The sequence below is a fragment of the Dermacentor albipictus genome, chromosome 2 (genome assembly GCF_038994185.2).
Source record: "Dermacentor albipictus isolate Rhodes 1998 colony chromosome 2, USDA_Dalb.pri_finalv2, whole genome shotgun sequence".
NCBI lineage: Eukaryota > Metazoa > Arthropoda > Arachnida > Ixodida > Ixodidae > Dermacentor > Dermacentor albipictus.
Window position 1 is genome coordinate 173117293 of NC_091822.1, and position 576716 is coordinate 173694008.

At 45.8% G+C, this 576716-nt stretch overlaps 14 protein-coding genes and 2 long non-coding RNA genes across 31 annotated transcripts in view; 8 read left to right on the forward strand and 8 right to left on the reverse strand.

Annotated features, from left to right (window-relative positions):
* The window catches only part of Camta (Calmodulin-binding transcription activator), a 560381-nt gene extending 531698 nt beyond the window's left edge, over positions 1-28683 (forward strand). For all 3 annotated transcript variants that reach the window (XM_065430476.1, XM_065430477.1, XM_065430478.2), the window contains 14 exons: positions 446-577; positions 1882-1985; positions 2754-3026; positions 7976-8169; positions 8562-8818; positions 9730-9819; positions 10388-10748; positions 11530-11711; positions 12429-12574; positions 13340-13545; positions 14566-14640; positions 15969-15999; positions 20386-20506; positions 21985-28683. In XM_065430476.1, the coding sequence (XP_065286548.1) occupies positions 446-577; positions 1882-1985; positions 2754-3026; positions 7976-8169; positions 8562-8818; positions 9730-9819; positions 10388-10748; positions 11530-11711; positions 12429-12574; positions 13340-13545; positions 14566-14640; positions 15969-15999; positions 20386-20487 (2153 nt within the window). In that variant the 3' untranslated portion in view covers positions 20488-20506; positions 21985-28683. The remainder of the gene's footprint in view (positions 1-445; positions 578-1881; positions 1986-2753; positions 3027-7975; positions 8170-8561; positions 8819-9729; positions 9820-10387; positions 10749-11529; positions 11712-12428; positions 12575-13339; positions 13546-14565; positions 14641-15968; positions 16000-20385; positions 20507-21984) is intronic.
* An 8622-nt stretch (positions 28684-37305) lies between these two features.
* LOC135900885 (uncharacterized) lies at positions 37306-38668 on the reverse strand. Its single transcript, XM_065430481.1, has 3 exons — positions 38507-38668; positions 38239-38343; positions 37306-37986 (listed from the first exon to the last, which is right to left on the reverse strand). Exons 2-3 carry the CDS (start codon positions 38321-38323, stop codon positions 37364-37366), a joined length of 708 nt encoding a protein of 235 aa, XP_065286553.1. The 5' UTR covers positions 38324-38343; positions 38507-38668; the 3' UTR covers positions 37306-37363.
* A 260-nt stretch (positions 38669-38928) lies between these two features.
* LOC135900887 (type-1 angiotensin II receptor-associated protein-like) lies at positions 38929-49434 on the forward strand. Of its 2 annotated transcripts, XM_065430485.1 has the most exons (7): positions 38929-38995; positions 39080-39169; positions 39474-39508; positions 39584-39695; positions 42842-42927; positions 43318-43430; positions 45605-49434. In XM_065430485.1, the coding sequence occupies exons 2-7, from the start codon at positions 39140-39142 to the stop codon at positions 45748-45750; spliced, it is 522 nt and encodes a 173-aa protein (XP_065286557.1). In that variant the 5' UTR covers positions 38929-38995; positions 39080-39139; the 3' UTR covers positions 45751-49434. The 2 variants fall into 2 exon arrangements, with proteins under 2 accessions (XP_065286557.1, XP_065286556.1); XM_065430484.1 differs by having other exon boundaries at positions 38933-39169.
* Positions 49435-52928: 3494 nt separating this feature from the next.
* Pex5 (peroxin 5) lies at positions 52929-80767 on the reverse strand. 2 transcript variants are annotated; one of them, XM_065430482.1, is made up of 16 exons: positions 80587-80767; positions 80140-80393; positions 79969-80010; positions 79488-79505; positions 79074-79197; positions 77380-77584; positions 72857-72953; positions 71566-71688; positions 67125-67249; positions 63757-63817; positions 63503-63646; positions 62824-62894; positions 60571-60768; positions 57224-57389; positions 55645-55802; positions 52929-53449 (listed from the first exon to the last, which is right to left on the reverse strand). In XM_065430482.1, exons 2-16 carry the CDS (start codon positions 80233-80235, stop codon positions 53239-53241), a joined length of 1839 nt encoding a protein of 612 aa, XP_065286554.1. In that variant the 5' UTR covers positions 80236-80393; positions 80587-80767; the 3' UTR covers positions 52929-53238. The 2 variants fall into 2 exon arrangements, with proteins under 2 accessions (XP_065286554.1, XP_065286555.1); XM_065430483.1 differs by lacking the exon at positions 71566-71688.
* A 152-nt stretch (positions 80768-80919) lies between these two features.
* On the forward strand, positions 80920-88956 carry PrBP (Prenyl-binding protein). The gene is made up of 6 exons (XM_065430486.1): positions 80920-81084; positions 81304-81366; positions 81451-81476; positions 81627-81752; positions 84039-84144; positions 84624-88956. Exons 1-6 carry the CDS (start codon positions 81044-81046, stop codon positions 84703-84705), a joined length of 444 nt encoding a protein of 147 aa, XP_065286558.1. The 5' UTR covers positions 80920-81043; the 3' UTR covers positions 84706-88956.
* A 5143-nt stretch (positions 88957-94099) lies between these two features.
* ND-SGDH (NADH dehydrogenase (ubiquinone) SGDH subunit) lies at positions 94100-101485 on the reverse strand. Its single transcript, XM_065430488.1, has 4 exons — positions 101326-101485; positions 99012-99211; positions 96702-96808; positions 94100-94344 (listed from the first exon to the last, which is right to left on the reverse strand). The coding sequence occupies exons 1-4, from the start codon at positions 101411-101413 to the stop codon at positions 94203-94205; spliced, it is 537 nt and encodes a 178-aa protein (XP_065286560.1). The 5' UTR covers positions 101414-101485; the 3' UTR covers positions 94100-94202.
* A 129-nt stretch (positions 101486-101614) lies between these two features.
* On the forward strand, positions 101615-107678 carry LOC135900889 (sperm-associated antigen 7 homolog). The gene is made up of 7 exons (XM_065430487.1): positions 101615-101765; positions 101847-101914; positions 102269-102357; positions 102633-102717; positions 102880-102969; positions 103546-103702; positions 106175-107678. The coding sequence occupies exons 1-7, from the start codon at positions 101684-101686 to the stop codon at positions 106288-106290; spliced, it is 687 nt and encodes a 228-aa protein (XP_065286559.1). The 5' UTR covers positions 101615-101683; the 3' UTR covers positions 106291-107678.
* Positions 107679-110118: 2440 nt separating this feature from the next.
* On the forward strand, positions 110119-133059 carry LOC135900892 (protein brambleberry-like). Its single transcript, XM_065430489.1, has 12 exons — positions 110119-110492; positions 111668-111796; positions 113918-114079; positions 115140-115386; positions 117248-117364; positions 117966-118145; positions 119607-119813; positions 121083-121203; positions 123169-123263; positions 123857-124092; positions 127656-127741; positions 132225-133059. The coding sequence occupies exons 1-12, from the start codon at positions 110253-110255 to the stop codon at positions 132349-132351; spliced, it is 1947 nt and encodes a 648-aa protein (XP_065286561.1). The 5' UTR covers positions 110119-110252; the 3' UTR covers positions 132352-133059.
* A 3291-nt stretch (positions 133060-136350) lies between these two features.
* LOC135900828 (protein gooseberry-like) lies at positions 136351-188102 on the reverse strand. 3 transcript variants are annotated; one of them, XM_070533152.1, is made up of 10 exons: positions 188002-188102; positions 171398-171570; positions 170396-170542; positions 169504-169666; positions 150705-150910; positions 148455-148650; positions 144616-144734; positions 142672-142904; positions 138115-138236; positions 136351-136981 (listed from the first exon to the last, which is right to left on the reverse strand). In XM_070533152.1, the coding sequence occupies exons 1-10, from the start codon at positions 188048-188050 to the stop codon at positions 136875-136877; spliced, it is 1515 nt and encodes a 504-aa protein (XP_070389253.1). In that variant the 5' UTR covers positions 188051-188102; the 3' UTR covers positions 136351-136874. The 3 variants fall into 3 exon arrangements, with proteins under 3 accessions (XP_070389253.1, XP_070389252.1, XP_070389251.1); XM_070533151.1 differs by lacking the exon at positions 188002-188102 and adding an exon at positions 180844-181215 and having other exon boundaries at positions 170402-170542; XM_070533150.1 differs by lacking the exon at positions 188002-188102 and adding an exon at positions 180844-181215.
* Positions 188103-224592: 36490 nt separating this feature from the next.
* On the reverse strand, positions 224593-226546 carry LOC135900896 (Parkinson disease protein 7 homolog). The gene is made up of 5 exons (XM_065430495.1): positions 226365-226546; positions 226082-226243; positions 225649-225718; positions 224999-225082; positions 224593-224885 (listed from the first exon to the last, which is right to left on the reverse strand). The coding sequence occupies exons 1-5, from the start codon at positions 226509-226511 to the stop codon at positions 224725-224727; spliced, it is 624 nt and encodes a 207-aa protein (XP_065286567.1). The 5' UTR covers positions 226512-226546; the 3' UTR covers positions 224593-224724.
* A 181-nt stretch (positions 226547-226727) lies between these two features.
* On the forward strand, positions 226728-252294 carry LOC135900893 (DDB1- and CUL4-associated factor 17-like). Its single transcript, XM_065430490.1, has 13 exons — positions 226728-227032; positions 227305-227366; positions 227457-227498; positions 227587-227683; positions 228837-229061; positions 230107-230199; positions 230302-230418; positions 232789-232891; positions 240107-240216; positions 240305-240441; positions 243857-244025; positions 246473-246631; positions 250960-252294. The coding sequence occupies exons 1-13, from the start codon at positions 226919-226921 to the stop codon at positions 251242-251244; spliced, it is 1713 nt and encodes a 570-aa protein (XP_065286562.1). The 5' UTR covers positions 226728-226918; the 3' UTR covers positions 251245-252294.
* A 1738-nt stretch (positions 252295-254032) lies between these two features.
* Positions 254033-259091, reverse strand: LOC135900895 (uncharacterized). Its single transcript, XM_065430494.1, has one exon. It carries the CDS (start codon positions 258637-258639, stop codon positions 257431-257433), a length of 1209 nt encoding a protein of 402 aa, XP_065286566.1. The 5' UTR covers positions 258640-259091; the 3' UTR covers positions 254033-257430.
* Positions 259092-259189: 98 nt separating this feature from the next.
* On the forward strand, positions 259190-301773 carry LOC135900894 (zinc finger protein 385D-like). Of its 2 annotated transcripts, XM_065430491.1 has the most exons (7): positions 259190-259345; positions 263783-264217; positions 275271-275647; positions 279510-279694; positions 286847-287160; positions 289262-289314; positions 291402-301773. In XM_065430491.1, exons 1-7 carry the CDS (start codon positions 259327-259329, stop codon positions 291639-291641), a joined length of 1623 nt encoding a protein of 540 aa, XP_065286563.1. In that variant the 5' UTR covers positions 259190-259326; the 3' UTR covers positions 291642-301773. The 2 variants fall into 2 exon arrangements, with proteins under 2 accessions (XP_065286563.1, XP_065286565.1); XM_065430493.1 differs by lacking the exon at positions 289262-289314 and having other exon boundaries at positions 291402-291545.
* Positions 301774-354252: 52479 nt separating this feature from the next.
* The window catches only part of Eph (Eph receptor tyrosine kinase), a 785142-nt gene continuing 562678 nt past the window's right edge, over positions 354253-576716 (forward strand). For 6 of the 9 annotated variants that reach the window (XM_065430498.2, XM_065430502.2, XM_065430497.1 and 3 more), the window contains exon 1: positions 354254-354629. In XM_065430498.2, coding sequence (XP_065286570.1) covers positions 354536-354629 — 94 coding nt within the window. In that variant the 5' untranslated portion in view covers positions 354254-354535. Of the gene's footprint in view, positions 354630-576716 lie in introns of all 9 variants that reach the window. The other 3 variants (XM_065430496.1, XM_065430500.1, XM_065430505.1) reach the window with 2 other exon arrangements.
* Positions 396027-397173, reverse strand: LOC135900919 (uncharacterized). The gene is made up of 2 exons (XR_010563978.1): positions 397104-397173; positions 396027-397026 (listed from the first exon to the last, which is right to left on the reverse strand). It is a non-coding gene; the product is annotated as an uncharacterized lncRNA (long non-coding RNA).
* Positions 483231-485328, reverse strand: LOC135900920 (uncharacterized). The gene is made up of 2 exons (XR_010563979.1): positions 485005-485328; positions 483231-483423 (listed from the first exon to the last, which is right to left on the reverse strand). It is a non-coding gene; the product is annotated as an uncharacterized lncRNA (long non-coding RNA).

Sequence of the window (576716 nt, forward strand, 5' to 3'; positions counted from 1 at the left end):
ACCAAACCTGTCACAATAGTTTTCACGTTCCCATGCTTATTGCAGTATTTCTTTAAGTTTATCATTGTCTTCCCACTGATTACCTACATACTCGCTATAAATGCTTGATAGACCATTTTATCCAAAGGTATAATACAATCAATCGGCTTTCGCTTCTCATTCTTGAGAAAGTACATTGTATTTATGTTACTAATCTTAGGCTATACATGTACACTTGTCAAGGTCATAAAAATTTCAAAATTACAACAGTGGGCCGCTAATATAGTGAATTATGCGTGTGGTTCATTATCTAAACTGTGCCATAAGGCGATATATATATTTTACTGTTGTCTAGCTTGTCATTGTCTTTCCATTGACATGGATCCTCGTTATGATCGGAATCACGACAGAGCAGAATTCAAGTGCATGTTATCGAACTTTTAATTGCATTGTTTTATTTTTCCAGCTCATGAAGCCGGATTAGTAACACTCCAGGTAGCCTGTGAAGGCTTTGTCATATCCAATTCAGTCATCTTTGAGTACCGTGAGCAGCCTCTCGTCAGCACTCAAAAGGCCAAAGATTGGTTTGGTGTAGACGGTAAGTACCAGTCTCAGTATACATCCTTATGCATTCGATATTCACAATAAAGCACTTAGTATGCATCACCAGCAATCGCATTTTGCCGAGATCGCACCTTGCTGTGCAGGCGAGTTGTAGTACTTAGCATTATTATATATGGAATCTCAGTTCTTGAATATGTATTAATACCTCGAGCCATGGTCCAAGTTCTACGTAGCAAGGGACACTTTTTAACGTATGTAGTAGAAAAGCGTGCCTTTCAGTCTCCTTCGAATTTGCGGTATTTTCTCACTCCGTAATCTGCACCAACTTCCAAGAAAAAAAAAAACAAATTTTGGGATTATGAGGAACGCGTAGTGGGTGACTCCTAAATAACTTTCACCGCAGGCGTTTTCGCAATTCGCCCCCATCGATATGCGATCGCCGCGGCTTGAGTCGGAAAGGCAATATTTTGACAAATTTACGTATGAATTTAGAATGTGGATTACATTCAAGGATCAGCACTATTGATTTAAACCGAAAAAAAAAACCAAAGTTCGTCAATATTTTTCCAGAATACAATTTTAACCGAAAAGTATCTGTGACTGCAAACTTACGAGAGGGCTAAGACGGCAAATGGCGCGCAGCTGCGAGCGTATAATGTTGAAAAAAGAAAGGCTCGTAAGCTTGACGTAAAAAAGGGCCACGGAGAAAAGCCGTTGATATTTCATCTGAAAAAAATATATTTATCAAGAAAAAGTAAATATTTGGTGAAAATAAAAATCGAAAAAAAGTACGCCGATTATTGGCAAAGTAACCGAAAACTTGAAATCCGATTATATGATATGCGAACCTTACTGTCACGTGCGGCTTCACCGCAATAAGACCAATATTGCCGTGAAGCCACATTTAAAGGCAAGATTTGCGTTTACAAATGCGCTCCGTATTGAGGCCAGATTGCACGATAATTCAACAGATAGCAAAAATAAAATAACTTATGACTAAACTAACGTAACCAAATTGTTTCCTGATTGTACCGGAAATTGTGCCTGCTTTCTTTCGTGGAATTTACACATATTTCTCTGCGAATATTTTCGCATGGTTTATACATTCGGACTCCTTAATTCTCGTTCCCTGTATCTCTCTCTTTCTTTCTTTTTTTGTCTTTCTCGAGAGTTGTAATTGAGGCGCTTGTTATGAGCGGGTGCGAGTTATAGGCACAATAGTTCGGCATGATCAAGTGGAGCCTTATGGGTAAAATGAAATGTGCTGGCTTTCTTTCGAAACATTGTGAAGACACAAGCTTGTTGCAAATATTTAGTGTTTTGTACTTTACCTTGCAGAGGGCACTCTCAAATTCTCATTGCTGGAGCGGCTGGAAATGGTCGAAGCCAGGCTCTCCTTGGGAAACAAAGGTGGCACCCTCTTCCCTGGCGTTTTGGCTCAGGCAAGTGTTCTAACTTTATTTTATTTTTCTGCAAGCCTATGTTTCCGGTAATAGCAGTTATATGCTAGGTTGAATATGCACTCGCGAAAAGTCTGACACATTGAATTATGTTTAAAGTTGTCTAAGCCACAAACTTGATGCAATACCAGAGCGCTGAGTCACGGAGGCATGTCACACGAGACGGAGGTGACGCAACATGGTTCTTCAGTTAAGGACATGGTACTGCAATAAAGGTCAACCCAATTGCAGGACTCTGCTTAATTAGTATCTCTGACCAAATTTATTCTTTTTTTGTGTGTGTGCATTCATCCTACTCCACCATAGGCTCAAACCTTTCTCTACCTCGCATCGTTACTTGTGGAAACGGTGCACCATTTTTGCGACCTCAGTCAAGCAGCGCAATCTCACTTCGATCACTTCTCCACCGGCTTATCCAAGTCGCAGTGAGTGTGTTAACTGCTCCACCAAGTTTCGCGGCTACAGTTGGATGACCACAGGTCGCGCGAATGTGGTGTTGCGCTGCTGATCACGAGGTCGCGGGATCGAATCCCGGCCACGGCGGCCGCATTTCGATGGGGGCGAAATGCAAAAACACCCGTGTGATTAGATTTGGGTGCACGTTAAAGAACCCCAGGTGGTCGAAATTTCCGGAGTCGCCCACTATGGCGTGCTTCATAATCAGAAAGTGGTTTTGGCACGTAAAACCCCATATTTCTTTTTTAGGCCGCCCTAAGGGAAAGCTGACTCTCTCCCGTCGCGTGCGTGCAGGGCTTCGCGGACCGGCAGCGTCCGTTTGAGGAGCGGCTTGTGTCGCTGTGCCAGGAGCTGCGCTGGGGCGCGTGGCTGCCGCGGGGCGGTGGCGATTCGTCGCCCGTGCGCGCCCTGACCCGGCCCGACCTCAGCCTGCTGCACCTGGCCGCGGCGCTGGGCTTCTCGCGGCTGGCGCGTTGCCTGTTGCGCTGGCGCCTCCAGAGCCCGTCGCCCACGCTCGACGCCGAGGTGGACGCGCTCGCCAGGGACGCCGCCCAGTGCACGCCGCTGGTACGTACGTGCGCGCGCACCGCGTGCAGAATCTGAAGTGAAGGGGGCGACAACGACGGTGGATGAAGAAAGAACACACACGCACACAGGGCGCCCTGTGTGTGTTTGTGTGTGTGTGTGTGTGTGTGTGTGTGTGTGTGTGTGTGTGTGCGCGCGTGTGCGTGTGTGCGTGTGTGCGTGTGTGTGTGTGTGTGTGTGTGTGTGTGTGTGTGTGTGTGTGTGTGTGTGTGTGTGTGTGTGTGTGTGTGTGTGTATTCCTTCTTGGTGCACCGTCATTGTCGCGCCTTCATTCAGATCATGCTTAACCGACATGCCCAACTATCCGTCCCAATTGCGTGCAGAGCTCGGGATCACGTAGCAAGTCTTTAGGACACGCTAAAAAAATAATCACTAGACCAATTTTGACTAGCAGATTACATTTTTCTACGCAGTTTTCTCCTTTTATTTCTTTGCTGCTTTTAAAGCAAAGCTTTCTTCGTAGAGTCAGGCATGTTTTGATGCTCTGGTCAATGGTTGGACTGTGCGGAAGTTACGTGCGAGGAGGGGAAGAGAACCAGCGCTGAGAGGCTAAAGAGGTGGACACGGTATGAAGGAACGGGTCAAGAAAGTTGGCGACCAAGCGCAGGCTAATTGAAAGTGCAAATACACAACCAGGAGTCATAAAAAAGGAAGTGAAAGAAATAGAGAAGAGTAAATTGGATGCAAAGGATGGAAACGAGAAAGACCATGGAGATTTACAAAAACGGCAAGAAAGAACTCAGGAGGGAAAATCTGTATGATAACGCATAGGGCAGTGCCCTGCTATTTGAGTCCCGAGCTGGCTGCTTGAGGACAAGAAACATACCGGAGCAAATATGCACCACAGGATGAAGCAGCTGCAGCGTGTGTGTGCTGCAAAAAGAAAAAAAGTGACAGTCACTTTAGCATACGCCAACGAGGGTGAAGGCGGAAGCCTGCGTGCTCAGCGGACATCCATTAAATTACTTGACATTCTCATTCGAATGAGAATGTCAAGTAAGTTTTCTTCCACTAAAGGTCGTGGGTTCGACTCCCACCAAAGGTCAAGGGTTAACTTCCACCAAATGTCGTGTGTTCGAGTGCCCTCATTAACCCTATATTAATTAACTGTGCCTGTTTTGGCATGATTAGCGGCGTCGATGTGGAAGACGACGAACGAGCGGCCCGATTAACTGTGCCATTTTTTTTTCGTGCGTGATCGGCGGCATCGATGTAGAAGAAGACAATGACGAACAGGCGCGCAGTTGCACCAGCGCTCCGATTTTCTGTACTTCACAACGCAACCATGAAAAATAGAGACCTAAGGCTTTCGACTTACGAAAAAAAAAACATCCTCAAGCGACAGAGCATATCGTGACCCATAGGAAGTGTTCGCCTTACAGAAGCATTGAGAGTCAAAGAAGATGGAAGGGTTAACTGGTCAGCAGTCGAGATAAGTTAAAGACGTTTATAGTACTGGTGGAAAGAAAGCAGGGAAGAGATTAGTCACTGCAAGTGTAGGTAACGGCACAATATAGTGATAGAAGCTTTAAATATGAAAGTTAAGATCTACATTAGATAGACAAAAAGCTAGGTGGCAGTAATATAAACCTGAGTAAATCAAGCAAGGTAGGTGACTATTTGTCTTCACCTCGTTTCAAAAGGCATTCCACTGAACATCATCACCATCCTCATGAAGAGAGGTAGTAACGCACGCCGGTTGGTCAGCGCGAATGATGACGTCATCAGGCGCTTGGTCGGCCGCTTCGGCAGAGTGACGCAAAAGTTTCGTTTACACCAATTCCTGATGTGTTTGAGACGTGTGCGATTCTTCTTTAGTTCTTTTTCTTTCTTTTTTCTCTTTTTTTCTTGGGGGGGGGGGGGGGTGCATGGCTTTATATTAGGGAACAAAGTGAGGTACAAACTTGTCCTTCAGAATTATGGCAACCATGGTAGCTTATGCACAAACGAAGAAAAATTGCCAGATTGATTTTTGCTTTACTTTGAAGTGCACTGGTATTTTTTTTTTTTTAAGATACCCAGAAACAATTTTGACGATTTTGTACAAACGTACTGAGCCGTTAGGGTAGGACCTTCTGACCATTAATTGACGCATCTAAGCGCTCCGCGTAAAGCATGTAAGTTATCATAAGGTTTTAAAAATGTGCATCGCTATCGCGATCGCAGCGCTTGACTCCTCTGAGTTTTCATTCGCCCCTGACCAAGTGACGCGAGGTGACCATATGACGCCAGTAGGGTGAGCTATCCGATTGGCTGCCCAGGGCGTCATCGATAATTTTTCCAACTTTATGCTGAACAAACCTTGTTTGTAATAGATGTAATGTTAATTTGTTTCTATGAACAAGAAAATAACAGAAGGACTATGCGCAAGGACAATTTATCACTACACTTAAACACTTCTGGCACACAGCCAGGGTCGTCTGCTTGTGTTACAAAGTGCGCCGTGTTGACGGGAGCTGCGTGGTCTATGTTAGTCTCGATATGCCTTTTTGCGAGCACCATGTTTCGCCCTTGTGTCGTGGGCTGCAAACATAGCGGTCGGTGACATGTCAAGCTGGGACAACATGTCCCTCTGCAAGACAAGCATGCGAGCAGAGTGGCTGCCGCGCTGGTTGTCGGCATCCGATCGGCATCAGCATCTACGCATTTGCGGCCGTCACTTCACGCCGAAGGATTACTACCACAATAGTGTTTCGCATGTCCCGTATTCGGGTAAACACAAGCGCAAGTGGACTCGGCCTGGGCGTTTTGCGGCATAAGCGGAAGCGCAAACGTGAATAGCAATGACAAAGCATATTCTACTTTGCTGCTGGTGTAAATGTTTGGCAGGAGCATAATCGTAAACATGTTTTTTCTAAATGTTTAAAATGGTTTACGATTGGTTACAGCAATATTAGCTCTTTGTTTGGCTGGTTAAGCTCTGCGCCACCAGGTGGCTGGACCGTGCAGACCGATGAGGTTTCCCAGCTCGCCTGTGGTTATGAGAATACCGGACATGCTCGGTGCGGTGACAAAATGCTCAGAACGCACGCTGCTTCGATGACTCTTGCTTTGAATCGACTGCCAGGCGGCTGGCAGATAGGTTGGAGAGGCTTTGCGTGCTGGCTCCAAGACAACCGAAAGTAAACGACACGACTTACCATCATATGACGCAGAGCCAGTGAAGGCGGAGCTAAGCCCTGATTACTGGGCGAACGAGTTGAGGGAAAAATGCACAGCTATGGAGGAAGGTAACTTGTAATTGTCCGTAGCTCTCTTAATATGAGATGCTTCACACAAATTGTGGTTCATATGTTTTACTTAGCTGTACCCTACGTGTTTACAAATTTTGTCCGAACTTTTCGAGGGACCCTTTAAAAAGCCCCTCACCAGGTTTGGTCATTCTTACCAGACCTGGTGACAAGCACAGAGCATACAATGCGCGATAGCGATCGCGTCTGCAAAGTATTACATCGCTACGTGCCGCGGGAAGATCTGAAATTTCAAGCCAACACCATTCTCCCTTCTCCTCGTGGCCGCCCTGCTCCAAGCCGGAGGATGACGTACATGTGCTAGTGCACCTACCTACATACGCGTGTTTTTGCTGTGACATCACTCCTGGTGACGAGTGATTTCAAGAATTATTCAAGGCAGGTGGTGGTAACAACTTTATTGAAATTCTGCTCAGTGATGTTCTGGCAGGCCCGAGCAACATCCGTTATTTGCGTAATATGTTGCTTGAATAGACGAAATAAAGGTTACATAAATAGTAAAACACACAAACCAAATTTCTGCGTGTTTTTGTTTTACTTTGCACCGCAGCAAGAGAGAGGTACTTCCTTTTGGTCCGCTTGTTCCCATGTCGTGCAGTCTCACGCGCAGACACCGAAACTATGTAATTTTCTAACATGTTCCAGCGGGGGATCATGCTCTGTGATCCGCTTGTGCTTGCCTCAGTATTTGTGTAGCACTGACTTATACCGCTAGTCAGGTGTCCTCGTGCGCAGCGCGCAAAATCGTTCGTTGTGCGAAACGAAACAGTGACAACAGCGCTCGCGATGCCCCCAGCGGAAATGCGCCGCACCGCATAAAAGTGAAGAGAGAAAAAAAAGTGAAGGTGGGGCCTGTGACGTATGCGCTACGCGATCCTCGAGGTCCGGTATGGGAGAATGCAGAGAAAGAATTTCCCTTGCGGAGGCTAGACGGGGCAAGTGGAGAGAGTGTCTCGCTTTGGCAGTGGAGCTCACCTCCTGAAGTCATGGGTTGGGTAGAACTTGTTACTGGGCGAGTTGATTGGGATCTAATGAATACACTGTTGCGCCAAAAAAGGAAAAATAAAGACTCGGGAAGGTGAGTACTCAATCTGTAGTTCAATCTGTAGCTCAATCTGTCATTTCGTACTCCCCCTCCCAAGTCTTTATTTTTTCCTTTTTATGGCGCAATAATGTATTCATTAAGTCAGGGGTTGGCGGCACTGAAATATTTCCATCTCGGCTATTAAAGAGCTGATTTGAAAAATTGTTGCAGCACAACGCTCCCTAGAGGACACGTAACAACTTCCAGTGTATAACCGTAGTTTGCTGTGTGGCCTGGTGAGGGGCCCTTTAATAGAAGGTTTGCTAGCTTCAGTCAGTAGAAGCTATAGGGGTACTGTCCTCAATCTTTCGATTTCGCATTTTGTGGTCTACCAGACCTTCTCTACTGGCAAAAGTGACCTATTTGCAATTACAGAAGTGTAATGTACTGGCACGACCTAGGTTCTTCTTTTTTTTATTGTCCCTATAAATCTGCAGAGTGTAATGCCCCTCTCATTATGCAAGCATGCTTTCGTTACTCAGTTCACTCAACTAATTATTTATTTCTTAATTCTTCCTACTGCTGAATAGAAATATGTCCCTTTATACAGTGCTTCTGAAAGCATTTCTATTCATTGCCTTTTTTCACCCCTTCAGCACTGGGCATGTGCTCGAGGTCAACGAGAGGTGGCCTTGCTGTTGCTTCAGTGGAATATCTCGGCTGCCGCTGCCTGCAATGCGGACGGCCAAACAGCTACCGCACTTGCTCGTGACAGTGGGCATGCCAGCCTTGCTGAAGAGCTGGAGCAAGCAGCCACCAAACAGCAGCATTCACAGGATTCCACCAGCAGGTACAGTCGGACCAAGATCTAATGAAATTCCGCAGCTGTTGCAGGAAGTGAACCTCATGCCCACTGTATTCATTTCACCCTCTGTTTTGTACATTTGTATGCACAATAAAATACAGAGGGACACAGTCCAAGAATATGAAGAAATGGCAGAATTCACTAGCATTGCAATGCAGGCTTGCTGATATGGCATCTTCGAGGACTAATGTAGCACATACAAACAAGGACACAAGAAGGCACATGAGCACGAGTGCCACTTCCATGAGTTCATGTGTGTCCTTGTGTCCCCGTCTGTATGCGCCACATTAGTGCCGCAGGAAAGAATTAAGCATGAGGATATCTGTTATCATCCTAGTATTGAAGCTTTACTACCTGCCATTTTTTTTTTTTTTCAGTGCACACTGCCAGTTGCTACAGCAGCAGCATGTGCGGAGCTCAAAGGGCTCTTCAACATCTATGCACAGTCGGCTGACCAAGCGAGCATCAGCCGACGGCAACATGAGTGGCAGCTCGTCTGCTGAAGCTGAATCCTCCAAGCGCTCCTCCATAGACAGTGGCATGTGTGAGGGCTCCTCGTCTCTCCCTTCGTCAATGCTGCTCTCCTCAAGGCTCGTCTCCAAGCTGGAACTTGGCAGTGTTGTTCTCGAACCAGGTATGTTTCAATCGACATATATTGTATGCAGTACAGCCCACTTTCAAAGGAGCTTTCAACAGCCAGATTGTATTTGGCTGCCGAGTACAGCTCTATTATGGTGTGGAGGCTGGCAGACTATATTCAGATCCATAGATGTCGTCCTAGCGCCTCCTGTCAGTCATTTCATTTCTCTTAATAAAGTAGAAGGTGTATAAGTTTTGTTGACATCAGCTAGGTGTTCCCTTTAGGAATGGACAATACTTTACGCTGCTTCTTGGGATTGTCTGTCTTCTTAATAATTTACCAACAAAAAATTGCTTTAGCATAGTGTACAGAAATGGTAATACGTGTTTTCTACTTAGTTAAGCATATGTTTGTATAGTAATGAAGCCCATGTTAACAGTTCATTAGGTTTTCTGCTTTAATGGGAGCACAATAATTTGTTTTGTGCTGTATACAGTGCAGTCCACTTACAAAGATGCTCATAACATCCAAGTGTCCAATAATTAACCTTGTATAATTGTATCCACACAAATTCTTGCTATCTTAATATACATTGTGGCACAATAAACTCATTGGTACAACTATATATGCACATATATTATAAAGTGATATCGTTTTAAGGTGACTGCAAGGCACAAACTGTTGTGAAATTACCGTTTATGCCAAACTCTTTGAAATTGTATTTTTCAGAAAATTACAATAATTATAAGGCCTGGCACGACAATGGCAACGAGTTTGCAAGTGTTTGCTGTAGCAGCGTATCAAGTATAATGCCAACCTTGGTCATGCCACAGCCCGATAGAAAACTGAAAATTAATATGACTGTGTTTGCACTGTACGTGAGCAAGCATTTGTCATTTAAAATGCTTTTAAGTGATTAAATGCGCGTAGGAAGCCTCCCTTTGTTTTTCTTCTTCTTTCTTTAGATGCGCAGGGAAGCAGTGAAAGTCCATTTATTGATGTTGTTGGAGTCTCGGATGAGGAATTAGAAATGCAGAATCCTGTCCGATCTTCAGGTGAGCCCTTTTCCTTAACTTCCAGCTTTCGGTTCAGGTATCCTGAGAAGATTGCTCATACCATCTCAACTCACTGTCACTTACCTGAATCACTTCAAATCAGTCAGATGCTAACGGTAGCCAATCAATAGTGTTGGATGGGCAACATAAAAATGCTTGTGTTACAAAGTCTTGATGCTTTAATGCGGTGCACCAAGCTTTCATTACCAACCTTTCCCCTTTTTAGTGAACAAAAATGTGAGGAAGAATTGAATGACTTCTACATTTTCCTTGTTTCTCTCTCATTTTTGTTTCTTTGTTTTGATTAAAGTGCTCTAGGAAAGTGATTGCCTTCAGTGCTTACTAGTCTCTTACCAAACGCGATTTGGGCAATGCCACTGTTCATCATTTCTTACTGGCATGGCAACAGCGATTGAATTGTTTTCGAGTGTGAAGCATGCATATAGTGTGGTATGCACGGCACATTCCCTTAGCACTGACCGTACACTGCTTTCTCTTATCTGTAGTACACTAAACACTTCATTGGTCAACATCAAAACTGTAATGTATGCCACTCAACTTTTTGTAGGGACGAGTCCGTTGGGTAGGAGGCGAGAGAGCCACGGCAATGCGGGCTGCGACCTGGGCACTTCGTCCTCGGCCACGGCTGATGCCGCAGCTCATGTTCCGGGAGACAGCCGTGTTCTCACGCTCGCTGAGCAGATAATTGCAGCGCTGCCAGAGCGCATCAAGGCAGCACCACGTGCACTCGACGATGATGAGGACGACTCAATGGAGGCTGAGGGCCTGTTCCTGCTGCTGTCGTCACCCGACATGGCTGGTGGACCCCACAGCCCTGGCCTGGCGGCCACCATGTGCCCTGTCGATGATCCGCCACCACCACTTCTCAGCGACGACTTCAATTTTGAGTTTAGCGACTACAACTACAGGTAATAATAGCAACGAATGAGGTTAGTTGGGGTTATGGTGTTGATATACAGTGATACACATACTATCTTTTTATCTTTATCCAGTTGCCGCATTTCACTGGATAACAAATGTTGAAAGTTATAAATCAGCATAAGACACGCCTTTCTGTATCGAAATTTTCTTGAATGTTATCACTGGTTCTATCTGTTGTTTATGTTTTCATCAAGCCCTCTGTAACCAGATTGCATTTGCGACGCGAACAATGTAGTACAATCTGGAAGGCATGCGAGCACCAGCAGTTATGCTGAAATCTTCTATAAGTCATGCATAAATAGGCGATGTGCTTGACCCAGAGGCCAGATTCTCGATGATCGCTGACTTTGTTTTCGACTATCATTGTGAGTGTTACTTATTTTACCTATTTTTTATTTTTTATTGGGTTGCACAAGTTCACCCAATAAAGAGCTAAATTTGTAACTCACAGTTTTGATGCCATGTCATTCTTCACTGTCACTACAATCTGACAATAGCGAAAAATTGTGTGTGCTTTACTTAAGTATTAAGCTTGTGCTGTGGGAGTACAAATTATAATAGGTGATATTAACAAAAATTAACAGCTTTTTATTTTCACACCTGATTCTTAGCTACACACATCAAATATAAAGTTATTCAATTTATCAGTGAAGGCTGCACAGTCAATCTCATTAACTTCGTTTCATTCTGCTATCTTTACTTCCATAAGAAGACTCAAGTAGTTGGTTGTCTACCAAAATATTTGTTTCCCAAATTTATTTTGTCTAGGTACTGCGAAGCAGGAACTCCGTCATCATCCCTGAGCCCAGCGTCATCATCATGTCTGCAGAGTCCTGGAAGTTTTACCTTAGAATCCCCCTCGCCTCCACCAACCACTGCTGATTTCTGCGAGTTCTTCAAAGCGTCTGGGAAGATCATGGAGAGAGATTTCTCCAATCTTACCCTTTCAGGTAGGAAGAAGGTTGGAGTGGTGCACAACACTAGCGAGTTAATTGTCTACTACAAATGAATATACTATTATCTGTAGTCTCATGCAGTGTGATACCTTCTGACTCTCGGCTTCTGCCGCTACCAGTTTATGACTCTGAGCTTCACATTATGACGAACTGACGGGACAGGTTGTTATACATGTCTGCTTGAACACAGTGCACAATAGATTGACAGGGACTGACAGAGTAATGACACTACAGAGCTTTGTGGTTTTCACGGTGTCATTACTCTATCAGTCCCTGTTGATTTATTGTGTGCTGTTTCAAGTAGTTATTTATGACTCTGAGTTTCACAAAGCTTCACATTTGACTATTCTGCTTTTCTCTGTCAGCAGTATAAGTGATAGGATAAGTATTTGAATGTAGTCTTATATAATGCTGTATCACGTACATGTGAAGCATAAATGTATAAAGTAGGCCATCTCTGATGTTTAATGAATCTCAAGAGTGATTTTTTGTACTGAAAGATATCCAGTTACCAAGTATGGTGTAGGCCAAGCCCCAAACTAAGCATGCAAGCTGAAATTAGGCTGATGTCACATGGAAAAACGAAAGCAAAAGTAAAAATAATGTGTTGTAGACAGCTCTAACTCACTCAAGTTTTCATTTGTCCACAATAGTGCACTACATGTTACAATTAGGGTGGGCCTTTCAGTTACAAACTTCTGTTTTCAACAGACAAGGAGCAACGGGAACTGTACGAGGCAGCCAAGATCATCCAGAAGGCGTACCGCTCCTACAAGGGTCGCAAGCGCCAGGAAGAGCAAGAGAAAGAGAGAGCTGCCGCTGTGCTCATTCAGAGCTATTACCGGAGGTACAAGCAGGTAGGTGCTTCTCTGAAATATCTTGTGTCCTGCTTTTTTTTTTGCATGCCACTATAGCTCCACATTCACAAACGGGCTCCGATTCAAGCCACTCGGATATTTCTGCGGCGAGGATCAGCTTAACCTACACACCTTAAATCGAGTGTGTTTGAGTAGACACAACATTTTCACACGAGAATCACCATGTAACATAATTGAAGTGCAGTGATCACTTCAGTTGAAGGGCAACACTGGGTGCCATACACTTTCCTGAGACAAGGTGGAGTAGAGGAACATTCTAGAATATGATCACTAAGTGTACCAACTTGGCTGCTTTCTGCACAGAAAAATGAAGCATCGTATTTTCCTAACAGTTACCAGTACTGTTCTTTAAGTGAGAGTACTGTGTTTAGTTACTAGATATTTGTATTTTTCACGTCTTTTGTTGTTCACCTATTCCTTCACTAGCTTCTTTGAAATCATCTTCACTGCTGTCTTTTACACCTTCCTCTTGTCTCCATCTCAGATTTCTTGTGCCTTCTTGTTGCTGCTGTTATTTTCCTCTTAGTTACATGGTCAAACTGTTTTATTTTGTACCTTTCAACATTGGTCTCATTGTCATTCTGACAGTGAGATTTGTACATTCCGACTTTGTTTCTTTAACTTCAATTTTACGTATGTCTTTTATCCTTGATCTTTACTTTTCTTATGCAAGAAAGCTGTGTGAAGCACACACTCGCAATGCTGACCCACATCTTATTGTCATTCTCTGCTTGTTTCGTACAGTACATGTACTACAAGCAGATGACCAAGGCAGCCGTTGAGAGCTTCCACGGTTGGTGTGAGCAGCACAAGAGGTTCAAGAAGAGCCCCGACGGAGAGGCGGCCACAGGCAGCCCTGGACAAGGCTTTTTCCACAGGGGTTACTCGGACGACAGGCGGCCATCGTCCCTCTCCAGCCGGGAGGGAACTCCCACCGCCTCGGCTTTCAGGTCTTTCTCTGTCTCTTACAAGCTTCTGTTCTTACAACTTTCACATTATCTAGCACATAAAGTAACTTCACATTCCGGAAATTAGGCATGGTTGATAGCCTTAAGCCATAGTCTTCAATCACAAATATGTTGGGGATTCCTTTGCATCACTGAAAGTGATTGCGGTGCCTTGAAAAAAGTTGGAAGGTGACCACTTTAAAAGCAGGCTTAGGCTTGCCACTTTTGGACATTCACTTGCCATGATCTTTGGGCTTATTAGCGTTTGCACTTTCTTTATGAAGAGAAATCATAACCTGATGTATATTTCTGCAATTATATGCCATTGCAGCTGGTCAGATTTACAGGTCACCCAGAGAGAGGCATTCAGTACAATCTTCAATGTTGGACGCTAGAATAGCAACCCAGAAATCGCTCATTGCTGAGTTGCTCACTGCTTAACCCATCGTTGCTTAATGAAAAATTGGTCAACATGTGCAAAGTATTATTTTTTCCTGGATGTTTTCAACGAGTACAATCTCCCTAACATGTGAATGAAAACCTAACACGTATCTATATTTTTACATTCTAAAAGGCTGCATTTTTTTAAAGAACCTGATTGTGAATTCATCTGGTTATCATGGAGAGGGAAGTGAAGTTATGATGCTTACGTGGAGATATATCTGGTGCAGCTAACTGTGAGCTTTGTATTGTTTGTTTATTAGCAAAATAATCTTTCCAAAAAACTGTACGCCTTGCCCTACTGCTGGAACTTAGCAATGTTGCATGACTACATTCCTGGTCAGTAGGCAAGTACACTCAATGCCGCACATCCAGTGCTGGCTTTCTTCTTTACATTAAACGCAGCTAAGTAAAACAATAGAACATGGTAAAACATAGTTAAAATATTTGTGTCGGTTTCAAACAGTTTTACGCTGAAAATTGCAGGGGTAAAATTTGCATTGTGTTTATGCAAATACAGTTTGTACTCGCAGCTGAGGAGAGTGTGGTTTAGAGTCCTTAAGTATCAAGTTTCCATTGCAGGCGAACATATTCCCAGCGGCGTCAGCACCAGGCCGCTAGGAAGATTCAGCAGTTCATGAGACAGTCGAAAAACAAGTGAGTATACTCATAGGAGCACTTTTTTTTTTCCTATCACCTTCAAAAGCACGAGTATTATGAGGGACCTGAATGAAATGCCGCGCGTTATTCTTAGCTGCCAAGGCAAAAATAGCTGGCAAGTTGAACTGGTTTATCGTGCAATTCTAAGGACATACAGGTTGTTTATTGCTCTGAAAGTGTTAAGTGGTCAGAAATGAAAATTGGGCAGTAAAATAGTTACTATACCGTTGGGTTATAGACCTGTCGGTAGTGACGTCTGTCACTGCAGGTTTCACATCAGCCAGATGTGCTCTGTAGACAACCAGACTCAAACTAGTTGCAGTGCCTTGAAGGTTTACTTGTCATTTAACAGATTTAAAACTGGTGCTGCAAGCAATTCAGAATATTAACATCTTGGCTTTATAGTGCTGCTCAAAAATGTCACATCCATAAATTTGTTTCTGGATAGATACATACGAAGGCCTCCTTTTGTATGAATTAGTGAAGGCAAGGCGCAGAAGACCAGGACCAGGACCGGTCCTGTAGTTTGTGTTCTTCTTCTTGAGTCCTGGTCTTCTATGCCTTGTCTTTACTAATTCAAGCATGAACCAACTAGCCCAAGCAAGAGTTTTACCTCCTTTTGTATCAAGGAGCCAACAGGTGTCATCTCACCATAGAAGGACATGCTTGGGATACACATTCCCACTTCTTTCTTACACTATACATTTTATTGCCCTTCACCTATTCTCCAGCATTCTCTCACTCATCTGTATTATTTTTGAATATGAATCACCCCTTTGGCTGATTTTTAATCTCAATATTTTCTGGGCCTCTGCTCTTGCCTCATATATTTACTGCTGAAGAGCATTACACTTCGTACAATGCATGTATACATGCATATGGAACACTGTTTTGTCTGAGGACAGTAGGGGGTGGATACTAATCAACCCCCTAAACAGTGGCATACGCAGTGACGAGGCATGGGTTGATCCTAATCACTACTCCTCCCCCCCCCCCCTTCTTAATTAATTATGTGCCTAAACCGCTATCGCTCTTACTCTGCCCTTTAATCAACATACTTGAATGCATTTAAACAAAGTGTTGATGCTGCAGCTATGGCCACTAATTGCAAAGATTGCTGTCCGAATCGGAATCAGCCTTGAAGATAACGCACTACTCGCTACACTTTGCTTATGCATCTATACATAGCATGATTAAATCATTTTAGGTACCACCAGTGTGCATGCAACAGCAGTTCTGTCATTATCCTTCCCTCTGTTTTATTCCTAAGCTCACATAGTATGCTGACAGGCTTTCTCTTTCTCTCTCGTACTTTCACACAAAAGCAGCATGTGGGAGTTTTTACATGGGAAAGTGGTGAGTCGTCTCTTCCTGCTCTCAATCGCTCATTCTTACTCTCTTTATTTCCCTGCACCTTCTTATTCTCACTCACACATTTGGTTACTGCTTTCTTTCTGTGACATTTTCTTGAATGCAGCACATATATTTCTGCAAGAATGCAACACGCACAAAATGTTTTCAAAGTGTGAAAGGTGAGGTGGATCCATGGCAGAGTGGAGTGTAATTAATAAAGGAGCAGGGAAAGCAGCGATGAAGGAAGCTAATTGGTTGCTGTTTGTCTTTCGGCGTGCACAAACTACTGTATGCAGACACAAGTTGTATGTGAGCATATGTGATTGGAGTGCAACATTTATGTGTTCCATTTCAATGGTCACGTGTTCCTTGCCTCTGTGAAAGTGAGACAAAGGACTCGCAGGATAATGACTACTTCATTCGATCAGCAGTGGGACAAGGGGAGTTGTTCACAGCATCAAGTTGTTGCTCCGAATAACCAAGTCCTCTTGTCGAAACGTTGGCCCCTGGCTTAGGCGTTTCTTGCTCACTCCCTATTGATCATTTCTATGTAATATCTTTACAATGAAAACAGTTGCATTAACGTTTGAAATTATGATTTTTTAAATGACACTGCTCTTTTTACACTAGCTTATTTGCTAACTCAAATAAGAATCAAATGTGCGGGACTGCCATGGGTCTAAGATTTGTACCACTTTGCCTTCATACATACTGAAGATCACATTGGAGCAGATCACATTGGAACTTTTGCATTGTTCATACGCTAACGGAATCCATGTTTACACGGATGGTTCCATCTCGGAAAATTCCATGGGCGCCATTGTTCTACCATCTCAATCGGTCGTCATCAAGTTTAAGACTTCACACGTAACGACATCTACAGGTTCCGAACTGGCTGCTCTTCGCGCTGCTGTCGAATACATTGAAAAAGAACCGCCCAACAAATGGGCAATATTTTTTATTCGAAAGCAGCCCTCCAGAGCTTGCGAAGTTTACGACGTGGCAATTACGAACAGCTGGCGTCACAAATCAACAAAACCTGCCATTGCGCTTCTTAACGAGGGCATGATAGCATATTTCAGTGGCTGCCAGGGCATTGTGGCGTCGTTGGTAATCACCTGGCTGATGACGCTGCCCGACGTGCCCAGGCTGGCGCACCGACACTCCTTATACCTTTATCGAGAGTCGGCGCTGCAAGAGAGCTTCACAGTCTCGCTCGTACGATCATCTTAAGTTACTGGCATACACCACAGAACTCTAAGTATCGTTTATACAGCCTCGACCCGTCACTGAAACTTAAATTATTAGCGAACCTTCCATGAAGTGACGCAACACTGCTGTGTCGGCTGTGGGTAGGAGTAGCATTCACCAACTCCTACAGCTATCGTTTTGGAATGGCGGATTCACCAATGTGCGCTAAGTGCAAGTGTGAAGAGACCATCAGTCATCTTCTGTACCGCTGTTCTCGCTTCGATAATCAACGTGAGACTCTCCAGTGTGCCTTGAATAGACTTGATGACAGGCCATTTACGGAAGCAAAGATCTTGGGAGCCTGGCCTCACAGTTCATTAGCCCAGAAAGCAGTTCGAGCTCTTTTTCACTGCCTGAAGGCAACAGATTTGAGTGCCCGACTATAGACATCCTACACTTAAGTTTTCCCTCTCTCTCTTTCACTCCCCATTCCCCTCCCCACGTGTAGGGTAGCAAACTGGACTCAGTCTGGTTAACCTCCCTGCCTTCCCTTCTCCTCTCTCTCTCCTCTTCTCTTCTCTTTCAGAGAAGCATAGAATATATCAACTTTGCCCCCTAAGATGCTCTAATAAATGCAGTTTACAGAATTGTGATATTTTATATTGCTGTTACACACTTGTAAACATTATGCTTCATTTTCTCCCCCCCTCAATTTCTGGCAATGTTTGCATTAAAGAATTGACAGCCTTTTTGTTAATTTGCATATATAAATAAATTGATGACCTTAGTCAAAAATCTGCTCCAAACATTCAGTAGATCGTAACTTTCTCCTTGAAATGAAGTGAACCTAATCAATATTGGTTCAATAAATGCCAAATATATATTCTTGTGGGGGGCTCTTTAGGTAGAGCTTTTGCTTACACTACTGGAAATTGTTCATTGTCTGTGATGGTTTTTTAATTTCTTTCCTTGTTTTTTTGTCTGTAGTCCTTATAGCCCTTGCAGGCGTCTCAGACTAGGGCTGGGCAAAGATACTTTGCAATATTATCATGATACGATACAACATACTCGAGCAACAAGTATTTGAGATACAGATACAAGATACTACCCCAATTATTGTATCCACTACAATAATTTTATATTATATTTAATTATATATCTATATATATAAAATGTAGCAGTAAACACATATGCCCAAAAATGCTTGCTTGGAAATTTCTTAACTCCGACCAACCTTGTTTCATTTGGATGAAATGTCTGTTAGTATCTAAACATTTTTGTCTTTCTTGCTCAAAGTATAATAGTATCATTCTGAAGCAATTTATTAGGGCTGCTTTAGCAGCTTAACATGAATGCTCTTTATATGCTGTGCTGTCAGAAGCTTTTGCTTGTCGCTTTTGTAATTGAAGAGAGTTGTTATTCTTGCTTGCTGTCCAGCTAGCGGGTCACCACCATGCTGAAGCACGTCAATAAGAAGCCTCTACACGTAAACGTATTACCATTTGTGCATGTAACATAGTCCAAAAAATTCACTGTCGACTACGATACTCTCTGATGTGAAATTTCAGTGAAGCTCTATACATGTTTTCATTTCGAGATATATTGACACGAAGAATTGATATAGTCGGTGATTGTCGAAACCTTGATCTGCGGGTCAAGTGCGCTGGCTTTTATACATGACTCGTTGAAGGTTCCAGTATAATCGCTAGTGCCATGTGGCTTCCAGAAAGTACTACACGATTCACATCGTGCATACAATCAGATTACGAAACAATCACAAACCATGACAATCAAAACAAGCGCAAATAAGACCAAACTAAATAAACCAAACAAGCACGAGGAAGTGGTGATGCGAGCAGACGATAGTATGAAGCGAGTGGTCTGGCTCAGACCAGTTACGTGTATGCATCGAGCGGTGACAGGTCTGCATAATACCAGTTTCCCGCGTGCTGGTCACTCAAGGGGCCGCTCTCATTGGTCTCCGCCGTTTGCACCTTGCGACTTTCATAATTCACTCCACCTTTGCTCTTTCATCTTTCTCTGTGCTTGTTCATTCGGTTACGCCGCCAACGTCGTCAACGCAGACGCTGACACTTGCCGCAGGAGCGGGCGCCTAAGATCTGCGCTATGAATATTGCTTTTTGTGCTTGCGAGAAACAATCACGTACACAAAATAGCTGCCTTATGCACATGTCTTTGGGAAGCAGCGCCATCCATGCTTTGGTTCACAACACACAAACTTACATCCATGAGATCCTTCAAATCGCTGAGGTGATAAAAACCACTAGATGCGAGGCAATCCCATTCTTGCATTATTCAGACATCGTACCAAAGCACCACGCAATATAAACTTCGATGACAACACTATAGCGGCATCAAAGTTTTGCACGAAACACGCCGTATGCATTGGCATTCACAGAACAGTACGGTGCCTACCAGCAAGTGTCATGGCACCGACGAAACTAAAAACAGAAGATCAAGACACCAAAAGGTTGGCTGCGCACAGACGTTTGCGTGCTTGTCTTTGTAGAGATGGCACGAGTGCCAACACGTGACTCTGCTCCACTAATAAGGACGTGCAGACCTCATTACCTGCCCTCACTCAAGGGCTCTGGCAGAAAGAAAAAAGGATATCACTGCCTATAGTTTTATTGGGGTGGCTTAGTGGCAGCAGCATCAGCACGAGAAGTGGAGTTCAGCCGACATTTGTATAGTTTCTCACAGTGATGTTGCAATAGCAGTATTTTGTATCTTAAGATGCACGATACATTATTTCATGTATTGGAAATACAAATACCGATGCACGTCTTGCCAGATGTATCATGATACAGGTACAAGATACCCGAAAAATATCCAAGATTGTATCTAAGATACATGTGTCTAGATACATGTATCTACATGTATACATGTATACATGTCTAGATACATGATACATCCACGCACTGTCTCGGGCACATCTCAGTCACATCATAGTGGATGAGGGACGCTCGGCAGTGGAGTACGTATTTGATTTGACACAACTTAATGTTGTGCCTAGAATTCTGAAAAACTCAGTTCAAGTAAATACTTACTAACTATGCTTCGTGTCACATGTCTATTTAATTTCTGATCATTTAAGTTTTTTGTAACTTTACCACACACAACCTTAAGCTGCGTGGATAGCCCAGGCAATTGAACTTGCTGTTGCTGCCCTTTCAGATTGCAGAGAGAGCGTGCCTTAGCTGCCGAAAGAGAGAGGCCAGCAGTGGTCGTTCCAGCGCCGCCACGGCTGCCCACAAAATCCCAGGAACTGCCTTCTAGCTTCAAGGAGGCTTGAAAGGTCAGACTACTGCTCACCTGGCGTGGATTTCTTTGGTTTAAATTCTGTCAAAAGCACCTAGAATGAGAAAAAAGGCAATTCAAGAAAAAAAGACAGCCCATGTGACAGCATAACCAAGGGAAATCGCTGAGGCCTGTCACATCCAACAAGCAGGCACCCTCTGCATCAGCTGTGCTTCTGCAGCTCTTTATCAAAAAGAATTTAAGCTGTTAGTCATGCGTTGGTTCAACTAATTATAGTCACAATTATTTTCCTTTATGATCCTTAATTAGTTTATAATAAAGAGGGATTGAGGGGCAACATCCAGGCGTGGCATTTGCATAAGGTGCTTGTATATTACTGTTTTACCCCTTTCGGTATTTCAGTATAAATGCTCAGTTGTGCTCGGCGCATGTGTCCTATCTTCCTCATTTAACTTGGCCCTTGTTCAATGCATTTGTTCTAAAATAAACCAATATCAACTCACACAACTCGCAGCCATGCATTCTTTCTTTTAAAGAGACACTCAAAAGAGGTATAATGTCAAGCCACTTCACTACATTCCACTTGTGGAGTTGCAAACAGCTCAATCTCACCACGAGTGAGAGCTTGGTGTGCCAGCTAGAAAGAGTGTAAATATTAAGATGAGTGATGAGATCATTTTGAATTGCTCACATGAGCTCCTCGTGACTTCATCAATTCTTTACAGTGTCTGCTGGGTGCTAAGTAAATTGTTTACTGCTAAGTAGCATAACACTGGCAGCTAGTGTGGATTTTTACTGTGAAGATACTGTGAAATCTGTGATGTCAAACTAATGTCAGCTAATGGTGTTGGTGTGAGATTCTAAAACGCAAGTTCGGCCTCATTTGTCAACTGACAATCACTGCTACTTTCACTGGAGAATTGCAAGCCATATTTTGAAAAGATGATCTGCACTTCTAAATAGATTTAACATTTCCCCTTTAATGTGCTTTCACATGCGAAAGTAACAGACCACCCGGCATTTTTTTTCAAACCGTGGTTGAGAGTCACTTGACGGAACAGTATCTGTTCTTTCTTGTGTAAGGCTCAGTCGGACACCTGAAAGGCATCAAGTAGAAACAACATCTTTGCTAGATAACACAAAATTAAAATCAGCACAGGAGCGGAGGGTCTGTTACTCTTGCTCAGAAAAACACCTTTGAGGATTGAAGCCATTGCAGCAGAAATAAACATGGACAAAGAAGAGGACAGTACACCATGGTAACACAGACAAAAAGAGGACAAGACACCATGGACGCTTGTTCCCATTGTGTACTGTCTTCTGTGTTCCATGTTTCTTTGCACTACACTGGCTTCAATACATGTTGACCAATGTGCCCAAGAAGTATTACTGCATTACCTTTGAGGATATAAGTGGGTAAAAAAGGTTACCCTATTCTTAGAAAAATAAATTCTGAGTTTTTGGTTGCTGTGTTAACCACTCTCGGATGTCCTCTTTGTCCTTATCATGTTTCAGCAGTGTGAGCTCAAGCGACAAGTGCATGAGGGAGAAGGAAACGTCTGGAGGAGAGGTGATGGTGGAAAGCTGCAGCAGCTTTGCTGATGCGAGAATTTTGGTTTCCACGCAGCGCTTGGAAGCCACAGCTTCAATTACTTTCTGCATACATATGTATAACGCAGTCCCTGCCATTTGGGTTATATTGAACATGTACTTTTATGTCCTTCACTTTTGCTGTTGCGAGAAAATGCGTTTGTACAAGGTTGTTGCTTTTCTTGCCCAGAGTTGTGCATTCAGTACAGAGCGCACTTTCAATTTGCGTTGTTTACGTGGCATCGCTTGTTCAGGTTGCTAATCCAGCACATTACTTGGCAGTGTGACCTCAGAATAGAGGGATCCTTTTTGTGAACTTGGAAATTAATTTCATGTACTGAAAACATTTTGGGCATCTTTTTCTTCTTTTGCACTTTCTTTTTACACTTCTTCTTTTCTTTCTCTTTTCTTTTTTTCAACGTATAAATTCTCATAAACCTTGTTTTACACATTACTTCCCATGCTTTATAGCCTTCTTTTCTTCTGTGTTCATGACATAAACATACACACAAAAGAATACGCAGTATGGTACAAATGTTTGTAAAACCATAAAAGCCTCCTTCCTCCATTAGACACAAATCTTTTTCTCTGCTGCACCTTTCATCTTCACCACAAGACACGCACACAAACACACTCTAAAAAAAATTTAAATGAAGGGAGAGAGAGGTATGGAGAGTATTGTTTGTAATGACTGTTCGCGTTTTCATCAGTAATTTATCTTCAGTGTGACTTTTTAAATGTTGTCTGTAAAAAAAAAAACACAAAAGCTCAGTGTTGCCTTTCGACACAGGTTCTTATTTTTATGTTTTCTGCGAAACTGTCAATCACTCCATATTTTGCACTTACCAGTATATGATAACTGCTGTGTAAACATAGGACAGGACGCGAGTTCTGCAGTGGATGTCTCTCAGTTTCTTTGTTGTTGCTGTGTCATCTCACTGATATATATTTATATATACACATATTCCTGTTGCCAGAAACGCTTGCTTGACAATACGTTAATAACCATTTCCGCTGCTGCATGGAAGAATTATTTTTGTCCACCGTGAAGGTGGCGGTGTTGTGCGCACAGAAACACTCTGCCTGCAAGCTCCCAAGAAAAATACAAGTAAAAAAACAAAGCCGAAGTGGGACGATGTTGGTCTCGAGAGGTCAGTCCCGGTACAAACAATGTTCTGGCATGAATAGTCAAGGTGTCGGATGTCATTACTGAAGGCAAGAGATAAACACGAGGCCAGAGTGAATGCCCGTAAAGCGAATTTACTTACACGGCGCAACTGCTGATATCTATTATGCTCGCAAATAGAAAGGTAGTAGAAACCACAGGTAGGCATTCTGTTTATTGAAAAAAAATGAATACATTGAGTGATGTTTGCACAGGAGTAGCCAAAGTAGCAGCTTCTTTCTCATTCCAAAATCCAGATAAAGTTTTGCAGCTTCACTTACATGCACAGAGAAATTATCAGCTGTTTATTTCCCAGCTTCATGTGCATGATTTTCCCAGTTCTCTGAATCGAACTCGAATTTTGCTGGGAAAATAGACTGTGCAGCTGTCGAGGATTCACGAAATTTAATCGTCTAGTGCTACAGTAGTGAACCAGGTACAGAAACATTCGGCGCACAGTCAGTGTCAAAACTCTGCAGGGCGTGATTTCTGCAAAACATCTTTATTTCCTAGCAGTTCATGCCCACAGCCAGTGAAAGCAAACAACACCATATTGTTTACATATACACCAGTACAGGCTAGGATTCCTACTGCTATGCTGTGGAAACATACAGTTTTGTTTCAGATTCCACAGCTTTTGATGCCAACTGGACGCACACGCTTTAGCACATTGGTAGACCGGAGCACCTGCGTCTCGCGGTATTGACGCATACGAGGGAGTGTTATGAAATACATCTTTGTTGCTGACTGTTTTTGCTCGTGCCGTGCATTGGTGTAACATTCCCGCCAACGCCTTGTCTGTTCTTTCCTGTTGTCACATGTCCGTGCCATAGGTACAAACTATGTAGTAAGGTGAAGAGAAGGTTGTAAAGGAATTGTTGCTTCTTTAACAGGGCGCTGTTGATGGATGCCACATACTTTTGATTTATGGTAAGGCCAGCCAGTCTGTTTGCCAAGCACATGCTCATCAGAGGCATGTTTCATGTGCTCAGCTTCTGTGTTGCTATGTATTCTTAGGGATAAGGCTGCCATGGCCACTAGTCCCTCAGGTTTTAAGTGCTAATCTATTTGAGGCACCACCTGAACTTTCGGGAGTGAAGGGTGTTTTGTTTGATGTTTAGCATTGTGCTCAGAGATTCCTGTGGTAAGGACCCACCTAAGAAATGCACCTCTATATCAGGACGTCCAAATGAGCCTGCTGAAGCATAGCACCACTAAACCTTTTGATGAAAAAAATTTGAATTGCACTTAGGTGTGAAGTTACAATGAGCAAAGGTTTAGAGTTGTGAGGTCAGAAAGTTCAAAATTAGTTTCATGCCATTTCGTACCCCAGCATAAAACTTGTTACGAATAACTGTAACAAGTGTCTAAACCATACATATTGCTTTTATATTTGCACATTTTATCACTGCATGTCCTTTGACTTGCAAGGTGAACTATCTCACACCTTATGAATGTTATCACAGCTGTTATTGAAGAGATGACAGCTGCAATTTGTGCACCTATATGAATGCTACTGTGCAAGTTATTCTGCTGCCTCCACTCTCATTGGAAATGCTGCCCGTGTGGCATTGTTTTCCAACTGAGAGACAGTGACGTGCCAACATGTCTTTGTCGGACGATGACATGTGACATCACAGTACAGCTATCTCTCATTTAAGCATCCCATTCAGACACAAAGCTCAAAACCAGTATCACAACAAAATTACGACAAGCAGCTGAAAGAGGCAAAGTTGAGTCACAGGGCTGCCTTCAGCTCCTGAGATCAAAAGTGGTGCGTCAATTGGAGAAGCATTCGAGAATATGGGGGTAATGAAAAACAAAAAGCATGCCTGCAATTTACTGGCAAGTAGTGTGGAGTGTTAATTTTTTGCTTGATTGCTCTTTGGAGCATTCATGCCACTCTCAACAAGCTACAAGCCATGTGCTACCGCCGCTGCTCCTGGAACAGAGCTAATGCAGCATTATTTCAGTCTGTTAGGAATCTACGGCAGAGCAGCTGCTCACCTGTGCTTACCTAATGGCGAACAGTTAATGGGCTCACAGCTCACACTAATATATTTGAAGTAAACAATGTGCTGGACATTGTTGGTAAGCAGTAGCATTTCCAGGTCCTTCATGTACTTGTACGAGGAATGACTTCAGAAAAATAAATACTACGGTATACTCAGTGTCCCCCTTGCCAAATCTACAACTAACAGCAAACATTGCTAGTATTTTATGAAGCATTGCAGGGCATATTATTCAGGCAAAGGCGAAGATGTTCTGGGAGCTTGGTTGAATCAGCTTCTTGAAGCTTTTGTATTACTTGTCAAACATACGTAGCCTGGCTTATATTACATGCCCTTCCCAAGGTACATGGATTTTATATGTGCCAGTATATTTGAACTCCCGGGATTAGTACTGTCCTTCTAGGTAACTAGTGCTTACACAACCAAGAGCAGCGGCCTTTCTTTTTCTATATATAGTACGCGGAACTCGGGCAACTAGGGTTGCACATGTAGTTAGAGTAGCTTTAAGTTAAGTATTAGCAACCAAGCATCTCAGAGCACCTGATTAGCAATCTAATCCAAGGGACCTGCTAGATTCATAGACGTGTTGGGCATGATTTCTCACTCACACAAATCCAAACTCTTAAGGAGCAATGTGAAGCAGCACAGGGATTCAAACTAAAAAGAAGCCAGAGGAGGCAACAGGTATCTGCAGGAATGGCCAGAGAGAAAGGATCTCTCGAAGTGTTAAATGGGGTGACGGGGAAGAATGCATTATCTGCGCGCGTATGTCGGTGATTCTTGTTGACTGTCTTCGATGCCAGAAACTGTCCACATCCCAGAGGCTGCTTGTCGCATATACCCACGGCCCTCCTGCATCTGTGTGCGTACCTGTGTTGATATTCTGGTCATGTCTCGATGCAGTCATGTGACGCCAGCGCGCGTCTGCGCGCAGAGTTGGCCGCATGTACATACTATACGTGTAGTCACACTGTATACCCAGCAATGCAGTCCCAATGTACTGAGGAGAGGTTACGGAAAAAAAAAGCAACATACAAGACATGGTAGTGTGCTGTCTTTTTCTTAAAAAAAAAAAAGCTTTCACTTGTAAGCGCTACCTAACTATAACTACTCTCTAGTTTCTTCTCTCACCGTCTCTACTTCAAGTGAAGTATACCAGTACAAATACCACCCCCAAGTCCAAGTGTGATGGGCGTTAGTGAGCGCCGTTAGATGTGGAGGAACCCAGGATCGTTGTTGCCGTCACTCTTGCTTTTGCAGAGGGGGAGAGAGAAATGATTTGGTCTCTGTGCAAGGTGTGCCCTTACATCTGCATTACAGCACAAGCTTGAGCACCATTTGTATCTGACATGAATTTAATTTCAATTTGTTTGGCTTTGAATTGAGGCGAGTCATATAATTTGCCACTGTGTCGTGCAGTGCACACCGATATTGTCACACACACTGCCCAAGTCAAGGCTGTTTCTGTGTGGCCAATCACTCCGAGTGAAGTCTGGCAGAATTTGCTTAGCATTTGTTACCGAGTAATTTTGATTAAGCTTGCATCTTAAAACGCACAGTATGACTGTGTACGTGTGATCGATTATATCTGTAATCATACACATGACTGCACCTGATTTTTCTTTTATTTGGCAAAAGGAAGACGATATGTGCAGTTTCAAATGACACACCTCTGTATTGCCTGTACACACGCTGTCTCCTGGACAGAGGCAACATAGTGATGGGTTAACAATGTTTTCATACGAACACTGATGTATTTGTGTAAATTGCAGAGCAGAGGTGCGTCTGCTTCAAATGCCAACCATGAGCCCCATGTAAAACCCATCATATTTGTTTGAAATTGTACATGAAAAACATTGCAAATTGCAACATTTATGATTCCTCTATCTGAATACCTTTTTATTAACAAACATTGTAACTACTCCTATAAACCTTTTACATCTTTCTTGGGGAGCCTGGTATCCAAGTGCCAGGATAAACCGTATTCCTTAATTGCTATGCACTTCAGAGCAGCCTGGATGACAACGCTGCCAATCTCAGAAGCATTTGTCTTTCGGTATATTTTTTTTCTCTCTGTGTAGTTTTGCTTTGCTATTCATCCATGCACTGAACATTAACATGCATCTTTGTAGGTGTTTTGGTAAGCTACATGATCAGTACAATGTGCAAGCCTGTTGCAACTAGTCTTTGAAATCTCATAACGAATCTCATCGCGAAGACATGCACGCCATTTCAATGGAGAGACACCAGGATGTTGGATGCAGAAGCTTTAAGCTTTGCCGCTCACACGCCAGTGTAAACACGCTGATGCTGCATAAGCAGCAGGAAAAGAACAAGGCGAGAGAACATGTCTGGAAAGCCCATTTAGCCTGGAAAGTGTGCTGCGAGAGGAGCAAACCAGCATAGATACACTTCTCTCTCTCTCTCGCCATCTTTCTGTCACTCTCTCTAGTACCACACCTATATACACACATATATAACTATATTTGTGCTCAGAAACCTTCATCGCGAGATGTGAATAATCGTGATAGCACAAGGTGTCGCTGTTCTTGAGTTGTTTTGTTATTTTTGTTTCTCAGTGCTGTTCGTTTGTGCAAAAGCTGGGTCGCCCAGCGCCAATACAGGGCCGTCGGTGCAGACTCGAATGTCGACGCGGCCGTTACCTGATGCCCCCAGAAGGGAAAAATTCGAAGATTTCTTATTTTTCATGTTGAAACCATTTTTCTACTGTTGCCCCCATGTCCTTTCCCTTGTCTCCTTTCCTCTTCCCTTTGCTCGATACATTTGTGGTGTCCATAGCTGTTTTGTAATTTCTACCTAGGAGTCACTTGTAGAGTTTGTTAAGAGCCTCGTGTTAACGATTTTTTACATATATATAATATATAAATATATATATAATATATATATTTACTGCCAGTTCCTTGGTATTTTTGACGACTGAATATTTTTGCAAAAGTTGCAATTTTTTGTTTTTTCTTGTTTTTCGGTTCATGTTCACCAGTCTAGCTGAGACATCTTGATAGCGAGTGAAGAAAAAGCTGCTGCATGATTGATTGCTGCCGAAAGGAAGTTACGTGGTCGGGGTGTTGAGAAGAATAGTGTTGAAGGGGAGAGACATGTTAAACGTCTGTTGAGAGCATGAACGTGCTGGCTCGGAGGCAGAGCTAGTAAAGTCGTTGTAAGTTCTGTGAACGTTTATTTTCCCCCACCCACCCCCCTCCTTTTTTTCAAACTGCGGGGCAGAGAAAAGTGTGATAGTTAAAAAGATGCTTTCATCAAGCCACACCATGTGGGCATGGACACTCTTCAAGCTGCTGTTCTTGTTTCCTGTATCGCGATTTTTTCTTGATCTCATCTGTTACCCCAGCGCCATGTTATCACTAATTTCTCATGCGTGTTTCACTGTGTAAAAACCACAAAAACAAATAAAAACTATTCTTCCTTTCACCATTCTCGGTTCCTTTGTGCTGTTACACTACAGCAGCACGATTACAGTTAAACCTGTACATAACAAAGTCATAGTCTGGACAAAATATTTAACTAATATATTCATTATAAAAAGCACACAGTTGTGCTGGCAACTGTTTACACCTGTAGCTAGTGCAGAACCATACCCATTTGCTGGCACCTTACTTTGTAACACAAAGGGGCAAGCCTTTGCTCAGTATTAACTCTGTTTACTATTTGTACTTGGTGCAAGCAGTCAAAACATGTACGTTTTCCATCATTACCCAAATTAGGATTGCACATCTGGCTTGCTTTTGCAAATGTTTAAACTTTTTCCTACTAGCTTACATTTTCTACTTCTTTTTTGCATGCATACAGACATCTACTTTACCCATGCTGCACCTGGCTCTCTTCTTTTTTTTTTTTGTGACAGCGAGCCTTCTGGCATAACAAAATATTTAAATGTCTAGATACACGCTGGATTCTCGGCGTATATTTGCTTTATCAATATGTTCGTTCTATTAAACATTGAGCACATGGCAGAGATACTTGCAAAGGATGACATACCTTTATTTATGCCCTTTAGGCTTCATTTAATTGTGGCATTTCAATAACAAATTGCGCTGAACTTACTGTAGTGTCGGCATCATCAAAAGCAATCACTAGCACAACAGGGAAATTTTTTAAATAATTTTTATTGCATCCATGAATGTGACCACTACACTTCCACAAAAAGAAATGGTGCATGAATATTAATAAACTAGTTTGCATGAAGTGTACCTGAAACACACCCAACAGTTTTACAAGCCTCCACCGTTTTAGATAAATAATACCAAGTCACACTTATGCTATATGCATACGCTATGTGGATGACTATGCTGTGAAACCACATTGTACTTTTTTTATGACAATGTTTCTTGTACTTGGTACTGTGCTACTGAAAGATGTCAACAGCTCTCTCTTTTAGAATTTCCTTTATTAAGGCAAAAGCCTTAGATCTCTATGAGCCAAGGAAAGCCAGAAGCAAACCAAAGCATTTACAGCCATCTATAAAAGATGATTAATGATTAGCAAAGTTAATTATTGATAGGATTAAAATGGATTAAGGTTGGATTAAGGTCGATTAAGATGTCCTAAGGAGGACTGAGGTGGATTATCATGGATTAAGATAGATTACAGTATGCTTTACAACGCTTTTGCCTTCGCATCTCTTAGTCGCTAGGTAAGGACACTTGGGAATTTTCGCTCCCAGCAGCAAAGAATTCTGTGAAGTATTCCTGTGAAGATGAAATCGCAAAGGGCCATCATGAGACAGCTGTTGAATACTTCAACATTTGCTTTAGTAATGTTAACTATCCTAATGAACAAGCGTGACTGGAATTTCTTGTGCCAGATACTATTTATTTACTGCACACTATGCTGTCTATTGCACTGATGTAGGAACCAAACACGTATACATCAGATTTCACTCCTCGTGCAAGAAATCGTCTGTTTCTGTTCGTGGTGTTGAAAGCTTGGCGGTACTACTACCATGGACAAGTGAAATACGAGCAGGTTAGGGCTAACTGGAATGCCCTCTTGTAACTAATACGCTCCCTGTTACCTGTAGGAGGTGTTCTACTTTACATTTGCATGCTTACATTTCCTTCATCCATAACAGCAACTCCCCCCACCCTCCTCCTTATTGTGCAGTATGAGTGTTTTTGCAGACACTTTTACTTGACAATGCGCTGCCCACCATTGCTCCCCTGCATCTTCTATGGAGCATTTACAAAACAACAACAGTTAAGTTTGTTCACAAAGGAAGCAGTTGTCTCATCATCACTTCCTGATTTCGATCAACAGTTGACTCTGGCAGATCACCAGCACGTTACTAGAATTTCCATTGAACCATTCAGTAATATTTACCACAATTTAATGTGCCATCATAAAAAAAAAAGATTGCACCCTAACTGCTGCAATATCACAGGAACATGGGACCAAGTCATGTTCACACATGCTGCAGTGGCCAGAATGCAATCCCTGCTGTGCAGGCACTCGTGAGACTCGTGAGTAATCTTCATGAACAGCAGAAGAAAACAAAGCTTCAATCACTATGAACCACATTAAGCCACTTTGCAACGCAATCGCGAACAGAAATAAAGAAACCACTATTTTGCACCATGTGGCCAGAAATGGTACAAGCCATACAGAGCTTTAGTGCCCCCGCAGCAGGCACTCGTATTGCTAACAGCCCTGCACCCTTTGCAGACAATGTACTGCTCCCTACCCCACCAATTCAAGAAGAAATAGTGAAAAGATCCTTCACAAATGTATGCCAGTCTGAGAAACTGATACATCAAAGACAGCAAGGCTGTATTAGCAAGTTTTCACACCCTTCAGAAGTATAATAAGGATCTGTACGCCGGCTGTTCTTAGTAACGACTCCGATGCTGGCTGTGTTTCAGTACCACACCATAAGCTTTCAGTGCCGCAGCCATACAAACTCCTAGCTGACATCTAACGCGGAGCCGGTAAAAGGCAATGTGAAAAACAAAAATAACAAATTAGTTGTCTACTCAAATAAGGTATACGCAAGGCAACTTTTGTTTTATATTCATTGAATAATTAGACTTCAAAGCAAGAATTTGGAACTCTACCTCTTTTATTAACATTTGATATTGAGCATGCCAACCTTCACCATCGCACGAAAACGGCTGCGAAACACTTTAACAGCATCGCTGTTTTTTTTTGTTTTTTTTTTAATCTGTGCCTCCAGCTCACAATAGCAAGGAAACAGCATGGCAACCCTCTGCACAGCCTTCCTTATTTCCACTGATGCACAGCTTTGAACCTAAGCTGGAAAAGTGGTAGTGCAGGACATCAGCATCACATACTCAAAAGATGTATGGTGGTCTAACATCTAAAGGCAACGCACCGGCTATGGGCGGCGCCATAGTGGAGGGGACTCAATTGATTTTGACTACATGGGATTCTTCACCTAATCCAAGTCCACAGGAGCTATCGCCTTTGTCCCCGTCTGAGAGCTGCTGCCACAGCTTTCATACCCAGGAATCGAACACAGGACCTTGCTCTGAGCCACAGAATGCCATTATCATTAAGATGCCGTAGCAGATAGGTCATTGAAATTAGGACCATGCTTAAGATAATGAAAACTGTCTGAAAGCAGCCACCTGCTAGAATAAACACATCTGCAACAAAAATATCTGCTCAAATACGAACTTCATGGAAGCACTATGTAGAATTAGCCAAGTCTACTGTCAAATGTGAAGCACAGAAAAGTGTGTGCAGGGTTCAAGCACGCACATTACAAGTTCGCGGAGCTTCAGGGCTGCTACTGTACAGCCTTTAAAGTATAGCCATGGTATAGCTACCTAAGTGACATAGCCTGCTCCACTATGCAAGTTCTCATGTTTTATTCCTATTGTATGCCTGCAAGGGTGAAAATGTACCATTCTTTTGCTCCGATTTTATGTTTGTTTGCGAACAGTTAATGTTTTGAAATATGTGAAAAGTATTCTAAAATTATTTGCATATACAAAGTGACAACGCAATTTGAAGACCAAATCGAATAGGAGACTATTCAACTCATTATTTGAGAGTTTCGAAAATTCGCAGACCGCTAGTGACTAGTGTGCTAGCTATATACGAGGGCGAATCAGAAAGTCTTTGCCCAAATTTTTTAACCAAATTACGACTGTAAGTGCGAAGTCAACATATCCATTCCCAGCGGTGGACCTTTCTTGGGCCGGCCCGGCCTTATCTGCCGCTAGCTCCGCAGCAGGGCTCTGCTATCAGCTGTTGATGATGGCGGTTGTGCTTCACACGTCCATGGCGTACGAGCAACGAATTGTGATTCATTTTCTATGGAGCAAGGCATGGACACCCATCGAAATCCACAAGGAAATGCAGCCCACGTATGGGGAAAGGTGTCTCGCTTTGAGAAGTGTGAGGTGGTGGTGTTGTGAGTTTGCAAAAGGCCATGAGGACTCGCATGACAATGAGCGTTCGGGGAGGCCATGTGCACCGCTGACTTACGATAGAGGCATCTCAGGTTTAGTGCTGCGATGGGACAAATGTGCCTGAACTGGTGTGGGACTATGTGCAAAAATAGTGTAAGGTGCATAGAATAGTATGTATATTTGTATTTACCTGTATGTACCTTATTTTGGCTAATAAACAAAGGGGGAAAAGACTTTCTGATTCACCCTTATATATAGAAGGTCCTTCATTTTCGGGCAAAACTTGATAACTCCTCATTTTTGCACTACGAACAAAATTTATGAAAATTGGATTAAACCTAATTTCTCTCCAAAGTTTTCCCTTTTGTAAATGATAAAAATAAATGCAGGTGTCATAAAACTCATCAACACTGCCCACAGGGTGTCTACCAAGTTGACATTTCCAAGTTCCCCGAGTTTTCCCCGAGTGCCTTTGCAAAATTCGCTGAGTGATGCACAACTATGTGTTATGTCAAGACGGGCTGAAACCACGTCGTCTGATGCTGTCACTCTCTAGTAAGTGTAGTAGTGGCAGTGAAACGTGGTCGCCCTATAAAAAAATACACGTGTCAATATGAAAAAATTTTAATAAAAACGACTTAATCCAGTTTGAATACTAAGGAGTAGTGTTTATATTATTCAAAAAAAGAATAGAAAGCAGGGGTTAGTAAAATGCACAGCAAATTAGATGTCTTCCAAAAAAATTGCAAATCGAGTCAGACATCCTCAAATACGAATAAAAGGGAGATGTATACAGAAGAAAATATTTTCGAATGTGAGCTATTTTTATCAACTGATAGCAAGCTCAGTGGTATGAGGCCCGAGCTTTGTCACAATCGAGATTCTCACTCAACAGCTCGCAAGTCCTGACATACTCTCAGCCCGCGCATGACGCCTCAATGTTGTGTTTCATTGCTTTAAAGAGTTTATTTTGGTTTGGATGATGGACATCTACATCTCGGCATCAGCCAAAACTTTTTTCTTTTTTTGAGCTCAAGCTCCATCAAAACGGAGGCAGCACGCTTCCTTTTCTGTTTATTCCTCAATGCGTAGGTTCTTTCTGTTCTTGTCCTCCTTCCGCCACTCGTTCGCCCCACGGACCATTTGAAGCATCTTGGTCAGTTGCACAGTCCACGTCCGATTTTTCGAACTCCCTAGGGGCCGCGATAACGTCCGAAAAATTGGCCAGTTGGAAAAAATAAATGCATGTCATTTACTCCCCTAAGGGCTCAAACCTCCGCAGGCACATTCAAAAACACTCTGAAGGCCTGTCGGTACACGTATTAGGCATATCCGTGCTCGTACTATAACAGGAGATACCGTATGCACGGGTGTATAATTAAGGAATGCATACTGTGTCCCGTGGCAATAGCCCCTTCCCACGCATGTTATGCTTCACTGCAATACTTTTGCGTATGCTTCACCGAGTAACATTTCTGTAAAGAGGCGAAGCTGACTTTCGGGAACCGGCGTTATGCAACGCACCGTGCTTTCCAAGCTTCTTTCCAAGCCAATCGCGAGGACCACAAAGGCGCAGTCGGTGCCATTGCGGACAGCAGCTAATTCTTTCAATGAAAAACGCGGCACCCAACGGCAAGAAGCTCAATAGCGATCGTCGAAGCAGCTAGGCGTTGCCGCAGTGGTGGCTACGGCTGTCAGCGGATCTGCGTGCGAGAGCGCCAGTTCGAGGCGGCGAGGTAATCGAAACGGCAGCGGTGGTGGCTTTGATTAATGCCGTTTCGAACCCTGCGGTCACGGCGAAAAGTCTGGAAAATCGGACGGCGAATTGTTCTTGCGTCCGAAATTTCAGACGTCCCGATACATTGACTCTATGGGGTGCGTGGTGGTGCCGCGAATTCGCCCAAATTATCGGGAATCCGGAAAGTCGGTCATTGACTGTACACTGGAAACTCCTCCAGCCGACACCAGGGCGTCAAAGAGCTCCTATTACGATTCCCGTCTGTTACTCGAGCCAGCATTACCGCTACTTTCGACCATTTAAACAATATTACCGCTAATTTTCCCGAACAGAGGCACGAATTCCCTGAGTTTTCCCCGAGTTTTTCCAGACTACTCAAAATCCCTGAGAATTCCCAGTTTTCCCAGTTGGTAGACGCCCTGTGCCCACCCTTTGTCAGCATGTGGTCACATTTATGATATGAATATTATTAATAATGTATATTTCATGTTTTCATTTAACACTCGAGCGAAAATCTGTATGTATAAATAAAAATATAATATATTCAGCGCCTGCCGATTCTGAGTCAAGGAAAGCCTGTTGCTTTTCTTAGTAGCAATGTCAAGATGAATACAACAATGGTGCATTGCGTTGCATTTCCCATAGGTCGCATATATGTATATATGTAAACGGCAGCAATGCACTACAAAGCGAATTAACGCGGCATTTACGTTCTGCAGTGCGAACGGTAGCTGTGATGTTGAGAGGATGCTGCTATGTTATGTTCAAAGAAGGATGGCCAATTTGTCTGGTTCGTATTTTATTATCGTTGTGGAAAGAACATATGTTGAACCAGTAAACCAGAGCAACAGACAAAAACGAAAGGTCCAACAAGTTTAGGATGGAGATAAATGCTCCCAATACATATGATAACATATTGCTATGGAACAGTTATCTCATTTACCAAGAGCAGACCTATCATGACTGAAGAGATGATGAGGACGACAACGTTATTAGCTAGCACAAACTGTTCATTCTCAGCAGGGCTACATGCCTTTAAGACCTTTTAAATCCTTTAAGTTTCTTCGATGCTGGGTGGAATCGAACACATGTCACAAGGGTTCCTCAAGGTCAGCAACCTAACACTCTAGCAGGCTGCACCACAAACGCACTGGGTATGTGCTGCTTTAGAATGAACATCTTCCAAGCCAACATTTTAGCGAGCCGCGTCGTGAATGCACTTGGTGATGTGCGACTCTTCAATGAACCACTCGCTAACTTAGGTCACTGAGTATGTTCCACTGGGTGTGCGTTTCATTCATTCAGCTATATGTCACATACTCCGATATCATCCCACTTTTCTAAAGCACTTGCTTGCCAAGGTCACCCATAAGTGTGACTATGATAGAATGATGAACAAGGAACCACATCGATGCATCGACGAATGTGGTATGATGACAGCGGCATGACGACAATGGGAAGCCAATACTGACGTGATGACGATAGTGAAACGACAGTGCGACAACAATGGTATGACAATGGTATGCCAGTGAATGTATGACGACGATGGCAAGACAATCGCATGAGAACAATCGGATGACGGTAAGTGTATGATTACAATGGCGTGACGAAGACTGTATCATGAAACCTGTATGACAACAATGGTGTGACGACAACGACATGACAAGAGTCAGACGACATAGCCGGAGTGGCAATGATGGCACAACCATGACAGCATCATGACGACGGTCTGACAATGGAGGCGTAATTGCTATGGACGACAATGGCAAGACAAGGGTGCCATAATCACGATGAAATGACGACAGTACAACTACAAGACTATAACAAAAGAAAGATCGATGTCGATGTAACAATGAAGCATAATGACGGCATAATGACGGCATAATGACGACGGCATGACGAGAGTCTTGTAAGAAAGCTGGAATGACCATGATGAAATGACCACGACGGCATCATGACCCCAAACACATATCCAGTGACCCAAGCTATTTGGACCACAGCATGTGAGCAGAAAGGGCGATGAAAACAGCATGACGTAAGTCAGATCACGCGGCTGGAATGACAACAGTGGAACGACGATGGCAGCTCGACCAGGAGCACACACCTAGCGGCCCAAGCAGCTAGACAAATTGGAGCAGTGGGCTGGCTAAGAGGCTAGATAGATGGATAGGCTCAAACTGGACTAAGTAGGCAAGAAACATCATTTGCATTAAAATATGAGCTGAAATGTGCGAATGTTGTAGTTTCCACATCAGTAAAATGCCACTTAAGAATGTCATACTGGCAATACTGTAGAACCAGGACATATCGAACCCACACATAACAAATTATTGCGTACACAAACAGCAGTAAAATCCCCTTGAACATTTTTGCATAAATTTTTATTTTATATATCAAATTACCTATATATCAAACTTTTTTGTGGTCCCCTTCAGATTAAATATATCCGGATTCAACTGTACACTGGAAAAGAAGCACATCACCGACCATAACAAAAACAGAATGGCATTTCCAGATCCAAACAGATACCTTGTTCACAATATCACTGCATTTGACTCTTTAGTAATGAGAAAAGAAATAGCCAACTATAGAAATAATCACTAAAGAAATATCAAACCCCTCCAACAAAAATAACTGTCAAGTGACCACACTATAATGAACAGTGAACAAAAGATGAGCACAGAGTGCTCAATTCCAGCAACATTTAAGATCTTGCTGAAATTCAGTGCCTCTTGTCTCGTCTGTCTTAATTTTATGTTCACACTGTTTATTCAGTATGGATCATCAACAGGCCCATTTGTAATTCAACCACACTATGCTTACTACACTGGCACTAAAAAGTTAAACAATGCTTCAATGACCATATATATACCTCTAGTACAGCCAACAGTACCACACATGGGTACAAGAAAGTAGAGCAGCTAAAGCACAGTTCTAGTTTTATTCATACTAAATATAAACATTTCTGAATTATTAACAGTCAATCAAGCTTTGGCTTGACGTACTGGACATTGCTCCTGTGTTTACGCATCAGCTCTAGCATCTTTTCCTTTTTCTCTTCAAGTGACTCTGGCCTTGGTCTGTTGCGCAACTTCTCCAGCACTCCCACCACAAACTTTTCTGCATCGAACTCCCGTGCTTCTTGAATTTGAGCAAGAAGTTCTGCCCTGAAAGCTTGCTCTTTGCTTTTCTCAATTCGATACCTCCGCTTTGACCACAGAAAGTACATCCGCTTGCGCAGTTTCCGGAGCTTGTGTTTCTTCATTTTTTTACGTCGAATAATCAACATGTTTACAGCACGCTTCGCAATAACGATTGTTGTCGGTTTCGGATCTGTCTTCTCGAGGCCAATGGAATTGGTGTCCGTCGACGGGACTATGACCTTACTGTCTCCAATGACGGTGGTGGGTTTCACAAGGGATGGAAGATTGTAATCCCATGGCCTCCGCAGAGTTGGGAGCCTAACGGGACTTTTGATGCCTGGAGGAACGTATGCTACACTTCGATCTACAGTAGTGGATCCCGGCGAACGCTCCGCTGCGACTCTGCGGAGACAGGTAGCAGACACACGCGATTCCTGATGAGCGATTTGATGCAATCCTCCTGGAAACAGAACATTAACAATAATAAAACACACATATCGTTGCAAGAAAGATTACAACCACTCTATACGCATTTGGCCTTTCAGCTTCGCTGCATGTTGCAAGTCACATTACAGATTTGCTAAAGTACCAGCGGATAAGTCTAGCAGCCGAAAGGAAGACAGCCTTATACAGAAACGGTGCTTTTCTGAATACTACATAGTACCCTACTATATTGTGTGCCCAATGTGCTCCGTCTGACCACGCAACTTACTCTGTAGTGGCGGGATTAAACGAGCAGCCCTCGCAATGCGACCAGCTTCTGAGGCAGCTCGCGCCAAAGCACACACGAAAGTCATGGCAGGAAGCACACTCGACGCTGAAAGAGGAAAACAGTTAATGAAATTTAGCAAAATTTTGTGGTGAACATTTGTCATTACACATCATGGATCGTGTGCATCAAACTTGCTACCACTGGGCGACGTTCGTTGACTATCTGAGAATTACTTGTGTCTTACTAGGAGGAAAGCAAGGTCGTTTACCTTTAGCACGCGGATAGGGACAATAAACTGCAGCCTACACGCAACATTTGTTGTAGTACAACTGTTCTAACCACGCAAACAGGGGCTCAGTAGGCAGCCTGAAGGGCCTGAACTCCTAAACACGCGAACACACATGCGACGATCCGAACTTTATACGGCTCATGCTTTGTCTAGTTTTGGAAGCGTAGAGCAAATAATGGATTCGACTAGATAGGTACCGTAGTACTGCAGTACTAGGAGTACATCATAAAAATAATGACATTATAAAGTTAGTTATCTCTTTGAGAAAATAATAAATACAAGTATGTAACGCTTGTTACAAAGAGCGATGTACAAAGTTAACAGGCACAAACTTTGCTAACTTTGGCTATTAGTACGGCTTTGCAGGAAACATTGAAAAACGAAACAAGCGCCGTCTGTTTCGTAGCGTTTTTTATCTACGTAAACCAACGGCAAAGCAAAGCGACGCTGGGCAACAGGCTGTGTTGTGTGTGTTGTATTTTTCAGTGTGGAAACAAATAATTCGTCATGCGATAGCACTATCTTATCTCATCGGTCTTTTCTCTCGCACAGAGCCCAGTGCGCTACGCGCGTTCGTCTTGAGGTTTATTCCTGTTAGGCTGCATTGGAACGATGATCTCCATCCAGAATCCACAGCTCAAGGTAAGCACCCGCCTACCTTTTGCCGTAACGCGCTTAGTGCGCAGCTGTGAAATTCTTTCAAGATTTTGTAATACAAGCTTACGCGCAGAGCACTGTTGATGGAGTAACGCTGGAGCACTGAAACATAAGCTTTGCGGCCACTGGAATTAAGAATTCGGTATTAAAATCGCCGATTTCACCTGTGTCCTAGCCCGTGTAGACGATCTTTTGGGGGTGTGCTTATTTACGCGCGTAAGATAGTGTTCGAACTGGTTTTGTGCAAGATCACCTTTTCTAAGCTATCTTTCACGTATTGTCATTTCAGGCCATATTTCTCATTCACCTGCTCCTCACAGTATGGTGAGCACCTTTTCTGGATACAAGGCGCTGATCCTACAACTCTGAGTGCTATCCTAACGACGTATCTTTCTTTAGGCCGTTGCAGGAAGCATGGGCACCCCAAGCGTATCTCTACTACAACCTCATTTATCTGCTGATGTTAGCTTGGGCGATCCATCACAAGGATTCCGAGGAGCCCGTATTTATGGCAAGTATCCGCATCGTCTTGTCTTGTAGCTTTGCGGCGGTTTAAGCTTCTGTCCGAATGTGGTACTTGCGATGGTAGACGTCAGTGAATGCTGGTTGTTCAAGTTTTAATGCGAATATTAAGTGAATAACGTGTGGTTCTGACTTCGCTGCCCGAGATACTCCCGCTCCCATGTCTGAGGACGAAACATTTTGGCGCCTTGATACCCCGCTGACTGCACTCTCGATCATTATTTCCTTTTCTTTTTTTTTTTCACATGCCAGAAGTGCATGCAGTTCTTCCCAACTCGTACTGGTTCATCTGTTCTACAGGATGAGAAGAGACATGTTTTAGCTGTTTTGAGAGAGATAATTATCTGCACCTGGATGTCGGTACTGTGCTTGTAAGCCGTTTTCTCTCTCTTTCTTTTTTTTCTTCTTTGTAAAGATTTTACATAAAAGCATAGCCAAGGCAACATGTTACATTTTGGAAACATTTTATATCAGTAAAACTGTAACCTCTACAGCACTCGGTTTAAGCTGTTTTAAAGGAAACCTAAGATAAGCAACCACACATTTGCTGATGCCTGTTGTACTTGGCACATGTGAGCACTATTATATGCAAGTACACAGGCCCATGCACGTTCTGGAAACCCAAAACTTGCAAAAGGACTGAATCCTCACAAAGTTAAGGTTGTTCAGTCCAGAATTACAAGAGGCATAGCATGGATCACACGTCTGTATACACTCTGTTGACTACTGAAAGTTCCAAAAATATCCTCATTGTTTGTGAAAAATGCCAGCAGTATTTGGTTGGTTAGGAATTGTAGAGTAATTTCACTGTAACCTGCAACCAGTCTTTTTTTTTTTTCAGATCAACAAATCATGATTATTAAGATTATTATTGTAACGAAAACACAGGAATTGCACAGGAAAGATGTTTTGGTAAAACAAATATTTTGCGTGTAGAAACATGTCCCTCATAAACAGTGCAGTGTACGAAGTCTTTCTTTTTCTTGGCAAGATTGGGCAACAGAAAGCTTCAACTGGAACTTTTATGGACAGGCAACACTGTTCTAAGCATCTGTAACGATAGTCTCGACTTTTGCAAGTATGGTTAGACAGGCGGCAAAAAAAGTTTATGCATGCTAACCGTTTTCGAAAAACTTTTGTAGCAAGCGCGTTGCATAGTAAAGTCTGGTACACTAAAGGCCGCTGTATTAATTTGTACCTTTATGGTTGCTGTGCGAGTTATCTTTTGGCCTTAATTAGCAGCAAACTGATTCCTCAGTTGAGAAAATTGTGATTAAAGGCCAAGTTTATTATCTTCAGTTCTTGTCTTTTCATATGTTCATGTCACTTCTTTTGCATGGTTTACTGGAGTAGCTAGGTTGACTCAAAGTATTTTTTATATGAAGTAGGGCATTTCTTTTTTTTTTTTATTGAAAAAGGAACGAGGTTCCCTGAAGAGCTCCTCAGTGAAACAGTTAATGGCCAATTGTTACCACAATGTTTTAGGTAGCTCCTTCGGTAGTTTAGTTGTTGCTTTCAATTTGCCACCCACACCAGTGGCTCACAACTGTGCTCAGTCGATCAATCAGTCCTTTTTCATTGTTCAGTCATTTTAGAAGAAAAAACAAATTGGGGACAGGAGTAAAAAAAAAAAGAACTCCTGTTTCTGTAGCTGGATGGGTCCCTACTCTGTTCCAACTTGACAGCAGAGTGAGTATGTCAGGTGCAACTATTACTTGTGTTATGATGAAACAATTTTTTCATGTCCCAGCAATATCTGCTTATTGGCTTGCTGCTGTTGAGCATGATGTTTGGGTCATTGACTGCATTCTGATGAAGGCAAAATGCCAAATCCTTTATGCACTTAGCTTTGAATGCATTTCAGAATTAAGGCAACTGTGAAGTTTTTATAGATATTTGCTAAAATATTCAAATGTGCTTTCTATATGCCTTGATTATGCAATACCTCTATGACTGCTGGTATCTCTACTGAATCAAATGCCTTTTCATAATATATGAAAGACATAGGGAGGTTGGTTGTACTTTGCAAATTTCTCAGTTACCTGGTTGTTGACGTAAATGTGATCCATGGTAGTAGAACACCCCATGCTGAAACCAGCTTGGTTTCGTTAACCTCATTAGCCTCTTGGTTCATTAAAGTCAAGTGTTGGCCTGATTCTACTGAAAAAATATTGGTGATAGAATCGGGGCTACACCTAATAAAATAGAAGTTCATTTACCACATAAGTGGTGAGCTGGCAGGATAAAAGCTGCATAATGGCAGCTTGACTGGCCCCACCTCCCCATGAACAACACTTCAGTCAACCAAAAGAACAGGCTGGCTTCAGGTGAGGGTACTATATAATACAGTTGAGCCTTGATTTAAAGAAGTCATTGAAATCTGCACTTTGTTATAATGAAATTTCATTATATTAAAATTTGACCTTTTATGCAAATGACTACAGTTGCTGACAGATTTTTCTTACACGAAAGGGGCCATATAATTTTCTGAATTATGGGGCATTCAGAAAAAAACATAGTTTGTAGATTTGAGAGCAGGCTACCAAGAGATGCAGTTTCATGCTGCGTGGGCACTATCTTCACATCAGCAGTGCGAAGTAAAGCTTAGATAGCTTTTGCGTCCGCTCCATAGTGGCTGGTATTGTTTCCCGCAGTGGGACAATGCTATCATGAAGAGCACAGATGGAAGAGAGCAAACACCTCGGCCGCCACCCGCCGTAGTTGCTCAGTGGCTATGGTGTTGGGCTGCTGAGCACGAGGTTGCGGGATCGAATCCCGGCCACGGCGGCTGCATTTCGATGGGGGCGAAATGCGAAAACACTCGTGTATTTAGATTTAGGTGCACGTTAAAGAACCCCAGGTGGTCGAAATTTCCGGAGTCCTCCACTACGGCGTGCCTCATAATCAGAAAGTGGTTTTGGCACGTAAAACCCCATAATTTAATTTTTTTTAACTCGGTCGCCTCCCAAGACATATGAGAGGAACGAACATTTCTTGTGCTCTCTCTAACCTTCAAGTAATGTTTTTGTTTTCCCTGTGCTGGTAATATTATTTGCCCTGAGAACTATTAAGCAATGTGTTTCAAGTAGTACTTGTGCCTAATTTAACCATTATTTGCATTCTGTCTCTTTGCAGGCATTAGCCATAAACCTTGGTACAATCCTAATGGACATTGTCACTCTGGGAATGCACTTCCCACACCAATTCACCTTCTGTGCTGGGTATCCTTTTCCTTGGCTTTGTGGTTGTCATTGTTGCAGCGTTGATTAGTTAATCGCAAAATAACTGTATTATTTACGTGAAAGCTGGTGTCAAGGCATATGAAGCGTCTCATCACTGTCACATTTTTGCTCGAAGCTTGCATGCAAAAGGGAGGGAGGTAGACTGCCCTGACTGAATACTGTGCACACTCAGCAGAAAATCGGCAACCTTCACAAGATGTTCTTTATATATCTTTGACAGCTATCATTTTTTTTATTCTTTGAGTTGTCGTTTACATGACTGTTGTAGGCAGAGCATCATATTTACTTTTTAAAGGAATAAATGGTGATACTATTATAGCTTGCATAATGTTATGTGTTGCATTTTCCTTAATTTAATGATATCATCAGCATTGCCATTGTTAATCTTTTGTTTCGGCCGGTGTCGTCGGTGTTTCTGCTGCGCATCTTCAATGAGCGGGGAGGCAGGTATGCAGACCTGGGCATCCCGAACTTCAATGGCGGTATGTTGAGTCAAGTTTTCTTTTTTGGATATATAATAGCAACTACTTAGCGAAAGTAATTGTTACATTATCGAGGTATGGACACGTGCAAAAATGGCTAACATGACTGCTGTGCAGAAATAGTAGTAGGTGTAATACTTTTAGTAAAGCAAGTTGGCACATATTTTACGTGGTTTGTCCCGTTCATCTGGCATCTCTTTGTGTTGTGATCATTTGCTTTATGCTAAGCTTCATGTAAAAAAATTAGCATGTGTGTATGACTATTCACAGTTTCAACTGCAAATGAAATGCTTCTCTTTGAACCTACTGTATTCAATTTGAGAATTCTAGGATCAGTATTTTTTTTCTTTTACAACATTCACCTATAGTCGAATGTAATGCAAAGTTACAATTATTGAGCCCCATCCACCTTGAAAAGGGGACATGTATCTTCGCATGTAGCCACTTTAATTACTCATTGTTATTGACCACCAACCAAGAAGTACTGTGCTTTCCAGCAACATATTTTTTCCCCTTTATGAACGAGCATTATTTACTGTAGGAGGCAGCATTGCCACACAGGGGGAGCACTTACTGAGTGATATTGTGCAGAAATAATTTTCCTCGTGATAACTTGCAAATGCCAAAACTCTTCTTTTTTTTTTTTTTGTCGATCATCAGACTTGCATTGATTTATGCAATATTTTGTTCTCTTGGCAGAACCCGTTACATTTGCATTTTAGCATGACTCACGGTCTCAAAATTATATTTAGTTCTTTTGTTTAACGATATGAATGGTCAGTTTTAATCTTGCAGCAGCATGCAAGCAGCCAAGCTATGTGTGTGTTTTTAGTTGCTCAATGTTCCTTTTTTTTTGTAGTTGTTGGCCTGTCAGATTTTGCCTGATTGCAAGCTGTGCAGTTGAACAAACTGGCAAATAGCATTGTGCGTGTTGAAATACACAAATATTTCATTTTTCTTAACCTTTTTTTACTCCATGTGGCAATGAGCGCATGCAGAAATGTAGGCAGCTGCTCCAAAGTGACCTTTTTGCCTTTTGCAGAATTTGCCCCAGAACAGTTTAGTCTATGTCCACCACTACATTTTTTATGTGCCTTATCTTTTTTTGTTGAGTGCCTTGATTCCTCCACCACTCCCACCAACTATATAAACATGCATTTTGTGATGTAACATGCAATGAGATCCACACATATCATGCAACTGGACTGTCATTGCTTGATCCAGCGCAGGTGCTACAAATGTTGCGCAGTTGAACTGTGTCTCAGCGCTATCACACGGTGCAAACTAAACCTTTTCAGGTGTCACTCAGGCCATTTTGCCCAGTATTTCATTCCATGAACTACATCAGAGTGGAGTTACCTGCCATCAGACATGGTCATTTAAACACACCCTGATCAGTTCCACACCCTCTTGCTCAGTACCTATAAACCATAACACTATGTGTCTTTTGTGGTTATCTGCAGGAAGTTGCCATTTGTATTGTTCCTTGACGCTGCAGCAGTTTTTGATCGTGACTGTTGAAATTGTTCTTGTTGAATTATTTTTTTATTGCTTTTATTCGTTCACCTGTAAATAAGCGGGGGGGGGGGGGACTACTGCTTGTGTTTGACGATGTTGCTATGTGTTTCACCTTTTTCTTTCACCTTTCTATTAAATTGTCGTGCTTTGCCTGTGTTGATTTAACTGTGTGTACCTTATTTACTACCCCTCCTTCTCTTAAGAGGGTCCACTACTGCTTCTACCTGCTTAAGCCCAGCCTTGTTGCCTGTAGCTATTAGCTGTATGTGTCATGAGAATGAAGGTGATGCGTATGATGCTTGTTGAGGCAAGACTGTTGATCAAATGTGTATGCACAGAGAGGTGCAACTCGTATCTGAATACATTTGAGGCCCCTTGTGTCACATCCATTCTGGGGGATTGGCCTAGTATGGGCACATATCTATTTGCACATGCCCACTTACCCAAGTTGTCTGTATAGAGTTACAAATGTATCCTCCAAGGAAACAATAAGAAATTCCAAGCCCTGGGTAAGAGGCAAAGAAAGCTTTACCCTAATAAATAAATGAACCAGCAAACAAACAAGCAAATACATACATAAATAAATAAATAAATAACAGAATTGTACATTTAATGTTGGCTTATTTGACTGACCTGTTTGCTTGCACTGTTAACAGGCGTGGGCAGCACTGGCCGAGGTCAGTATGATGACATTGACCAGACCACTACCCAGAGCGTGCCGAAGACTGGATTAGACACTGGAAGCCCAAGCCATGTCTACTCCTCGGGAGGCGATGGGCTGCCACCTTACTCGCAGCCATAATTGCAGCTTCCCCGCTCATTTTGTTGGAACAGTGCCGTCTTCAGTGGCCAGAACTGACATGACCTTGATTGCACACCCGCTCCTCAGTTCAGCATCAACTTTTTTTTTTTTCTCTGTCTCTCTTCTTCTTCAGTTAATTGTCCAAAGTTTGAATGTCATTGCTTAGTATGGTACCTGAACCTTGCGAGGAAGCCTTGATGGCCAAGTATGAGCTTGCTTCACCAGTCTTGTGTGGTGCAATGTAACATGTTAAGACTGATTTAGCTCATTCTTATACATGCCGGCCGTGTTAAAGTGCCAGCATGAGCAGTTTTCCCCCAGTCATGGTAACAAACATGTCAAGGCTTTGGAAATCTACAATTCCTTGTAGCTCTCAAATCTAAATGAGTGCTTAAACAGATAAAGCTTTTAAGTCTATGTGATGTTTGTTCTTGAATCTTTATTTACCACTGTCATGAAATGGCTTTCTAAACCAGACTGCAAAGCCACAAGCGTTTATTCAAGCTGTTGGTGGCACTGTTCATGAAAATTTACCTGTCTTACCGTTTGTAACCCCTAAATGTTTACAAGTTAATTTTTTTATGCTTGCTAATGCAGCCAAGTGTGGCATGTTTTTGTGCACATGTTGGCTGAATAGAATAAATAGCACTGCAATCTTTTCTTTCTTATTTTTTAGATTCGATCATGGACAAAAAGCTGAAGTATAGCATTTAGATTACCATTTGTTCACACTGTTTTTGCCTCGTACAACTTTCTTCGCACACAGGTTGCTCATTTTTGGCCATTGAAGACAGTGTGCCACTATTTCTCTTGCAAACGAGCAATGCGTTGCAAGAATGAGGGCTTGAAAATTTTTTTGAATGTGTGAAGTGTGTTCTGAGCAATTAAGCATTGTTTCTGTGCATTAAGCTATGTGTACTAAAGGGCAAACTGCAGCAGCTTAGACAGAAATTCTACAATATCTTCCGCAGTGGCATTTGGAGACTCTACTGTTCCAACTTTTTATAACACTAAATTTTATATATATATATATATATATATATTTTTTATTTTTACCCCGAGATGTGTGAACCAAACGCCCCTCCTTATTTAACCAAGGGCACCAGTTCTGACCCCCCAGGAAACCTGTAAGAATGGTTTGCTGTGATTGTACCCGGCACTTCCTCACTCTGGGGTCTTCATTCCGTGTTATTTGTGGCTGCCTGTATGGAAGCAAAAAGAGATTAGTACAGCTTCTCCCTTTCATTTGTTCTGCAGCTGGCTGCTGCTTATACATGCTTTAGTTTGGATATGCTTTCTTTTTCTAGTCATTGTTGAGAGTGCCACTGATTGCTTGTTGCGCAGACTGGCTTGACCCTTGCAGCTGTTTCAAAGCAGTACTTTTTTTTTTGCGTGTGTTCCAAAGCTGTACTATTTTTTATCGTGTTTTTGATCATGTTTTTTTGATCATGTGATTGAGAAGTTTCCGAAATAGGGGACTCAAAGTCAAGGAATGCTATCAGACACCATGCAGACAGAGCATTGCGTGGCTAGGTACCGCTGATACAACTTGCTGTGCGTTCCTGTTGTCCCTTTAGTTCACGAAAGCCACTTGCATCCTCTATTCCTAAAGCTGTCTATTGTGCCAGCCAACTCGAAGCTGTAGAGAGCATCTCGTGATATTCACATCCATGGCACTTAATGTACTACCGATGTGGAAATTTTAGACATGTAATTTTTTGCATTGCATAACGGTCCAGGACCTCAAAACTACAGAGAGTACTGACAATCCTCAGAGTGTCCTAAATAATTTACAGTAATAGCTTTTCTTCATAACAGTTCCTGTTTTGTCTCTCAGGAGGTGTATGTCATGTGGGAGCTGAACATCATGATGTTTTGGCACTCACTCTGACTTGCTCAGTCATCTGCTATGCCAATACTAACGACCACAAAAGGAGGAAGGCCATCTTCGTGAACAAGAAGAAGGACAGGGCAGAGAAAAAGATGGAAGTATCAATCTCTACGACTGTTGGAGATGGCAGAATAAACGGAATATTATTCTGCATTGGACCACACAACAAGTAGCAGCACAGCAGATGACCGAATGAGCCAAAGGGAGTGCCAAAACATGATGACGGTCTGTGCCCACGTGACCACCTTCTGCGTCATGGAACATACATACACATGACACATACAGCTCCTGGGAAATGGTACCAAAACTGGTTCATTGGCGAAAAAAAAAAAAAAAACATGCACTCGCCAATAATAAAATAAAAATAAAGAACAGACGTTTCGGGCCCCATACGGATCCCTTGATGACAATGAAGATGTAAGCATGGGCACACGGCTATTTATAACGTCTGTTCTTTATTTTTATTTTATTTTTGGCGAGTGCACGTTTTTTGACACCAATATGTTACCTCGTCAGATGAGTTTTCGTCAAACACTTGACCAAAACTGGTTCATAGGAAACCTATTATTGTAAGTTACTTTGAACAGTCCGAGGCTTGGTTTTGAAGTCCGGTACCTTTGGTTTTGAAGTCGAGGGCCCTTAACGCAAGAAATAAAAAGTCAAGAATGTCATGTCAACATGCCTTTAATAGTGAGCAGGGACTAATTTGTCTATGTGCAGCTTCATGCTTTACAATTCCAAAGCCATTTAGTGCAGCTACGCACGCTTCAATGTCATAGGACATTTGGTGGATTGTTGACTGGTTCTTTACTTTATAGTTACCAATTTCTAGTTTTAGGACCTCTGCAATGAGCTTCAGCACTTTTATTTGTCCGTGTGAATGAACTTGTCACCGAATTAGCAAATACCCATTGCATTCTGAGCACTATCACTGTTTGGTGCCAGTGTTTTTACACCATTCCTACTGTATTCTTGTTCTTGATACTAGTGAAAGTTGCTTGAAACCAAGGTACTTACTTTTGATGTGTCCATATTTATGTGTGTTTCCACAATATTTTAAAGCACTTGTTCCATATAGCTTCTTCACAGCAACTTTTCACACTTGTCTGGAGCAGAAAACATTTTGAATTGTCTTTGCTTCATTGGTATGGTTGTTGAAAGAGGCAACAGAACATGCGGCTGAAAGTGGTTTAAAGTGTGCTGCCACAGTTTGCTTCAAAGCACTGCAACAAATACATGAAATAGCTAGTTATTTAACTTCTTGGGATGTCTTCACATCCATGAGACAGATGCTCCAGACTAGTGCAATTGTAACAGTTATACGAAAGACCATCCATTTATTTTCAGCACATTGGTATTGTAGAGTCACTGTAAATGAGATTTCCTGGGAGATGTTCATTTTCTATAATTTAACTTTCTTTTCTTTTGCCATTTGTCACTTATTCTTTCCTCACACTTTTAAGGTGCTCGTGATGTGAACATTCCTTATTGTCTCTGCCTTTATTATAAACCTGTTATCTTCTCATAGGCTCTGTCATTCTTGGTGGGCACGACCACATTTGTGAGACAAGCTTGGAGATTTCATTAACATAAACATGCTGTGCAAGTTCGGATGTTGTTTGCTTGTGTAAGTAATGTGTGTGCGAGTGTGCTTCGGAACATGGAATGCACAGGTATATTCCAGAAAAGACTGAGAGTAGTAGTACTTGGAAAGTTTGCTTTCACTGTGAGCAGTTATCCAAATCGGTGGACATTATCTTGCATGTGTTTAAATAAAAATATGAAAACTAGCAGTTACTGACAATTTCACTTTTTAAGCACTTTAAATTGTTCACCTGCCATCACTGTGATCTGTTCAGTAGTATATGAGCGATATTTTTGGGACGGCTTACATTTGTAACTTTATGCAGCAGTCAGGCTCCACGATAGTTTTCTGCAACTGGTTCAGTCGGCACACGCTTGTGCAGTTTCCTGGGCATTCGTGCAGCTTTATAAGGGAACATATTGCATGAAACTGTTCATTTATTCTAGCTGGTGATGCATGGTGTTTGTTAGACTTGTGCACCTAAACCAACCGTAGAAATTTATTGTCATCTTAAAGGGGACACTGAAATCAGTCAAGCTAAAGAGACTGACTACACTCCTCTCTGCTCCGTTTGCATTTCTACACCATCGGGTCATTGTGAAAAGTGCCATTCAAGACAGTACATTGCTTCGCAAGTTTAAAGAGAAACGTGCAGGGTGTGTAATGTCACTTGTGGCCTCCGAGATTGTTGGCTCCCTATACTCCAAAGGTCAAAGTCTGGAGTCTTTGACCTTTGGCGATCTCCGAGGTCACGCACTGCTTCCTCATTGAGCTGGACATTGGCATCTAGAGGGTGATGCACACACAAACAGTGCAAACAGAGCACTGCGTTATACAATGCAGGTGGCAAAGTAGCCGTTTTTCTTCCTCCGCATCGCACATTAGCGCAGTTATTTCCATTCACAGACAGCTGTTGATAATCCAGAACAACTCTTGATCCTTCATTCCAAAATTGATAAGACGACTTTTTTCCTCACATTTAATTCTCCTACAAGAACTGTGTGGTTGGAATAGCATGATTCTAACTCGCTTTATCACCTTGCCATCATTTAATTTTCGCCTTTAGTTTCTCAATTTCGAGTGCCTGGCAGCAACTCGTTCACACTGAAATGTATAGGATGTGGTTTCCAGCCTCGCACAAAGTTGGAGTAGCCAACCTTTAGAAGTGCTTAGCCAGAAGAAAGTTTAATATTACGGCTGCCTTAGTTCTTCAATTAGTTGCTGCAGCTGCCAAGTGGTCACTGTTAATTGCAAACATTGCATGGAAAGAATATGTCTTATGGTAAGCAAGCATCCATGCAACTGTAGACAATTTTGCTCACTGCAACCTATGGGCAAAACACTACCTTCCGTACGCACACCGAGAACATACGTTTGTCATCCTCATCACTTCCGTTTTTTTTGCCTGGATTATTTTATTATATGGTTATAACATTGAGGGCATTACACTGTACCAGCATGTTGACCATTTTGTCTGTTGCACTCGCCTGTGTACGTTTCGGGAAAGCATGCTGTCCCACACTGCCTACCAGTTGCAGGTCATTTCTGCTGAAGCAACTGTGTCATCATCATCAGCCTATATCCACTGCAGGATGAAGGCCTCTCCCTACAATCTCCAGTTATGTACCCCTGTCCTGCACCATTTGTCCTAGCACATATTTAGTTGGAAGTTTGGGATATGTAATCACTTAAGCAAGTCCGGAAAAAAAGCCAATAATTGCCCAATAAACCTTTTATTCTCTTATGAAGTGATCTTTTTTCCCACTTGCAAAATTTCTACATTGCAAATGCATTGCAAACATAACTCAAATCGACAAATCCTGAGCTCTCTAGCTGCTCTATAAGGAATTTGCTGAAATTTGAGTTATTTGTGGAAAGGTCGATTGGCAGCTTCCTGGCTATGGCGTGAGTGAAACTTTATTACGCAAGTGTTAAAAGTACATCACTCAAGACACGAACATGTTGCACACGGCAGAAACCACATTTGCCTGGCATTATGCTAATTACCTCTGCTCTATGCAACATCATACTTTTCATACAGGGGGTTGAAGCTGTGCCGTTTCATTGTAGACCTAATTTTAATCTTGTTCTCGATTACTGCACTCTGCCATATGGCACAGCTCCCTGAAAAGTGTTGATAAATTCTTTGTCCACTTCAGTTTTGTCCTGAAAGTGGGTGCATGTAAAAATCGAACACAGTTCGACTTCTATGTAACGAAGTGGTAAAATTCGCAATTTACTTTGTTGTATCAACGTAAAGTTTTATTGAAAATTGACCTTTTATGCAAATAAGCAAAGTTGCCAATGGATTCTTTTTACATGGAAGGGGCAGCAAGATTTTCCTAATTATTGGGCAATCGAAGAAACTTAAAACATTTTTTTTATTTTGTTAATCGGAGTTAGTGACCAAAGATAGTTTCATGCTGTGTCAACAGTATCTATAAATCAACAGTACAAAGCGAGACCTGCAATGCTTTCGCACCCACTCTGCCCCAGCGGCTGATAGTGTCACCCACAGTGGAGCCGCAATAATAATCAACATAGAATGCCGCAATGCGATTCATTGCTGCAATGTGCACCCACGCTGACAGAGGGGAGGGAACACCATGTCTACCTCTCACCTCACTGTGTCTCCAAACACTTGAGATCACACGACCTCCAGCACTGAACGAGTGGGAAAACGGCGCACATGAAGCCACAGCCATCTCGGCTCACCCGACGTTTGCACTCACCGCAGGTTAGCTCCAAGATAAGCAAGATGGGCCACGTATGCCGACAGTCCTGTGCAAACACAGCTGGGCTAGAGGGAGAAACACACTCACCTGCCCCTCCTCCTCCCCTTAGACAACCCCCACCACTAGTGCATGCCTAGTGCATGCATGAGTGATCACATTACTGCACCTCGAGCCCCACCCCCTTTCCCCCATACTCGCACACGGGTAGAAGACAGCACATATCAAGCCACCATACTTCTCGGCACACTCTCACACGCACAGCATACGACCCATAATAGGATCTTGTCACACTTAGACTTTATACGGAAGTCTTGATGCTATGCTCCTCTGCTTCAGCATCCGCTCTCTTACACATAGCACACTGCATGTACGTAATTCAACCATTTGACCATCTACGGTCCATGGCAGTTTCCATTTATTGCCTCGGTGTTCCTTTGCGGTGGCTGTGGAATTCCATTATATATTGAAATCGTGTGTGAACACACCTCCCGATATTGAGGTTCAAAATACACGTACTATAGACAAGAAGTTATAAAAAGTTAAATACATCGTTATATGGAGAATTTCACTGTATACAGGTTTAGCTGTTGCCAAATAAAGTAACAGTGTGTTTGTTGGTAATTTTTCATGCCTCTTCTTTTGGTTCAACCCATCGGATGTCAATGAATTTTGCCAGTCCTTCAAGGTCAAATTAACAGAAGTTGACTGAAGTCTCTTGTTTTCGCAGCCTGCAACTGCATTGTTCCTCAATGATAATCACAGAAAGAAAAGGAGCCGCAATAATAATCAACAGAGAATGCCACAGTGCAATTCATTGCTGCTATGGGCACCCACGCAGGTCAGGCGCATATACAAGTGGTCACACATGGGTGTAAGTATACCTCCGCAGCACTTGTGGCTTTACACTATGCTAAAACATTCAAAAATTCACAGCTATGATTGCGCTATGCGTTCCAAGTTCCCAATGTAATCATCAGAACCATTTTATTTTCCGGATCAGTCAAAAGTCGCCATTCCATAATATCACTGCCTCGTTAGATTCGTGTACGTATGGGCCATGTCATTATGACCCGATTCCAAGCTTTGAAGATCTGGAGAAATTGCCGACTCCCGGAACTGCACGATGGAAAGAATGCAAATCGTGACACTATCGGAAGCTAAACCGACAGCTGGAATTTGTTACGCTTGATTGGTCACGAAGGTGATTTCGAGTTCAGGCACGACTCCAGAAGTTCACTGTGGTAACAGCACTCGCACAGCACTTCGTGAGGGCGCAGTCAAGAGTCCACACCAAACTCCCTGTTGAGGTATGGCAAGTCTCTCCTGTCGGCCACCTTGTAGAGGTCGGGCCGATTGAGAAGGGTGAGCACCATGCGCAGGGTTGACCAGATGTTCTCCGAGACTGCGCTGTTCACAGACTGCATACCTGCTGGGCCCCTTCCAGCAGACTGCATGTTTAGTGCTGTCAAGAAGTGTTCTGCAGCTTCCCTGCAAAATACAAGCACACAATCTGGTAATTAAAGGCTCAAAGTTTCTGCCAAAATTTGCACACTGGTAAAAACACAGTACAGTCGAATCCACTTATAACGATACTGGTTTTAACAACATATCGGTTATAACAATGAAAAGCTGCTGCACCATCAACTTTTGTATGTTTTCTATGGGAAAATAACCCGCTTACTACAATGTCCCCATGCCGCATTATCGGTTACAACAATGAAGTCTGGCTGCTGGGTGTCTGTGCCGAAAGGTAATGGAACGCGAAATCCTTGAAAAGAAAAAAGAAAAAGTGAAATACGAGCAGCTGCACGATTGCCCGCCATACATACTTCGTGCGTATCCCTCCCGTCACCCTTCCACCCCTCGGAACATGAATGGGCTGCGCCCATAGCTATGCACTGCACCGCACCAACCTCCAAAACACGAATGCACCGTGCCAGCTGCGCTGACAGAGTGCTAGCTCAGCCCACTCGGCCCTCACAGTTGGGTTTATTCTCTAGCTCTCAATCTGCGCATTTCTGCTAACGGATTAAATCGCTCATGCTTGTCTTGGTTCATTGCGTCTAAGTCATTCTTGACCACGTTGTTTCGCAGCTTTGTTTGATTTGCCGCCAAACTGGAAGTTGCTGATCCGCCCGCTGATCATCGACAATGCACGACGATGCCAGTGAAAAGAAAGCGCACTGCTATACATTTGGGAACGAAGTGCTTCTAACCGATGAGGCGATCGTCGGGAACATGCTAGCATCAGATAGCGGTGGCCACGATGGCAGCGCTGACACTGTAGGGCAGGCTGCCTCAACATTGTCGCCGCGGGAGGTTCTGTAGGTGATTCAGTCCCTTGCATGCTTGTTTTCGCGAGAGACCTTCCACTTCACTACGTGGAGCACCTGTACGCCTTGGAGAAGGATGTCGGCAAGCTTCGCGTAAAGCAAGCAAGGCTGACGGACATGTAGTTCTCTCATGCAAGCCAGTGGAAAGTACGTGGCAAGATGCTTGGGGCGGTCTCGCTAAACTTTTTCTCTGTATTTCTCAAGCTGAGATGTTGCCACGGCAACCTTCCCGCATTTCTTAAAGGGCGCCTTTTGGAGCCACCAAAGCAATGCCACGGCGGAGCTCGTATGTCACTTGCCGCCCGTGACCCTTTTTCGCAGTTATAGCAGTGCCATTTTTGAACGCCGACAGCTGCGGCTTGTTAACAACACGCGATCGGAGCGCGCAGGAAGCAGAGTTAAACAGTTAAACGGGTCAGCACTATCAGAAGCCGTATGAAGGAAGGTGGTGGGGAGAACTGACATCCCTGTCATTATAGTTTTCTCGGAACAGCTAGGCCATCCCCTATATTAATTTTTTTTTCATGCAACCCGGTTATAACAATTATCAGTTATAACAATGGAATTTTCGTGGCATTTGAATATCGTTATAAGGGGGTTCAACTATAATTAAAGCCAACAGATGCCGAAGCGAAGAAAGTGATAGGAACATGAACTTCTAAGAAAACACAGCTTAACTTACCTATAGAGCATCGACTGCATTTTTTCCATGAGTGGATTTCATTTAGCCCCGACAGATTGCCAAAGGGCAAAACATGAGAACCGCGATCCCTAGTATACTTATTTAGCGATGTGTTAGGATGCGAACTAAAGGAGAAAAAATTACAGGAACAAAGAAGAGCGTCAACAACATTCTTTTCCTGTGTTTGTGTCCTAAACACCGCTAAAAGCATGAATCAACTAGCCCAGCAAAACGCAGTGATCACTGGTACAGTTCTTTGGCTCAGTGAAGTAACTTACAATACAAAATAGCTGTATCTAACCCACCTGCAATACTTTGCTGGTGTGCCCCCATATCACAGTTGCATCCCCTTTTCATATGAATTTTCTGCTTTTGATGAGTTTCTTCTATGACAACCATTGCAACAATATCTGCAAAAATGTATCTCTATCTTCTCCTTGTAAACAATTCAGCAGCCAACATTTTTAGAACGAACTCGTAAAAAGATCTTTGTTTATCAATATGTTCACTATTTCACACTTTCCACTAGGCCTGTAGCGGTATTTGCTCCGAATGCAAAGAGGTGGCGGCAAGCAAGCATTTCACATGCTGCAAGACACCAAATGATGACACCGCAGTCACAGAATACCTGGCTGTGTGATGCAGCACAATATAGAGCAGGCATGTACCTGTATGATCCTAAGTTGATACAGCTGATGCCGAGGTTGAATCTAGATCGAATAAAACCAGGCGAAAGCTGCAGTGCCTGGCGGTAAGCGTCAACAGCCTCCTCAGACCTGCTGCCATTGGCAAGTGTGGCACCAAGCTTGTTCCACAACAGGCTGTCCTGCAAGCACAAAACAACAAGGTTAAGCTAACAGCTTCAGAATTGCTTCGTTTAGTTCACTAGGCATCCTCAGTTTTCTAGTGTTGCGTTAAATCTTACGTTAAATCTTACGTTAAGTTGACCCGTTGAAGTGAGAGGCAGACGACGCATTTGCTCCCCGGTGCCAGCTCTTTTCCTGATGTCATCCCAGTGCGGGCGACGCTGTCAGCCGTAGGGGCGGAATGCACGTGAAAGCGTGCCTGGCTTCACTTAATTCGTACTGCCAATGTAAGGATATCATTGATGTATGTGGCGTGAAACTGATTATTCACCGCCGACTCCTTAATTTAACAAAACGAACTGTTTTCTCATTCAAATTTGCTTTTTTTTCTATTGCCCGATAATTCGGAAAATTCCGCAGCCCCATTCTGTGTAAGAAACATTGATGGTTATTTCCTTAAAATGTTGAATTTCAATACAACAAAACTTCGATATAACAAAGCAAATTGCCAATTTTACAGACTTCATTATATCGAGGTTTAACTGTAGAAGGAATTCAAAGCCGTTGAAAATGAGGCACTATTTTAAAAGGTCTCGGCGCTTTAGAGATACCTATAAGCCAACATTATATGTACAAGTTTTACATCATGACATATTGCTTGTTTGTTGCAGAACAGAGCTGTGCTGACTGCCACTTACTTATGTCAGTCAACACTCAGTGCTATATAAACCGATTTATCATCATTGTCATCAGCCTATTTTATGCCCATTACAGTACAAAGGCCTCTCCCAGCAATCTCTAAATACCCGTGTCTTACTTTAGCCAATTCCAAGTTATGCCTGCAAATTTCCTAATTTCATCAAACCACTCAATTCTCTGCTGCTTTATATACACTCACAAAATTATCCAGCAAAACACTGATGAACCGGTTCATCAGCAAAAAACGTGAAATCATGGTGGGCTATGCAAAGAAAGCTTCACTTTAATAATTGTGACCCAGTGACACAATGACACATCTTATGGACTGTCTGGAACTACCCGGACTGAAATACACCAGCATTCTTGAACTGCAAAGTTCAGTCATAACTAGGGATGACTGAATTCCGCAAAAAGGGACCTTGTCCACCAAGAGCCTTCTACTATGACAGGCTGTTCTCTACCATCAATGAGCAATGCATTCGATTAGGTTGACGCTGTCCACCGAAAATTTCAGGGGTCTTGCCTTTTCTTTCGCCAACTAAACATTTTGTCATCCCTCTCTCACTAAAAAGAACAAACAGACAGGTAACAACACACGTCATTTACTCAATATCTTCTAAGCGCATGTGAGTAACACAGCAAATGCAAACATTGTGCTTTCCCGAGAAGAGGGCTGAAGCGCACAAGCATGAAATAAAGCATGCCCATAGCACCCCCATGACATGCTTGGAGAACTACTTGCATTTGGCCGCACAGTAAGTGCTGCTCGGAAGCAGTCGGCTGCTTTGTCGTACTCGCCAACCAGGTTGAACAGCACACCCAAGGCACACTGGACATCTGGGTCAGGGTCACTGGGGGACATCCTGGCTGCCTCAATGAATAGATCTCGTGTCTTGCTATGCTGTTCACTGCAACAACAACAAAGTACGTGTGTGTGTGTGTGTGTATGCACATATATATATATATATATGTATATATATATATATATATATATATATATATATATATATATATATATATATATATATATGTGCATACACACACACACACACACACGTACATATATATATATATATATATATATATATATATATATATATATATATATATATATATATATATATATATATATATATGCAAAGAAAAGTAACAAACAACAGTGGCTCTACGAGGGAGACCTCAGCCTAGAGTCACTTGTGTTCGCAGGGGTGCACCCTCCTGTATTGTTTGTTTTTTTTTTTTTTTTTCAATGCCAGCTTAGTGATGCCAAAACTTGGAGTCACATATAAGGTGCCTCTTCCCAGCGGTTGGTCTCGATTTACGGGGCATGGTTACGATCATGTCCAGTGCAGGATGAAGGCCTCTCCCAGCAATCTCCAATTACCCGTCTTCCACCAGCTGACCCCCCATCTCATGCCTGCAAATTTCCTAATTTCATCACACCACCTAACTATCTGTCATCCTCGACTGTGCTTTACTTCTCTTAGCACCTACTCTAAAACTCTATTAGACCACTGGTTCACTGTTCATCATGCGGAGACAAAGGAGAGGGCATGGAGCACTGGTAGCAACCCGGCTAATATTTTCCATCCTCCAACAACAACATGCTTAAAAATGACTGGGAATGTAATGCTACTGCAGTGGACCAGCGGCTCCCATACATTGTGGTGTAGCAGGCTATGGTTGGGTTGACAAGACAACTCTCCTAGTCAAAACATGGGCTTCTGTCTGAGGCTTCCCTCGTTTAGTCATTGTTAGTCACTATTGACCGGTGTAACTACTGCCACCAGTCAGCATCGACACCAGTCAGCAGATGATGAAGCTTGTCACTAGAAGATGACAAAGACATCTGTAGTGTAACCTACGACAGAAAGCCAAATACCTCAGGGAAGAGTGCAATGCAAACGTTAGCACTCATTTGTCTGGAATAAAGGCCACTCAGAATTCCATAAGACGTGCATATTTCTGCCAGCAGCTTGCTGCCAACATGAAGTGATGGCCACATCGCTCTAACAGTCAGTGCACTGAGCTATCCCAAGCAGATTGGCAGAGTGCAAACAGCGGTCTTTGAGACCGGTTCATTGCACTACTTAATCTTGAAGGTCATAATGTCAGTGCAGTGGTCAGAGCAAATTAAACAAGCCTTGCAACACTTATCGAATATGGTAAATAAACCATGAACGAGATTGCAAAACATCCCAGATCACCACCAGATTCATCACCAGATGGCACCGCCTTCTTATGCTTCATAAGATTTCATTTTAGTCTTGCCATAGCCGATGCCTAATCATGACTTATATAAAGAAATCCAGTCAATAGCTACATATTGTGCTTGTTCTCGCATCACAGAAAACACAGAAACTGGCGCAAGTATTTCTGGAAGTTGACGGGCACATGGTATTTTAAGCAAAACTTCGAGTTGCCTGTTGTGTTAAAGGAATTATATTTGACTCAAGTGTTAACGAGAGCATTGCCTAGCAACTGGACTGGGGTGAGATTACGCCAGCACCTTGCTTTCCAAACATTCGCCTACTCTCTCGCAATTCACCGGGCAGCACGCTTTCATCTGCAAATGTCAGCGAGGCAGGAGCATGGCACCTCGCGAATCACGAGAGGGCAAGTGAACGTTCGAAAAATGGGATGCTTCGCAATCTCGTTCGTGGTTTATTTACCATATTCGATAAGTGTTGCAAGGCTTGTTTATTTTGCTCAAGACTAAACTTGGCATTTTCCTCATTTCAAACGCAAGTTTCACAACTATTCAGACACACAAGAAGCAAGTGAGTAATGTGGCGAATTGAGCGTGTTGGTACACATTTGAAAAGGTGGCAGCACAACAAAAGACACGGACGGAGACGTGATTACAACAACAAGCACTCGTCATTATCGTCCCGTCCGTGTCCTTTTTTGCACTGCCGCCTTTTCAAGTAAGTGAGCCATCATCACTGCAGGATAGACAGCGACGAACATTATAAAACCCAACAAAAAAAATAATCTTGTCCAGTGCCACACTGCATTCTCAAAATAATTTCTTTGCCTTTGTGTTTCCTAGACGAAACATATAAACGAATAATCAACTTTACACCCTTTCACTGTACCCGCAGTCAGTCTCATCCAAGTTACGAATTTAGAAATGCAAGAACAGAGCATACACTCGTGAGTGAATGTGTTTCACCTGATATTGCCCTGATATTGCTGGCTACGAAGGTTCAAACAACCTTTCTTCTTTCACTTTTGTTTTTGCACAACCTACACGTAAAGAGCTTTGGTTCAACTTCACAGGTGTTTCATATAGGTGTATCAAACTAGAGTGCATATCAATTAAATCTTGCCCCCCACTGCTGTACTGCTTCAGCAAACTTTAGTGGCCAAGTCCAGCATCCTTCCTGTCTGTTCGCTTTCATCCATGAAGCTTTTTACCACTGGAAATAATGGTTTCATTACTCATGGTGCATTCGACTGGTCATTTTTAAGTGCTCTAGAGTGCTCCGACGGTGCACGTTACACTCAGCTGATCAAAAGCGAGCGCACTGGGCGCATTTGACCAATTCTTTCAGAGTGCTGTACTACAGCTCAAGAGATCTCAACTTTGACCCGGAAGCGCAGCCAAGATTTGGCACAGTTCTGGCAACATGGCTGCTGCAGCGGCAAGTCTGCGCTGTTAGCCTGTCAATGCTTGTTTATAACAAAGGAAGCGCTGACATGTTTCTACCTCTGGCCTCCAGTATGTGGTGTTCAAATCCACACCTCAGCAACATCTTTTAATGAGCGACAAAAGCAGATCTCAAAGGCCATGCTTTTGCTAACTGGAAGCACTGGAAGTGATTGCGGAGCCAGACACATGTGATAGAAGCCGTATTTTGGACATCACCTAATGCTATGGCAAGCAGCTGGGCTGTGCTTGGGCATGCAGTCTATGGCTCCAATCTACAGTGGGCTCAGCTTCGCTGCAATCAGAGTCGAAGCACGGTAGGCCCACCTTTCTTCAATTAAACTTTGGCACATGCTACAGTTTGTTACAAGTGAGTTTTATGGCTGTAAAGCTCTGTTTACATTTCACTCCAATACACTGAGCAAGTGGCTACATACGTGGTCATTATGGTAAACGCAGGGTGAGACGTCTTCCGATACGTTATGTTGGTTGACGAATGCAGAGCCTCGTATCGGGGATTGCACTTGAGCCATTCCAGCAGGGATTCGCATGCCTGCATCTGCAGGGCCTCATTGGTATAGCTCACAGCCAAGGCCATGTGAGCAGTCAGGTTCTGCGGGCTCAGCTGCAGGCATCTGCAGAGGGGATCAAGCACTGCTGAAGCGATGAAGGCTAGTGAGACCGCTATTAGAAAGGCAGCGGCCAGAGAGACAAACTCTAGAGTCGGTGACAACCTCAGATTGCAGAGGCAAGTACAGCCACCATATTATATTTCACAGAGATGTGACCACAAAACAAATGTTGACAAGTTTTCTTTTAAGAGTGACCTCTACAGCTATCTTTTTTTCCTATATCATTTGCCGATCTAGGGGAGAATAAATGATCTTTCGCCTGACCTCTTATTGCTACTGAAAGTAATACAGTAAAAGCTCATAATTCGAACCGCAAGGGGAAGCCGCTTCAGTTCGAATTAACGAAAGTTTGAACTAACGAAAGTGAAGGAGAGCAACAGTACACTGCGATTAGGAAGCAGTAGGGAATGTCAGAAATTTGGCGTTAAGATGACGTGTGCCGCGGGCACACGCCATCTTCAAGTCGAAGCTCTGGGTCCGACTGTGCCACACCACTGATGTTCACCGAAACGAACGTTAGCCGAGGCTTAACACTATCACAATGATTCGCGACGGCCGATACCTCCTAAGCTGAAAACAGAGGTACACAACCGATGAAGACTGCCGAGACAAAGACGCTGAACATGTGAAGGTGGCGAAGGCCCTGATTCGTTGGTTCTTGATTGCAAGCGCAGCTGCGACGTACTTGATTCGCTGTGTTTTGGCGCTTGCCGTGCCATCTCCGCACAACATTAGCAGCTGTACAAGATTTGCAAAGCCTCCGAGATTCGCAACGGGCAAGAAGTCTTGGAGGTTACGTAGAACGGAGAGGCGGCAGCCGCCACTGCCTTCTGGCTGACCCTGCGTGGGTTCGGTTTTTTTCCGATTTTGCCTTCTCTCGCCGTTCTCTCCGTTTCGGAGGCAATACAGCCTTGCGTGTAGGCAGTAGGCGCTTTTCTCTGGCCGTGTGCCAGGTCAGCGTAGTTCGAATTATCTGTGAGGGAACCTTCTCGCGTTCGAATTAACGAACTTTTTTATACATAGACTTCTGTGGAGCTTGGCCGGACCAAATCGTACAGTTCGAATTATCCATAAATTCGAATTATTGAAGTTCGAATTAACGAGCTTTCACTGTAACGGTTTTTACTGCTCTATGGTTTTTGATTGCTGTTGAGTATTCACAGCATGTAGCCCCTGCTGTAATGCCAGAAAGGTGAAGCAGGTAACTAATAAATAAATAAATAGATGCAGTCTAACCTCATCATAACTAGTATGTCTCGCCCAACGTGAACACCCTTCCTATATTCAATATATGTTATAAGCCTACACGCCGATTTTGGCAAAAAACAAAACAAAATTGGGATCATGCCTATTCGAATGAAAGTAGAGCTTTTGATGGGCCAGCAAGGGTCTCCTGTTAGCTTTGATGGCCCATTGGTGGCTTGCCATTCTGGTATGCATTCGTGTGGTCTGTTTAATCGCACAGGATCGGTGCATTCAGCTTGGTGGCTATGAGACAGCCAAGCCAAGTGGCTGGACCAAATAAGCATGCATGTCCAGAATGTGCAATTTCAATTTACTCTTGCTGAGTATGTGGCATTTTCACCACCAGAATAGATACTTCAAGCTGCAAGTGAACAGATATCCACTTGTGTAACCAATATTGTTTTGGATTTTCGAATTCAAAAGCGTCAAACACAACCCTAGGCTTCACCCTTCAGTGGACTTGAAGAAGGCTCGATCAACTGAATCTCATTTCAATCTTAAATTGACATTTCAGCCCCAACACTGAAGCCTTTTTCACAATCTGATGGGTTGGTCATATGCCTTGCGAACATTGATGAAGTCAAAAGTCTAGTGAAATCTCATCCATGGAAAGAATCATAAAAAATCATTAAAATAGTGAAAAAAGTAAGTTCTCATGTATGGATCGAAACAGCAAGTTAAATAATTTTTTCATCTTGGTCTGCGTCTGTGTTGTTAGTTTGCTTTCCTTTTTGAAGAAGGCATATGATTGTGATAATTGCAATCACAACGAATAAAGCCTCGTAACCAGCATACAGAGCAAAATAAGCTTACTTTCTCAGGGCTGCAATAGCTGCTGTGTCCTGCTCATTTTCAGCTTGCGTTGTCCCCAAGTATTGCCATGCCTGCACCAACAAAGAGTCACAAGAAAGGCGAAGGTGTCAGTAAATTTCTCCAATGACCCCTTGTCAAGTGTCACATTGAAGAAAGACTATGTGATTGCAGCAAATGAGTGGCTTGCCATCACCACAGTTACGTTAAATTGCTACATTCATCAAACAAAAATACCTTTAAAGTAAACTTTCTTTTTAAACTAAATTAAACTAAAATTTTTGTGTTGCCCAGAACTTGCCCACAACTTTCCAAAGTATTTTACCCTGTGTGTCATCAATAATGGCACAACTATTGGTAACCATCCACTACGGCACCCAAAGTTGAAAAATCGACTTTATTATTAAATAATGACATAAAATAGATGCCAAGTTCACAAAAGTTCTGTAAAAGCCCCAGTTACAAATACTGGCACATTTTAAAGCAATTGTAGTACATATATTTTGTCTATTTCGGGTGCTCAAACAGGTGCAGTTTATTCTTCAATTCAGTCAAGATAGGGCCAGGTGAAAGCAGTTCTGCATTTCATGAGCGTATGAATTGGGAAGACCAAACTTGAAGCTTTCGCTAGCTCGAACGGCACTCGCACATACTTCAAGCCAAGCAGTGCAAGTTTATTTACCTCAACGTGCTGTGGATTTTTCTGGACTGCTGCTTCAAAGAGCAGAACTGCGCTGGGAATGTCGTTTTCTTGAAGCTTCTTAAGGCCTTCTTCAAAGGGATTCTCAACGTTTTCCAATGGATTCACGTCAGCGAACTTGTACTCCTAATTTAGAAAAACATCAAAACATAATGGCTCCATAAGAACGAGAGATTCCTCAAAGCTGCAAGGCTGGGTATCAAATAGAAGCAGTTCAGTAATGATTGTGAACTTACACGATATGGCTCGGGAAGACTTTCAAACTCCGAAAGCCATGGATGAGAATTAGGCGCCTCCCTGTAGGAGTTACAGTAAATAAAAATGTTTAAGAATCACAAAAAAGACATGGCCATAAATATCATGCTTCAAATTAAATAAATAAGCATATAAAAGTGACCATAAAAATACCAGGTGGGTCAGGAAATATTTTAAGCGATTAGGAAACACAGCACAGCATACATCATTCCTCATTGCAGATGTCAAACGTTATGTCATAATCACTAAAGAACTGATTATGTATCTGAATTCAATTGTTTTATTGGCACATTTAAAAGTGCATGTTGCAAAAGCAAAACCGAAGCCAGCCTGTACATAAGGAAAGTACATATTCTAGAAATCCTGTGCCTTGCAACACACTGCTACCATTACCACCGCAAACACATTGCTTCGCTTTAATGTCAAGAAACACGGATTTGACTCAAAATGTGAACTGCACGGGTGTTCCAGTTAACAATTTTCTGCATTGTATCAAAGTTGTTTGGCTGCATGCAGAAGGCATCTTACATGGTGTACCACTTAAGCACAGCAACCCAGCACAATCAATGTTATAATGAAGGACGCATCGGACACAAAAATGCCTTCACTGCATCCTGTATGCGTTATATGTGTACACCCTAAAATACTCACGCTATCGTATCTATGTGAAAGAAATTCCATTGACGGGTTAGTTTTGATGGCCAATCTGCAACCTGCCATATCGACGCATGGCGTGTAAGCGATGCTAAATTACAAATGAAGCCTTTGGACAAACTTTGATACGCAAGCATGTAATTGGAATGATTACACAAGATAGGTATGTTGCCTTGCTGAGTGCGAGCCAGTCGAGCCAAGGTCAAGCCAAGCCACAGCCCAAGAATCCACCCACCTCCAGAATGTGCCATTTGAAGATTATCTTGTTGCATATTTCACATTTTCTGCAGCCATATTACCATATTTACTGGACTATAGTCCACACCCGGTGTATAGTCTCCAGGGGCCAATCTCGGCCTAACGTGAAAAGTCTTCTTTAGATAGTTTGCAACCACTGCATAGTCTGCAAAGACAGACTTACTAAAAATAGTTTCTCTAGCTTGTCTGCAACCAGTATACAGTAGGTAAGCATATGTTTTATATTCAAGCAGTAAAAGTTTGGGTACTTTATTAGACTGTATGTAGGAGTCAATTTCAAAACCTGTAAAAATCACTCTCATCGGGCCTATCAGAAGAAAACAGGCCAAGCATGTTGAATTTGGCAAATGGTGTTACGATCCCAACTGTCCTTGTGTCTTGCACATATATGAAACTACGTATAAATGCGTTGAGCATTTTGTAACTATGTTTTGCGCATGTGCTCACAAATCCAAATGCTGAAAAACAGCCACTTTAAAGGGACACTAAAGTGAAAAATGATTTCTTCTGCATCAGTAAATTACCGTTCTACAACACCAAAAACACCACTCTTACAACGATAAGACGTTTGGTAAGCCAGAAAAAGCGCAAGAACAAAATACGAGTCACAGCCCCACACCTGGGGGCTGTGACGTCTCGGATTTTGATGGCATCTTCTAGGGCCTGCTAAATATATATAGCGGTACAGATTGACTACATTGTGTTCTAAAGGAACCGAATATTAAACATGGCAAGTTTCGGGAACCTTTATTCAGCCAATGCATCCCAAATGCGAAAACATACTTTGGAATCCCTGACATCGCACTGACGTACCAGCGCTGAGGCTTCGGCGTGAAATTCAAATACTGATACTTGGACCTTCATTTTCTCATCCAATATTCAAACTATTTTTTTTAAATGACTGCCTGCAGGGTTTTCAAACAATGCTTAATTAGTCTAAACTGATTTATTGCTTCGCTTTAGTGTCCCTTTAAGTATCACGAGAAGCATTCGCTTGCATATGACAAGCTGCTAGTATGAGCTATAAATACTGCTAAAGCACCACAACAGTTATTGCAGCAATGGTTTTACAATGTGATTTAAGGCAGGCAAAAATTTCAGGAGCAGTCTGGCCTCATTTTCTTCAAGCATGCTTCAGGTCTTGAAAATAATATTATGTATGGCCTGCACCCATCGATAGCTCATACCCTATGAAATTTCAACTTTTAAACTAGGGTAGTCCACGGACTATAGACTGGAAAATACAGTAAATATTTTGAGCTGCATGAGAACAAAAATCTTAGGCGTAACCGATACTGTCTAAGACCTGTATTTTCAATTTTGTGATAGCAGTAGAATAATCACTGAAATAAAGCTTGGCCCACAAAATTTTAGATTTTCTTATATGTATATGGTACTGCTTCGAATCCATGTTGATTGTATTGAGGCTCAGCTATAATCGATAAATGTTAACCCACATACGGAAAAAAATATGGCTATGATGGTTGTATTTTCTGGTTTCATGATTAAACGGCTTTAGTTTAATGTTAGCGTAATAGTGGGGTTAAGGGAAATAGCATCACCATTTCACAAACAAACTTAGCGGAAAAGCGTAGTTTAAGTGTGCGATGCTATTCCATTACACTTTGAATTTCACATACATAGTGCGCCTAAGTGATTCTATCTATTCGCCAAGCTTTGTGTGTGCATCCAAAAAGTGTGAAAGACAGCGCAATGAAAGCCAGGGGTGCCTAGTATTGTACTTTCTACGTCTGCTGATCAGCAGCGAAATCAGTACAAGCAGTAAATGCTGCCAACCACAGCCACTGAAATCTTCCTATCTCAGAGGCCATATACCGTTGCACCTACCTCCCGACTTTACCGATAGGTGGCTCTGTCATCTCGAAAGTTTCTCTCATTAGGCCTTGATGCGTTTGAAACAAGAAGCAATGTCATAATACTCCGTCGTCAAAGCGACTTGAGACTAAGCAAAAGCCGTGTACACAGTCATCTGCTACAGACGAAGTGAATACTACAAAAGCAATGCTAAATTCAGTTGGAAGCGGGCGGCTGGGACCGCTGTCATGTCTTACGTAAACAACATAAACCATGCAAAGACGGCAATGTTTAATCTGAGAAAAGCGTGCGTACGCTAAATGCTATGGGTTGTTTAGCATTCTGCGCATGTGCATTTCAAACCAGCTATTCCACTAAGCCCGCTATTACGCTAAGCTAGAGTTGTCTATTATAGTACAAATAGACTACACTGTCTCAACATTTTTTTTTCCTTTTTTTTTTAATGCACACCGCTTCCCAAGCTTCCTGCAGCCCTTGTCTCGGATATAGTACAACAACAATATTTTGCACCAATAAGTTTCGTCTGTACAACAAGCAGTACCCTCATGCTTTCACAATGTTACAAAGGAAAAAAGGGTGCACTAGACTGGAAATTTCCAACCTCGTCACTTGGTCCCACTCTTTCTGCAAGTTTTCCCAGAAGTCGGTGTCGTTTCCCTTTTCTCTGCCCTCTGCAGCAAATGCTTTCGCCCACTCAGTTGCCATTGCTTCAGGGGAAGTAGGGTCCTAGCAAAACAATAATTGCACTTGTAATGCATTAGATACCATAGACAATTCAAGGGCACAAAATTGTTATTATTTTTTAAAACTTGGCAACACCTTCAAAAAGAAAACAATGTGACAATCTGCATAATTCACTTTACGCTCAACCGTACAGCCCCCAACGCTTATGTCTAAATATCGGCGTGCTAGGGTTAAAGAAATCGATGTTTAGGGCAAAATAGTGGGTTTCAGGCAAAGTGCTTTCACTCTGTAAAAGTATTAGAGCACAGAACGTGCAGAAAAAGATAAATAAATTTGTCATGATGATGCATCCCTCAGAGAAATAAAAAGTTTGGTGTCCTCATGTAACCATTACACGGCACCTCTGAATTCACTTCAGTGGCAAATACACTGAAAAATTCTGCGCTCTGAAAATGTTAACAGTCGGCTGTACATTTTTCAAGTTTTTGCATAGAATAGCTGCATAATGTGCTAAATTTGTTCAGCTTAAACTTATAAGCTACAGTGAAATTTTGCTTTCTTTGCATCGCAGCAACACAGCATCTGAGCTCCGACCAGTGTGCTGGGGGTCATACAGGCCAGAGCAATGTGAAAGAGAAAGCCTGAGGCCGTATCTTATAACATTTCATTTACCTCCCTTATTACCATCCACCATGCTTAATGGCAGATCCTGGTGATGACAGCCACACTGCTTCATTCGAGCCAATCGTGAAAAGTGAGGAAGATGAAAAACGAAATGAATTGTTTGAAAATAGAACCCGTAATTAGCATTCCAGTGCATCAAATGTCCTCGCTTTCTGCTTTGACATTTTCTTGAATGCAAGGACAACTTAGCAAGCACAAGCAGGAGATGTTGTGAATTGTACATCTCCAATAATGATTTCCTTTTAATATTTTAAACCCCCTGTACAGCTTACCTTGGGGGTCATTGGTATCAACATATACAGTTGACATTCTGGATGTTGACAGAGAAACTTAATTTGGACAAATCTCAAGGTACCTTGAGAAACTGTTTGTTTAAATGAAAGTTTATTTTAGTGAAATGTCAGCACCTGGGTTTGATACCAATGTGGGGATGTTGCAATGATTCATTTGTAACAGAATGGACTAATAGGCTACTTGGTTTAGTTGCATCTTAAAACTGTAAAAGCGTGCAAGAACGAGAATGAATAGAGAAGACAGGATGAGACGCTTACCCACAATTGAAAAATTTTATTGAAAGGAAACTATATATATGCACGCAATTATATGCACGCAAAAGACGCCTTCGAAAGCTTTAACCCATGATCTTTTATGTGCATGTGCAACCCACCTACTCTGTTTTTTGCTTGCACATATTTGTTTCCTTTCAATAGAATGTTTCAGTTGTAAGTAAGCGCCTCGTCCTGTTTTCTCTCTTCGTTCTTATCTTTGTGTCCTTTCAGTTTCAGAACAGGTCATTCCACAGTGCTCGATCAAGTGATTTTTGAACAAATACAATTTGCATTTGGTTGTGGCACAGGGTACCAAAAACAGCTCTCTTTCTCTTCAAACCCTTGCATAGTGAACAAGATAAGCAGGGTGTCAATAAGCATATTTATTTGTCTAAGCACTCCTTCTTTTTGGCACTGTGATATTTTCATTACACAAGTGAACGAAATGCAAATTATTCACTTTGGTTGCAAACTGAATTAAAACAAAAATAAAGCATCATGCGGCCAAAGAGAAACTCAAGCAATGTGAAGTCTGAACATAGTGGAGCACACCTCCTTTAGTTGTCACTATTTCAACTCAAATGATTGATTAAGAGCAAGCTTTAGCTTGAGGCCAATCTCTACTTGCCCTTCCAAATATGTGTGAAATGCAAGAATGTTCTCATTAAGGACACCCACTGAACCAATTTGAATGAAATTTGTTGCATTTGAAAGAAAATGTTGTGTACTAGTGACTGTCAAGAGCAGATATATTACTTAGTACCCTTAATGTTTTTACAATAAACTGCTGAAAACCGTCAAACTGCAACAAGTTCCAAGTTTACAATGCCATAACTCCACACCAAAAGCACATATGTATTGCACGTCTGTAAATGGCACCTATTAGAGCATCCCAAACAAACACAAAACAAAACAAAAAAACATATGACACAATAATTTCCAATTTATGCAACATTGCTTACAAGAATTTTGTAAAAGTCCTATACACAAAGTATTGGTACATTTCGTAGCAATGAACAGTAAATCAATCTTTCTGTCTACATGAGATACAGTTTAGAAACTGAGGTACATATGTCTTTAGTGCCCGATTACATAACCGTGAACTTCGTGCTTCTTTTTTCTCTTCTTTTCATACTGCTCAATATTGATAGTTTCAGCAAGACATATGAAATTCCAAGTCGGCAATTTCCTTCCAGAAGTCATTAGAACATAACTTTTTTCTTTTGAACACAACAAATTTAATTAACTCAGTTCAGTAGCTGCTAAGGGAGAGCACTTTTCCATTTTTCACGAACCAGAGTTTAAGCTTCCTCTAAAAAGACAAACTCTAACTCTGTTTAAGCTGACAAAATATTTTTTCAGAATTTTATTTTCATTATTTTGCTGTGATAGGTTGACTATTGAAAACATAAAACTTTGACAAAATAAATGTCAGTTTTATTTCTTTATTTTGGGGGGGAAACCCCTACGCCAATGCTCCAGTGTGATAGCACAAATTTCGAAGTAGTATTTTTTCGTATTTTGGCAGATGTGCTTTAGCCAGAGTTCCTGGAACTTTATAAGTTAATGTTTGGCTCTCTTGTAATACAATATAGTCCATCTTTGCCAACAAAAATTTAGCAAGGCTCAAGCAGGTACCATCAAAATGTGACGTTGGTACAGAAACTTCCAGGGCAGCATCACCACCCACATTTAGTTTCTGCACCTTCTTCGGCTTACGAAGCCACTTAGCATGGTAAGAGTGGATTTCTTGGTACACCGGAAGTGTAATTAACTAATATAACTCAAGTTTAGTCTCTATTTAAGAGGAAGCTTCAGCTCAAGACCAACTCCAATTTCCTTATTTAGATACGTGTGAAGTGCACACGTTTTCATTAAACAGCCCATAAACCAATTTGAACAAAATCTATTGTAATTAAGAGGGAGGGTGAGCTGTATTGTACTGACTGTAGCGAGCAAAATTTTTATGCAGGGCCTCAACTTCTTTTTAACAAAAATTGCCAAAAGCGGTAAATTCTTTAAAGAACAAAGCACAAGCTAAACAAGTCCTATCAACTCTGTTCACCTCTGATGTCTCATTAGGCACAATTTACAGACATGCGATATCATTCTCATTGCTGAATTATATACAGTTGCCAACTTGATGCTTTAGTTGCTGTTGTTGTTTTCTTGCAATTTTCAATGACTTTTGGAAGAAAATTGATCTCCTAGATAAAAGGCCTGCTGCCTGTAGACAGTAGATTCTGACCTTACCTTTTAAATGCAACAAACCACGTAAATTCAGTGCAGTGGACATCGAGCAAAACAACTTCTCGGCTCCCATGCATTTAGATGGGAGCTCCGAAGACAAAGCTTCCTCTTAAGAGGAAGCTTTAGTTCGGGTGCTCCTATCTAAATACATGTAAAAGGAGAATTCGTTTTTCTTGGCAATCACTGCACCAAATTTGACAAGGTTTGTTGCATTTAAAAGAAAAACTTAAAATTTAGTGACCGTTGGTTTCGAATTTTTGAGTTAGGTCGTCAATTTTTATTAAAAATTAGTAAAAATCGAAAATTTTCAAAAAACGAAACTATCAAGTTTACAACTTTATAACTCAACAACGAAAAATGATAATACAATTCTGTGAATTGCATGTAATAGTACATCTAAAGCAGACAAAATTGATATGCTACACGTGAATGTAAAAAAATTTATTAATAGGGAAATACAACTTTTGCAGAACCCTTGTAACCAACGTAACAAATTCACGTAAGATGTAAAATTACATATTGAATTTGTCCGCTTTGAATGATCCAATGGATGCCGTTCACATAACTGCGATATCAGTTCTTGATGCAGAGCTATTAGTTTGTGAACTTCGTGCTTCTATTTTTTTCAAACGGATACATATTTCAAAATCGTTTTAAGAAAATTCAAGCCCTAAATCGAAATTCCACTTCCAACAGTCACTAGAATTTAACTTTCTCTTTCAAATGCAACAAATTTCACTAAGATCGGTCCAGGGGTTATCTCATAAAAACGTTTTTGCGTTTTACATGTATTTGAATAGGCCGCGTCGAAGTTGGGCTCGAGCTAAAGCTTCTTCTTAAGGTCCCAGTGCTTCAACATGGCTCTGCGTCAATTACCTTCGGCCACGACTCCTGCTGCTGCTGCCGACCGTATTGTCGAGCAAAGTCTTCAGCCCAGCTCGCAGCCCGATCCCCTAAGTCTGCGTGGTCGTCTCTTAGCCTCTTCACAAACTGCATAAACTAGCGCGTGGAGCAGGCGCCAGGGACAGCTCCATATACATGACTGCAGAAAAGCTTAGCTCCTTATTTACTATTCTTTACTGAACCAAACTATTAATGGAGCCAGAAACCTTAACCTTAAATAGTTAGAAAGTGGAAAGAGAGATAGAGTGCAGCTTCTATGAGGACAATGTCTTTGAGCCACGCCTGGGTTCAAATCAATTAAAACTTTGGTGTCTCTCAGAGCATGCTAATCTCATGCAGTAGTGTTTCTCAAAACTTTAGCGATCATGTACCTCGCGGCTGGCTTATAGGTCACTGACAGACTTTCTTGCACTTAGGAGTGTCTACTCCTTTTTAACTACAAAGCATGCAGAGAAAACAGACATCACATTAAAGCCACAATAACTGCACTCAGTTTCACCCATAGCAGGCAACGCTACGAAGACTTGAAAGATTTCTCTCACTGCTCACATAAATTCATGACCCAAAGACTATGCATCACGTGTCAAAGAATGATACTATGGGTATACCTCACGTATTTCAGCGTAACATTAATTTCATACTTCTGTGTCGCAAAATGCAACATATTTGTCATATGACAGGCATTGCAAATTTGAACCTTTTTTCCAACGAACAAGTGGAGCAGTAGGCAGCAGCCGCACAGCATCACTTGCGCTCATCCCAAAAAAGCATAATACATTTAATACTTCAAGCACAAGTGTGCGCAAATGAAACACAATTTGACATGACCTGACATCAACAAGCTGTAGCTGTAGAATATGAAATACAGCAGGTACTCCATACAAGGCATCAAAGATAAAAAACAACTGCACTGAAAAACACACACAGTGAGACTTCTATGAACACTTCAATTGCATAGCTTCCACAGGATTGCCTGCTAACTATAAAACAAAGTATAAAAGGATACTATCTTTACTATCTCCTAAAATTAGTATGTCCTCGGCATTCTTGACTATATAACGCAGAAGGCAGTGCAGAGTGCGCTGGCTTTAAACTCATGTTTTGTTGTTTATTCTTGCAGCATTTTCACATAGAATACCAAAAAGCAAAACAAGATAAGCATAAGCATAAGCAAAATAATCCCATAACTGCATCAATAAAAGGAGAGAAATGTACCAAATAAGAAAGAAGAGTAACAAATAATAGGGAGAAGAAAGTGCAGTACCTCTGTTTCCATCAATGCATCATCGTTGACACTCTTCAGGAGATCGTCAGCCACCTGAGCCATGCCTTGACTGCCTTCTGTCGCTGGACCTTGCGCACTGCATAGATTTTGCGCCAATCAGTTGTGTCTCGCTGGGTGAGCAGTCTTTTAAAACCTAACAGAGCCTGCCACAATTCACAGAAGGACCACAGCGATGACTGAAGAATCTTGTGCTACTTCTTGGGAAATGTTTAGAGTATGCACCACTAATTTCCAGAGTACAGCCCAGTAGCACACATCCTCAGGCAACTCTCTGTACATTATAATATTAATGACCTTCAATCCTTTTCAAAGTTAGGTTGGAAGCGATTACGTAAAATATTCGACTAAGATATAAATTCTAATGCACGTGGAACTATACAGAAGTGGTTTAAGCATATTGTTGCTGTTAGCTATAGTGAAAATTGACACCAATTTGCTTTGGACCACTGTGTTGTCACAGATGATAAAAAGCCTAAAGGAAAAGTGTTTTTAATACTGCAAATTGAGAGGAAAATCCAGGATACAGCATCAACATGTCAACCCACCATTAGGGGTGTGCGAATAACATTCAAAAATTTCAAATATTATAAAATATTAGATTCTTCACATTCGTATTCGATTCGGAAACTATGTATTCAAAAATTTTTAAATGTGCGATAGGATATGAATATTGATATGAATATGAATACACCATCAGTGGAAGTGCGCTGCGCAGCAAAAAAGCAAGGAAAAAAAATGAAGGCTGAGCCTGAAACGTATGCGTCACGCAATCCTCGAGCTCCGGTGTGGGAGAACACAGGGAAGGAATTTCACTTGTGGAGACTATACGGGGCAAGTGGAGAGAGCATCTATGTTGGTGGTAAAGCTCGCCTCCTGATATGCACTGAAATATTTCTATCTCGGCTAATATCGAACCAATTTGAAAAATTCTTGCAACAGAACGCTCCCTAGAGGGCACATAACAACTTCCAGTGTATAACCGAAATTTTCTAAGTGGCTTGGTGAGGGTTCCTTTAATGACAAGAAACATGAGGAGATGGTTACTTGGATGGATGGAGTAACTTTATAGAAAGGTCCTGCGAGCTACGGGGCGCAAGGTCCCATAGAGCGGGCTACTCCCACGTTGGGACCGGGAGTTGTAACTCCCTGGCCGCATCGTGGGCTCGCTGGAAAGCCCAGAGCTGCTCCGCCAGGTCCGTGCTGCGTAACGCTTCTTGTAGCCTGGCGGAGTCTTGATCCTTGTTTGCGTGGGTCCGACCACACGGCCAGAGCAAGTGATGTAAGTCTAGTGTGCTATGGCAATTTTCGCAATATGATGTTTTGTATAGGTCAGGCATCTAGTGATGTAGTCTGTTCTGCGTGGGGTACGTGTTTGTTTGAAGCATTCTCAACGTCAGGGCTTGAGGCCTGGTGAGCTTATTGTGAGGTGTGCTGTATATTCTGCGGTCTAGACAAAAGTGCTTTATGATCTCGTTATATGTGGAGGGAGGGTCCCGATTCTCGCTGGGATGGTCACGACCAGAATAGGTGGCGTCGCGGAAGGTTAGGTCTCGCGCGCTCCTGTGAGCCATCTCATAGAGATTGCGAGGGGCGTCCACGATCTCTCCGAGGTGTGCCGGGAACCAGCAGATGGTGTGATGCTGCAGCGGTGCGGATCTATTGATTATTTGTAGTGCTTGTCTTGCAACTGCTCCTTTCTGAAAGGCTTTGACGGCCGAGCGTGAATCACTGTAGACGTGGGTGGTGGTCGGGTCTGTGAGCGCGAGTGCGATGGCAACCTGTTCTGCTATCTCGGACTTGTGGGTCTTGACTTGGTTACTTTCTCCACATACAATGACATGATGCCTTCAGCACATAACTATGATACTTAAGCAAAAAATCTTTTTTTCATGTTCATTTCATGTCCCTGAGCTGTCTTTTGTGTCCGACATGAATACTACAAGTGTCTGCAAGGCTCATTCCAGCTAAAAACTAAAGTTTTCTTTTAATTTGTACACATATAGCTCACAACTGGTTTTGGTCCACGTGGTTCTAACCTTGTATGCAAGGAAAATTGGCACAACATTCGAAAACGAAAAAAAAAAAAGTTGTTATTTGAGCTTGTCCGAAACTCTGCTAAGGTTCCACGCTGTCATTAAAAACAAAAACTGTCTGGTCCTACTGTTCTTTCTTCACACCAAAGACGAACAGTAGCAATCACAAAATAACTAGAAATTGCAAAAATAAAGGAAGCAATCACAAGAATAGCTTCTTTCTGCTATTCTTGTGGTTATTATTATGATTTGATTTGAAAACATATACATGTATACACTTGACAGGAAAGGAAAAGCAAGGAGCAGGCTGGCAACTGCCATGTAGTATACCATGCACAACTCTTCTAAATAAAGATTTCCTGGGCATAAGTAGTGGGTGCGTTCATTTTGTTGTTCTATCCATGTCTTTCTGGGCAGTTCAAATATGAGAGAGAAAAAAAGAAATCTTCAGGCTCATGCACAAGTATTCAGCACATTAACCTTATTACTCTGATAAACATTCCAAAGCACAATCTTAAAGGGGAACTAATAAGTATTTTCAAAGCTACAAAAATCCTACCACGTGCTTCTCACATCTAAAAAAATTAACACTTATCAATTATGAAGTATGGAAAACAGAACATAGCATACTTGTTGCAGTACGAGAAGATGCAGACATAGATGACGCACACCGGATTAGCACTGACTCACAAGTGAAGCTTTTATTGGAGAAGATATACATATATGTGCAGTTGACTCTCATTATAATGGACCCTGATAATTCAGCAAAAAACATCCAGTTTACCCAAAGTTCGTAATATCCGAAACGCCTCACTGCCGAAACTTTGGTCGCGATGTCTAACAATAATACTGCAAAGAATGAGTGACGAACATCCAAAATAAATTTTAAAAAAAATCACAGCCTCGCTCAAAAGGTGAAGCATTGATTGCAACAGCAAATTAGTAGACAGCTACACGAAGTAAGGATAAGTACTGGTTTTATCGGCGGTATAAACTTGCAAACATTCACTTACGAACTAAACAAGCACGGTTTCATGTGCGCGGAGGTAAACATGGACGCATCTCGCTCAATGACAACGGAAAGGCGCTGTCAAAATGTTGTAGTGAGAAAGCACGGGAGCAGCAACAAGCGAATTGACTTTCGTGCTATCTCTCGCCTCAACATGAACTAAACGTCGAAAGCACAGCACATACAAAGCTACCGGCACTGGGTGCACTTTGTCCACATCGCAAACTACTTTCAAGGTACAGCAGCTGCGCGCTAAGCAGCAGCAGCCAGGAACCCCCCCTCACCCTGGCCTCATCCACCCTCCTCGTGCCTCATGTGCAAAAGAAGACAGTTTCTGCCCTGCCTTCCTCCCTCACACGCGCTATATTGAGCCACGATCATCGGCTAACCCTCGCAAGTCAGTTGTCAGCCCGTGTCAACACAGCAAAAGTATGTTTTATACACCCAATTCTGAAAAAATTGCCTCTAATTTCATCTGCTGTAGCCGATAGTCCATTGTAGCGTGGTCCTTTAAAAGCGAACTTCGTTGCATTAATAAAATAGGTAGAACAAACTAAGGTTGAAATATGGCCAGTTATATTCGAAAGTCTGCTGTACACGGGTCCATTGCAACGAGCATAGACTGTATATATATAAGTGATTGGTAACACAAAATAGAACTCGAGGAACCCTCCCTCTTCTCCTCTGTATGTTCATCTACGTCTGTGTCTTTTCGTGCTACAAGTATGTTGCCTTACCAACTCACCCAACTATCGATCGTGCTGTTTATATATTAATTTGATACTAAAGTCGGTCTCGAAATGCCTGTATCACGATGTCGCGACACAGGCCTAAATTTTCTGATATTCTGCAGCAAAAAGACAGGTACGAAGATGATCAGAAAGATGTAAACAAGACTGCCACATATTTTTTTCGGCTGCGCTCGTGTACAGTAGCTGCAGCAGTCACAGGAACAGAGAGAGCCAGTAGATCATGACATCATGAGGCATCCACCTCCCGGGTACCAATATCGAAACTGGTTCAAAGGTACAACCATTATAGTGGATTATTTCAGGCGCTCTGATGTTTGCCACTATTTCTGCATGTCCGATAGTTTTGGGTCTCGACTTGCCCCCAGAAAATTTGAGAAGTAAAAAATCCGAAGTCTAGACTACTTTAAAAATTGAAAAGTATAATCCTGGTTATACAAGCATACTAAGTTGGGCGGACAGGTAGAGAGACATTCCAAGAAAAACGGTGCTGGTAACAGGACCAACGAAAGACAAAACAACAGAGGCTCTGACCACCAACTACAGGTTTATTCATAGGAACGACTTGTATATGTACATGGTGGAAAGACATTAAAAGATAGCCAATGTCACATCTGTGTGACCACAAAAAAAAGAAAATAAAGAATGAAAGAAGGGCTGACCGGCAACAGTGGTCAAGTGAAGTTCTACTCAAACGCTTCTACAACTCACCTCGCACGCTGTTCACCTTCCAAAAGGTATTCTTCAGCCCACTTGATGGGGGCTTCCTGTGGCAGCATGGCCGCAGAAGTTCCTGCAAACTCCCGGGACCAAACGGCTGCGACTAGGCCGGGCTCTTCCTTCACCTCTGGCATGGAGGGAACAAACTCGTCGGCCCAAGCCTTGGAGACACCTGCATCAGCGATGCCCGGTCGCACTAGAACAAACAAGACAAAGAGCTTAAACACGTCTTCCGACACATTACACGCATTTCTCGAGCAGCAGTAGCCTCATCCAAGCAGAAACATTTTCGAACTTACATTTTCCACAATTGCTCACGATAATACTCAATAAAGTTTCATTTGGCAATTTCTTCATTCCTCTTACCTACAATATATGTACGGCAAAAGTTGCTATGGCTCTTTGCCAATGTGTACTAGAGGCTCCAAATGTAAGCTGCAAGCTCAGCGCTTCTTATCTTTCTTAAGCAGAAATGGAAGAATGGAAGTAGATACAAATGTACAAATTCTTGTGGTTTCAGGAAATAAATTCCTATGATTTTGCTTCTATACATTTCCGCAAGCAGCTTGGATAGTTGACGTAGTACCCTGTTAATTGCTCATTACAATGTGTAGTTATGCCTCTATGTGAAGAAAGCCTGTACTGTTTGGCTTTGACCACGAGTACAGGCTCGCACTACAATTTTTTTCTACTTTATTTCAGTTTTTTTTTTTTCACTTACTGTGTCTGGTAAAAGCATGCGTCAGCTTTTTCCTGTTTGTTTGTGCACAGATCTGTTACTGCCCACAGGCTAAAGATATAGACATTACTGTCTGTATAATGAGTAAACTAAAAAGAAAATAAAGGCAATTATGAATCCTAAGCCACTTTAGGTTCTGCATATAAAATCATATACCCTACCACAAAAAAAAAAAAGGCAAGCTGCCCATTGCTGACTGGCTTTAACTTTTTTTTGTGATAAGCTGTACACGCCAATATAATGGCTTAGAATCGCAAGTATCCGTAAGAATAACAATGTTTAAAACAAGTTAACGTTGTGTACATCTTTGGACACTTCTGATCAGATCTGTGCTGTAATAAAGGTGAAATATTTCAATTTTGTTAGAAAAATTAATTCCATACAATGCCTGGGTGGCTTGGTGTCATTGCCAGTTTGTAGTAGATAGATTGGATTCTTTCAATGTAATGAGAGCAATAATTGACATTAGACAAATTTATTAAAGGGCTCAGTGTTTTTTGAATACTACACTGCACAACTGAAATAACCAATGTTATACCTGCCCCTGGCATATTCCTAGTAATCAAGGCAGAGGGTCCACATTTGTCGATGCACAAAGGCTCACTAAATATTTTAAATCTTCAAGACAAATTTAATAGATACATAAAGGGGCCATGCTGGCACCAATAGCATCATAAATGGTTAGCAGAGTGTTAGCCACATAACCTAGGAGTCCTGGGCTTGATTCGTGGCTAAACCAGTAGTGAAGAACTTTTTCTGCTTTGTTACCTTATGACAACTGACGATGGTATTGGTGTGACTATACAAAGTCAGTGGAATTCAGACGCTAATGACGCTAATGAGGCTCTACACTAAATACATCACTTTGTGTAGCCTCATTTTATGAAGGCGCGCTGGTTGAAGTCATGGACAAGCTTTTCGGGCTTGAAATGATAAACATGGTTACCTGACACTGGTGGCTGGTACATCTTCTCAATATCGTGCATTTCCCGGAGTAGGCCAGCCATGTGGAAAGTCTGTGGGGCCATCCTTTCTGGTCCATGCCTCTCGGCCAGAAATTCATCAACAAGCTGTTTTGGGCAGAAAGGTGTAGTCACAACAAAGGATCACTGTAGTCCTATTAGGTCTGATGTACATCTTAACCACAAACTGCAGCAGTGAACAAGTCTTTTAGTATTTTTTTTGTGTTCTAGAAGCTTTCGCGAATGGCTGAACATCTCTGCCATCCTCCTGTACACCAAGCACACTGAATGGCAAGTTAACAGTCACTATTCATTTTTGTCAGGCACATATCAAAGCATTAGCTTGGTAGTTAGGCTAGCAACACAAATTTGCTTTCAAATATTTTTGTCATACTCACCCCTGCAGAAGTTCCAGCCTGAAAGTAAAATGGAAAGGCACTGTTATTGGGGGTACAAATTCATTGCTAAATAGCACGTAGATAGGATTACACATTTCTGAACTCATGTATTGAGGGCTTGGTAATCAAGCAACGAGCTGTTCATGGATACTCAAAAAGTTACATCAGTATAGCAAAAAGTCAAGCGTACAGACGATGATCGTAATGTGTGATGATTGCATGAAACATACAATCTGTCACACTGTGAAATCATTGCACTACCATTTGCTCTAAAAGCAAGAAAACTGGGCAAAAGCAAAGGGGGAAAACAACACAATTAAGGTCGTCAGACCATCAAAAAAACGTAAATGGTACATTTGTATACAATCTCGAGCTCAACAGAATGAACAACAGAAAGTCTGAAAGTTTTTCAGATCCATCGGACGAGGAGAGTTCCATGAGGATGTCCTAAACACAATTATGAAACTAAGTTTGGTCTTACTGCTCCGAGCTGTCCATGGTGTCTTTGCCTCAGAAGCCCTTCCTGTAAAAAAGAAATGTATAATAATAATAAATAAATAATAAAACCAGAAAGAAACGCACGGATATGAGATTTACTGTAGATGATGCTAACCAAGACTTTAAACAGAAAACTGGACTCGGGGAAACTTACTTGCTGTCGCGCTGCGTCCTGGATCGCATGACTCGAAAGTTTGACGAGAGGATTTGGCGCGCCGCACTCGGCTTCTACTAGGTTCCGGATAGACATATTGCGTACAGAAGTACACGAATGACTGAGCTACTGCTGGGCGAATTTGAGTTTCGATTTTGTAAGGTGCTAAAGTATTAGCCTGTTGGTCGATGAACCATGTCACGAGCACCACCTTCGTTCGAAAACGACGTCTTCATCTTCACTTATAAATCAAGCTGCGGAAGAAAGAAAAAAATAAGAAACGGAGAAGTTCTTGGAGACAGAAAGCCTATCTGGCAGCAGCTACAGTTGCTCAAACATATTAATCACTCAGTTACAAAGACCCGCATATGTAGAAGGAAATCGGCCAACAAAAGATCAGCAGATGCGAGCGACGTTGTGCAGAATCGTGATCAAACGACTACCAACCGTGTCGAGTCGGGTCAACGTGTCCGAACGAATTAGACGTTTATTTGTAAACAACGACGCTCTCCTTTTTGCTAGACTCGTGCGATCGAATCCAATAATTTTTTTTTATGGTGCATTGACTTCTTCAGCATGCCTCAGCTGATTCGCTTCGCATGGTGGACTGCTTATAACCTCAAACCAGACACTTGTGTCTTTATTTAAAATGATAGACTTATGTACAAGCGTAACGTGCTTAAAACCTGTTGACTGTATACAAAACCTAAAATACTTGCGCAAAGTATACGTTATGCGACAAAAAAGTTGTATACAACGTTTACAATCACTGCGTTCGTAGCTAAGATTGTAAACATTGGCCGAAGCCAGAAGTTTCTCTGGCGCCGGTGGTGCTGTGAGGGTTTCGCTCGTCCGTGGCGTTAATTGTGAGGTGATTGGTTTCTGTGCGAAACGGTGCTCTTAAATGCCTTCGAAAGGCGAAGATATACTAAATGGATTTAAGCTGTATCCTTCTTTTTCACAGCCTGCAGCGCATGTTAGGTGCACGCACGCAGCGTGCGTATGATTATGATTTCATTGATTGTTTCCATTTATGTGGTCTTGCAGTGCATTCTCTGGGCATAATGCCTTGATCATTGCTTTTTCTACTCGGATACTACTACCACTGCGTATCGCTCGTGCATTGTAGTTGTTTCATTTTCCTTAACCAGTCCGCTTCCTTAGGAATTGGATGAATTTGAGAGATGCTGACACCGGCAAAATGCTTTGGCAAGGGACCGACGATCTGTAAGCGCACGCGCTAGAAGCAGTTTACTTAAGTCTCATTGTATTTTTAGTGCGTTATTATAAAAAATTCTCTTTTGGTTACAGGTCTAAACCGGACGTTGAACACGAAGGTAAAACCACACTAATTCGATCCGTTCAGTCATTTATTTATTTTTTTTCCCCATTGCTAATGTCCTAGGTTTGGGACGCTCGGCGGTCAGATTACGATCTTTTTTTTGTGTGATAACCTTTTGTACACTTTTCTTTCCCTATTTCTGCAGCTAGAGTTCCTAAGAAGATATTAAAATGCCGTGCCGTGTCCCGAGAGATCAATTTCTCATCTGTCGAGTCGATGGAAAAATTTCGACTCGAGCAAAAGGTTCTTTTCAAAGGGCGGTGCCTGGAAGGTAGGCCGATGTCCATACTCTATTACATGTTTTTCACATTTTTTCCTAAGTTATGTTCCGGCACGATTTGTGCACTTCGTTGCTGAATCACAAATACACATGAATGGCTTATTTATGACTTAAGCATGACACTTCTAGCTCAACTGACCTTCGTTTGAAAAATCGTGTTCTCGCCACGAGGTTTTAAATATACGCGGAGCACAGAAGTAATTCAACATCCGGCCGATTTGCTTGTACCAGGCGCTACGGTCTTTAATAAAATATTGCATTTTCGAAGCCATTCATTGGGGGTGCCTTATTGCTCTGTGTTTCCACACACCATGCAAAACTTAGATTTCACTTTTGTAGCCATAACGGTTTCCTTATACGGAGCAGATACAGGGACAAGGATTTGCAAGAAAGATCTATTTCTATCGTATGGGAAAACTTCCAAAAATTAAACAGTTAGGATTGAGCAGTTCTGTATGTGAACAATGGCTGTTGTGCAAAATGGTGCAGACTGATGAAAGTACTGAAAGGACAGTAAAATGAAGGCATGTGGCATCTTCTTTTCGAATAATTCAAACAGCGTTTTCTGTAAGGGGGGACTGAAAGACCGTTGGTGTAGCAAAAAAAAGGACATTTAGAAAATTGAAATGATGTAACATATCTCATTATAACACTTTCATTTCACTAACATTTAATTGACATTAACATTTCATTTCACAAAACACTTTTGCTATAACAATTGATGTTATAATATATTCATTATTTAGTTTTATTGTTAACGTAGTATTCATGTGTCTGTATTCTTTAACATTATTTTTTGTAGGCCCTTCGAAGTCTTCTGTATCAGCTGAAAATCAAGAAATAGAATAGTTGAGCTGTGATTACATTACTTCATCTGAAAGAAAGATAACCACCCAAAACCATGAATCAATGCTCAGTAGAAGCTAGTAACATCGAGCTTTGCCTTTCACCAGTTTCTGTTCACTGAATTCAACGTGCTCTCACTTCTAAGAAGTTCACACGGTGTCACTCAACAAAAATCTGCTTTTTAAGGATGATGTCTTGCTCAATTTCTTACTGTGGATGGGTGCCAGCTCCACTGCAATTAAGCTTCAAATGAAAACAGCGAGAGCAGAATAAGCACCAATAATCTTCCACCTCACATAAGTGGTCTTGCCTTTACGCAGGAGGGTGATAACATAACGTTACCATAGCAACAGTTCACAGTGACTAGCCATAGAAACAATTAAGGCTCTCCAAAACCGTAGCGAATGAACGACTACTGCTCATAACAATGACACAAAGGTTTCAGTGGGTGGGGGGAAATGGTATCATAGGTTTCTTTTGTGTCTGGCTGCCTTGAAGGAGGGCATACAATGAGCGAATGGCTTTACTCTTACTATCCGAGGGGTCGCAGAGAGAAAGTTCAAAAGAAGAGTTGAGGCATGTTCACCATATAGGAGGCTCCTGCTACCTAAATGATGATGCAGCTCACACATAAATGGTTCCCATGACAACAGTCCATACCAGCAGCTTTCAACATTGTTCTTTGGCCAGCCTATTTGCCATAGACCTCTTAGATAAGTTTTTCTTTAGAAGCTAAGTAGTGGCAGCCCTTGAAGCACTGCACTCAGCCCTATTATTCCTTGAATGTTCAGATATGTGGATATAGTCAGATATGGAATTCGATCAAGTGAATCCAAGGTTTTTTAGTAGCTAGCACTTGTCACATTGAACTTTCACCTCCTTACCCATTTGAAGAGGGCTGTTGCCAGCAAATGTTTTTTGGATGGTGGTTATGTTACAGTGCCATAGAGGCACTGTTAGATTAACAGTCCAAGGAGATCTCCACCAATGAGATAAGACAGCGTCAGCATTGCTGTAGTAATTTCGTTCTCTTTGTCAAGTTTATGTATAAAAATAAAAGCATACAAGTTTTGTGTACTCGACACACTTTACGAAACCAAGTTGAAATATGAGTGGACTGAAAAATATGAATATGACTCAATATTTCTTTTATACATCCTGCATACTGAGCAAATTTTTAATAGTTATCTAATACTGTTTGTTAGAGGCTTCTGAACTGGCTCTTGGAACACCTTTAGGATCATGGCCTCTTGTCTGAAGCCTGTGCGTGTTTAGGGTGCACTTAACTGAAATATTTTAAGAGTTGGTGCGCAAAGATGCCAGTAAGTCATTCTGTATGACAGATATTTGTATGAAAGATGACAGACATATTTCAATAACTTCACCGAATCAATCCGTTTTTATTAATAACTTTGTGCATTCCTATTGCAGAGTGGTTTTTTGAGTTTGGCTTCGTCATCCCCAATTCCACCAATACGTGGCAGTCATTAATAGAGGCAGCGCCCGAATCTCAGATGATGCCTGCCAACGTATTGAAGTAAGTACCACATCTAGTATGTGTCGTCACAATGTTATGAATATGCTAGTAATTGTTGAAGCCTAAAAAGTAAGAGCACATTCCCAGCATTCATATACAGGATGTTAAGTGAGATGTCTTTGCATAACACTTCTCTCAAATCACTCCTGATAATCACAGCAGTGATAATCAGTGATAATCACTACAGATATATTTTCATAAATATTATTTTCCAGAGCAAATATTATGCAGTACTTTGCAAGAACATCTCACACGTGAGGCTGATTCATAGGGGTGAGGGCTCTGTATTGTAGTGGACATAAAATACAATCTTATGACGGGTGATCCCAATACTGCTGGATGGTAGCATAAGACAGCTGTTACCATATTTAAAAATATGTAATGAGTGGACTGCTTTCAATGTTCACTTGCATTATTGATCTTCTATGTGCCATGATATTGATTTTACACCCTTTATTGCGCTCTTATGTTTTTTGCAGTGGGAATGTTGTAATAGAGACGAAGTTTTTCGATGACAACCTTCTTGTGAGCACGTCCAAGGTTCGCCTGTATTACATCTGAGCCCCAGGCATGATGTTTGGCATGGCACTTGGGAATCCTGCAGCGACACCTTCATCACCGCTGCCTCTCCCTGAGCTCACATCTGTGGCGTCTCGAACAAACAATAGTTTCTCCATTGCTTGCATTTTTATTCCCAGATTGCCAAACAGCTTCCGCTTTTTACGCATTATTTTTTCCTCCACCTTTTATCATTTTTTTCTGACCATTTCTGGAACCAGTGATGAAAGTCATTTTTTATACTAAGCTTTGTTGCATTGGTGACCAATTTGCTACATTTTTCCCCCCATCATTTGTACATAGTATTTTGTTGATGAGCCACGAGTTGTGTGGCTGATGAGTATTTAAGATTTTGTCTGTTTCGTTTCTTCGGTTCTTGTTGTCCGAGTGTTGTTTGTTGTTGATTGCGCTGAAAGCCCATGCCAGTGCAGAGTGAGAGATAGAAATGAGCAGCTGCAACGGGCATGTTATGTTCACCTTGTGCTATTCCAATTTATGTAGCTGCCGTTATGGAAACTTGTAGTGTCCACTTATTTTGGGTTCCTCCAAACCCTCATGTTGTGGTTTCGCAGCTGCACTAGTCCAGACGAGTGTAAACAAGGCAGGATGATCGTGATGCAAAAAAAAAAAAATGTTGCCTCCTGTAGCTTTCTCGCACATTTGTGATGCTTATTATGCTGCTGCTTGTTTCTGCAATGCAGGAAGTAAAATGCGAGAGGTATCGTGTGCTGCTCTGGCTTCAGGGAGCAGCAACCAGTGCAGAGTGCATTTCATGTGAAGTTTTACCAGTTCAACCTTCAAATTTTAAAATGTTCTTTCTAACCCTGTAACTCCCAGCATCGTTGAAGAAGTGCGCAAACAAAATGCCTAAAGATTATTGTTTTTTATGTTCTGCCAATTCTTTTTTTATTTTTATACCCGAGATTCACAAGGTACCATACACATACTTCAAAAAAGAAGCTTTGCCATCAGCACTTGTGATGCTTCAAATACATTAATCTGAACAGATGATAAGAAAATCTATTATGTGACGCACCAGATATATTTCACAAGTACTGGGACTCGAGTGCAGACCCGAAACAATTTTTATACAGCTAGGTTGGTCATTGGCAAGCAAAACAAAGGACCAAGGTGAAAAGCTGCAGCCTGATTCAGTAGGACTTGCAGTGGTATTGCTACAAACTTCTAGGAAAAGTACACTTCAGGCTTGGGAGTTCAAAGGTTTCAAAACACTTCAGTGAGTATGCTGGGTCCAAAACAGTGGTTGGCACACCAGTGTTGATGCTTTTTACCCGTAAATGTGTGGTTAGGCATCTTTCCTTCGAAGCCTCATTGCCTGAGACATGGTGCCTCATGCGTCGTTGAAATTCTGGATTATGCATGCTGCTCAAGCATTTTCCCTCATTCTGTGTGTGTGTGGCACTTGAAATAGACCTGTATGCACTTGGCTTGTTGTTAGAAGGACGCTGAAGCTGAAACGAGATTGGTCAAGTGCATTGTATAGGATAACAAATTAGTCCATCTTTGTGGAAGCAGAGGCTCAGCAAGCTGTAAAGGTTGCAAAAATGATATGACCTGTGGCAACATCTCCTTCCGGTTCCTGAACCTTAGCTGCCCGGTGTGATGATTTTTGACAGATCATCTTGTGGCTATGTGGTTGTTTGTACCAGTGAATATTGCATAAATTAAGCAAAGGAAAGCTTTTCTGACACTCCTCCTTCCTCATTATATATATATATATATATAGGCTCCGATATGTGCAAATTCCACGGCATCCTTGATGTCGTCTATGGTTTGGATGTGAAGTGCGAAGTGAAATTTGACCTTCTGCGTTCTGCACTGCTAAATTACTTTTTTTTTCTTTCTTCTCCCTCGCCAGGAAAATGCACAGTTACAGCATAGGCTCGTGTAAGGGCCGCACGTCCAACTTGGCAGCCCAAAATTTCGAGAAAAATATTGCAGTGAAGAAGTAATTGCATTCGTTAACCTGATGCCGCGTGCGCACATCCGCGAATTTTTGCTTGCTGCATACTTCCGCATGCCGCTAATAGATGGTGAGAGCTGCGCGTTGACCTCTCATGCTATTGGGTACATCTGGGCATCCGGGATGTGCACAAGCCAAGGCTGTGCTGGCACCATTTTGACGAAAAGGTTCGGTCCCATGTAAGGAGGTGCATCTCACCAAAAGTGTGAAAAAAAAAGTGCAGCCCTTACGCGAGTCTATACAGTAGTTCTGAAAAAACTGCCGCACTATATTAAAGTGAGCTGGTGTTTGCCTTCAGCGTCCCTTTAACACTTGCCGCTCACTTCATTGATGAGCATTGTCATCACTGTTTGAGGAGTGCATCAAAGCCATAGAGACAATGTTTCGGAAAGGGCCCTGCCTGCTGCAAACCATGTGTGAAGTTTTGTCAACCAGTTTTGAGAAGGCTTCAATCCTGTGATAACCTAAGTTTACCATGCTGATCCAGCGGCTAACAAACAGTGCCAGCTCCACGCATCGCTTGCCACCTTCACAAAATAATTAAATCTGCGTGTATAACTGGTCATTGAAAGCAAGAGGCATCATGTACATAGATATTGTTCTTTGTGTTGAGCCCACTGTGTGTTCTGTAGCAGTTGTAACACAGGCTGTCACTACTTTTAACGTGGTATCCGTAACCATGTTACGACTCCACAGAAGAAAAAAAAATGTATTTTCATGTTTGCAAGCAGATTGTGGTGTACTGAGATCCACCATCTACTTAGAAGAGCACATTCCAGTTAGACTGCACTTAGGCTTGTCTGTTTGTACTGCTCTCATCGTGTCACGAGCCTCACAGCTTTTTTTGTACCATGTGCTGTCCATAGGGTTTGTTATAGTTACATAGAGGGAAAACTAGCGCTGATGTGCCATTGTATGCATGGGAACACTGGAACGCAGAGGCCTCAGATTGCCGCCTTTCTTGGAAAGCCAGGACAATTTAAGGACATGTAGACACTGTTTCATAGACTCAATGGCCCATTCTTTGCTAAACCAGCATGTAATATGTTCATTTTTCCTTATCTACATAAAAAAATCATGCTTTGTTCTAATTAAATCGTGGGAACTCATGCTTATTGGAGCTAATGTATTGAATGCGAACAGTGCCAGCGGCTGCTAAATTTGTGTAATAATTACAATCTGTTTGTGTTTCCTAATGAATAACGAAAAGTGCATTATGGTGAAACAGACACTGTTGATTATTTGAAAAAAGCATTATTTCTGTGGAAATGACCATGCTTTAAGCCAAGCCACATTCAAGATGAGTATCACACACCCACATCTGAACATTTCCATGGTGGCACACTGGAAACTCACACAAATGGTAGTGCCAGATTTTCCTCTAGGTAATATATGAAACTCTAAGGTGCTTGCTGTCTACACCTCAACATGCCACATTTAGGACGGCCTAACAGTCTTTTCCACGTTTGATGGCCCCAGCTGTTGTGAGAATATACATAGTTGCTTCTTTCTCTCGCCCCCCCTTTTTATTAGTTATCGTAGTACAAATTTCTGGTGTATTTTTGGCACAGCATCATGTCTCTGCTTTTAATGCTGTGTAGTGACTGCAGCCAAAGATTCCTTTCATGGAACCACCCATTTATGCAGGCATCTCATGACACAATTTTTCGGCCATGATGATGGCATGGTTTGCTCGTGGCATGAAATAGGCACACAGATGCCATGGTGAGACGTGTTCTGTTCAGTTGCCACGTGATGTTTGATCTGTAGATTCCAGTCATAAATCATGTTTCGAACAGGCTGGCTACATCTGTATTAGTAAGACTAAATTTGTTCTTTCCATTCAAAAATTTAAATGAGAGTTAACCAGCTGTCAAGCAACAGCAGTTTGCTGCTGCTTCTTTTTTCCCCTCCGTTTTCTTTAACTTTGATAAAGCATGCAGGCATTTAGGTGCCAGGTTTTTTTTAGGAAATTTCACTACAGAACGCTCTTAAGAATTTTGGCTGCTGCTTAATGTCTGGCCAGTTTGTTTTAAGTGGGTTATATTAGCTGGTATTGCAAAAAAAAAAAAAATGTCATCAGACAAGCTGCAAATGCTGCAAAGAAAATATACAGTGGGAACATTCATTACTGTGCAGGAAAAGCCATCCCATTGGCATATTTGAGGCGATCATCAGGTTTTTGTTGCAGGTTTATATACAAGGCTTGAAAGTGCGGACCGTGACAATTGTTGCACAAAAGAGAGCAATAAATTTGGTTTTCAACAATACTGCCTTGATTTGTTTCACTGCCACACTGTACGTGTGAAGAATTTCTGATGTGGTCAGGCAATGAATATAGCACAGCTTTTATGGTCAAAACTGCACAACTAACACTGACGTGACGAGGTCAATATAAAATTTGGTTGGTCATGCTTTATTTGAATGAGTATTCTGTAGCTAAAACAAAAAATGCAAATGCGAGACAGTTAAGAATACGTCTCTTGGTATCAAAAATGTTAACTACAGTAGACACATTAATTCATCTCCGGTTAATTCGATCCCAGTCGGCGCCCATGCATTTTTATGGGTACTTTTGCTATTTTGATGCTAAAATTAGCCTTCGCCGGATACACATGTGCCTGATCCCCGTGGTGACCCCAATAGCGACCCTTTTAGTGGCAGCAATCTGTCTAGGCAGAAATTGGGGGACAGTGTATGCATTGAGCATATACTGTCGGGTATGAAAGTGCTTTGCACATTGTGCGCCATCTTGTGCCAAATCATCGAGCTGCGCCAACCTGCACCGATACACTAATTTCTAAATAAGTTATCAAATTCAGCAAAATGTGCTTGTTTAGTGGCAGCCATACAGACATGCGTTGGTTAGCACTTAGCCCTGCAATCCAAGCCTAAGCAGTCTGTTTCAGTGTCGGCGTCCTTGGAGTGTGGGTGTATTTGGTGGCACAATTGTAAGTAGGCTACAATAACATTAAAAACTGTTTTGTGCTATAGAATGTACTACGAATGTTTTATAAAAGTAGTGCATGTTTACATATATGCGGACCAGCTGAAGATGACGAGCTAGTGCATACCTCACGGGGGCCATCGGGAAGAGAAGCCACACTGAATGAATGAGGTCGTACAGCCTGCTCGGCGTGTAGCTCATCAGTTTCCTTAATACATTTTAGCACTTGATTTTGCACCATATTGGTACATCTGAGTCAATTAATCAGCAAACACCATGCACATAAAATTATAAATCTATTTTGCCCATGTACAATGTGCAGTTACCGGGTTGATGGTGCGGCACACCTACAAACGACCTGCCTGCTTTCACGAAACTTCTTTGTCACAAACATTCAATGGCAACCACAATCTTCACTCAAATTTTCACTCGGGCTACACTATCTTCTGCAGGGCCATGTCACACAAGATCAAGCTTTTGCCACCACAGAAGGGAAGCCAAGTTTCATATTTAGTGAACCTTGCCAGCCAAATGGTGTTCTTTATTAAAAGTTCTGCGAAAATGCAAGCCTCCTAAATTGCATTCGTGGCAACGATGCATCCTACACTGACCGAGTTCAAAAATTTTAATATACCATCATTCGGTGTATGAAATATCGGTTGCCGTTTTACACTGGCGCCTGTGGCTCAACCGCCAATAAACCCAAATAACCGATCTTATTCAAAATATTGGTCGACAACACAGACTGGAAAGCCAGTGAACATTTTTATCCATTTATTGTTTTCAAAAATACCTTGGAGCTTTTTCTCCGCAAGCGATGTTGAATACTGCCAAACATGCATTGACCACTACGTCACTTTATATTTGTTCTGCTACCCTAACTGCAGGTCGCCAAAAATTACAAATTACCAAAGGGCACCACTCGAACAGCGTTCACTGTACTTTGATCGGTGTTGTTCATGGTCACTACTGCAAATATTTCTCGTTCGTTGTGCACGGGTACATTTAATTAGTTAAATTTGTAGATTTACCTAATTGGGATGGCAATCAAAATGTTTTGTAAGATGATGACAATTAAATGACCAATAACGGCATTTAAAGCAACGTAGGATTTGTGAATACATTTTTTTAAGGGGAAAGAAAGCACATGAAATAAATAGGTAAAAATAAAGCGCTTTGACCGCGTCAATGTTTCTACGCACCAAATATTATATCAATCCTTAGGGAAACTGTAAAATAGGTGCACTAGGAACAAGCGAGCGCGTTTTTTTTTTTTTTCGACGTGTCAGCAGTTCTTGGCACGCGTCTTTGGTCGCTACCAAACGCGAAGTAGCGTGATCTTGCAGCTGTTCAGAAAGCGAACAGTTACAAGACAGCGCCCCAGGTTTGCGTGTTCGTGATATACACAGAACACCGATGGCGACGTTTACATCTGAGACCACTTATATTGTCGCGAGCATTAAAAAATTTTGCACACATTTTTTTTTTTTCAGTAAACAGGACCACACATGACTAAGTCTCTATAGGTGCTGTTATCAGTCATTTCTCAACGTATTAAATATTAGTTGCTTATTCACACCGAAACAATTGGCTACGACTTAGCAAATTCTTCTTGTATACATTTATTTACATAGGCGCACCTGAGCTAAAGCCACAGAACACCTATATCTAAAGCTTCCTCTTAAGCCAGGTTGTGCTTAGATAGGTGGCTAGACATGACTGATTAGGCTTGGGTAGACACGCATCGTTCGACGGTGCGATGCCTGTTGTGCCGCAGTTAAAGCGCAAGTGCTAGACATGCAAAGACGCAGCGTCGAAACACAAACGGACAGGACGCGAACGTGGTCACTGTATTTCGACGGTGCGAGCTAAACTAAACTAAACTAAACGAGCTTGGCCATGGCGCCTGACCACGCGGTGAGTCACGTGGTCAGGCGGCAACCCAGCTGCGGAGAGCGCATGCGCCAAGTCGGCGGCGAAGCTCGGCCCGGCGAGTCACGGGAGCACGACCTACTGCACGGGAGGCATTACCAAGACTACGGCACAGCTGCGGTCAAATGATGGTCAAATTGCTGCAGGCGACGGCGAAACTCGGCTCGGCGCGGTTAGACAAGCTCGCTTTAAGAGAACTAGACTAGCATTAACATAAGCCTAGCTATCAACAGGGCGCTGCTCACAGAAAGCCCTCGTTTATTTCTTTCTTAGCCACAGCTAGTATAGGCACATGCGATATGTAATTTAATGGTGGTTTCTGAGAAACCTGTAAGGGTTTTCATTGTAGCTTCATGCTACAGTCGGTTGGATGACAATTAATCCCCATCATGAATTTTACTCGCCATCTTTTTTTCATATGCCTGTATTTCATTCATATTGACCTTTACCAAGCTGCTCAAAAACGGACAATTCATGCGCTAAACCTGCTCAAATGTGTCAAATTCACGGCTCCCAAACTTCATTCACCGCTTCTATCCCTGATACATCTCTCGTCGAAAACGCCTATTTTCGGCCCGCCCTTGGGAATATTTACCAGATATTATATATTTACCAGATTCTAGCACGCGCTTTTTTTTAGAAAGAAATGTGGGCCGAAAACTGCCTGTTTGCTTGGTGCACCGGACACAAAACCAAAACCGCCTTCGCCACGTTTGCATGCTTTGCCGCATAACTCAGGTGTATTGCGGTGAAGCAAACTATAAATGAACCGTGTGGCAAAACTGATGGGAAACCGGCCGCCAGTGTGCCATTTTTCTTGCTAAACAATCGGGTGCGCGTAAGATTTCTACATTGTTCGGGAGCTTTGATGCAATTTCTATGCTAGTTAACTAGTTTGCACACATAGAAAGTGGGCGCGCGTTTTATTCGGAGGCGTGTTAGAATCTGGTAACTACAGCCAAATTAATTGGTGTAATTTGACGCTTTTCCCACATCTTAATTCGATCCACCGGATAATTCGATCTATTTCGTCGGTTCCGTCAGGGCAAGCATATTTGTAATTAAGTGTTCTTCACATGCCACGTATCAACACGGCAAGTCACCACTAGCCCTATTGGAGGCACCATGTTATTTTTCGTTTCTTTTTAAGCGCAAAAGCACTGGATTTTACCTGTCTGTGTGAAGCCTCTTCATACGTGTTTTGGTGGCCCAGCCTCTCCTTTCACACATACATGCGTATGTGCGAAATAAATATGAAAAATGAATCGGGATTGTTGTTGGAAATGTCAAAAGAAGAGATTCATCGCGCGAAGCGCAGTGAACAACGAGCCCGGTGACAGGCAGTGGGAGTTGACTGAGGAAGATGATGTGGCCAAGCGATTGTGACTTTAGCAACAAAGACGACAATTGCATTGAAATATGCCAGCGAAACATTTTAATTTCTTGTTGCAGTTTATTAGCTTAAATAAACAAACCTTATAAACACCACTCCACCTTATTGGATTAGATTTAACAGTCCAAAATGCACGACCTTTGGGTGCCCCTACAGTTGGGTATAGCAACGGGAAAGTTAGCGCTGCCATCCACGATTTTCTGTTAGGATCAATGAGATTTAAACTCTTAATACAAAACTTTAAGCCTGATTTTCTTTTATCCAAATTTAATTTGAATTGTCTTATTTTTTATGGTAATGGTAGAATTTTGATTTGCATAATATCATTCAAGCTCTACACTCTCAATCTTCCTATTCTAACTTGCCTATTATAAAACTCTAACCTTTTATTTTGCACTTTGACCTACCCGATTCTTGGCCAATCCCCCCGAGTGGGTATGTACCAGTATGTCAGAAGGATTTACACCCATGAACTGCCGAAGAACAACAGAAGTAATTGGAGAATGACAGATTGCACAACCGTGCCACGCGCGCTGCCGAAACGGATGAATCGTGACAAGCTAGACTAGTTGCAGACGTTCCATACCAGCATCGTTGAATGACAATTTGTGCTTCTGTCACTTACATAACAAGAACATTCCGCACGTTTTGCACAAAAATATTGCACCGGAGGGCAATATACTATCAGTTAATACCAGTCAGCAGGTTTTATTAGCACACAATTGCTGAAGTCACCAGTAGCAAAGTGCCTCTGTGTACATTTTGATGTGTGTTGCCGATTGCCTATCCATACTAATACGATGATGGTGCTACCACCTGTTGCTCAATCTTGCAGCAAATACAGACGCTTCACAAAGGCACATAGTCATTACATCTTGCATAAGTTCACCATGCCTTTTCAATCTACACCTTTGTGTAGAAATTTGCAACTTAAGGGGCTTTCTTACAACCTTAGAAGCAAGAGCCATCATTCACCACGTGCACACCAGATGGTGCCACAGCATAGCACAGCAGCAAACAGAGAGGCTTTGCCAAGGTGTGTAGTACCTGCCCCTTGCTAACAAGTGCTTTACTGTGGCAAGCGAGAATACGTACGTCAGCGACACTGTGTGAAAACGAAACCTGAACGTGCTATTGCAAATTCTTTGAATTGCAATTTTATGTGAAGTTTTATTTTTATTTTTCTCTACTGTACAAGCCATGTTTTTCTCTCGGGGAGTGCAAATGACAAAAAATGTTGGCAACTAAATCGTCTTGCAGTAGAAGTCCTGCTCCTGAGTTTGCTTCTGGTACTTCTTCGTGTACTTGCTGTCGTATGGCACATAGTACCATGCCTGGAAATCTCCACGCTCCCTTATCAACTTCTCGACTTTCCACTCAATTTCTCTGCAGAAAGGAGAGACGTCCAACATTATTACTGTATCCTTAACCTGGTGCTAAAAGGTGGGCTGAAAGAAACTGCTTTTTTGGACTGAGTGGAAGGAAATTAAACAAGAATAAATTATTTAGATGACCCATGTTTCAAACTAATAATTGCAGAGTACAAGAATATCTAAACAGAATAAAATGTGACTGCTAGGAAGAAAAAAAATGCTTCAAATGTGAAGTACACACAGTGTATAAAATAACCCTTTCCATACTGCAAGAAATGAAAAATAATTTTGTCATGTTTCCCAGAAATGTGGCGTGCTGGTAAGCCATACTACCAGCGAAAGCATTCAAGCACCTGAATATGGAAAGTAAAAACAACAGAAGGCCATCCACTGTCAAAAACAACAACTAGAAGCAAGTTGACAGATGTAACCATCATTTGTTCACAGTAAAGGTACTTCTGCTTATGACTGTACTGGCTATGCTTGTTTGTGGTACTGAAAAAGTTAAGTTTGAAGTCGTACTGACAGAACAATTATCTTCTTCTTTTTAAGTTCAAGTTTAAACTGTCAAACGACCCGAAAAACTACTGGCCAGCATCAGAGCACACTAAATATTTTACTAAAATACTTCTTTCTTTGAACCAGTTACAGTCTTGGTAAACGCGAAGTGGGTGCTTCATGACATTGTACACTGACTCACAGCATTCCTGTAACAGCTGCAGCTGGATGCCACAAACACGCAAGTGCAACCAGAAGAAATGCATGCAGCACTCTTATTTTCTGGGCAGCATCATCATACCTAGTCTTATCACTATCCAACTTCGTCAAATCTTCATTTGTGTCATGATGCCATGATAATTGCGATGACACCAGGTGATGCATTTCGAGACTGACTTTGCTTCCCAGCTTACACTTCCTAAGCTTAATCCCTTTACGTGCTAGTTAAGCGATTATTAACAAGGAAGCATTAGAAAATGGCAAAATGACTTGACCTCTCAAATTTTCATGTTTTCTTGCACAATGCAGATGGAAAAAAGGAGAGAAAGTGGTGGCACCAACACTGCTGCCACTAAAGTAAAAAAATTAGGAAGGGAACGTTGGTCTTTGCTTTTTCTGGTAAAATAACTTCTCCCTCATTTAAGGAATTAAATAACAGTACTCTATCACTCTAATCCAAGTTTTTTTTTCCTCATGCCCCCTTAAAGGGAGACTAAAGAACAACAATAAATTAACTTAGTCTGGTGATGTATTTCATCGAGATTCAACCTGAATGTTATTTGGCTGGAAAGGTTACTAGTGTACAAATCATGAGCCAACATTTCCCTTATTGACCTCTGCACCTCAGCTACATAGCATTCGAACATTAGTATGGTGTCACGGACTTCAAACTATTTTTGCATGCTGGGTTGTTATTGTTTAGAAAATGTTCTTCGAACTTGCAAGGCTCAACCATTGGTTCCTACAGAATGCAATGTAGAAGACCTCCTTTACCGATAAAATGCCACAATTAGTCCCAAACAGATGCTGTCCAAATCTGATGACACCACAAGGAGCTAGTGTGGGTCGCCTGCCTTTCATTTTTGCATCTTTCCTGGCATACCTAAATTTCACTCTTGGCAAGGTTGACTTTTCTGGAATTGAGGAAGTTTAATTTGATAATCCCCATTTCACCATTTCTCCCCATCACAGCAAAGACTCTAGGGGTAGTTCTGCTACAGTTTTCATGTGGCAGTGGAGGTCTGCATGCAATGCAACCTATGTCATAGCGCTGAATCTGCTCTGACACGTAATGACGAAACCTAATTACAAAATAAAAGTTACCTTGCATATATTTCACTGGAATAGACAGCAACTTAAGCATATGTGCGGTGTTTTTAATGAGTAATACATAACTTTTGTTTCCCACATCGCATTATACTGACTCCACGTTGGAGGTCAGCTTGGAGTTTGTACAGCTGTGTACAGCTGTGCTGCAGTGCAGCCTGAATGGAAGTGAATGGAAGGCTAAGTCCCAGTGCACCACAAGTGCACTGGGACTTAGCCGGCAACTGCTGCTGCATTCGAGCAAGGCCTTGAGCAAGCAAACAGACCACTAGTACTTCTGAAGGATGTGAGAACTCACTTATTCAGCTTCACTGTATCAGTTGTCAGATTGGCATACATCTGTGAAGGACTTTTTTGTTTTTCTCTCTCTCTAACAGCACTTTCTTCACACCAAGCCTGAGTCAAATGCACGAACGGGGTCACTCCAAGCACATCAACGCCGATATGTAGCAGACACATGCACCCGCACATGACACGTGTAAAGCCACAGTTATAATGAAAAACTGGGCAAACAAAGCCTGCAGAAAGACACATCTGCTCATTTACCTCAGCTGAACCTTCTCATACTCTTGCTGCAGTATTTCCATCTTCTTCTCATACTTCATCTGAGGATTATCCATAAACCATTTAGCAAGGAACTGCTTGATAGGGTGCTGTTCAATAAAATGAAAACAAGAAAGCACAAATTAGCAGTGCAATGCTAGCAAAGGTGATCACAGGAAAGAAAATATCAATATGTGTTGTTTCACTTGTGGTACAGACAACAGCTTGGAACAAAGGCAATGTTAGTATACATACACTATCAATGCGAGTAAGATGCAGGCGCTATTTTCAACAAACTTTGGCAACTCTGCTTTGTTCATTTATCAATTCGTCAGCACTTCGGCTTTGAGCTTGTTTCATTGGTGTCTTACTAGCCTTCTTCAGCATTTCATTTTCTTTTTGTTGTGCTTGGAATGACAAAAATGTGAGAAAAAAAAAGGAAGAAATCGGTGGATCCCACGCACATGTGGAAATTGGAGATGAGCAGAGCTTTCCTTGATGTCTACTAAAATGCCGTCACTTCACTTCTTATTCACTTCTGTCAATGCACGCTCTGGTCTTATTCTGTTCATTATACTTATTTCTCCACACTCGGCTGCTTGTGATACCAACTTCTTCACTTTTTGCCTCGTGTTCTGCTTGTCTATTTGGGCACTCACCCAGCGCAACATGCCCACTTACACATACCCATTGTGCCCAGTATACACAGTGCCCGACCTGTCATATATTCAGCAACAAGCAACACAGTAGCAGTCAGATCGGCAAAGTGGGGAGCAGAGGCAATAAAGGCTTTGCTTTAAATCAAGGCAAACACTGAAAGAGATGAAGAAATTATAAAGTAAGAACTTTGTGTTTTGGCCCTTACGTAGGAGCTTTGTCCACAATATTTTATCAATAAGACTCCTGTATGAGGGTCGAAATGTCAAGTTTTTAAGAATTTCTTCCATCTCGGTCTACGTCTGTTTTGTTTTTCTTCACTATTCTTCCCAACCAGATGAGATTTTGTCAGATTCTCGATTTCATTTAAAAAATGTTGCTGCTACTAATCATGCTGCAGAGAGTGAACATCTATGAACATACAGAAGACCTTTTTTCAATATTTAGAAGACATTTCTACCATGCATAAACACAGACAACCAGAAACACACATGCATGCACACGTTATAATAAAAAGAAGGAAAGGAAATTAAGGTGGTGCAACGACCAAAACAATAGAGCGAGACACCATAGGCATCAAACACTAAGAGGTAGGAAGGCTGCAGTACGTGTTACAGAGGAAAATTGTCGGTATGGCTATTATACTAGTTGAGATTTTAAAAAAAGGAGGAAGTTCAATTGGGAAAGCCATGTAATGCATGGAACCGGTAACCAGTGTTCTATAAAAATAACAGAATGGGTGCAAAGAGAAAGGAAACACAGTCGATGCATATAGCACGATGGTATTGGGAAATTTTCAGGTCATGTAGCTGGAAATCACTGTAAGAAGTCTTCATGCTGCCATGGACTTGGAAAAACTTCCAGGGACACTAAAAAGAGAAAGGCGCAACAACAAAATATGAGTGGCGACAACGCCTTGAAGTTTTTACACCAGCTTGCTGTGACGTCAGATTTTGACAGCATCTGCTGGAGCCTAGTTAATTCTTTTTATCTGTAAAGGAGGACTACATTGTGCTATTAAGGAGCCAAGGACTGAACCTGGAGAATTTAGAGAAGTCTCATTGTGCCTCAATGGCCCATATACAAGAAGATAATTTGGAATCCATGGTGTCACAGTAGTGTATTGGCACTGGAGTTTTGGATGAAACTCTATAGAAAGAAATGTAAATGTCGCCTTTCTTTTTCTAGTAATTAACATATTGGGGTGAAATTAACAAAAAAAGGTTTTTAACACATTCGCTGCAACGTGGGTATCCGTTAAGTCATTGCAGTTTTTTCACCTATGCATGGCTTTCTAGCAGTGTGCAAGCCATCCGAGAAATTAACGGAAAGAAAAAGATACTTGTTTCTGATCTGGTGGTGCCATCTTACTGCATACTGAGGATGTTTCAAAGGAGAACAACTCCCTGGTGACTCACAGGGTTCACAGGCAGGTCACAACACACAAGCGCAATGTGACGAGTGACCCACCAGTGAATCACACCACACAGGAATTGAAATCACAAAAAATGCTGCCACAGCAAGCAGGTTAAAGAATACTTTATCTCAACTGTTTTAATGTTTTGTTTTAGTGTTTCTTTAATTATGATGATGAAAGAAAAAATACAACTTCCTTTTGCTCTGGTTCAATGTAAGAAATCTCATTAAATCACTCACGTCATAGTACTCCCAGTACTCTGGTTCATAGCCTTCTGGTATTTCTGCAAGTTTCGGCGGCCCAATGAAGACGTTGATGTACGTGACAAGGAGGCCCAAGGGAATAGCACCCAGGAGGATATAGAAGTGCACATTATCCTTGAACTTGTTCCAGGCAAACCTTGAAGGTGTAATCACCATGTGATTGGAGGACTGCCTCACTAGAAACACAGAGCAAACATGGCAATGTTCAACTCGGGCAACGCACCTGTGCCGCACAAAGCAATGTCACTATGCTAAGGTTACTCTTATAGTATACACTGTGCACGTCATGCACCCAGAAGCATAACTTTGTGGGAACACTGACACATATTTTTGAAGTTGTAGAAACACTACCACAAGCATACATAAAAGGATGACACTTAGCAAATATGAAGGATGGAAAACACCTGTGATACTGTAGATAAAACGGACGAGGCCGAGACGAGAACCGAGAATTGGCGTTAAACATTTATTTTTTACTATGCCTTTGCTACCTTGCTTGTGTGTGTGTTCTGTACCACCACACTTTTCATTTTAAGCCACTACATACTCCACCCCCCCTCTCCCCTAATGCCAGTTAGTAGATCAAATGCTATTAAGGGAACTATGAATATTATGCTTGGTGCGGGCTGCACTTGTAGGTTTGTCATCTTTGTCCAAGCCTCAAAGGAACCAACTTTTGCATTCTCACTGAACACACCCGGGCCACCGCTGCAGCTACGATGGGGTGAGGCAGTGACGAGAACATACAATCAATAAGTATCTCTCTTTACTGAACCTTTGCTATTTTGCCGTGCATGCCATTCTGCACCACCACACTTCTTCCTCTTCGTCTACCGCCTAGCAGTGACCACTAAAATACTGTAACTTGATACTAAAAGTTGTCTCTAAATGCCAAACTCGGCATTACTGACTTTATCAAGATGTCATGACGCACGGCAAAAGTGCTGACGAAGGGCAGCTCAAAGGCAAAGTACGACGACGTTGCAAATGAGTGTGTGCCAGGCATTACTTCTGGCAGCTGCAGCAATCACTGAGACGAAGCAAGACAGTGTATTGTCATGGTGCACTTAGCCTCTGGGTACTGAAAACCGGAAATGGTGTGTAGAAACAAGTATTATAGTAAATTATTCAGAGCAATCTGGTGCATGTAGGATTTGTAGGGTTTACAGTGTTTGGATCTTTGTCCAACACAAAAAATTACAAGTAGAAAACGTCACGTCAGAAGTCCTTTCAGAGAGCATATGAATCTTGCACTTTCTACTCAATTTCAATTTTGCTTTTGTAGCTTCAATTTCAGCGTCATCTGCCCAATTTTTCTGTTTAGTGATACCGAGTCTCCACCCCGACATGGGAAGGAGCTTTGCCGTCCTCGTGAGTTATTCGTCGGCATAGCCCTTTCAGGATACAGCCAGATCTGTAGGTCATGTCCTCAAAGAATCACCAGTTATCTACTGCCGACTAAACATAAATTTTACGTCGTTGCGAACGCAGAGGTTTTTATAATGTGTCTCAAGTACAAAATATGAAAGTGGAGATTAATTTCTAATGGATCATTTGTATTTACGTTACCGTTTCAAGGAGCACACAAGTGCATCTACAGAATGCGCAGTTTCGCTTTGAAACAAATGAGCAGCCTCGTTGCCGACCAAGAAGCCTATTTCAATGCTGTTTCGGAGTATGTGCCCCCGACCGCGAGCTTTACAGCGTCGTCAGTTGTACAGCTCAGCCACACAGGGCATTTTCGATCGCGATTGAACACAATCGGAACCGAATTTCTAGGTCTCGACTGGGCCCTTTCGCAAACTGCAGAAGGTGAATTTGATCCCGATAGCGCTCCATCGCGATGTGCGACTTGGGTATTGAGCTAACTGCAGTGTCCCGGGTAATGACACTCGCGTAGATTACGGAATATAAGAAAGAAAATCAGTATTAACTTCGCGAATACAAGTGAAAGGTCAGACAAAAGACGCTTCCGAAAGTTTGAGCAGTGCGGCTGCCAAGCGAGGCGATATTGAAAGCCTACAAGCTCGGCAGCCGCCTAAATACGGCCTTTTTTGTCATCACGCCTTTCACTCTTTACGAAAAGTGCTGCGCCTCAGACACATCGCAATATACTGAGCACTACGGCTAGCGCGAAGCGCCAAAGCCATTCATATTCTCAGCCGTGCATCATCACGCGCAGCGAAAGTTGCCGGCACTGCAACATTCAGCGACGTGGCAACCTTCCGGCATGCTCGAATCACTGCAAGTTACTGAAGACATTTTCACACGTTTGCAAAAGCATAATTGCCTGAGCATAGCTGTCCTGGTTGCGGTGGCCTTCTTGCTAAAATCGGAGCAACACTTCTCGCAGCTCGTAAAATGCTCAACACTGCCATTTTTCCCAAAGGGCAAACAGAACGCACAGAGTTCCTTGCTTACTTGACTTTTGCGGACAAATTCAGAAAAACTAATACACGCCATTTCAAGCCAGAACCAGGCTAAATAATTAGCAAAAATTATTAAAGCAAAAAAACTTTTTTAGTTCGAGCAGTGTTTGTGTAAGTGTGTAGGACTGTGTAAAACATTCTGTTTTCGTTTTCTTCGAGTTTACCCAGTTTACCTTTATGTGACTTCAGACGGCGCTGTTGTGCGAAAGAGAAATAATAATGGCGGATCTTCTAGGTTCGATTTTAAACTCTATGGACAAACCACCAACTGTTGGTGACAAACAGAAGAAATTACTACAAAGTAAGTAGCCGGGCAGTGACCGTGACATTGTCAGCGCAACTGTTTACGCGTTTTTATAGAAGCATTCCCCTTGTCACGCAGAGCAACGTGACGAACACCAGAAGCGCGAAGCGGAGGAGAAAGAGAAGTTGAGAAAGTTCAGAGATCAGGTGAGTCGTTGTGTGATGCAAACTGTGTGTCACCTTTACTGACGATGGCGTCAGAATGAAACCGCCTTGATCATATGTTTTTTTTTCTTGTTAAATTCACCGTGAATGTCGATGGCTGGCTTATTGCGCTGCGGCGCAGTACCTGTGCCATCTCCTGGCGCAAGGAGATTTTTTTTGTTTGGACTCATCTAGTTCCGTATTGTTCTCACCTGTTGACCGTGTAATCAGTGCAATTTGTTCCTGTCGCTCCACTTGTGCCAACTGATCATTTGCGTGTGTCTGTGTGACTAAGAAGAAGTAGGCCATCTTTATCACCGTAACGCTAGCTGCTGTTTCCGTCGTTATCTCTTCCAGGTTGAGGACAAAATCAACAAGTTTATCCAAGACCCCGAAAAGCAAAAATACAAGTTCGCGCCCATGGCAAAGGTCCACCGCACGATTATGTAAGTACAGCACGTGCGGGCGATAAGCACACGCGAGGGAAAACGAAAAGAAAGAGAGAGAGAGATGGTGTTGTACAAACTCAGAGATCTAAGTGTTTTCTTGGGCTTGCCACTAATTGGTGAGAAAATTCTTTGTTTAAGATTATCAACAAAATTAAAACGTGTTTGCTTTCGTTCTTGCAGACAGAAAAAAGAAAGTTTGAAAGCTATAACCCCAGTCATGCAAAATTATTAACAGCAAACACCATGTGTTACATTTCTTATCTCATTTTCAGCCATGATGTTGCAGACATTGCTGGCCTCACTGCTTTTTCCTTTGGAGAGGAGGAAGTAGATCGCTATGTCATGATCTTCAAAAAGGTAATAAATACAAAGTAATGTATGGAGCTTAACATGCTGAAATCTACACCTGGGCTGTCGATTAACTTCAATGTGCATGATCAAATAGGTGACATACCATGCGATGACAGTGGATCGATTCTCTTCATAACTATTGTTTATATCTTCACCTGCCTCTTGAAGGAGTTTGCACCATCAGATGATGAACTGGCTGCCTACCGGAAAGGAGAGGAGTGGGATCCTGAGAAAGCCAAGGCTGCTGCCCGAGAAAGGGTAAAGCTTTTTTATTGTTTATTCATAAACATGCTGTTGCTACCTTTTCCTGTATTTAGAATTTATTACTGAAAAGCTCCTCTTGAAGAACAAACAAAGCAAACCAACTTAGTGGTGTTAAAAAGTTTTACCAAGAAACAGCAGTACGGCTCTGTCAAAAAGCAGCAAAGGTGATGCAAGATTGATGTGTTGAGATGACAAGCCTTGCCCAGCTTTCACTGCGTAAATTCAGCCCTAGCTCTTTATATGTGATGGTAATTTCGCATTATCTTTCATTGAGATTACTTGTTCGACACGGTGCCTTTGCTAGCTGCTTGTAGGAAGGAAGGGTGAGTGACAGATGAGCACTTCTCTTGAAAGCGTTGTGTAAGTTGCGCACATAAGCATTTAATCATTAGTCGAGGCCTAAGAATTGCAGTTGCAGGGAGAGGTGCATGTTCATTGTTATATTTATTTCTGCTGCATTGGCATGCTCAACTATACAAATTACTTGTTGAGGTCTCTCCTTGACATCATAGAATGAAGGGATCAAGAAAACAGTTGCCCTGTTGGTACAATCTTCCGGCTTGCTTGCAGGAACTTGCTGCTGCAGCACTGGCGGAACAGGCAAAGCAGTCGAGCCAAGATAGTGCGCCACAGACCGACTACCACGAGAAATACGAGAAACTGCTGGGTCGGGAAAGTGGGAAGGATGCAGCCAAGATCACCACACCCAACAAACAGTTTGGCTTTGGTACTGCACTTCAACAAATTGTTATTGCTTTGTACTATGTCTGTGCAGTGTTGTGTCAAAGAATCAAGTTAAGAACTCTTGTCTTTCACAGAACAAACATAGAGCTCGTTGCCAATAGTACACTCCATCTAAAACTGGGAAGTGCAGATGCTTTCCCCACTAGTCGTAGGGCAAATCACAAGACTGCAGCTGCTAATTCCAGGCTGTGTAGCAAAGCTTGGGATTTTGTTTCGGGAATTTTCTTTTCCAAAAGATTTTTATCTCATGTCCGTCTTTATTGCTTTCCTCTATTATCATTCTTGGGGTTCCATGTTGGAGCTATTTTCAGCCTTCTCATAATCTGTCTCTCTTTTAGAAAAAAGTGTTGCTGACAGTATTACTAAATGGACACTAAATGGAAAATTAAGGGGCCCTGAAACACTTTTTGAGCATAAAAGAAAATGTTGCCAATCTGTAGACAAGGCTCTTGTGAACATGTGAGCCAAATATTATTCGACTGCATGTAGCAGGAAATTTACAATTTTGTATCAAGAACAGTAAAAAATTGCTTAATCTCTCCTTTGCAATGTTGTCAGAAGCTATGTTGCAAGCAGTCAGCCAACCGGTATTGGCAGATTTCGTGATCGCGAGAACATTCTCAGTGATGCTATTATTGCTCATTTTGAGTTAAATAAATGAAAAATATACATTTCGGTGGTCTCAAAAAAAAAAAAAGTCTGTCATTTTAGCACTTCCATTCTACACACGACAGTTGTGCATTGCATGTTGATGCCCCCTTGAAGTTCCCACGCCAGCTTGCCGTGACTTTATTGAATTTGATGGCATCTGCCCAGGGCTAGTTTTTCTTCTTAATTGATGACAATGGACTGCATTGTGTTTTATTAAGAGAGCCAAAGACTGAAGCAAGCAAACTTTTCAAGAACTTTTACTATGCCACAATGACACAAATGCAAGAAAATACTTTGAAATCCTTGACATCTCACTGTTGTATTGGCACTGGAATTTGGTGCAAAAATTTTCTTAAACGAAAGTTTAGCCTTCGCGTTCTTTCCTAGTAAGCAACCTCTTGCCGTGAAATTAACAAAAGCAAAGTTTTGAAAGATACATTATCACTTGTGTTTTGTTATTTGCTGTTTCTCTCTAGTGTCTATTTAATATTTTTGGTGTATCCCAGTATCCAGGCACATGGCTATGCATGCTCTTGTCGTGATGCATTGTGATGGAGGGTTGTGAAATATTCAGCTAGTTTAAGCAGTGCTTAAGTCGAAAAAGCCGTGAACGGGAAGAAAATATTCTACCTGCTCAAGTGTTTCCTGTGTTCTAACACTTGGTATAACTGTAGGTTGTTTGAATGTTTGTAGGGGTGTGAATTTTAATGCTAATAACATTCTTTGCCTACATCTAGCGTTTTGAGCTTCTCTATCCATCTATTTAACCTCTTACACGGGCATAGTGGCCCAAGTTGTCTACCACCTTGGGTCACTAGATTTGTGCTCATGGTTGCATCATTGTCATTACAGCTTTCTCATCCGACTCTTCATGTCATCATGTTCATGCCATCGTTATCATACAGTCATTCGTTGTCACACCATTGCCAGGATGTCGTCATGATCATTTCATTGTCGTCACTCCAGCTTTGTCATTCAGCTCTTGTCACGCCATCATCGCTGTACAGGCTTCATGATGCAGTCTTCATCATGCCATTGTCCATGCCAGTCATGCCATTGTTGTCATTCTGTCGTCGTCATGCATTCATTTTTCATACCGTTGTTGTGCGATGCCATAGCAGTCGTTCCATCACAGTGATTCTAGCTTTGTCATGCCACTCTCGTGGTCCTGTTGTCACACCATCATCGCCATACCGTTATCACAGTGATACCATTATCTATACCGTTACCATCACTGTTGTACTACCTCCTTTGTTTCTGACGTCAATCCTTTTTCACCGTTCTATCATGATCAAGCTGTCCGTCATTTAATCATGATTATGCTGCTGTTGTCGCCCAATCATTGTCATTGCGTCGTGAGACAGTCGGTATTATGCACCTGTTGTCATACTCTCATCATGCCGTCATGGTTGTGCCATCATCATGCGCTCATCGTCATCGCATTGCCCACATGTGGGTGTCAAGCTGTCGTCGTTATACAATCGTCATCTCATTGTCGTCATGTCGCCGTCATATCGCCTTTGTCGTTCCATCGACGTCATTCCTTCTTCATCATCCCCTCATGCTTGTGGGTAACCTTGACAAGAAAGTACCATAGCAAAGTGGAAAGATACTGGAGTATGTCGCATATAGCTGAAGCAATGATAGTGCCAGAATGACCACTACAGATGTCAAATAAACATGACTTCAGAAATATGGTATGTCATTACATAGCTTGTATGCCAATTGCACTCCCATTGACAGTCATCTTGAGATGAGTGCTGCCATAATTTTTTGTTCATGTCTTGTTCGTCTCTTGTTTCAGTACCCAGTCAGAACAAAAAGGACGTCCGGACGATCGAACAAGCACTTGCCGACATTCGTGCCAAGAAGAAGCAGAAAACTGACGGCCCTAGTTCAGAAAAATCGGAGCAAGACTGACATTTTGTGAACAAAAACAAAACAATGCATGCTTGTAAATCTAGGCTAGATAAGTTTGAACATCCCTGCTGTCATCGCACTGCTGCGCTCCCATGGCACACTACGTGTCCATCTAAAGGCTGTGTTTTGCACTTGCCACTACTGCAAAGAGGTGGATTGTTAAGTTTGTTCATCACATTTTCTTTTTAATAGCTGGAATTAAATGAGCTGCATGCTATTTGTAGTGTAGTCTCTCTCTAGCGGAGGGACAGTGTTATAAAAGTGCTCAAGACTACATTGACCCCTAATTACTAATATATGGAAAATTAGGGATCCACCCGCATTTCTGTTTTTTTTTTTTTTTTCACTCGCTGTAAAATCAGTTTGCCTTTTTCAGCCACTAGCATACATTTTGCAGAAAATATTTCATTTCAGATTGATAGCCTAACACTTCAGGCTTCAGCCAGTTGGGTACATGTTGCAGAACATGTCTTATTTCATATTGTTGGCTGCATACACGCAGATCTTCTCGTTATTCGTACCATGTTGTGCTAGTCCTGCCTTATAGCTTGGTAACTGTACGAGCTTAAATGAAGGTAAAGAAACGCAGGAAAAGTGGATGTCAAGTGTACCCACTGGATGTACAAAGACCTGTTGCCTATGACTGTGAGCCGAGTTTGTACTAAATTTTCAGTTAAGTTATGAGGACCTTGTATGGGTACCATCACCATCTGTGTGTGTGCCATCGCCATAAATTGAAATGCAAACCAAGTGGAAATCAGCTAAAAACATGCCTCTCTATATTTAGTTTGACGATGGCATTCATGGGATTCGTTGCATCTAGCTTTGGGACTACACATGAAATGAAACCGAGTATTGCGATTTGGGCTTGTTGGTTGTTCATGGCATAAAGCGAGACACAGCAATGTGTCATTGTGCCTCCGCTTATCTTTGTCGTATTCATGCACTGTTTTCGCATAGGGTTGGGGCTACACTATAGTATAGAGACTGATCGCTCATTCATTACGCATTGCATTCGGGAGTATAATCATGTGCAAGTGGCATTCCAATTTCAAGTTTTAGTTTTTGCACATGATGCATACAGCTCACTGTAAAAGTAATGCTGCTTTTACAAACTCTACTTTTGACACACTGATAAAAACAACGCTAATTTGTTGAAATCTTTTTAAACCTCTGTGTAGTCTGCGATGATGGAGTTCACCAAGAACTGTAAATATTCATGATCAACTGGGACATTTTCATTGGTGTTTACTTGCGTCTGTAATTTTGGCAAGCATTGCAAGTGTAGACTAAATTGTGTGATGTGCTTTTTATGGCACATTTTCGCGAAGCCAGCTGCGGAAAAGTGCTTCCAAAAATGTCACAATAAAATTATTCCTTTTGTTTGACTTTCCCTTTTTTGCCATGCTGATTGGCCGTTCACGGTGGCATCGTTTCATGGACAATGAGAAATGGAATAAGAACATTGGACCCAGAGAACTATGTTTCAGATGGTGGTCCAAGACAATGTGCTGTGTTCAGCTCAAGTTGCAAGTGTAGATCATGGAACATGTCATTTACTCCAATGTCGCGACATTTGTAACATCCGTCAACTACTTTCATCCTGACCAGCATGAATTTCGGAAAGGCCACTTGTGTGAAACAGAATTAGCTTTGTACCTGCATGACATTTATTACAATCATGACTGCAATATCCCAACCGTTGCACTGTTCCTAGACTACGAGAAAGCATTCAACAAAGTACCCCATTTCCACCTTTTACTCAAGCTGTCTCTTTTAAACCTTCATTCGCATGTCCTTAACTAGATTCAAAACTTTTCAACTGACAGCATGCAATTTGTTTCCACTAATAATTTTTCGTCTCCTTACTCATGTTTTTTCAAGAGTACCCCAAGGCACAGTTCTTGGCCCTTTGCTCTTTCTATTATACATCAACCTGCCTCCCATGATAACATCTACAATCCGTCTTTTCGCTGATCACTGCATAATCTACCGCCCTGTAACTAACACTGATGATTCTTCTGGCCTCCAAAATGACCTGAACAACATACAGAAATGGTGCACTAGTTGGCTAATGCTCCTGAATACTGCAAAAGCTTCTTTTCACCGCCGCCGAAATTATACTCTACCTACATAAAAAATCAAGAATACCACCATTATTTCCACTAGTTATGTTAGATGCCTTGGCATTTACATCACTAGTGATTTATCATCGTCTTACCACATTAACCACATAAATTCATTTAACCGAACAATTGGGTACCTTTGCCGTGACCTGCACATGGCACCTTCTTCCTTAATATTACTAACTTGCAAAACACCTAAACTTGAATACGCTAGCGCAGCCTTTGATCCACATCAGCCTAACCTTATTTCAGCTCTCGAATCAGTTCAGAATCGTGCTACACGTTTCATTCTTTCAAACTACTTGCGATACTCTAGTATATCTGCTCTAAAGATTCAGTTACAACTGCCTTCTCTCGGTTCCTGTCGCCGTATTTCACGCCTCTGCCTTTATTAGGTTTTTCCATTCACCCCGAGACAGCCACCTCATCCAACCAGTACGTCGAACACCACGCACAGGCCATCCTAACTGCGTCATCACACATCGTGCCCGCACTACCACATTGCAGAAGGCATTTTATGTGCACACAGCTCACGACTGGAATTATCTTCCCGGCAGCCAAAGCTCTTATCCCTGATCCCGCTGATTTCAAGAATGCCATCGAAGAAGCTATGTACTATGTCGAAGAAGCTATCCCCCATTCTTGCGCCCACCCGTCAGTAAAGTCCCATCTGAAGACCCTTGAAGTTCAAAAAAAAAAAAAAAAAGAAGAGAAAAGTTGAAAATACTTTTTGAAAACTTCTTCGCTAAAAAGTACCATAAGTGTGCATGAGGAAAGACCAGCTCGAAGAATAAAGACCATTTAGGGTGGTGCTAACTGGTGGCATGACGAAGACGAGCTTGTGTAGTGCTCGAGCTGTGTCGTGGCGTGCATGCAAAGCTTGTGCATGTCTACGTGAAAACGAGTGTTTTTATTGGAAGAGTTTGAAAGCGAGAAAGTTTATATTCAGCGATGCACTGCAACTGCCACAAACTCATCCACGTTGACATGTGTTGCGTGACCAACTCCTGCTGCGAGTTGTACAAAACACTGATCATGTCGTCTCACAAAATACAGAAACGTGCATATTTCGCTCAAAAAAAAAAAAAAACCTTGCAAAGTATTTTGCGCTTACTGCTGTATGTATCCATATGACATTGCATACATCAAAAGGTACAGATGAAGGTGAATTCGAACTTTTTTTTTTCTTGACAAACCAGACAAGTAACAGTGCCAAGTGCTACACTGAACAATCTGTATCACAAAACGCGACCTTTTTGTGAAATTTTCCATGCTGTAAGCAAAAGCATGGCCTCGAGCTTGGATGTTGTTACTCGGAGGTTGGTGGGGGGGAGCCGTCGCTAGGCGTATTTTTGCTTGCAACTACATCTTACCGCACAATCAAGAGTTTCTTGGCAACGATATTTTCAGGCAGTTTAAGTTTTGCGATGCATGATGCGGACGAAGCAAAAGCGGGCCACGGAAGCGTGCGCTCCTAAGGGCGCCCCGAAACAAGAACCATGCACGAGCTTACAATTTAGATCGGTAAAATGTCCTTAAAAACGTGCACTTAAATTAAAGCACTAGTTTTCAATTTTAATGCGAGCGTAAATTAATTGACCAATAACAAGTTGGATAAAATTTATTTTTAAATGTCTTTATGAAGCACATATCATCATCAAGAAGTCTTAACCAATCATCTTCTTCCGGGACCTTTAAAAGCTTTAAAAGCTGCTTGAAGTTCTGTTCTGATTAGACTGCTTGCTGGTACTTGACAGGAAACCCCTGACGTAGACACTGACACGTTAAGACCTGCAAAGCGGCGTTTCATTACCAACAAGGGCCAATTCGTACACCATGCGCCCATCTGCGGTATTGTTTTTTTTAACGGTCTTGGCTCCTGCCAACTGCTTCTTTGGTTGGTTTGCGACCAAGCCTGTGCCTGTGACTAACTCGGAAGCCGACGCGAAGGACTTTACCAAGGACGGGACGGTCGCCGTTGTTCCTTTTGAAATGAAAACGGCTGATGAAGAATTCCTTAAGGAAGGAAAAAAGTATGGCCTTCAACTGTCGACATTGGACGTATGCCACCACAAGGTGAGTCACGTTTACAATATGTCTAAGTCGTAGTTTTCCATGCCGTATAACCTTTACAGCAGTATTGTGATGCGTTGCTTTTAAATTTCGTGTCCTTATCAAAGTCATTCGGTGTGTACTTGTAAGAAAACATCATAAACGGTTAGCGGTAACCGGTCGGATTCCTCCTAAGCAGCCAGTGAAGGATATATTCTGGTATATTGCGGTGTACTTTCAGCATAGTTATGCTACCCTCTTGCGACTGTCTAGTTTGCCTCAATTTTCTTCATGTCGGATAAAAGTGATGCGACGAAGAGATCAGGAAGTTTCGCTGTGAGCAGCCAGCACTGAGACTTTGTGTGCCAGCAGCAGTGCCGAAACAAAGGTTAGCATGTGAAGGGACTAGTTTTCACAACCCCAAGTTCCCATTTCGTGTCGCCAAATTGACCGCTCATTTCGAGGCACATTTGTCCAGCTTCTCAACTGACTGGGCACTGGTGTGCTAAAATTTAGGAGTGCATGCGCTTCTCGCAACACGTATGGCCATGGATATAGAGCTTATTGGTTGGCACAAGTATGGTCCTATCGCCAAGATCACGTGGTTGTTGGCATTATCGCGTATCTGGTTATGATGTAGTATTGACAGTAGTTTATTTGTGGACAGGGGCTCAGGGAGATATGAACAACAACTCATGTGTGTGTTCAAGACTGGACATTCAGAAACTTAAGCAGCACATTGAAAAGCTGATTGTGGGAAATTTCAGTGAGTAAATGGAGGAAATTGGTGGGATGACTGATGCCAATAGGTATTTTTTTTGCGCATGTTTTTTTTTTCTTTGTGTGTGCATGTGTGTGTTGTGGCTATGCTGTGCTCTCCACACTTGGTGACCTGATCGAAAGAGGAAAGCCTAATAATCATTGTTATATTTAACAAATTTACCAGTGCCAGGAACTGACTAATGAAAACAAGCGTTATATATTTTGGTATATCAGTTCGCTAACCAAGACATATTACGTCCAGCACATTAACATGTACTAAGTTCTGTCTGCTTCTAGTCTGATAGGTCTATTTGTATTGGACAAGAAAAGGTAAGGCTGATACTAAATTGCACTGTACTTATAGAAAGGTGTATTGAACAAGCAAGGATAATTGTTATTGGATCAGTACACATTTGTTTCAATCTTGTTCATTACAGGTGCTGCTTGGTTTGACATCATCATGCTCGCAGCTCAACGAGGAGGACCTTGGGAAGCTGAGTGTAAAGCTGCTAAACTGTCAGTCAGCTGTTGAAGGGCGGCCTACATTTCCTTGTACGGACGAAATGGTAAGAGTATTTCCGTTGGCGCAATCAAATGCTTTAAATAACATTGCTCTATTAGCATATAATTTCCAACTTATAAATATAGCTGGTTGTCTATGAATTAGCCAACTCTCCGGTGTTAGAGAATATGAAGATTTCTTGCAGCAATGAAACTTATAATGACAGAGCCGCACTTTGTCAGTGTCGGGCAAATTGAAACTGGAAATTTCGTAGCTTGTGCTTTGAATAGTCCCTTGACAGGTTAAATGGAGCTGACTGCTTTTGTTGTATTGTCTACTTCCTAGCTGACAAGAGATTTTTGAAAACAATGCATTATGGTTCTTAGTGAGTTGCGGCTATTTTTCCGTATCATGTATGTCGCTTTTTAACCTTTTTCATGGGCCTATCCTGGAGATGGTGAAGCGTAAAGCCGTTCTCATGGGCACATGCAGTTAAAAAAATGTGGGTCAATCCCAGAGATAAAAAGTTTAAGCAGTCTCGTACTCTTCCTACTCCCTTCAAACGAGGAGTGACTTGATAGTGCCATGTGCTGCGACTCCACCCCATTCTCACCCATCACTCGCCCAGTTGTCCATCGTCGACTACAACTAGAGGTTGAATCGCCTTCCTTTTTTTTTATCCTTGTTTCTCTAATGATGGTCCAATTTTACAAAATATAGGCTTGTGATAGCATTTGGTCTGTCACAAAACATTGTTTTGACATTGCACCCATTCTCCGTAATTTTAAAATGTTTTGTATCAGGCTGACGGTACTATTTGAGGTTGTCTAACTTGCACATCTGAAAGAATGCACTGTTCCCTGGGAAAACTTCCAATTGAGAAAATTTATTGATGTAATCCTGTTGGATTACGAAACGATAGACCTGGTACACTGATAAAACAAATAGCCAGTATTGGTCTATGAAACAGTAGACCTGATAGACTGACAGCCTGTATTGTTCTATTAGCCTACGAGTGTATTTGTGTAGGTGCTGTGTACCAAAGCGATCTATTCAACAAAGATGCATTAATTGTTCATTTTACTTTGCTGACTGTTTTCTGCTGCTGTCCTGCAAGATAGCTCACGTACAGGATGGCACTCTTATAATAGACTGTTCGGTTCTCTACGAAATGACGCAGTCAAACAACGAACTGTACCTAAGTATCCTCAGTGCAAGAAATATACAGCTTAGAATGCATACTTAAAGAAGGGAATTGCGCTTAAAAAAGACACGGACGAGTAAGGACATGGACGGGCGTGTCCGTGTCTTTTTGTTTAGCGCAATTCCCTTCTTTAAGTATGTACAACTGACTCGCCCAACAACGTGCTCTCCTGAATTAGAATGCATAATTCCTTAATTAAAGTGAAGCCTTCTGTGCCTTCATTCTCAATGTTTTGGTGCATCTGCTCAGCTGGCCTTTTGCCGAGTAATAGAAGTTTATGTCATGATCACTACTTTATTGCATCTATTGGCACCTATAAAGCATTTTATTTGTCTTGTAGAACATTGTATTTCCATGTATCGGAAGCTACAGGACTGGCAGAAATCTGAGACCTGTACGTCTTGCTGTTGGACCTATAATTCTTGTATATTTACAATAGAAACTTCTGTTGGAATTTTCCCTAGAGTTGCACTACTAAAGCACTATTAAACTGCTGAAAGCATAATCTAGAATTTATTCAATGCTCTTCCGCAGTCTTTCTTGTGTGTACAATTTATTAATTATAACGTGCTCCACCGGTCCATGTCACCTTTTCACTTTTGCTTCTTTTGTAAAGAAGCCATAAAGCTGACCTCCCACATTTAGCCTCCTTTCCCTCTTTTCTAGGCTTGTGATAGTTGTGAAAATGAGGGAGAAAACACTAGCTCAGTTCTACACTGCAGTTCAAGATAGTATGGGTTAAAATTTCAATAAAATAGGGCAGGGACAGCTGTGGTAATCGGGCTGTGTTCACCTGAGCTTTACGGTAGGTTTCAACTCTTCGAACGTGACAGCTGTACATTTCATTCTTTGGGTACCCATCTTGCAAAAGCGACTGTTAGGGCACACCATCTATGCGCCTGCTTAGTTCCATAATCTGTTAAAACTGCAATACGCTATCAACAAAAGTGGTTTTGCAGGAGCAATGCATTCTTTTTTCAGTCTTTACGGCAATGCACACAAGGCATGGATCAGCACACTTGGAACACCTACCACCTGATCAGCAACCGTGCCAGGGCAGTCTGCTACAGCACCCGGCAGCAGCAGTTTTACGCCAAGACTGAAATGACTGTCAACAAGTTGATTTGGACCACTGACCAACAGGTATGACCTGTCGTCATTTCATTAGATGGATGCTGCCATGTTGATGACTCTGGGCTGCAAGTGAAAACACTTGTAAAGCTGTTTGTGCATGCTTCTGCAAAACTGTGACACCCTGGTGCAGGGTCAAACGATTTAATTTACTGTGTAAATGTGTCCAGGGTGAGTTTTTACACTGTCCTAATGATAACTGACTCTAATGATAACACAAGGTCAGGTAACAACTAACATTGTGATCAGTAGTCTTCAACCCAAGGTTGCAGTGATTGACATTTTACTCAGGAAAGAATGTGTTTTTGGTAGTGATGCCTTATTTTGATAACGGTGCACTTGCGAAAAAAAAAAAAAAAGTTTTGTAGGGGTGCACAAAATATTTGAATAGCTTGAGTATGAATGTGATACTCGTATAATAATTTAAAGTATTCACAGTTTGAAGTTTCTGTTCCTGTCAGAATATAGGTGACAACAATATTTGTTGGAGTCCACATGGAGGGAGACTAATGCAAGAGGGGAGCTGCAGAGTCTCTAACTTCTGCTCCATAATTCCCTGTCATGCAATAAAAATATGGCCCTGCTTTAGGCAGCTTATGAATGTGTTTTCTAAATTCAAGTGAATACTTTTACTTGGACCTCCTCAACACGTTTGGATCCCTTTAAACTGATCTGCACATCTGTAGCATATGGCACTTTCCTTCAACAACTAGAGCACTCTAAGTGCATTTTGGTGTATGCAGCTCCAAGTGTTTCATTGTAATGGTATGCTGGACACAATCGCATTTCAATTGTAACTTATAATTTCCTCAGCTGACCAAATGTCAAGATGTATCAAATGATGTAGGCCTTGTACTAAACAAACGCCACACAATTTCTATATTTCACTTTGCTTAGAAAATAGATAATGATATTCAATATTTCATTCAATATTTGAAGCTCGCTTTTCTCAAATGTTCAATTTGTTTGGGAAGTTTCTTTATTCGAACACATCAAGAGTTTGGCCACAGCGAGCGGAATGAAGGGACCTACTGTTTTTTTTTTTCTCGGCACTTTTGTCCTTTTTGAAAAGGTGAAAGCAATGGATCAGCTGGAGCAGGAGCAGAAGAAAGTGAGTGCATTGACGAGTCAGACGCTGGAGACCATGTCCTCGGGCCAGAAAGCTCTGATGCAGCAACAGGAGAAGCTGAAGAGCTCGCAGCAGAGTGTGCAGCACTTTGTGGCAGAAAACCTGAAGGAACTGATGCTTGAGAAAGCTCTCATTGCTGCTGGCCAAAGGGAGCTTGCCCAAATGACCAACACCATTCGCAAGAAGCTCGGTGAGACAGTTTTTAACGTGACAGCGTTAAGGGCTCCGTGTCTCCGAAAATTCGATGTCGGCATCCCGCGTCGACCATCATTTCGGCAAAAATCGGTGTACCAAGCAAACCCGCCCATGCATACCCAACCACGTAGGCCATTCATGTAGCACAAGGAAGTTACTGAACTAATAGAATTTCTCAAAGTAAAATACATACGAAAAATCGTAAAGTACCACTTACAAACAACCTACAGACATGATAGCGTCGGATTGTAATTTGAATATGCGAGAAAACTTAATTCTGTTACACAGAAACTCAAACCCCTTTCCAGCGTTTATACCATGCATAGACCGGCCACAATGTTCGCGATTTGTGTGCGCCAGATCTTCGAGGCCACGGAGCAGCATGCCCAGTTCTTTGCAAAACCTCCGGATAATACTCACCTCCGCCACATTGCAGCCCACAGAACAGGCTGCATTTCTACGAGAAAGCTCTCCTCCGAGCATAGTGTTTGGTGCCATCGTTTCCCGGTAAACATTACAGTTACATGAGCTGCAGTTGGCAGGAAGCATGGGAAACACTTGGGGATCTTAGTATGCTATCGAGTTCCACTCTTAAAGGTGAAGCTTAAGCATCCTCCAAATTTTCTTTCTAATATTATTGTCATAGCACTGTGCTTGCTAGCCATGAGTTTATATATACTGCATCCCTAGTGTTGAACCAAAACCTTCACCGTTTTGGTACAGCAAGAATGGTTCAACTTTGAGGCAAAAAATACAATTTGAACCAGTTTGTTTTGAGAACTTATAATTACAAGAAAACAGCACAAATTTATTCTAAAAAGACTTGATGGTGCTCCTGAGCTGCATGGAAAGACAAAATTAATGCTTGCTGTTCTTCATGCCTCAAGCTCTTGGGAAAAAAATGAAGTGATTGTGTAACCGCATGTCAGAAAAAATATATTAAAAAGCAATTTCAGTTTTCCTTAATGAATTTCATTTTTATCGCTACTACTTCAGTTGTTGTGACTGTGTGACCAAATGTAACTGCTTAGCTAGGAAGCACTTATTCATCTCGTCCATTATATAGACCTCCCACTACTGAAGAACTATTTGACGTTCATTCATTTCAAAGACTCGCTAGTGTATTATACCACTAACAATCCTGGCTCCCAGAGGTCCTCGTTGGAAACTGCAAGTGCTGCTACTTGTAAAATGACAGTATGCCTACATGTATATTCGCAAATTAGGTAGCCTTGTTGAGTAGTGCATAGATGAAATATTCTAGAGAAGATGGCCAACCTAAAATGGAAAACTATTTTGCTTTTTGCTTTCATTTCCAAATGAAAAATTCTTGTGTTCCAGTCCATGCAAAGTAATGTTTTAGTTCAGTTTTGGTTTGACATCTTGCTACACATGTTCGACCTTAACTCCGCATCACACTGCATTTATCAACTACAAGCAGAACAAACATCGCTCAGTTATTTTTGGTCTGAACAACTATTGCAGCACGTCAAGTGTAACAGAAATGAACTTCTTAAACTTAATGTCTCACCCACCTTGCTCAAAACATTCCTGTCTGAACCTGTTTCACAAGATATCGCCGTAATCCTGCACTACACTTGTCAAGGATTCGTGCTACCACCTTTCATGTCCCCTATTCTCTACCATTATCATAAAGCTAGCATTTCACTCTGTAACATTTCTTCGTGCATTCATATTTCTCTCAAGCAATCTACTATTGTCCTGTGCTTAATTTTGTATCGTTAAAATATTATATTTTCACTTTTCAACTTTAGATACAAAATAAAGCCTACACCAGATGCTTCTTTACTTTTCATATTTCTGACATGCCTTTCTTACATTGATTTTTGAAATAGACGTTGCTAGCACTATGATGCTCTCCAATGAACAACAGCGGCAAGTGAATCATCGAGAACTGCTGAAAGACTTATCAGCTGTCCAGAATTATGCCAAGTTCTTGCAAGAAAGACTAGGTATGTATTACTTTACTACCGCTAGTATATTTTTGTGTGCCAAATCCAGGGATGCATGCAACAATCTAACCTTATGAAATTGCTTCGTTTTCGTGGATGGTGATCTTCGTTTGGTGTTACTTGCTCTGTCATGGTACAGCATGTCCTGTAAAAGATGTCAACAAGTATTGCCAGCACAATAGTGTGCATTGAAGAGGGCCATGCCTGCTTATTTAAATTTTCTGTGGCGACCCCATGGATATGGCATTGTGCAATTGAGCACAAGGTCATGGGGGCTATTTCCAGCTGTGGCATTCGCATTTCATAAGGTGCCAAATGCAAATATGCTCAGTTATTCTTCCTGTTATTCTGCAGACCTCCACTGCAAGATTGCTTTGAAATGTTTGAAATGTTAAGCCACATGAATCAATCTTTTTTTTCTTCTGAATTTAGGGCTTAAAGAAGAGCATGGTGTTAGCTTCAGACTCCTAATGCTAGCATGTTTGTGCAGCTCACGTCAGCAATTTGTGGAACATATTGTTGCATTTTTGCTAGTGCAATACATTTACATTCTGCTGGTATTGTACCAGCGTCATGTAGCCAGCTTTCTTGTACATTTCAGAACAAACAGCTCAAGTGGTCCTTAGTCGACAAGAAACTGCTGCCGTGCGCTTTGAGGAGACTCTGAGCAATCTCGGCAAGATCAACGCCAGCATTGGTTATGTCCAGGAAGTGATAGACACGATGCGAAAAGACGTCGACAGCAAGTTTGGTTGGTTGGTGCGGCTCCTGCACAGCACAGGTTGGCATTTTTATTTGCTTCCCATTGTTCTTTACTGTTGGATACGGATTGAGTCTAGGTGCTCTGATGATAAAACAAGTTTGTTGTACTTAATATTTGGAGCACACTGGAGGACCACATATCGTTAAAATTGAGAGCCTTCCACGACAGTGTCCCTCATAATCCACTGGGCAGTTTTGGGACATCAAAAACCCAAAAGTTCAATCGTAGATAAGTTCGCATATTTTTTTAGCAATAAAGCAGTTTAATGCATTTGCTCAGCCGGTCTTGTACTGACCAGTTTGATGCCGTTCTCCTGAAGTTTTCTGGTGATGTTGGTGGAGATGCTTTGGACTGTGCGGACCTGAGATCTGATAACCTTGAACAAAAGAGATGTCTAGCAATGCAGTGCTTTTTGCCGGCAGATGAGCATTATCAGCAAGATTATGTGCTGGGAGCAGTGTGGCTTGTCCCACACTGCATCTAAATTTCGAAGAAATGTGCTGCCTGACCATTGCTGTTTTCTACATAAAGTTCTCGGCAAACATTATTTTTCCGTAGGGCAAGAACAGCAGTAGAAGTGTAAATGTAGTCTTCTGCTCTTTTTTCCAGTACTTTTGCCTATTTCTTTACAAACATTAAGCTTGTCTATAGTTTAAGCGGGTTAACATTCATTGTAAATGCCCACACTGCGAATTGCATGGTTTATTAATGCAAAGCTTTCTTTGTAGTGTCCAACCGATCTAAATGGTGTGGTCAATGGTACACATAGGTTGAATTGTGGAGAACTTTTCAGCAGGAACATTATACAAGGATGGAAGGGATACCACACGACATGTCTTTTCGTCCTTGTATAATTTTCACGCTGAAAAGTTCTACATGAATACGCACCAACTCGCTCAGTTTACCCTATTTCTAAGACTGCAGAGAATGATTACCCTTACAAGATATTGCAAATTATTGGCAGTATGTTGTTAGTGTAATTGGCTTGTGGTGTCTGTTATTTATCTCAATGAGGCATTATATTATATGTACATACAACTTGTATTGTGTGTATACATGTGTACGTGTTATTTTCAGTTGCATTCGGTAGTAAAGCGTGCTTGCATCCTCACATTTATCAGATTTAGTGCTGCACTCCGTGCGAGGTGACCAGGTTCTCGTCAAGCTGCCTAGTCTTTTTTGCAACTTTTTGTCACAAAACAAATGGCACTTCTGTTCAATACGGGTGTGGGCTTTGCGGAGGTGGGGGGCAGGAGGGGTAGGTGTAGCACTGAGAGAAGCAAGGAGAGGTACTGGCTGCCCATACCAATCAGTTCGCATATGCAATGACGTAATCGGCCCATGGTAGTGGAGGGGAGACATCAAAGTTGATGTGATGCAGCGACGCTTGGTTGGCTGCAGTGGTGCAGTGTGTGCAAAAGTTCTGCTTACACCACTCCTGTTGTTTGTGGGATCTGTTTCGTTTTTCTCTCTCTCTAGGTGACCAGCTGAGTGCCATCTACTGCTGTGTCCTGCATTGTGGCTACCTTCTGGTGGCCATGTTTCTCGCTGCGTTCCTCCAGTTCCCGATGGCGTCGCGAGTGTTCCTACTCTTCAGCGTGCCTGTCAACGCGGTCGCCAGCATTCGGGAAAGTTGTGGCCTAGACTTTGGACCTCTCACTGTCTTGCTGGCCATCTTCCTCGCAGGTGCGTGCATTGCACCATGCTCTTCTGTTTTGTTTATGTGCCGGCACCTTGTGAACTTCTGCTGGACCAGTATGGCTAATAACATCCCAAATTAAGAGAAACCAAGTCGAGCTAGCTGCCTGCCATTGTGGCTCAGTCACTGTGGCTTTATGCTGCTGCGTATGACGTTGGACTTGCAGCTGTGGCAATCGCATTCCAAGGGGGGTGGAATGAAATACTTCTTGTGCATCGTGCTTTGCAAGGAATGTTGAAGCAAACACCCAGTTGTTAAAGTAATTCACAGCCATTCACTAAGGCGTCCAAAATAGCAGCGCCTGGCAAAATGAAGACTGCTATGCACTTTCGGAACATTAAACCCCATAATGAATTTGTAAGTCGAGCTGAGCTAGTAATTGTGCCTAGGAACATCTAATACTATATAGTACTAGCGGAATTCCTTTATGACTGAATCTGCTAGCATGGGTATCTTTCATTAGCTGAAGAGCCTAGAGACCTTTGCTTATGGCGTACTTTGGTGGTTGCTTGAGAGAGTGCTCTGGCAATGCTATGAAGGTCATGGAAAATGGCTAAAGCTGTATTTAAAGGTGTACTTAAAGCTGGGAGCAAAAGCGTGCATGTGCTGGGCTCAGGTTAAAGAACTCTGGTCACTATTTAATATAATGCCGAGCCCTTCACTACAATATCTTTCGGCCTTTGATCCTTTGTAACATCAAACATTGTAGATCATTCTATAAACTGAAATATATTAAGTGCCGCTGTCACATAGGCACTTTCATGCACATTTCAGCTCATTTGGATTGAGCGCTGTTAACATGTTCAACTGTGTTAGTGTTTATGGTTGTCTTAGCTGCAGAATTATTTCACTTAATGTTTATATTGTTCATTGCCACGTGATAATGAAAAAGGGAAAAGGCGACAACAGGCATTCCATTAAAGAAGAAAGAAAGGCGCTACCTGGTGTCTGTTGCAGAGCAGTGTCAATATACACTGAATTCTGGGCTGCGATCTTGTACGCGTTCCAAACTCGAACGGAGGTGGTCCGTTCTTTCCGTCGCGAAATTGGCGGTCCGTTCCGTTGCGTTCGTCCGATAGCAGACAACACGGAATGATTGACAGCAGATATCACTTCACAATTGACGTCATGGCGTTCTTCACCGTTCAAACTGACCAACCGTGTGCGGCTCGGTGGAACGGACCGCGTCCGTTCTATTTTGGAACGCGTACAAGATCGCACCCCAGGAGGCTCCACCTAATTTATACGTTGACCAGGGGACATGGCATGCCATGCCATTCGAGGGTTCTGTCGGCGCCGCTCCTCTCGGCTTCCTGCTCTGGATGCAAGGCCTGATGAAAATTTGTCCAGGACTGCAAATGGCTTTACCATGTACAGGCAAGTCTTTTTTTACAGTATACCATCTTGCCTCTATCTGTGGCACTGTTTCGTTTTTTCTTTCTTTTTTGCAAAGCTGATATTTATGGGTATCGATGCCATTCTCACTGTTGTATAGTATTATACATTAACTTCAATGTACTTACCGTATTTTGTGCATATAATCTGCAACAAAATTTCAGGAAACTTAACGTTAAAGTTGCAGCGCAGATTATATGTACGCTGCCATGAAGACACACCTTGAGGCAAGGTTCTTCGCCATACAAAGTTTCATTATCTCCTAGGGAGCCCCACCTCTTCCCCACTGCTGCGTGTTGAAGCTCCCCTCTCATCTCTTTCACGTTTGCCCATTCTCCTCCCCTTTACGAGTCGCCATTTTGCGTTTAGTAGTTGGTGAATATAGTGGATGCCACACCAGCAAACTCGTACATCACCCGTTCCCGCGGTGCTCCCTCAGTCTGTGCAAAGTGCTTGGCGATACAGCAGTGAGCCAGGTCACCATTCAGATTTTCGGCTCGGTTGCGTTTGCTCCCGTGCCGATGTGAAGGCTTCACTGTCCACACTCTCATCCGCTGTTGTGTGAGTGTTAGCTGCGAAGTGATCCGATTCACGTCTGATATTATGTGACTGATAATGACCGCGATAACGTCAGACATATGAATCCAGCTTTGTCAGCATCGCCGAAGAATGACGCAACAGAGTCGCTGACCGAAGATACGGCGTAGACGAGTCGTGCATCTGTGAATGGAGACTGTTCTTAGAAAGATTTGAGCAGTGTTGTATGCAGTTACTTCCGCGTATCATAAGCATTGATATGTTTTTTTATTCATTCCGAGCTGTTGTAATTAGGGGTGTGGATTATAAATGCGAAAATACAGTACGTGACATTTATTTGCTGCTTGTAATTTTTTTAAAGTGAAGCTTGAAGCGCTCTACACCCTAGAATATACTGGTAAGTGTCGGAGCATCTTGTGTAATGCAGATCACTAGTGCCCTCTCTATCATGGTTTGTACTTTGAATAAGCAAGCCCTCATTTGACTGGCAGGGGCAGAGTTAGTATAACCACCTCGCAGGTAAAGCCCATGCATGGATTTGGAAATTGCGTAAGTGCCACCGTGACACATCAATGTGGTGCACGTCAGGTGCTCGGACTTCCATCTAACTCAATCTTGAACTAAAAAGCAGTAACAGCATACAACTTGTCCCATTCTCATCTTGACCTTCGCTCACCTTTACAGTATTTTGATATCATGCCGCTGGAACACTGCAAGTCTCTTCTTTCCTACAATTCCGGTTGGTGGATGCAAGTGAACAGAGACATTGCAGAAAAGTAGAGGCTTGCAGGGCTCGGGCGGCATGGAGTGTAACGATAAGGTGAGCCAAGATAAAGATGAGATTGGGATGCAAAGTTGTGCACACCGTAAGTCAACTGCAGATATGCAGAGCTTATAGTGGCTGTAATTACATGGTGCAACATGTACAGACATGTACAACATGTCTCTGTTCATGTTTCACTCCATCAAGATAGTACACCCTCTCCCATCATCTTCTCAGGTAGATGCTTTTATTGCAAAATGTTGAGATTCACTTGACTTTACCCATGCGAGAGACGGGGCTTTGCATCGTTAATTTTTCATTTGTACAGTTAAACTTCGTTAAAACAAAGTTGAGTTTGACACAAAAATGCATTAATTAAATCCAATATTCTTTATAAGTATATGCTTGCTGCACACTGATATCGGGTAGAAATATTTATTTACTTTATATTTGATAATTCATTATATTGAGGTTCCAGTACAAGGCACTCCCAGTACAAGGCACTCTGTAAAGTGCGAAGTTTCAATGTATTCATGCAAACTATGTCCTGTGTACTTGTGACCAAGACTTTACATGTGACCTTTACATTTCTGTGCAGCATTCAGAGTATGCATTCTGCAACCTGTCGCCTTCTTTCTTGCTTTTAGAAGTGAGGCAATGTATACCAAGGACAGTACATGGCATGAAGACAGGTGCCGCGTGTCAGGTGCCACGACACCACTGAGCGATGGTGTGCAGAGAAGTAAGTCGATTTGCTGTAACTGACAATTGTGGATAAAGTTCACATTGCTTACAATAATGCGTATGGCAGTTGAAAAATTGTTTAGCTTTCTCAATATAACAAGGTGTTCAACAGCTAGTCCCAATATGGTGCAGGAGCTGGCTTGAATATAGTTAGGAAATGGTCACTATGTCTTGCTAGATATGTGAAAGAAGTTACAGTCATAACTATAAATGATTGTCTAATAGCATGCGATTAGCTAAAAAAAAAAGTGAATTTTGCTTCAAATATCTGTTGAAGCCATTTCACATTTTTGTTTAAATATGGAAACAATTTACATCTGAAACTTTGACCTCTCGTCAAAAAATTATAAATTGTAATTAAGGTATCACCGCCCTTGTCATGAATTTTTACTGTTGTACAGCGCAGTTTGCTTGTAGAAATGTTAAGTGTAATGTTTAGTCATTAGAATTGCATATTGGTGTATTAGACTTTTACTAACTGTACTGTGTTCTACATAAAGGCTACTTTCGTAGCTAACTCGTATATGCATACCTTGATCCAGAATCCAGACCGCCCTAGTTGTAATCTTCTCTCATTCAACCCTTCAACAGTTTCCTCAAGACATTGCAGCCGAGTGTCTGCTACAGGGTCGCGAAGCAGCACGCCACTGCTTGAAGAACGGCAGTCGACGCCTCCTGTCAGCGACACTGAGGAAGACAGCAGCAGTGCCAATGTGTCACGCTGGCTGCTGAGAAATGCTGAGGCTGGCACTATGCCAGACATAGTTCCAGCCACTTCAACTCCCGTGGCCAGCCCAGTTGACTCCTTGTTGCAGACATCCAGAAAGGCGAGTTTTATGCCTTCATCAGTATGCTTGATCACTAAGCTGATTTGTCTTTCGTTAAAGAAGTACATACATGTATTGTGACGTCACAGTTAAGGGCCGACCTTTATTGAGCCTGAGAGACGCAGCGAAGGACCCTCGGCCCAGTCCACTATGATGATGTGACTACCCGCGCGATGAAGAAGAGGAGCACACACACACACACACACACACACACACACACACACACACACACACACACACACACACACACACACACACACACACACACACACACACACACACACACACACACACACACACACACACACACACACACACACACACACACACACACACACACACACACACACACACACACACACACACACACACACACACACACACACACACACACACACACACACACACACACACACACACACACACACACACACACACACACACACACACACACACACACACACACACACACACACACACACACACACACACACACACACACACACACACACACACACACACACACACACACACACACACACACACACACACACACACACACACACACACACACACACACACACACACACACACACACACACACACACACACACACACACACACACACACACACACACACACACACACACACACACACACACACACACACACACACACACACACACACACACACACACACACACACACACACACACACACACACACACACACACACACACACACACACACACACACACACACACACACACACACACACACACACACACACACACACACACACACACACACACACACACACACACACACACACACACACACACACACACACACACACACACACACACACACACACACACACACACATGATGATAATGTACAGATGATGAAGTGAACAATAAATGCCCACAGTATCGACTGTCAATGGTAAGAAGTGTGCTTGCAAGATATTTCGAGACTGGCTTCAATATCCAATTGAAATATTGGACTTGGCTTTAAAATTATCAAGCTGTGACACAACAAAACTTGCCAATGTCTTGTAGTTACAAGACTAGTTAAGATTTTGGTAATAAAAAAATATATTGATATACTTACTCATGAGCACTCATGCTCACTGCAAACTCATTTCACAGGCTTGAGATGGAGTGTTAGTGAGGGACTAAGGATATGAATGCGGCGCGAGTGTGAACAGGAATGAGTGTTTGTTAATGTGTGTATGAAAGAAAGTCGTTATACTACTACTAATAATAAAACATACTAATCCACTAAAGGGGAGACATTAAAGAATTCAAAAATTATAGGCCCATTAGCTTACTTCCAATATTATATAAAATATTAATCAAGATAATCTCCAATAGAATAAGGGCAACACTGGACTTTAGTCAACGAAGGGAACAGGCTGGCTTCAGGAAGGGATGCTCTACAATGGGTCGCATCCATGTCATCAATCAGGTTATCGAGAAATCCACAGATTACAATAAGCCTCTCTATATGGCTTTCATAGATTACGAAAAGGCAATCGACTCTGTAGAGATACCAGCAGTCATAGAGGCATTATGTAATCAAGGAGCACAAAATGCTTACATAAAGACCTTGGAAAATATCTAGAGGTTCTGCAGCTACCTTAATTCTACACAAGAAAAGCAGGAAGATACCTATAAAGAAAGGGGCCAGACAGGGAGACACAATCTCTCCAATAATGCTATTCACTGCATGTTTAGAAGAAGTATTCAAGCTATTAAACTGGGAAGGCTTAGGAGTAAAGATCGACGGCGAATATCTCGGCAACCTTCGGTTCGCCGATGGCATTGTTCTATTCAGCAACACTGGGGACAAGTTACAACAAATTATTGAGGACCTTAACAGAGAGAGTGTAAGAGTGGGGTTGAGGCTTAATATGCAGAAGACAAAGATAATGATGAATAGCCGGGTAAGGATACAAGAGTTCAGGATCACCAGTCAGCCTCTGGAGTCTGTGAAGGAGCATGTTTACCTATGTCAATTACTCACCAGGGACCCTGATCATGAGAAGGAAATTTGCAGAAGAATAAAAATGAGTTGGAGCGCATTCGGTAGACTGTCAGCTCCTGACTGGAAGCTTACCATTATCATTAAAAAGAAAGGTATACAATCAATGCATTCTACCGGTGCTGACATATGGGGCGGAAATTCGGAGACTGACAAAGAAGCTCAAAAACAAGTTAAGGACTCGCAAAGAGCGATGGAAAGATGAATGTTAGGCATAACTTTAAGAGACAGGGAAAGAGCAGTGTGGATTGGAGAGGAAATAGGGATAGCCGAAATTCAGTTGACATTAAGAGAAAGATAACCAGTGGTCCATTAGGGTTACAGAATGGGTGCCAAGAGAAGGGAAGCGCTGTTGAGCACAGCAGAAGACTAGGTGGGGCGATGAACTTAGAAAATTTGCGGGTGCTAGTTGGAATCGGTTGGTGCAGGGAGAGGCCTTCGCCCTGCAGTGGACATAAAATAGGCTGCTGCTGCTGATGATGATGCTTCTGCTGCTGATGATGATGATGAAAGAAAGTCTGCAACCGTGATTTTGAGTGGACATGAGCGACTGTCCACAAGTGTGAGTGGCATGTGTATGTGAACGAGTACACAGCCTGCAAAAATATTGGTGACTACAAGTGAGTATCTGCTTTTTCTGCCGACCTATGCAAGGAACAATTGAAGACTGTGCTTGTTTCTTCTGGCTGCGCTGGTGCATGGCAATTGCAGGTGTGGAGCAAGCCAGTGTCTCGTGATGCATCTACCTTCTGGGTACCAAAACCTTGAATTGGTTTATAGAAAGTATTCAGTACTAAATTATCTAGGTCATTCTAACCCTTGGCCATTATTCTTTTTGAGGTATAGAGGGGTTGAGTGACGAAAGTGTCATATCCATACTCCTTTAATGCTGTGTAAATAATGTGCGTATTGCTCTTCACTTGCTGCATTAGCTGTGTGCTGTCTACGACAGTAGCAGGTGCATCCTACATGAGCTTGAATGTTTGAGCTTGTTTTTAGTACGTCACAATTCACTGTACAGTGCAGGAGATAGAGGAAAAAAGCAGAAAGGACAATGCATAGCATTGCGTGTCGTTCCATCTGCCTCAACATTGTTCTTTCTGCATTTAACAGTAAGTTACCCGCCGTGGTTGCTCAGTGGCTATGGTGTTGGGCTGCTGAGCACGAGGTCGCGGGATCGAATCCCGGCTACGGCGGCCGCATTTCGATGGGGGCGAAATGCGAAAACACCCGTGTGCTTAGATTTAGGTGCACGTTAAAGAACCCCAGGTGGTCAAAATTCCCGGAGTCCTCCACTACGGCGTGCCTCATAATCAGAAAGTGGTTTTGGCACGTAAAACCCCAAATATTATATACAGTAAGTTATGCATCGTACAGCTGCTGAAATTTCTTGCAATCAGCGAGAGTGCTGTTACCATTGTTGCTGCATCCTCAAGTTCAGTTTTATTAATTTTGCTAAGAAATTGTACTGGTTTGATCAATGTTGGCTTTTTTTTTGTTTTTTTTACTTGTTCCAGGAGAATGGACACTTGGCAAAGCAACATCTGTTCTCCAGCTTTGATAAGGGGTCTCGTCCTGGCTTTCGCGATTCACCAGACAGGAGGCGAGTTGCAGCTCGGGCCTTTCTTTCTTTTTTTTTTTTTTGTACAGTTTTCACATATTTGAGATATGCTACTCTGATTTGGTTGGAAGCGCTGTGGTAGACTGTACCCTGTAGTCAAAGGGGGTCAAGTATGAGACATTCAAGAGATGCAGAACAGACATTCTTGTAGTTGGGCTCATCACCAGAAGTGAGCAGTTGTGAAGTAGGTGCTGAACGTGAACTGTCATGGCCATGCTAGCAAAATGTCTAATACAAAAATTAATAGCCCATTCATTCATGAACACTTGCATTGGAGTATCATTATCAGGCTAGGAGGGTCAGGCTAGATCAATACAGCATGTAGTATTGGTCAGTTAGGCATATTAGTGCTGGCATTATTAGGCGTATTAGGCTGCATTCGTCGACATGCAGGTGCTGGGCAAAACGCCTTTTTCATGGTCCAGTAGTGCATGTAACCTGTTCTAGCTGATTAGTCGCGAAACGTTCTGGAACGGTCGTGCGCACCAGAAAGCCCCCCCCAAATTTTTTTTAAAGTAAGTGCTCGGACGCGCGCTGCAGCAAACACTCATGCCATGTACTGTGTTGAAACTTCACCGGTAGCTCGACGTCATTGTGGTGCTGAAAACGTGACACTTGGGTGATGCTTGCTCACTTGCTGGTGGTGGCAGCGCATGCCTGACTTCACATATTCATTCAAGGTGCAGTAGCACTCTGTCGATATGAGACCAACAAGACAAGAGTCGAAGATTGACCGACTATTCCGCACAGTGTGTTATTGAAAGCATTTTATCATACCAGGCCGACAACGGCGCAACCGATGAGCGCGAGTTTTCGCACTGCAACAGGCTTTCTTGTCGACGGCACCGACAAAATCAGCGTGCTCGGCCATCAAACTGACAATGCGATAGCGACAGTGCCTTCGCTTGTATATATAATTAATCTCGCTAACAGCGAGTCAAAACATGCCTACAAAGTTGAAGCGCAGAAGCTTCAACCCTAACAAGCCGTGCACATGAACTTTGAGCCAATGTTGATCCTGTTCAGCGAAGGTTAAGCCTGGCGCCACCGTCTTCGTGCACCCGCTGCCGGTGGACCTGAACTTAAGCATAAGCAGTTAGGACGAAGGCAGCTGTTTTGATAGTTCAGTTCTGTCCTTAGTGAATCAAAATCAACTACACTTCACTCTGCACGGTGCCTACATAATAAGTGGCAAGTGGTGACATGGCGTTGTGCCAAAATCTGTACATCACCAGAACCAGCTGCCGGTCACATTCGCTACGTAGATGGGTAGATCTCTACATGTTGATATGCTGAAACATTTCTCAATTCCAGAGAGGTACTGTTTACCTCTGCGTCATACAGGAAACACTAGACGGTGCATTCGATATACAGCAGCATAAACAACTGTCTCACTCAGTTATAACAACTGTGTCAGTGATGGTACCTGCATTTTCACGAAAGAACAACACGGCCTAAAAATTAGCACTTAAGTTATGCAAGCACAGTTTTTTCTAATGTTTCATGGCGCATGAAAACTGTATGATGGAGTTAAAGAAATGCGAGAATCAGAAATAAATAGCCTGTAATATGTTATCTGGATCAGTTTGCGTTGTTTAAGTGGTTCGGCCCCTTATACTGATTCGTCTCGGGGTGGAACAATGCGGCACATATGCATAGGTATGTATGTTTTGCTACGTTTTGACATTTCATATCAGCGATGCACCTTTTCCACAATATTTGACGCTAACAACGATCCGTGTCTATAGATGTCGATGCTTTGATAAATCTGGCACGGGAGGCTGTGCTCGAAGACTTATTAAATATGTAAAATGTTCAAATAACATATTAATGCTTAAAAAGAATACAAAAAGCCAGCTCCAAGTGCAGGGATCGGCGACAACAAACTCCAAAGGGAACTCGACGTGCCTTCATTGGCCGCACTGTTTGCACCACAGTGCACTCAGGCCTGCTCAACCAGTAGTTACTGAATGCTTCATGGCTTCCAGCAACGACATTCTGCCCCGGAGAAGCCATTAATGTTTCGCGATTCACGAAACAGGAAACGGACGCGCACTCAACATGGGCGCAGGTACACAAATCAATCGGTGAAAGCCCCAGGACCCTTCCAAAACGTTTTCTTGGCAGAGGGCAGCACAGGAAAATGAAAAGGCGGATTGTACTATTTCGCCAACTGTGTGCAGTGCAACTAAGACTAGATGGCGACAACAAATGAGAGAAAAATTTACGCTCCTCCATTTCGATGGGGGGGAAACGCAGAAATGCCTATGTACCGTGCATTGTGTTCAAGTTAAAGATCCCCAGGTGGTAAAAATTAATCTGGAGTCGCCCGCTACAGCGTGTCTCGTAACCACATCGTGGTTTTGGCACATAAAACCCCAAAATATATAGAATATATACATAAAAATGTTCGCTCTTTTATTCCTGGGCTACAGCAACGGTCTGTGAGGCATACAAGGTGGGTGAAGGAAGGGCTTAAATCGCCACAGTAATGGCACATACAGCTCTGAATAGCTGCCAGCACAGTTATATTAGATGTTTTGGCACCCATACTGTGACCGAAGACTGACTGTGTGCGTGTGTGTGATTAAGGAATGCATACTAGATACTGATACAGTGCACGAGGCATGCAAGGCACGTGAAGGAACGGCTCAAATCACCACAATAACGTTAGAAACGGCTCTGAATGGCTGCCACTGCAGTTATCGGAAGTCTCGGTGCTCATACAGTGACTGGAGGCAACGCATGTGTAATTAAGAAACACTTACTTTATGTCCTATGACAGTGGGCCTCTTTCTACGCTTAATGTTTCAACACGTAACACAGCTGTAATATGACGAAGCTTACTTAAGGGAACTGGCCATTATGCGTCGCATATTTTACCTTTGCCTCACGTGTACTCTTCGACGCATGTCTGAATTAGGCCTACAGTGCCTGCACAGAAATGGTTGATTTAAATCTGACTTCGGCTAGCCACCTAGTGCATAATCACAATTATGATGCAGCCGTGCTACACAACATATATTCTTTTTTTCGCAGTGGGGTTGGGGCGGTTTCTCAGATTTATTGCCATGTTCATATAGTTGAAAGGATAGGATGAAATCGGGGGGTCTCTTGGACAAATCGGGTGAGTTGGCTGGTATGTCCATCAATTCAGTACAAAACATGCAGTTTTCATTCATTTGTCATTCTAAAAAGGTTGACATGACATTTGGTAGTGCTTGCACTGTGTCGTTGTTAGTACACAAGCCTGAGCTTGGCATCAAGCTGGTTGAATAGAGGCACGGTAAAGGTTGGCAAACTAAAACACAACATGGTACGATAGTTGTTCTTCACCAAAGTTGTTCTGCGGATCACATCAGCACATTTGCAAAATAATGTATTTCATGTATTCCTGTTCAGCTATTTCCCTAGCTGCTTGTGTATATTGTTTTAGTTGGCCTGGAGCACTTGTGCATGTTATGGCTAATCAGTGAAGTCGCTAAATAAGCAGATTGCAATGTTTTGTTCAATGTCCTTCACTATGACATCCACATTTCGATGGAAGCAAATGCACAAATGCTTGCGTGCTTATTTATATGCACACTAAAAATCTCCAGGGGGTCAGAATTTTTTTTTTTAATGCTTTCGCAACTATACCATAGACACCATAGATACTGTATCAACATAACTTGCACAAGCCATAGAGATGTAATTAAGATGTAATTATTTGACAACTAAACAGCAATTCATCAAGGGTTGAATGGTAAACCTAAAATGACGTATTTTAGGATACTGTTTCTTGCTGCATGCACTTTTTTAAAAATTGTAATGCGTAAAACATATCGTGTTGTACAATTCAGCTCTCAGCAACTACTGGCAGGCAGTCGACAGTATTTGTGTGCAGGATAGGATTCAGTCAGCATTTTTTTTTATTTTACTACTGTTTGCCAAACTGCACTGCTGGTTTTGCTGGGTAATACTTTTCATTAAACAGCCATGAGTCTTGATGCTGCCGAAACCTTTGTGCTTTGACTTACAATAGCACAGGACTTGTTTGCATTCATTCAGTGCTTCTACAGCTAGGAAAGCTTGCCCATTCGTTTTCTTTAGCCTGCCATGTTTTAACAAACACACCAAGCTATGTTATCGGCCAGCTGTACAAATACTGTGCGAATCCGCTGCCCACACTACATTTTGGCCTCGTCCAAGGCCACCAATGGATGCATATAAGAAGCCGACTGACACCATACGGTTTCAGTGGCATGAACTGCTCACAGCAAAGTATCTCCACGGTACATTGTTGTTCAACCAACCCCCTGCCTCGAACACTGTATAACTGTTCACTTCAAGCAAGATGGTGGTCTCCACCATGAGGGAATGGTGCTGTAGTAAATGAGTTCATTCGAAGGAATGGTTGATGTATTGTTTTCTTTTATAACCCGACTTGCCTCTGCATAGCTAACAATGTCTTATTCCCTTCCAGCTTTGCTTCGAATACATCAGTGTTATCCAGTGGGTCTCGTCGCCGTTGTAGTGGTTTCAACAAATCCGGTGTGCCCTGTAAAGGGATTTGCGTCAAGGGACAAGATTACTGTCATCACCACTGCTAGTCACGTGTATGGTCGACACTTACCATACGAGCATTCGTCATGCTGTTCAGCTTTGCTATACATGTCACTTATTTTCCTGTCGCTGACTGTCATTGGCCCTAAAATCATTGAAAGCATGGTAGTACTGCATGGTTTTCCATTTACAATATTGCGTGGTCACAGTTTATGCTATTGCTTTTAAAATGTCCATTGTTCTTTTATCACTGCGCATGTACAAAAATGCCGTCAGATGGATATTTAAACAAGTGTATTGTATCCATGCATCTGTGCAAAGCTGTCCATGCAGGGGCATTTTTCTATTGCTATTGCAAAGGAATTTTTACTGTATCGTGAATGGGCATTGTTCTGGGTCCCGTCAAATAATTATTTTGCTCAATTTTATGTCCTTCACACAAAGCACTGTTGTCCTGCTGCTTTTAGAATGAACTACAGTTAAACCTCGATACAATGAAATTCAATATAATGAAATTGTCGCTATAACAAAATATTCAACTTTTCATAACCTCTTGTCCATAGAAACCTATGCATGTAAAACCTCGATATACCGACGTGTGTTTATATGCCATTTCAATATAACGAAATTTCACTGCCGTCTCAAAGGAATGCCGAGGCAATAAATGGAAACTTCCGCGGACACAGATGGTCAAATTATTGAATTACAAGCGGCTGTTTGCAAACGTACTCACCAACTGGGCAGAAGCCTGGAGGCTTATGAAAAGGGTTCTACTTAAATTGAGGACGACGCAACGAGCTATGGAAAGAAGAATGATGGATGTAACGTTAAGGGATAAGAAAAGAGAAGATTGGGTGAGGGAACAAACGTGAGTTAATGACATCTTAGTTGAAATCAAGAAAAAGAAATGGGCATGGGCAGGACATGTAATGAGGAGGGAAGATAACCGATGATCATTAAGGGTTACGGACTGGATTCCAAGGGAAGGGAAGCGTAGCAGGAGGCGGCAGAAAGTTAGGTGGGCGGATGAGATTAAGAAGTTTGCAGGAACGGCATGGCCACAATTAGTACATGACCGGGGTAGTTGGAAAAGTATGGGAGGGGCCTTTGCCCTGCAGTGGGCGTAACCAGGCTGATCATGATAAAGGGTGCGAGGTTTGGAGAAGATGTTGGGGGAGGAGTGCCACGTTCCCGCGCGAGCATTGGGAAAAAGTTGTAGGGGAGCGAAATTGCGGTAACTTGATCAAGCGGGCGCTAAGGAGCGGGGGGGGGGGGGGGGGGGGCGTTGTAAGTCTTGGCTGTGGCTGCGCATGGCTGTAAGCACGGTTGAGTGCATATGCAGCCGCTAGTGTTGTCTAGTACATTCTAGCAGCTGCGCACCCTGCTTTAGAGGGAATCTGTCGCGTATGCAAAGAGCGGGCGTGTCGAGATGGCGTGCATCAGCTGTCTTATCGGGCGTTTACTATTCGATATTGCGTGATCTCCAATTTCGGTGACCTGCTGGATCGAGATGCATACGAGGCATTCACTCGCTGCTGCTGGCACTTTCCCGATAGCGTCGCGTCATTGCGGGTGATGCTATTGACGCCAAGAATGTATCGTTGACGTACGTGGCATGAAACCGGATCATTCGTTGCCAACTCGCAAATTTGTCAAAATGAATTGTTTTCTCTCTCAAATTCACTTTTTTTATTTCCCGATAATTTGGGAAATTCTGCGGCCCCTTTCCGTGTAGCAAAAATCGATCAGCAACTGCACTTATTTGCATAATAAAAGGTCGAAATTCAACAGAACAAAATTTCGATATAACGAAGCAAATTGCCAATTTTACCGACTTCGTTGTATTGAAGTTTAACTGTCTTTGTATTTGACAACAGCTTTTTGCAAAGGAAGGCATATTGTTATTCTTTATGCATTTCTTTCACATTCCATGTAAATGATTTTCAGTTGCTTTGAGTGATTCTGGTCTCGTTTGGGTACTGTTGTTCTACATGACACAAACAAAAGCTAGGGACAGACATACACATGTATCGTGTTAGCAAGCATATGATGTGCTATCATTTCATGAAATCACCAGTTTGAGGATGGAAATGGCATTACATTTAGAATTACGCTCGGAATACAATGGAAGTTTTTCTTTAAAGCACCTGTTCGCATATTGCATTCTGTACTAGAAAATTACAAGGTTATGCTTATGATTGGATTACACATGCTTTAGTTTGCATTGCAACCATGACATATTCTGGCATGTAGGAGGTCCCCCTCGCATCATATTCATGCTTAGAGTACAGTGATGTCAAGAACCTATGCCTTTTGTGTTTCTTCAAAGGGTCACTTGAGCACTTGCTGGTCATGTAGTATTTGTAATTTCATTGAGTCTTTATTTTTAGTTAATAAATTGTTATTGCCATTTACCAGCACAGCTCTTCCAGTGCAACTGATTGTTCTTTCTTTACCCACGGTGGTTCTTTAGTGGCTGTAGTGTTGGGCTGCTAAGCACAAGGTCGTGGTATTGAATCCCAGCCACGGCGGCCGCATTTCGATGGGCGCGAAATGCGAAAACACCCATGTACTTAGATTTTGGTGAATGTTCAAGGACCCCGGTGGTCCGAATTTCCGGAGTCCCCCCACTACGGTGTGCCTCATAATCGGATCGTTGTTTTGGCATCCAAAACACCATAATTTAATTTTTTTTTAACTGTTCTTTCTTCAGAAGTTCAGTTTATGGAATGGAATAAATGACTACATAGATTAATCTACTCAAGTGTGGTACATTAGCCTGTGTGGCATTCAAACATGCTGGGGAAAGGGGGGTCATCATTTACAAGTCAAATTAGTAGCAACACTCAAAACTTGCATGCAAATACAAGCAGGGCCTGCAACAAAGTGGTGCATAGACAAGCTTGTTACAGACCTTGTTATAGTGACGTCTCATTTGACTCAAATATCTTCATTATATATGATATTTGTTATGTCAATATTGTACTATCAAGAGAAAGCTCCTTATGTATTGAAACGCAGAGAATTCTGCCGACTTGCTACTGTGCATGGGGAAGGTAATCGGGGACGGAAAGGCCCTAGGAGGACGATTGCAGGAAAAAGATATGGTAAGCACAGGTGAGACAAAGGTGATGGTGTTGTCTTCAAAGATAATTTAAAAATTTTTAAAGCTTGCCTGATGTGCATTACAAATGGCGGTAATGCATTTTGTTGGAATGTGCAGGCTGCAGATACCGGTGATCTTTTCATTTCGGTAGAATGGGCTTTGGTTCCCAAAAACCATTATATTTACGAAGAATACTAGGCCTTATTGCCTTCTCAGAAGACTAGTTTCTAACACACCACAGTTATCACAATATAGGTTGGTGGTCAGTCCTAGGCAGTAGAGATAGTCATTGGCGAGTGCAGGGTACAGACGAAATCAATGATATACGTATCATCACAAGGTGACCCGGCAGCTGATGTGGAAATCTAGATATTAGGACAGGGTCTATTGAGTGGAAAAGGGAGGTTGAAATTAAGACTACGCATGGGATTCCTTTCCCTGTAGGCATGTTTCTTTGCCATTGCCAATGCATCGAACTTAAAATATATACAAGTGCCTAAAGTACTATCGCGTTTCAGCGCTGCATTTGTGCAGGTCAAGTGTATAGTCTGTTGTGGAATCCAACCTGGTGACCTTGTGGTCCCCAGATCATAGTGGGGCTGGCCAGGGCTATTCATTTGAATAATTGTAAATGTTCAGTAAAATTTACTTGGTTTAGGTACCAGGCACAAACAACTGATTACAATCAATTAGTAGCAATCTTAAATCTGAGCACATCGAGCAGCAGGGATAGTGTCCTGTAGGAGTCATTTCTAATTGCATTCAAAATAATTCTCTCTCCAGGGCTCTAACTGAGAAGCGATTCTGCAAAGCACCATTGTGGGTCTGTTCAGTGTACGCTATTGTTGTTGCTGCTTCTACAACTAAACAAAAACGAAAAAGTTGAAAGTTTATCTTTTATTTTCATGTCAGCCACTCTCATGTAATGGTATTTATTTAACAAAACAGTACTGTACATGTTAATGGATGAACGCAGCAGGTGACATACACGTATGAGCAAAATGAAGTTAAAATAATATGTGAAGCTTTCATAAAACTATTTGGCACATATGTTCTTGACAATTTTGCCCAGTGACCAAGCAAGTTTATTTACCACATTTAAAAAGCGTTGCACGGCCTCTTTACAAGATTGTCTTTTCATGCAACACAGTCATACATAGAGTGCACTGTACTATTTGGAAGATGAAGAAAACGCATAATGCGAAAACACCCATGTACTTAGATTTAGGTGCATGCTAAAGAACCCCAGGTGGTTGAAATTTCCGGAGTCCCCCACTACGGCGTGCCTCATAATCGGAAAGTGGTTTTGGCACGTAAAGCCCCATAATTTCATTTTTTTAAAACGAAAAGTACAAACATGCACAACAAACAAATGAGTTTTTGAGTGTGGATGTGTGGAAATGTATGCCTTTGTACATGAGTGACATTTATGTTCCTAAATGAGCAGAGCTGAAGCACATAGTTTTAGAGAAATCCTAGTGCAACGGCATGTTCCCGAGACCTCTGTCGCAGACTTGCTAGAGCCGTGGCTGGCATGTCGAATTCCTTGCACATCTGATTGGCACTTGCTCCTGCAGAAAAGGGGACAAACAAAACAAAACCTCTTTTTATTATAAAAACTATTAAAATGTCAACTAAGATTACAGTGCAAGGCTGCATCGTAAACTGCACACAAAGCATTCAAATGGCCACTAAACACTAATATTCAATTTGTTTATATTGCTGAAGTATTCTTTGAAAACCCTATTTTCGCTCATTTGGTGTAAAAAGATTAATCACGCGAGCTCAAGTATGTCATTGCGACATCACAAATTTTAAGATGTCTTCTCATCTGACTGTCTTGACTTGAACTTGTTCGTTTGAATGTTTAGTTCCTTTACAACACGATGTAGTCCTTTGCTGATAAAAAGGCCCTTGTCAAGTTTGGGCATTGCAAACAGACAAGCATGTCACTCTGATCATGTGGCAGCTAATGCATGTCTGCAAAGAATAAAGTGGCTGCGTGGAATGAAAATGTCTAAAATTTCAAATAGAAACCCGCACACTCTTAATTATGTGGCTGAAAACGGGGCTTCCTCGAGATTAAGGTCACATTCACAAATGCCTCTACATAGAACACACTGCCTGCAATGTCGCAGATTCCGGCACATGACCTCATTCAATAATTCAATGTAACAAAGAAGAAAGAGGTGTGGTGCATGATGTAAACTTGATGTGGTTGCTCAGTTCTGGTATGGGAGAAGGCAGGGGAGAAATGTCGCTTGTAGATGCTAGTCGAGGCAGGAGAAGTGTATCTGCCTTAGTAATTAACCAATGTGAAAAATTTCAGGAAAATGCTCCCTACATGATGCTTTACTACTTGTAGTGCATAACCAAAAGTTGCAGTGGCATCTAATGAGGGGGCCCTTTAAAAATAAACCAGTAAAAATCCATGACATCACAGAGAGTTGGTGTGAGCTTCACCGCAGTGCCCACTAGTCTTTTGTTATGTCATTTCTGGGTAATCAAGCTTCAATTTGCAGTAAAAGTGTCCGTTTATGCTTCTGTGATAGTAAATTTGGTGAATCTGATTTACTTTTGCTTTAAAGGCTTGCAACTAGTACATGCTTTGCACAATACTTTGTTTCAGCATTCCGTTTGTAAGGAAGTCAAGGCCTATGCAATAATCTTTTCAGTGCTAAGATCTTTTTTTTTACCAACTTACCAGCAGCAAACTGACTTCCGTATGGAAATGTTGGCTTCACATCCATTCCCATAGCACTGTGAGAGCTGTTGAGGTTGTTGAATGTGCTTGAAATAAACCCTTCTGTGTTTCCAATCATCCCACTGCAAGGAGAATCAATACACATATTAATTTCTTTTTTCATAAATGTTGACTGACAAACATTGAACTGCTAGCTAGCTACTTACTGCATGTGAAATTGATGAGCCAGGATTGGTAGGGATGTAGGATCATAGGGATGTCAATAAAGTTAGTATAATGCTAGCACACCTCTATTGCAGATGTGATCACGTGAGCTGCAGTTGCATAATAAGTGCAGCTCCATGCTCTGTCAGTGGGTCTGCTGAAGCTCAGAAATGACTTCAACGCCAATCCATTTCGTCACTGACTTTGGGAATGCTTATCTCAAAACAGGTGTCATTCTCGGAATTTGTTCCAAGTGGATATCACTTTCAGAGTTGCCATCTACAATTCGTGAATTGCAATCTGTGCTGTGGAGTAATTCGTTCAAATAATTAGTGAAACTTAATTAGGCCAATTTATTTTGATTTCTAATGAAAAATAATTTCGACCTGTGGCAGGCACGTACCCAGGATTTTCTTTGGGGGGGGGGGGGCTACCATCATCATCATCATCATCCTGTTTTATGTCCATTGCAGATAGAAGGCCTCTCCCTGCGATCTCCAATTACCCCTGTCCTGCCGCCAACCGATTCCAGCTAGCACCCGCGAATTTCCTAATTTCATCGCACCATCTATAGCTTTCTGCCGTTTTCTACAGCACTTCCCTTTTCTTGGTACCCATTCTGTAACCCTAATGGTCCAACGGTTATCTAACCGGCGCATTACATGACCTGCCCAGCTACATTTTTTCTTCTTGATGTCAATTAGAATATCGTCTATACCCGTTCGCTCTCTGATCCAAACTGCTCTCTTTCTCTCTCTTAACGTTATGCCTAGCAATATTCGTTCGATCACTCTTTGCGCGGTTCTTAACTTGAACTGAAGTCTCTGCCCCATATGTCAGCACTGGCAAAATGCACTGAGTGCACACCTTACTTTTCAATAATAATGGTAAGCTTCCAGTCAGGAGCTGGCAATGTCTGCCGTATGCGATCCAACCTCTTTTTATTCTTCTGTGAATTTCCTTCTCATGGTCAGGGTTCCCTGTGATCAATTGACCTAGGTAAACGAACTCCTTCACAGCCTCTAGTGGACGACTGGCGATCCTGATATCTTGTTCCTTTGCCCGACTATTTACCATTATCTTCACCTTCTGCATATTAATATTCAGCGCCACTCTTACATTCTCTCAGTTAAGGTCTCCAATCATTTGTTGTAACTCGTCTGCATTGTTGTTGAATAGAACACTGTCATCGGCAAACAGAAGGTTACTGAGATATTTGCCGTCGATCTTTACTCCTAAGCCTTCCCAGTTTAATAGCTTGAATTCTTCTAAGCACGCAGTGAACAGCTTTGGAGAAATTGTGTCTCCCTGTCTGACCCCTTTCTCTATAGGTATCTACCTGCTTTTTTGTGTAGAATTAAGGTAGCTGTAGAACCTCTGGACATATTCTTATGCAAAGGACGAGTCAGTAAGACGAGAAACTATTTACAGATTATATTTACAACAACGGTTGCAGTGCTGACCGGTTAGATTCACAGCGCGAGCCCAGTTCGTTCTTCCTCCTCTTTTCTGTAGTGATGACGCCCACGCGCCTCGTTCAAACAAACAGATACCACACGCATGTAGCAATATTTTCCAAGCTTTTTACGTAAGCGTTCTGTACTCCTTGATTACGTAGTGCCTCTATGACCGCTGGTATCTCTACTGAATCAAATGCCTTTTCGTAGTCTATATAAGCTACGTAGAGAGGCTTATTGTACTCTGCGGATTTCGCGATAACGTGAGTGATGGCATGGATGTCATCCATTGTAAAGTATCTCTTCCTGAAGCCAGCCTGTTCTCTTGGTTGACGAAATCCAGTGTTGCCCTTATTCTATTGGAGAATATTTTGGTAAATATTTTATATAATACTGGGAGCAAGCTAATGGTCCTATAATTTTTCAATTCTTTAGTGTCTCCTTTTTTGTGGATTAGTATAATGTCTGCATTCTTCCAGTTTTCTGGGACCCTTGCAGTCGATAGACACTTCGTATAAAGAGCCGCCAGTTTTCCAAGCATTATGTCTCCTCCATCTTTGATTAAATCGACTGTTATTCCACCTTATCCTCCCGCTCTTCATCGTTTCATTTCTTGCAGGGCCCTTCTGACCTCATCGCTAGTTATAGGAAAGTTTCTGTATCCTGTTCATTACTGTTTCTAAGTGAGGTGTCGTGTCTCCTCTGAGTACTGTATACAGGTCAGCTTAAAATTTTTCCGCTGCTTTTACTATACCTTCGAGATTGCTGATGATGTCTTTTAGTGTATACATCATGGTTTGTCCCAAGCCAGGTTTCTTTTTTACTGATTTCAGGCTTCATTAATTTTTTTACGGCTTCTTCAGTTTTTCTCATGTTATAGTTTCGAATATCAGTTATTTTCGCCTTGTTAAGTTTTGACAGTTCCGCGAATTGCGTAACGCTGTGCGGCCGCCAGTCCCACACAACCACGTAGAGTGCAGGACTCTGCGATTCTAGATGTACTGTGCTCAACGCGAAAGGTTAGATAAACACCCACATAAGCACAGCAGAGAACTGGCTACGTGAGGCGGTTCGACCGATAACTGTAGAAGCGTCATTCAAAGCAAGTAATTGTTCTCCACTTCCGGCGACGTTTTCTCTACTTCCTTTTTAAATAAAAAGATGTTGATCCATAAATATTCTCATAAACAACGGTTAACATTTTTTATTATTCGATTTCCCTTGCAGTTTGGTTGTTGCCTTGGCTCTCTCCCTTAGTAGATCACTTAATTTCTCAACTCCTTTCGATTTTTGTTTCCAGTTGCCAATTTTGCACGAAAAGTGCTATACAGTTAGGGAAAAACAGACGAGGTAACGGGCGACCGTCATCTTGCTTATGGGTTTAAGGGTTATGGCAGGGTTTCATGATGGACGCACTTTCACATTATTTTATTTCCCACCTTATCTAACCCATATCACTGGTATATGGTTGCGGGCACCTGCCAGCCTCGCGGCGAGCCGTAACTCAAGGAAATAATGAAGCAAAGGGAAAAGTTAAACGCAATTGGCGTTTTCTCCAGCCGCAACTCGTTCCACGAGAGTGCAGACCAGCTCTGTAACAGCCGCATCCCTTTTCTGGTCCAAGGATCAGCCTAAACAAAGAAGGTTGAACTAACAAAAGCAACAGCTATGAGCGTGACGGTTGAGGTTGAATAGATGGTGACAACTGAACGCATCTCGAGTTAATCGCGCGGGTGCGGAATCTATGAGAAAACTGTCCTTCACATGACAAGAGGTGCCGATAACTACCGCCATCTAAAAGGAGTGAAAAAGGCAGCATAATGCTGACCGATTAATAGCTGCCAAGTCTCAACATTGATCTGGCGGCGCTTTAGCAATGTGTGAGGAGTGGTGGCGTGGGTGGGGGGGGGGGGGGGGGGGGGGTATGCCACTTGATTTCGGGGGGGGCCCGGGCCCCCCCGGGCCCCCCCGGGCCCCCCCCCCTGGGTACGTGCCTGACCTGTGGGAATAATCTGCTGCATAATCTTCTGCTGCATGCCACATGCTATTCGTTCACAATTGTTTAACGATTAAAAAAATGTATACATGTTTCTGTTGACACTATTCCCTTCAATATAAGCGATGCAGCATGATTGAAATGAGGACGCCTAGAAAAACATGCACCACAAGAGAAACTCTGGCCCTCACCACAGTGAGACATTTCCAGTGCTTCAGAAGAAAAAAAAAAAATACCACAGAAAAACGACAGGCCAGGAAGGGCAGTAGGCATCTTTTGTTCTTTTACGTGCAGAAGGGCAGCGGATTGGGCGAGTTGGTGTTCCATGGTAACGATAAAATTCAAACATCGCTAGACGACAGGACCAGAAAGAGGAGGAGACAAACACGGAGCTGAATCCACGTGCCTTTGATTTTCCCTTGAAGCACTGGAAATGTCTTGGGTGTGTAAGCTCAAACTACCTCGGCTGTCTGCATTTAGTACGAATAACCCACACCAAGATGTCATTACTATAAATGTATGCTAGCAGCTAAGTAGCTCATGTCCGTCGTATAAGTATTTCTGTGCCCTCTGGTTAAACTCGGCGACTCAAGATGGCGCCACCAGTAGTGCTACTCACGCTTACGTCGTCGCTTCATGGTTTCTTTTTTTATTTATAAGACTCTCAAGGGACATAATAGTACATTGCAGAGGGGAAGGGCAAGAATACAGTGCAAGAGTAAAAATATATGTATATAGAAAAGCCAACTCTCTTATCCGCGAGATGGCCGCAACCTTTAGGACCTGGAAAATTTTGCGACAGATTACGTGTCTACGAGGATATATTTTAAAAAAAGAGAGAGAGAAAGAAAAGCCCGATACTACGCCGTCGTTGGGTTCGTATATTGTCGTGGCACATACCCGAAGTTGTCCGACGCGGCCGCAGCTCCGAACGCCCCGTGGTGTCCGAAGACGCTGGTGGCGGCCGGCGCGTCGGCCCTGGCGGACAGCGCTGCTGCCGAGCTGACGAGACTGGGTGACCAGGCGGCCATGTCGTTGGCCGCACTCAGAGCCGGTATGTGGAAATCCGGCACGCTCAGCGAGGACGGGCCTCCCGCAGTTCCGCTTCCGTTGCCGGCGAGCAGGCCATACACCTGCAGACGAAGCGATCGCAGGGGCTTAGTTAGCAATTAATAGCTACTGGTTGTCAAAGAAGAAAAATCTGTCGACTGTGCTGTGTAAGTACCAGGCTGGCACCTGGCTATCGGTCAGCAGCATGAAGAAGGAGGGTGAAGATGGCAGAGAAGGTGTAAAGAGAGCTATAAAAATAGCGAACGCAAGTGACTTAGACCGTGTATCACGAGAAGCCAACGAAGACACCAAGGAAAACACAGGGGAAGTTACTTGTACTTACTAATTGAATTCAAGAAATGATAATGGCAATGAAAGTGGATGAAAAAACTTGCCGCAGGTGGGGAATGATCCCACATCTTCGCATTACGCGTGTCATGCTCTACCAATTGTATAGGGCGCCCTGTTTCACATGCTGCAATTAGAGCGAAAAATTGAAGCAGTCGCAGATTGTGCGAGTTGGGCGCGGATGCGAGTTAAATCTACATTGTCCTTCCGTCTATCGCCGAGCGCCATTAAAGACGTCAAACGTTCCGCCGCGCTGCAGAGTAGCCGACTTCACGGACGCGACGCCGACGTTTCGTTCCCTTCAATGCCATCAAGCGTAACATATGAATGACGTGACGTGAATGGCATGCACGCATGACACGTGATAAATGATATGACATGAATGACATTAAATGTAATATCACGTGACTCGTGACATTGCGCGCACGGCATGAAATGCCGACATGACGTCATCCGGTCATGGCATGTCAAAACATGCATGCGTGACATGACGGATTACGTATATCATGCAACAAACTAAGGACATGCACGCATGGCAATACACGCAAGACGTAAATGGCACGTCATGAATTACATGTATGACGTGTAGCATGACTTAACATGAATAACATTTTATGACATGTGCGACCACAAGCACATATAGCTAGTTACCCAAGCTAGCAAATCATGACATGATCTTATAATGAAGTGGCATAAATAACATGATAAAAGGCATGTCATAATATACATGCTATGTCGTGCATCTATGCATCGCAAAATTTCATGCATGTCACTCAACGTGCCTAAAGAGGGTAAAAAAAAATGCTTCTGTTCCAAGTTCGGTTCTTGCGCGCGTGGTGAGTGGCTTTACCGCACAGCGTCGCAACAAAATGGCGGAAGTATGCGCAACTCTTCTCCCTTTGGGAGCATATACACGGCCACTGATTCGGTGAAAGCGTCAGCGCCACCACATTCGAACACCGGCGAGCTAGCTTTTTTCGCCAGGCTCGCTTCCGAGTCGTGTGCGTCATCAACGCCATCGCACTCGCACACCTCTGCAGTGTTAGGGACTCGCCGAACCACAGGGACGGTGACCCGTCTTCTTACCTCACAAGTCACACCCGGCTCAAGCGACATCCGTATACATCCGAGATATTTCGCTTCTGCTTCCAGTGCGGGCGGAATGCAAACGCACTTGTGTGCTGCAATTATGTTGTGCGATAAAGAACGCTAGGCGATCGAAATTAATCCGGAGACCGCCTCACTAAGGAATACCCGTAGTCTATGCGTGGTTTAACGACGTTAAATACTGAAATTTAAGGTAAAACATGGCAATACACTCGATTCCCGGTAAGTCGAATGCACAATAGCTTCACTTGATTGCTGGTTCTGAAGACCTGTGTATAACTATAAGCTACATATGGAACAGACCAAGTGGAGCAACGATCTCGCGTTCTAGTATCTTACCTGTTGAGGCAAAGGGTCTCCGTTGATGCAGGACTCTGTCGCGTACGAGCCGTACCCTGGCTGCAACACAGTGTTCGACGGTGCCAGAGACTGATGCGAGCGGTGCCATGCTGCGGTGTCTGCGATCAGTTCAAATAAATATGCCAGTTTGCAACGCTGACGTCCCCAGTTTTCAATATAACTGGCGTATAATTCTCTAAAATAAATAAACAAGCAAACAGATAAGTAAAACAAACAAACTAATAAAGTCAACGTTTCCTTATTTCTTTCGTTTAAACGTAAGAAAATGCAACTCTCCTGAGCCTATGAAGCAACAAGGTTTAAATATCGGGGACGCCGGAATTAAAGGTTGTGCGACGCCACTGCCTAATTATCTATATCGCAAAATTTTATCTAACACCCTCAAACCAAGAAGGCAGAAAAGAGTGACTGTTGCTGACTGTTTTTATGACACCGGTTCAAGATTTTCCAGGTCCTCTCGCGCATATGTTAGGAAACATGCTAGGTGGGCCATATGGCTGATATTGTGGCGAAGAAGAGGTCAGTACACTAAAGAGGCCGACAAAATTGTAAAATGACGAAAACTGTGAATGAAAAAATAAAAAAGGTTGTAGTTTCGCCCCAAAGTCGCAGCATTGATAGTGATAGCAATGTACTAAACAGCTACACGACGTAAGGTTCGTAGTTTTATCGGCTGTTTAAATTTCAGTAAGCATTCACTTATCAAGTAAATTAACAAGCACAATGTCACCTGCGCACGAGCAAACATGGAACAGATCTCGCTCGATGAATGCGAACATTCTCCGTCACAATGCTGGCACGATGAGAAACGCCGGCCTCGGGAAGCGATCGCATCGCGCTGCCTCTCGCTTCAACGTGTGTCCGCCACTTGCGCGATTCGAAAGTTCACTGCTTCTAAAAACAGCGATTCGCGTTCCCTCACCATTGAATAAAAGCTAGGTGCTACTTTCCTCATCACGGAAGGAGATGCCAGCGTTCAGTCGAGCGTATGCCTGTAAATGTAGCTTCGCTGCACAAAGAGTGTTTGTGCTGGAAAGCCAAATAATTCGGTGCAGACTTCGATTTTGGTGGCGAACCGCACACTATATGCAACGCCTGAAAATTTCTATGCGTACCATGTAGAAGGGTAACGCCATCAGTTTTTGTTTGTAGAATTGAATGTACAACAACACTGCGCAAACTCGTTTGATTGTTCGCTTCCAACGCTATAGGAAAGAGTATGAGACGCCCACTGGGACAGATTTCTTTATGGCCCCGATTGAATACGCACGGCATCTTTATGACCAATAATATAACCTCCGACACGATGGTTTCTTTTTCTCTCGTTGCGTTTTTAACACGGCGCAAAGATATAATGTGCAGAAACTAGTAAAGCGACTGGAACACAATTATGCAAGAGCTCTGAATAAGCCGCGTGACCCCGGCGTCGGTGAAAAGTCTATACCTTTGATCACGAACACAAAACACCAAGAATCAAAACAAACCATCTCAATAATATGGTAAACTCATAGTGCGAAAACTTATCAGCACCATTTTACTCTAAGGTTTGAGCCCATGATGGGCAAGTCGATCTTCTAAGATAGCAGTTCGGATGTGCATTGCAGAATAGTTAATATACGTTTACTACTATACGTTACTACATGTTAATATACGTTTACTAGTTTTTCAACTCTTCTGGGATGCCCAGCTAATACGGAGAAGAGGGCGACAACCGTAGCATTAAGGCTTAGCAGGATCTAATTTCTAACTGCCAATTATTGGTTGTCACTGCCAACAAATTTCGGTATAGTACACGAATGTCTCTACAGATACTTTTAATAAATCCTCACATGCGTCCGCAGATCACCCGTGCCCGCGAAAACACTAATCTGTTCACTCCATATAAATTACATCCGCCGCACTCAACCACGATTATCTTTCCATGTCATTTATTCCGTGTGCTCTATTAGAGTGAGGAGTTACTACGCTTTTCATGTGTGACTTACCTCACACCACTTATTTTTCTTAATATCAACCATAATATCAACTACGCTCTTTCAGCCATGCAACTGATAGTGCCGTCTCTCTGCTTGTTAAAGGGTCACTAAAGAGAAACATTAGATCAGTTTACGCGGATAAAGTTTGTTGGGGTACGCTCTGTGTGAGGCTGGGGGAGCGTAAATGGAGCCCAAATGTTGACATTTCGAATGCCAGAATCCAGCTCCATCGACAGGATACGGTACTCGGAATCCTTGGCATGGCGGAGGACAAGGCCGCTAAAATGCGACATCAAAATTATGGCCGTACCCCGGCAGCCCGACTCGTCATAACTCCAGAAAGATCTTGTACGAAAATTCCTATCAAAGTGGCTGATCTGACCTAGTTTGCGAACATAAGTTCCTTGGAGTACTAAAATATATCCCTTATTTGAACTAGCCATGTTGACAGCCTCTGCCCACTTTGAAGCTCGAGGCAAATCTCTACAGTTGAACGTAGCTATAGTAAGAGAAATTTTGCCGGAATAGAAAAGAAACTGGAAGGGAAAAAGGCCCCCATTGTAAGGGCTAGTATCGAGCAATACCAGCCAGAAAGAAAACAAGCGACGATTGCCTATGAGAAAGTCTCTGAATCTGAAAACCCCTCGGTCGTGGAACAGTATACGAATTATCTGGCATTTTGGAGCAGTCGCATTCAAAAGCCTTACAAAAATTGGCAAGGAGACGTCTCCTCACCTTTCGAACGATTGTCGGTGTACGATTCTGATGCCACGTTAGACACCGCCACAGCAATGCGTTTGAGATCAGAGAGACCAGCCTCTGATATATAGGAGCTACCGTCCGAGCCCGAGGACGCCCGCCGCGCGGCCACATCCCTGGCAGCCGATTCAAACCGCTTGCCACGCTACTTGCGCGGCCATTGCAGCGGGCGCCGCAATTGCCGCGAGGACAACAGCGATAGCCGCAGTATCCTCCTCGTCACTTTCACCGTCGCGTGCCAGCGCGTCAGACAAGGGAGAGGACGCGTTGGAATGCGTGGAATCTCCATCGCCTCTGGCTCCATAGAGGACACCTCGCTGTCCAGTACTCTACAGCTACTACATGGGCATTGTGCTGCTGCCCACTGTTGATCCTAGCCGGTCCTGCTATGGGACGCCACCTTCCCCCTCTAATCTTCACCTCATTCTTCCGACCCTCTTTCTTCCCACAGACACTGAGGCGCAGGTACTCGCTGCTCTGGGCGCGCGGGAACCAACGAATGGGTGTGGACGGTGCATGCCAAGACCGCACGGTCTCCGCCACATCGCATGCACGCTGCTTCGCAAACCACGTGTCCGAACTGCTCACAGCGCGCGCACTTAGGCATGTCAAATGCGGCCGCGTGGTGACCTTCCAAGTTGCGTCTGCGACACACACGCACAACTCCCTCATACTCGCAATGCAGTATACCATCTCGCCTACGCGAAGAAGGTTAAGAACGGTCCGCGTCATCACCATGCGGATGCAGCGGTTGCCTGAACCAATGTCAGGAAGCCCTGGCACGTGCTCGCCCGAGATCCCCTGGACCTTGCCAAAGGCTTGCAGCTCGTTGACAGGAGCCTCCTCCGGAAGGTCTAGAGGGTAGTCAAGTGCCCTGACAAACTTCGAACGAACATCACGATATTCGACGCCAACTTCCACATCGCGAACCTTCAAAGCGTGATCAGCTATAAGAAACAATCAAACGCGGCCTTATTCTTGAACATAATCATGAAGCGAGCCGCTCCGAAATCCTTTGGTATGAGCTAGACATCTGCAACCGTTGATGTCAAATAAAACTTTATTTGATTTGACTTTGCTCACCGTGGTGCTGGAGCCCCGCAGAGGCCATGCCGGAGTCCAGATGCGGGTGATGGTGCGTCGTCGCTGCTGCGCTGACAACTGGAGCAGCGGCTGCAGCCTGGGCGTAGCCCTGTAGCAGCTGGCTGCTGAACGCGGCGCCTGCGGGTTGGCTGCCCACCTGTTTGCGCCAGCGGGCGCGTCGGTTGCTGAACCATACCTGCAGTGCGCGCAGCGTCGAGTGAATGGTTAGACAGGAATGCAATAGTCTCTCGTTATAACGAAGTCATCGGGAAAAGAAATTGCTTTCGCTGTAAGCGGTGTTTCGTTAAAGGCGGATTATCTGGTAAAGAGTCATGGGAATGCGAGAGCTCTTATGAAACGTACACTGAAACAGAGCTGTACTCGATACGTGGCTATACATGAGAGTTGCAAAATTCTGCTGACGCCCGTAAACAGTGCCCTGTTTTGTCGGTTATCATCATGTGATGCAATTAGTGGGAAAAAGCTGCCGCCGCATGGCGGAGTGGATTTCGCAGCGTTTTCTTTTTGCTTCGGTAGGTTGGCGCGAAGAAATGCAAATGTATGCGATACCGAGTGGTCCCGTGCTGATAAACCGCTTCGTACTTCATAATAAAAGGTATCTGATGCCCCCTCGTTTCAAATAATCTCGTATAAAATGCATGTACTGAGGTCGGAAATACGCGAAACTTCGAGTAAAGAGATATTTCGAATAAATCAGTTACGCATTATTTTTGGTTTACTGCTTTTACGCACAAAACAGCAGGTTTGCTCCAATTGGCAAAATGGGAGAACCATAGTTTGAAATCCATGACGTCATCGTGACGTATACCCGTGCTGAAGTTTTGGTGATACATTCACATCCATTAAAGACGCCCGCCGCCGTAGCGCAGTGTCCATGGCGTTGCGCTGCCAAGCTCGAGGTCGTGGTTCCGATTCCGGGCCGCGGCGGCCGCATTCGTATGGGGAGAAATGCCAAAAATTCTCGGGTACTTAGGTTTACGCGCACGTTTTTTACAAAAGCCACAAGTTGTCGAAAGTTGTCGAAATTAAACAGGAGATCTTCACTATACGGCGTGCTTCATTATCAGATCGTGGTTATGTCACGTACCGTTACGATTGGCGTTTAGCACTGTTGTTCCCGGCGGTCTTCTCGACAAAGAGTGCTTCACTGGCAAACCTGCAGCTATGGATGTTGTTGTACCTGTCGAGCCTTCTTGAAAAAGGATGCACACCGGCGAGCGTGCAGCTAGGCCATTCACGTTGCATCGTCTTTTCAGCGCCAAAGAGCTGGTTCGAAGAAATCTGCGTCACGTCAAGATGACTGACAAGCGATTATGTGTCGCGTGTTCGTCTGGTTAAGGATCTGGAGGTGAAGAACGAGACGAGTCCTGGGACCCCAAACCGTGAAGTGGTCATCGACATTATGCAACATGCCGATTGATGCGGAAAGCCTAGGGTGACTACTTAGAGTTCGTTTGAACAGCGTCGACTCAGGCATCGCATGAAGTTGTATCTGCAGTGCATCGAGGGGGGCTTGGACGCCAGAGGCGAAGCAAGATCCACCATCAGTGAGATATTGCAAGACTGCGAGACAGTTTCGATTGGCCGAGACGACGGACATTGACCCTCAATGAGAGAAAGCAGGTATTGAAGTGCTTAAAAAGCGGAGCTTGAGTGTTGAAAACTGTGCTCGCATACATGTAAAGCATCATCATGTAAATAAAACCTTTTTCTCATCTCTTGGACGTCGCCCCGGACCTATCGATTGCCCGGCGTCTGGCACATCACCAGCCACGGTACCTTAATGGCCGTCTGGACCTTGACATCGCAACAATACCGAGAACTTATTTTAATTTTGGAAAGACCACCTTTATTTCTATCTCTCATATTTTCATCTGCTTCTCAAGGAATGTATCACTCGAAGACATACGTATCCATCCATACAATTTGTATAAAATAACTCAATCCTCTCGGCCAAACAAATTTGGCAGCAGACACCCTTGAGTCGCAATAAATTGAAACAAACCGAAGCGAACAGTGCGAAATTCGCGATCGCGTGACGGTCACGCTGAGAGTCGAACAAATTAGAAACATTTGTCGTCTACTAACAATTTTCCGCCAAGTGAATGGAAACAGAGGTTTGAATGATATGCTGTACCATACTATACGCTGGTTTACACTTGCTCGTTACGTTTATTTAACGCGCGAGAAAAAAAAAGGGGGGGGGGGGAGGTCAATTGGAGTGCTTGCCTGAACTCTGTTCTCCGTGAGCTTGGTCCTCTGCGCGAGCTCCTCGCGCGTGTACACGTCCGGGTACTGGGTGCGCTCGAAGGCCCGCTCCAGGGCGTCCAGCTGTTCGGAGGTGAAGGTGGTGCGCGAACGGCGCGTCTTGCGCTTGAGCAGCAGGCCCGGCTCCGAGTCGCAGTCGGAGTCGTCGTCCAGACCGCTGAGCCGACCTGCGTGCACCGAACAAAGAAGGGCTTTAGAAGAAATGTAATTCGCGAGGAATGCGGTACAATTATGTATTGTTGTGTCAGGTTGTGTCTCATTGCGTATCACCGTTTATAATTATCGCGAGCGCGTTATAGCGTGACGACATATTTACAAAATCCAACATCCAGCCAGCTCAAGCACCAATGCTTTAGCGCAGGACTGGGCAGCCCGTTCGTCCTGGATGAACGAATACAAATTCAGGTATGCTGTACACCTCAGCCTTTAAGCAATGAAGAAAAAAATTACGCTCTTCAGTTACATGCATCAGCCTATATAGCGAAAGTACCATCTCGTGCAATTAGCACTGCTTTTATGCGGGCTGAATGACCATTGAATGGCACCCCATTCTGAGCTTTCGTTACACGGTAGTGCACGCAGCCAAGAGTACACTCGCAATTGTAAAACAAGCGAGTGATAAACTACGGCAGTACAGTAGTACAGCGAGGCCTACAGAAAGAAACTAATGCACACACAAAAATGAAATCAACTCGCGCAGTATTTTGCCATGCGCAGAATAAAGCTTTATTAGTCAGGACATCTTTGGTATCGTCTCCGTCTTTTGTTGCTTTCAGTATACGGAACCGATAGGCGCCTGGCCCTAATTAAGCAAACACGTTTAAATGAACCTTCTCCGCCGTGTACACGCATTGCATGCAGAACAGGCCCAAATTCGTAAGCATTACGAGAAATTTGGGAGAGTTGTCAGTTATGCATGGTTGAAGTAGAAAAGTTTGTCTGCACTGGGTATGTATCTGGCGCCCAAAAGAATTGTGATGCACTGATTTAAAAGAAAGAGAAGCATATACTTGTCACTCGAGTTCATGTGTTTGATAATTGGAAAATCCGCCCCTATCTCTTCATTTAACAAAAAGAAAAGATAAAAGCAATGATCCAACGATCAGTAAGAGTTCGCACAATTACGACAATTGGTTTCCTAGCCAAGCAAAACGCAGAAGACAAAGTCCTGTCATGAACACCTGTGAATTGCATTACCATTCAAGTGACAGCTTTATAGCGCTAAACTACAATAACAAAATGTGACGACGACGCTGAAAAAATCCTGCCGCACATATATACGGAAACGCTCATTTTGCTTGCTATGCGAAAAGACGGAGCGCGTTCCATCCCGATGGACGCTGTCGCGCGCGCGCTCACACGCGCCCGTTTCCGCGTATAATGTCGCTATATGGGACGTCCCACAATGGGAAAGGAGGGAGTGAGGCGAGCCCGAGTCCGAACTCGGCGGGGCGTTCCGGGCGACCGACCAATGAGCGTGTTTCCTGTTTACGCCCTGGTTTCCCCGCATTGTGCGAGCTTCCCGTCGCCGGGATTATCGCGTGTGTCGTTGGCCTCCCCTCCCCCGTGATTTGTTCCTTCCTCCCTTTCCCTGTTGGCGGCGTCAAAACGCTGGCATTATGCGCTGCGGGACAGGTTGAGTGATGAGCCCCTTTTCAATAAGGGTTGGGGAGGAAACCATGGCCTGGCTCGAGATCGGCTTTTGTGTTTACTTTTGTTTGTTCTTTTTCCTGTAAGGGCAATTTGAATACTATACTTTATAGAAGTGCACTTTTTTTCTTCTTCGCACCGGTTAGAACCGCGGTTCACAGCGATATGGCATTGTCAAAGGCTCAGCTCGAGCCATTTGGTCAATCTCGCAGCGTTCACTAACCTGCTAAGCTCCAAGTTACTTCACGCATATATTTTATGACCGCCAGAAAACTCCCGTCATGAGTATAAATGAGAAGGGTTCACTGCCGACTGGAATGTTTTTATAGCTTTAAAACTTTAGATCACCTGTTATTCGTGCGGAGAAGATTGGCTGAGTTGCTACAGTGGTTCATTCCGATGGAACTCACAGCGCACGAATGGCTAAGGGACAGAAACAGAGTGAAAGAACGGTGCTTCACTCTGTCGCTTATTTCTTAAGCAATCGGATCGGGTGTGCTAGAAGGTCTGGGAAGTGAAAGGACGAGCATAAAAAAAAACACACACACACACACATTAGATTCTGGGGTTTTACGTGCCAAAACCACGACCCGATTATGAAGTCATAGTGAGGTACTCCGGAAATTTTGACCACATGAGTGTCTAACGTGAACACAATGCACAGCACACGGGCGTTCTGACGTTTAGTCCCCATCGAAATGTGCCGCCGTGGCCGGGATTCGATCCCTCGACCTCGTGCTTAGCAGCGCAAAAAATGACGACCATATTGGATTCAATGGCAAAGCTTCATTCCCTATAGTAGCCTACACACGTGTTCTTTGAAGAATGCCTACTTGCCAAAAAGCCAAACCGTTCCTCGACACGGGAAGAGCCATATTTTTCCAAGCTCTTTGTTTACTCTGGCATTTCAACGTCCATCTGCGTGAACTAAATCTTTCAGTTACGTTGCTGGCGGGTCGCAGCTCTCGAAAAGAAGTTCGGGGAGCCCGACAGGAGTCTATACATATGTGCTTTCAATCAGCAAATTCTCCACGTCGTTCGCGTACGCAGCGTCCAGTTTTTGGGAGAGCAGAGTTGACGCGTGTTGAGAGCCCAGACATCTGCAGGGTGGTCAGACAAGTGGACGACGACGCGTCGTCGGCGGGGCGCAGCCGCCGTGTCGCAAGGACCTCACGCGACGACTCCAGCGAGGAATCGCTCGCCCCCTGCTGACGTCAGTGACCACTAAGTGACTCCCGTCGCGGAGCGCTCCGCACGGGGTCCTTGTTGCCGTTGAAAAGGAAACGACTTCCAGTGTGCTTAGACAAAGCCCGTCGGCCGGAGGCGCGCGATGAGGAAGTCGAAGTTCGTTAGGCGCGGAGTTCGGAGAAAGCCGGAAGGGAGGGCGCTTCTGCGGCAGTCGAGGGGGAGTCCTGACCGATTCGTCTCACCTATCGCGTAGCAGTGGCCGCCGTACATTAAGAAATGGGGTTGTCTGTTAGCCCTAGCGGTTTGGTTAAAGGCGTTAACGTGTTCTTCAGAACGCTTGATGGCATGAACCACGACTTTTCTTGTTTTTCTTTGTGCATTTCCGCGCGTCTGGTGTGCAATCCTTACACACGGTACATACTTACTAACTGCGATGGATGTTAGTCAGGCGTCGTGTGCCAAATCGGTGGTGTTGAAGAAACCAACTGCTTCTGCAATCAATGATCGAGTGAATGCGTTTCCAGAGGTTATGAAACAGGCGTGCAAATAGGGCGACCGAAACGTTGGAATCGTTCCAACTTTCGCTTCGTGCAAAATCAAACCTTCGAGGCTGTTCACGCGACGACTACTAAGTGTGCAACCATACACACAAATTGTTAGCGACAGCACCTACGTATTCAGATGAAAAGGAATCGAACTTGCACAGTAATCCTTTTTGTGGAACTCAAATAATTTCGCTCGAAATATAAAAATAATTAAAAAATAAGGAGTGAGCTCGTCCCTGTGTCTTAGGAAGTGTATTATTTTTTTTTTTACCATCTTGTTCTGTAAGTACCGTAACATATATTGTTCGAGCAAGACGCAGAAAGATGTAAGTATACAAAGAAGCCAGACATGTATGGTATATATACCGAAAGTAAAACAGTCAGGCTCTACAGAGAGAGCTTCATTGACCTCCTGTCGGCTCTTGGCGGCCGGCGTGTATGCGTTAGAGTCGTTCAACCAAATTAGGTGAGGAGAATTACCAGCGCGAAACGTCGCTTAAGTTCGCACGCGCATGAAAAAAAAAAAAAGAGCAGGCGGAACAAGAGCTTCGCGGCGTTGAAATGCGCGAAGCTTTAACTTCTGTTCCCCCCGCCACTTTGAAGAAAGGAAACAACCGGTGGAAGTCGAGCGCGCGCGGCAAAGCGGTGTTGCTGGGCCCATTTTTCACGGGGATCAGCACCACGGCACCTTAAACGCGACCACGGCGGGGCGGCGCACCGTGCAGAGACCGCACCGGGTGCAGAAAAACGAGCGGAACCCGCGAAGAAAAGCGGCAACGGAACACGGTGATTAGCGGTCCCATTACGGCTTACCCGCGGGCGTCTTTCTCAAAGGTGGGGGAGGCGCAGGTACACGCGGACTCGCCCCCTTTGAAACTTGCCGCCGAACACACTCGCCCGAGCATATGCTTCAGCTGTGGCCTGGCTGCAGCCTTTATCCACTGCGGCAACGCGTCGCGTGTACCTCCCCCTTCGCTGTGCCGAAAGGAATTCCCACCACACTGCTCGGGAGGAGTGTGACGGTCGCTCGTCGCCCCGCTCTCGAGGCTGCATGTGTTCCGAGTGAGCGTGGTGCACCTACATGCAGGGTTAAGCCTCACCGGGTGTAGCCGTTATCGATGCTCCTAAACGCTGGATATGTTGCGCATATGCGGTCATTTATGAAACTACGAAGTCTGCGCCCACCGCTATGTCCAACAGATCGCGTAAAATGCTCCACAGGTCTTCGCATATCTCGATCGTTATGGGTATAACTATAGACATGCCAGAATGCTCACGGAGAAATCCTTGAATGCACACATGCTGTACGCTGTACAGGATCGTTGTGAGCAGTGAGACGTTCGGACTGCATATGCGTGATCACGTGTTCTGATTTGGGGTAGCGCAGGTTGAACGACAGGGACAACAGAAAGGCACATTTGACAACCACTCGTTTGTCCCTGTCGCCCCAGCTTGCGCTACAACAAGATATACAAAATCCCATATGGCTACTCTCATTGATTACGTGTGAATGCGCCGGCTCACTCACCTGTAGAACGTAGGAACGAAAAGAGAGCTGGATGTTTTAAGCGACAAAAACCTCGCACTCGTTTTGCATCTGCGGAAGAAAACTTCGCGTTCGCAGCCTCCGTGATCATCGTCCACATCTTAAGACAGCGAAGATGACAGGTCAACATCAAGACGTTGCCGTCGAGCTGTTAGGCCGGCCACCGTCGCTAGCAACAACTTTGCTACCGCCGACTGTCTTGTGAATGCGGGCACGGAGCTAGACGTCAGCGCGCCTCGTTCTGTTTAGTCCTCGCTTCCTAAGCACAGTTTGTGTTTCTTACTGGCTCCTCTTGTGATAACACAAAAAGGTGTAATGCAGTGCACATAAATGCGCAACGAATCTATTATCGAGCAGGACTGAAAGGCTAGCGGCATGCAAAAATAGATAAATAGATACTTGCCACAGGTGGGGAATGATCCCACAACATGCGAAGGTTGTGGGATCGTTCCCCACCTGCGACAAGTTGTTTTTCATCCACTTTCATTTACATTAATTTATAGTTTCCTTATTTCATTTATTAAGCACAAGTAAGTTCCCCTGTGTTGTCCTTGGGGTCAGTGCTTGTTGGCTTCTTATGATATGACCAATAAAAATCGGGGCCCTTGGTAAACCCCGTTTCTTCTCGTTTATCGCGTAAAAGAGTGATGCGACAATTGTTTTCTGTAAAATGATGGAAGAGATCATCAAAAGAAAAACTACAGTGAAAGTGAGGAACAATACAGAAGAAAACATAAAAGTTTTCTCACTAACGATGCCTTACTCTTTCCGTCTATTTCTCAACTTTTTTGTGTGTGGTCTAAGAGGCACCTCAGTAAACAGAAATAGAACACACCGAGTCTACTCATAAGAGTTCGAAAAAGTTCATTCGAAAGCGAAAGAGTTCATTCGAAAGCTAATTACGAGTTTTAATATAAGTTATGTGGCGAATTTGCTATAGAAATTCAAAAGGAACGCTTAAAGAACACTGAATTGCTCTATGTGCTCCATGTTTCATTTGTGGCGCCGAAAATATAGACAGCTGCCGTCTTATGTTCATCTGGTCAATAAATGCGAACTTTACAGAAATCTAATCGAACCTATACACAAGCTGTGCTCTTATAAATCGCCTGTGTTGAGAAACGCCGGGCCGATAATTAATTATTCCTAATATCCCACTACACTTGGAATTATGTCGAGGATGTCGTTCGCTGGTTTGAAAACAGCAGCAAAGACATGTTCAGTACCTTCATTGCTGTACTAAATCCGAATTAGTCCCTCCTGGCCACTCCACACGTTTCATCTCGGCATCCTCACTACGGTCACGTGCTTCTTTTGAACGTTATAGTCTTCTTCACTAGAACGCGAAAACTGGCGCGAGAATTTCTGCACGGTAAGGCCGCCTCTCAGATTTTTTTTTTTTTCGTCGTGTGAAATCGACGTCGCTTTTCGTCACCATTGCAATCCGAAAGGCGCTGAGCCAGCTTACGTTCCAAGCGTGCCGAAGCCCACATACTTTCACGCCGATGTTCCATTTCAGCCCAACGCCGCGCTTCGAATCCTCCAGAGGCTACGAAGACCACGGCTTTTCGCGAGCATCTACAAGCAAGGCGCGTGTTTGTTGTTCGCGGGCGATTCGACGCTGCGTGCATTGCGCCGAAAGAGAAAAGAGGCGATCGGATTTTCAGCGTGCCTTCGGCGGCGTGTGTGTGTGTGTGTCTGCTCGCGCGCGCGGTGGTGGTGGTGGTGTGCTGTGTGTGCTCATGTGTCGGGCATTGTCGCGGCCGCCACTTCAAAGGAAGCCGCTGCAAACAGGAGCCTCGGGCCACCCGGACACCCGAGAGGGACCTCCCAAAGAGGTCGGTGACGCCCCCTCCACCTCTCGGTGCCAACGCCGCCGAGGCGACATTGTGCGTCCTTCGCCGGTCAGCGGCGACTGACTGACCAACGCTTTGAGAGTGCCGGCGGCGAACATCAGAGGCGAGCCCGTGACAATGGCTGCCACGAGTGCGCGCTGAAGGGAGCCCGTTTTGTTGGCCCGGCTTGGCCGCCGCCAGCGTAGCACCGAAGAAAAAAAAGGGAGAGACGCCAAGCCCCCTCTCCCCCGTTTTGACTTCTTCGCGCCTTCGTGCCTGTCGTTGATTCCTCTGTGCCTCGAGGTAGTCCGTGTGCGTGCGTGAGCGCGTGAGTGCTTTTATGGCTTATAAGCAGGGGCGCGCTGATCATGTTTCTTTTTGTTCACTCCCACCCCTCTCCCCCACTTCTTTTTTCCCCTCTCTGCGCACAGCGGTTCGAGAAGCGCTTCTGGTTTCTCCTCGATTCTCGTCTCCTTCGCGTCCGTCGTTCGCACCTCTTTTGTGAGTTAACTGAGGGCGTATTTCGCACTTTCTCAAAGGTAGGGAAAACGATTGCCGCCGCTGAGGAAGGCACTGGAGGTGGTGGAAAGGAAAAAAAAATACGGCACAGGGAGGGGAGGGGTGACTTCTTCTAATGACTCCATGCACGTGGCTGCCGGCTGCCTTCTTTATTATTATTTTTTTTCTCTCTCTGCATTTCTCTGTAGTGCGCTGCGGAGAAGACACCGCTGACGAATACTGCCTCGACATGACGTCCCCCTGGAGGTGGCGCGGCTTCGCGTTCTTTAACTGCGCGTGCGGGGCTGTCTGTGTGCGAGAAGATTATACGAGCAGTTAGACAAAAACTGCGTGTCGTTAAGTGCGTCGTTGGCGCCCTTACGCGACTTTACGCGTCCATTTGCGCGAATGCGAGTGTGGCGTGTTTGACTACGATTCCGGAAGAAAACGTCTCGGTTCTTTGACGCGAACTCATTCGCCACGGCGCGTAAAAGCCTGCGACGTCACCCACGTGTGAGCGAGAAATGTTTGGGTGCCCGGCCGTCACTGTCTCCGGGGCATGGCGGTCGTAAAAACGACTGGGTGCTCCGTTCCGAGAAGTTTCGGCACCCCATCCCTAAGCCGCAGTTTGCACCTTCGAGTAAGGTGCCTGGGAGGTATTTTTGGTTTGCGGCGTTGGGGGAAGTACAGGAGGAGCAGTAAAATTTGAACTGTTTTCCTTCGCGGTTACATGGTCAGCTCGGACACAAAGGAAAGAGGATGCCTTTCTTTTCATCATGCATGACTTGGGCAGCACGGTGTTGCCCTGTAGGTAAGAAGCTGTTATATGGGCTTACAGCTTGCATGCCTGTCAAGCGAGGCGGTTGATTTTATTGGGCTGTTCGCTGAACGCCGCGCCAATTGTGCGGGCGTTCGTGCGGCTTCGCGAGAAGTTTTACGCTCTTCTGAAGTCATTATCTTGAATAGGAGTGTGAACGGTGTGAAAAGTTATAAAACACAAAAATACGACCAAACGTGCATTCAGGAGCACCGCGAGCGCAAGTGCGGTGATTTCCTTGCCCTTGTCATCGAACTTGCGGTGTTTGTGCAATACGTTTTGAAGCCTTATCCGATTTTTTTTTTTTTTTTTTTTATTGCGACAGCGTGCCTTCTGGCATAAAGAAATGTTTAAACATGTAAATACACTCCGGATTCGCGGAGGAAGTCCAGCAATGTCCGGTGGTGGGGACCCAAGATCCAACTTTCTACGTCTGGTGGCCGACCTGGGGGTGGTCCACAGCGAAGCAGGTGTTTCTGGCGGAGGGCATGTAGAGAAGGGCAAGTCCAGAGGAGGTGCCCAATGTCCACCTCGCAGACAGGAGCGGGACAGAAGGGGCAGGAATCGCTCATGGAGGCACGGTACTGTGCCGACCACGACCAGGTTATCGCAGGGGTGAGGGCGACACGGAGGCGTAACCTTCGTAACAAGACCTCTTCCCAGCGCGCTAGGCCGCCAGGGAGGTCGGTGCCACGCGGTGGGAGAAGTGCTCGCGTGGCGCGCCGAAGGTGTTCTTTTTCTGCGAGGAGCCTTGTCTCCGGAGAGATGGGGGCCAGTTGAAGCGGACGCGAAGGTTTGTTGTGGCTCGCTGCATCCACTAAGGCTTGTGTGGGATGCGCATTGCGACGTATCCATTGTACTCTTAGTGTAACGGATAATTTCTCCACTGTGTCCTGAATCTCCAGTGCCAAAACGCCGGAATTCAGAACACGCCGCAGACAACGGATGGCAGCTGAGGAGTCGGTTAAGATATCAATGTGTCTCCTAGACGGCGGAAGCAGCGGACAGAGGATGGATACTGCGTCTCGTATTGCCAAGAGCTCCGCCTGTGTCGACGGCCAGGCAGGGGAGCAAGCATACGAGCAGGTTGCGATGTCTGACAATAATTCAGGACAAGCGATAGCCGTGGTGACGTGATCATCACTCACACTAGCGTCGACATACGCTACATGTCTGCCGATTGAAGCGGCGAAATGCCTGATCAAGTTCTAGCTTATTTTGCTTCTTGTGTATGATGTATATGTGGATGACCATCTACAACTGGTTTCTAAAGAAAGCGTAGGTGTCACTTAATTGCTCGGCTTCGTCAGGATTTGGAGCGGCGATCAATTATTTAGGACTAAGTGAAATCTGCCTTGTTGAAACGGGCCGTGTTTGAGTAGCCTCGGGTCTTGTCCTCACGCAAGTGCAGGGTTATTGTAACTTTGGCTACAGCGGGACAAAGCGCGCAAGAGAGATCTCTTCAAAAGGCTGGGCTCGCTCATAACGCTGTCCCCCGAGACTCGCACATATGTCAAAGTGTAGACCAGGCAAATACTATATAGTTGCGAGCAGCAAAATTATAAACAAGCCAGATAAAAGAATTAAAGAAACCTAAAAGCATCCCTCTCTTTCGATTATAGAGCGATGGAATATATGTGTTGCTTTTTTTCCCCTTCTTACTTCTTTTAAATATTTCTTTATAAATAAATTTATAAATTTTAAGTTTATAACCCACAGTAACCATGCCACGCTGCAGGTGGTGTGCTTGCATTTCAATAGGCAGAGCAAGGCTGCCTTGCTGTCATTCCTCGCCGTACCAAGACAAAATGGGCCAAAGAAGAATGAACTGCGCAAAGCCACAGACCGCGTTGCTGAATACGTACGGCTCCTTAAACGATTGTATAGCAGTCGCACGACGTGAACATGCGGATTTCGGCGGCAAACTGCATGAAATAAATAAAGAAAGACACCTCGCAGCTAGCTAACTGCTTCCTTTCACTTCGATCTTCTGATGCCGACGAACGACTTCGCAAACGATCGCCGCGGATTACGCAACCCTCCAAGGCGACACGGCAGTCATTTCGGCACGGGCCCCCGCAACCTCCAAGAGTGCGCACAAAAGTCGCGTAAACGCGTCCGCGGCGAACCTCACGCTCGGCCGAACCAAGTCGACCGTAAAAAAGAGCTCGCGAAATCCGCAGGGATGACTTCCAGGTGGCGACCGACATGTGTGTGCGAATACACATACGAGCGAAGAGACGACGGAAATGTGGATTCACCTCTCTGCCGTGGCCCGCCGCCACAGAAGGGGGACATTACTGTTTACGTTGAGGTCGCGGAGTCCAGGCACGCCGCCGCGTTATGTGCATTATCCGACGCCGGCGTGGTGCTTCGATGGCCGGGGCAAGCTATACAGGCGGAGGGCTTCAAGTGAATGGGCGAGGAAGCGGCAGACCGCGGAATTAATCCTGCCAGCTGATGCAGCAGCTATAGCGGCATCGTATAACGCGGGATTAGCGTTTTCTAAAGAAACGAACAGGATAACATTGTCGGCGACATTGTGCATGGTCGCGCCTTCATGAACGGCGTTGTGTTAAAGAGGCGAGAACGTTGTAAAACACGGCGTTATACGGCAGTGCCGCAGGTTCAGAGGCTTACGGGTGGCCGTCCTTCTCTACATACCGCGGTTTCTTCACGTGTGCACGTTGACTTGCGCTCGTTTCGGAAGGTTCTTCAGTGGGGGACCAGCCTCGTATAACACGAGCCCGCGGTTCGCGTTACACGCAGTGGCGTAGCAACAGGGGGGACCGGGGGGCCGTGGGCCCCGGGTGCAAGGGGCCAGTGAGGGGGGGGGGGGTGTCATATACGTCTGAAGGCACCCCTCTTTCCGCCGGCTACACCCGGAGAGGGGGGTGACAGAAGACCTATGGGCCCCGGGTGCCAGACGACCTAGCTACGCCACTGGTTACACGTTGTTTCGTCGGGAACGCACACTCCCGTGTACGTTGCTCGGCGGCAGCGCACCTGCTGTTGTCACATCCGTACATGCATGCATTCTTGTGGGACCGTCAAAGGCTTTGGCTCTCACGTCGAAAAGGGAGGCGTCGGGGCCAAACCAATTTGGAAGGGAGTCCGCGCGCAACTCGAATGATACATTAATTAATTATGTCGGGCCACACAAAGACGCTGCTTGCACTTATAGATGTCACTCAAGCATGATTTAGATGCCAGCACAACAGCAGTTTTCTTGCGCCTTTTATCTTTTTGATACTTGCAGACCTTCATATACACGCATGCTAACCGGCGTGCTGCCAGCTTCCCGTTTTCCTCATCGTCAGTTCCAGACCCGGCACTTGTCTGTCTCGAATTCCTTGCACTCTTTTATGGTGATAAATGATATCGAAACTTGAGAAGAGTAAGAAGGCTTCCATGAGGTGCACACAGCTAGCGCGTTTGGCTGCAAAAACGACGAAGCTAAGTGGACGCGCACCGTCACGCTGCACTGACCACCGGCTCTGCCAGAGCCAAAGCAGCGTGGGTCACGTGTGTCTTGTAGGTCTTTCTTCGGCATGGTGCCCTTGCGCTATACGTTATGTATTTAAGCAAGCATGTACCAACTCGCCCAACAACATGCCCTCCTGCTGAGGAGCATGCTGTGTGCATACCATTTCGTAAATTGCGATATGTGCCATAAGGTATTCAGTAAAAGCTGTATTAGTGAGCCTGTTAATTAGTCGATTATGCATTTCACTTTGTTGTCCAAGTGATTTCCGCCTTTTCGAGTAGACCAGCTCATGGACTAGAACTGTGCTATCTGCCACAGGGAATTCCAAGAAAACTTTTTGAATGTGTTCGCTGACACACCCGGTAGATATAGGGTGTCCCGGCTAAGATTAGCCAAGCTGTTCAGAGAGAGAGAGAGAGAGAAGGGAGAGAGAGTAAAGGGGGATTAAAAAAAAAGATGGTCCCAGATACGATTGTAAGGACTATACTGCGTTTGGTCGTCAGGGGACTGACGAAAGAACACCGTATCTCGCAGCGTATCTTGCACCGTGATTTTCAAACTTTTTTTCTTGAACAGCTTGGTTAATGTTAGCTGGTACGCAGTGTATAGTATAGTTACAGTGCATACTTTAACAGTATTCTACAAACCCTGAAGCAACTGTTTCCTTCATTTCATAAAGGTCTTCTTGAAGTTCCATCTGGTCAACTCAGATCGGATGCCACACTATGAGCCGGAGTTGTAATTAATCACGTATACTCGAGATGCCGAAAAAGATATACAAATGTGGAAGATATGTATCGTACTTTACTATCATACCTCTACTTGCCGTCATGGGTAGTGGAGCATCCGAACGCCAGAATTTCGCAACAAAACGACGGAAAAACGAGCCACAAAAGTGCTCGCTATTAACAATTAACGTGTGCAAAGGTATAACAACATGTCACCAAGCGCGATAACATTAATAGACCATCGCATTAACATGGACGCTCGTTGGAATGTAATCTGGGCGAGCTTTTTAAAATTTTTGTTATTACTATGCATCGCCTCAGATCCAGCTGGAACTCTTGTCGCCTTTCCCGGGGTGTCGCTAGAGAAGAAAGCAACCGCGGAGCTTCTAGAGTATACTTGAAGTTCGACAGGTCTGCGACCCTTCATAGACGTAACTGGTGTGCACCTTCAAGTATGCGCGCAACTATAGTGATCTCTCTTCCCATTTCTCTATTTTCACCATTTTACCCTCTTCTCCTGTGGAGGGTAGCAGCCCGGACGTGTATCTGGTTAACCTTCCTGCCTTTCCTTGCTCCTTTATCTTTCCTGATAGGAATTGACTACAGTGCGGCGTGCAACTCGTGCGGGTGCGGCGAGACTCTAGAGCATCTTCTGTGTCACGGCCCATCCTTTGACGCTGAACGACGTACCCTGCAAGATAGACTCAGCCGATTAGATAATAGAGTGTTCTGGGAAGAAAAGATCCTGGGACCATGGCCTACGCATTCTTGCATGCGTAAGGCCACAAAAGCCTTTCTGCAATTCTTGAAGGCTATATACTGAACTGTACGAGCGCTTGTGAAAGTAGGCATTCTTCTGCGACTGACTCGGCGAATGACTGCCTATTTATTAATTTTCTTCCCTCTTCTTATCTTCCCATTTCCCCCTCCCCCAGTGTACGGTAGCCAACCGGGCACGTCCTTAGTATAACCTCCCTACATTTCCCTTTTCGTGTCTCTCCCTGTCTTTCACTCTGGGGAAGTTGAATTCTGTATCACGCTGCCCTTGTTGAAACCGCAGACCATGCAGCAAGTTCGGAAGTGCGTTGGCTGGAGCTGTGAATTGGCGAGTCCCGGTCGGTGGTCCCGAGGAGTCGTTTCCAAGTCGACCCATCCTAGCGCGATGGACTTTCCGCAACTTTTGCGAATATTGCAAGTATTCAAATGATCCACTTCTTACTTTTCTTATCCTGGCTATTCTGCTATTCGGTATACTGTCTCATATTCGGCCTCACTTGTTTTTTTTTTTAACTCACAATTGCTCTTCCCCTTACTGGCCGATGTTCAGCCATCGGAGCCAGCTATATCTTATTTGTTTGTGGCTGATAGAAGAAAGGAGGTAGACGGAAATTTCTACTACAGCCGCAGCCGGTATACCGGCTGCTGCTGTAGTATAATTTTCCGTCTCCCTCCTTTCTTCTATCAACCACAAACAAATAAGAACGCTATGGGTTAGGCAACCCACCTCGTACGTCGTTGACTTTCGGGCTCGTTAGGCATGGCGTCCCGGCCTCTGCCACCACACCACCACCATCACCCTAACGCAACCTTATAGTGAGGAGGACGCTTCACAAACACGTGCAAAAGAAGCGACGCCACGACGCAGGCGAGAAAGAGGCCCGTATACAGATGCGTACATTACGGCCTTCAGGTCGTTCCGTACACATACGTGACGGCAACAGAGTAGCGTGGCCCGGCGCCGCGAGATTCTTTTATACGATCCACTCGGCCATCCCCGCAGAGCGCGCGTTTTGCGCAGTCAGTCAGTCAGCCAGTCCGTTCGTTCGTTCCCTTGGGCAACGTAACAGAGGGCCCCCCTTCCTCCACGAGCGGTAACCGTGGCGGACTCGCGCCATAATCCCATATCGCGCGCCGGGGTGCAGATATTTTACGAGCCGCAGCCGAGCGCGACGGCTTCACCTGGTGGCGGCGCGGGCTCTCGGCGAATCCCTTTGAAGCCGATGCGCCCTGACGTACGGCCCATTACCGGCACGCACGCGAGAGTATATATACGTTGCGCCCAGCGTGAATTCTATCTGCTTCGTGCCGTAAATAACGGCGCGCGGCAACCGGCGATGCTCGAACCGCAGGACCGGGCGATCCGCGCTTCCTCGGGCGCGTATTAACGCGCGAATCGCTGTCACCGCGTGTTTTACCATTCGGGACTCCCGCGTGTCGAAGCTTTTGCAGTGCCGAGGTAGGTGCTGAAGGTGAGAATCCTTTTTGTTTCGAGCACGTCGCCGCGGCGTTAAAGAGGCACCTCGGCCACTGAAGCTTATTTGACTGCAAGGGAGAGGCGCTTGACCGGAGAGAAGCAGCTGGGCTAGTATAAGGTGCTGTGATTCCTTTCTCTCGGTTTTATACCTTTGTCATCAACTGTACCGTTCACGACGGGCCGCTCTTGGTGATAATGTAAGGGATATAGTGCCGGTCGGACCAGTGTAGAAGCGCTAAAAGGAGTAACCACTGGAATGAGAGAGAGAGAGAGAGAGAGAGAGAGAGAGAGAGAGAGAGAGAGAGAGAGAGGAAAGTCAGGGAGATCGATTGCATTATATGAAGGCCCTGCTTTCTGAAATCCAGTTTCGGTATTCGTCGGCCCGAGGCCCAATGCGTGGGAACGAATGGCGTGCTTGATAAGGAATCGAGGAGCCGCGTCAACCACTAATGCCGGTTGGATATGACACTGCGGTGAATAGGGAAAAAAGAAATAGGATGCGGGGGGAGGGGGGCTGTTGAACAACCTACCATACAGCCGAACCTTTCCCAGACGCAGCTCCATCAGGCCGCAGGGTCGTTACAGACGCCGCCCAAATTCAGTCATCTTCCCTTTCCTCGTTACGCGCGAGTGGCTTGTCCCTCAAACGGGATCGAGCAAAGGAAACAAAGCGGTGCCGTGGATAACCGGCGCTGTGGGATCGTTTGGCCATGCGGCTCACGGCGGACTGGCTCCGCGGTTTTGCACGCTTCGTCAGCCTCGCGCGCGGGCACGGCCCCACTTGGACGTGCTGGTAGGATGAGCGTAACACCAGGGGCCTGTGCCGCTGCCGTCAATACTCGCCAGCGTGGCCTTTATTCTCAGCGAAGGTGTGGGGGGTCCGCCAACATCGTGAAAACGTGTCGTGTAACAAAAAATGGCGCTCGCGCGGACAGATCGCAGAGGTGTGGCGTCGTCTGCTCTGGGGTGGCCGTGGCTGCTGCCGTGTGCAACGCGTTCAATGTTCCAAGCAGAAGGCCCCCCTATGCGCCATAGCGTTTATTTTTGGTGTTAGTAGGGGGGGGGGCGGAGGGGGGTCCTCGGTCCTTTGATTCGGACGTCTGCTGAGCGTGGCTAGACGTCGGCTCCACGGTCTACGCCGCCGCCGTTGCCACCGCGGTAACACTGGGCTCCCTTCGCGCTCATAATCAGGCGGAACAACCCTCCCTAGCCGCCGCTCTTATGTCGCGCGTGCCCTCTCCTCTTTCCTTCTTCCACCTTCTACCCTTCTTTCCCTCGATTCCCCACGATTTCGCCGGGACTCGCAGGGATATCCCATGCCCTTTCCATTCTTCTTTCCTCTCTCTCTTTCTCTCTCTCTCGCTATACCGAGCCAACGAACGCTGTTATTCACGCGATTCGCAGGGGGAGCGCGCGATTCGCTATAGCTGATTGCGCTCCGGGCGCCCCTTCTCTGAATTCAGTGGAGATGGTGTGTGCCGAATTTCGCAGATGTGCCCGCCACGGCCGGCCATGTACGATCGCGTAGTCTTGTCTCTTTCCCTCTTTCTAGCCACCCCTTCTCTCCCTCTCTCTCTCGTGTACATCCGCGGCTTGACTCCATGGCTCGACTTCACGCTGCCATAGGGCTACACGCAGAGTCACCACTGACTGCTGCATGGCTTTTTTTTTCGTTCTTTCTCTTTTACTTTATTTATCGTTTTCCATCACGTTCATCGTTAACGCTTCCTTCTTCTCCCCTCTTCATTTTTGCTCCTTATAACAAGAAGCCTCGTGTACGGTGTACCTCTGTACGCGCCATCCGCACCGGGGGTGCGTACTGCAGCATCTGTTCGGCCGTGCCCGAACGCTGTGTCTGATATGAGACATTCAAGCGCTTCCTGCACGGACGACGCTCGGCCTCTCTGCAGTTCTTTTGTTGTTAGATCACGACTGGTGCGGCCTTTGCCACGCGGCTTTCTGTTCCGTTCGGTTACAGCTAGCGCCCCGGCCTTTGTTGGCGCGCCATTTAGGCGCGTCCAATCTTCTATTTACGGCCGATCTCTCCGCAAAGCATCTTTCTATGCTTTCTAGCTCCCTATATGCGCTCCCGTATAGCCGAGCCCAGCCAAGCCGACAGGCCGAGCACAACCGTAGCAGAGACGATCCCTTTTTTCTGCGCTCCCATCGTTTCCAACGTATTGTCTCCTCGCGTTAAGCACCTAGTTCCCCAGTGTTGTTGCCATGTGACATGCCTAGCTCTCTCTCTCTCTCTCTCTCTGTCTGTCTCTCTAAGGCTGCTTGGTCGTCCTTTCGTTTTCTTTATAGCTTATTTTGCTCCTTTGAAGGCTCTCCCTTTGTAAAGGTCGGGACCGTATAGGCTTTGGAACATTATGCTCGCCGTATCTGCATATACAGAGAATGATTCCTCTCCTCCTCGCCCGACCGGCGCCAGCGCGAATGTGGAAGATGCGGCGAGACCTACAAATCCGTTTGGAGACGCTTCAAGCGCGATTCGGACACGGCAGCACGTTTCGAGGCGCAACTGCGGCATGCCCAACTGGATTTCTTCGCTCCGGAGTTTCCGGTGCTCGCGGCGCGATTTTAGAGTCGTTCGGCGCGCATTCTAGATCCCGACGAAGAAGGACTCTTTCTTTCCGGTTGATTTGGCGAATCGCGTCGTGTGTCGTCGTCCCCGGGCGTGCGTGTATTGAGCGCATCGGGGCTGGTTCCTTGTCATGGTCCTTGCGATTACGTGGGGTGGTTCACATAGGAAACAAGCGCGAAGACGATGGGAGTGATTCCCTCCCCTTTCTTTTTTTCATGAGTCGTTATCCTCGTGATTAGATACGTTCAACGCTTCCTTCTGTACGCCCGTCATGCTTTGAGAAAGAAAGGGGGGAGAGCGTTGTCAGGCGCCTTCGTGTTTGGCTTTGGAGCGACGTTATAATCTCCGATTATTGCGCGATCGGAGTCGATCTGAAGACGCGGGCGATTTTCACGGCGTGAAGAGGCGAGGGGACTGGGACGATTGATTGAAGTATAGCCGCCGTGAGATGCGCAGTTTATTAGGGTAAGATTACATACGCGTTAGTGCTTTGAAAATAGAAGCCGCACCCGACTTAGGGTACGCAAGAAATATGAGTGGGTCCCAGCGCGTGCAACGACCCAGAGCTGCGTTTCGCCCGCTTCGGTTCTTTTGTTTTGCACGGCTGATAACGTCCGCTGTTATAACCGTAGTATTCGTTTGCCGAATTAGTATATATAGTCGATAATTCTACAGATTATACTTGCAGAAAAAAAAGATGTATTATCTAAAAATGAAGTTGTGTAGGGACGCATTTAATTTCTTAGGAAGCGAGTACTTGGGTATAAGATATTGCTGGCACAATTTAAAGGAAATAAAGGAGAACGTTGCGCAGCAGCATCGAAGAATTCGTTCCCGATGTGAAAGCTCACTTGGAGATGTAGATGAAAAGCTTTCTGTAAGCTCTTGACGAGAACCGCCAAAAGAAAACATTTTATTTTTGGTTTCACGACAAAAAAGCGGTGACGGGCACTATAGGTGCATGCGCAAAATGGGGACACGGAGACGGCAGTATTAGCTGAATAAGTGATATTGATTATAATCGACACCCATTATGTAAATCGGTCTGTTTGCACTCTTTAAGAGCTTCGCTTTTTTTCGTAACGTACCAAACCAAGCGACTATAGTGAATTAACTTGAAAACTATATTATTATTATCGTTATTATTATGTATTATAAAAAACATACATACATTGGGCTGAGAGAGAAATACGGGAGCAGGCTAGCAACTGAGAGGAGCACAATGCCTGCCTACTCTTTAGGAAAGAGGGGACAGAAGCAAGGTTATGATAAGACAAGGAAAGAGAAAAAAAGGAAGAAAGAACAAGATGACAGATCGCAACGACGAATGTAAATCAACGACAAAGAATACAGTGCGACAGTATAGTAACAGAAAAAATAAAAGCCCCGCAGGTCGCATTAAAACCACGAAAGAATACAAGAGAGAAGACAGTCTTCTCGATCACGCTTGTGGTTCCTGCGAGACTGTTAGCCCACTTAATGCTACGGCATTCAACGGGCACGCATACTAAGCCTTCTGCAAAGCGTTCTGAGCACTCACGCAAGTGGTTTTACGCTCTCGTTATATCGCGTGGTCAAATAACTATATACGTAGCGAATTCACGGAGCATGGGCGGTGCACTGACCTCCGAGGATGCCGTCGATGCTGTGGTCGGCCTTCTTGGCGCATTCGCCGTCACTGCCGCCACGTTGCGGCGAGTCGTCCGGGCTGCCGGTGTATCGGCTTCCCCGCAGCACACGGCTGATGGAGCTCACACTGGGCGCCGAAGTCTTGTCGCACACGCCGTCCTGCGGTAGCGACCACGCTAAGCTGTGACGCACGAACGCAAGCTTGCGTGGGGGGTAGAATTGTCGCGGTGTATATAGAATCATTCTATACACTTTATCGCGTTTGCATTTCCAGTTACGCCTCCACGAGTGAGCGTCAATTGATTCATTTATTTGTAGGTTAATTCGCTCTTTCGCTCAATTATTGATATGCATATTTATTCACTCATTCAGCAACTGAACGATAAAGAAAGTGGGATCTGCATACAAAAGTCCAAAAGCCAATGCATCGCCATCCTATTGTTTTCATAAAAAAAAGTATGCAAGCGTGACGTCGGTTATCTTAACTACAGAGCACAAGGCGTTTTCTTCTGTTTCCTGTTAGCCAGATTCAGAGCCTCGTCTCTTCCTTTCCCTTGCTTTTTAGGTGCCGCGTCAGCTTTGATTATATCGACAAATCACGCAGCACTTATTACGCATGATCATTTTTTGTTTCGAACGAAAACAGTTGGATGGGGCTATACACGCTTGTCATTTCTCGCCTTCTAGTCACTCGCCCTGTGTTTCACAAGACAGTACGAGTCCGTGCTCCCGATAAGCAAATTATTGTCGAATCAGGTCAGTATAATAAGCTTTGCTGTGGCTACAATAACTTGCAGTCGAGCGTCGAGGTGGAACGGCATGACTGAAGGTTGGCGATAACGCGACAGGTATATAGACGAGGCGCGTATAGCAACTTGCTCTACTCACACGTACCTTGATGAGCCTGTCGCGGATCTCCCACGAGAAGATGCTCGGGTTTTCCTTCTTGTACTGCTCGATCCTCTGCTCGACGTCGGGGGTCGCCACACGGGGCTTGCTGCCGCCTATCACCCCGGGACGGATGCTCCCCGTTTCCTGCGGTACACAGGTGACACGTGGGTAATATATAGCACATGAAGACGGACTTGGCATGTTACTGCAGGCGTAATAGAGAGGTGAAAGAAAGAAAGAAAGAAAGGAAGAAAGAAAGAAAGAAAGAAAGAAAGCACGTATACAAACACACGTACGCGAGACGCACTATAGCACAATGGGAGTTCGAATTGTGCAATTTTCCATTCCAATCGAGAACATTCGAATATTCGAGAAACACGACCTCCGAATATCGAATCGAATATTTACCTATTTCTAATCGAAGTAAAAAGAAAGAAATACTGCATGCGTGGAGTCGACTGGTGAATGGAAGAGGGGTATTAATACTATTGATTACATGCTTGTAATGTAAGAAACAACGACACCTTCCTTGGTGCCATTGTTTGTTGGCTTCTTAGGATATTAAGGAAAATCGGGCCCTTTAGTTTCCTTTCTTCTCATTAATTACATATCGAGGGCCTCGAATATGCGGCAGCTTTGATGCTTTCACGTAGCATGTGGGGGTTGGTGGACCAGTTGTTTCCACCTAAAAAGTTCACATAGGCGTGACGCCTGCAGCAGAAAGGTTGTTCCACATCCGCCGCCAAGGCCATGAGTGGTGGCGCTGGCTAACACTCCCAGGGTTAGTTGTATATAAACATAGTATACCTCGGGAAGTGGATGGGAAAACGGCGCCGCGCTATCTCCATTGGTAAGAGATTGGCATATACACGCTCTTCTAAGCTCTCGCGTCCCCTTTCTACCTATACCACGTGACTGGCTTCCCAGACCTCGCACACATACAGCATTTCCCCGCTATGACATTCCCAATGCTTACTCAATAACAGCGGTTACACTCACCTGGTAACGGTTGAGTATCTTGGAGACGCACCCGTGTGACACCCTGAGTTGCCTGGAGATCATGCAAGGCCTGACCCCGGCAGCGGCCATTTCGACGATCTTGAGCCGAATGTGGTTGGGCAGCGGCCGGCCGTTGATGAACACGCCACCCAGCTGGTTCACGCGTCCCTGACCTGTATACCAATGCGAGCGGAAAAAAGGAAATAAAGGAAAGGTGTTTGAGTGTCTAAGGTCATTTTCATGGCTTGGCTTAAGTCTTCGCTGTTGATGCCTATACTGATATTTTACAGTGTAATCAAGAGCATTTTCAGCAAAAGTCTGACCTTCTACTCATGCACACACGCGTGTTCAAGCGGTTCGTGAAAGCGTCAGCTGTTAAACAAGGACCGTGGGGCTGTTTTCAAACGAGCGCCACGGCGTCCGGGAAAAACGTGTGGAGGTGAAACATTGCGGCATGAAGCAAGTGGAGCTTGTGTACACAGTGGCGAGACTCCCAAAGAGTCACGTTAAATCCATAACGCCTGCGACTATACCAATGTTGCGATAAACGAAGAGCGGGCGGGCGCGGTGTCAGCCAGCGAATAGCTCTTCTCGAAGTTTATGCAAGTCTTCGTCGTAAGCTTCTGAAAAACTTGAGCGATCTCTCCGGGATGGGCGAAAGACTGCATACGGCAATGGCTGCGGGTCTTTAGGATCCATACTTAGCTAATGGTGTTCTCTGTCTTCCCTAATAAGAGTTGGCGAAGATCTGCTAAATCTTTTTCGATTATACAGTTCAACAATCTTTTTTTTAAAGTCCTGTTTTCGGTTTTGAGACGTCCAACGAGCCCACGGAGTGTCGACAATGGATTGTATAGACTATAGAGTTACTGTATACGCTACCAAAGGTAGTATATACAGTAACTCTAGTATAGACCGAGTGGATGGATGGATGGATGGAAGGTAGGAGCGTCCCCTTTGAAACGGGGCGATGGCAGTTGCCACCATGCTCAGATTTTTATTTTGCCTTTTATTTTTATCTGTGTTGTGTGTTATTGAATTTCTCGATTTTCTTTAAATACGTCTTCCTACCCTTTTAACCTTATGTCACCTCTCTGCTTTTGAGCCACCAATCCTCCGATCGCCTTTTGCTAATTTCCACCGCACATTTATTTACATGACTATCATTATCTCTGAACCCTAGGGCCTCAGGAAGGGTGACTGTGGCCGCATCGACATCGGGATTGATACCATCACATTTTAGTATGAGGTGTTCCATTGTTTCTACATATTCGCCACACACAGTACATGTGTCTTCTTCTTCGTTAAATTTCTTTTGCAGGAGCGCTTCAAGCGCCCTCACGGGGCAGGCGCAAGCACTATCCGTGAGGAGACTCGTGCGCGGTCGCTGAACCGGTCCCTGGGTCGCGCGCGTGCGTGCGGGCGCCTCGCGCTGACATCGCGGCGGTATTTATCAAGCGGCAGCGTTCGCTTTCTCGAGATCATCAATCTGCGGCGAGCTTCCACGGCCTGGCTGGCCGTTTGGTGCCTTGCTCGCGTCCATGTATACAGTAGATTCGCGCGAGCGGGACTGTGACAATAACCGGAGGACAGGCGCAACAGAGACGGGTGCGACTGGCATGTTTGGCCCCCTTTCAAATGGTTCCGAAATTCTCTCTCGGGTTGCCCTGTGGGACGTCGCCGGTATTTCTCCTTTCGCACAGCGGTGAGGTTTTCGTGCAGCGGTCTGGTAGGTGTTACGAGACGTGCTTGCGTTCGCTTTGTTTGTTCGTTTGAAGCTGCCATTGAGCTCCTGGAGTCGGCGCATTTATCACGACGCAGCCCTTACGGCGGCGCTGCGTTTTATTTGCGACTGCCCCGGCAGTGCTATGGATGCTTTTAAATTGCCGTTTTTTTTTATCTCGTCATCAATACGATGTGCGTCTTCCGGCGGCGCTGACTTCCTGGTTTTCCTCTTCAGTCGTGCCCCTCCCCTCCCTCCAAGTCAGGGACGAGAGCAACGTTACCAAGTGATTTCAGTCCTGAGGCGCCCATATGCTGTTCGTCTTCCTATTCGTATATGCTTACCCGTATACGTCCCTGCATTTCTACGCGATAGTTGTAGCATGACCTCCGAGATATTGTCGCGCGTGCCACCCAATCTCGCAGGCCATGCTTGTAGTAGTCGGACTTGAAAGCAGCACATGGGCGCCTGCCACGCGTATTAAGTCAGAGGTTTCAACTTGTAGGTCCTTGCAATGCTTCCTGACGTCCCGTCTCAAGGGCTTCACTGCTTTGCGACACGTCGGAGCCACCAAAGGTGACGCGGCAAGCCACGTGACCCTGCCAGTGGCCGACCTAAAATAGAGCGCTGAAGGAGAAGATCGTGGTGTTCCGCATTTTGTTTGCATATATCCACCTCCACATCGCACGGGGTTGTGTGATCCGATATGCCTTCCACCACAGAGGGCTACAAACCCTGCATCGCTGCCGCGCCGATTGCCTATAATTATACACTTAGCCGCGTAACGCCCTCCATCGTCACGTGCTATAGTTGCAAGGTCCTGCATGCGTGAGATATGTGGCGCACTCTATTGCGTTTATTCCCATCCATGCGATAAGGATGAGCGTCATACATTGACATGCAATATGGTAAGGGGGAACACGTCGTTGCACATTATTGGAACTGCATGGTGTTCCTTCGTGGTTCTAGATTGGACATGCGTGTAGTGAAACGTGCGCTTAAATTTACTACTACGCCGTTTTTTTTTTAATTTGTGAGTGGCAAGGGCCACAGGAGTGAAATGCGAAACTCAGACGCTGCGAACTTGTTTTCTACAGCAGACTGGCCTACATAGCTGTGCAAACAAATCTTGATTCTTTGTCTTATCTTTCTTTTTCTTCATAAAACCTCTTTCATATATATACTGATTTCCTCATGAAAGCAAAGGCGATTTCACCAGCAGGGACCCCACTAAATTAACGAAGTATTCAAGTGCGCATGCATCCCTACGACAATGCGCATCACAAGACAGTCTAACATGATTGTCGAGATTGGATCGAACGAGGGACAGTATACGTTTCCCAAGGCTTTTGCTCCTGCTCTTTTTAAATTATACATTACATTACACTCCCCCCCCCCCCCCCCCCTCCTTGACCGTCTCAGTAACGCTCGCCGATATTGGGTTGCATCGGGCGGTCAAAGAAAGGCCACTTCATAACGCCAACGAAAGATGACTGAAATGAACTTTATTCGTCCTGATGGAAGGCAGCTTGCTGCCGTGAGCAAATAAAATGCAGATTGAGGTGATGATTGAAGCCGGATGTTTGCCTGTGGGCGCATATAGGTTAGGCCTAACAGCTTCCCTGCTGGGCATTGGCCTTGACCAGACAGTCAACCACACCCAGTACTCGCCGCGTACGCTGTGAGAGTAGACTGAAAGAAAAAAAAAAAGCAACATGTGTCGCAGTGGTCCACTGCACCACCATGTCTAGCACTTTTCCACCGCTACCTGACCTTAACTGCTTACTTTGTTTACTCGTGTCTATGAGCCGTTCGTCGTTTACCTCTCAAGACCGCGGCAACTTCACAGCGGAACTCCGCAGCGGCCTGTCGGCATAGGGGGAGAAAGGGGAAGTAAGGAGAAAGACGGGATCGGCGCGCGAAGTCATCCTTCACTTTTGAAAAGCGGAAAACACTCTTCCGCGCAGAGTTTTGGCCCTCGTCGAGAAAGAAAAACTGTCACGGAACTATCCATAACGCCATCTCCGCTATGCCATTCCGTGTATTCGCGCGCGTTCTTCTGCGAGTTCTTCGTCTTTGGAGCACCTTACAGGAGAATGCGGGGTTCATCGCTCGGCAGCGGCGGTGGCGCACCGTGAAATATGCCGGCACGCGCGCGCAAGAGAGAGAGAGAGAGAGAGAGAGAGAGAGAGAAGCAGCCAGGCTTATGCAGCTGCACCAAGGGGCTGCGAGGGTGTGTGTGTGTGTGCGTGTGTGTAAGCGCGCGCGTCTCTCCGGGAGCTCCACGCGCCTCAAGGGGTCAACCGGGCGTCGATTCTCGCACCAACCGCTGTCGGCGGCGGCGGCTGCGGCAGCAAGGGTCGGTCAGCTCTCTCCGCACGCCGTTGAGTTCGCCTACAATGAACCTCCGTCGTTGCTTCGAGACAGGAGGCGCGCTTTCCATTCTCTTTTGCCGGAACCCCCACTGCGCGGCTCGACAGGCGCAAAGGCTAGCTTGTTTCCCCTTCCGATGGCGTTCTCTGCGCGGACGAGTGCCTTCGTATCCCTTCCTTCTCTTCGCGAATGTATCCATTTCGTCAACTGTACGTTTCGGGGCGAATTCGGGCGAAAAACTATGGACGGACCAAATGGGTCCCAATCAATTCCATGCGCTTACGATACGATAAGAACATTACTAGCTATATAGCAGTGGGTGCTCTTCGAAAACTTTGAATGTCTTCTGCATGGTGAAAAGAATGCTGGCTCTCCCGTAATCGAGAGTAGATGTAAGCATGAAATGGCTACCGACAAGGCAGATTGGTTGGAGCGATTACGACGATTACTCGCAACCATCTCCGGTGCACTGGACTCTGCCGGCCTGGAAACGCAGCGTGGCGCCATCTCTCGAAGGAGGCGACGCAAAAACCGCGCCGCGGAACTCACGGACCGTTGGTGTTGAAAAGAGAACAGGCAACCTTGTCTCAGCGCCAAAAGATGACACTGAAGTGTATCCATGGTGCCCTATATCTACCGTTTGAACGTCGCTATTGGAAATTGCAAACTACAGCGTACTAGAAGTTACAGCTTCAGCGATATTGTGAACAAACATTAGAAAGAACTCGGAAGCAACATTTTTCGTAACTTGTTTACATGGGCAGTAACTAGCATTTGCAATGCGGTCCTGTACAATTGGTTGGGTGCCAGACACCGCATTTTCTGAAGTTTTGACTGGTTGCCCGGACGTCCTCGTTTGAGTGCCCGGATAACGGCTCTGGCTTTTGGCTCAAGGTCACTTGAAGATCGCCGACAACGGAAGCTAAAAGCATTTCAAGCTTTAAAATGTTGACCATTAGCGGCGATAATGAGTGCCTTAACCTGTAGTCTGTCAAAAGCTAAAATAACCAAGCCAAGAAGCCATTCATTTCTTATACACAGTGCATGTGACCGGCGGATCTTAGTGATAACGTAGCCGGAGTGGTGTTTCGGCTACGTCACAAGTACGTTATAGATAAGGCACATCGTTGTGTGTCTTTCAGTGCTTGAGTCTAAATATATATACAAGTACGAACTTATTTAGTGTGACATGGCAAGAAAGCTTGCCGATTTCGTATATAGAAAGCTCGCAAACACTTGGTGCTCTCTTACTTGGTGCGTGCGCGCGCTGTGCAGATTTGCAGGTACCCGCGTTTTCGTTATAATTTTAAAGACCTAGCGCCTTACCACTGCTCTATCTTCACCTAGAGCTCGCACCAAGCGATAAATTTTCGGTCCGCATCGTTCAGTACAACACTTGGAATCCTTATCTGCCTGGTTCGAACTCGACTGACGGCGAAACGCCCCGTCCCCGCAGAAGCTCGCTACCGCGATGGCAAGGTGAGCTTACAACGGCGCTTTTATTTTTTTTAAATTTTCCTTATGCGTCGGACAGGCACATATGTCGAGTGCTTTACTGAATGATGCCGACTTGAAAAACTCAATATTACTGCGGAACTTGATCAAACACAAGACAGCGGTGTGCGCCAAGTAATCCTTTAAATTTCCTGGAATAGAAACGAACATCACAGTATATTTTATTGCAACTTCTTTACCAGTGAAACAGCTTAATGACACAGCCATGTTGTAGTGACACGTAGAAAGAAGTTCATAGTGAAACATTTTCTTATTTGTCAGTCGTTGCCCCGTTTCAGGAGACCTTCTCGACAAGAAAATCCAATAACGACTGCGGCTAGCGAAAGCGTGTATAGCCGGTGCGATCAAAGGTCTCCAAACACGATGGCGGTTAGAACTCGCGCATGCGACTGGGACCCGCCGACACAGACACACACACAAACACACAACAAACTCCGAGTTCTACTGAAATTAATCTCAAGTTTCGAAGGTGGGAATAGTCAAAGAACGAATTCGAGTGTACCCGTTGGTCTTTAAAATAAGAGCAAGCGCCGGAAGATGGGGTATTCAGTATACACTCTAGCCGGAAGCGATGGTGACAAAATGCCATACGTGTAGTGGACACCCACCTACTTTCTTTTTTCTTTCAAATCCTTGTTCTAAGGAAGACTCGCGATTTCCCCTTGCAGTATGGTAGCGGATGTTATAGTACCGGAAGTATAGTGCAGCCAAGCATGTGCCTTTTTCTTCAGTTCACACGCAGTACACACTCCAGCAGCTGGATGCAGCAGTGTTCAATTTGTCCGGCGCCGTCCGGGTGGGATTGGAAAGGAAGCGACGTCCCCAGCCGTGCCACCGCCGAGGTGGTGGGAGCGGCACTTCCTCGCAACTCGTTCGTCACGCCGTGCACGGAAGGAGCTGTTTGCACTTAGCGACGGGGTCTGCGGTTCCCGCGGTTAAGAGTTTTCCACCGAACCGAATTTTTTCACAGCCTTTTCGAATCGACGGGAAAAGGGCGCCTGCAGGATCGGCGAGACGCGTCATCTCTCGCTCGAAGTCTTGCATTTATATCAAGCGCTTTCGAATATCGATGACCGCGCAACTGAACCATTTATCGAGTAAATTAAGCGACTATTAAACAAACTGTTAGAACGGTAATAAAACCCCAGTGCCCTCTATTCACGAGTGATCCGCATAAAAAGAATTTTGTGATCTTTTATACACGTCTGCCAACGCTCGCACCAAGGAACAATACGCTGAAAATCCAAGGACACCGCATAGTCCGATTGATTCTTCACCTCCGTGAGCAGGACACAGTCGTCTGCGCAAACCTTTACTTTAACATACGTACTTTACGACATAATTTGTACATATGAGAAAAATAAACGGTCCGCGAACCGAGCCCTACGGGACGCCTGATTTCAGTGATAGTTGGTCCGCGATTGTTGGCTTTTTCAATTGAACAAAGAGGTGGCGATTATTAGTTAACGATGCGGGAATTTCTAAGCCAAGTATTTGTTTAAATGTTAGTTTACTGTGCGGCACTTTGTCGAGAGCTTTTGAAAAACGCACAAAAATCGCATCAATTCGTTTTACTTTATGGATATGGCAGACTCTATATGGTTTCGAGGCTTAGACGAGTCACAAATAAACTTTTGTTGGCGATTTGGTGAAACATAACCCGATTTTATTTTTTAACCACTTCATCGGCGTCTACATACCAGGAAATACAGGGGTTCTTGTTATTTTTTTTCTTAATAATAGTTGATGCAAACTGCTCAACGCTCTCATGAACAGCAAAGACACCTGAAAGCGCTCCCACATAGCTCATGCCCGTCTACGGTACTTTCTGGAAATAAATCGAAAGTATGTCTACAATCGAGAAGTCCTCGGCACGGGAGTAGTTGAAAAGACGAATTGCATCACGGTTATCGTTCGAATTTACATCATTTATTAACAATACAGGCGTGATTTGATGCGCGGGAAATACGTCACATCTGGTTTGACTAGTATTGCCCCACTTACAAAGAAGTGGTGCAGGATTGTTTTAGAGTAACCCTGAATTCTAACATGCACATTAAAAAAATGAAGTTATTGGGTTTGACGTGCCAAAACCACTTTCTGATTATGAGGCGCGCCGTATGGTGGTAGACTCCGAAAATTTGGACCGCCTGAGGGGGTTTTTTAACGTGCACTTAAATCTAATACAAAGGTGCTTTCGCATTTCGCCCCCATCTAAATGCGGCCGTCGTGGCCGGGATCCAATCCCGCGACCTCGTGCAACATACGTATTCACCAAGTGTAATAAATAAATGAAATGATAATGTTTAGCATGATCTTATCTAAAATATTATGGTCACTTTCGAGGTACATGGTTTTCCCAATCAAAAGTTGGTAAATTAAAATATCTTGAAATGATAATGCGGCCATAGGGTTTCACATGCTCCCTCATCTATACTGTTTAAAATCGTCCAAGACATCAACACGAGTACTATGAGGTCTGCACAGAGCAACTAACATATATCCGACGTCTTCATGGTGGACCTGTCTTTTCTAAATACGTGCACTGTGGTCAAGTGGAACGAATTCACTATCACATATTTCGTCACTTGGCCATGTTTGGGTGCCAACAATGCCTCGATTATATGATAGAAGAATTCCCTCCAAATAAGTACGCTTGTGAATGGCACTCACACAATCCATAATACGTATTCATAAAGTTCCAGGCTTGTGCTGACGTTGTCAATGTTGAAAACTTGGTTTATTGAGCTTATCATGGCATTTTTTTTATCAGCTTACCCGCCACACAAAGGCCCGCCAATGCTCAGATTGTCTTAAACCGTCTTTATACTTTCATACCCTTCTGAAGCCTCTCTTCTACACTGAACTCTCTCTCACAAAAGCTTCCGTCGCAATGTAAACGCCTTGAAAAGTCTTCAGAGAGTGAAAAGTCACTACGGTTTAGTTTATGTGACGCTTTGAACAAGTTTGTTTTATTTTGTTTTTTCCTGCGGCGGTCTAGGAAATTTGGGATCACCACACGGGTTTTATTTTCTGTTTTTTTCATTCCCACTCTGACAGCTCTCGATGCCACTTACGTTAATGCCTATAGTTTATTTCTTAAACACCTCGTCTTTTAATTTTTTTTCTAAATTAAAATTAATTAAAATTAAACTATTGGGTCTTGTCAAAACCACGATTTGATCACGAGGCACGCCGTAGTGGGGGGCTCCGGAATAATGCGGACCACCTGGGGTTCTTTAACGTGCACCAAAAATCTAAGTACACGGGCGTTTTCGCATTTCGCCCCCATCGAAATGGGGCCGCCGTGGGTGGGATTCGATCCCGCGACGTCGCGCACTTTTGCTTCTATATTTCTTCTTAAGTCTGAACTTTAGGCTCACGTAAACCATAAATTATTATGTTATTTTTCCTGCTTTGGTTTTTTGTAGGGCGTCAACCTGTTCTGCAATGTTCTCGAGTTTTGTCTCGTAGTTTGTTATTATTGCTTCGGTAACCGTCTACTTTAATGGTCAGCATGTTTAGACTACCCAACCGCCGCTCAATGTCGTCAATTATTTCTGTCAACTTGGACAGATTATTGTGCATTTCATTTTTGTGCCAACTGCATGCTCCGTATAGTTGGTAGAATTTTGCTTTGTCCATTTGACAGTTGTAACAGAAGTTCTTTTCCGGAGGAACCTGGGTTTGCCTCCACACTCCGCAAACCAGAATATTTCTAACGATTGGGCTAATACTACTCGAAATACAATTAACACACAGTGGCCAGGGTAGCAACAGCAAAAACTGTCTATCAGATCGATAACCACGCACGAGTCGGCATATGTCTACTAACCTGTATGCGTGAACCAAAAGTAACTGTCACTGTACACCTGTGAAGCCGGGCTCGTCGGGCGTCTTACTACAGCTGTCCGAACAGGCACGTTACTGGACATCGCTGATGTCGAGGAACCTGGGCTAATGACGGATGGAATGTCCGGTCGGTACATGACGTCGCATTCACCGCGTGCCAATGAATGCACGCCAAGTGTGTAGATCACGTGGGCAGTCGTTGTAGTGCATGCGGTAGTTCAAATCCTTACTGAGTAGGATGGCCGTGAACTGAAGTATGAGGGAAAAAAAAAAAGGACTGCTGAGCGTGCATGTTGCAAGGGTGCCTGCTGCCATGCCCACTGGTGAAGCAGTGCTCGTCAGGTGTCTTTATAGGTGTCTTAAAAGTCACGTGACGACGTCACTGATGTCGAGGCGATATCTGGACCCGCGACGCGTGGAAAGACCGGGCGGTCCTTGATCCATGGTGCCGCACTAACCACATGTCGATAAATGCGCGCCAACTTCGTATTGCTCGCATCCACCATCGTTGTCGATGTAGCGCAGGTGATATAGTTGAAGCTTGGTTTCCGAGTCGAAAGCGCTTTACCTGTAGCATGATGCAAAACGGACTGATCAGCATGTTGCCGGGATTGCTGCTGCCACGCCCACTCTGTGTTGTATACCGTACCTGCTATGTATGAAAAGTGGCTCGTGAATATGTGAGGGCTGTAAGCCAACCAGCCAACATGGTGCTAAGTCACAGTTTGCCTATGGTGAATGGGCTTCCAAAAATATTGCGTGTGTCGAACAAATAAGCTAAACCTTTTTTTTCTCTTTCTTTTTTGTTCCGCTGTTCCTCAAAATATTTCTTTTTCTTGGACGCTAAGAAGAATTAGGTATTCGGCATTAGATTCGACATTCGAAACCCGTGTGCATTTCGAATATTCGAATGCGGCCCGAAACTATCGCTATATTCGAGTGCCCTTATATAGTAACAACGGCGCTGAAGGCGTCCTCGAAGCTTGTACATCGTCCATATAGTTTGAGGGCATGTCGAATGCCGCGAAACTACACCTCAGATTGCGCTATTGTTAAAAAAAAATTATGGGGTTTTATGGGCCAAAAACTGCGATCTGATTACGAGGCACGCCGTAATGGGGGACTCCGGAAATTTGGACCAGCTGAGATTCTTTAAGGTGCACCTAAATCTAAGTTCACGGGTGTTTTCGCCCCCATCGGAATGCTGCCGCCGTGACCGGGATTAGGTTACGTTATCGCTATACTAGCTGGCAGTGAATGCATGCGGCATGAAACATGTTTGTTATTACCAAGGCGCGTTGAAGTATACCTTGTAGTCATCGACAGATTTTTAAAATATGCAATTTATAGTTCACAAAGTTCAAAGTATAGTTTCAAAGTTCACATTATATAGTTCCGTGATGAACTATGCAGATTGATAGTATTCTCTTTCTTTCCTTTTTCTTTTTTTTTAGCGGTTGGCAACTCATTTGTTCCGACTTCTGAAAGCACGTAACAACCACGCTGATTGATTTTAAACACACACTGGTTTTAAATGACACGCCTTGCAACATCAGTCTTGTAATGCGCGCCATACCAGTTCAGTGTCTATATAGCCTGAGGAGCCTGCTGCTTTCATTTGCATTACTGAATTTTATATAATTTTCTGCCGTCGCTTACTTGCTCAACGCATGTCATATGTGTCATAATCAATCTTCATGCAGCTGCACAAAAGTAATTCAACAATACACCAGAATGACGGCCTTACGCAAGTTCCATTTTAGGCAGGTATCCAAAACAAAAACTATTTTATTGCCTTATATCTTTCCTCAGCTTCTTTAAAAAGTCAGCATCGGCGGTTTCTTTACGTGTTCACATGTCATTAAAGTATGTATCTCTTGTTCTGCAATGCATTTGATTATGTGAACCAAACAGCGCTATAGTTCTATATATTTTTAAATAAATAAATGGGGTGAGAGCGGGGGGCTAATTAATGGCGCGCGCATTGTGTGTTGGGACGCCCTCGAAGGGATGATTTCTTCAGTTAACACGAACACTACGTTTGCCGTTCCCGACTTGCATTCTACCTTCTTCCGACCTTTCTAAAGCTCATAGTACAGTCCTGTGAAGGGCTACGCGGATTCACGATAAGTTGGAAACGCTTGCAAGAACTGCAACTATAGTCCGACTTCTGATGCTTCTGTGAACATTAGAAAAGTCAAACGAAGTATAGAATGACTTACATTGGGGTCCAGGGGCTGCTATGTTGCTGCCAACATGCATCTTGCGGACCTGCCTTGTGTGAAAAGTGTAGATGTCTGTTTTCGCCACGTGTGTTTGTGTTCAACTTATCCGCTTGTATAGATGTTGCGGCAGCAACGTCATCTTTGTCGCACACTCTAGGAAAAATCGTCTGTATAGAACAACGCCCACTCGCCGTGGTTGCTTCATGGCTATGCATGGTTGGCTGCTAAGCACGAGGTCGCGGGACCGAATCCCCGTCACGGCGGCTGCATTTCGATGGAGGCGAAATGCGAAAACACCTGTGTACTTAGATTTCGGTGCACGTTAAAGAAGCCTAGGTGGTCCAAATTTCCGGAACGAGTCCCCCACTACGCCGTGCCTCGTAATCAAATCAGGGTTTGGCACGTTAAAGCACAGGATTTAATAATTTTAATTTAGAATAACGCTTAGAATATGGTATAGGTTGGCACGTTGTTTATATACGATATGTAGCCACCGTGTCTATATGCAACATCTCAAATGTAGAAAAAATTGTTATTTTCGATGTGACAAGTCGCAACTGTAGCGCTCTTGTTGCATTTCAGAAGAGCGCTAATTAAGCCTGGTTGGTACATGTCAAAGCTAAATGGAGTAACAGCCCACATATATGTAGGACAGGACGTCCGTTCAATTAGTTTGTCCAGTTCTATGCGCAATTACTCTATGTAGTTTCTCCATTTGCGCGCCTGCTTTAACGTCACCGGTGTCGTCACGATGAGCACGTTGGGCTTAGCACTCTTAAAATTATTTCTACATGTTTGTGCAGACTGAATAATGTAATGCGTAACAGAAAGTGCATAAAAAATCTGTAATAACCATCTTCGCTTTATTCTTGTAACCAAAAGGCCGAGAGGCAATCATTCCAACCGACTACCAGATTTGCTCAACTGGGCTCGTAAACCACATTCCTGCTCTTTTTAGAACTTTTCCTTTCTTTTTTTCTTTCTTGAGACAGGGCTTCGCAACTATTCGCAGCAAATTTATGATATGGAAAAAGAAGAAATATCGGTCAAAAAAATTTCCCTAATGTTTTCTAGGAATCGCCGGAGTAGCCTTTCAAGGGGATAGCAAGGATCACACGCGTGACCTCATGCACTCGTCTCAGCAAAGAGTCAGCACGTTCAAGTTTTTGGCACATAATTTACGCGTGCACGCCGCAAAAATATATCACGTATACAAAATTGATTCGACTTCCGTGGCTAACGCCGCGTATGTAAAAATGCGAGCTTGAAAATGCTTGGCTATGAAATACGGCCAATTGTGCACTCCAGCATGTCAACTGTTCGATAAAAGTATTAAATCAACGGCGAGAATTTAAAAAAAAAATTTTCTCCTGTGCAACGAGATGCTGCTGATGGCCTGTTTTGCTGGCTTATATAGTTTTACCTGGTACCGCGTGTAGCAATGAAACGTTCGAATTCATTTGGAAATTATCTGTTTCACGCTTACTGCATGGTGTGTTACGAAAAGAGGTGAGTGAGTCTACTGCAGGGGAAAAAATATGGGGTGGAGGAGGGAGGGAGAGGGAACTCGACTTGTTCCTTGGTCCCAAATTAGGTTACTGTACTTTTCTTCTATGAACATCTTCCAGAGCAACACGGACGTTCTATGCGTATGTATAACACGTTACGAAGTGTTAACCTTTTAGGACACTGTAGGTGCCGCAATGAAGCTCGAGAACAAGTTAAGGACCGCGCAAAGAGCGATGGAACGAAGAATGCGCGTAACGTTAAGAGACAGGAAGAGCCATGGGTATCAGAGATAAAACTGGGATAGCCGGTATTCTAATTGACATTAAAAGAAAAAAAATGGATCTGGGCAGGCCATGTAATGCTTAGGATAGATAACCGGTGGACCATTAAGAGTTACGGAATGGGTGTCAAGAGAAGGGAAGTGCGGTCAACGACGGCAGAAAACTAGGTGAGGTGATGAAATTAGGAAATTCGCAGGCGCAAGTCGGAATCGGTTGGCGCAGGACAGCGGTAATTGGAGATCGCAGGAAAAGGCCTTCGTCCTGCAGTGGACATAAAATAGGCTGATGATGATCATAATGAGGTGCCGCAGAAGTCAAACACGAAAGTAATTAAAAGGTATCATTAAAATGTGCGCTTTCTTAAATGCAACCAACGAAGGAGCTTTAAACGACGCAGAAAACAGGCGACGGGATATAGTTAGGTCTTGAGCAAACTGGAAGGGTCTGGACGATATACCGGAAGTATCGACGTTCTCTCTGCCCCGATGGTCTCCCGAGTTTCACGCGTGGTGCCGCGTTGAGGCTGAGAAAATGCCTTGAGATGACGCCTTTGGTGAGGAAAACTTAGCTGAACGTTTATTTACGTGTTAAGGAGACGCTAAGGAACAATACTAACTTATTTTAGACAGATGTATGTTCTTCTTCCAAAACTCTAATTTCATTAACTTGACGGAAAGGAAGTGATTACTTCGGCTGTGTTCCAATACCCGCCGTAAACGGCAAAACAGACAGCAAAGCAGACAGAGGTCCCGTTTTAAATTCTGACGGAGCCAGGAAACAGGACACTGCAGCTTCACCGACACAGCATCGAAGTCAAGGACACGCCAAGAACGATGCAGTCTGTAGACGAGATGGCGGCGGAAAGGTTGGCGGAAAGTTGACTTGTACATAAGAAAACGTAGTCAGGCTATGTATGCCCTTATAAGGTAGGCCATATTATATATTTCTTGAGTTCGCATGCACAAAGTGCTAACGTTGATATTGACTATACATCATAGATTTCCTTTTTTGACTATCGACGCAAGGTGGAGTCAACTCGCAGGTACAGCTCAATATCCATTCCAATAATTGCATGGGATCAAACCTGTCCTCCTAGCTGTCAACGCAAACAGCAGAAAGCTGAGAAATTTAGTAAAGATATGAATTCATGAATGGTATACAGAAACGTGGGCGCACAAGGCATGTATTAAGGGAATAACGGGAATTTAGTCGACATTTGTGTTGTCTTTCCCGTGTAGTATATAGCACTGTCATCTTTTCCTACTACGAATAGATTAGTATGTCACTTTATTGAACTTCTGGCCAGTAAGCCAGTGTGATGTAAAGGATTTCAGTGCTATTTCTCGTATCATTACGTCCGTGTTGGCCCAGGAAACGTTCTCTAAATTTGCTTGTTTTGCTTGCAAATTTGTTTGCTTGTTTTCTACTTTTGGTTTCCTTATAGAATGCAGTAGCGTACTATGCTCTACCGATAAACAATTATTTAGATTCGAATTGACAGCAAAAATTGATGAAATTATAGCGAGATAGTGCGGAACAACTTCCGAGGTGGCGTCACCATCCGTGTTTAGTTTTATGTTTTTTTCCTGTTTTCTTTATTTGTCTTCCATATATCGACACATGACGTCCCTAATCACGTGGTCATCAAGGATGTCATTCTTTCATCGAAAATGTGCATGGCGACTCTGTCACGTAGCCCGCCGTTCCACACACATCGCTACCCGCCGTGGTTGCTCAGTGGCTATGGTGTTGGGCTGCTGAGCACGAGGTCGCGGGATCGAATCCCGGCTACGGCGGCCGCATTTCGATGGGGGCGAAATGCGAAAACACCCGTGCACTTAGGTTTTGGTGCACGTTAAAGAACCCCAGGTGGTCGAAATTTCCGGAGTCCCCCACTACGGCGTGCCTCATAATCAGAAAGTGGTTTTGGCATGGAAAACCCAATAATTTAATTTTTTTAACACACATCGCTTCGATGTAGCACGTAGATAGCACGGTCCTCCTCGTTTGCCACTCTCAAAAACAGGCTCGAACCTTAGCTTTGAAATTTATCAAAGAAGTAGTTTGCAGGCGACTGCGGAAGTCGGAGGGCCAAACCCTGGCCAAACACTGATGAAGACAAGACACCCTTGTCAAAACGTTGTCTTCAGAAACATTCGTTTTTCGGTCACTGTTGATCACGTGCATGTACAACGTTGCGTGGCAAAACAAAAGCAACATATTTTCTTTCCCATCACCTGCAGATTCACGCTTTACACGGCATATACTATGTGTACGTAAGGAGTTGAGATTATATACTGACTGATTAGACAAAGGTAAGGAAACACATAGGTGTCGCTGGCGAATCCATGCAGCTGGAATAGGCGCGAACCGAAATTTTTAAGATTTACTATAGACAGTTCCTTCTACAAATGCTTATTGCGGTCTCTTAAATAAAGGAAGTTTAAAGCGACGTAACATATCGTTAGCCTCAGTTCACCGATGGGGGAGGGACATACACCTCTCCCTGAAGACGGCACTTGAATAAGGAAATTTATTTTTATTCTTAAGTTAGGACACTTGATTGGAATGATTTATATTGTATTCGTATACCGTATTTCATGCAGTTGCTAACGCTTCTTATTGTACAGAGTGGTCGTGAAAGTCATAAAGGGCAACAGTCTTCTTTGAGAGAAAAAGAACATAATGCCAGTGCTAGGAGATTGAAAGCCCCAAAAATGTATTAGTATCATTGATTCGTATGTCCAAGTTCCTTATTTGAAACCGAGAAGAAAGAAGCATCAACTGCACCTCGCACTGCCGTTATTGGTGTCACGTGTAATGCAAGTTATAGCGTACTGTCGCGAAAGCTAGCCGTAGTTACAGAAAGATGAAATGACAGGCGACGAAATGTGATGGCTTGACAATAAGGTGTAGCGCAGCCGCTACTGCTCGACACTGTTCCACTACCCTCTCGGCTATACTTATCAGATCGGCATCCGTCAGCTAAAAGCCTCTCTGCACGTGCACCTGATCTTCAAACATGGCGACGTCAGCGTTACGTCATAGAGCTGCCCAATGTTGATACGACTGCGTCTCTTAATTTTGTACGCACTGACACTCGTATAAGAGACGGAGGCTATTCACCTTGGAAAGGGTACGTGTACAGCTGGCGCATGTTCAGAGTCCCGGCCATCGCCGCGTTCAGCTCCAGGGCCAGCTCCAGCGTCAGCTTCTTGAAAGAGGTCCCGTATTCAGCGTTCTCCCCCGCCGCCAAAGTGTCCCGCTCGGGCCGAGCTGCTCGAGTGACCACCACAACCACCAACACCCACCAACACCACGCGTATATGGAACGGACACACACGGACGCGCACGCACCTCCTCCGCTTGGCAAAAGACCACGGCCGTTGTAGTCCGCCTGCCGCGGATTCATTCAATGAACCGCGTGCTTCTCCAGTACGGTTCACCGAAGGATGAAGGTAGTGGGGAGGCTGGAAGTCGAAGATGGGGGGGGGGGGGGGAGACTGAGGCACCCTTCCCGTCTCTCTGCTCTGCACTAGCGTACTTGTCCCCCTCCCCTCCTCCTCTTCCGCTCGTGCGGCGGGGGGACACAGGCGGGGGGACCCGTTTCCGCGGAGGTGAGAGATGTGGGGGCCGCCGCGTTTCTCCCTCCCCGCCCGCTCGGTCGCGATTCGTCCCGGAACCGGCAACGGGACGTCCCCGGACCGGACCACGTGGGAGGAGCCACACATGCCTTAATGCGGGGCTACCAACTCCAAGCCCCCCACCACCGCCAACGTCCGTCACTGCTACCGCTCGCCTCCGTTTGCTTCCCTGCCCCGTGAGCAGATTCACAATCGCCACCCGCAAGAGCTTTGCAAGTGAGCGGAGGAGAAGCCCGTGTTTGAGGGCTCCCGAAATCCGCATGCATACGCAAAGGGAGCACGCGGTACTGGCTTGAGCCAGGAGGGGAGGACGAATCGCGTGGAGCTCCGCGTTGAACACTGAGACAGATGCATCTGGCACGGCTACGCGATGCTTGGCTTGCGCATTTGTGAGTGCGGCATGTATTCGAAAGATGACAGCTTTTGTCTGTGCTTCGCGCCTTGCATTCGTCATTCCGGACGCGCTCGCACGCCGGTCGAAGTTGCGCATTATGGAGACGTCTATGTCAAGAAGGAGAGAACGGGCTAGAGTTGATTTAGGCAGCGCGCCAAGAGGACAAAGAAGGAGTGAACTGACAGGGTGTAATCCGTTCTCACAACTTTAACCTCGTCTTGTCTTGACCTAAAAGAGCTATGAGTCCACTTGAGCTCGAACACCTAACGGTCCTATTGCAATGGAGGAATAGACGTGTCCATCAAACGAAGGGATGACATAGAAGACCTTACCATTTGCCAAGAAGATTCGTGAGGCGCTGCTCACTCCATGAAAAGGGCCGGATGTCCTTTCACGGTGTGCTCTAGAGTGTACAGCTTGTATAGATATATATGCTTATACTATACAATGCTTCGAATGCATGCCCGATCTGAAAATAACTTTGTCTTGGTGTTACTTTCAAGGCGTGAAAACGGTCGCGTGTGTGTGTGAGGGGGGGGGGGGGGGTGTCGGTGCTGCTTGCAGCATCAAATCTGCAGCAAAATGCATTGCTTTTGCAGGTAACATATATCCGCACTGAGCAAAAGTGCTGTACGAAAAAAGTGGAGTTAATGGGACTTTTAATTAATTTCATGTGCATCTTCAAACCCTATTTCTAGAAACTGAAGATTCAGGGAAGAGTGGACCTTTTTCCAGTAAGCGACCCCTCTAGCGGCCGCCACTCAACTAAATTTGAGGGCAACACACGTGCGCTCTCACCCCTTCTCGCCTTTATGCAGTGGTAGCGTTTCACTAAGCAGGCTCTCGCAACGGCCGTCTCTGCCTTTTTTTTTTGTCGCTTGCGTTGTTGAAGTAGCTTCTCATCGTCTTGCTCTAGCGCGCGTATTTGCTCACGTGTAACAACTCAAAAGATAAGATATAGTTTGCGGAACTATAAAAACTGATCAACAAGTGATATTCGAAACTATAACGTGAGAAAGACTGAAGAAGCCGTAAAGAATGGACGCAGCCTGAAATCAGTGAGAAAGGAACTTGGCATAGGACAAACAAAGATGAACGTACTGAAAGACAAGCAGGGTAATATCATCAGCGATCTCGAAGATATAGTAATAGAAGCGGAATAATTCTATACTGACCTGTATAGTAGCCAGAGGAGTCAAGATACCTCTATTAGAAAACAGTAATGAACAGGATACAGAAACTCCTCCTACAACTAGTGACGAGGTGAGAAGGGCCTTGCAAGACATGTAATGAGGAAGAGCGGCAGGAGAAGATGGGATAACAACAGATTTAATCAAAGATGAAGGAGACATAATGCTTGGAAAACTGGCGGCTCTTTTTGAAGTGTCTATCGACTGCAAGGGTCCCAGAAAACTGGAAGAATGCAAACATTATACTAATCCACAATATGGGAGGCGTTAAAGAATTGAAAATTATAGGCCCATTAGTTTATTCCCAGTATTACATAAAATATTTACCAATATAATCTCCAATAGAATGAGGGAAACACTGGACTTTAGTCAACCAAGGGAACAGGCTGGCTTCCGGGAGGGATACTCTACATTGGATCACATCCATGTCATTAATCAGGTTATCAATAAATCCGCAGAGTACAACAAGCCTCTCTATATTGCTTTCATAGACTACGAAAAGGCATTTGATTGAGTAGAGATACCAGCATGCAGTCATAGATGCATTACGTAATCAAGGAGTACAAACCGCCTACGTTAGTATACTTTTGAAAATATCTACAGAGGTTCCACAGCTACCTTAATTCTTCATAATAAAAGCAGGAAAATACCCCTAAAGAAAGGGCTCAGACAGGGAGACACAATCTCTACAATGCTAGTCACTGCGTGCTTGGAAGTGTTCAAGCTATTAAACTGGGGAAAGGCTTATGGAGTAAGGATAGACGGCGAATATCTCAGCAACCTTCGGTTTCCCGATGACATTGTTCTATTCAGCAACAATACAGACGAGTTACAACAAATGATTGAGGACCTTAACAGAGAGAGTGTAAGAGTGGAGTTGAAGATTAATATGCAGAATACAAAGATAATGATGAATAGCCGGGCAAGGTAACAAGAATTCAAGATAGCCAGTCAGCCTCTATATATATATAGAGTTTGTGAAGTAGTGCGTTTGTTTAGGAATAAAAATGGGTTGGGTCGCATGTGGCAGACATTATCAGCTCGTGACTGGAAGCTTACTATTAGCAGTGAAAAGGAAGCTGTACAATCAGTGCATGTTGCCAGTGCTGACATATGGGGCAGAGACTGGGAGAGACAAACAGGCTTGAGAACAAGTTAAGGACCGCCCGCGATGGAACGAAGAGTGCTAGGCATAACATTAAGAGACAGAAAGACCCGCCGTGGTTGCTCAGTGGCTATGGTGTTGGGCTACTGAGCACGAGGTCGCGGGATAGAATCCCGGCCACGGCGGCCGCATGTCGATGAGGGCGAAATGCGAAAACGCCCGTGTACTTAGATTTAGGTACACGTTAAAGAACCCCAGGTGGTCGAAATTCTCGGAGTCCTCCACGGCGTGCCTCATAATCAGAAAGTGGTTTTGGCACGTAAAACCCCATAATTTAAGAGACAGAAAGAGAGTGGTTTGGATCAAAGAGCATACGGGTGTAGACGATATTCTAATTGACATCGAGAGAAAAAAATGGAGACGGGCAGGTCATGTAATGCGGCGGTTAGATAACCGATGGTCCATTAGGCTCACAGAATGGGTGCCAAGAAAAGGGAAGTGCAGTCGAGGACGGCAGAAGGCTAGGTGGTGCGAACGAAATTAGGAAATCCGCGGACGCAAGTCGGAATCGGTTGGCTCAGGACAGGGTTAATTGGAGACCGCAAGGATAGGCTTTCGGCCTGCAGTGGACATGAAACAGGATGATGGTGATAATGATGATGAACAATGACACATTTTCCATTTAGCGACGCGAAGACAACATGCCGATGCGATGCGCAGGCCGTTTGTAACCAAGATTTGAGAGATGCGCCAGCCTTGATTCTTCCAACAGCTTGGCCAGTACTTTGAGCTGGCCAAGTTCAAAGTACTGTGTGAGCGTCGAATGCGTCGAGGCAGGACTTCCCCTTCAGGATAAACTCGACTGTCATTTGGAGTGGATCGACTTGAATGAGGCAGTCAGCATACGCATGCACGTGCTTGCCTAGAGCGGTAAGTGCAAGCAGCTCATCCTGACGAACAAACAACGGGCAAAAGTTCTGTACACGTACTGCGAGGGTAGGGCAAGTTTTATCTCGAGATATGTGTCATAGGCATGGCATGGTACGGATGGCAGAAGTAGACGCAACACATTGTTTTATCAAGCACGTAATTTCATTTGCCTGCAAAAAAAAGTAAGACTCGCGAGTTGTGTATAATGCGGCACCGCGAGTGCGTCGCTCTGGTCTCGTACACGATGCATTCCAACGGGCCGTGTGGCGACATTCCTCTTATTGTTTGACCCCACGTAACCGTATAGCTAGGTCCGCCTGCATGCGCTAACACGTTCCTCAGCCAATAGTAAAAGCCGTGCGATATACATACCGGTGTATGAAACCATCGCCGAGGCTCCCGAATCAGTCGTAGGGCCGCAAGCGCAGTTCGAATGTTCACAGCGCTGGTGTCGTGCTTTTACCAGAAGACCGGCTTGCCTCACTCAGCAAGAATCGTGGGATGGCTCACTGATAACACGGTGCACTTTTTTTTTAGTAAATTGACCCTGCGCGACGCACCAACACTTTCAACGTTCCCAGGTGGTTTGTGCAATGAGCAGTACAGCAAGTGTCCGACATGAGACTCGTGGTTAGCGACGAGTGTCACGAGCATGTATCGCTCGAGCGCTAGTCCACGGAGCTGCTTTCGTCGACAAAACTGCTCGCAGTCTCTCGCACGATCTGCTGAAGTGTTTCCTTCAACTAATATTCTCGCCCAGAAACACGCCAAAAACCCACTGCTCCGTCCTTCAAGCTGAGGAAATTGCCGCGGATTAATGCAATCACGCACTCAAACCGCACACCTGCACTACGGGAATGGCTGCGCTGCTTGGAATGCCGCTGCGGGGAGGGCACGCGCATGCGAATAAAGGAATTGCAAAAAGGTCCATTCAAGACGATGAGCAAAACGAGAACAAAGTAAAAGCGGGAGCCAAGGTTTCGACAAGGGGACATACACGTTCCTCGGAACAGTATATTTAGGTAGGATTCTTCTACGAAGGAGAGGGGTTAAGGCGGTTGGGCGAGGGCGCGTCAGCGGCGAGGATGCAGAATTGAAAAGAAAGGCTGACACCCGGCCGGTGGCGCAGCCGTGTGTGTTTTCGTGGAATACGCCTGGACGACGACGGGGCGGAAGGTTGGGGGAGGTCTGCTCTGCTGGAGGGCAATGAGGTATCGTCTCGCTTGCATACATGTCGCCTTGAAAAAAAAAACAAGTCCGATTGTCGAAACGGTGGCCCTCGCTTTCGCTTCGTTCTCGTTCTGCTCATATATATAGTAACTGGTGAGGCGCATCGCATCCAGCTAATTTGTTTGCGTTGAGTCTACCAGCTGGCACTAGTTTTGCAGATACATGCATGCCACGTACGGCAATTATAGAGAAGGTAAATATTTATTGCGCGAATTCAGATATCCATTATGTTGCCTCGAAGCTTGGTCTACAGAGAAATATATGCAATCACAAAGGCGCAGACGGTAAACAGAGTTTCTTCACACCGTGGTAGTCTATAGGCGGCAGACAGAGCTGCACCACGCATGTTAGGGGCCAGTGAATGTAGGCTGCGTGAACCGAGATACATGTAACACTTTAGATGCCGTTGCAGTTGATTTGTGCACGGGACTGCGACATACAGACATCACCGGCGCCATCCATCACCATGCAGTGTCAAATGTTAGGCACTTTCTTTATTATATTTCCACGTTCCAAACTTGGTTACAAAGCGGCCATGACATGTGTGCCGGCATTTAACGCGCATTGAAAAATAGAAGAATTTTCAGAAATTGTGAATATGTCCAAAGGAAACAGTCACTTTTTTTCAGGAAAGGAATAAATAAAAGAAAAAAAATACGCGAAATCAGAATGCATTTGTCAGAACTTCACTTTTTTCAATCATTAGAGATAACAAAAAAAAATTCGTTTCGCAATGCATAATGGAACAAGGTGTCCTTATTTCACAAGCGAAACAAGGAAATACGACCGTTAGCGAGAGGTCACTCAGCGTCGGAGCCGATGTAATGCGGGATGCAGCAACATTCGCAGAACAGAGAGCATCATATCTACTGAACCTTTCTCCACAATCAATTTTAATTTAATGCGGTCACCTCAAAAGAGATAACAAAGTGATTACCGATGTTTGGCCGCGCGGAAAGAATTGGGGGACTCCCGAAAATGTTACCAACCAGGAAGCATATGCGTGAATATTCCCATAAGACAATGAAGGTAACTGTTATGAATCGTAAGACATTTAGAATTGTGGTCCCAAGCGCCTTGGCGCCCCAAGAAGATAGCGGGCCAGAACCAGGGGCGTAGCCAGGGGGGGGGGGGGGGGGGGGGGGCTTATGGGGCTTGAGCCCCCCCTCCGAAATGTTTTCGTGTTGTCATGCGCCGCCTACCAAAACAACTCCCGGCGCCGGAAACCATGCTCGATTTTGTCTAGAATGTCCTGAATTCATGCTCGAAAAGACATTTTAGCGCGAACATAGCGAAATCGGGCTGGATTTCGCGGAAACGCCCGTGCACAGGGAGTCACATACCGTAACGCAAGGAGCCCCACCGCGCACAACATTTCAAGGGCGTTTTGATGGCGAGCGGGCTCGTCTCGGCATCTCGTGGAGGCCGCGGAATCTACCGAGCGCTTGGATTTCAATTCTGAAACTTTGTGGGTATAAAGTTCTCATAACATTTTGATGCGAAAGGTGCATTGACATTTCCAAAGTCGTGCTTTAGATTTTCGATTCCGGAATTTTGTGGGTTTAAATGCTGTTGTAAATATTTGACGCCAAAGGTGCATCGACCTTTCTAAAGTCGTACATCGGGCCATACAACGAGACAAGCCAAATCAACATACTATCAGACAAGTTGACAAACCACGCAGCGAGGTCCGATGAGACAAAGCGTTGTGGTGGTTCATTTGTGCCATCAGGTCACAGAAAAGAATATGATTTTTTTTTTCACCTGCGCCAGAGCATCCATGTCAAGACACTAAAGCCACCATTGTAACTAAGTTCTTATTTATTTTTCTACCTAGACTTTTATTCGCGAGGATACATTAAGCCTCTTTCTCATCTTTCTTTTTTGTTCTCGCAACCCGCGGGCTGCCAATCCAGCCAGAGCGCATGCGTTTTTCTCGTGCTGCATCGACAACCGCGCGGCGCACTTGGATGCGCATTCGTTTTTCTCTGGCCGACTGCCTTTTCACCTGGCAGAGTTTTGGACGCTTTCTGGCTAGCAGACGAGAAAAAGAAACAATGCATAGTCGCTCGCCGCCAACATTGCGGGGACTCGACGGATTGCAACGCGTTCGCTTGTGTGCGCAAGGGAGAAAAGCGGGGAGGAAGCGCGCCGCCTTCTGTCGCACGCGATACATTTTGGGAGTGGAGGGAGGGGGGGGGGGTGCTGTGATCTGTGAATATGTGGTTGCGCAACCTGTTTATTTGCCTTGTTTGACGCATTATATATAGTGACTTTTTCTTAGGTACGTAGATTTATTGGAGATTTGTACGTATATTTAAACATCTTGTTGCGAGGTTTTCTGTATATGCGCAGTGAACTTTGTTTCCAGTGCCAATTTTTGCCTTGTATCACGCTGTATCTTCACATATGTATATTCCATTATATCTTCGCATTTCTAATGTACGAAGGCGAGTCAAATGAAAGTGAGACAACCCGCCCCGCGCAATAATGGTTCGGTTCATTATTTTCGAGGCATGCGCGTAGCACGTACGCATCTTATTTACAAGTGGCATGCAGAGGTGAGGTTAAATGTTCTTTAATGTTCTCATACACTGGGTTGAACAGGATTACGTGACATAATGGACACTCCAAAAGTTGAACAGCTTGGTGTCGTGAGGTTTTTGACAAATGAAGATGTTTGCCAAAAAGAAATAATTTGCCATATGGCTGCCGTATGCGTTGAACATTGCGTTTCATTGGCCACTGTGAAGCATTGTAGCAAACTGTTCAAAGAAGGACATGAAAGTTACAAAGACGATCCATGGCCGGGCCAAAGCCACTGTGCAATCATCCCCAACACAATTGAAAAGGCCGTGGTTGCTCAGTGGCTATATGGTGTTGGGCTGCTGAGCACGAGGTCGTGGGATCGAATCCCGGTCACGGCGGCTGCATTTCGATGGAGGCGAAATGCGAAAACACCCGCATACTTAGATTTAAGTGCACGTCAGAGAACCCCGGATGAGGGTGACGACATTTTGTCTGCAATTGTGACCGAGGATGACTCATGGTGCCGCTACTACTAGCCTGAAACACTACGGCAAAGCTTACAGTGGAAGCATTTGAATATACCACTCCCAAGGAAAACAAAGGCCGTCATTTCTGCCGGAAAAGTGTTGACTTCTTTTTAGATCGTTAGGGGCCATTATTGATCGAATTTTCTAAACCTGGAGAGACTCTAAATCGTTTCAGATATTGTGAAAGGTCGGATCGGCTGCGTGTCGCAATCAAGAACAAACGACGTGGAAAATTGAGCATTGGGGACATGTTGCTTCACAACATTGTCCGTTCCTACGTCGCTGATGTGGTTAATACGAAACTGGCAAAGTTCAAGTGAGAAACGTTGCAACATTCCTCATGCAGCCCAGACCTGTTTCCTTGCGTCTTCCACATTTGGTAAAATTTGAAAAAAACGGCTCAAGGGAACCAGATTCGTGTCGGAAGATGACGTGTAGTCATTTACAGATTTTTGAGGCAGCAACCCAAGAAGTTTTATGAGACGGGAATTACGCGACTCGTTAGTAGGACAAGTGTCTAAATACTCATGGTGACTACTTTTAAATAAAGTACCCCGTTTATCATATATTCGCATTGGCTCAATTTCATTTGACTTGCCCTCGTATATTTTGCAGAACTCCTGCTTTTTTACATGTGCGCTCTGTTGCGACTATAATTTCGGAGCAATTGCTCGCAATACACGAGCGGTGACAGCTGCTCCTGCGCAATACATTCTAACAAAGGAAAGCGTCATTGAGATTTTCCCCTGGTCGTTGCATATTTACGAAAATGTAAACAAGGTTGTTGAATGATATATATATATATATATATATATATATATATATATATATATATATATATATATATATCGATCCCTCGACTAATTCTGTAAGGAGGAGGCCGAGCGGCAAAGTGAGCCCCCCACGAACGAAATTTCTGGCTACGCCACTGGCCAGAACAAAGAATACGCAGAACGTAAGGCAGCCTTGGTTCTTTGCGTTAGGGTCGACCGAAAGACCCTAAACTCGAAAAGTATAGCGTGGTTTCCCAAGGCGCCTTGGGTGGCTTGCGCCGACGACGAGCCGTCGCGTGACATCCAAGAGAGGCATACAAGCCGCAGCCATCCAGAGCTCGGATCGCTCCGTCAAGTTATGGCACCAAGCATGACTGGCCAATCGAGCAGGCTAGGCACTACATCTGCAGCCTTGGAGTGACGCCTGACACCGGCAAAAGATGTCGAGAGAGAGTGGGGCTATACTAATCCAGGTACAACCAAATTAGGAAGGCCCACTAAGATTCAACAGACACCCCCTCAGTAGAACAGGAATTGGCCTCCCTGGTGCAGTATTCGGCCACTGCTTCCCAAATGATTCCTTTAATATACATATGGCCTTCAGTCCCACGCAGATGCGAAGCACCTGGTTAGATGCGAAGTAACTGGTTAGGATTAGAAGAACTATGCTGATCTCAGTACACTGCAGGATGTAGAAGTGAGAGGTAGGGTAAAGTACAGTGATCATAGGTTAGTGAAGGCTAGGATTGACTTCAAGTTGAAGAGAGAAAGAGCAAAATTGGCCAAGAAGAAACAGGTCAACCTAGATGCAGGAAGGATAAAAGGAGACAAATTCAGGCTGGTATTTGCAAACAAATATGCAGCCTTAGAACACAGAGATGAAGATGACATAATGAATGAAACCGTAACTATAGGCTGGCTTCAGAGGCAGCAATTGAAATAGGAGGCAAGGCACCAAGGCAACCAGTAGGCAAGCTCTCTCAAGTAACAAAGGACCTAATAAAGAAACGACAAAGAATGGAAGTGTCCAACTAAAGAGATAAGATAAAATTTGCGGAACTATCAAAACTGATCAAAGAGGCGAAAATAAGTGATATTCGAAACTATAACGTGAGAAAGACTGAAGAAGCCGTAAAAAAATGGACGCAGCCTGAAATCAGTGAGAAAGGAACTTGGCATAGGACAAACCAAGATGTACGCACTGAAAGACAAGCAGGGTAATGTCATCAGCAGTCTCGAAGATATAGTAATAGAAGCGGAAGAATTCTATACTGACCTGTACAGTACCTGCAGAAGAGTCAGGTTACCTCCATTAGAAAACAGTAATGAACAAGATACAGAAACTCCTCCTACAACTGGCGACGAGGTGAGAAGGGCCTTGCAAGACATGTAACGAGGAAGAGCGGCAAGAGAAGGTAGAACAACAGTAGATTTAATAAAAGATGGAGGAGACATAATGCTTGGAAAACTGGCGGCTCTTTATACGAAGCGTCTATCGACTGCAAGGCTCCCAGAAAACTGGTAAAATGCAAATATTATAATAATCCACAAAAAGGGAGACGTTAAAGAATTGAAAAAATATAGGCCCATTAGCTTGCTCCCAGTAATATATAAAATATTCACCAAAATCATCTCCAATAGAATAAGGGCAACACTGAACTTTAGTCAACCAAGGGAACAGGCTGGCTTCAGGAAGGGATACTCTACAATGGATCACGTCCATGTCATTAATCAGGTTATCGAGAAATCCGCAGGGTACAACAAGCCTCTCTATATGGCTTTCATGGATTACGAAAATGCATTTGATTCTGTAGAGATACCAGCAGTCATAGAGGCATTACGTAATCAAGGAGTACAGAATGCTTACGTAAATACCTTGGAAAATATCTACAGAGGTGCTATAGCTACCTTAATTCTACACAAGAAAAGCAGGAAGATAACAGAGAGTGTGAGAGTGGGGTTGAAGATTAATATGTAGAAGACAAAGATAATTATGAATAGCCGGTATAAGGGAACAATAGTTCAAGATAGCCAGTCAGTCTCCACATACTGTGAAGGAGTACGTTTACCTATAGTCAAGTAATCACAGGGAACCCTGATCATGAGAAGTAAATTCATAGAAGAAGAAAAATGGATTGAATCGCATACGGCAGACATTGTCAGCTCCTGACTGGAAACTTACCATTCTCATTGAAAAGGAAGGAGTACAATCAGTGCATTTTACCAGTGCTGACATATGGAGCAGAGACTTGGAGACTGACAAAGAAGCTTGAGAACAAGTTAATCACCGCGCAAAGAGCCGATGGAACGAAGATTGCTAGGCATAACGTTAGCAAACGGGTATAGACGATATTCTAATTGACATCAAGAGAAAAAACATGGAGCCGGGCAGGTCATGTAATGCGCCAGTTAGATAACCGTTGGACCACTAGGGTTACAGAATGGGTAACAAGAGAAGGAAAACGTGATCGAGGACGACAGCAGACTAGGAGGAGCGATGAAATTAGGAAATCCGCGGGCGCTATAGTTGGAATCGGTTGGCGCAGGACAGGGACAATTGGAGATCGCGGGGAGAGGCCTTCGCCCTGCAGTGGACATAAAATGGGCTCATGATGATGAGGTGACTATTTGTCGCTGCGCCGTTTCAAAAGCGGCGCCATTACATCATCATCACAAAGCTTCGTATGCGCGGTCGCGTTTCACTCCAACTTAAATCGGCGCACAACAGTTGGTTGCAGAGCAAACTTGCCGTGTTCTGGATGACTTTCGGCATATTTAGAGGCGAGAGATGCAGAGCAACACAAGACGACGCTAGCTGAGGCGGGGTCGGCGTCCTTCGACCTCCCCCCCCCCCTCCCCCCCCTAGCTTAGACAGTGCAGAAACAAGTCGTACAAATAATAACATAGCCATTATATTTATTACAAGTTTTATTCCAAGCCTTCTCTTTCTTGTAAAAAATTAATTCCTTTAAGTTTCGCTTGTAAAAATACTTCTCGTTTTTTTTCTTTTTTTTTTTTTTGCTTGTAAGCTGCTTCTATTTTCATGACTGCGGCGTCCCGAGTTCGTCACCGAAAACGCTGCTATGGCCCGATTCCCCCCGTATTCGGAAATGCAACTTAACTGGAAGCCCGTGCTTGACTTCATTTAAATGACGCCCGGCGTGAAATTGATGCTTCTGCAAATCCAAGAGCCATCAGTGCAACGCGGCTCCCCGTATTCAGAAATGCAACTTAAGTTGAAGCCCATGCTTGACTTGATATAATTGGCTCCTATAGTGTGAACGCGCCCAAGACGCTCAGTGCGTTTCCTTTGGTGCGTTCACGACAGGCGCCATTTAAATCAAGTCAAGCGCGGGCTTCAAGTTAAGATGCATTTTGTCTTGGGGTGTGCTTGATGGCCGGAGTACAGAGCCGATGCATACACGGCGTATGCGTTCCACAGTGGCGGGGGCACGCGTACGTTGCTAAACGCCAAATGTTCAAGCTCCTACACGGTGTGATCACTTACAAAGGCTTACAGAATTCCTTTCTTTAATTTTAAGTGGGCTGTGGCAGATGTCCTTCAGCCGTATTTTCCGATGAGGTGGACATTACTTGCACGTGAAATCGAAACACGTGCGTAACTAATGAACGAAATCTCGTTAATTAACTTAATTAGTTACCTTACGGCACATATTGCGGTTTGCAAATTGTAGCCGGCGAGCTTGCAAGGCGCATCCATTTGAAATGAATCTCCCGGATGACGCCAGTTTCGAGATATTTCGCAAAATGAGGGTAGAAACAGATGGGTGTTCCAGTTTTAGTTTTCTGCTTCAACACATAGAAGAGCATTTTGTCGAAAACTTAGATGTAGGGACAGTGTATCTTTACGGCGAGTTTGATGGCACATAGCTCGAAACTGTTGTCGTTCTGGTAATTGGTAGAAAATGGATTCGTCTTGTACACTCAACGGCTATAACGCGTAAATTGCAATGTGTGCCGTAAAATATATAATTCATAAATTAGTGATTTTTTCTCAATTATTTGAATATGCGTTTTCACTTCTCGTGAAAATAATGTCCACTTCTCTGAATAATCTATAGCTCAAGGACTGGAAATACGTAATCTGCAACAGGCTATTTAAAAACAAATTCCGTGAGACTTAAAAATGATCACCCCGTATATGACGCACCGGCATATATTAGCCTTACAGATGTGCTGATTAACGCCGCTGTTCCCTACGGAATAGTGCAATGAAATAATAAACGCAACCTGAACGTCCTCACAGTAACGAATATACGCCGTCGAGCATATATATTTAAATAAACATAGTATAGCTTTCTTCAAGCTTTCAACAATTCGCTGAGGGGATAACCATCGTCGATGGCTTCTGCACAACCTTTTTTTTTTTCTTTTTTCATTGCAGAGGTCCTCATGTGCTCACTCGAGGTCACAATGCTCCCTTTCTCCGCGAATGAATGCGTGGATGAAATCGCCATTAGTACCGAAAAGAACGAGAAGCTTGCTGCTACATGGCCGTCGTGACGTTTTTCAGGCGCCTACAATCGGTTCTCGAGCTTGCAACACACGAAAGCATGGCGTACGACATCGGCTCCCGTTACTCCGAGGGAACGCTTGCTGTCTGTGCGATTTGGAACTGATACATCAGGCGATTTCCCCGCAGTCTTTGTGCCTAATATAGAAAAAAGGCTTCACACTGCATGGGGCCAAAGAAATAAGCTGCTGCAGTTTTTCTTTATTATGTTATTATTTACATAACCGTGTGCGGTGACGTTTGACAATACAAAGCAAAAAATACAGCAGGCAATAAATAGCACGTATATGTATCAAAAACGCACACAATTATATGAAAGGAACACAATACGCTAAAATAATAATGATGAGCAAGCGTAGGAAACGTTCATGCATGCAGTGAGGACTTGCATGCAAGCGAAATAAGCGTCACTATCTGGCATTTTTCCTGAATTCATCCACCTCTAGCTCTTCGGCATCCTCGGCGTCGAAATGTTTCCTGGCAAGTGGGAAATCTGCCCAGCGCGTCCTTACTTCTTCATCGCTCTTCGCAAGCAGCTTGGCCCAGACGAGCGAAGGTCGTGGACGTTCGTGGGCCCCAGGATAGTTGAATACATGGTTGCCGGCTGGCTTGAATTCACCCACCTTCTCGGCTATCACGCATGTAATTTTGGGATCCTCGGCGTAAAAGTTCTTCCTGACTGGTGGGAAGTCTGCCCGGCGCGTCCTTTTCTCTTCGTCGTTCTTGGCAAGCAGCTTGGCCCAGTCGAGCGAAGGTCGTGGACGTTCCTGGGCCCCCGGATAGTTGAATACAGGTGGAAAATCTGGCCAGCGCGTCCTTACTTCTTCATCACTTTTCGCGAGCAGCTTGGCCCAGTCATGCGAAGGTCGTGGACGTTCCTGGGCCCCAGGGTAGTTGAATACATGGTTGCCGGCTGACTTGAATTCACCCACCTTCTCGGCTATCACGCATGTAATTTCGGGATCCTGGGCGTAAAAGTTCTTCCTGACTGGTGGGAAGTCTGCCCGGCGCGTCCTTTTCTTTTCGTCGTTCTTGGCAAGCAGCTTGGCCCAGTCGAGCGAAGGTCGCAGATCCTCAATGTCGGGATCCTCTTCTCTGGCAGAGAACTGAGTTGCTTCCATACTTTCGCGTGTATCTTCCCACCTCTTCAGCAGCGGTGGCTACAGCTCGCCCGTCCGTGAAAGAGGGTCGTATTCTTGCTCGTCGTTCCCCTTGGTACTTTAGGTGTTGCTGGCAGCAGATACCACTGGCAGCTACTGACCGTGTAGACAGGCAATGACGTGGAAGTAGCTGGCAATATTCAGGCTGGCGCGTTCGAAAGTAGCACGTGCTCCGAAGAGCTCGCGCTGCGGGTGGAAAAAGATGAAGAGACTATGAATATGTTTCAGCTTTGCGAACATTGTCACCAAATATATATACTTCAATGGCGTATAGTGTCTCGTAAAATGTTTGTATTTGTTGTAGATGCGGTTTTAATTTCGAAACTTGTCTTAGCTCTTTTTTCGCGTGTGCATGCAGCTATCACCATCACCACATGCCTTGAACCCCTCAGTGACTTAACGCTGACGCAATACACTCTCCGTTATTTCCGCAGAAACTTTTGGGTCGTTTGATCATTTGTGCTGTGCGAAACCGCGCCGCGCCGGCCTTATTCTCGTTCCCTCGCCTCTGGCTGCTTTATCCGGTGTGCTCGCGACACACCACAAATTTAATCGTGTGATGATTTGGTTAGTTACGCATATACCCAACAAAATATAAAGAATGAAAGGCACACACTTAACAAGAAACCTAGTATTCGGTTGAGCAACCTTCTGCAGCTGCCAGTGACGCCAATGCTATACAGGGCTCAGCGAAAGGCCAACGTCGACAGTTTTGGAGGAGGCGGCTATGCTACGCGAAATGCCAACAGTGTATACCTGTGGACATACAGCTATGCTATATAGCGTCGACGATGACGTGGAAACCTGCAGAGCTAACACTGTCGAAACCATGTCGAAACTATAACTGTCGTCTTCGGGGAGTCACTTCAGGCTGATAATGGTGGTAACGACACTGCCCAGAAGGTATACAAGGACCAGCTGTTCTCACACGTGGTGCAGAGGACACATGCACAGAATACATTGGTACATATTTATTTTTATGCGAAGCATATTACGAGGGCTCAACCCAGCTCCTCAGGCGCGGCGGTGACCATGAAATCACGTGACACCGTGACGTCACGACAGAGGAGAAGTGGCTTTGGCTCAACTCTTGCAAGACGGGCTGGGTGGGAATCGAACCAGGGTCTCCGGAGTGTGGGACGGAGACGCTACCACTGAGCCACGAGTACAACGCTTCAAAGCGGTACAAAAGCGCCTCTAGTGAATGCGGTGTTGCCTTAGAAACGCGCTGTTTCTAAGGCGTGCGTCTCTTGCTCAGGCGCACATTTCGTTGCCGCGCCGAACGCTGCTTTGCTCGACGCTCACCGCGTCCAATGCGGGGCGCGTAGTCGCTGCCCTGTAGCCCATTGTCTTACACCCCTTGGCGGGTCGACGGGAACGCTGTCGCGTTCCACTCTTGAAGGCGAAGAAGTAATGCATGAGTTGTTTCTTCGTCTAGCCGAACCAAATATAGCCAAGCAACAGCAGTTCACCAGGCTAAACAGTGGTTCAACAACTAAAATAAAGGCTAGTATGCTTCGCATCCTGGGCTTAACCTTACCTAAGCCACAGCCATTTTTTAATTATTGCGATAGCAATTACACGAACGCTTGATGTGCGTTCACGCCGTCGGCGCCGCTACCATGGTCGTGCTGCCTCGACATTGACGGTGCATGCGGGGAACGCGGCGGTAATGGTTAGATGACCTCCAGAGACGCGGGGTGCGTTTGACTGCAAGAAACGACGACGCGCTGTACGCTCAATCACGCCAGTCGCGGAGCAAGGGCAGCGTTCGTTCCTAGCTGCTGGCATGAGCGCTGTGTGCGAGCGCACTATGAGGACACTGTATGTAGCGCTCTTACTGAGCTGTTGTGTGTGCCTGTGTGTACTTGTTTGAGCGGAACCGGCAGTAAAAAGCCACGCCAACGTTATCTGATATTCCGCTGGGCGTTGAGTAACGCCGACGGTTTCCTGACGGTCTCATCTATCGTATGTTGTTTTTCTTTTTGTTTAAGTCCTGTCCCTTCGTCGCTCTGCGCAACATGCAGTGTTAATAATGTTGAACCAACTAGCCCGCTGCGGAATTTTCATAATTTTCGTAGTTTGCGATCTATGGTTACAGGAGCTGTGCCGAAGACGTGTGAGAAATGACAGCACGTAATAAAGAAGCGTACTTAGACCGCAACTTTGTGGCAATAACCACGTATTCATTAATCATGTACTGACTCGTTATCTTTACCACCAAGATGTTCTGAAGGAATTTTATTCCTTTTGCTGCATAATTTGTTTCCAAGCAACGCATCTTCGTTGCGCAAATGTGCCTGATGCAGTGGGCCTGATGCTACGCCTAGTGCATGATATGGTCATTCGACATTCGATCGTCCATTCTATACGAATGCTTAAGTAAACGCGTTATTTCCTACCTGTAGAACAAAACAGCGGGTGTCATGCAACCTAATTCCGTTGGGCGGTACGCAAACTATCACGCCAAGTGGTCGTAACGCTTTTCAATGCGATTTCAGGCTACAGCATTACATGACCGCGTGAGGCAGCTTATTTAATAGTGCTGCTTGACTGTAAACCCTCAAATATATTACCTTCTTAACTACCACCACGTAATTATGTATTTCTATAGTATTGTTGCCCACATAAAGCGCCTATTCTGTCTAGGCAGATCGCTCATACACACGTGCCAGCAACGCGTATCTCGGAGTGAGCGTCGGAATGGCGGACGCCGTAATACAGACGCCGCGGTTGTCTCCACCCTGCACGGACAGGCAGGCAACAAGGGCATCGAGGCATCCTACAACCGATAGTATCTTACGCCAATCTTTAAAGTACCATGTAGGTAGCGTTCCAGCATGCACAGAGACATCATGTGAAGTGTACGCGATGCTTTATTTACCGGGACTGTAAACCCACCAATGCCTCTCTCCACAACCCTAAAGTAGAGGAAGTGTTTTCAACAACAACACCCCTTCGCGAAGCCATCGCTGCCCCTCCTGTAGAACGCTCTACCCCTTAATTAATCCACAGTGGTATACGCACAACACGAAGGAAAACCTTACGATCCCTTTCATATAGTGCAAGATAGCGCCACGAGACGCTTGGCGCGTCGCATGGCGCGTCGAACCCAGGTCGGCTGCAGAAAGGAGGAGAGCGTTGCACGTTGTGTAAAACTATACACGGCAAACGTGAGACACAAGCTTAGGACGAAGTTCACGCACAACCGAGCATATACTCTATGCTGTCATACCTGCGCTGGAGAGTGCTACGGTGCAACAGCTGCGCGAAAGGACGACGCTTCAGCGTTTCACGTCGACTTAAGCATCAGAACGGCGCGACACCGAGTATGACGGGCATCGACAGTGACACAAGAATAACGGGTCGCGCCGTCGAGAACGCTTCGCATAACATTGATTCTTACACACGTTGTGAGATCTGCATATATTTTTTTTAAATTTAAAAATTGTCAGTTCCACCCGAATGAAATATATAAGCACTGACGGCGATAGCAAGGTATATAGCGTTGCGCTTGAACACCTTGAACGGTGTTCTCTTTTAAGTATATATGTGCGCGGGAGAGACATGTTGGCGCGACGCAGCACTCAGGGCAGATCCTGCTGGGTGGATCGGACACCACTTTCGCAGACGACGCAGACTTCGCAGACGACGAGTGCCCGTGTAGTGGAAGCATAAAAGTGCCACCAGTGGCGTTTCAGACGTCGCTAGTCGATGGTGCTTGAGATGAGACCGACAGGAAACCGTCGGCGTTATACTCAACACCCAACAGGACACAAACACACACACACACACACACACACACACACACACACACACACACACACACACACACACACACACACACACACACACACACACACACACACACACACACACGCACGCACACACACACACACGCACGCACACACGCACGCACACATACACACACACACACACACACAAACACACACATCTTGAGGCCATCTAACCATTCCCCTCGCGTTTCCCCGCATGCGCCGTCAATATCGAGGCAGCACGACGGCGGTGGCGGCGACGACGACGTGAACGCATTATCTCGAGCGTTGGTATAATTGCTATCGCAATGAAAAAAGATGCACTAACGTACTCTGTGCACTGTCCGCTACATCGCGGTATGAGAACAGCTGGTTCTCGTACTTTCTGCAGTGTCGTTTCCATCATTATATCAAGCCGAAGAGACTCCTCGAAGACATCAGTCATTGTTTCGGCAGTGTTAGCCCTGCAGGTTTGCACGTCATCGTCGACGCTAGCGTAGCTGTATGTCCACAGGTATACGCTGTTTGCATCTCGTGTAGCAAGACTCCTTCAAGACTGTCGACGTTGGCCTTTCGCTGAGCCCTGTAGCAATGGCGTCAATAGCAGCTGCAGAAGCTCTGCTTAACCGAACTAGAGGTTTCTTGTTAAGTGCGTGCCTTTCATTTTTCTTTATATTTGTTTGGGGATATGCGAAACTAACCAAATTATCACACGACGCAATTTGTGGTGTGTCGCGAGCACGCCGGATAAAGCAGCCAGAGGCGAGAGGCCGAGACAAAGGCCGGCGCGGCGCGGGTTCGCCCAGCACAAATGATCAAGCCACCCAAAACGGAGAGTGTATTGCGTTAGAGTTAGGTCACTGATGAGGTCAATGCATGTGGTGATGGTGATAGCTGCATGCACACACGAAAAGGAGCTAGGACAGGTTTCGAAATTAAAACCGCATTTACAACAAAGGCAAACGTATTATAAGACACTATACGTCATTCAAGTATATATATATAATTGGTGACAATGATCTTCATCTTTTTCCACCGGCAGCGCGAGCTCCTCGTAGCACGTGCTATATTTTCGAACGCGCCGGCCTGAACATTGCCAGCTACGTCCACGTCATAGCCTGTCCACACGTCAGCAGTACCTGCCAGTGGTATAACACGGCTGCCAGCAACTCCCGAAGGACCAAGGGAAACGACAAGCAAGAACACGACTTTCTTTCACGGGCGAGCTGTAGCCACCGCTGTTCAAGAGGTGGGAAGATACAGGCGAAAGTATGGAAGAAACTCAGTTCTCTGCCAGAGAAGAGGATTCCGACATTGAGGATCTGCGACCTTCGCTCGACTGGGCCAAGCTGCTTGCCAAGAACGAAAAGAAAAGGACGCGCCGAGCAGACTTCCCACCAGTCAGGAAGAACTTTTACGCCGAGTATCCCGAAATTACATGCGTGATAGCCGAAAAGGTGGGTGAATTCAAGTCAGCCGGCAACCATGTATTCAACTATCCTGGGGCCCAGGAACGTCCACGACCTTCGCATGACTGGGCCAAGCTGCTTGCGAAAAGCGATGAAGTAAGGACGCGCTGGCCAGATTCTCCACCTGTAAGGAAAGATTTCTACACCGAGGATCCCAATGTTGCATACGGGATAGCCGAGAAGGTGGGTGAATTCGCCAGCCGGCAACCACGTCTTCATCAATTATCCGGGTGCCCAGGAACGTCCACAACCTTCGCTCGACGGGGCCAAGCTGCTTGCGAAGAGCGATGAAGAAGTATACGGACGCGCTGGGCAGATTTCCCACCTGTAAGGAAAGATTTCTACATCGAGGATCCCAAAGAGGGGGTCTATAAATTCAGGTTGTCCGACAGCAATGTATTTGTCAAGCATATTACAGCAATTTACTTGTCAACTAAATAGTCACCGCGATTCCTGGCCGGCTCAGCGACCTATAGCCTTGAAGCTAACCGCATGGGTTTTGACATGGACATTTAGTTGGAGAACAAGAAAGTCACGTTGGACATTATAAGCTGTTCTGCCAGACAGCGACGACAAGTTCCACTTGGCAAGAGGGTGTGTGCGCGTCCTCTTCTAAGAGTTACATGAACCATTCATTCCACTTGTTAAAGGGATCGGCGCTTAGCACCGCATACTGCAATCTATAGAAAATTATTTCGCTTGCATGCGAGTCCTCACTGCATACATGTTCGTTTCCTGCGCTTGCTCACCATTATTATTTTAGCGTATTAATTGTGTTCCTTTCATATAATTGTGTGCGTTTTTGGTACATATACGTGCTATTTATTGCCTTTTGTATATTTTGCTCTGTAGTGTCAAAGGCACCGCGCACGGTTATGTAAATAATAACATAATAAAGAAAAACTGGAGCAGCTTATTTCTTTGGTCCCATGCATGCAGTGTGAAGCATTTTTTTATATTAAGCACAAACACTACGGGGGATCCTATCATCATCATCGCCTGATGTATCAGTTTCAAATCGCACAGCCAGCAAGCGTTCCCTCGGAGTAACGGGAGCCAGTTAATCTCGTGCGCCATACTTTTGTGTACTGCGAGCACGAGAAGCGATTGTATAGGCGCCTGAAAAACGTCATGACCGTCATGTTATGAGCACTATATCTCTGGACTGGGGTACGCACTCGCTGTGTATGCGTCGGTGCTGCACTCCGCCCATCGAGCACACCGCAAGGCTTATACTGCGTTCCGTACATCGCAGTCAACGCTGGTGAGGCTATATATAGAGACTTCTTGTGGTTGCTTCGTTCGCACTTATATATAGTTCGATGTTTTTTGACCGCAATTGTGCGCAACTGCCTTTTATATATGCTCTGTATTGAATGAAGCAAGTTTTAATCTTTAGAAACAAACACATTGTGGTATACGGTTGCGAATGCGTTGTTCTAGATCACATTTATTTTTGTTGTTCTTTTCGCTGTCGGCGCGCTGCGAAGCATGGCCGGAACGCGCGGAGTGAAAACGTTTCTTGACCGAACTTCTTGCGCAGCTTCCACAGCGTTCACTGCTATGTATGGAACGGAAGGCCCCAAGCCGCGTTGCGTTGATTGCCCTTGGGTTGGAAGAAACATCAAATATTTAGAATTGGGACAAGAGCAGCGTTGGGTGGCGAGCTCGGTATACGCCGCAGCTGTGAAAATGGAAGACGCTTCCAAGCGAAAAAACAAGAAGAGTATTTTTTTACAAGTGAAACCTAAAGCCATTCATTTTCTAAAAGAAAAAGGAAGGCTCTAAATCAAGCTTGTAATAAAAATAATGACTATGTTAATATTTTTGCGACGTATTTCTGCCCTTTCCAAGCCAGTGGGGGCGGGGTGGGGTTGGGGATGTAGGGGGACGCCGACCCGGCCTCAGCTAGCGTCGTCTTGCGTTGCTCTGCCTCTCTTGCCTCTAAATATGCCGAAAGTCACCCGGAACACGGCAAGTTTGCTCTGCAACCAACTGCTGTATGCCGATTTAACCTCAATGAGTACATCATGTCATCATCAAGTTGGAGTGAAACGCGACCGCGCATACGGAGCTTCGTGATGATGATTTCATGGCGCCTCACACACACACACACACACACACACACACACACACACACACACACACACACACACACACCGCAGGAGGGACAACACCTAGGGTTTCCCTACCTGCCGCTGAAATGTAGCATGAGAAGCTCCAGAATAATTTTTTAGCGTTAATTGTGCGATTGAGGCTACCCGGCCGAGAGCTTTACGTGCGAAGAAGACCGGGAGGGCGATCCTATAAGTCCTTCGCATTAAAAATGCGCACTGCACTGGTAAGATAACACGGAGTTGCCAGGTGTGCACCTCTGGAACGCTGATCATCATCATCATCATCATCATCATCATTATTTATTATGCCCTTATAGGTCCCTGCTTGGGTATTACATAATGGGCGTTGGGGGGGATTACATGTTTTGAATACACTAAAATTGGTCAGTGATACAAAATAAAGGAAAAAACAACACGTAAGAAGTCATCCAATGAATGAACATGCGCAATATGATGGACAAAAAGAGGCACCTTAATTAAAACTGGTGAAGTTTGTGTGGTAGTATGCCTAGCAAGCTACTCGAGATGAAAACGGCGATATGACACGCACAGCGCATGGTGCATGCACATAATACGCGCAATTTATCGTAGCACCATTTATCGTAGCACCTGATGAACTGCAGTCGTTTAGCGTATTCTTGATGATCTACGCAATAAAGAATTCTGCTAGATTCTTTGTTAATTATTGTTACAGCGCTAGCCCCAAAACAGCTATTCCTCATGTTCGTAATGTCTTTGCAGCACAATTTAAGTGCTTCGCCGCGGTACGCTTGTGTTCGTGGTGAAACAAACTTGTGAATTCAGATTCTGGCAGGCACGTGTGAATTAAGGGGGGGCTCGTGTGGGAGAAATGAAACATACATGTGAGACGCGTCCGAGCTGCGGCGACGCTGAAGAGTGGTTGTATATAGCCCATCATAACCTTAAACGTGAACAAGGCGTTGCCATGCTTTTCAGTATCCAGTATCACAGTATCCAGTACCACAGTATCCAGTACCACAGTATCCAGTACCACAGTATCCTCTGTGTTTCGCGCAATATGCGCGACATGCGAAATATCGTTCAGGTCGGTGCAAAAGATCCGCTGCCTTCCGAGTCGCAGTTAGCAATCAGCTCCATTCCGCTGCCGCTTCCAGTCCAACCGACAATCCCAATCTCTTTTAGCACACGCACACAATTAAGGCCTTCAAGACAATGCGAGACTAGGGAATTTCGTGCCGTTACAACACACTAGTTGCATCGATGCATATTAGCCGGTATAAAGCTATCAATTATGAAAGGTAGCTACCAATTTGCACCGAAGCAGCGGTTACTAGCGCAATATGTGTTCTAACCTGTAGCTTCTGATACGTGGCAATCAAATGCTTGCGTTGAATAGATATGCACGTGATACTTTTCCGACTTCAGCCGAATCACAAAGACAAATAAAAAATTTTAATGACAAATCAGATGTACCATTTTATATTACTTCATAGTGTAGAATAATATGCGAACAGTAGCATAGATACCCGCGGCTGCGTTGGATGTCATGGTGGCAACACATCGAGACGATGGAATTAGAGACGGAGCGGGCTCGGAATCGGTATTTAGCCAACGTCTGAATTTCCCACTTCTATTGCCTGATGCGCTAATGAGCCCACGATCGCGTGCAAACGTTCGTGCGTAAGCGATAAACAACGGCTCATCGCATGCATGCTTTCGACACCCATATAAGCTTTTCGCAAAGGAACTCCGGTCCTTGTACCGGCCGGGTCGTCGTGGCGCCGACTGCGCAGGCGTTACGGCGTTGGCAGTGCGCGTATACGTATAAGTGCGAAGACGAGACGAGCCGAGGCTAGCCGTGGCCGTCGGGGCCCCCACAACGCCTGTGCGCCCGCTGCGGCAGCCATGCATCTATACGCGCGCCCGGTTACTCTTCGCGCCCTGGCAGCCAGGAAGAGACCACACACCGGCGGGGTCAAACATTCCGCGGGACGCCGCAGCCGGCGCGAGCTCGCAATATGCGCGTGTGCGTGCGTGCGCGTCCGCGTACGACCGTAGAAGGCGCGCACGAACACTCACGCCGACAGACAGACGCGCGTCATTTTTCAGGAGCGCCAGAAGCGATCGCGAGAGCTCACACGGGGGTCGGCGGCTGCGCGGCCAAACTGCAGAACTCTCCGCGCGCCGCGCGTTTTCTCGTTCCTTTCTCGCGCTGCCTGAGAAGTGGCGGTGTCTGGCTGTCGTTATTAATGGTTCTCCCGCAACGATGCCGTTGCTGCCACCCTTGCGCGGCGTTTCTTTCTCGCGCGCGCGCGCGTGTGTTTCTCGTATATATACAGGCGCGATAGCCTCCCCCTGCGCACGTATAAAAGAGCGCGAAAGGCGTAGAGACCATGCATGAAAACCACATAAGCCTCGCTCGGATTAAACCCCAGTTATATGGGAGATCACAGTGTCTGACTGCCGCCGCAGCCCCTCGAGAGGAGCGGAAGTCTCGACGTGCTGCGCAATTTCTCAAATGGCAAAACGCCGGTTTAATGCGGGAGCAAGGTCCGAACAGATGAGCGCGGCCGAAGACCTCCAAAGGTGGTCGCGCGGATCTGTTAGTGTTTTAATCGTTCTAAGGATACATAATTTTGCACCTACTGCTTTCTGACTCGTGCGTTCTACTGCTTTCTGAATGCGTTCGCACTCTTAGGGCACATCTCGCACGTTCCTGTTGGCTATGTATGTATGTATGTATGTATGTATGTATGTATGTATGTATGTATGTATGTATGTATGTATGTATGTATGTATGTATGTATGTATGTATGTATGTATGTATGTATGTATGTATGTATGTATGTATGTATGTATGTATGTATGTATGTATGTATGTATGTATGTATGTATGTATGTGTAACTGTTTCCCGCCTACCTGCATGGGCCACTCAGTGTGTGGCAATGTGTACATTTGTGCCACTCTTCAACGAACCTCTTTCATACGGACACGGGTCACTGCAGGTAAAATGCGGGACTAGTAGATATATACCTCTGTTCTTAAAAACTCTGACGCCGACGTGGAGCACAACGTATGTCACTCGGTCTGCGTTGGTATTCAATGAACCTCTTTGATGCCAAAGTGGAGCACTGGGTACGAACCAGTATTAGGTGTGTGCCGCTCTGCAATGAACGTCTTTGACGCCAACTTGGGTAACTATGTGCCACGGCTCTACAATGACGAAAAAGATCCGATGCTGAGCAGAATCGAGCCCACGTCACATGGGTTCCTCAAGGACAACAACCCAGCGCACTAGCATGACTGAAGCTCCACCACGGCACATACCCGGCACTGGGTATGTGCCGCTTTTCAATGACTCTCTCGCCAACTTGGCTCACTGAGTGTGTGTCACTGAGTGCGTGGCAAGTGACAGAAAAAAAATTGTCAGCATTTTTAGGCACCGGCGCGCCATGCTCCTCGTCTCAAAAGCCACGCGCGGACTTTTCGGCAGTGGCACTATAGCGTGTCCTGAAAGAAGCGCGAGAGAGCAGCCATGGTTGCCGCATGACGCATTTTTCATCTTTCGCACCCACCGGCGAACCATGCATTTCGGAGCTCACGCGCAGGCTTCGCGGCGGCGGCGCTAGATGGCGCCGAGTGTTTTTAGCGAAGCGCGAAAGGGGAGTCCCGCTGCAGTGTATGCTTCATACACAACTCGCCAATTACGCGTGTATTCGCGGGCTTCTTTCACGAACGGAAAAACACATTTATGCAGCACGTATCGTGCAACAAAGAAAGCTGTACCATCAGTTTTTTATGTCACTCTACAATTTCCTCATTGACACTTCTTTTCTAGTTATAATCTTTGAAAAGTTGTGTGATTAGTTAAGACTAATTATGCAATTAGGCGAAATGCAAAAAAATAATCTCTATTTCCAAGCGATGGCAGCAGGATTACCTTGGTTCTGTCCAGGTATACGTGGCATTTGTATATCTGGAAATCTTAGTGCATGATATTGGGACACCCTGTATACAGTGGCTATCCTTGATTTTCCTTCGGCCAGCCAACGTGTATATAGCACAGGCTTGACGTATAAGTGGTTGACGAAAGCACCATAATATGTCGATCGCTGTATACCTGCGCTATATCTGCTGCCATGCTTGTCCGAAGTGCCTCCGTATTCCGCAAAATACCGGCTATAACTCTTCATCGTCTGTGCACGAAATTCTACGACAGCAACAAAGGTAGCAGCTGTGGTGATTATTTAAAAGCACGGATCTGACAGGAAGGGAAACAGATTTCCCTCACACAACGCGCTCAAAACTGTGAATCCTCAGGTCTACGTGCGCGCGATTGCCCAGAGCACGAGTTCGTTACCCGATTCGGCTGCCCATCGCGCGCCCACTCCAGCGTCGCAGCCGCAGCAGGAGTAGCAACAACAACAACGACGACGACGACGAAATGAGTACAAAAGAAGGTTAATCACTCAATCTCGACAGCAACAGTTTGACGAATGATGTTTGCTTATACGCACTGTGTACCGCACCCTCGTCTCATCCTCGCATCCGCAGAGAGCGCGCGAGCCTCGTCGGAGTTCTGTTGCGGGACGGCGGAAACGGGCAACAACCATTTACACCTGATGTGACGCGCTTTCTGCGGGCTCACGCCCCGCCACGCCCACCCACATGCGCGCGCGCGCCTCGCTTTGAAGACGCCCACGGACTCTCGTAATGGTATAAATACGCACCCGGGACCGCGTGCGCTGTGCGCGTATATGGTGCACGTATACGTATGTGCACGTTTGTGCGTGTACGTGCTCTGCGGTCATTTTTCAATCAAGAGTCGCTCGCGACTTCGTTTACTCTTTTGCTGCGAGGTCGGCACACATAATGCCTTGTCCGTCCGAGCTAAGGGGGAGGGAGGGGGGGAAGAAAGGTATCGGAGGCGGCTTTCGTTGCTGAATGCGAACGATTTTCTTTGTTGATATTTGCCGCCTTTTTGTCTCCAGGCGCTCCGCCAATAACGGGTCACAGCGGGAATTCCCACCTCCGAGAGTGCCGAAATGAGTGATGACCGATACTCTGAGGAATTAGCGGCAGCACGGGTGCATGCGTTGCTGTTTAGTTCTAGTGTTTATGGCAGCTTTGAGCGGAGCGATGACTTTTGGAGGATTGGCTCTAGAATACGCTAGGAATTGGAGCAGACGGACACTGCTCGCTAGCAGGACACTTTCGGTGTTGGGAATTTGGTGCTGCGGACACAATGTGAAGGATAGAGGCTCTTGAAAGAAAATGATGGCTCGTCCGTACGGTGAGAGCGCACGGAACTTTGATATGCTGCCGCCACGTTCTCAGAAATTTACGTTGCGTGAATAGAGTGTCCCGTCATGAACGACGTTTGGAAAGTTGTGTATATATACAGGGTGTCCCAACTATCATGCGAATTTGCAAGATATACAAATGCCACGTATACCTGGACAGAACCAAGGTAATGTTGTTCGCCGTCGCTTGGAGATACTCATATAGTTCTTTTTCTCATTCCGCGAAATTGGATAGTTAGTCTTAATTAATTAATCAGCTTCTCAAACATTTTAATTACATGAAAAGTGTCAATGAGGAAATTGTAGAGCAACATGTAAAACTACCGTGATACAGCTTTCTGTTGCTCAATACGACATAAAAGTGTTTTTCCGAGCGTGAAAGAAGCGCGCGAATACACGCAAGGTGTCACGAGCTGCCAGTCGCGCGGCAATTCTGCGTGTATTCGCGGCCTTCAGTCACGCGGGATTCTTCAGGTTGTTAGGAGTGTTAGCCAGAGCCACTCAGAGCCAATGTGGACGGATATATATATATATATATATATATATATATATATATATAGTTTACCTAGCTGCCTTTCTTTTTATTCTCTCTCTAGAGACAACGACTAGAAAAACGCCTCGGTTCTTTCTTTTTTCACTTTTATTCCCCTTCTACCATCCCTTAAGGCACGGTGGAGGAATCAACATTGAGTGAGATAGTCCAGTTTTTTATATTCCTTGGCCTGGTTGCTCCCGCATTTGTCCGCACGAATAAGCCAAGCAAGTATTTACTGAGGCAGTTAACGTGCCTTTCTCTCTCTCAATACCCACCTTATGCACGTATGCCCATCCAGGTGTGCCGCGACGACTCGCCACCGATGACAGCCGCAGGCGGACGAGTAGACCAAAATCGCCGGGTGCAGTTTAACCCGACAAAGTACAACGTATAAATTTAATGCACTGGTCTCGTACCTGAAAAGTTGGGTTTGGAACACGAGAGACTTTAACGCAAAGCACATATTATCGTTCTTATTCTCTGGAGCGAAGTTTGAGCTCTGGACAGTTCTTATATCACCAACTACAAATCATTTATTTACTACACTAATTAATTTATAACACAAACAACTTCTAGTCATTTTTTTTTGTACGAACGGACTTTGTCTAGAAACAAAATTATTCTTGATGTGGATTGGTGCTTGGGCTTTCTGGAGCTAAATGCATGACTTCCCTTCAAGAATTTTTATCAACCCTATACAGTGTTCACCGCAACAGATTTGTCACAGTGAAAAATCGTTAGCGGTCAGAATATTGAATGTCTAACTCCAACAAACGAGAGAAGAAGGGGAACCGAGGGGCTCAATTTTGTTAATCGTGACCACATAATGCCAGCAGTCAATGAAGCCAAAAAAGCACACTTCTGTAGGGCGAAATACTGCTTTTGAGGCGTTATAGTCACGTCTACGCAAGACCTTACTGATTCCATATGAAGGACCTTGAAGGTCACGCACTTACCAAATACCACTTACTGCCTTATATTGTGGCATCGACCGTGTCGTGTCCAATTGTGGTTAATTCGAATTGCCGGTGTGCAGCCAAGGAAGTTAGGCAGTCCAGGCTGACATGCACAACGCGCGCGCGTATTCTTTGTCCATTTTATTTCTTCACCTGGCCTGCCTATAGAAGGCCTGCGCGCTCTAAGCCGTGACGTCACGCGAGAAGGCCAAGAGCCCAATCATTTCAATACGGGAAGGCAGGCGCTCTTTAGCGTGATGGTATTGATTTAAAGGAATGCTTTTTGACGGGAGGACCACCCTTCCTAGATGCTGTGAGGGACGGAACGCAGAGGCCTTCAGCGTATCAAGGAAGTGCTGTTAGAGGCCACTACGGCATCGCATTCTTGCTCCACGAGTGCTCCAAATATTTTCTGGGTAAGGGAGACCTCCCTTACCTAGAAAATATTTAGGTAAGTCTCCCTTTCTTTCTATCTCCACCTTCTACTCTGTTTCTCTTTTTATCCCTCTTAACCCTTCCCCCTGCGCAGGGTAGCCAACCGGAACTACCTCTGGTTAACCTCCCTGCCTTTCTCTGCATTATTTTCTCTCTCTCTCTTCTAGGTAAGGAAGAAACGTGCTCGCCTCACAGCGTTTCTTATTTTCATCTTCGTTTTTTGTCTCAGAATGATTCAACGATTCTTCGCGTACTAAGCCGGAGGCCAGGCTCGCGCAAGCACTTCACACTTCATCCATCACGCGGCCCGTTTCGCCGGCTTCGGTGCATGACTTCACGCTGCGGAGTAGCGTACCCCATCACGTGGCCGCGCGCACGCGGCCGCGAGAAGGCCCGCACGAGGCACCGTACCCGCACGAGTCAAGCGCGGCGCGGATAGACAGAAGCCAAGCCGAGCCGGCGGCAGTAATCTCACTTCAACGGAGGTCGACCACACCTGGGACGCCCGCCTCGGGTGGGCCTCAGTCCGCCGCCGCTCGACGGCTGTCTTCAAGCCACGGAGCAGTGGAAACACCGCCCCATTAATCTTTCGCCCATCGCGTCGAGCAGTTCGCGCCGGTAGTTCGGTGCAGTCGATGGAACGCGTACAGTCTGCGGTCAAAGTAGCGAGGGAGAAATTCCAAGCCGCTCGATACGTGGAAGCTGCGAGTGAGATGGGCTCGCCGGTCTGCAACTCCTGCCCTGCCGGAGTTTCGGGTTATCAGCATTGCCATGTTGAAAACGCTCGGTTCTAATAAAGGGCAATGACATAAAATAAGTCTATCTAGAACGGTAGGCCACGCTTTCTTTATTGGCAATGCCTTTCACCGGGAGCGAAGGCTTGGCGAGTCACAAGTGGTGAGTGGGCAAAAGCTCACTTGGAAGGAATTCATGGATGAGATGAATGAAAGCTTATTTCAAACGGCTTGTCGTGCAGTCAGACGTGTATACACGTCTGAGTGACGCTGTAGTGGAGTGTCCCTGATGTACCATGTATGTACTTGCAGTTCCTTCACGTGCACCCGGAGCACGTATACGCAGTCGTTTCAGCACGCTGCTCCGATAGGAATGCCGCCACTGGCAATCGAACCTGTGACCTCGTTCTCGGCAACAGAACGCAGTAGCCATGCACTGAGCCACCACGGCGGTTCTTCAGAGAAGAGCTCGCCAGACTAATTATCCGGTCGAAAACTCACTGGACAGAGAGAGGAAATACAGGAAGAGGAAAGGCGCAGAGATTGCCAGATTCGAGTTGCCGGTTTCCTACCCTGCTCTGGGACGGGGAAGTAGTGGTTGCAAAGAGAGAGAGAGAGAGACACAGAGAGAGAGGGAGAGAGGGAGATAAACAAAGCAACAGGAATATCCTCATTGGGCAAAATACCACTGCACCTTTAAGCCGGACAGAAGCTCACCTGAGGAATGTATAATACGCCGCAGGAATTCACAAGCGGAAACGTTAAATTTTTGAAGCACGGCCTAGGTAATTTAAGTTAGGTTACGTTAAATTAGGTTACGTTACATAAAGTTTTGCACATATGTGCAGTCAGCTTTCGTTCTGTTAAATTTAGTACGGTGCGCTCATTTCTGGGCACGAACGCAATAATAATTGCGTTGAGCAATTATTATACCAGCTTCTGTCACGAATTAAAAGTTGTAAGCTTTGGTCCTGCATTCGGCACAAGTATAACGTGAAGGCTAAAGAGTGGTGAGGCCACCATGAACGTCCAGCTTCACACACGTAAACTCCTTTCCCCTCGATGCAAAGAACGCTTGCACTGGCTTCAGGTGGAAAACGAACCCGCGAGCGGATGCACATGCTAGCTAGATCTGATGGACAGCAAAACAAACGTGATTGAATTTGCATGGCACATAAATGCACACCTGCATCACTATTTACTGTCTGAACTGGCAAAGATGATCGCACCTCAGTGAACACCCGTGAGCGCGAAATAATGTGACGTTGTATATAGTGGCAGGGAAAAACCAGACAGCACCATAACTGATAATGACCTAAACTAATTCTTTGTTGAGCGAATTTCTGCCCGAAAAAAGGCTACTAACATTCAAGCACAACGAAAACGGCAAGCACAGTCGTCTATCGTCAAAATCTGATCGACGAGTCAGACTTGTCGGCTATTTATATATGAGTCGACTAAGATTCCGGTAGATTCCAGAGTAATCGCTGGTACAACACAATTCTCGTCCCGCATGCAGTCTGATAGCGCAACGTTCGGCGCCAACATACACAACAGACAGAACCGGCTACAACATGACTTAGCATCCAGCGTAATTAATCGCTGGTAGTCGCGTGTATTCTAGTACTTACAACGCTATTCGCGTCGCGCATGCAGTCTGATTGCACAAAGTTCATAGAAAACATAGTTTATGTGAGGTAAGTAAAAGTAAACATAGGTTAGTGGGAAAGAAAAGTAAAAAAGGAACTGATAAAACTAGCGATAATATTTGAGAAACTTTCTATATGCACGGCGTTCTACGCAACTTGCGGCAAAATTTAAAAATTGGCGAGTGCTACGTAGCTGAACGGAACCAACTGAGGTAATGTTTTTCGCCGTCGCCTGGAGCAAGTTATACTTTTTGTATGTTGCCTAATCAAACAAGTCATTATTGATTAATCAACTTCATTAAATATCATATTCAGAGTAAAAGTGCCATGAGAGAATTGTATACCGTCCCGAAAATTCCCGACCCCGCTTCCTGTTGCTAAATACATGCTACGCAAATGTTTTATTCCAAGCCTGAAAGAAGCCCTTAAAAATACAAAGCGCCGCGCGACTATAGACGCGAGGCAGTTTTCGCGGGCTTTCGTGGTCCAGCTGGGAAGCTGGACCTCAGGCCGACTCACTTCCGCTGTTATTCACGACCCTACCACTGATTAAGCGACGTCCATCCGAAAATTGGAGAGCAACGTGAAGAACTCCGGATACAGCTTTCCATTGCTCAATAGGTGCTACATAAAAGTGCTTTTCCGAGCATGAAAGAAGCCTGCGATTACACGCAAAGTGCGTCTATGGCCAGTCGCGGGGCGATTTTGTGTGTATTCGCAGTCTTCTTTCACGCTCGGAAAAACTTTTATGTAGCACGTCTGGAGCAACGGAAAGCTGTTTCGGGAGTTTTTCATGCCGCTCGACAATATTCTCATTGACAATTTTCATCCAATTATAATATTTCAGAAGCTTATTAGAATTAAGACTAATTATGTAATTTCGCGGAATGAAAAAAATAATCTGAGTATCTCCAAGCGACGGCAAACAACATTACTATATATACTGCGCAACATACGAAGGAAGAAACAAGCGCGAGCCGGCCAGATAAAGGAACAGAGCGCTCTGTTCGTTTATCTGGCCGGCTCGGCTTGTTTCTTCCTTTGTATGTATGTTGCGCTGTACCAGTTCAAGAATGGAATACCAACTCGCCCAATCCTCAACCCTAGTAAACAGCATTATCTTGGTTCTGTCCAGCTACGTGGTATTCGCATATCTTTCATGTTTGGTTCAAGTTACGTGGGACAAACCATGTAGTTCTTAAGTGCAGTGTGCTTGACATAGCACGAAAGAGCCACGTAAGTGTGGAGTAAGCGCGGTGTAAGTGTAGTCTTCAGAATAAACTCGATCAGGTTTTCTCCGCCGCTTTTCGTTTATCCCCCACCTCAGTGCTGAGGTTTAGGTCACGTGCGGGGGCTAGCTGAGTTGAACTACTTGCAAAAAACAATGCCAGGTTTGTCTTCTCTAGCTCCTAGTTTGGCTCCATATTGATTGGAACCGAGCGTTCGGTGTCAGCGTTAAAACTCTTCGAAGGAACAACCCATATCTAAGTACCCCACAAGCGCGCGAGAACGTCGGCGACAAAGAACCAGATAATTTCCAATCTTATCGAAACGAACCAATTAACGTGCGCGACTGTCAAAACTTCTAAGTGCACTGACGCGTCTCTGCTGCACGCAACTATAGCCAGGTTAGTATCAGACCGCCCCGAACGGAAACGATACGTGCGTGTCTGCAGCAGATGAAACGGCGACGGTTTGAGTTCGTGGCCGATGCTTGTCGCACTCTCTCCAAGCACACACACACAGTCTTCGGAGTGCAAACACCGTCACACATGCAGGGGGTGGAAACGTTCGGTTCAAGAAACGCTACCGCTCGGTTGGCGCATACACGTGTTTCCGGACGACTTCCGAAGGCAACTATGTGGGAGGGGCGTTGCAGTGTTTGCCGTACGTGATGACGGGCCGTAAAATTGGCTTTGGAGCTGCCCCCGAAGCTTTCGCGTCGGTCTTCCCTTCGTCGCAAGCCAGGTATGCGAACCATATTCGCAGCCAGCCGCTCCCCATGCAATATAGTCTGAATGAAACGCGGGATCGAGGCATTTTGAAGGAATCCTATATCTGGCCGGGAGAGGTAAAACGGAGCGCCGAATGAGTTCAATAGGGTGAAAAGCTTTGTTCGCAACTGTGAAAAACTGCTACCACATACTTATACGGCGGAACAGCCGAAACGTTTGAACGTCTGGTGCCTGATCGGTTCCTCTGATCTTCTTGTTGCGGTGCATGGTGTGTGTGCGTGCATGCCCGCACAATGTGGCTGTGCTTTTCTTTCTTTTTCAGTCGTACAGATTCTTAACGCCATTGAGGATAGCGCTGTTCCGTCTTTTTTCAGGGGCTTTCTGGAAGAGTTAGAAATTAGAAGCATGGTTGTTTAGGCTAGTCGGTTAGATACAGCAATGGGGGTCATAGCGCTGGAAGACGCGGACGAAAGCGAGACAACAAGGAGGAGCGCTAACTTTCAACTGAGTGTCTATTTCCAGAAAAATCGCACACCGAAAAGGCCCAATCACCGCACATGAAAACCAGCCCATCCAGGAGCGCAAATTTACGTTCCTGGAAGCGGCTCGTTTTCGTGTATGGTTATCCGTAGTACGTATTTGCAATGTTGTCTGGAGAAATATAGATATCTATAGGATGTGTGCGATGTCTAAAACATGATGTTCTGTATAGACATCTATGGGACATAAGTGGTTCACTGGGCTGGGGACACGTTGGTATACTGCATGGCCCACGCCCAGCAGGGCCTTTTATAGTGTCGCGGACGCTGTGTGACAGAATTAACGTTCTACGTGAATTGTCTGTCACGGGCATAACGTCTGCGCGACAATCGTCCCCTACACTAAAGCTCTAATATCTGGTGCATCGCGCGCACACGCACGTGCGCGCTCTCGCCGCACATGTGCAATGCGGGTCTTTTTCTAGGTCATGTGCCAGGTGCAAGTGACGTGTCGAACTATAGCTGAAGTTTTCGAAGTTGCGTCGAAAATACTCACAGTACGATGTATCCATGAGCTGCGGACATGACAGCTTCAGATTATAATTTGAACATGCGTGAAATTTTTTTTTTGTCATGAGGAAACTGAAATAACTCTGGGACGACAATTATGACCGTGTGTTGGCCAAAATAAGGTCCTTGGGACGTCTTGTTAAGGATGTCTCATGGACCTTCTGGATGTCCACTCATCTGCGAAACGGTGCACGCATATTGGGACTTATTCTGGATGTCTCATGGACGAAATGCTTTCTCTGAGTAGTTTTCCTCCGCCTTAACCTTTCTCTTTCTCCCATACTCTCGCCCGACTCCGCTGACCGCTGTAAAGGAGTTAGCTCCTCAAGCTAGGCACATCCGCCATGGTTGCTTGTATAAGTGGTTTTGGCGTTGCGCTGCTAAGCACGAGGTCGCGGGATCGTATCCTGGCCGCGGCGGCCGCATTACGATGGGGGCGAAATCCAAAAGCGCCCGTGTGCCATGCATCGGGTGCACGTACACGGATGATCGAAATGCCTCATAATCAGATAGTGATTTTGGCACGTAAAACCTCAGAAATATACACACAATTGCATCGCGATCACCAGCATTCTCCTTTCATCCTCTCTGCTTCATGCAATAGAAATAACCAAGTACTACTACTACGAGCACGTGCAGCGTCTTTCGTTGGTTTATATGCACAGAGGGAAAGAAAGCAGCTTGTTTACAAGCACGACTTCCTCCACACGCTTGTGATCTGCGCCATCTTAGCTGAATGATGGGCCGTACGCTGTATATATACATGTACCACGGTCTCTGAATTGCAATACGACACCGCACGGCATAATGAATATACGGCACGGTATATATTTCAGAATGCTTATATGTTACATTCACTTTTCCACAAATTTAGTAGCGCGGTCATTTAACATTTATTCCTATATGCACAGGAAATTGTGTACAACATTCAGTTAGATTAACCTTGGCACAACAGATATGCACCAGCTCCTCTTCCAATACTTAAAGATTAAATTCTGGGGTTTTATGTGCCAAAACCACGACTTGATTAATGGGGCACGACGCCGTAATGGGGGACTCCGGTTTAATTTTGACCACCAGGGAACCTTTAACGTGTCCCCGATGCACGGGACGCGGGCGTTATTTGCATTTCGCCTCTATCGAAAGGCGGCCGCCGCGATTCGCTCCTGCGACTTCGTGCTTAGCTGCGCGACACCGTAGCCGCTAAGCCCCCGTGGCGGATCTCCCCAATACTTAATTAAGCAGGATACATGTTTCGGAAATTAACAGCGCAAAACAGACGAGGACGAAGGAAAAGAAGAACACGACACTGGCGCTGGGGTGGCGCAGTGGCGTGTTCCTTTCCTTCGTCCTGTTTCGCGCTGTTAATTTCATAAACATGAATCACTACGAACTCGCCCAATTTCACTTTTAGTAAGCAGGATACATAATTGTAAGGGCATATTGGGTACCATTGGCGTATCCAGGAATCTTCTTCGGGGAGGGGGGGGAGGAGGGGCCAAGAGGACTGGACAGGTGGCATCTTGGTACGCCGAAACTTTGAGGGGCGGGGAGGGGGAGAAGCGTGCCCGGTGTGCCCCCTCCGGGCTACGTCCCTATGAGCATTACACTCAATATGTGTGCCAGGAGCAGACTTGTCCATTACCAGAAGGCGCGTGAACGATTAATGCATTTGGTGTGTGTGATATATGGCAATATTTGACGTATTAATACACTGCCTCAAAAAATTTGAACAGATCATACTCAGAAAATGGGTATGTAATTTATTTCGACAAAAGTAAGCAAATAATCTAGCCACAGACAGACCTGCTAGCAGCAACGAAACTGACAGGTTCGGGCAGTTGAGAAATCTGCGGTGACAGGGGCAAGGGATCACACTTTGACCAGCATGGGCGGAACGAGTTTTTCCGCAGCTGCTTTGTTCTCCAGCTTCTCGACAATGGCCAAGGCAAACTCAAAGGCTGTACCCGGGCCGCGGCTTGTAATCAGTTGACCGTCAATCACGACTCTGTCCTCGCAGTACTTGTAGTCACCTGCAAGGTGAATTGTAGTGAAGGGCAGCTGAAACACATCAGGCGGGAAGAGGAGAGAAAAAAAAGCACAGGAAAAATTCAGAGTCACAGGGGCCAAGTTACTTGTTACCCACCCTTAGAAATGTCTTCTTTCTTGCTTGGGTGCGATGTGACTAGCTTTCCTTGACCAATGCCATGACTCTTCAGAGCAATAGGAGCTACATGAAGGTGGAAGAAAAAAGAAAGAAGGAGGCCACCAAACTTGAACAGTCATCAAGGGCACAGATTCCTGCACTGGTACTTCCCCATCGACCCTCGAGCTATTCACAATTGGGATAAATGTGTTGTCGATCAGTATGTAGTTAGAATTTGAAGGCTCGCAGGGTGGTCAATACAGTATTTTGGTGATGATGCGAGGATGTTTATGACGCAAGAGCCAGTTATGGCCAAAGAGCACCAAGGCAGTTCAATTGTTCACTGTGCATTGCCACAGTGCATAGGGATAATTCTATGAATATTACAGTAATCCTAAGACTGCTGTAATGTTCTTATTATACAGATATTATAAGCTGCTGTTGCAAAAAATTGGCGAATCTTTAACACTGTCCTCAGTGTGTAGCTACGTTATTTTAACCAATGCAAGATCATCACGAAGACAGCAACTCGGTGGCGGAAGTTCGGGCCGGTGCATGAGCCAGATGTATGGCGGTGCTTCCCATGAAAGCTGTAGCAACAGCGGGGATTTAACTTAATTACTAAGTTTGTAAATATGTCTCGTTATTACCTGCACAAATTGCAGCAACAAGTCGTCCACTTTTTTCTTGCTCCTTCAGCAACTTGCCAACTGCTGGACTCTATAAAGAGAGTTATAAAGGTACACAAATTAAGTGCGGATAACGCCTGTGCACTGTTTATAGTGGATAAATGGTGCTTTTGCGACCCCGCAATGACAGTTTTAGAGACAATATTCTCGCAAAAAGAGGGGCGACTGCCACTGTGGCCAGGTTCTTGCCAACTTCTGCGAGCGAAAACACAGCGGTTCTGCAAAAATAAGACTAACCTGTGGCATCTGCGAAAGTAGACTTCAGGTGCAGTGTAATACTTTCAAGCTAACTGAGCCAATTCAACAAGCGACAGCAAAGGCTTTTCACAAGAAATCTTCTCAGAGATAACGCCCGCAGGCCAAACGATGACCGATTAGGAAGGCGCGTGCTCACCGCTGCCAAGCTTTCTGCTCCTTTAAGCCCGCCGGGTAGGACGATTACATCGTACGGAGCCTGCAACGCAGCTTGTTCCAAACTCATGTCGGGTACAACCACGACGTTTCGGCTGCACTTCACGGGGCTGGAGCCGGTGAGGCCAGCGATGTTAACGTCGACCTAAAAGGAAATACGACGCCACGGTGAACCAAACAAAAACACGGCCGCAGAAAACTGACCCCAGCCAGCGGCTTTACGTCGTAGTACAAGCGGTTTCCCGAAGAAAAACTGCAATACTCACGCCAGCTCTTCGCAATACATCGGCTGCGATAATCGCTTCCATCTCTTCCGCACCTTCGGCGAGGATGAGGAGAGCTTTTTTGACCATACTCGAATTTGAATAGTTCCGACGCCGGCTAGACAACACGCATGCACAACGAGAAAGCATAAAACTCGCTTTCGTTTTGAGACCTTGAGGGGCACATGGTTAGCAACTGCTTGTTTGTAAATCGACATAAAGTGCCGTTAAACCGTAAAATTTATTGCAAGTCAAGCACGCAAAAACATATATACACATAGTCTAAAATAATAATTTAGGTAAAACTATAATGCTACTTACGTCGCGTTGTGTTTGTCTGAACTGTTTTTATGATGATACAAATCAGAACAGCTGTTGCATGTTGTGTTTGTGGTTGGCTTCAATGTTGCGCGGTGAAGCAGCTCTTCTCTACGCATAGAATACACTTCCGTATCGAGGCTGAAACTGAAATTCGTCGCTGAATTTAGGCGAGCGAAACGATTGTTAGTCGTGATGCGTGCAATTTAGGCCGTCTGGGAACAGCTGACTGCTGTATTATGCCCAGGATTAGGATCAGAGGCACAGTTCAAGCGTTACAGTACCGGGAAATTGGCATCGGGAAGTCTCCGTACAGGTCCAGTTTGAAAATACTGCGGCTACTAATATGTGACGTGAGTACGCTAAAACACTTAACACATTTTTTATGATTTCACGTACTTTCAGCCTGTAGTCGCTTAGTGAAAATAAAATCTTTTTTTTCTGTGCTTTACCGACGTTCTGCTGCGCCAATGTGCGTGTCGCATCATGGAACGACAGTTCTGGCTGTAATCAATTTAGAACGCTGCCCGCTGTAGCTGAAATCCGAAGCTGTATATTCAGATTTATCTTTTCGCATCAAAAGCTAAGTGCATTTCTCTGATGCTTTTTGTCTTACGCCACGCAGCAACGTTCAACATTCACGAAGATCTGGGAAACGCATTCGAAGTCCCCCATTGCATTTGAAGAGTAAGCACGAAATAACTGCTTCTATCTAGTGACTGATACGCATATGTCTGGCTTTTAACGAGTGGCTGATGTTTCATTCTATTCCTCTAGTGGCCACATCTACCTTGACAACTACAGGACCTGCTTGGCTTTGTAAGTTTGTAACTTTCGCTTCCGTAATGAATTCAGCGTACTAGTCATGCCAAGGAAAAGCGTATTATTTTTTTTTTTCATATAACAGGTGTGGCATTAACGCCCTCCCAAGTCCACTCTACAAGCTCCCCCAGGAGCCGAAAAACAAGAAAATCGAAGATGCTTTGGTGTACACAGGGCCACTGGTTAGTAGCTTTCTGGAGTGTGTGTAGTACTGCTTAAGTACATGTTGAATTTCAGTGCATGTATCTTATTTGCTGTACCTAGTCTACTCCACGTAATGAAACACTCAAGACAAAAATGTATGTTTGATGGGTGCGTAACTGCATTTACATCGAGCTGTAGTGCTGTATTATGTTGGAAAGTTATGCCACTTTCGTCTGCCATACATATTCCGCCAATCGAACTTGAGAACACTGGCAAGCAATAGCATTAGGGAGTTTTAGCTTTTGCGCAGCCAAATTTTGGGGACACAAACTACTGAACATACACTCCTAAACAAATGCAGATACTTAATTTGGCTCGTATCTTGCCACACTTTTGAAAACGCTGCGCTCGCTACTTTCCTGTCAAGAATGCTCTGTCGTGCTGATAACGCGCATGCCGTTCGTGACTTGGAAGTACCGGGCTCACAGCATTAAAGAAAGGAAATGCGGACAAGGCAGACGACGATTATTGTTGTGTGGCAAGATACGACCCAAAGGGTGTAATTTTGTTCAAGAGTGTATAAAAGAATGCAAAAGGAGTACAAAAAAATGCAAGCATGGTGTGCAGCTTTGGGTTCGCAAAGACACTTGCGTGCACTATTTCTAAAACTCCCTATTGGCTCTACCGATCATCATTGATGCTAGCAAAATTATTATAGCATCATATGGAATAACATTTACTCCAGTCTGCTATCATAGCTCAGATTAGATAACTTGCAGCTGCTATGTTTCTGCATAAGTTTTCTGAATGACACCTTCAGAATGTGCCATCTAGCTCATAGTGGCCTGGCTTCATTATTATCAGCCTATTTTATGCGCACTGTGGAACAATGTACTGCATTCCACTCATGACATTGTCAACTGCATTAGACATAGCCCAATTTATTGCATTGGACATCTTACGTTCATTGCGGTTTGGTGTGCTGCCAACGTAACCATAACATGAATGAGAAGATCTAAATTGCAACAGCTTTTATGCATGAATACATGAGGATCTGATGTGGAATTGGCTGAAATGCTGTCATGTGCTGTGATAAACACAGAAACACAATGACCCCTGCTAGTCCATTTTTAATTGTTGGTGTCACAGTTCATGCCTTTGGTACTAACATCACTGCTGCAATATGTCTAGCACCGATTGCCTAAACTGGCAAAGGACTGCCGGGCACTGTTCCTGTCGCTGACGGCTGACAATTGGGTCTACTGCCATGACAAGATGACCGGCAAGGTCCACCAGGAAATCTACCTGGGTTCACCCAACCGCTACAAGTTCAAGCACATTGACTGGGAGACTCATGGTGAAACCATCATTTTGCAGTCTCTGCACAACCACAGCCATCCCCAGCTTACACAGCCAGTGAGTTGGGCTTCTTCTCTTGTTTGATCGCTTCAGTGACACGACGTCAAGCCACAGTAAGGTAGAAACTTTGGCTAGTTGGAATGAATGCCTACTTTGAATCATCATGGAAAACGATGGTCACATATAGAGACGGATACAGGATGAACGCTTGTCCTGTGTCCGCTTTGTGCTGCCATCTTTTTTCCGTGCTGATTCCAAGTAGATGTCGACCCATGTGAAACATTTGGCCACATATTTATTTCACAGCCACGACAGCTGCACTTCAAATGGGGCATAATTTAACAAGGTACAGAAGTTTAAGTGAAATAAATATAAGTGCCACATGGTCAAAATTAATTATGTGCCAATGGAGGCATTGTAGAAAAGGTGCATTCTTATCTTTCTGGTCTCTGGTTAATCAATTTGCACTGAAATCTCAATGAGCATAATTATCACATTCAGTATTCATCAGAATGAGTCAGTTATGGCCAAGAATGAACATACGCATGCTCAACTGTGGAATGAGATAGCCACTGAATCACCATGCCAGACAAGGTATTTCAATTGGTTCGGTGCCCTTAATTAAGTCATTATCGCGAGACAACAGTGTGCATTTAATGTAAATCTGCCAGAGAATACAGGTTCTTCAATTTTCTTGATTGATTATTGAGCATTTCAGTTGAGAAGCAAGGTTATATCGGTTGCTGAGGATGGATTTTTGTTGTCGGCATACTCAAGACTGATGTTGAAAGGCCTGCACAGCTTCTGGCGCTGACATTCAAGAAGTTGTGTGTTATCTGTCTTGTGATATCTAGAGTTCACTTATACAGTATTATAAATGTGTTTTGCAATTAAAGCTGAACATTAGAAAAAACTGTGTGAGAAATGTGTAACAGTAAGCTGTTATAATGATCACACTTTTGTTTTGGTTTAAAATTATGGATGTGCGATTTTTCAAATGATCAAGTTATCTGCCTAATGACATTGCATTATCTGCTTAATGACATACCAGAGTTCTGTTTATCCATGCTGCAAGAGGCTTTGCTTTTTCATGCTTGTCTAGGCAGCAAGGAGCAAACCAAGGGTTCTGATCACCATAGCAGTATTTGCCATGTTTCCCCTTCAGTTCAAAGGGATGTTGGAAATTGACAGAGCTGTAAGTTGCATCCCTTCAATGCTCTGTGTGCTTTGGTAGTGGTTGCCGTACTCGACAGCCATGCAGTTGAAGGACTCAATTATTTTTCATGTTCTCTTGCAGATCTTTGGAAAAGAATGCAACCATGCCAACGTTTCAGAGGGCCTTCTTATTGTTGGAACAGGCAGCACCTTGACTGGGGCAGTAAGATTGTACAACTTCAGGAACATTATTGAAGAAGTGAGCCACTGTTTTTTTTTCCACAGTTTGTCATCGTCACTTTTGCTTAGTGTCTAGAGTTCACTGGCTCTGGAAACAGCATGCTTCATGGTAGAAGCTGAAGTTCAGGAAATATTTGTGTGGAAAAGGTGTCATAAGGATCTTACTTTTTTTTTTCAATTTAAACCTATAAAAATGTGATTTTTCAAGTGACCTTATTTCATATATTTAGCACTAGATGTGTCAAAATAGTGTAGGTTTTAATATACATAGTCTACATCACACTTTTTTCAAGGTAGTATTGCTTTGTAGTAATGATGCAGAGAAAAAAAAAAAAAAGATACTGGTTGTTAGATTTGAGCTTTGAGGACAATCACCAACAAGCTTTGAGGATAATCACTTACAGCCATTTTTAATCTAGTGCTCTGCCATTACTCCGCACATATAATATTTTGTCAGTAGCGGATTTAAATAAATGTTCTCTTAGTGTCCTGACGTTTAAATTTTGTCGAGGAGAATTACCGATTTCGTTGATAACAAAAGACCAAACCCCACATTTCACTGGCACTCCATTTTCACACCATAATAACTACCTCTTACCGAAACAAAGAACTAACTGCGGCAAACTTACTGCGAACTTTTCGGCAACATCAATATAAAATTCACTACCGCCCTCCATTAAATCATCTCCTTCCATTCATTTATTTAAGAGGAAACTTTGTCACCTCTTATTGGGAAAGTGATTGTGTTTTTTTTTTTTTTTACGCTTCTGTATGTGGAATAATATTCCTAGGATCTGCCTTTTGTGTTTATACTTTATTGTTGTTACTATGACCTGACTTTGTTAATACCTTCTGTTCCATAGGATTGCTACTGCTGTTGTTAACTGTACTAGTGTACTTTTTCTATGTATTTATTGTTGGAGGTCCCTCCCCAGTGTTTGATTATGGGAGCTCCTAGAGTTACTTTTCTGTAAAACATTTCAATTGCATCAATAAACTGAAACTGAAACTGAATAAGTATTAGAACATGCTACTTAAACTTGAGTGTCAGAATGACAAGCTGAGCTGGGCATCAGTGCAAAATTCTAGCTCAGATAACCGTCAGCCTTAAGTCAATTTCTTGATTGACTTGATTTATGTAGATCACATAGAAAAAAATGAAATAATTCTACATAATGCAGTTATAATTTGTCAGCCACTAAGAGTGTGGATTTGTAATCAATGCAGCATATGGAGAGGATGTACTTTACAAAGTATAATCACTTCCTTTTTTTTTTCAGTATTTTGGCATTAAGCTTTAATGGTTACATTTCTATTTGTTCCTTGATCAGACAATGGTAATGACTACACTTGATAAGTTGCTGTTCTTAGAAGGTTGCCTATGTGATCATGGAAGCTGTATCAACCCCTAGAGGCATATGCAGAATTTGAAAGATCCTATTTGTTTTGCCCTATTTGGTTCATGTGGCATCAAACAGTTATCTGATTTTAAGTTTGATATATGACTACACCATCAATTCCTCAATTGGAGAATTTGTTTGCACAACCTTTTCACAAATATGTTCAGTTGCTTCAAAGTAATAAAACTAAAGGTACTTTCTACAAAAATTAATGATGCTCATTGGCACCTCTAGAAATTCAGAAAACATTTTTTGGCAACATATAATATTACTACATATAGAACTTTATGAAAAACTTTTGGTTAGCTTTTCTACCAAGTTTTGTGGCCCCTAACACAGCAGCCAGAACTTTGTCAAAATTACCAAAATTAATGTTCACCACACATGCATTGTTCTTGATCTCAGGCTGCGTACAGAGTTCTCAAACCCACTTTTCAAGTAATTTACCAACATGTGCCTTACACATAAGCCTTATGGTGAGCTCTACTGCTTTTGTTTTAAGCACTATATGCTGCTTAAAATTTTTGAAAAGGTGTGTTAAGGGCAAATTGGTCCAGCCAATTTGAGCTGGAAAAAAGTTATTTTCATTTCAATTCATTACTCTTTAGGCCGATGATGAGGCATTACGGAGTGGGTAGGTTTAGAACTGAGACAAAGCAAAGTTATATTACATGTTAGTTTACAAAAAGTGACTAAAACGTGCTGATTTGAGTTTTGAAGGATCTGTGGAACTAATTACGAGGCTAGACAGATGACAGTGCAAGGCTGGAAAAATTCATGCACAACTAGGAGCTTCGTGTTCATTTTGTTAATTAGCCCCATCTGTAGTTCACTTAAACAGAAAAGGTTTATCTCCTCTTTTGCTTTCCTTTAATTCAACATCTCTTGGCCTTATGTGCTTATCAAGTCAACATAAAACGTGATACATTGGAAACACTGGAAGGATGATGGTACGGCCTGACAATCCTTTTATTAAATTTTTCGTCCAGGCATGCATGTTTCCAGCTAAACTTTATCAGCCTTGCTCAGCGTTGGATGGTGCTAAAGTCGGAACCTATCCTGCTGGCCTACCTTTGAACTGCAAGCTCAAAGGTATGTATTAATTTTATTTGATATTTGTCTGTACTTAACGCAGTGAAAGGTATTGTGCTGCATGTTTATGCAACACACTGTATTTTGTACAGGAAGAGGAGCCTGTATTTACCAGATCTTGGCAATACAGTGAACTCCCACTTGAGTGAACTTCAAGGGACGCAAGGAAATAGTTCACCTAACTGAAAGTGCACTAAACTGAATATTCACTAGAGTATGGCACATCATAGGGCAGAGCAGACATAGAGTCAAAAGTATAAAGTGCAATTTATAGAGTTATGTAAGTCATAATACACAAAGTGCTTAACAGTTATGTTGCTGCCTATCTCATTTTGAAAAAATATATGTATATATAATTTTCATTTGCACTGGTGCTCTTAAAGTGCAAGAAATAACAAAGCTGTCCAGAGAGTCTATGTCTTTGTGCAGTTCCTCTGGCACAGCTTGTTGCTGAGACACGAAGTCTTGAAACTTTCCAAGGAATCCTACAGCCTGCGCTAGAGTTACAGGATTTGAATCTGGCTCTGCCGTTGCTTGTTCCTTGTCGCACGCTTCTTCTTTGGGATGAACACTGGAAACAATTTGTGGTTCTGATGGTTCAGCACAGGTAACAAACTCACTTTCACATAGTCTTCAAACGAAGTGCTGCTGTCAACATTCAGCTGGTGACAGACCCCTGTCCACATTCCGAGGTCGGTTGCCTCATTGTGTTGTTCTCCTTGCTTGCTTTCATCACGCAAGGGGTAAAGGCAGGATTTATACCAGCAGTTTCTAATTGTAGCCAATGTTACAGGTATGCTGCTGGAAGGGCGATTTGGGGGCGGCGAGCATCGGCTATGCCAGCACTGCAGAGCGCAAAGGATCTTGAGCTGATTGAAAAAATGAGCCCATGTCCACTGATCAAATTCGGTCAGCTGAAATATTCGCTGTTCAGAAATTCGTTTAACTGAAATTCGTTAAATTCGTTTTTGCATAGAATTTGTAAGAAAACTGCCAGGGATATTCTAAATGTTCCCTGCAGGGGCATCTGCATCAGCAGGCATTTGGTGTGTTGCAACACCATGTACTTGAGCACACGAGGGTTGGACCTTCCCGCGTGTGGCCATGCGCGGCTTAGCCGTGTCCGAGGAAAGGGGGATCCTGTGGGTTAAGCCGATGCCCGGTATTCGGACCATTAAGGACCCCGGCGGAGGCAACACACCTCTTTGACATCTGCTTCACGTAGACAGCACCTGCAGACTGACCCACCTGGAGGAAATCGGCCGTCGTTTTTTCCTGTCCCCCTCTTCTTTGGTGCAGCAGGCAGGGCTTAGTTTTCTTTTAATTATTTTACTTTTATTAATTTTTATTGCCCATCACAACCTTTATGTCCCCCTCTTCAATCTTTTCTTTTCCCTATCTTATATCATCTCTTCTCTTCCGTCACTTCCTAATTTACCTAGGCGGTTTGGGTTAACCTTGTGTATGTGCCCTCCCTTGGGTATAGTATATTAGCTTATAGTGGCAATGTACGGTTGGCGCCTGCAGCCTTATGTGCTAAGTGCTGCAGCGTCTCCAATTTGGGCTCCATGATGAGTGGCTGCCGTTGCTGCTGAAAAGAAACTGAAGTACTATGGTAACATCAGCATTCTCCCGCATACTTGATCATCACGCTCAAAAGAGGGGATGCACCGATGAGCTAAGCACATGTTTCAACTGCACAAAAGAGACCTATCTGAAATTCCATGTTGTGCACAGTGAGAACTGAAAAACAGGCCAGATTCATTTCACCATTCATAGTTGCAATACCTTTGACCGAAGCCTTAGGGTCAGGTTATAAAGTGACGAAAAGGGCTAGCAGAGATCTTCTTCTTGAGATCCCTCAGAAACGTCAGTACAAGAAGCTACACAGTCTTGTGACATTTGGTAGCATACCAGTTTCTGTTACACCACACCAATCAATGAATAGCTCATGCGGAGTCGTGTCAGAGACAGACCTCCAAGATTTGACAGAAGCTGAACTCCTAGAAGGGTGGAAAGATCAAAATGTCACCAATGTAAAACGTATTGTCCTTAGACGGGACAACAAAGAAATCCCCACCAAACATCTTGTCCTAACATTTGCATCTAGTGTTCTGCCGGAAACCATTGAAACAGGATACATTAGGTTAACTGCCCGACCAAACATCCCAAACCCTAGACGGTGTTTTTAATGCCAAAGGTTGGGCCATGGCTCGCATAGCTCTCATGGTCAAATAACCTGTGCAAAGTGTGGAGTCCAGGGCCACCCCTTTGACAACTGTAGCAGCACACCTCACTGTGTGAACTGCAGTGGGGACCACCCAGCCTACTCAAGCTCATGTCCGAACTGAAAGAAAGAAAAAGGCATAATCACCCTCAAAGTCAGAGAAAATATTTGGTTTAAGGAAGCCTGTGAGAGGTGCTCACTTTTCCACAGCACACCTTATGCTGATGCGGCACGTTGAGGGGCAGTGTCGCAGTGGCCAATGCTAAGTGCCCAGCCTGCACGCAGCAAGCTGGTACTTTTGCTTCCTGCCCCCAGGGTGGAAGTAGGTAAGCCTGCTCCACCCAACCAGCAAGCAAACCAGGCTACCCTTGGGTTGCTGGCCCCACAAAAGTTATCTGCGGCAACCTGCGCTATGCGTAGCGATCCCGCTGGACCAATAGCGGCCCCGAAGGTGGGCGCAGTCAAGGCTGCCTCAACATCCCCGGCCCCTTCCAGCGCTGGCATGAGCCGGCGCAGCTCAGACCCGATGGCAGCCCCATCGACCTCCGGGCTGGTGGTCGCAGGGTTCTCGCCCTCCGAGGTGAGACTCTCTCGCGGAACTTCTAGCTCGCAAGAGCGCGTGTCTGGCGCCTCACAAGAGGCAATGGACACTACACCTATACTGACGACGCACCAAGCACTTGAGGAGCGGTGAGGCTCCCTCGACCGCTCCAGAAAGGACAAAACCCACGTTACAGGGCCTCGAAGAAAGCTCTGTAATCTAAGGCACCACTTCCGTTTATGTGTACACAGCACCAATTTACTTTCAGTATGGATATACAAATTATTCAATGGAACGTCAGAGGTCTTCTTAGAAATTTTAATGATGTGCAAGAACTTATCCATGAACACAATCCAAGAGTCCTGCGTTTACAGAAAATGCACTTAAAATCAAAACACACAAACTTTCTCTGACAGTAAGCTACGTTTCGCAAAGATTGTGATGATGCTGTTGCATCATTGGGCAATGTTGCCATCATAATTCATAAAAGCATAGCATGTCAACGTTTACAGCTACAAACGCTCCTTGAAGCAGTGACGGTTCGAGTTGTTCTTGTAAACAAACTTTTCACCATCTGCTCGCTTTACCTACCTCCACATTACCACTTCCACAAACATGAATTTCAGCCCTTTATAGATGAATTGCCAGAGCCTTATCTCGTCCTTGGCAATATCAATGCACACAGCAGCCTGTGGGGTGACTCTCGTATAGATGCGCGAGGTCGTCTTGTTGAACAATTTCTTTTCTCCTCTGGTGCCTGTCTCCTGTATAAAATGGAACTTACATATTACTGTCTTGCAAGCAGAATCTTTTCTTCAGTTGATTTTAGCATGTTTCCCCCATCTATATTGCCTAAACTTGAATGGGAGTTGCCAAAAATACTTATGGGAGCGACCATTTCCCCATACTGCTTAGAACATCCAAAGAAAACAAATCTCCACCACAGTCTCCTCGGTGGAAGATTGATACGGTCGATTGGGAGAAATTCTGAACTCTTACTAGTATCTCATGGGCTAACATGTCTTCGTTAGGAATTTATGCTGCTGTGGAGTATTTTACAACCTTCATAATAGATGCCGCTCCTAAATGCATATCGGAAGTAAGTGGTGTGGCATGCAAACGGCGTGTCCCACGGTGGAACGACGAATGTGGGAACACTTGTAGGAAACAGAACAAAGCGTGGGGGTTGCTACGCACTTCTCCCACTGCGGAGAATCTTATTAACTTTAAAAACGTAAAGTCCCAAGGCAGGAGAACGTCCCGACAGGCCAGAAGAGAGAGTTGGAAGAAGTTTTTATTGGGTATCAATTTGTATACAGATGAGGCCAAAGTCTGGAACAGGGTTAATAGGGTAAGTGGGCGACAAACATATTCACTTTCTTTGGTGAACGCACAGGGCGATACCTTGCAAGACCAGGCAGACTTACTTGGGGAGCACTTTGAGAGCCTGTCAAGTTCAACTAATTATTCACAATTCTTTCTCAAATATAAACAAATAGGAGGATGAAAGGCAGTCGTAAGAAAATGCCGACAGAATGAACTGTATAACTGTCCTTTTAGTATTGTTGACTTGAGAGCTGCCTTGATCACATGCAAGAGCTCTGCACCGGGATCTGACAGAGTCATGTATGAAATTATCAAAAACTTACACACTGACACACAAGTTACACTGCTCACACTTTTCAACATTATTTGGGCTTTTGGACACTTTCCAACCGCATGGAAAGAAGCCATTGTGGTCCCTGTTTTGAAACAGGGCAAAGAGCCTTCCACTGTGGCAAGCTACCGACAGATAGCTCTCAAAAGTTGCCTTTGTAAGGTATTGGAAAAAAATGATTAATCGGCAACTCATCCATTTCTTTGAACTGAGCAAAATGCTTGATCCCTATCAGCATGGCTTCAGAGAAGGACGGTCCACAACCGGTCATCTTGTACGTATTGAAGGAAATATCCGTGGCGCATTTGTACACAGAAAAATTTTCTTATCCATGTTCCTCTATATGGAGAAGGCGTACAACACAACATGGTGCTATGGAATCTTCAGAGACTTGTCCGAAATGGGCATCTGTGGCAATATGCTTAATCTAATAGAAAGCTATTTGTCCAATCGTACCTTCTGGGTAAAAATCGACAATGTACTGTCGCATCCATTTATACAGGAAACTGGCGTACCCTAGGGAGGCGTGCTCAGCTGCACACTCTTTATCGTGAAGATGACCATGCTTCGTGCTTCATTACTACAGGCCATCTTTTATTCTGTTTATGTGGGCGACATTCAAATAGGTTTCAAATACTGTAACCTCGTAGTATGCGAGAGGCAGGTACAGCATGGCTTGAACAAGGTGTCCAAGTGGGCACACAGAAATGGATTTAAAATCAACCCTCACAAAAGTTCTTGTGTTGTTTTTACAAGAAAGAGAGGCCTTGTTCCAGATCCTTGTGTAGAACTCTGTGGACAACAAATACCTGCCAACAAAGAGCATAAATTTCTATGTGTTATACTTGACTCCAGGCTCACTTTCATTGCACACATTAAATATATAAAAGAAAGATGTCTAAAAACGATGAACTTACTGAAACTTCTATCCCACACTACATGGGGTAGTGACAGGAAGAGTCTAGTGAATATTTACAAGAGCCTAATTCAGTCACGATTGGACTATGGTGCCATCGTATATGACTCTGCCGCTCCAAGCGTGCTAAGGACGCCAGATCCTGTGCACCATCTAGGTATCCGCTTAGCCACTGGTGCTTTCAGGACAAGTCCGATTGAGAGCTTGTACACAGAATCAGATGAGTAGTCACTCCACTTGCAGAGAACATGCATCAGCCTCGCATATTTTCTGAAAATAAGCTCTAATCATGAACATCCATGTTTTAATACCATTACCGATATGACATGTGCAATACTTTTCCGCAATCGTCGATCTGTAAGACAGCCTTTCTCGCTGCGCGTGAAGAAGCTTAGTGATGAAATGCACGTCCCACTCCTCGAGCATCGCTTAATGCATCCAACCAAACTCTTATCTCCTTGGGAGTGGCAGGTGGTAGAATGTGACATATCCTTTCTAGAAGTTACAAAGCACGCTCCAGAGGTCGAAATCTAAACGCATTTCCTAGAATTGCACAAGCACTCGTGCACAGAGTTGTATACAGACGCTTCCAAGTCACATGCCGGGATGTCCTATGCAGCCATCGGTCCATCCTTCTCGAAATCCCATGTCTTGCATCCAGAAACAAGTATCTTTACGGCCGAGGCCTACGCACTATTGTCGGCTCTGAAGCATATAAGGAAATCAAAATTCCAAAAAGCAGTTATATATGCAGACTCCCTAACCATCATGGAGGCAGTGATGTCACTCTGCAAGCACAAAAATCCAGTACTTAATGAACTCTATTCCTACCTGTGTAAAGCGTATCTATCTAATCAGCATATCATTATATACTGGGTGCCTGGCCATAGGGGCATCGAGGGTAATGCTCTGGCGGGCGAGATGGCCACTTAATTGCATCGCTTGCTTCTAATCTTACCGCTGCTGTCCCTGTCACAGATCTTAAACCTTTCTTACGAAACAAACTCCGAGATTATTGGCAATGCTTGTGGGATGAAGAAACAAATAACAAGCTGTGCATGATAAAGCCACAGTTAGGTTTTTGGCCCTCCACAACAAAATCATGGTGAACAGATGTCCTATTCTGTCGTCTCAGAATAGGACACACATTTGGCATTCATAATTTTCTACTTACTGGAAATGAACTTCCAACCTGTGGTAGATGTGGTGAGAGGCTGACCGACCTTCACGTCCTCCTAGAGTGTCGGTAGGGCGAAGCTGAGAGAAAGAAACATTTTCCTCTGGCATACCGTGTGTCCCACTTCACCCGGCTATGTTTCTTGGCCAAGAATTGCTCTTTAACACCAAAACACTCCTCGGTTTCTTGAATGATGTTATCTTGCATGTTAGAAGTCCATTAAATTAGTAGAGCATCCTCATTCCAGAGGATGCCACTGCGATAGTTGTTTTGCATAGCACATGCATCCAGGCCCTTGTGTTTCAAGGGCTCTAGCGAGGCAGTAGTGCTCTGCCCAATTTTAGAATCTGATATAATTTATACATAGTATCATTATTTTGCGATGCACCTTAATGCTCATAGTACACGTCATATGTCATTGCCATAATCTTTTTACAGATAGATTTTATGCATTGTATAGCGACTATCTTTAAGGCCCCTTTACAGCCATGTCACATCAACTTCATAGAACTCATAACTACACGGCGAACTCATTACCACGGCAGTGGTGCTCTTTGGCCATATCTGGCCCTTGCACCAATAAACACCACATATTCATTCATTTATAAAAGTTTGTTATTCTGAGATATTCATTAAACTGATGTTCGTGCAACTGAGAGTTTACTGTATTTCACTTTCCTTGCCTTTCTCTTTGCAGAACCCCCTCCAGTTCTCTTTGAGGTTAAGTGCTCAGAGTTCATGCTACACTTTGGGTGCTACCCCTGGCATTACATCTGCAGCCCGCCATCAAAGGAAGGTGTCTTTCAGGTGAGGCGAGTGTGATCCAGTGTCTGGACATCTTCAGGAAAGTTGGTTTTCGTAAGTCTTGAAGGTGGGTCTTATTGGTGCTCGCCAGATAAAATCAGTGGAGTCTGATGAACTGGCTGAGAATGGACTCTTGGACTTTCCCAATTCAAGCACAGAGCCAGACTCCATTGCATTTCATCCTGATGACTCGGGAAGGATAGTCTACAACTCTTCGCATTTCATCAAGTAAGACCGAGGTGCATTTTCTGTAAGGTGCATGATATTGTGCCACAATGTTATTATAAGCTGTACCAATGCCATAAGTGACTTTTAAGTAGAGCTAAAGTAAAACTAATAGCCTATTAGTACTACCTTGGCTCAGTTTAAATGTCAGTTGTGGCATTGGTATAATTTGATAACGGCTAATGAATTTGCTGATGCATTAGCAGCTGTACAGTCACCAGTAATGTCATTCTTGTGCTCAAGCCATCAATGTCCAGTTTTTCTCATTGGGAATATTATTGCATTTGAAGCTTTGTAAGTGTACACATGGTGGTCTAGATGTTTATTGTTTTAAAAATTTTGCCCTGAAACTTTCTTTATTGAGCAAGCAAACAAAAATACTTTTGCAGTTCTGTCCCCAGTATGATCACAACAAATATCAAATCACTGTCTGCCCTTGTGTAAAAGTGAACAAGTTGAATAAGGGTGCAGTATGACAAATTGGAAGATACAGAGCAATAGAGCACTGCAAGGATGGTTGAAGCAGAACTTAAGGAGCACGGACACAGAAGGAAAGAATAGATGAGGACGCAGCTGCACTGTCAACTGATTTCTTTATTGAAATTCTCGCCTCTTATTTATTTCATCGCCGTATCTCCTCTGTTATCTATCTGAGGCTATCTCGGAAAGGTGACTTCCTTTCTTGTCAAGGCCACTGATGGAGTGCTTACACATTGCACTCCTGTTTTACTTATCTCAAGTGCCTCAAGAATCTCCTGAGTTAGCCTATTGTCGTCCCTTTTCAGGACTTGCACTTCATGAAATTTGGGGTTGCACGTGCTTGCTTGGCTATCTTGTCCCTTCTTGTTCGTTTCGCAATGTTTGCAGCGCAAGGCCAGATAGCTGCCAGGGGTCCCTGAAAGTTGTGATGCGTGCTCTCTTGTTCGATCATTAAGGCATCTTTCTGTTTGTCCTATGTATTGTTTTCCACAGGACAGGGGGATGGTGTACACTACTCCCTTGATGCAATCACACTATCTGTTCTGGTGGGCGATCTGGCATTGTGGTTTCTTCTTTTCCTGGTTCACTCGTGCGCACATACTTTTTCCCTTGTTTGGTGCTGAGCACACTACTCAGACGCCGTGTCTTTTACCAGTCTTGATGAGATTGTGGGTCAGTCCGTGGAACAACGATAGAAAAGGAACGACGACGAAGGAAGAAAAGCAACGATAGGCTAACTCAGGAGATTCTTGAGGCACTTGAGATAAGTAAAACAGGAGTGAAACGTGTAAGCACTCCATCAGTGGCCTTGACCTGAAAGGAAGTCACCCTTTTGAGACAGCCTCAGATAGATAAGAGAGGAGATATGGCAACGAAATAACTAGGAGGGGGGTGGGAATTTCAATAAAGAAATCAGTTGACCGTGCAGCTGCGTTCTCGTCTAGTTGTTCCTTTTGTGTCCATGTTCCTTAAGTTCTGCTGCAACAATCCTTGAAGAATGAACCAACTAGCCGAGTTAAACACTCTTTTGAAATAGAGAGCTACTACCGACTCGTCTGACAGCTATAATTATCTGTGACCCCCTGCAAATGCATCACAGAAACTGTAGCTCTTACCTTTCTACTAACGTGCAGCAGTACAGAAGGGAGGTAGGTAGAATTGAAAATAGGAGGTAGGGAGAGTATAGTGACATAAGGTTAGTTTTGGTAGTAGTTCCCCAGACCAGAAGGGAATAGGTTAGACGAGAGTGTATTAGTGTGTAATATAGCTGTTTCTTTAAATTCATTGGAATAAGATGCTTTAACATGTTAATCATTCCTGTTGCTCTACGAATGTCGACTCTGACGGTCTCTACATGAATGGACCAATACAGGTTTTCGTTAAACCATACACCTAAAAATTTTACGCACTTCGTATTTTCTATAATGCGCCCCCCAAACTTTAACTCGTAGTGGCTCATCAGCTGCTTTCCTTTAGGTCTAAATATGACATACTTTGTTTTTTCGCAGTTCAGTTGTATTCTATTTGAATTTAGCCAACAGTTGAGGTCCCCATCCATATATTGGCAGCATTAAATGCTTCTTGACTGTTATAATCAGAGAAGAAAATGCTGGTGTCATCTGCATACAAAGTTATGCACGGTGTGTTTGGGATGTTAACAATATCATTAATATAGAGAAGAAACAAAGTTGGGCCTAGGATTGAGCCCTGAGGAACACCGCAGTTTAAATCAAGAAGTTGGGACTTAGAATCTTTTAGGCAAACAAACTGCTTATGGGAGCTGAGATAGTTCTTAATCAAAGCGTATGCTACACCTCTTATGCCATACCAGGGTAATTTTCGGAGCAAAATATCGTGATTAATAGAGTCAAAAGCTTTCGGAAATCCAAAAACACTCCAATAGTGTAAGTCTGTTTTTCAAAGTCCTTAATTAAGTGGTCTTTTGCATGCAAAAGTGCTTGCTCAGTACACTTTTGTTTCTGAAACCCGAATTGTGGTGGTACTATTGCTTTGTTTTTTGTCAAGTGCACAACTATTCTTTTATTTAACATGCGTTCAGGGATTTTAGAAAAGATAGGAAGGACTGAGATGGGTCTGAAATTATTGAGGTTATCTAACGCACCCCCCTTATGCAGTGCCACTACTCTCGCAACTTTCATGAGCACAGGAAATTCACCAGTCGATAAGACGAGGTTGCAGATATGCGAAAGCGGGTGACATATTACTTGCGCTACACTCTTTATAGGCTTTGTACTTATTTCATCCGCTCCACATGCGCAGTTATTCTTTAGTGTAGATATGACGTCTGCTATCCCGGCTGGGCTTGTTGGGTACAGGAATTACACTTAACGTTTAACATCAACTCACCGCTTTTGTATTTGAGTGAACGGCAAAGAAATGAAACATTAGCCATCGATATCACTGGTAATTATTGTCAGTCAAAGCAAACAGCACAGAAAGCTTTGCTTAGGTTGATTCCCACACTGCATGGGATTTGTATAATTTTGAATCTATGATGTTACACAAACATATCATTGTTGTGGTTTATGTGTGACATGTAAGATGCGAAACTTTGTGTTCATGAAGTTGATGAATGCACATTCAGTCTTGCGAAAATACTTCACTTGAATAAACTAACTTTGTGCTGCTCTTTGACGTCCCTATAAAGCTTTTTTTTTTTCACTTATTTCTAAATTCCTTGTTACTTGAAAGGCATATAAGCATAGATGGGGTGTCATTTGCTATCATTTGCTTCCAGAGATAAAACATTAATTAATGGCACTCAAGGAGGAGCACAAATGACCACCTTTGTTCCTTTTTGCTAGCAGCAGTAGTAGTAGTAGTAGTTCCTTGACTCCATGTACTGAGGCGTAGTAGTACTTGAAGTAATCAGGATACTTATTCACCCTAATCTGTCCACCTTTTTCCTTCTTTTTAGGGTTTTCCGGTTGATTACAAACAAGAAAAACAAACCATCGCTCAAGGAATGCTTTGAGATCACCTTTCGCGAGCAGCCAGCTCGAACTCGCGAGGAGACAAACAACAACAAGCCGCCTCGACGCAAGTGCAAAACCCTATACGACATGCACAGCTCTCAGTGTGTAGAAGTAAGGGAATTTTTTTAATTCAACATTTTTACAAGGTGGCATGGTCATTTGTTAATTTTAGGGACCCGCCAAAGTAGCTTAGTGGCTCTGGCATTACACAGCTGAGCTTCAGGTTGTAGGCTTAAGTCAAAACGCAAGAACGCTCCTTTACTTATATTTAGGTGCACGTTGAAGACCTCCAGGTGATCAATATTCGTCCAGAGTCCCCTGCTATGGCGTACCTCATAATCATATTGGGATTTTGCTACGTGAAATCTCAGAATCTAATTTAATTTAGAAAATTTTGCTAATTGTATTGGGCAAAGAGTAGTAGTAAAGGCAGTGCCTCAATGGAAACTACACTCGATGGTAATTTAAGAATTTAATGTGAGTGCCAGCCACAACATTACATTGGATGTGCCCTCTGTGCATACATGCTAGAAAATATGGTTCCAGAGAGACGCTGATATTGAAGGAAGTTCTTCACCTCTGTGACATCACGCAAGGGGTGCGAATGTAATTGGCTGGCACATCTATACAAATTCTTTTTGAGTTGGACCAACATGTATTTTGGGCCGTCCAGCGAGCCCACGATGCGGCCAGGGAGTTACAACTCCCGGTCCCAACGTGGGAGTAGCCCGCTCTATGGGACCTTGCGCCCCGTAGCTCGCAGGACCTTTCTATAAAGTTACTCCATCCATCCAACATGTATTTTTCACAGTGCTCTTGTATTGCCATTTGACAACACATAAATACCCCAGATAATCAAACATGTGGGTGCTTGTGAAGTTGTAAGCTGCTAACAGCTTCATATCATTGTATTTCTGTGCAGTGACGTGCCTCTTTTATGCAAAACCAACGCAACCATGTGCATTCATGTTTGGAGAACTAAAAGCACAGCACTTCAGCATGCTGTGATGTAAAATTGCCAGTGCTTTGTCTTCTTGGATTGTTTTGCTGAAATATTTTAAAAAGAAGCAACTTAAAGCGAGACAAATTTGCCAAGACATTTTGCTGACATCATGCACCTGTGATCTAATTGATACCTTCTTGGTCTATTGTCTCAGCCAATGATCAAGAGTACGATATTATTCGCACATGCATAGAGAAAATAAAAACTGCTCGATAAGACAGAACAGCTGTTTGCACCAACAGTTTCCTTTGTATGCGCTTTTTTCATACAGATAAAAGCTGAATACTTGCCTAAGCGTCAACTAAAGTATGGTACTATGCAACTGTATCTCAAGAAATTAGAATTTCACTTTATACTATCAGTTTAAATGCCCCTCACTGGGTAATGCTCAAAGTTTGTAACTTATCCTACTTTATAAATTCAGAAATGTAATATTTTGTCCCGATTACCTAAGAGTTTAGCTTTTCTATATGCTTTTGTTTCTATATGCTATAACTGCAGTAGTTAGCTGATAAATGGCCTTTTTATGTTGTAGAGGGGTACAGGGGGTGCAATACGACAACGTGCCTCGGCACTCCATGCTACATGGCTCAATGGGCCATAGCACTCTGCACGCTGAGGTTGCCACATGCCTATGCAAAAACCACAGTCTTCTTCAAACTCAAGGAAACAATGGATGCCAGCAACTTGCACACTTGGAAGGCATTCATACATTTGCAGCTAATGAGTTCAAGCAGGCCAGCCAGCTTTGCAGAAGACCATTGAGGGATTTTTCTAGGAGAATGCAATAGTTAAAGAATCATTTTCACCTCAGGAGCTCCTACCAAAAGTATATTATTGGGAAACATTTCTTTTGGCAATCACTGCACTGATTTTGATTAGGTTTGTAAGAGGTGAAATCTACCAACTGTAACAAGCAAATATTTTACAGCCACGCTGTTAGCCTCTTGTTGGTTGGCATTTTTCATGTCCTTGTACATTGGCAAAAATGTGAGCTGATCCTGGAGGTACTGTAATACCGGGCCAACTCACAGCGGAGGTGGAGCACGCTTGAACATGAACAGAGAAGGCTTTTCCAATTATCAAATTCAGATCACTCTCTTGCAAGAATTTGATGAGAGCCTTGAGAATATCATGCCAACAACAACGGTGCGGCCAAGGTCCCAAATGAAATTTTTAGACAGAGGTTGATTGATGAATTTTGACAAAGGTTTTGCCGTGATTGTCTTTCCAGAGCATATCGGGGGCAGATGTACGAGACATGTTCTGTAGTCTCAAGTATATTGCACTTGTTGCAGTTTGAACCGTCTATCCTAGATATTACCTACGACGCTATTACCTAGGATAACCATGCTAGGTTATGCTAGTATGCTAGATTATCCTAGGTAAAATGGTGTAAGCAACTTTTTTAGCTATCTACAACTTTCTCACTGAAGCGAAAGTTGAAAGCCAGGTGCTTAAAAAGTTAAGGAAAGCCTCTGTTGCTTTGCGCAAAAAGGACATTTAAGAAATTTGCAGCCTGATTTGAAGTTGTAATAATTTGCTTCTTTTACAGAAAAGCCTCTTGTCAGATGACTACGAGAATGAGCTGGAGCTCTACAGTGTGCTTGGCTTTGACCCAAGGGATGAGAGCTGCATGGGGAAAGTGGGTATATATGACAATGAGACGGGCCAGCGGATCAAGTCTTTCGAGCTGGGGATGAGCCTTGATGAGGTGAGTGAAGAGCAATCATGGATCCAGGGTGATGTCCAGATGTCCTGATACCTACTCCCTTAAAATTCATGCACACAGTGCCAGCGTACAGTACGTGACAAACTTATGGTATTTCTAAGCTGTCAATGCTGTTTTACTCTGGAGACACAAGGTTTAATGATTATTGAAGAGAACCCGCCAGCATGTAAAAAATCTCATCGTAAAGAAAGCTGGCACGGATGTCGAAGTTGGCTCTCCCTGCTAACCTACAAGGAAAAACAAGAAAGGGAGAGGCAAAGGGGGGAAGGGGTTGCAAGGTGGACGTGGCACACCTTGCTGCTCCGTGCAGGGTGTCCCTTGCTGTATGACCACTGGAATGCTGGTAGCAGCCCTTCTGGCAGGCCTGTTTGTTACCTGTAGAACACATGTGAGTGCACCCTAGGTAGACCTACGAAATGTACCGGTATGTTTTAGCATGAATGTCCTCTTTAGGTGAGTGGGAAAAAGTGGCCACCTCCCTCAATTATTATTATTATTATTATTATTATTATTATTATTATTATTATTATTATTATTATTATTATTATTATTATTATTATCTGTGCAGTCATCATTATCATCAATCACCATCTCAGTCAGACCTCCAGCTTGAAAAAAACCTGGATCTGCATCTGGTGTAGAGAACCGTGATCCGGTTTGTAATCTTGATCTAAAAGCCTAGGAGATCAACAAGTGTTAGGTATGAAGGCTACCTGCAACAAAATTTTGGACAGCACAAAAAGCCTAATTTCAGGCAGTGTATATTTAGCGTCTTCAGATGCCTTGTCCTCCCTTGGGGACAACAGTTTTCATAATTTTCAAAGCTAAACCAGGAATAATAAGCTAGAATCACAATACAAGGTAACATAAACTAGATGCAGGCAACACCATATGTCAAGCATATGTAATAATTTTTTTTGCCACTGGTTTTCAATAAAATTGTTGCATGCTTTGTGTGAGACGTACTGCTGCATCATCAGTGAGGATGAAAAATGAATTTGCTGTACAATGTCATCCAGTGCCATTAGATGATGCAGCAATCTAGGATGAACAGTGAAGGCAAGGAACCACCATGTGATGTTAGATCCATACTTGCGTGTTCAGAAAAACAAAGGATTCTTTTATCTGAGCAAATTGGGGAAGTGGACTCTTTATCCATGTACGTACAGGGTGGCGCTGATGTGAGCAAGTGCCTGTGAAATGCGGTCGTGCAACTACTTTTCCAGAATCGTTACTGATCAGTTGACAGTAAGAACTCACTTTAAAAAAGTGTTGTATAACTAGGACTTTGTTGGATCTGAAGAAAACAGAGTAAATTCTCTGTCCAGCTCATATGAGCGGGCGCCATGCTCATGTGGGCAGAGCCCAAAACATTTTGACCTATCACGGAGGGCTAATGGCCTATTTCGATTAAAAACAGATTGTAATAGTTTACATTATACTGGCCCTGGTTTAAGTTCCCGGGAGGTGTATGCATTGTGAGGTCATGACTGTAGCATAGAAGGTGTTCATATAGGAGCAGAACATTATGACATTTTGGTACTAGCTCTAGCTTGCTTGGGCGTCTGCAATGCTGCTGCTACGCTGCTACCTGTTGCATGGCCCAAAGTAGCCGAAAGTGGTTTGAAGAAAAACCATTGTAGTAAAATATTTAGGATGCTTTTAGGACCACTGATTCCTTTTTCTGGGATTTAAGGGTCGAAAATTTTCATGTAAAGCAAAAAAAGTAACAATAAATAAGTAAAGAACCATAAGAGGAAAAGGAAATCTGAATAAGACAATGTCAGTACTCTTTTAAAGACTTGTTAATGAGAACATTAAATAGTTACCAGCCGGCAGCTTTGCCAGCATTATTTTGAGAGCATATGCTACTCATTTATAACTATTTTATCCAGAGTAAAACTTCATTGCAGTTGGCTTTCAAAAGGGCACTAAACGCAAATATTAAGCCAAACTGAAGGGGTAGATTAGCACTCAAATACGTCTAAGGCATTGATGAGAACATAGCTTTAGTAAGCAAGAAATTGAAGTTAATGTAGGACGTGATTTGAAACTCAATCGGGGCATTCTAGTACTAGCCCGATGATGTAGCAATTCCTCATTATAATTCTTTTCACTCATACTGAACCATGGATAATCTAAATATTATTGCAGTGCATTATAAGCTGGAAGAAAATGCTACTTGTCCAGTTCTATTTGATTCTTAGAACAAAGAACTCGTTGACATTACCCTTGACAACGATGTGGCAGATGGTCAAAAGGTTCAATTTTTGCTCAACCATATGCTGCCTTCACTCTCATGTTTTGGTAGTTTCTGCAATGCATAGTGATGTGTTTGTATTGTGTACTCAAAAAGCTTACACTAAGGAGTGAAATACATGCTCGCAATATTCAAATGACATGACAGACGAACCCTGTAACGCTGTTGTGTCTTGCTGTTGGACTATATATGCATGAGTGCGAGATTGCGAAAAAGTGCCCCAGTGCAAGATGTTGCGCGCCGTTTTACTCACTGATGGCAGTAAATGGCGGTGATGGCATATGCAACATCCCACCTCTTCTCTTGTGTGGGGTGATTTGAATTGCGCTGGAGGGATGTGAATGCTTCAAGAGTGATTTATTCTTAAACTAAGCATTTCCTGGTATAAAGCATGTGCTGTGAGGTTTCTGGAATGGCATTTTAACAGTCCGCGTTGACATAATATTTGCCTCTAGTGTGCCTTTAAAGACATCCATGGCATAGCTCAAGGTTTCAGAATGAAAAGATACTCCTTTGTTTAGATGCATGTTAAAGGAACTCCAGACGTGCAAAACTTAATTTGGAGGTTTCCATTATGGCACTTCGAATAGCTCACAGACACTACATGCGTGCGATTGTGAAATAAAAATAATTTCATAAAAATAAAATAATTTGAGTCTGCACTCAACAGCCTCCACCTCTCGAATTTTTTTTTTGCTGTTTTCGTTTATATGATGTGAAGTTGTGTAGCTGTGTTGCAGGATAGTTCAGGGTTAACGCCTTAATTATCATGACAATTTCCCCAAAATATATTTAGAAGTGAAAAAAAATAACGAAATTGCCAAAAATTAATTGTGATGGAGAGTTATTCGTCATCGGCAGTTAAGGGAATAAAAGAAAAAAAAAGGTAAAGGTAAGATCTCATATCTATTTATTTAATAGTTTTTCAAGGTTAAAAGACATTACAGAGGAGAGTGGTTACGTAAAACAGTTGTGTTTTCAGATAAGGGAAGTCACAGAGAGGCTCTCAACTTTATTTCAACAATTCTTATATGAGATGGTGAAATGTCCGTACATTGGAGCTGACATTAATTTTTTATGTAAATGCATGGTTTTGTTTCAGCATGAAAGAAAATCTAAACTGAGGCAAGGTGGGAAATGCAGCTTATGCAATGCTTATGGTTAACCTTGGTGGCTATTCAGAGTGCTCTGTTTACCTTAGAACAATAAGGTTAGCCTGATTCAATATTTTCAATCATGCATAGCCAAAGAAGACGTGAGGCGTGCAGACAGGACACAAGAGTCGAGAAGTGGACAACACGAACGCCACTTCTCTACTCTTGTGTCCTGTCTGCGCGCCTCACGTTTTTTTTGCATTATGAATCCTTACCAACTAGCTCAGCTTTCTGTCGTTCCATGCATAGCGCTTTGATATCCTGCTTAGCGAATTGTGAAGAAATTTCTTTCAAATTTTACGAAAAATTGAAGTTGGAACTAAATGAGAAAAACAAGTTGATATCATATTGGAGATAAGCACCTGTAGTTGCCTATAGTACTGTATCTGTACATTTTCAACTCCATAACTTGAAGAACAAATATATTTTTTAAATATTGGGTCCAAGACCAACTTGCCCATTGAGCACTTTGTATGTACAGTGCTCACGGAATGAAACGCACCAATTAAGGGCTAACTAATGTGCATACTTTAGTTTCCACCATCTGCTTTCCTGTGACATCAGCTTAATTTTGGATCGTGCAATTAGGTCAGAGCCCGCATTACCTTTAGTAACCAGATTCATAGTGACATGGCATGGTACTTTCGAGTAATTGCACATATCGAGTGTTCTCCCCAAGGTTCTGTTGCATTTCATTCTGTGAGGACTGTGCTGCTGCCTGCACCGAGCTTTATGCGGAGCCAGAATTTTAAAATTTTATTACTTTTTTGTTTAATATTGAAAACGACAAAAGCCGATGTCCACAAGGATAGACACTGGGTCTGAGGAGGCGAAAAACAGTTGTAAGTTGCCCGTCGCGCATAGTCACGTGCTCTCCTCTCAATGTCCTCCCACAGCTCTGCGACTACACTCTGACGCTGGACTTGGACACTGTGGTAGTCCTCGTCAAGGATGAACGGCGCAACTTCTCCTGTTACCTGTACCGGCTGCACTATCCAGGACTTGTTGATGTGCCCCGTTCCAGGCGCTACACCACAAGAAACACAGTCCTACGGAGATCTCAGCGAAGCAGGGCCACCAGGATCACTAGCAATAACGGCGTCGTTCATGACGACGACGAAGATGTAGCCGTTCCTTCGTCATCACGCAGTGACAGAGTGTTGCGATCTTCAAGACGCTGAACGTTCATTTTACTGTCGCGACTAGTTGCAGTTGTTTTGTCTCATGTTCATCTTAATGCAGCTGAGCACCGCAGTCTGCGGAATGCCCAGTGTGGGTTCGACCCCCGAAAGTGGTCGTCATTTCATCTTGTGTTCGTGTCAACGTGGTAGGGAATTCGCAATCCATGGGATGTTGAATGAACCCCCGATGAGATTGCTGCTGGCAGTTGCATATTGTTTGTTGCATAGGGTCGGACTGCAGTGAAAGCCGATTTTTTTTTTATGCTCTTTGAGTGACATGTACAGTGTACAGACAGTTGTCAGAGACTGTTCCTGTCGTTATGCATTTAGTTACTTTTTTGCCCTGTCGGGGCACACAGCCTGACTTTGGGGAAGTATTCAGTTTTGTGACTTTGTCATGGTTGCAAGTGTTGTGTTTATACAGTGTATGTCACTTCTGTTTGTTGACAGCATAGTATTGAGATAATTGTTTGGTTTCTTGGACGTGTCGTTCAGTACATTGAACTTCAGTTTGCGAAAACTTTAGGCCAACATTGCATTTACTAACATTTGCAATAGTTGTAAGCATACTCCCTAAAAGCAACTGTGTCAGAGTGTTTGGTTTGCTTAATGTCTAGTACCAGTACATATAGTTTACAAATGTATTGTTTGTTTATAAAAATGAGATGGGAGTAGATTAAGTTGTCAGGTGATGGATGAGAATTAACTGCTTGAGCCACTGCTAGAGATATCTTGGACTGGTGTCGTTGACTCCTGATAATTTTATAGGCATTTAAAATCTTGTTGAATGGTTTAACCTTAATTACAGTGCCAAATTTCAGTAATAAATGCTATTGACGATTAGCATAGTTAGCACTGCGAGTGTTTAATTCAGTGGCTTGCCTGTAAAATACGCACATGGACCTAAAATACCAAGGCTGTTATGCTGAAAACTTTGTCACTCATGACTTTTTTATTGTTGTTTCTGTAGCATTTTCATCCTTTTTTCTCAATGCTTCATCACAGGTATATTGTTTGTTGTGGTCACTGAAATTAAATCTTGTTTCTCAAGTCTTTTGTAATATTGTAATTGATTACACTTGCCCTTATGCATTTGTAAATTTCATATTTATTGCATGTAGAGGCCCTGCAATGCTCCCAAGAAAGCCTGTTGGGTGGCACCAATAGTAGCATCATGATGTGGCGATTTCGTGCGACAGACGTGATGTCAAAAAGTGGCACTTTGATCATTGGTTAAAAATGTAGTGTGTGATTTATGTTTGTACAATATCGCGAGTACTGAGAAAGAAACGACAGCATTAGGTTTTACAACCATTTTAAGTATATTGCCTGATTATCAACACGCCATGGTGGCTGTGGCATTGCGCTACTAAGCCTGAGGGCACAGTATCGAATCCTGGCTGCGGCGGCTGCATTGTGATGGGGGAGAAATGCAAAAACGTCCATGTACTGTGGCATTGGGTGCACATTGAAAAACTCCAGGTGGTCATAATTAATCTAGAGCCCTTCATTACGGCGTGCCTCGTAACCAAATCATGGTTTTGGCACGTAAAACTCCAGAATTCATTTTTCCTTTTGCCTAATGATCACGCAGCCACAAGCAAGGTGTTGCAACCATGAGAATGACGCATCAACATGCCGGGCACATGATGCAGATGCGGGCGCCTTGCAGAAGCTGTTGCCGTTATAGCAGTGACAGCATGGCCTTCGAGATCATACTGCACGCTGCAGCCATTGGCACCACCCTATGATGTCATGGGATGTCAGGCTTAGAGAGTGAAATCTGGCAGTTAGAACCATGAAAATTTGAGTTGAAGGCAACTCTCACTCTGGTTGTATTTTGAAATTTCTCTGATCGGCAACTTGGGTTTGGTTGCGGTGATCATCATAATGCTTACGATATGGTGGCCTCAAAGAAGTGTTGCAGGTCCCCTTTAATGTTGTTTCATATATATTTGGAAAAAAATAAAAACAGTATAGCAGTGAACTTTAGCCCAGCGAAAATGCATAAAAAGGCTATGAACCTTAACATAATGTTGTTAATTTTATGTTGTGAATAAAGCTGACAATATTTCAGTTTGAAGGGGCACTCAAGAAAAATAAACTGTGTTGATAGAATATGCTTCTGGAATTTCACCCAAGGCAGTAAGTAGTACATATTAGCAGGAGTGGACACATTGTGAGCCACTGTCAAATCTCTGTCAGACTCTTTGCGATGTCATAAATTTTGGCGTTGCTTGGGAAATAGTTTTTTGTTCATTCAAAAAAAGAAAACCAGAGAAAGAGAAAGGATTATATTGTATTTCAATGTAACTGCACAATCTACTGTGTACGTTTTGTTGATTTTTTATTCCTACTGCATAAAAACAGCCAAAACACGCGACTGTATGGTCCTGAAAATTCATGTTTACACTGCTACGGCGATGCAACTTAGATGCATTTCAAAAAGGAAATGATTGTGCCTTCATTTCCTCGACTAATGACAAAGCATATTCCATTGAAGGACTGCAAACAAGAGTTTTTGTAGAACCATTAATCCGAATAGTAAATTGATTGTCTAAATTGAAGCCTCTGGTTCTATGGCAATTTATTGACTAACGTGTACTTTTATGCCTTGTTTCCTTCAATGCTGTTATCTATTAGTCATTTAGGACAAGACATTTACAATGGACATTTTCTTAAAGAGTAAACGTGTTGTATTATAACGCAAGAGTGCTTGCTTAACGATGTACGCACCATGCGCATGGTGTAACAGCAAGACGCGTCGCAGCAAAAGAGCAACGCGAGATGATTCTAAAAGAATTTTTATTTGTGGCACATTTCCAGAGCAAGAATACCATCGTTGTGCAAGTCCCGTGTAGTCACAATCAAAAGTTGCCTCGAGATTTCCAAGGGGGAATGACAAAAAAATAAATATAACGGCCCCTGCGTAAAAACTAATGCATTGCAATGTGAACCTCCAGGCAGTTATCTAAAGGGCATGCTTAGTAGTAGCACTACAACCTGCACAGGTGCACGCAGGCAAGTTTAATTATGCATTGTGGCGCCGTTATCTTGGGCTATTGAAATTTTCTAACCACTTCACTGCATGCAGGGCGACTATGGCAAGTCTAAATACAGCTAAAGACTGGCCGAGATGCATCACGCACTGCGTTAGTACACCTACACTGATAACCATGTGTAAAAACCAACTATTTGTATTAGCAGGTAAGCGTGTTCAATACAGCAGCATTGTCAGCCGAAAGTGAAACAGTCTGCTTTTAAGGTTCTTTTCCAGCAAAGTTGGCTGGCAAATTTTCTGACATGCCTGTAGGTAAATGGCACACAGATAAAGTCTAAATCATAGCAGAAATGAGACCAGTGAAGCTGCAAGGGTTATAAGTTTTCATAGCTGTAAATACAAGAAAAGGTTTATGGCAGGCATGTACTACTGGGCCAGAATGAAATGTGAACAAGTAAAGCAATGCTCACGCAATTTCTTTTTTGATGCCAAGTTTTGTGGCTGCAAATTGTTTAAATGGCTGAATATGCAGTGAACAGACATTGTATTTGCAAGTGATTATGTCAAGTAGCAATAAGTATTCCAAGACTGTACTATGACGATTCTCCTGCTTAGATTCAATTATCATCTGTTGCACAGAGTGGCTGACCTTCGCGATAGCGGTGCTGTGACAGCACGTAAGCCACTGGCGAAGGGTAAAAAAGAATGGAAAATGAAAGAATGTTTACGAAATATGGCCTTCATGCTTTTTCATCCCACTGATGTTGTTTTCTGACTTAGTAATGCTTTCAGTTGCAGGCATAGCGCAAGGAGCTGGGTTTACAGGAACAGGCTCATGAAATGGTAAGGTGGAACCTACAGTCCTGGGATGGTATAATGAAGCGATTCCTTTTGCTCGATTCTATTCCTATTATCCACTGCTCACGATTGGCTGATCCTGGTGATAACGCAGGTGGACTGCCATTTGGACCGCTGACGAAAAACACAAAGGAAAAGAATTGGAATAGAATTGTTACATTATCCTGGCCCTGTGCTCTTTCACCACTGCATCAATAGCTGTGAAAATTTTGAGATGAACATCACTCTATTGATTCAGCATTGCATACACCGAAGACAAACATTCGGGTGTCAATCGTGGGCTACCAAGACCATCTACATGATGGTGCGCTCACCCTATGTTTGTAGAAAATGTGAAAATAATCTAGACAAAGGTAGGGTTCAAAGGGAAGCCTTAGCTGAGACTTAACATTTCAACAGGAGGATTTTCCTTTGTCAGGACCCGCTGTGGTTTCTTAGTGGCTATGGTGTTGGGGCTGCTAAGCATGACATCGCGGTATCAAATTCCGGCCACGGTGGTCGCATTTCCATACGGGTGAAATGCGAAAACAACCGTGTACTTTGATTTAGGTGCATGATAAAAAAACCGAGAGGGTCGTCGAATTTTTTGGAATCCTCTACTACGGCATGCCTCATAATCCAATCATGGTGCTGGCATGTAAAACCCCATAACTTAATTTTTTTTTTCCTTTGTCAGTGTCTCAGGTTGGGTTTATATATGGGCCCTTCTCCACTTTAGCCCTGCCAGTGAAAAGAAGCTGTTGCTTTGTAAATGACAGGGCCCCACATTGAAGCAGGCTCCGGATGGAGACTTCCCTTGTTCATGCATCATTTATAGAAGCATAATTAATAGGCACCTGTAGCATTCACTAGAGTCGCTTAACGCTTTTACTTTGGCACCTTTAAGCAGCAAGAGACATGAAAATTTCAAGTTGAAATGCTGAACAAAGCTAAAATAAAAGACCTGCATGTGCACTATGATGTGGCTTTGCTGATTGTAGCGGCTGATGGATGAAACTAAGCATTACTGTGCCAAATGTGCCGTAATGCGTGCAGTACACCAAGTGCAAGTTATGTTGTGCCCGAGTGTATACATAAAAAGTGCTTTAGCCCACACTATTTCCCGACATCATTGTGAAGATTCACGACATTTCCACAATTCAGTAAGGTGCAAAGCAGCAGCCTGCGTTCAGCGAGATTCAAAAGACATTGCAACAAACTATCGCTGATGTCAACTCTCGTAGCATTGACAGCATCCGCTTGCCCTATTCGTCATCAATCGCTCTCAATGCTTTTGCGTGATGGAACATCTCTCATTAACTCTGTAGTGGTCAGCATTTCATCAGTGTCACGCACACTGCTGCTCAGGAATATCCTTTATGGAGCTTTAGCCAATTGGTGTGCAGTGTACATGACATCACTGAATGTGACTGAGGATGTGGCTATGGCTTGAACTTGCAGTAAGCTTAGTCAAACTGGAGTGAATATTAATCTCATAGCCACATTGGAGCCCGAAAAGTTGCAATGGCTATGCTTCAGCATAGGCCTCCCAATACAGATGCATCATAAAGGCGGCTCGCATGTGGCCGTGCTCTAATGTGAGCACTGATGGGAAAAGGAGCAGTGCGCTGCCGCTACATTTAGAACACCAGTGAGAAAACGACACTTTCTGGTAACAAAAAGAAATGCATGCCCAATATTCATAAATGTGCAGCTATGTGGAAGTATGCAATACCAAAACAATGTATTTCACAGCTACTACTGTTATAGAAAGTGTGCTAGGTCTCTTAAGCACTGTTGAGTTCATGCTCCAGTATCCTCAGCTATCAGTGATTCTTAAAAATCTACAAAGCTGGAGTAAGCCTACAGGTTTAAAGCTGGCTACAAGTGTCTGGCAGCTTCCTGTCAATTTCTAGAAGGGCCACAAATGTTATTTTCTAAATCTGTTGAGAACTTCAGTGCGAATTGCTGTTTGCCTGGAAGACTGCATGGGTGCAATATCTGGTATTCCCCCATAAAAGTGCAACAAGTTTGCTAAAATCAAACAATACTGCCTGTGGATACATGGCTTCTTTTTCTCTTTTTTTGCTGTAGCAGAACCATTTTCCTTCTTTTAAAAAAACATCACGTTGTTGGCTTGCGTTATCGCTAAGAAAGAAGAAAATACATCCTGTTGATCAAAAGAAAACCGACATCCTACATTTACAAGCCACGCACCATTTTGTTCCAGTGTATTCAGTGCTTCTACAGCTTTTACGTGAGGAGTAACAGTATATATGAAAGAACCAGAATGTTTTTCTTTCATTCATGATAGAGAAACTAGACGACATGTCGGTTCACACACACAGTTAACTGTCCAAGTTGTCCGAGTTAAGTGACTGAAGGAACTGGGAAATGGCAACTTGGAAGGATTCGGCAAATGACTGCATGAGACGTCTTCGCTCATCCTCAAGCAGAGATTTCTGTTGCGTTGACTGCCTGCGTAGAGCCTCCTGCACGGCTTGTGTTACCTCGTCCTTTGTAAGCGACTGGACAGCAGGGGTGGGGACGTCTGATCCTGGAACAATGTCTGTGCGACCAGAAAGACTTGAAATTCTCGAGCAAAGTCTGTCTAGAGAAGTTTCGATGCTGGACAGCCGGTCTTCAACACAGGATCCGCGAGGCGCATCAAGGCCGGTCGCCTTGGCGCTTGTGGTAGCTGCACCGCCCCCGATGTTCGCCTCGAATCTTTCGGCAAGAGACCTAGACGAATGCTCGAGGGCCATGAGCGATTCACGAACAACGTGCAACTCGTTCACGACGAGTTGAAAGTTGCGTTCGCTACGCGCTTCACGTTCGCGCAAGTCTCGCAGCTGGTTTTCAAGGTCGCGGACTCGGCTCTCGCTCGCGGACAAACGGCGCGTCAGCGCGGCGTTGGACTCTCGCAACGCGGCCGCGTCCACGGCATCGGGGCAATTGTCTCGGCCACAGGACGGTCGGCCGCTGCGGCAGATCGCTGAACTTCTTTGGACATTAGCAGCCATGCTGGCCAACGTGCCGGGCTGGTCGCTGCCGCCCCGGCGCGATGACGACCCGGCGTCGTGCGGTGAGCCGCGCAGAGTCGGGCGCACTTCGGCGATGTGCTCGCGCGCCGCAGGCGAAAGCGACGACGAAGCTTGCATGGTGTGTCTGAGTTCCGATTCCGCAGCCATGTCGGGAAGTGCGCCCCCAACTCGCTGGTGGGAGCTAGGTATGAAATTAAGAAGGTTGACATCGTCGCTTGGCGCACCTTCGCGAGCGTGAAGCGAAACGTCAGGTGGGTTCGCATTTCTAACGCGGGGGCCTGAGGGGTTGTCGCCTTGCCCTTCGCCGTGTTGGAGATTTCCTTCGCTTCCCATGCTGCCTGTCCCTCCTGGGCTCGTGCGGACTCTGATGAGATCGGGGAATGCAGCCCATGGAGACGGCGCTGGGTGTGCCGCCACGCCGCCGACGGCGCCTTCAAATTCCCCGGACTCGTTGTCGTCGCTGTCTGCCACATGCGGACTGCTTGCGGCGTCGTCAGAGTCTCGTCGTGACATTTCGTGCTTTTGCGCTTCTTTTTTTCGGGTACGGACGGAGAGGCCGCTTTAACACAGGGCCAGTAGCACGTCGGTGAAGTCGACTACGCAGTTTTGAACCCCAAAGTTGTTTCCACAACGTGCCCTGTTAGCGTTAATGCATCCGACGCGTACAAAGGGCTTGCGTAGGGAGCGTCGACCGAAGCTTCATTGACCGTCTTCACACGGAAATTTACAATGTATCTACTTATGTAGTACTGTACTACACTCGTGCCATTACATAACCACCGACGACGTCTTGCAGCACACACCGCTGTAAACGCACCCACCTTCCCTTCACTGCGCGAGGCTTCAGTAAACTTCAATGCAGAATTAATAAGGTTTTACACAAATTCACCACAAAGAACGCGAGTTCGTCTTCATTCAGTCAAAGCAGCTGGCATCACTTACTAATCAAACGACTGATATCTTTCAAAGCACCATTGGAGACGAACGAAAATTAAAAAAAATATTGCAGTTCCGATCGCAGCGCCTCCACACGGTTGCGGCTAGTGTATTTATTTACCTTTTATTTCTTTTACCACGCCGTTGCTGTTTTAACGGGTGCGCGAAGCCGGCAAGTTGGAAACTCGTGTTAATCCGAAATAGTGGAAAATGCGTGCAAGTTGACATATTTGCCTGTTGTGTTACGCAAACGTAAAACCCAGCATGGTTATGAGAGTCCCAGGTAAGTGGTTTCGTCTGTGCCATTCACCGGTTCCACTGTAGCCGGCTGTTGCTCGGCCAGACCACACGCGACTAAGCCTAACGTTGAAGAGCTATCATACTTCTGGGCTGGATGTCTAGCCGATAGTTCACCTCTAAAAAAAATTTAGAAATGTGCGTGAAGTTACGCCGTTTCGCTCTGAAAAGACGAATACTTGTTGCCAACCGCGTAGCACTTTTACTAAAGTTTAGTTTCGCCTCTAGATTACGGAGCCTTTCACTTGTTCTTCCCAAGCATGATTGATTTCTCCCTTGGCTACACAAATTCTGCGGCGCGAACAATCACGTCCGTGATACCTTATTCTGAGCCGCAATACAGCACGCTTACCACTACAACGCTCTCGCGGTAAGCGAGGTGTGTCACCTGCGTCGGACCCCTTCTCTGCTGTCATTCATCCGCGTTTGAAACGTTCGATTAGCAAGCGTCGTGGTTAAAGCCACTCGGCCGTTAAATACCATTGGAAAGTTCGGTTCCGCGCTTGGTGTGTCTTTGAGATCCGGTTTCTGTTCTCTCGAAGCGGTGAGAATGGCGCGCGAATGCTTTATTTTATTTTTTCGTTGCATCTCTGCGAGTCGAATTCGTGAGTCGCTGTACGCTGTCTCAACATTCTCATGACATGTGACTGCACAAAACATTTCATTTCCACTTCTGACTGCTTTGAGCACCAAGAGTAATGACTGGCATTCGTTTTCGCAATTCGTTAGTTACGCCATAACCGCCGTGTTCATCGGCATGTTTCATTACGTACTACCTGTATGGGGAACCGCCAGATTTTTTTTTCTCAGTTACTTCCTGACCTCGCTGCCCAAGTTATTTTTGATCGCCGAGAGCCTCATCCAAGACCACACTGGGCGCGTCCGCAAAACTCCACTTTGAAGTAATCTTCAAAAAAGTGTCTAAGGGAGCGAAAAGCGGCCGACAAGAAATAACACGCAAATGAAAGACCTGCATTTTGAGTGGTGCATAGGCTGAGGCGACAGATGTGCATCGTCGAGATGAAGAGGGCCAGATAAATATAGCTGCGTCCTCCCCTTTTCCCCCTGCCAAAGTGCGGCAAAGATAACACTTTTGACAGATTGCACCTCACATATGCACCACGACTGGGCGGCAGGAACAAAATCTAGGTTATTTGCGTGTCCTCAAGTGAAGCCGTTGGTAAGTTGCGCCACACTTGCTAGCGGCATGTGGCCGTGTGCCACCCACGTCATGTTGCGGCCCCTGCTGTGGTGCTTAGGGCGTTAGAAGTGTAGTGCCAGTCGTCTGGTAGCAGTAACATTTCTTAAGCCACATTACTTAAGTACTGCTTGTGTAAGTCACGCCAACCATTGGACAAAGCGGAGTGTGCATCTAGGGTTGCTTCTGTTTGTGCTTCTTTCATTGACTGCCATCATTTGCTGTTTAAGCCAAATGTAAGTGCGACAGTTTCTGTTTCTTTTCTCGACAACACAGCTTTGGACGTAAGTGGGACAGTTTTTGTTTCTGGATGATGTAGCTTTTGTCGTGACGATGCAGCTTTTATTGTAAATAAAGCAATTTCTGTTTCTTTCCTTGACAGATTTGCAGGACATTTTTTGTTTCTTGGTGGAATATTCAAACAAGTATTGAATACTTTTTGAATAATGGACAGCCATTTTCATCATTAGTACGAGGACAAATCAGAAAGCTTTCGTCCCCCCCTTTTTTTTTTTAAGCCACATTACGGCTGTAAATGCGAAGGCAACATATCCATTCCCAGTAGTGGTCCTTTCTTGGACCTGCCTGGCCTTGTCTGCCGGTAGCTCCGTGGCATGGTGCAGCTGTCAGTTGTGCTTCACACGTCGAAGGCGTACGAGCAACAAAGTCTAATTCGTTTTCTGTGTAGCAAGGGACGAACGCCCATCAAAATCCACAGGGAAATACAGCATACGTGTGGGGAAAGATGTCTCCCTGAGTAAGTTCCTAGCAGGACAGTGATTCACGTGCAACCATGAAGCCAAGACAGCAGTCCGACGGCGGTTCCACAGTCAGCCAAATGAATTCTACGAGTACCGCACGGGCATCTCAAATTTAGTGCTTCGATGGCACAAACGTCTGGACTGGTTTGGGGACTATGTAAAAGAATAGTGTAAGGTACGTAAATAGTACGTATATTTGTAATTACCTGTATGTTTCTTATTTTGGCTGATAAAAAATAGCGGCAAAGACTTTCTGATTCGTCCTCGTATAAACAGTTCTAGCAAGTTCTTGTCATTACATTGCCCATTTTGTAGCGAGGTATATTAAACGCACAGATGGACCGGTAGGTACAAAAAGGCAATTTGTTCCCTTGTGCAGGACTCTTCAGAGCTTATAGGGTCATGCATTATTGCAAGTTTAACAAGGTAGTCTTGCGGGCCACTTAGCGTATATGCATACATTCGAGACTATATAGGAGTTATCTGTGGTAACGGCAGAGCACAAAAACTTTTTTGTTAGTCAATATGGTCAGAGTTCATGAAGCTGCCACTACATTTGACCATTTCATGTATTCGAAGGCGATTTGAAAAAATATTCGTATCTTGTGAATAGTGATTGTTCTGTTCAAAGATGGAATTAGAACAGGACAGTGTTCAATTTGTTATTAGAAAGTTTCAAATATCCACATTCCCCAACATTTCAGCACAAACACAGGATAGTACTAATGCAACAATTTGTTAAATACGTTTTCCAAGTTGAGCTTAACAGAATACGTTATCAGAATAAGTTAGGGGGTGAATATGAAGCAAATAAGATTGTTTTGAAATGAATTGTTGCATTATATTTGCTTAGACCTCTTCGCATGTCCCTCAATGGTGGTGTTCATCGTGTGGTTTTGAATTATTCAGGTTCTGATAGATAAATTTCATTAGCATTATTTTAAAGCACCTTAGTGGATAGTGCCATGAAGTATGTTATTTCTACCTTCCTGCTACGTCTATTCTCAGCTTGTAAAATACGTGGTTCATGCTAATGAACCATGGAATCGTGGAGTATTTTATTGCTTTATAAAAGTAATATTCTTCTTACGGTGTATTTTTACTACTTTTATACCACCAGCCATGTTTTACTATTATCTGCAGCAGGTTGAGCAATTTTTTTCTATACTATCTTTAAAAACCAAGGTCTTGGGCAGGGTTACTATGTTATTAAGCACTTTTCTATGTTACTATGTTACCAGTTTAGTTTCTGCCACGTACGTCCACTTTATGTGCTTTTATGTTCAAGTTCTTCTGTTGGTGTAATACTAAGTGCAATACAATCATCTGCTATGTTATAGCTTCTGGTTTATTGTTAAAGGTTCATTTTAATAACCAAATTTTGCTGTAGCCCAACTCACAACAAACAATGTAGCTTGGAACTGCAGTCAATTTTCAGTGAATTGATATACTATACTTGTTAGAACTTTTTTTTTTATCAACTCTATTCGAATCTCCCAGAACAGCAGCATTTTATTTCAAAAACTTAGCTTAATTTGACGGTGAGATCACCTGCATAACTCTGCATCATCCAAGGATGTGAAACTATGAAAAGTTTGACTGCATAAACTCATGTTATTTTTCAAAAATATTTATTAATTGGAATTGTCTAAGTGCTGGGTATGGCTTATTCAGCAACCTCCTGGTATTAGCCGAAGAGAGTAAATTGCTACTGAATACTCACAAAAAGTTCGATTATGATTACTGCCCTGTTTGCCTTTGGACTGCAGGAGCACATGCTCATAAAGCTAAAGAGCACTGAGGCATGAAGCTTCCATGGCATGCTGCAACACTTTGAAACCAGTCTTCGTTTTCATGGTGTACAAAGTGTATACATAGTTCAGGAGAACATTCATTTGGGCTAGATGGTGCATACTTCTGCGTTCTCCCCTCTTGTGTTCGTCTTAGTTGGCGCTGTTCCTTCCTAATTAAAGTGTATACAGCTGCAGTAAAAATCAGTAGGGAGTGAGTCCCCCTCAGCAGTCTGTCAACGAACTTGCCTTATGGCTAGATATAGCCTTAGCAACTAGTTTGTTCCCTTAGATATAAGTGAAAGAAAAAAGGAAATCTGAGCGAAGACATTATTCTATGTATAGCAAGCTTAAAGCCAGTTTAAAATAATTGAACTAGGTGTTTCACATGTGAAGTTCGTACGCTGAATTTAGAAGAAAAGTCTTTTAGTTAAACTGCGAAAAAGCTGACTGTCAGTTGGCTCAGTTGAAATTGGTTTTGATCATCATTTTTGAAGTCGGCATTTTGGTATCACTTGTGTAACTCCTTCTTCATTTATTTCAATGTGGCCTTACAAGCCTGTTACGCATTCACTGGTTTGGGCTTTCCTCGCATTTCTAGCCGGCTTTTACATTGTTGCCACCAAGTGCTGGATTTGTCCTCTCACTTGCATTGCGTTCCTGCATGTCTGCAGCCTTCCCACGGCCTGCGCGGCCCCCGCGCCCAATGTTTCGAGGAGTGATGCCTCCGCCACCGCCACCACCACCACCCCCTGGTGGACCCTACGGCCAGTTCCCACCAGGGCCACCATGCTTCTCTCCTGGGGGTAGGCCGCCCATGCCTCCTGGGGGACCAGGTGCCTTTCGTGGTGCCGACCACATGAGGCCCATGAGACCCCCCCTGCGGGTGTTTGGGCCCCCTCCTCCTCCTCCTCCGCCGCCACACTTCATGCGAGGTCCCGGTGCCATGCGCTCTCGCCCACTCTTCCGGCCGCCTAAGTTCAGCCCATACCCAGTCGGGGTCAAGGTCAAGAAGGAGGAGCCTCTCAGTCCTAGCAAAACCAATGCTGCCAACAGCACGACAAACATCACTCAGAAATCGGTCTCTGATGGCACGAATTCAACACCAGGTAAGCGCTGCAGTTGTGGCCTGCCCTTCTAGCATGTTGTACAGTTGTGAGAATATGAGATGGAACTCCAAATTTGTGTTAAGCAATGGTTACGCGTGATGTGCGAGTTCTGATTTGACGTCTAATATTGTAGCGGTCACTTCATACAAGGATAAAATATACCTATCTATCGGCCATTGCCTCTAATGTAGCTGCTGTTGGTGTTTCATCTTACTCGTCTTTCCTCACTGTGAGGCACATGTCTTTGGCTCTTAGTCCATTTTTACATGCAGTGTGTCTCACTAATATGCTATCTTGCCCATTACGATATGTAACAAGTAACTTTTCTTTTGAATACTTAGTGTCATTGAACTTTCTTGTGTGGGACATCTCTTTTTAGCCCTTACTACTTTTTGAAGGCGATTTCGATCCTACCGTTAATATTGCTCGAAGAGGTACACAGAACACCTGGTTGCGGTAGTGTTTAACTGCGGTGTAACTAATTTGCCATAAATTAGCATCAATTACATCAGTGTAATATATCCACATGTATAAAGCCAGAGGGCATCTGTCATAATGGCTCAGTGGCTATGGTATTGCAATGCAGAGCACAAGGTCACATGTTTGATTCCTGCTTGTGGTGGCCTTAAAGAGTATGAAGGTTTATAAACACAAGATACCCAAATTGAATAATAAAGGTATTCTCAAAAATCTGGATCTGGTGTTGTGGACATAATCATGATGTCGTGACAGAAAACAAGAAAACATTTGCTGACATCTCATAAGAATATGACTTGATATGATGTAATACCCCTGTCACACGGGAAGATTTAATGCCATTCGGTCTCTTGCGGTGCTACACAGTAAAATATAATGGCATTCTCAAATTATAGCAATGACGATCTGGAACAAAATTTGTGAAATTCAAATTTTGTGCCTATTAAACACCTTTAAGAACTTTTGCGAGTACTTTTAAAACGGACGAAAACATTTTGACGCCATTAATTCACAACTGAAAGCACTTCAATCAACACATTCGACCCAGTAATTCGGTTATGGAGTCTCAGTTCTTGACAGTGCAATAAATAGTTATGCTAGCTTTCAATATGACCATTTCAAAACGTGCGCCTAGAGCAGCACGGCTTCGAAAGTGAAAAAGGTTGCATATTTTCGTCACCGAAACCTGTTGTGGTGGTCTCGTGGTACCAGACTACCCACGCATACACTCACACTGTGGCCGTGGTGGCTGAAACTAAGTCCATACAATACTCGACAACACAATAGGGGAGAGAGTGTCTCCCTGCGTTTCCCCAAGAGAAGTGAACAAACGGAGGGTCAGTTTGGTAGCTTTCGGCAACAAGTCATTGTGTGAACTTCAACCACACACACACCTCCACCTCTGTTTTTGGTGACATGATAAGTAACATTTCTCACGCCCGAGGCCATGCTGTGCGTGACGAGCATTTTTGGGCAGGCCATACAGGAGGCGCTGTATTTATTTTATAATGCTCTCAAGTAATGGAGGCTTTGTAACGTAACTATGGAGTCAACAGCTACCAAAAAAATAAGCAAGAAAACAGGGAGGCCAAATTTTCATGTCACTATGTAAGCCTGTCAAACCCTGCCTGTAGCCCTACTTCAATGTGCCGGAATTACGCTATCATCAGTCCCGATAAGCATGCCTCGTTGCAGTTGTGGGTTTCACTGCTTTCCCAAAGCCAGCATCGCCGCAATACAGCAGTTGTACGCGGTGAAACCCACAAAATTGATGCCATGAGTAAACAAAGAGTGCCACAATTTTTTAACAGTGATGCTGTTTATGGCTAGGGTTCCGTGACATTTTTCATGCGTATAAGCAAGACTATCATCGTCAGCAATGGCTTGTGCCACTGCTCGCGCATTCGTTGTCGTCTTCTTCCATAGCTGGCTCCGATGCCGCTCATCACGCAAGAACCCATACTGCCCCTCCCCCTGAAAAGGCGCAGACGGCACTGGCCCACTGCCCGTCGGTGCGGGGATTTTGGTCTCAACTTCATTGTCTCAATATATTGTGAAACGAAAACCAAAATGTATATAATGAATGTATAACACGAATGAATGCGAATGTATAAAAATGTATGTGTCACGATGACCACCAATCAAGACAATAAATGTGTTCGTACTATTAATCAAAATTTTGTGTCACCTCTTTGTCATGTGCTACACAGCTTTACTGGTCATCCACCTTTGTAGAGTGCAATGGCTCATGACTTTTTTATTCTAAATTCCTTAGTTGTACAAGTCCAGGGAAAACACGGGGAAGGCGGGAGATGGAAATTCAAGACAGTGAGCAAAACGAGAACAAGGTGAAAGCCGAAGCCAGTTATCGACTAATGGACTTGTCTTTTTCAAGGAGATATATGCTTTCCTTGGCAGTTTAATAAAACCCCGTTAATTTGGATTTCACTGGATCAACAAAGATGCCCGAATTAACTGAATGTCGAACTATCGAGGGTATCAAGAAAACAACACACAAATGCATACTACATCAACACGCTTTTATTAACTGAATGAATCAGCAAACCTTGTTTCTATTTTGCACAAAAGCAGTGCAAAAGCCGCAATTCACATCTCATGACTGGTTAGCGCTCGCAGCAGCGAAGGCCTCGCGAAGGCCTCGCGACTTCCTTCACAGGGTGGCTGGGTGCATATCTTCATCTGAGACGCTTCTCACTAATGTGTGCACATCCCGATTACTCTTTTTGCCAGTGTCGCCAAGTTGCCTCCCTTCGCGATGTAGGTGGTGCTCTTCATCCTTGACAGCTTTGCACTGAGTGAAAACGAAACTACTGTTAGTCGCAACCATTGCAAACGAAATCGCGGCCGCTGTTGATGCGATTATGCACGGCAACCTTGCAGTTCTGAATGCGTGCGGCCGACGTGCGCAACTCAAAATGAAACTACTGTTTGCTGCAACCGCTGCGGATGAAACCACGTCGCTATCGACGTGGTCATGGATGGTGACTATGCAGTTTTGAAAGCATGGTGTATGAAGAACAGGTGCTCCGATAGAAGCACGGGAAGCACGTGACGTGTTTCACTAATGTTGGGCCGCCACAACACGCGTGTGCGACTAGGTGGCTGGTGCACTGGGGCTGAGACATTTCCTGGCCACCGTGCTGGGAGTGCGCTTTGCAGCCTGTTTTCAGAGTGTCTGCTGCTGTATTTAGCGACAAACCTTAAACCATCGTTTTATGTTACACAATCTTAAAATGTTGTTTCTAATTGCTGAAGCGGTTTGCTACTTTTTCTAAACAAAAGCATGTAGTGTATCTCTGTGTGGCAGTCACAGCTAGTCTTTTGCTGAATCCGCTAGCAACCTAATTTACTTTCGTTACTTCTGCTTAACCCTTTCGCTGTCGGACCTTTCTGGCCGTGACGCCCCCCCACTGTCGGCTTGGTTTCAGGGAACGAGCATAACAGGGAATAAACATAGCAATTTATTTTTGATTATGATTGGTATACAAACAACATAGTCACTGCAATATGCACATTTCAGTGTTCTGCAGCTGTTGTTAGTAAACATCATCATCAGCCTGACTATAACATCCGAATCTGACGATGCGGAACTCCCCTCTTCCTCGCATGAGTCTGTCCGAGTCCGAATCCGAGCTCGGCTCGTATTCTGAATCGGAATTGAGCCACCGCTCCAATGTGCAGACGAAGGTCCGCGCGCTCAGCCATCCGAAAGTAACCGCGCGCAGGGAGGATGCGCTTGCAGTCGTCGCACAACGTAGAGAAATGGGACGTTGCGTGATCAAGAAGACAGAGGGAGATGGAAAAAGGATAAAAGAAAGTTCGAAGGGCTTTACGTTTACTGCTGCAAGTCGGAAGCAAGAGAGCGAAAGCAGCAATCAAGTCACTCTTTTCGGAGAGGCAACGGCGCGGCGCGTGCCTCTGAACTTGACGCGCCGTAGCAGACACACCAACAGAATAAAAATAAAAACCTTCAAACCCGCGGAGATGGCAGAAGAACCCTTTAACCCATAACCACACGCGCACGACACATGATACAGCGAACGCGGAGCCACCGTTCACTCAGCAAAGAGAGAGGGGCGAGTGGCAGTCGTACCGTACTCTTCAATACGTGACTAACACAGGTCGAGGCGAAAATACGAACTTTTAGAAAGAGTCAACAGATGGAAGGGCCAGTTCAGGAGCGCCAGCTTTGCGCTCAGGCGCGAAATTTTGAACGCACGATAGAGAACGTACCGGTACGTCGGTGACACTGTGGGGGGGAAGCGCGAAGACGTACCGGTATGTCCGTAACAGCGAAAGGGTTAAAGAAACCATCGCTACTATTTGCCACAATGCGCAGCGTTCCCACTTTCATTTCATCCGAAGCAGGTTTCTGAGGAGGGCTGCATACGATTAGTTTCTGAATAAATACTAGCGCCTTCACCTAATAAAATAAGTTAACATTAATATATTTCACAGTTTATATTGAAAGAAAAAAGATGCACAGTGCATTTAGCATGCAGATTCTATGTAGAAGTTCCAAATTCCAGGAGCCACGAATTGAGAGACAGCTAATTCCTTATAAGCCATGCTGCCACAGTATCTCTGGTATTAACATGCACCCTCTTGAATGAATTATTCTAAATGTTGGCAAAATAAATTCGGGCTTTTTGGTCACCAACACCACACTCAGATTAAGATGCACACTCCAGCGGGTGACTCTGGCATTATTTATGTCCCCTTGTGCTTCTTTAACGTGCATCTTAAATTATTAGATTAGCCATATTTGTCATACTTCCTCTTCTGGAGATGCTGACGATAACAATTTTATTGTGCACTGCTTCATTACGGGGAAACAGTTAAAAAAAAAGCGAAACAAGAAAGACATTGCCTGGCCTGTCAGTCTTTCTTGCCTTATTTCTAAGCCTTACCAACAAGCTCAAGTTCAGACCTTTTTAAATTTTATTGTGCACTGCTGTCCGTGAACTTCTGGTTATGCCAGGTCGAAGTGCTTCTCACACCCGTAGTACTCTTCTGGTTGCAGGACTTAGTCTCCACGTTCTATAGAATCCTATGAACCATGCAGTCTGCTCTTTTCACTGAACATGAAAACTCGGTCTTTGCACATGCAAGACCTGCTGTTGCAGTTTGGTGCGAATCACATCTTGCCTACATTCCGTGTCCACCAGACGTCACAGCTCAAGATGCAGACAGCCCTTCCCTCTCTTGCGATTGAAAATTTTTAAGCACTCACCCAGAACGACGATAAAAAATTGCTTAATTTTGAAGCGACCATTGCTAAACTAAGACCTTATCATCTACCCGCAGTGCTCGTCGCTGACCGCTTCCAAGGATTGACACAGGTTGTTCGCTAGAGCTCATGGTGCGACCAAACGGTTGGAGTCATTATTGCCTCTTACGGCGCCTGGGGGATCTGAATGATTATAGTGAAGGGCAGGAACAGTGAAGAAACATTTTAATTTCTTTCAACACGCTTTGCGTACAGTTACAATTGCTTATACATTCAAATTTCTCGCTTGCTCAGCCTCTTAATGTGTGATGCCATGCAGTGGTGCAGACGTGAAACACCACCAATAGTGTGACGCGTTTCTCACCAGCGGCCCCAACGTCGTCGGAGCACCTGTTCATCTTACAACATTGTTGGAAGACATGCGGCCGACGTGCACACTGAGTCAAAGTGAAACTACTGTTTGCTGCAAACGCCGTGCACGAAACCGTGGCCGCTATCGACGCAGTCATGTATGGCAACTATGCAGTCGTGAAGGCATGCAGCAAATGCGGTGCAAAGCCTGGCGGTAAATAAAAAGGCACAAATAGGCATGGCACGTTCTGGCGTTGCTGTCATTCATATGCGATTCAGGTGTGAAGTCCACCGCTTCGTTTTGGTGGATGCTAACGCTGTTTTTGCTCTTTCGCATCGCACATTTACGGCGCTCCGCACTTGCCGAGCTTCGAGAGTTAATCCGAATCAACCGATGTGCAGCCAAATACGTCCATAATAATGAGTTTCATTGCATTAAATAATGCATACGCCTGCCGGGACCAGAGGACGAGTACATGCTATCCGATTTTCCAAATGAACGTGGGTCAAATGAAAGAAGTTTTACTGTATGTAGGTACGGTTCTTCTAAAGGAGAGAGGGGGTAATGCGGGTGGGCGAGGCAACGAACGAGGGTGTGTTAGCGGTGAGAGTGTAAAATTGAAAAGAAAGGTGTGCTCTTCAACGTCGTTCAAGGAATGTGAGGTAGTGTCGTGTGTCAGCAGGTTGACATGTCACTGTAGGTTCCTTTTTTTTTGTGTGTGTGTAAGGGGCCTGAATATGGGAGGGGGGATCTGCTCTGCTCTGTTGGAAGTCAGTGAACTATCGTCTCTCTGAAAAGAGAGAATAAAAGTAGTGGCAGAAACTGGTGCTCGTGGGAAAAAAATTAATTGATGTATAAATGAATAGAATGAAAAAAGGAAGAGAAAGAAATCACAAAAGAACACTAAGCAACCCGATTAGAAATAAAAATAACTAGGTGCTGTTGTCTATAGTTTGAAATTTAGCATAGCAAATAGATTCTAAAGCTCCCTTTGAAACATGACTATTTGTTGCAATGTGTTGAACTTGTGGATGAGGTACGATTCTCTGCATTTTCTGTTTCGTGCAGAACGAGAATTTGACTGTAGGATGTAGAGTTTAAGTTCATCAAAGTTATGACCTGGTTGTTGTTGAAATGCTTGGCGACGGCTTTGGGAAGCTTTTTAGCTGTGTCCACGCAATGTCCGTTTAACCTGACGTTCATTAATTGTCCCATTTCGCTGATATATTGTTTCTTACAATTCAATTGTGCAAGCCAATTCATTGTAGGGGTTTTCGTTGTAAGGCATTTACAATACATACTAAAGATGGGAATTCAGCTGGAACATTGTCAATCTTTCATTGTACAGGTCATTTCCTAGTAGAGGCTTTCATTGTAAGAGGCATTCAACTGTATTATACCCAAGTCGGACAGGCAAACTTAGTGATTCTTCAAGTGAGTGCACCTCGGCTCACAGAGTGTCATCTTGGAGGCATGGGGCCGAACGGCAAAACGAAGTGTCATTCGGGATTTATGACAGTGATGATTTAGAATTGTAGAGCATGATATGTCGTAACCAGTCTCATAATATCTGAAATCATACTCACACACAAAAAAAGTCTTAGAATTAGTGCCAACTCTGGTGTGAGCATTTATTTATATATTCTCTCGAGGCTACACACTTTAGCACAGTGAAGTGAGTTTATCGAACACAATTCGTGGGCAAGTGCACTTTACAGAAAGTGTCACTAGACTGTTCCATCTGACAGCCTGTGAGCTACATTAAAGGCGAAGTTCACTCGCTCGGAGTGTCACTAAACTCGTCCGTCTGACTGGGGTGTTAGTCACGCTAGCATGCTCGGTTTTGTGCATTGTAAAGGAGAGAAGCAGACAAGAGGCCTTCCCTGTGATCGCCTGCTTTACTCTGCTTTGACCTCTATTCTTTTCGCACCCACAGTCCGCGAGCTCGAGCCCTAGTGCCTCTTTGTGTTCATAAGAATCATTACACACGGCCACGCTGCTGAAGATGGTTCTAGTGGTTGTGAGGATGCACAGGTGGGGAAAAACCACAGTCGACAAGACTGGGAAATGGAATTCGTCGTCATTGAGCCGTGCAGTGCATGCGTAACCAGCTTCTCTGGCAGGCAGCACTGGGTGCTGCACTCTGGTCGCTGGTCTCAGAGATGATTAGCTTGTAGCTATTAGGAAAGTCCAGCAGGAGATCTTTGATGCTGAATCATTTGTAGCATTCAATGTGGTTGGTTGCATGCATTGAAGTCGGTTGCAACACGTCAGAGTTGTCTATGACGTGGCTCCTTCAATGAGGAAGTGAGCATCCGTGCTAGTGCGGTACTAGTGCGGTAGAGTTTCCACTGACGGAACAAGGCGGCTTAAGGTACTTGAAGCGGTAGATCTTGACGAAACGCCACGCGCCACCCCGCCAATATGCTCAATGCTCATTCCATCTGCAGGAGATGACTGGCCCTCGATGTCTGACTCGCACAGGTATTCAGTAATAGTGATCACAGCCATGTTGGCCTCTCTGGCTCCCTTCAGTGAGACATCGCTAAGCGAGGCATGAACATCTCCACATTCAACCAATGACTGCTGTGAAGTGTGGAGGTGTGGGTCTGATTGGTCCCAAAGTATCTCGTTCTTAGGATCCTTGGATATATTGGTGTAGTCCTGGAGTGTTATTGTTCCATTATCGGAGCTTAGTGATCTGTTGCCTGCAGTTGAGCTGTCGAAAGTTGAGGGCAGGATACTAGTTGATAGTTGGTTAGAAGCCGCAACCTTGAAATAAGTTGACAATCCCGTAAGGTCCACAGGGAAAGATGGGACGGTGCTTGCACTCTTGAACATCATTTCCAGTGGCCGTCATTCTATGCTGAACAGAGCTTTCGGAAATCCTGAGCCCAGAGGCCGCCTGGCTGTAGGTCACAGCGGTAGTGATGGTTTGTTAGGTGTTTTCGACAAGCTCAGATGGAGCCGACAGTGTCACCTGGTGAGCCGGTGCCTTTGTATGCTAAACTGATGGCAAGCCTGGAGGCCGCTCCGCGTTGCTGACTGCTGTGCATGGGAGGTTGTCTTGACCTGTGGTATTGAATGTTTGGTGCCAGTTACCAATGCAGAATTAGACCCACAGCGACAAAAGCAGGCTTGGCAGAGGGTCTACCACTCTGTCGGAGTGCTAGAGGGCACACCTGCTTCAGCATCGAAGCGGTAACTCTCAGGAGCACCGTGCGCTGAATTGCGCTAGTCAAACTCGCTGTTGGCAAAAGGAAGCTGGCCGAAAGCAGCTGTAAGAGCTGCACACCATTTAGACCTGGACATCTGCTTGATACCTTCGTAGTTGTGCCATGCTTTGGTGGCACTGCAAGGTCATTCTGCTGCAACCAGCCATCTTTCTTGGTCTGACCAAGCATGACGATCAACCAATGCTTTGATAGCGTGAACCCAAAGGATGGCATTGTCTTGAAAGCCGCGAAATGCTGGTGTTTCCATGAAAGCCTGCTTCTGAAAGTTGCAGTGCCACACCTCCGCCAAGCTGCCTGTCGAGCTACCAGGGGAACCAGGGCAGCTGGGCAGGCAGCTGCCCTAGTTGAGAGGGTGCGCTGTCCATGCGCAGTGCGGTCGTTGTGGTAGTCATGGCAGTCAGCTCTACCACCAAGGAAGTATCAACAGCACACCTTGGGGGCTTGGAGGTCGAAGGATATCCTTGACAAGGGAAGCATGGACAACGTTCCCAGGCAGGATGGGTCGAAGACGGAGGGTCTGAAGTGCTGTTTCAGTGCGAGCTCAAAGTACGACACAACCTTAATGGGGGGGGATGCGAAGGCACTTATTATAACCTGGAAGCTGTTGTGTCATCTTGATGATGGCTTGGAAAAAATTATTGGTAGTGTCCTGCCCTAGAGCCTCTGAGGAGGCTTTGACACTGTCCCTGGATGGTACGGTGGCTACTTGCGACGGTGGTAGGGTAGCGGGCTCCATAAACGAAGAAGTGTGTACGGCACTACTTGGCAGTAGGGACCCAGAACACCACAGAACCACAAGGTCGCACTTAACGCTGGAATGCCTTGTGGTAGGTTTGTTGTAGACTGTGCCATTGTAAAGGAGAGAAGCAGACAAGAGGCCATCACCAAGATTGCCTGCTTTACTCTGCTTCTTCCTCTTCTCTTATCGCGCTTTCAGTCCGAGCACCCGAGCCCAAGTGCCTCTTTGTCTTCTTGAGAATCATTACAGCATGTATAAATTGTGCCGTTGTACACATTGTACATTGTACAGGTGCACCGGGCAACAAGTGCTGGAAAGAAAACAATAGCTTACAAATCGTGGAAAATACTCGTTTCTTTTTTTTCTCTGTGCACATAGCCACGTACCTTAGTAACTTCGTCATCACCATATGTGATCATGTTGATCGTGACCACAGTGGTTGCAGCGAGCAGCAGCTTTGTTTTGGCCCACTGCAGTGCGGGCACAATGCCGCAAACACTGCGGAAGCTGTTGAGGATGAAGAGCAGTTCTATCGTGGCCCCGCTTCAACCTGCTGGCTACATCGTGATGGACAAACTATGTTGCTGAACAGTTCACTGCTGAAACAATAAGGATGTGCACTTGCTCGTTTTTGAAAAGCATGTCTTGAATAAAGACGTGGGTCTTGCACCGCGATCACACTGTGAAGGAAGTTGAGGCCTTTGCTGCTCTGAGTGCTAATCAGTCACAAAATGACAACAGTTGCAGTGTCCACACTGCTTTTTTGCAAAATAGAGACAAGATTTGCTGATTCATTTAAGTAAATTAAAGCTTGTTGATGTAGTAAGCATTTATATTCAAGGGTAAACCGGTCACCGACCAAAAACACTAAAAAAAGAAAAAGAAACAAAGACGTTGCGGCTCCCATACGGGGGGATCTTTGTTCACAATCTGTGAGTGATCCCGACAACACAAGCTTTTGTCGAACTCTTGATTTCCTTAGTAAGCATTTCTTTATTGTTCTCTTGATACCCTCGTTAATTCAACATTCAGTTACTATAGGCATTTATTTTCAGTATCGTGAAATCCAAATTCATTAGGTTTTACTGTATTACATATTATGTACTTGGGCTGTTGTACAGTAAACATTCTTTAAACTTGCTGAGTTCAGTATTTAGCTTTTTAACGATACACTGTGGTCCTCCTTCGCCGATAAAAATTTAAATAAGCTAGAGCAGATGTTCCGAAAATCCACTGTCATAGCAAGCTTGCATGGGAACTTCAAAATGTGATCGTCATCCTTCCTTTGTTTTTGCGTTTTTTCTGGCTTACTAAGCCTCTCAACATGGGGAGAGAGCTCTGCTGCTTATTTTTTTCTTTTTTTTCTTCAGAAAGGTCATTCAGCAGTTGTGGTCAAATTATTTTTCAGTTTAGCGTCCTTTGGATAATCCCGGTGGCTCCATGGGAATGATTGCATATGGGCAGTTTTGCTTAGCCATTGTGTTTCACTACCTCTGCAGTGAACGACGGCACTTCCCAGATCACTGCAACAGCGAATGGCACTGTCACGACCTCATCTGCTACAGCCTCCGTCAAGATTGAAGCAACTGCAGCCACAACCACAAATGCAAACAGTGGCAGTGGTGCGAAAAACGGCCTGGCTGCAGCGATTGAGGCAGCCAAGCGGGACGGCATTCCAGTGGAGATGATCCAGGCGCTGTACTGCAAGCTGTGTGACGCCAAGCTCAATGGTAGCCTTCAGGCGACGGCCCACTACGTTGGCAAAAGCCACGCTAAGCGAGTCAAGCAGTACCAGCAGGGCCAGGGCCGCGTGGGGCAGCAGCGGCTTAATGCTGCTGCAGCAGCTGGCGGGGATGTCAGCAAGGGAGCAGCAACGGTGAGTGCCTTGAGCTGCCGCAGATGAGTTTAAACCTTTTGAGTGTTGTGCCCAAACATACCTATTAGTCTGACCGCCGACGCACACCCCTGGTCATGTGCAAGCAAGGTCGTGTCACACTTTCTGCATGCTCCCAGCCTTTTCTGAGATAACTTGCAAATGTGAAATAGTCGTAGATAGATTGTGCCATCTACTTGGAAGTTGGTTAAACTGAAATTTTATGGTAGGCCTTGTTTTTATGTGGCAGATGGCATGAAAAAGCTAAAAGAAATACTAAAGATAGGACTTCATTCATTCATTCATTCATTCATTCATTCATTCATTCATTCATTCATTCATTCATTCATTCATTCTTGGCAACTTACAGGCTCCTCATTAGAGCAATGTGTAGGGAGGGTTACATGGCTAATATACATGTGGTGGCAAATACAATAAGAAAACCCGATACATAATATGTATAGAGAAATGCATTGTAACACGACGAAGACACAAGGCATTGTAACACGGTGATAATACGACGACAACATGTTCTAATGTGCTAATGTGAAAAGCTGATTGTATACACAAAGCGTGCGGTCCAATTTTCTGCTATATTACTATCTGAAGTCGAACCTTGATATATCGAACACAGATGTATAGAATTATCGCTTATATCAAATGGGGTCAGATGTAAAAAGGATATATCGAACTCCGCTGCCAACTATGTGCCCTCTCGTGACAGGCGGTAGTCCTTTTCCGACTGCTACACACTAGGCTACACGTATGTATCCGCCATGCTGGAAACACCATTTGACCGTGTGTGCAATCATGATAGGCGGCAGGCTTTTCCGCAACAGGCTTCGAAGACAGTGGTGGCATGGTTAGCATTTCTGATTGCTACACGCTCGCATCGATCAAGCCAGAAGCATCATTTGGATGTAGTGGTGCACACAGGCGGCGGCGGTGGCTTGGCTCGTTCGACAGTGCAGCACATTTAATGCACTGACTCCTCCTTGATGCTGCTGCCAGGCCAGTTGTGGTTATCTTGGTATGGTCTGTGCTGCATACGATGTTGCAATTGTTGCACGTGTGAAGAAGCAAATGTCACTGACATTTGCCGTGAAATTGGCGGTTATCCAGATTGTCGAGAATGGAGAGAAAAAAGTCAATCATCGCCGAAGTTTTCGGCATGCTGCAGAGCACAAACATTTGACACCTGTGGGGACAAGTGCCATGACGGCAAGCAAGTGCAAGGCTGACATAACAGTTCTGCTGGCTGCCAGTATGGATGGTAGCACGCAGCTGCGGCCCTTTGTGATAGGGAAGTTTAAAACGCCTAAGTGCGTGCACAACTGCCCCTGTATTTTTGTGACATATGCCTGGAATCGGAAGTCATGGATGATTCGCAATAGCTCTGGAAAATAGCTGAAGGACTGGGACTCCCGAGCTGGCGAGTCAGGGCGGCAATGTGTGCCACATCCTTCATAACTGCACGGCACACCACACTGATGTCCCACTTAGCAGCATAGGAATGAAGTTTTTGCCACCAAGCACTACATCAAAACTCGAGCCATTGGACCAGGGCATCAGACGCATGTTCAAGTCAATCTACGAGCGATGGTTACTGGCAAGTGGTGTAATGAAGAGGCTGCTGAACACGATCCCACAAGCAAAGATGTTACCCTGCTCCCGACCTTGAGTGAGGCTGTGGCTGCCTTGGCCCTTGTACACCACTAGTGCAGGGTTACAGAAGGCAGTGAGTGGTTGGGCATGTGGTCGCCAATAAACAAGCAAGCTACGTTGCTGCAGTTCTTTAACCCAAGGCAATAAATTGTCTGTAAGGCGCTTTAAGTGAGTATTCATCGTGCAGGGAGTGATTTATTCATAACTTGCACAGGGCTTTGACATGTTTCTTACGCCATATATCGAATTCTGGTTATGTCGAACTATTTCGCGATCACTGTGCTGCTCTATATATTGAGGTTCAACTATATTATACTATTGCACTATATACTTAGTTGTACTATGTTAGTAAAAACCATTGTACAATACCAAAAAGCCACTCTGTGAGAGAACGATTGGTAAGCTAAAAAGTATGAAAAGAAAAATGAACCACCAGTGGCGCATCTGTTACATTTCAAGTGCTCAGAACATTCATGTGTGCTCCAGTACAGGTGAAACGAATGAGCGTACCACATCTGCCGGCAGTATAGTGGCGAGGAGGCCACAAGTTGTCGAATAGGGTGTACCAAGAGAGGCTTCCTTTTTCTCTACTGCTGATTGTGCCATATGTGCAGGTTAGAAAAACGAATTGAAGAACGTAGGAGGGGAGGGAGGGGGGGGGGCACCCACCAGGTGCGGAACTAATGTGGGCCACCGTCAGTCAGACCGCTTCTTTGTTTGGAGCACAGGGGAGGCCAGCAGAAAGCAGACTGTCTGAGTTGCGTCCTTTCCAGTGTGGAAGGATGGGAGGCCATTTCTCTTGTTGACTGGAAACGGCCTTGTCGGCAGTCTCGCTTAGTCTCTCTTCACACACTGCGCCATGCTCCCTCAAGAGTTGCAGAATTAAGCATCATTTCCTCCTATAGATAGCGATCACTATCATCGCACTGTTTGCATATGTTGGATCCTCGCTGTTCCCCGCATCTCGCGCCATTTTCGAATTGTTATTGCATCAGGCAAAATGGGTGCGTGCACAAGGGTAGGTCAGCATGACTATGAAGTGAGAATCTCTCTTTTTGAGGAGAAGCTAGATATCTTGAAGAAGGTCGATGAGGACCTGGAAGAAAATGGAGTGGTGTGACCAAAAAGCTAGGCCTAGTGCCATTGATTGTGTCCAATATTGTTGGTCAGAGGGACCAAAATGTGCATTGTGTAAAGCTTCAGCACAGATGCAAAGGCAAGGCTCACATAACAGTTCTTCTGGCTGCCAATATGAATGGTAGCACGAAGCTGTGGTCTCTTGTGATGGGGTGAAGACTGCTAACTATGTCAAGGTGAAGGATGCCCTCTTAACATGCTTTAGCCAGGTCACTGCTGCCGGGGTGAATTTTGATGGTTAGCTTCTTTGCCAGAAGGCCTCGGACATCGAATTATCACTCGGTGTGGATGGTTTTCAGGCTTCAAGTGGTTGGATACACCGTTTTAAGGGTAGGCATAGCCCTGCGTACAAAACTGTTAGCAGTTAAGGCAACAAAGTCTATGATTCAGTCGTTAGTGACTGGATGTCAAATGTACTGCTGTCATTCATTGCAGGCTATGAAGCTCATAATATTTTGAATACTGACCAGTGGCCAGTCTCTCTTTACAATTTTCAGTCCGAGAAAAGCCTTTGCTTCAAAGGCAAATCTTGCCTAGCCATTCAGAAAAGCAAACAAAGAGTAACAGTTTTAGTCTGCTGCAATGCTGATGACTTGTAGAAAATGAAGCTGACCCTGATCAGCCCGACCCCTATGGTGACCCCAAAGCGACCCCTTTAGTGGCAGCGGCTCTCTCTTGGCGGAAATTAGAGGACAGTGAATCGGTTTTAACACATGTCACAGCCCTTTGAAAACGCCTATTTTTGGCCTGCCCGAGGAGGATTTTCAAGCAATAACTGTTGCTCAAAATTCCTGATTGTGGTATTTACACGATTCTAACAAACGCAGACACAATATCAAAATTGCCTGTGTGGTGGTCGTATTCTTTACCACATAACATGCTGTGAAGCTGACTTTATGAAACCAGCCACAATTGTGCAACAAAAATTAGATCCTTGCCCATTTTTCTTGCTAAAAAATCGGGTGTGTGTTAGATTTCTACAATATTTAGAAGCTTTGATGTAATTTCTTTATTTTAGTCTTCTTCTTTAATTGGAAGGTGCACTGAACTTTTGTCGTTGCAGGACGGAGGCAAGCGACCTGTGCCAGATACCTTGGAAAAGTTCTGCAAGCTCTGTGATGTGGCATTTACCTCGGAGATCCAGGCAAAACAGCACTATGATGGACGTAACCATCAGAGGCGAATGCGGGGAGAGCCTCCTCTTCCCAAGGGCTTCTACAACCCAGCCACAGGACGCTGGCAGAGGCAGTGAGTTGAGACATTTCCCTTTGTGGCTGTAATTTTGAGGTTACCAGAGTTTGAGCTAGTTTTTACATGTTGCAACAAGATAAAAAAAATGAACGAGACAGTCCCCCACCAATAATTTGGACTTCATGGGTACCGCTCAATGGTTCGACTGATCGGGAGCCTGAAATACGGTATTCACCCTGTGGGGTTCTCACCCGTGCTCTTGGGACAAAGGAACGACAGCACAGTAGTGCAAACAATCACAAGGCCATTGCACCTTTCATATATCAATGCCTGCTAGCTGAGTTGCTATCCCCAAAACATGCCAATGGCGTGCAACAAATCGTGGAAGTCCGACTCAGCGTGACCGGATAGCGAGCGAATATGTTCGCCCCATGCTAGATCCCAACGCCTGGTCGTTTGCGCGTACGCGCACGCGCGGAACGTCCGCGCTGCTTGCCGACCTCAAGCCAAAGAGAAGCGCCTTCTTCCCGCGCCCAAGTAACCCCGCTGTAAGGTGGTGTTAGCAGCGCAACACTCGCGCCATTTCTTGTACTGCGCTTCATTCAGACCGACTGCTGCGGGCATCAGGCCACGCGGCGAAGCCGGATTACAGGAGATTATGCAGGAAAACAACATATTGGGGGGATGCGTGAGAGTCGCGCATCCCCACAACCGGAAATTGACTTTATTCCGCAAGTGGCCAAAAAAAGCTTTTCTGTGTTGCTGTATGCACGTATGTTTGCCTGCGACCTCATGAGTCCCTATTTAGACTGGCATTATTTAGTGCAAAAATGGTGAAACGCAGAGACGCATGAATAACGCAAGATGATGCACCACTTCCAAATGTAACGTCATTGAAACAGCAACTGCAGCACTGTGTATGCACATGGCATAACCATCACTTCCATCACCAACTAAACATCGCCATGCAGAAACTTAAATCTGTTTATCCTTGAGGGCTTCGGAAGCTATGCTTATATACATGTGCTCTTATTGATAAAGTAAGCTTCTGCAATTTTCTTGTTCCAGTTTACTTTTGAAATTTCTTGAACATTGTTTGCTTGTGAACCATTGTAACATTGCAAACCATTGTAAGAGGTGCCATATTATTTAATGATTTTTTTTATTCACTTGCTTTCTTTTCTTATCATTTATTCTGATGAACGGCTGATCTCAGCAAAAAAGAATGGAAAATGTGAATAATCTTTACACATTGCAGGCTCAGCTGTTCCAACTTTTGACTAGTAATAAAGTTAATGTAAAGGCTTTTGAAGGTTGCTGCTTGTGGTGCCAAGCATGTCTGACTTTCAAAACAGGTTACTATTTTTAATGCTTTTTTTTTTCTTTTTTTAGATCGCGTGGGCTGTACCCATTCAAATAAAAAAAACAGACTCTTACATGATATAGCAAGCAAGGACAATGCTAAAAATTTTATAACAGCATACCACTGTTATCTGACAGTCTGTTTTGAGCCTTCCGCATTACATCGATATCAAATAACAAAATATGCCGAGCTGTATCAGTAAATTACTTTTCTGAGATGCCAAAGAAGCCACTGTCATCGTGACAAGAAATTTGTGCTGAATTCCAAATGGTAGATCCAGAGCAATTACGGATCAAAACTTACTGCTCTTTTTGGAGCAAGTCTGTGGCAATGGCATATCGGGAGCGGATCTCAATCCGAGATTGCCTTGCGAAGCAATCCAAACCCCTCTGTCAAGATAGACAGATTTGTCTGTGTGGCATGCTAGTTCCTCCAGCAACTGCTCACTGGATTGTCCATGTAACAGACGACATACATTAGACAGCAAACAAAACACGAATTGAGACAGCACATAAGCAATTGGTTGTTTGCGCAGCAATGGATAACGATAAACGTCATGCTGTTGTCGCATGATATCTTACGAAAATCACTACTTCGAAAGCAGCTTCTTGAATTTAAGCGATGAGGAAATGGGTGTAGACAAAAAAGATATTTAGGGCTTGCAAACGCTTGTTTTGTAGTCGGTTCCTTTCAACAAACCAAGAAGGCCAATGTTGCAAGCTCAGACTTTCTCAGAGTTCGCATTTGAGTTTTTATGCAGTAAAAAACTGAAGTTCTACACACAATCAAGCCACCAGTGTACAGCAAAGCGCTGACACGGCTGACCAGCTAACAACCAGGCTTGTGTCTGTGTGTGTCCGCAACTCCTGCCGTTTGGTAAAAAAGGTTAGTGTCACTTTGGTGTGAAAAATGCTGGTACTTCGTACGCGCATCCCTGACTCCTATGGTTGGAGCGTGCATGTTCCAAACATAGGGCTCTGCCCTGGAGGGCAGCTCTGTGGCAGAGCTTACGGACCATCCTGGATCTGCCATTTGAATTCAGCATTGGTGTGTCAGAAAAGACACAAGAACAAATGACAGATGGCAACACTGCCTTATCAGTTGCTGCACCAACCTGCTGTGATGTCATGTATTTTGATGGTGCCTGTCTGAGCATAGTTTTCTTTTATTGGTAAAGATGAACTACATTGTACCCTAAAGGAGCTGAAGGCTGAGCTTAGATTTATCGGTCAAATGTTCCTTTGACTTCCTTCTAGAAGTTTGATCTGGGGTATATAAATTTGATATTGTTGTCTCGTGGCAGTATCGCCATCATGGTGTGATGCCCAAATCGGGACAAAGCTTCGTGCACTCAAACGTTCTGACGGTTCTCTTAGGCGGATCCTCCGAGAACCCAATTGAGGACAAAGCCGTTGGTTTCGAACACACACACAAACTTTTAATGGAACTAAGAAGAGACTAGAAATAAATACAAGAAAATAGAAAAGCAAAAGAAACACTCAAATAGACATCACGGCAGTAAGAGACACACCTGGGTCTAGTATGAAGTTAACTAGTGCGCGTGTCCGGGCTTGCCACAACTGCAGGGACGCATAACAGTCTCGACGCGGAGACGCGGCGGCAAGTTGACGAAAGGAGTTGCACCGGTCTCGCCAAAGGTCGGGGTGTGGGATGATTGACTGGGCGACCGGAGCGCCCTTGCTCTGGCTTGAAGATAGAGGCAGGCGGCTTGGCAGCACGACCAGACGGCGGCAGCGTTCTGGCCGGGCAGTTGGGCGTAGAGCTCGGGCCCGTAGCGCCACTGCTCTTGTCCTGCCCATGGGCACAGAAGCTCGAACGCCGGCCTTGGGCAGCAGGCGGCACGACAGATGGGGGCGGCGTTCTGGCCGGGCAGCTGGCGCAGAACTTAGGGCCGTAGCCCGACTGGTCTCGTCCTGCCCATGGGCGCAGAAACTCACCGGCCTTGAGCAGCTGGTGGCACGCTCGGGTAGACTGGCGACGCACAGAAACGAGTTGGCAGGAGGCCCCGGTCGGGTGAAGTTCTGGTGGCTCGGGTCCGGAATCCGACGGCCCGTCTTCAACTCCCGGTCCGGTGGCCGACTTTCTCCTGGCGTCGCTTCCTGAAACTCTCCGGGTGTCTCCCCCTTCTGCCAGCGCGCCTCGCCTTTTCTTCTCTCTGGCCGATTAGGCATTCTCCGATTGGCTGCCTGACGCCCCGTGGTCTTTCCTAATTGGTTGGCTTTTCTTCTTTTAGTTCCTTTTCTTACACCATGCGTTAACGTGCCGGACGCTCTTCGGCGGCGTCGTTTTCCTCCTTCCAGCACGGAATTTGCCTCGGCGCGTGCACTCCTTGTCGTCTACTCCTGTCCATCCCGATCACCGCACCATGTCGCGCACCACACATCACACATGGATACAGCCGATCCTGGCTATGTCAAACTCAAAGGAAATTGCAAAATGCTACAGTAAAACCATGTTCATCCAGAAAATCTGATAATTCAGACTCGTCCTCTGGTCCCGGCAGATTCTCATAATTCAGATGTACAGCTGCCAACCGATTTTTCTGACTCCAGTAAATTCAGACTTGATGGATATTCTGGACTTCATAAATCCACCATCGGGTTCCCATAGAGCTAATGCATTTTCGCAGCCAATTTTTCGAACGAATTTAGGCGCCAAAGTTTGATTTTCCAGAATAAGTTGCTCGTTCCGAGTCACTATCCGATCTTGGGAGCCGCCATGTTAGATTTTCTGCTGGCTTGGCTTCCACTGGGACTGAGAGGTGCACGCTTTAGCGACATCCTCTAGTCTCTGAGGCCTTGCCGGCTCTTCTTTGGCTGACAAAACCCTCCAGGGAGTGGCACTTTTTCTTGCTTCTTTTTTCGGTGAGCACTAGCGTCATAATCACTTAATGTGGGGTTCATCTTCATTTATGTATTTTTTTTTCTTTTAAAAGTTTTGGTTGCTATTTGCACATGGTGTGTCCATAGTGCAGGTGTGACGGCACTTGTGTCTTGGAGATGTTAGATCTTTTTGTGTGTTCGTGCGACTTTGCATTTGTATGATTGGCACCACCTTGTGTGCCTTCTCGAGAGCCAAATGGTGGGAAGAAATGTGGCTCGTTTCTTCAATCTCCATGGCGATCCCCGGCAACGGAGATCATAACACAACAGTTAACACAAGAGCATAGCACAAGAGTGACGCTGAGTAAGCGTCACTCTTGTGTTATGCAAGCAAATCTGATCACTTTCAAGCATAGTATGAGGCAGGGCATTACTAGATATTTTTTTAAGCCACTCTAAACCTAATATATGTTTTCTGCTTTTGGGTAAACGAGTTTTTCAGACTGTTCGATTTTTCAAATAATTTTTCAGTCCCCGCAATGTCCGGAAAATCAGTTCGTGGGTGTATTTCCCCCTGCACCGGTTAATTTGGACAACTCTTGGAGCACTTCAAATGTGCAACACAAAAGAGTAGTAGTAGGGCTAGCGTCCAATCGAAACAAAGCAGTGGAGTCAGCATCATGATCAGCGAAATTGATGCGAGTGACAGGAATGCCGAAACACTTTGTGCCTATTTGTGCTTTTATAGCCTTTATTCTTGCGTTTGTTGCCATGTATAACACAGCGTTGGCCGTGTGCCTTCTTAGCTGCGTGGTTGCTATCCATGACCCCATAGCTAGCGATTGCGGTGTTGTGCACAGTGGCCGTGGTAAACAGCAGTTTTATTTTGACTTGTGCGTAGTCACCATGCATTATCTTGTCGACAGAGACACCGGTTTCATGCTCGGCAGTTGTGGCAAACACTAGTTTCGTTCTGACTCGCTGCCTGTGTGTCAGCCGTGTTCCTTCAGAACTACGTGGTCGCCGTCCATGATCATGTTGATAGCAACCAAAGTTTTGTCCTCAGTGGTTGCGGCAAAGCGTAGTTTGGTTTTGACTGGAGGTGTGCAGAACTGCATGACCGTTGTCCATGATGGCGTCATTAGTGACTGTGGTTTCACTCGCAGCTGTTGCGGCAAACAGTTGTTTCGTTTTGACTCCGTGCAATGGCTCCAATGTCACAAACACGGCGGAAGCTGTTTAGGATGAAAAGTATCGGCTTTATCGCAACGGACGGACAATCTATTGGCAACCAGCTTACTGACGAAAGAACTGGATTTGCGCGCAGTCGAGAAAAGCATGTCTCAGACGAAGACTCGCTGTGGTCGTGCTGTGAAGAACCTGCGAGACCTTCGCTTCTGCGAGTGCTAATCACTCACAAGAATCGCAGCTTCCATGTTTGCTTTTGTACAAGCTACAGAAGGGATTTGCTGGTTCATTCAGTAAATTCAGTCGCCTTCCATTGATTCGGCCGGCATAAAATTGATCGAATTATCTGGCTTGTCGAAGTAAATAGATACAGAAAAAAAATTACAACACACAGCACTGATTCACTTAGCAGTATATGCCCAATTCTAACATGCCCCTGAATCAAACGTGCCCATTTTTTATTCCAAAATAGAAAACTAATGTAGAAGTGACATTAAAGCTGCTAAACAAACTAAATATCTAACGTGCACTTGATTTTTTAGCAAGAAAATCGGGAACGTTCTAATATGTGTTGCACAATGGCAGCAGGTTTCCTAGCATCAGCTTTTCTGTGGTACAATCGTGCTGTAGGATAAAACACGAACGTGACAAAGGCGGTTTTGGTTTCATATCAGATTGCACCGTGCAGGCAATTTCCTGCCACATTTTCAAAAAAATAAGAAGGCTCGCATTACAATTGCGCTAATACTGTAAATAGTCATTGTGAGCCTTGGCTTGTGGTAATTGCATTCTTCCATTTCGTTGCGGCATAGTACAGCACTTTTTGGGCATGGGGCCACATCATGGTAAGAGTCCCTTTTAAGCATTGTGCTCGTGGGCTGCCGCTTTCTTTCTTTCCTCCAAGGGCACCATATAGCAGCAGGACCGTAAAACATTTGCTGCCATCTGTCCCCAAGCAGACCAGGGGTTCACCCGATCGGTCCATTTGGGTCACGTCCCCTCTCTTTTGGAAGCTTGATCCAACCGCAGAAGGGGGGGGGGAGGTTGGCATGAGGAAAAGCTCGTAGATGGTTATACAGTAGGTACTGAATTTCAATTCTCCCGGTCAGCCCTTTTGTGGGCTGGCCCAGCTGAAGGTAGTCGGTCCCGAGGTTGGTGCATACCTGTTTGCTGCTCCTGTTCTAGAGGCTACACCAAAGAGGTGGAACTCACTCCACATGTGTGGTTGCACTGCAGCGGGTCACTCTCAACGACTCCACTGAGCTGACGGAACATTGCCCTGGTAGCGTGGTCGTTGGGAGCCGTTCTCCCGTATAGTGGCGTGTTTACATCATTTTCTGATACTGATGTATCACCCTTTGAATTAACCGCAGTGGAATCAACAGAAGTCTACTGTAAAAGCATGTTGAGTTAGTAAGCAATTGTTTGTTTTCTTGATACCCTCGATAATTTGATGTTGGTTAACTCTTAAGTGTTTCGGACGAGCAGAACTCGTCCTAGCCAAAGCGTCCCGAAACTGTTTTGGACAAACGCAGCTCGTCCCGCCAGAATAGGTTCTCCTCTTGAGCGTTCAGGACGAGAAGCGCTCGTCTACAGCTTAGATGGTGTATTGCCTGCCAGATGGAAGCACTTACTTGATGCTTTTGGTTTCTCCTGTGGCAGGAGTGCGGTTCTTGTGCTCCTGACACCTAACACTTTCCTCACTAATATCAGCAGGTAGCAAATGTGCTTGAAGTATATAATTAGATATATTGTAGGTATATTAATTTCATGTGTAGCTTCGCTATGATGATGTATCACGATGTTTGACTGCAGACCGCCTCCAGGAATGGCCCTCAAACCCCCAACACCAAGAAAGCCACCAACCCCTGGGAACCAGTTCTACTGCGAGCCGTGCCGCTCATCGCTGACCTCTGAGCAGCAGCTGCAGTCGCACCTGCAGGGCGCCAAGCACAAGGCACGAGTGGGCGGCCTGTCCACCGCAGTCACAGCGCAGGTGGTGACTGCGAATGCTGCGGCAGCCATGGCTGCGGCTACAGCTGCAGGCACCATATCCAGTGCTGGAGGCCGGCCCTCCCAGCTACCACAACCATATGTGGCCTTTGTGCCTGGGCCCACCATGACCTGTGGTGAGCAAGTTTCGATCTCTGCCAATGCTTTTTCTCTGTTCTTGGCCGCACTGGAATTGAAAGCAAGCTTATATGTTACGTGCTCCATTCAGGGCTGGTCAGTATTGACGATAAATACTTAAAGGGGACGCTTCACTTAAGAAAAAGCTTTAGTTTGAGGCTAACTCCGATTTCCCTTTTCAAACAGATGTAAAATGTAGAACATTTTCTCTACTAGTCTGCATCAGAAGTATGGGAACATGGACGCAGTGTTTCGTGCAACCTATTTGTATGGCTTCGTACACAGCAGTCACACGTCTCACCAGGCCCAATCTATTTAAGGAGAAAACTGCAAGTCATTATGATTTAATTAAAACTTAAATGGCTGTATAAGAGAATGCATCCTGTGATGGGAGCAGGTGCAGCTGAGAGAAAAAGCCGAGAGAAAGAAGGTGCAGTGAGACGGCAGTGAAGGGATGCGGGTGTCTAGCAGTTGAGTGACGTGAAGTGGGGGAAGGGAAACGAATGATGAGAGGACAGTGAATGCTTGGGAAAAAAAAAGTACCTAGGAGGAAGCCCAGAAACCAGTCGAAGTTTTCTGCATGCAAAAGTCTTCCTGGCAGAGGAGATTGCGCCATGAGGGAGCTGCCGGCACTTCTCACACATGACCGTTGCGTTCTCAGTTTCGCATGATGTCACGGGACATGCATAACCGCGCGTCCTACAATCGAAGTATTTAATGTAATGTCTTCATAGCAAGTTAGCCAGGACTGCAGTAATTTGTTGTAAAACCTGTGATGTCACAATATCAGGGGACGTATAAGTAGAGTTCCACTATATATGAATTTAGCACTTAAATCATACTGTTAGAATGCCTATAAGGGCTTTGCAAAGGTCATACTAAGAGTAGGACCTTGAAATTCTTACTCTTGAAATACTCTTGAAATTTCATAGTTGTCGGAAGCACTTGTTTTAAGGAATTGACAACCTTAATAAAAGATTTGCTTGCTGTAATTGCTAGATTTTACCTTCTTCGTTGAAATGCTACAAATCTCATTAAATTTGGTGCAATGATTGCCAGAAAAGCTATTTCACCATTATGATGTACATTTAAACCTCAATATAATGAACTTCAATATAATGAAATTCTCAATACATCATAGTATTTAACTTTTAGTAACCTCTTATCCATAGAACACCATGTATTTTGAACCTCAATATAACGAAGTGTGTTTGTATGCGATTTCAATATGACCAAATTACTGCTGCTACAAAGGAATGCCGAGACAGTAACTGGAAACTTCCGTGGAGGCAAATGGTCAAATTATTGAATTACAAGCGACTGCTTGCTAAACACACCTCTCAAATCGCGCACTACACAACAAGAGGAGCCGCCGAAGTGGAGCCTCGTCATGCTCTATACGAAGCCCAAGTGCGATAAGATCCTATCACACCTCGCGCACTATTTGCTTTAAGTGCGAGTGAAAGTGTGCAAGGGTGAAACAAGAAAGATGGTGGCTTCCCAAGTGCCGCCATCCCCCCTTTTGTTTACAAACGATCTTGAATTGCACGCAGAAGCAACAAAAAGCAGTGACACAAATGACGTGCAATGCATTTTTGTCACACATTTATCGGTACATATTCATAAGAGTATAGTGACATCCAGAACACTGCCAATGTAGTCTCTATGTATTGTATTTCCTTGCCTGTTTGCTGTTTCATTTTCCTTTCCAAGTTTTCTGCCTAATTACTGTTGAATGAGCTGACTTCTTCATTCAGCATCAAAGCATATTACCCACTGCACGGTGTAGGTTATTCTACCGTTCGGTCAAAATGGTGGTGTATGCAGCACTTGGACAGTCTGCGTGTGTCGCAGCATTTTTATCAAAAAAGAAGGAAAGAAGCTTGCCTGTGGCATCATCAAATGAATAAATGCAGTTCGCAATATTGGTATTGGAAAATATAAGTGCATCTAATTTTAAGGAATGTCAGGAGGAGACGAAGTAACATTAACTTTGCCAGACATCCCACAAGTCGATGCCGCAAACTCGGTAATGTAGTCGGTTGGAGCAGGGAACCAGCTATACTGTTAAAATGGATTTTCATGATCTCTTCTCCGCAGGAACTGAATTTTGCTATGTTCGACCTTACAAGGCGCAAGGAAAACGCTTCATGGTAAAAACGTCAACGCCATTACTGTGTCGCGACAAAAATTAACACCTGTAACATGCGTTGCATGTATTTAATTTGTGATTGTGACGTCCCTACAGCGCCTTTCTTTTTTCGTGCTGTCAGTGTTGCAGTGAGCCATTCTCGCTGTTGCGTCGAAAGGTTTTAGTGAAGCTCTTTTGTATATGTACAGACCTGCTGATGGGAATTGAACCCCCGACCTCAGGTTCAGCAAACGAGCCGCTGTGGCAAAGACTTGTAGTTGTCCTATTCAGCTTCACTTAAGGAGACACTGCACAGAAACATTTAAATCAGGTTAAATTCAAAACGTACACTTTCAGAACTCTTTGGTCATTCCACACCAAATGCACGAAAAGGAAGCTTAAAGCTCCCAATGTTAATTTTTTTTTTAATTTTCAGAATTTTGTAGGTTTAATAACTTGCATGCCCAAGACATATTGTGTGGAAAAAGATTCACTGCCTGTCAGAGCACCCTTTGAATTCTCTTCTCAAAATCGGAACATGATGTATACGAAAAAAAAAAAAGATCCCCAGAATGGAAGCTTAATTCTAAAAAAGTGGCAGTGCCAAGGTGTGCATTGCAGTGAAGATGCACCACTAGTCAACTGTACAATATAGTGTAGAGACCTGTCTTTAAAAAAGATGTTCTCAACTGAAACACAGTTTACTTCAATAAAGCTTTCTAAAACAAATTGTTAACTGTCCTTCTATGAAATACTTGACCTTTCACATTTTTCAAATGGACCGCCATTTCCTGACGCTAATGCCTTTCGGCACTTTTCGCGTTTGCGAGTGGCCGGGTTTGACGCTACAGCCGGTGCGGAGCATCTCTTGACGACTCACAAATATGAAAAGCGCGAAAGGCATTCGCATCAGGAAAAGGCATCGCTACAAAATCGCAGCCCTACGAAATTCTGAAAATTCTTTTTAAAAAAAGAAGAAAAAATGATGGCAATTGAACCCTGATGGGAGAGCTTCAGGTTTCCGGGTGGTGCATATCGGTTGGCATACTCACTCGCGAGTACGCTGATTCATACTTGCTTCCAGACTCACTTCACAGGTGTGCTACTGAGTGTCAGTGTGTGTCTGAGAGTGTGAGTGGATGTGAGTTTTAAGGGGAGTGCATGCCAGTGAATTCGAGTGGATGTGAGTATGAAAAGGAGTGAGCGCTAACTAACACGAATACAAAGGTTAGTATAAACAACGGTGACTATCAATGAGTGAGTGCCTGTGAGTGGGTGTAGACGAGAATATACATGTGGATGAACGGTGGTAAATGTGAATGGGCGGTGGCAAGTGTGAATGGAAGCGACTATGAACTTCAGTGAGAGTTGGCTAGTATGAGTGGAAAGGCATAGGAATTGGAGTGGGTGCATAGCCTGCGAAAGTATTAGTGAATGAGTGTGTTGTTGTAGCTTCGTGTGCTTGGCTTGGAATGACCCCATTATAATCAATTTTTACACTAATAGGTTAATTATTAGGAAAAGAAAAACAAAGGTCAGTTTTTATTTATTGTACGTCACTGTGACATCACAGATTGCAGAGTTTTCTCGTACTTGGGCTGTTGTGGCCCAGTAATAGTTCTTGCTAAGTGCAGCCTTGGTTTCTTTAAGAATACTCTCTTTCTCTTGTCTGTCCTTATTGATACGAAATTTGCTGGGCTCGAGCAGATGCCGTCTAAATTCACGACGCCAGGGTGAGCTGTTGTGAAAACTTAATATGGCATCACTGCCCGTTTATTGTATTTTCTGACTCGCCAAACCTCCTCTCACGGTAAGAATGGATGTGTTTGTATTGCAGAAGGGTAATTTACTGATACAGCTCAAATTACTGTTGTCTTCAGTGTCCCTTAGGCCTCAACAATGTAGGCTGTTTGGTTCGTACTTCATACGATTTGTATCAATCTAACAAAGACGCCACCGCAGCAAAGCGTACAGGACAAGCACGTCCCGTCTTTTCTCACACATGTCTAGCCTCCTTCTCTGTGGTGTATCTTGATTAGCACAATGTAAATTTCAGTGCAGGAGATCTACGTAGCATGCATTGAAATGCTGTGCCTCTTCCCTTTGCAGGGACCTGCTAAATCTGTGGGCAATAGGTCCCTTGGCCATTGGAGTGACTGCAGGTTCTCAACATCATCACCTAGACACTCAACAACCAGCAGGGTCTTTCTTGGAAGTTGGTGCCTCTGTCCATACTGTTATAGATACTACAGTCGCATTACTACTAGACAGCTTGGTTGTGTCATGTGTCTACGGCAACAGAATCCGTGCTCATACACCCATTCACATTTGGACACACATTGGCGGTGAACGCCACCTGTTGGTTCTTTAGGGGCAGCCACTGCTGACAGTCCCAAGGCCCTGTCACGGAGCAGTGCAGTAGTCATGTGTAAAGAAAGCATGGATAATAATTATAAACTCACACCCATGAACATGTCTGTGGCTTCCCCTTCTTGTTTTTGAAAATTTATTCTATTGTGATCTCCTTGTTGTCTCTCACTTCAAGCAAAAAGAGACTGCACCGTTTCTTTTGCTAAGGTATCTGTGAGCAGCCATCACTGAGGAGAAAGCATTCAGCATGAGTGTCAGTTGTGGAAGAGGCCTTTAGAATTTTGCATTAGTAAGATCTTGATGAGGGCTAGTTGGTTCATATTTAGAAGTGAGGTGAAACAGCGCGAAAAAGACGAGGACACAAGGAAACAAATACCACAGACAAGCGCTGACTGCCAACTGGAAGTTTATTTGAAAATCACCGGACATTTATAGCTTCATCAGCATAGGCATGCGCACATCATTCACAAAAACATCTGCAAATCATCATTTTAATCTTTCTTCCAAAAATGTTATTTCTTTTCCCGACAAGGCAAGAGAGGGAGTGCTCACACATTTATCGCCTTCCTTTCTTATATGAAAGGCCTCTATTATCTCCCTTTCCTTCTTGCTCTTTCCTTTCCCTATGAATTTAGTCTTTTCAAATATGGGGGTGCATTGGCACTTCTTACAGTGTCCAGCTAAATGACTCCCATAGCCATTCTTTAGGTTAGTGCTGTGCTGACGGAAAGAGCAAGAAGGAAAGGGAGATAATAGAGGCCTTTCATATAAGAAAGGAAGGCGATAAATGTGTGAGCACTCCCTCTCTTGCCTTGTCGGGAAAAGAAATAAAATTTTTGGAAGAAAGATTAAAATGATGATTTGCAGATGTTTTTGTGAATGATGTGCGCGCATGCCTATGCTGATGAAGCTATAAATGTCCGGTGATTTTCAAATAAACTTCCAGTTGGCAGTCAGCGCTTGTCTGTGGTATTTGTTTCCTTGTGTCCTCGTCTTTTTCGCGCTGCTTCACCTCAGTTCTAGGCCTTCAGAGCTGGGCTGAAGTAAAGCCCCTCCATCCAGACGCCACCGCCGCTCTTTTAAGTAGCGACAACCTTTGATGTGCACTGCCTTTTTCCCTCACACCAAATCCGGTTCCGACATTTCCGGTTTCAAAATTTCCGGTTCTGGCGTTTCCGCTTCCTGGAGTTGCGCTGCGGGAATTTCTGCTTTGACTGCCGATGGTGAGACGCCCGCACGTGCTTAGCAGCCGGCGCTAATCTGAGTAGCTCAAGCTCTAGCCCATGGTCTTACACCATGCTCTTGCCACTCCACAGAGCGTCATCCGTGTGCATCTGCGCACTTTAAGAATACTCTCTTTCTCTTGTCTGTCCTGATTGATACGAAATTTGCTGGGCTCGAGCAGATGCCGTCTAAATTCACGACGCCATGATGAGCTGTTGAGCTGGTGGACGACAGGCAAAGCGTGTGTACGCTGCGCGCACACGCTTTGCCTGTCGTCCCCTTTCGTCGTGCTTGCAGTTTCTAGATCTGTGGCAGTCACCATAAGAAGAATGCAAAGAGGACAAGCTGTTGTATTCCGCTGAAGTAGTAGTTCGCGGTCGCTGTTTTCCAAATGCACGAAAAACGGCAGTGGTTTCCGAGCACCCAGGCACTACATTCCACTGTACGTTGCCTCTCATGGCACAACCCGTCGCACGTTGACGCAAAGCAGCGAACACGACCAGATCGCTGTTTACAATAGGCGGTGGTTCTTGGATGGAATCGCATTAACAGTTTAAACCGCAGCTGGTGCAATTAAACCTCTCCATCGACGCGAAAGTAAACAAGGATAAAAAATATAGCGTCACTTCCACTCAGAACAGGAAGCTGAAGCCACGTAAGTTCCGCTTGACGCCGGAAGCTGAAGGGGTGAGTGAGAGAGAAGCGTGGAGGAGGAGGGTAGGTTGGCGGTACTTAACCTGGTCGGCGGTGGCGCGTGGATGGAGGGGCTTTAGGCTGAAGGGGCATCTTTACTGTGAGTTGTTTTTGAAGTTTCTGCTGGCTGGTGAGAAGCGGTTGCGTGTCAGCACTTTGCTTGCTTGGGATCAGTGGGTCATGTTTTGCCCAAAGATAATTGCCTGTCTGGGATAATGAATTTATATATTGATTGCAAATATGGTTTTTGTGCTGGCATTATTCGTGAGATTTTGTCGTTCTTGAGCACTCGAAACTGGTTGACAACATTTTGCCATACATATATTCATCGTTAAGATTGGTTGGTGAGGAGGCTTTTTAAGAGAATCTTTCAATCTTTTTTTTAATGTAATGATTGCAAACATTCTTTGAACCATTCAATCAATTTAATATACCAAAGCCTTTCTTATCGTCTATACATAGACCATCGCATTTGTCCAGTTGGTTTGTGGGCATTCCTACTCGTAGTTTTCTAAGTGCAGCATCATTCTGTGGGTTTGCTTGTTGGTAGCAGCGTTATTGGTTTGCCAGAATAAAAAAAGTGATTAATCATCACAGTCCATTCTAGTTGTTATATAAGCATCATGTCTTTTTCTCTCTGCACTCAACTCTGCGGGGAGCTTATTTTTGTATGAGTGTGGATGAGATTGTGTGGATGTTTACCTCTGAGTGAACCACAAAATTCAATGTTACCTGATGTTCATCATTTTTTATGCTGGCATTACATCGGGGAATGTTATTAAATGTCGACATATGTGCAGGAATTGTTGCTTCGAATGCAGGTTTGTTGACTCTGTTAGGCTAGAATGGCTTGTTTCGTTGAAAGCTCAGCTTTCTATTTTTATGGGTTAATTTCAATCTGATCAGCGTGTGTATGCATGGTGTAGTCTTATGCGTAGCATGCTGGGTTGAATTGCAGCAGCACTTTATGTTCACATAGCTGTTGATCTGATGTAGAGCTGTTTGTCGAGTTCCTGGCCCATTATCTTCACTGCAGCTGCAGCTTCTGGTCATATTTTAGCATGGCACGATGGTGTTGAATGTGTTGCGGTGCAACACGTTTTAAGGCATTATTGCTATTATTATTTTTAACCTTTTCAACTCGCGAAGTGCAAAGTTGTGGTGTTCCATCATGTATACTCTCTCCCCTGTTTGAGAGGCATTGATTGCCAGAGCTTTTATGGGTAATTTTTTCTTCGTGTGTGGATTGGGTTTTGCTGTTCTGTGATAAGTGTAGTGATGAGCTTGTATACAGCAAACGGGGCTTTTTAGCTCTTCAATTTCTGCAGAATACCTGTACGAACGCCTTTGCTATTCGCCGGTGCTCTGCAAGACTTGTACTGCGGTCTCGTGTGGCACACTGGATTAGGCCGACAGGAAAGCATGCAGCAGGCTGCTGTATTCCATAAATATAGAAGCCTCTACCTGTTTGACAAATTTGCTCTTCAGCCGTATGGCAGTTCTATAGAAAAGTATTGTCTAAAGAATGCACAAGAAATTGCATATACATCTTGTTGTTGACAATAGCTGCCTGTGTTTTTACAATGCGTGCTTAGTGGCACCAAAACTGAGGGATCACGTGAACTTCTCTAGTGGAAGTTACAGTACCGGCTGTTTCAGGAAAGGCTTTCAGTGGTTGCTGTACACTGCGGAGCAGAGATTAACTTTGTCGGTAGTAATGCATTTTAGGTGACGAGTGTTGGGGCTTACGCGGCAATCAATGATGGGTCACTTAAATAATTTTAAATGTTATAGAGTCAACTCTAGCGGCCATGTGTACAGGCCATGTCGTTATTGCAAAATTAGGGCCAGCCAGTTTACAAAGCATGTTTATTTCTAAGGAGTATTGTGACTAGCAATAGATTTAAAAGAAATGATGGTGACCAACCAAATCTCAATATTTACTTGGCTAAAACTGTTAAGTTGTTTAATCAGTGTTCGTTAAATTCGAGGTTCGATGTTTCTCGACAGGCCTGTGGTTTGTGACAACTGCCTGCACAGAACTAAGAATCTAGCGTATTGCATTATACAGGAAAAAAGCAATAACTTAATCATTCAAAAACTACAGACCATAGCAAGATGCGGTTTTTCACATGAATGCACAGGAAAACATAGGAATTCTGTTCCGTAATACATGTTATAGCCAGAGTAGTTACAGTTGAGGGTTCCTAGTGGTCCTTAAAACTGCCATTTTCAAGGCCTTGAATGCCCTTAATTTAAATTTTACAGAGCATAAAAATCCTTGAATATAGCTTTTTTCTGGGTTTGTAGAGTTTTATTTGTGTATTTGACCATGGAGGCTCTTGCAAGCCCAGAATCGAGGGAGCTTGATTTCATTTTTGTGGTGGAAGCCATCTTTTTTGGTATGGCTAGTGATGGTTAATGTGTAAAAAGCTTAGCGAGTACCTTTTCTTACATTTTTTGTGCAATAAAAAAAAAAGCTTGCTGTTTGTTTAAGGCAGGCTTTTATTTTCAAGATGTTTGGAATCACAGTTCTTTTATACTTGAAATTGCTTTACAATAGCCTCAGAATTCCTTGAAAACCCCTAAATGATTTTCCAAAGAGGCTTCTACAGACCTAGTTACATTTGTAACAATGGATTACATTTCAGTTTGGTCAACAGCATCACCGTTTGGTGGCAAGTACAGATCATGACTATTGATTTTTTTGTTCCGAGAAACAAAATACATTTTTCTGTGTGAAACTGCAGCTTGCTAGGGTCTATATGTATGGCCAACACGATGCTCAAATTATTAATTTTTTTCTTTCGTGTTTCACTGTATATATCTGAGCAGATGAGCCCCGCTTGCCTTACAAGCTCAAGAGTGAGTAATGATGCTGGTTATGTGATATGAACTGGGGTTATGGTGTGCATGAAGAGCTTATAGGGGGGGAGCTGCAGGTGTATGGCAGCTGGTCTTGCTTGCTGCTGGTCTCAGTTGCTGGAACTGTGTGCCGTGTTTCTGCAGACGCGTGTATTAAGAGTGTAAGAATAGTGCTATATGCGCATTGTCCTTAGCATGCCGTTTTTTGCCTGTGTACTTTACTATGTGTGTTATTACTCATAGGGCGAGATGGATCTCTTGATATCTGTATCTATTTGCGATGCATTTTTGTCATGTTAGCAGTAAAATAGTGTGTATGTGAGTGAGTGGGCAAGTGTGTTCATATAATGTGTGAAACTGTGAGGATAAGGACTGTGTGTGTGTGTGTTGGTTCTCATTTGCTGGTGTTGTTGGGAGATTCATTTTGCACCTACTGGGTAAGAAGTGTAAAACAAACTGAAGACAATTTGGTGCTTCGGTACGCTACTTTTCGCTAGATGCCATGCTCTAAAACTTGCCTTTCTGGTTCAGTGCTAGCAAATTTACCAACCGAAACTGACTGATCTTTTTTTTTTACTTTGTTGTAGAAACCACTAGTTGCAACTCTTAAGCTATCAAAAGGTGTGTAAGTATAGTTATAAGTCCGATTTAAAAAAGAAAATACTTTCTGAAATTCATTGTCTGTCAAGAATTGAGGAATAACATTCAACATCCATCGCCACTTTGCAGAGCTCCAAGAAAACCTTTGGTAACCACCTTAATTTTCCAATTACTAGAATCGTTTTCTCTAGCAGTAATTAAGCTAGCACTTCTTGCCACTTCAGACGTGCTGTACTTTCATAGGGAGAGACACTTCACCAGAAGTAGAGATGTAGCTTGCATAGTTACATTGGCTTTCAGAGCAAAGTAGAAAGTCTAACGAAGTAAAGCAGTCGCATTAATGGCAGTGACCCAATTGGGCACCTTGAGAGCATTGCAGTTAGTCAACAAAATGTTGCTACTCCTTGAATCATAATGTAATAGCCTAGTCTTGCACTGTGCTTTTGATAGACTAATCTCACGGTGGAGTTGCACTCTCCCACTGCTGCTGCAAAGAATGCCGGTAGCGAAAGTCTTCAGCAGATGGGACAGCGACGGTCTTTCGGTACGTGTTCCTTCTGGCTTGCCAAGTGACCACTCACTGTGAGGCTGGCATATTTGGTAATCATAATTCCTAAATGTATTCTTTCAGTCTAGCCTGTCGAATTTCTCTTTAGTGAAAGAGATAAGGACAAGGCGTCTTATCGTTCTGCATCCCCCCATCCCCTTTACTGTGGGGCAGCCAATTGGGCACCATCATGGTTAACCTCCATACCTTTCCTTCTCTCTCTCTTGGGTAGTATTCTCAATTGTTCACTTTGAGATGCAATCACTTTCATGAAATTTCGAATTTTGTGTGGCTTGCATCGGTCATGTTGGCGTTCAGGACGGACAGCATTGCAGTGGCTAGCAAGAGCATTCTTATCACAGGACTAAGAATGCTTCCGCTCATAGAAGCAATGTGCGAAAATGGTGGTGTCCTTGAAAGTAAACAACTGAGAATACTGGCCCAGAATTTCACAGCTGCAGCATGGTTGAGAGGATTCGCTTACACAAAAATAATCTCCCTCTCTTTTTTTGAAGCAGAGAAAGAACATTTTAATAAGTATATTCTTGTGACACAGCTGATCCAACGTTCCAGTCAAGGTTGCCTTTAGTCTAAGTACAGCAGAAATGAGGAGATGACTACTGCTGTCATAGCATAAGCCAAGCAGGTATATGCCCTTTAAGCCTGATGAGATTGGTCTATGACTAGCTGTCTTATTTTTTATGCCTCCTTTGTATTTTGAATAAGAAAGAAAGAAAGCAATGCTTTGAAGAGAAGGGTTGTTGCATTGTAGTGAGTCTTCGTAACTCTTGCATCCATCTTCGATGCAGCTGTGAAGTGAAAAAAATGTTTACATACTAATAAGTTGTCTTGATGCAGGTCAATGCTGTGTGCTTACGTTGAAAGAGCTGGATGTGCAGTCAACAAAAATTTTATCTTCCCCTACAACGTCATGTACAGCACTTTGGCATGACTTGGAGAGTCATTGTAAAGCCCTTTTTGAGCACACAAGGTCCTGAATGAAAAGTTTGTTCAATAAGGGAATTTTATTATGGAACTGTACAGTATTTCATGTATTGGTGCACTCTGATTTCATTGGATAAAATGCTATCAAGATAGAAATAATACATGCATCACACAGTGACTGTCCTTCAAAGAAAGGCAGTCCAATTTATTCTAAAGCGACAAGATGGCTCCCATACTTTTTTGTTTGGGTCGACTGCCTTGCTGGTATATGCAGACAATCAGGCCGAGATAAATCGCTTCCATTTTTGTATACCATGCTGTTTTTCATGAAAGGTGTACTTTTGAATATAGGGCGAGTGGATTGATTGAAGTAGCGGCAGTTGATCGCATTTGTATTTCCCCTGCTGCTACAGATCTTGTGTGTACAAGTACCTTAGATGAATTTAAGAGTTGATAATAATACAGAGACATTTGTAGTTTTGAAAAATGGGAAAATGGAATCTATTAAGGTGCACACAGGCACTGCGGGACTGATGCTTTTCACCAAAAGCTTCATTGTCAATCTTGGGAGCGTTTTCAATCAGCAGTGTGCCATTTCAGCCCACCAGAACTCGACAAAACCACTCATTGTAGACTGTTGAAGGAGAATGGACCTTCTGTGGTACGAGTTCTGGTTTTTAGATTTGTGTACAATTAGTAAGTGCAGGAAAATGATAACTTCATTAGTGTCTCGCCGAGCACTCCTTAACATAGTGTTCGGGCATTGTTGCCGCTCATAAGAGCATGGGTATAAGATATGTTGTGTAATACCACAAAGTCCCGTTCTGACAAAAAAAAATTGTAAGTAAATGCAATTCATTGTGCAAGCATCTTGTGCAAGCTTGAAAAAAAAAAAATCCTATAAACTGCATTTCTAGGTTAGCAGGTGAAATTGAGCACTGTGTGCTCAAGTCCAAGTTTCAAGTTCAGATTGTGGTTTTTTGGGGGGGTTTTCATGAAGAGTGGTACGTGTATACCTGTTCAAGTAATACTAAGCCTCATGTAATGCAAGTTGAGACAAGCCACTTTTGACTGTTGTGGATTGTTTGTGTCATTGCTCTGTGAGTCAGCCATTTTGTGAGATTTTGAAGCATTTCATGGCCGACATACCAATGTTAGCCTACTATATTTAGCCTATTTCATGTGCTCTGCTTGGGAGGATTTGGATAGGGCAGACATTTAAAGAAGGTACTGACATGGACTTGTGAAGCGTTGCTGGTGCTTGTGACATTGGCAAGAAGGTCAACACCTTTTCTGTTGGTTATTACATGGCTGAGTCTTACCCGGCTGCTAAGCATTGCACATCATGGGAAGTTTGAACATGTTATTGTTACTGAAGGCAGTACAGTTGTGTAGTGGAAGGTGCACTGATATCGGGATGGATAATATGTAACGATTCTTTTGGCTTTATTCTATTGCTTATCCACTGCTCACCACTGGTGAAGCCTCCTAATAAGTGTGGGTTTCAGCTATTTGGTAACCTGTTTTAACTGATCAACAGTGTAAGTGAAAGATGCAGGACAAAAAGGAGGTGGCGTATGTCATATGTTTTTTTTTTGTCCTTCATATTTTGCTTGTGCTGTGAGTCTGTTACTGCTGGTAATGTAGGCATAGCACTATTTGGAAAAGGACTGATATTGGAGTTGTTGCAGTATCCTGGCCTAAACAGTAAATGAACACGATATGTTCGTTTTATGCTTCGGCATTGTCCAATACTGCTTGAGGGTTTCTTGATTTTCGAGCATTGTGGAGGGGAAGACAAAAGGAAGGGCATGGAGATTAACTGAATTCTTAGATTTTGTCCATTTGGCTGCTCTTCCCACGGGAAAGGAAGCTGGAATGCAAAAGAAAGAAGCGGCAAGCATTTAGACAGATCTGGTGAGCCTAGTGGAATTGTGTAAACTTCTGTGAAGTGTGGTATGATATTGGCTTGTTTCTGTTGCTGTGTATAGTTCACTTTTTGTAGTGGCTATACTGAAAATTTGGTACTTGCGAAGGGGTGGTACTTGGTAGATTCACCCAACTGTGCTGTTGTCGCAGCAGCAGACGAGCTCTGCACCATGCCATGTTTCACATGTCTGTGACTGTGCCTAGGTGCACATTTTGGTTAAGCAGGCATAGGCGATATAGGATATTTAACACAAGAGGACCAGGACCACTATTTCAAGTATATGTACTGTGGGCCACTTTTCAGAACATCTGAGCGTGTTTGAATTAAAAGGAGGTTACTCTCTGGCTCTTGCAGAAAAGTATTTTTCCAACCCCCTGTCCGGGCAGAATGTGTGCTCGTAGTGCTTTTCTCACTCCGTCAACCCGTCGCAAAGAGTTTTCAAAGTATATCGGCATTGTCAGTGTTCTGCAATCTATATTTAGAGTTTAGTGAAATAGTCCTTGTTCCAGACTTGCCTGATCTTTTAAAGGGGCTCCGACGCCCTTCTTTGATTGACAACCACAGACGTTGCTGAAATGGTTGGAGGTAGCATGTGAAAACGCAGCGAAAGAGTTGTCACAAGTTGTTGGATATCGAGTGTCTTTTTGTTGTCATAACACTGTTGGACCTCTGTGAAATCTGGAATGACGAGTCATCCACCGCCTTCCATATTTCGTAATTTTATCTATTTTTCTGCTCTGCACATTTCTGCAAATTTCTACCTGTGGCATGTACATTTGTCTTTTCCTCTTCTAGGCTCTTGCAAAGTGATGTTATGTACGATGTGAATGTACGTTGCTGCATTCCTTTTGTGCTGTAGGGTAGTAATACTTGGCTGGGTATTTAAGCTGCATTGAAAGAGTTGCTCGGAGCCCCTTTAGTGTGCTGCTATATAGTGGATGCTGTCGGAATGAGTTGCGGCCTTTAAGTAATATATGACTGGTTTTGTGAAGTGACTGGACACTTCCATTGCACCTGTCTTGTTTTTATTTTTCTGATCCTGAAGGCTTCACTTCTGCTGCAGTCACTGATCCAGTGTCTCCATGCAGGAATATTATCATACTGCAGCTGAAGTCTGGGCTTCATATGTGTAGTTTTAGAAGTGCTTGCACCGTTCTGTTTGTTAGCACTTATGTGACCACTTTTCTTGAGTGCTATGCTGCGATGTTCAGTGTGCTGATGCTGGCCATAGTGCATTTGGCGAAGTGAAGTTGACTCACTGTACTACTGTTTTCTTTGTTCACAGGAATAAAAAACAAGGAAAGATACTTGGTGCACTTTTGTTATCTATCTGCTAGGATTGGCACACTAGAGTGGAGAGACTGCTAACTGTAAAATTCATGATGTCAAATGCAAGTTTTACAGGAAACATGCATTAGTGGTTAAATGTAAGGCAAAACAATTGGCTGTAGTTTGCTAATTCAGATCTGGAGTATGCAAGTATGCAAGCTGTGTGCGATGGGTTTATTTCATCATGATACGTCGTTATTCAAATGCGCGAAGTAGGGAGGAGGTCAAAAATACTTGGGAGCAGATATGTCAGTTTTGGGGGCCTAGCCATAAAAGAAAAAAGAAGACTGAAAATGCTCCTTAAGCACATTACCAGAGCGTGTGTTAAACAAGCAGTATTGTTCAGTTTGTGTGGCCAGAGGCTTCGTATGGGTCATTTAGGGGGGGGGGGGGAGACTTAAAACATTTGAAGCTGAAAGACTGGGGGGGAAGCGGAGCGCCTTTGTTCCCAAGGACCGGGGTACCGTGGAGCTCTCTTTTACGCAGAGTCCTGTTAGGAAGCGAAGCCACTTCTATGTCGTGTGGTGGTTCTACAATTTGCATGGCTAATACACTGCAGGCGTCTAGGAAAGAAGACACTGCACTAAGTTACTGAATAGATTCTTGTGCTCGGTTTAAGCAGGTGACATTCCTTTGTGCAGCGATTAAAGAATCGGCGTAGATATTGGGTCTCCCCTGTGTAAGGATAACGGAACTTCAAGGTTAGAGAAAAGGAGGCTGTGAGCCCCTCCGCTTCAGAAGCACCCATGTTTGACTATCATTTTTGCCAGTTGTCGAGAAGTAGGGTAGCTTCACCTGCTGCACAGCTCTCAACTCCGTCGGCTGGTACCATAGAGTTTCCTACAAAAGTTTCTGGTGTTTCTGGTGCTGCGATTGTTCAGCTACCACAGGAGTGAAGGGCAGTACATGGATTTGTCTTGTCTTTGAGCTTGTGGCTTCATAAGTTCTTGTGGCATTATGTATCATCCTTTCTTTTTTTTTTGCGAGCGCCATCTAGAGGTGTTTACGAGGAACCGGGCGCGCCGCGTTATGGCCTCCGAGACTTGCATGCACCGGCGCGCGCAAAACTCGGCATTCGTGTTCGAGTTTCCGCGTTACGGAATTATGTTTCCTGGTATATTCAAATTACACTCCGACGCTATCCTGTCTCTGGGTTGTGTTGAGGTCGTGTTTTACGATTTTTCTTGCGCATTCTACTTTGAGGAATTCAATTATTACAGTAACATCTCAGCGCCACCAAGGGAACCTGGGTAGTTGTGGTCCGGAATGATTTTCGGCTATCGCCGGCATCGGATTTTTCTCGGCACCGGAGCGACCCTCCACGCTATCGCGTTAATATTGGGAGAGACTGGCTGAACAGAAATTCGTCGTCAGCGAAATCTATCTTCTACGCGGAAAGTGTAGGGAAACTCGAACTTCGCAGCGCTCGCGTGCGTGCACCTGCGCACCGCGCGTGTCCGGCCGTGGATTTGCCTCGCTGTCCTCGGTTTCATCACCGCAAGGCCTGCACCGAGTGCGACAGCCGATACACATAGCTTATGCTCCATTCGCTAAAAATATTGCCAGGGGCACGCCTCTCTCTCTCTCTCTCTCTCTCTCTCTCTATATGTATATATATATATACATACATATATATATATCTATATATATATATATATATATATATATATATATATATATATATATATATATATATATATATATATATATATATATATATATATACACAGTGAAGTAGACGCGCGTATGAAGCGCGTCTACTTCACTGTGAATATTTACCCGGACCCAGAACTGCTTTTCTTCTGGTGTGTGTATATATATATATATATATATATATATATATATATATATATATATATATAAACAGGCGCTGATTGTGGCATGACGATGACGGAACACGCTTAATGTGCTCAGAACGTGGTGGATAACATTTTCTCTTTTTTTCTTGCGTCTTGTTTTGCCAAGCAAACATGGTGATGATGATGATGATGATAATGATGAAGCCTCAAATAATAGCACTATGAGGGATAGGCCACGAATCGGGTGGTAATATGATTGAACCATAAAATAAATTGGTTCGTAAATAAATAACACAAAAGGAAAATAAATGAATAAACCAAGATGAGAAATGAGACGATGGTGCACGATGATACCTGCGGGAGAAGCAAAATATTGTTGCGTACCTTAACATTGGTCTGTAAAAAACACACTGTTCCAGAGCTACAAAGCTGCAGCCCTGGCGCTGTTAACCAGAATATGTCTTAACTTTAAAGCTCATACATTTCTGGATGAAAGCTATATGTGCTAACAAAACAAGCTCAATTGTTCTCGCGCTTTTTCTTTCCTTTGTTTCCTACATCTAAAAAAAAAAAATCGCACGGTCCGCGGCGAATGCTCACCCTGACCTTATTTAAAACAAAATAGTGCACCGCCGTTTAAGTGGATTGGATTGGATTTCCTTCTTCGATGGCACGTGCCCACTGCGGGGGATTGGCCAAGATTTGAATGGTATTAGGAAGATGTTGGTAGTACAAAAACTGGTAAAAGTGTCACGTGGAAACGGATTAAAATAATGTTTGAACAATGGCCATAAAACGACTCTTTCTTTTTTATTTGTTCGACACAATTCGATCTAGGTGGTTGAACGACTGCAGCGCCCCATTTGCATTTAGCGTAATTTTTTTAGGAAACAGGCTGTAAGCACCCAACAGCGCGTTTTTCATTTTGTGTTTATTCAACTCAACATACCAACAGTTCTCGCAACACTGCGTTTTTTACTGCTTGCTGACAATGTCCGCAAAGTTGAAACGTTTTCTTCGTCTCTTCATATTCGCCCACACGCAGCGCGAGATCCTCGGAGCACGTTTAAGGGCACGTGCTGCTTTCGAATGTGTCGGCCGCAACCTAGCCAGCCATGTCCACACTGTAGCTTGTCCACGTCTACAGTCAGCAGCACCTGCCTCGTGTCTCCTTCGGCAACACCCAAAGGACAAGGGCTACGAAGAGCTAGAATACTATCCTCCTTCGCAGGAGGGCTGCAGCTACCGCGTCTGCTCCATCGCCGTCGCAACTATTCATATGCGAACACAGAGACGCAAGATGACGCCATCAGAGTCCTTGGTCAGGGAAGAAGAACCCGACATAGAGGAGACTTCGCTCGACTGGGCCAAGCTGCTTGCCAAGAGCGACGATGAGAAAACGTGCTGGGCTGATTTCCGTCCCGTCGAAAAACGTTTCCACACCGAGCAAGCCGAAATTGCACGTCTGACTGCCGAGGACGTGGGTGAACTCAGGTCAGCCAATAACTATGCAGTTGTCGGGTATCCGGGAGCGCCTGAACGTCGACTCCCAGGCGTCGCAACCAACCCCGTGACGACATTCGAAGAGGCTTTCGCAAAATGTCCAGAAATGTTAAGGAAGGTGTACAAGAACGGTCTCAAGATATTTTCCGCAGTTCACAACCAAGCCCGAGCAATCCTCACTCAAGGTCACGACCTCATTAGTATTGGACGAACAGGTGCAGGCAAAGACTTTGCATTTTCCTCACCTGCTGCCTTGGTCCACATCGACAACCAGGCTCTTCCAAGAGAGGAGAGGAAAAGCCCTACCTGTCTCGTCCTGGTCCCGACACGGGAACTAGCCCAACAAATTGTGCGGGAAGGGAAGAGCTACCGAGGCATAAAGTCTGTGTGCATTTGTGGAGGTGGCAGTCGGCGATAGCAGATCGACTCTTTGAAGCAAGGTGTGCAGATAGTCGTCGTAACTCCTGGCCGGCGAACGACCTAGCCATGAACAAGTTCATTGACCTTAGATACGTGACTTTTCTTGTTATGAAGCGAACCGCAGTGGCAGCCGGGTCGTCAAACAGTAATGACAAGTTTAAGTTTTTCTTGACCAGAGGGCGTGCGTCGTCTCCTCTGAACATGGATGGATCCCTTCCAGCTGTTCAGCCAGAGAAGCCTTTTCTTGGTTGTCAAGGCTCCGTGATCAGCTCTTTCTCTGCATCTAATTATTTTGATATTTTTGCGTATTCGCGTTTCTTTCATATGTTGTGAAGTTCGCGTTTTCTTCTTTCTTTTTAATTTATGCGTGTCATTTATTGCCGGTTGTCATTCTGCACAGTTATTCCAAATGGCGCTGCGAGTATCTGGACAATGAGGATAATAAACAAAGAACAAAGCGACAGCACCTTCTAACTTCGGCTCCATGCTCCCTCAAGACTGTATTTAGGCACAGAAGCAATTGTGAATAGCTGGATGCATGAATGTTTGTCTAATATCGTCTCGCCGACAGGAAGTAGTACGTGTGACCTTGAGTGAGTGCATGGTGTTAGCTTTTCCACTGAAGTATTTGTTCAGACGTCAATTTACATACCGCTGCCTGTGCCCATGGACCGCGTGCCACCTTCACTGTCCTCGTATTTCATTCTTGTTCTTTTCATAGTCGTGTTGACTACACTGCATTTCGCAGCGTAGCGGTGGCGCTAAAGGTCAACTAACATGAGGACCCCTAGATAAAGCAAGATTAACTAACATAACTTCTAGCACTAGGGCATACTGACTTAGCACCCTCGTTAAGCGTTGCGCCAGCATGTACATCACAAAGTTTGCTTTCACATTTCACAGAATAAGAAGAACCAGAATGCTCGCCTTAGTGCATAGCGTTCGCCGCAAGCATTTCCCGGTAAAGATTACGGTTGCATAAGCTGCGGTGGTCGGGAAGCGTTAGAAGTCAATGACCCTTTAATGCTACCGTGTTTTACTCCGGTGTCGCGTCGGCGTCGGCGGAGTTGTCCGTGAGCGAAATCTACCCTATAAAGGTATATGCATACGACACACCTTGTTATATGATATGCGGTATATGCGGGTTATATTGCCACATCATTCTGTCACTAAAGTTGCCCATACCTTGTCTTACATTCTTGGTAAAGTTATCCGCAATTTTGAGAATGACATGGCCCACATACAAATGTCATGAAACAAAACACCGACAACGCATGCCTTCTTATGTTAAATATTCTCAGACTTAAATATAAAAAGTGCAAAACAATAACAGAAATCTGAAAAATGATGGACTTTTTTTTGGCGCGGCCGTGTACTTCTTCCGGGATCGGTCCACGCTAGAGGCCGCGTTTCTACCAGAAAGCTCACCTTCGTGCATAGCGTTCGCAGCCAACGTTTCCCGGTAAACATTGCGGTTGCATAAGCTGCAGCTAATCCACAAAAAGGGAGACGAAATAATTGAAAACTTATAGGCCCATTAGCTTACTTTCAGTATTGTATAAGATATTCACCAATTTCAAATAGAATAAGGGCAACATTTGACTTCAGTAAACCAAGAGAACAGGCTAGCTTCAGGAAAGGATATATTATAGTGGATCATATCCATGTCATCAATCAGGTAATCGAGAAATCTGCAGAGTACAATTAACCTCTCTAAATGGCTTTCATAGATTATGAAAAGGCATTTGATTCAGTGGAGACATCAGCGGTAATAGAGGAAATGCGTAATGAAGGAGCCTGGGAGGTATACGTGAATGTCTTTGCAAATATCTACAGAGATTCTACAGCTACCTTGGTCCTCCACAGGGAAAGTAGAAAGATACCTGTAAAGACAGGGGTAGACGGGTATGGGAAGGAGGCACAATCTCTGCAATGCTATTCACTGCATCTTTGGAAGAAGTGTTGAAGCTACTAAACTGGGAAGGCTCAGGAGTGAGGATCAACAGCGAATATCTCGGCAACCTTCGGTTTGTAGATGACATTCTCCTGTTCAGTAACACTAGGGACAAATTACAACAAATGATTGAGGACCTTAACAGAGAGAGTGTAAGAGTGGGGTCGAAGATTAATATGCAGAAGACAAAGATAATAATGAATAACCGGGCAAGGGAACATGAGTTCAGAATCGCCAGTCAGCCTCTAGGGTCTATGAAGGAGTACGCTTACCTGGGTGAATTAATCACAGGGAACACTGATAACGGGAAGAAAATTCATAGAATAAGAAAAATGTTTTGGATAGCATACGGCAGACATTGTCAGCTCCTGACTGGAAGCTTACCATTATCATTGAAAAAGAAGGTGTACAATCAGTGCATTTTACCGGTGCTGACATATGGGGCAGAGACTTGGAGACTGACAAAGAAGCCGGAGAACAAGTTAAGGACCGCGCAAAGAGCGATGGAACGGAAAATGTTAGGTGTAACGTTTATAGACAGGAAGGGAGTGGTGCGGGATCAGAGAGCAAACGGGGATAGCCGATATTCTAATTGGCAGTAAAAGAAAAAATGGAGCTGGGCAGGCCATCTAATGCGTAGGGTAGATAACTGGTCTGGTGGTCCATTAGATTTACAGAAAGGGCGCCAAGAGAAGGGAAGCGCAGTCGTGGACGGCAGAAAATTAGGTGGAGTGGTGAAACTAGGAAAGTGCGCAGGCGCAAGTTGGAATCAGTTGGAGCAGGATAGGGGTAATTGGAGATCGCAAGGAGAGGTCTTCGCCCTGCAGTGGACATAAACATAGGCTGACGATGATGATGATCACGCTGCAGTTGACGGGAAACGCTAGAAGCAGTCAGCGATCGTTGAATGCTATCGCGTTCCACTCTTGAAGACGAAGCTTAAGCGTCCTCAAATTTTCTTCCTTTCATCACAATCCTTTTTGTCTTGTTTAGGGGGGTCCCTTGCTGTGTTTTTTGTTTAAGTTTCGTTCGTTTGTTCCACTTTTCTCTGCCATGCAAACAAATGCTCCAACCGTTCCATTCCGATGGACCTATATAAGAAGCATTTGTTCGAACATATACTTCCGCCACTCTTTTTCGTTTTTCTGATTGCATTTCCGTTTTCCTGAGGGCGAGGGACAGTGTCGAAATGCCACAGGCTCGCCCTTCTTTTCGACCTTCATGATCATTTCCTTTGGTGTCGTGCACTCCAAATCCACCATACTGTTTCCGAAGCAGTCACGGTGTTCTTGACTTTGTTACGGGGCTATTTCAGGCTCTGTTTGCACGGTCCACCTATTCAAGAAAAGGCTTTCCAGTTGTGTCACTTGCATTGTTGGCTCCCTCCAATGGGTTGCTTATGTCTTCTGCCAACGGTACAAAAGGTGGTGTCGACTGTTTCCACAGGCTCAACTCGCGCAAGTCTCTTTCTCTCTTCGATATCCAGTTTGCTTCCAGATGAGGAAGTCATCCTAACTCTCATTGCTCCATCAGCGATCTCAACAAGTACCTCTTCACTACAGTTCATGAAAGACTACTGGCTCTTTGTACTTGGCTTCAGCCTGCGAGGTCACCCAATTAATTTCAGTTCTGTTTACTTCAGCCGCATTCTTTGCTCGTGTTGTAAAAGTTACGCTGTCGTTTCCACTTACTGACGGGCTCTTCGTTCCTCTGTCCGTGCACATGCCAAGTGAGGCAGCTCTGTGTATCTTCTTCCAGCGATGAGCTCCACTGCTACGAATGCATCCGGTACGATGAGGACATCACTGTTGCTACCCTCAACTCCAGTGGTCGCGAAATCGGCAACATACTTGGTCATCGTCGCATACACGTCCTTGTTGCCAAATGTAAAGCGCCGAATGTAATGCGACACTGCTTCCACGTTGCATTACTCAGTCGCCGTCGCCTGAAACAAGCAGCCAGAGCTACCGGTGTCGATCATCGCGATTAGCGGGGCCTTCCCGTTCCACAACGCGCTCTTCAAGCGCACTTCAATCGCCTTGGTTTGTCTCAGCATTCGACTCCGGCCACTGTCCCACCTCGCTGCAGTAGCGCATGATGTGCCCTTCCTTCCAGCAATGCCGACACACGACAGCGAGCCGCAGTTGCATACAGTTTCACGTCAAGTGTCCGACGCGGGAGCACTATTTGTCTCGTCTCGATCACTCTAGCCAACGCATCCTATATAGAAGGCCTGTGCACTCTGCTTTATGACGTCATGCCACGTGGACCGAAATTTCCATTCCCAAGCCCGGCGTGAAGGAAGCGGGGACAGATTTCGCTCGATTTTCTATTACGCTCAGGACAGATTTTCGCCCTGTCGGGGAAACTTTCCACGTCGAGGATTCCGAAGTTGCATGCGTGACTGCTGAGAAGGCGGATGAATTCAGGTCATCCAACAACGGTGCAGTTGTCAAGTATCCAAGAGCGGAGGAACATCCACCCCAAGGCGTAGAATTCAACCCAGTGATATAATTCGAGAAGACATTTTCAAAGTATTTAGAAATCTCATGCGACGTCTATTAGAAGAATTTCAAAAAAATGTCTCAGATTCGGAGCCAAGTCTAGTCAATCCTGCATAAAGGTCATGACCTTATTGATGTTACATAAACGGGTGCAGGCAAGACCCTGGCCTTCCTCATACCTGCTGCCTTGGTCTACGTCGACAGCCGGGCTCTTCTAAGGCAAGAGTGGAAAGGTCCGAGGGATCAAGTTCGTATGCGTTTATGGAGGTGACAGTCAGTCAGAGTGGATCGACGCTTTCAAGCAAATTGAGGAGATAGTTATCGCGACTCCTGGTCGGCCCAACGACCTAGCCACGTACAAGGTCAATGCCTTCAGATACGCGATTTTTCTGGTTATGGATGAAACGCGCCGCATGCAGAATATGTGCATTTAGATGGAGTTAAAGAAGGTCATGTTGGAAAACAAACTGGACCGTCAGACAGTGATGACAAGTGCCACTTCGCCAGATGGCGGGCATCGTCTCTTCGAAAAATACATAAACAATACCTTCCATTGTTCATCTGATCGCTGGACTTGACTGCCGAACACATTGTAAGCCGGAAGATGATCATTTGTGAAGAGAGCAAAAGATCGGAGCACCACACTTTTCTTTTTTCTTACCAGGCAGCCTCAATACAAATTGATTGTCTTTTTAGGCACAGAGACTATGGTAGATCGCCCGAGATGTGAATCTGACCTGTCGTGTCTGGTATCGACTGTGATTCCAGCTTCGGAGATCTCCTGGCCGCTCCCTCGCCTGAAGCGTGGAAAGCAAACACTTCTACAGCACTTCCACACACTCTGGGACCCGAGCCTGGAGGCTCAACTTCGGGCCATTGAAAGAACCAAGGAGGTGGCTGTAACGCATTGCCTGGTAGCCACCCCTCACTAAACCAAATCGACAAAATAAAGTTTACTCCTTCATCTACGGAGTCAAGCAGCAGCGAGAACATGCGCTATAGCCCTTTAGAACCTTCGGGACGGAATAAGGTGCGAATATTATTTCCGCTTTGCGGAAAATCCGCGGCCGCTTGGCCGGATCGCGCCCGGACCGATTTTTTCCGCGCAGATAAGTTGGCCGCTTTGGCCGCAGCCAATCGGAACCCGACAGAATGGAAGCGCTGGTGAACGAATGTAAACGAATGTCTTTCTCTCGACTTTTCGCTTCTGTTATTCAAAAGCGTCAAAACAGCAAGTTGGGCCAGTTGGTCGGTATTCATGGTAAGGTTTGTTACAGCGCAACACAAGACAAGGACAAAAGAAGGTATAAAACGACGACACAATTTTACTCGCCAATTGTCTAGTCGATTTTCAAGATTTGTTACTGCGCAACACAACACAAGGAGAAAAGAAGGTATAAAGCGATGACACGGCGCCGTGTCGTCGCTTTATACCTTCTTTTGTCCTTGTGTTGTGTTGCGCAGTAACAAATCTTGAAAATCAACTAGACAAGTGGCGAGTAAAATGCCAACGATCTCATCTTCTTCGTCTGAGCTCATCATTTTGCAGAAGAGGATAGCAGACGGGAGCGCGCCGACCCACGACGAAAAAAATATCGAAAGTGCGCGTACAAAAGTCAAAGTGCCGCAAGATGGCGGCACGTCTCTGAAATTGCTAAAGCCCCTTAAACTTCGTAAAGTAGTGCCACGCTTTGAAGAATGCCGCCTCCTCCTCGCGCGCGCTTGCCGAGGCCAACGCGGCGTCGCTATTGGCCTAATAGCATCACGTGGGCCCTCGCAGCGTGCATCAGCGCCATTTTTGCTCGTGAAGCGTCTACGGAGTGGCGAGGAGCGCATGTTGGCGCCGTTGCTACGCTCGAGCACTGTAGGCGACGCCACGGTCGAGGAGGGAACGTGAAAGAGAGGAGAAACGAGGAGGAAGGAAGGCGGAGGAGGAGAGTGTCACTACTTTACGAAGTTTAAGGGGCTTTAGAAATTGCTAAAGAAATTGCGGGATGCCCCGCCTTCCCAGCGACGCGGATAGCCAGACGACGCGGCTGGTCTGAACAGGCGCGGGCGCTCGCCGCCTCGCCGCTTTGAAAATCCGCTTGTCCGCTTAGGCGCTCCACTTTCGGTGTGAATGTGCCTTAAAGGGACACTAAAGGTTACCAGAAAGTCAAGTTAAAGTGGTAGAGCAATGTTCTAGAACGTCTAAGGCGTTAATCTAATCGCGAACAGAGCTTTAGTAACCGAGAAATTGAGGTAAATGCATGACACGATTTGAGACCCCCCAGCGACATTCCGGTACTAGCCCGATGACGAAAGCACTCCTCATAATTTGTGTTACTAATACTCAACTACTCGTATTAAAAATATCATTTCATTCGATTATAAGACGGAAGAAAATGCTACTTGTCTACGTCTATTCGATTCTAAGAAAAAATAACATTTTGACGTAACCCTTCAGTAGTATGGGTGGTCGAAAGGTTTCGTTTTCGCTCGACTCTGCGCGCTCGACTCTGCGCCACGCACGCTTTGAAGTTTCAGTAGTTTCGTTATCGCGTCGTGCTGTGCAGGTTCTGCTGGCTCGCGAAACTTTAATTTCGAACAAGCAGTGAGAATGCCACGTCCTTGTGATGTCGTGGGAAGCCCTCGTTGCTTTCCCGCTCCGGAGAGCCGGTGTCGAGGCCGCCGTCGTACTACGCAACGACGCCGGCGGCGCGAGTCCTCAGCAGCAGGTCGCGCTCGTCAGTGCTCAAATCGCTGAAGTTGAGCCCAGCATCGTGAGCCAATCTGTCGTTGTCAGGGTCCATTGTGACGAGCGTCGAAGTTTGCGTCATAGAATAAAGTACCAGCTTATGGTCGCGCGTTTCTCCCTCCGCTAGCCACGATACTCCTGCTTTCGTTCTGCTGTCGGCTCTGTCTTGGCTCTGTTTCTGGCCGCACGTTTGCGTTTTGCGCAGAAAAGCCGTAGCGCCGTCTGCGGACGCCGTTCTACTCACCGATGGCGCAACGTCTCTACGAGACCATGATGTCAGTACTCCTCGATCGGAGGGCGGGCGATTTGAACTGCGCTAGAGGTACGCGGACGCTTCAGAACGCATTTTCTCTTAAAATAAGTCTCTGCTTGGCACGAAACAAGCGTTTCGAGGTTTCTGGGATGGTATTTCAACAGTCCACGTTCACTTAATAGTAACCTTTAGTGTCCCTTTAAGGGTCGCCGACGTTACGGGGCGAGAGCTATATTTAGAAGGCGCGAAGTACATCCTCAATTACGACATCCCTTGCAATGTTCAACAATTCGTGCTTCGGATCGGACGGACTGCTCGCTTCACGGCTAGTCACTGACGGGACACTGACAGCTCGTCAATTCTGCGGAAAAAGCAAACCAAGGCACGTTGCTCGACCTCTGCGGAATGCCTGATAGCTTGGACAGTCGCGGTAGACTTCGCGGTATACGTCGCACTGAAGAAAAGATAACGTAGTTTTGCAGTATTCTTGCTTACTTCATTTTTGAAAATAAAATAAAATTCGTCAAGTGTGATTGTAAGTGGCTCATTATCTTTGTGCTGTGGGATTCTCATCCGTGCTCTTGGGACAAAGGAACGACAACACAGTAGTGCGAACAATCACAAGGGCATTTATTGCACCTTTCGTAGATAAATGCCTGCTATCCCCAAAACATGCCAATGGACGCGCGACAAATCTCGGAAGTCCGACTCACCGCGACCGGATAGCGAGCGAGCGAATATGTTCGCCCCATGCTGGATCCCAACGCCTGGTCGTTCGCGCGTACGGTCACGTGAACCATGGCGCGTTCGAACGAGGCCTCACGAGACGGTCTCGCAGACCACGGATCGGCGCACGCGCGGAACGTCCGCGCCGCTTGACGATCTCGAACCAAAAAGAGAGCGTGTTCTCCCTTGCGCCCCCAAGTAACCCTGCCGTGAGGCGGCGTTAGCAGCGCAACACTCGTGCCATCTCTCGTACTGCGCTTCAACCATGCCGACAGCCGTGGGCCCCAGGCCACGCGGCGAAGCCGCACTGCAGGAGATGGAAGCTTTGCGGGAAAAACAACACATCAGGGGACGCGTGAGAGTCGCGCATCTTCACAGTGCTCATCCCTCACTCGTTCTGATCATTAGTGCTTGGATAGTTGAGGAATGTACGTTTTAATTGAGGTACCTTGGTAGAAAGTGTAATTTCTCAACGAAATGAGATATTCTTTAGCTAATCGCCGGCCCATGTCTTACTACATTTTTTTTTCTTTGGAGGACCATTTCCCGAAGTCATAGTAAAAAAAATTACAGCGGAATTGTACGACCTAGCATAATCGCAACCCGATTTCTAGCAATACTGTTTATTTAGAGCAGTTGCAATGTCAGTAGCCTGTAATTTAATCCCGTGCTTGAATCCCATGCATGACTATTCCGTTTGACACTTTTGCCGCATATAATGCTTTCCATCAGACTTGAGGAATTTTCACAAAGGTAGTAATTCATGCACACACAATTTACTTTGCCAGAACATTGGTCATAGTTGGCCATTGGCCACTGGCCACTGGCCATAGCAGCAGCAGCAGCAGCAGCAACAGCAGCAGCAGCAGCAGTAGCAGCACGATGTCGACGAAAACTACGAATTTATAGGTAGTCAAAATTTTGGAACATCAATAGATAGAAGACAACAAGGGTGCTTCACTACCAACATAAGAGTCCTTGAAGGGTGAATTTTGACTCCAGTTTTCCTCTTCAAGATGTATGCCACACAATTATAGACATTCTTGTTCTAATTTTAACTGTAGAGAATAGGAAGTTAGGCCTCCAAAGCTGGCTATTCCAAATACCCTACTTAGGCTAGAGTAAAGAAAAAGCAAAAATAAGAAGAAAACATTGTAGCATAAAATATTACCAACCACGATAACGCACGAACAACGTCATGTAAGCGTGTTGTTTCTACACTGTGCTCCCTCCCCCCCTCTCTCTCTTTCTGTACCGATGTTTTCTCGCCACATTCTCTCCCGAGACGACATGCTGTATCCCGTCCTTCTAATCTACGGCCCTCGCGTAAACGGGCGCGCGAGCCTGACGCAACAATCGACGGCCATTATTCGCTACTCTCCGCCCGCTTGTCCTCGCTTCTCCAGCGGCAAGTGTATAGAGAACGACGACACCGCCACCACCGCGCGGCGGTCGCATTATTTCCTCGCCTCGAGCGCCTCCGTTCGCACGAGTAAGGTCCGAGGTCCACGACAACAGCCTCGGGCAGGCTGTACTGCCAAAATGGCGGCCCGTTCGCGTTTTCGCGCGGTTTTGTCCACCCCATAAACGAGAGGGCTCGTTTATGCGACGCGAGCCTTCGCGTGCCGTTGTCCACTGTTCAGTGCGCGTTTCTTCGCGAGGAGGTTTCTATGTAAAGAAGACGCGGACGAGGACCGAGGGAAACGACGGTGAGGCGACAACAAAATAAGGAGCGAATAAATAAGGAAGGGCAGCGCTAAGGCAGGGACAGGGAACAGGCGAAGAAGCTCGCAGTCAGATTTGTCTCCCTATTTCATCCAGCGCTCGCCTCTGCTTCCTGCTCCGCTCTGCCGCCTCTTTTTTTAAGAATGGTGGCTCTCTTGGATCAAGCAGAGGCCCCCGTCGCCCCGGGCTATTTCCTTGATGCCGCTGCCGGGAACACGCGTGCTTTACTTAATATTTTTTTTTTCTTAGCCTGGGAGATTTAGAGCTCGTCTCTGTTTACGTCCGTTTTCCTTGGTGGCCGTTACGTGTGTACGCATGTGTGCACAACGGGAGAATACGACCGCGTTAGGCCACGAGATGGCTTCTATTTCTCCACTCTCAATCTTAAGCTGCAATTTTCGTTTTCCTCTGGTCTTTCTTTCTCTTTTTCTTTTCTTTTCTCTTGTACCCTCGCTTCGTACGCACGCTCCAGGAGTGCGCAAAGCAAACGAAGCTGCGGTATTTCGTTTGACGCAAACGCTGCGTTTAGATAACGCTGGAGGAGTGGGCTAGAAGAAGAAGTGCTATTTAAACTTGTGCTCCGATTCCATTTTTGAAACATCTCCATATCTGACCGTAGCATAAAAAAGCAATAAGAGTAGGAAACAGCTACTTGGGCATTGCGATTTGAATGCATAATCCAAGGAATGCACATTGTAAAATGTGTAAGCCTTCTCTGGTGTTGTTTGATTCGGGCCCGTCAGAAGTGCTTGGTGGGAGATGGGACGAGACCTGGTGGGTTGCGCGAAGGTCACTTGCTCGTCTGTGCACAGTCCGTTTAAAGAGCGAGTGTGTGAGAGAGAGAGAGAGAGAGAGAGAGAGAGACGTTTTTTTTTTCATTCCCGCTAGAGAAGTTTGCCTAGCCTTACGCCCAGTGTCTGCTACTCGACATAACATAATAGATGGCTGATGAAAGGATATACACATCCCAGAATATAGACAGTTAACTACAGTGGCACTTCCAAAACTCGCTGCTCTGTCCGCGGGCATAGAGCGGCATTGTAAATTGCATATTACATGCAGAAGAACACTCACGATCGTGTCAAGTGCAACTTCAACAAGAAGTGATTCGTACGAGCGTCACTCAGTCGGATAAGGCGCAGGCACGTACGATTATTTCTATCAAGGCCACCACTATCAAGGCCCGTCGCGTTGGTGTTCAGATGCTGAGAACTCACGCACGCACGCAAGCACGCACGCACGTTGGTTCCTGTGGGCTTCACTGCAGAGAGACTCTTTCTGCGGGGAAGCTAGATTTCACGGGGCCTGCCTGTCAAGCGCAGAGTTCTTCGGAATATTTTTACAAGTAAGAGTACAACGGGGTGAAATTGACACCCTTTTTACGCGCAAGTTCTTACAAGTTTCTTTAAACCTACGTGCCCAATCCTCAGTGAAGGAGACAGGGGCCCACAAATGCCCCTCCAAGGAGGAATGATGTTATGACCTAGATATAACAGTCAACCATGAGCTTTTCGTCGAGATGTTTATACCGGACCGGCGCGTCTGCTTCCCTCAGTAACTCCGTGAAGATGCGATGATGAGTCATGTTTCGTGTTGGTGTTGCCACACGTTTAGTGAACTCACTCCGATTTCACCATTGCGTCGTTTTCTCACTGTTAGCGGCAGATGCGGCATGGATGTCTGGCACAACTCCTTTTGCTCCCCCCTACAAGCTTCTTTAAAAATCGAAAGCCAGGATTTAAACATTTTTTTACTGAATAAGCATGCCTTATTTAGCTTATTAAACTTTTTAAAGTGCAGAAAATAGGTCATTTTACTTTTTGGCTGGTAATTTTTGTCACAAAATGTGGTGAAAATGCTACTTGCCGAACCGGTAATAAGTAACCAATGAATAGCTGAATTTAGTAAAGCGTTGATGTTCATGTAGCTAAGTGGGAGGTCTGTACAATGAACTAGGATAAATGCAATGTGATAAATACTGAAAAAGTAATTTTCGAAAAACTAAGCAAGGAGAAAAACATATTGTCACTTTGGAACAAACTTATTTGCAAAATGAGCCATAAATTAAAAAAAGATATTGCTTCAATTTTGTTTTTTCTAGTCAGTTACACACATCTCCATGTGAAGAATTAGTGTGCAAAATTTCAAACAAAAATCTTGCTTTGAGGAAAACGTAAACAAATGTTCAAACTGTGTGAAAGCTGTCTAAAACTATACAGATGCCTAAAATACAGCAGCTTCATAGCTGACGCCCCCATGAGATGCACGTGAGTTTCCATTTGATCGTGTGGCTGCTCGGCGACAACATAAAATGAAAAAGAAAACGTATTTCGAATATTATTTATATACAAGAAATAGTACTGATTTTCGGTTTCGCAACACAAGGGTATGAGTTGGAAAACTCACTGTAACTCCAAAACTAATGATGACAGGAAAATAATTTTTTGCAACATATTGCTAAATGTTTGGGCATACATAAACTGTAAAAAAAAACTAATTTGTGAGAAAAGTTGACTTTTGAACGTGGCCTGCCACCTTAATGAACAAGTGAACTAGAAAGCAACCCTTTCACACAGTTGTTTTTTTTTTTTTGCTTTAGGCATAAACCCTAACTAACTTAACCTAACATAAAGCCTAAACTTTGACTAAAAGTTATTTGAAACAACAATGAATATACGAAAGGATAAGACATTTACTTTCGAATACATGGCTCTGCAAATTAATACTGTCAACTACTCTGAAATAATTTCGGGTCCCATGTGAACTGGAAGCAACAGTCGATGCGATAGGCTCTGCGTTCTTCCTTGCGTCAGGGCTCATTTCGCTCGAACGCTTGCTTCGTGTCCCCGTCATTGCATCTACGGTCGACATGTGCTACAGTGCTGGTACGAAACGGCAAAGCCTAAGGCAAGGAAGTGGACGTGGAGAGGGGAGGGTGAGGAGGGAAGGTGCATAAGAAGGAAGAAACCAAGAAGGAGATCAGCAGTTTGGAAAGCTACAAAGCTTTCTTTTTTTCGCGGCTTTTCTTCTTCTGAAGACCCTTACTTTCTTGCGGGATGCCATGGCCCGAGGCGGTGAGAAGCTCCGCTATTTCCTATCGAGTGGCCTGCCGCGCTGGTCGTTTCACATTTTCTCGGCTTCGCCTTATCGAGTTCCTCCATTTATAACGAGATCTTGCCGACGTCCGCGTCAGGGTGAGAGCCAGCTAGAAACGCAGAAAGCTGCAAGTAGCCAAGGCAGGAAGAACAAAGCCAAAAGCTCACGGCTTCGTACTCGGCGATGTTCCTCGTGCAGTTTGTCTTGCGAGACTCTTTCGGTGCCTCCGGCTCTCGCCCCTCACCGTTTCATCCGGGCCACGCCGTTTACTGCTACATTATTTCTTTAGTGCGTTCGCGTGCTCTTCGCGGTACGTGTGGGGGAGCTCTACAAGTAGCGAAGCGAGCCACCAAGCTACGACTGAAAATCCGTCGACGGACGTATACGTACACACGCCGCCGCGCCCAGGCTTTCGCCCGTGAGGAACGGTTTCCTCTTCTGGCCTAGCCAAGCCGAGACAAGCCTAGCCGCCTCTGTTGCGGCGGCCGCCGTTTCGCCCGCGGCATTTGCTCCCGTGGCTGCTGCCGCTGCCGCTGCCGCCGCTGTCTTTAACACGCTCTGTCTTCTCTCTTATCGCTTCTTTTCTTTCTCTCTCTTATCGGTTTTCTTCCCTAAGCTTGCCGGCGGTCAGCGCGGACATCCGTTTCGCGGGGAAATTTATTGGCCCCTTTCTATAGCCTTCACGCGGGCGCCTTCGACACACGCTTCGCGTTCTTCCACGGAGCCCAGTGTTCGCTTGTTTGTGTGTTTGCGTCCGGCACGCAGACACTATAGCCGCGCTATCTTGTTAGCCCCATTTTGTTCTTTTGTCTTTCGTTCTCGTCTCCTTATATATTTTCGCTTTTCGTAGTCTTGTGTTGCGCGCGAGGCGGCCCGTATACAGCCTCGGGCCGAGAGTTGTGGCTCCGCTGCGGGCCGTGTGGTAGCTCATTTGCACTAAGAAGCTTTGCGGCGAGCTGCTTCGCCGTTGTTACGCGCGCCGCGTTTTACTGTCCTGCGCAGACGGCGCAATTTTTCTTTCCTTGGTGGAAGCGCAACTTTTGTTAACCCTACCGCGAGCCTCTGGGCTATGGGACGGACGCTGAAGAAGTGCTCGCGTCAAGTTTAGGCTTAGGTCAGAAGAGGCCGCCGCGTTTGTGTTGAGGGTTCTTTTCTTCCCTCTCTTTAATTCGTGAGGATTTCCCTCGAGGCACACGAGGTGTACTCGCACAAAAAGGGCAACGCAAAATCGCGTAGCCTCGTTTTGGATGGTGAAGCACACACAGTTGAGGTATTTTTTTTTTTTTCAGGAATCGAGCTAAACCTTCGTTGCTACTACTCTGGCCTTGCCGAACGATCCGCTTCTTAAGCAGCACATGCCTCTGGTGCACTTCCAAACGTTATAGATATAATCAATTCATTGTGTGACTAAACAAAGGGAGACGAAACATGGAGAACAACAGAGAAGCTTCAAAAGAAGCTAAGGAGCATGCAACCAGCGTAGGTTTATATATATATTAGAGTGTCTAAATTTGCCACGAGAAAAGAAATCGAACCGTCCAAGAGAGAGGTTCTTTCATCACCACATGCATAAACAAACCACGAACAATCAAAGCACATTCTAAAGCTTCACAAAACAATTTATTTATAAAGTATGACTAATCATCGTAATTAAGAAATAATAGATTGCCTCGAAGAACAGTTATGGGCTGTCCAACGCGCCCTGTTGCGTTTGGAGGCGATCCCACTGCTAGCAACCAGTTTGTTGCGTTTGGAGGCTATCCCACCGCTAGCAACCAGTTTCTTGTGTACACCACGGTAGCGTACCGTACCGCTGCCGAGAAGTAGCGGCGCCTGCCTATCGAAGCTCGACCGACATTACTTATTGGGTAGCGTGGCGTTGTCGGCGGGCTGCAGGCATCCGGTAGACCATGGCGACCGAGCAAGGGCGAGACGATTTGCTAGAGCGAAACTTGCTTGGTTTATTCAAAGGTAGTTGAAAGAAAATGAGAAGAGAATGAAGTATCTCAAAGTACATTTCGGAGCCCCTTAAATAGGCTCTCTACAAGTGTGGGCGGGATCTTGCTTCCGTCGATGTCACGTGACAGGCACAGAGAGAGGGCCCCTCCTCCTGCATTACCGAGCAAGGAAAGGAGAAGTCAACCCTCGTTTCGACGAAACCTGGTAGAAAGCTCTTTGTGCGCAAGCTGACTGACGTTGGCCCTCGCAGGAGAAGTCAGCCCTCTTTTCGACGAATCCTGGGAGAAGGCCCTTTGTGCGCAAGCTGACGGACGTTGGCCCTCGCAGGAGAAGTCAGCCCTCTTTTCGACGAATCCTGGGAGAAGGCCCTTTGTGCGCAAGCTGACGGACGTTGACCCTCGCAGGAGAAGTCGGCCCTCTTTTCGACGAATCCTGGGAGAAGGTCGGGCGAAATTCCTGTCGCCACGTGGTGTCAGACGCCAATTTTAAGAGCCCGCGACGCGGCAGAGAGGCTCGACCTCTCTGTCCTGACCCGTTGCGCGCTAACGCGCGCTTTAAAGGACCACAATAAAGTTCATCCATCCATCCAATTGCCGCAGGACTGGCTGGTATTGCACTGACCCTGAAGTAGGCGCATGCACATGGGAGCGATGCCCACGACAGCTACGGGTGGCAGTTTCACGCCATTGTGTTCAGGGGGCGTTAGGTGTCTGCGCCGCGCTCTCATTTGCGGCGTCTGGCTAGAGGCCGGGAAGAGGCAGCGGGAGAGCATAAACGCTGGGGACTTACGCCTGTGCCGGTCTCAACACCTAATACTGAATTGTTTGTTCCGTTGCCTGTCGTTCTTTGCACGACAATGAATGTTTAGCGCCTTACAAAGGGTGTTTCAGCTAACGTTAGACAAAGTTTAAAATGGCTGTGGCTTAGGTAAGGTTAAGCCCAGGATGCGAAGCATACTAGCCTTTATTTTAGTTGTTGAACCACTGTTTAGCCTGGTGAACTGCTGTTGCTTGGCTATATTTGGTTCGGCTAGACGAAGAAACAACTCATGCATTACTTCTTCGCCTTCAAGAGTGGAACGCGACAGCGTTCCCGTCGACCCGCCAAGGGGTGTAAGACAATGGGCTACAGGGCAGCGACTACGCGCCCCGCATTGGACGCGGTGAGCGTCGAGCAAAGCAGCGTTCGGCGCGGCAACGAAATGTGCGCCTGAGCAAGAGACGCACGCCTTAGAAACAGCGCGTTTCTAAGGCAACACCGCATTCACTAGAGGCGCTTTTGTACCGCTTTGAAGCGTTGTACTCGTGGCTCAGTGGTAGCGTCTCCGTCCCACACTCCGGAGACCCTGGTTCGATTCCCACCCAGCCCGTCTTGCAAGAGTTGAGCCAAAGCCACTTCTCCTCTGTCGTGACGTCACGGTGTCACGTGATTTCATGGTCACCGCCGCGCCTGAGGAGCTGGGTTGAGCCCTCGTAATATGCTTCGCATAAAAATTTACCGAAGCACTTAAGGAGAACGCGACAAAATGCGTGCTGTTGCATGGAGCAAATCAAGCCATTTCTTGTATTACGCTTAATTGCATAATTAGTCAAGTATAATTACGAACTCCGCAAGTATTAACTTCGTGGCATGACTTTCAAAGAGAAAGTTGTAGAGCTTTCCAAGGAACAGCTTCTTTCTTCCTACTTGTTGCACTATCAGTTTTCTGCGTCCCCCCCCCCCCCCGAAGAAAAAAGCCCGCGAAATGTGAAAAAAAGAAAAGTGCGCGACATACTCGCTTGCGACACGCGATTGCAGTGCTCTCAAACGTGCCACGTATAAACTAGCAGCACATTTCGCCTATAGAGTGTTGCCCCGTAAAAAAGGGACAGGGGCGGCGACGCAACCGTCGGCTGTGCGATTTACGCCAGTGATGTGCTTCCCTCGCGGCTGTTCATGGTAGCGACCAGCACACCGGGCAGCCCACCAGGCTCAACGGGCCACGGTTCGCTCGTATGTGACACGTTTGAGAGCACTGCAATCGCCGCGTGCAAGTGGGCACGCACATGCTTTATTTCATATTTCGCGGGCTTTCTTCAGCATGGAGAAAGAATCATTACGTAGCACGTAGGAGGTTAGAAACAGCTGAATTAGAAGTTTCTTGGAATGCTCTACAACTACCTTATTGAAATCTTTGCCCTAAAGTTAATAGTTTCGAAGGTGGTTAATTACTTTTTACCAATTATGCAAGTGAACGGCATGCAAAAGATCGCACGAGTTGCTCTGTACAATAGCCAACAACATGTCATCGGTCGTGCCTTCTTTAATTGGTCCGGCACATTTTTAAACATGGGTAAATTAGCTTGGAACTCCTGTATAGTTGTACCATCTGAAGGTATACAAACAATACCGCGGCGGTTCGACGACTCACTTGTTTATTTCCGGCTCTTACGCATACCAGCCTGCTTGTTGTCTTCTTGCGCGCACCCGCCTGTATTGAATATAACTCAAACTCATCGCAGCGCCCTTAATAGGAATAGGTACCATATATACCACCTATACCACTCGTTCTGAATAAAAATTCAAGCTCGTCGCTGTGTCCTCGATGGGTACCATTTGCTTCCATTATGACGCGCCATAAATCATTCAACCGGTCAACCTGCAAAAAATTTGTCTTTGCTGAGCCCCCACAGCTAGCTCGTACGCTTTTTTTTTGTACTAAAATGACGAATGTCATCGTGTACAACTTACATAATGACGATTAGCTTGTCGGGCTTCTCAGCTTTACATTCCATTCTTCTCCTTCAGCTGTGTAGGGTAGCAACACGGACACCCCCTCCTCCCCTTCATTTTCGATAATCTCCCTATGTTCCTAATGATACGTTATCTCCTTTCTTGAAGACCAAGTTTTCCCTTCACAGTGGAAGCTCGAACTCGATGGACCATTCCTAAAGAAAACATTCTCGAAGGCTAAGACAAAGTTAAGCGCAATGATAAAACAAAGGACAAGAAGAAAAAAACAGGCAGGGCAGATCGCTGTCATGTTGTGCCTGTGTCTCTTTTTCTTTCTTTCTTTCTTTCTTTCTTTCTTTCTTTCTTTCTTTCTTTCTTTCTTTCTTTCTTTCTTTCTTTCTTTCTTTCTTTCTTTCTTTCTTTCTTTCTTTCTTTCTCCGTCGCCTTTTATTGTGCTTAACGTCTTATTAACCTTCGATAATGTAACAACTAGCCCAATTAATTGTCTTCATTAAGGGCATTATCCATTTGAAATACCTCAAAATTTTAGTATTCAGTACAAAATTTTCTACTTCTAGCACAGGGCAGATCTAGTAAAAGGAACCACGTGCATTGTCTCATTGACGGCGAAGACAACTAACACATAAACACATTAAATTGGGCTGTTTAACGTACTGATCGAATCTGCACACTGGGTTATGAAGGAGAATTTCACAATAATTTTAACCACCTCTGGTTCTTTGACGGCCCTTTAAGTTTTCCTTTCTATGCTTGGGTTTCCACACGGCATAGCGTCGCAACCCAAGCTGGGAAAAAAGAAAAGCAAGCACAGAAGCGTTTGCGCATTTCGCCACCGTCGAAATGCGGTCGTCGGGAATCGAACAAGCGACTTCGAGCTCCATAGCAGAACTCCTATGCAGCTACCGCAATGCGGGTGCATTATGAACCCCAATCAATTGTCTTCGTAACGACATTATAAGAACATCTTCATAAGACATCTTCATAAGAACGCTTCTGCTTCTGGACGCGGTAAGCTCACCGAGGAAGCGGATCGAGCAAAGAAACATCACATACGCTGTCTCTCGTATACAACGGAGAATGGATTGGTTCGTGGGGTTTAGTGTTCTAAAGCAGCATTGTTGCTACGAGACAGGCCGTATCAGAGGGCTCCGAATCAACCTTAACCTCCTGGGGCTGTTTAACATGCACCTAAATCTAAGTACTCGTGCGTTTTCGCATCTCGCCCTTATCGAAACACGGGCGCCGCAACAGAGATGCGAAACCGCGACCTCCTGCTCGGCAACAGAACTCCACGGCCATTGAGCTACTGCGGCGGATTGACGACGAAGGACACTCACACATACAGAACGTATAGCCATGCAAGTATGCACGCAGCCTATACGTGCATCTACGCAAACGCGTCTCGAGCGAAAGCACTCAGCGAGAGTCTCGCGGAAGTCCTCGCCGAAACCTCCTCCGCCCAGTCGGTCCGTCGAGGCCGCGGAGCAGAGCAATCGCCCGCGTCTTCTCGGCGGACAGGACGCGATACGGTCGTAAACGCGGCAGAGGCGGGCATTATGGGCATCCGCGCGCTTCGCGTCAGCGAGGGCTAGCAGTAAATCGAATTTGCAAGAGAGCAGCCGTGGAGATGCACAGCCCTGGACCGAACGTTGGTTTCGCGTTCCGCCCCCCTCCCCCCCCCCCCCCCTCGCCCCTAGGGAGGCGCTGCAGCACCAGGAAGCATTTCCGCGGAGTGGCCTACTCTGAATGACTGCCGCTTTGCAGAGGCCAAGAAGGGAAGGAAGTTGCTTCGAGCTGCTTCGACCGAGTCGGCCCATGAAGTTCGGTTACAGTATAGGATGACCTATACTGCCGGGTTTTTCCCAGCCGTCCCTCCTCGACATTTCTCGTTTGGTACGACAGAAGTATACACGTACGTCGGCGAACTGTTTTTTGCCAGTACGTTCTTGAAACGCCCGGATACGTCATCAGCGACCGCTATACCTAAAGCTGTTTAAGACACGCACTAACGCACACGTGCGGAAGCATGGTTAAGCAATACATGGGATTGCAGTGATAAATACTCGCGACCTCATTCTGTCAAACGAAATATGGACTAATGTTGAGACGACCACGTGCGTATAGAGTGGCTTGTCTCGCTGCGTCGCCGTCATATAGAGCCATCTAGTCTTAGAGTGAAAGTAGGATTCACAAACTATATTGCAGGCCATATTGTAGTAAAGAGCCATATTCTCGTACTTTCAATGCAGTCTGTCATCGGAGTAGCAGAGCACACTTGCCGGTACGCAGTATGCTGTCGCGTAAATCTTGTTGTAACTCAATTATGGCGATAACCGCTGTGTTCACTAAGTTTGTCTATACTGGTTGTAGATCGGCGAATCAGAAGGTCATAAATGAGAGTTCGCCTGGTCCGCCTTCACAACCATGCGACCACCCGATCAGTTGGCCGCTGACCTGGCGTGTAATTTACTACTGAAGACCGATCAACTGACCTGTATTACTCTCGTCGATAGCCTTGCAACGGGTAAAAACAACTGACCTCTAAACTATTAAGTATAATAGTGCTCTGCGGTAACCAACGGTCTATAACGATTAAATATTATAATCGTTATTTTTTAGCTTGCGTGCGGGACTCAGTACCTACCTTTTCACAATCATAACGGAGTAGAATGAAATGAAATTAGCATTCTTTGGGAAGTTCACACATTTTTTGGAATGTCCATTATTTGACCTCTTTCACGCCAACTTAGCGCGCTGAGTAACTGCCGCTAAGTGCTCGAATAAACAACTTGACAATAGACAACTTGGGCGGTTAGGTGTTTGCAACCAGGAAAGTGCTATTGGGTATGTGCAACTGGGTGTTCACCTCACTGAGTATGTCCAAGAATAGGCAACTTGAGCCACTGAATCTGTGCCAGTGTGCATGTGTCACTGCGTATGTGCCCGAGTAAGCAAGCTGGGCCATTGCGCGGATCAATCAATCAATCAATCAATCAATCAATCAATCAATCAATCAATCAATCAATCAATCAATCAATCAATCAATCAATCAATCAAATGAACTTTTATTTCTCCGCGAGAAATATAGAGTGACGGGAAAAAAATTTGGAGGACGCTTAAGCTTCGCCTTTGGGAGTGGAATGCGACAGCATTCAAAGACCCCTCTGTCTGCTTCTCACGCTTCCCGGAAACTGCAGTTTCTGTAACTGTGATCCCTCCCGGGAAACGCTGTCGGCAAACGCTATGCACGAAGGCGAGCTTTTTGGTAGAAAAGCGGTCTCTTGCGTGGGCCGCGATGGATGGATGGATGGATGGATGCTATGAGCGTCCCCTTTGGATCAGGGCGGTGGGTTGCCCCACCAAGCTCTTGTTACTATGTTACCTAATGTCCTACCTATGTTAAAACGAAAAAAAGGAAAAAAAAATCCCACCATGAATTTCCGTAACCAAACTTTCTGAACCCCTATTGTGAACTTAGTTTTTTCACGCCTCCGTTGTTTATCGTTTCCTTACTTTTCTTCCTCCAATCTTTCAATCACCGCTTACCAATCTCTACTGCGGGCACGTTTACTTTCCCCCCTGCTCTCGTTGAACGCAAGGGTTTCAAGGAGACCAGAGATGCGGCGGATGCGAGCGCCATATGGAAGTGTTGCAAGGAACCGAGCGCGCCGCTTTATAAACCTTGAGATGTGCGCGCGCCGGCGCGCGCAAATCTCGTATGCCACGGCTGATCCATGATTGGTAGAAACGCTGGAAAAGGGGTTTGTGTTTTTAGTTTCCGCGTAACATAATTATATTTTCTCGTATATTCAAATTACAATCCTACGCGGTCATGTCTGTGGGTTGTGTGCAAGTTCTACTATACGATTTCTCTGACATCTTTTACCTTCAGAAATCTAATTAGTTCAGTAACTTTCTCAGGCTACATGGATGGCCTGCCTCGTTGGGTATGCGTCTATCTCTATCTCATCTTTCTATTCCCTTTTTCCGTCCTCCAGAGTAGGGTAGCCAACCAGACGCAATTCTGGTCGACATCCCTGTCTTCTCTTGTTATTTCCTCCTTCTCCTCCGCTTTGGACAAGCCTCCAGATTGCATACGTGTAGCTGGCCTGCCCCGGATTGACAAGCAGAACAAAAGGCAAGGCGTGATCAAGTTGGCAAAAGAAAACTGGAGAAGGCAGCCACAGAGAAGGGGGAAATGTCCACATCAAAGGAAGCTGCGTGTGGACAAAGAAGTGAAGTGGCCAGAAAATGACCAGAGCGTGCATTGAGTGAGGAGAATTGAGCTACAGATGCGTGAAGAAGATGTCGGTAGCATAAAATTAAAGTCGGGTACACATAAGTGACGAATTTAGCAATGCGGTTTGTCACTACATTGCTTCGTTGCTACTGGCATTAACGTCAACATTCATCGTTGGATGGGCTCCGCCGGAATTTTTCGCTCTCGCAGTTATTCTTTCTCGCGGTACAGTTTTTAGTTGATTTGAGGAGTTACATATTTATCTGTTAGCAGGTAGGCAGTGGAGACAGCATATCGAAACAATCACCGCGGTGGTTGCAGTTTCAGTGCGCTCCCATCTGTCTCTGCTGCCTTTTCTCCAGATAATTTCTACCCTTTCCCTTTTCTGTGGCTTGCATCGATTAACGACGCTACCTACTCAATGCTTATCAGGCGACCACCTCGCTACGGCGCCCTACGGAGCGTCGACCTTTTGTGCGCCTATAGTTACCTGCCTGAGTGGTCTCAGACCGGCCATACGAGCGTACGCTGAGATTTCATAACGTTGCATTTCAAAAGAGCGCCCGCATTGAAAGCGAAAATCATTTAATGCGCACGGCATGGTTCGCAGAAATTGGTCCCGCCTGATCGTCATAGAGAAAGAGAAGGTAGCAAAAGTGTGTGGGTTCACGACAAACGGCTCTCACGAATCAAGATCTTCGTGAATCACTCTCCACTTTCTTACACCCCAGAAACAAGCCCTCGCCCCTTTTACCTCGAACATCAACAAGAGTAAATTTACACCTGTGTAGTTCAAGTACGAGCGGGCCAACATCAAAATCAGAACAAACGGGGCGCACGCGCCAGCAGCACGGCGCAAGACAGCGTTCCGTGCTCCGTTTAAGCCCCGGGGCTCGTAAAAACGTGTCACCATCTTTTCGGTCTTTCGCAAGACATCTTCGGCGGTGTCCGTTGCCCGGCTTCTTAAATATTCAGCGTGTCCTCCAATGCGCCATAGCCTCCTCGCGTGCACCTCTCTCTCTCTCTTCTGACACGTGTCGCTCCGAGCGTGAGAGCGCCAGCCTGGAACCGACAGGGAGCAACGCTGCCCCAAGGCCATCTACACCTGAGCTTGCGCTTCGAGATGTCGGAGCCACCAGAATCGACCCTACTCTCTCTCTCAGCTCATGAACGGGGCAGCCATCTTCGCCTGTCCTATTAATTGACTTGTGTGCGCCTCCGTCAAGAGACTGAGAATGTGCGAGAAAGAAAAAAAAAAGAAGCAGGAGGTGAACTAGACTTTGTCCAGTTAGCAATCCTACATGTGGGGAGAAGGTGAGCGAAAGAAAGGGGGAGAAAAGACAGCGGATTCACATAAATCGCGTGCGCTAGACAAGGTGCAGCGCATCTGCAATTGAGTTTCTGCAACCTGTGCCCTGCCAGAGCGTTGCGGACGTAGTTCTGCAGCGTCTCCTCATGCCAGCGTGTTCCACCGACACTTGCTCTCTGAGCCCCGATGCACTTTCGCGCAACTGTCTAATCAGCGGACCTTTATCTCAAAAAAAAAAAAAAATGCTTTATATGTTCCGGTACGTCAAAGGCGCACTTTGATTCCGAGTCGAAAATCTCATTAAACCAGTCTCTGCATCGGCTACGCGAATCTGCGCGACGCATTCGTTTACGATTACGACGTAGAGTTCTAACCATACGCGTTACGCTCGGATGCGCGTTTCTTCTTCTTACTTGCGGCTCGCGCACTCCGAGCGAAATATGCGTTTAAGTGTCCCTGTACTTACAGTCGCTGACCCGTTGGGTTCTGTAATCTCCGTGTAATCGCGAGTGCATGCAGACGAAACAGAAGACAGGATTAGCGGGGTGCATCGGGGCTTCTTCGCGCGGACGCTGTCATGTCTTAACGCCCACCCCGCGCGTAGACGGCGACGCTCCGGGGCGTCCATAAAGGCGGCTGCACTGCCGAACACTGCACGCTTCCCGTTATCTGCGCAAGGCGTGTGTATAGCACTCGCGCCTTCGCCCGCGCGCTATGTGTATTAGTGCTCGGGAGCCCTATTCTGGGGGGGTGCTCGCGCTTCTTTTACAACCTCGGTGCAGGCGTAATTTACGAGCGACAATGAGATGGGGACGGTATAGGGGGAGCGGCTATTAGCGCGATCCTTGGTACCGCACCCCCCTTTCCCCACCGTCTCTATCCTTCTTCCCCCCTCCTCATCTCGTCTATCGCTTCTAACACTGCCTTTATTCCTTCCTTCCCATTTCACCGGTCCTTCGCGGAGTATCATTCATATTTTTATGGCGTCTATTACCGCGCGGGGCACTCCAGGCGAGAAGGCTTGCGGAAAAGAGATGCTTTGTTTCTTTCTTGTTTTTTGTCCTCGTTTTATTTGTTTCGAGCTTTGAGCTGGCCTGCAGGGAATTAAAAAAAGAAGGTAAAAGCGGGAATTATTTCCATTGTGGTCCTAGATCCTTTATTATCTCTCTCCCCTTCCTCCGAGGCTTTTTGTCTACTTCTATTCCGCAAACCCTCGTTTTCTTGTTTGTTTCTTCTAAGAACCATTAATTTTGTTGGAATATGCTAAGCGAGCGTAAATACGAATCTCGGAGCAGCAGTCATTGTGAAATAACTGAATTATATTTATATTCCCGCGAGATTCATCCTCGAGAGGTAGGCATTGTTCTTTAATTGCTTAATTTGTTTTGCTGTCGACACGACGGACCTGCTCTCGCTGACCCAGATGTCTTATTGATTTTTCTATTTTTGAATACTACGTCTGGCACGGCACGAATGTTTGACTCCTCTGATTGTAGGATACTGCAATGAATTAGGGTTATATTGATAAAAGGAATAAAAAGATCAAGAAAGCTTTGCAGCCAGGACGCAGGAGAGCAATCATCGATTCGGACCAAATTATTTTTTAAACCCCTCCTAACCCATTTTCGTACGTTTCTTTAATGTATTAGCTCTGGATTCGTTTATTATTTTATTCCACCTAATTTTATAAATTATGTAATGAAGCACATCTTAATCATTATAATTGTATTAACAAGTCTTTATGCGTGCGCATGCGCGCGCGCGTGCCACTGATATGTTGAGTTAACCGAGGCTTTTACACCGAGAGAAGAATGGTGAGTATAACGTTAAGGGATGAGAAGAGAGCAGATTGGGTGAGAGAGCAAACGCAAGTTAATGACATCCTAATTGAAATCAAGAAAAAGAAATGGACATGGGCAGGGCATGTAATGAGGAGGGAAGATAATCGATGGTCATTAAAGGTTACGGACTGAATTCCAAGAGAAGGGAAGCGTAGCAGGGGGCGCCAGAAAGTTAGGTGGACGGATGAGATTAAGAAGTTTTCAGGGATAACATGGCCACAATTAGCACATGACCGGGGTAGTTGGACAAGTATGGGAGAGGCCTTTGCCCTGCAGTGGGCGTAGCCAGGCTGATGATGATTTACACCGAGAATCACGTGACAGGACTTCTAGGGACCATAAAACGTCTTTGATGCTTCCTTTCAGTTTGTTGCAGCGACATATTGCCATACGTACCAATGCGCAGCTACACATACGTATAAAAACTGAATTAAAAACTCCGTTTTCTCTTTTCGTTAATTTTGCACCAACAGTTTGATTATTATGAGGGAAAAGGGAAGTCAAATTTATATTTCATAAATTTCGCAGCGAAAGCCCAGAGCTGGCATGTCATTGTGACGTCACGGATTTCAAAGTACTTTCTAGTATTTGGGCTATTGTCAGCGAGCTGGCGCTCGAACTTCGAGACGGCGTCGGGCCACCCACTTTTTCTAGCTTACACGCCAAACCTCTTCTCACGGTCAGTGTGGCAGTTTTGGTGTTGTGGAAGCGTAATTTACAAATGCAGCTCAAATTAATTCCGCCTTTAGTGTCTCTCTCTAACACTGGTCTGCACTGTACTCACTGTACCCTGTTTCAAGGAAGCAAACGGGAGAGTGGGAGAAAGAGTGGGTTCGGCCGGGGCGGTGTCTCGTCGATCGAAAAAGGTCGTTCCGTGGCGGAAACAATCACGCCGGTCAACAACGACAAGAACACAACAGTGGTGGCGACGCCCAAGAGCAGGAATGGAGGAGAAGCAAAGAAGCCGGGTCTGGCCAACACCCTCTAGTCTGGCCCCGCGAGAGGGGTGACCTCGCGGCGCCTTGGAAGCACAACGATCGCGTCTCGCGGAGACGAGTTCTCATTTCTCGTAAATGACCCCACGAGATGTCGCCCCTGGTCGCGCTCGTTCCCCAACACGAAAGGCAAACAACCCGTGCCGGCTTTTCACGTGTACAAGGAACGTCGCTATCTGTTTTCTTGACTCTACAATGATCTGTACTACTGCGATTATTTCGCACCGAGTAAAAACGTTTTCAATATAAAAGAATGTTAAACAAAGCTACGACAGAACCCGTTTCGCGATTAATGTCCACGATATTGCGATGAACATTGAAACAATGTGTCGACGCACCGTATTGCCAAATCCTTCACTTCTCTCTAGCCAACTTCTTCAAACTTCTGTTGTCGACTTCTTCACTCCATTCCTCTTGTTTCGCTTGTCTACCTTGGTCCCTAAACCAGTGGCAGATAGCCATCCTAAAGGATTGTCCAAGAATGTTCACGGTGTTGCATACTGTCAGGATTGGGGGCTCAATCCCATCGCTCGTGATCCTTTGTCAAGATTGGAGTCCGGCATGAATTCGAAGGTAGCTGGCCCATGCCGTCGTGCAACTTATCCACGCTGAGGACGTTGATGTAGGGAAAAACTGCTTCTCATCGAGAACGAGGAATATGGGTTTATTTACAGTATTTAAATCAGTCTAACATGACTGCTTGAGAAAAAGAGTGTCAGTCCAACATGACTGCACGAGAGAAGTGTATCTGTCTAACATGACTGCTCAAGAGAAGTATGTCCAGCATTCGTACCACAGCAGTTTTTAAACACTCGGTCCTCCCGCGATACAAGGCGGCGAATGTTCGTTTACTCATTGTCAACTTGCCGCCGCCCCGCAGAACAGTTTACGCACACATAGGCACACACATTCCGATGTCCGGCGCCGACGTCAGAGGGGCGCGGTTCCGCAGAACAGTTTACGTACACATAGGCACACACATTCCGATGTCCGGCGCCGACGTCAGAGGGGCGCCGTTCCGGGAAGCTCGGAGCCATGGTGGGTAGCTCGTTGTCCTGCGTCCCGGAAGGCGCGTGGGAAGCAACAAAAAATGGCTTTCCCGCGGCAGCTAGTTCACTCGTAGCAGATCAGGTCCGCGCTGGAGAGCTCGGGCACTAGCTCGGGCAATAGTTCGCCCGCCGAACTCGTTCCGTCACAATGGCGATGGGGCTGGAGGATGGCGGCGGTGTCAGCACAAAGCCCGCTTCATCGAACGCATCCTAGCTGAAGCGACGGAGAGTGGGGGATGCGTGTCTTGTTCCCCGGTCGTAACTGGGTGGCAATCTTGCATTGCAGCTCGCCATTCTTAACAATATTCAGTTGAGCATAACCAATGGCTCAAGTTATCTGTTCCCAAGTTGTCTATTCTCTCATATAGCCATTGTCACATGTTCAGTGGCACATACTCAGTGCCCCAAGTTGGCGTTAAAGAGTTTATATACGGATGGGCATACCAAAAAGTGCGTGAAGTTCCGCAGCAGCGGTAGAACCATGGTAGAAGAATGCCTGCAAGGGGCCATCGCCAAAGCGCCATGAAAACCGCAGTTGCCACAACGGCCCAAACCATAAATGAAAAACAGGATAAGCAACATTTGGAACAAGCGCGTAAGGTCCTTATGACTATTAAGAAACTAGAGCGCCGCATGACGGAGGAACAGAACGCACCGTTAGGCTCAAAGGAACCATCGCAAAGAAAGCATACCCCCGCCCTGACGATGCCTCCGCCTCCCAGCACTAGACCTACCACTTACTGTATATGGCAGTGGAACTGTCGATGCTTCTCAAGGAAACGCGGAAAACTTTAGCAAAGCTTACACACTCTCACACCACAGAGCCCACCAGACGTCATTGCACTTCAGGAGCCCTTGACCGAGGTAAGACTAACAGGATATGCGGCCTACACCCCACAAACAAGCACGGACCAGAGGGTGACGGTCGTCACGCTAGTTTGCCGCAACACAGCGGTAATAGAGCATAACTTGCTCTCAGACGGACCTTCACACGTTTCCATCAAAATAATTCCACGCACACGGAAAGAGCATTGCAGAATCTTTAAATTAAATATATAAAGCAGCTCCAAGCACCAACACAGATATCATAGACTCCTTGCCGCAGCGGAGAAGGCTGCGAAAGGCTTCGCTCTAGTGTTCGTGGGTGACTTCAGCACCCCGGCATCAGCGTGAGGTTACTCCTACGACAGAAAAAAAAAAAAAAAGCCGCCACTTGTCGGCGGATATCCAACAACTACAATATGCAGTAGTCACGGACCATACCAATTCCATGCGCATTGGTAAAAGCGTGAACAGAGACACCACGCCGAATCTCACACTGGTCAAGAGAGCCTCCTAACAGAATGGCACAATACCGGCCAAACTATCGGCAGCGATCTGCATTCTGCAAACGCTCATCACAGCCAGTCCACGTAAACGGGTAGGGCGAACGCTCAGCTTCACGGACTGGGATGCGTCGCAGGCCCGCAGGGTAGCAGAAATGAATAACGTGTGCGACGTGGAAACACGCCAAGATAGTCCTCATCCCCAAACCAGGCACGCACTTACATTTCGACAACCTCCGCCCTATATATCTCACCTCATGCGTGGGAAGGATCATGGGGAATGTCGTTCTTACTCGGTTTACTGAATACATAGATACGGAAGACTACTTACCACACACGATAATCGGATTCCATCCACTGCTGTCCACACAGGACGGCCTACTTCAACTTCAGCCTCAAGTAGCTGGACGCACGGCAGGCATCTAAACTGGACACGAGGGCCATACTCGGCCTAGACCTTACCAAATCGTTTGATTACGTAAATCACTTTGCTATTCTCGAAGCACTCTCTAACCTGAACGTGGGTACAAAGACCTATGACTACATTAAAGACTTCCTCTCAAACCATACTGCCTGATTGACAATAGGGGGGCTCCAGTCGGGGCATATCCAGCTGGGAAGTAAGTGCGCACCACGAGGGTCGGGCCTCTCTCCCATACCTTTACAACGAAGCTGTTAAGGACTACTTTCCGCACACTCATGTTCGCATGTAGAAAAAGATCACGAAGATAGTGTAATGCCGGGCCGACACGCGGCGGAGGTGAAGCAGGTGTTAAGCACTCCCCACACGTGGGCCGATCTAGAAGATCGTGCAGTGCCGGGTCGATCCATGGCGGAGGTGCAGGTCACCATTAAAGGGCCCAGATGCACAGCTTCGCTGGTCATTCTTCTGCACTGAGTGGAAGGGCACTGAGTTATTTAACATCGCCCTCCTGGCGCTCCCAGCACAGCTGTCGGCCATCCCACCCCTACATCACTGCCTTTACGCCGATGACATCACCCTCCGGCCTAGTGGAGGCAGTGATGCACATATGCAAGAGACCCTGCAAGAAACAATCAACACCGTGGTAGGCTACGCCGAGGCGCGATGACTTTTGTGTTGACCGGCTGAATCCGAATTACTCATCCCAGGTCCCGTTGCGCACCGCCGAACGACTCAGGAGAGCACGCAACCCATCACGCTGGAGATAAACGGTATCCCATACCATGCGTGCCTAGCCTTCGAGGCCTGGGGCTCCGCATACAACACAACTGTAAAAACGCGGATACTATCAACGCCTCAGCAACTAAGCTACTCAAACAGGAAGGCTCATATCTCGCATTGCCACGAAACACACGGAAATGGAAGAGGACAGCCTGATACGATTGGTACATGCCTTTATTATCCGCCGCATCGTGTACGCCACACTCTTCCTATGCCTCTCCAAGGCCGAGAAACACAGGATTAACATCATTATGAAGAAGGTATCCAAGCAAGCCCTGCACGTCCCTCAATCGACGGCGAATCAGAAGCTGATTGGGCCTTCATAGCGCCAGTAATGAATTAATTGAGGTCTCGCGCAGTGCAAGCAGCTACAAGCAGCTCTCACACTACAAGCAGCTCTCACAAACAAAGACCGGGCGGCATATCTTCCACACCGTGGAAGAAACTCCCCGCCAAACTCCGGAGCCACGCTCCCCATGCCTCCGGACCTCCGAGACACGTTTCTCATCCCTCCCATTCCCCGCAATATGCACCCTGCCTAAAATGCTGAACGGCGCGCCGACCGTGCGAAACAACTCAACAAGCGCTACGAGGGGGACACACAGCTGGCATACGCTGACGCAGCGGAGTACTCGCAACTATCGGCCATGGCTCTAGCTATTGTCACGGGGCCGAACCATGCCACTACCACCATCGGCTCCATACGCCGCACACAAACCTAAGAGGGTGAATAAACTTCCATCGCTTCAGTCTACGCAACGACTACGGCCTCTTGCATCATTAGCGACTCCAAGACCTCGCCAGAGGCCTCATCTCACCACAAGCAAGCCGCATACTCTAACGCACATCCCCATCCCGTCGCTGTCGCGTTCAGTTAATCTGGACCCCGGGCCATTGAGGCCTTGTCTGGAAAGAAACTGCTCACGATGCCCGAGAAATCGTCCACTGGGCGCGTCACCCATCAGCTGTAATGCTTTGCTTTCGCGCTTATCCTCGCTGTTGCTCTGAACGATTGCCCGACAAACTACCGTGTACGTTGAGGTTCTACCTAGATAAACAGATTACATAGTTAAACACCGCCTATGTAGAGAAGTGTTGGCCTAGATAACGCTTGCGGGGAACAGCTTGATCTTTGCTGATGCGGCGTACATGTTTGCCTTCAAAACGCCGGCGATATTTGTTCACTTGAAGAAAAAAGCAACTTGGCTACACTATTTCAAAAGTTGGGACTAATATTCCACTGAAACAATTGATAATCGCACATTTAGTAAGTAAACTTACTGAACAATCAGGGTCTGCTAAAGCTAATACCTCTTCTCTTGCATGCATCTTGTTTGACTCCACACATCCGTGTGAAAACTGTACAGAGGGAGGCCCTTTTATCTTTTCGGAAACAACCAATGTGTCCTTTGAATTCATTCGCGCAGAAGCAATTAAACGAGTGGATACCTTGTTTTGCCTACACCACTTTAATTTCCACGTGTCTTCTTTGGTATAACGCTGTCCGCCGTGCCAAAAATAATTTCAGCAGAATGCAAAAAGTAAAGTATCTTCAGCGGATGCCAGGCGTCACAACCAGGCGCCTTACGTGGCAAGAAATACGACGGTCACCCTCTTGTAGAACACGCCGGCATCAGTCATCCTATACTAAAAAAAAGGAAAGATGATGTGGCAGTACGGGGGCGCGAAGAACGAAAGTTGGAGACGCAATGTAAGAAAAGAAAGCGGTCGAGATATGAGCCCTGCCTCCTCTTGCGCTGTGCACCTTTACTCTACGTCACTAGATCCGTGCAGCACTATGGAAGCTGTCATCGTCCACTCGTAAAAAAACCAACAGAGAACTTCACGTGCGTTGGTGTGTTTTGTATACTTACGTCGCCTCGTAAACCCAACACGATGCGCACATTTACAGCAGGCACCTCTTTACATTATCATCGTTGCTTATTTTTACCGCAACTGCATCTTTTGTTTCGAGAAACGGATAAATATACTATCACGATATTCATGGGGCACTACGTAACCGGATATAGTTTAGCTGGTATGTGGAGCTAAGTCTATAGGCAATACTGTGCACGACATTTCTCACAGGGTCGTCATTATTTCGCGCTTTCTGCCCAATTTGAAGTTTTCTTATAGTACGCCACTCAACTAAACATATTGGGATATTGAAGAGAGCGCGGTGGCATCGAGTGCGGTGTCACTATCGGATATTCGCCCCCTGAATAAAATTTACGAGGAACACAAGAATTATTAAAAAAAAGTAAATTCTGCGAGTATTGTATTGTTTAAAGTGTACCGTTCGTACCCTTTAGCGTAGGTAATTCATGTAGAACTATTTAGCTCGTAGGAAGCTGTAAAAGGAGCAGAATGGCAGCTTTCAAAAGCAAAAGTAAAACAAGATTAGTTCATGAACTTAGGCTAAGAAGCCTCAAGGAATGTTGAAGCGAACTATGCTAAAATGCATGAACTTTCCAACCTTGTCATGCTGATTAAGCCGCCATAACGATTAGCCTTGTGGATGCTGACGTCAAGATTTTACCCCTACAATTGCTTCCAGAAACTGTATGGCCTAGCTAAGTATATGGTGTGAACACCAAAAAGCTAAAACATCGCGCTACTCTTACTTTTATATCCATGCTTGTTTGTAACATAATAAACGTGCGATACTAGCTGTTCACGAAATCGAAAGCACTTTATGCTGGACGTTCACGACAGGTCTCTGCGCTCCTGTAGATTCCACAGTGCTGCACACCTCTATTGAGAGCGCGGAAGCGTAGTGGCAAAAGCTGCCACCAAGCGTCGTCGGCGATAGCGGAGAAGGCGACGACGGAGCAGATGGTTCCGGCACTTTCTGATTGACACTTTGCCTAGCAACAGCTGTTCTCTCACTTCTCTTTCTTTTTATTCAACGATTTATATACCTATATCTATATAGCATTTTTTTCTTTACCTCTTTTTTTTTCTTTCTGAGTGTCCGTCTTGTTCATATTTTCTTCTTTCTTTTTGCTGCTAGGGAACTTTCGGTTGCCAAAAGTTGAGCCTTTCATCAGCACCCGGCTAGCTTTTCTCCAGGAATCAATTAACGCGAACTAGGAAAAAGAACGAAAAAAATGAATAATGGCAACAGCAGGCCTTTCGAAAGCTTAGCTTGAACTTGACTCTTAGGTGATCTTTTCGTTTGGTGCTGACACTCTGCGCTGAAGTAGCCACAGGAACGTTTCTTATGCCATCTTCGATTTCTGTAGTGATACCAACTTCGTGCCAATTTTTTTTTTGTTCCGCACTCATTTTTCTGTCCAGCAATATTGATTTTTTCTCTTCTCATTCAGCGCTTACTTGTGCTGGTTAACTCTCCAAGTTATCACATACTTGTTTCGTTCAATATTTCATTCTTCAAAATTATGTTCATATTCTTGCCCCTTCCTATTCACCCCGACTCTCGACCGGTTCCTCAGAGTGCGTACCGGTAATACATTAGAAATACGAACCTGACACAGGCCCTTTCTTAACGCTTGCTTCACATTCTACAGAAGGGCTGGTTTCATCACAGTGCCGTATTTGAAGAAACGATTGTGAGAGTGGAAGATTTGCGCCAGTTAGGCATCGGTTGGCGTCAATATGGCGTCGAATGCCTTTCTTGCCAGACCACGTCAGAGCTACTAGATACCAAAACGCTTTCTGGGTCGAAGGTTCTCACACTGCGACCACATCCGTTGCTGGTGCAGCAATTCACTTGAAACTTCAGTCATTGGAGTGCCCTGGACAGAGTGACCGCTTGTAGTTGTGCTTTGTATACGCTTGTGTGCCCGCAAGGTTCACTCTCTTTCATTTTTTACAGTGAAGCTGTAAATTGCTAGCCAATTCGTCCGTCCGTCCGTCCGTCCGTCCGTCCGTCCGTCCGTCCGTCCGTCCGTCCGTCCGTCCGTCCGTCCGTCCGTCCATGTGTCGGTCGCCTGTACTCCGAAAACTCCTCCGGCGCAACCCCATTCACATGTGTGAAAAGAGAGAGAGAAAGAGAGGCGCACGATTAGCCAACACCACCTAGATAGCACAATGCCTGTTTACTCCGATCCATTACGTCACGCTACTTGGCCCGACATTTCCATTGATAAGGCTGGCGTCATCAAAGCAGTGACGTCAAAATCACTTTTGTCTACTCAGGAGCATCCCCATTAGATTCTATGGCAGTCGGGCAAGGTAACATGACATCATGGATCGGAGTGAAAAGGGCTTGTGCTATTTAGGTGGTGTTGGATTAGCTGCGTCAGTAGTGACGTCGTTGCTCTCCGTTGCAGCCGAGCGCGCGCGCAGCAGTTTCTTGCCGCCTCCGAAATGCGTTGGCCACGCGTCATACGTACTCCATGGGAGCAGGCAGCTTTCGATCAGCAACGCCGCGAGCAGAACCGGGAACGAGCTCGTCTACCAAGCCTACCAAGCCGTCGTTTAATGAACTGTCTGGATTAACCCAGTGATAAACACCGGGGCCACACGCTTCAGCTTCGCTGGTTAACCATTTGTATGGAGTGCTTGGGCGGTGATTTTTTTTTCTTTCGATTCCGTTTCTCCTCACTTCCCGTATAGGGCAGCATATGTAAGGCTCATCCGGCTGGCGTCCCTGCCTTTTCTTTTTATTTCAACATGAAGCTTCGCATGCAACGCTTCAATATAGAGTCATACTTACCTCGGTTTCCCTGCTCCTTGCCACTTCGTCAAACAGGCCTCGAGCCGTCGACTGCATATATTGTCTATCTCTTTATCCTTGCTCCCCTCAGTGAAAACCATTCCAACTTGCTCTGCGGTGTAGACTGTTTACCCTGTGAAGATGTTCAACTGTGGAACTAGGGCGATTATCGCATTTAGGTGTATTTATTACTCTTCATATGCTGACATATGGGGCAGAAACTCGGAGGTTAACAAAGAAGCTCAAGAACAAGTTAAGGATTGAAGCAGTAACTTAGCTGGATAAAAACACGGAAACAAGAAAGGTGGACAAGGACAAGCGCTTGTCCTTGTCCACCTTTCTTGTTTCCGTGCTTTTATCGCGCTAAGTTACTACTTCAATTATGGACGACCAACTGGCACAACAATCAACTCTTCTGGAGAACAAGTTAAGGACCGCGCAAAGAGAGATGGAACGAAAAATGTTAGGCGTAACGTTAAGTGACAGGAAGAGAGCGGTGTGGACCAGAGAGCAAGCGCGGATAGCCGATATTCTCGTTGACATTAGGAGAAATAAATGGAGCTGGGAAGACCATTTAACGCGTAGGGAAAATAATAGGGGGACTATTAGATTTACAGAATGGTTGCCAAAGAAAGGGAAGGGCAGTCGAGGACGGCAGAAAATTAGCTGGGGTAATGAAATTTGGAAATCTGCCCGTGCGCAATTTGGAATCAACTAGCGCAAGACATGGGTAGTTGGAAATCATTGAGAGAGTCCTTCGTCCTGCAGTGGACGTAAAAATAGGCTGAAGATCATTACTCGTCATGCCACGCAACGTAGCTTAGTCATAAACCGGTGTTTACTGCGGCGAGGTGATGTCGTTAGGTGGGCAATAATTCGTTCTTTCCCCGTAGCGGTGCGTAATACAGTTAGCAATGATTAAGAGGCCGCAAAGTAGCGGGTGAGTTGGTACTTTTTAGATACAGTTCCTCTTTTATTCGTCTGTACTGTATTACTCTGCCTTTTTTTATGAATAAAGTTGATGGAATTACTGAGTAAGGCCAAGAGTTTATGTAATACGCCTCTTTTAACGGGCTTGATCGGATCTTCGGAGCTATTCGCCGCTGCTACCCGGACCAGCTCTCATAGTCTTAGTTGATGAGCGTGGGGACGCTGATTAAGACTGCGGCCACGACGGCCGTGTTTACAGGGTAGAATTCATGGACTCTCATGTTCTCAGAATTAGGCGAGTATTAAAAAAAAACACACACAGGGGCCGTATTTTACAGCTAATGGGGCACTCTTTCGGACGCCGCCGCGCCGACTGCTGGTTAGGCTGCTTGGTGCGATGGACGATAAGAATTGAAAATGAAATGGATCGTCACCAATTTCAGCTCCGGGTGGTCAATATTATTCCCGAGCCAGAACCAAGCACGACTTCTCTCACAGACAGGATGTTGCTTCAGTTGTTCACTCCGTCAAGTAACCACTCTGGTCATCCGTGACTTTGCGTCCTTTGACGCGTATAAAAAATAATAATATGACAGAGTTGGGAGGGAAGCACGCGAGAAAGTTGGAAGTTTGTTTTGTAAGCACCAGATAAAGCTAGTTTATTTACTCGCTAATTAATTCACGCACTTACTCGCTTCGCGCTTTTTCAGTAGTGCGCAGTAAATCACGGTATAGTGCGATTGGAACATTCACTCCCCTGTAAGAGAAAAAAGTATAGACAACTTGAGAAAAAAATGAAAAGAGAGAGAGAGAGAGAGAGAGAGAGAGAGAGAGAGAGAGAGAGAGAGAGAGAGAGAGAGAGAGAGAGAGAGAGAAGCTAAACTAGAGCAAGTATCGCGCCCGCATGAACGTTTCATTTAACGACGCCCGAATAAAAAGAAACTGGTGACTCACTGAAGATGTTTACTGAACTCGGCTTGCAGGCTCAGAAAGCGTAGAGACCAGTTTTCCGAAATTCCGTTGAATAAGAAAAAGAATCGTCGATCAGCATCGAAGCGCAGGCGTCCAGTGCTAAGAGGGTCGCTGGAGAAGTGAGCTAAAGAACAACAACGAACTGAAGAAGAAATAGTCGCAGAAATTGGGCAGCGACCCATAAAGCGTAGCTGAAGAGTCGTCTCATCCATAAATCCTCTTACAGCTGAACAGAAATACTACATTAGAGATGGTCCACGGCTCGCCGGCGCGCCTAAACGACTGAGACTTGTTCGGCCGGCGCACGGTTCGATGCTGGGGACAAAAGCCAAAGGCGAAGCTCCATCTTCATTACCCTGACTGCTCGCGTACACCCGGCGTCCCTGGCCGCCGTTTCGCCGCCGTCTTGACTCGTAACCCCGCTTTCAAATTTCTGTGTGGTCTATGGTCTCTCTCTCTCTCTGTCTCTGTTTGTAAAGGCATTCATGCCTTCTTCACTTTCTTGATCCTTCGTTTTCTTTATTATCGTCGAAGATCCGTTCATCATCAATGTGCACGTGGGAGAGGAAAAGAATATCGTACATGTTTGCTTCTTTGGCCTGCATACATGTATAGGCATCGCGTGGCGCTTGCAACATGCGTACATACTGCGATGCGTCTCATGCGAACGTTGCTGACAAGCTTTTCCATAAACAGTGATTCTGGGTTTTCCGTGAACGTGTGCGGTTTCTGCGGTTACCGAGGCAGCGTTCAAAACGTTCTGCTAGTTGTGCTATAATTAATTATTATGTTAGTTAGTTAGTTAGTCAGTCAGTCAGTCAGTCAGTCAGTCAGTCAGTCAGTCAGTCAGTCAGTCAGTCAGTCAGTCAGTTAGTTAGTTAGTTAGATAGTTAGGTAGATAGTTAGTTAGTTACTCAGTCAGTCAGTCAGTCAGTCAGTCAGTCAGTCAGTCAGTCAGTTAGTTAGTTAGTTAGTTAGTTAGTTAGGTAGTTAGTTAGTTAGTTAGTTAGTTAGTTAGTTAGTTAGTTAGTTAGTTAGTTAGTTAGTTAGTTAGTTAGTTAGTTAGTTAAGTAGATGGCCGTTGCCCATCCGCTTGTTTCCCTTTCATTATTAATGTTTCTGTCTGGGCTTTCTCTCCTTTTCGCCTTACGCGGCATACAGATTCCTGAAGTACCCGCGGAAGAATGATTTGACGAATTCCTACGATAGCAGCGATGGACAGCGATACCGTAGAAATTGATAACGTTCCGCTGCCGTAGTTTCACTACCGAACACAGTGTTTCTCTCAATCAGCGCCGGTGCACTTTCGAAGAGGACTGCGAACCAGCGATGATGGAAGCACGTATTTCGGTGCCCTTAACATTTGATTTCTTGCAGTACGCGACAGCTGTTTGCACCGCCTTTAAATAATGACTTCTGGACAGAGCTGTCACTACCCAATCTGTTCTCGACAGAATCAGGTTCAACAACTGGAGAGGTCAGCTCGCGATGGTAAGTTACAATGAGCTAGTTTAGTCGTGCAACGAGAATGCATCCACCCATGTGAAACACTGTTTGCTAAATATTCTGAATATAAAAGCCACAGCGAAATATTTTTAGCGCAGGTTTATTAGATGCGTGTAAAATAAAATGTAATGAGCCAAATGTAACATACTCAAGACACGCGTACTAATATCGAGCGAGATCCTACATGAAAACATCCACACACCACAAGAAGTATAAGAATTATAAGAATATAAGAATTCACGCTATACCCAACTGTTCTAAGCACTTGCTGTAGTTCTATAATCGCCTTGAAAGGCTCTTACTCCTTACGCTGAACCGGTGCACTGAAGATACTCGTGGGCTTGATTCAAGGGCCCTTTAAAGGGTCAGCATTTATTTAAACACTCGTGCGAAATATCTTTCTGTTGATGCGTTTAGCGAATGCTTTATTTAGAGCTGTTTATATATTTTCTAAAGCAATTAAGTAAAAGCAAATGTTTCGAATACCTATAAAGCTTTTTAGAGCGCAGCTCTTTGGCGCCTGTTCCTGAGTTACGCGGCGCATCGTCCCTCGCCGTAACCAAGGTCATCATCTGCGCGCTGCCTTAGCTGCCCGCGCTCCTGCTGTCATCTCTCGCGCGTGGCGCCAGTCTTGCTCTCCCCTTGTCCTCCAAAGCCGGATCACGTGTTCTTGCCTATCCTCTCGCCCCCTTCCTCCTCGCAAAGCCGTTGCGGTAACTCTCGCCGCTACCGTCCACTCCGCCCTTGCAGTCCCTCCTCCCGCTGTCGCGGCACTGCCGCGGTGCCGGCGGCGGGCGCTCCTTGCCTCCTCGGGCATAATCCACGGCTCTCCGCTCCTCCTCCGCGTCACGTGGCTGTACGGCTCTCAACCGTGTCTCTCGTTTCCCCGTTTCCGGGGCGCGTTCCTCAGTAGCGTTTGTCGCCTCTGGCAGTGCTTGCGCCTGGCTGTCCTTCTCTCGACTCCACTCTTGCCCTATACCTCCCCTTACCTGGCACAGAGCCGTTGCGGTGACTCGAAAGACAGCTATAGCATTTCGTCCCCTTACTTATACTTCCCACTCCAACATTGTGCGGCCACATTGAGCCCGTCTGTGAGCGATAGAGTGTGTGACCTCTACCCAATACCCCCGTTCTCCACCCGTTTCCTCATGCCACCTCAGATGAAACATTAAATAATAATTGCTAATGTCCCCACTCCTCTCCGTGGCGGTGACCCACTATAAGGTGGGGCGATGTCACGTCGCCGGAGCGCCGGCTTTGAAAGCGGCGGTTCGCGGTGTGTGCTGCCAATCCGAAACGCAGATCTGCCTCTGTTCGGCCCTGCGTGTTCTGTATGCGGCTGCCTGTTGTTGAAATAAGGCAGCAGCTGCGCTCAAAGATCGCATTACCAAGAAGCGCAATCGTCGGACACTTTTTTCATGTTTCATTTCTCTTTCTTTCTTTCTTTCTACAACAAATAAAGCAGCGCGGAGTGCCGCGGCACATCATATTCACTGGTCTTAGTTTTAGCCCCGGAACCCCGCCCTTTCAATACTCGGTTGAGCTATTTCCCGGCTTTAACGTACTCTTATTTCTACTGCCAATTATTGGGCCTTATCCACCAATAATCCGTGATTACAACTTGCATTCTTCGTTAATAACAGTGAGAGTGGCCAGGGTTTTCGCAAGTACACCGAAAAAGCCCAAAACCCGAAAACGCCACAACGGCACGCTTGTGCTTAAGCTTATAACGGAAGTTATAAACCATTGCTTTAGGATTTCTGCTAAGCTTAACTATATCGGTGAAATTCTGCTGCGTGTTTTGGGTTCTACGACGTTTAACCTTTTCTTCGTTAAAGGCGGTTCTGTGCACCGAGTACGCGAACAGTCAACCGACGTCAAAAGGATAAGTAAGGATCTAAGCGCATACACACTGAGTTTCCGACCGACGTTTAGTCATTCCGGCTGCCCATTTGCTCGGCCTTCATTATTATCACCAACACAAAACGCCAACGCAGAGGCGAAAACTTCGATCTTTAGGGAAGTTACTCAGGCAAGAGCGTATTCCGATGCTCATCGAGGAAAAGAAACGACAAAGAAAGGGGGAAAAAAAAAAGAAGCTAAGTGCGGGAAGTACAACTCGCTCGATCGCGGCGCTCTCTTCGGAAGTCGCCAGTCTGGCCGGAAGCGTGTCATTTGCCTTATCTAGACATGTCCACAAAGCGGCGACGCGCCGAATAACACTGGCTCGGACGGGACGATTAGCCGAGTACATAGGCGAAGATTCGCGCCGGCTTGGATGTACCGCAAACGCGTGCTCGCAAAAGCAGTACAGTACGTACGCTCGCCGAAGCAGTGCGTCCGCTAGGCGCGCTTCTTGTCCGATTTTCTTTCGCGGAACCTCTGCGCGCGCGAAGCGACGGGAAACGTAGGCGGCAAAAAAATAAAGCCAGGCTTACACGCTAATAGAGAAGATCCCGCGCAAGGCTCGCTAGTGGCGCCGGAAGTCTTTTGGGAACATTCTATACTCTAGGGAGAGCAAAAGGGAAAGAATGGAGGATGCGGAAGACCGGATACCAAGGAGAAAAGGAAGACGAAGGAAGACGAAGAAGCGGAAACGTAGTGCGTGTGTGTGTGTGTGCGCGGCGCGCCACTCCCACGTGTGTGCATGCTAACGCTCACTCCAATTTGGAAAAGTGCCCAGCGCCTCCTTGTATACGCCACCCGGAGAGGTTTCGCTGCCTGGCCGACGCTGGGGGCTCTTGCCCAATCACAGGCTTCTCCTGCCGCACTAACAAAGAGACGAGATAGATAGAATCGGACGGAAAGAGAAAAACCGCGCAAGCGGTCCAGAGATGTACGCGAAAAACGCGAAGCCTCAGGGCCGCCCGTTCGTTCCCTTCCTACACAACACCGCCTTATCCTCCTTTTTTCACTTCCTACATGCGGGGAATAAGCGAAGCAACAAGTAAACGCATTATGAGAAGAGGCAAAATAGGAAACGCCTCAGCGGCGCTATGCATTAGTCAATGCATACAGTGCTGCGTGTTAAGGGGGAAAAAAAAAGGAGGCACACATACACACACCCACAAGTCTGCCCGGTTGCCGCTTCGCCGTCGAGAGATCCGAGAAGCTGTGTAGGAAACAAGTCGACAAGCAAGCAGAAAAATACCACGCGCGGCGAGCAACAGCCGGGAAAAGCAATGGCGGCGGTGGAGTATATAGTAGGCGTGCCGGGAGTAAAAATACGAGACCACTGGATGCAGCCTAGACGCGAGGCATGGCGAGATAGACGTCGACAGGCAATGGCTCGGAAGGGAAGCGAGCGTATACGTTTACGTGTCGGGTGTAAACTCTCGCAGCGCGCGACCGAGCGCACAAAGTTTATAGCTTCCTTCGGGATCTTAGCTTCATGCTTTGTGAGATTGCTCAGTTTGTGCTTCTTTCTTTCGCTTTTTTTTCTTGTCGTCGTCGTCTTGCTCATCGTTGTGTGAACAAGCAAAACTAGATGAAAAGTATGAATGAGAAGCTAAATTAACTTGCTTCTCGCATGGAATATCGCGAATGATGGCGCGTTTGCGGGTTGGTAACACCGAGCGAACCCGCGTGAAATCTTTTTGAATATCTGCTCTGTGAATGACTCAGGCGCCGATTTGAGTGTATCGAGCTCAGCTTTCCTCTCTACTCTTGAACGACGTGTATTGGCTGAGCCGGCGGACACTACGTAAATATCTACGACGCTCTGGAACTATGTGGAGCGCTTAGCAAGTATGCGATTCACAGAGTCTTTTGTTGCAGACTTACGCAAAGATCGGCGGAGTTCACATAAAAACAAAAGGCGAGAAAGAAGAAGTACCAGCAAAACTTTAAACGTGCGATTTATTTTACCTAGGTTGTTCAAGAGAAATCATGAGTTTTTCGGCTCGTATAGAGAACTTCTGCAATCTACGAGGACAGCTGCAAAGACGCTGTTGGTAAGAGTGGTCTTGTTATTCGCACAGCGCGAACGTGTAGACCTGTCACTTCCGATTATAGGCGATCAGACCGTGTCGCTTTTTCCTTATTCATTGCTTAAAATTATCTATTTTGCGCGAGTCTTCTAGCCGGGCGACGTGTAGCCGTGTACGACACGCGTAGGTGTCTTCAAATTTTTAATGATGTCTCGAGAGAGAAAGAGACAGAGAGAGAGGGGAAGTAGAAAAAGGAAGGTTATGTACGTGCAAGATTGAACAAGTTCCCGAGAAGGGCGCAGAGATAACGGCCCACTCGGCGGCAAACAAGACGAGCCGCGTTGCATCGCGCACGTTCTGGAAGCCTACGACGGCTTGGCTGAAAAGAAGGCACGACAGCGATCGGAACGGGCGTGGCTTGTCGTTAGTAGTGGCGGTTCCTGGTTGCGCGCTTGGGAGAGAACTCGATGGAGGCTGTTACGGGATTCTCGCCAGCATAGCGCCACGCCTCCGGTTCTTGTTAGTTTTCGAAGTCGCAAATTGAATTCTGAAAGTAAAACGAGCAGCAAATTTGACGCTCGTTTGCAGCTTAGATTGGCATATGGCACCGCTGGTTGTGGAGCGGGAAGTGAAGGCTATGCAAACGCCTCTCACGCAAGAAAAGGTTGTTCTGAAAAAGAAAAAGAAAAGGAAGGCGGAGAAGAGAAACGTTTTGAACTGATGTACACCGAATGCGTGTTTCGTTATACTTACATCGGATACCTTTTTTTTAAACTAGAAACCAATTTTCCCGAAGAAGACACATGGAACGCGATCCTGGGGTCTTGTCAGTATAAAAGGAAAGAAATATTCTACAAAATGATCAGAGTGTTTTCACATCTCTGCACTAAACAATCTTTCATTTGCAAAACAAAACAAAGCAGCACGATACTAGTGGGAAAAAGTAAATAGTGAAGGTGCCAGGTACACCGGAAATACTCAACGTAGGCTGCGCAACTAGTGCTCTTTCTTTACCATATTTTCTTTTTTCGTCTCTATATCTCCTTCTGCCAGCACAGGGTAGTAAACCGTTCCTGCGTCTAGTTAACCAGGGTCGAGTAGGAATAACTATGGACAAGTAACGACATGTTGCATACGGCTGGCATGCACTTCCCGCTTAACAAATTGTATGATTCTTTCATTTACAGAGGAGCCTGGGCCTATTAAAACATGCCTGTCACATTTAAAGCGAGAAGAACGAAACGATCACTTCGATTCGTTTACGCAAAAGACTGTGTGTACGATCAACTACTATTTGTGGAGAACGGAGTCGCTTAGGGTATAGGTTACTACGTTGAAGGGTATTCCCATGGAGTGACACTTTAATCGGTGTCGTGGTCTAATAGCTCTCATGTTATTCTTCCTCATGCGCATGTCAGTTGAGCGCTACACACGCTTGCCGTAAGTGCCGACGTTTCGATTTTTTCAACTATGTGGTAAAAGCTTACGCAATTATTTTTCGGCAGACCAGACTAAGTTGAAAAATTGAATATTGCAAAGTCAGCTGTAACGTCCTCTTATTACTACTCTTGTACGGTAGTATCGTGCTGTTTTGTTCAGTTTCTATGGCAAAATTTGTTTATTGCAATGCGAACAAGGCGTTCTCTGCCTTGAGCGCTTTATTCTCCAAAGTATCGTCGCAAGCATAATGAGAAATATGCATGAAAATGACACCTGTTACGACGTGCAACAATAAAATGCACCAACCAGCCAAGCGCGAGTACTCATTACCACAAGGCAAACGCATCCATTTCTCCTGAGGGTTATTACGTCGGCGAAGATACTTCTGTAACCCACTGTACTATAAAAAGCACAGTGGGCTACAGAAAAGCTAGAAACTGTTGTATCAGTTCCCTGTGCCCTCAAAAACAACTTGAATGTCAGCGCTGACGATTACCACTTCCTGTTTTTTTAGACTTCAAACTGTCATCCCTAAGCTACAGGGGCCGACTCGGTGACCGACTACCGTCTTTATGTATACCTTTTCAGTGTTCTCTCTCTCTGCTTTATTTCGTTGCTTCTTTCAATCAATTAGCTCCCTCTGCCGGCTTAGGGTAGAAAACCTAACACGCATCCGGTTAACTTCCCTGTACTTTCTATCGGTTTCTATCTATCTCTATGCTATATCGAAGAAAAAGAAACTCGAAAAAAAAGAAGAAACTGTGTAGAAAGAGGGAAAAACGGGTGACGAAATCACAACACTGGCGCGGCTCTTTATCACGTACAGCGACTCCGCGTATAGACAAGAACGGATCTGACTGTGACTTGGAGAATTGATGGAAGCAAACATTTCCCGGGCGCATCGTTTCTGTAGGCTTTTGCGAGGCAAACAAAAAACGAACGCGAGACTACTCCGTGCGTAATTTCGCATGCGGGAGCAGGGCGCTAGATCACGCTTCCGATGTCGAGATCGTGCGCGTGAATGCATTACGGCGGGTTCGAGAAACTCGGCGAGCGCATTTGTTTCGGGGGAGGGAGATCCGTTCTCGTAAAACGAAAGCGAAGACGAGCGCGAGAGGGAGGCGGGAAGAGGAGTTATGTGTTTACGTAGCAGGGCAAACAGAGGGAGAACGGCAGAGAGAGCAACAGGCTCAGTTCGAAAGGGATTGCGCGAAACCCGTTGAGTCATTGACCCCTGTTAACGGAGAACCCCGCTTAACCTCTTCCTATCCGTCAGACGAGGGAGGAGGGATTCAGTGTTTTAAGCAGGCAGAAATAGATATATCTGTGGCGTGGCCGACCTTTAGTGCTATACCGGGGCATATACATTCTAATAACCTGACAAAACATACTTCCACCATTTTCAGCTGTCCAAAACTGCGCAGGAGTGTAAATGAGTGCGGTGGTAGCGGCCGACCAACCGACCGACCAGCCAGCTGACCGACTAGCTGATCGACCGGCTGAGTAACTGGCTAACTGACTGACTAACAAACTGGCCCACTAACAAGTTGGGTGGCTTGCTGGCTGGCCGGCAAACCACCCACCAACGGTCAGCCACCAACCTCCCAACAGAAACGTTTCTGTTGGTTTTCGGTGGAGTCAGCCAGCGTCTGAAGAAAGCTGCCAATCGCTAAAGCACTCCGCGTTTTATCCTACATGCCATAGACATGAGCCTCTATAGCGTGGCTGTAGCTTTTTGGACTCAACCGATGATTAGCTGGCACCAGCACGGCTTCTGGCAATGCGGCACCGTTTTCGTTAGACGCAGGCTGATGTGGCCTAAATGCCGTTATGGAGAGTTTCATCTCATCTACAAGCTTGAACACAACGCAGCTTAGTATAGTGCGTACAGTAAAGTATGTGAATGTTAAATGCAGACACCACAATTGTTCAAGCACGAACACTCGTAATAAATTGATGATCTCTATTGATCGGGAAATAACACTGTCTTTATAAAATATAAAAAATAAAACAACATTTGCGGGAAGTAAAACGTATCTATTTGTTCGTGCGTGTGCTTGCTTGTACGTGTGTATGCGTTTACAGTAAATTGGGTAGCGGACGTATAACTTAAAGTTGATTAAGCATTTCACGATCCTACTTGAAGCACTATTTTAATTTCGAGTTGTGCTATTTCATTAACGACATTCTTAAAAGAAAGGAAAGCGGGGGCCAAACATAAATTTTGTTGCTTCTGACAATTTCATTTGCAACTGAAGAAATGTTACCAAGCTCAACAGCTTCTAAATGTTTGTTTTCACTAGCATTACGCGTCGTTGTATACCACGACGGACACAGAAAAAATAAAGCGGGTGCTTCGGTCGGTCGCCCTCCTGCATAGCTGCCAGTACGACTAAGCACTCGAGAAAAAGTTATAATCCGAGTGCGAGACAGGAGTGGCTTTGTTTCTAGATCAAGATCGTTAACGTAAGACCAACCACGAGGTGTCTGTGGCACGCATTATGTCCAGACTTTAATCAAGCATGTTTGCTCGAGGGAGACAAAGCATGTTAGAGCCACAGGATAAACGGGTCACAGGCAGGATGCTCTGATAGCTCCTGGCGGGCGTGCCGGGGAATTGAACGTGCCTCCTATGTGGAAGGCAGGATCCTACACGAGGATTCCACATTCCGGGTTGCGTAGAGTGTCGACGGATTACGCAGCGTGTTCACAAATGGAGTCGTATCAATTCATAACGATGGGAACCTTTTCTCTGAGAAAAGTGACTGTAGTGAACTCATCAGTAAACTCATCCGTAAACTTGTCAACAAATTCATCAGTAAACCATAATGCGAACGACTGCTGTGGTATTTTCACATTCGATTGGGTTTTTATCTGCAGAAGCTACATTTGAGCGATTAGTGTCCCGTAGTGAATACTCCCAAGATAATGTTTAAATCGAAACTTTCTTTGCATACTATCGCGGGATTTGCGCCTTTCAGTACTGTCTCGCCGATTTATCCGGCACTTAATGCTGACCGACAGAATAGTGCCGCTGAACACGCCGGTGTTCTGGGTAATCAAATATTAAATCACAACATAAATCTTGTAATACAACGTCGGGTCGTAAGTCTCGAGCACGTGGAACTTTTAACGGCATAACGCATATTGTTGAACGGCTTATTTAATTTGCTAATATTTCTCATAGTTGGGTTACCTCCTCTTGTGAAACTGGGTATGTGACACACGGTGCGTGCCCAACCTTCAGAATTGATATGGGCCACTTTGACATAATGGGATTTGGAATCATTATATGCGTTGACATATGTATCCTGCTGAAACTAAAGATAAAGAGGGGATTAAGAGCATGCTGAAAAGTCCACTTAACTCTCTGCGCGTGGCTTTTCCGAGTTGCAAACGCCGGCTGCCAAGTCCTCTCTAAAGTTGCTTGCCGTGCCGGAGCTGCTCGTTGCCGCTCTTCTGCAACACCTTACGAAACATAGACTTTATTCTCCTTCGTACGCCCGTGAATGAGTGCTGGTTACCAGTCGACTATTTTTGTGTGTATCGATGTCCGGCAGGTTTTCAAAGATCCTCCCTTGTGTCAGTGATCGCTTGACAAGACATGAAACAATGTTCATTGAGGCATGTTCTGGAACATTTCCCCAACATCGATGTGGGCTCATGCCATTAGCAGTGCTGAACCATCCTGCATCTAGCGTACCTCTGATCTGCCGTCATTATCATTCATCCCGTCTCTTATTTCCCTACTACCACCCCCCTCCCCTCCTCCCCTCCGTGCAGAGTAGCAGGTTAGATGAGACTGGCTGAGGCCGGACTCTTTGCCTTTCACTCAATAAAATTTATCTCTCTCTCTCGTTTTTCTGGGCATACTGGTGCATACGTGTCTCATCACAATTCTACCCTCGACAAACGTCGTATATCGACGCCGTGACATCACCGCGTCGTCGGCACTGTTGTGAAAGTCGGGGTCCATGTGGCCACGAAGGTTCCATGAATGGTGCCGTGCCAGGTGCCGGGAGAAAGAAGGGTTCCGGGTGACGGTTAAGAGAACAGAAAAATAATTATATTCAACAAGGTACAAAATTCAGTTTTACAAACGTGGCTCCAAATATCGGAGCATACTACATGCTAGAGCCCTTGAATGTTCGAGCGTCTCCTCCTCACAGCCTACCGGATCAGCTTTTTATGCCGTTTATTTCCCTCTTTCTCTCGTCGAGAGAATTCACTGGCCAATCACAAACGCCGAATCGCTCACCACCTTCCGTTTCCCAATGACCCATGTGTCTCTAACGTTGCGCAATACGAGGTAACCACGTAACAAACTGTGAACCTGCCGTCGATGTTTTCCCCGGGAGTTCCCGACATGACCCTGGCATCGATCAGTGGCCTTTTCGAGACGGTCAGGAGGGCCGACGTTTTTGTCTTGAAGCGAGCTGTCATTTCTGGGTGCTCGAAAAGCCGAAGATCTGGAACCTGGCTGCCTGTCCGTAAGACTCGAGTGACGCTGATTGAGCTGCCTTGAGTGAACGATGAGGCGTGATCAGCACCCGTGACAGCCGCATGTCTGCCGGTGAAGCATCCTTTGTTCTGAGGGATCGTCAGGCATAACAGCACACATACTGCATCGTCCATCTGATTCGGTGTTCTCATTTCGGCATAGTTTGTGAACAATGTACATCAGGAACATTAGGATTAAACATTAAAATAAATTATCTGGTTTTACGTGCTAAAACTAGGATATGATTATGAGGCAGGCCGTCGTGGGCGAGTCTGGAACAATATTGGGAAAGGTTCTTTAATCCGCCGTGGTTGTTCAGTGGCTATGGCGTTGGGCTGCTGAGCACGAGGTCGCGGGATCGAATCCCGGCCACGGCGGCCACATTTCGATGGGGGCGAAATGCGAAAACACCCGTGTACGTAGATTTAGGTGCACGTTAAAGAACCCCAGGTGGTCGAAATTTCCGGAGTCCTCCACTACGGCGTGCCTCATAATCAGCATGTGGTTTTGGCACATAAAACCCCATAAATAATTAAAATTAAGGTTCTTTAAGTACACCAGTGCTTCTAAGTACACGAGTGGTTTCGTATCCCTTAAGTACATGAAATATAAGTACACGAATGTTCTCGCATGTCGCACCCATTGAAATGAGGCATGCGGCAAACGCGAAAAAATGCGGCATGCGCATGCGGCAGTATGCGGCAAGCACGAAATGAGGCATGCGCGAAAAAAAAAAGAGAGAGAAAGAGAAGCACGCGGTTAGTCAACACCACCTAGATACCACAAGGCCTGTTTACTCCGATCTATGACGTCAAGCTACCTCGCCCGAAATTTCCATTGACATGGCTGGCGTTGTGAAAGCGGGGACGTCAAAGCCGCTGTTGCCTACTTGGGAGCATCTTCATTAGATTCTATGGGAGTCGGGCCAGGTAACATGACGTCATGGATTGGACTGATAAAGGCCTTGCGCTATCTATGTGGTGTTGGATTAGATGCACCAGTAGTGACGTCGTTGCTCTCTGTCGCAGTCGAGGGCTCCGAAAATGGCAGGCCACGCGTCATACGTACTCCTGAGGATCAGACAGCTTTCGATCAGCAGCGCCGCGAACAGAACCGGCAACGAGCTCGTCTACGCCATTTCGATGCTGCAGCCCGTCCACAAGAACAGGCTCATGCAGCCGAGCGCAAGCAGCAACTGTGTATCAAGGATCCGGCAGCCTACCAAGCCGTCATTTAAGCAAAAGTTGTGAATAAACCAGTGATAAAGCTTCGCAGGTTAACCATCTGTACGGAGTGCTTGACCGGTGATATTATTTTTTGAGACATATGGGCAACTGCCACTGGGACGCTGTTAAATTCAAGGCCACCGCATCGACCGAGACGTGATCACCGCTGCTGGACAAGAGCCGATGGCGGAATCACTGCTTCTTGGCAATGCTTCTTCGTGCAATGACCGTGGGGGCAGTCTCGAAATTGTTTGGCAACGTTCGATTCTTTTGCCAGGTTAGTAATACTTGCACCTTTTTTTGCCAACAGTCTAGCAATGTGTGCCTTGTGCTTTTCGCACAGCCGGGAATTATGTTGTCCGTCTTATGTAAATGCGTTGTTTTTACCGTAGCGCTAATTCTGCTGTCGAAATATGCGCAACAGAACATTGGACCGACCGATGAATTGAGCGATGTACAAAAACTTAAATTAGGCGACATGATAGACGACATTGAACGTCAGTGGCCAGTGTGACCTAAGTGAAAAAGACTCAGAAAAAATCAAGGGGAGGGATGTGATAGAAAGGAAAATGAATCCTGCGGCTATGCAGGCCCATGTAAATGAAATTAAAAAAAAACAACCTAAAAAGATGTGAACGGGAGTAGACGGTAACACTTGTCGACTTCCTGCTGTTTAATCATCCGTGTAATAGCGCAAGTGTTAGAATTACAAGATAAAAAAAGGGGGCGGGGTGGAAGCTGGTTGAAAATCTAAGTAAAGAAAATGCAAGGCTGCTGTAGATACAGGCCAAATTTGACGGCAGAATACGACGTGGCAGTTTTTTGTACCGTGGCTTACTGGATTCCCCTTCAGAAAATTGGAATGAGAAGGAGGAGCATCTGCTCAGCGTAGCCTCTAATGCTCATAGATGCAGCTTTTTACCGTGAAAGTACTCGAACTTGAAGACCATGATGATGTCAGTGCACCATTTCACGGGTACATTGTTTTGGTTTTTGACGGTGGCAATGTTTCACCGGATTATTCCTGCTATCGCTTGGTTGCTTGATGCAAGACGTGCCCATCGTATGCTAACGTGCTGTCGAGTTTCTTGTTTACGCAACTTCTTGACGTGCAAGTACTCCAAGATAATGGCCACGATGGCTTCAATGCAAATAATTTATAACTTTTTGATTCTGGAAAACGTTTCATTGTTTGCCGTCAAAACAGAGCTAGAAGAATCGGCGGCGGTTTTCTGATTACTGTTGCCGATAATTTTTTTTCTTTTCGTGTTCGCTTCGTTAGTGACTTAGAACTGGTGTCGGTTTAACTTTGATATCAAATTTTTTTTTTCAAATTACCTTCCACGTTCTTTATCGTTCTTCTTCTTCGTTTTACAGTAGCAACTTTCTAAATGACCTCCGTAATGCTAGTTACGGAATTTTGACATGTTGCCCAAACGTTTCTGAATTACTTGCGGGTGATTTCAAATACCCGAATGTTGTTTATTCAACTTATTCTCTTCATTTAAGTTTGAACTGTACTCGTTGTAGCAATGTTTCAGAGCCTTTGTGACAATTTCAACTTTAAATAGCCCCTACACTTCTCTAAGCACGAAAATGTGTTATATAGTGGCAGCTGTGTGCCAGTCTACAGTGAACAATCAGCCGCAATATTCTTTTCGAAACGGTGGTGTAATTGGAAAATTACAGGTGTTTCATTAACGACTACGCGGTCTCCACGGTTTCTCGGTTACCTTCGTTACACTCCCCAGAGAAGCTCTCTCCTCCTCGTCAAGTGCTCTCACCGACTCCCATGCAGTCCGGTGAAGGCTATGGGGTGCGTCAACACACCAGAAAAAGGCTCGAAGATGGCGTGTGCCGCGGGCACACGCCATCTTCGAGTCGAAGCTCTGGGTCCGACTGTGCCACACCACCGATGTCAACACGCCAAAAGAAATGCTGAAATAAATTGACTTGACTTGACTTGACTTGTGTGAAACCGTGCGAAGGTGAGCCGATGATGGCGGCTCAATCTCGCGCGTGCGAGGGAGGAAAGCGGAGAAGAAGCGCGCCGGCCTCCGTCGCGCACATGTCGCCGAGGGGAGGGGGGGGGGGGGGGGGCGTTCTACTCTGGCGGCTGCTGCGTATGACGTCGCCGCGCGCGGCTAGGCGGGCCCTATCTAGCAAGCGATCTGCGATGTGGACAGGGTGCACGCCGAGAGCTGATAGCTTCGTGTGCGCTGTTTTCGCCGCCTAATTCCCGTTGAAGCGAGAGGCAGCACGAAGGTCAATTCGCTCGCTGCTGCTACCGCGCTTCCTCACCCCAGCGTTTTGACAGCGAGTTTCCGTGATCGAGTGATATGCGTTCATGTTTGCTTGTGCATGCGGGACGCCATTCTTGTTATTGTAATTAGTAAGCGAATGTTTACAAGTTCATACGGCCGATAAAACTCCTATCCTTACTTCGTCCAGTAATTTGCTATCACAATCGATGCTTCGCCTTTCGGGTGAAACAATGACTCTTTTTAATTTGTGGCCTCCCCGTGGCGCGTAACGCTGCCATTTTTGCCAAAAGGGAGCATCGAAGTTTAACGTGTATTATGCGTACGTTGATTTGAAATTGTTGTAAACGTCACAGGTGGTTTAGGAGTCGCTTAAACAAATTGTTACTCCATAAATGTGGACTACGTCATCTACTTCGAGTGTGTTAGATCGTGCGCTTACTACAGCACCTGATATGTGCATTACCATTGATTACCTTCCGGGGCTGGGTGATACTTATTTTCTCTATTTCGCGGCACAGCATCAATGAAATCACACTAAAGATATCACAGAATATTCAGCTGCTGAGTTCGACGCCATTACTAATCGTTAGTTGTGTGTTTTCATAGACGAAGTATTGCAGGGCTTCTCAGAGCGGCCTGTAAATTTTACCTGGAAACTATTTAAACGCGGTTGGATGTCAAATAGAAGCATCTGTTCCACTAAAGCTGGTAAAGTCTAATAATAAGCACGCGCCCTCTAATGTTATCACCTCGGCGCCACGATGTAATACCTACTACTAAGTAATTGCAGACTACAAAAAAGCGCTGAAATTGGCAAAGGACAAATTATCGACCGCGGAAGCCGTATTTAGATGGGGGATGAAATGCAAAATGCTCGTGTACTTAGATTTACATGCACGCAAATAAAGGACACTTGTTCATGTTCTTTTTTTCTCTCTTTAGAATACTCATTGGATTTTTTTTAATGCTTATTACACCTCCTGTCACCTGGTCTCGGGTTCCAACACCTGAAGACCCAGTGAACTATCCTATGTGCTCTGCTCCAGCTGCTACAGCGACAGTCACCACCTGTTAAGCCCAGGAAAAAGTATCCCAGAAGTAGCCCAGGAATGAAGGCTGTTAAAGAGAATGCTACGAGCTGCCAAGCAACAAACTGATCACACAGACTGCGGAGGAATAGGCGTTAGCTCATGGACACAAAGTTTCCAAGACAATACTGAAATTTTTGCGTGTAAAGGGCCCCATCGCTTTCATTTAAATAGACGTCTATACACAGGGGAAGCTTCACACAAAGAACATTATTAACCTTGCACGCATTACCCTGTGTAGTGCCTTAAAGAGTAATTGAATGAATGAATGAAAAGTACCATGCAAGAACACACAAATATATGCGCAGGCACATGGCGCTTTTTGGCCACATTTGGCCCTTGCGCCACAAAACACTGCCACATCATCATCATCATCACGCGCAGGTACTCACTCACTCACTCACTCACTCACTCACTCACTCACTCACTCACTCACTCACTCACTCACTCACTCACTCACTCACTCACTCACTCACTCACTCACTCACTCACTCACTCACTCACTCACTCACTCACTCACTCACTCACTCACTCACTCACTCACTCACTCACTCACTCACCAACGCACGCTCACGGACCTTCCAACACCTACCAGGGAGACCACCGTCCACACGCTCATCGTGTTTTACGGACTCCATAGAAAAAAAAAAAATCACGAAACAACGAAGGACGCACACGGGGACGCATCTGCGTGCATCCCAGACCACCTGGAAGAGTTCGAGATTTCCGCAAGAAAAGAAGCAAAAGAAAAGGGACCGTAGAGTGCGAGCTCTTCCAATAAGCGAGCCGCCACGAAACAGTGAAATACGCATCTCTTTTGTCGCCATCGGCACGCGGCGCATACATCTCCATTTTTGCCGCTCTCTCGCCCCGCGCCGCCCGTCGCTGCCACCGACGAAGACGGGACAAACCGCATTCGTCTTCATTGCGACGCCCTTACCCATTAGCTCCGACGCCCGTCGTTCCATCCGTTCGCGCCGCTCTCTCAGAAAGCTGGATCGAGGCATCGAGCGACGGCGACGGCCGCGTACAGGAGAGGACGAGCGCCATTGTTTCTATTTTCCGGCGACGTCTGCTTCGGATCCTCGAGTGCGGATCGCTGCTTTATGCACCGTGGGGGCCTTCCGGCCGAGCCTGGCCTAATCTGTTCCCGTCTTGGCAGGCGGCACGCCGTCTGCATTAGACGGTGCTCTTCGTTGTGGCGCGCGCTGCGTCGCCACCGCCTGGGGTGTGGGAGTCGTGAGTGCCTGGCGACGTATATACGTGCGTCGTCACGTCCTATACCGGTCCGTGCGATGGCTAAGTGCGGGCGCGTGTATCGGACACGTCATCCCCAGGACAGTGCACACGACATGGAAGAATGGTGGCCGACGTCTGTGTGGTCACAACAAGAGAGTTTTTTGTGCTCTATGTAAGGTATTCGTTGAGTGAGTGAACCCTTCAGCCTCTTTGAATGAAAACAATGTTATAATAATTGTTTGTTTTTTTACACCGCCAAAGCCGGAGGCAGTTCTTCTTTATTGATTTCTAATAGTATACCCTTTGAAATGGAGCGGTGACAAATAGTCGCGTAGGCTGCTTGAGCTAATCAGGTTTTACTGCATATATTGTTGTCTAGCATTTTGTCAATCTATTTGTTTTTTTTCTCTTCAATAAAAGCTCTATATTTGTATTGTAAAGTTACCTATGCCTGTAACGAAGTCTCCGATATCCATTTCTTACCCTTTTCCACCGATACTCTAAACGTCTCACGCTAATCTCTACCGATGACCAGTTCCCATCAGCTTTGAATCACAGCGCTTATAGAAGGAAGACGTTCCCTACGGTCCTGGCTGGGTGAATATCCTGGCATTCCATCACAATGTGCTTGCTCGTTTCTGAACTTTTTGCTGACCCAGACAAGTGCCTCATCTTGTTGCGAATATCTGTTTCGTGGGTTTTTTGTCCTCAAGCAACCAACACGGGCCTCTACTAGCAAGGCACTGACCACCCTTTGTGTTATCGTAGGGGTTTCACCTCCTGATTTCACGCATGTGCCTTCGTTAATCTCCACGGACTTCTTTTCTTCTATCGTTTGCGTCCAGTGTTCCCTCTCTGTATCGCTCAATATCTTTTTGATGATTCTTGGTCATCTATCAGCACTTTCAATTACCCTGTACTCGGTCGCCAGCTTTTTTGACCTTTTCCTCCATTCCGTATTCACGCTTTTGAGGTCGCGCTTGAGGACTCTTCCGTACTCCGTCTTCTGACTCCCCGCTCAACCTCCTTTAGCTTCGATCAGGTCGCCTATTGTGCCAGCTGTCCACCAGCATGTCGCAGAACGAGCCAACAGGCACTTCTACATCAACCATCTCGGCCTCGACTACCCAGCACCTCCACCGCTTGTGACGCAGCTGTTATCAAGACGTTTATTACGCGTCGGAGATGCGGTGAACCGATCACACCCAAAGCATAGATCACTCATTCAAGGGAAAGTCTCACAAGCGATGATGAACTCCATGTGAACCCCACATGATGATGATCATGTACAGAAGACAAAGAGTAGCTTAATAAAAGCCCTCAATATTTATGCACTTCATTCGGCCATTTCTTCTCGTCCATGTTCCCGAGTGTTTCTTTATAACTAATTTTGCTCAGCGCTTGTCTACGAGAATGTAGCCGTGTAGTGCATAGCTCCGGAATTGCTTCGGCGAATACAGTTGGAGTTTGCGTGAAAGTAAGCAAGCTACTCAACGTTATGTGAGGAAACGGATTGCCTGTGATTTGTAGCTGCCTTTTAGTAAGTAAAGATAGGCCTGCCGTGTGTGTTACAGGCATTGAAATATACTTTCGGGCCTAAATACGAGAATTCTGCCTGTTTCCCCAGTGCCTGTCGTTTACAAGTGTCTCAACCTTTAGATTAGCTAACACTATGCTTCAATTGTATTTGATGACGATACTATGTCTCGCGAGGAGCGTGCAGCGTCGACATAAGACGCCTTACAATGATTGTGGAAGGCGGGAAACCCTTGATTTCACATCCATTGTATCTGCTAGTCATGTTCGCCGATTACTTGAGAACCACTCGGAAAAAATAATACTGCAGAAAAAAATAAAGTAAAAAATAAAATAAAAGATAGCGAGTCGAGTGCGTCAATATTCGACTGGGTGTTATAAAGATTCGAGGATTTGTGTAGGAAGCTGTGATTATTCTCCGCAAGTTTCCGCACCTGGTGGGCGAGTGTGCGGACTTTTTCCACGAAGCAATCGAGTGTAGTTCAGTCAAAACCTAAGAAAAAAAAATCTAGTAAGGGTCCGCTCCATCTCACGACAGTGATTTGGTCAAGCGTGAAGGCTAACGAAAAAGATAGGAAGGCTTGTAGAGGTTATCACTTAAACAAAAAAACATTCAGACATTTCGCCATTTCTGAGCACAATGTTCGTCCATGCTCTCCGGAGAACAATGTAAGCGACATGGAAGCATACTGCGTCGTAAGCGTCCTTTTGTTGAGTAGTTTTCACGGAAAACAACAAATAAAATCGACGCAGCACGCATCTTGGTCGGCCGCGTGATGCAACAGGTCTCTTAAAAAGACGATTTGTTACCCACCGCAAAACTTTACCTTGTGATACCTGAACGGAGCAACAGCAATACAATTCGCTACTTTAACGCAGACTAAAGTAATGACGACAAGCTGCGTTTCAGGCAAAAGCGCCGTTAGTAACCGGGTCCACTGAGGTCGCTGTGTAATATACCGTCTCGTTTGCTCGTGTAAAATCAGCTTTGTTGCTTGTGTTCGAGAAATGCGCACAAACCAATAAATATACCCGCCGTCTGGCCCCTTTTTTCTGCTTCAAAGCAGTCCAGCTGGCGCCGGTTGCGTGGGGCCTGACGCGATCGCAAGAACCATAAACGAACACCATGGGCCGTGTTAAGTCATTCGTTTTCTTTTTCTTTCGTCGGTGGCAGAGACGCAATAAGAACAACGCTGACAAACAAAAACAGAAAAGAAATACGAGCCCTATCGAAAGTCGCCTGAAGCTAAACTACTGCGATTGCGTGGCGTCGGCCGTCGGCGCTATATGAAGAACAAGCGGCCGAGACGGGACCGCCCCCCCCCCCCCCCCTTCAAATATATACCGTAACTGATTGCGCCGGTTGCCTTTGGATGGGACACGGCTTTGCTTTCAAGAGCACCGCACAGGCCTTTCCGGGCGCAGTTTCCTCCCGAGCGGCGCAGGCCGGCCGAGCCCTTTTGAAAGGGGAGACATTTGTCCAGCCTTGTATGGAGGACGGACGCCGACGCGTCCGGTGTTGTCATGTTCTGTGCGGGAAAGCCCTCAGTCGTATCTCAGGAGTTGTTTGCTCAGGGTCGCCTCTGGAAGGGCGGTCGCGAAGAAGCGCCGGAGAATGGACGTCATTGAACCTCTTAATAAAGAAATATGTTAGGATGCCTGATTCCGGCTCGCACTTATGGAGCGGGATAAGATCCGCAAAGAAATTGACGGAAGGTTGACAGAAGCTGAAGCCGGCGAGGACGAGTGTAGAAAACTAGTTTCGTAAAGTGTGCAAGGACCTTCTCCTGTGCTACGTTCTGAGAATGACTTTCAGCATCCAATATGAAACCTGTGCCAGTGTAAAATACTGAAAGAATACCCGAGCATTGTGCCTGTGAGTATTGCGCTCGCCAGCTTTATGCACGACAGGATTTCAACTGAAAGAAGAACTGCCTGGCATCGTTCCGGATGTCGCATGAATGATGAAGTTACGTTTGATAGTCAGCGTGCTTTTTATCCTACCTTTGCCTGAACAACACCACTCGTGCGTTGATGCGAGGGACGTTGAAACGGCCCACGTTCAGGAATTATGAACATCGATCCTTCGGCAATCTGTCGAACTTTGCCGCAGCACAGCAGCGTAACTCAATGGGTTCCACTTTCAAAAATTGTTTCAAAATGTGGACTTACTTTCAACAATTCTTTGCTAGATGGAGGTAGCTTGTCGACGTTGCTACATGAAACTTGTTGAAACTTGGCCAACCTCTTCAAATATAGTTTTTTTTGAAAACGTTGTCCATTGAGTTAGGCTGGTATATATCGGGGAAGTTGAATGAATTGCCAAAGGGGCAATGTTCAAAATTCCTGGCAATGAATATGTTTCGGCACTGTTGCGTGCATCAATCTGGCAATTACACCACGAATATTGGTAGCTTAGCACTTTTCATGATCACAGGAAAGTCACGTATCCCAATTGCCAAATTACAGAAGTATACAAACCCTCACTTAGGGCTGTAGACGCGAAATATTCGTATTTAGTTATTAGGCAGTTTTGACAAAGCGCAGGCGTATTAACGCTCGAAATATACTATGATACTGGAATGGCGCGGGCATGACAAGCAAGTTCGTCGGGGACTCCGTGTTTACCCAAAGTGCACATTACTATTACTGTAATGGTTGAGTGAGTTTCCCTTGCCCACTGGCGTAAACGCGTCGCTAGTGAAACAGCAAACACACAAAAAATTGTACGATTGTACTTTATTGGTTTTTATAGGAGTATCGTGCGAATAAACCAAATACATTGCAAATGCTGTATAGTTGGTCACACAGAAGAGATTACAAACAGCGCTGCAGTTGCGGATACGTCTGGAGGTACTCCCGGGTTACGCCTACAGTAGTGCATCTACGCTACGCTAAGTCTATTTTTTAACAATAAATCTGTTTGTAGGAGAGGTTGTCATTATGGGTCACGCTGGCACGCACGCACATACAAAAGTTGGAAAGTTCAGAGAAAGTTTAAGTTGACACATATTACACCTTAACGCACACTATTTGCACTGCAAATAGCGACAGGTCGTAAAAAACTAAATAAAAATAAATTCTGTCTCAGTCGCTTTCAGTTCACATCCAGTTCAAGTAAGCCCAGTCCACAATATAGCTTATAGCTTATAATTCCCACAGCTATAGCTATATAAGCTATAGAAGAGCTTATAAATTCCCGCAATATATACAATATCAATAATATTTTAGGCGCCCATCGCAGAAAGCTCAGACTATAGCACAGTGGCATTTCCCTAGAATGTAGTTCACGCAGAACATACCTTTATTACGTACAAAAATAACGTACAGTCGCACATTTGAAATTTTTAGATCGAGACACGCCGTGCCTTATGCAAACGAGTTCCCGAATTGATATGTAGAACCTAATGTCCACCCAAATGATGGTGCAAGTGAGGTATTCTGAAGATTAATAGTTGTCGTTGAAGAACAAGAACTTTCTCCTCTTGGCTTTGTTTCGGCATGAAAAAAGACGTGGAATTTTCACCGAACCTCGCCGGATCTCTAAACCAATACCGGGTTTCTCACACAACAAATAAACAATAACGCGATCCCAAAAAACGAGTCATTACTCACTTTCCTCAATAAGGCACTTAATCGTGTGGAAATTTATTATTCGTGAGAAATATGGGCGCCCTGTGTGCACTTTGTATTCAAAAGTGGGTCGGTCATCGACAACGAATTCCATTTGGTGCTCGCCCGCGATCAAACATTCGTCGTCTGTTCTTTTCTGTTTCAGCCTTGTGTGAGCGAACGGTGCTTTCTCTTGGGAATCGGTTAATCTTGGCGGAATAAACGTGTTTCTAATTAAGAAAGACGGACGTCCTTCTTAATTCGGGACAGCGGCAGCTTTAGCGATGATCGATTTTTGACTGCGCCGTTTGAAATTGCAATCCTGGCAAAATGCTTAATCACAGGCCATGTTTTGACAGCTTCGGAATACAGATTTTTTTCCCTCACTGCTGCCGAAAGATAGCTTACTTGTTTAACTGAATATTTTGGTGTTTCTTATAAGCAGCTTTGCAATGCGCTTATTGCAGTATTGTGCAATGATTCCTGGCCGGCCGTTACACCTGCCAATCGTGTTTTTAAGAAAAAAAAATTGCGAGGCACTTTCTTTTGACAAATACAGTGCATCGTAATTCTGTTGTAACCTTCTTCATACTTGTACTCCCAGTTCGGTCATTATAAGCCAGATGGTTTTTGAAACCAGTTTCTATATTTATAATGTACTGATTCATTCACTTACAATGACTGAGAAACGAGCCTAAGGGGACTGGTGAGTTTGCTACTTGGCAACAATAGCAAGGCCAAGAAAACAAGAGATTCTGAAGCTACCAATGAACACCATTTATGAGAAAGCATGAGTGATATTGTAAGCGTTTCTATACTGAAGTGAGCTATTCTGACTAGTTGTTAAGCGAATATTCGAAGGCTCGCATACTAATCAATAATCAATAACGTCTAGTTGAGATCGCAGTACTGCATTCGAGGAATTGCATTTTAAGCCTCATTGAATATTCAGCAGTGTTAGTATAGTTTGTTTGTAGCTGGGGTGCCTGTTGTACGTTGTGGGGTCTTCGGGTCTCACAGGAGTACCGACCACCGCGGGTTCGAGCTTAGCGAGCCACAGGGCCGCGTCAGCCGTCAGCCTCTAGCGCCGCTGCGCGCGAGCTCAGGCCACAAGGGGCTACCGAGCGACGCACGCAAAAACACAGTATTGCCCTAAAATGAAGGAAACCGTTTATTGTTTCCAACGGCACCCAACACTGCACAAACGCCCGGTCCCGGGACGGCGGGGAACCAAAGGGGTCCCGCACCAAGGGCGAAAAATACAGCTAGGGGCGCCTGTAGCACGTCGCGGCGAGAGCATAGGCTCAAGCTGGGACGCGCCGCTAGGAAAAGTCCCGGCGGCTATGCTACTTGCTCTGGCGATAACCAATGGGCCAACTCGCGAGAGCTCGGGCAATCTCCTTCGGCTTGGGCCTTCGATGAGTGCGGCTCGGCGTGGTACGACCTCGCGCGAGCACTAGGCACCCGTTCTTAGGCTTAGCGTTGGGATAGGATACAACACGAGGTACGCGCTCCCCGCACGGGCAAAGGCACCGTGCGTGAGCTCAATCCTAGTCACAAAGGTGTCGGCGGATGAGAGAGAGCATCGTACGTACCGGGTGCTGTCCCAAGGAGAAGAGAGACCGTACCGTCACGGCAGTAGCCACCAGGGGCCACCCCCGTGACGTCACTAGCTCCGCCCTCACCCACGAACCATGGCGAGTGGAGCGCCACCGCTAAAACTGGTTCGGAGCAAGAACGGCATGGCTGGGATTACAGAACTGGGTGAAATTCGCCAGCGCAATGGCGCGTCGAATTCCCCAAATCCCCACAACGTAAACTGCAAGGGCTTATCATTTTTTTGGAGGTTTGTTAGCTGTCCACTTGAACAGACTACCAAATCTGATTCCGCTCACTGAAGGAAATATCAAACATTTTGACACGTATTCTCCATGTTTTTCTTCACTTATTTCTTATGTAAAAAATAATTAAAATCATCATCATCCCCATGTTTTTTTTATGTCCACTGCAGGGCGAAGGCTTCTCCCAGCAATATCCAATTACCCCTTTCTTGCGCTAGCTTAATCCAACTTGCGACTGAAAATTTCCTTAATTTCTACCGTGCACGACTGCGCTTCCCTTCCTTTGACACCCATTTCGTAACTCCAATGGTCCACCGGTTATCTGCCCTACGCATTACACGGCCTGCCCGGCTCCATTTTTTTTTCTCTTGATGTCAATTAGAATATCGTATATACCCGTTTGCTCTCTGATCCAAACCGCTTTCTGTCTGTATCTTAACGTTATGCCTAGAAATCTTCGTTGCATCGCTCTTTGCGCGGTCCTTAACTTGTTCTCGAACTTCTTTGTCAGCCTCCAGGTTTCTGCCCCATATTTTAGCACCGGTAGAATGCAGTGATTGCACACATTTATTTTCAATGATAATGGTAAGCTCCCAGTGAGGATCTGACAATACCTGCCGTATGCACTCCAACCCATTTTAATTTTTCTGTAAATTTGCTTCTCATAATCACGGTCCCCTGTGAATAATTATTCTAGATAAACGTACTTCTTCACACACTCTAGAGGCTGACTGGCGATCGTTATTTCCTTTTCCCTTGCCAGGCTATTGAACATACATTTGTCTCCTTCATATCAAGCTTCAACCCTACTCTTACACATTCTAGGTTAAGGTCCTCAATAATTTGTCGCAATTCGTCCCCAGTGTTGCTGAACAGGACAATGTCGTCTGCAAACCGAAGATTGCTGAGATATTCACCATTGATCCTGACACCTGAGCCTTCCCAGTCAATAGCCTGGAGATTGTGCCTCCTGGCTTAATCCCTTTCTGATAGGTATTTTTCTACTTTTGCTGTGGAGAAACAAGATAGCTGTAGAATATTTGTAGGCATTTGCGAAGATATTCACGTATGCCTCCTACATTCCTTCATTACTCAATACATCCATGGTTGCTGGTATCTCTGCTGAATCATATGCTTTTTCATAGTCTATGAAAGCGACATAAAGAGGTTGATTGTATTCCGCAGATTTCTCAATTATCTGACTGATGATAATTACGTAATTCATTGTGGAATATCCCTTCCTGAAACCAGCGTGTTATTTTGATTGAGTGAAGCCAACTGCTGCCCTAATTATATTGGAAGTTACCTTAGTGGCTATTTTATACGATACTGAAAGCAAGCTAATGGCCCTCTAGTTCATCAATTATTTAATGTCTCGCATCCTATGGATTAGTAAAATGTTGTGAATCTTCCAGTTATCTGGTACAATTAAATTCGTGAGGCATTATTTATAAAGTATAGGAAGCTTTTAAAGCATATCTTCGCCATCTTTCATTAAATCGAGTGTCATTCCACCTTTTCTCCGGGTCATATCCTGCAAGGCCCCTTTACCTTCGTCTCTAGTTATAGAAGGAACCTCTGTAGCCTGTTCATCACTATCCACAGTGAGAGAAAAATGAAACAAAATATTCGGCATTAAATTCAACAACCGAAGCCATTAGTTTTATATATTCGCGTTAGTGTGGACCCTTTGGTGTGCGCCTTTCGCTTTAAACTTGGAGCACACGTGCGCCTAGACTTCAAGACTTTTCTCGATTCCACCGCATGCAAGGCCTGGCCACCCAATTTTGCTGCTTCTGCAAGCTTTCCTATGCCTTTAGTGAATTGCATGCTTTTCAGCAGCACATATATTCGTTTGCCACGTATCATACATTAAAGGTGCTTTCTAATGGATTTATAGGAAGCTAACGACGCTTATTGCGGAATGTAATTGAATATCATTTAATGTAATATAACTTAGCGGATTTTGAGTGGCGATTATCAGCAGAGTGAAGAACTTTAAAAATAACCTAGCTTATCTCAGTGGATGCTAAGTGGACTTTAAGTGAAAACTGTGCGAAGTTAGCAACTCACTGCCTCCGTCGCTGCCGTTTCTAACGTGAATAACATTAGGATAGCTGCCTATGCATACGATGATGTTATGACCTTGTACACATAAATGTTGTGGCCTTCCTCTCCGTAAGCCTATCGTCGGATAATAATATAAAACGGAACACAGACAAAAAAAAAATGGCTGTGGCTTAGCTAAGGTTAAGCCCAGGATGCGAAGCATACTAGCCTTTATTTTAACGCGACAGCGTTAAAAAGCTAGTGTCGCAGAAAAGCCGGTAAAACCGGCTTTTCTGCGACACCGGAGACGTTACTTCTGCGGACACCGGAGACGTTACGTTCTGCGTTACCGGAGACGTTACTACTGAGCCACGAGTTCGATGCTTCAAAGCGCTACAAAAGCGCCTCTAATGAACGCGGTGTTGCCTTAGAAACGAGCTGTTTCTAAGGCTCAGGCGTGCGTCGCTTGCTCAGGCGCACATTTCGTTGTCGCGCCGAACGCTGCGTTGCTCGACGCTCACCGCGTCCGATGCGGGGCGCGTAGTCGCTGCGCCGTAGCCCATTGTCTTACACCCCTTGGCGGGTCGACGGGAACGCTGTCGCGTTCCACTCTTGAAGGCGAATCTTAAGCGTACGCTTTGCAGCTGTTATGGCGTCATATGGTAGCTACGCGGCCGCGCGCGGCGCAGCAAGGAAGAGCGTGGTTGTGCGGCTAGTATGCTTCGCATAATAATAGAGAAGTAAGTACGTACCATCTCCTGCCATTAAATTGAGCGATTGTTCTAGAAATACGGCGTCGGTTGACAAAAGGCATCGCACAAGCAATCGTTACAAATAAAAAGCGAGACAATCTGCGATTCAGATTTGATGACTTTCTTTTGCCACAGGCAATTCTCCCGCTCCGTCATTTTTGTGCATCTTATTCTTGAACAAAGCGTCTGCGTTCTCCAAAAGCCTGACTGTTTTACGCTCGTATACTATTCTTTTTTCACTAGCAACTACTTCTCTTGCTCTCGTCTCTTCGTGGAGTAATTATTATTCTTTCATTAATGTAGACTTATCAATACTTCGAGCGATTAAGTTCTTATTAAAGTGTCTACTAAAAAAAAGCCGGAACTTCAGAAAATAATCATCTGACGCTTTGTCTCTTTTACAAAGGCACGCATCTACGACGAAATTAATGTGCGCTGTTTGCTTTTCACTCTTTCGATTTCCTTTTTTTTTTCATTTAGAAAATTGAGCGACCTGACGGGAGAACAACAAATGCAATTTCGTGCATTTGTTGTTCGCTTCGCTGTGCGTTTCACTCTTAAAACCGTCCTTATCAGACCTGCCAGACAAACCTAACATCAAGATACACGACGGATGCGTGCCTCCCAGTATCGCGGGCAAGGAGATACGTGTTATATAAATTATTGCATTTCCTCTAATAAGGGAAATTTATTTTCGCAACAAGATAAGGTGAATCTCATGTAACTGGTATTTTTATTCAAATGAATTGATGCCTCCAGAGTTTCTCGTTTAGGCCTGACTTTTTATAAGGTGCCTGGTCGAGCAGGCTCTGGGAAGATGGAATGTGTTTGACTCGTCTCGCTCTTGCTCCTGTGCTCTGATTCCGCACGGGCGGCAAGGAAACCGCTTGTTTACGAGTGGAAACGGCGATGCAGGTCCGGTTTCTTCACGAAACGAGATAAATTCCAGCTCGTAAAAATAGCAGCGTTCTGAAGCTGCCTTTCTGTATCGATTTAAGAAGTAATTTTGAATATGCGGAGCTAGAGTCACTTTTCCCGAAGTGGTTTTTACGCGCGTTTCGAACTTTCCAAAGTGCATAGAACGCTGCTTTTTACCTCTTTGTTTTGTGTATGTGTGCGTGCGGGCGCTTATTTTTCAAGCTACTGTTGCCGGCGGTACTCGTGATAGAATAGAAAACCCACTTCATGGTTGGAGTGAAATAAATCTGAAAAGCCGATAACTCCCCGCATACTTTGGTGGCTTGTTTTCTTTCTCTGACAAAAAAAGCAAGGATATCCAAAGTTTTTTTTTGTGGAGCGTCTGCCCGAAGTCATCGTAAACTGAAACTCAATTTTTGTAATGGTATTCTTAACTCCGTCCTAGCCCCTGGTGATTGTATTGGATTCCTCCGGGCGCCATTGAAATATATCTCTGTAGAGTTGAGCGTTGGATGATGCTAGGCGTGGTATTCCTGAAAGGCCGAGGGCTATGTTCAAGCTGCGGTGATGAAAGGAAAAAAAAAAAAGGTGGCTTTTGGGTGGTCGTGTGCCGGCTCTCTGGGCTGAACGAACGGCAAATAGCGGCAGATCGCGGGTTGCCCCTGTAAAGCGTGCACCGCCGTCAATATAGTCGTTCAGCGGAAAAAGCCGCTTTACGTTCGGCGATAAAAATGGCGTGTGCGTTCCTTGTTTACACCCATTTTTATGATAGAGAAACCGCGCAACGTTGGAAGAGATATTGAGATGCCTAGACTATAGAAGTTCAAAAAATTTTTGTTTTGGCTGTTGAGCTAGCTGACGCAGAAAAATAACGAACAGGCATGCTGCCCTGGGTGCCGGCATTCAAACGTGCGCCTAATTCAGCTCAAGTTACGCGACTGAAAACCCGACCCCGTTCATAGTGCTTAAAGAACCTTAGAAAGGTTTAATTATATTAGAACTAGTCATAAAAGTGGTAAAATATTCATTTCTTGGTCTGCACTACGGCAACTATAGCAGATGTTCTTCGGCCACTCACCAGGAATGGGAGCGAAAATCACTCCTATTTCTCTCTTTCTTTCTTTGAAGTGGCTTAAACATCAGCATTTTCCTGCAAAGAAAAATGTTAGGAAAGAAAACCTTGTCAGCACGAGCTCTGAAGGCAATAGGTGGCGTTCTAATTTGTCATTTCACCAGAATTATAAGGTCGATAAATGAGATATGCTTTGAAAACCTCACTGCGCTTTCGAAGACAGTTTGCGAGACCTTTGGCATTTATCTCGATCCTTCCTTTTTGCTTCGTTTCTCGGCAATTTTTCTCCGAATCCTTGAATATCCATGCTGCTTCGCTCAAATGAGCTGTGTTTGTAGGCCGATATTTTCTCATAATTTTCTCCCACAACAATCTGTGTTTGCATGAGCTTTCCCTCCTGTTCTTTGTCGTAACTACATTAAACAGTTAGCTTGTTTCCAGCAGTCACATGTCTACACGTGCTATCCGCGCCTATTGCTTCCAGTAAAGTTTGGTTTGTCATGAAATAGAATTCGAGTGTCAAAGAGGATATTGGCATTTTTATTCTCTGTCTTTGCTTAACGACCTTTTGCACTATCGTAAATAAATAAAACACGAACGCGGCCTCTTACGACCAACAACTCAAGAGTGTGATTTCACGGTGCTATTGTCCTGCGGGAAAACATGGCGCAGGCCGCCGACTAAGCCTGTAAGTTGAATCATGGGATCACACGAAATGGCGAAACCAAAAAAAAAAGTCACCCGTTTTGTTTAGCCCTAATTTGGTCGTATTTCATTTGGCTACGTAGTACATGGCGCTTTATGTTGTGGCTAGTGCGGCAAACCGTGGTACACACTTTTCTATTTAGCTTCGCTGTAACTTGTTACACGTTGTTTAAACTCTATATTAGCGTAGTTACATTGAGGCTTATTTTTATTAGGGCTCGCCCTTCCAAGTAACCATGTTCACTTATTTTTGGGATTTTCTTGTGCTGATGTTTTCATGTTTGACTTGTTCAGAATGAAGTGCCCTATCAATGTTTTGAATTGGCACGTGGTTAGGCAAACTAGCTCTTCTGTGATATATAGTGCCTCTTTCTCGAACTGAAGCTATGGCTCGTAGTACAAACAAACAAGCAAGCAGGCAAACAAACAAACAAACAAACAAACAAACAAACAAACAAACAAGCAAGCAAGCAAGCAAGCAAGCAAGCAAGCAAGCAAGCAAGCAAGCAAGCAAGCAAGCAAGCAAACAAACAAACAAACAAACAAACAAACAAACAAGCTTCGTCTTCTGAAAATCTAGTCGTCACCTACGTTCTCGATTTGACGTTCACGTAGCTTACAAGTTAGCAGGCGACTGGAGTCGGAAATCGATAAGCTGATGACTTCCCGAAGCGCTTAAAAAAAGTACGCCCAATAAAATAAGCGCTGTACTTGGACGGAGCAAGAAGAAAACGTACCTTACGTCATCTCTTCCTCAGTGCGAGGAACGATAAGTGGTTGGGACGGCAGCGCCCTACCGCTGGCTCAGAGCAGGCAGTTTTATGTACGTATCCTACCGCCCGCTTGAATTCTCTGCGTGCACTCACGTGTGATTCCAATACTGGCTCATTTCCTGGCGATGCCGGGCCCTTTGTGGGTGGGCCTTTATCTCGATCACTGGTTCCCCCGGCTGCTGGCGCTCTCTCCGGCTTGGGCGGTTACACGTTCGTATGGGCCTTCTTGCGTACGTGTTGCGTGTGCTAGGTGAAGTCATTCACGGGACCGCTACTTTGAGGCTGACTCACGGCCAAAGCAGATAGCGGCGTACGAGTGAGGTAGAGAGGGAAAGGCGAAGGGAGGACGGGGCTTGGAGAGGTGGAGGGAGGAAATAATAGAAGCGGTCATTGTCGTTGGTGCCGCAAACCGAGCGGGAGGTGAGGTCGCGGACTGTTTCATTGTGTTGAAAGGTGCGGCACCTCACTTAAGCTTATCTCAGCCGGAGTATTTATTTCAATGGGGTGGGTGGGGACGCAGGAGGTTGAAGATACTAAGCAAGAAAGAAAGAAAGATAAAGCCGCCGTTTTCAAAGCAAAATCGACACAGAGAGGGAGGCTTGTTTCTTTTTTTTCCCCCTTCTCGCTTCACGCGTGTGAATGTCGCCGATATCGGCGCACTCTGAACGCGCCTTGGGGTTTTGGGAGAAAAGAAGGGGCCTCGTCGATACTTTCGCAGAAGTTGGAAACGTAATGCGGTAACTTTTTGAGATAGAGCACTAGAAGAAGGCCCGATCAAGTGGAAACCGTGAGGCCGAGGGACGCACATTCAGCCGAACAATGAATGGTGCCAGAAGGTGAACCGTAGGAGAAATGTTTCGAAAGATCGATACGGGCCACTCGATTGCACTTGCGTAAGTAAACGTTTGGAAGGGCTGCAGTTTTAAATTAGATGCCTCCTAGCGGCTGCTCGTTTGTCTGCCGTCAGACTTGAGTAAATAAACATAAACATGAAAGTCGCCGTAGCATTAACCTCGTTCTCTGGAATGTGGCACAAAATATGCACCCTGCTGTCCGACCGCAGCTGAAAAAGAAATAATAAGTGTCCCATACGGTGAAACCCCCATTATTTGCCTAAGCGCGGGTAAGATGTAAACAGCAGTGAAATAGAAAAAGAAAAAAAGAAACGTAAGAAAAATGGAGAATATTAACATGGTACACCTATCTTCTGAGTGCTTTCAGGCACGTTTCTATCAGTACTGAATTAATTCACAAGAAAACTGGGGATACCTGCTCATACTATCAGCATCGAAAAAGAATTTTTTTTTCGAGAAATGCCAGCCTTAAAAGGAAAAGAAAAAGGGAAAAGTGCACAATATCGAAATGGCCAATATTGCGATATTGTAAATAGGGGACTCTTTTTGCAAAATTGTGTAGGACAAAACTTCTACTCGTAAAACAGATTCAAAAGCCGGTAATGCCTGCCTGACAGAGGCTTTACAACCCCTATGCCGCTCAAGAGGATTTCGCCCATAAAGGTATCAGTGTGATATCAAGACACCCAGATAAAGTTATACACAATTTTTATACATAATGTTGGGATAGTATGATGTAGATAAATTTAAAAAATGAACAGAATAACCAAATGCCAACTCTTGATTCCTGCAATGCGCTGTCATCTTTGGGGGGAGGGGGGAGGGGGGAGGGGGAGGCAAATCCGCAATATAAGCAAGCGACGGGCAGTCAGGGCAGTCATAGACATGTTATATAAAAATATATAAAAATGAATAAATGAAAAAGGAACCAATGGAAAAAAAAATTCTCTTTTGAGGAAAAAGAACCCCGGACTGCTGTACAGAAAGGGCCGCTCTTTGTTCCTGCTCATTGTCGCTCTTGCTCAAAGCTTCGGCATTGTGCTCTTTATTTTGCCGTTATCGTCGTTTCCCCTTTCGTCCCCCTTCAGCAAAAACCCAGTGTTCTCTGTCGGCCGCCGCCGCCTTTCATTTTGTCGGGGTCCTCGGCTCGTTCGCGGGCCCTGTTTGTAAATCCCCTCGGGGGCAGAGGCGCACGTTGGGTGCGGGCTTTGATTGGAGAGAGCCGCTCCAGATTCTTTCTCTCTTTATTTCTATATCTCACTCTCGCTTCCCTCCCGTCTTTAGCTTTTTCTAGGGCCTTGTTTCGACAATGAGAGACTGTGGTGGAGCTGCGATATCATCGCTGCTGAAACTTTCGGCGACTCGGAAGAGGCGAGAATAAAAATAGCAAAGGAATACAGTAGGGGGCACACTCAGCGTTGGTCTGGGGTGAAGCGGCGGTGGGTCGGAAGCAATTGAAACTTCGCCGCCACCGCCGCTGCTGATGCTGCTTCCTAAAGAGTGAGGGGTCAAAGGAGCCGACCGAGGGCACGAAGAGAAGTGAGTAATGCATAAAACGAACGAAAGAATTTGAAAACAAAACAAGCGAGAAGCTTTATATATATATATATAGCAAGATTGACCATGCGTTTCCTTATAGTGGGAGTCATCCTGTGAGATTGTTGAGGCGTGGCTTGGTGTTCTCTGGACTCAAAGGTACACGTTACTGCCGGCCAGCCAAGAATCGTTCTCCACAACGTCTGCCGGCTAACTTGATCCCGTAGTCGACCAGGGTTTAGTAAAGTGGTTTCTGAGCTCCGCTCTCACCTGGACGCCAGTTTCTGACGGCCAACACTCTCTGTCTAGAACATCACGCTCCGCGTACGTTTGGCATCAAGCGTAGGACTAAAAGGAAATGGGTATACCGAGTTAATCATTGCGCTTCATTTCAAAGGACAAGATAATTAGTGGCGGCAGTTGGACGTATATTAAAGAAACTTCCTCTACGCGCGTGTGTTTGTTCGTTGTGTATGGAGGCCTGCCACTTATGGTATTGACACACATACATCGCCTTTGTGACCCTTTTTCAGCGTCTGACTACTGTTACAACGATACCACGTACTTCACACAAGACTTTTCTGCATATACCTAAGATCTCCAGATGGTCGTCGCCGAGTATATGGCGAGTTTTATCTAATTAGATTGAGATTACATGCGAGATGTGAATAGTGGTGTACATTCTAGAATGTGCACGACGACCAGCGATTACGCTAGAATGTACGATGAGTCATGCATAAAAAAGCCGGCACAGTTGACCCGTATGGATCAAATTTTGGCGGCTTACGACTGTGCTCACCGCTATCGTTTTTCTGTGAGTGTTGCGTGTTTTTCTGGGCCCAAGTTCGCCCAAGAAAGAGTTGGAGTTGTGAGTCACCAAACGCACATGGAACTTGCATAACGGCATTTTTGTGAATAAGGGTCCTGTGCTTTTGCAGCTGAACAGCACATTAGAGCAGACCCTAAGCGTAACAAATTTGAACGTGTGCCTTTTTGCTACCGTCTCTGTTGCCTTGCAATAGCTGTCGTGCTCAAGTGGGTTCCCGGACATGTCGGCCACATGTCCGGGAAGCTAGCCTTTGGTGTGTCTTTTTTCATGTTGCTGTCCGTGTCCTTTTTTTACGCGCTAGTGCAATGTCCCCTTATACGAATGTCGGCCATCTCAGCACCGAAACAGTGCGCCAAGCTGCTCTAGAAGCCTTACAGTCAGGTTTACGCGCCAGAGTGCAAAATGAGAGTAAGATATAAAACGAAGGCAGGGATGTTAACCAGTCGATACTCCTGTTGGCTACTCTACGCTGGTGAAAAGGAGAAGGGGAATACAAAGAAAGGAGAGAGAAAGGGAGAGGGGGGCAGAGAGTCGTGCACGTACAGCCCTACAGAGTCAAAGGCAAAAAATGCAGAGAGATTACGACATAGAAGAAGACCTTTTTCAACATAAGCTCAAAAGAAACCGGATTATTTGGGAACGTCTAGAAGGCAATAAACATTTCTAAATGGCCCTATCCTATTTGCTACTACGCAACAAACCATCACACGCAGCCTTCAGAGTGACACTGCCCGATACACCATCTCTTTTGTTTTCTTTCTTTTCCTCTTTGCTTCTATTTGGAGATATAGCCTTTAGGAGATTCTTTCTGCTAGAAGTGTTAAGAATCACATTCTCTGCAACACACATTATAAGATTGCACCGTTTTGGAGCAACAACGGCGGGTGTAGCTGGCAAAAGTCACTACAAAAACCCTCCTCGGACTCGCATCGTTTGGGTGAATCTTCCTCCACAACCTGTGGTGACAAGGTCGGCCCCCTTCTTCACTTGAATCCAGGACCCGTGTATTCCGTATGCGGGTGCCCTGTGATATTGAGTACAGAGGGTGACCCCCTTTCAACATATGGTCAGCAACACCAGAGCAGCCTCATTGCTCCGTCAGCACTGGCTGTACACATAGATACGTCAGCCTTATGCCCCGCTTCTCCTCTCCTTCCGATGGAGGACAAGTCCACGGGATAGTATGGACTAAATTTCATCATATCAGCATGTTTCCTTTGATAAATGTATCAAAATTATCAAAAGCATGCAGGACGGTTCGCACGTCACCAGTACAGTTGTTCGTATGTACAATGGTACATGCACGGGCCCTGGCACTCTGGCTCTGTAGATTGCGAAGTGAGTATTTTCCCCTATAATGGTTGGTGCACGTTTTAGCGGTTTAGCCGACGTGTAGATCATTTAAAAGAAACACAGCCTCTCTTCTTAAGCTTCTGGTTTTGCTGTTGTGTTGACCGCGTGTTTCATTTGCCTGCCTCTTAGGAAGTCGGGGAGGTTTTAATGACTTGGCAGTACATTCATCTGAACAGAAAGGTTAGGATGGTATTCTTGCAGAGAGTGAAGTGGTCGTATACCAATGCAGTCCTAACCTGACTAAATGCAACACCTTCTTTGTTACCCCTATAAAAAATGATAAGAAGGAAAGAAACGTAGGGAAAGAGGGTTGCATCTTTATTCGAGCTGTCTGCCTGTATAGAAAAACTGGAATGAAGAGCGTAACTTAGATGAGAAAAGGACAAAAAAATTGACGTTTGAAAAGCTTGAAAGAAAAATTAGCTCAGACATTAGGCCCCACAGACGTCTATGAGATTGATCAGCATTTCGTCGCATTTACTTGCTTATTCTGAAGAATCTACTCGTGAAGGAGAAAAATTTCTTCTTTGGTACTTGGTTGTCAGCTAAAAATTTTACTATGCATTTTTGGTGCGTTGAAACGCTTCTGTGCTGTATCCTAAGCAAGAAGTAAAAGAAGAGGCTAGCACGAATGACAGCAAGCTGTTGACCGCTCCCCCCCCCCCTTTTTTTTTCGTGGTTCGTTGTTTAAAGAGAAAAAATATCTCTAGTCGTGTTCATAGGTTTATGGGGGACGCGGCTTTTGACGTCGGGCCAAGGCAGCGTTATTACCGCATTCATATGTGTGTGTTGTCGGCGCGCGTACGACTTTCTTTGTTGTGGCTTCAATGTACACCTATTTTGTGCATCGAACAAAATGTTCGACGATGAGAGGCTGCTGAAGGTAAGAGAAAGACACACCGCGATTCTGACAGGAGAACCGAAAAGTGGCCGTCGATAGAAGCAACGAACCGTGCTCTTTCAGGCTAAAACCACACCATCTTAGAAAAGCAAATTCGGTATTGGTTAGTCAGGGCTCAGTTGACAGTCACTAGTTACGGAGCACCTTTCGCGATTATCCAAAACGCAGCGAAAACAGGATCATAACTGAGACCCTGCAGCACTGCGACGACGAAGGTGGTATACTTAATCTAATCTGAAACCATACTTGCCTGTGAACAGCTTCACAGGAGATTTTGTTTCTTCTGGATTCTCCAACTTTGCGATCCCGAACCACTGTTACGATCAAGTAGTTTCGTAGTCACATGACGCCATTTAGATTCCGCTACACTGCAGCTCTAGGCCGGCATGTCGTGACGATTTCTCTCCTTCGTCTTTTTCCCGTTCTTACAATCCACCACTCACGACCGGATGCTTTCAATCATAACGTAGGGAGACATGTCCACACCACCTACGAAGCGTGAAAAAAGAAAGGATTATAACTGCCTCGTCATCGTTATTCTAGATTCGTATTCGCAGAGTAGCTCGTACGCTACAGGTGCTGCTAGCCCGCCCAGGTAGCTCAGGTTATCGCGTCGCGCCACTGAGTGCGAGGTCGCGAATGAGATCCTGGCCACACCGATAACATTCAGGTCGAGGCTGAATGAAAAGGCCTGCGTAGTGCGACGTTAAAGCGCACAATTTTAATAGGTGCTCGTAGGAATAAGCGCTGCCCAGTCATGACAGCAGTTATATTCGCTATTGGAAAGCAGTTCTCACGAAAGAGAGGCCTCGCGAATTGCGCTCCAGAGCCATTATTGCACGTAAGACGGCACTGCAAATCAGCTCACACCCGGTCCTCTAGGTTCTGCAAACAGCGCACTGATTTAGTTACAGAGGTAGGAAAGAGCAAGACGCTACGGAAAGCGGGAGAAGTAATGTCGAGAGGATGGACGCTCTGGCGCCGCCCCTCCCCCCCCCCCCTCCCCCCCCATCGCGACAGGAAGAAATCCGGCGTGCGAGGATCGCCCGTCGTTGCAGGAACCGATCGCACCGGCCGGGGCAATATATATACGATTTCAAGCGCGATTGAGCCTCCTAAATCTCGCGGCAAGCCCCGCGTTATGGCTCGCGGCTTCGGCGGCGGCAGAAGGTGGGCGAGGGTGAGAAGAGGGAGAGAGGAAACGCGGCAAGGGAGAGTGGTGGAGATTGTCGCGGCGTCAAACAGCGGCGGCACTGTCGTCGGCGACAGCGCGTCTGACCGAGCCCTCGCCTCAACCCCGCACCCTATACCGCAGCCGAGGCGGAAAAAAACCGGGCGGCAGGGTCGTGGAGCGCGGCGTTTCCTGCGCTCGCGCGAATGGCCGTCGTAAAGGTGTCAAAAACGTCCGAGCCGTTAACGCTATCGCGAACGCTGCCGCTTCTGACGACGGCGGCGGCAGCGACGAGGGAGCAATAGCCCGCGCGAACGTCGTTTTATGACTCTTACTCCTTTTTTTGTGCTTTACGCACGTCGCCTTTATTATCATTATTACTATATTTTTCTTTTTTCACTCGACGCGATGTTTCTTTATGTATTTCACTTTGTTTCACTGCTTAACCTAGAGCGTGCTAGAAAAAGCTTCATCAGCGGCGACACGGAATGATCGCGAAAAGGAAAAAAACAAGGTTGTAAGCGACGTTTTAGAAAGACACCGAAAAAAAAAAACGGAAGAAAAGGGAGTTGGGGGAGGGGGACAAGAAATGAAAAGAGTGGTGAAAGAGAGAAATAAAGAAAAGGCTTTGAAAAAGGTAAAAGACGAAGCAACGCGAAAACAAGAACTATCAGTGCCACTTTCCCTTTTTCGACGCAGGTAAGGGTAAAAGTGAGATGAGAAGAAAATAATTAAATCATTACAAAAAGGGGATGAGAGGGAACTCTGAAGGATGAAGAGGAGGTGGAAAGAGGGGTTGGGGGAGGAGAAGGGGGAGCTTGTAATGTCCCACGATTCAGAAATCGCACGCCGGCTGCTCTTCCCCAAAGCAAACCGAGCGGCTTAATGCGGCACGGCGGCCAATATTCGCGTTCGCGTTGCCCTTTATCTCGTCTGTTTGATTTATTCTTCGCCTCTTGTTGCTGGCTTAGCTACAAACGCGCAGGGAGTCGTGGAGGAAAGCAGTGTGATATCGGACGGTGTAAATGGGCGGCGCCATAAATTGCGATCACGCAATATCGGGCGCAGCACACGTAGCAAAACGTGCTGACCGTAATTCATTGCTGGCCAAGTTGTTCTTAATTTGACACTCAAGTTCCCCTACCCCGATTACTAAAGTAGGGTGAGAAATGTTTTTTTTATTTGTGTGGAAAAGTGTTTAATGTACGACGACAACCACACGTAGAGTGGACCTGAATCCAGAAACACTTTGCAATAAAATTGGGAATCAATCTCGTACAATTAATCCGCAAAGCCAAGTTCTATTCGACTGTAGATCTGGTCTTTAGACTGTAACGACCTGACGACACGAACTGCACGTGGTAAAACGCCGGAAGCAGCTCCAGAATGCAGCCTAGTAGCCCCCATTCAGTCGATCCATCAGTGTGTACTTGAATATAGTTTTTCTAGGCTGTGATAACACGCTCGATAACGAGAGCTTTCGAAATACGCGAATGGAATGGAGCACTTAGTACGCAGCATTGGTAAACTGAGGTTGAAGTTGGTGTCTTCGAATGCTCATAGTAGGTTTAACTGTTGTCTCTGCGTTGACCAGCGAACGCTTAAGGTGCTAGCGCACTCAGCGCTGCATAAGAATGCGAACGTGGCTTGTCACCACGTCCTTGGAGAAAGACATTATCGGGTTGCTAAGCATGCATTCAAAGTTGGTACAAGTCGTGTTGCATCGGCAGATAAATTTCTGATGTCGCCGTAGGAAAGCCGATATGACCGCTAAAGACAGTAGACAAGTTAAGTTTTCTTTTCGAGTGCATCGGCGTATTCAGCAAACGCAAGCTTTGGTAGATCACAAACACGTACCACGTAAGAGCTACAGCGCGCGTGATGGTTGGGAAGCGGGAAATGCAAGATTAAGAAAGAAAGAAAGAAAGAAAGAAAGAAAGAAAGAAAGAAAGAAAGAAAGAAAGAAAGAAAGAAAGAAAGAAAGAAAGAAAGAAAGAAAGAAAGAAAGAAAGAAAGAAAGAAAGAAAGAAAGAAAGAAAGAAAGAAAGTCTAAACTCCCACATGTGTGAGCAGTTGTAACAAGCAGCCACAGCAGATGCAATCCTCTTACCATAACCTGACAAGCTGGTGCTTTGAACGCGGACAAGACACCTTCATGCGACTCCTTTTAAAGGGCCACTAAAGCCAAATATTAAGATAAGCTAAAGTGATAGATTAGCGCTAGAGAATCTCTAAGGTGTTAATATTATCGCGAATAGAGCCTGAATGATCGAGAAGTTAAGGTAAATGCAGGACATGATTAGAGACTCCCCCGGAACATTCAAGTAGCTGCCCGATGACGAAAGCACTCCTCAGTTAAATTCTGTCACTATAGTACTCAAGTACTCGTTGCAAAAAAAAAAAAATCCTTACATTGTATTATAAGACGAAATAAAATGCTACTTGTCCAGTTCTATTTCATTTTTAGAAAAAGATAACTCATTGAAATTACTCTTCACAACGACGGGGGTGGTGGGAAGGTTTCGTTTTCACTCGACTCCGCGCCGCCCACGCTTTCGCGTTTCAGCAGTTTCGTTATCGCGCAGTGCTGCGCTGGTTTTGCTGGCTCGCGAAACTCGCACAAACTGCAAGTAGCAGAGAATTCAACTTCCGTGTGGTGTCGCGGCATGCCCGAACGGTGTACGCTACTTGACCAAAAAGCAGCTGCAGCGCCGAATCCACCACTCTGTCTTAATTGGCTCGGTACCGCCGTTTGTTGAGCGCCGTTTTACGCACCGAAGGCCAACGTTACTTAGACTAGGCCGAAGGCACCACAGAGCTGTAATGGCGTATGCTGCGTCACCACTTCCCCGGTTCGGTGCGGGAGATTTGAATTTCAAAAAGTGCATTTGAACCTTTCAGATGCGATTCTCTAGTAAATTAACTCTTTTCTTGGCACGAAACAGGCGTTGCGAGGATTATGGAATTGTATTTAAACAGTCCATGTCGACTTAGTATTTGCCTTTAGTGTCCCTTTAACCATAAGAGATTCACCTCAAATATATTATGGAGTGCACAGTTTATTACACAGATATTTAGTGTGGATATCCGCGTATGCCAAAAGGCGTGCCGAATTTGGAGGTCATAATTCCGCTACACCACAAAAGAAAAGTGCCGTGTTTCCCATGCCTCTTTTTACACTGACAGATTCTCTGTGTCTCGACTTGCGATACATGTCTCGAATTGCAATTGTTGAGCGCTCAGGTTCAAATTGTTGAAAAAAAGAACCGAAATAAAGGACGACATAACTGTACTTAACAGGGATAGCATTAGAAGCTGTTGCGACAGAAGGCTGCGACAGAAGTCACCGCTCTTGACAAAATAAAAAAGGAATAGCTAAGTGTTCTGTTTTAACTGAAGCCAGCGGAACAAAAGAAAGAGAAAGAATACGCGACATATTTTGTTGTTTGTTGGTTAAAAAAAAGGAAAATGTCACAATAGTAGCCTGGAGGGAGTAGGTACAGTATCAACAGTGTAAATGATTGACAGGACGGGACATCGCTGTATGTCTGGGGCATCCAGGAAGGAGCATTAGAAAACGGAAATCGGTCTTTGTCGTTTCTTTCTAAAAAAAATAAAAATAAAAATAAGAAATTAGGACGACGGTTGCTCTGGTGGTGGGGACGAAAAAAAAGATAATACAAGAACAAAGCTTACATAAACAAAACCGAACAGCGGGTAAGCGGTTCGCAATTTTGCCAGAATAGAAAGTCCGGGACACAGACCAAGGGTCCGGGGCCAGGATTGGAGGAGGAGTATAGAGGGCCTCAGCTCGTCAAAAGCTTCCTTCTTCTTCGCTTGAGGAAGCAGAACATGTGCGACGTCGGGGTTCTCGAGAGTCCAAAAAAAAACAGAAGAAATATAACGCAAGACAAGAGAAAACACGACAAAACCTTCTCTTAAGAAAGAGTCAGTCAATACAAGAATGCGGCACCAGCACAGCGGCGTCGCCTGCTCGGTCCACAACATTTTCTTCCTTCGCCTTGGCGATCTTCTCACTCGAGAACCTTCTGGTTTCTCCACGCGATTCTTTGCTCCTTTGTCCGCCAGCTGAACGCTTTCCTGATACCGCTCGTGTTGTTGGAAGCGTCTGCGTTAAAAAAGAAGCAAAAAAAGTCAAGCGATAAAAATAACGAAAGAAAACCAATACAAATCATGCCAAGGAGCCCAACCCTGATGTCTGCTGTCGCTTGACGTTTGTCGTCAGGGCGCCTTCAAATAGGAGTCTTGTCTGAGTCGTTCGTTCCTTGCTAAGCATTTTCCTTCTTTTTTCTTTTCAGCAATAGCATGGTCCCTGCTCCTGCTTCGATGGTTCGGTTCATTCATGGTTTCTGTCACGATGCTGCGTAGTTCCTCCTTCTACGAATTACTCCGCGCCTGCCTTTTTTTAAAGTTATTTTTACTTTCGTCTTGTTGGGACTGAAATGCTGTGTTTGAACGCTGATGATTTAGAACCTCTTCAATACCGCGTCGAGTTTATTATTCTTTTTTTCTCTTCGTCGTAGTCCTTATGGTTCGCGTGTGCGTCGAACGTGATAAACTTTTGAGGATGAGAGTCAATGGAGCCTGAACGGCGGGCTCTATGCTTCACGGCGTCTGTCTGACGCCGTGTTCCTGGGAGGGACACGGTCGGTCTTGTCATGATTTTTTTTTGTTCCTGCGGCGGCGTTTCTGTTTGCACACTCAGTGTATAAACATGCTGAACGCCTTTGTGTACTCTGCAATTGCTGCTTCAATGAACGGCGCGTTTTTTCTTCTTTCTGTTGCGTTTTCACGCATATTGAATCATGAATTCACGTTACAAAGGAGGCTCATACGGGTTACGTAGAAGGAAAGAAAGTTCGTCCTGGTTTTCGAGAATCGAAACCGGCGTCATCGCAATTTCCGGGAAGATGTCCTCTCCAACTAAGCTTACCAAGAAGCTAGAAAGATGACAGTGCTAAGTCGAATTGATCGACGACTCAAATGCAGAAGACATTGGCTAGCGAAATTCTATGAAAACGCAATAGGGCGGAAATAGATCCCGGAAAAATAATGTTGCCTAATTTCCGAAGTAATCTAGCCTAATTTAGTCCGTGGTTACAAACTAATCTAATACGGTTTCCTCTTCCCATTTTGAAGGGATATAAGGATCTTGGCTCCAGTTTGCAGGTTTTCGCAGAATTAGTTACACTGCAGTCGTATTAAGCGAAATGCATTGGGCGTGTAGGCTAACTCTTCATCACTCTTGTTCGAGAAGTAAAAAAAAGAAAAAAAAGAAAAGGTGGGGGCGGGACGGAGAAAACGATCTTAGCGCAGGTAGCAAATGACAGCACCAGATAATCAGCTTCCCAGAAAAAAGTAAAGAAAAAACGCTTTTTTTTATTTTCTTATTTAGACCATCACTTACAATCGACAATTGAACAAACAGCAATAAACGTGCTCAATCAGTGAACTAGATAGGGTGAACAATTACCAAATACGATATATTTCTACCGACAACAAACTTCGTGTATTTACTTTACACAAGAATGAATTTCTCCTGCCCGAACGGTTTAATGGGATTGATTGACAGTCATTGAAACATTGGTGTGCAGCCTCCAGTTGTTGAGGGAAGACATATGTCTTGCCGCGCAGCTATACTGATAAGAAGCCTGGGCTATTTCACTACTAAACACAAATATGTTGCGATGACACACCGTAACCAAGTTTACAGGCCGCGCACTGAGGAACCCGACTGGTGTGTAACTCAGGCATTTTCTTCTTGTAGTTTATTATTGTTATTATTAAATATGGAAACATATAAACACCCTAGAGAGAGAGAAAATTAGGCTAGTAACTGTCTTCTGAAAGGGATACCACGCCCACTCTCTTAAAGAGGAGAGAAAGCAAGAGAGAAACAGCAGACGAAGAGAGGCCGCAGGGCAAGATAGCACGAGCACGACAGACCAAAGCGTAGTATCGTAGTTTAGAATTTTAGGACGCCTTTGCGAATCCCGTGTCGGATTGAATATCAATCTTTCAAAAATAGTAAATCACTGAGCGCAAAGTCTGTGTGCTGGAACTTGCTCATCATTAGAGAGCGATGACTGTTGATAACAGGACATTCTAAAATACCTGATGGCTAAACAGCGCACGGGAAACGCTAGGGGTCAAAAAAGGACCGAACAAGGCGCTGTCCCGCGCCACAGCGCCTTGTCCTATCATGAGAATCTCACGATAGGACTAATAAAAATCGGTCCCCTCGGTTAACCCCCTTTCTTCAGCGCCATGTCCAGTCATTTTTTTTTTACCTCATGTAAGCGTTTCCCTTGCGCTGTTTAGCCATCATGAAGTCATACCCATTCGGTCAACTCTCGTTGCTTCTACAATCTAAAATAGCGATTGCTCGAGCACTTCCGCTTAGTGTCTACAAGGCGGGCACAAATATCTCGAGGCATGTTCCATGCCGGTGCAGGCGAAGTACCATATGAATGCGCCCAATACGTAACATAAACAGCGCGGCGGGTTAAAGTGCGCCTGAGATTGGTCTAGGGAACGATACCTTTATTTTGTCACGTCCTCTCCTCTGCCGTGCAACGCAACATAATTGCGTTACTCACTAGGCTGAACATTCGTCAAGACGCATTTCCAGGCAACGCACCCGCGATACGTACGGAGTCTGACTCGGCGTTTCACCCGCTACAGAGTACGTAGAACTCGTAGCAACAAATGTTTCGTTGGTAAAGTGTACGGCATCCCTCTCGGCTCGAGATTTCTCGCAGCGCCATGTCCGCTTGCTTTCGTGAGGCTCGCGCCTGCATCGAGACTCGCCTCGGATGGCCGCAGTGACTTCCCGGCTTTCTCACATGCGTCGGCGGCAGCAGGGGTGAGCGGCGCCGCGTTATACGGGCCAGCGACTCCGCCGATATATCGCCGTTGTCACGACCCCTGCAATCTACCTGGCCGAGACCGCGGCGGACGTGTGGCGGCGCGTTTCCGCGAAGGCAGGGGCTGCAGCTGCGTGAGGATGCGAAGTCGGGGAGATGAGATGAGAAGGGATGGTGCGGGGCCATGCCGCGCCGGGGTGGGAGCCGTGAAAAATGAGCGGTGGAAGTGGCTGGAGCGTTGACTTGGTATACGCTAGGGAGGTTAGAAAAGAGCGAGTGCGTTGTCTGTGTGTGCGTGCAGCTTACAAACGATGGGGGCTCCATTGATGGCACCACCATCCTGTAAGCGCGCGTCCGGACTATACGCGTATCCCAGAGCGCCTATTTGGTTCGCGTGGAGACCTCTCAGGCGCCCTTTTCGATGGAGCGTGAGTCGGAGGCCTCTTTTGGCGGCGCGGGCTGTCACCGTAACTGATGCCATCCTCGCAAGGGGTAAAGGAAGCGGGAAGCACGTACAAATTTGTGCTAAATAAAGTTGGGATTGGCTGCGCAAATGAGACAGGAAAAAATATGTCAGGCTCACCTACTGGGTATGCTTTTCGGCTCGCCGTTCCCGTAAAGTTTAAGATGTTCCAGCTTCGTAAATGGAATATTATATTCGCTCGCTTACTTGGCACAGCGCGATGTGATAATGAGATTGACCGAACAATTGATTGATCGCTGAATGAATGCATATAGATATACTGATTGATTAATCAATTTATCAAATGGATGGATTGACGGCTAAATAATGGACACATTGATTGATTGATTGATTGATTGATTGATTGATTGATTGATTGATTGATTGATTGATTTTAACAGCTCAAAATAACGTGAGGATTAGGAGAAAGACTGTAGTGGAAAACTCCGAAATAATTTTGACCGATAATTTTTGCGTTCTGTCCTTACGGCAAGCGACAGCCGCGGCCTCGCGCTGAGCTGCGCAACGCCACGACCACTGAATTACCTCGGTGGTTTCGTCGCTAAGGGGATTTGCGAAATGCGATAGACGAAAGTAGAAGGAACGATGCGTTGCGTAAGACGTGTGAAAAAATCTTCGGCTCGCGTCAGCCCGACGCAAGCGATTACTTATTTCTTGAATTCGATCAATAGTTTATCTTTCTCGCTGCCATTCAGGCCTTGCTTTACGAAATCCGGATACCCGATTTTCAAGTTTGCTTCACTCAAAACTCGTTATCGTGGTACCTTTCTGTCAACCACACGAGAACTCCTGTCGTCGAGGCGAGCCGGCGCCGACAGCGGCTCATAGCTCGACTTATCTGTCACGACACGTTGCAGTGCGGGAAAAATATATATATGAAAGGGGTATTCATGACCCAATCCCGTTCCTCTATTCCGTTAGGCTCTCCTCCTCTCCGCAGACCTACCGCCTCTTCCCGCAACGTTCGCCAGGCCGTGTGGCGCCAATATCCCCGAGCTTCCAGCGCACGGAGCCCGAAGGCTTTCGGGCTTCGGCTCCCGATATCGAGGTGATGCCATCGCCCGGCTCCCTGCATCCCTTCTCTATTTCGGTTTTGCTGCTGCTTATTGGACTGGCGCAGAGCCTTTCGGCGTCATCTTGGCGCGTGCCACAGCGATGCCGCGCAGGATGGCAGATGGCGACGAACCGGGTGGCCAAAACTGTGCCTTCGACGTGGCGGGGTTTGCGCTGAGACCTCTGTTTGGAAAGGGCAAAGAAGAGAGCAAGAGAAGGAGGGGATAGCTGGCTGAGGCGCAGTGTGCTGTCGGCCGCTGCTGCTGCTGGTGGTGCTGCTGCTGCTGGTGGTGCTGCTGCTGCTCGTGTCGTTTTCCGACGCTGTTACTGTTTCAGCTTCGTCGCCTGCCCTGCAGACTTGGCATCGCTGCAGCGACGGGCCGTTGCGGCCTATCTCCAGCCGCCTTCCCGCCTTACGTCTTGCCCTGCACTAGAAAAGCTTTCTTTCTTTTCTTTTTCTTTCTTTGTTTCCTTCCTTCCGTTCACGGACGACTGCCTTGACTCGGCTTTACTGAGATCTCCTCTTCCTCCTCTCCCTTGCCCCATCCCCTCCCGTACAATGTTCGTCTTCTCTCTCGCACTCCGTACGTCTCCCTCTTTGTCTCGTGTAGCATCGGCTGCTCCTTTCCATTCCGCATTTGACAGCAGTTTTTGCCTGACTCCCTGTCCGCCGGTCTCTGTGCTGGTCCTCTTCTCGGCGCTGACCTCCCCCCACCCCCATTCCCCTCCTCCACCATCCCCTCTGCCTCACGCCCGCACTCCAAGCAACGTCTTTCACGCTCCTTCGCCTTCGGTTTTCGCGCGGTCACACGCGCGGAAAACACAAGACAGATCGCTCCCGGAGTCGTTCAGTCGAGAAATTGCTGCTGACGCGCGCGCGCGCGCGCCGACCGCCGCCGCCATTTTCTTTTTACTGTCTCTCTCTCTCTGAATGTCCTCATCTCCTTGCTCAGTGCACATACACTCCAGCACATGCGCAATAGCAAATATGCCGCTCTTCTCCTCTCAGAACATCGTTGTACTTTTTCTCTTACTGGGAGCCATTTACTGGCCATTCTCTTTCACCTTCTTTTCTTTCTAGTGCGACGCATTTATTAGGCTCGAGTTCTGTAACTCGGGTCAGTGCTTTCGTCGGGAGCCTAATCTCAGTAGCTATTATAGAGACTATCATAATGTTAGGACGGGCTCTCTGGAAGCAGGGTTCGAACCAGTGACCACAGTGGTGACCTGTACACATGCGAGTGGTGCGAAATAGGTCACTGCATACTTTTGTGCTTCATGAGCTTTCATGTTTGTCTTTTCTGTGCTTCACGCTTGATGTGCACGCAGCACGTGATGTGCCAGCTTAGGACACACAGGAGCAGCATTGGTCCCGTCTGTGCGTGTCTCTCTGTCTTCGTATTCCTGCGCCACCTACCTTGCAGTATGACAGCATAAAAAAACGAATAAAGTTAGTTCGGTGTAAGATTGATAATGCCTGCTTTGTTGGCATATTACAAGAGATTCAGCTTAAACCTGCAGATAAAGCATTAGGTATTGCAGTTTTCTTTCTTAACAAATGAGCACGATTTATTATTTGCTGAGCAAATATATATATGTAGTGTTTTTAGCTGCATCCAGTTTTTTTAAAGAATGCCCACGGGAAATAGAAATACTTGATTAAATATTTAACATAATCACACTAATTACCTTTTTAATTGATTACTTTACGGCACATAGATTAACTTACGAATTATAGCAAGTGAGCCTACAAGGCATATTCGCTTAGAACGAAATCTGATGATTGCACTATTTTCGAGGTATGCGCAGTCTAACTTGCAGTAAAAATGCACTGTCGTTCCAATTAATTTTAAAGAAAACAGTGTTTTATGCATTGGAGCACAAAATTAGGTGGAACGCAGGTGCATTTCGTCGGACAATATGAAAATTAATGTCTCCAAACTGGTGCAGTTCTGCCGATTTGTGCGAAGTGGATACGCCTTGCGAATTCGCCGGCTACAATTGAAGACTTGCAATATGTGCTGCAAAGCAATTACTTGAAATGATAATCAGTGCAGTTATCTTAATCAATCAATTAAGCATTTCGATTTCCCGTAGAAGTAATGGCCGCGTCATCCAGGAATTTAGCTCAAGGATTATAATTGTGCTATCTCCCATAGGCAATTTTAAAAACTTTAGTGCAGCTGCAGCAAAATGCGCATTAGTAGCCTTCACGCGAAAATCGATGACTGCATACCCTATGTCTAATAATGGCCAGCCTATCTTGTACAAGAGAACCCAACGATATTTAGGTCGATGGAGAGGTCGAACTCATCGACCTCTCCTGGAGGCCCCACGTATCCTACCTAAGGAAGAGACTCCGCTCGATCAGTCACCTTTTCAAAGCCAACGCTAGAAAAGCATTGGGACCATCGATGTGTTATAAGCTCCGTACTGTACAAATCCCTCTTAATGTTTTTTTTTTTTCGTTACAGCACTCCGGTGCTGTCAAGCACAAGGAGGACAAGTCTCAGAGTGCTTGAGTGTATGCAAGCTGAATCGCTTACAATCTGTCTTGGTATAGCGCGGTGCGCTTTAACAGCCCCAATGATTCTCATCGTCAGGTAACATCCTATCAGTACGTACGTCGCCGCAGACACCCTTGGAAATCATCTTCGACACCTTTCCCGATTCCAATCTCAATGCCTTGCTTCTCTCTCGGAAAGTAGGCCAGAGACACCTTTTTTCGAGCATTGTAGCTTCCTACTGGTCCTCTCTTCCATCAAACTTCACGCCTGCAACAAGATCACACTGTCCTGTGTGGTGTCTCTGGCAGCCACAAGTGCGGCTTACTATTCTAGGAGTTCAAAAGACGTGCGACTTGCCAACGTACCCTGAATCAAGCCGCTCTATATCTACTGCATGATGCCTGCTCCAATCGAGTTTACGTTTATACAGATGGCTCTTCGACTCTAACCAGCTCTACTGGTGTGGTAGTTATTCCGTCAATGTCAATCTGCAGAGTCCGAACTTGTCACCCTTCGTAGCACAGTGCTTTATGTGCAGCAACAGTCACCAAATCGCTGGGCTATGTTCTGTGATTCAAATTTAAGGCAGCCCTGCAATCACTCTTATCAGCTCTGCACCGCGTCCCATATGAACACTTGGTTGCATAGATGCGATAACGCTACCATCAAACGGCGGACAAAGGCCACATGGTATTTCAGTGAATATCTGGGCAGTGCTGCATCAGTGGCAATAAAAGCACCTCGATACCATTGTCGAGAACGGATGCAACGCGGCACCTCAGTGTTCTTGCCTATATTATTGCTCTAAGAAAACGGAATACACCGGAGTTCGTCAACCGGCGTTATACGTCGTGGTCCTGCATATGCGATTACGACTTTTACCCGGTTTTAACCGACGGGAAGAAACGCTACTGTGCCGCCTGCAAGTAGGAGTTCATTTGAGGGACGCCTACTCATTCCTTATGGGAATGGTGGGCAGTGCCAATTGCAGCACACGTGGTGTCGAAAAAACGACTAAGCATCTGTTGCGTGACTGGCCCACCTACGAAGATGAGAGGAATGCCCTTCGGACAACTTTGGGGCACCTAGACGACAAGCCTTTCACAGAGGAGAAGATCTTGGGCCCGTGGCCTCGTGCGTCTGCTATGTAGAAGGCCACAAAGGCGCTGCTGCCTTTCTTGAAATGCGCCAGTCTGTAACTGACTCAATGATGAACGCTTCTGTGTGTAACAGTGCAAAGTGCGAACTTGTCTCCTTTTTCTCCTCTTTCAAGCCCGTTTCCTCATTCCCCTGTGCAAAATAGCCTACTGGGCTCTGGTTAAACTCCTCGCCTTTCCCTTATAGCTTCTACCTTTCTCACTCCCTTTTGGTGCATCTAAAAAAAAAGCACGTTATTATGCCTAAGGGCATGCTTTCGAATTAAAAAAAAAAAAAGCACGTGGTATTTTTCCAAATAGTCCACTCAATTTAACCATTCGAAACGGCAACATCGCGGATGCATCCCCATCGCCTCCCCACCTGCAACATGGGAATATTCAAGTTTATTTTGAAACTCGTCGCTAATAAACTTGAGAGAAGTGTCGTCTCTAACAAACGTGAGCAAGCAACCAAAGCAAAGCAAAGCAAGCAAAACGGCCGGCGATGTCGGACATTTTCGTTAGCGATATTGTCCTGGCTTTCTCTCATGGAAACATCGGAGAGGCTAACAAAAAAAGCTGTGCTCCCTATTCCAGCGATGATGCCACATATTTCCGAGGATACCACGCCTTCGGCCTAGTAACCTTACTTTCACTTGCGGTGCAGAGTCTTGTCACGGGGCCAGGAACGCCAGATTGCGCGCACATACGGGATAACTTCCCATCTGGTGGGGTTCACTCGATACCAGCATTCAGGGCTTCTTACTTGCTTCTCATATGGGGACACAAATGTACACAAGTACGCTCCGGAGAGTAGGCAACTTCCTGGAACGACGTACTTTGCATTTATAGCTACGTTAGATAGCGCCGGAACATAGTGTCGTAGCAGGGAAGAAGGCGTGTTATTTTTTATGTTTACTCGCTCCGTAATGCTGGTCTTTGCACGGCGTACTGTTTTTGATACCCGCCAGGGTTATAAAAGGCGCTCTTGCATGCCATTTTATAATTAAAACCACGAAAATGTAATACACGCATGGTATGGTACCCGTTTCTTCTTCGTTCAGCTCAAAAGCACATGAGATGCGTGAACCCATAGAAACTACAATATCATCTCATTCTGTCATATAGCAAAAATCCAACCAGAGTATGTACATAATAATTATTTTTATGCCTTTCGTAACTGAAGTGAGGTGATAACCTGCTTATTGTGAAAATGCATAATTTGAATCTAGAATGCCAAAATTAGTGGTGGAGGCAATACAGGCTGTTCCAGTCTATTCTCTTTATCTCTGTTGCGAGTCGGTATTGCTACACTTATGTCACCCGACTCAAGTATGACTTATACGTCTTCGTTACTTTTATTTTGTTCAGAGCCGGCTTGTTGCTCCATATTTAGTATATACTTGTTCTACATAAAAAGGATTGGCTGATGCCGCTTGTAAAGGCGCCAACATATATATATTACATGAAAAATATTCTGGCTAGAATTCTGCAAAACTATAGAAGTGTCTGAACTTTAGCAACTCTGGCGCAATTGCGGCTACATTTTAATGCTATACTGACTCAGCTTCTACCATTTCTCACACATTTTTTTTTCCAAACTTGGTGCGCAATAAAACCGTTGGTTGACTACTGCCTAGTTTCTTTAATAATCAGTTAGGTTTCCTAACATGAATGAGTCATGCCATAAGTAGCACTGTTCGTTTCTCGTTGTCTATTCTTTGCGATGTTTTGTCTTTCTTTCGCAACGTGCACCAGAAGCTCTTAAAGCAGAGGGAAAAAAATGGCTGTGGCTTAGGTAAGGTTAAGCCCAGGATGCGAAGCATACTAGCCTTTATTTTAGTTGTTGAACCACTGTTTAGCCTGGTGAACTGCTGTTGCTTGGCTATATTTGGTTCGGCTAGACGAAGAAACAACTCATGCATTACTTCTTCGCCTTCAAGAGTGGAACGCGACAGCGTTCCCGTCGACCCGCCAAGGGGTGTAAGACAATGGGCTACAGGGCAGCGACTACGCGCCCCGCATTGGACGCGGTGAGCGTCGAGCAAAGCAGCGTTCGGCGCGGCAACGAAATGTGCGCCTGAGCAAGAGACGCACGCCTTAGAAACAGCGCGTTTCTAAGGCAACACCGCATTCACTAGAGGCGCTTTTGTACCGCTTTGAAGCGTTGTACTCGTGGCTCAGTGGTAGCGTCTCCGTCCCACACTCCGGAGACCCTGGTTCGATTCCCACCCAGCCCGTCTTGCAAGAGTTGAGCCAAAGCCACTTCTCCTCTGTCGTGACGTCACGGTGTCACGTGATTTCATGGTCACCGCCGCGCCTGAGGAGCTGGGTTGAGCCCTCGTAATATGCTTCGCATAAAAACAGCCCAACTCTACAGGAGAAAATATTCTCCGCACGTTACGCTGTTAGACTCTATACGCGCAGGCGACGGGCCGCAAACTCGACCGACGTCAGGAATAGAGAAGCGAGACTTGGCCACTGCGAGGCCGGGAGGAATCTCATCTTCCGGAAATCTGCTGGATTTAGTGCGGCCGTACTCCCGAAAACTTTCTTCTCTTCTTTCGCGCAAAGCTCCGTGTGGACGAGGCCTGCAATGCGGTCATCGTCCCTTTCGCTGGTATTCGCCCGCTGTCTTGCGAGCGGAAACGACTTCGACAGTCTCCCAGTGACGCCGAGGAGACTCTGAGCTAGCCCTGCGCTTACACGGGCAGTCGTAGATAGAAGGGGTTAGAGGAAACGTTACGGGGATATCCCTTTGATTCCTGTCATGGCGCCGCAGTCTCGCGCGCAGAGCGCAGGCGCGACGGGTTTAGGCGTGCGCTATACCGGCGGCATAAACGACTTCCTGGAATGAACCTCTTTTGCGTGACTCCTGTGGCGTCGGCGACAAAGTATATGTTTCGCCGAAATAACGGCGGGACATGTATCTAAGGAGACGAGAATGGCCTCGAAAAAGAGCGTCTGTTGCAACTGGCCGTTATTCTGTGTTGCTTTTGTAGACAGGAATCAGTGATACAGGAAGAACAGACGGTGGAGATTTCTTTAATACCACCACCCTAGGCTAGTTGAAGTCCAAAGTGCTTCCGTCCAGCCCGTCTCCCTTGTGTGGAACCTCTACGCGGTGTGGCAATCCATTCTTGGTCCCGCTGACGTTGCGACCATTAAACATTCCTTACCGCGGCGGCAAAGTGTGCACAATATAGTTTTCACTAGTAGCTCGATGCGACGCGTTTTTCGGAAAAGTTACAAAACGAAAAGGAGAAAGAGAGAACATGCTTGAATCGACTGCTCGCTGTCTCTCTTCAGGAACGCTTGAGAAGAGAGCATACCATTCGATGCCTTTATTTGCCCCTGAGGCGCAGAGCCTCCATCCAATGTTAGGTTCTTCCTCCGTGGCCCGTTTCGTCCTGCTTTTATGTTGCCTCTTCTAACGTCCACTCACACTCTTCAGTCGACTCGGTGGCGTGAAACCACCCATTCTCTCTAATTGGTGCGGCACTTCGCAGTTCTTGTCTTTATTCCTTTAGCGAAGACCGAGCCTTCTTTACAGTTTTTTTTTTGCCAGCCGCTTGCGTTCTTTTCTGCCTGTGTCGTGCACGTATGAAGAAAAACAAAACCCATTTTCTGATTGGCATGGCAACTGGAAAATGCCCGATGCATTAGTTGGTCTAGTTGAACAGTGATCGCGAAGACATGATGGCCAGCAGGCAAAGGAATGCTCGAGGGAGTTCGAATGGCTGGCGTTGGACTGGGTTCCTTACTCTGCAAGTTGAGTGCCAGCACAAGGACAAAATGCGCGCAGACCACCGGGGCGGTGCTGGTTGTTGCGAAGAAACAGGGTTAATTGATCAACTCGATATCGTTTTTTCGGAGCACTAGAAACCCAATTCGAGGGCAGCATGAAACTGAGATCGACGTTGGGCACGCAGTCTTGGAAAAAAGGGGAGTTACGGGAGTCAGATGTGCTCAAGCGAAGTTTAGACAGCAACGTCTGAGAAGCCAGGAGATATTGTGGCAGAGAATCGGCTTCGTTCAGCATTCCCTTCTTTGACCCTCGCCGGAGAGAGGGGATCCCGATGCCAAGCGCAGATCCGTTTTGTGACCAACTCGGGGCTTTACGATAGATACGAAATCGATAGCTGATGGAGAATGCTAGCGGTCACAGGTGTGGTGTGCAACTCTAGCATATATTTGCACGCTGGGAGGCTGGTTACCCATGCACGCCTGCAATACGTTTGGGTGCATGAAGCCACTGCGATAATAATAGAAATCTATACCTGAATCTCAAACTTCAATGCAACCTATAAACTGAACATTGTTGGCTGCTGGAACACTGTTAGTTGGCGGAATTCGGATAGATTTCCAGGTTCGCCTGCAGCCATTGATTCTAGCTTTTACTTCCACTTGATATAATGAATTATATCTCAAATTTTACTCCCGAAAAGCGATCGCACGCGCCTTTCTTGCCCTTTAACGCGAGGAAAGTAGAACTTTAGCGTTCTATACGTCTGTCAGAAATGGCATCTTACACATTTATCTTTCCAATAGTGAACAACGCAAACATATATAAGGTATAGTGAGAGTTCTTCAAGAATGTACTGAAGGACTGGGGTTTAGGCCTCTTCGACATTTCATAGGATTGATATGTATTCGACACCCAAACGCAAACTGAATGTGATGGTGGGATTACAAAATGCCTTTTTTTATTTTATTGCGATAGCAATTATGCAGGAGCTCGAGGCGCGCTGGCGCCGCCGTTGGCGTTCTAGCGCTTTCACGTTGTATGACGCGCATGCGCGGACCGCGCGTGGTTTCGAGAGACGCAAACCCACCGAGTTCAGCCGCAAAAGCGCGAAGCCATGTGGACGCACCCTCACGCTCAAATCGAGCGACTCTATCTGCGGCACCGCGGCCGGAGGTTGGGGCAGCGTTCTTGCTTCCACTGGTGACACGAGCGTTCGGCGCGCACACGTAACCGCGTTACATCTGAGCAGCTATGCGCATATACCACGACGCAGTGAACTACGCGAACCTGTCTTTTTTATTCTTTAATATTGAAAAGCCAGGCACGCCATTTAGTATAAGTGAAAATAAATACAAAACGCAATAGATAATACCCATAAACATTTAATAAAGAACATGCAGACTTCGCCCTATATCAAAGAAACGCAAATTAAAAAATACAGTAACATACGTAAATACACGAGAAAATATTGTGACGAATGATTGCAAACGAAAAATGAAATCCTGGGCTGCAGTGTGAGCCGATGAACACCTCGAACGTATTGTTCGTAAATTGTTCTGACAGGCGGTGCAGGCCTTCTGGGCAAGTGGCACTTGTCATTATGGTTTGGCGGTCCGACCTGACGTTCAACACAATCTTCCGGATTTCCAGTTCACGGCCCATGTCCTGCATGTGGTACGCTTCATCCATAATAATAAAGGTCGTGCACACGAGGTCCAGGAGTGGCGACGTCTACAACCACACTGCTGGACAGCGTCCATCTCCTCTCGCCGATTGCCACCTCCATAAATGGGCACGGACTTGACCCCTCTGTATTTCGTCGCTTCCCACTTTATCTGCTGGTCTCATTCGCGTGTCGGGATTATGACGAGACATGACAGACCTTTCCACTCTTGCCTTTGAAGATCCTGGTTGTCGACGTCGCCCAAGGCAGCAGGTAAGAGAAATGCCAGTGTCTTGCCTGTACCCGTTTGTGCAGTATCAGTAAGGTGGTGACCTTTGCGCAGGGTTGACCAGAATTGGCTCTGAATCGCAGACAGTTTGTTGAAATGCTTACAGTAGACTTCGTATAAGATTTCTGGATACTTTGCAAGTGCCTCCTCGAATGACGTCGCTGCTTTGGATGCGAGGTCTGGAGGTGGACGTTCCTGCGCTCCCGGATACTTGACAACTGCATCGCTGTTGGCTGACCTGAATTCACCCGCCTTCTCAGCAGTCACGCATACAACTTCGGAATCCTCGGCATTGAAATTTTCCGCGACTGGGAGAAAATCTGACCTGGGCGTAGATTTCTCTTCGTCACTTTTGGTAGGCAGCTTGGGCCAGTCAAGCGGACTTTGCTCTTCCATGATGCAGCTCACCTGTCGCTGAGGAGAAGCGTATTCTCGTTAGTCGTAGCCTTGGTGTTGCCAGCAGCCGTGTTACACAGGCAGGTGCTACTTACTGTGAATGTGGACAGACTATGACGTGGACGTGACTGGCAATGTTCTGGCCGACGCGTTCGAATGTAGCGCGTGATCCGCTGAGCTCGCGCCGCGGGTGGAAGAAGATGAGGAGACGAATGAAACGTTTTATCTTTGAGAGATTGTCAGCGATTACATAAAAAGAAACGCAGTGCCATGAGAAATGTATGTATTTGCTGTTTTTTATGAAGAAGAAAAAAAAAAGCTTTCAGCTCAAACACTCCGTTCTGATTGTTAACCAGCGAAGCGGGAACGTGTGGCTCCGGTGTTTATCATTGGTAAATCTAGCTAGTTCATTAATTTATGTATCAATTATCGGTTACGATTTCGTGTTTCATAATTAATTAAATTGTTAATTATTAAATTAATGACGACGACGACGACGACGCTGAAGCCAATCGTGATGATGATAGTTTTTGCCACACGCGGACACGATACTGGGGGAAATAGCGTTAACAGCATCACTGCATAACAAATTGAAAAACGCGTTGCTATGTGTGCTTACAGTATGCGCCGCCCATCCTTGTAGCAAGTATTGTGGCCATAGAGCTTCCTGCCATAAAGCCCCTAAAACTGTCGTCGTGGAGTTGTAGTTTAACTGCCCTATAGGACAAAGTCGGTGCAAACTCGCACCCTTTCCGTTTCACAGGTTCCCGAAGTGTTAGAAGTAGTGTTAGTTGATCGCTAGCGTCACCGATACAGTCCTAAAGGCGGGGCCGAGAACAGAAGTATACAAGAAGAGTGTGAAGGTACTCGGGACATTCGCAAGCGGTCATATTTACATGAAGGTATGACTAAATATTTTATTTTGCGATAACAATACGGAAGTTCGGTACACAAGCACACATAAATTATATACTACGTCGTAGGCACATATCCACCATCGCCATTGTGCTGTCTCGCCATCGACGACTCGTGAGGGGTTCGCGCGCGTAAGGCGAATGGCTTCAAACGACAAAGCGAAGTGGAGGCGCGGTTGAAATCGAATCAACATCAATGTGGCGAAGCCCCACGGTGTATATGTGCCACTCGGGCAGAAGAACACGAAAAAAAAAATCATGAACACTTTAGCATACGCCAAAGAGGGCGAAAGCGAAAGCCTGCACGCTAAACACACATTCATTAAATTGCTTGACATTCTCATTCGAATGCGTTGTCACTTTTTTATGCGAAGCATATTACGAGAGCTCAACCCAGCTCCTCAGGCGCGGCGGTGTCGCCTTGAAACCACGTGACACCGTGACGTCACGACAGAGGAGAAGTGGCTTTGGCTCAACTCTTGCAAGACGGGCTGGGTGGGAATCGAACCAGGGTCTCCGGAGTGTGGGACGGAGACGCTACCACTGAGCCACGAGTACGATGCTTCAAAGCGGTACAAAAGCGCCTCTAGTGAATGCGGTGTTGCCTTAGAAACGAGCTGTTTCTAAGGCGTGCGTCTCTTGCTCAGGCGCACATTTCGTTGCCGCGCCGAACGCTGCTTTGCTCGACGCTCACCGCGTCCAATGCGGGGCGCGTAGTCGCTGCCCTGTAGCCCATTGTCTTACACCCCTTGGCGGGTCGACGGGAACGCTGTCGCGTTCCACTCTTGAAGGCGAAGCAGTAATGCATGAGTTGTTTCTTCGTCTAGCCGAACCAAATATAGCCAAGCAACAGCAGTTCACCAGGCTAAACAGTGGTTCAACAACTAAAATAAAGGCTAGTATGCTTCGCATCCTGGGCTTAACCTTACCTAAGCCACAGCCATTTATTACTTGTTTTATCCTACCAAAAGTCGTAGGTTCGAGGGCCTTAATTGATGCTACGTTAATTAATTGTGCCTAATTTAACTTCGCACTTATTAACACCAATAGTCGTGGGTTCGACTCCCACCAACAGTCGAGGGAGCGGCACCCACCGAAGGTGGTGGGTTCGAGTGTCTTAATTAACTATGTCTTAATCAGCTGTGCCTTAATTCGTCTTAACAACAAACGTCGTGCAAATCGGCTCTCACATAAGCTCGAGGGTTCGACTCCCAGGAAAGGTCGTGGGTTCGAGTGTCCTAAATAACTATATCTTAATTAGCTGTGCCTTAATTCGTCTTAACAACAAACCACGTGGATTCGACTCTCACATAAGCTCGAGGCTTCGACTCTAGCCGAAGGTAGTGGGTTCCAGTGTCCTAATTAACTATATCTTAATTAGGTGTGCCTTAATTCGTCTTAACAACAAACGTCGTGAGTGCGACCCTCACATAAGCTCGAGGGATCGACTCCTACCGAAGATCGTGGGTTCGAGTGTCTTAACTATATCTTAATTAGCTGTGCCTTAAATCGTCGTAACAACAAACGTCATGGATTCGACTCTCACGTAAGCTCGAGGGTACTCTTCATCCGGATATTCCGGTACGCTTCCATTTGGATAGCCTTCCAGGTTCGCCTGCAGCCATTGATTATAGCTTTTACTTCCACTTTCCACTTGGTGTAATTAATTATATATATCTCAAATTTGACTCCTGAAAAGCGATCACAAGAGCCTCCCTTGCCCTTTAACGCGAGGAAAGGTGAATTTTAGCGTCCTATACGTCTGCCAGGAATGACATCTTATACATTTATCTTTCAAAGAGAGAACAATGCAAACAGATATAAGGTATAGTGACAGTACTTCAAAAAAGTATTGAAGGACTGGGATTTAGTCTATTATCCTCCCTCTTCGACATTTCATCGGATTTATAGGTATTCGACACAAAAACGCAAACTGAATGTGATGGTGGGATTACGAAACGGCCTCCTTATTTTATTGCGGTAGCAATTACGCAGACTCGCCAGACGCGCTGGCGTCGCCGTTGGCGTTCTCGCGTTGTATGACGCGCATGCGCGGGCCGCTCGTGGTTTCGAGAGACGCACACCCACCGAGTTCAGCCACAAAAGCGCGCAGCCAAGTGGACGCACCGCCTACGCTCAATTCGAGCGACTCTGCCTGCGCCACCGCGGCCGGAGCCTGAGGCAGCGTTCTTGTTTCCACTGGTGACACGAGCGTTCCATCTGAGCAGCTGTGCGCATACCACGACGCAGTGAACGACGCGAACATGATTGTTTTTATCCTGTAATATTGAGAAGCCAGCCATGACATTTATTATAAGTGAGAAGAAATACACAACGCCATAAGTAATTCCCATAAATATTTAATGAAGAACATGCGGACTTCACGCTATAACAAAGAAACGCAAATAAATATAAACAGTAGCATAGGTAAATACGGGGGAAACTATTCTGACAAATGATTGCAGACTAAAAAAGAAAATTCCGGGCTGCAATATGAGCCGATGAACACCTCGAACGTATTGTTCGTAAACTGTCCAGCCAGACGGTGCAGGCCTTCTGGGCATGTGGCACTTGTCATTATGGTTTGGCGGTCCGACCTGACGTTCAACACAATCTTCCGGATCTCCAGTTCACGGCCCACGTCCTGAATGTGGTACGCTTCATCCATAATACTGAAGGTCGTGCACACGAGGTCCTCGAGCCGGCCAGGAGTGGCGACGTCTACATCCACACTGCTGGAGAGCGTCCATCTCCTCTCGCCGACTGCCACCTCCATAAATGCGCACGGACTTGACCCCTCTGCATTTCGTCGCTTCCCACTTTATCCGCTGGTCTAGTTCGCATGTCCGGCTTATAACGAGACATGATGGACTTTTCTACTCTTGCCTTTGAAGATCCTGGCTGTCGAAGTGGCCCAAGCCAGCAGGTAAGAGAAATGCCAGTGTCTTGCCTGTACCCGTTTGTGCAGTATCAGTAAGGTGGTGACCTTTGCGCAGGGTTGACCAGACTTGGCTCTGAATCGCAGACAGTTTCTTGAAATGCTTACAGTAGACTTCGTATAAGATTTCTGGATGCTTTGCAAGTGCCTCCTCGAATGACGTCGCTTCTTTGGATGCGAGGTCTGGAGGTGGACGTTCCTGCGCTTCCGGATACTTGACAACTGCATCGCTTTTGGCTGACCTGAATTCACCCGCCTTCTCAGCAGTCACGCATGCAACTTCGGAATCCTCGGCATTGAAATTTTCCGCGACTTGGCGTAAATCTGACCTGGGCGTAGATTTCTCTTCGTCACTTTTGGTAGGCAGCTTGGGCCAGTCAAGTGGCCTTTGCTCTTCCATGATGCAGCTCACCTGTCGCTGAGGAAAAGCGTATTCTCGTTAGTCGTAGCCTTGGTGTGGCCAGCAGCCGTGTTACACAGGCAGGTGCTACTGACTGTGAACGTGGACAGACTATGACGTGGACGCGACTGGTAATTTTCTGGCCGACGCGTTCGAATGTAGCACGTGCCCCGTTGAGCTCGCGCCGCGGGGGGAAGAAGATGAGGAGACGAATGAAATGTTTTATCTTTGAGAGATTGTCAGCGATTACATAAAAAGAAATGCAGTGGCGTGAGAAATGTATGTATTTTTTTTTTGTTTTTATGAAGAAAAAAAAAACTGTCAGCCCAAGCACTCCGTACAGATGGTTAGCCAGTGAAGCTGAAACGTGCGGCCCGGGTGCTTATTACTGGGTAAATCCCAATTGTTCATGAATGTATTTCTCAATTGTTGGTTACGTCTTCGTGTTGCGTAATCAACCAATAAATTATTAATCAATTAATTGATTGAATATTTACTTATTGATGATGCCGACGAACGCGGGAGCACTGGCACGAGCGCGTTCGCGCGGTAGCGCTGAGGGGCGCCAACGACCAGCTGTGGAAGACGACGACGCTAGATGATACGCTAGATGATAGATGATACGCTAGATGATACGCTAAATGATAGATTTTAAAGCGAAAGCTTTACTGGCCGCTAACTTGCGATTCCGCTGTGGCCGCGCTCCGAGGAGGCACATGACGTCACACCACGTTCCTCGTCGTTTCGCTCGCCTAGGCTCGTTTCGCCAGTGGCGTCGCATGCCTGATAATATGTGGGAGGATTGAAAAGGAGAGCTCGCGTGCGCCGCAACCAGAGTTGAGGCGGCAGTATGTTTAAAAATTATTTTAACAAATTTCAGCCCCTATATCTGGATTCCGCTTGCAGAAGTCACTGGAATTTAACTTTCTCTCTCAAATGCCACAAATTTCATTAGAATCTGTCCTGGGGTTATCTCATAAAAGCGTTCTTGCGTTTTAGATGTATTTTAATAAGCCACATAGGAGTTCGGTCTGAGGTAAAGCTTCCTCTTAAGAGGAAGCTTAAGAGAAAGCTTAAGAGAAAGTTTCGTCTTAAGAGGAAGCTGTAGCTCGGGCCCAACTCCGATGCGGCCTATTCAAATACAACAGAAAGTTTCCTCCTAAGAGAAAGCTTTAGCTCGTGCCCAAGTCATATATATGCGGCTTATTCGAATACATGTAAAACACAAAAACGCTTTTCTGAGATAGTCCCGGAATTAATTTTGATGAAAGTTGCATTTGAAAGAGAAAGTTAAATTCTACTGGCTGTAGGAATCGGAATTTCGATTTAAGGCGTGAATTTTGTTAAAAAGAGTTTCAAAAATATGAAAGTTTGAAAAAAATAAAACCATGAATTTTACAAAAAAGTAGCTTTGCATCAAGACCAGATATCCGGGTTCTGTAAACGGCATTCAATACATCATTAAAAATGTACAAATTCGATGTGTCATTTCATATCTTGCGTGAATTTATTACATTGTTTATAAGGGTTCTGCAAAGCTGTATTTTTTTACAGTCATGTGTAACATATCAATTTCTTCCGCTTTATATGTGCTAATAGATACAATTCACAGAATTGTTATAATATTTTCATTGCTGAGTTACAGAGTTGTAAACTTGATAATTTCATTTCTTGAAAATTTTTAATTATTGCCAATTTTAATAAAAAAATGACGAACTAAATAAACAATTCGTAACCAACAGTCTCTAGACTCTAAGTTTTTCTTTCAAATGCAACAAACCTCGCGAAATTTGGTATAGTGGTTGCCGAGTAAAACGAATTCTCCTTTCAGATGTATTTAGATAGGAGCACCCTAGCTAAAGCTTCCTTTTAAGGGGAAGCTTTATATATGCCGCCTATTGAAATATATTTAAAATGCAGAATCGTTTTTCTGAGATAAGTGCTAGGGCAATTTTAATGAAGTTTGTTGCATCTGAGAGGGAAATTCAAATTCTTAATGTCAAACACACACAAACTAAGAGACATAGAGGTTCGTAATGGTCGCTGGCACAAAAGTACCACCTCGGGCTGCTATAAGTTTCGCGAAAACAAGTGTACTACGCGAAACAATAACAGTCGGCAAAAGTAATAGAGATATCGGCAGACAAGTGATTTCGCCGGCTATGAACCCACTTTCTATGACAGCGGCGGGCTCTTACAGCAGATGCCACCATCTTTTCAAAAAAAAAAATGTTCGTGATGCACGCAACGTGGTCCTCGTCAGCCGTTTCAAAGTATTGCCTGTTGTGGCTTCCGAAATACATGCGCAGACGCCACCGCTCTCAGTCTGCGCCGGGCGCGGTAAATGTTTCGTGTTCCTGCCTGTATAAGGACAAAGTACATGGGCACCCGTGGAGAAGCAGGGAGATGGGATGTCACCTATATATACGCAGAATGGGTTCCGGTCTAGTAGAGCCACGCAGGCCTACGAAGGCAAAGGGATGGCGGCGGCTCAAATGGGAGCCAATACATTCCGGTTACGCGCCTAACGGGAAGCTCCCCTCCCTCTTTTTGATCCCACAGCCTAAAGACCATCATGTTTCCATAGAGCGACGACTGAACGAAGTTCCCGAGGTCTTTTATTGATATGGCTCTGCATGTGGTACTGCTTCAGCGAAATAGCTCCGGGAATATTTGAGTTTAGCTGCGTTTTATGTATAGCCCGAGTACGAAAGCACTTGGTTATGGAAACAAATTCGTCGCTTAATTTTCTCTCTATAAGGTATCCCACATGTAGACGTGGAGCTATTGCGATGAGCAGAAAAAAAAAAAAGAAGAAATTTCATTGAACACAATTTTTGTTTTGAAGTTCTGCCAGCAGGTAGGAAGTTTTCGTACTCAGTCTTCGTTTGGCCTAAGTGTGAAATATTTCACATTAGCATAGTTAATAGTTATAGTATCCGAAGCGTATACAGCTCCCACTAACCTTAACCCACCCTCAGTCTTTTTCCCCGCCTTTATTCTTGTTTTTTTGTTCCCTCTCGCGGATTTGACATTTTTTCCCCAGTGCCACAATAATGGCATTGGAAAAACGGGATATATGTAGTTGTGACAAGTCAGCGTGGGCTTTGCTTTTGTTAAGCTTACCTAATCGGAATTTATGCTTGAAGAAAGTAAAAAAAAGGCAATATCCTTCTGAATAGACAACGAGTGCGAATGAATCAGTACAGCAACCGGGTAATAGTTCGATAGGTCATTTTCAGCCTTTTCGTAAAGTCTTTCTTTTTTCACTTTCTCAAGAGCGTTTGAGCGTTGAACACTAAAATTAAGAAGAAAAGAAAACGCTGGAGATGACTCAGCACATTGCAATAGAATGCTAATTATTCATCTGGCCAGAACGTTCTAGGAACGTCTAGTGTCCAGAGGTGGTATGCGTTAAAGCTGATATAAACGTTGACTATTCAACGGTCCAGATAAGCAAGAGACGTTTAGAATAGTAGCTGAAAAAGAAATAGAAGAAATAAGCAGGGAAGTGAATGGGGCGTTATTGTTGCAGGCATAGTTAACGAATTAAGGCAGTTAGGCACAACGCTAGCTTATAATGTCATCATGATCACGGTGACGATGATCACCACCACAGTTGGTAAAGAGGAAAAAGGGCAGCGAATGAGTAATCTGTGTACCAAACGCCGAGACGTCGTCTAGTTGGATGGGCACGGAATGCACGGCAAAATAGAAAAGCCGGCGCTCCTGTGTATCTTACTCAGTGGTTTCATCGAAGAGGTATAGGTTTGGTACAATAACATATACAATGAAATTCGCGGCACTTAATTGATCGTCGATTGTGCGGATGAATTCACGTGATACGTCGTGCTTCGCGCGTGTTGTCATCTTTTTTTTTTTTGAAATAGGGTATGATAAACTTGATGCAGAGACCGTTAATGGCCTATGCATAAATACAAATGAAGGACCGGCCTTTATTGACAGTCTCGATAATACAACACAGATGCATATTGCTCTGAAGGTGCTATTGCGGTAACGTTAATTTAACAGGCTCGTGCAAAATTTGCTTCGACCCCATGATTCCCCCCCCCCCCCTTCTTTTGCGCGCGCATTTGCTCAGGAACCTTCTCTTCCTCTCATATTCATCTTCTATCTTACTCGTATGTAAAGTGGATTGCCAAATGATTGGTTGATTTACTTGTGGATAATAGAAAACTTGGCAACTTTCTGCGTTGGCTTTCTCACAACGTCTGTTTGTGTCATGAATATACAGAAATAACATCAATAAATGAAACAAATAAAAACATATGCACACTGTCACAGATGGCTTTTCGGTTAACCTCCAAGCCGCACTCTCTTCACCTCTATCTCTGCAACGGCTTTGGCACCGTGGTTCCGCTGCTAGCTTCGAAATAGACTGTCGCTAGACTTCGCTTGCGTCCTGCATAGTGCAGCTATTTCAGAGGCAAGTAAGACGCTGTTAGTTTCTCCGTGCGCGAACTATGAGCGAGCGTGTCAAATTTCAGGCTCGCGCGTAACAGCGCACCACGATCTCAGTCATCGCCGCCCGCACTGTCATCAAACCCCCCTTCTCTGCGGGTATCGTGCGCGCACACGTAAACTTAGTCCTGCGTTGAGGCCTTTTTTTTTTTTTTTTGCAAACCAAGGGTAACCTAGCTTCTGCAAATTAACTTTAAGACGAGAATGGATGGCACCGCGGAACTAGCGCACTTTGCCGTCCCACCGGACAGTCACGCAGAGTGCTCGCGCGAGCGTTATCGCTTCGAAACTCGCGGCGTACAATTCACCCGAACGACCACCTTTCCTAAAGAAACGAGCTTCTTTCTCGGCCTCGTTTCGGTGGTTATATTGCGTTTGGGCGAATCCACTATAACCGGAGCGTGCGCAAATGGCAGCTGAGTGGGATGCGCCTACGGTAAAAAATTATGCCTTGATGTGGAGACGAGTCGAGTTGAGCAGCAATTCCATTTCCACCCCGATGTAATGAAATTTCGCGTGTGGTCGTGCCATATCAGCGTCAACGAGCGCCTTCGTGTGGAAAGCGCGACCGCGTGATCGGAGTGCAAAAATGCGGAAGGGGACTGGCGACAATTACGCCTGTTCTGGTTAGGGCGTGCTCTCGGGAAGGTCTGTCGCACTTGGATAGAAAACTTTGTTGACGGGCCTACCTTCGGCATATACTGACTGTGCTAACTAGATCAGTGAGCTAACTTCATCCGTTAGCCCCTTTCCCCCTCCCAGGGTGACGAACCGGCAGCGTAGGTTCTCATTTCCAAGGATAGGAGCACGCGAAGGAACAGACTGCAGAACACAGCATTAGCGCTTGTCCAGCACTAGCATTTGTCCGGCATTCTTCAGTCATCTTTGTTCCTTCGCTCGTTCCTAACCACGCACCAACTTGCTCAGTTTGCCAGTTCTTCCACTGACGCATTTTACTGACGTTGTGCATGTCGCACGCCTCAAGCCTTATTAATCAGCTGTTGAAACCGGTATCTAAACGCACCGAGACGGTGCTTCTGCCGCCGGGAAGGCTACATGCATATTGCGTGTTTCTTTTGGAAGATGCGCGCGGGCGCCCCGATGAACAAGACTAACTGCTCCTGGGTTTCGAGCTTTCGGCTCAACTGACCAGCGCTGCAGTTGTTTTTGTAAGTATACATTGTGAACAGTCTTCAGTGTTTCATCCCACGTCCGCGTAACAATATTCAGTATCATGGGTCTATGCAGGGCTGCGGCGCCTGCCTAAACGTAACCAACCGCTCGCTCATTTGTCGCGATGTACAGTGCTTCCAAGTTCAGACTGTAACGGCCCGCGCGCAGAGCCATACGGCAGCAGGCGGAACTCTAACGAGTTTGTATAGTTAGACCACCGTGGAACGCACATGCACAAACACAGGTCCAAAGAACTGCAAAAAAAAAGAAAAGTGGAGGACGCTTAAGTTTCGCCTTTAAGAGTGGAACGCGATATCATTCAAAAATCCCGGAATGCTTCTCACGCTTCCCGGAAACTGGAGCGTATGTAACCGCAATGTTTACCGGAAAACGCTGGCCGCAAACGCTATGCACTAAGGCGGGCTTTGTGGTAGAGACGCGGCCTCTTGCGTGGACCGCGATGCGACGGAGGCGAGCGCCAGCTGGAGGTATTGCAAGAAACCGGGCGCGCCGCTCCATGAGCCCCATTGCAAGACATCCGTGCCCCATACCCGCGGCCGGTCTGTGAGTGGTAGAAACGCTGGAAATAGGGTTTCCTTGAGTTTTCGCGTACCAGAATTATGTTTTCTTGCATAGTCAAATTACAAACCGAGAGCCATCATGTCTGTAGGTTGTGTGCAAGTCGTAGTTTACGATTTTTGTGCGCAATGTAGCATGAGAAATTCAATTACTTCAGTGAATTCCTTGCGTCACGTGGAGTGCCTGGGTATGGGTGGCCCGAAAATGTATTTTTTTTTTTTGCCGACACTACGTCCGACGCCAGGCGGCAACGCAGAACGCCGACACTGGATTTTCTACGACATGGATTCATTAAAGCTTTCGCGTTAACAATCCTATCCCAAGCATTCCGTACAGACGGTTAGCCAGCGAAGTTGGAACGTGCGGCCCCAGTATTTATCACTGGGTTAATCCCGACGGTTCATTAAACGACGGCTTGGTAAGCTGCCAGATCCTCGGTACTGTTGTGCCCGGCGGCCCTCCAGATCGGGGGAGATGCTACACCTGCGACACGCAGTAGTCACGCCTCCATTCGTCACACTTGTCAGCAGCCCAAATTGGCCTGTCCACGCCGGAGTGAAGGTCGGTGCAAGGCTACGACTTTGCACGCCTGTCAGCAGCCAAAATTTGCATGACCACGCCGGAGATCGGAGTCAGCGTGCGTTCCTCCGACTTTCCTTCTTGATACCCAGGGAGGGGCGTGCGTTTCCGACCGGGCGCACTGAAAGGGGCAACCACAAAGTTCTTTCTCTATGGGGCAACCAGCTCACCGACGCTGGGATTGGTCTCCTGACGCCATCTAGATCCTGACGCCGGATTGGTGGAAACCAGGAACAATGATGACGCAAGTATAAAAAGCGGATCCAGATGGCATAGAAGAGGCTCGGAAACAGTGCGACTCGGACATGATAAGACGCTACCATAGTGTGCTCCTATAGTTGGAGCCGTTTTGTAATCTCAACTATTTAGCTAGTTGAAGCCGTTTTGTAATCTCAACTATGTAGCTTCTTGAATATGTTCCTTTTTCTTCATTCTTTTAAAACGTTGCTCGGAACCTTTTCTCCCGGCACCTGGCACGGCACCATTGATGGAGACTTCGTTGACAGCATGGACCCCCGACTCCGCAGAAGTGGTAGTCAGCGCTGAGATGGACCTCACGGAACGTGGGACGTGCTGACAATAGCAACAGTACGCAATTGCTGCTTGCGCTTGGCTGCACGAGCCTGTTCTTGCGTCCGGGCTGCAGCATCGGCACAGTGTAGAAGGGCTCGTTCCCGGCACGGCTCGCACAATTGCTGATCGAAAGCTGCTGCTCCTCAGGCGTACGTATGACGCGTAGCCTACCTATTTAGGAGCCGGAGAGAAACTGCTGCGTGCGCGCTCGGCTTCGACGAAGAGCAACGACTTCACCACTGACGCAGCAAATCGCGCGGGTCTCTTTCTCTCTCTCTCTCTCTTTCTTTTTTTTTCGCGCATGTGCATAGAGTTGTGCCGGAGTTCTTGGCGTACAGGCAACAGATGGACGGCCGAATCGGCTAGCCATATACAGCTTCGCTGTAAAAGGTGAATAAGGCATGTTTTCCATACGCATCGAACGTGGTAAAGCCATCGTGGCACAGATAAACAAGACAAAAAGAACAGAAGACTGAAGACCACATGGTTTTTCTGTGCAAGAAGCCGATCTAGCTTGTTGTAACGCACAACAGCTGATCTAGCTAAAGTCTATACTTGAAGTCTCGATTTACAGGTTCAGAATAACTGAAACCAGAAACACATATTTACTATAATATCTAACTTTTGAGTGAATACGACTGCCTTAAATGCAAGTGCGCGAACTCTTCCTCCATTAACATGTCACCCTGAGCTAAATCGCGCACGAACGTCGGTATAGCCGCCTAATGACTTCCTTCAGCTTTTCTTGCCTATATCGCTGAGCTGAAGGGAGACTGATCTGCTTGGCTGCGGGCTGCTTTGAACGCATTTGGATCTTCCAGGTCATTTGTACTGCACCCAAGGGTTAAGTATTGAGTTTGCCGCATCGCTTCCTGTTGCTAATGTCCTTTAGCATCTCTTATAGCGAAGCAAGAAGGATTTGGCTGGGTATTCGCCTATAAGCTCTCCCGAAAGAGTTTGTTTCGAGCCTTTTCTGTATTCTAGATAAAGTTACTTAGCTTTGAATCTGCAATTCATACGCTCGTTACAGGGAATCGAAACTGAGAAACAGATATTTTTTTTGTGTGTGTGTTTAGGTTCAGCCCAAGTGCGTTCACGAACTTAAAGCGAGAATCCGCCCCCTTCGTTACTAAGCAGCGTCTGCCCCGCCAACTAGCCTAAGGCCGAGCTTACAACCGTATCGACGATTTTTACGCGTAACCACACATAAATTACGGATATTTTATCAACCGGGGTAAACAGTACCTGATTGATCACCTTGCGAGATAAAAAAAGAGGTCACACCGCACGATTCTCTCACGATCTTATTTTTATTAAATTTACTTTCGGCCCCTGAACGCCAAGTAAGCAAAGAATAAGAATGCAGGAAAATGACGGGCTCTAAAGCCGGAGGATTAATTACAAAGTCGAGCCAAGCAAAGAGTTTTGCGCAACTTCAAAGTCGCGAAGAGCGATCGAGCGTGACTCAGGCGCGCGCGCACGTTGAGCGATGAGCCTACCGAGAGGTTAGGGTTAGAACCCCGCGGGAGAGAAACACTCTGAAGCCTCGCGCGTTGACTGACGCGTTGAAGGGTCTCCGAATGGATTACATCGCATCGAGCCACTCGCAGAAGCCAAAACAGGAGCAAATCTTTTTTTTTCTCCCTCTTTTATCCCACTCGCTTTCCTTAATCCTCAAGTCGAGAAAAAGGGTGGGGAGGGGGCTCAAGTGGGCGACCGCTCGCTGACGAACGAGGCCTTCAAGAGTGAGTCAATGACGCAGCGAAGTAAAAAAAAAAGAAGAAAGAAGTCAATTAGATGGAAGCAAAGAAAGCTCCACCCGGGCTTCGATGTGAACCGGCACGGGAAATTAGTGTTGCGAAAGCGCAGTTTCGCCCATTTCAGTCGTCGTTCGCATGGTAATTGAAGCCTCCTGCTTTGCGTTTTGTGTTTGCATCTGTTTTACGCAAATGAATATTCTGCGAAGCACCTTCTAGAGTTCAGTTGGCTGAAAGCGATGACGTTGCGTAAGAATACGGGTGACATATCGCGCCGCGAACGCTTCGTGAATATCAGGTAAGGGCTCTCTTCCGCTCTTGCAACATGTTTCGTCACAACGGAATTTCGGAGACAAGCATTATCATCATGATCGGTCGCACGAGTGAAAAAAAAAAAAAGAACATGATCCCGCCGATGGAGATGATTGCTCTCCAAATGCGCGAAAAGCGATCTCTTCGCTGTTTGCGTACCTGCCTACCCTTCAGAATTTTTGGCACTCTTTACGACTTTGAGTCAGTTCTACGATATTACGTATGTTACGTCAAGTTCTACTATAAAAAATTCCCCATCACGAGAAAGGTTTAAAAACGCTGAAAGATTGAGCTGTGCGGATACTGCAAAAAAAAAAAAGGCGCGCAACAAAGAAATTGTGGTGGTTCTTCCGCCACCTTCTTTTGGCAGCGCGGGACAGTAAGTATCAAACGGCTACGTGACTGGTTCGAGCAAGTTCATTCAGAAAAATTCCAGGAGGCATTATCGGCGTTGGCTAAGTCGTCGCAAAAGACACTGAGATCTAAAAACAATATGTTTCTTGTGAGTAGATTGTGTAGGAAGTTTGCCGTTGCTACTGTGCTGCGTGTAAAATAAAGTGTACATATGAATGTCAAAGGTGGGTACTCAGGCTAAAGTTAATAAAACTGCATGCTACAATCATCTGCGTGCTACAACGAATACATACAACTAATGAGCCGCTCATAACGCATGCACGTCGGGTGCAGTAAGGTCGTCATACCTTCAACAGAAGGGAGCGCTATATAGTATGCATTATAATTGCCATCGGAGTCTTCTCATGAACTTATCTGAATTGCATCAAGTTCAAGTTTGCGGGTTCAGTTCACCAGAATAGCGCAACGGTCGCTCTGCTGTCACGGTTTCTAATAGCGCAACTAACTGGCAGGATAGTGGCACACTGCGTTCCGAACAACAAACATTAAAGAAGAAAAAAGAAAGAAAGTGACTCGCATTCTCGGAGCGGCCGTCAAACGCGTTGTTTACTCCTCGGAGATTTCGCCTATCTCGATTGTCGCCGTCGTCTTCGGCGTCGGGCTCGCAACGTCTCAGAGGCGCAACGTTCGGCGCTGCGTTAATCTAATGAAAGCGGGGCGAAAAAAACAACGTGACGCCGGAAGTGTTTCCGAATCGACGCCGGAATCGCGCTGCGGGGATGAACTTTGACAATGCTTTAACTCGAAAGTCTCTCGAGAAATTTGGAAGAGTGGCTGAAGGCAGAGTTCTGCCAGCTAGGAATGCGTGACAAGTCGGAGGAGTGAATATCCGAATGGCACGGGGCAGACAGGGAATGACTTGATAGGGCCTGAGTTTCTTCCGGGCGTTTAAATTCGGTGTGAGCGCTCCGGAATGCGCTGTTTTGGCAAGTTCCCTTGGAATTTGGTATTTATCTACGAGAAAATTTGCTTGAGACTTCGGTGAAATTTGTTATGTTGAGGTTGAACTTTCTTTTAAGGGCGCCGCTTACGAGATATGGTATCTTGTGTTGTTCTAGGGGGTTCTATAGTGCGATCAACAGAAAGTAACAGTAAATTCGTCTTTGTCCCTGTCCTCTATAACTTTAACATCTGAAAGATATCACTTATAGTTGCCATTTCAACCACGATCTCCTTAATTTGTGTTTCTTTTTCTTGCTTGTGAGTTTTGCTGTGCTTCCGTCGTTGAAAATTTTTGTCATGAATAGTTAGGGAAAAGAAGAAAAAAATGAGGAGGATACTTTTTTTCCCACCTTATAATCTCACGATTTATCCAGTAACACAAATAATTAGTTAAACTTGCGCTTCCTATACTCTGGCGAGCTCGAACGTTTCCGGCCTATTAGCCAATTAAAGCCAAAAACTGCTCTTCACAATGACGACACGCTACCGTTTCCACCGGAAAGAGCTAACGAACAAGACCCAACAAGACCTAACGGTGGGTTTGTTCGTGGCCATTGACAGTTTCATTCGTTTCGTTCCAGTGCCGAAACCTTCCGCGGCAGCTTAGAGGAGCGTAAGCACTCAACGTAATTAACTGCAATACAGCGGGGCGTACGCACTTAACGCCGCGAGGCATTCCCCCTTGCACGCCTACTCTATTTCCCTTTCCGGTAGAACCTCCCGAGCCTCGCTCCTCCTCTCCGCGACCGAATCGAGCCCGTGCGGCTGTCCGTCGCGCGTTTCCCTTTTTCTCTCGACTCTGCACACATTTCCTGCGTTGCCAAAATGTGCGCCGCGTTTCCCAGGCGCCGTTGTCACCACTCTAGCACGGTTCCCTATTGTTTACAGGAGCTCCATTGTTAGGCCCTCGCAGGGCGCCGCGTGCGCAATCTGCCGGCCTGCATGCCTCCTCTCCAGCTTGCCCGCTTCCTTCCCGCTCCTTTCTCTCCCTCGCTTTCCCGTCCCATCTTGGAAATAAACCTAATTTGAAACCGCCTCTTTCTCACCGCCGTGTTGCTCGCCTCGATCTCGCATCGCAGTTGTTTCATTTTCTTCTTACTGCAGGCTGCCCATCCGCTCAGAGGTGCGTTGAAGGGAGTGACCGTCTTTGTGTTCGTCACATTGTCTGCGATGTAAAAACGCCTGAGAAATTCTCAGTACACAGTGTGGCTGAGGACGGAGTGCACATTGACCGTAGTTTCATCGATACATTTGTGATAGTTGAGGAGCTTGCCTTAGGGCTTTACTCTCTAAAACGTAGCACGGGGGATTTGGGAGCACTGCAGCTGTTACTCAAAGGGCAGTGTTCGGAGAACCTGGAGAATATATTCACGTGTTCAGTATTTAGTTGAATGCAATGTGGTCTTGTCGAACACAGGTCAAACATCCATGGACACGGTAAGCGAAAGAATGGCACAAGGGCAAGTAAATCATAGAGCGTGTGCCATTGTTTCTCTGCTGTTTGAGTACTTTGCAGTAAATGAAAAGGTGCAACAACTCTCCGTTCCGAAGTACACAGTGTTAGAATAGTTACGGAAATAACGTTTTGTCATGTCATGTTTGCCATCGAGCATAAAGCGATCAGTGTAACGGCGACTGGCTGCGAGCCGTTTGAGAATAAGGCTATAGGAACTTTCTCGTTGCCCCGTACCATGACACTAGATTGACGTCTTCACAAGGCTCCTGTTAGCGATAACGTAATCGCAGTGAATCTTGTCACCCGGTGCGATCTGATTTGTAACCGTTTACGTTGAGAGCTCATTCTCATAACGGTCCACCAAGACATGCTCCACTTTTGTGAGCACAAAAATGAAAAGTGAGATGTTAGCAATCTTTGCTTTCCTAAGGTGAAGTTTCTGTTTGAACGACTTGTCTTTGTGAAACATTCTTACTTCAAGATCATCAAGGTCTGAAGAGTTGATAAAAGAATCAATTATATAGATTACACAGATTTATGGTACACTTCAATCACATGAATATATAATGCTCAATAGCGACATGTTTTTATCCTCCAACGTCCCCGCTACCACATCAACAGGACACTATAGTGAGTCAGTTTCCCAAGTGCCTCCACATCTAAGTTCATCAAATCTTATGGTTCTTTTGTCTCCTCAACAACATACACATTGCTTATATGCGGTGTCTACGAAAGTTATGCGCTACCGTAATACGCACTCGATCACGGAAAGATATGACATTTACACATACGCACATGGCACAGAAAATTACAACACAACCCAAACCACAACATAACGCAGCAACGCTACAGCAAGCAAAATATGATCGCTGCACCTGTTCCCCGAACCGCTGCACTCGCAGCTGCGCCTCTGTTCCTTCATGCCGCATTGCATACATACTGCCTCGTTCTTCTTCCCTACCCCGCGCTCTCCCGGTGCATCCTTTCCCATCCCTTCACCCCCCAACCCCAAGGGCGCCCCAACCCGTCTGCTCTGTCTGCTCAGGGTGGGGGTTGACCACCGTTGCCAACTGGATTGTGCCAAACTAAGCCAACTCGCAAGAGGGAAGACAGAGGCGCCTGGCGTTATAGCTGCGTATGCACGCGCACCCGTGTGGGCAGGGTGGAAGACAGGGGAAGGAGGGTTCGGGTTGACGCGGAGGCCAGCGGCGCTGACGGCTCGCCGCCGACGCGAGCTCGTCCACGTCTAGTAGGAACCCCCCCCCCCCCCCCCACGCATCCTCACCGGTCTACATGCACGGTGGGGCACCTACACCCTCCCACTCACGCTCCCGTACGCGAACCACGGGCTGCAAGCGGGGTACCTCAACCTTTAATCGAATCAGTCAGTTCTTCTTTCCCTTTTCTTTTAGCTCGCTCGGCCGCCCCAGGTCTTTGGGAAGGCCACCTTCCTTCTCCTCCCCCCCCCCCCCTCTTTTTGCCTCGCTTTTGCTTGCTTGCCCGTCCGTTCGCTCCTTTCCCTGCATCTTTTCTCCCCTGGGTTTCCCGGCCTCCCCATTCCTGCGAGAGGCGCATTCCTCTTTGTTGCTCTCCGGCTTCGGGGGGTTCCGCGGGCCGGCAGTTACAACCGCGCGCTGTGTGAGTGCGTTCCCCTAGCCAGCCTCTGAATCACGCCGGACAGTGTGTATGTAGCAATGTGTGCGCCGCGGATACAGTCGTAGAAAGCGGTGTAAAGGTTAGGAAAACGCGTCGACCGAGTGTATAGCGTCGTAGTACGGGAAAGGCTCGGACGGAAAGGAGGATGCGGCGCGAGGCAACGTGGATAGACGGGCGAAAGCGAAAAAGAAAAGCAAGAGAAAACGATGGATGACGTCGCGGATAGCGCGGGAGGAAAGGAAATAAAAAGAGGGGAGGGGTCTTTCATTTGTTGGTCCCAAGCCTCTCCGCTCGGTGGGAACTTAACGTAGTTCGTTCTGCGTGGCGACTCCCCGGCGCAGAGGCTCATTGTCTCGTGTGTGTTTGGCTTTCTTTCTTGTTTTTTGCTCTAGGTACTTTATGGAACCACGAATGGTGGGTGAGGGCGATGAGCCGGGATGCTTCTCTGTATTGCCCGCGGTCGACGGCACGCAGCCTTCCCGAATGGCCGACCGGTCAGTGTGTAGTCGCCATCATTTGGTCTCGTGTTTTCGGCCACTCCTGTACACCTAGGCGTTACGCCCCTCGTACAGCTCTTCCGTCTTTTTCCCCTGTCCCCGCCGACAGCAAGTTGCAGCCTCCTCGAGAACGGGCTAGTGCTGCCGGTATTGCACGATGCTGTTAGAACTAGAAATGCTAGAATGGTCGACTTCTCTCCCCGAACTTGATTCGTTTGCAGTGCGTAGAGCTTGTTCGACAGCAATAGTTCTTTAGCTGGGATCATAAGTTTTACTTTCAAAATTAGATCAAGAAAAAAAAACTTAGTGGAAAGTAATATTCCAAATGTGTTCTCAGCATCTTCGTAGCATTGTTTGAGTAACTTCGGGACATGATTTATTCACTGATGTAACGTTGGCAGAAATGAAACTCAGAAGCTAAACTGTGTAACAGAAGAAATCTCCTCACCCGGATATTATAACAATTCTATTTAAATTCATTAGCCTTTCGCGCTTCGTCAGTGGTCAGAGCGGAATTTAACCTACGTTTATGTCTTTATTTTTATTTCCATACTCTCAGGGCCCGAATGCATTAAAAAGAAGCAGTGACGATGACTCTGACATGTTCTTTGAAGACACTTGAGTGCGCTACAGACGCGAACAAAACATGTTTAACAACACGGTCGCCCGTGTTGTACGTGGCTCGTCTTCGCTTCTAGCACCGCCAAGCGTTTTCGATGTGTGGGACTAGCTAGTTCAATTCAAGACATTGTTCTTTGTCATCTTGCGGCGTCAGTGGTGGCAGCGATGGTGGGTGAGGTTTACCACCATGGTCATTTATCCACCAGGATAGGTAGGTCATGAGCAGTGGATAACAAGGAAATATAATGAGCGAGTGGAATCGCTACGTTTAGACCGGCACCAGTATGCAAAGAAATCGCATCGTATACCTGTCCCGTCGGCACGTGAGGTCGCTGCGTAACGCTCATCGGTAACGCGGCGAGACAGGGGAAGCAACGTAACGTGTTTGAGTTGGTTGACAAATTTTCGACTGTAAAACAAAATACACGCAACGCCAGGCCCCCCGCGCACGTCTGCGCTGCCCGGCGGCGCCATTTAACCGTTTTATTTATTCCAGAAATGCAGCAGCAAATGAGCTGCCCGACGAGAATTTGACAGTTTCGACGACCAGAAGTTGCTGTGCGAAGGAAGGCAGCAAATGGCCTGCGTAGCTGCTGGTCTTGTTTTTGAAACTTACTTTTTTTTCTCTAACTTCACCGAAGCCCAATCAAAAAGAATAATCTACCAGCCTACAGCTATTCAAGCATATAGGCCTGCCTCGCGGCTTACAACATCCCCAGCCCACACAGCCTGGCAGCCATCGAGCTTTGTCATGTCAGACTATTGAGTGCGTTAACACGATAGCGCTAGCCAGACAAAGTTTGCCGAAAGCATCGAATCTAGTCAGTCAGCGTAGGCTGTCGCTGAGAGCTGCTCGCTGAAAAAAGAAAAGAACAACCAAAAGAGTAAAAAAGAAAGGCAAAATGCGATAACAGACTTCTGGGAAGCCGAAGGGCAACACACGGCCGTTGGCTCAGTTTGTTAAGCAGACGGGCGGCCCTCTCCCGGAGGCTCCGTGAAAGAGGCAGCGTGCGCTGATTGGACAATGAGAGGCGCAAACATTTGACCCGCGGTGCGCTGCGCAGTTTTCGCAACATCGTCTTTCAGCCGGCGTGGTCTTTCCGCATACTGAGCGCTTCTCTTTTCTGCGAGCTTGAGAGCCGGGGCTTCGAGGGTGGAGCGGACCCAAGTCAGCTCGTGTGTTTGTACTTACTAACGAGCTTAGGCTTTCGTTTTCTGCAGCGGTCGGCAGGGACCGCTTTCCGGTGGCGCAAGCGGTCCCCGGTTCAGCCAGACGTGAACCTGCTTAGTCCTCGCTAGGCCTGCAGTGCAGTCGTTGCCATTGCCCCCGAAGCTCCTGCTGAGTGTGGTCAAGTCACGTGCCTATAGTGGCTAATGACTGCCTTCTAACGAGCGCCGGAACTGTTGAGAAATGAATGCGAGTGAATCCCGCGAGAAGGAAAGAAAAATTCGCACTTGGAGGTACGCTGCCGCAATATTCCTGTCTCATTACCTTTTTGCGTCAATAGCTTCTTGTCGACCCAGTAATCGTCGAATGCAGCGTAAGCGACGGAGACCTGCAACAAGTTGCGGCGGTGTGATCATCGGCTGTACTATCGCCCGGATCATCTTTCTGTATACCTGTTCCCTCTCTCTCTCTCTTCATGTTATGCAAACGACTGCTTCACAGGTCATAGCGCGAAATGTGCAATTGCTCTAAGGACTTATTTCGTCTCGCATCATTCTTTGTGCACGAGACATATATATTGCCAACATTTCAGATCTCTTCATAAGTAAACTCAATAAATCAACAATCTTTACCTTTCCCGCACGCATGCAAAGACAAACATGCAAGGCTCATACACACACGCGCATAGTCACATGTACTCAAGGGCGCAGATAAAAAGGCTCGCAGAGCTCGACACAGCAGCTCTCAAAAAAAAAAACTACATTGTATAATTATTTAACAAACATCACACGATTCACAAATATTACTGCCCATAGGAAAGGCAATGCGAAATTTTAGGCGTCGAGTTTGACTTCAATAGATTTCATTAATTGCTGAGGTGTTGAGTTTATTCTGTTATAGGCCACGTTTTGTTTCGAAGGTGTCCATGTCACAATTTACGATAATCAATGCCTTTTTAATATTCACCGCTACTTCTTTCAAGCTTTTTTTTATGCGAAGCATATTACGAGGGCTCAACCCAGCTCCTCAGGCGCGGCGGTGACCATGAAATCACGTGACACCGTGACGTCACGACAGAGGAGAAGTGGCTTTGGCTCAACTCTTGCAAGACGGGCTGGGTGGGAATCGAACCAGGGTCTCCGGAGTGTGGGACGGAGACGCTACCACTGAGCCACGAGTACAACGCTTCAAAGCGGTACAAAAGCGCCTCTAGTGAATGCGGTGTTGCCTTAGAAACGCGCTGTTTCTAAGGCGTGCGTCTCTTGCTCAGGCGCACATTTCGTTGCCGCGCCGAACGCTGCTTTTCTCGACGCTCACCGCGTCCAATGCGGGGCGCGTAGTCGCTGCCCTGTAGCCCATTGTCTTACACCCCTTGGCGGGTCGACGGGAACGCTGTCGCGTTCCACTCTTGAAGGCGAAGAAGTAATGCATGAGTTGTTTCTTCGTCTAGCCGAACCAAATATAGCCAAGCAACAGCAGTTCACCAGGCTAAACAGTGGTTCAACAACTAAAATAAAGGCTAGTATGCTTCGCATCCTGGGCTTAACCTTACCTAAGCCACAGCCATTTTTTTTCTCAGTCAGTATTTTCTCTCATACAATAGAATAACCATTTTCTTTGCGCAAATGTATCTCGAAGTCTAACCACATTGTAAGTTGTTTTTATTGCATATTGCTACTGACACCGTGTAATAATATTCTAATGCATGTCTTGTATTTAAGCTATTGTGCGTATGCGATCCGATGCTACGCATTGTACAATTTTATACCTATGTGTGATAAGTTGTATCAGATCCTTCCCCCCCCCCCCCCCCACCCTGCCGTCCCACCTAATAGCCTCATCCGAGGGCCTTTATGAGTATTCCTTAATAAATAATACATAAATGTGTTATCCATTTGCCTACTCGCACATTTTAAATATCTACCGAGCTTGTGCTCCTAATTTATCGGCAAAGAAGGTGCGTTGTCTGACCGAATCTGCTCACAGAAGCTGTGTTCGCTCAACATACTGCCGCGCGATCCAAGACGTTGAGAGCAAGCACGCACACTCCGGAAAAAAAAGGAACCACCTCACGCAAAAGGAGATCGCGAGCCTTCAGCGATTCCATACACGACGCCGGGTGGTCGGAGAAGCCGGTGGAAGCCCGCGCGCGTGACCGAGGGCCATTACTCTTGGGCATATAAGGAAGGACTCACGCACGGTGCGGGTGAGACCCTCGTCACAAGCCGGCCTGCTGCGTTTGGACAGATGGCCGGCCACAGCCCGGCTCAGCGGCCGAATGCGCGATGCGACGGCTGCAGTCACGTGGTTATTTTCAATTCATTTCTCATCCGCGCGCGCACTTCGCTTTGCTAGGCTCCGAATGCGCACGCCACGTTGCGAATTGCCGACGTCTTCATGAAGCATTCACGAGACCTCAGCGACGTACTTGCCTTTTTATTTATGCTCTTAGGTTTACCTGGAAAGCGGACGAGTTTATTCAGATGTTTGTGACGCCCATTCTTCGACTTCTAGCTGCGATTTTTCTCTTGCGCATTGTGCAAGGTCTGATGAAATCCGGTAAACAACGCCTTTGAACTGATTTCACTACGTAATAAGAACTTACTTGTCTCTTGGTAACCAAACGTAAAGCCTTGTTCGAACTTAACAAACCTGAACCCGCTACATCGCCTTGGGAATCTGATCAATGTGTTTTTATTTGGAAGCCATGTACCCATCGACCATGTGTGTAGCATTCCCCGTGATAGGCTGAGTAATTTTCTGTAAAACAAACGGTGCAGTGATGGAAGTAAGCTCGTTTTAGTTATGTATAACTTCGGTTGCGGCTTTGCGGAATGTTCACTCAAAGCATTCACGATTGGCTATAGTTATTACTGACCTTACAGAATGACCATTCTTATAACGCTTTAACACCGGAAATCGTTCCCACGCGGCGCAACTTTGAAATATTGCGTTCACTTTATCATTACGAAATTAACGACCGCTCTTGGGCTGCGATCGAGTCCTAAATACTGCGAAGTTCTCAGTGCACATTGAAGGAAAAGGTGTTACAGAAACATGAAGTTGTATTAGCAAATTACGCACATAAAAATAATAATCATAATAATAACTGCGCGCTTCAGCGTTTCCGGTGGATATAGGCCCGCACTCGTGAAAAAGCTCGTACGCTAGAAATGTTCTTACGAGAAAATTCCAGCATATCACCAGTGAATGCGGCCAGCCATTGGTAAAGAGCATTTACGAACGAGGAGCTATGTGAATTCGCCCTCTGAACTCATTCATTGCGACAGCAGCAGGCTCTCACTGCAGACATCGTCTTCTTTTCAAGAATAACTTGTCATAGCGACGCGCAAAAGATTGTGTTAGTCCGCTAAAGTATTGCCTGCCACGGCCTGCAAAGTAGTGCTCTGCGATGGAAACGCAACACTCAGAGCACGTGCACCGCGGAATGTTGGGGTCACCAAGCTAATTCATTGTGGTATACAATGAAAGCGAGAGCTTTTAAGACGCATTGTAACTGCATTTGGTCCCCCAGCGATGATCCAGTGCTCTCTGATAGCGCAAAAGAAGCTCCGGCTGCCATGCAATTCGAGTATCGCGTTTCAATCGTTGAGCACTGCCGATGCACGGACGCCATCAGTTTCAGAGCCCGCGTGAATGCTGCACAATATTCCCCACAAATCAAATACCAAAGTTGCGCACTGGCGCTTTAGTTTGTGCGTCCAGCTTTCAACTGTGCTTTGCCGCACGGACATAGGTTCGATCCCCTGTGGCGGCGGTGTGCCCGATGACACGATAAGACAACGCGATAAGGCGGCGGCCTATAGCGTAAAGAACAAGCAGGCCGATAGATGATCGCTCTCAGGAAACCCAGTCGGGAGCTTTTAACTGCGGTCGAGGCATGGAGTTACTCTCTCCGGGACGGGAGGTTTGATAAACGGGAATATGCTAAAGCTAAAGAGGGTGGCGGCCACACAGTGAAGTTTCCGCAACAGCTGCATGTGACATCATGGATTTTGACAGTCTCTGCTCAAGCCTTTCTTTTCTTTGTTACATTGGTAAGGAAAGACTACATCGCATTCCAAAGGAACAAAATGCTTAGCCTAGAAGTTTCTAGAACCTTACCTAAGCGAAAACGGCCTAGGCATAGGCGCCAACCCCCCCCCCCCCCCCCCCCCCGCCACGCACACACACGTAAAATGGCATTACGAGAGTTTCTTCACCCACGTCATTTTTGCGCTTTCTGTTCACTTGCCTGGGTCTTTTCACTTAAAATTTTAATGTGGCTAATACCGTACTTCATCATTGTTGGCGCAGACGTGCACGGATTTTAATCCATACTTTCGCTTTATTTCTGCAAATCCTGGTAATAGGACGACAAGCGCATTAGAAGCAGTAGTGGCGGCTGCCTCATCCGTATTTACTCACTTAAACATAGTTTTAAATTTCCTCTGGAAACATCATGCACATACACATACACAATATATTGTCACGAGAGGAAAAGCCAGTCAGACAGTTCTAAGCGAACGGCCGTTTACAGTTTGTTTTCGCAGCAGCTACCACGCACACTTCTTCTTCCTCGACAGCTCGCGTAACTAGCTCGTGCCATTACCCCTCCCTCCAAAAAAAAAAGAAAAAAAACAAACAAATAAATAAATAAATAAATAAAGTTGGGGAGATGTGAAATGCCACAAGGAAAAAAAATAAAAGAAATGAGAAAGACAGCGGACGAGACGACAGGGGCCGAATCACAAAGTTTGTGGATGAGAGTCAGCGCGAATGGTAGGGCTTCATCCTGGTAACGTGAACAATGTCAGAGGAACGTGGTCTACGGGAGTGGTGCGAACTGTCGGCTGGAATAACTGCGTAGTTGACAGGACTTAGACGACGCAAAACAATGTAGGGTCCAAAGTATCGGCGCAATAATTTTTCTGACCGGCCTCTTTGACGTATAGGGGTCCAAACCCATACAAGATCGCCCGGGTTGTATGTGACGTCTCGATGACATAGGTTGTATCGACGAGCATCTTGACGTTGTCGGGATAGAATTCGTTCCCGCGCAAGGTGCCGCGCTGCTTCGGCACGCTGAACAAAGGCGTCTGTATCTGGTGCGGTATGTTGCGACGAAGTTGGTAGGAGCATCACGTCGAGCATAGTGGTGACGTCGCGTCCGTAGACCAGACGAAAAGGAGGAAACCCGGTGGTTTCTTGTAGGGCAGTGTTGTACGCGAATGTCACATACGGGAGCAGTTCGTCCCAATTTTTATGGTCCGTGGCAACATACATGGAAAGCATATCCGCGATCGTTTTGTTGAGACGCTCAGTTAAACCGTTAGTCTGCGGGTGATACGCAGTTGCCGTACGGTGCGTTGTCCCGCTCAGCTGCAGGATATTTCGGACCAACTGGGCAGTGAAGGCCGTACCACGGTCTGTGATGACGACAGCGGGAGCACCATGTCGAAGGACGATATTTTTGATGAAGAAGTTAGCAACATCTGAAGCAGTAGCTCGCTGAACGGCTTGTGTTTCGCAGTATCGAGTGAGGTAATCGGTGGCGACGACGATCCAGCGGTTATCAGCCGAAGACTTGGGAAATGGGCCGAGTAAATCCATCCCAACTTGTTCAAAAGGTGAGCAAGGAGGTCGGACAGGCTGAAGCAGACCGGCTGGTTTCAGAGGTGGAACTTTGCGACGCTGGCAATCTCGACAACTTCTGACGTACTGCTTCACGGTTTTTGTGAGTTTTTGCCAATAGTACTTCTGCTTGATCCTCGCGAGAGTACGCGTGAAACCAAGATGCCCAGACGTTGGTTCGTCGTGGCATGCACGTATAACGTCGTCGCGGAGAGTAGCGGGAACAACGAGCAGGAAAGCGGTTGCCGTAGGGTGAAAGTTCTGCTTGTATAGGATGTCGCCACGTAGGCAGAAAGATGACAAGTGACGCGCGAACTGCCGTGGGGGTTGTGGGCGGCTTCCTTCAAGGTATTCAATCAAGGGCTGGAGCTCGGAATCTTGGCGTTGCTGTTGAGCAAGGTTTAAAGACGGAAGAGTACAAAGAAAACCCGAATCGTCGTCAGTATCTAGTGGTGCGGGTTCGACGGGGGCGCGAGAGAGACAGTCGGCGTCAGTGTGTTTCTGGCCAGACTTATAGACGATGGTCACATCAAATTCCTGCAACCGAAGGCTCCATCTTGCGAGACGGCCTGAAGGATCTTTGAGATTCGCCAGCCAGCAGAGAGAGTGGTGGTCGCTGACGACACGGAAGGGGCGTCCGTACAGGTATGGGCGGAACTTCTGGAGAGACCATATGACTGCCAGACATTCTTTTTCAGTTGCTGAGTAGTTTTTTTCAGCAGCAGACAAGGTTCGGCTGGCATACGCAATAACGCGCTCAACACCAGCTTGAAACTGTACGAGTGTCGCTCCGAGACCAACGTTACTAGCATCAGTATGCACTTCTGTGTCAGCCTCGGTGTCAAAGTGACCAAGGATCGGTGGTGTCTGGAGACGTTGCTGAAGGTCGTGGAAGGCGTCGGATTGTGCCGGGCCCCAAACAAATGTGACGTCGTTCTTGATGAGTCGTTGCAAAGGTTCGGCAATTTCACAAAAATTGGGTACAAAACGCCGGTAATACGCGCAAAGCCCTAAAAATCGGCGGACATCGTGTTTTGTCTTCGGTATCGGGAACAGAGCGACTGCCATGGCTTTGTCAGGGTCAGGGCGCACACCGGTGCTGCTGACAATATGACCTAGAAATTTGAGCTCCTCGTAGCCAAAGTGACATTTTTCGGGCTTCAGGGAGAGGCCGGCGGTGCGGATAGCTTGAAGAACCGCCTCAAGCCGCTGGATGTGTTGTTCAAACGTGGTGGAAAAAACAACTACATCGTCTAAGTAGACTAAACACGAGTTCCACTTGAGGTCAGATAAAACTGTGTCCATCATGCGTTGAAATGTGGCCGGAGCGGAACACAATCCAAAAGGGAGGACCTTAAATTGATAGAGACCGTCGGGTGTTATAAACGCCGTTTTTTCCTGGTCCCGTTCGTCAACTTCAATTTGCCAGTACCCACTACGCAGATCCATTGAAGAAAAGTAACGGGCATGTCGCAGGCGATCCAAGGAGTCGTCAATTCGAGGAAGCGGGTAAACGTCTTTTTTCGTGACCTTGTTCAGTTTGCGGTAATCGACACAGAAGCGTAGTGAACCATCTTTCTTTTTAACTAATACAACAGGTGAAGACCAAGGACTTGTCGATGGTTGAATGACATCATCGTCGAGCATTTGTTTAACTTGATGACGAATAGCATCCTGTTCTCTTTGCGACACGCGATAAGCGTGTTGGCGAACAGGTTGGACGGTCGGTTCAGTGATGATTCTGTGTTTGATTAAAGGAGTCTGTTTGACCTTCGACGTGGTGGCGAAACAGTCGCTAAATGACGATAGCAGAGTGAGGAGCCTCTGCTTCTCATTTTGGTCTAGCTGTGGGTTGACGTTGATGTGACTGGTCAAGTCCACATCGCTGGGTTCCGGAATCGAGATTGTCGTTACCGAAGCACAGGCGTTGGAATCGGCCACCGTTTCAAAGTAGGCCATGGTGGTATGCCTCGCAAAGTGCTTGTATTCGCCACTGAAGTTGGTAACTAGAATCGTGGTTTGCCTATGTTGGAGCTCTACGAGACCTCGTGCGACGCCGACTTCGCGATCCAGCAATATGGCGAGGTTACCTTCGGCAATGCCTATTCCTAGTTGTTCTTGGGGGCATTCAACGAGGACGAAGATGCTACTTCGAGGCGGTAACGTCACGCAGTCATCGACCACGCGTAAAGCCGCGCGGTGATGTTCATCCTCCACACTCGAATCCGAAGAAACGTAGTTAGAAAAAGTCACGAACAAGTCACGAAGGTTAATGATCGCCCCATACTCCTGGAGAAAATCCATGCCCAGTATAACTAGTCGAGAACACTTGGGCAGCACAAGGAAAGACGCTACGAAAGTCGAAGTAGAAATTGCAAGTCGGGCGGTGCATCGTCCAATGGGTGACACGAGGTGTCCTCCGGCTGTAATCAGATGTGGGCCGTCCCACGCTGTCAGCACCTTGCGTAGCCGAGTGGCCAGTGAGCCACTCATAACCGAGTAGTCAGCTCCCGTATCGACAAGTGCAGTTACCGGATAACCGTCGATTGAAGCAGTAATAACAGCAGAAGTTCTTTTTGCAGTTTCGAATGAAGGCGTCAGCGGTACGTCGCGAGGGGATGGCGTCGGCGGAGGATATTTGACGGTTCGCATGACAGCGGCCTCACCCCCGGAGGTCGCCGTTTTCAGTTTCCCCGGCGCGGGCTTCCACCGTTGACTCCAGCGGAATCAAAGGCGGGTCGAGCACGGTTTGGTGACGCGTACCGACGAGGTGAAGGCGACCGTGACTGTCTTCGCTGTTGGGCAGGAGGAAGCCGGTTACTTTCTAGGTATTGCTCGATGTCGTGCGGGCGTTCGCCATAGCGCGGGCAACGGGCGCTATGTACATATTTTAGATGTACAAACAGGACAAAGTTTAATATATTTTTGAAAGTGAAGGCGGTAGCTAATTAAAAATTATTTCTAAAGGTATGGATAGCATATGCCTAGAGAATGAATAGGTTGCTGTATGTTCAGCTCGCTTCAAATTGCGTTGCGCACTTTTTTGAACCTGAAAAAAACATGCAGACTTTAGTTACCCCTTTGACAGAGTCCTTTATCGACGGCGTGTGAAATGCACGCGAATTATATGTGTATCACTATTGCTTTTCTTTCCAGTAAACAATGCTAACAACTGATGAAAACAAGGAAATCTTCCAATAATTTACAATGTTTATTAGGGATGTAAACATCGTCAATTTCACGCAGAGGTCATAAATATATACAGGGTGCCCAAATTAGCTATCATGCACCCAGATTTAAGAAAGCGCAATTGCGTTACTCGAAGAAAACCTAGCGCATATTGTTTCCGTTACAGTAGAGTAGCTGCCAGTAATTATTTTTCATTACTGAGATTTAATTTGGCAACTGTAATTAATTATCTAACTCGAGACTTGCTCTCCTAATTTTCAAGGTGTCAATGAGGCATAACTAGGCACAGCCAAGGGACATGTAATTGCGGTATTTTCAGCGACGTGCTAATTGCATGCTAGCGTTTTCCGACTGATAAATAAATCCCGCGAAATATGAAAAATACCACGTGACTGCGCTCCCACCAGCATAATAAAGAAGCGCCCTCAAATAAGCCGATTTAAAGCAAATGATTTGTCTGTCGCAAATCCGCAAATGTTTTTTTTTTTTCGAGTAACACAATTGCTCTCTTTTTAAGTCTTGGTGCATGATAGTCGGGATTCTCTATAATTCATTAGCAACAAAAGTGAGGCCAAGTCGGATTCACTCAAAATCACAATCAACAGCAGTTATACTCGCAGCAAAAGAAAAAAGAGAAAGAGGCTGCAGTTTCCCCGGAAAGGCGAAGCAGTATTAGTGATAGCGAAGTGCAAAACAATTTCACGCAGGAAGATTACACCACCGAGAGGCGCCAGATTCTTAGCGGTGCGAGAAGACGGCTCGGGCTGTGAAATTGAACTGTCTCCTACTATGATGTTTCGTATATACTCATATAAGGCCGACACTGCAGTGTGACCTCGAAGAATTGTTCACTGCAGTGACGGTCTTATATATATATATATATATATATATATATATATATATATATATATATATATATATATATATATATATATATATATATATATATATATATATATATATATATATATATATATATATATATATATGAGGTCGATGAGGTATCGGAGCGAAATTACAAAGGCAAAAAAGAATGGCACGTAAATGTGGCTTTTATTTTTTTCCTACAGTAATCTACGTTGTTTAGCACAACCAAAAATAAAAACATAGTTTTGAGAGTATAATTTGCCTAAATTGATTTAGCTTCGTTTTCTAGCCTCCCGCAGACGTTCAAATTACACTTGAGTGTTGGAGGCAGCTGAAGCGTTTTAAAAAGAACATTTCTACAAATATATGATTGACTAACATGGATATTCATTGCGTAAGCTCCGGATGTACGAAAGGGGCTGCATCGCTCATTTATTATTATTATTATTACTACTTTTTGGTGATGCGAAACATGTCTTCGACTTGTCGGACTCAAAGTCAGAGAAAAGTCAGGCGCAAGGGTACGCCAACTTTGTCTCCGGAGAATGCGGACTGATTCCTGAGACAGCGCGGCTAAAAATGCCGGCGACCGTAATCAAGCACCGGATATAGTGCGAATTGAGGCGGCTCGCGTTGTCAGACGATACGCTGAGCACGGACGTGAGCTCCAGCACCAACATGCCATCGTTGTCATGCTTTGTTGCCATATCGCCTTCATATTTCCGCCATTTTTACTCTGTTGCTGTCACTGCGTTGTGACATCGTCGCTGTCAAGACGTCGTTATCGTTCTGTCGTCGTCATGCCATTATGGACATCGCGCCCTCATTACAATGTAACCGTCATGCCACTGTCATCGTTACGTAGTCGTCATCTTTGTTGTAGCGATAGCAATTTCAACCCGTTGTCGTCGTACTTTTGTTCTCAAGCCGTCTTCGTGATTCTGCCTTCGTCATGCCATCGCCGACACGCCATCGTCGCCATACAGCCTTCGTCGTGCCATTATCATCGACATCACAGGAATGATTTAAGCCAACGTTCTTAGACATACTTCAGTTTCGCAGCTCCCTATGCGAGCCCATTGGCCGACGTGGCCGAAACGGGTGTCACTGAAACTACCGGCGCTGCAGTCGCGTCTTTCGTCATGCGCCGCGCGTCGTCTGCTCCTGCTGCGACGCGTCGTTTGCACCAACAGGCCTGTAAACGCTTATCCGTCGGTAAATGTAGTTTAGATACGAAGTCTGAGTTTTGTGACAAACCTGCCGCGCGTAAGTAACGGGGACTTCACGGTGTCTGTGCACTATCGGCGCTGCAGTGACACATCTCTCACGCAGCGCGCATCGTCTACTCCTGCGATGTCATCTCTGCGGTGGGTCGTTTTCCCCAACTGGCCTGTGCCGTTTGCTCTTTGACGACTGTGTTTTGGCTGCCCTAACAATATTTTATGCCAAGGACCTTTGAATGACATGTCTAGCTAGTCTTTAGAAGCTGCAACTACACCGCAAGTGAGAGGTCGTGCACTGCGATTCCGCTTTTCAACCAACTTTTTCCCTATAAAAGCGCCACGGTGCTCCCTTCAGCGGGGGCTTTGTTTTTTGCTGCTTATTCTTAAGATGTGTATTCATTAAAGACGGCGAGCGCCTGTGCAGACGTAGGGACATTAACGCATCACGCCCAGCAGTCGCTTGAGACAACGCTGTGGTGAATTGATCCACCCCCGTCAACGCTTCGCCTAATAAATTTAATTGACACATGTATTTTTTATAGTTGTCCGCGGATATTATGGGACGTGCAAATGAGTTGGAAGTGATCTGTGAGCAGTGACAAGGACGAAGTTAAATACTATGAACATATTTATGTCAAAGCTTAATTCATTTTCTTTTTGACGAACAAAACAAACAACAAACACAGTGACACTTTTTATTTACTTTGTGCACAAAAATGTAATTTTGAGCTACTTTTGCTCAAAGCAATTTTGCCCTCTTTCTGGCTGCTTGCACCTGCTCTGTCAGCGAGTTATCGACGCCAATCAGCACAGGTTATATATGAAATAAACTACGCTAGCTCACCTGTCCATATTTGTGCTTGAGCAAATGGTTGCGTACACACTTCAGTGCATGTGGCACATCACACAGGAAATAAAGGTACGCGCTCTCAGGCAGGCATGGATGTGGAATCTTGTGAGAAGGTGAGGTTACGCTGCCGCTGATTCCCATCTGCTGCCACATCGAGCGATTGTTCCCAGCCCCGTCACTGACTACGGCGATCACCATAGCACCATGTTTATGCAATTGCATTACTGCTTGCAACACCAGCTCTGCTAAAATCTTGCCAGGCGCAGCACCTTTCGTGGCAAAGGTGGCAATCGGTTGCACCCAGCTCTCCAGAAGTGGTACGAACATCAGCACGAGCGCATGATCTGCAAGTTGGTCAGTTCCTTCATTTGAAATACCGCCGTAGTCCACAAAACCATCAAGTTTGAAGGTTGACTTGTTGAAATCGTACGCCTGGCGTAACTTAATTTCATCCAAAATCAGTGTGCCGAATTTCTTCCCATCTGCTCTGTTGCCCAGCTGTTTTCCAATAGCTTCCATACAGAGAGGATTGAAGCATGGTATTCCTTTCAGTATTTGTGTGAGACGGCTCAGGGAGGGCAAGGGCAGCATCTTCATGTCAGACAGAAGCTTATATGCTCGAGGGCTCGCTATCCTCAGCATTAAACAATTCAGAAGCCAGTCCGCATTGTACCGCGCGCCACACGGAGACTTTGCTTTCAACTGTTTAAACGATGTCATAAATGCAAGTCGCTGCAAAGGCGGAAGTTCGGCCAACGCTTCCTCGATTCTGTTATCGGGCATTTCAGAAAGCCTTTTCTTCAGAGCCAAAATTTCCTTCTTTTGCTTTTGATGCGCAGCAGCCGCCCTAAGCAGCCTCTTCTTCACATTGCGTAGTTTCTGATATCGCTTGAGCGTGGCGCTCGGAGCCTTAATGCTCAGTCGAAGTTTCCTCTGTAGACGAAGACAGCGCGCGCAGACTAGTTGCTTTGTAAGTACATTGCACTGCTTGTGATGCATATTATCTGATGTCGCCGTGTCACGCTGGGCTGCTTTCACGCCCGCACACATGTTCAAGCTCTCTGCTTCTCTCAGGATTCTTTCCACACTTGCAATGCTAGTCGCAGCTCGAAATAGCCTCTTGTGAATTTTGCTGTAGCCGTTTAAGTACCATCCTCTTCAAGCACAACAGTTTTCATTACTCGCAGATGCCCGGCTACCAGTTGCCTCATATAAAATACTCCACATCGCTTGTGTGTTGCGTCGTCCTCAACAATTTCGAACTTCCAGAGCGCAGAAGGCAGTGTCACGTACGTGAGATCGTTGAGCGCAAAGTGTGTAGCGCATATTTCTGAAGTTCCTTCTTCCAAGCCCAATAGCAGGTTTGAAGTTGAAGCGCTGTCACTACAAGCTTCGCCCGATGTAGTTGCCAGCACTTGCGCTCGTTCTTTTGGTGGACGTCGCTTTCGCTTCACATTTTTTATGCGAAGCATATTACGAGGGCTCAACCCAGCTCCTCAGGCGCGGCGGTGACCATGAAATCACGTGACACCGTGACGTCACGACAGAGGAGAAGTGGCTTTGGCTCAACTCTTGCAAGACGGGCTGGGTGGGAATCGAACCAGGGTCTCCGGAGTGTGGGACGGAGACGCTACCACTGAGCCACGAGTACAACGCTTCAAAGCGGTACAAAAGCGCCTCTAGTGAATGCGGTGTTGCCTTAGAAACGCGCTGTTTCTAAGGCGTGCGTCTCTTGCTCAGGCGCACATTTCGTTGCCGCGCCGAACGCTGCTTTGCTCGACGCTCACCGCGTCCAATGCGGGGCGCGTAGTCGCTGCCCTGTAGCCCATTGTCTTACACCCCTTGGCGGGTCGACGGGAACGCTGTCGCGTTCCACTCTTGAAGGCGAAGAAGTAATGCATGAGTTGTTTCTTCGTCTAGCCGAACCAAATATAGCCAAGCAACAGCAGTTCACCAGGCTAAACAGTGGTTCAACAACTAAAATAAAGGCTAGTATGCTTCGCATCCTGGGCTTAACCTTACCTAAGCCACAGCCATTTTTTGGCTTTGAGATGTGCTCAGGCAGCCCAGGAAAGAGCCGAGGAAGTGCGCCGGGAGCAAGCATCCATTTCCCGCGAGGAATCATTATTTCTTTGTTACCCACAACATGCTTGTAGTATTTCAAAATGTCGTCGTCCTCAAAGTGGCGTTCACACACTTTTGATTTGTTTGTGAGGCGTTTGTCTTTTCGGTGTAGCATGCGCTCCCAACTTTTAAACTCTCCAGCGTCTTGCGGCGGTGCGAAAAAATGGTGACCAGCGGCATCGTGTCTAAGGCCGCTCGTGCAGCCGGGGGCAAAACAGCACGGCATAGGGAACTTCTTGCTGTCATGAGATGCGGAAACGCTTCTTCAAGAAGCTTTCCAAGAGAGCAAATCGCGACACATCACACAACACCTACAAAACGGAGAAGGATAGCGACTGACGGTGCAGCGCAACAAATATGAAACCAGAAGTGAAAGCAGAAGTCAAGTTTCAAGTTCCTTACCAGAAACGCACTTAAAATACACAGCTCAGATCACAATATTTCACAAAGAGGTTCAAAATTAAGAACTGTGAAATAACTACTTCTCAAAATATAAAACAGAAACTACCAGAAATGACGCAACTTCTATCAGAAACGAAACAAAAAGTGACGAAAGACGCGATCGCAGCGCCGCTAGTTCGCGTGACCACCACTTCGGCCATCTCCCGAGCGGAGCTGTGAAACTGAAGTATGTCTAAGAACGTTGATTTAAGCATCATCATCCCAATGGCATTACTCCAGCATCAGCATCACATTGTCGTCTGCCGTTGTCATGATGCCGGTGTCGTCATGTCCTCATCGTCACTCCAGAGCCATCTCCAGAGCCATCGTCATCTAGTCGTCGCCATACCACCGTCGCCATGACAACGTCGCCATGACAACGTCTTCATCCCGTAGCCGTTCTGTATAGTCTTGGTCACAACGTCGTCGCAACTCCTTGCACGCATTTACAGGTTTGGGTCGTCTATACATTTCAGAAATGATTCGCATGACATAGACAATCATCCAGGATGGTTTCAGCCTTAATTTTCTTTCTTAGGGCTTAGAGCAGGCTTACTTTACCTCCTCTTTTCTTAAAACAGGGTAGGAATGTTTTTCGCTTTAGGAAACATTGCCGCGGCGACGGAATCGAGTGCAGGGTCACAACGAAAAAAACAGGAACCACGGGGTGGCCATAACTTGATATTTATTTCTTCCCGGTCTCCTCGGTCCCTGGGACATGCACAAAAGGAGAACGTGGCAGCATTATTGCGCGGCGTCCGGACATAAACGATATCCGGAGAAATAGCGCTCGCAAATAAAGAGAAAGACAGAGATACAAAAAAAACAAGACAGAGACAACGACAATATAACAAAAGGAAAGTTTTCCCATTCGACCTCTTTGAGAAGTGGTCTCGAGCGCGGTTCAAAATCGTTTAATGCGACCCCCCACCCCCCCAAACGCACACGCACAACGATATGGATTGAACTTTCCTTGGCGCTGTTTATTCCATACATCCGAGCATGCGAAAAGCGTTTTTTTTTTCCTCAAGTGCTCAAAATTTCGTAACGTCCTTCTCGTTTACAAACCCGCTTTCCCGATCGCTTTGTTGTGTGTCGCAGTGTATCCGGCTTAAAGCGACTGTGTACGACGACGTGGATTTGCGTTTGAAACGTCGTGTTCCCGGAGGTCGATGGGCTCAGTGTTGGGATCCCTCGGAATCGTTTGAATGCTTCGGGTCGGACATGCAGCGATAAGTGCACACAGAAACATTTTTTTTTTCGATTCTGCAAGGAATGAGTTGAAATTTCACGATGAAGTATACACGACAGTCTCTAGTTGTCTTGTTTTGTGCGTGCCCCGCAGCTGTTTTAGGATCGACAAACAACGAAGGCATTCTTGCAGAAAGATTTCGACGCGTAGTAAAGAGAAATGCGACGAAACGGTGTGGCTTCTTTCTTTTTTTTTTTTCTTCGCGGTGCCTTTGTTTGTTACGAGCTCCTCAGGAAGAAGGGCGCCCTCCTTTTTCCCGTCTGGAGCTGTCTCAGCTGCAAGTGGATTAGTTGAGAAAAGCTCCTTAAAGGAGGATTAACTTTCTTCTTTCCTTCATAACTTTTTTTTCAAAGGCACTGTGAAAAGCAAACCGCGCACTTCAGTTTTGTTCTTTTATTGCTCTTGAATTCGCCATCACTAAAGTGCGCACATTGTTAGCGCGACAGTGGATTTCGCTGCTGCTAATGTTGGGTCATAAAGACCGCTCTTTCTGTAATTTAGTTTCTGTTTTGTTCATTCTTTCCGGTTTCTTTTTTTCGGTACCGTAGAAAGAAGTCATTCGGATGTGTCAATTTAGGAACCCCTAAGGGGGGGAGGGGGGAGGTGCAGAGCGTCAAGCCGCGCTGGTGTTTCGTCGCTTACTGCAGCGTCTTGTGCACAAGAGGTCATCAGGCAGCTTATGAGCCACCTTTGTGTTCGTATTTCTCACATCTTTTGTTGCTTTCGTTGAATGAACCATTTGTTCTCATTTGTGCTTCGACAAACTTATTTCTACTTTCACTGTTTATGTAATCCTCTGCGGTATCACCGCGCGCACGCATAAATCTGCATTGAGAGCGGACAGAAAACATATACATAAAGTATTAAGCAATAGGTTTTGGTCGGTTGCTCTCATGTGGACACTGAGAACGGTGAGGAATCAAAGCACAAAGACAGCGACGCACGTGTAGCGAGGTGTACGTGTACTAAGGATAAATAAAAGCAGTGGGATAGACCTACCTGACCGTCATACCCTGACTTGTTTGGACCTGGTGTGCGAACTGGAACTTTAATTAGAGGATTCAGCACTTCGAATCTGCACATTGGGTTCCGAGGGATGCCGTAGTGGAGGGGTCCAGATTAGTTCTGACCAATGTATCTTTTGTAACATACACATAAATATAAACACACTAATTTGTCTTTTTTTTTCATTCTGCCCCATCGGAATGGTGCTGTAGGTCCCGGACGGGAATCGAGCCCACGACATCATGCTCATGAACAGTTTGAGCCATGTGAGCACCCATATGGGTGCGAAAGAAACTAAGAACAAAAGGTCGAATGGCATATTGGGGGGGTGGGGAGAGAGAGAGAGAGTATTGCACTTTGTACGTGCGGGCGTGATGGCTGTTGCTATTGCGGCTGCCGTTGTTTATTAGCTGATATAGCATGAAATATCTGGATCACAAAAAGCTCTAGTCATTTTCGTAAGAGAAGGCAGCGGCCAATCGCGATGTTGAACATACTATTAGCGAAGGCCGCCGGCTTGTGGCAAACAGCTCTTACGAACGAAAAGTTTGCTAATTCGGCCCCTGACTACTACTTGGCCGTCTATAGTAAAATCACGCACATACGCGCTCGCACGTGCACAAACACGCGCACACAAACAGACCAATCTGGCGTCTGCGTCCACGCGAACTTGTTGACCTCAAATGTGCCAGCGTTGTTCTTATTGACGGGTGATGAAACACACAAGTAACTGTTATGGGGACCCATCAATGAGACAATGAAGAATTGGCCTCAGTTGCGCCGTTTGCGTCCAATGGCGGAGTTACAAGGCTAGTTTTTACGTCACTGCGGGGAAGGCTGGCTGCCATAGGGCTGTCTTATAGAAGACACTTGATCAAATTTGAGTAGGTGCGGCTAAAGTACGCGGCCCTCTCGGCCGTCCTGCTTTCCCATGCACCACTCGGGCTAGCAAGCCCGTGTGACGCCTCTTGCCGTTTTCCGAGGGAGAACTGCGTTTACCGAAGCAAAAGCAAAAGGAAGGGCAAGTGTCGAAACTTCTCTAGAAAGGTAGGGAAAAGGCGCAAGGGGCAGGGCGTTGCAGCGACGATGAACGATGCTTTGTCTTATCAGCGCGGCGGCGGCGAAGACGATGACGGGAACGGATGATGTTTCGGGGTGCGCGCTCCGCACTGTCGGTCCCGCTGGGGACGCTGGAACGAAGCGCCTCCACCGGAGAGGTAAAATATATATACAGATATATATTAGAAGGAGCATGCCGGGTTGGGGTGTTCTGTGTGTATCTCGGGTTAAAAAAGAAAAAAAAAAGTTATATTAATACGGAGTGATTGAACGAACGAAAGAAGATGTGCGCGCTGTGCGAACAAAAGCCAACGGGCCACGCGGCGAGCTGCACAAACGAGCTCGGTGGACTCTGATCAGGACGACGACGCGACCCTGGGGAGCAGCGCCGCGCGCCCACGCGCAAGAAATGGGGAGGTGTGAGAGGAGGAAACGTCCAGGGTCGTCCAAAGAGGCCGGATATAAGTGGGGGAGGAGGAGGAGGAGGAGGAGGAGGAGGTGGAGGCGAGACGGCGCTTATGAGTCCCACGGGCCGAATATTCGTCCGCGGAGTCGAATCGCCGGCAGCCGTAAGTCATCGGCGGCGGGTGCCTCTCACTTCATTTCGGGGTGCTCGCGCGGTGGCCCCTGGGGCGATACGGCGCAGCAGCTATGGCGTCGGCGACGGTGAAGAAGGCGCTTGAGCGGCGTCGGCAGTGGGATGCTGCACGGGGGCCACGGTGAAGGCCGGGGAGGGACGCCTATGCCGAGTTGGCCTTGCTCTGCTTCTCCGAGAAGTGGATGGTGGGGAGGCACGTGTATGAGTATAGAGCAAGATCGGGCTCGCCTCGGTTCGTTGGTGGTGGCTGTGCTCGCCATCGAAGCCGCTCACTTCGCTGCTCCATCAAGGATGTCTCCCACCCGCGCCGTGTTGCGTGGATCCTTCGGCAGATAGTGTCTTGATGCCTCTAATAGCTGCGTGTTTGTGCGTTTCCCTTCTTCTTGGTTGCCGACGGCGCTTAGGCTTCATTCCAGCAGGCATTGTGCACGGCACTTACTATCGTCGTACACGCACATAGACATAATCTAGCATCCCCTGATGGATTAGAAACGCATAAGTAAATTTGGTCTAAGTACTCGCGAAGCAGTGTTTCGCTGACTGCGGCACTGCGTAATATGCGGTATTACTGCAAGCAAACTAATATAGGCTGCTTGAGTCGGCTATTCTAAAACTTCTTCAAAACTGTAGCACTCAGTCGAGTTCTCTATACTCACGTAGAAAGATCGAACGAAGTGCTACCTATGACCTGTTAGCAGCGACAGCAAATATACGGTTTAAAAATTTTCAAGCTTCATTTTGTGTCTTTCGTTTGTTATCATTCTCTAGTGCTCTGCTTCCACTTTGAGGTATGCGATAAAAATTCCGGATCCAAATTCACAAAGTTTTTTTCCATAATCCGCATTCGACATTGACTGGTCGGAATTATAAACATAATCCATGTTGAGTAAAATCTGCTCTTGCGAACAATTCAAGCGTAACAGCTTTTCTTTTTTTAATACGGGTCCTTCGGCTAAATTTACGAAGTTTTTCGTTCTTAAGTTCTGTTTGCCAGTGGCCTGCCTTCTTCGCTAATTTTATGTTCGGCATCAGGATTGGTTGCAATTTGCCCTTACGAATCATTCTAGTTTAAGAGCTTATTATTATTATTATTATTATTATTATTATTATTTTGTGAATACGCGCTAATTTCGATGCATGAAGTAGTGTCTGATGTGTCCGTTCGTCTTTTACATTCGCCACCGTTATCGCCCGCCGTTGAAGGTTTCAATAAAGGATTACGTTTAGGATGTTGAAAGTCAGCGCTTCATCTGTCTCAGTTACGTCCAGTTGTCCAGCGCTGTTACTCGTGTTCTTCAAACGTGTGCCAAGCCGCCCAAGTTAGAACGTTATTAACTTTATTTAATTAACGACTAACATAACTAACCAACTTATAGTGCCTCATTTCGCGTTCTATACATTTCGGGGCTTGCACACGTTTTTAATGGCACTAGTATCGAGTGACACTCTTGTTTCTGGCGCAGCACTTCCGGTTCACCTCCTGAGACAACCGGTGCAGAAATTCAAAATAACTCAGAAAAAAAAAAGCAGAAAAGCATAGTGCAGTACAAAATTTATGCGTTTGATTACATACTTATCAGAGCATTAGTTTAGTTACAAATTGAGCTACTGAAGTGCCTGGAATAGTTAGAATTTATTAGAAGTCACTGACAACCGGGGAAGAAATTCATAATGAATCAGAAAATAATAGAACAAATGGTGCACTACAAAATTCATGGGTTTTATTATAAATATGATGTCAGAGCCTAAGTTTAGTTACAAGTTCAGCTACTCGAGTGTCTGGAATAATTAGAAGTATTTAGAAATCCTTGATTACCGTACACCAAAGCGTATATTCGTAGACTTTAGGGATCCGCTACGCGAGCACGTCTTTGGCAAAATTCCTGGAAACCCGGAAGTTATTAACGGAAGTCGTGACGTCACTAGTGACGTCACACACAGAAGGTTGGATGATATTTAACCGGCCCGTTAATGGAAAACAGTTGCCTCCGAGTTCGGTTCGTGCGTTGCGTTCGCCTACAGTTAACACAAAGAATACTAACGCCGAGGTGCGATTGCCACTGAGAGACATCTAAGTCAAAGATTAGGGTCGCGTACCATTTTTTTTTTCTGTTCTCTGTATATCTTAGTGATTTTTTACAAAAAGATACAATTATTGCAGTGTGGTTGCATCACTTGCCTGCCAAGCTTTTCATGCAGACATTTCTTTAAAATTTTTCTTCCTTCCATTTGCCTTTAAATGACCCTTGCCTGATATATTCTTTCGGTCATGTTTTTTATTAGCTCATTAATTTTCGTATTTTTTGTAGAAGCTGTCGGGCTCGAATTATTTTATACTTATTAAATAGGAGTTTGCAGCAGGTAACGCTTGTAGTTCTTACTTCGGAACCTCCCCACCCACCTTGGTTGCTTAGTGGCTATGGTATTGGGCTGCTAAGCATGAGGTCGCGGGATCGAATCCCGGCCACGGCGGTCGCATTTCTATGCGGGCGAAACACGAAAACACCGTGTGTACTTAAATTTAGGTGCGCGTTAAAGAACCCGAGGTGGTCCAAATTTCGGGAGTCCCCCACCACGGCATGACTCATGATCAGAAAGTGGTTTTGGCGCGTAAAACCCCATAATTTTTACCTTCGGGACCACCCCCTGTATGTTACTGCGACTACGTACTTTGATATTTGTCAACAAGAATGAACTGAAAAGCTGCCGTCAGGCTACCAGCTCGCTTTTACCGCCGCCATTTAACGCAGACATAAGAAACGTTGCCCATCAACGCCACTGGGAACCGAACTGATGCGCCTAATGCCAGTGCAATTAGGAGCCGAAATTGCCAACCGCCGTGCTGTCGCACTGCTATGAGTTCGTCACATAGACTCCGGGACTGGTGCATTTTTGCACACGTATTTCAGAGGTCAGCGCAATCAATACCGCCAACGGATGACGTTCAAGATGCTGCGAGTGCCACAACGAAGCTGGCGGTGAATTGCCAAAGCTTTCTCTTCGTAAATGTTGTTTGCCATTGACTGGCCGCTCTCACTAATAGTGTGTCCGACAACGCGATCGGTTGGCATCTTTTCTTGTGAACAGAGTTGGCGCAAAACCTTTTTTTTTTTGTGATTACCAGCCCTATAGCTATACTCGCGTTCCCAAAAAACTTCTCACGCTAGAATTGTTCGTAAGAGTAAATTTCAGTCAATCGTGATGCTGAGCATTGTTAGCGAAGGCAGCTAGGAAGAACACTTACGAAGAGAAAGCTTTATGAACTCGGTTCCTGTTCATGAGAAGATGGATGATCCTGCAGCTGTCCCAGTGAGTGAATTCAGGGCCGGAGGAAGCATTGAAGTTTATCGATTCTTTTTATCTGGTTGTACTAATAGTGAGAGAAAGATAGAGAATGAACTTCAATCAAAAGGATGGCTTAGTGGCCTAAGCACCGGTGCGGATCAATGGTGAGGATCATAAAACAAACAAATGAATAAAATAAAGCAAATGAAAACAAAAAATAAAAATAAAAAACATACAAAACACTACACGTTCATAACCTGCCGGCCAAACAGGCCTCGCGCACAAACTCCCATAAAGAGTTGATAGTTTGCCGGGCGTCGAACTTAGGGGGTGGCGTGGTCCATGCCTCCAGTGAGGTAATGGCGCAACTTTTGTGTATGTCTCTCACTGTCGCGAGTTTGGGACAGTCCCGCAATAGGTACCTGACTGTCGGACGAGCACCGATGTCGCACGTACTGCAGTGCACTTGTGGCGACATCAAGTTCGGCTCCGTTTCTTCGTCCTCCTCGTTGTCCATCCTTTGGTGGCCTCACGTCTTCCTTGAAGCGGCGTGCCACTTATAGCCAGGACGTCTTCGGTGAGTGCTGCGCCCGTCCTGGCTTTGTGCATCAGGACTTGCGCGTCCCGAAGAAGCCACTTGGGCAAAGGTCACGTTCGGCTCCCTTTTTTCGTCCTCCTCGTTGTCCATGCTTTGGTGGCCTCGCGTCTTCCTTGAAGCGGCGTGCCACTTATAGCCAGGACGTCTTCGGTGAGTGCTGCGCCCGTCCTGGCTTTGTGCATCAGGACTTGCGCGTCCCGAAGAAGCCACTTGGGCAAAGGTCACGTTCGGCTCCCTTTTTTCGTCCTCCTCGTTGTCCATGCTTTGGTGGCCTCGCGTCTTCCTTGAAGCGGCGTGCCACTTATAGCCAGGACGTCTTCGGTGAGTGCTGCGCCCGTCCTGGCTTTGTGCATCAGGACTTGCGCGTCCCGAAGAAGCCACTTGGGCAAAGGTCACGTTCGGCTCCCTTTTTTCGTCCTCCTCGTTGTCCATGCTTTGGTGGCCTCGCGTCTTCCTTGAAGCGGCGTGCCACTTATAGCCAGGACGTCTTCGGTGAGTGCTGCGCACGTCCTGGCTTTGTGCACCAGGACTTGCCCGCGGAGGAAGCCCCTTGGGCAAAGGGTGGGCACTGCGTGGTACCTTCGGCTTCAGCTCCCGTTTTGCTTACTGATAGTATTTATCGTCAAAGGCAAAATGCTTGCGTTGACACCTCTTGTGCATGTGGCCGCGATTTGGTGAACAAGGAAAATCGCCGACAGACATCTTGTCAAACTTTCTCGATGGATTACTAAATGAAAGAAGTTCTATTGGTACCTACGCATGATCCTCATCTGCCTGATAGTCTGGAGGCTCCTAACAAATTTTTGCTTGACAGCGTACTGTAAAAGAGACTTTGAAGAGTCTTGGAGAGTGCAAGATTTTTACCGCCATCTTCATCCTCATAATCAACGTCTTCTCCATTCTTTTTTCTACGCCCTTTCCCCTTCCCCCAAAGCCGAGTAGCAGGTCAGAATATTAATTCAGCCCGACACCTCAGCTTTTCTCTCATAATAAATACTCTCCCTCCCTCCCTCCCTCTCTCTCTCTCTCTCTCTCTTCATTTATCCAAGAACACATACACAAGCCCCGTTTTGCAGACGAGGGCACCAAACGTGATTGCACATACATAATAACGTAAGACATTATTACTTGACAACATAACAAGCTTAGACTGAGATAACATTAAAGGGCACTGCAATTTAATATGAACCTAAGATATGTGGCCATACCTAGTGCAACGCGCAGATCTAACAATCGTCTACGTATCTAGCTCTTGGACGAATCTGCAAACGTATCTTACACAAAGAAATACAAGATTCTCTCATTTTTTTATCCTAGACACACCACGAGCCGACTGAAAAGAATATAAAGGAAATAAAATAATCCCAACAAAAAAGCTTTCACTTCGAGCGACGAGTAAAGTATGCAGGAAATGTAATCCTCGAGAATTACACCACAGTTGGTGAAAAAAGTTACTTTCTCTTGTCGAACAATGAGTTTCGCGCACGAAGTGCTGAATTCGTAAAACAAGAGCTAAAAAAGAAGAATAAAAAATGACGTCATAGCAGAACTTGGAAGAAAAAGAAGAAAGGCCAGTGAACAACAACAAAAAAAGACTCCTAATTAACACGTTTTCTCTCTTTCGCCGCAAAAGTTCCTGCTTTGCGGTGCTATGCGAAGTCTGCGCTTCCCCTCCCGGGTCTCATAATTGTCTGTAATAAAGTTGGTATTGAGCACGGCGCCTGTCAAAGTGGGACAGGCTAATTAGCCGGCTCTCAGTTCTATTCATTTCCGCGGCTCACACTGCTGTTTTTTCTTTAATTTACATAGCTTTTTTTTATTAGGAAGCAGTCAGCAGTGGGGAAAAAAAGCAGTAAACTGCCGAGGTTATTACATTGGCTGAGAGGGATCAACGTAACTCGGCTTTCCTGTGTGACACGGGGAAATGAAGAAGGACATTTAGAGCTTAAAATAGCTCTCGATGTCAGAGTGTGCTCAGAGGAACGCATAGTGCAGCTAAAGAACTGATAATATTTGGACAGTGTATGAAGCCGTAGTCGCCAATAGAACAAAAACACACTGCCATTGTCGATAAAGGAAAACAATGAAATAAATCACGTATAATAGCTTTAAATCAGAGTATCAAAGTGAAATCAAAGAAACATTTAATAGTAGTGAATGTCTCATAACCTGCCTTCTGCCTATTGAGAGTAGTTGTACTAAGTAATATCTGTAGTAGCGTAAACTAAATCTACGAGTGTACCAGGCGCGTGAAGATATTGTACTCTAGTACAGTGGTCATGCTATGGCGACAAGTGTTTGTATCACTTGAAAAGCCAACGTGTTTCGTGGACGAATTCACTTGTCGCATTGAAAAGTCCATCGCTCGCATTACCGCCTGTTAGACGCACTCATCACGTGTCTTGTAAAGGCTGTGTAACCATTCCAATTTGCTCCTCGCCAAGTATGAATCTATATATGTTCACCCGCGAGCAAAAGTATACGGACCACAGGGTTGCCGAAAAAACTTAATTTCTTCGTAATTCACACCTATAAACGGAAACTGACAAGTGCACTAGAAGATTCGCAATCCCAAGTTTGGAATGCAGTCTTTAATTTCAAGTTGCGTTCGCAGGCAGAGGAGAAAATGAGTTCTATCGTGTAATCCCTGGTCCGTGCACTTTTTCTCACGGGTGTACCGACTGTGGAGTTCCTACAGCCATCGGAAAGACCACGAAGCGATCTTTTCATCTTGGAATATCGACCTGTATACTTTGTTGGATAATTTTTTTAATGACGACTTACGGTATTTAGTCGCGGTATTTAGTCGTGGAGAAATTGACTTACATGGCAAGGTGCTCAGCCCATATGGTCCGGATGAAATATGAAAATTTGGAGGACGCTTGTTTTGCCTTTAAGAGTGGAACGCAATAGCATTTGAAGATCCGTGACGGCTTCTCATGCTTCCCGTTAACTGCAGCCTTTGTAACCGAAAAGTTTTCCTGGAGGCACTGGCGGCGAACGCTATGCACGAAGGCAAGCTTTCTGGTTCTTTTTCTTTTTGGTCCCCCACCCCCGGCGGGCGCTGCCGCTGCCGTGGATGCGCGGAGGCGAGCGCCATCTAGATGGTGTTGCAAGGAACAGAGCGGGGGGCGCACTGCTCTTATAAAGCAGACCTCAAACGGCCGCTGGAAAAGGGATTTGTGTTTGAATGCACGAGAAAACATAGTTCTGTTACGCGGAAACTAATATTACAGTCCGACGCTATCATGTCTGTAGGTTGTGTGTAAGTCGTACTTTACGAATTTTCTGACGCATGTTACTTTGAGAAGTTCACTTTGTTCAGTAGTGCCTATGTGTCACGCGGTGGGCCTGCGTGTGTCGGTATGCGTACTTCGGTATTATTTTTCTCGTACGGACATCACCGCCGGCGCTGACACAGACGCCCGATTTTCTGCGACACGGTGCCCTTAACGATCCTGTTCCATCAGCCTCACGTAACCTCTTCACACGTCTCATTCTTTGTCTGCAAGTCCATCCTACCCAGCTACAATGGTGGGAATTATAACGAATTTAAGAAAAAAGGCCTAAACGATTCCATTGTGTAAATGCCAATAGCGTTCCTGTTCCCGCCCTTCATTCACATTAGCATTCGTTTTTTTCTAGAAACACTAAGAATAACGCGCCTCGTTACCGTACTTAGAGACACGGGCTTATGGCCACCCTTATACCACACCTTGACGATGACGCGCTTTGTATAGCAAAACACGGAATTGACTTTCCCACTCTTCTTGCCACGGCGTCTCCTCGTGTTCAGATGCTCCTGCCCAGGACGTCGCTACCGCAGTTTCTTCCGGGTCACGCTTTCTTTTTTTCAGGCTGCTCGGATGCTCGCACCTCAATTCCCCTGTCCCGTAGTGCACACGCGGGCATAGTTTCACTTCCACCGTCATAATGGAAGCCGCGCGTTGATGTTTGCCCGACGCGGAAGTGCCTGGCGGGCTTCTTGTCTTCCGGGCGTCGCGGTGATATTATTTACAACGGCGTGTTCTTGCGCGTTCCCCGGGCGTCTCGGTGCTTTTAGGGCATACGAGTGCGCGGCATTAGCGCTGTTCGTCTTCATTTGTGTCACCGACGCGTCGCTCGGCTCTCGCTCCGGGTGCAGCGTTGAAAGTGTACGCGGCGAGCCTCTTGGCGCGATACCGAAGGCAGGAACGAGCTCTGTACGCTCGGCGCGCTCAAATTAAGGCACGCTCGGCGCCAACAGCACTGCGTAAGCACCCTGTTCGCATTTGGCTCTGCTGTTTTCTCGCTAATGCGAGCCGTCGCCAATGATTACAAATGACGCGAGTTACTCATTTTCCGCACTAGTTTGCTGCCTCTGCTCGCAGCGCGGGAGAAAGGTGAAGCGCTCACTCCTGGTAATAAAGTTCCCGTGGTTAAGCTGAGTTAACGGCGCAACGCAGGGAAACTAAAAGCCGGAATCGCTCTGCCGCGTGTGCAGGTTTATAACCATGAATTCCAAAGGTTTTTCTTGTGTTACTTTGCCGGTATGTTATAAGGATTCCTGTCACTCAATTCTGTTCCTTCTTTTATTATCCACCGTCCACGGCCGGCTGATATCGGTGATACTGTGGGAGGAGCGCCGCTCGCACCACCGGCCAAGTGCCAAAAGGAACGACATTACAAAACAACAGGTGATGTCTAAAACATGGCGTTCTTTTTCTACGTGTTTCCGGTTCCGCCATCGCTTCTGGCACATGCAGCTAGCAAAAGCATGGCTTTCGAGAATTGGTTCCTGCAACCCAGAGAGACATGTCACTGGGATTGCTAGCTATAGTTACATTTTCCCGTCCCAAGATTTTTAGCGTGTTTGTCTAAACGACTTTGAGGGCTCAGTGTATATATGGCTTTTTGCTGCTGAGCTTGAGGTCGCGAGTTCGACTCCTGGCCGTGGAGGCCGCACTTCAATGGGAACAAAATGCAAAAAAAAAAACGCTCGGTAATCGAGATGGAGGTGCACCTTAAGTAAACTGAGGGGGTCGAAACTACTCCGTAGCTTCTCCCGTGTGGCATCCTTTATAGTTAACATGTTATTTTGAGACGTTGAACCCTATCAAAAAAAGGAAGTGTGTTTCTGAGCGAGGGAGTTGTGGTGTCGACATCACGAATACCCCCATCACCCTCCATTCTAACTAGTGGATAATGTATTTTTGAGCGAGTGATCGAAATTATCATCCTCTCTGCATACGATTTCCGAACGATTCAGCACGCACGCAGCCTTTATGCAGTGCACAACTCGCACAAACTCGTGTAGCAGTAAGCGCAATTATCACGGCACAGAGCGTTTATATAAAGAGCAGTTGTTGAGACCAAGAAAATATACTCGAAGTTTACTTTTTTTTTTGCAAAATGCAACTGTAAGATACATAGGTAAAAATACGAAGAACAAAAACAAGACTGGCGACTTTGCTTTTTTCATTCGCTGATAATCAGAGTGCGCCATGAACTCCATGCGATTCCTCTAAACGAAGTTGATGTAACACAGGTATGATCACAATTTGACGGACAATTACGTACAAAATCCCGGCACTTATTAGTAGCCACTGAGAAGGGAATGAATAAGTCACGCGGAAAGAAACAAGCGTATAGCCAAAAAAAAGAAGAAGAAAGAACGTGCAGTTTAAAGAATTGCCATACGCAATCTCAGGTTATCGCTTGAAATTCGGGAAATGCCGCTCTTTTTGAGAAGCGAGCGAATTTACATGTATTTTCTGTCTCATTTTCTAAAAATCTGCATGTCATTGTCGATCAGCGAATCTGGCTTGTAGCAGCAAATATTAATTTGTCAATAACGCCTATAACATAGTAAGCCTGGATGCTCAAAAGCTGGATGACGAGCTTTGAGGGACGTCGAGGGACTTAAAGCCTGGCAGAGGTCTCTAGAAATGTTCCATGTGGTCAAACATCCAAGTTCAAGGCCCGGTGAAGAAAATAACATAAATTTAATAAATAAATTGAGGAATGACCGGCACGACAAAAGCTTTTTAACGCTCTCTTCCTTTTCTCGCTTCCTTTTTCCCCCGCATTTCTTCAGTTTGCTTCACCTCAAGCCCTTCTTTGCAAGGAAGAAGCATGCTCTACAGGAGCCAAGAAAAAGCCGAATTCACGAAGCATTTTGTTCTCAAGAATGTTGAATTCTCTCGCGATGTTGCCTATGTAATAAGATGATTTATTATGAGGCACTAGGCACAGTCTGGTAGCACTGGCAGTAGACAAACGCTGATCACGCGCACAGCCGGAGTTTTCGCACGGAGTTTTCGCAAGGCTGGGCGACCGAAGACTTCCGCGAATGCAGTTTTGAAAGCGGACCAGGTTTGCAGTTCCCGTTCGTGATTGTGGAACCAGAGGTTCGCAACGTCAGCAAGATAGAAGATGACGCTACGGAGCTTCGTCGGGTCATCCCACTTGTTGTGTTCACTGACGCGCTCGTAGGTAGAGAGCCAGTCTTCTACGTCAGTCTCACCTGATCCGCTAAAAACAGGAGGGTCCCGCTGCCGTTGCATGGCGCCGCACATGACAGGAGCGGCAGATGCGCCAAGTGGATTGTTGGGAGCGTCGGTCATAGTAGCGGCTGGAGCAGATGTTAAAGTTCGGCTGCGAAGTTCCAGGGCGAGGTCGGGGAGTGAAGCACCTTCCACCAAATGTAATAAGATGATTTATTATGAGGCACTCGGCACAGTCTGGTAGCACTGGCAGTAGACAAACGCTGATCACGCGCACAGCCGCAACAAGAGCGCCTTCTTCGTCTTCCTCTTCACCACACCTAGTATGCTTAACATCATGAGTGGCTGGCATGAATCATTACATTATACCCGCATCAGTTATGCTTCGCCAGTGGTGGTGCGAATGTTTAAGCCATTCGCGGCTGCTGCGGCGATTCCTATCTACAGCGTTTTCACAGACAGTTGCCGCTGTCATTGAGTAAGATGTGTTCATGTTTACCTCTGCGCGCGTGACACCGTTCTGGTTAATTAAGTTAAAACATGTTGACGGGCTGGAGTGAGGAATGCCGGCAGTAGCAAGTGAATTGACCTTCATGCATGTGTCGCTTCAGCGCGAACGAAGCGTCATAAGCACAGCGCATACTAAGCTACCGGCACTGCCCACATTCTGCCAACATCGGAGATCGCTTTGAAAGTGAGGCTCCCGCGGGCGCACACTTTAGCCACGTCGCAGACTGCTTTCAAGACACACGAGCGCCGGCAACGAATCCCAACGGCGTCCACCAAAGGCGTCTACTATGGCGTCCGTGATTCGCGTGGCCAATGCCGTAGTCATCGCCGTGGTTGTCTCTACTCTGTACGGAGTGGTGAGCGAGGAGGACAATGAGGCATCGTAGCAGCCGCCGGAGAAGAATGCCCTCCTTCCTCGTCTCATCCCCCTGCCTCGCGCGCCAAAGGAGAGGGCACGTATCCGGGCCGTGTTCCTCGCTCGCGCATGCGTGGTTGAACAGCGTTCGCCGGCTCACCCTCACGCGCTTTCACTCATACGGAACCTCACAGCGACGGCGATATATAATTACGCATATAATTGATGTCGCAATAAAACTGAATAACTTTGAAAGGAAAGGCGTTGGTGGTTGTGAGTTTCGAATCTACGACCCCACGCTCAGAGGCCGAGCGTCTTCCCCACTGCGCTAAAGCAACGCCTCCTGGCCAGCAGGCCTGTGTACTCTGCTTTTTGACATCATGCTACTTGGACTTAAATTTCCATTGCCAAGCCCGGCGTGACGAAAGTGATGACGTCAAAATCACCGCGGCTTATTCCGGAGCGTCCCCATTATATTCTATGGCAGTCGGGAAGGTAGCATGACGTCAGTCAAGCGTCTCAACGCGCTCGCTTGCCCGCGAGTCGATCATAACTCGAAGGAACGCACAGCGGCGCTCAATTGGACATTAATACTTTCGCATTCATAACTCATAAGAAGTGCTTAAGTGTCATCGGATATTTAATACAGGCGCTCACTCTTTTTACCAGCAAGAAAGTGTGTACATACGAATGCATACATACCAGAAAAAGATTTGTATGCAGAAAATATTACGTAATAGGTCACTTCGTGCAGCCAGTGGCCAACGTACTCTCACCAGATGACTCAAATATAACGCTGTACAAACACATGCGCATATGTACACGTACTCATGGCTCATTCGAAGCCCCTATTCTGAACGCTTACAACTTGCAAGACGCCATGCAAAACGGAGGAGAAAGGGTGTTCTGATTCAGGGCTTCTTTATTTTTTTTTTCGCCTCGTTTGGGTGAGAGTTGCTTTGCATTTTCTCTTTTTTTAGTTGTCTAGATGCTTTTGAATCCCAGTAAAGTTCAGCAACTTACCACAAACGATTCTTCTTATCTTGTAGTTGAATACTTTTTGCATCTCCAACACTTTGCGAAGTCGTTTGAGCAAGTTTGAATCTTTTGTTGCTCAAATGAATGTGTTACACTGTTAGTTTTTCGCGTGGATTTCTTTTTTTCTTCGCGGTAAATGCAAGCATCAAGGCAAGCAAATACCTTTCTTTGGTGTCGGTAGTGACAAAAAATAAAAAAAGAAGACAAATCGCTCACAGCGGGAGGACTGCTATTATTCGCGATTCTACTCTTTACGACCCCAAGCCGTTACCATCGTTGTATGGCCTTATTTTCTTTTTTTTTTCGTGATCGCCACCATGAGCGAGTTTTGAAAGTCAAATCTATAGGAGTATACAAAGATTACCCCAACGTTTTCTCTTCTGCCTCTTTTCTTTTCGATCAATTTAGGAACGTCTTTAATACATGACGGCGTTCAACTTTAAAAATGCCCGTTTGGCTTTTGTTCTGTTTTTGTCCTTTCAATTTCGAACGCTATAGCCTGTGTGGCTAGAGTACTATAACATTGCGTGTGTAAAGCGTGTCTATATAACTGCTTGTCTAAAGTACTGTAACATTAATGTTCTTTTTTTACGAACACTTTTACCTCTATCTTCATGGGTAGAATACACAAAATTTTTGTTATTTCTTGTCTCCTCGAAGGTTGAATAAATATGACCGATACGCGGAAGAAGGTATTAAACTATGATTTAGGCTGCGTACGCTGTTATTTCTGTGCTTTCATCACTCAAGTGCAACTTAGTCTTAGCTGAAGCATTACACTGAGAGCTAGTGTTAAGCTTAGTCTTTAGCATTGAAGACGTTATTGTGTGAAAATTTTTTTGGAAGTGTGACTAGAAACAAGTTCTTATTTATTTATTTTTCATTGCATTATACATATTGCAATACGGGAGAACCACGTTGTAAAAAAAGGCAGAGGAAAATTAAAATCGAATACCTATTGAAGTAAAAGAAACCGCAGCAAGTTCTCTGGTTTAATGCTTTCTGTAGGCGTGTCAGTAAGAGAAAGCGAATCAGAGAAGCTGATGTGAAAGAAGACGGACCTGGGAAATGAGCGATCTGCGTGGTCTTTAAACACTACATCGTCATTATCTGTATTTTTTATGTGTTTAGTTATTATTTTTTTGATGTTAAGTTGATATGATCATAAACCCTAATAAATTTCATGATCTGTCTTGTTTCTGGCCATCATTAAGTGTTTGTTTTGTAAACAAAACTGGGACGATAGAAATGGTCGATTAACGCAACTATGGCTGTGACTTCGGTGTTTTAATCGTTTATACACGAGAGAGTTCTCGAAGTCACTCGCACCTGTAGTACCAAAAAGCTCTTACTCGCAATGTTCGTTCGTTGGAGGAAATTCCATCCAACGTCTATGCTAACGTATCACCACTTGTTGCTGGCCTAGTTTGTTACATCGCACACCGTAATACCATAATAATCGTTACGCTGGGTGTATTATTAGCGAAGACAGCCACCTCAACAAAGAGCACTTACGAATTAAAGTATTTGTGAATACCGACCCAGGAAGTTATGTTGGTAAACTAGTAATACCGGAAATGTTTCTTCACTCTAATGAACGACAATCGTAAAACAAGGCGTAGTATCTGCACTGGTATGAAATAGGTGATAACTGTGTATGAAAAGATAATTCCATTCGCACGTCATTTATACTATAGCACATTTGTATATTGCTCTCGTGGTACCATTTGTGAACAGCGAGGAGGTTGATGAAGTGGTTTACCTGCCGATTCATTATCAGTAGAACTGCAAAAATGTTCCGCTCTAATTTGATTGTCAGTAGCAGCGCGTTTAACTGCGGAAGTCGAGTGTTCGGATACATTAACAATGCGCCACGTGAGCAAAAAAAAAAAAATACATCTTGAGAGAGAGAGGAGGGGGGATGAGGACTGTGTTTGAAAGCTTTTCGTTCGTAAGTGCTCTTTGCCATTGGCCGGGCGCCTTCGGTAATGATGTGTCCGGTATTAGGATTCGCTGAAATGTGATCTTACAAACAATTCTAATCTTAGAGGTTCTCATAAACGCGGGCGCTAGTCCGTATGCCCCCGCTGCTACTTGTCATACCCACGACGCTATTCTGTGATCGCGAAATGTTGGCGCAAAGAATAGTGCGAGTGAGCGAGACAACTTTATTTGGAATCCGACGATTGGGAGGCCCGTACCTAACGCCGCCTAGATGGCCACTGGGAGCTGCTGCTGCTGCTCCCGTACGGCCTCCTTGGCTCGCTGGACGGCCCAAAGTTGGTCTTCGAGTTCTGAGTTGAGCAGCGTGGCCGACCACCGCGCGCGTATATTTTCCGGTGAGACTGCCATATTATTTTGATATATATTACATCACCCCCAACATGTGTTGAAGCGTCGCTCTAGCAGACTTCCATAGCCTGCATATATCACTCTCGTATATGCCATAGTGCGCGCACCTTTCTTTTTTTCTATAACTATCATGTCATGAAAGATGCTGCATAAAACGGCTATCACTCCTGCTTGGTCACTTCAATGAGATTAACAGCGCTTTCACGTCAACAGTAATAATTTAACTGTATTCTGCCCTTCGCCTGAAACGAAGCTTCATTTAACTAAAACGGTGAATATGAGTCCTGGGTACTAGACTACGTAACGATTTCATCAGATTCCTCTTCTTTTTGGCCAATCGTCAGTGGTGCGCGCGCGCTCAGGTTATTACCAGTATCAGCCGGGACTGAGTGACAATAGAGAGCAAATGATAAATGAAAGGTAGGGAGGTTAACCAGGACTGAGCCCGGTTGGCTACCCTACACTGGGGAAAGGGAAACGGGGACGGAAAGATTAAAGAAAGAAGAGAAAGTCCACCGGGGATATCGTTCAGTCACTCAGTCCGGATTACAGACGCTGGCTGAATCCTGTATCTTTCAAATATCGCAGCAGCGCTTTTGTGGCCATTATAATGCCATTATAATGGTTCCTGCTGTTGAAGCGCTCCGCGGAAGGCCTAGGCAAACACGTAGTGCCTGTGCTTGCACGCTCTGAAGTTCTCGAAGATTTGACATGCATGTTTTAGCAAGCACGGGAGAACTATAGCGTAGAAATCCGATAAAAAGTGCTCGATATAACTGTAGCATGGACTTCACTGAAGATCCCCATGTTTTGCCGGCGATGAACTTGAACATGTGAACAATAGATGTGAGCTTCTTCTTCAAATGGGCAACCTGAGGGCTCTAAGAGAGGTCCCGGTCAACAATGACACCCAAAAACCGATGATTTTTCTTGTAGCAGATAGGCTGGCCATTGATGTATACTGGATAACCAGACATCGCTTTTCGCGTAAAAGCGACTAACGCACATTTTTCTGTTGAGATAGTAAGGCCTTGTGTCTGAAGATAGTCAGATGCCTGTGTTGCTGCTTGCTGTAGCCTTGCGCGAACCTGCAGACGAGTGACCGCTGATGTCCAGATGCAGATGTCGTCAGCGTATATTGAAACACTCACTGAGTGACAATAAGTAAGATAGAATAAGGGACTACCTTAATAATGCTGTGATAAGATAGATGATGTGGATCCAGGGTCCTATAGTAACCGACACGGCAGTCAGGAGCTTTGTACAGACAACAAAGACTGTATTACACAGGCGCGATAATTTACACTCGACCAATAACTGAACAACAAGATAATAGCAATAGTCTAGAATGTCTAGAATTCCGACGCGCCCACGCACACATGTACTCTGCTACTCGTCGGTGTGTCATCCTGGCTGCCGTGACGGCTGTCGTCGTGGGCGCTCGGATGGGCAGTCCCACGTCCAGCACCTCTTAGGTGGCTTGGACGTAAGCGGCCATTGTCGCACCCCGCCGGACCATGGCGCGGCAGCAGGAGAGGCGTACAGCAGGCCGGCGGAAAACCAGGTCGCTGCTGTACTGGCCAGTGGCTAGCCAGCCATTCTCTCCGTCGATTGCCGGGTGAGCATCAGGCCGGAGCGGGACATCGGCCCCTCCAGCTCCGCATGACAGCAGGACGCCCGGCCGTATACATATATAGAAGGCCGTGACTCGAACCACCGGTCAACGAGCTGCCATCCGAGACCTTACACGCTCAGTCTCTCGAACCGCACACAGCTCTTGTTTTTATTCTTGTTCCTAGTGAAATCGTACGACCCATTTTGGGGGATCGGCCATGAATCGGGTGGTGAAAAAACTGTTATCAACTGTTTCTTCAGGAAAATAAGCTGAAATGACATAAATATATTGTAAATGTTAATTAAAATGGGTACTGTTACGGATATGAATGATCAAATATCTAAGTATTAGAGTGAACAGCATGTGACCATGTGAAGTAAAAGAAAAAAACACAATTTTAGTATGCAATTTTTTTGGTCGCGCGTACAAAGTTGCAGAGGGCTTCACAAACGTTCCTGTGGCTGTAATACAGTACGCTAGCCCCAAAGGAAAGAATTACCGGAAGAGTCAAATTCAAGCAAAGGTTATGGAAGGGTTCTTCTAAAAATCTTTTCATTTAAAAAATGAACCGGTGACATGTCAAACCGGCGACATGTTACAGAGATTCACTCTCATTGCATAAAGGACACAAAGGTGATACAGCCAGACCACACCTTTGGAGGTAAGGGTTCAGTGGGAAAGACTCGGCACCGTAATTTCGTAATTGTTAGTTCAATTTTTCTTGTGGGGTACCACTTGTTGTTCCAAGGAAAATTGAGACGTGGAACATCAGATGTTGACAACGATGATTTGATAAAGTTAGATTTGCACTAGTATATTTTCTGAATCGCGCCGTAGTGATGAAAGATGACGTACGTAAAATGGGGATTGCAGGACCATTGTGGGATTCTACAGTGAGTGCGTCTGCATATTCATTTAAAGCTAGACCTTTGTGGCCTGGCACCCACACTAATTGAACAAGACGTAAACGTTTTGGGACGAAAAAGTAGACGGTTTCTAATGAACTTGACAATTTGGACGTGGTCAGTGAAAAATAGATAGACTGATAGACAATCGGTTAATATTATGGCTGATGACAAAGATTATGCTTATTTGCGCGAAGCTAACACAATTGCCAATAATTCCGCCTGAAAATTAGGCGTGAAATCAGGTAGTCGAATGTAAAATCAATTTAGAAATGGTGATACTATGCCTTCTCTTCACACACGGAAGCATCAGTCGCTATCATGGTTCTTGTATCCAGGTAAGGTGTAAGGTGGTCTTCCAATATGCCATTCCGATATTGATAGGGCAAATGTTTAGCATTGTTTGGAAAAAATATCTTCAAATTAAATTTTATAGAGTGGAACAGAGTAATTTATTAAGACTACCTCGAATAGGTGAACATTAATGGCTCCAATAGGTTTTGCACGAAAACAACTTGAAGGCAACGTGAGCGATAGCATTGATAGTTAAAAAAATGAGGCCTGTTCAATAATGGAAATATATTGTGACCTCCTCTGCAAAAAAGAAATTAAATTAAGAAGTTTTACCAGCCAAAACCATGATCTGATAATGAGGTACGCCGTAGCGAGGTACTCCAGAAAAAGTTGGACCACCTGGGGTCCTTTAACGTGCGCCTAAATCTAACTGCACAGGTGTTTTCACATTTCGCCCCCTCTGTGAAGATGCACGTATGTTTAGGAAAGTTTGTACTGTTAGAGTATGAAATCACACGAGAAGAGAAGGAAGGCGTGCTCCTTGGTATAGGATATCATTAGCTACAAATTCAGGAAGTCGAGGACATAAACGTAATGTCTCTCGTTCTAATAGAACCAGAGGCCGATTTACGTAGAGGTCCGCCTGGAAACAAAACGCAGCCGAACTCTATTATCGAACGAACATGCATTCGATATATCATGATGTAGGCATGCCGACACAATCCTCATCGATTGCTGCAAAGCCTGCGCCACTACTGTGCGTGCTCCCTTTGAGGTAATGTGCTCTGTATGCGGACTACATTTAAGCTTTTCGGTCAGCGTGACACCCAACTAGTTAAGGAAATGCCCTGCGGGATACTCTTTCTTCGATAAAAAGTCGAAATTTGCATAGGAACGCTTTGAAGAAAAATTAGAATGGTGCTTTTTCTGATTTTGAGAGAAATTAATACAATCGAGACACAATTCAAGCATACTGATAAAGGACTGTAGCGTTTGATACGGTATATGTGTATCTACCTACGCAGCAAAAAAATAAAATACTTGGAGGACGCTTAAGCTTCGCCTTTAAGAGGGGAACGCGATTGCGGTATATGGCCAGTTGGTACCGACAGCGGATATCATGCGACACAGGGCCCGATAGAAAACAATCGTGGGCCGATTCCGGGGGCTGTGCAGGGCAGAGCAATGGCTCATACCTCCGTAAGGTAGTGTACAAGCAGTGACTCATCAATGGCTCATGCCCCCGTAAGCAAGGGAAAATGGATTTGTGTTTGAGTTTCCTCGTAACAAAATTATGTTTTCTAGTATTTTCAAGTTACGATCCGACGCTAGCATGTCTGTAGGTTGTGTGTAAGTCGGACTTTACGAATTTTCTGACGCATTTCACTTTGAGGAATTCAATCAGTTCAGTAATGCCCCTGCGCCAAGCGGTGGACCTGCGTGAGTGGGGTTCGAGATTTCTTTCTTTTTTTTTTTGACGGAGAACGCCGCCGATAACGGACGCCGACGCTGACACTGGCTTTTCTGCGACATGGGGCCCTTAACGCCATCGCGTCAAAAATTGCGATGTCATCAGCGTATACGTACACACGCACATCCTGTTGCAAAAGTACAGTACTAATTAAAACATTAAACAGCAATGGTGATAGGACTGGTCCTTGGGGTATACCTCTTGACTGTCTGTACGTTAATAAAGACAATCTGCATTGAGAGCGGTAAAATTCCCTGTTGCTTAATAATTCACGAACCAACGCGACAAAATAATTTGGCAGACCTGCATTCTGAAGCAAATTTGTTAGTATTACATGCTCTCCACTATCACACGTTTTAGTGACATAAGGGGTGACTAAGGCAGCATATTTTTTTCCCGACATCGAGTTAGTTGAATTCGACTTTCTAGGTCGACATCGAAAGCCAAATCCAGCAGCCCCTGTGACGCTAATTTATCACGGGCTCAAAGTCATGTTCGCTATCAGACAATTATCTGTGTGGTCGTGTCAAATTATTTCGAGGTGTTTTACTAGGTTAGATGCAAGAGGTATTGGCCTAATGCTATCTAGGACTTAACCAGCACCTTGTTTTTTTAATAATGGGTTTATTTTTGCAAGTCTCCATTACGGAGGAATCTACGAATGTTTAGTACAACGGTTTACCATCACACACAATGCGTGAGCCGATATCTTAAATAAAGCTTTTATTGTTGGCGTAGTAATGCCATCGGGACCTGGCGCTGAATCGGGCAGCTGGCTTACTACATTTGTCAGCTCCGAAACTGTTACTTCTTCAAAGTCTTCACCATGAGTAGGCGCCGTAGTGCAACAGGGCCAACTCAACATAAAGCGGCTTTGTAGACCTTCACCAACATCTTCCAGCAATTCAGCCAATTCTCAGGTTATTAAAACAACAGTGTCGACGTTTATTCGTGATGGAATGATCTTTTTATTTATCAAACATCGAAAGAGTGCTTTTCTGTTGGTAGCCTTTGAAAGAAAGTCAAAGTGCTTACAATCAACGCTGCCTTTTATATTTGCAACTGTTCTTTTAAATGTCGCTTCTGCAAACTTAAAGTCTCTCCAATTGCTAGGATACTGGTTATGAAGTAGTTTTTGCAACGCTGCGTTTCTTATCCTGTAATCACGTGAGCAATATAGGAAGCTCTGTGTTCCACCAAGGGTTAGGAAGTCCACATTTAGTGGTGTGCACCTTGAGTTGAGACTTCTTTACGGGAACTTTTAAACCAGAAAATTAATTTATGTGCTCTTTCCCTTCATTATCGCATAGCTGACTAAATAAACCAGTGTGTAATACCTTTTTGAATGTGCTGAAACTAACAAAAATATTTAAATGCTTATCAATGTCAGTCAACGAGCATGTAAGCTCAAAGAACATAGAAAACAAGCTCTGTCTCTCGTGGCCACACGTTTCTTCCTCCTCGCGTCACGGCCACACAATCCACATCATCACAAACACATTTAGGTTGTGTTCCCATCTCACAATAAACATCCTTTGTTTCTGAAGCGTTGGTTACAGATCATTTGTTACTCTTAACTGAACAGCCACTCGCAGTCTGTAGTGGAACTTTCATATCGGCACCGGTGAATTGACTATGCACAGGTTCGTAAAATTTCCGATTGGCTACAAAATAAAAACAATGATTTATGGTCGGTGTTTCTAGTCGATGTTTAAAATAAATTTGACAAAAGAAATCGAATTCGAGGTGCAATTACTAACCGGGCAGAGCGATCACATAGGACACATAAGAAACACACAGGGCACCATGTGTGTCTTTTCTTTTCTTTTCTTTTTTTGATGTCCCCGTTTTTCCCGCTGTGCTCCCCTCACAAGTTCCTATCCTTGTCCGTATACCAACATCGGTTCTATAGCCAGAAGCGCACATCTATACGTGCGCTGCACTGCCCTGTTACACGCATACGTGACATACCACGTCACATCTCCTCCGGAGAAACGCGAGTTTCTCGTCTGTAAGATGTCCGTGTTGATACCCTATAGACGGTAGCTGCACGCCTTGCGTTGTTTTTCGTCCTTATTTTCTCGCTGGGTTCACGCTGAGCTATAAATACCGTAGACCACCTACCAATACCGCCAGTATTTCGATCATTCATAACCAGTCATCTGTCGTTCGCACGATCGCAGTCAGTGTCTCAATGTTTCACGCCTGCAATGCACAGTTTCCGGAATGTCAGCTCTCACGAGCTATCCACCGAGTAAACGTCGCAGCGACTAAGTACTGCATTCATAAAGGCCAAAGTCTGGTTACTCTCCCCTCTTCTTTTGCAGTGCTAGACCTTGCACGTCGTGCCGCGGGCATAACTGGTTATCCCTGTGGGAGTTTCGCGCGCGCACCCCAGTAAGAAGAAGAAGGAAAAAATAAATAAACACACACGCATGCACAGGAAAGCTGTTCGGAGACGAAAGCGAACACGGGCCCTTCGTTAAGGTCTATTGGGAAGCGCTGCGGGGCTTTTCTATCTTTTGAAACGGTTTGCCGAGGCGATTATGGCCCCGACGGCGAGCCCCGAGCAGAACTGGCAGAAAAAGGCGAACGCCATTTGGCCGGATTTGAGGTTTGCTTCTCGACCGCCCGAGGCACAACCGCCGAACAGCATGCCACATTCTCCGGCGGCGCGCCTTCGCGCTATTGTTCGTCTTCCCACCCGAGTTATTACGCTGACTCGATGGGCACTTGCTCTCCTGTGCCGTGCTCATCGAGCTTTATTATTTTATCCGCCGTCGCCCGGTTCTTTCGCTTCTTTTATTGATGGGGTCGTCCGTAATTGGCTGACGAGGTGGGAACTTGTGCTGCTCAGGGATTAAGGAGCAGGGAAGGGGGGTGAGGGGTGGCGAAGGTTTGTCTGAGGCGGGCAGGCGGAAGCAGAAGGAACATGACCAGAGAAGAACAAGAACAAAGAAAAGAAAGCAAGAAACCCGAGTAGTAGAAGCTATATAGTATAGCCGGTATTGTCTCGTGCAGCGATTGAATCAGCCAGACTGGCCCATGAGGTTAATTAGGGGATACGCCCCGCATATTAATGACCGGGATTCGTGCGGGCCGCGGCCCACAGCAGGTTTCGAGAAGCTTTCGTGCGAATCGCGCAGCCATCGAGGCGTCCGAACCAGGCGGCCCGCGCACGCAGCTTTTGATGGGTGCACGGGGGACGTGCTCGTTGTTACCTCGCTTCGATCTGACCGGAATACGCATGGGAGTTGGGGGACTGTACGCGTGCGGATGGAGAGTTGTGAAATGCCTTTTTTCAAGTCGGGAACCTAGATTTCCCCTGGCATCGTGTCCTTGGCACGAAATGAGATTATTATTTCATTAGCGGTCCTTAAAAGGATATACAGCAAATTTGTTTCGAGAAAGTCGGGTAGAGTGCTCTGGTATATCCCTCGACAATGTCCATGCAACTGTGTGTGTGCGCGTGCCTGTGCGCGTGTGTGTATGCATGCGTGTCTGCGTGCGTGTTGCATCGAGAGTGGGAAATGAGACGGTACGAGAATAGGGGGGAGGGGGGGGGGGGGGGTCAATACAGTCATACCGCTCATATAAAAGACTTCGAACAATAAGAGTCGGCTGGATGTTGGAGACTCTAGAATTAAAGAGAAATAAAGCGACTCCGCGAAATACCTTCGGTAACGGTGGGGTAATGAATATAGTTGTGATTTCATACAAAAACAAGAGTGCCTGCGCCACTAGACGCCACTATAATGAAAATAGAACTATGAAAAGAGAACTGTTAGTTGCTGAAAATGACAATAGTGAAGTAACACTTACTAGAAGTTCCCAGGAGGTCTGTCCCACGCTCTTAGGTAGAATTGCGACAGGAATCAGCAAAATGACTTCAGAAAATTTCCTTTTGTCCCTATAATCAGTCTCCATGCGTTATATTTATGTTTACATCATTCGTGAAACATGTACGATAATTTGGCTGCGTCGTTGGGAACGACTTCTGAGACGAGCCAGAAATCAAAGAACGTCCGGTTCGCATTTCTTCACGACAGCAGTACTTATTAAAAAGAGGTGAAGGGGAGGGCTTACGCAGCCGGAAATACGAGATTGGGAAGGCATAATTGTGCCTGCCGCGGGGAACGTGCAGTAAGGAGAAGCGCACTTGGCGCACACGACGACCACGGTCGCATGAATTAAGGCAAGAGGAGTCCCGTGACAAATGCGCGACCTGTTTCGACGGTCGCCATTTCTCAATTCCTAATTGCTCCGGGGTAGCCACGTGCGGCGAGTGAACCTTTCTTGTAGCCGAGTAAGTGCTCTGTGCACACGCTCCTGTTTTATTCATTCGCGATTTGTGTTGTAGCCGCCGATTCCGCCCTTATCTGTGCGTCTATCTCAGGAAGCGCGTCTTTTTACTTCTCCTCGACTTGCACACGTGTTACCTGACGCAACTGTTTCCACTGTTTCTACTTTTTAATCTCGCACGGTCCTGCAACACAGTCCCCGTATACGTTTAGAGGCACCTCTATTGCACCGAAATGCCTTCGGGGTCCCCCTACCTCGTTCACTTGGACGATCATATGAGGCGCTTATACAGTTGCTTGGGAGGCGATTGGAAGTTTGGTGGCGGAAAAGTGGGGATACCACAAACAACGGAAGCGTACAAGAATAGAGTTCCCAGTAATGGTTCGAAAAGTATGATGCTGGGAATTCTTTGTGTTCATTTTCCAAAAATATAGGTGGCACATTAGGCATAATAAGAACAACAGCTTGGTGGAGCAACCCAACACCCCGTTTCAAAGGGGACGCTCATAGCATACATCTACCCAGCACGGAGTATTCGTTTGCTGTGCGCGACGCGTTAACCTAGCAGCTTATTTTGTCGTATGCATGCTAGATTTGTCTGATTGTCTGGGTAGCAGGTACTACGAAAATTACGTGAGGAATGTCCGAGCAGAAACATAAACAAAAATTTAGGTGGTACGAATCTTTTCTTCCTCTGGAGGACGTTCTTGAAAATAGTTTCTTGACTGAGGTCAAGGCGCCCTAGTGGTAACGCTGTTGATATGTACATAATTAGGTTCGTACATCTTGTAGCTGCGAACACAATCAAAATTAACATTTTACAAGAAATGTCTTTAACGCAAGGAATTGCGTGGAAGAACATCGCATCTCGCGATAGCTGTACATACTAAAATCAACAAGGAATAACTTCTTGTTCATGTTGATCTGTCAAATGTGGGGCCCAGGATGAGGGTACAGCTCGTTGTTTCCCGTTTGCAGCGTGAAGCCGGAGTGATCGGGCTGTATTGTATTGTATTGTATTGTATTGTATTGTATTGTATTGTATTGTATTGTATTGTATTGTATTGTATTGTATTGTATTGTATTGTATTGTATTGTATTGTATTGTATTGTATTGTATTCTATTGTGTATTGTATTGTGTTGTATTGGATTAGCTTGGATTGGATTGGATGCTTCCTTGTATTGTCGCGCTCCGGCGGTGCGCATGTGACGACGTCGCTAGCCGAATGCGCGATACGTCGACGGTGCGGCGCCTTACAGCATTAGTTTACTCCCTGTACGTTTCCAGATTGGGAGATTGTTTGACCAGCCGTTCAAAACTTGGCAATCGTGATGACATCACAGTGATTCTGTTCCTTTGAGCTCAACAGCAATAAGGCCTCGAAGCAATACTGTCCAAGAACATCGTGTTTAAATGAATAAATAATAAAAATTCCGCGCGTTGCAATTGAGCCCGTTCTTTGGCTCGTGAAATTCAAGGGAGTTCGCACCGCCTCCGTGGAATAACAAGCGTTGCGCCATAGCGCGCCTCCTCTGGTATAGCTTTCATTGCAACTTCTTCTGCACGGGGTTGTTGACGGCGCACTTAAATTAACGACGATATTCTAAGCAGCACGACGGAGAAACCTCTCTAGATCTGCGCGCAGTACGCTATAGATAACACAGCGTGCCGTGCGTGCGTGATCCTGTTATCAAGATTTCCAAAGCAGATCAGCAAGCTTTCTCTTCGTCCATTCTCGAGATCTCACTTTTGTTTACTATACCTTCATTTCCTCTCCAGCTGGCCCACGCTGCAGCCGTAATTTATCATCCGAAACTTAGCAGTCGCGCGCCATATACTATTGAATTCGAACCTTCTTTCCTTCCTTCCGTACAGCGCGCTTTCCCATTTGGGCCGTACGTTTGACTGTCAGACGTTAAGATTAATATCACTTCGCGCAATGGCCCGGTATCGCTCCGTCCGACGTCTCGCCGCTCGACGCCGCGCCGCGCCCGTTTTCTTCAGGAAAGGGGACCGCGCCTCCCGCGCGTTCTCTCTCTGTATTTATACGCGGCTATCGAGAGCGGCATTTCGACACCGCCGCGTTATATGCGCGTCTCGATGTGCGGCGGGCGCTCCGATCGGCGACTCTTTCTCCGAGCCTGCCGAGCGGCTTCCGCATGCCTCATCGGGCCGGCTGCGTTTCGCATTCGCGAACCTAAGGATCCCGTCTTTGTTCTTTCCCGAAAGCCAGGCCTCCTAATGTGCGGCTGACATCGGCGAGGCGGCTTGCGCGCTCACGGGGATATGAAGATGAATGCGGCGACCCTAGAGAGAAAAGAAAATGAAAAGAACGAGAAGGAACAGCGTTTCTCTTTGCGTATAAGGTTTGCTCTCTGGTCGTGGACGCATCTCGCGCCTTCGTTGCTGCGTAGTTTTGTACGCTTTCGTTTTGGTTTCCTCAGCACTCGGTTTGTTGTTGGAGGAGCAGGTCTGCGCTATCATCACGACAAATGAAGATGTGTCGCCCCTTCTTCTTTTTTTTTTGTTAACGTTCTTCTTCTTATCTTTTCTTAGATGCTTAAACCACGCGGCTGCCGCCCGTGTTGGCTAATGGCTCCGTCGCGTTCAAGAAAAAAAAAACAAAGATAGAAAGTCTGTGACTAGCCTTTCTCTATTTGTACGACTGAGAAGATCCCCTTGGGAAATGAAATGCAGCAGTCGATCCGTTTATTAAAATCAAGCGAAGGGGCCGCGCACACCCACGTACGTATGTATATGCGCTCGTGTGAAAAATGCGGGCCTCTGACGCGTACCCGGGCGGCGTGTGCGAGGCGAGCCGAAGAAGCCAAGTTTATTCTCGCGAACCGCGCGCCAATATGACTGCATATTCGCACCATTTGTCGGAGCGCAATCGAAAAGTTTGCATATTTGGACGTTGGGGGAGGGGGGAGGGAGGATTAACTTGCTCTTCGCTTTAATCACATCCGCCCGTAATGTTATTGGACTCTCGACAAGGTGAGATGCCTGACGTGCCTACTTTCTCCCTGGTTACTCGAACGACTTGCAGTTCATTAGCACCGCGGGAAGAACTGAAAGCACTTTAAAAGGCGCATTTCAGCGCCCGTACGCACAAAATGCTCTTATACGATAGAATTATGCTTAAGGGCAAATTTCAGCTAATCTTGGCACTGGACACATTATTAGCGAAAAAGTTCGGCCAATGGTAGAAAGCACTTACGAAAGAAAAGCCTTGTGAGTTCCACCCCACACATGAGCAGGACAACGCTGCAGCTTCTAGATCGGCTTACACCTAAACATATTGTGAATAAGCATTTAAGAATGTGAAGTTAAAGCCTATTACAGGTAAGGAGTATAGGCATATCTACTAAACTTGTAGATATGTGTTGGTTAGTTATAGATCAACTAAATACCAGTTCTAGGGCAGCTACAAAGCTTTTGTCAATAACACGCCTATGCATCACTCCCACTTACGTAGCTGCTTTTCAGGAACTAGGGAAGGGATAATGCAAGGACTCGTTTCACTCGATTCTATTTCTCTCTTGCCTCGCCACTGCCTGATCCCGGTGATAACACGGGTGGATGAGCCACTCAATCGAACCATTGGCAAGGCGCAAAAAGCTGTAGCATTCGAATAGAATCGTTACGTAATACTAGCCTAAATCGTGCTTTCAGTACTGGTGCCCCTTGGTGTTCAGACCCTGCTTGTGTACTTGCAATACGTGGCGTGCGTTCATGTGTGCCATCTTCTTGTACGTTGACACTTGTCTTCAATTTTCTCTCTCTCTCGGCCGCTCTCTTTCTTTAATTTTTCATTTTCTGCGTAGTGTTGGCCTATTTGAAGCGAGCTTGGAATAGACGACTCAAATCGGACCTCTGCGAGAAAGCCCCATCACAAGAATGGAGCAAGCAGATCATGGTTCTACGTTTCCTATACGTTCCTCTGCGTTTGCCTCGGCCTTACAATCGCGTGGACTAACATCGATTCGCGTTGCCAATGCCTAGGAAGAAATTTGCCCCGTTAAGTATATTTCCTTACAGGTCGGTCTCTGGCAGGTGTCCTGCAACCGTTGTTGTTTATTAACTGCGACAGTGCGGAAAGCTGGGCTACTGAAGAGTTCACTATCCGAAAATCCTAGCTGAATACAAGCAAAGAAATGCCAAACGAGAGAAATGTATAGAAAAAAAGAATTCATGCAGCTGGCCTCTAAGGACAAAGTGGTGGTTCAGACGATGCCTCCGGGCCGGAACTGCGATTCGACGAATAGTTGTATACCTTTAATAAACGCAGTGTTCGGGGTTCACAAATAACGTTGTTGTTCTGTTCCGCGTTTAAATTGGCCCGAAAGCACATTTCCTATTCGTTACAGTGAAGGCACAGTGAATGCAAGCGAAGGCGCTTGTGTTCGCCCCTTATTTTCCATCTATGCCTGTTTTTTGCCTTGATACATAGATAAGGCGTAGGCACACACTTCACGGGTCCCGTCAGGGCACTTACCACACGGCAACAGACTCCTGTATCGCCATGTCCGTGACATCACCAATGTTGGCGACCGAAGAGGCAATACGGGATAATTACACGGCAACTTTTGGTTCGAAAGTATCCTGCCATCGACAATGCTCTTCCTATATATGATCAAGTCTGTGTCCCGTGGCTAGTTGTCGCACATTGGAAGGTTGTAATGGTAATTAACATTATATGGTACTCAATTTTCCAGCTGCCCGTACCGATATAATAAAACGGGAACAAGTCGAATTCCAACGGCACGCGTGGTCGCGTTTCCACACTTATTTCCGATAAGGGAGAAACTCGGCTGTACTACGTCTAGCATTCGGTTGTGGAACCATTGCACGTCGCAGTCGCCTTAAGCACACTCATATAAGCGTCTACTTTGCGGCCTTTCTTTTTTTCTTTGCTTTCCTTTTATACTTCTTGCCTATTCCTAGTTTCTTCTTCACTGCTTTTAGGCTTCCTCCATTCCTGAGAGCATGTTCAATTCTATCCATATTATAGTTCCTTATGTCAGCCGTCTTACGCTTGTTGATTAACTTAGAAAGTTCTGCCAGTTATATTCTTGCCGCGTTTCAATTTAGGTTGGCGGTGTACACGGTTACAAGACCCACGGTGTAAGGCTTTTTCTTTTTTTACCCTTTAGTTTTAGGATATAGGAGTGCCTCAATGAACTAAACTTGCAAAAAAATGAGAACGTAATGTGATGACTAGAACACACTGTACTTCTAACAGGTGATATTGCAGCAGAGCTAATGAAGACCTGTTGCTTGTTCTTGTGACGTTACCTTGAGTTTCTTCTGATTATTATGTCTTTTATTTTACTGAGGGGCGTTGGGGAAAGGCGTGGGGGAGGAGGGCCAGCGCTGCGCATTTTCTGTCTACTCTACCGATCAGCCACCTCTTCTTCACGAACAAAGCAAAGCCTTTTTTTTTCTCCATCAGCACTGGACTATAAACAAGCTTGTTAATAGCTTTCCTCCGTGGCTGCCGACGGAGCTCTCTCGACATTTCAGTTGAACGCAGAATACAAGCATTGAGCACATGCTGTGTTTCACGTCTGCATCAGCTATCTTCCCATATTCATAATTTTGCCTACGAAATTTGCACGGCACGCATCAATAGGCTCCTCCGCTCCGTGCCACGGGCACCGACTCTTCAGTATTTACTTTGTTTATTTATTTATGTTTACATTGTATTCCAGGTTGTCTTTCTTATTTTTCTCCGACACATATTCATGCGTGCAGTGACATAAATAATGCTATGAAAAGACGTTGTCCTCGGTACTCTCCCAGCATTCGTTAAACATCGGAACTGCATTCTCCGAGCCTGTGGCATGCGCTCCCTTTTCAACGTTTGCCAGTTCCAACGAAAAGCGTTGCGCGTTCCGCTCATTTGCATAACTTGGCGAGGATAAATCTGTTCGCAAGAAAGAAAGACGATGCCTGTGCGCGCGATCGCCTCTGCTGCGAGATCTTTTTTTTTTTTTCACTCACGTGCCACGCATCACCGTCTTTCATATATATTTGCATTTAGCTTCGCTCCGGGAAGCTTTCAAAGCATTTACGCGAAAGCTGGCGCATTTCGCTTCAGATCCGATCGATGAGGGGCATAAATGAGCAGAACGAGAGTAGTTGTTTTGAACTGCATAAATTTACCTTTCCGCAAATGCACCGATGCGCCCGTAGGAAGATACCAGCAAGGAGCTGAAGCCCGGGGTCGCGTTTCCAAACTGAACAGCCGGCTTTATAAACAACATCGAAGCCACATTTTCAATCCGCTCGGAATTTTGGCAGCCGCTTTCTTCAAAGTGTAAATACCGTTTTTTTTTACTGTGTTTCTTTGTTTTCTGGTTTCCCTACAATTTTACGTGGCCTCTGTGCTACAAGTTCAGCAAATCTCGGCGACGTTCTATAGCTTTTCCCTAACTCGTTACAGGCTCGAGAATATACTGTGTAACGGATGTTTGTAGGTCACGGGAACACCTAGTGGCGTTCTTGCCCCCTTTTTTTTCGTTTCATGGGGCACCTTTGCGTTTCATGACCTTTTGAACAAGCTTTCTTTGCCTCCTCCCCATGCCCGTCCTCCCTCTCTATCGTCTATTGAACTTCTATTCTTTTACCTTTCTCTTAAAATGCGCTGTTTCTTTACATGCGGTAACTCTAAAACTTCTGCACTCTGCATCCCCTCCTCACATCGCCCGTAAAACTTGCTCCGCCTTAAACGAGATCGTCTTTCGTGCTTTATTTACTATTCACGCCTCGCGTAGAGCAGAGTTCGCCTCACCTTTCTTTGTTTTCGAGCACGTGTACTTGCGTTGTCGAGACTCTTGCTAACTCGCAAAGTGTCGTGAGATCGCTACTCCTGCGCCAACGCTTTGGGCGAGAACTTCCAGCAGCGCCGTTTTTTTTTTCTTTTTTCTGCTTAAGCCCTACTTTTCTACACAGCTGGATTTGTTTAAAGCGCACAGGCGGCGGCGAAAGGTGAACGAACGGGTCGGTCGACGTTTTACCGGTTACTCGACGTCGTTCCCGCGATTCCCTCCCAGGGATCCTGGGCGCGCTGATCGGCCATCTATCATAATTTTCGCCAAACGCCTGGTCCGAGCTGGGGCAGGACGTCCTACGCTTTACTCTTTTCTTGTTTTAATTCGCGTGGTTCTCTTCGCCTCACGATAAACTTGCTTAGCTCCTTTTTTTTTTATCACGTTAGGCGGCTGTGTACATAACGAAGTCCCCTTTAACCCAACCGTTTTATTTCTGACTACTTATCTTGCTCCCTTTACTTACGCATACTCTTTAAGTTTTAGCGCTGCACAAACACCGAACGATAGACTTCACTGCGCAGCTTTCCGAGCATGGCGATTTTGACGGGCTGAAACGTAGGCGTTTATTGACTTTAGTTTTCGAAGGCAAAGGAGCTAGGGCTCGAGGGCTTCTTCTCGTCGGAACGTAATCACGGCCGTGTTTTTTTTTTTTTTGCATATGTGTGGGCTTATTTTCCTGGTCGCGATGAAACGCTTAAGTAGTGGAGCAATTTTCTCTGTCGTGCCAGTGGACGCTGAAATACTGCGTGACTGCTCACGTCTCTAACGGTTAGAAACAGAGCTGCGGTCTTACTGCCGGTCATAGCACGCTTGAATAGATATTTATTAGTATAGGGTCGCCGTTGGATTCGCAAATGTTTGTTTGATTTTGTTTTCTCTTACTTTTATGTTTAAGATCATTGAATGCAATGACAAATGAGATAGGCGTTGTTGATTGACTTTGGTGCTACGCATGACGGCGATGCTTGAGGGCACTCTTTGTTTGTATGTAGTCTTCTTTCTTTCAATTCCAAGATGTGCTTAAGGGTTAGGCGATTTCCTGTTTGATATTTTATTAGGTATTCGTCCTGCTTTGCAAATTTTAGCACGTATGAAAAGGACCAATTAATGTTAGGAGCATCTTTATGCAGCAAATTCACTCACTAAGTTCGTTATTATGCAGCGCAAATATGTATTTCACCCAGCAAACTTTTGTATAAAGGGGTAGGGCATACAAAATGACTTGCAGATTGGTAATAGTTTGCTACGTAACAGAATCAGAAGTAATCTAATTGATTCGTGGCTGTCGCTGCAAATCAAATCACCCCTGTTGCCTTGCGGCAACAGGGGTGATTCGTTCTTCTGGGCGACCACTGCACCAAACTTGACAAGGTTTGTCGCATTTAAAAGAAAAACTTAAAATCTAGATACTATTGGTTTCGGATTTTTATTTCGGTCATCAACTTTTTAATAAAAATTGGCAAAAATCCAAAATTTTCAGAAAGCGAGACTGTCAAGTTTACAACCCGATAACACAGCAATGCTAAACGATATCACAATTCTGTGAATTTAGTCGTATAGTGCATGTAAAGCGGACAAAATTGATATGTTACACATGAAGTTCGAAAAGTTTAGTAATATGGAAATATAGATGTTGCGGAACCCTTGTACACAACATAACAAATTCACGTAATATATAAGATGACGCATCGAATTTGTCCGCTTTGAATGATCTAGCGGATGCCGTTTACAGAACCGCGATATTTGTTCTTGATGCAGAGCGATTAGTTTATAAAGTTTGTGCTTATATCTCCTTCAAACTTTCGAATTTTTGAAAATCTTTTTAACACAATTCAGGCCCTAAATCAAAATTTCGCTTTCAACAGTCACTAGCATATAACTTTCTCTCTCAAATGCAACAAGTTTATCTCAAACGTTTTTGAGTTTTACATCTATTTGAATAAACCGCGTCAGAGTTGGGCCCGAGCTAAAGCTTCCTCTTAAGGCAGGAGTACCTTACTTGATAGTTCGAGAGGTTTTTTGTAAGTAAAGCTATTACCTAACGATGGACTGTCAGGAGACTAAAGCTGAAGCATAGTTTAATTTATTTCGTTGGTGTCCTGCAACAAGGGGTAACATCATTGAGATTTAGACAGCTCGTACATCGGAAGCCCTCTTATACAAAAAAAATGAAAAAGAACAATTGTACCCGTACTCACTTACGGGCTACGGTAAATGTCGTACTAACAGGAGGGAATACGCAAGCTGTTCTCGGTAATTCACTGTTTATTCACAGTTTATTTCAGCATAAATTATTAAACTTATGCTGAAATTTTAAATTTGTGCTAATTTTTAAATTGACTAATTATTAAAGTCACAGTTTATTTGCAGCATAAGTTACTGAAAACTGAGGACCGTTCAGCCACCTTTCGTCGTTAAGGGTTACAATATTATTAGTGCTTTAGAAAAATTAATTGGGGGGCTCACGAGGAAAATGCGCACTCACGTGTTTTGTCGTTTCTTCCCATGTGGGTTCTCCTTTGTTTTGCACTAGTTTCCTCTTGAACAGTAATAGTTATATATATATATATATAATAACCTTCGTTCATAGTGTTTGCAGCACCCGTTATTTACCTCAAAACAATAGAAACCTAATAGTCTACCCCCACTTCGCGCCGCCACCATGATAGGCGTAACGTTGAGTGACGAGAAAACAACGGTGGGCAGGGCAAACAGAGCAAGCAGTGGTAGCCGCTAGTCTAGTTGACATTATAGGAAGAAATTGAGTTTAAAGGTCACGCATGTGATGCGCATGGTGGTCTGTTAGAGTTACAGAATAAGTGCCATCAGAAGGAAAGGGCACTCGAGCACAGCGGTGAACATGGCGGTGGGATAATAAAGTAATGAGGAAATTTGGGTGTATAACATGGGGCCAGCAGGCCAAGAAGGGGGTTATTGGAATTCGCTGGGAGAGTAGTTCGTCCTGCTGTGCACATAAACATGATGATGTTCATGATGACGACGACCATGATGGTGATGATGATGATGGTTACTTCTGAATCACCGTAGTCGCTCATCTTCATGGGCCTAATTCGGAAAGCTTTTATTTCGTAATCACCTTTTGCAATTGGCCAGCCGCATTCGCTAACGATATGTCCAGCATATATAAGGATCGGCTGGAAATTTCACTTACGAACAATTCTACAGTAAGAAGTTTTGCTGAATACGGGTCCAGATGTTCCCGTTCGTTAACATACGCAAGTCCCTGCCAATACGCTCATTGCTGGGAACGCAGCCTGCGACACTGTAGCAGGGTGTAACACCTCGCCGAACATATGAGCCTGTTGTGCTTATTGCACCAACGCGCCCCCTCGGTGGGCGCAAACCTGGAGCTGTCTTCTGCCTAAACGGTAATCCCAAGACACGCGCGTCACTGACTCCAAGCATTGATGGATCAGTTACATATAACGCGCGCCGAATGACGGTGCAATCTCTCCAGGTCGCACGCGCGAATCGTCATGAGCTAACGGGCAGCCAGGGCGACGCATCGGAGCGCGATGGCGTGACCCTTCGGTGGTCACTCGGGGTTGACGCAAGATGACCGGGGATCTTTCGCACGGTGGGGGGATGTGGTCTGATTAATACATCAATCAATCACGTCCGCCGCCATAACGTCGGCTCCAGCAGCGGTCAGGCGTTCGCCGCGAAAGGCGAGGAGATGGGTTCGCAGCGGCAGCACGCAATAAAATGGTGGCGGGGACTAATCGAAAACCGGCCGGCCGGCCCAGCCGGTCGCCTGCCCTTGTCGACGACGAATGAGATCCACGTCGTGCATCGAGATCAAAAGTGTCGAGACATACATATACATACGTACAGGCACACGTTGCGCACATCCAAGCTCGGGCACCTATGGCCCGGCCGCCGCACTTACTGGACGGTGATGCAATGGCCACGTGAATCCCGACCGACAGAGCGGGCAAGAAATAACCATAAACTGGAAGGGAGGAGAGCGGGGCGGAGGAGGGGGGGGGGGAAGGGGGGTGCAGGAGAAGTCGTGCCAATGGAGGCAAACACACCGAAATGAACCTGGCTCGGAGGCGGCCAACGTAACGAAAATCGACGCGACGTAATTTCTCTTTAGGGATGTGTTGCGAAGTGTCGGAAAGGAGAAGAGAGGGAAAGACGATGTGGGAAAGAAGGAAGAGGTGACCTGGCTGAAAGAGCGAATATGGTTCGGGCAGGGACGGATCTGGCCGTACCCACAAGTTATCTTATTAAAACCGTACAGCACTGCGAGAGCTATAGTCAGGTCAGCCAATCGGACGAACCAGCGCGCGCCGAGGTGCACTGTATTCCTCCGCAGCTAACACATTTGCGGCATCGCATCGTTTGCCCTAGGTGACCATCAGTAGACAACAATCTTCGAGACGTGCCCTAGTCACACTAACACCTGCTTGGACGAACATGTCTTTTAAGTAGCAGCTAAGGTGCATTACAAAAGCAGTAAACGCACGGGACCATTTTCATATCAGTACCATTGACCACCGCCGGAGTTTCTGGTGGCTTTCCGCAGTGATGCATCGTTTTAGTTGGTTGGCGTGTGAGCTTGGATTCCGGAGGGGGTCAAAGCTTGCCCGTGGACGAAGCGCGGCAGCAGCAGGCCGCGTCGTGAGAGGCAATCGGAGCGAGAAACAAGGCCGAGAAAGGAAGCGAGTTCGCGGGGAGAGTAGCGGGGGTAATATGGCGACGGGCTCTCTCCTAGCGAGGCCTCCTTCCTTCCCCTCTTCCTCGACCTCCCACGCGCGGACGACCGAGCGCTGGCAGCCAGCAAGAAAGGTGTCCACTCGCGATTTGTCATCCTCGGTCCATTTGGTGCACGCGTCTCTCGGGTGCCACTCGCTGCCCATTTGTCACAATGGATTGGGCTTGTCCCCAGGACGCGGCCCTTCCCTCTTTCCCCTCCGCTGTCCCCTAGAAGTCCCCCTTTTCTTTTGCTTTCTTTCCTCTCACCCCACACTTTCTCTTATGTTTTGCCCTCGCGCAGCTAACCACGCGTCTTCGGCGTTGCGAGCGCTGCCGCTATAAATGCCACGTTTCACCGCCTGTAACGCCCGTGCTCGCCCTGTGGCTTTTATCGCGAACGACGCCGCATGTCATCGCTGACGCGAGCCAGGTCGAATGTACGCAGATGCAGTTACTAAAAGGCCATACTCGCACATCTGATGTAACTCAGCTCTGGACATTCCTATTGCGTGCACACCTCGTCGTTCTACTGTTTTTTTTTTACTTCAATTTCTCCATATAGATGAACCAAATTCGAAAAAAAAGATGTACACAAAGTGGCTGAATGACGCTTTTCCATATCTTCCCCTCGATATTGTTAAACTAATCTCGAAGCCTTTAGCCACCGCGAGGTCAAAAGATCAAAATGCCTTACCTTCTTTGCCTATTCAAAAAAGAAAAGAAAGAGAACGTCGCAGCTGAAACAGTTGCGCAAGCAAGTTTCATTGAGGTGTAGTTATAAATGACGCAGTGTATTCTCCTCTCCTTCCCGAATTCTCTGTTTTATTTTTTGGGTGAGTAGCAGGAATCAGGATAGATTGTAAACACTTGCTTCTTACATCCACCATAAGTACTCTTCTGCCTTTAGATGCACTCGTGCTATCCCAGTTTACTTTTCCTTTGAGGGCCAATGTGTTTTTAAATACATCGCTCGTTTCACGCAGGTTTTTACTGACACGTTTACCATTGACTGCTTAAGCGTGCGTGAACATAGGTCGCCATGTCTTATGCAGATAAAGCAATACCTTTACTTTGGCGCCAGCTCGCACTACCTAGGACCGTCCTCCAGACGGAATACCTTAAAACATCACCTAATTTGGTGCAAACACTCCAAACAGTCGAAAAAAAAAGATATGCTGATTATTAACAGTAGATCTTCCTCAATAGCGTCTTGTGGACAGAAAGATAAATTTGTTTAAACACAATCTACGGGAACCTTTTCCTGTTCCGCTTACTTGTATATGCTTTCGTCTTGCAACGCGCTCTGTGCATGTACTGATAAATGCTACAACGTCGGGTTCGCCGAATTGGAAGCTATAGCCCGTATATGTCGATACATCCGGCAGTGTCCCTTGCATTTGCTGTTTGTGTCGCACTCGGCTGGCGCCCTCGATGCAACCGGGAATCGGTGCCTCTCTCCTCCTCGCCGCCTCTCTTCTCACGCTCAAAGCACAAAGCGCTTTCCCCCTTTCCCATGTCCAGCTGCCCGGCTGCTCGCGCCCGACCATCAGGCGGACAGAGCAACAACTCGGTTGTAATGGTCCCGGCGACGAACGTGTTTTGTCGCGTTTTGTTCTGTGCCTCCCACGTGGCACAGTGGCCCGCGCGCGCAAAGTGGGACGCAGCAGCTGATGCCGTGCGCATGCACTGCGTGGCTGCCCATGGAAAAAAGGCCTAACAGCAGAATTCGCCGCCGTATAGCTTCCTCCCTCACCCCGCCCCTGGTTGTCCCAAGCTCTCATTCGGCGACCCTTTCGAGTCTGACGGAAACACGTTCCCGCGGGGCCGGAAGCAGGTTATGGTGTCCGAGAGGACGCAACCGTTATTATGCGGCGGCGGCTTTCGAAAGGAGCCGCGCAGAAGACGTATGACGATGTCGCGGTGGCGATGTCGCGTTGTCCTCTGCGGGGTCGGCTACATAGCTCTTTTCCGGGTTGGCCTCACAAAACAGGAGTTACGCGCACAATTAGGCGTGGGCAATGCGGTTCACTTCCTGCAGACCGAGGTTGACTGCAGACCCACGTTCTGTCAAGGTCGTTGAAGCACTACGATTGCAATGGTTATAAGAAGGAACGCGCGTGAACAGATACCGCGAGTTCGCTGCACGGCAAGTGATGTAGAACATTTGTAAACCGGACAAATTTACTACGCTAGCTTGTGTGGTTTGCGTCAAACAAGTTATGGGAACAGGCTGTTAGCGTTCCATGGTATCACAAAGTTGCAAATCAGAGCGCGAAAATGGACAAGGGATGAGACGGGACCATGGCTTACACGTCATTCAAAAACCACGAAGAAAATGTAGCAGCACCCTGTTATCAAGAACTGAGCTACGCCAACGCCTTCTAAACAGCACAAGGCATGTGCGCTTTAATAAATGACGTCTTGCTGCCTAGCCCGACTGCCAAAGAATCTAATGGAGATGTTCCCGAGTAAGTCGCGGTTATCTTGGCGTCATCGCTTTCGTCACGCTGGGCTTGACAGTGGAAATTTCGTTCCATGTAGCATGACGTCGTAGAGAAGAGCGCAGAGGCCTGCTATCACGGAGGTGTTGGGTACATGTAGATCCCTTCCCCACGCATCTCAAAAACTATATAATCCTTTGTTTGAAACAGCTATAGTAGGCTAACAGTAAGCAGGCCCTGCGGCACTGTGTCCTTTGCAGTAGGTGCGGCTGTGACTATTATTCTGGTTTGATTAATCAGCGCGATTTTCAGAGCTGGTCTTCGTCCCTGGTCCTCGTTGCTGTGCAGTTACGTGCTGTGATTTATAACACGACGTGAAACATCTGTGTTTTTGTTGTTGTTGAGCCCTGCAAAACGTTTTCCAGCAGACTGATTCACAACATAATAATAATAATAATAATAATAATAATAATAATAATAATAATAATAATAATAATAATAATAATAATAGTAATAATAATAATAAAGCGCTATCACTCTCTTTCTCTCTTCTTCGTTTTAATTGTGGACGTGAACCTACTTTTGACGCGACGTCCTCGCTGTGCCTGAATCCATGAGTGCATCTTTCTCTATTCCGTAAACTTGAGGTGCACCACGTGGTATATACGCATTCAGTCATGACGACGGCGTGGCATTTGCGCGGCGTGAAGCAGAAACTCCTCCTACGTCGTCCGACATCATCCCACCTAATGTACACGGGACGTCATAATGAGAGGAAACGGCCGCTAGGTATAACGACCACTGCCCAAGCGCGACCTCAGGTCACACTCACTAATAAATCATCATCGCTAGAGCAAGATTTGTGTCCTGTACAACCATGAGGTTTAGAGTCCAACTCATTATATTATATTGATTATATTGATTAATTATATTGTTCTGGAGACGCAGTAGAATACGGAGCCTCAAACCTTAAAATCAAATACTGCTTTTCAAGTACTTGCCCTTCCGGCTAAAAAACGCTGATCTTGTTTTCGAAAACGACAGCTGCGTTAGTCCGTGAAAACTACCTGTAGTACGCAAACAGCTATGTACAGTATGATGTATATTTATACAGGGACAGTAACTGTCTGACCAAACAAACCGGCCGTGAGCCGGAATACATACTCAAAAAGAGCCGCAGTGTGGCCACCCCTGGTAAAGCGAATAATTAAAGAGGTGCATGTGGATGACATCGCCTCTGATGCCACTTCTCCTTCTTACACGTTTTAATGAATGAGATGCGGCCTCATTCCGATGGGGCCGGAATTAAGAAATGCTCGCGTACCGTGCATTGGGTGCAAGTTGAAAAAAAAAAACAACTGTGCAGTCAAACTTAAACAAAAAAAGGATAGCATTGAAGTAGAATTCTTATCTTATTCCAGCCCTGATTGACACGGCCACTGTACCTTCTCTTCGAGTTTCCGAATGATTCGGTCTCGACCTGGTGCCCTGCTTGTCTCCTAGTTAACTCAGACGGGGCGAAATCTCCTCAAAGGCGTTCGTCCCGAGCTCAACCAGACCAGGCCGACTTCTTCTTCAGTTGCGAAACCTTTTTTCTGAGGAAGCCGGGAGGTTTTTCGTCGTAGCTTTATGCCACTCTCTCGTGGATGACTCCCCTTCCCCAGTGCAGGGTACACTCTAAGAACAGTTTACACCCTTTGGCGTGCCCCTTCTGCCACACAACGATAATCGTCATCTGCCTTGATGCGTTTCCATTCTTTAACTCTGCAAGCCCGGAACTTTCCAGTAACGAACGGCACGCGCGTTATCAGCATCGAACAGTTTGCACCCTTTGAAGTGCCCCTTCTGATAACGCGCGTGCCGTTCGTTACTGGAAAGTTCAGGGCTCGCAGCGTTAAAGAAAGGAAACGCAACAAGGCAGATGACGATTGTCGTTGTGTGGCAGAAGGGGCACGCCAAAGTGTGTAAACTGTTCTTATAGTGTAGTAAACTGCATATCTATTCTCCGGTTAACATTCCCGCCTTTCGCATATCGTTTATCTCTCTCTCTCTCTCGTGGATGACCACTTCTCCATTTCACGAAACTTTCGCCACCTCGCGGATCTCGGTAGAACCGATTTTAGCGTGTATCCCTAAATAGTAGCTTTGCGATTAGATAAACACAGTGACAGTTGTCGCAGAACTTTGGCCACTCGCGTGCATACTTGCGGGGGGGAAAAGACAAAACAGCCAACGAAGAGGATAGGCGAGTGGCGCACCCACAGTGGGCGGTTTATCCCATACTTGGTATAGCAGACACCACCCTGTAGAGCCTTATAAACCCGCCTGCCGCGAACCCCCGCGGGCCCTGTTTGGCAATTGGCTCCGGCCCGTGCGGCTTATCACTCGCCCCGCAGCAATCTCGTCGATGGGCCGCCGCGAGTCTTAATCCGCCTGTTGGCGGCGCGCCGGCGATGCATCGGAAGCAATAACACGGCCCGTGGGGCTCGCGCAATGACAAGGCGCAAGAGAAGGGATAAACCCCCGGGCGCGTTTGGTCACTGCCGAATACCTCGCGTAATCCGAGGCCGGATCATCGGCATTCAGCTTACGGGCACGGCTGGCTGGCCGCAGTTATCGATGTGTGTGCGCGTGCGTCTGCCCGTGCGCCCACGCGCTCTCCCGAGCGAACGAATCAATTTGCCGATATATAGAGAGCGCCGCCGCTCAATCGGAATTAATGGCTCCGACGAGAGAGAAACGGGCATTTGTCTCCTGTGTATCGTAAACTGTGCGATTGATTGTGGCGCCCCGAGGAACGTTTCAGCGAGATGTCTCGGACTCGGCTTCTAAACCAGTAGTACACGTTGAGAAACGACGCTTGCCAAAGGTATACACGCATTATGAGACTCAGCTGAGTGACACTTTTGTCGCTGTTTCCAACGATAGCCGACAGCTTCAAGAAAAATACTTCGATACTTTGAATTTGGCAGCGGGTGTATTTTGGAAGCCTTGGGTTCACACGTATATCCATGCCCTTGGCCAAAATTTTGCGGAAAGGGTGTAAGTGAAAGTACAGAGAGAGAGAGAGAGAGAGAGCACATGCCTTATGCCTGCACAAGCGTGGGATATACAAGGATGGCGGGCTGTGTATGCGCAGAGGCGGTAAGAAAATGAGAATTCTTCGCCGACGACTTGCTCGGTGAAATTTAGGCTGCGGCTGTGGTCGTTTTAAGAGTAACTGATTATTTTTGACGTGCAAGCGGGTAGACTTTAAATAAGTTCGTTACTTGTCAAACATATCGATATAGGCCACACCACAACGTGGTCGTCCGCAAAAGGGTATAAGTATATGGGTGTGATCGTCCTCATCAGCGGGCCAGAAGTCCTGACTATAAGTCTTTAAGCCAAAATCACGCCCCTTGTTACCCTCAATTTTAAATGGTCACTTATTGCCCAGAATTTCTTCCATGCAACCTTTCATCTCCCGCATCCATTGTACACATTTCCGTATCATTATAGCAATCATCTTTTGCGCAAATAATATTCATCTTGTTGAAGTTAACCAAAAGATACGAGGCTTTACACGTTATAAACACACAATATTCAGCAGCATAACTAAACGTATTATATCTGCATGCAGTTTATTGCGCCCGTTTTAACGCACCTTGTGATAGTACGAGTGCTTCACTGGCTTTATACACCGTATGCACAGTGGACATGTTGCCTCTTGCAGATACTGCAACCATATGTCTTCTGTGTTCGACTACATGCAGACGTAATTCACGTCCAAGACTAGTAATCATCGCGGTTATGCCAAGCGCTCTTTCGACCCTACGCCCCCCTCGCCCCCTTCACATAATGAAACGACTTCTGTTAGTATCAAGACACGAACATAATAGCGCGTTACGACTTGGCAGTGCATATATACGAAGGGGGAAAAAGAATTCCCATTATGGAACAAATGCCGAAGGGAATCCAGCGAACCTTCATTTCCGGTTCAGATGATTCGCAAACAAAGACCAGGGACAGAGACACTCGAGGGAGATCCTCTGATACATTCTAATCACTGTCTTATTACACGCGACAAAACAAACAATTTTGAAAAATGGTGCCGAGTCTCTGCAGAGGGAATGGCTGCCTTCTTCGAAGCCATCGTTGATGCCCTTTAATGGTTCTATTTTCTGCCCTCCTCCCTTTCTCATCCCTCTAGCGCTGCTTTCTTTCCCCCCCTTTTTTAACCCTCCCCCCCCGCCCTATCTTCTCATCTTCCATTGTTTACTCGGCGCGCGCGGAATGGCGTAACGAAGGGTTTTTCCAATATGCCATCTGACCTTCTCGCGCTCTTCTTAATTACGACGTGACGTCTCGGAATATTAATTAACTCCGGGACGTGATTGTTAATTGAGTCGCTATTAATTCTCTCAGCTCATTAATGCGGCCCCGGTGTGGACTATGAAAGGAGTGTCGGCTCCTCCTCCCTTCTGATGAGCAGGATGAGATAGGAACAAACCAGTTATAGGGGCAACGCGATAAAAGAAGAACGAGAAGTGTAAATGATTCGCCGGGCACGCAAAAAATAAAATGAAATTAGCAAGAACAATATGCTGGAGAAGTGTGGAAAGGGTGTTGAAGTGTCTGGGCGTTGCCGATCGCACACGTTGCATAATACAATATGCATATCTCGCCCGCTCTTTTGCCCTCCTCCGCCTCTTCAACCCTCTCCTTCATTTTCCCGCTTTTTCTTTCTCTCCCCTCGAGTTTCTTATTAGCGCCGTCCACCCGAGACCGTCGGCAATAATTGTTCCTCCCTCTCTCGCCATTGGCCAATTTCTCAGCGGCCGCCGAGGATGCCGGCTGTCGGCATCTGATTGGCCGAGGCGTCTGACTCAGGCATCTGACTTTTCTCCGACGCTCCCCCCCCCCCCCCCCCACTCCATTCAGCAAGTTCACTAATTTTCGGCACCTTTTCTTCATTCCTTTTCCGTCCCAAAGACAGTCGTCTCCTTAACCTGTCGCCCAATGCGACGCGACAGTCGTCGCATTCCGCGTTATTTTTGGCCCTTGCAGCCCATGCCAGTAGGTGGCTCGTACTACAACGTGTGCGCGACTGACGCCCCTCTCGGTGCGTGGGACAATACTCCGCTGCTTTCAGGGCGAGAGACAAGCCCGTGAACTCCATTCGCTCGGTGTCAACGCGTCACTACGACGGCGTACATGGGCGGTGTTTGGCGCACGCGCGCGCGTTCGCGAGAACGCCACCTGGCGACTGTCCCTCGGCTCATATGCATATGGGCGTCGTCACCGCTGCTGACGCCGTAACGTCGGCGTAACCTCTTGGTCCGTCCCTGACTCGCGCGCCCTCTTGTGTCGCCCGCGCACGCGAACTCTCGCCCACGAACTGAGCCAAGGGGGGAGGGGGGTATAAAAGGTGGCGTAGGTTGCCGGCAGGGCCGTGTAATTTAGCGACGATGGGCTTAAAGCAAAGTGCAGCCGTATAGCTTGCCGGTGTGTGTTACCCGGCAGCCGACAAGAAAAAGAAGGGCAATTTCAAGGTGGTCCTCGATTGCGCATGCAAGGGCAGAACCGGGGAGCAAACAAGCCGCTTTCTTTTCTTTTTCCTATTCGACAACTGCGGCGCCACGGGGGACAACAGAGTGTGTGGGATGCATGATGGGAAATTAATGAAGGCCTTTAGCAAGCGGGCCCCAGCGCGTCATGTCTCCAGCGCGCGTGAGGCGGAGTCGAGTAAAGTTTCTCTCCACAGCCGAGCGCCTGTTTATTTCTGCTGATGGATGGAGTCGCCACCACCGTGGTGATGCAGCTCCGCAGAACAGCTGCCGCAACTTCAAGCTGGCGTTGTAGCTGGCGCTGCTGTTGCCACCGCTTATTTCTCGTTTTCATTAGGCGTTCACGTTTTGTCTCGGAACTTGTTGACTGTCGGTGCCTGTACGCTCTTCGACGAGGGAGAGCCGGGTCCATTAGAGCAAAGTGCGCCATCCAATACGCGTCTTCCTCATTTGCCGTAGTCTTCTTTCTCTCTCCCTCTCGGAATAAAATATCTCCCGAATGGCTGCGGGCGAAAGAATTGCGCGAACGTAGCTTTCATCGCAAATGAATGTGTATCTCGTGTTACCGTCTTCGAGTCCATGCAGTCATTCGTTACTTTCCGGTGGTTACATTGTTTCGACGTTGTTCTATGTTCGGTGGCTAAAACGAATTGAAATGTTTGCACGGGTTCCTTTTAGACGGACAGACGAGCGAGTGAGAGAGACGCTGAGATTAATAAGGAGCTGGAGACGTTAGCCCGGTTGACGACCTGGCATGCTTCGCATGCTGATCTCGTGGTGATCTGGCTTAAACTTACGGTGATCGCCCACACAAACACCTAAAGAGCACCTGTACGCACACACACGCACGTACACAAGAAAACTATTCATAAAGCTTTTGTCAAGGTCTGTGGACTTTAGAAACACCAGCGATGCTTTTGTAGTGCGCATTGCGCGGGCGGTGCTTCTCCACTGGCCAAGAATGTCCCGCAGCTCCAAGCTCGAGCACAGCTGCAAGTACACTTTGACCTTCAAGGATGTCTGTATGACAATTAAAAGATCGTTCACGAACTAAAAGTGGACGTGTCGTCGCTGCAAATATTGGCATGTTCTCGGCGGAATAAGAATACGGTTATAGGGTCATGTTTTGTTTATTGATGATATATGAAAGTTTTTTTTTTTCGAGAACTATAACTGTAGTATACTACTGTTTGGAACCGAAGAAACGATCTCCTGAATTAGACGCTTCATTTCTCCGAATATAGTTTTGTTGTGACTGCGGACATGTGGCGCCACTGCTAATATTGAAACGTACCTTCTTTTTCTGGGGCGCGGGGGGGAGAGGGGGGAGAGGGGGGAAGGCCCACGCATTCTGTATAGCTTTCTAGAGTGGCTGCGTGTGGGAGAGGACTAACGGGATCCGAGAGACTCGACACTTCGTTGATGATAACAGTACGAAGGAGCAGACAACGATGAATCCAGAGAAAGCAAAGGAGAAATTTATCTTCGTGGTTCCGTGAAATGTAGAACTAATAAAGTTGCCGCATGTAGGAGCCGAACATACATGGGAGCTGAACCCAATATTCAGCAAGAAGTACTCCGTGATATCATAGGGGCGGTTGATGTTTCCAAGAAAGACATTAGCTGATCAGCGAGCTCGAAGAGCGATCGGCTCGTTCCCATCGCAGGCTGCAGCGAACTAAACAAGAACTATTCGTTTTGGGGAACCTTTAATTATTTTCTTTCGGTCTTTCTATCTTCCCATATCGCTCCCCTATGTGTACAGGATAGCGAACCAGCTGTACCTCTTCCGTTAAACACCCCTGCCTTTCCTTTCTCCTTTATAACACCGTGCACTGGACGAATCAATAACAGTCACTGTAGTATTACATCGACACCTCGTATTCCCCTCTTCCTTTCCTCGTCTCTGCCCACCCTTTTATCCTAGTTGTCGAGTAGCTGACAAGAAACGTATTTCCTCTGGTCGATGTGTCCATCTTTCCAGTCAATAAGCTTTTCTCTCTCTTCCTCGAACGCCCAACTGGCCAGAGTGGAAGACTTGTTAAAAAATGGCTGTGGCTTAGGTAAGGTTAAGCCCAGGATGCGAAGCATACTAGCCTTTATTTTAGTTGTTGAACCATTCCTGGTGAATTGCTGTTGCTCGGCTATATTTGGTTCGGCTAGACGAAGAAACAACTCATGCGTTACTCTGCTTCGCCTTCAAGAGTGGAACGCGACAGCGTTCCCGTCGACCCGCCAATGGGCTACAATGGGCTACGGCACAGCGACTACGCGCCCCGCATTGGACGCGGTGAGCGTCGAGCAACGCAGCGTTCGGCGCGGCAACGAAATGTGCGCCTGAGCAAGCGACGCACGCCTGAGCCTTAGAAACAGCTCGTTTCTAAGGCAACACCGCATTCACTAGAGGCGCTTTTGTACCGCTTTGAAGCATCGTACTCGTGGCTCAGTGGTAGCGTCTCCGTCTCACACTCCGGAGGCCCTGGTTCGATTCCCACCCAGCCCATCTTGCAAGAGTTGAGCCAAAGCCACTTCTCCTCTGTCGTGACGTCACGGTGTCACGTGGTATTGGAGGCGACACCGCCGCGCCTGAGAAGCTGGGTTGAGCTCTCGTAATATGCTTCGCATAAAAATGCTCCTCGAATTAGCGCGCACTTCCGCTTGGTATCTTGCATCACGTACCAGTATAACCATCGTAACGTTCAGCGTGCCGTTCGTTTCTATACTACTGTCATAATCGTCAACCCCTCGAAGTGTGATCGCCCTTTATTCTGCATTACAAGCTGTCCTGTAAAACAGTCGTGTGAACAGCTTTGCAAGTACTGAAGTTTTTAAAAAGAAGCCATTAAGTTTTCATTGATCGCGCTCCTTTTGCTTAATTTTTAAAACCAGACGATAATCGCATTTTATTGTGTATTCCACAGGTTGGTACTTTCTTAATATATCCATGCCATTCGAGAAAAACTTCGGTTTTCGCACAGCCCTCACTTTTCTTGAAAGTTATCTCGCGACCTTTTTTAATACAAAATAGCCGTGAATGTGTTTTTATTGCAGAGGAACAGCTTCGACATCGCCTCGCGCAGTGGCGGCCACCTTATAATTAAGAGACGAGAAGCTAGGCCTTGCAGATGCTCGGACTAGAACTGGATGGTAAAACTTTTCCGCATGTAAACTAAGTAAGGGGGATGAGCTCGTACTCAGCACAGACGCGTTTGTTGCGTTGTAAACGTAACATAAATCAGCCGAGAGCCAGTTGGCGTAGGTATAAAAAACCTTATCTATACAATGAGCCCCCGTTAGCTTACGTCGTTACGTGTATATATACTACACGACAGCGCACCTAAGCAAGTTTGTAACTTTCGCATTAATTTGTACGACTCCGCGCGGGGCCCCGACGTCGTTATTATCGCTATAGCAATTACCATGCTAAGGCTAACTACATTAGACGCGCACCATACCCGCGCATGCCGGCGGTTACGGCTACACTACACGCGTGGACCATATGCTCCCCGCCTCTGTCATGCACCGCGAAATTGATGCGGTTCGATGTTGTTCTTTCCGGAAGCGAAGTGCGTGCGCTCGCGCAGCAGCGCCTCCGGCTCATTACGAAGCGCTCGTTTAGGCTTATCGCGCGCACCACGAGCTTATACATTCCAGTCGGGGGGCCCGAACAAAGCCTCAGCCACGCGGCCGAGAAGCACGAGCAAGCGAAACAGCAACAAGAAAAAACACAGGCGAAACCTCTTTAGAACCGAGCCGACAAAAGGCGTTCCGCGAAGAGAGCGCGCCGGGCGTGCCACGAGCTCGCGTTGATCGCCGCGCAACCTGACGCTCGCATCTACAATGGCCTACAGCCTACACGACGCTTTGTTCGGGACCCCGCGCGAGGCAAGGCACAAAACGGCGTGGCCTCTTCTTCGGCGCGAGCGCCAGACGACGCCGAAGCCGCGCGCAGTTTGCCCGACGTCGTCTGCGTAACTATCGAGCGCGGCTAAATAGCGAACGTCCGGCATTGAGTCTGGCTCGCTGGCGGGCGCGACCGAGCCGAAGCCTGGCGAGCGCTTTTGTTCGCTCGCACATAGCCCCCATCCAGTCCGGATGGCGGCAGCTGCCGGGCCAATATGGTGCCGTCTCGCTCGGCGGACTCCTCTTAATTAACCGATTCGGAGCGCACTTGTCAAAGTCTGCGCTTCCGAAGCCGACCGCCGCCTTCGCGTGGGAGTCTGTGCGTGCGTTCTGGACCATATCGCGCCCGAATCGCGGGCGCCAGCAGTTCATGAAAGCTCGATCAGCCCGCGAGACGGAAGGGAAGTGTGCGTTTCATTCCTTCCTCAGACTGCTCTCCGGTTCTCTTATACTCGGTTCTTTCGGCGAAGTTTTAATGCGCACTAGGCGCAGGCGATGGTGGGGGAGGGACGCGTCCGATATTTCTGCACGTGTCGTCTTCGCCTCCGCCGCCGACGCTGTGACGTCGCGTTGCGCGGATCTACCACTCGGCTTTCCTGACACTTAGGATGTGCCGATGGCGTACATTTTATTTTCGTTTTATCCAATTCAGAGCAATGCGCTCATTTCATGCATATATACGACGCGAGGCTAATTTGTGTGGATGTATATGTTCCCTTCTCTGTCGTCCTCTCCGCGAATTGCCCTAGTGCAGCACATAGAATATATCTGTTTTTATTTGGCTTCTAGGTAAAAAATTTCCGTAGTAACAGTGAAAATGGTCGGAACGGCTGCCTAAAGAGGAGTTGGGACAAAGGAGACGTTGAAACAAACTTTATTAAACGATACGACGGCGTCCTTGTGTATGTCGCTCTCATGTGGGTGGCTTCCTTAGTTCCGGATGTCATGGCCCTCGGCTGTCCGCCTTGCTCGGTCCACCAGTCGTCGCTGGTCCTCCGGGTCAGCACTGGTCAGGAGGCCCTCCCACTGCATGCTCTTCAGATGCAGCTCTAAAAGGAAGGGGAAAATTAATTAAATGTACCGAGACAAAAAGAACACAGGGCAGAGTGAGAGATTCGCGACCGCACTCTTCGCAGTTTCGAGTCATTTTCTCGACCACTAGCCCAGCTAGAGGCATGCTGCAATGATCAAACAGTGACCATTTCTGCGTGATATAACGCGGTAGTGACAGCGCGACCTGCGAATTGTTACATCGGTCGCTATCAAGAACCGTGCGCGAAAAAGATAACGGCTGCTTTCTCATGGCCCAATACGACGAAATGAACGCAACCGACATCCAAGAGGAACAGAACTGCTACGGTGGGCAAAAAAAAAAAAAGAAGAAGAAGAAGAAGTCGAAGAATAGCAAGTAGATAACGACGGCAACTGATTTATTATTCTCTTTTATTATTGTTTTTATGATTCATTCAATCCTTCTCTTTCATCCATGTCTTCTTTTTATCCATACTTCCTTTTATAATGTTCTTAGGCGTCAATGGGACCGGTTTGCGTTTTCGCATCTAAATCTGGCAAATTCCGCCTCGTACGTGCGTGCCAGAGTGTGCAAAAAGACAGGAAATAGCTACGATGACACCGACCCTTCGGCTCTGGTTGAAATCAATGCACTAAGAGAGAGAGACAAGAACATACAGAAAGGCAAGGCTGCCAACCGAAACGTAAAATCCGGTTTGCTACCCTACCTTGGACAGTAGGGCAGCAGAGGTTGAAAGATAAGTAAATAGAGAGAAAGAGAGATTAAGAGAGCACAGGTACACGATCGTATGCGTTTACGGGCACTGCACACAATCACAGCAGATGATCAAAATTACCATGGATTGTCGCTAAAACCCGTTTGCACATGTCTACCATCCTTAAGGATTGCGGGAACGCCTTCGTCACCTTCTGCTGCGACAGATTGCGAAGTGGGTTCTCCGAAATGACCTGTTCTAACAGCGGTCTGTCATCAACGTGAGCGAACGCAGTCGCGAGCGATGTTCTCTGTTCACTTTATTGAGGACAGCCACACAGAACTTGTTGACACTATGCACACCACTTTATCATGGACAGTCGTGCACACAGAACAACGTTCCCACTATGCACCGAGGCACAATCCCACGGAAGGTTTTCACCAATGCACACAAAACAGTCATCCAAAGTGTCGGTCGCACGCTGCAGGATAAATTTCGCAAAGGTAATGTGGTTTAAAGAGCGAGCAAAATCGTCAATCCTGTACAGACTACTTTTGAGGTCCATCTCTCCTCAAGTGACCGACCTTCTCAATAGAAAAAAAAATGGAAAAATCTATAATGTCAACACGTAAGGAGAAAGGTATCCATTTACAAGATGTAAGTGGCAGGCAGCACCGCTTTCCAGCAAATATCTTAAACGCACTCTCTCTTAAGCGATGCAATATGTTTGCTCGAACGACGTGAACATTGGCGTACGCTAGGGCGGCACATAGCGTATGCTGTAGAATGCAATGAGTAATTGCAATATGGATAGTGCTATTGGTTTATTCAAGGAGAAATAGTAGCCAGATTCAATACTTTTGAGAATTTACGTTGGGTCAGCTATAGCCGCCAGTACTCTACCATAATATCAAAGAGCTGGCCGGAATGATTCAGTCGCCGCGATTCGTTCCTAGCTCATGCGCTGCACGAACGTTCTCTTTAGACTACAGTCGGCAACGCACACCCGCGCCATTCCTTGCCCGCATTCCAGTCCTCGCGTCGACCCGTGCAGTCTCGCGCGCGCAGCTTACACGGGCATTCGCTCGCTGCTGACCGCGCTAAACTCGTATTAAAAACTCGCGCAGACGGAGCTGCACGTCACAGCCGAAGCAGAGGAGTGCGGGGTCCGGCCGGTTGGCCCGAACCATCGCTCAACGGCCGGAGGTTGGCCGGCCACAAAGGACGTATACCGCATACCGCACGTGGCCGCACGACGGCCGAACGGATCGACTACACACACACATATATATAGAGCCGGGCGAGCGGCCGCTTTGTTCTCATTTCCGGCTTCTCCGTCAGGTAATGCTGCCGCACGTATGGTACGGTACATACAACGTACGCCCTTCGTCGCGCATTGATTCGTGTTTGCTGCTGCTCTATAGCGCTCGGCGTTCTCCTCCCGACGGATCCGGTTGTTCGGGTAATGCGGGGGATGACTACGTGATGCGAGAGACAAAGAGCATCCGATCCGATCTTATATGGCCGCGCCGCTGCAGAACAAACTTTGGGCTGGCCCTGCATCTCCATCTCTCTTGCAATCTGGGGCCGAATTTCACGCTGCTTTTCTTTCGCAAGTGCCTTCGCCACTTCGTGGCACGACAAATGTCGTGAATATCTGACATCGACGGGTCGAATTGGCGAAGCTTTTCTCTCGTATATGTGTTCGTTCTCATTGGCCGGCCACCTTAACCAGTAATATGTCGAACATCATGAACGTCTGGCATTTTAATTTTTACGAACAATGCTAACGCAGAAACTTCTTGTGACTACGGGAGACCGAATTCACGAAGCTTTCCTTTCGCAAGGGCTAATTGCTATTGGCCCACCCCCTTCGCTTAGAATGTTTCCAATATCACGATTCACTGGCGTCTGTTTTTGTGAGCACAAGACGACGGGTAAAAAAGACACTTTTGAACGAAACACTTTTTGCATTAGGTCCTTTTTCAGCCATCACGCCTACAGAAATGAAAAATATAGAAAAGAAAGCGTGGGGTGACCGAGGGCGTCATATTAGTTACAGAAGCTACCAGCTTGCGCCGTTATCACTGTCAGTTTATGACTAAATACAAATTCTGCAAGACATGTCTAGGGAAAAGCAGCAGGAGAAGATGGAATAACAGTCGATTTATTCAATTATGAACGGGATATTATACTTGAAAACCTTGCGACCCTCTCTCTATATGCATTGCCTGCAATACTTCAAGAATACCGGACAGTTAGAAGAATGCCAACATCATAGTAATCCATGAAAATGGAGACATTAAAGAATTGAAAAATTATAGGCACATTAGCTTGCTTTCAGTATTGTATAAAATATTCACCAAGATCATTTCCAATAGAATCAGAGCAACACTTGACTGCAATGGACCAAGAAAACAGACTGGCTTCATGAAGGAATATTCTACAATGGATCACGTCCACGCAATCAACCAGGTAATTAAGAAATCTGCGGAGTACAAACAACCTTTCATAGGTTATGAAAAGGCATTTGATTCTGTACTGATACCGGCATTCAGCCATGGAGGCATTGCGTAATCAAGGAGTACAGGACGAATACGTGAACATCTTGGGAAATATCTACAAATATTCCACAGCCGTCTTGCTTCTCCACAAGAAAAGTAGATAAATACCTATGAAGAAAGGGGTCAAGCAAATTGCCACAATCCCTCCAATTCTATTCACTGCCTTCTTGGAAGAAGTTCAAGCTATCAGAATGGGAAGGCTTAGGAGTGAGAATTAACGGTAAATACCTCAACAACCTTAGGTTTTCAGATGACATTGTCCTGTCCAGCAACGCTGGGGGCGAATTGCATCAAATTATTGAGGTCCTTAACAGAGAAAGTGTAAGAGTGGGGTCGAAGATTAATATGCAGAAGACAAAGGTAATGTTGAATAGCCTGGCAAGGAAAAAAGAATTAATGATCGCCAGTCAGGCTCTAAAGTCTGTAAAGAAGCACGTTTATCTAGGTCAATTACTCACAGGGTACTCTGATTATAAGAAGGAAATCTACGGAAGAATAAAAATGGGTTGGGGTGCACACGGCAGACATTACCAAATTCTGACTTGGAGCTTACCACAGTCGTTGAAAATAAAAGTGCACAATCATTGCACTCTACCTGTGCTAACATATGGGGCAGAAACTTGGCAGTTAGAATACAAGCTCGAGGACAAGTTAACAACCGCACAAACAGCGATGGAACGAAAAATGTTAGGCGTAACGTAAAGCGAGAGAAAGAGAGCGGTGTCGATCAGAGAGCAAACGGGGATAGCCGATATTCTAGCTGACATTAAAAGAAAAAAAAAATCGAGCTAGACAGGCCGTGCAATGCATAGCGCAGATAACCAGTGGACCATTACAATTACATATTGGGTGCCAAGGGAAGAGAAGCGCAGATGATGACGCTAAAAAATTAGGTGGGGGTGATGAAATTAGGAAATTTGCAGGTGCAAGTTCGAATCAACTAGCGCAAGACAAGGGCAAGCCCTTCGTCCTGCAGTAGACAGAAAAGTAGGCCGATGATTATTGTGATGATGAAGATGACGATGACGAGAACGAAGACAATGACGATGACGAATTATCCTGCGGAGATTCCCTTTGTGGAGGAGGCCGCCTGCATTAGCTGCAGACTTTAAAGAAATATGGGGTTTTACGTACCAAAACCACTTGCTGATTATGAGGCACGCTGTAGTGGAGGACTCCGGAGATTTTGACCACCTGGGGTTCTTTAACGTGCACCTAAATCTAAGCACACGGGTGTTTTCGCATTTCGTCCCCATCGAAATGCGGCTGCCGTGGCCGGGATGTGATCCCACGACCTCGTGCTCAGCAGCCCAGTACGATAGCCACTGAGCAACCACGGCGGGTAGCTGCAGATTTCTGAAGCGGAATTTGAACATGTGGAGTATTCAGCAATGTGTTTTCTAGTGACGGGGAAACATCGATAGGAAGCTAGCCTGTATTAACAAAAAATTGTCTTACGCCAAAACTGTTCGTATACGTGGCAGATCCAAAACGCAATCGTGATGTTGGCAAGTATTAGCGAAGGCGTCAGGTCAAAGGCACAGATATGTTAAGAACTAAAAGCTTTGTGAATGTGACATCATGACATCACTGGTCATTTTTTGGAGTTTTTTTCTCCCCTTCCCTTCACGCATGTCTGACCCACCCAGTAAGCAATATTTGAGAGAGCAGTGGTGCTAACCAAGTAGAACAGCCCAAAGTAAGAATACACTGGCGATACACAATGTAACGGATTAGCTTAAATGTGTGAATCTACTACAAGTGAGGTCAGGTTCAAGGTAAAAACGCGACATATTTTTTATCAAGACTTCGGTATAATGAGGTCTGTGAAAATCAAGCAACGGCTAGAGACCAAAAGAGGAACATAAATTCTTAAGACTTTTTAGTGAACACATAGTTATATCAGCGTTTATGATATGAATTACTTTACGGTTATGTAACAAGTGACGCACTTGTGGTCTTTACTGTGGACAGTACCTGGACTGAGCTGCGTTTGGACCTACCGTGGATTTAGAAAGCGGAGGACTCCGCACCAATGGGTGATGACTATAAGAATGATATATACAATTCGGTTAACGGCACGAAGAGATGTCTAGTGAGCCCTTCATTGTGGCGTTATCGTTATCAGTTTCATTGGCGTCTTATCATTTAGTAAATCAGTTCCGCGGAAAACTTCACGGTGGAGGAAAGTCCATGAGAAGTAAAAACTGTCATCCACTCCATTGAATCATGAAGCTACAGTCGGACCGGGAGCAGGAGGAATATTTCCTCAACTGCAGCGCTTTCTTTCTGAGAAACCCGTAGGGGTTCCCTTTCTACCTTCGTTCTACTGTCGGGTGGACTACAATTTTTGCATATCATATCGTAATTTATTTATTTCACCGTTATTTCTTTGTTTTCTTGCTGCAAAGCAGAGAGTGGAGTAGTGGGGGTACGCCCACTGTCTTCGCAGCAACCCGCGTAAACAAAACATAATCAAAATAAATTTAGACGTGTGTAGTACGTGCACTATAGTCTGCCCGTTGCGCTTACTTGTATATCTGGTACTATTTGATCAGTAGTGCACTTGGTATGTTGAGATAGCCGACTCTAAAGAGACCAACATTCTCATTTTTCGGCATTTGCAGTATAGGCGTACGAGGCAAGACGTCGTTAGAGACCTGCGTCCTTAACTTCTGTCATGCATTTATTTTTCATAATTAACGCAAGAAGAAACATTAGGAGAGAGGCAACGACGCTATCAAAAGTTAGCAGTATGGGTGAGCTTACTACAAAACACTTGCCTGAAACGCGATATCTGGAGAACGGCTACGTAGACGCTTAAACGTGTGTATGGGATAAGACCCAACTAACTTGAAGAAGCGTAATGTTTGATGTCACAACGCATCCGGCTGCGCATGTAGGCGTGAAATTACGGCACACGAGGCAACAACATTTAAAAAGAGGAAAAAGGATGTTACGAGAGGAGACCGGAAGCGTTCGGGTGGTCTGGCTGTTTTTAGTCCCAGTTAGTGTTGTGCTTGCTTATAACTCTGAACCATCTTTACCAGCAGCTCGGATACTATAGCTGCAATGCGTGAAAGAATGTGGAACACATTGCCGTGAACAGTTGCCGGATTCAGAAATAGCGATTCTGGTTATCTTACGGTGCACTGTGTAGTGTATGCCGCCGGCTCGGGATAGGGCTGCAAGACCCATCGTACAGGTACACTGTGACCCGTGTAACACAACAGACGCAATCGTCTTTTCTATAAAAACGTACCGTCGAAAGAGCCTCCTTGCAATGGATTCTAGAATGCGGTTTCTTTGAATGGTTGTAAGCTGCTCCACAATGTAGTAGAAGTTTGTGACTTTTAAGGAAGCAAATTGAATAGAGAAGTGCAGCTCCATAACTGTCTCTCACTGTGAGGACACCTGGATGACAACGCCGCTGCAGCGGGGAGGAGTGAGGATAATAAGAAAAGCCACGAGGAAGGACGCCTCCCCAGTCGAATGGCAAGGCCGACAAGACTGCTCCACAATTCGCGGATAGCTTTATGACACATGCCTTAGAGTTCAGGCGGCTGATGGAGCTGAAGATCAGCTACAACGTAAGTGGTGGTTTCTGATTACTGTTTCTGCCATCATTGTTCTTACCACGAATTGGTATGCCGCAGCGTTTTGCCAATGGTTTCCTCAGGCTTGGTCGGTTCTTGACTATGTATAGAGGTGAACTATAGAGGTGAATCCAGCAAGTAACCCAGACAATTAACAAATTATTAAAGACAAACTTCCTGTTCGTACCTCGGCCCGAATCACGACCGTTTCCCCAAAGTGGGTTGGGCCATTTCACTAAACAACAGCCATTGTGAAAGAAGGGATATAGAATCCTTAAATGTATTTAGACGTGTGTCGTACTTCTCCGTGCGCGCTCCACTCCTCGGCGTCCTTTTTGACAAGCATGACGCATCGCCGTCGCGAACATCGCTGCGACGACGTGCCGTCACATACTGAGCATCCACCTAAACTGGTGTTTGCATATCGGCATCGCTTGTGAGCAGTGTAGTGCATAAACTTGGACACTGTATGAGATTACGCGTTGCATATTTTCGTATATTAACCACTTCATTAAAGCTGTACTTCACAGAGATTCTGAGACGTGCGTTGGAGCTGCATAATAATTTTTCACAGACGCCATTTTTTTTTTTCAGGATCCATACGCATTCAAGCAGGATATAACTCTCTCCCTCTCTCATACTCTCTCTCAGACACACAGGGATGCAGGAACGGACGTGATCACAGTGTCGTTAAGTCGTTCCCGGTCAGGGGGCGCGCCTTGCGCTAAGAATGCTGTCATCACTATAGGCGCTCTTCCCCCCCCCCCCCTTGCCCCCTCTGCCCTTTGGTCTTGCACGCACTCGCATGTACGGCTCGTTTGCCGCCTGTCTGCGAAGCCTAAGCACGGGGGCGGCGAGACCACAATTCGGTGGGTGTTTCCACACTCGGCCAGACTGAGCCGTATACGTCGCCCGCACGCGTGTGTTGCATGCTTCGCTTCGGCTCCTAACTCGACCAACTCGCGAGCGCGGCGCCGCCCAATACACCCACGCAAGCGGCCTGCGTTGCAACGTCCGCCCTCGTCCTTCCATCTCCCCCTTCCTTCCTCCCCAACCCCCCACACTCCCACTACACCCTCCTCCTGGCTATCTTTACCTGCGGTGGCGCCTACACGACGCACGTCACAAGGCAGGCGCGTGCGTATAGTCGCGGGAGAAACGCATTTGCCGCCGCCCAACGCTGTGCGCGCGGCCGCTGGGGCGCACGCGGGCGATCGTCGCCATTACGGCTAATCACCGCGTCGTCACAAAAGCGCCGCGTATGTGCGAACACGCCTCCACTTCCTGACATCCGCTATCTCCGAGCGCACTTATACGTGGATCATGCTCGTTTATCCTCCATTTGTGCTATCGCGGAATTTCGCTCGTTCGCGTTGTTGATTTTCTTTTCTCTCTCTCTCTCTTCCTTGTGTTACGTTGCAAGTGAGAGAGAACAGAGCATTAGCTCCGCAACCATTCGTTCCGTGAGTCGGTCACTTTGTTCGCAACTATTACTTTTGACGCAGGCCAGCATGGCGTGCGCCCCCCGCTGCCGGCGCGTAAGTGATCGTGTTTCCATCGACGGCGCTGTTTCGCTGCAAAGACGGAAACTGTGTTGTTTGCACGAGGGGCAGGAGGGCGCGTGCGGTGAGCGTAGAGAAATGCAGGGCGAGTGCGCACAGTCAGTCATGCGTTTCATGCGTTGGGCGAGGCCTAGGAGGGGGTCCTCCTGTTGCAGATTGCTGACGATAACTTTTGGGCACCGGAAGGCGGACGATGGCGCCTATCCCGCCATCTGGGAAGGGAAGTAGAAATTGCGCTCACAGCTGGGCTCTGGGGGGGTGCAGGAATGCGGCGATCGCTCACAGAGGACGCCGATAATTGATTACTCCCGAGCTGGGAAGCAGCGGCACTGTGGAAATTTGTTGCCCGGTTGCACTGTTATCGTGCGAGAGTCAGTGTGCCTGTGTAAATAACATCACGTCATGCTTTCCTTTCTCGCCATTTTTTTTTTCTTTTTCGGACGCTCGATAATTCAAACAGAAAAAGAAGTTCGGGATATTAAAAATAACATTTCTTTGCATGTCTAGAGTTAATTTACGAAGGCATGAGCCCGCACAATTTATTAAGGTATTTGCTCCGGACGGTAACTGTCCGTGCCTCAGCACGTTGTACTCGCGAGGTAATGGTATAGGAGATAGTGTTTTTTTTTTTTCTTTTAGTATGGTGTTAGTCTTGAAGTAATCGCAGAAAATACGACTACTTTTTAGTCGTGCTACATTGGAACTGTGGAATTACGCTGAATTCGCCAATTCCAGCCAAACCTGCACCTATTGTCACGAAAAAAAAAAAGAAATCCTCGCTGCATACTGAGAACACGACACAAAGTTGCAAATGTACACATGTAATGCATAACGTATAGCTATAGCACATGATCTGAGACAAGCATGAGTGGTCTCTAATGAGAGGTCTATACTGCAGAGCATAAAAGAAACCGGAGAGTGATCGTAGCATGAAGTTGAGATTACAAGCAAATATCATACCAGAGCCCACACTGTCAATGACACAATTATGTCATCATGACGTTACAGCTGGATAAAAAATATGCTGCACAAATTGTACATCACTACAAGTACCTGGATGTCGAGTCGGCTCAAGCAGGATCTATCTTTGCACGCCAACAAGACTGATCGCGAGGTCAGTCTTGTTTTCACGGTCAGACAGGCACTAAAGTTTACCTGTCCTCAACTTTGCGCACTGGGCACACTGACCAGCATATGTGCTTAATTTTGGGCGTTACGTACAAGCGGCGTTTTAAGGCAACACGGGTCGTAGAGCTGGGTGAGCTGCATGCCATGGTGGCCGCCAGCCATGGTCGTCAATTTCATTAGCGCGGTGCCGGACATATGTTCGGGCATGATGCTGAGTAGACATCTATGCTCACACCACGACAAGTGAACGTCTCAAATGGAGGGTCTCTCTTCGCTGACCCGATGCCGTTCCAGACAAAACATTCTCACGGTATTTCAGTACACATTTCGCGCAGCAGTTTTTTCTAGAGAAACGAGATGGCGCTATCGGCGCTCAGCGACAGCGCACGAATACGAAACTACTAGCGCTTCCACCTTGCTTCTATGCGATCAGCTGTCGGAAATGCAACCGAGTTTTCGCTAACGCACTGTGCTTCAATCATGCTGTATTGAATCATGTAGATTGAAGACGTGTGCAGCATTTGGCTGCAAAAATGGTGACTGACATGTTAAGGAATGGAATGAATCTGTGTGGCCAAGTTCGCGGACCGCTGCTGCAACCGTCCGTACGTGTTGCTGGCATTTAGCGATATACCGCTCTCCTCAAGGATACAGAAATTTTCTCATCCGTCAGCGTTGTATAGCTAACCTTAAAAAAAAAAGTGCATCAGCTGCGGAACGTCGGTAAGAGTGAGTACCGTTCGTTAAACAATGACAAAGGGAATAGCGCCGCTTCCTGTCAATAAGTTTCGCGAATAGTATCAACACATCTACCCCAACTATAGCACGGAAACTTACGCCCACTCTAACACCAGCGTTTCAATGAGTGAATGGGCGCACACTTGAACATATGCGCCCCATATACGTTCAGTAAATGTCGGACTACACCGATAGCGCACGAATGGTCGAAGCGAACTGTTCCGTGACGGTCCACAAGGGTAAGCGAATTATTAGCTATGACACGTCTTTGCTACAAGGTATTAGAATGTACAAGACGGCTACGTTTCAAGCCTTGCGCATAGCAAGGACGAATCTATCGGACGTGAGCACACCTGCGAGGGATTAGGAGGAGGGAAAGAGATAAGAAGAAGGCAGGGAGGTTAACCAGAATCACGTCCGGTTGGCTACCCTACACCGAGGGAATGGGAAAGGGGGAAAACAAAGATAACAGGGAGAGAGAGGAGGGAAGGAAAGAAGAAAATTGCAGTGAGTTCGCTGCAAGGGATTAGGCAGAAAATAAACATATTGAGACCAAACCGAGGAAGTCAGTAATGTGAAAAGCTGCTGCTTCAAAATATTTGCCAAATAAAGAATGAAGAGCAAAACATACTAATCCTGATTCGGTTCATAAACGGAAAGTTTGAATATCTTGGAATACATATTTGGCCCCGCTTTTAGAACAAGCACGATATACGCTGCTCACGCCGTTTGGACATAGCTTAATCAGCTCCGAAAGCGTTTTCGAGTGTTCTTTGAAGCTGTGGCTTCGCTTCGTCTAGCCAGTCGTCGACTACGATATCTCCCGAAATAGAGGTTTGCTACGCCGCACCGGCGTCATACAAACCCATCGTAAACTTGGAGGCAACGGAGGCAGTTGAGGCAAGCGGTGAATGCGTCACCACGGGGTCAAAAATGGCAGCGCCCACGGGATGGCCGCGAAAAGGGTCAATAACGACGCAACACGTGAAGGCGAAAGCCTGTTGCACATATGATAATGCATTAACCCACACTATCGGAGAGGTCAGACTTCTTGCGAGACGTAACGAGCCGCAGTGTGAAGTACACGTGTGGCAAGCCGTTGTCTGAGAGCGTCGTCGTCGTCTCTACTTTGCCGTCTCGCATCGTCGCGTTGCTGCTTTCGCTGTTCGGCGTCTCCGGCTCGTTTTCGACGCTTAGCTGCGGCATCGCGTACTCGTATAGCGGGGTCAGACTCGTGCCAACGACGTTTCTCTTGTACTTTACGTTACATCCACTCAGCAAGGGAAAGCAGCACTCGTGTTCGAACGCCTTGCTTCCGCCACTTCGCACGTTCTCACCTCGTTTCTCCCTTGGCGAGTGTCCTCGGCCGTAGCGTATACTTCAAGGGGGGGGGGGGGGGGGGGGGGTATGCAATGCTCTTGGTGGTTCGGTTGCTTGCTTTGAACTTGTTTTTTATTGAAACGTATGCTGTTTTGTGTGTTGTATGGGTAATTTCAATGAAACGGGGGTGTGAGCCAATGCTTATGAGCCTGCTTATCAGCCATGGCATACTTGACAATGAGGATATTTTGTACCACTCCACTCGACGAGCCACTTAAGGTTGTCGTCTTAAAAAAATAAGACGTCAGCAGCCTTGAGCGACGCCTCAAGCAGTGGACTATCTGCAGACTGTGGCGCAGCACGTTCTTAGCACGGACATCGTGCCATCTTTTAAAGAACACTTTTGCGATACTGACGATGTCGTTCTCGTTCCCTGCCATATTATCTTACCCTGTCCTCTGGAATTCATGCACTGGCGTCACCACTCACAAGGTCCGTGCGGAGCGCAAAACATCGCAAAAACCGCGAAGCACCAAAACATCGCAATAGGACATTCCCTTGTTTTCTTTATGGTAGGTCATTTCGGGTCACATGTTACTCTTGGTGAAAACGTAAACAGACAAACGAACTAGTGAGTCTCTCCCTCTTGCCCGGCAACGCGGACACATACATACATGGTGCCTCATCAAGTTCGTATTCATTCCTGATGCATGCTTCTTCATAAACTTCAAAAAACATCAAGAACACGGTAAGGATAAACGCCTTATCAATATATAAAGTACCATTCTGGATAAAATTCAGTTTGTTTATATAGATCCTTCAGTTAAACGGTCATTTCACTAATATAAGTTTAGCAGGACGTTCTTGAGGGCTAGTTGGTTCATATTTACTTGAAGGGAGGTTAAAACTGCGCGAAAAAACGAGGACAATCGAAGGAAACACCTGCCCTCGTGGTGTGTTGCGTGTTTCTTTTGGTTGTCCACGTTTTTCTTTTTTTTCGTGCAGTTTTAACCTCCCTTCAAATAAGTTGCTGTGCACTGCAACTTATGGGTTCGGCGCTTCGCTCCTACATGCATGCACTCCTTCTCCGGCTATGCATCTCTATAAGTAAAGACATATATCAAATGGCATACATCATCAGAACTAGTCATGTTTTCGCACAAAATGAAGATTTAAATCAAATATTTCTTTTTTATTTCTTTTTAGGAGTTTATCCAAGTATACCTCCCAAAATAACATAGCATCTCTTCAGCTTATAAAATAATGTTTAAAGGTTTCGGGTGTATCACACAGGTGAAAGCTAACGGAAAATACAAAATAAAAAAATGCATGTGTAACACTTCTGTCCAACCTTGCAAGTAGTCTAAGCTGGTTGCTGAGAAGATAGTTTCGAGCCGAAGTATAAAGGAACGCATCTGGAAGACGTTTCTGCGACTTCACACTACCTCGCGCCATCAGAAAAAAGTTAAGGAAAGCACATATTATATCTCTGTTTGAACACTTGGGTGATCGAGCCTTTGAATAACGCTATGCCGCTTACATTAGGAGCGCAAAAGAGACAAGCTAGCACAATCCCGCTTCCTCGTGCTCCGGCGACCTTACCGTCGAGTTTCCAAGCACTCTTCTCAGCCGTTATCTCAATTGGACATAAAAAGTAGCCCACATTCATTTTTTTTTTTTACTTCAACGCTGTCTTCGCAAAAGCTGTGCTTCTCTTGTTCTTTGTTATTGTTAATTTTCTTGCGGGCTTCGTCGGAATGAAAACCAGACTTGAGGTGGCCGCTGTCCGCTTGGCAGTCTCTTTAGCCATCTACGGCGATCATTGGAGCGCAGCTTCTATGTCGTTCATTGCTTGTACAGTTCTTAGCTGCGTGCACATCGCCTCAGAGACACTAGTTCGAATCCCAACGGCTGTGGTCGGCAATGCTCTGTTTTCTTTGCCCCGCGTCCAGAGCCAGGCTGACGATGTGGAAGTAGCCTGACGACGAACACGACAGCACAACGACGAAGGCTTTGTAGGCTAAAGGAAAATACAGGCTGACGGGCACATCCAACTTGAGCGTTTTAACTGCTGCCGCAGTAGAACGTCGCCTTCGGACTATCGCACCAAACCTATTGCACCAGTGAGCTGTGGCTGAGTAGGCGATGTAAGGAAAAAGCGGCAAAAAACACCAAAACTGGCCCGCCAGCAAAATGAGGTCCATCCCTCCTGTTACGTCAAGCAGCAGAGCAGCTCGGCTATATGTAGTTAACGCAAGCGATTCCGGTTTTGTCCTGGAGACAGCAAAAATACAGGGTGGCGAGCCCGGTCCCCGTGTATACCGTGGATTCTTCCTCGGGCAGACGTGCAACCGTTGCGCTTGTTGGCTTCCTTGTTTGCGCTGTCCGCCATGGGTCGCCACACTCGGCAGCGCACCAGAAAGCAGGGAAAATTCGCTTGATCCCACGACGATGCAAGCAGGGAGCGGATGTTCCTGCGTCATATCGAGTTCCGAGTAATTCTACGCAGCACTGCCGTAGGTTGTACATAGAGCTGCACGGACTTCCAGGGTGGTTCAGCGCGGCATGGCAGCAAAGTGGTTTCAACAGGACAGTCGATGCTAGAGCAGCGTTAAACGCAAATTTGTTCGGCGTACGCTTGAGCTTTTGCATGAACCTAAGCAAACCATGCCTGAGTTCAATTCGCTCGCTGTGTGTGGCATGTGTGTCATTTTGATATTTCCCCTTCCGTCGCCGGCAGTTCGAGCAACATGCCAGGCCTATTGTTGGCCTTACCTTCTCAAGCTTCGTATAAACAGCAACTCAAATGTGAAGGCTAATTGTTTCTGTAGAACACCAGGAGAGACAGGAGAGAAACCTCTACATTCTTTTGAACGAGCAGCGCGGAGCGATACCGTGTCGTCTTATCTCTGCATCCGATCTGGTTATTACGGGGCATCTGCTTCGCTGCATTGAACTACATACCTAAGCGTCGAGGTTGCTCGTGCCTCGTCCATGACGGCTGCCGGGCGGCGTCGTTTGTAATTTGGTGGGCCGTGCTCGCGTGTGCCGCAACAGCCCCCCCCTCCCCCCCCTCGCCCCCCCCCCCCCCGCTATACCTTCGGCGTGACTCTGAATGTGTGTTTTATACGACGGGCGGCGTCGACTCAGACGCTGTCGGAGGCGCCCTGTAATCGCGCGCGCGACAACGCACGCACACACACACACACACGAACACGCACACACACACGTAGCCGCCCGCCCGCCCTCCTGCGCCAACACGGGGACTGGGCGCCACGCGGTGCTCGCAGTGAGCGGGGGGAGTGGCGGACGACGAGCGAATTAGCCTCGCAGAAGCGTCCGCCGGCCTACGAGGACGACACGGCGTGCAAGGCAGCCGGTGCAAGCGAGACGCGTGACGCCCTTCTCGTTTACGCGACCACCTCGCGCCGTTTCTCTTTATCCTGCGGCGGCAGTCACGTACGCGAGCGGAAAGAATATTCCGCTGGCGCTCCGCGAAAGCCACCTATTTAGGTGTACGCGTATACTAAAGCAAACTGCGTGACGGTGCAGCAACCATGACGGTCGCGAACGCATTTTTCATTCTCACGTTACCCGGAATACGCTTCCTCGCGCGCGCGTGAGTTTGTGTTGGGTGCGCACGAAGGCTCTCACGGGTCGTTTTGTCGCGCTGCAGGCGGCGACGGTGATGGCGGCTAAGGCGATGGAAGAAATCTCGCTTAAGTCCGAAGACCGCCGTGGAGCGTGCGTGGAAACACTTAGGTATACTGTGCGTGATGTCATCGTTGTGTGTCGTGCTAGAGGGAGGAGCTCAGGGACGTGACGGGCTCTTTAAGTGAGGCTACAAAGGAGGTCGACCACCCCTGAACGCAAGCTCAGCATAGGGAAACTGACGTGTTCTTTAATTTAAGGGAGTCTCGGAAGTTATGTGTTTGGCCATATTACAGATAACGTGAAGTAAAAAAATATCGCAACAGAAGACAGCACGCAATGGTGAGGACCATACGCAAGAGCGCGGATGCGAGCAAATAAAACGTTCGATCTAGAATAGCTACGTCATACGGCGGCATAACCTGATGGGCTTGTACTGAACATAATTGAAAGAAGCTGTCAAAGGCGCCCACACTTATGTGTAAGCCGTGAAGCATGTACACGCACATGTGCTTGGCAAAAAAAAAAGAAATCCTATTTCCCTTTTTTTCTTCTACGAAAGTTGTGGTGACTTTATAACTTTCCGACAACACCGCTTGACAACGCAGATGGTTTTTTTTTCTTTACTTTGTTCCGTCTTTATTGTCCCAAGTGATTTTGATAAAAACTTCACACATGCAGTATAACAGACACGAGAGCCCAGAGCCGTGACGTGATGCTAGTACCTAGTTGGATTTATATTCCTAATCGCGAAGCACGTCATGACGAAAGTGCGAAAACAACTATGTAGTCGTGTGTATGTACAATGCCGGTCCAGTGGTGCAACAGAAGGGCGGAGGAAAGAGGAGGGGAAAGGTAGACAGAGATTACTGAGCAAGCGGACGCCAGCGCCAGTTTTCTAGATGTTTAAATTATCACAGTTCGTCCAGCGCTATTACGGTAATGTGGAGCTTCAGCGTATGTTACCGCTGTTGTGTGGGGAAACGAGGAGACAGGAGGAGTGCACGGTAAAACTTGTCCGTTCTTTGAAACGATTGATATAAAACGTACATATAAAAGGGGACGACGCAGTGAACCGATGAGTTCCAACGCCTTCGGAGCAACTATAGCAGTACATAGGGAAAATAAAGGAACTTATGATGTTACAAGAGAATCAGCTCGTTTGTCGCCGTTTGCATAAAAAATAAATTGCACTTTCTCTGACGCATTGTGACGCGAAGTAAGAAAATCCAATGAAATAAGTAATAGCGCTATAGCATAAGGAGCCCACTGTAGAATAAATGTAGTTTAGCAGAGTATTATCTTGGGCGAGTCGCTGCATTACTAATCAGACGTACCAAAATTTTGTCCCTTAATGCATTTGATGCATCATATCCTATACGGTCAGCCGCCATTTTAAATCAACTTTTGTTTGATTTTATGGTCCTGCTGAAGTGCGACCAGTGAACGTCGTACAGCTAGGTGAAATAAACTGATTTTATACAACGGCAATGGCTAATTTTGTTTGTTCAACGCGCGAAGCGCGAACAGCAACTGCACATCGTATAATATGAATATACTGCATCGTCTCGTCCATGCATTCTGACACTTCTGGCGTTGGCAAAGCATGCGGTCGAAAAACTATTTAGTGATAACTTTTAGTTTAACAATCTAACCTGCATGAAAGGCGGAATTCTGCCAGAACGTTGCCAGCTTTCTAAAATAAACTGAAATTTAGGAAATGTTGGCAGCTTTAATGCCGCACCAGCTGCTCCTTCCAAGATCTATAAACACGCCAGGAACCAAAGAAACAAACTAGCGCTGAAGAAAGAAGTCGCACAATAAACAGAATTTGCGTATTTATGTAAGCCAACTTTGTCATTTGCTATTTGCTCGCCGTCAATGCTTGTGAGGCACAAATGTGCACCTTAATTGCTGTCTCTCGAGCTTATTTATTACACGCCCGTCACCACGCACGCTTTTTCTTCCTTGAGAAACGACTTGTTTCAAGTTTCATATTTTTTTTTCGACAAGGGTATTTGTCCTGGCACTGCGACTTCAAGCTTAATTAACGCTCGTAAATCAGAACTACGTTGACCCGCTGAAGTTGACACGGTTGATAGGACCTAAAGCACCGCGCTCGCTGCTTTCTCCGTACGCACGTGAGCGATATTGCCAATTACTCGCGAGTACAGGCAACCTTCAAGTTGGCGCCTTTATTGTGTGCGACTTACGAGCGCTGCCTCGCACTTCAGTAAGGCTTCCCAGTTTCCGCACTCACCTTCGTTCCTGCCTCATGCACCTCAGTTCCTTCCGACTCTGCGCGTACTTCTTCTTTTCCTTTTTTCTTCTTTTTTTTGCATAAAGCTCAAAGTTAGCGCTCCGTTTCTTCCGACGTTCTCGTCAAAAGCTCCATCTATCAAGCGTCTTACGAGCGCGCCGCTTTTTAAAGCGCTTTGACGCTGGAGCCGAGTTGAATGATTGACGTCACAAGCTGTGGCCTGGCGTGAAGTTTCCCCATTTAGCCGCAACTCGCGGCGCCCGTTTTAGGCTGACGTCACAGCATGGAAAGGAAGTGAAAATTTGTTTGAAAAAAAAAAGCGCAATTATTCGTTTAGTTAATGAACTAGGAGTTGTGCACCGCAAACATTGGGAACCTTCTTCGTTTTTTTGTTGCCCGAGAGGCGCTTGCGTGCTGCTTAGGTTTCTTTCTATTCATTTTCACCTGATATGATGTATTTCAAGGCTAGAAGTTGTTGTTTTCCGTGATCTTGCATTCTTGCCAGCTTCGAAAAAGAAACTTCCAGAAGAGCCTGTTCGGGAATTGTTTGTCAACATATTGGCCACATCAGACAAGAACATACTAGAGAGGAAAGACAAAAATGAACAAATTGACACGAGAAATAGCTGCTGGCTGAATTGAAAATATCCCGTAGTAAAGACTGATTAGCCGCCACTACATTTACGCGTGCACACACGCAAATGCACAGAGAAACATATTATATTTGTTAAATATTTAAAAGAAACGATAAAAACGATGTGAATTATGTTTTGGCTTAAATATATAACACTGTCTACGTTAGATTTGTCGATTTTGCGTAGTGGCACACCTAACGGCCGAAAGAAGAGCTGCTAGCGAAAACACGAATGTGGTGGCTGCCGAATCGGAGCATCTTTAACTTGCACGCGCCAAACGTCAAATTTGCGGAGCGTACAACCCCACACTGCAAAAATTACAAGCGCTTGTTCTTTTCAATATGTTTGTGAGAATGTATTCTGCATTATGAAATTGACCTGGTGTACAGTTGTGACTAGTGGTCCCGTTTGTTCGAGTTGATAGTACAGTCGTCCACACTTCTGACCGGAACACTGAGGCGGTGCGCTGCGACATATATGCGTTGCTGGCCAATTTGAGATACAATGACTGTAAGCAGCAAAAGCCGCAAGAACGCCCGACCAACCCAACACACTATTCAGCCCGGTGCCTTCAACCCAGCAGCAGCTGTGTAGTTACGCTTTGTTTGCTCTATACAGCCCAGCGCTCGAGTGCTCTAGACAAGTGTGGACAACTGTACATCTCTTGAAGCAGCATATTCAGTAGCGGTAAATGGTTTTATTTTTGCATATGAAGGAAAGGAAGTTCGGTTGAGTTCAGTCCAGTGTATCTTTCTTAAGCACATCCGACTTCGGGGGTACTATATATATATATAAGGGGTAGGGATAAAGAATTCGACATCACGAGATTGAGTAAAAAGTAAAAATTCACGCACAATGTAGTTGCAGGTGCAAAAATGTGGATGGGCAGGTGATCTCAACAATACTAGGAAGGAGGCCGTTCCAGTATGCCGCCATGCGGAGAGAAAAAGGAAGCTAAGAATGTGGTTGTTCGAGTTGGTTCACGTGAAGCTTGCTGGAACAGGGTTGTCCGATATATGGGGTCCCTCACTGCGCTCAATCAGCTCAATGCGAGTGCAGTATAAGATGCATGATGGAGCGTGCAGCATTGTAAAGGATTTGGTAAGGACAGACGCTATAGCGAGCCGCCGACGCAGATCGAGTGTTGGAAGGGCGGATTGTAATTTTAGTGGCGTAGCGCTGATGTTGTAAGTGCATGAGGAATGAATGAGCTGAGCAGCGCGTTTTTGGACTGATTTTATTTCTGACCGCAATGTAACTGTCTAGCTACTTCTACTGTTGAAGAAAGACAACGCCAGGAGAAAAGACAGGACAAGACGGAAAAACATCGCAGGGCTGGTTACCATAAAATTGCACTGCCCTGATAGTTCTTTCTGTGTATGCACGATCGAAACAACAAATTGCACACTGACAAGCCATGTCACCCCTGTTTTGTCACGTGCCTCTACATAAAGGCTAAATCATTTTCGCTTAACAAAACTGACAGAACGGTGAGCGTACGTAAGTATACGTCACGTGTGCTCCACCTTTGCAGGCATCTCGGGTCGCCCGATGAATGTATTTGCTTTTATTTGCAGGTTTGAAGTTCATTGCTATCGCTCGAAGCAAGTATAAACTTTTTTTTTTTCTCCTATGCTCGTGTGCGGGTCTCAAACAACGCGTTGGTTAACAGAATAAGTGCCGCGCGTACCGCGTAGGCAAAGATAATTGGCTTCCATGGCTATTTATCCTTTCGCAAATCTATGAAAGCCAAGAAAAACCGCCACCTTGCATTTAAACGCGACTTGCCTTTACACGTAAACGTGCCTAAGCTATTCGTTGCGCAATCTAAGATAGGTCCAGAGCACACGTGCCTCTTCTATTCTTTATTGACTTTCTTTTTTCTCGGGCTTATACGAGGCGCGTATGCGCTCGTTGGCTTGGTTGAGTTGTCTGCCTCTACATGTCGACGACACGCTAAGTATCCAGAGGCGGGACTGGCGCAAACAGCACGCGTCCTTTAACGCTGCCTCCTCTATTTCGAGTGGAGGCTTTCTTTCCACAGTTGCTTTCTCTTTCTTTCGCTTTCCCGACCGACCATATTTCTCTATCCTCATTTTCTCTCCTGTCTGTTTCGCCGGGTCCCTCTTCGTACGGCTGTGTATCTTCTGCGCGCGGCCGATTGCATAAGACGTCGTGCTTCCGAAGTAATACATTTTTTTGTGCGATCGACAGCATGTCTTCTTTGTTTCGGAGACTCTGAAGTCAGACAAACACACACAAAAAAAAAGAAAGAAAGAACCAATCGGCAACCGCGTTCGCAGACGCGCTCCCACGTTTTGCCACAGTCCACGCTCAGCCGCCATTTAGAACGAGTCGCCGAGAAATTAATGAGCCGAGGCAAAGCAGCCAAGAACGCCGTCGAGCCAGGGGAGGTGAACTACTGTGCCAAAACAAAAGAGGGTAATGATCAACGCGCAAAAGAAAGAACGAGGGTAGCTCGGGCAAGTGTACACAGGCGCCCTTCGGAACCACCGAAGAGTAAGAATTAGGTGCACGATGAGCAAGAAGAGTAAGAAAGAGAAAAAAAAAGAATATAATGCAGGGCACCAGACGGTCTTTGGTCAGGCAAGTTCAGTGCGCAGACGAAAGGGGGCGCTGTGGGCCGAGTGAAGGACTTAGGGAGGGGGCGGTTGGGGGGGGGGGAGGGGTTGAGGTTCCGAGGCCACTGCCAGCAGTGCTCTGCACGCTGCGAGTTTGGCAAACCGCGCAAGCGTGAGCAAGGCTGGATATGTGGAGAGGAGGGAGGAACGGGCTTCATCGCGCGCGCCGCGGAGACGTTCGCCCCCTCCTAAATTAATGAGCAGCACAGCTAGCAAGGTAAACGCTCCCCACCAAAGGTCACGGCGCTTCAAGAACGCTTCGACTGCGCAGCAACGTGCTGTGCGTGCGTGCGTGCATGCGAGCGCGCGCTCGCGGAACATTGAAAAACGGCGGGAGACTTACTGCACGTTGCGTGGACCCCAGGGTAGTCCTGGAGACCGTGCCCTGTTTGTATACTGCACGAACAAGTTATACACGCAGCCGGCTTTTTCTCCTACATGCGCGCGTGCGCAGGGGTAAGAGTGCGCTTGTTCGTATGCGTTTATGAAAGAGCGGCGGCATTATAAGGAGCGTGGAGAGGGGATCGCGGGTGCTTCTGCCCGTGGATTTCTCCTGCTTTGAATAGAAAGAAAAGGTAGTCACGCGCGCAAATTTCGAAAGACTTGGAGGAGGGATATGGAACGGAAGTAGTCTGACCCTGTGGGGCGCTATACTTTTAATTGTATTTCTTTGTCAACATCCCCGCCGTCTTTTTACTCGCTTATTTGTTTGACATCAGTCTCTAGCTGCTAAAATCCACGCACGCAAATGAGGAATGTGTACATTGTATCTGGAACGCGTAAGCGCTCCCGCGCAACAAGCAGAATAACGTTATTGCGGACTCGCGCAGTCGGACAGGATATTCGTCGGCCTGGAGACACCAGCGAGCTACGAAAATATCGTGTCGATTCGAAGTGCGCTCAGCAAGCGCTCCCTGTCAGTGTGCGCAGAGGTCGTAAACATGGTCTGAAAGAGATTACGCTGCCGGCCCTTCTTGACTAGCGATTACTTGTGCTCGAAAGGGAGTGTTCGTTGTAGCCTGGCATTCGTTATAGCAGCAGCTGATGAATAGGGCTCGCTTGGCGGGCCTCATTACGGAGCTCGATGGCGTTTGCTTAAAGGGATTCCCGTGGACGGAGGCGAAGGCAGCGATTAGTGCTCTTCTTGGCGCGTTCTTCTCTCCAAGGAGTCTTACTGCTCTAGCACGTTTCTTCGCTGGCCAAGTTCCGTCTTGAATGCGTAGGCTGTCTGGCTGGCGCCCGTTGAAAGTGAGATCTCTGGCAACTTAATTTCAGCGTGCCGACGTAATGTTGTTGTTTTGTTTTCTTTCTTGCAACAAGGATGTGGACTTCTCATTTAGGTTCGAGCTACTCTTTTGGGTCTTGCTTGGTTTTTTTTTTTTTTTTTAGTATAGCGCCATTCCTTTTAGCAAAATGGCAGAGGACATGTCAAGGCTCCGTGTACATATACGCGCAGCTTTAAATGCCTTTTTTTTTTCTCTCTCTCTCTTTCTCTCTCAGCGCGAAGCCTCTGAAGTACTGCAGCCTGAAGCTCAGTGCCGGCCCTCGATTTCGGACTGAGAGCTCGGCGCCAGGTGTAGTAGACATGTCCTACTAATCCATAATTATCACTCTGTATTAATGGCTGCACTACGACCCACAGAAGGCGTCGGCGCTGCTTCGTGCGAACAGGATCAAGCAAAAGCTTTTGAGAGAAAGCTTGGTTGCTCGGTCTTTTGCAACCCTCGATTGCAACTATAAATGTCGCCGCGAACAAAGGTGACTATGTGGAACTGTGGGAGCCTGCACCTTTGTGTGTGTTCGGGGGGGGTGGGGGGGGGGGGGGTAGTGCGTTGGCGAGTGGTTGGGCTGGTGGGTACGCGCTTTCTCATGCGCGGTCTCGATAGAGCGGGTGCTGAACCGAACGAACGTTTCCGAGGCAGCACAATGTGCGCCTCCATCCATGACGTCATGCTACCTTGCCCAACTGCCACAGAATCTAAAAATGCTTAGTAAGTTCCCGCACAAATCACTAGCCCTCATTAAAAACTGTGGTATAAAGTTTATAAACAGGGATAAGGTGCCTCAGAAAGGCTGGTCGTTATTCTGAGGCACCTTATTCCTGTTTATAACCTTTAGAGCACAGTGTGCTATTCCATCTGTCAGCCCCATTATTGAATTTAGCACTCATGAAAGAACTCGTCAACAAAGGCTTCACAGTAAAGTTTCAGGGAATTCCCTGCTACCTTGACATTGCTGGCAACGAAAAAGCTGATGATCTTGCATACGCATCGCTCAATCATCCTCCCAAAGTCAAGGGCCCAAAGAGTAATCAAGTTAAGAAATCCGACATTCGAAATCCCCCCCCCCCCCCTCTTTGGGTCACTTTGGTTTCCACCACACATGCCGTGCGTAACCAAGAGATATCCTCGGGAGGAAGCCTCAGTTTTATACCGAATAAGGACAATATCTGCTAGTTCACCAGCATGGTTATTTAAGACGTGGCGTATCGCTTCCCCGAACTATAGGACATGCGACGAGACAGGACACACTGAACACTTCAAGCCACGGTGATTTTGACGTCACCGCTTTCGTCACGCCGGGCTTGGCAATGGAAATCGCGGTCCAAGTAGCATGACGCCGTGGAGCACAATGCGCAGGCCTGCTATCTAGGAGGCGTCGACTTAACGCGCGCCGCAGCGATGTACGCCAGAAGCATGAAATTAGGAAGGAACAGCGCCAACTAAGACGATCACAAGTGCGGAGAACGACACAGGACAAGCGCCATCCTTGGCGCTGTTCCTGTCTCGTTCTCCACACTTGTGATCGTCTTAGTTGGCGCTGTTCCTTCCTAATTTCAAGTATGCACCATCTAGCCCAAATAAATGTTCTCATGAACTATGTTTCGAAAACACAGGGCCCTTTTTCGTGTGACAGCCTATCGTCGGATTTTCAACTGAAAGCCATCGTTTCCATCATCGTTGCATCAACGTGCCGTGCAAGATACGTTTCGTTTTGCCTTCGAAAGCGACTCGTTCCAGCAGACGTGAGTGCCCTTTTTGGTTACTTGCGACCACCCGTCGGACTGCTAAAACGCATTTGCAGGTTCTTGAAAGCAGAGTTGTGGCGGCAGATTAGAAGATGTGAAGACCATGTGCGTGCGATTTGTTACAAGGTGGATGGCAGGCGGAGAAGAAGCTTCGTGCAATTCGACGCCTTATAGGAAGTATGACTGGGTTTTGATGGGCTCAAACACTGGAACCAGTGTTTACAGTCGTCTTCTCTGAAGGACAAGAAGCCCCCGGAAAGGCTGGTGACGGTCATCGGAGATGTTGATCTTCCCAACGATGTCAGGCATGTGTTGAACAAAGGTCCGAAATTCAGCCACGAGCCACGGATAGAAGCACATGAGTTCTTGGCGCTTAATAGGCGCATAGCTGGAAAGGCGTTGGAAGAAAACCGTGAAAGATGCCTACTGGATGGCGTGGATACGCTTATAAGACCTACGACCAGCACTAACACGTTGACTAGCAAAGATTCTATGGGAAAAGTCGTGTCGTATTTCAGGAAGAATAGACTCCGGCTTCTTGAAGCTGACAAGGCTGGTGGGTTCGCGGTGCTCACCGAGGAAGAGTTTCAAAAAAGATCCGGCGAAGAAATTGCGAAGAACTTCATCCCTCTGAAAGCTAATGCGACGCGAGTGAAAGGCAAGGCGGCTGCGATGTGCAAAGAATTAGATCTGAGCAGGCTGGCCAATGACATTGATAACAGCAAAAGCAATGCCCTTTCCGTGTTCTTTGCAGCCAAAACGCATAAACTGTCCGTGCCATTCAGAACAGTGGTCAGCGAAAATGGAACTTGGGAAATTGTGTTAAGCAAGTTTCTTCAAAAGCACCTTACATCCCTTAAAGTTCAAGATCCGTACGCCACAAAGAGTTCAAAAGATGTTGGCGCTTGTCCTGTGTCGTTCTCCCCACTTGTGATCGTCTTAGTTGGCGCTGTTCCTTGCTAATTTCAAGTATGCACCATCTAGCCCAAAGGAATGTTGTCCTGAACCAGAAGCATAGCCAAGCCCGACGCAGTGTGTTCTCAGCTCGCGGTCACGTGCGTCCAAATTGTGTGGCCACCCCGTCATCGTGACGTCAGCAACGTCGGCGGCACGGCATCGACGACGCTTGTAACTCGCTCTCGACGACGGCGGTTGCAACGAGCTGAGGGAGAGAGAGAGAGAGAGACGAAGAAAACGGGCGAGGAGAGCAGCGACAGAGTCGAAAGAGGGGCAGGGGAGCCGCCTAGCGATCTCGGAACCGTCCTGTAATTAGCGTCACTTTACGCTTGATTTATTGCCTAATTAGTCGACGAGTGCGCCGGCGTGCCCGAGAAGAAGATCGCCCTTCCCCTCCTTCATTGTCTCCTCGCCCTCTTCTCCTTCATTGTCGCGCGGCCCCAGTCTGCACTGCTCCCTCCGCGCTGGCAACCTTGGAGACGGCGGGGTTGTTCAGGTGTACCCGCATACTATAAAACGCACCCACGCTCGCTCTCTCTCTCTCTCTCGCGCGCGCACGCGCCTGTTTATTCAGGCTGCGGCGCAGGCATGCACGCTACAGCTGCAGTGCAGAGCTTGTCCTTCGCCGCGACCTGCATCAGCAAGCGACGACAGGTGCGGGCGTCTTGCCACCGGCTCGGACCCGTCCCTCCCCCGCCTCCTCAGTGGCGGCAGCTTGGGCTCGTTTCCGAAGCTTTCCGGTACGCGCGCTCCGAGGAAGAAACCTCTTCGCTTCGCGTTCCTTCTTGACCCAGAATTGCTCCCGAGTACGGTGGCGAGAAGAGATCAGCGCAGCACCCGTGTCTGTGGCCTACGCGCAAATACTGAGGAAGGAGGAAAGAATCACGATGCGCGGAGTGCGTGACTATAGTTTGCATCGGTGGGAGGTGGCGCTCGCATAGCAAGTCCGAAGTCGCGAATGGGTATCTGTCGCGCCCTTAAAGAACAACGACATCCGTGGTTCGCGTACTCACATGAACTACAATAAAGAGTCGCGTAAAATTATTTTGTGCAATGTTGGAGTACTTTTACGAAATTCTGTTTTTCACTTTTTTTTAACCGAATGACATTGATTATCAGCCGAGAATGGGTGGATGTATCATCCTTAAAAGTTCGGGTCTTAACGCGGCGATGACGACATCAGCGTAACATTGCGAATTTTACTGCATTTCGGTGTCTCTGGGGATGGTCATTCGATGTCAAAAAGTTTATGGAAACATTCCTTCTTGAATCTTTTCTTTTGTACTTTTCTAACTAAATGCAATCATTCACCTATTAACTTACCGCGATTAGGAGCTGTAAGATATCCATGACGTCATGCAGTGAGACTGCCTCATTTAAAGGCGACATCCCCACACACTCTCCATCTATGTGTCTCTTCTCTTTCTTCCTTGCTTTCCAGCTCAAGAGTGCGATGCATTTAGCTTGATTAAATTTTTGTTTTGTCACTACAAGGTGTCGACTTCATGCTTACTTTCCCATGGCAGAGACCTTCGTATTGGCTGTTCCGTTGTTTTGATGGGCTAAACATTTCACCTGCACTTCAGGGCTTTTGGACAATCTATTCCTTTCCGTTTCCGCTACCGATAAGTTATTCTCCAGCCGTGCTTTTAATTTTCCTTACATGACAACGCTACTACAGCCCCGTTTTCTTTGTTCGTGTTTGCTCACAAATGACAACAAACTTCTCCGACTTACTTACTTCGTAACTACACCGGCTAAAAAGAATAATTGGCTGCAATTATCTTTGTACGTGCATTGCGATTTACGCCTAATAACATCGCTTTGAGTGGTGCGAACTGAGTCATTCCGTGCTAATTGCATTAACAGACAAGCGAACACAATGTATTTGTGCCCCGTTAGCTGTGAAAAACCGGCGAGCTTACAGTGGCACAGCAGAATTCGTCCCACATTCAACAGCCCTCTCCAGTGTCTGAGTCCCTTTCGGCAACTCCTTTCTCTGGCTGGGCTATATGCTAAACCAACCAATGCTCCACCGTCTGCTACTCGTGCTGGCGGTCCCAAACGGTCACTGATTTCGTACTGCGATGGCGGCTGAAAGAAAACACAGACGGAGAAGCCGAACTTGAGTGCAAGTGTAACTCAACGTACGAGCATGAAACAAAGTATAGGAATGCTGGTCAAGTTAGGTGTTGGTGCACCGGCATAATTTATGGCGGAGTCCTTTAGCGCCGGACGTACGTACATAAGCCACGAAAAACGATGCCTCGCGTTATCACCCGGCTATACGCAATAGAGAGTCACGTATACCGAAGCGAAAAAAGAAAAAAAAAGAAAACTCGAAGGCACGGCTCTACTTCGGGACCTAGCTTGCTTCGTGCCGCAGCGCCCTGATCGGTCTCGAGGGAGGCTTTCAGCGACGGCCGCTGTATCGGCGCCGGCCGAGAAGAGGCTCGGCCCGGGAGAGTGTACGGCCCCTGCAGCCGGCTACGACGTCCTCGTTCTTGCCGCGTCGCGTTAAATATACAACGGACCCGGTCGCACGTGCGTGCGCTGCTTCGCTCCATTGGTCGGGCACTTAGTGGGGGGAACGCGTGCGGCCGCTGTTCTCTCCCGCAGCGCCCGTAAACGACTGCCTTGTTCGGTTCTTAGTCACGGCCACTCTGCTCAAAACAGAGTTCGTACTCGCAGCCGAACTGCATCGCTGTTTTTTTTTTTTTAACATCTACCTTTCGAGCGAGAGAGAGAGAGAGAGACGAAATAGAGAAAAGGAGAAGGACAGGATATAGCTAACGAGAACTGAAAATCTCCTCCACTATAATACAACGGGGGACGGGGGAGCGCGAGTAGAAAAATAGGAAAATAGAGAGAGAGAAAGAGAGAAGGCGCACGATCATAGCCATTTACGATCACCGCACACGATCACAGCAGAGGATCACAAATTGATCACAAACTTGTTACTTTTAAGGATCCGATGCTGTTTTCTCGTCGCCTATATTTTTGTCCTGGACAACTAGCGTTAGAATCTTATTCCATTGTATAGACGAGCGAAAGTTAGCATCATGCGACCTAACAAGGCCATGGCATTCTCGAGAATTTCGCCTTCGGGTTCAGCGTCCAGTTTTTGATAGCTCTTTCTATTGGCTACGTTTTTTTTAAAGTGACTTTTAGATATTTCGTTGCATCTTCTGACGCACAAGTGGCATAAAATTTGTCTTTTTTAAAGTTTATTGAACGATGCATCTGGTGCACATTCATACTTCTGTATTTTGCTATGTCTTTCTTATCTAACGTCACAGACGTTTAGGATTCCTCAAGCTACCTTGCGCCGGAGTTTTTGAAGCAGCCTTCATTTCTTCCGTACAGTTTGGAAAGTGGGAATCGTCAGCTGTAAGCCTAGAATCTACTAAAATAACAGTTGCAAGGAACATTGTGGCAACATAAGTAGAAGAACGTCACAGGTAGAGAGGCAGGCATCTGGCATGTACTCACGGAGCCATGGCACCCCCTACAGCTGGCGTCTAACATGGGTTTGTGGATTTGGATGTATAGCGACTTTCAGAAAGAAGGCATCCCAGGGACTCCCGTCATTGCTACGTACCTCCCTAATGACTCCCTGCATGCTTTTTAGGCTTGATAGAGCACATAATGTGCATGTCGAGCCGTGCGCCCACCGATCCACAGTTGTTTGGGGTGTGTGCTTGGTTGCAGAAAAGAAAAGAACAAAAACGAAAAAGGCTATTCCAGCAATGACGCCGCTCGTGACGGCTGTGCTAAGTATATATGCGTGGGCAACATGCGCATCAGCAACCACACACTCAGCCTGCTTGTTAACCTGAATTAGCGGGAGTTCTTCGCAAAGGGCAAAGCATTGCCGAAGCTGATCACCCATCGCCAGTGCTAACGAACGCTTGCAGCGACATTTTGTCGGCGGAAGTAACCCGAGTCGAGAATTTAACCCTCATCGGCCGTCATCTGCTTTGGACTAGAAGTCGGGCTGCTCCCACAACCAACATAGCAAAATGCTGATTATATCTATCAATCAGCGAATCAAAAACATGGCCGCTCACCAACAAACTGTTCGAAGGATATACAAGCTATACTACTTTCGACTAAGTTAACTTCCTGTATGGAAAGTCTAGATCTCAGCAAATTGAGTAAAGGCCAGGCGAGTGATGTCGTGTCGACGCTTGTCGCAAAGGTCATGTTGCTTAACGTGTACAGCATCTTCTTTTTAAAATCTTTTTTCCTTTACATTTGCACAGACCGAACATAACAACGCCTTCCTGAACAAAACAATGGAGTGATGACCAAATGACTGTTTCTTCCCCCACATCTCCCGCCCCACTCGTCACCTTCGTCCACCCTGCAGTTTTTATCTGTACAGGCGTGTGTGTGGGAACATATGACACGTGAACAAACACAATGAAGCTCGTTTTCTAGAGATATGCAATCCGGTAATGCTATAGAATATTAAGAATAAAAAAATAAGGAGCCGGACGTGCTAAATAGGTGCACAGGGAGTGATCATATTGAGTATTATGGGGTCTTTAAGTATCGCCTTTGGCACGTAGCATAATTCTTGCTCTTGAACTGAATTATTCGAAAAAGCGGACATTATTAGCATGATAAATCGAAACACATTCAAATAATGAACGAAAATACACTAATTAACTTAATTACTTTAGGGTGCATATTGCAATTTGCGGATTGTAGCCGGTGTGTTTACAAGACGTCTGCACTTGAAATGTGTTTCCAGGATGGCGCCAGTCTCGATGTCCTAAAGTGTCTGACGAGATACGTGGGCGTTCCGGTTACTTGTACTCCAATGCATAAACATGAGTTTTGTTAAAAGAGTGCGTGAAACGACAGTGGATTTTTTCGGCGATATTATTGCGCATATCTCCAAACTGGTGTCATTCTGGAAATTCGTTCCCAGTGGTTTTACGCCTTGCAATCTCACCGGCTACGATTCGCAAATTGCAATACGTGCCGCAAATCAATTAATTCGGAAGCTAATTAGTACATTGTTGTTAATAATTTGAATGTGCGTTTCGATTTGCCGTGCAAGTTAAGTCCCGCTTTTCCGAGTAATCCAGGTTCAAGGACTAGAATTATGTTATCTGCAACAGCAAATTTTTTTGTAAATATTCCGTAAAGCTTAAGTACACTCCACACACGGCGCACAACGTGCGCCTGTGCGAAGACATCACGCACTGATCCAAACTGCGCGCGGGATAGTGGAGCCAGTGGAGATGCGTGTACCTGCGCACAACAAAAGGGCACTGGGGCGCCACACGACGGAGGTACGCGGACACACCCGAGACACTGATATCAATGCAGCGTGCCACCGACCTGGCCTCACGCGCATTAGCTTCGCCGCCGTGCTCCCGGCACGCTGCGTGTGCCCTGCGGTGCGTCGCACGCACGTAGAAACGGATTGCGGCCTACACCGTGTGAAGACGTCTCCACTGCACAGCTCCGCCGCGCGGCGGGGCAGTTCTCGACACACTCCGTGCAGTTTGCGTCTGCCGGTGCAACCAACGGATCGATGGGTGACGCGTGCCCTGCCTGCCTGAACAGAGAGCGGGGGAGGCGGCAGCCCACCTCGTGATCCATTAGAGAACGCGCAAGGCGTCCGCTTTGTGTGTGTCTGTACGTGCGTGCGCGCCACCGGGGGCATCCCGTCTCCTCATCCTGGCTGGAGTGTACACCTATAGGTCCGGCCGGGTCCCCCCTCCACCCCTCCGGACCCTTCCCACTCACCCTGCCCTCTTTTCTGTATTGCCCTTCACTGTGCGAGCGCGCGGGCCAAATTAAATTACGACCAGTCCGTCGTTGTCGTCGCTGTCGCCTCGATCTCGCTCAGACCTCGGCGTGCTTGGAGTGGAGCTGCCCGTTACAGCGTCGAAGTCTCTCTCCCGGCTTTGCAGGGAAGCCTCGTCGACGGAACTTCGCGCATAACGTGACCGGCTGCTTTTCGAGCCCAAAAGGTTGACTCCGTGGGATGGACACGTCCCCTGGATCACATAAATCTTTTTGTGAACTACTACTTACGAACAACACCATCTCGTCCGTCGGGCCAGAGCACCGGGCGAAAGCTGGGGGCATGCCAAAATCAAATTATGCGGTTTAACCTGGCTAACGCCGCAGAGCAATTCACTGGTAATAAGATGCCATAGAGAGGAACTCCTGATCTTACGCGGATTTCTTTGCATTGCACCAAAGTTTAAGTACACCGGCGTTTTTTTTTTTTTTCGTTCACTCCCCAATGGAACGCAGCTGCCGGAACAAGGAATGCAACCAGCTACATCGTACTCGGAAGCAGAATGCCATGTGGCCACTGAATCTTCGTATAGAGTGTGTGCTCGTTTTCGTGCGCACTTGTAAATCGCACATTTTTAGGCTGCAGGAAGACTTATATACCCATTTCACTGTATACGTATATTACCGAAGCAGAGCGTTGCATCTTTAAGTATAGCAGTTCATCGGCAAGCACTGTCTGATGCGCTTTCTTTGTCAAGTGGCAGATTGGCCAGTGTTTTCTTTCTTTCTTTCTTTCTTTCTTTCTTTCTTTCTTTCTTTCTTTCTTTCTTTCTTGCTTTTTTTCTTCCTTTCTTTTTCTCTTTCTTTCTTTCTTTCTTTCTTTCTTATCACGTCTGAAGTGAGAAAAAATCTAACTGCGACGGCTGATCGACATGGATTGACCGATCCACCGCGACTACCGACCACCACGAGCCGCCAGTCTGTCTGTAGGTCGAACAAAGCTGCATATATACATATATATATATATATATATATATATATATATATATATATATATATATATATATATATGTATATATATATATATATATGTATATATATATATATATATATGTATATATATATATATATATATATATATATATATATATATATATATATATATGTATATATATATATATATATATATATATATATATATATATATATATATATATATATATATATGCACAGGGTGATGATACTGCCTTGCTTAATAACTCAGGAGACCAATTGCATTGCATGCTCACTAACCTGGAGAGGCAAAGGAGAAGAGTGGGTCTAAAACTTAATCTGCAGAAAACTAAACTAATGTTTAACAGCCTCGTACGAGAACAGCAATTTACAATAGGTAGCGAGGCACTGGAAGTGGTAAGGGAATACATCTACTTAGGGCAGGGACGGCTGATCCGGATCATGAGACGGAAATAATCAGAAGAATAAGAATGGGCTAGTGTGCGTTTGGCAGGCATTCTCAGATCATGAACAGCAGGTTGCCATTATCCCTCAAGAGAAAAGTGTATAATAGCTGTGTCTTACCAGTACTCACCTACGGGGCAGAAACCTGGAGGCTTACGAAAGGGGTTCTACTCAAACTGAGGACGACGCAACGAGCTATGGAAGGAAGAATGATGGGTGTAGCGTTAAGGGAAAAGAAAAGAGCAGATTGGGTGAGGGAACAAACGCGAGTTAATGACATCTTAGTTGAAATGGTCATGGTCAGGAAATGGAAATGGTCATGGGCAGGACCTGTAATGAGGAGGGAAGATAACCGATGATCATTAAGAGTTAAGGACTGGATTCCAAGGGAAGGGAAGCGTAGCAGGGGATGGCAGAAAGTTAGGTGGGCGGCTGAGATTAAGAAGTTTGCAGGGACGACATGGCCGCAATTAGTACGTGACCGGGGTTGTTGAAGTATGGGAGAGGCCTTTGCCCTGCAGTAGGCGTAACCAGGCTGATGATGAAGATGACATGCCACACCTTGCCATAAAACATGCAGTATATGCAGTTTATGTTGCCATACCATTATATCCCAAAAATTGCTAATAACTTGTTGTACATTGTTGACAATCTTATTCGTAGGAATTTTTAGAATGACAGCCTACAAACAAATGTCACGTAACAAAATACCGGCAGCACATGCCTTTTATGTTAAATCTACGCGTCGATGGCACAGAAAAGCACGAAAGCGCTGTTACAGTACCTCAAGTCGCAGCTCTTGACGGCGGTGTGTAGACTCTGTGCGAACCTTCAAATGTGCGCGATACTCCTCTCTCTCTCTCTCTCTCTCTCTCTCTCTCTCTCTCTCTCTCTCTCTCTCTCTCTCTCTGTTAATCCCTATAACCCTTCCCCCAGTGCAGGCTAGCAAACTGGATCTGCGTCTGGCTAACCTCCCTGTCTTTCTTATCTTCTATTTCTCCCTCTCTATCTCTGTCTTCTCAGGCTTAAATATTAAAAGTGCGAACAATAACAGAATCTTGAAAATGATGCAGTTGTTTTGGCGCGGCTGTGCACTACCTCCGGGATCGCCCCTGCTAGAAGCCGCGTTTCTACCAGAAAGCCTTTCTTCGTCCATAGCGTTCGCCGCCAGCATTTCCCGGTAAACATTACGGTTGCATATGCTGCTGTTTCCGAGCACCGTGAGAGCAGTCAGGGAACTTTGAGTGCTATCGCGCTCCACTCTTAAAGGCAGCATCATCCAAGTTATTTTGTTAAAAGTTGCATCTCGCTCAGGCGTTTGCAACTGCTGAGCTTCAGGACCGTACTGAGGAAAAAAAAATGCTGGCGCACGCCTTTGGAAACTGGAGATACCATGCTGCAACGGAACAAAGGATGACACTGCACCAGGCTATATAAATTTCCCCTCTCTCTCCTCACATACTTGCTTTGCGCTCTTCGTGGTATGGTAAGGGTGTTTCTCTGCGTTGCTTTGCATCGAAATTGTACAAATTTCATTACTATCCTTGTTCCGCATAGTGAAGCGCTAGACGCGACACTGCTCAAAGCATAAACGATAGATCGATGGAAAGAAACATCTCATTTGAAACACGGCACCCTCTGTGGCTTGAGCAAACTGAAAAGAAACTGCTTTAATGAAGAACTTAGATGGAGAAACTTAAACGAAGGAAATACGAGTTAACAGAGATATATTGTCTCGTTTGATTAATCGCTTTAATCAGCGTGCTCATCGTTATAATGCGCGTTCGCTGTCGCAATTAGGAAATGTTGGAGATTTACTTCTGCGCCCTCGCGAGTCCTGGGAGGTACTCACTCTAAGTACTGCGCATTCTAATTTGGAGTCCCGTTATAATGCAGCCACACCGCTATGCTCAGTGTCTCAGTGTCCCGTTATAATGCAGCCACACCGCTATGCTCAGTGTGTTCGCCTAGAAAGGGAAATTCTCTCGCAGCTGAAGCCTCGGGATCTTTGATGGCAAATCACCCGATCACTGAAGCGATTAGAATAAATCGATGGACTAATCAATCAATCAATGTAAACAAAAACTCAAGGGACAGTGCGTTATCCGTACATGGATGAATGCGAAAGCATTTAGGCCACGTCGGCAGAAGCTCGGTGACGTCCGGTGGTGCCGCTGACGGAGTCACGTAACTCAAGCGGCCATGTCAGCAGAAGCGTCGCCACATGACCAACAGAGTTTGTCACAAGGTGCGCACAACACAATGCTAGGCCGTGTGTTCGACTCCCACTAAAGGTCGAGTGCACGCCTCCTACAAACGGTCGTGAATTCGTTTGTCTTAACTCTACCTTAATTGTATGTACCTTAATTAACACCAAATGCTGTGGGTTCAACCCCGACCAAAGGTCGAGGGATCGTAGCCTTAATTAACACTAAAGTTCGTGGGTTCGACTCCCACCACAGGTCGAGAGTTCGTAGCCTTTTTCTACCATATTTTGGTCATGCCACCAACGCCGGATATTGCGCTCCATGGGGCATATAATGGTTTCGCATCAATAACGAATTCCTTTGACAAAGCTCCTGCCCGTTGTACCGATTCGAAAACAAGTGTAGCACGCACACGATATGAAGAATGGTAGAGCAAGGAATGCCGCTGGCGCCAACATTTACAAAAGTAGTTACGCCATTCTTTTCAGTTTCTATTCTTTCCGTTTCATTGCATAAAATTTCTGTTAAAATTCAATTGAATGTTATGGTTAATTTTTGCAGGGGATACGTTTGTACAATTGGACTGCAGGAACTGCTTTTCCTGACATCGTTTACATAGCCGTCTCTGACATCTCCAAGCAATGGCTAGCCATTTCTATAGCTTTAATTACAGCGTTTATCTGTTTCTTTACGCCGTGCTAACATAAAACAATGCTGTATTGTGGATCGGTCAATTTTGGCTGCCACATTTAGAAGGTGTTTTTTTGTTTTGTTTTAGGCAGCAGAATATTGTGGTGCATTCAGCTTGGAATAAAATACATAAGCCCGTGCAGACAAGCACAATTGAAATTTGACGAGAGGAACGGGGCGTATGCCATTGAGAGTTATTTTTTTCTGGGTAGTTTTCGACCTCTTTGTCAAATTGCCCCGTCGCTTTAGCTAGGCATCGCTGCGTACCTAAGAAAACTCAACATAGAAAAGTATCAATGCTAGTTTTACCGATCGACACTATGGCCCCAGTCGAACCTTGTTAAGCAGAAATGCGCCAGTCTCTGCCTGTTTGTTCTCCATTTACGTCTGTTCACTCCCACTTATTTGAAGGTGTCAAAAATTTCGCACAAAACTTTTCTTTCGCTCAAGCCACCCCTTTTTGGAGTAAACTCTCAACTGCTGACAGCTCTGTCCACTGTTCGCCAACTTTCTCTGTAACAAAAGACCGAGGCTCAAGAGAGAGAGGGAGAGAACTCATAAGGGAAATACATTGAGGTTAAGGGAGGGTAGCCTACCAGGCTGAGCCCGATAGGCTAACCTGCACTGGCGAAGGGGGAAAGTGGATTGAAAGAGGAGAAGACTCAGGCTCAAAAGAACCACGATACCTGTGTAAAACCGTGGAGCAAGAATTGAAGTGTAAAAAAAAAGAAAAAAGAAAAGGAAAGTGCGATTTAAGACCGACCAAGAAAAGGGAACTGTTACGTTTCCAAGACGTGCCTCAGACACTCCGCGTTACACTTGGTGCAACTTTGGCGAGACAGAAACGCCCCCTGTACACGGAAAGAGCGCCCCGTGGTACGCGAGGGGAGGGGGTAGAGTTTTCCCGCAGTGCAAATCCCGATATCGAACAAACTGCATTACACGCCGCTCTGTGCAAGGCGAATTGCCAGAGCAACGGGCAGCAGGCACGCAGTTGTTGCCGAAGCGGCGTCGAAATCGTGCTCGCACCCTCCTGCTCTTGTTCGGGGTCCCGCCCGCCCGCCCGCCTGCCTGCCTGCCTGCTTGCCTGCGTGGCAGGAGCGAGTCACAACAAAGCCAGCAGCAGCAGCAGCGGCGGGCTTCACTTCGTTACTTCGCGCCTCCGAAGGGGCCGGACCCGGTGCAGGGACCGGAAACTCGCGCACCGGATGCCAGACGCAGGAACAGAATTACGCAGCTGGACCGAACGGCCTCCTCCGGTGCGCTATAGCTTTGACGTTGTACCGTTAGCGCGGCACAGCGGCTCGGAGGGCTGACGAAGGTTTCCAACTGCTGGGCTCGGGTGCGCGGGCGCTGCTATGGAAGCGTGGAAGCTGCTGCTTTGCTGCTGTCGGCCGCTTTGTGTGCGAGCGAAGGAATTGGAGGAATGGAGGCGGGAGCTGGGCTTCCGCGGCGCGTTCCGGGAGATAAACAAGTTTTTGTGCTGAGTCACACGATGCCCGGCTCGCCCCAAACCTCTCGGGCGTGTGCGGCGGACGAATGCGTAGGGAGCAAGCTGCTAGTAGTGAACGCGCTGTTCCCATCGATCTTTGTATGTGTTTCTCAAACACGTGGACACCGGCTAGATCGTGGTCGAACTCTGCCTATACCAGCAGCCCAATATTTTGCATTGGTATGCTATTATCATTTTTTTTAATGTGGTGTATAAGATATTGTAAAACGGTACGGCCGGGTTGTTTTGTACCTGAACCTCACCACAGCAACACAACTAAAAGGTCTGGCTAAATAAAGCTGAAAGATATTCACTATGTAAAATTAACCCCGTCTGTACAATGCGGGTGCAGACGGTAACGGCAACTCAGGTTAATCGCACAAACCGCGCATAACTCGTTTTAGGTGCTTCTCGCAAATTCTTCTTTGTAACGAGTCCCTTCGCTTGTGCATCAAGCAGTGCAGATATACTGTATAGAGGGTGCTAACAATGATTCAAATAGTTTAAATGGCATAATTACGTAGCAGAAATTGTTAGACGCACATGGGGGAGGGCGAAGGTGATTATTTACCTATTCCGCTAACTTCAAGCCTTCTTTCTTTCTTTTCTTCCTTCTCTGAAACAAATGGCGAGTTACACTAAAGGGAGCGAGCCGAAGGATAACGTGTACCCCGTACATCGGAACTATGTCGCGATGGTTGACAAGCTGTCAGGCACTTCGCTGGATTGCAATCAATATGCAGGCATGACCCTCCTTCCCTACCCTCCTCCTTATTTTTTCTTATTTTTCTCTCTTTCTTTTTCCTTGCCGATGGCGCAAGCAGTTCACGGAATGACCAAAACTTTATCTCCGTTTGTCGCGAGTGGCTAGCTGGATGGAGCAGCCCTGGATTCGGAGGAGAGAGTTTTCAGAATAAAATGCAGATAAACAAATGCTGGCAAAAGCAATACACCGCTCGTACGTGCCTCGTCAACTGCATTTCGGAGCTCCGTGAATTATATCATGGTGATCCCACTACGTTGTTACGTGTCTGCAAGTGACGAAAAATAAAGGTTCTCGTTTCGGCTCTGATAGGTCTCGTATTACATTTGCCCATCACATAATTTGCCCACGATGTTCCCCAGCACGAGGTAGCCAGGCGGTCTCAAAGTTGGCTAACCTTCCTGTCTTAGTCTCTCTCTTTGATAATTTTCGTTAACTAACACAGTAGGTAACTATACAACGTGTCAGAAAACGTACCCAGTTTGTCATGGCGCTGCTATAAGGGCTGTTTCTCCTCAAATTAAGTAGCTTAATTGAGCATGTAGCACTCGCGAACATGTGGTTAAGGAATAGTTAAAGCCATTAAAGGGATGGCAGTTGCCGTGGCAGCTCCACTGATGGACAGGGATTTTGCCTCCCGCTGGTCAGCAGAATATCGCGATCGTATCCGGACAACTCACTGTTCAACAACATGAACAGCTGTGATAGATGACTCGATATATCACGACTCCTTTCCTTTTTTTTTCTCTCCCCACTGTCAGGTTCACAAACATTGCTCGGAGAGTTATCGCAGTACGATCTGCGCACGAAAATTGTTATCTGCATCTGCGGAGCAGTGAATCTTCATCGCGTCTCGTACGCTTCAAAACTGCAATTTCATACGACATAGGCAGCCCGCAAGTGAAGCACGCCCGAGACAGATATGAAGGTGCACACAGAGAGCAAGCGTTCTCGCCATTTTCTCTTTTACTCGGTTCTTTTCCTGCTGCTTGGCGGTTACTCGACTCTAGTTTCTCGACCTTTTATATACCGCAACGTTCGCCACGCCGAAAATTGCTCCTAATGACGCACTCGCCAGCATTGGCCCCTCGAATTCTTCTCGCGAGGCAAATAAGAAAAAAAAATAGAGCGCGCGAGCTGCTTTATCTTCCGGCAAGTGCGTGTGTGTGCGCGGCAGACCCAGTATACAAGGCGGGGGGAGAGGGAGATCGGGGGGGGGGGGGGGCAGCACACGCAAGGAACAGCGTCTGGGCCGGCAAAGGAAGAGGAGGCCAGCGCCGCCGCGGAAGTGCTCGGCGCGGCCAGCGCGAGTTGCCGAGGGTTATTTTGCATGGCCCTTATCTGACACGCGCTGGAGTGTAAGATGCGTGCGCGTTGTGTGCCACGCTGGGCAACCTCCGATGCCCGGGAAGAAAGTTTCCTCCACAGCGGACGAGGCAGGGGGGCATCTCGCGCTCGGCGATAATGGCTCCCTCGTGGGGTCTCCGAGCGCGGGAGAAAGCGGCGCGTATGCGGCCAAAGATAATCGCGCACACTGGCGCGGCGTCGGGATCCTCGGCGGCGTGGCCACGCAAGGCCAAGTGTGCGTCCCTGGTAAACGCGGCCGCCAGAGGTGCCCCCCGAGAGGCTAAATAACAGGCATCATATATGGGAGCAGCCAGGGATACGCGCTTGCCGCATCGACGCGAACGTAAGGAGTACGTGTGTATACGCGGGCGTCAGGACGATTCCCGCGGGGGATGCGCAAGGAGGTGTACCGGGAGCGCGGACGGTGACTCTGGGAGGAAAACGCTTGTAACACGTCGGCGATTGCAACGCTCGCTGCGCAGTGTTTGCTCTCGGGAGGTCTGGATTTTTAGATTCGCTCGAAACGTGAACAAGGACGATGAACGGAGAAACGAGAACGAAAAATAAAGCCAGCTAGCTGTGGTTGTACCTTTTTCTTATATGCCTTGCGATCTCCAGTTGGTTGCTTTTGAAACTTAGCTTATTGTTCACGCTAATTTTAACCACTATGGCGTGGGACAAAATCTGTGCGGCTCAAGGATGATGCTAGAACAAAGCGCATTCAAGAAGTAAAACAATTACAGACGAACGAGAGAATAAGCAGTCCGCTAATTCGTCGGTTGCATACACTCATCACCATTATTTTGCGCGGTAAACGAGCGCCTAAAGTTATCCCTGCTTTGTTACGCCTTCTATCAATAGCGGAACGCGCAGGCGTGGACCGCGGCTTCTGCAACTACATGAATCTCGGCCTGCGTTACTGGCCCCACAAATTATACACATGCGTGAATCCGAGCACGATGTCTATCGTTAAGAGTCGCAGCCGCAATGGCTCCGCCTTTCACGTGGGGCGAAATGGCGTAGTATGCATGCATGGTGCGTGCGAAATAGCGTGGTGAAAACCTTCAAAATTTGTAGACTGACCTGGAGAATTTCGCTGCATGCAGCGCCTTTCATGTCGGGCCCTGTATAACTCATTATTTGCCAAGCGCTCTCGTCGCTCTGCTTTATCGTAACGCAGCGTGCGAAGGTTTTCGTGACGCGGTCCTCGTCTTCGTACCACAACTTCGGAGTAGAACGTGCAGCGGAAGCTCACGTTGGCGCACGAGATCGTACTGGAGAGTGGCTTCAAAGGTAAGCAGAAAACATTCTGACTTGTACGTACACACGACGCAGGGAAGGGAACGCGTCCTGCAAGGGCACATTCCCGAAGCTTGTTTTCCGTAAGACGTGTTTATCCTTGTAAATTTGCTTACGATGTGTACAACGTTACTAATGGCTAGCAACTGCTCTTACGAACAGTTCAAGTGAAAGAAAATTTTGTTGCGGATACAGGGCCTGAATGTTCTTGTCTGCGTAGGTTCTTGTGAGCGTATATATAGGTAAACTCTTGTGCGCAGTACGAGAAGGCTCCACCACGGTCGTCTCGTAAAAGCAGAGCGATCCATTTCTCTGTCTCTCTCTCACTCTCTCGTGGGCGCCACTCGAGTGAAGCTTCGTGAAATAAAGCGCGAGTTGCCCGGCGCCATCATGGCGAGACGAGCGCTTAAATTTGCGTAGATACGGCACACCGCGAGCTCTCTCTCCGACCGCAAGGTGATCCATCGCGCAAACCGCGAGTGGTGCAGGAAACGGCCGAACGAGTTGACTCTCTCCGCCCGAAGAGCGCGCGCGGGCCTCTCTCCCGCGTTCTCGGCCGAACGCGGTGATCGTTCACGAAGCCAATCAATCCGCGAGGGATTAAGGCGGCCGCGCGTCGAATAGCTGCGCCTTTGGCGGCTCTCGACCACCCACCGCAGCGACGCCGCCGTGGCAGGCTTCGCAGGGCGAGGGGAGAAGGCTCGTTGTTGTTACCGTTATGCCCTGCGCCCACACCGTCATCGAAGCCCGAAACGGTAAATGGACGATCGCCAAGGTCGAAGCGGAAGGCGGATGTTACACAGCACTCCGAGCCAAGGGCGCGATGGTGCAACGGTTATCCCCGCTCACCATGGGTCGTATTTCATGAATGAAAGGGTATTCTCAGCATGGCGTGATTCGTCGTCGTTATACCCTGTTGGAAGAGAAAAGAAGAAAACGTGCGAAAAGATAGGAATCGGCCATCAGCACGATTCTTTCTTCCGGTTTGAAACACCTGAAATTTACACACCTACGAATAGCATAGAACCTTCTTCGGCAGAGATGGTGTGTAAAAGCTGGGCTTGAATGTAGAGCGCTGAATTTTTGTCCTTATTACGTCTGCAAATAAAAACGAACTCGTGGTTGGTTGCCAACCGTGCTCTGTTAATGCCCTTTTGTGAGCCCATCTGACCTATTGCTGTGTTTTCCTTCGTATGTACGTGTGTGTGTGTGTGTGTGTGTGTGTGTGTGTGCTTGTGCTTGTGTACGTGCGTCTACGTGCGTATGTGCAGGTGGGTGTAAAGAAAAACAGGAACAAAGCAGGATAACTGAGTACGTTCCCTAAATGCAGAGATTGTGAATCTGCATCAGTGCGAAAAATGGCACTGGAAACAGTGCCATTTTTTTTTCTCATGAGCTCCCTTCTGATGCACGCGTCTTCTACCACTGTAACAATGTCTCACGTGCATTGCCTCCGAAATACGTGCACATGCAGACGCCACTATAGGGTTGCTGATCGTCCCATATTTAGTGAGACAGCTCCGACATATGAGCATAGATATCTCGAGTCCCGACACGACACAGTCGGGACGGCGAAATGTCCCGACTTGTGCGGTTTTTTTTTTTCTACTCGCTTAGCATTGATAAACCAGTGACCGAATTCATAAAGCCTTTTCTTTTCACTTGAGCACTCTTCGCGAGTGCCTAGCCGCTTTCACCATTAATGTACGACATCGCGATTGACTATACCATATGCTTCTCGAACAGTTCTTGCGTGAGAACGACTTTAGAGTATGCGGGCGCAAATGCCGTCGGAGACGAAGGCCAGTCCTACGGCCGGTTATTCATAATATATGCCATAACGTTCGTCTTTCTTTCGTTCTTGATATATATATATATATATATATATATATATATATATATATATATATATATATATACATATATATACACGCACACACACACACAGCAAAATAGCAAAGCAAGTTTGACAACCCTTATTTTCTAACTTGCTTTGCTATTTTATCTATCACCGACGTTACTGTAACTGGTCTGTGCGAGCTCTACTTATCCTTATCAACTTTGCCTTTGCTTATGAGGTTCAGGTTCATGTTGTGTTCACGCAAACCAATCAGGGTGTTTTTTTTTTTTTTTGATGACATGCCCTGTGTACAGGGCATGGGATGTAGTCACTGACATTAATTAGAAAAATTATTTCGGTAAAATGCTCCTTAAACAGCGTTTGGCAAATTCCAGTGTAAAAAAAGAAATGCAACGGGGCCTGGTCAGGAGCCCTTCAAGGCTTCATGCATGGCCACAGAACTTTCTTTTATCGTACGCGTGATAGCAAGTACGTTTGTCATCTTTGTTTCTCCGGTTCTTATATCTGTTCAATTTATTATACACAAAGTCGTCCCCGGATTGAAAATTTCAGGTGCATAAGAAGCAAGCGTTCGCGTGCGAAAGAAATGGCTACAGATGAAGCTCGTTCAAGAAGGTGACGACAAAAAAAGAATGTGCCCACGTATGCGCTCTCTCACGAAACAAAACGTAAGGTAACCCAAGCTGTCGCCTCTGCCTAATGCCTGCTTCGGTGGAATCCACTTACGGGAGCATGGTGGATTACACCCTCTCCGGGTAGCCGTTGCCGTTGCGCGTTAAAGTCATTGTTCCCCATTACCACGCGGCCCATTCCCTAAAACTCGCTCGCATAGGCGCGCGCTGAAGCGAAAAGTCATTGTTCTTACGATCCTTTTTCCTGTATTTCCCGTCATTGTTGGACAACGAAACTCCCGGCTCCCGTTTCGAGTTTGCTCGTCCATTTCGGAGAGCACTCACGCGACTACATCGTGCTGGGCGGCAATAGCCATAGCGTGACTTTGCGAATGCATTCACTCAGATGTAAAAGTACGTCTCTTCCTTGCAGGCGGCTTATACTGTTTAGCGGCAGGCCCAATTTGTGCCTGCTAATGCAGAAGCGATTATTATATGGCACCAGGCGTCGATTGCAAGTGCTCACATCGGAGAATGGGTCCGTTCCGGGCCTGTAAGAGCGGCCGCTTCTTCTAATATGTCTATATGGTCTGCAGTACAATCGAGCGTCCCAATGTTTAGAGCAAGCAGGGAAGGGAAAGGTGTAGCGGGAAGACGACGGGGTGGAGAAGGGGGGGGGGGGTAGTGACGTGATCCGTGCGCTCGTGTTCGCGCTTAACGGGCCGCCCCTCTCTCGGCGCGGAGGGTGAAATTGAAGCGCTAATGGATGGAGCCCATTAATGGATTCCGAGTCTGCGCGGGCGAATTATCTGCAGGTGCACAAGACCGGGACAGTGCGAGAGCCAGAGAGAGAGAGAGAGAGAGAGAGCCCGCGCGAGGGAATGCATGGAGCGACGACGGGATCCAGGGTCTGTTGGGGATGACAAAAAAAAAATAAGGAGAGCGAGTGAGAAAATCCTCGGATGGGATGCGGCGGGGTTTCGACAGGATATCGAACGTTCGGATTTCAAGGAGATGGCGAACTTCGTGGCAGATGGTAAATGTGTCGGACCGATGCTGCGCGCAACGCTTAATAGCAGCGAGCGGTCGTTAGTAGCAGCGCCGTCCCGTGGTGGTCGATGGTACTTTCGACGTTGGTTTCTCGCAAGCCCCAAGACCAGTTAGCTAACAGCGTAGATGATGGTACAACTGGTATACGAACAGGATAAAAGCACTGTCCATACCTCTTGTTCCGTCTTCTTCTGATGACCGTAAGGTAACTATAGCATACATAATTAGAATTCCCAAGATCAGAGAACACCGATCACGCTGAGCTACGTGATTGAATATCTGCAGTTACAGACATACTGAAGTGTGAAAGAACTGACCGACGCATCAACCTATCCCCCTTCCACGGACGCACGCACATTTTCTCCCCTCCCGACCACAATCCCCACAAAGTGGCCACTGATGCGATGTGAACCAGGTAAGGGCGCGTCTTGCAAGCGTCGCAATATTTGACGCGCGTGTTGACTTGCGTAGGAACTACAATACTAAACAGGCAAAAAAAAGTATTGTGGCTACAAGGCTACGTCGGGCATTTTAAGACCGATGATTCTGAAGAGTGATCAAAGCGCACGCCCGCGCGGGCACACTCCAGCACTCTTCACATCATTACAAACTCGACTCGCCGCTCGACTTCGCTCGACTTTGTACTGGCTTGACTTGAACCAACACTAAGCAAAAATTGTGCTCGCCCATTTTCTGTTTTCTTTTTCTTGAGCGCGCGTGCTTGTCTTTTCGCCCGGCGCTTCGTTTGCGTTGAACTTCAGAGTTTGCGTGCCTCGTTTAATTAACGACCTCCCGCTAATTAGAAACTGAATAGCGAGGAGGGAAGCGGAGAAGTATACTAATCTTTCTTTTGTTACAATGTCCTGCCCCTTGTCATCGTCGGCCTCCTCTTGCCTCCTACAAGACGCCAATGTTTGCCCAGCGTACGCCAGCGTGTTTTCCGAGTCTGTGCACGCATCGGTGACTTTCATCGTGACGTTGATTAGGGCAACGACGTCTTCTGGGCCCCCTCCTTTCTTTTTTCCTATCCCAAAGATTTTGCTCCGCCCGAAGCAAATTGCGGCGCAAACGAGTCAGAAATTGCTCGGCGGTCTCCGACTACGTGACCATGCAGTGGCTGGATCTGAGTGGCGTAGCCACAGGCGGTAGTACAGCCCAGCTTGTTGAGTTCTCGCATGGTAAATTTGGGACTGGTGTCGGCATTCGAGAAGGGTAATTACTTTTTTTTAACCTCCCGTGAACCTCGTTACTCCGTGTCAGTAATATGTCGCGACAAGGAGTGGTGTTTTAAACTGCACTAAAACATATATATATATATATATATATATATATATATATATATATATATATATGCACATTGTGATACACTCGAGAACTTCGTTGCAACACCGGATTGAGCAGCACCTCACTTTGTCTTTGAGCAAGTGGCCTTTTAAGCTTGCGTCTGGTTTTGCTTGCCTTCTTGTATAAGGACGCATGCTGCGTTCAAAAATCATGTATGTGTAATACAATCGGCCTCTGCGCATATATTACCCTATAGGAACTTTCTGAATAAACAAATGTAGAGCTTACTTTCTATTTTGATCATTCTGTACTTGGTTCATAAACCAGCAGATATGATCTTTCTAGTCAGCATGCATAACATCAGCAAAGCGTGTGACTTGTGGCGGCAAACTTCTTATGTTAGTTCTTCACTATAGTATTATCTTACAAATGATATGTTTAACACTTTTAGCCAAAAAAAATGAAACAAGTTTAAGAAATTGCCTGTGTGGGGTTTCCTTGTGTATCAGGCACCCTCACACTACTGTTCTTGTCCGCTTCTTATTCTTTTTTTAAAAAATAATTCTTATTGCTTTTGATGATATTCCCATAGACTCGTGTTCTTCTCCGAAGGGAGTGCCTGTTATTTGCTCCTGTGATATGTGTGGTTGCAAGAACAGGTAAATGTTTTTTTTTTTTTAATGCTTACGCCTCTCTATGATTACCCATCGAGGAAAACCGTCCGACCGTCACGTAAGACGGTCACTTTCCAGAGAGAGCCAGCAGCAACGAGGGACTTTACCTTCGTGCTGCCTGTCACTTCGACGCGAACGAAGCAGCGAGATCACAGCGCTCACAAGCTCACGAAACACAGCGCGCGGAGCTATCAGCAGTCGGCACTCCATCCCCATCGCAGATCGCTTTCAGGATACGGTCCGCGTGGCCGTGCCATACGCAGCCGCCGCCGGAGTACGTACGATAACAATCCATGATGGTTCGACGTAGATGGATAAGGGGCTAAAGACCGATAACGGCTTATCATGATCGGAACGTCGTCAGCGCACTTGGCTCCGCCACCTGCGCGACTTCGCTTGAGTTATCGATGCGCCTTGCGCCGCCGTCCGCAGCAGTTCGAGTCGCCACAGCATTGTCTTTTCTACTAGCCGGATCTAGTTTTATAACACTGATAATGACACCGGGCTGGGTGGAAATTAGCAAGTGTCACGGTGCTTACGCATACTTGGACAACTTCCAGAGGAGTGTCTGCGTGCTTTTTTTTTTTTAGGTTGTATTCCGATCAGTCAGTCAGTCTGAGGGGAAGAGCGTTCCACATGATGCTGAAGGCTGGCTGAACAGCCGTTTGATATTGTAGCAGATGGATTTCTGTCTCACGCTCAGGCGGAGTTCGCGCTATGCGTTATTGTGAGGCAGTATAGAAAGGTTATTTAAAGGAAAGCGCATAGCCGCTTTTTCCGCAATGCAATGTATTGCAGTTAATACGTTGCTACAAAAGTGACAAATTGTGCGCCTTCTGCATTGTATTTGCTTTCCAGCATTTTTCACAGTTATGTCCACGTACGAAAACAATAACAGTGCAACCAGTTGTCCAGTAATTACCGTTTTAATCACGCGATGGCCGCCATATCTTTACCCAATTTGTGTACTGCGGGAAAACCAGCTTGGCAATCTTAAGAAAGGTTGCATTGCGGGAAAGTCTGTAGCAGCTGTCGGAAACTGCCACACAGTGGAAGCGGTACGTGCGGTTGGCGGCCTTCTGTTTGCATCCAGCTTATACTATAGCACCACCTAAGGGCATGTAGAGAGTTCCACATAACATCAACGGCATGTTTTGCAGTGTCAGGAAAGACAAAGGATTCCATTTTTGGGCACGGTCGCACTTTTAAAGCTAAGTTTTGTTTGCCTACTTTCCCGAGTTTCGCGTGTCCGCCGGACTGCTTGGTGCTTTTAGGTTTGTCGCTATCTCGGCGGATACATTTGTGCGGGTCGGGCACTGTCTCGGTAAGTATAGATATCGATATATAGGTGCGGATGTTATATAAGACTACCGGCGACGTGGCTTATACAACTCTTGTATGACGACCAAGTATGTAGATAATAGTTATATTATTATTATATAAAAGTATAAAGGCGTGAACATATAATGTCGGCAAATATGCATCTATAACGAACACAAATCTGTTAAATAAATGGTGAGTTATATTCAACGATTTCTCGGATTTACCTTATTTTCCTTGGTTTATTCACAGAATATGTGTATGCCTCTTCTTGGTCCTCTAGAATGGGCATGTCCCACAAAGATTCCTACACGAAACCTGACAATCTCATGCCGGCTCACAGATATCTCTAAATCACATCAACTTGTTAACAGAATGGTGAATTATGTGTCGTGGATTCTTTGATTTACTTCATTTTGTTTTATTTAGCCATTCGGTATGTGCCCTTGGGAAGGTGTCCGTTCTTGGTCACTCCTCCAAAATGAGCATGCCCCACTGTGACACAAGAGGTGCAGAATCTCTATGTGTTGCTTGATACGGGACGTACCTTTCTGTTCATGCACCTGTTATCACCATTCTGCTCTCAAAGCTTCATAAATCGCCTTTTTCCATATGACGTCTCTGCCTGCATCCGTCTGAATTGGAGTTTGCGTATGGGCGTAGCTTCTGCACGATTCATGAGTTCGGAAGCTACGCGTCTCAAGTCTCATGAGTTCATGCGTCTCAATGCAGAAAGGGAACGCTCCACATTCATCGAAGTTATAGGTGCACATATTTGTACCGCATTTCCTGGACTATATTCCACGCCAGCTGTATAGTCAATAGGGGCTAACTGAGGTTCAAAATAAAACGGTTTTCTTACATAGTCATCACCCGATATGTAGACCGCAGGGAAAAACTTCGACTGAAACTAGGTATTCTCTTCTTCCTTTTTTATGTCTTTTTTTAAGAGCGTCTGCAACCGGTAAAACAAATCACTTTCGTCGGGGCGGCCAGCACAAAAACCAAGCATGTCGGATTCAACGAATGCCTTCTCAATGTCGTCATTGCCTTCAGAATCTTCATTTCTCGCACACGCTCGACTTCACTGAGCTTGAATAATGCCGTCAAGGCTCATCGTCTTTTCGGTGCCGTCAAAACTGCTCTTGTGTTTTAAGCATAAGTGAAGCCCCTTATAAACGCCCTTAGTATCTTGCAACGAGGTTTTGTCCATGTGCTCACAAATCGAAGCACTTAAAAGCAGCCACATGAAATGTCGCGAGCCACCAGCTGAAAAGGGTTGCTAGTGTACCGCGACGATCATTTCGGAGCTAACTTCGCTATGCGTGATTTAGCCCCGGAAAATAAATATGCAGGTTCCCTCTGGCCTCGTTATATTCAAGCGTGCCTCCGGTGTGAAGAAATAAGATTACGTATAGTCCGCGCCCTGCGAAATCTGAACTTTTAAAGTTCTATATCCCCTGGGCTATGGTATGGAAGAATAGGATAATTCGGAAGGTTGAATGGTCCAACGCCGTATGACTGCAATTTTTTTTTTTACTTCATCACTCCGTTTAATCCCCCTCCGTATTTGACTTCGTTTTGCTCTACGCATTGCGTAACGTTTATGCGACTACATTACTCTCCCTTAACCTCAACTATAGAATATCAGCGTGTGGTCGCCAATACATCAAATGCTTGACCCTGTAGCTTTCTGTGGCGCATGTTTCGTGTGCACTGTCGCAATGCGAACAAATACCAACTCGCACAGATTACCATATTAAAGTGCTTCTTCTTCTTCTTCTTCTTCTTTTTTTTTTTTTTGCCTTCTCCCTCGGGTTCTTGCGTGGATATTCGGTACCTCGCCGAATAAGATGGACCAATCCTGGCGACAGTGCAGTAGCAAACTGGGCCGACCCTGGAGACAGATTCATGAAAACTGGGCTGACCCTGAATTATTGCGTAATTAAAGGCTGTTTGTTAAATAATGAACAGCAGGAAAAGTAGGCCCTCGAAGAGCCGGCTATCCCATTCGTTGCGACTTCGTGGGCCGATCTTGGCATCATCATACCTTGAGCATCCTGGAAAGGGTTAAAAAATGCGATACGATTCTGAAGACCACGTAACCCGGATAGTCATGATTATGCTATCGTGTTTCAGTTGCTCAGGTGTTGCGTGATGACCTATCTTTTCTGTGCCTTTCTCCGGCTTTGCTGTCGGTGTATCGTTCTAGCGGGGTGTTCTCCCGCACAGCTGTAGTGTGGGAAAACATTTACGTAAGTTGGAAATAGTACACAGTTGCACGTATCGTGTGTCTTTATTGCATAGCAGTTAATCGAAACGATTCAAGAAAGCTTTGCTTAACGTGGATTCCAACGATTGTGTTGGATCCGAAGTGATATTTTTTCTTAACCCATGACCTGTGCGGTTAAGAAGTGTTGTCACAAACTATCGCCATTGTGTTGCGTGTGCAGTGGTGGGTGGCTCCATCGGCCCATAGTCTGGCCACCGCTCGCGTCACCTTTTGAGCGAAGGAGCGCCGCTTGTATTTGCGCCGTATTGTTTGCCAAGCACACATACCCAGAAATAATTAAAACCCACGTCATACGTCGAACGCCCACGAAGAGACGACCTCATCCAGAAAGCGTCCGGCATGCAGCCGCCGCCGCCAGCGGGCGGGCCAGCTGAACGAAGAGGCCGCCGCCTGCTTCACCGGCGTCGCTGCTAGAGGCCAGGAGGCCGGGAAGCCAGCCAAGCAAAGGCCGCAGCAGCGCACCTTCTTCGCTAGCGTCGTCGGCCATGCAGACGCGGCGTCGCCCTCTCTCGCCCCCGTCCGCTTTGGGCAGCCGCCGGGGAGGAGGGGCTCCCGCGTGCCTCGAGGCGGAGCAGCGCGGCACCGGTCGTTTGTTTTGGAGCCTTTGGGTCTGTCATCTCCTCGGTACTTAATAATCATCGCCCTCCTTGCTCTATCTCTGCCTCCTCCCCTCTTTCCTCGCTCTCCTATCTCCTCTCTCGTGTTCCCCTCTGTCTGCCCTCCCTCGGCCTTCCTTGCCTCATCATCACCGTCTGTGCTCGCCTCGCATCGCCGCCCCAGCTGTGCCGTCGCCACCGCCACTTTCCTGCTTTTTTTTTGCCTAGTTTTCTTACTTTTAAGGTGTGCGCGTGTTCTTTTTCTCTCTCGATGGAGCGCTCCTCTTTTGAGTGGTACTCTTGTTTCACAATACGCGCTGGTCGCTTTGTGTTTCGCATTGCCTAACCCTATTCGTACCTCTTGTTACTGCTTCGTTCGTCCAGGAGCTTCGTCCTTTCTTTCTTTCTTTTTCCTTAGACGTTTTCCTGTCGGGCACGCGTGGTCTGGTGTCTTATGCACGTCTGCTTCCCCTATTACGGTGCCGACGGCGTCTCGGTTCTTTAGACGATCCGTTCGACCTGCCATGCAGAGTTGCGCAGCTGCATACGTTCGGGAAAGCATCGGCATTACGTGGGATGAGCCCTTGTCCGCGTTTCCCAACCAACTTAAGAGCAACTGCCCTGAGCGAAAGAACATGCCGAAAGAGAAAAACTGAGAACCGAGAGCGAAACGGGGCACAGACACTGCAAAGTACGAGAGGCAGGACTGTTAAATGAACGACGCGGACAACATGGGCCGGCGACGCACACGCCGCGCCGCAGGCTTGCTTTTTGCTCGCTGAAACCAGTCGCGTTGAGCAAACACGAGAGTGGAGGAGGTGACCAGCGGTTTCGAATGGAGGGATGACAGAGGGTGATTAGAGAGGGAGAACAAAAGTGAGAGAGAGGAGCGCGGGTCAGGTGGCTCCATCCGTCGGAGAGCTCGGGAACGTGATGCTGTGGTGGTCGCAGTTTTTTGCTCACCGACAGCGGCTTTACGACTAACGTCACGTGATATGTAGGTTCTTAGAGATTATCGCCCTAAATGTATGTACATACGCAGCCATGTGGGGAAACGCTTTACTACAGGAGATATGTGAAATCATAAACGTTAGTCATGACTCACATCAGATATACCCAATTGAACACTAATACAAATCTGACAAATTAAAATAAGCAACCAATTACTGACAAGCACATTTATGAACTGCAGGGATAATGCAACTTCACTTCTTTAGACTCAACAAAACCCTAGCGACACAGCACATTTTAATGTCAGTTCATATTGCCAAGTGCTCCCTTACGACCTTGAAAAATACTTCCTTGATCAGATGCCAGGACACGTGATTACATAAGCAACTTCGTGAATGTAGACAAAAATGTCAACTTTCCTGGTTTGTGCAGATAAAAGCCCCTTCTCCCCCCCCCCCCCCCGCTTTTTTTTTTTTTTGCCTATACACATGCCTACTTGTTTAACATAACGCCGTGGCTCCACGTTCACTTTTCATCTTGCACTGCCACTTCATGTGGTGTAATCTGAAATGTACTACATATTTATATATTGCCGCCGATGACGATTCAGCTGTACGTCTGACACCTATCAATCATCGCGAAGACCGGTGGAAACAAAATGATTAAACACGTGTCATACAGTGCTACCTGCATCTAGCTTATGGTGTACTACAGACAAATAAATTATCGTTAATGGTTAATTTTTCTAAAGCATGAAAGTTTTTTGTCCGCACCGATCCTGAGTAGGTTAGTTGTGCTTAGCGGTGTGCATTAAGGCCTGATTGTGCAGTAGTGAATTAGTTGTCTGTGGAGTGTAATGTGTTCAAATTGAGCCTGGTGAAAACAGCGTTTTAGAGCCCTGTTAAATATCTTACATAGTGTACATCGAATATGGGGGTTTTCGTGTCTGGTAAATAAGAGGAGAGTGACAAAGCTTCGCTGAAACGCCCTACTGACAAAGAAACATTACCTGATGTATACTTTAACGGCATCCTAAAGGAAGACGAAAACAACAACAACAACGATATGTATATCTAACGCACATTTTGGCATCTATGCGAGACAAAGCTTAAAGTGGTTAATGAAATACTTTACAGCTAATAGCGAGGTGTCCAGTTTCATTTACTATCATCCATGCAACGAGCGATACCTTAGGCTGTTTTTTTTTTCTTTATCAACCACAAAGATATTTCACAAGTTTATTGGCATCCAATTTTTATGTTTATGGCCACTGCATCGTGCGCAAGTCATGCCGGAACAAAAACTCCAATTCAGGCGGATGTACGGTGCGAGACGTATACAAGCAGTGCTGTCACATGGACAAAGGTGGTGTGTGACGCTTGTTGGGAGCAAAATGGTGATAACAGGTATATGCACAGAAAGGTACGTCCCGTATCAAGCAACGCACAGAGATTTTGCACCTTTTGTGTCACATTGGGGCATACTCATTTTGGAGGAGTGACCAAGAACGGACACATTCCCAAGGGCCCATACCGAATGGCTAAATAAAACAAAATGAAGTAAATGAAAGAATCCGCGGTACATAATTTACCATTCTATTAACAAATCGATGCGATTTAGAGGTATCTGTGAGCAGACATGAAATGGTCAGGTTTTGTGTAGGAATCTTTGTAGGACATGCCCATTCTACAAGATTGACCAAGAAGGGGCATACACACAATTAAGTGAATAAAACAAAGAAAGTAAAGTAAATTTAAGAATTCCTTGTGTGTAATTCACCATTCAGATAACAAATCGGTGTGCTTTATGAATGTCTATAAGCTCACATTGTGTGTTCGTGCTTTATGCTTTAATATACTAATTAATATAATTATGATCTGCATACTTAGTCACCATACAAGAGTTGGTAGAGAGTCGTCATTGGTAGTCTCATGTAAAGCTTCGCATATGTATGTATATATAATCGATAACAACATACCTATATAGCAACCGACACAGCAGTCAAACAACCACACGAAATTGGGAAAGTAGGTAAAGAAAGCTTCGCTTTAATATTGTGACCATGTGCGAGGAAGTATTATTTGTGTTCTTTTCACAGTGCAAGAGCACGTTGCCAATATTATTTTAAAAACGCACACATTTCGCGGGTTTAGTGCTTAGACCAAAGCAGTTCTGTGAATCTCTAAAACATCTGTAAGCACGCATTCGGCGAAAGATGAGGCAGAAGAAAAAGGAGGCCGCAAAGCCATTTCTAGTCTTTGAAGGAAAGTAATTCTACGAAGGCAGTTGGTCACCTTGGAATAACCTTTATAATTCTTAGTATTCCTACGTAAGGAGCGCTATACTCTTGAGTACTTACTTTCAGGAAGTTCTTCTTGATCTGGAGTAGTTTTCATGCACTGCAAACAAAAATAATACGAAATGGGAGGGAACCGCTCGTCCCGTATAGCAATCCTGTTTCTGTTTTTTTTTTAATATATACTACGTACCAATCGAGTTAGACATTCACTCCCCTGGTGGCCATGTTTCTGCATGTAAAAAGGGGAGTATTTTTTTTTTCATCCGTGTGCAGATTGTTGCGGAGGATAGCTGGTACATTTTTTTTACTCCCCTCACGAAGTTTTTGCGGCTATTCCTGAGAATTATTCCTGAGAGCTTACGGTTACGGCGCTAAGTGTCGTGTTTCCGAGAATACGTCGCCTCATCTTGAATCGATGGAACCATATTTCCTCGTAGCGTGGCAAGAAACAAAAAAACGACACAACGTTGCGATGGCTGGCTTGCCACGGCGGCTGGAGCTTCGGTGGAAGTGAAGCAGGTGTACTATTTGCATGCACGCGTAAACAAACAAATATGGCCATGCTCCGTACACAGCTTTCACTACCCGGCCAACTGATAATTATAAATTGTTCAGCTGTGCGGCCAAAAAAGCACTTACAGGATCCGCGCTGCCGTACGTTCAGCTCTACGACCGCCGCTAAATTGAACACAACAATAGTTTGGCCGATGGGCCGCCATGCACTGTAGAGAGAGAGAGAGAGAAGGGAAGACTGAAAGGCAGGGAGGTTAACCAGACTGAGTCCAGTTTGCTACCCTACACGTGGGGAGGGGAATGGGGAGTGAAAGAGGAAGAAAGAGAACTTAAGTGTAGGATGTCTATAGTCGGGCACTCAAACCATGTTTACACGCTTGAGGGTGTTTTCTCGTCGCACTGGTTAGGGCCTTACCGTTGGGGCCCTAGAAAAATTTATAGAGGCCGATGATGGAGCTGTAACTAGACGTGCGACGAAAAAAGACGTAGTTTAAGACTGTGCAATCATTCTGACAGCATTGGGCGCGCAGAAATACCCGATAACAGAGTTTCATATCCCCCCCCTGTAATATTCTCTGGCCAAGTGTACCGCTGCAAGGTGCACTTGCTTTTGTCGTAAAACGCCCCATTTGTGGAGCTCGTTTGCTATTGTCGTATTGACACCGATAATATTACGGGGCCTTCTTCTTTTTCATTTGCGGCCAGTTTAAGGCAAAACTCATTTTAAAGGAATACAAATGCAGTCGCCCCCCCCCCCCCCCCTGCTTTTCAGAGGCTCATTTTCTGATGCGCTGATTTATTTTGATGTGAACCAATAACAGTGCTATTCTCTCATAGAATCAATGGGTAACGACAACTGAAATTTCAGCATCCGTTTTGTGAATGCACACTTTCCTTCCTTTGACTAATGTAGCAGTTTGCCTGCTTACAGTGTCCCAGATACCAAAGGCTGCAATTTCTTTAGTACATTTCAACTAACATTTAGTGTTACTTTTTTGGCTTCGACTGCAGTATTTCTCAACTGCTAAAGCTGGCAGGTCTGCGAATCCAACTTAAGCTATGATAGTACAGATGCATAGAATAATGAGAGAAGTATCTTTTGTTTGGGTTAATGACATAAGGAAGAGCGAAAGTCTCAAAAGTGAAAACGGGACAATTCTATTGGTTGGAAAGAAGCGACGACAGTGGCATCCCAGTAGTAATAAATAAATTTACGGGAATAGAAACAAACCAATGCGAGGAAAATCGATATTGTCTCGTTATCAATGAGACATTCATACACATCTTGACAAATAATGCTTCATAGTCAAAGAACCCAGGCAGAGGCAGGCAATCTTTTGGTGAAAAAGGAGAGAGAGAGAGAGAGTAAAGACAGCAAGGTTAACCAAATGCGAGTCGAGATTTCAGTTTGCTACTTTGCGCTGGAGTGGGGAAAATAGGGGTTGGAAAGAGGCCGACGATAGAGAAGAAGAGAAAGAAAAAGAAAATAGGAACAGGTAACAAAAAAGGCGTTCCAATTCCAGGCGTTCGCACAGGCAGATGGATCTTAAGAAGTGCAGTAGCGCTTGCACGACCTTCCGATGTGATTTTAAGTCCCGTGGACGTTGAAAAAGCAAAGCTGATTGAACAAAGCAGCGGCTCCAAACATACCTAACAACATACCTGAAACCAACGTGAACGTATCTAAGAACATATTTCCAAAGATACCTGAGAACAGAAGAACAAAATGTTGAAAACACCGAACTCTTGACACCCGGGGCTACTGCGCTCAGCATAACGAGCGAACATCCGTTTTATCATTTTTATGGCTGCCATAATGTAGGAAGAAGAAAATAGAAAAAAAGGAGAGTACAACATCGCCATTCAGCCAGCCTCGCACATCACAGTGTAAGTTTTTTTTCCTGCGTCGCCAACTACCCCTACAGGAAACTTCGCATCTCAAGCGTTAGATAGTTATAGAAAACAGCTCCACCGCAGCCGTTAACGTTACGACCCCTTAGCTATCCGAAGTTGCCCACTGGTGCACATTAGGGAGGACGTGCTGCGCGTAGTATCCACCATCATAACGCGTGCCGTACGAACTATTCCCTCGTATAAATATACGTACATACTGTACAGTATGGTGCCCGATGCTCGTCCGAGGCCCTTCCAAAGCCAATAACTGTCCAGGTTTGCACACATCGCTCCTCTGAGCCACTCGTCGCCGTCCCCTCACCCTTCCCTATCCTTTTCCCTATGCTGCCCTTCTCGACCTCTTGAACGCTCCCAACTTCGCTGTCGAGCGCTTCAGACGCGTTACGACCCCAGGCTCGCACACCGCGTCGCTCGCATGCAGCGAGCACCGCGCCGAGGCCGACACACTCTGCTGCGCAGGGGCCGAGCCCTCATGACCGAGGGTTCGTGCGGGGGGAGAAGCCCGGCGCGAACCCGTGCTGCCGACGCCGCGTCCTCTCATTTGGCTTAACCCATGAAGCCAATTTAATGGGCCGCCTTTTCTCCCCAAGGGGGAAGGTAGGGAGGGGGGGGTCGTAATATACAGCGCGCGCGCGTTGCTTCGAAGGACGCGCTCCTCGCATGAGAACCCGAAGGAGTGCGCCGGGTCTCACTCTTCCTCTCATTCTCTCCCTCTTCCTTTCTCTCGCCTCCAACGTCTGCGTACGCAAAAGTTCAGTGCAGTCAGGAACAGCTTACACTGGCTTAAAATCGCAGTTTCCTACCCCCCCCCCAAAAAAAAAAAAATGTTTGGGGAACTTCGGTGCTATATATAGTGTCTACTAGAGCTGCAAGTATATGGTGCTTCAGCAAGCATGGCGAGAATGGGTAGTATGTCGACCCGACTGAAATTTGCCCTTTTTATTTCGAACGAGTGGCTCACGTTCAACAAAATATCGCATGTGTTATAAGTGCAATAATTCGCAATGGTCATGCGTGTGCATTGAAACTTATGCCATTCATGCGTTTAGAACAAAAGGTATGGTTTCTTAGAACTTTTAAAAAGATAAAGCACAATAAGTAACGCGTCAAGAATGTCTCATGCTTATTTACGGAGATTAGACAAACCGATCGCTACTAACCGTAATTTCCGTGGTATCTGAACGATCGCAGCGCCAAAATTCCCTCTAATAATTTTGTAGAAAGTTCTACGATTGAAGACATTCCTGTCTGACTTGTCTGGCTGGCATGGGTGTCGTAAGGGCTGTCATCGAAGGCCTAGTGTCTGATAAAGCTAACGTGCACCCATCGAAGAAATAATAATATAATATTTGGGGTTTTACGTGCCAAAACCACTTTCTGATTATGAGGCACGCCGTAGTGGAGGACTCCGGAAATTTTGACCACCTGGGGTTCTTTAACGTGCACCTAAATCTAAGCACACGGGTGTTTTCGCATTTCGCCCCCATCGAAATGCGGCCGCCGTGGCCGGGATTCGATCCCGCGACCTCGTGCTCAGCAGCCCAACACCATAGCCACTGAACAACCACGGCGGGTCCCCATCGAAGAAAGTCGACTCTAAATTTAAATGGGTATTCAGGATGATTATAAAGTTTATAGCTTGATCAGTAAAATTGCACTTCTGAAATTCCAAAAACGTTCAGTCTTGTCTTCAGCGGAGAGTCGATTGAGACAGAAAAGAGGCAGAAACCAGAGATGCGTACAACGAGGCGACTTTGAGGTCCTTGCACACGCTGTTAATGGTTTCCCAATAAGCATTGATTGCGTTGCTTTGTGAAAGGACTAAAGACTAGATCAAGCGAGTTTAGTGAACATTTCCTCCAGAGAAACGGCTGAAATACGCGATAACACTAATATTCGTGGTGTCACGCTGATGTGCACATGCGCTGCACCTTCAGCGCGAAATTCATGAAGGGGTCAATTTTGACCTTGCTAATATTCTGTATAGTTGGTCGCAATAAAATAACGCAGTGGCAAATATACTGCAGTACAGTAAAAAAAAAGGCGTTCGTATAGATCCAACAGTCAATTATGTCCGCCCATTCCTGTGACATCACGGAAGGCCGTAAAAAACAGCGCGAAAGCGGACCGTAGATAGGCAGGCGAGACGGACATAGGCACTTGTGTCCCTTTCTCCTGTCATTCTTCCGTGCGCTGGTGCGCTGTTTTTACAATGGATTGCCAACTATAGCGCAGTCACACACCTTGTCGCTGACACGGCGAACGTCACTCAATATCAGCGTCTCCCAGGAACTATGTTTTCGAGCGCGGAGGAACAAAGGTCAAGGTGCAATTCGGTGTTGTGGGCGGAGCTTGTACTGAATTCTCAGGCTGTGACCGAGTTATGGTAACCAACCTTTCCTCGCCGAATAAGTGCAACCAGTTCTATATGTACAGAGCACTTTACTTACCTATAAGCTTGTTTAGTGTTTCTGTTTGGTGTCCCTTAATGACTTATACGCATAATTTGTTGTTTACGTTGAGGCGGTCGCTACTCGTTTCGCAAAAACAGAGGTTCACTGGCGCTGCACGCAACTTGTTCGGCAAAGTTGAGCACAGGGACGGCACGGGAAGGAGAGGGTGCGCGGGCAGAAGTAAGCAAAGGCCACACGACGTGGAAGGAAGTTGGGAAAACTTCAACGGGGCTGTGGATAGCTTCCTAAGGAAGGAAAGAAAAGGAAACTCCTCACGACGAAATTGCAGAGGCCGCTGTCTAATTAGGCGGGCCATTACAAAACGGCCATCTAGTGCGAGGCGCAGTATACGCTTTGCCAGAAGGCGGGCATTACGCGCGGCGCTTGTGGCCCCTGACTCTGACCTCTCGCAGCGCCTTGGCAGTTTCAGACAACGCTGTTCCAGCGCTCTTTCTCTTTGTTATTGTTGAACGTGCGCACGGCACTAAAAAAAAAAAGAAACTATATTGCATAGAGAATAGTCTAAGATGCTATACTCTGTAAAGTCTATACGGATTATCTACGGAAACCTGTTGGCAAGATTATACTATTTTTGTCAAAGAATATAAGTAAGCTTGCTCTGTGTATACAGGTATACACAAAGGGTATGCACAACAACAAACAAAAATAATGTTCTTTTTGTCGAATCATTTTCATGAGGTAGCAATGTCAGAACAGAGTAGTATTAGTTGCCTCTCGCATGTGTACCACTATTTATTAAACGTTTGGATTTTTCTTACACGTGTGCCCTCTTATAGCCACCAACAGTGGACCAGCGCAACCATGCACCAACATCGTTAGCGATAAAGCTACAGCTCCGGCGCTACCGATAAAAGACGCTACCGCTTTCACGCGACACTCGTTGACATGAACTGGTTTCCTAGCGACGCGAATGGCTTGCAGCTTAAGTTAAAGACCTGGTACCAATCCGTAGTTATTCCTGCACTATTTGACTCCGAGAGTATAACAAGCAGAAAAAGAAAGTTAAATTCTGGGGTTTTACGTGCCAATCCCACGACATTATTATGAAGCACGCCGTAGTGGGATTTCATTGGATGAACTTTATTGAAGGTCCTGCAGGACGCACGTCAGCGCGCAGTGGGCGTCTCTCACGCAGGGACCGACAGGGAGTATCTGGCGGCCGCTGCATGGGCCTGCGTAGTGGGACTCCGGATTAATTTTGACCACCTGCGGTTCCTTAACGCATACACGATGCACAGTACAAGGGCGTTTTTGCATTTCGCCCCCATAGAAACGCGGCCGCCGTCGCCGGGATTCGATCTCGGGCCCTCGGGCTTGGCAGCCATATATACTACGCCATCACGGGGGATAGCAAACAGGAGCCAGCGTTGACAACCGAAACTGACCCAACTTGTATCTCGTTCGCAAAAGAGGAGAACCGAAGTAGCGAACCGCAGGGGCGAACACACACGTACTCGCACACACAGACACACACACGCACCTTATTGCGGCTGTGTGACTAATCTCTCGGCGCATGGAGCATACGGTTGTTTCTCAACCACCAACCATTATCAGAGGCGTCCTCGTAATCTTCCTCGATAGACCACCCCTCAAGAACCACTGTATATAGCTCGAGCTGAACTCTGCCGGAGCCACATATCTCTTATGGGCGCGCACTGCAGAGCCAAGTATGGCAGCGTCGGCAGCAAGCAGGCGCCGGTGGATGCCATTCACTTCCGCACTTTTAAACGTGCTCCCTCTGCGGTGGGTTGCGCCGCTGCCGTGCCGATGTGTTTAGGGTGAGAGCGAGCAGGGGCAATGATACACGGGGACGGGTACCGGCGGCAGCAGCGGTGGGCGCTCCGCACGGCATTGCGGAGCGGAGCGTATCTGATGCGTGTCTTTCTACTTCTCACGAAGCCGGGTGGGGGAAGCCGGGCGGCCGTCGATGAGGCTGATTGCACGAACCCGCTCCATTCGCGTAGTGGAACTTCCTTGATCCACCTACTGTGACGCCTCGTTCTCATAGAGCACTGACTGAAATAGAACCGATCTCTCAGGGCCCACTGGGTTGTGCTGTTAAGTGCAATTTTTTTTTTCCTTGCGCTGTGTAGACATATTTAACAGACGAGGAAGCATGAGAGAATGAACCAACTAAATCATTTTCATCGCTTTCGAACGCGTGTGTACACCGACCTAGAGACAAACTTATTTGGACTATCGCAGGAGGCCCCACCGTCGCCGGTTATCAATGAGCGTGTGGATATAGGGCTATTATAAATCTTTGAGAGGAAGCTGCAAATAAGAAGGCGCACGGATGCGGATAACTGGTCGTAGCGATGTGTTCCTTTCTTCTCTTACGTGCGTCGGTGTACGGTTAGTTTATTTATCATTGCCCCATTCGTTACTCGTGTAAAGTTCCTGTGAATGCGATAAAAAGCTCTTGAGACAGATAGTAAAGCAAGACGGAGAGGCAGGCAGGTCAGCCAGTGCTGCACCGATGGTTGCAGTTGGTCTCTTAAAGAGTGGGAGAGAGAAATTTATTCGTGAACAAATGAATAAAGTGTATTAGCCTAATCCGGTCTGCTACTTTACGTTATAAAGAGGAAAGAAGGGGTCAAAGGTAAGGAGAAAGAAATTTAGCGGCAATCATTGCGCGCGCTCACACTCTTGGGCGTGCAGTACTATTTTAGGTTCGTTCACATGCATCCGCTGTTTTTATAGGAATCGCAACGGTGTTTTGACTAAATTGTGTAAAGATGACGCGTGAGAGTGCTTACGAGATACCATCGTAATAATATGCACAGTGCAAGTATAAGTACAGGTTTTGGGGACCCCACAGAATATTTTACAAATGAAACTGACACCCAATCGAAATCAGAAGTAAGCGTAAGTGCAGAGGAAACTTCTTCAGGACTGTTGAGATTAAGAATATAAGTAATCAGGCATTTATCATGCTGCGTGACTTTTTTTTTTTCTTTGAGTCTCGGTGTAGCTGACTGGCTTAATCTATATAGAGTACATGAAATGACATTGAGATTCCTGTTTTTCTGCTCGGTAAACAGCAAGGTGAACCGCCAAGGTCAAAGGAGACCACAACCCGCATTCGTAAATATGAGTGGTTCGTAAATCTATATAGAGGCGCCTACTAAACGCGATAAAGAACATTAGCAGCAGCAAGTCATCGTCAAGCAGCTCATACGAAGAAAATGTTTTATTAATCTGGTCCTGATAGTGATAATGGAGAAGGACCTATAAAGGCTCACAGAGCTGAGAGACCAGATATCTTTAGGGCAACATGTGCGCTTTAAGTTAATAAGAAAGAGTGCAGGCGCTTCTGGCCGCGTAACTGACGCACTTTTATTGCTCCAGCGTTCACCACAACCGCGAAAGTATGCGCTTTCGGTTGATTCAGAGGCGCGGATAGCACTGACCTTTTAACACCCTGCACGTGTGGTACGGCGGTGGAGATAGTAAGAGATAGTGAGAGAGACGAGTCGCCGCAAAGGTAAACAACGAGGTATTTGTGCAGCTGTTTGTTCAAGTGGTTCTATTTTTAAGCACCTAAACTTTGCTCCACCCAAGCTCATGACTACACCTTTTAAGTGCGTCACCCACTGCTCCCTCAGCCCCTGCAGACGCCGTTGCACCACTGAAAGGGTGGCGGTGACATTACACGGTAGAGCACCTGCTCCTCGGAGCGAATTCGGACGCAGTAAGGGAGTGCAGGAACAGGCTTTCAGTAGACGGAGTAGCCGAGACGATTAATGGCGGTAATAAAAGGATTCTCTGATACGGTACGCGTCGGAGCAAAGAGGACGGGGTGGAAAAAAAGAAAGGGCAGAGGCACCGAGCCTTCGTCGTCGTCGTGGGGGCCCGACACGCGGCCGCACACGTTGAACCAGGGTTGCCCGACCTATCGCCACCGAGCATCGCTTGCACGCAGCACTCTCGGGGAGATGGCGCCGCGCGATACGTATCCGCTACCATACACCCGGGCCGCGCGCTAGTAGGTGAGGCACTCTCGCGTGTGTGTGTGCGCGCACAGACACACACAGACGCAGGCTCACCCTGGAGTCTGCTCCACTTGGGCGCCCGCCGTGCCCTGCGCGGTGTGCTATTATTACTGTCGGTCGTGTTCGCCGAAACTGGGCTCCCGAAGGCGTGTGCGCGAGATGGCGGCGCAAGCGTGCGCGACGGGGATGTATGGCAACGAACACGCGATGTCGCTGTTATAACAGTTGGCTAGATGTATGGTATGCGCGTCGAGTCGTAAACGGTTTGCGTCTGGCCCGTCTAGGTAGTTAGGTTGCGAACATCCTCGGAGTTCGCGGGCGTACCTACGGCTCGGCCTGGACGCTTCGCGTTATAAATATTTCCGTCCCGGGTGATAGAGCGGCAAAGTGACGTAGCAAATGCAACGGGGCTCGGCTTGTCCGGGAATGCCTGCGTCGACGGATCATTTGAGTCTCCCTTCTTTCTTTCTTTTCGTTTTCGGCTACAGAATTGCGAGTGTACACCATTCATAAAGTGGGTGCTTTTAAAAGCAAGCATGTGTTAGTGTGTCTAGTCATGCCTACACGTCCTTGGAACTAATATGAACCCTCCACTTCATTTCGTTTGATCACCTTAAAAACACTTCTTTAAGCTATAAAGGGTGCGTTGCATAAGTTATTACATTACTCCACTTAAAATATTTTGTCTTGCAGTTTCGCATTGACGGAGAGTTCATGAACACCAGTGAGGTGTTGAAGCTATCTCCAATTTTATGCGTTTTAAAGACGTCACCTGCTGGGTATTATGCACTTTTTAATGTAACAACAGGAAAATCGTTATCCGCACGAAAGGAACCGTGTGTTCTGCACCACCTCAGAGCACGCTCTGGTGACATATGGTCTCAGGCTATTGTGATCCCTCATTCTCTGTGAGTGATGGGTAACAATGCGCATTCAGCAAAGCGTACCACATATACAAAAAAGGAATTTAGCCATCTCTCCTTTTCCTTCTTCAAGGAAGGCGGGCAAAACGCTCACGAAGGGCTGCCGAGGAGCCCGATATGCCGAGAGGCCTCTTTGTGAAGAAGTCAACCACACACACTGGCGACGTAACGTGAAAGAGAGTGTTCTTTGGCGTACCTTTGCTTTCTTCGAGTCCGGGCTTCCTGCCCCTTTATGGCCCGTTCACAACCCTCCAGTGAACCCGCCAGGACCTCCTCGTGTCATCCTCGTCTCTTCGTCGTTCCGCGCGACACTGCGAGATGCACACGCACAAACACACAAAATAAGAGAGCCAGCGCGACAGAATCCTATGCGGCTTCGCAGGTAGGTAATTTGAGGGTAACTCAAGCGGGTCTCCAAGCAAGTCGCCCCTCCCCCACCCCTCCTCCTCTTTTATTCTTCGGGCGTCCAATCTGCCAGCTGTCACGCCGAATCCCAGCCCACACACCCCCAGTGACACTGCAATGTGCTGCAGCCGCGCGCTCTCATCGTGACCGACCGACCAACCGACCGTTCCGGCTGCTTGGATGACGGCGTTGTCGGGCGACCACGAAGCCTCCCTCGTCTCGACTGAGACCGCGACTGCGGCGGAGAGGAATCTCAAACCATGCGCGACACGAAATCGCGAATGGAGCCCGCAACAGGGGAGGCTGTACGGACGCGACTCTCGCAGAAAAAAATGCGGGGCTTCCACCCCCACCAAGACCGCACGAGCCAGCGATAATGACAGAGCGCCATTCGCGTAAGGATCCAGCCGAGTCCTTTCGGCTTGGCGTTCTTCCGTTCCAGCCTCCTCTGCGGCAGCGTGACGTTTCGCTCCTGGACAATGCCCATCGGTTCCTGCTGGTGTCACTGGACGAACTGCTGCTGCCAGTGAGGACGTGGTGGCCTTGTCGGACGTTCTTTTCGGGCGGTTTTTTTTTTGTCAAGACTGACTTCTTTAAGTGCGCGCGACAGAGCGGAGCAAGAGAGACGACGTCGCTTTGTTCAATATGGCCTCAGGTATAGTGTCCTGGTGCTGCCTTGGTTAACGCACCGAGCACAGTTGCCTGCTTCAGTGACCCCGGCAATCATGAACTACAACTGTAAACGGCTGCAAGTTAGGGTAAATCGCTCAGCTTAGAGCCAGCGATATTCATGACTCTGTACCTGGCTTACTAAACGACTGATGATCAGGTTCTGGTGCAACAGCACATTCAAGCCGTCTACTGACAGACGATTTTGATATGGTACCAGAAAGGAAATGTGTAATTAGAACTTGCTTCATCGATCAACTACATTTAGAGAGATCAGCAGGTATTTCTTCTTTGTTATATATAGATCTGGGCCAGATGTTAATGACTGCTACGGCTCTTGGAAGAATGCGAGTCTGTAAGCAAACCTTTGCTATAGATGATACCGACGCCGTGCCGTAGTGGTGCGGATACCAGACCTCGACATCGGGAGGTCACTGGTTCAATCTCAGGAGTACCAGAAATCCACCCGTAAAACGGGTACAAATGTCTGCCTTTACCGAATTATGGCTCCTATTTGTGGGATAAGCAATAGCAATGTGCCGGAAGATCCGCTGCGTCATTATTTAAGTGGCTAGGCTATGATAAACGTGCACACCCCAGAAACACACTCGGAAATTGCCAGAAGAAAGGTAAACATCTTCAATAAATCTGCATTCACTGTGCTATCACTTTGCAATTTGTCGTTTACAACAAGCTCTTCGAAGGAAGTGGCCATCTTTCTGTTTCTGCTCAAGTGTAACCATGTTGTTGTGGCTGTCATCGTCATCGTCCCCTTCCTTATTCAATCCGTATTCATATACTTCATATTCCACCCTGACTACAATGTCTGTCATTAGATATCATAACTTTAAATAAGGAGACTATGTGCGTGGGACAGATGGGAGGCGCTCGTACTGCGGCTGTATGGAAGTTAAGCCCCTTAAAATATTGCAGGACGAACTGCTGCGAAAGTATGTTTTCAGAATGTATGTTTAACGTTCAAAGGCGACCAGTTTCACCGGCGTAGCGTTGGGCATCTGTAGTAAGGGCTATGCCTGGTCACTACAAGTGATTTACGTCTTTCGCATTTCAACTTCCTTTGTCTTCGCGTCTACTGACATACACGATGCAATTTGGATCACACAATAACTACTACATTTTTCTCTGTGATAAGAACCCCCTTAAGTAGGCCCCTATGTGCGAGGCGCATGCATGCGGGCGAGGAATTTATCGTACACGCATTTATGCAAGTCTTGGATGAGGTTGTTTGGCCGGGAACGCGACTTAACTCCTGATTGCAGTGCCTTGCGCCGGCGTCCACATCTTCGGTTCCTTATCGTTTATGACGGGACACGAGGATGCCTGTTGAATTTGCATACACGCAATGCGGCTTCGTCGTAGTCATGCTGTCGCGCCTCGCTGTATTCCCTTGACACACGCATACGCACGCCGACGGCGTTTAGACTTTCAAATGCGCCGCGCCCGCAGCACCTCCTCTGAGACGCATCGCCTGGAATTGGACAGCGCCAGGGAAACAAACACGGTCGGACAGACTTGTGTTCTTTTATTTTTTTCTCGAGAATTAGCTCGCGCAACTCAAGAGGAGCAATCTGGCGTTTTCGTTTGCGGCCGATGGCGTGGCTTCGCGTTGAGCACAGCGAAGAACACGCGTGCTATTTGGCTTGCATAGTCACAACAGTGATGCGATGGGTGGTTCCAGCATTGTTCGCGTATTTGCAGTACAGGAGCAAGCGCGCTTTGGGAGCCTCGTTATTGCTGCAGGTATAGATTGACGCTCCGACCTCCTCCGCCTAAAAAGAAGGATGATATTTAATTGACACCAAAGAGACTCGCCTGGCCTGACGGTTATAAGTAGGTTACGCAATTATGATCCGACTGAAGTGCGAATCTACACAAAAATACCCAAATGCGCACGCGCGGCCTATACATCAGCGCAGACTTTCAGAGATAACTTGAGTGTCAGGTCAAGATCGACGCCCTGGAGACGAGTGAGAAAATATTTGTAGCTGGCTAAGTGCCCTTAATATCATTCCCATAGGTGCAAGTGCATCGTGCACTTCAAAGGACTGCCCACGAGGTATACGATCAAAGTGGAAGAAAAAAAGCTCAGGAATAAAAAAACCTCTTTATAGCGAAATGATATATAAGGAAATAATAGATATAACGAAATGAAATTCTCCTTTAAGTTCCCATAGGAATTCATAGTGCAGTACATGCCGTAATCGATGCAACGAAGTGATGAATATAACGTTCTAATTCTGGATCCTCCCCTTCAATTTCGTTAAAGCGAAGTTTTATTGTATATTACATTACATACATAGTATTACGTAGGCGACATTAAGCTATATGCATAGTGCAGGCACGTATTGTCGCTCTCCACATATATATAGACGCTCGGTGGAGACACCAATTATTGAGCTGTGCATAACCAGGCAACGAATTATTTGTTTCGTTTATAACTACGAACACGTGAGCTACTGTGCCACAGGGCAGTGTTCTTACGCGAGAAAGTAATATGATGTTTTTAAATGCTGATGTTCACAATTTTTGTGCAAAGGAACAATATGATATCATTGTCATCTACCTCACCCTCTTTCTGAAAGGGACAGTGACGACATTCTCAACATTATCTTCTGTTGCGATAACATTATCCTCTCCATACCAGATAGCAATACGTTATCGTCAGGCCACCAAGTCGCCATCAGCTTCACTCTCGCCATTGGGCAAAAATGAAATTATGTGGTTTTGCGTGCCAAAACTGTAATATGATTATGAGGCACGCCTTTGTGCAGGATTCCGGATTAATTTTGACCCCCTGGGGTTCTTTAACGTGCAACTAAATCTAAGTACACGGGTGTTTTTGCATTTCGCCCCCATCGAAATGCGGCCTCCGTGGCCGGGATTTGATCCCGCGACCTAGAAGTTAGCAGCTTCGCTGTAAGGACTTTGTCGAACAACACTAGTGGTATTTGAACAAAAGCCTTGGCGATAATTAACGTATGGTTTAGAGCTCGATGCGTTAACCACTGTGCTACTCGGCACATTCTTTTGTTCTTCTTTTTATGAGTTAGCATTAGGAGTGTAAAAGTGGAAAATGTGTATGTGTGTGAAGTGTGGGAAACGAGTCATGTGGCAGAGGTTTGCAAACACTCACACACACACCAAAGAAAAGCGACGTACGTAATCCTAATGCATTTCTCTCACATTTACTACTAAATCGCCCCTGACATGTTTTTGTTTAATTCCATCAAAGTTTACGAAAGCACACAGTACAAACGCAAATTCAGACACATTGCATTTTGGAAACAAGATACCTAAAATTCAGGCGAGCTAAGGATGCATTCAGTTCTGAGAAATTACGACCTTTCCTCCTCCTTCAGCTTACATTTCTTTAGCGCTTTGCTTTTCTTGTTTTGCTGAAGGTTCTGCTCCCATGTATTGAAGAAAAAAAACTGCTCGTTAGCTTGGATTCTTCAGCTACCGCCCCGAAAAGGCGTTCATCCCGGGTTCGAATGCCGGAACAGGACGCTTTTTTTTTTTTCAACTCCAAAGCTTTCTTTATGAGGAACCTGTGTGGATTTCCTTTGTAGCCTCAGCCAACAGTCGGTTGGACGACTTTTGCCTTTGCTAATAGACATCTGGGTTGCTTACGTTTCCTTTCGTTGAAACTCTGCGTTCACTACTTTTACCGTCAAGAAAGCAGTGTCACTGCACTGGCACGCATGCCATTCGTGACCTGAAAGTGCAGGATGCACTGCATAAAGAAAGGGAAGGCACGCGAAATTAATGACTATTATTGTTTGAGGACAAAGTAAACACCAAAGGGTGTAAATCTTTATTAGAGTGAAAGAGGACGACGTTGTGTGCGTGATAAAAAAGATGACGCTGTTTGCTGTAAGAGCTTGATTACTTTGGGTGTCTGGTCATAGGGGATTTACATATGAACCAAATGACTGACAGTCTCGCGAGAGCGCTGTACTATCATTACTTCCGCCATCAGCATATACCTAACTACTACTAGATTCAGGACATATGCAATTTTTCTAGACTTTTTAAACCCAGCGCTAGCAAACTTTTCAGAAAATCGACTCCTCCTATTCCCTTGGCCGAAAAATTCCTTTCACACCAGAAAAATTGAAGTAAGTTTTACCCGGTTACGCTGTTGAATACCATCAGTAAACTTTTATCGTCACAGGGCTGGTCTGGCATTCTCCCCTCTGCACCCATTCTGTGCAGTAGGTGAAACCATCGATCATTTTTTTTTCTTATTCTGCCACCGTTTCTCCGCATTAATAAAAACGGTTTAGAACCAACGTTCACTCAACTTCGTTTAAATTTCTCCACTTTAAGCATCCTTTCTTTAGGAGCCTCCTCTCTTGGAGACTACCACAGGGATGTCTGCTCAGTTGTGGAGGAATTCATAGTTGTTTCAAGACGTTTTTCTTAAGTAAGTTTTTGTAATACTAATATCTTCCTAATACCATCCATATTTTGGCCGAACCCCCGCAGTTGGTACGTGCCATCGAAGAAGGATATCTTATCCTATTCTATCCTATCCTATCCTATCCTATCCTATCCTATCCTAAGAGCCTGTTACTGTGGCAAAGAATGATTTCAGAGCCAACTAGGTTTATGAAGTGTGCTAATTTTGAAGCGAAGCTTTCTTTGCCTGCCATTCCATGGCTTCGACGGGTTCGGTTGGTTGGTTGGTAGGGTTACATAAAAAAAGAAAAATAAAGCGCGTCACACGGTGGAATTTGAAGCTGGGAACGCCAGCGCAGCAACTCTATTATCCAACCCGCTAATCTAACCATTAGGCCACAGTCGCTTTCTTTTTTCTTTGTTGCCGGTGTTTGACTCCTTGCACTAATGCTCATCAGCGGTCAAACAGAAAGGATTATGCTAAAAGAATGCACGTACACTTCTGTCGCGCTGTCGTGCGAAGTCCAACTAGCACTTTGTCATGTCATTGCCACGTGTTCTTGATTACGATTCTCATACTATGGCGCATAATACGCATAATACGCATAAGAAGCGCACAAGAAGCGGTTTACTTATCGTGCCAACGCCAGCATAGCTATTTCAGATGATCACCGTGTGTTGATGATGATTATGATTTCGAAACTGTGGCACATGTCCACAATGGGGTATGAGTCAGTGAGTGTTCCCAAGTATTGATTATGATGGTGGCGGTAATTTCCATACAACGGCACACACCCGCAACGTACAGTTGGACGAGAAGTGGGCGATATAATAGAAGATGCCCACAACGGGGGAAAGGCCAGGAAGACGAAGGTACATATCGTGCCAACGCCAACATCTCTTTGAGATGGTAGCCGCGTGTTGATTATGAATACGATTTTCCTACTATGGCGCGTACCCACATTAGAGAACTGTCGAAGAAGTGGCCGTTATTGTTAAAATAAGCAGAAGGGAAGAAACACAAGCCTGCATAAGATATGTCACATTGCACAGGCGCACGCCAGTTCCCTTGACGCCAAAGAGGCTGCAATGAAATATGTAAATTTATAACATAAACCGCTTCGCGATACTTTCGCTTTATATAGATTCCAAGGTGTGCATTGGATATGGATATCGCTACGTAAAAAAATGCATAAGATGAGAGCAGAAAATGCGGAAATGCGTGCATGGAGAAACGCAGCACACATGAGGCGACAGTGTGTCTCGCGTTGTGTTACGTTCATCTGAAGAACTTATGAGTGTGCTGCACTACACGCACAAGTGACAGACCTGGGGAAGCGCAGTGAGCATTTGGGCTACGCACCACCGACAACGTTAGCAACAATACCGTGGCGTTAAGTGGTAGGAAGGGACGACAGCGGTGTGGCATTGGAGAGCAAACAGGGGTTATATACGTTAACAGAACGAAATGGAGCTGGACCGGGCATGTAGTGCGTAGCGCAGATAATCGGTGGTTTATTAGAATTACGGAATGGTTACCAAGGGGAGGGGAGAGGACGGTTGAGAATTAGGTGGTGCGATGAAATTAAGAAATTGGCAAGCCTAAAATAACGTCAGCTGGCGAAAGACACGGTCAATTGGAGATCGCTTAGAGAAGCCTTCGTCCTGCAGTGGAAATTAAATAGCTGATGAAGGTGATGGCAATGATTAGGAATACCAAAAAAAAAAGCAAGGACAAAGCTGACAGCCTCTCTTGTACGATTAAACTCTTGTACGGTATTCAACTTCATCTTCTCGAGTTGGAGTATGAGAAATCTAGAAAATTAGTCAAGTAGCAGCAGGTACAAATGTTTGCGGCCGCAGGGGAAGTTACCCGCACACACCTTGTGATTAGAGGGTAAATTCCTTTCCCTTTCCCTCCTACCTCAATGAGTGGTAACGATAAAACCACGAAGTCTTTGGTATAGTGCGTATTGTGCTCGGAGGGAAGGAGCGACGCGGCAGTCTCTTAAAAACCCAAACGCACGCTGCTTTATTTGAAGCACACCTCGATGAACATGGTAACATCTTGCATGAGAGTGCCACCCTTGCATGATAACACCTGCATGTTTCTTTAGTGCTTGTCACCTTGATGGTTCCGCGTTGGTAGTCACGTGGTCTTGTTTCTTCTGTTGATTCGTTTTCTTGAGTGGACCCAGCTCTCGGCGGCATACAGCTGGTCGCGAACGCTGTAGCTTCTTCCATCAGTTTCGTCCTAAGTTCATGGGGAACACCGCGGGAGGGAGAAGCCGACCGGACAACCGACCAACTCACTTTAATTTCGCTCACTGCCATAGCTGGTGATCTCACTCATTTCACTCATCTCGCTGGTTTGATTGATTGATTGATTGATTGATTGATTGATTGATTGATTGAATTTATTGATTGTAACCTTGCAAAGCAATCCCAATGGAGTGGGTGGGCGACGCAGTAGTAGAGGACTTCAGTTGCGGTGGTATAAATGTCTTTGTTGAAATATTGACCTCGGGGCTTCGGAATAATTTAGGGAACATGGATGTTTTGCAACGTGCTCATAAATCTAACTGCACGTGCCGTGGTTGGTCAGTGGCTACGATGTTGGTCTGCTGAGCACGAGATCGCGGGATCGAATCCCGGCCGCGGCGGCCGCATTTCGGCGGGGGCGAAATGCGAAAACACCCGTGCACTTAGATTTACGTGCACGTTAAAGAACCCCATGTGGTCGAAATTTGCGGAGTCCTCCACTTCGGCGTGCCTCATAAACAGAAAGTGGTTTTGGCACGTTAAACCCCATAATTTAATATATAATGAATCGAAATGCACGAGCGCTTTGCATCTTGCTCCCATAGAAAAGGGGCTTCCGCGAGTTCAGTCAGAACGCCATAGATACGCTTAGTATTTGTGGCCAGTACCCTACCAACAACCAAGCGCTCGCTATGTGCAGAAAGTGCGTTGACCTCGCCTGCCAGGCCGAGAATGCAACCGTGATTTTACGTCCCCCGGCGCTTTGCTTTTCCATAGCCTTCCTGGCGTCATACCACCAAGAACGCGCCACGCCTCCCGTACTAAGATTATGCAGGAACGGCTAAACGTGACGGATCGGTTCCTGCAACCACGCTCACTCGCTCACTCGCTAATTAGTAGATTCCGGGCACTGCGACTTCAAGCCTTAGACGCGTTGTGCCACCTCCGGGCGGTCACAAGCGCTATTAAACGACATTAGCTGCTGCAATAGCTTCAGGCTGCGTTTAAACGCAACTACGCTGGTCGAGTATTTGTATACGGGCATTTTATTTGAAGCCATCTAGAAGCTTCTTGCTTTATTCTTATATTCCAGCATCCTGGGATGTTTTTTTTTTGCTTTATTTGCCTGTTAAACTTCATTCTTCATGACTCGCCTTCCATTCGCTCATCGAGTAGGTAACCGTAATTGCGCATTAAAGTCATTTCCTTATTGTTCGTCTTTTATACGCTTTCTCCTTGGCCGTTTACAGGGAACACAACCAAACATTTCCGAGTCACTCGCTATTTCTCGTTCGACTGTTGTTCCCTCTCTCTTCCTCCCCCATCCTATCTCTGCACAAGGCTAATATCATGGTGAACCTAGGATCAACTATGGTAAAGGCGATCGTAGACCGATTACAGGTGCCTCCAAAGTGGCCGCTTCACCTTCATCTATCTCACAGACGACACCGTGGATGCTGGTGTCCATTTGCAGCATTTATACGTGTCCATCGAATGTTTGTCGCATGGCATAAAACAAGTGAAACATGCTATATGTACATCTATGATTTGTTTGACAGAACTTGGAATTGGTCAGCTCAAGACAGGGGTAGTTGGAGATCGCTGGGTGAGAGGCCTTCGTCCGGCAGTGGCCATAAAAATCGACTGCTGCTGCTGCTGATGCTGGTGCTGCTGCTGCTGATGATGATGATGACGACGACGACGATGACGACGATAGTTTGTAATGTACTATCAAGTCCAGCAGGGAACTATGCGTCGACAATGATGTGGACCATAGATCCTCAGACGGTAGTAACGTAGGCGGCTTGCGTGTAGCCCCCCCCCCCCCCCTCCTCTGCCACTTTTTGTCAGTCCATCAGTTCGTAACTAACACGAAAATATGTATTTGCAGACCAGATACGTGAGGAAAACCGTAACCAACGTCACGAAACACAGTGTGGCTGGAAAATATCTCAAAGCTGTATACACGAGGGCCGGCCAACAAAGCCAAGATAGTGGCACAAAGCTCAACGAGAGCTATATGGAGTGTAAACCCTTCGTTGTGCGTTCGGCGTATACCTTAGTGCAGATGCGTAAGAAGAAAAACGTCATTTTGTTACTCTCCAGTCGTCTTCGCGACATACAAGTATAAGAACCGCAGGTGTAGCGCGGAGGAATGGTCTTCTAGTCCAGATTCCGTTTGGACGTTCGCATCTGCAAAACTCGGCGAGCGAATGACGCCTGGCGAGCGAAGCTAAATCGCCGAAACATTCGGAGGGTCTTATGTACGCTTCGAGCATGACTGCGCTTAACGCACACTCGAGGATTTCACCACCGCGCTTTTCCTCGCGAGGCGATGGATTAAACAAGAGGGAGGAAAATATTCAAAAAAAAAGAACACTCCTGTATCGAGAGGGTGAGCGATAACGACGAGGAAAAGGCGAAACAGCGTGAAGAATCGAACATCAAGAAGGAATGAAACCGGGACCGGAAAGGGGGAGGAAGAAGTAAGTAGCGAGAGCAAGACCGAGAGAGAGACAGAGAGAGAGACCGAGTGAAATGAAAAGTAACCCGACTCATCGTATCAGCGAGTGCCATCTGATGCGAACGCCTCAGCGATGCAGCGTTCGTGCGTCGCGGGCACTCAGTGGCTGCGGCGGCGTGTCGGGCTCAACGCGGGACCGGCCTGCTCATTTCGCGGTTGGTGGTCCGCTTGCTCCGCTGGTTTCCACACTGTCCCCCCCCCCCCCCCCCTACTTCCATCCATTTCTTTTTCCTTCCCCCAGCACGGCAGCAGCCGAGTGTGCGGGCGCAGTGGCTCTTCCACGACGTCGTCTTCGTCGTCGTTGTGAGATATGCCGAATGATTGCGAAGAGCGTAATTAATGGCTCCTCCCCCCTCTCGAGTCTCACCATCGTCTTTGCGGCGCGACGACACAAAGGAGGTTGTGAGAGCGGTGGAGGTATAAGTCTGCCGCCTGGATTCCTCATCTTGCGTTCGCTGGGCCCTCGTTCGTCCTCCTCTGTGCATGAACGTTATGCTGGGTGTGTACGTGTACGTGCTCGTCTGGATGTATGAAAGAGCGAGAGAGAGAGTGTGTGTGTGGGCGCGCGCCTGTGCATATGTAAGCGTACGTCTGCCGCAGTGCGCGTTTTTCGTGAGATTGAACAGCGTTCGCGACGCTTTTGTTTTCTTTGCTTCCCGTTTTCTCCTCACGGGCGGATGCATACCCGGAAGAGAAATTTAAAGAAGGAAAAGCGTTTAAGAACGACAGACGGACGGGTGCTGCCTCGACCAAGTGCTGTTCGTTTCGGTCGTCTCATCTTTTCGATAATGTTTGAAAACCCCTTATGCAATACTTGCTCCAGCCCACTCGTCTTCGCGATATAACGCCTGGTCGCTGCTGACGACGCATTTCTATAATTTCTTTTTTTTTTTTGTCGTCTCGTCCTTGCTTTCCTCTGCCTCTCAGGATATTAAGCGAGAGCGCAATCAGTGATTAAAATCTTAAAAGGACAGATCGATAGAATCTGCGTCTTCTCGAGAGAACTGTTTTGTTCCCTCTTTTAGTACTTTTTCTTCTTCCATTTTTTTCTTCTTCTTTGTCTTCTGTGGCAGTTCTGATGGGGGCCGGAATGGGTTTTGGCGCACAGCATGCAACCTCCGTTTCCTGAATCATCGACATAATTTATTTTCCCACTGGCATTTTTCCCACTGGCGCATCCCAACACCTATTTAGGATGCGCGAGAGCGCGCGCTTATAGAATATCTAGAAGGACACCTGCCCGAATAATGCAAAACCCTTATAATAATCCTGTCTGGTTTCACACACACGCACACGCACGCACGCACGTGCGCACAGACAGTAACCTATCGAGACAGAACAATGCTTTAGTAATACTATGATGAATCGTACAGGCATGCACGAAAAAATGGCCTTGATTAATAGCTCCGTTTTTTAATATTGCTCAATTTTTAGATATCTATAATATACGACTGCTATTTAAGCTTACCGGCATCAAAGCTATATCAACGAGTAAAGTGGACGTATACATGCACGGAATAGTTCCCCAAAAAATGCACTAAATCGCATGAATGACAAGGAACAAAGCTGAACATCTCTAACGGTTGGCTAGTTATAGTTCCGATCTATAATCATGGCGTAACCGCAGGCTGTCAGTGCGCACTGTAGCCTTGGAAATAAGCTTCTGTAAATAAATCCTACACGTCGCGGGAAGGGGGGGGGGGGGGGGGTTATGCCTTGCGAAGTCACAGCTGCAGTTACTATGATTGACCGTCTCAATTTACCTTCCGTCAGGTAAATATGCCACAGCGTTAAATGTGGCGTAAGCATGTCCCTTAGTTCTAACACTGTTATGAGGGCCAAACACAGGGCCGAAGGGCAGCAAAGGTCGGATGCCTTCACTGCACAAAGTCCATTATTGCAACATCAAGCGATTGGTTCAACGGATCCCTTCTGTTAGGAATTCGTCGAATAGCGAACGACCCTCCTTGATGGGTTGAAACGTAGAACGGCTCCTTGTGGCGATCACGGATAATTATAGAGAATTTCAGTCGCTCTTTCGAGCGAAACGCTGACACGAACGTGAAGCCTGAAAGTTTAGCTTGGCGAGATGGCCTGTCTGTAGGTACTGCTGATTATTTCCGATGTCGCATATACTAGAAGAAAAAATATATAATTTCTGGAGTTTTACATACCACGACCTGATTATGGGGCATGTCCTAGCCTCGCGACCTCGTGCTTAGCAGCATAACAGAGAGAGAGAGAGAGAGAGTGACTGGGAAGTTAACCAGAGGTAGTTCCAGCTTGCGACCCTGTACGATGGGAAGGGGTAAGGGGATAAAAAGAGAAAGAGAGTGTAACGGGGTGGCGCTGTCTATTATGAAGGCCCTTAAACCACAGGAACCTTTGTAACACGAGTAACGCCTACAGCGTGGATGTTCCTCGGGAGCACTGACCTAAAGCTTTTGGTTGTGATGATGAACGATTATCCAATTGATCTGTCACTCTGCACGTCACTTGTCTCACATGCATCTGTGTTCTCAAAGAGATAATGTGTGCGAGCGTCTCATCGCTGCTACGTGTGCCGCACATGGGCCTTTAGGACATTCCAATAAGGAAGGCGTATAACGCCTAGCCACAGACGGTACAGCATGGTCTGTTCACGTCGTGGCAACCAAGGTGGTAGCTAGATGCATCCGTATATCCGGAGATAACGAACGCAAACGACACGTGATGAAAACGTTCGAGACCCACAGGGCCAAAGTACATTCACGGGACATCAATCACAGCCCAGCAAAAGCGGAATAAAGACACACTAAGCACTTTGATGTGTCGATCCGGTGGCTTCGTCGGAGTTGTCATTCCCGCTGATGTTGCAATTTCCTGGAAGCTATGGAAATATTATGTTGAGTCCCTTATCATGGCTGCGATGATATATCTGTCGAATTTCTGAGGCCAGTTGTTCAATGGGTCCGAGGCGCTCTGGGCTTTGTCTGCTTTGGAAGCAGTAAAAACTGCTTATTGTTGCAGTTGTTCCTGATTAATGAAATCAAATGCAGCATGGACTGCCACGAATTCTGCATCCCTCGAGGTGATAACACATGAAATGTTTAACTTGATTTCATCAGATTTTCCCAGGATGACGACTGCAGCCGCCGAGCTGTTGAGTTTTACCGAACCATCTGTGTGGACATGTTGCCGGAATCTGTACACGTTGTAAATGTGTTCCAATGTTGCTTGCTTCAACGCTTGCAACAGTGCTACAGCTTTCGTTTTCATGCCCGGAATTGTCAATGGCACTTGCGGCCGGTGCAGACGCCACAATGGGTCTGATAATCGTGAAACAGGCGTGAATTGTGCCGGCAAGTAAGACTAATGTCTTGCAATACTTATGACAAATGTTGAATGTGACTTCTTTCCTGGTAAGCAAGCAAGATTACGTGAGGGAATCCGAGTCATGTGTCAGATGTGTGCTCTCGGGACACATGTAGCAATGTAGCTGTCTCTGACAGTGTCCACTCTCGCAATCGATGACGTAGCTTTTGAAAAACCAAGACAAGTTCTGAATGCTCCGGATTGCACACTCTGGAGTCTGCGGATATTTGTAGTGCACGTATTTCCTAGTACAGGTAAGCTGTACTGCAGGAAGCCCAGGAATGGTGATTTATATAGCTGCAGCGTTGATGGTACTGCTGTGCCCCAGCACTTCCCGCCGAAAAACATGAGAAGGTTCGCAATGGCGGCCAAAAGCTTCGTCATGTACGAGACGTGAGGGCTCCAAGACAAGTCTCTGTCAATGATGACGCCAAGAAATCGGTGCGTTCGTATCTATGGTACATTCTACTCATCAATTCGCAATGCACACGGGGTCATAGCTTTGCGAGTAAAAGCAACGAGGGCACACTTCTCAGATGAAAGCTCCAGGCCTTGCCTTAGGTATGTTGGCACTGCCTTTGAAGCTTTCTGAAGTCGTGCGCGGACTTGCGCACGTGTCACTCCTGAAGCCCATATGCAAATTTCATCTGCTTATATGGAGAGATGTACGGTTTGCGGTAACGAATCGGTGAGACCAACGAGCAACATCTTGAACACGGTATGGCTAAGTACTCCGCCTTGCGGTACACCAGGATTGGTAAAAATAGAGGGCGTTGGTCCGTCTTTAGTGAAAATAAAGGAAGATCTCCCATTGAAATAGCTGCGTATTCAGCGAAAGAGAAGTCCGCCAAACCCTACAGCTTCTAAGGTGTCGAGAACTTCATGATAATCTCCGTTGTCGTAGGCACATTTAACATCAAGGAATAAGATCGCAGTGATTCGGTTCAGGGGTTCCTGGTGCTGTACATACGTTACAAGGTAAATAATGCTATCTCTTGACGAGCGTCCACGTCAAAAGCGAGCCATTACCTCTGTACAGACGTTGTAAAATTCCAAGTACCATCCTAACAGTGTAAGGATAAGTCTCTCCATTACCATGTCGACGTAGCTGGCCAGTTCTATTGGACGGTGAGATGACAAATGCGATGGAGATTTGCCAGGCTTGAGGCGTGGAACGAGGCCACTGGACTTCCACGTGGTAGGGACCAAGCTGTCGCACCATGATGCGTTGTATAGGCCAATAATTGCATCTCTGGCCTCTTGAGCAAGGTTTGCAAGAGCATAATATGTGGTGCCATCGGGTCCGGGTGACCAATATCGCCTGCACCCAGCGAGTGCCTCCTTATGTTTTTCGATGGCGAAAGGGGAGTCCACATGAGGCTCTCGGGAGCCAGGGGTGACAATCGGAAGAGCTGTGCAAGGCTGGAACATAGGGCCCGCGGTCCTTGCAGAGTAATCTTCTGCTACGTCGACCTCTCGGCGTCCTTGATGGATGACTTGATATTTAAATGGACGGCTCCGAGGAGCTGTTCCAACTCCACGGGCTGTTCTCCAAACAACCGGCAGAGGTCTACGCGGATCGATGGACTCGCAAAAAGATTTCCAGCGTTGATTTTGCAGTATAGCAATACGACACTGAATATCTTTTTGAATGCGTCTGGCCTCCCTAAGGTCGTAAGCCGATTTGGTCTGTATCATCGCTCCGTTCACCGGCAGATTTCACAGAGGCTCTGTATTTCGGCCTCAAAATCCGTGTATTTCTCCAATGACCAAAACGAAAGCATAGCATCCTGCATGGCCTTTTCGATCTCAATTTCCACTGTGGACGAAAAGCCTTCCTGCCATACGTCTTCCATAAATGATATAAACACAGAACAGTGTATTGTTTGTTGAAAATTTGATGAAACCGATTTGTTTAGGCCTTTTATCTTCAGGTAGGTAGGAACGTGGTCGCTTTCCTGCGCTTATATATCTGCGAACCAATGGACGCAGCGAGTGAGGCATCGTGGACAAAAACTAAGTCTAAACAACTGCTGTACGTCCGGCCGCGCAGAAACGGGGGTCTGCCATCGTTTAGACAGCAACGTTCATGGTCGCAGGCCAAGAAAACGAGGTTTCTTCCTTCGTAATTTACCTTGATGCTTCCCCGAAGCAAATCATGTGCGTTAAAGTCCCCAACAACAATCCATGCACCAGAAGTTGTATCTAAAATGTCATTGAGTCTCAGTCCGTCGAAACGACTTGATGGTGAAAGGTAAGCGGCCACTAAAGTAAACGCAAGTCTGTGTTTCTTTTTTTTTTTCAGGGCCAAACAGACATACTGATTTCTGTCATGAGGCCTTACTGGATGAACAACATAAGTCACTTCACGCTGTACATGGCTGATCACCTTGCTAATGTCATTACAGGTGGTGGTGGTGGTGGTGGTGGTGGTGATCCTCTGCCATTGTTCGCACCCACTAAGGGGGATAGGCTGGTGGAAGGACGTAGCTAAAGGAAATTGGCGGGGTTCCACACAAGACTCATTTCTTCGGCGTCTCCCCTTCAAATTCGGAATAACGTTAAAGCCGCTAAGCAACTATGGCGGGTAAGAAAAAAAGAACAAGCAATCATGGTGGTGCACAGGGACTTGTGATATATTTCCATGTTTCTTATCTAAACAAGAGTTGCGGGCACCTTTTATTAGTGCAAACAGCTCCTTATTAAACATGTCACTAAGAAAAAAACGAAGGATAAGCCTGCACAGGATACGGCCCAGTAGATCTTTGTCTACCACGTTCTTGCTGCCGACTACGAGTTTAGCGGGTTTTAACCTGTCCAATTATGATGAGATCACATTGTGACGGGCGCGAAATTGAACGAAGCGTGTGCACTGAGGTGTAGAAGCCCCTCATACGAACTAAGTTTTGCCAAAGTTATCCTCGACCCGCAATTCTTATTCGGCATCATTGATAGCTCACTGTGGGATTAAAAACGCCATCACTTATTCATTGCTTATTCAACGAACGAACGACTGCAGCAAGAACTGATAGGTTTATCATACGTAAGAAAAGTTTCGTGGGAAGACGTCGGTAAAGAGCTTCATATGCTTGTGCTGAGCGACAGCAGTCAATCAAGGGATGTTTCAGAAAGGAGTCACCTTCTCGACAAGGCGACTACTCTACTTAAGGGTCCACATGAAGACGAGTCCCCCTTGTCAGCATACAGGGAACCTCTGCCTTTTTTTTTTTTATCGGCATGATGGAATAGGAGAGATTGGCGCCTTTAGGTGGCACCGGATACTTCTCGCCGCTTGGCAGAGAAAAATATGGTCTCAACATTTGTAACAAAATGCGACACAAAAGTAACATCTATTAAAATTGTTTGCACTGTTTAGACTGTTTACACTTGTGGGCTTGTGATTTGTGTTACTGTGTTCAGTGTTTCTTGCTATTTGCCTTTTTTTTTTCCTTTTCTCTTCTTCTTTAAGCAGTGTATATGCGAGTTTCGGCATAACCGGCTCTCAAGAGGCCTTCCTTCCCATTTTCGTTCTGGCAGTGAGAAGGAGATTAAGCCATTCATTTTGAACACCGATAAAACCGTAATTGTTCAGCAAGTGTGCGTGTATTCTTATTCTGCGCCACCACTGCAAAAAGAAAAGAAAAAAAAAGAAACATGTACCGTCCAGCCGCTTTGCAGCACTTAGGTCTAAGAATTACCGTTCTTCTTCAGACGGAGACGCAAGCCTAAAACGCACGGCTACTACGCACTCGAACTTGCGTGTTTACTTTCTTGCACGTTGAAACATTACTGCTTTAAAGGTAAGACGATCTGTTCATTACTTTTAGCTCTCCTATGCTTTCCGGAGTAATTGTTTCGCAGAGGTCGTCTAGACGCCCTACTATAAGGTAGAAAAATATAAGTGAAGTTAGTAGAAACGATGAAAGTCTGGACGACTGATTGACGTCGCAGCGAAAGAGAACCAAAAGAGAAAGGATAAAAGAACATGTCAGACTAGCAGGAAAGACTAGCGAGATTGTACATTGAAAATACCGCCTAGCGGCTGTTACGCACTCGGCCATGTTTGCTTACCTTTAGTTTGCTTACCTTCGAAGGCCCTCGTCCAATTTGAGTCCGACGACGTGGTGCTTAATTTCTCTCGACCTTCCACAGCTGTAACCTCAGCGTCCACGCCACGACCACACGGCACTGGCGAATTGAAACGCGTCTGCTCGAATGAAAACAAGCAAACGATCGAGGGCGTTAAAGAATGGTTCGAAGTACGTCCGAAGATGCGGAGGTCAGTATAGGTAGAAGGCCGTGCACCAGACAGTAGTATTTTAATTACACGTCTTTGAGGAGTCGGGCCTTTGAAGAGAGAGAGAGAGAAAAGAAACGCGCAAATGGCCTGGCAGACGCCGCCGCGTTCGAAGCTCTTAGCGCCCGTTGAAGACCGAGCTGGCTGCGCCGAAGATGGGAGGCCGGTTCCGCGCTGCTCGCGACTCGCTTAATTTATACGACTCGCAACTATCCGTTGACAACGTCGGTTTGCCTCGGCCCCGGCTCCATTACGTTCCCGGCGCCCGCGCTTGCGTCTGTGTGTGCGCGCGCGTGCGAGAACGCCGTTGCATCTCTTCGCCTTGCACGCCTCCTCCGTCCTTCCCTCTGCCTCGCGCGGGAAATCGCAGGAAGGTCATTCAAGGTCAACCTATTTTGCACGGCGCGTTTTGCAGACGAGAACTCGTGTGTCGAGGCCCTTCTGGCCGTCGTTGCATACAGGCAGACCTTCCCCTCCGCTTGGCTTTTCTTTAGTCTTCTTCGACTTCTTCTTCGCTACATGCTTCCTTTCGGCGCTGGATCTCTTGGTTCCCGATTTCTTCTTTTTTTTTCTTTGTGCACTTTGCGTAATCGATCCGGAGGGAGTTTTTCTGTGCATGGTGCCCGCTGCAATCTAATACCTCGTTTCCTGGTAGTAATTACTGCAAGCACGAAGTAATTTATAAGGACGGTAAAGGAAGGGAGGGGACGGGTGGTTCGGGCGAGAGGGGAAGGGAGCGATTTGGCTCGCCGGCGGGCCAAGCCATGTCCAGCCGGCCGCCACTCTGGGCTTTCTTCGCCAGCTACACGAGTCGTGCCCAATTCTTCGCCCTACGGCGCACCGTATACCCACGCGTGTATGCATACATACACGCTGCGCAACAATAAACCGTGCAGTGTGTTCGAAGCTGCATCCAGCTTCGACAAATCTGGATACGGTGCGTGTAACAGTGCACTGTTTTCCTCCTCGGAGTATCCGCACCACGGGCCGCCTCGTCTGCTTTCGAACAACGGTGAGCACGACGATGCAGTAAGACACGGGTTGCTCTACCGATACAGCGGACAGTTTTGAAGAGTGTCTTGCAGAGTGTGAACATTGAAAAGCGTGTTAACATTTGTTGAGGGTGGTACGCGCTGCTTTGTTAAACCTGCTGCCCACCACCAACAGTCTGTTGGTTCGACAGCAGGATCGAGCACTGCCCGAGCGCCATCGGGATTTGGCGCTGCGTTCTGTGGCCCTCTAATGCCAGCCTCAGCCCGCCTGGCACCTTTCACAGCACTGCACGGCGAGACTTGGACTTTGCGTGTGGTGCGGGCGGCAGGTAGCTCGCTCTCCGAACGGGTTTTGTTTCGCTCGCGGCTTTCCTTCTGAAACGCGCGGAGCATAAGCACTTAGGCAAGACTGCAGTGCCTGCGATTAGGCCGCCATCGGCTGCGAGAGCATCTCTCCCGCCCAGACGTGCGGCGATATAGGCGCCCGTGCACGAGTTCTGCCGTAAAGTCTCAATGTCCCCATTTTGCGTTGCTGTTATGCTGCTGCTGGTTATGTTACTAGCCTTTCTTTTCCCTTCTCCCTCCCCCCCCCCGCGCTTCCCCTTAGCCCTTCTGCTCGTCAAGCAAACAAACAAGTGTCATTAAATCATATGTCAAAACGTCTCAGAGGCAAGCACAGCGCGCAAAGATGTTGCAGAGGGGGACTGGTGGTCTTAACGAGGTTCGGATGTGTTGATGCAAGGCAAACATGACCCCCCCTCCCATATTACCCTTCCCACGACCTGTCTTCGGGCTACTTAGCTAAATTCGGGCTAACCTCCTTCTCAGCTCCTTAGGGAAGGGTGTGCATCCTACCGTACTGATGCAGAGTTGGGAGGGCAATAGAGGGAATATCGGTTAGTCTCATGCATCGAGCTGCCGGTAGATGGCAAGGATGGTTCCTCATACGTCGGCTCCTTGGCTATTATGTCACCACTGTCTTGATTGGTAAGCTCACAGACATCGGCCAATCGCTCAATAATCACGGGAAAGCGGAATGACCAAGCGGGCCGGGCAGCCCTCACAGGCAGACCATGCAGGCCAACCATGCCATATTTCAGATTCATGCTTTACTTGGCACCTATATAGCTTCGTCATGTGAAGCGCTATACGTGACGCATATTTTCGTTCCTTGAACGCGTGCTTTATGGAGAATAAGTGTCTTCGATTGTGATGCCGTCTGTCAGAAACAGGTGGTGCTGTTTTCATCATACAGGCGTCACCTTTCGTCGCAACGTCTCCGTTGTGCATCCGGGGACCGCATTCACACAAAACATTCTTACGCTACAACTGTTCGTAAGAGCAAATACCCGCCAATATTCGTAAATGTCGCAAATATTGTTAGCAAAGGCGGCTGGCGAATGGCGAACAGCAATTACGAGCTAGAAGGTTTGTGAATTGGCCCGCGGCATCGCTTCCACGAAGTTGCGCTCCAGCAGGTACTGACAATTGGAATAGCTAACACTCCACCTCAAGGATTCCAGAATGGTGCCAGGTCTCTGCATATGTGATATCTACATATGTGACAGGCTGCGTGATCGTTCACTTTGGCGATAAATGCCACAGCCTGCAGCAAAAGGAAACGAAATCATTTTAGGAGTATGCGTACCATGGACGCTCACGATAAGCCACTTGCTGTAATTCGTTGTTAATATGTGAAGCATAAACACTGAGTACGGGAAACAAAATGTCGTTACTCAGTAGTGTTCACAGGATAGAAAAAAATACATAGTCTGGTCCATAAAATACGAATAGCGTTGCATAGAGAGAGGACGTGGTTCGAGACATCTTCGATTGCATAAACGTGTCAACGCTTCGTATAATTTTGTTTTAAGTAGGTTAATCATTTCTCTCTTCTCCTAAACAGCATTCGAGTCGCAGCTATCAAAGCGTCTCGACTTACCCTACGATGAACAAAATGAGAACAAGGTAGAAGCGCTAAGAGCTCCCGCTTTTACCTTGTTGTCGTTTTGCTCATCGTCTTGAATTTCCATCTCCCGCCTTCCCCGTGTTTTCCCTCGACTTATCCGAAGCACTTAAGGAGATATTCTCCTCGAATTCGAAATTTTACTGGCGTAAAACAACCGAACGACCAACAGTTCCGTGGATATTCGAAATTAGCGGCTTATCAGACGGAGCGACGATTCGAGTCGTCCATTTCCGACTGCGTTGGTTGAAAAATTAGGGCTGATCCCGGTCTCATGATGTTGGTTTTGCTACAGCACACAGCCTCGCACCCTAAACGAAGTAATTTTGAATGAGAACGCCAAAATGATCGAAACTTCGCTGCTAATTTTTACGCGTGGCAGCAGTGTAAAGCTTAAGTGTATTGTCGTAGAAGCGCAATTGAATACAAATTACAGAGGCTGACCAATTGCTTCTGGGCCTGTGTGTTTAAATTCCCTTCGCACAACGCTTCTGCCGAAATTGCCAGCTGTCGCTTGTCTTTGTCAATTGAAGGAAGGGTATAGGGCAGATGAGCAGCTGAAATTTAGGGCCTGTATCCACAACAAGTACTTAAGCCTATAGAACTGTTTGTTAGAGCAGTTGTCAGGCTAAATTGGAATGTTGGACATATTATTTGCGAAGGTGACCGGCCTTTGTCCGAGAGCACTTACGAGCGAAAAGCTTCGCGAATTCGGCCCCAGGTCCATAGGGGCGCATGCGCCGCACAAATCCAACATTACCCAAAACTCACTAACGATCTTGGGACGTATATGATGAAGGTGATGATGAAGATGAATGTGAGACAAGTTAACCCAATCGCTGAGGCACAACTCGCAACGCACTCCAAGCCATGTAATGAACAATTTAAATGTGCCAACCTACCACATCGTTACTCTATATCGCCGGTATGCCATCCCTGTCTCATTATTTTTTGAGCGCCGCGTCCACGTTTCTCTACGCAGTGAAGCGAACCGTATACATATATATAATTTTCCCTGGTTAGCCACCTTGATCTCTCTCTCTCTCTGTCCAAATAGCATCTTCTTCGCGCAAGCTTTCCAGCCTAACAGTTCTTAGTTGATGCTGATCATTTGTTTCTGCAAATATTTTAGCTACATTTTGTATCTGTCTTCTTGCCGGCCTGTTCGCATGCAAGGAGTGTATAGGCATGTGTAATCGACAACTTTAATTTCTAAACTGCCACAGAATCATTGCGGCGAGCGCCGTCGTGAATCCCATGCCGCGAAATTAGTGCACAGGGAGGCTTTCGAGATGGGCGGATATGCCTTGCCCTGATATATACACTGCCGTAACGGCAGAAACGTGACGAAGGTTAACGAGCTGCCCCGCGCAGCACTGCGGGCATGACGCTCGGTGCAGGCAAGCGAGACACATTGCATCGGTACTTTGTAACAGTGTAACGCGCGACAAAGTACGAAGCGAACAGAATAAAGGTGCGCGGCAGAAGGGAGATGGCCTCGTGCGAATCGCATATCCGGAAAAACGAGCGTTATCGGGCTAGTTGGTCGTTCTGAAGGTGGACGCGTATTACATTTTCCGGCCGAAGTGGCAGCTGAGGCAGAGCGCACGCCCCGGCAGTCGGCGTAATTAGTCACGCTCGCAAGAAAGCGATGAGCTATTTTGGTCCACGGAAATAGAAAACAGAAGCCGACGAATCGAGGACTGGCACGCAGGATGATACATGACGGTTCCTCTTTTTCTTCTTCCTTTTTCTTTTTGATACAGGAGGTATCCTTGGGCACACACAGAAAACCGTGACCAAGTAAGAACCTTAAGACGGGATAAAACATTACAGTTAAACTTGAATCCACATTAAATATCAGTGACGCTGTGAGTATGTCGCCGTACGTCACTCATAAATTGTGCATTCTGGTAAGCAGCAAGTATTTTGACGCTGCTTTGGTGAAAGCGCTCTAATCACCAATGGAAACGTATTAGAAAACAAAGCGCACGGGAACTGTCAGCGCCAATACAAAGGAATAGTAAACGCTCTACTCACAGAGTTCACAAACAGCTGACAGTTGGAAACAATCTCGTGCTAAGCAGCATAGAGCTTTAGCTGCTAAAACGCAGGGGCGGCCTGCTGGCTTGTTTTAACCTGCAAGTTGTATAGCGGGAAAGAGATAACTGCGTCGGCTTTTCAATTGCTCTGCACTCTTATTAAGCGTATGGAGATTATTCCACGGCTGCAAATTGAAGAACTGAACCTCTCTCCTTGATCGATTTTCTGCTTTTTTTGAGTCAGACGAAGCGTCGCTTGATGTATTTGCTTCATATATGGTTTGCGTCGAAGTGAACTGCACTTTTAAGCCAGATGAGATGACATTCGCAGATAGCAAATATTGCGAAAACAAAACAGTTTGGAGTGCCAGCAAACTGGCGGCCCCGACTACTACAGGCATACCGGAGCTGTCTCCGAACTGTGGTAGTTCGAATATACCTCATCATTCAATTTCTAGATGCTATACTTACCATATTTTCTCTCGCTTGATGCAGAACGGGAAGCATGAAACCGGGAAAAGACAAAAGATACGAGGCCGGTAGCTAAGAGTGACACGGTTGCTCCAACAAAGCAAAATCTACCTCTTATCGCTGCCGCGGTTTTCCGGAGGCTTTTCAAAAATACAAAATTACATTGCGGAGCTGCACGCTTTGTCTCTTCGGGGACTTTCGGGGCCGTCCTCTCGCATCTGCCTTATTTTTCATTTTTTTTTTATTTTTTTGCTTTCCCTTCGTCACCCTGGGTCTCCGCTCCACAGGTAGCACCGCGAAACTTTTCTCATCTTTTGACAAACGATCTCGCCCCGCCGATGGTCCGCGCGGAAGCCACGACTGCGCCACCACCGCTGTTGTTTATCTTGACCACGACGCGTCTCCCCGGCTGACCCCACCGAAACCGCGCCCGCTTTTTCTCTTTGCATTATTTCACCGCTGGCGTATATTCTCGGCCGCTTTATGTTGTTTAATACGAAGCGTATACACCAAGACCACGCCGGGACGACCAAGCGACCGACGGGCCCTTTCCGCGGAATGCCCAATCTGCGATGGTGATCGGATTTCACCTGGACCGGACGCGGTCCCGGCGCAGACGCTGTGACGAGAACCACCAGGCCGACGTGCATGCCGCCACTGTCACTGCCTTCCCTTCCGATGTCTTATCTTGACTAAGCAATCGTTGCGGGCATGCCACCAGTTGGTTTTGCCTTTTTCGTTGTTGTTTTTTTACCCCTCGAGCAGACGACAGCGGGCACTGCAAGGCATGCGGAGTGTTCTGTACGAAGACACCGCGTCCCTTTCGGCGGGTAATACAAGCCGCGATGGGCCTTCTGTCTTCCTCGAATAACGACAACGACCGAGAGAACAGAACCACGTTTCGTCACCTGCTTGTCGCGGTGATCCTGCGACGCAGGCCTCTCGCGAGGGCCCCTTCGCGTCCTGCTGCTGCTATCCTCACTCCGCAGCATGGTCTGCAGCCACTGCGCTGACCTGCGCTGATGAGAGAGAGAGAGAGAGAGAGAGAGAAAGAAAGTGATCGCCCGTGCATTCCTCTAGAGATAAGCCTAGCCGCCTGAGCGCTCGAACACAGAAGACCGCGAACAGAAGAGCGAAGACAGCTGTACGTCATCTGGACTCCGCCTCAGGGCGGTGCTTGTGTGAAGGCTGGAACACCGGACCGGACCTTACTGGACAACTTGACTCCGAGCAATGATCCGGTGTCAAGATTTCGCCCCCGTCTGTTTTCGTTCCGACGCGAGAAAATAAATGCGTGATTGAAGATCGAGGACACGCGGAGGCAGAAGACGGTGCAGGTGCTTGACCTGCCTCGTCGGCGACCTTGTGACGCCGTGCGCCACCGGCAAGTTGAACAAAGCGTGACAGAGTTACTCTCGCTGGTTCATCTACACCGTCGATCAGCCATTTCATGACTTAAGCTGGTTCCTGTACGCGTCTCTGGTGAGGTACCAGTGGGCCTTAATAATAATAATAATAATAATAATAATAATAATAATAATAATAATAATAATAATAATAATAATAATAATAATAATAATAATAATAATAATATGTGTTTAATGCAGGAACAAAAGTCGCTCCTACCGATTTCCTAACCTCATTACACTATTAACCCTCTGTCGTTATTGGCTTCGTTTCATATACCTTAGCACCTATTCCGTTGTTCTAATAGACTAGCGGTCATCTTTTCTACGTCATTACATATACTCCCCAATTCTACTTCTTCCTGTTAATGTCAACTAGAATATATAACAGAAAAGTGAACTTAATGTCAGCGTTACGTGCAAACCAATGCGCTTTGTCTGACGTTTCTGCGTGTCACGTGACCAGGCTGGACATAAGTTCACGTGTACAAATATTTTAGTTGTGTATCATAATTCAATGGCTTGCAGCTGCTTGCACAAACCTAGCTACGCCGGCACTGTGCAGGTTACACTGCACACGGACACTGTGCCTTAGCAGTACTACTTCAGAGCCCTGAAAAGCCTTATTCAATACCATCGAGCCTATCGGATGCCTTCAAAACACAGGACACGAATCAGGGTTCCAAACAAACGGTGCAATTACATCAGCCCGCCATTCTACCTATTAACATTATGAAGTCGGAGAAGCTAATGCGGACCAAAGAGTTCGATGTTCTGGCACAGATTTTATAGCAGGTGATTCTGTAAATTGAAACAGACTGATTAAGTATCGTCCTTGACAGATAGCGCAACCCTGTGCGATCAGTGGGTTACTGGAAGAGGCGGACATTACTTGCAATCTGACAATATCATGAAACAGAGAGAGAGAGAGAGAGAGGTGATGGGGAAGAGTGATGAATCTGTGTGGGCCCCCACGAGAAATAAATTTCCCGTAAATGCGCGCGTTGACAGAAAAAGCAATTGAAGCAAGTCGTCACGAAATCTCGCTAGCTGGCCGACCCCAACCGCTATGCGTTGTTATCTCCCCGCACTCCCTCCGGTCGGAAGCTCAAATTGCTCGGTAGTGTTCCCACTTAATCTGCCAGTCTTTTCCAACCGACGTGCGTACATCCTCTGCCCACTCAAGACCTAATTCTCGACAATATCTTATCATCTTTGCTCGTTTCGTTCGTTCCCTTGATATTTCCTTTTTTTTTTTTTGAAGTTATTGCCTTAGAAGAACAAGGAGGCTCGTTGTCAAAGTCGAGGTAACCGAAAATGTAGGTCAGTCGCGTCTTCATCTCAGACTGTTGCATGTGCCACGTTCCTTCGTTTTCTTTCCGGTGTTCTCGGACATGCCTCTGTTTTGGGTGACTCTTCGTTTGATATTTATACTTTTATTCGGAAGTGCGTCGCCGGTCTGTATTGCCTGTCCGCGCGGTTGGGCGATTTGTTGGCCCTCGTTCCACTTCCACGGCGCGGTACAAAGTCGGCGTATCTTCGCGCGACCGCCACGCCACCTCTTCTTTATATCCCCGAGTAGACGATAAATGCCGTACCAGCAGCTCTCATTCCCAGCTCTTTATTTTATTCATTGTTTCTAAATTTGTCGTCAACACGAGAAAAAGAAACGAACAAAAAGGGAAATAAACACCAAGAACCATCTGGAAACGTTGCCGTATCTTTCCTAACGTATACATGTGCCGCAGTAGAACGCTTTCGTTGGCGAAATGTATTTTGTTCATTTGCTCCAGGAAACTCGACTTTCAAAAAAAAAAAAGAAATCTCCGGTTATAGCTACGTCAAAGAGACGGGTAACAACTATACATATGAAAGAGAGCGAGGGAGAGAGAGAGAGAGAGAGGTTTCGAAGTGGGAACGTTAGGCTTAGCAGTATAAAGCATACATGTATATGCCCTATACGGAGCGCCGAAAAAGGTAAACGCCGCTTCGAGAGCGAGCGAGCGAGACGTGAGTGAAGACGACAGGCGAGTCGGACCTGCGCAGGGCGGAGGCCGTGCGAGCGTTACGACTTCGCTGAGCGATGTATCACTCTTCATTCGCCGACGCTGGCCGCGACCCCGACTGCCCGAGCGCGCGCACTTCCCTCGCGATGGTTATCGTTGTCCAGAGAAAGCGTTCGGCTTCTTCCGACCGTAAACGCCCGACGGCTTCTCTCTTCCACGCGAGCCCCATTGCCACGTGGTTGTCTTTGTTATGATCGGCTTTTTCTGTTTGGAACTGTCCTTCTCGGTTAAGAAACCTTAATGCGAGCCGTCGTGTGTGCGCGCCCACGAAAGGGCCTGTTTGCTTGTTTGCTTGTTTGTTTGTTTGTTTGCTTGTTTGTTTGTTTGTTTGTTTGTTTGTTTGTTTGTTTGTTTGTTTGTTTTGCGCTCTTCCTGTTCTGCGTTGCTGTCGCGCGAAGGCCCAAGCCACGACCGTTTGTACACCACGCTAGCCAGCTGCTGTCAACTGCGCGACGGGGCCTGAAGGTATACAGCTCAGAGGAGTCGCAAATCACAGCAGCTAAGGTTCGACTGCTGGAAAAGCGCATCCACGGTAACGTTTGCCTTCCCGGTTGTTTCAGCGAACACTTTCAAAATTTTTAAAAAGTTGCCTGTGGCAGATGCCTCAATTGTAGTTTGCGAGCCGGTGTACTCGAAGCGGTGGACAATAATGACGCATAAAATTGAAATGCGAAATCGCCTAATTCACAGGAATCCACTAATTAATTTCCTGGCTAATTATCTTATGACCCATATTGCAATTTACAAATTCTAGCAGTGGACTTCGCAAGGCAGGTTCACTTGGAAAGAATTCTCAGCACGACACCAGCTTCGAGATATAAATTCTTGAACTGTGCGGAGAAATGCATTGGCGTTCCAGTTACGTGTGTGCTTCTAGTGCATGAAACGACGTTCCGTTAATAAATTAACTGGAACGCCAATGCATTTCTCCGCATACTTCGGGAATTGATATCTCGAAGCTGGTGTCTTCCTGAGAATTCGTTCCAAGGGGATCCGCCTTGCGAACTCCACGGCTAGAATTTGTAAATTGCAATATACGCCATATGATAATTAGCTAGACAGTTAATTAGTGAATTCTTGTTAATTAGGCGATTTAACATCTCAATTTTTTGCGCAACTGCTGTCCACCGCTTCGAGTAGACCAGCTCATGAACTAGAATTGTGATATCTGCTACAGGTAACTTTTAAAGATTTTCGAAAGTGTTTGCTGAAACAACCTGTATAAGTTAGCATGGTTCAGAGCGTCCTATGAGGTGCGCATTAAGGCCGCTCAGAAATTTTACGCTGTCGTTTGAAGCTATTCCTGGACTGTAGCCTGCTTCAAGCCATGGAAAGAAAGTGTTCTGTGCCGGACGGGACAGCTTTGTTGACTTCGATGGTAACTCCAGAGCACTCAGAACCACGCGTATGACGTCAATGCATCATTTTATGCATCTTTCTTTCTAGACGGCTGCTCTTGTCTCTACCTTTCTTCTTTTTTTTCATTTTGTCGAACTTTAATGGTGTTTCGTACCATTCTTTTGGTTTATTATTGCATGAGTATTTCTTATTTTTCAACATTCCCAACTCCCCACATATCAGATTTCTCACTAAGGCAGCAGGTGTTTAATCGGTCTTCTATTGCAAACGAATGAAATCAGGTACCAGAAGACAGGTTGCATTTAGCCACGTCACAGATTCCTAGAGTTGATGCTTGTTTGTCGGCTTTAATGATATCATGAAAGGAAATGACAGAGGAAGGGGGGGGGGGTTAGTTGGGCTTTAGCTTACCGTCCAACTTCCGCCGTGCGCGGTAAGAACACGGGAGAGCCTGTCTCCCACAAATACATGCACACCACACTATTTATTTTCAACACAGGTTGTCATGTGACCATCATTGCGCCAAACACTGTTGCCTCGATGAGTGCAAGAAAACTTCCAAGTTTCTATCTTGCAACCAGATGGAATCTCGAAGACGGTAGCACTTCCAAAAACTCCACTATGAAGGTTGTGATTCAGAGAGAGAGAGAGAGAGAACACAGAAGGCATAAGCAGCGGGTTTAACCAAGCTGAACTCAGTTGGCCACCCTGCATGCGCTGGGGAAAGGGAAAGTGTACCGAAAGGTGATAAGGAGGAGTGAACTTCACATGTGCACAAATAAAGCGATGAGAAAGCTCACTTTCCTTTCTAATGGCAATAAGTTATCTAGTATCAGAGTTCTGCTACGCTTCTTGATTAGACACCCCGCACGAACACATCATACAAGAATTCCGCGCTCTTCAAGACAAATATAAAAATTACATGCAATATTACATTGATGACTCTAAAAAAAAAGAATACATGGGCGTGGGGGCCGTGACAGAAAACTCGGAAAGAAGTATTCGTTTGCCACAGCGCGCCTCTGTCTACACAGCTGAAGTCTATGCAATATGGACTGTGATTAAAAAGATCATCGCTGAAAAACACGAAAACACAATCATATACACTGCTTAATTAAGCACGCTGAAGGCTTTTCACATAAAATCCGAATGTGAACCCCTGATAAGGGATATTTTAAACATGGTAACATCAAACAAATATGGCAGGTCAATTAGGTTTCTCTGGGTACCAAGCCATGTTGGTATACCGGGTAATGAAGCAGCGGATAGATGTGCATCAATGGCAGCGCACAAATAGATAACGAACACAACGCTTCCATATAAGGATAGTATCACTGCGATTAGGAAAACCTTGATGTCAACATGGTAACAAGAATGTGACCGTTGTATAAGCAAAAAGCTACATATTACTAAACCCGTAATTGGTGAGTGGAAGTCGTGCACTCATCAGCAACGGTTCTATGATGTGATCCTGTGTCGACTTCGGATCGGACACACACACATCTAACATACAACTTTCTCCTCCGAAAAGAAAACCCGCCGACTTGCGAAAAATGCAGTGAACGCCTTACAGTAATGCATATCCTTATAACATGTCCATAATTTGAAGTACAGTGACGGAAGCTTTTACACAACCTATATAATTTACGTATACCTTTACACCCTGCCCTATTACTCGCAGATGACCCCATGTGCCATTTACTAACCTGTGCCACTTAGTTCGCCTTCTCGAAGCGCAGCGGGCGCTTACGTATCCTCCGTTTCTGAGACAACTGGTCATTTACACCAACTGTAATGTAATGCAGGTTTACCTGCTCTAACGCTACGTTTCCTCTTGTCTTGTGACTGGAGCAGCATGGCCTTAGTTGCTTTTGTGCCATTAAACCCAAATTGACTAGCTGCCTGATTACTACTTCTCTTGTTGTTTCAAGGGAGTCTGTATGTTCTTATAATTGGTACTTCCATTTAATGCTGATTGATACTAATCCGATTAACTTCTTAGGATAGTTCACTCACATTCCTGTATTTGTGTCCGTTTCTAACCGTTTTCCTTTCACACCAACTCAGGTCAGAGGGTATGTGCCACTCGGCACATGCCGTTCTTCATAGTAAACATCATAGCATATAAAACATATCTCAACTAATTAAACACCCTTTATGAAATAGATTGCAAATATCATTAACATTGCCAACAATCTCGAAAGGATGGATTCGCCGCCAATTTCTCAACACCGTGTCAGAAAAGCGTGAGAATCGCCCTTTCTCTATGGCGGCGCTAAGGAGGATATAAAGTGGCGCTTTAGCGGAGCTGTACATGTTAGCTCTGCTGATCGCCTCATGCATGGTACTGGGTGATAATTACGGTGTATACAGTGATCGGACGATCACGCAAACAGCATATGCCATCCACTTACATATAAAGCTATTCACAAATGTTTAAAGCCTGATAGCGAAATTACAGTATCCGCATGCCGAAATAGTCTTGCCGTGAGCGGTTGCTCGGCATCTGCTCTTGATAA

Coding starts and splice junctions, on each gene's coding strand:
- LOC135900885 (XM_065430481.1), bottom strand. CDS start 38,323: ATGACTTTCGTGTGTGCTTTGGCGCGAGCTGCCTCAGAAGCTGGTCGC. Junction 37,987..38,238: donor TTTAATCCCGCCACTACAGA/GTAAGTTGCGTG, acceptor TTCTGTTTCCAG/GAGGATTGCATCAAATCGCT.
- LOC135900887 (XM_065430485.1), top strand. CDS start 39,140: ATGATCTCCATCCAGAATCCACAGCTCAAG. Junction 39,170..39,473: donor TCCAGAATCCACAGCTCAAG/GTAAGCACCCGC, acceptor TTGTCATTTCAG/GCCATATTTCTCATTCACCT. Junction 43,431..45,604: donor CATCCCGAACTTCAATGGCG/GTATGTTGAGTC, acceptor CACTGTTAACAG/GCGTGGGCAGCACTGGCCGA.
- Pex5 (XM_065430482.1), bottom strand. CDS start 80,235: ATGTCTATCCGGAACCTAGTAGAAGCCGAGTGCGGCGCGCCAAATCCT. Junction 72,954..77,379: donor GAAGGTGAACAGCGTGCGAG/GTGAGTTGTAGA, acceptor AAATCTATGCAG/TGCGCAAGGTCCAGCGACAG. Junction 53,450..55,644: donor ATCAACTTAGGATCATACAG/GTACATGCCTGC, acceptor TGTATTTTGCAG/GGAAGCTGCAGAACACTTCT.
- PrBP (XM_065430486.1), top strand. CDS start 81,044: ATGCCTTCGAAAGGCGAAGATATACTAAATGGATTTAAGCT. Junction 81,367..81,450: donor TGGCAAGGGACCGACGATCT/GTAAGCGCACGC, acceptor TTTTGGTTACAG/GTCTAAACCGGACGTTGAAC. Junction 84,145..84,623: donor ATGCCTGCCAACGTATTGAA/GTAAGTACCACA, acceptor TGTTTTTTGCAG/TGGGAATGTTGTAATAGAGA.
- ND-SGDH (XM_065430488.1), bottom strand. CDS start 101,413: ATGGCAGTGTTGAGCATTTTACGAGCTGCGAGAAGTGTTGCTCCGATT. Junction 99,212..101,325: donor ACCAGGACAGCTATGCTCAG/GCAATTATGCTT, acceptor CTGTGTTTCTAG/TGAGGCAGTCCTCCAATCAC. Junction 94,345..96,701: donor TATGAGAAGGTTCAGCTGAG/GTAAATGAGCAG, acceptor TCCTTTCTGCAG/AGAAATTGAGTGGAAAGTCG.
- LOC135900889 (XM_065430487.1), top strand. CDS start 101,684: ATGGCGGATCTTCTAGGTTCGATTTTAAACTCTATGGACAAACCACCA. Junction 102,718..102,879: donor ATGTCATGATCTTCAAAAAG/GTAATAAATACA, acceptor TGCCTCTTGAAG/GAGTTTGCACCATCAGATGA. Junction 102,970..103,545: donor AGGCTGCTGCCCGAGAAAGG/GTAAAGCTTTTT, acceptor GCTTGCTTGCAG/GAACTTGCTGCTGCAGCACT.
- LOC135900892 (XM_065430489.1), top strand. CDS start 110,253: ATGCGCCCATCTGCGGTATTGTTTTTTTTAACGGTCTTGGCTCCTGCC. Junction 110,493..111,667: donor TGGACGTATGCCACCACAAG/GTGAGTCACGTT, acceptor TGTTCATTACAG/GTGCTGCTTGGTTTGACATC. Junction 115,387..117,247: donor CACCATTCGCAAGAAGCTCG/GTGAGACAGTTT, acceptor TTTTTGAAATAG/ACGTTGCTAGCACTATGATG.
- LOC135900828 (XM_070533150.1), bottom strand. CDS start 180,997: ATGTACCGACCGGACATTCCATCCGTCATTAGCCCAGGTTCCTCGACA. Junction 148,651..150,704: donor TCACGGAGAACAGAGTTCAG/GCAAGCACTCCA, acceptor CGCGCACTGCAG/GTATGGTTCAGCAACCGACG. Junction 144,735..148,454: donor TGCGGGGCTCCAGCACCACG/GTGAGCAAAGTC, acceptor AACTGATCGCAG/ACACCGCAGCATGGCACCGC.
- LOC135900896 (XM_065430495.1), bottom strand. CDS start 226,511: ATGCTTTCTCGTTGTGCATGCGTGTTGTCTAGCCGGCGTCGGAACTAT. Junction 226,244..226,364: donor ATGTATTGCGAAGAGCTGGC/GTGAGTATTGCA, acceptor ATTTCCTTTTAG/GTCGACGTTAACATCGCTGG. Junction 225,083..225,648: donor TGTTGCTGCAATTTGTGCAG/GTAATAACGAGA, acceptor ACCTTCATGTAG/CTCCTATTGCTCTGAAGAGT.
- LOC135900893 (XM_065430490.1), top strand. CDS start 226,919: ATGCCCAGGATTAGGATCAGAGGCACAGTTCAAGCGTTACAGTACCGG. Junction 227,033..227,304: donor TGCGGCTACTAATATGTGAC/GTGAGTACGCTA, acceptor TACGCCACGCAG/CAACGTTCAACATTCACGAA. Junction 240,442..243,856: donor AACTCTTCGCATTTCATCAA/GTAAGACCGAGG, acceptor CCTTCTTTTTAG/GGTTTTCCGGTTGATTACAA.
- LOC135900895 (XM_065430494.1), bottom strand. CDS start 258,639: ATGTCACGACGAGACTCTGACGACGCCGCAAGCAGTCCGCATGTGGCA.
- LOC135900894 (XM_065430491.1), top strand. Junction 275,648..279,509: donor TCAGCAAGGGAGCAGCAACG/GTGAGTGCCTTG, acceptor TTGTCGTTGCAG/GACGGAGGCAAGCGACCTGT. Junction 279,695..286,846: donor ACAGGACGCTGGCAGAGGCA/GTGAGTTGAGAC, acceptor GTTTGACTGCAG/ACCGCCTCCAGGAATGGCCC.